Raw genomic sequence first — 439,623 nt, 5'->3', positions numbered from 1 at the left:
AGTGTAAAGTACACATACTATCCTATGATGTGCACTTAGGAGAAATACACTTCACCGGTATAGGAAAATAGATTTAAAAGTGAAGGTATGGAGGGGCCGGAGCCGTGGCTCACTTGGTTAATCTTCCGCCTGCGGCGCCGGCATCCCATATGGGCGCCGGGTTCTAGTCCCAGTTGCTCCTCTTCCAGTCCAGCTCTCTGCTGTGGCCTGGGAGGGCAGCGGAGGATGGCCCAAGTGTTTGGGCCCCTGCACCCACATGAGAGACCAGGAAGAAGCTCCTGGCTTCGGATCGGCACAGTGCCAGCTGTAGCGGCTATTTGGGGAGTGAACCAACGGAAGGAAGACCTTTCTGTCTGTCTGTCTCTCTCTCTCACTGTCTATAATTCTACCTGTCAAATAAATTTAAAAAAAAGTGAAGGTATGAAAAAGATATGCCATGCAAACAGAAACAAAAAGCATACAGGAGTAGTCATATTTCTATCAGAAAAAACTGATGTTGGCTCAAAAACTGGAAAGAGAAAAAGAAGATATATAATGATGAAGGGGTCAACTCAAAAGAAGGTAATTGTAAATGTATATATAACCGTTGCTGGAGCATCCAATAATGAAATATTGATATAAAAGGAGAAATAAACTCTAATTCAGTAGTTGTTGATTTCATTCCCACCCTCTGACAAATGAATAGTTTAGTCCAAAAAATCAACAAAGAAACATTGCAGTTAAACTCTGCTATAGACAAAATAGTAAGATACATTTACAAAACATGTGATCCCACAAAATGCACAAAACACATCAGTGTGTGGAATTTCTTCAGAATTAAAAAAAATCAAATATCTTTTCTGTTCTCACTGAAATAAAACTAGAAATGCACAAGAAGAACCTAAGAAACTGTAAAAGTCACATACAAATTAAACAACATGCTCTTAAGCAACTAATAAAAAATCAAAAGATTAGGGGCCGGAGCCATGGCTCACTTGGCTAATCCTCCACCTGCGGTGCCGGCACCCTGGGGTTCTAGTCCCGGTTGGGGTACCAGTTCTGTCCCGGTTGCTCCTATTCCAGTCCAGCTCTCTGCTGTGGCCTGGGAAGGCAGTGAAGGATGGCCCAAGTGCTTGGGCCCTGCTGCTGCGTGGGAGACCAGGAGGAAGCACCTGGCTCCTGGCTTCGGATTGGCGCAGTGCGCCGGCTGTAGCGGCTATTTGGGGAGTGAACCAATGGAAGGAAGACCTTTCTCTCCATCTCTCTCTCTCACCATCTAACTCTGTCAAATAAGGGGAAAAAAAAGAAAGAAAACATGATTTTAGGCAAATCTTACAATCATCAAACGTAGTATTAAGGGGAGTAATTTATAGCAATCGGTGCCAATAACAAAAAAAAAGTAAACAACCTAACAAGCTCAAGAAACTAATAAAGCATAGCAAACTACAAATTAATGGGAAATAATGCAGATCAAAAGTAAATACATAAAATAGAAACTAATTAATAAAAATGAAGCAAAGATGGTTTGTTGAAGAGAGAACCAAAACTGCCAAATCTTTAGCTGGACTAAAGAATAAAAGAGAAGCCCCAAATAAATAAAAATCAGACAAATAAGGAGCCAATACAACTAATACTACAGAAATGTAAAGGATCATTAAGAACATCTATGAACAAATTTATAGTCAAGAAATTTGAAAAAATGGAAAAACATGTGGACACATATTGCCTACCAGAATTGGAGGAATGAAAATTTGTAAGCTGAAAAACGCAATAATAAGGAATGAGATTTGAATTAGTAATACGATTCAATAGACAGACCCAAATCTATGACTTTACTGATGAATTTTACCAAATATTTTAACTACACTAATTCTTCTTTTTTTTTTTTTTTATTTGACAGGTAGAGTTATAGACAGTGAGAGAGAGAGACAGACAGAAAGGTCTTCCTTCTCTTGGTTCACTCCCCTAATGGCCGCTACAGCCGGCTCTGTGCCAATCCCATCGTCTCCCCACCAATTCTATCCTGCACTCCAATATCCATTCAGTCTTCCTAAAATACCACTATTTTCATAATGAATTTTGCAAAATAAGTCTTCATTAATTTCCAATAACCTACAGCAATAATTCTCAAATTATGTTTCATGGAATTCCATGATTTTGCTCATCTTGGGGTCAATACTTCTTGAACAATAACAATTACTGCATGCTGTACTTAGCATGTTTGATACTTCTGATTTCTGGAATATATGCTATAGTTAGAAGAAAAATTGCGTTATTATATAATCAATTCTATCATCTGTGTGATTTCTGTATTTTTTTTTTGATTAGTTGATTTTTTTCAGTTTATGCTATTACTCAGTGTTTGGTCACTTAATAGTCTTTATTATGTTGATGTACAGTCCTTTCATATTCAAAATTTTGAGTTTTATCAAAATCACTTAAGCATTTTGGATTTTATTGAATGTTTTCTGCATTTGTTTAGATGAATTTGCATTTAGTTTTTCCTTGATGTGTTTTATCGCCTTAATTGAGATGTCATGTTAAACCAAACTCACATCATTGAGATGAATCCCAGTTAATGAGTGTGATGTGTAATGCTTTTGATATATTGTTGAATTTGTTTTGCAAATACTTTGTTGAGAATGTGTGTGCTTTTGTATTTGGTGTCAGGGAAATGCTGTCCTCACAATTTGAATTTAAGAAGAATTAGCGGCCAGCGCCATGGCTCACTTGTAAGTGAGCTATTTCAGGCATGAGAAAACTATATTAACACAACAGGGAAATGAGAACCTTAAGGATAGCAGTGGGAATACAGGGGAAAAGACATTATTTTTAAAATATATTTTAGTAAAATAACCTGTAAGTAACATGTCTGCCCATATGAAGAATTGAAACTTGACACTTAGGAGAGTGGTTTAGTAACTCCCCAAAGAAATGTACAACTATTAGAATAGAAGTTGTAAGGAATGAAAACTGAAAAATAGTTATGAGGTTTGATAAGAGAGCTCCACTCTGACCTTTCAATTTCAGAGAAGCACTCATAGGAAAAGGAGCACATGGAGACAGTATGCAAGCTTTCTTCATGAGAGATAAAAGAGGACAGAAAATAAAATAGGTAATTTTACTATTCTAAAAATTTTCATATATGATGGTTAATGTTTTGCCTTAACTGTATCATAGGACCCACACATTTAGCTAAACATTATTATGGCTGTCTCTGTTAGGGTGTTTTTGGATGAGATTAACATTTGAATTGGTAAGCTGAAGCAGATTGTCCTCCGGAATGCCAGTGCACTACATACACAATCAGTTGAAAGAATGAGTCAAATAGAAAGATTAACTTGTGAGAATGAGATGGAATTGCTCCTGCTTGATTCTCCTTAGAGTTGAAACATTGGTCTTTTTCTGATCTTTAGATTCTAACAGAAACACTGGCTTTTCTTTGTTCTCTTGGCTGCCAGTTTCCAGAATGGAACTTATACCATCAGTGCCTTGAATCTAAGTCCTTCTGATACAGATTGGAACTATATTTTATCTCCTGTGTTTCCAAGCCAACTGCAGAAATTGGGACTTCTCAGCCTCCATAATTATGTAAGTCATCTCTTTATAATATCTCCTCTCCCTCCCCATCTCCTTCTACTTCTCTTGATACACACACACAAAATTCCGTTTTACTAGAGAACTTGGACACATGTTTCATCTTTTTTTCTTTTTTCTTTTGCCATGTATTTTTTATTTATATAAACTTAACAAATTTCATGTGTTTCTTATATGCCAATTTAGGAGCATAGTGATACTTCAACCCTACCCTCCCTTCTCCTTCCTGTCTTACTCTTTTAATTTTTACGATAACATAATTTCAGTTTATTTTGTACTCATAAGTAAAGAACTCAAGAAATAGAAAAAAAAACAGTATTTCTCAATAGTAGATACAAGGGCTGTAAATAATAATCAAATAAAAAGGTCAGTTATATGCATTATAGTTTTTGTACTCTATTAGTTACCATGGATGAGGGAAATCATATGATATTTGCCTTTTGGGACTGGCTTATTTCACTAAGTATAATGGTTCCCAGCTACTTCCATTTTGTTGCAAAAGACAGGATTTCATTATTTTTTTACAGCTGAGTAGTATTCCATAGTATGTATATATAAAGAAAATGTTATCCATTCATCAGTTTGTGGCCATCTGGGTTGATTTTATATGTTAACTATTATAAATTAAGCTGCAGTAAACATAGAGGTTCAGATCACTATCATATGCTGATATCATGCCCTTTGTGTAAATTTCCAGGAATGGGATGACTAGGTAATAATGTAGATCTAATTTCAGATTTCTGAGAAATCTTCATACCATATTCCATAATGGCTGTACTAGTTTACATCCCCATGAACAGTATATTAGGGTACCTTTTTTTCCCCACATCCTCTCCAGCATTTATGGTTTTTTGATTATTTTTCCCCATATCCTCACCAGCATTCTTTAAAAAAAATTTTTCCCCACATCCTTACCAGCATTTATTGTTTTTTGATTATACCATGAGAGTCATCCTAACTGGAGTGACATGAAACCTAATTATGGTCTTTATTTGCATTTCCCTGATGGCTAGTGATACTGAGCATTTTTTCATGTGTCTGTAGGCAATTTCAATTTCAATTTTTGAAAAATGCCTGTTCAAGTTCTTTGCCCATTTTTTAACTGGATTGTTTATTTTGTTGTTGCTAAGTTTCTTGAGCTTGATATATTCTGGTTGTTAATCCTCTATCAGTTGCATAGTTTGCAAATATTTTCCCCCATTCTGTAAGTTGCCTCTTCACTTTGTTGAGTGTTTCCTTTGTGGTGGAGAAGCTTTTTAGCTGGGTGTAATCCCGTTTGTCTATTTTTGCTTTTATTGTTTGTGCTTCTGGGGTCTTTTCCAAGAAGTCTTTGCCTATGCCAATATCTTGCAGAATTTTCCCAAAGTTCTCATCTAGTAATTTGATGGTCTCAGGTCATAGATTTAGATTCTTGATCCATTTTGAGTGGCTTAGTTCTCAGATTTTTCAAGCAATAGAATCCTGATTCCTTCCTCACAGTCTGACACCTTACCTGTACTGTGAAAACTTTGTTAGTCTACTGGAATTCAAATACATCTCCACTTGGGCATCAATACCTGTAATTACATAAGACTTTACCTTTGACAAATCACACATGTCTTTTTATAGATTCTTTTGTTTGGTCATCATATATGACAAGATGAGCATAGTGGAAGTATTTCCATGTAATTCAACTACAGAGAAACAGAAGCACTAAATAAACTCTCCAGGGTCCAGAGCTGATTAATAATACATAATTACAGGGGGTCAGGTCATCTGGATCCATAGTCAACACTGTTTTTCTTGCCTTCCCCTTTGTGTCAAACTTCCCTGGAATTATGGCACTCACTTCTGCCTTAACTTTTTTCTACTGCCTTCAGTGGGAAACGTCTCTAATGCAGTCTTCTTTCTAGTTCAAACTTGACTTTGCCATTCATTCCTCAGCTCAAAATTGCTACAAAAAAAGCTCTACTGGCCTTTAAAATGTTTCATTGCTTTAGTATATCCAAGTCAAATGAAACAAAACATATATATTTGAGACTAGGAAGAAAAATTCAATAAGCCATAAGTTTATCTCATAAAGAAAGCTTCTAGCCCATGAAAATGTTTGATTTAATTATATCATCATCATTAATATCACCATTTTTCATCCTCAAATACATTATAGTTTAAAGTTACAAATTGTTAGGACACTGGTAAATCGAAACCACAATTTAAAAATCAATACATTGTCTTGACATTATATTTATTCTTACATGAATTCACCATTAACATTAGTATGACTTGAGTATCACAAATTTTGTCCTTTTGTACACCTATGACATTTAAGATGAAATATTAGGGATTTCAAGATGGCTGAATAGGAAAATGATGTGCTGATTCTGACCAGGAGATAACAGAAGAAAAGTGGAAGAATTGAATTTCCCAGGATATAGTTGGCAAGAAGTTTGCAATGGAAATTCTACAGAAAGATGAGGGATACTGTGGTGCAGTGTGGAAAGTGTGGATGCATAGCAGCAAGTGGGGGATACCACCCACAACTCCTGCAGCAAGAGGTATAGAAGAGATACCAGCTTCTGAGAGAGATGTGAGAGCAGAATGTGGCAGCCTGTGCCACTACCTAAGGGAGTACCTTGCAGACCACACTGACATAGAGTTCATCCTAGAGCACTAGTAGGGTGCTGATCCAGTGAAGAAAAAGAAAACTTTCTCTCTGCCACCTAATAAGAGCACCCAGGAACTTACAGGCAGAAATGCCATCATGTCTCCTGCACGTGACTAGGATATTTTACCAGAGAGGAAAATCCCTGTTCCCCACTGACTTTGAGGCTGGCTGGGAGGGTTGGCAGGGGGCTGGACATCCACTTAGGATTGTGAGGTGCTCCAATCCCCCCAACTTATCATAGGCTCCAGGGCTTAAACAACCAAGGTGATGCGTCCATAAGCACCTGGCTCTGGGAACACCTCTGAACTCTGTTGATGGGGCAGGCTTGCAGGGCTGAGAGTGGATCCTCTGTATCCCACGACTGTGGGAGCCTTGTGAGCAGTGACTGTGAGAATTTTGTGACTGCATTATAGGGTGTGGGATGTAATTGGGTCTTTGGGCAATCACTGTGTCTGGGGTCAAAGGCTCAAAACTCCCTGACTGCCTGAGGTGGGTCATTGCAGAGGGTTCTGGGCTTACACTGAGAACCACCAAAATCCTTTGTGCAGTTCATCTGCCTGTAGAAGTGGAGTTGTACCCACTGTGATCTAAACCCAATATTGATCAACTTGGAAGAGAGGAGATGGGGTTATGATTATAATAGGCATGATCATACCCTCCCACAACAGACAAGACCTACCATGCCCAAAATGAGTGTAACACTGGATTCTTGCCCCACCCTTGAGCACTGAGCAGAGCTCCCTGGCTCCAAACAGCACATGCCTCTGGATATCCACTGAAGGTGTAGACACTCCACTAAGCTACAGAAGCATAGTTCAAACATAAAACCATCAGAGGAGAAAAACAACAAGTGTTTCCATAAATGACTTAAAAAATGCAGAAATGCAAGAAACAAGAGCAAGAAAGATAGCATGACTCCCCAAAATGAACACAACACTTCAATATTAGAATGTGAAGATGAAGATATTGATGAAATGCCTAAAATAAATTCAAAAGATGATCTTAAAGTTACTCAGAAACACAGAGAAACAAATTCATGAGATAAAGAAATCTATATATGATATGGATGAAAAATTTTGCCAAGAGATACTGAAGAGAAATCAAACTGAAATATTAATGATGAATTCAATATATCAAATAGAATTATAGCAGAAGGCCTCAATGATAGGCTTGATGAGGCAGATGAAAGAATATCTGAGCCAGAAGACAAATCCTTGGACATATCTCAGACAAAAAAAGAAGACAAAATTACAAAAACTGGAAAGTGTTCGAGATTTATGGGATACTATCAAACGATGTTTTAGGAGGTTCTGAAGGTCTATTCAGAGAAATAATATCAGAAAACTTACCTAAAATGGAGAAGGAAAGGGACATCCAAGTACAGGAAGCACATATACTCCTAGTAGGCACAATCAGAAAAGATCTTCACCATGAAATATTATAGCCAAAATTTCAACAGCAACACATAAAGAAAAGACCCTAAATATGTTTGAGAGAAATACAAGATTACCTTCAGGGCATTCCCAACTAGACTATCAGCTGATTTCTCGTCAGAAACTCTAAAGGCTGGGAAGTAATGGAGAGTCATAGCACAAGTCCTAAATGAAAGAAATTGTCAACCCAGAATCATAGTACAAGGTAAGGTGTCAGACTGTGAGGGAGGAATCAGGATTCTATTGCTTGGAAGTTCTGAGGACTAAGCAAAGCTACAGTCATGGAGGAATTGGATTTCTGTACAGGAAACCAAAATACATGTGCAAATTGGGAATCCATTTATTAGGATTTAAATTTAGGATTTCACTAAAAGAGAAAGGTAGAAATGGAAATTGGATGTAATGATAAGAAATGCATCACCATCAATTTCAACAAAGTGAAACCATCCACCTTGTGAGCTTTTTAAATGCCTCCTCATGAAAGCCAGAACTAACCTCAGAATCTTGAATTAGGCCAAATTTACAGATGAAGAGAAACATTACCTCCCCAGGTTTGGAAGTAAAGAGAGGTACTAGTAAAAGAACCCAGCAAATCTTTATCATAAAGATTTTTAAAATACTCTGTAAAAGATAGCCTTATAAAATTGAAGAACTGGGTCCAGGCCTGGCATAGCAGGTAAAGCTGCCATCTGCGGTGCTGGCATCCAATATGGGCGCCAGTTCGAGACCCGGCTGCTCCACTTCCAATCCAGCTCTCTGCTATAGCCTGGGAAAGCAGTGGAAGATGGGCCAAGTCCTTGGGCCCCTGCACCCATGTGGGAAACCCAGAAGAAGCTCCTGGCTCCTGGCTTCAGATCGGTGCAGCTCCTGCCATTGCAGTCATCTGGGGAGTGAACAAGTAGATGGAAGACCTCTCTCTCTCTCTCTCTCTCTCTCTCTCTCTCTGCCTGCCTCTGCCTCTCCCTCTCTGTAACTCTGCCTTTCAAATAAATAAATAAATCTTTAAAAAAAAATTGAAGACCATTTTTGAAAGACTCCTACTTTTTATTCATGGATCACTGTTAGAACATTTCTTGTTATTAATCCAAGGCATTCTTTGAACTATATGATCCTTCTTAAGCTGCTGTGCAAATCATTGCACTGCTCAATAACAGAGTACTAATGAGACACCTAGATTTTTTGAATGTATAACATTTTTTTCATAAATACAACTCTAGAAATATAGTGATTCTTCCCACCATACCCACACTCCCACCCACACTTCCACCACTCTTCCTCCTCCCTCTCCTATTCCCATTCTTATTTTTTACTAAGATCTATTTTCAATTAACTTTATATACATATGATTAAATCTATACTAAGTAAAGAGTCCCACACACTGTATGAAAAAAAAAAAACTGTTCCTCAACAGTGGAGATAAAGGCTGTTCAAAGTAGTTGCATCTTGAGTGTTAATTTCACTTCTATAGGTTACCTTTTGTTGCTCTATTAGTTCTCACAGATCAGGGAGAACATATAGTATTTGTCCTTTTGGAAATGGCCTATTTCACTAAGTATAATATTGTCCAGTTTCATCCATTTTGTTGCAAATGACAGGATTTCATTTCTAACCACTATGTAGTATTCCATGATGTATGTATCCCACAATTTCCTCATCCACTCTTCAATTGACAGGCATTTAGGATGATTTCATATTGTAGCTATTGTGAAGTGAGCTGCACTAAACATGAATATATAGATAACTAGTTCATATGCTTATTTCATTTCCTGGGGGTATATTCCCAGGAGTTTGATGGCTAGCTCATATGGTAGGTCTATATTCAGATTTTTGAGGTATCTCCATACAGTCTTCCATAGCTACTTTACCAGTTTACATTCCCATCAACAGGGGATTGGGGTACCTTTTTCTCCACATCCTCACCAGCATTTGTTGTTTGTTGATTTCTGTATGAAAGCCATTCTAATGGGGGTGAGGTGAAATATCATTGTGGTTTTGATTTGCATTTCTCTGAAGGCTAGTGATTCTGAGCATTTTTTCATGTGTCTGTTGGCCATTTGGATTTCTTCTTTTGAAAAATGCCCATTTAAGTCCTTTGTCCACTTAACTGGGTTGTTTTTTGTTGTTGTTGATTAGTTTCTTGATCTGTTTATATATTCTGGTTATTAATCCATTATCAGTTGCATAGTTTGCAAATAATTTCCCCATTCTGTCAGTTGCCTTTTCACTTTGCTGAGTGTTTCTTTTTCAGTGTAGACACTTCTCAATTTGATATAATCCCATCTGTTAATTTTGGCTTTGATTGCCTATGCCTCTGAGATATTTTCCAAGAACTCTTTGGCTGTATCTTGCAGGGTTTCTCCGATGTTCTCTAATAATTTGATGGTATCAGATTGTAGATTTAGATCTTTAATCCATTTTGAGTGGAGTTTTGTGTAAGGTGTAAGGTAGGGGTCTTACCTTATACTTCTGTATGTGGAGATCCAGTTTTCCCAGCACAATTTGTTGAAGAGACTGTGCTTGCTCCAGGGATTGGTTTTAACTCCTTTGTCAAATATTAGTTGGTTGTAGACACTTGGATTGATTTCTGGCATTTCTATTCTGTTCCTTTGGTCTAACCATCTGTCTTTGTACCATTGCCAGGCTGTTTTGCTTATAACTGCTCTGGACCATTCCTCAACACAGTCAAGGCAGTTTATGACAAACCTATAGCCAGTGTCCTGTTAAATGTTGAAAAGTTGAGAGCATTCTCATGGAGATCCAGAACCAGGCAAGGATGCCCCCTCTCACCATCGGTACTCAATATAGTCTTGGAAGTTTTAGCCAGAGCTATTAGTCAAGAAAAAGAAATCAAAAGGATACAAACTGGGGAGGAGGAAGTCAAACTATCCCTATTTGCAGATGACATGATTCTATATATAGAAGATCCAAAACTCTCTTCTAAGAGACTATTGGAACTCATAGAAAAGTTTGGTAAAGCAGCAGGATATAAAATCAATACACAAAAATCAACAACCTTTGTATACACAGACAGTGCCATGACTGAGAAAGAACTTCTAAGATCAATTCCATTCACAATAGCTACAAAAAATAATCAAATACTTTGTAATAAATTTAACCAAGGATGTCAAAAGTCTCTACGATGAAAATTATAATACATTAAATAAATAGAAGAAGGTACAAAAATGGAAAAAAACTTTCATGTTCATAGATTGGAAGAATCAATAGCATAGTAGTTCTTAAAATGAGATCCACCAACAAATAGCATCTGTATCAACTAGGAGCTTGTTAGAATACAAATCCTCATCTTCTAAATTAGGAATTCTGGGGGTGACACAGCAATCTGTGTTTTAACAAATCCCCTGGATAATTCTAAAACACACCAAACCTTAACAGCCACTACTTTTTGAGTTCCACAATTAGAAAAAAAGGATATCAGAACATAGTTGAAAGCTTTTCAAGTTGAATTAGCCAGAGAAAAATATAAATGATATTTGACTTACTGTTTTCATATTCTGCTTTACTATGTCCACCAGAAAATCAATCCTCACCTTTTCCCTCATTATTTATGTACATTATTCATGTTCACTAAAATCAAGGCTTAGGGCTTGGATCATAAATCAGATGGGCTGCAGTCTGTGGCCAGCTGTCAGCCAGACTCATTCAATGGGGAAAACCTATGTGAGTGAAGAAAAATCATATGTATAAGTGTATAGTATTTAAGTGTTTTTAGACTTTTTAAAATAAAAATATCTGAAAAATATCAGCATTACAGTTCGTATTGGCCTGTGTTGGTTCATGCAGAAGGGATCTCAATGTAAGACAAAGAAGTGGAACTCTAGAACATGAACTCCCTCAGGGCAGAATCCATCCTTATTTAACCATGTTCACTCTGTGACTAGCACAGAGCCAGATGCTCAATAAAAAGAACATGAGATGAACTAATTGGAAACACATAAATAGATCAGAGCATGTTAACCTCACAAGTAAGAGAGCAGGAACAGGAAAAATAAACAGAACAGGGAAAACTGATAACAGGGAAAAATTTTTTAGACTTGACAACTTTATCTTCCCCAGTTTAGTGAAGATGAATGGAAGCTCTTAGTAGAAGCATATGCTTCGCAGCTGCAAAATCAGGTAGCTCTGATTTGCATGAGTTGTAACTTTAATGTGCTTGTTGATGGCATGAATTGATTAATAAAGTGCTATCTGGAGAATCTGTTTATGAAAGCAGTACTGCATAGGAGTGTACCTTTTTTTTGGGTCCATTTCACACGTTTGAGTTCAATTTCAGACTTGAGAGAAGAAATCTTCCTGCTACATGACAGGCCCAGGAGTTTTCTGAAATATTAAAATTGTAAATAAGCAATTAGAAGTGACTTATTTATTTCTTTTTCTTCTTTTTAAGTTACTACTGGACATGAGCAAAGAATAAAACCAAAAAGACTTGATTGCCTATCATGTGTTTTTAATTCTAATTCCAGACCATTTCTTTAATCATTAAGCTATTTTATCTCAAAATTAGAGAACTGATTTGCTCAAAAAGTCCACATTATTTTGAAAATGCCATACACATTGGTGAAATGCATTTTTAAATTTATCTCTTAGGTACAAAATCAGACAGATAATGACCCACGTTATAAGCTATAGCACCTGCTTTACTTCCATCTTTACTTTTAAAGATAAAATTTATTACATGTTTTAATGTGCAATCTTATTAAAAATACATTAGACATAAAAGCATCTAAACAGAACTTAAATCTAACTATTCATTTTTTAAAAAACACAGCAACATTAACCCTTCTAGCTCAGAAGTGTTTTTTTTTTTTCTTTTTCTTCAATCCAAATGTTTCTTTGATCATTTTACCAAGCTCACAAAAGGAAGTTTCCAGATTGTCGATACCATCCAGGGTATCTGATGAACCTTAACAGTGGAGAGGAGAAAAAAAGAAATCTATCTTTTTAAAAATGGTGCTAAGTCACTTCAGATTGACACCACTTTTCCAATTAAGTAGGTATCATCTGCTTGAACATCTGTGCTCACCTGGCTATAGAAGAAAATGATGACTGAGGGGTAGCTATACTGGAAGAGAGAATGTAGAGAAAATAAATAGTTCTGAAAAAATATTGAAAGTGAATTCATTCATTCATCTATTTGTCATTTACTTATACATTTATTTAGAGGTGTGTAAGGTCGCCATTAAAGGCTTATTTTCCCTAAAATCATTAGTCTCAAAAAATCTCAGCTAATTCTTGTGTTTTTTTTTTTTTTGTAGTGCTCTAATATCCATATTCTCCATCCTCCAGACTATTGGAGTCCCCAGTTTTAAGCTGGGCATAAGGCCACTTGGAATTAGCCCTGTTTTATGGGTCCTCCTAAATTATAGTGACTTGGAAAATGTAAGCACCCTTTGCCACCAGGTGTAGCCATATAATTAATATGTAATTATAATTTGTTAGTGTATAATAATTATATAATAATGTATATAATTATATTTTGTTAATGTGATATAAATGGAAATATTGGGCAATTTATTGGGAAAATATTCTTAAATGTCCTGCTGTTTTTGTTCTTTGTTTTTTCTTCCTGACTAGAAATGTAAACATGGCTGTGTCTCTAACGGAATTTTGAAGCATGACTTGGCCTGGGGAACTGAAGTCATTATCAGTAGGTCATCAGAATAGAAGAAATCTGATCCCTTACACTGGGATATGCATAGGAGCCCTGGATTAACTACTTCCAGACTTCATGAGTGAAATAAACTTTTATCTCATTTAAGTCATTGTTATTTTGGGGTTTTCTGTTCCTAACTTGTCCACTCACAAAGAGCAATTTTGTTATTGTTGTTGCTACTCTTGACAACCAGTACTGAGACAATTAAGAAATACTCACTAAGTATAACCATTTTATAATCCTTCAAAGTTAGACTAAAAATTGTAAGTTAGAAAAGATAGACTTATTGATACCAAGCTAGAATTACCATAAACAAATTCATAAGACAAATGATAGATTTGGTAAGTTAAATTAATAATAACAGAAATAGGATTGCAATATAAAATGGACAGAGAATAATTGTAAGCTGAAAGAAATAGCAAATACCCCCATAGAAAAATGGACAAATAGGTGGAATAAATAATGGAGACAAGAACCAATCTAAGTGACTGTTAAATATTTTTAAAAATACTCAAATTCTTTAACAGAGAAATAAAATTAGTAGCAATGAAAGATTACAATTGGACTGTCAGAGGTTTAGAAAATGAGAATGCCTATTATTATCAATATTGCAGGCAAAAGAATACTTGCATACAGGATTGGTGAAATTTTCACTGTCTTTTTGGAAAAAAAAATCTGGCAATATCCATTAAAATTGTAAATACATATTGTCTTTTACTTAACAGTCCACTCCTGGGATATTCTCCTCACAAAATAAAATTATGAGTAATAACATATGTATAAGGAAGTTGATTTCAACCTTTTTTATAATGAAGAAAAAAATCCCTGGAAACTTCAATAAGGGAATTACTGAATAAATTATGGTGCATATTGAATAATGAATTAAAATTGTAGTAGTTAATTTATCAGGTTATTATTATGAAGTGAGAAAAATTAGAACTTAGTGAAGCATGTATAATTGGACTCAACTCACAGCAATGTGTTTATGTATTAATACAGAGAACTATTAAGGAAAGTATTCCAATTTATTAACCTGGAATATGTACAGGCTGGGTAAAAGCAAGAGGAGTGATGTGAGTAGAAGGGTAGGAGAACGCAAGACCTGATATTGTGGCATGTGGACAAAGAAAGATCAAAGAAAGAATAAGAGCCAAGTTTGATTCTGTTTTTGTTTTTTTAAAAATTTATTTATTTACTTGAAAGTCCGAGTTGTACACAGAGAGAAGGAGAGGCAGAGAGAGATAGAGAGGTCTTCCATCCGCTGGTTCACTCTCCAGATGGCCACAATGGCTGGAGCTACACTGATCCAAAGCCAGGAGCCAGGAGCTTCTTCTGGGTCTCTCACATGGGTGCAGGGGCCCAAGGACTTGCACCATCTTCTACTGCTTTCCCAGGCTGTAACAGAGAGCTAGACTGGAAGTGGAGCAGCTGGGACACAAATCAGCGCCCACATGGGATGCTGGCATTGCAGGATATGACTTTACCCACTATATTACAGCCAAGTTTTATAGTATGTTTGATCTAGTTATATGTAAAATTTGTTATAATCATATATTTAATTTATATTAAGTATATGAAAAATGAAACTAATAAATATATTTGAATGCAAAAAATACTGAAATATGTGTGTACAAGGGAGTCTTCAAAAGGTATATGGATTTCAAACTATGCATGGATTTCAAATAATTTACACCAAAACAAATTTTTGTTTGTTTCAATTACACTTTTCCAAGAACATTTTGAAGTATGCTATGTGTACTTCAAAATTATATATAAATGTATATTTATATATATGCATAGCATAGACCTTATTTGACCCTAATTTATACCAGCATCTTATTTTATTTAAAAATTGTTTTATTGAACAAAAATGCATATTTATTATAGAAAGAGTAGAAAATGTAATAATGCAAAATAATTTTTAGATAATTCAATGATCAGAGTACCCAGATATAGCTACTTTGGGACTTTTATTGATGTATATAATTCTTAAATATATTATAGATACTCTTTTACAATCCATTCTTATTTATGCACCACAGACATTAATATTTAATTCTCCCTCAGAAGCATATAATATTAACATTTATCACTTTAGATTCCCACATCAAGTCCTTTCACAGATGTTCTCATCTTCAAATCACAAAAATAAAATTGGAAAGGGAAGAAGGTAGGCACCATGGAAGTGAGAATATTCAATATCTATGTATTCAGTGTAGCAAAGCATTGGCTGTTCATCAATTATTGTAGTAAGATTCCAGATTTGACTTTTGGTTCTGTATATTAGATGAGCTATATTTTAAGTAGAATTATTTGTGGTATTGAATACACAAGAAATCGTCCAGCACCAGTATTGTGATGCTGCAGGTTAAGCCTCCGTTTGCAATCTGGCATCCCATATGAGCCCCAATTTGATCCCGGCTGCCCCACTTCCCCTCCAGCTCCCTGCTAACTGCCTGGGAAAGGCAGCAGAGGATCTCCCAGTTATTGGGCCCTTGAATCCTCATAGGAGACTTGGAAGAAACTCCAGTATCCTGGTTTTGGCCTAATCCAGCCCTGGCTGTTGTGGTCCTCTTGCGGGTAAGCCAGCAGATAGAAGATATCTCTTTCTGTCTCTCCTCCTCTCTCTGTAACTCTTTCAAATAAATACAAAGTTTTAAAAAGAAATTAAAAAAATCTACCAAAGGGCTTCTGTGTTTTTTGTCTGTTTTGATTCCTGTTTTCTATTCAAAGAAGTAACCCTGGCCCACATTCCTGGGGTTCTAATAAGGTATCCAGTGCTGTCAGGCCTATCTGCTCTTTACATTTCTCAGCTACCAAATACAAACAAAGACAAATCAGCATCTCCCTGAGCCTGTCCTTTCTTGGCATTTTTTTCCTTCCTGTTTCTCTTTTCAGACAGAAACATAGCACACATACCACATATACTTTCCCTTGCTCCCTGCCACCTGTCCTCAGAGTCTAGTGATACATGCCTCTCCTGATCAGTCAAAAATGGAAACAGGCTTATTACCTTAAACAGCTGCCTCTCATTTATTCCAAATTAAGCCTCTCTGATAACCAGTCTGGTTAGCTTCCTCCCCATTTGGATATTTTGAATCCAGAGAACACCTTGAAATGAATGTTAGATGATTTTGTTTGCATTGTTAGTATTCCCCTTTTTTAAGATGTCCAAACACAACACACCATTTTCCCCCAGGCACTAAGCACATGAAAGTGGCTTGCCATGTCCCAGAGGGTCAATGGGAATCTTTAACATCCATTTTCTACTACCTGAAAACTAGCCAGGGTGATGTTTCTCTTGCTTCATCTCATATTGCTTAGGACTTCTGTGAAGTTACTGGTGACTGTTAGCTTACCCATTCTAATTAAATTGCACTTTTATAAGAAGTAATAAAGATCATCTCAATTAGGCTGCCACACTGGTTCATTTTAGAATAAGTGATTAGTTACAATTATGCAGTACTTTCCTTAGCACTTGTTATTAGTCTATTTCTGTCCTCCATGCTGCTATAATATGCTTCAAAAGAGGTCTCTGTTCACTCTTTCCCCATTGAGAAGTGGTAAATTAATTAATTTTAAGGAATATTTATGCAGAATTGGCCCATCAGTAGTGAGAACTGATTGCATAAAATGCTTCCTGTAACTCAGAGATTTGCTCTTTTACATAAATTTCCCAAATCTATTTTAAGCGTAGTTGGTAAAGTTTTTTGTTCAAGAGAGATTTTCATGTTTCATAAAAGGCTTTAACGTCCTGGAAAAGTGATTCAAGGTCAATGGTCTTGACTGTGTGTAGTTTCCCCTTTAATATAAATCAGTTAGCTGTTTCCTTTTCCCGAAATCTTGGTAAAAGAAAGTTTCTTGCATGTTAGAAGAGGTAAAAATCAATGCATTTCTGTGGATATATAAGGTTATGTTTTAACTTAAACTTTTGTAGGCAGAAAATTAATTATCAGTGATTAATTGCATATTATAAAAACGACTAAAAGAACAGATTTTGAAGCCCATGGTTGAGCTCGTATTTGGTGTCCAAAAATCATTAACTTATCACCTCTGCTTCTATTTCCTCATTTGTAAAATGGGAACAATAAGAATTGTTAGGAGGTTTAAATACATTCACATATACAAAGTCATTAAAATAGTGCTTAGAATAGAATCCCCTTAATAAATACTTTTTCGTAGTGTTCCTAGAATAACCTAAATAAATAGACTACAACAATTACTATTTTATTGGAAATATGAAAAACACTGAGACTCTTAATTACTGAAATTACTGGTTAAGAGAGCCCTTGAACCCAAGACTCCAAATTTCATGCTGCCATAGAAGCTGTTGATGCCTCTTATTAATATTATCTAATCCTATTTTGAATCAAGCATTTGGAGAATGAGTTAAATTAGTCTGTGGATTTGGGTTGTAGAAATGGAATGGTTTTCTGGCATCTCCCAGCCTTGCCTCAGAGACATTTTGGGTGCCAAATCCAGATCCATGGGTTCAACTTCTCAAAAACCAGTAGACAAATTTAGAAGCAATGGCAAAATTGACTGAGGCTGTCACCACTGACCTTGACAAGAGTGTATAAAGTCTTGACTCAACACTAGTGTCCCCATTTCTTTTGCTCTTTCCAAGGTAGGTTTGTGTCTCTCTCTTTTCCACCAACATACTGAATAATGGGCATGGAAGGCAATTTGATATTTTTACTGGTATTTTCCTACGAGAGTTTCCCATAAAACGTTTTAAGAAAAAGAAAATGGATTGATGTAACGGTATAGTTGTTCTGAGGAAATAGTTTTAACAAAGATTTGTGTTGCTTTTAATCTAATCTCTTGTGGAATATATAAATATGTCTACTATTGCAATTATATTGAAAATCATTTATGACAAAATGTGTCATAAAGACTTGAATCTTTAATTCAGAGCCAGTTATTACTTACTCTGTCATGCCATGAATTTTTCCCTCCCTTAATATTTACTGAGTGTTCAAAAAGTATTTGCTGCATTTAACTATAATGTATAATACTCTAGTTTTATCTAAGGTAAATATATCTTTGATTATCTATCTTTGGAAGATGTTAATTAAAATTGTACTTAGTTAAAACTCATATAATTATTCTGCGTTAATACATAGCTTTCTGAAAATACAAAATAATGAGAAATACAAATAATGTCTAAGATTTATATTTTATATCACCTTTTGGAATCACTAAATATGAGGACACATCAAAAAGTTTATGAAGAAGTGGAATTGAAAGACACATTTATTTTGGTACAAAAATTTAAAGACCATGCATACTTTTTCATAAAAAACAGTGTTATGAACTGTTTGAAGACTCCTTCAATGCATGGATTTCAGTTTTTTGTACCAAGTTAAACTTTTAATTCCATTTTCATTCACATTTTTGGCATTATATCATTTGTCTTGAGTTATAGGATCAACTGTTCTAAAACCAGAATGCTGTATTATTCTAAAATATTCTATTCAGTTAATACTCTTTGATTGTGGAGTTAACTAATATTTTATAGGAGTAGTATATTTCTCTTCCATTCTGAAGCACAAAGGTACAACTCTCAGTTTTCTTCAGCTTCTCATAAGAGATTTCATATGAGTATTTGTTCTAAATTCCTCAAATAATAGAATATGCTTTCAACCTGACTGTACTATTATTAGTTGGTGAATTTGATCCAACTATATATATTTCAGATGCTCATTATACTAATGTGTAAGTTAGAGAACGCTAAGATAGCTGATATTAGAACACTATTATCTTGAGATAATACAATTTCAATTTCATGACTTAAATACTATTTTAAAAATAAACTACTTATTTAAATTTTACCTGATAGTTCAATTTTGTTAAAAACTCAAGAAGTTCACTTTTATTCTCATCATACTTCTTTAGAATATAGCTATAGAATTTCATTTTTTATATAGCTTAGAAAATGAGGTAGTCAAGGTTTTTAAACCAAGAGATGGTTCCTGTGAGCACATTTTGGATCTTGGTTACGTGCTTTTCTAATCGAAGTTCCTAAAGTGGAGCTCAGCTAAGAGGCAATGTGGCATCATGGTTAAGACCATGGAGTCAGAAGTCAGATTGATGGGTATAATTTGTGAGGCTGCCTGGTGGGGCTAGGAGTCTGTGGGCCCTTCAGACACAGGTAGAATGTCTTGTGCAATCAGGCTGAAAGCTGTGGCTGGGAGGCTTATTTCAAGACATGCTAGCACCTTCCCCCATTATATTGTCTGTTGGTTCATACCCGAAGTGCTTATTAAAGTTCAATTTTGTTGAAAGGACTTCTTTGAATGTGGCAGACTTAGTCCCTGCCCTAAGATGGCTTATGGTTAGTTAGGAAGATGAATAGTTGCACAAATAATAGCGTTGAAGGGTACCACAATACAAGTAATAAAGAGATCTAGGAAAACATCTTGCAGAGAGACTTAACCTAGGGAATACTTTCCTATATAAATGTTTCTTAATGGAATTAACCAGAGGACAAAAGAGACAGTACTGAGTTTTCAAGTCAGAAGTCACATCACAGGTAAATTCCCAGAGGCCAGAGAATGTTTTTAGTCTTTACAGGTAATGTAGTAGACTGATCGTAATGTCTGGGGATGAGAGAGCAAGAGAAATGCGATGAGGACATTGGGCAGGCAGGGGGTTAGAGAGATTCTATAGACTCCATTAGTGTGTTGGACTTTAAGTAAAACTGCACAAAGGTTTTAAATAAGACAATAATATTGCAGCAGAGAATTGATGATGGCCTTGATTAGGAAGCTTGCTAGGGGGAGTGGAGAGAAGTGAATAATTTTGAGATTTTTTTTTTTTTTTTTTGACAGGCAGAGTAGACAGAGAGAGAGACAGAGAGAAAGGTCTTCCTTTGCCGTTGGTTCACCCTCCAATGGCCACCACGGCTGGCGCACTGCGGCCGGCACATTGTGCTGATCCGATGGCAGGAGCCAGGTGCTTCTCCTGGTCTCCCATGGGGTGCAGGGCCCAAGCACTTGGGCCATCCTCCACTGCACTCCCGGGCCACAGCAGAGAGCTGGCCTGGAAGAGGGGCAACCGGGACAGAATCCGGCGCCCCTACCGGGACTAGAACCAGGTGCGCTGGCACCGCTAGGCAGAGGATTAGCCTATTGAGCCTCGGCGCCGGCCTCAATTTTGAGATATTTTTAAGTAGAGTCAGAAAATTACATATGAAAGTGAGGGGAGAAGCATGAGGGAAAGATGACTTTCACATGTTTGGATTCAACACCAGAGATAACACTTATTTACTCTCTAAATCTCAGTGTTTTCATAGAAGTTACATATATGTCCCCAACTCAAAGAAAGGAATTTCAAATACCCCTGAATTGATACTGTGCCGTTAGTACCAATGCAATTTAATAAGAGCAAATACTACTTTTTTTTTTTACCAGTTTTTATTAACACAAGGTACCAGGTTAAGTGTTTTGGTACTAACTGCACAGTATCATTTCAGAGTTATTTGAGATTCCTTCCTTTGAGTTGTAAACTATTCTTGTTAAAAATACCAACAGAGGTGAAAGGGTTATTCTTCCTTGGCCTGCAAGCTTTATCTCCACATTTGTCATACTGGACTGCAATAGCTCATTTACATCTCTGGATTCCAGTGCTTACTAATTACTTTTGCTGTCTATTCTTTTAATTCATAGATCCTAAGACAGCAGGCGTTAGGATTTGGAGAATTTACTCAGAAGTTTTTTTTTTTCTCTGGATAACTAGAAAATAGCTCAGTGGAGATACCCAGTGTTTAATCAGGGACTGGGAGATAGGAAAGTGAAGGAAGAGATAGTTCTAGACAGGGCAGAAGACCCAACAGAAGCTGTGAGATGAGATTCACTGGAAGAAATAGAGCTGGAGGGACATATCACTAATAAACTTTGATTGGGGATAGGACTTAAATGAATCACAGAGGAAAAGAGCAAAAAGTACAAAATTGTGTGGCTTTCTAGAGTCTCAAATGCTACAGAGAATGTGGGTTGGATTAAGTACTCAGGAATTGTTTTTAGGATTCTATCAGAAAGAGCAATTCCTATAGAGTAAAGGAAGGAATAGTCAAATCCCAAAAGTTTGGTGGACTGGGGTGAAAAATGGAGATGGATAGAATCTTGGAGTGTACACTGTACTGTCTGGACACCTGTAGTTGTAATGATAATCTCCTTTTGAAAGGAAGCCTTCAAACAATGAATAATTTTTAACATTCTTGATTCAATTCAACATTTTAACTTTTCTTTCTTAAGTAGATATTTTTGCCTAAAGCTACTTATTTTATAGAGAGATGAACAACATGTAACTAAATAAAATGCAGGTATAGTAACTGTTTGGAGGATGATAAATTTGTGTATAAGGACTAATAAGTTAGGAATTTTTTTTTACTGAGAAACCATGCTGGGTAAATGCATATAATATGATGATCCCTGCAGCATGAATAACAGAAAACATCAGCATCATTTGTCTTCCCAGTAGTGCCCCTAATTAAGGGCATCTTGCAGTATTTCACCAAATTTTGTGGCATTAACTGGGGCTTACAACTCAAATGTGTTTCATTTACTGCATTGCAACATATGTTTCATCTTGGTTGAAATCATTTAACCTACTGGTAGTTTTCTTCGGTTGGCATCTGGATAAATCCATTCTCATTTTCAAGCAGTTTGTGTCTCCAATTTAATAATGGAAGAGATTTTGTGAAGAGATACTTAGTGTTTGTTTACTCAGAGGAGTATTAATATTATTATTTGCATCATAGTTTCCCAGCAGTGGAAGTCTTTGAAAGTAAACATGCCTAATGACCTGCGTTGATGGAGAATTCAAGTGCATCTAATCAATTACGATGAAACCAACTTGAATTCTGCAGGGCTTGCTAACATGAAAATAATTTAACTCTTTTAACAATTTACTTAATAAGCACCAAATGAGTTTCTGCTTACAGTTAAGGCTCTAATATGCCAAGTTATGGATTTCTGTAACTATTCCCCCCAAAATTTATTGTCTAGAACAGACTGAAAAAGGTAAGATTCCTGAGTGATATGAGAGGACTAGAGTATAAGTGTGATCTCCCAGAGGAGATCCTGTCCAAGAAGATGATTCACACTCCAATTATCCAACTATGGCTGCCACTTTGCAGTGTTTCCACTTACATATAATACTGTCCTTTGTTATAGTTTTGGATATCTCAGGTTCATTAGGCAATTTAAAAAATAACATTACCTGCTTATATATTTAGCGCACCACTCAAAGACTACATGGATACTTGTTGAATAGTAACTAGAGTAGTGAAGAGTGATTGAGATTTTAGGTTTTACTATGCGATAGACAACAACTTTGAAGGCAAATAACAGCAACTCACTCAAAATATTTCAAATGAGGGGAGAAAGGAATATTTATTGAGAAATCTTATGAAAACTAAATGCAAAAACATTCTAGGTATCAAAAAATAAGTGTTACTGATACCAGGTAAGCTATTTGAGACATAGCAGTCAATTTCTTCCTTCCCATGACTCTATTGCTGCTGTTCATTCTTGCGACTCCACTTCTCTTGATGCTTTTGCTGATTAGCATGCATGGGACATCATGTAACTAGATCACCACACCAACCTCACCACTCAAGCTTGCATCACTCCATTTAATAAGCAAAGATCCCAGGCTGAGAGTGGCATCTAAATCCTAAATCCATATTCAGGCAGACACCCTGATTGTCCCTGATTCAATCAGACACTCATTCCTGGTGCAATCAGCTGGGCCAGGATACACATGTCATCTTGCAGACACAGCTGCTTGAGGCTTGTTCCTGTGGATGACAGAAGGCACTTCTCAGGGAGGAAGGTGGGTGAAGGTGGCATGCTAAACTGCTGGCTAATTGTGGAAAAGAATCTGATAATTATAGTATCAGTAGAACCAGGTGATTGATTAAATGTGGCCATAAGAGAAAATAGGGATTGGCAATAACTCCAAGGGCTCTACACTGGGGGACTAAGAGAGTCAAGGAGGACACCCTTTCATCTGGACGGCAGGCAGAGAATGAAGAGGGAGTGAAGCAGCCTATGGGAAAACAATACATGCACGTTTAAAGATATAACTCTGAAATTTCTACTCAGAATTGTGAGTTTGGAGACGGGACTGCATAAATTCACTTCTTCCTTGTGCTTTCAAAGTCCTACTCTGAGCTCCCTCTTTTTGACCTATGTTATGCCATGAGTATTACCCCAACCCTGACCAGGGCATGGCCAGGTAGGGCCAGGTAGCCATAATTGAATTACCCTCAAACTAAATTCCTTATTCTAAGAAGGAAAGGAATGTGTATGTTCTTCTCATTCTTGTACCATGTAGGCCTAGCACAGGCAATTACAGATGGACAGTAAATATATACCAGATTAAAAAAAAGATTCCTAGGAATGAAATTTCCAAGTAAAAAATAGGTGTGTATATGTATACACACACACGTGTATACAGATGGCATATGTATATGTGTATATATATGTATATATATATATATATACCCACACCAGATGACAGAATAAGTACACATTTTTTCAAAAAGATGTTTGCAAAATATCTGAGGAAGAAGAGGAAGATAAACCACAAAAAATATAAGCAACATAAAAATAACTAATTTCCAAAATAGAGATTATATTCTTGGACCAGTTTGACCAGAAATTTCTTAGTTCTCTCACTGAAAGTCCAATATCCTGGAAAACACCTATGTTCTTGGATAAAAATGTATGCTTGGTCACCAGACTAAAGTCATGTCTCCGCTGGAAATCATTAGATTATTTCCCATGAAAAGTAGTCAGATATTGAACAACATGATTCTTTCCAGGCCGAAGTGAAAAGCGCATACATTAACTCTCCCTTCCTTCTAAGGATTTCCCATTCTGTCTTTTCCTTGCTATACATAATTGAAATACATCTGGAAATTGAATCAAATCAATGCAAACTAAAGCATGGTAGATCTATGTTACCCAGTCCCTAAGAAAAGAAGTGTAAGCCAAACAGAATGAGTTATTTGTCTGAATTGCTAACAGAATTAGTTGTCTGTCAATGTGATTAATACATGGTTACTTAATGCTTTTTTATGAATTCAACATTCTTATAGTATTGATGTTATCTAAGTGGTCTGTGAATAGTGGACACAAGTAATCCAAACTTTTTAGTTATGGAAAAGGTGTCCTCACAGTGTAGGGTCCCAGTCACTAATTCTCCTATGATTAGTTAAATCATATATGCTTACTTGCTTGGGGGTATCTCAGATTGTCTTTTGTTAATAGCAACCCTTGTAACTTTCACAAGTGTCCCAGTGTGAAAAAAATACATCTAAGTTTGGGTGATATATCATACGATCAATATACTTATGGGAATAACTATATGATTCCCAGAATGCAATCATTCCTCTATGTATTGATAACTCAAGCTCTAGGATGTTCTATAGGAACACTAAGCTCCAGCTAGAAGTGGTGAACACACAGCAACTTATCAACACCCTTGTACTGCTTCAACCATTTAAACATGTGCAATAACAAATGAAAGTTTGCAATGGTAAAACTATACCAAAGTATACTTTTCTCCCAGTACATGAATTAGTGTTTCCTTCTAACAGAAATATCTTTAGTCTTATATTCATCTGTGTTTGTCTATCATGAGTGAAGTACGCTCTCCTGTTTATTTTGCTGACAAGTTTGGTTTGTTTACTTGTTTTAGGTGTTTAGGCTCTTTCATTTTTCCATTTTAAGGTACTGATATGACCAGGCAGTGAAAAATAATGAGTTATTCTATGAAATTCTAAAGCCATGTGTTTGGAATTGAACCTAAAGGGACCTGAAGTTCAGTGGGACATTAGGATGTTAGTGGGTACTAGAGGATGGCAAAGAAGAAGGAGGATTCTGATCCTTGTTCAGATGAATCATTCTCTTGGCCTCCATTATCCACCCCCAAATGGCTGCCAGGCCCTCCCTATTCTTAGCACATACAGATTCCTACTTCCAGTCTAGGGCCAGCTGCTACATATTCTGTTTCTTGTAAGCTTTTAAATATGCTAAATGTTCCAGACTTGGAAGGAGATTTACACAGATGTGTTTTTTATGTCTTGATGTGATCTTTTTATCCCTGCATGTTATAATAAGAACTACTTTTGAAAAACCTGTTGATTATGAAAGTATAAGCACTTGCCATGTGTTAAAGGAGACTAGAATGGAATGAAATGAAAGGTAGTTCCCCACATATCTCCTGTTTCCACTTCCCAGACAGATATCGTTTTCTTAGGTGTCTTTCCGGGAAACCCACACATATACATACATCTATGGATATCTTTGATATCCTAAATATACTTCCAAAGCTCTACTGTCTCCGGAATGCAAACCACCAGGAAGTCACACATAGAGGACGATAGAGTGCAATTCTCTCAAAAATATGTACCCACAAAGTGTTTTCCTGGCTGCATCTTCAACCTTTCCCAATCCACCTAGAACATTCTGCCACAGACATTTCCCTAAAATAATCCTTTCTCCAGGCTCTTGCCCAAATAGTCTCTATTTTCTATCATCTGGCTCAAAACTTCTCAGCCAAACTTTCAGAGCTTTGCATTGCTCTATTAAAATATCTAATAATGTATTAATAGTGTTATTGTAATTCTTATAAATCTTAAATGTGAATACTAACTCATGGAAAGGTCAATTATGTCTTTTTCCCCTGAGAAATGCCACCCTCAGTCCCATCTCTGGAACTTTACTTATGTCATTTCTTTCCTTATTATAGGTCATTAATATATAGAGCATTCTTTTCTCCACTCAGGGAGATACTCTCCTATATTATCTGTTTTCCTTGCACAGGTGAGGGAACTGTACCTGCAAAGGTTGACTGATTTCCTACATACCCCATGTCTATTTCCTGGGAGAGAGGAAACTAACTCTTACATGTACCACTAGTCTTTACTTTCAACCAAACTCTTTTAAACTACATCCCAGGAAGGGTATCATAGTACCTACTCATGAGAAAAAAAAAAAAAGAGTAGATTAACTACAGTCAGGTACATTAGTTTAATGGCTCTGTTCATTGTTACCAGTGTGTGAGATAAAGTAATTCCCATTCATACCAAGGTAGCTACACGTGGTGCTGAGCGTTCCTCAAGTGTGACACTGGGCTAAGCAAACTTGCCAAATTTTTCCTCCCTTCTCACTTGTAAACAGAACTAATAATACTTGCCTGGCATGCTTGAGTGGAGAGGAAGATTTTGTGTTTGAATGTAATAGTTTCTCACTTTGGATCATGATGATTCAGTTTACTTTTTTTTCATTGCTGTTACACATAAGGTATGAAAATTAAAGATAAACTATGTAAAGTATTTAGTATTTAGTACATGTTCAATGAATGTAACCTTGATAATTTTTTCACCAATTCTGTTCCTCCAAGACTTATACTTTCCTTTCATGAGTCAATTAACTCACTTACTCACATCTACTCCATTGCCTTCCCCACCCCACAACTTGCCTCCCACTTCCAGCCTGACCTCCTCACTCTTGCTCTCCACCAGTTTTCCTAAATACTCGTCTGCATATATTTTTTGTAAATCAGCTCACAGACCTCATCTCTGCCAGGATACTAACCTTTTTGCTCCTATATTCTCTAATGCCGAACATTTATCTGAACAACTATTCCCCATTTGTCACTATCTTCTGGCAGTGATGCTCTGTCTACCTGGTTGCAGTTCGATACCGCTGAGCCCCTTTCAACTCCTGTCAAGGGAGCAAGTGTCTACCACTTGACATTTCTTAGTCTGGCACATTCTACCAACTGCAAGACCAGAATGCAATGCTCAGGGTTGCATTAAGACTTTTATTGGCTATACTTTTGTCTTTTGGGTGATTTTTCCACAAAAATATTACATACTATATTTTATAATTACACTAGTACAAGCAGAAATATGAGTATAATCCAGGATGTATTCATTATTAAAGGTCATTAATATTATGTTCATGTTTTTCTTATGATAAATTTTTGCTGCAAAAAGAATACTTTGTTAAACTTTGTTTAAAAAAAAAGAAATTAAGGCCAGCGCCGTGGCTTAACAGGCTAATCCTCCGCCTAGCGGCACCGGCACACCAGGTTCTAGTCCCGGTCGGGGCGCCAGATTCTATCCCGGTTGCCCCTCTTCCAAGCCTTCTCTCTGCTATGGCCCAGGAGTGCAGTGGAGGATGGCCCAAGTGCTTGGGCCCTGCACCCCATGGGAGACCAGGAGAAGCACCTGGCTCCTGCCTTCAGATCAGCATGGTGTGCCGGCCTCAGCGCGACGGCCGCGGCGGCCATTGGAGGGTGAACCAACGGCAAAGGAAGACCTTTCTCTCTGTCTCTCTCTCTCACTGTCCACTCTGCCTGTCAAAAATAAAAATAAAGGGCTGGTGCCGTGCCTCACTAGGCTAATCCTCCACCTTGCGGCGCCGGCACACCGGATTCTAGTCCCGGTCGGGACACCGATCCTGTCCTGGTTGCCCCTCTTCCAGGCCAGCTCTCTGCTGTGGCCAGGGAGTGCAGTGGAGGATGGCCCAAGTCCTTGGGCCCTGCACCCGCATGGGAGACCAGGAAAAGCACCTGGCTCCTGGCTTCAGATCAGTGAGATGCACCGGCCGCAGCGGACATTGGAGGGTGAACTAACTGCAAAAAAGGAAGACCTTTCTCTCTGTCTCTCTCTCACTGTCCACTCTGCCTGTCAAAAATAAAAATAAAAAATAACATAAAATAAAAATTAAAAAAAATTAAAAAAAAATAAAAAAAGAAATTAAAACATTTCATGGGTCCCCTAAAAGGATTGTATGCCCTAGCCATTGTGCCTTCTATATCTGCAGGAAAAGTTGGCCCTGCAGGGCTTTGATGTTTTTGGGCCTGTTTGTTATAAATTTGGGACATGGCAGAGAGAAAGAAGAGGTACAAATAACTTAAACAAAGTAGACTTTTTATTCTATTATAGAGAATTCTATTATTCCATTATAGAGCCTGATGCCTCATTTCCTTTTGTTTGTTTTGTTTTGTTTTTCTTTTTTCTTCCTATCTTTTGCAGAGTAAATCCTTTTGGCTCCTTTTTAGGCCTAACCCTTTTAGGGTGAGTCATCTGAAGAAGGATGGACCTGTCGGAGCTTGGAGAAGCTGCAGCTTTCCTCAGAAGAAGTGAGGCTGAGCTTCCTCTGCTACAGGCCGTAGCCTTTGGTGGTAAGTCTTGGAGTGACTGCTGGCTGCATTTTATTCTACCTTGTCAAGATGGCAGCTAGGCTGTGTGATTGGGGGGAACCACCCATTCTGGAGCTGAGCTTATTTGCTAGGATATAATCATATAATCATTCTCTTTGAATCTTCAGCTGTTAGCAATTAAAGAAATCATGATGTCCAGGGGATGAATGGACATTTACAAGGAAGAAGAGGGTGGCAGGGAGACAGCTCAGACATGGGCCCTATTCATTGGGTCCAAGATGTGCATTCTCTTTAATCCTGAAAACCCCAGGACTGGTCAGGAAAAACACTTTCTCAGAAACTTATGAACTGTTAGTGAATAAATACTGCAGAATAAATTCTGACCTGGACTGGAGTTGGGGGTTTTTACCTTATGAGGAAGAAAAAAGCAAAGACTCTGGGAAGTCTGGAAAAGTAGAAGCTGTCTCTGATTCTGTCCAGAACTTTCTGACATGTGAACTTTGACTTGTGGTGGTCTTCTTGGTCAGCAGGGTTGCTCAAACAACAATAAAGGAGAGATAATTAGGACACCTATTCAGCCTGATTCATAATTTTTGGCAGTAACAGGCAAGGCCAAAGGTTAATAAGGATTTTGCCTCAAGACCAAGACTAAAATCTCTAAATAAATGCTCCTCCCTACCTATTTTAAGTGTCTGGGCTATGTGATCATCTTCTGAATTTCAGCTAATTGGAGAATGAGAAGTCATATTCACTGTATGATCTAATAACAAGCCACTGACATGTCTTAATTCTGAAACTGTTCAACAGTGTAATGTAAAAAGTGAGTTAATATTGTTCTTATATTCAGAATTGGTCAACATTGGACTTTAATATGACCAATATAATTCAAGCCAGTTATGTAGGACATTATATTTCCATCACAGACCAGTCCTGGATCAGTTCCCAGTTTCTAGTCATTGAAGTTCATTACTGTTATTGGATTTGAGAGTAGCTAATTATAATCCGTTAAATCAAATACAATAACAGAACTGTCCCTGAGGCCAGACCTACTCATGCAGAAGCTTATCATAGGTAATTAACCAGCTAAGGACAAGATGATAGTGTTGCCAGGAAAAAAGGCAAAATCAGGCCAAAGCTTCAAAGATAATTCAAAATACATTAGTAAAATAATTAGTAAATAATTAGTAAAAAAAAACAATACACATAATTTTAATTAATTTTTTGGGCCAAGCACTCCTTCTTCATACAAATGTGCTTTCAACAAAAAGACAAGGGTCAGCAGAAGTTTTTCATACTCCAGGGCTAGTAGACTGTGAAGTTTGCTGTGTTGAACTCAGGTCAGGTGGGAGAAATGTGATAATAAGTATTTGGCAGCTAACTTTGGATTCAACTCCTTGTCTCTGTCCCTGTCTGGCTGTGAAATTAGAGAAATTCATTTCACATTATTGAACTTCAGCTTCCTTACTTGTCATATGGGAATGATAATACTTGCCCTATCTTCTTCTATTGCTATGAGGATCAAACAAGACGTCAGTGTAAAAAAGGAAACATAATTTATGATACCTAGAGAAGAAAACCAGAATTCCAGGGTTTCATGGAGGAGATTATGACCAAACACTATTCCTAAACTAAATGTGTTTTTTTCTCAAGACAGGTAAACAATATCCTTAAAATAACTATAAAACTGATGATCATATGTCTCTTATTTTGATCAATATCATATAATACACCTCCCAAGAAATGCTTTAAATTGATAATAGTAGTTATCTCTGTGTTGTTTGATTATAAATCTTTTAAAATTATTTTTCTTTATACATTTTTACTTTTGAAATTTTCTCCAATAAATCCATGTTATATCTATATTAGATAATACAGTTAAACATCTAAATATATGAAATCATATAGGTAAAAATCTCAATTTATAGATGTGAAATCTAAAACTGCAGGCAGGTTGATTGTTTTACATCCCTTTACTATGGAAGCCACTACTAAAATCCAGGTTACCAGACAAATCCAATCCTATTTGCAATTTCAGCTCTGCATTATTGATGAACACAAGGAATTAAAAGTTGACTGAGCTTATTTATTTACTTAAAAATTTATTTATTTTCATTTTATTTGAAAGGCAGAGACTGAGAGAGAAATCTTCCATCTGCTGGTTCGCTCCCCAAATGCCTGCAACAGATAGGGCTGGGCCAGGCTGAAGCCAGTCTTGTACACGATCCATCACCTGCTTCCTCCCAGGATGCACATTATCAGGAAGCTGGATCAGGAGGATTTGGATTTGGAGGAACCAAACTTGAACCAGGCAATGCAATATGGGAAAGATATTCTAAGCAGCCATTTGAACCCTGCAGAAAACACCCACTCCTATTTCCTTCATTTAAAACATGTTCGACAGGGACTGAGTCTCAGCAGGGAAGGAGTTTTGGACATGTCTTCTTTCTCAGTTTCCAGGGTTGATGAAAGAAAGAGTTCATTGTTAGGCATGTGCTGATGGTGCTCCTTGAAGGGGTGAAGGAATAAAAACTAAGCACATGCTAAGAGGGAGCACACCACGATGGAGGAGCACTGATTTAAGAGATGGGTGATCTAATTTCTACAGTCATTATTCTAGTGACTGGCACTAATTAGCTATGTGACTAGAGGCAAGTCTCTTTATCTCTCTTCTTAGATTCTTTTCTTAAAAAAAGAATATGTATGTGTGTGTGTGTGGGAGAAAGAGGGAATGAGGGTGGGAGGGAGGGGGAGAGAGAGACTGTGCCAGGTGATCAAAATTGTTTTGAGCCATAACATTTGGTTTAAAATGCAGACTATTTACCTTAAACATACACACATGCAATACATGTTAAATGGTTGCTTTTCAAAATTAAGTATATTTTCAGAGACACAGCACAAAGCAAAATGAGTTTTTGCAAAAATGGAACAAAATAATACATATAATGCAAAGCCAGTATTTAAAACACATTTGACAAGTAGGAAGAAAATACAATCAATTTGATGGGAATATACAACTCTCTTGGCAAGCAGTTTTAGTGGTTAATTATTTGTTTTTTTGTTTGTTTGTTTTTTGACAGGCAGAGTGGACAGTGAGAGAGACAGAGAGAAAGGTCTTCCTTTGCCGTTGGTTCACCCTCCAATGGCCGCCGCGGCCGGCGCGCTGCAGCAGGCACAGCGCGCTGATCCAAAGGCAGGAGCCAGGTGCTTCTCCTGGTCTCCCATGGGGTGCAGGGCCCAAGCACTTGGGCCATCCTCCACTGCCTTCCCGGGCCACAGCAGAGAGCTGGCCTGGAAGAGGGGCAACTGGGACAGAATCCGGCGCCCCTACCGGGACTAGAACCCAGTATGCCGGCACCACAAGGCAGAGGATTAGCCTGTTGAGCCGTGGTGCCTGCCCAGTGGTGAATTATTTGTAATTAGGGAGCTGGAGAAGGCAACCTGTCATAGATTGTGATAAAGAAACTAGTGAGCAATACAAAGCTTTGCAGAAATAAGTTTAGTGGAATAAGAAGTAAATGGTGCCCAAATTTCCCTCCTGTGTACGTACTCCTTCCTCAGTCTTAACGCTCACCCCTTGGAGAAATAGCTGCAGAAGGCCAGGTGTGCTATAGCAGCAAGGATGCCTCTCTAGCTTTTGTGATTCAGACATCAGAGGTGGTGGCAGTGACTGGGTTGGTTCTCCTGTTAGGGCTATGGTGATTGCGGCATTTTCAGCTGGGTCTCCCCTGGCCATAGGCTAGTATTTTTCTTTCTTCCAGATACACATTCTTTGTTTGCCCTTCCCCCAATATATCTGAGCAGTTATGACCTAGAGAGTTCTATGAGCTTCTGCTCATACACACACACAGAATCTTCATTGACTTTTGACTTTGAGTGGGAGAGAACTCAAGAAGTAGTAAAGTGAAATCAAGTGCAGCTACCTCAGATGCACACAAGAATTCTCGCTCATTTTAGTCAGAAACTTCCTGTTGACTGATCACCTTATGGAAGGCTGCTTTGTTTAAGGATGAGCCATTGGAGTGAAGAGGCTGAAGTGTGTAAAAGTCATAGATGACATATATGAGGAGAAATAAAATGAGTCAGTATGATAATAACCCTTTTTTTCCCAGTCCTCATTCCCTCTCTAATTCTATCACACAATTATCTTAACAGATTTTCTTTCATAGATTAAAGCTAAGGTCTAAAGAAACCCTGCAGGAAATGATGACTCAGCTAGATTTTCAGTTAGCTGTAACCAGACTTTTTGAGCGATGGTTTTGAAGGGGAACTGGGAAGGATGTCTGACACCAGGGTGACCACCAGGTGTCTGGAGTCAAAGTTAAGTTATGGGGTTGGCAGGGATGTAGAAGGATTTAGTTGGTGCTTATAGGTGTTTGATGTCCCAAGGTGTCAGCTTGCTGAGATATTTCTTCTTCCTGTGGAAAATGTGTGAGTATATCTTGAGAGTGAGCATTCATGCTTTTGTCTAACTACAGTTTCCTATATCAGTGACTCCATGTCAAGAAGCAAACTAAGCATTAACAATATTGTATATATCAGTTCAAAAGTGTCCAATCTATATTTCTATAAATACTATAATTACAAATAATTATTTTTACTCTACAGGGGAGAAGAAATGCTGGGTTCATGATGGCACAAAAGCTTACATTGAGGCTGAGATTAAAGGGAGTGAAGATGATGGGACAGTAATGGTTGAGACTACAGATGGAAAGGTAAAGGAATATTTATTCATCTTAGAGATGCTTATGTTCTCAATTTATCAGTAATTATCTCCTTACTCTGATATTTTTATTAAATACCTGTGATAGGAATGACACAGAGGCACTCTGGAGACATTTATCTTTAAGAAGTTCCTCCATGTATCTTGATGATATGTTTAATGAAGAACACTGAATAAATCAGAGTAAAATTATTACCAGTGGCAGAGATCATTGACTCTGGAACTCAACCATTTCCACTTCTTTCCTCAGTCTTTCAAATTCTTCTTTTCTTATAGGTACTCTTTTTTTTTTTTTTTTTTTTTTTTTTTTTGACAGGCAGAATGGATAGTGAGAGAGAGAGAGACAGAGAGAAAGGTCTTCCTTTTTGCCGTTGGTTCACCCTCCAATGGCCGCTGCGGCCGGCGCATCTTGCTGATCTGAAGCCAGGAGCCAGGTGCCTCTCCTGGTCTCCCATGCGGGTGCAGGGCCCAAGCACTTGGGCCATCCTCCACTGCTTTCCCGGGCCATATCAGAGAGCTGGCCTGGAAGAGCGGCAACTGGGATAGAATCCGGCGCCCCAACCGGGACTAGAACTCAGTGTGCTGGCGCCACAAGGCGGAGGATTAGCCTGTTAAGCCACAGCGCTGGCCTATAGGTACTCTTTGAATGAATAATGAACTATGAAGAAACACGCCTTTGTCAGATTAGCAAAGAGATGTATAATGTGAATAAAAGTAGCACAGTGGAGAAGCCAAGAGCTGGGAGAAATGGTTAGGCATGTCTTATGCTAGGAAAAAATATCGTAAGGGATTGGAGAAAGTCATACATATGAGACCTATAAAGTCATCTATGACTTCTGAAATTGAAAGTCAGGTCAAGGATTGGCATGTAAAATATACTGTAAGAATTCATAGTGGGAAGCCATGATAGTCTCCAAATACAACCTCTACTTTTTGTCCTCAGGGCATTCAAAGCACCAGAAAGACATCTCATTCTCAGGACCTTTGCCTAAATCACTGACCTTATGTTCCTAGCATTACCTGTCAGCCTCATGGTGTGAATGTGGCCCCACTTCTGCTCTGACTTGCATTAACATCTTCTTGTAAATTTTACAGATGCTTCCCTTCCCATATTAACTTTTCTGAATTCATCCCAGTTCTGCCCCATTTCTATCGCCTTAATAATCCACATTCTATAGCAGCTATATACTGTTATTAAGGATGGTTGTCTTTTTCATTTTCTTATATTTGATTTTGGACAACTTCAGAACTAAATTATTGCCTTTTAAGTTGTAGAAGTCTGGATGCCACTCAAACTAGCACTTATAATGCTTTAATATAGCTTCTTGACAGTCAATTTCTATATGTAAAAAATCCAAAATTAGGTATATTTCATATAGCCAACTAATGTAGTAAAGGAAGGAACTTGATCCTTTCAACAGGGACATAAAGAGGCAGGCAAGGAGAAATTCAGAATGTCCTAAATAAAAAAATAAAAAGTAAAAAAAACCTAAGAAAACAGAGGGCCATCCAACCTTGAAGCAATAGTTTATTGGAAAAGAGAAAGCAAATTTGATTGTCTCTCTTCTCTTTTCTATAATTTTTGATAAAATTAATTTATTTAAAGATTTATTCATTTTATTGAAAGGCAGAGTTACATAGAGACAGAGGCAGAGAGAGTGCACTTGCATTCACTGGTTCATTCACCAGATGGTCGCAATGCCCAAAGCTGTGCAGATTCGAACCCAGAAGCCAAGAGCTTCTTCTGGGTCTCCCACATGGGTGCAGGGGCCCAAGCACTTGAGCCATCTTCTACCACTTTCCCAGGTCATAGCAGAGAGCTGGATCCAAAGTGAAGCAGCCGGAATGCGAATCGGCACCCATATGGAATGCTGCCACTGCAGGTGGTGGCCTTACCCGTTATGCCACAGCACCAGCCCCTTGATAAAACTAATTTAAAAACAATTTCATTGAAATAAGATGTATGCACAATAAATAGTATACCTCTTTAAGTGTACATTTCAATAGGTTTTAAAAAATATATTTACTGAATTGTGTATAGTAGGGAGAGGTAGAGCAAGTTAGCAGCTGAGTATTATGCTCTAGCAATCAGTTCTTCACTAAAACAATAATTTGAAGAGCAATTCACACATCAAGCCCTTTATAAGAGCAAAGAAAGCCAGGTGAGAGACTATGGTGTCTGGTATTACTATAGTAATTAGAAAAGACACATTGAAAAGACAGGAAAGAGAGACGTCTGTGTCACTTCTCCCTGTGCTGCAAGCTGTTCAGCTTAGGGAGAGATCTCATGCCCTCTGTTCAAGGGGAGGGAGAGAAAAATTAAGCTCAGACCTTAAGCTTGAAACCAATTATCAGATATGTGTCTGTCTCTGGAATGGGCTTGTTTTGTCCTATATTACCACCAGCCTGCATAGGCCTGGCACACACCATGAGACTGAAGGGCCCTGTGGCTGCTGGACTTAATTGCCACATAACTTAGGTTCAGCCTGGGTGGCCTTGGACAGATAGCAAGGAACAAGACTCCAGCCACTGGGGAATAAAGCACAAAACTACACATGGAACTATGTCTGTAACTCACTGCCAGGCTGATAGAACCCAATACTGTTCCTAGGTCAGTTCATATTAATAGTCTATGTATCTGTCCTGGTGCCCAGTGCAGACTTGTGGTAGCAGGAGGTTGGACTTACATCCTAACAAACACTACCTGTGGCTGGTAACAGTGGCCTTGGACCATGAGTATCTCAGCAACAGGCAGCCTATAGCAGTGTTGACCTTGATCCTCCTCCTGGAGTACGCTGGCCTCAGTGCTGGTAGACACTAGATGTAATCTGACTTTGTGGCATTGTTGATTACAGACTATGTACCCCATTATTCCCCAACTCCAGGTGTTGCAACACAGTGACAGTAATTGTCCACTTGAGAGAAGAAAAGGAAAGTCATTGCATAAGAATCTGGGGCTGGTCTCTCCACAGTAAGGAATAGAGCTAGATAGAATCCTATGGTGAAGATCTACAAGAATAGAACACTGAAAGATAGAAAATCTTGATCTAGCAAAAATATTAATTTTCCTTCATCTTTAGGAAAAGAAAAGGATTTGGCAGGGGGAAATGGGATTCTTCCATAAATGTTGATTTAATCTCTTCTGGACCCATCCCATAAAGAGACATCATTTTTTTTCACTCTGAATATTCTTCCCAATGCATGGGAAAATAAATAGGCATGGGAAAAATAGGGGCATATGTCGAAGACTTCTCTCCTCCTTGCAGATTCTGAGTGTCAAAGAGGATACAATCCAGCAGATGAATCCTCCCAAGTTTGAAATGATTGAAGACGTGGCAATGCTGACTCACCTCAATGAAGCCTCTGTGCTACATACCCTGAAGAGGCGCTATGACCATTGGATGATCTATGTGCGTACTCCATTGTCTGCTTTACTGCTGAAACATCATGCTGACACTCATTTGGGTGATGTTCCAACCTCTCCCTGGTGGTATTTACATTGAATTCAAGTGTACTCATGTGGCAATGTCCAATGGGGAGAGACCTTAGTATTTCCCCGTGTTTATTTTGCCAACATTCCTTTTTCTTTTCACACATTGTCATGATAAACTATAAGTGTGATACTTAGAGTCTTGACAGATTAGTGTCCTGTTGTTTACTTATTGGTTTTTAATTTTCTTAACTTCTTAAAATAGCCTTACCTATAAAGTGGGACAATACTGCCAGGTCTTTTCAATGATAATTTAGGGCATTAATTAAAAGAATGTAAGTAAAGCACATAGTTCAGTGCCTGCCTATTAGTGCTTAATACATTAGGTGATTACATCATTACAGTAATGGCCGATTGTGCACACTATTTGGCTGTTTAAAATCTGTGCAGTGGAAGCAGCACTAGTTATATGGAAGTCATAACATGAAATCTGTCTGCACTTTCGTTGTCTGGCCTACCTTATCACTGTAATTCTTTCCCTGGGAAAATTATCATAAATTGGTTGCTTTAAAATGACAGGAAGTTATTCTCTTATAGCGCTGGAGGCCAGAAGTCCAAAATAAAATCAAATTTACTGGGTCTCACTATTCCTGGAGGCTCTAAAAGACAGTCTTTCCTTGTCTATTTCAGTTTGTGGCGGCTGTTGGCAGTTGTTTTGACTACCTCACTCCAATCTCTGCCTCCACCTCACCATCTCTGTGTGTCTTTTATGAGGTCACCAGTCATTGGATTTAAGGTCCACCAGAGGGCATCTTGAGACCCTTAATTGTATCCATAATATCCTTTTTCCAAATAAGAGCCTACTCATGAATTCGGGGGATTAGGACACATTTATATCTTTTTAGAGGTCACAATTAAACCACTTCAGTGACTAACTGACCCACTTGAGCAATTTATTCTCCTTTGGGCCCTAAAAGTCAGGTTCCCGATATTACTGGTGCACATGTTCCCCTCTGGCCTCAAGTGCCTCTCTGCCAGCCTGCTGTTAGCTTCCACTCTGGCTCCAGGAGCTACATGTGACAGATATTTTAGTAGCTAGTGCACCTCCCAGGGAGAGGAAATCCCAGGTCCTGTTTTACTCTAACCTTGTTCTCTGTTTTCATATTGGAAAAGCCTTGCTGACAAGAATATGAATGTTCCTCTTTTTGAGTTCTTTTATAAGTACATATTCAATCAAATGTTTTTGACAGGGGAAGAGCTGACAAACCTGGAAAATTACTAATCCATTTTCTGAAATCTTTTCTGATCTCCCCTCAGACATATTCAGGTCTCTTCTGTGTGACCATAAACCCTTACAAGTGCCTCCCACTGTATCAGAAAGAAGTCATGGCTGCCTACAAAGGAAAGAGGCGATCAGAAGCTCCCCCTCACATCTTCGCTGTTGCTGATAATGCCTTTCGGGATATGCTTCGCAGTAAGTAGCTGCCCTACAAAATGGAAAAAAGCAGCCCATCTGTTTTTCTCCATGTGTCTGAGAGGCACTTAAGCATTATGAATGCGGCCTTTACAGTTACCTAATCACCTGAAGCCTCTAGATAAAATGTGGGCAAAATAGCACCTACTTCCCATGGCTTTCAGGATTATGAGCTTGCATGCCAAATAGAGATCACACACTTAAAGTGATCAGAATAGTGACTGGCCCAGAGTAGGTTTCATTACATTGAACAACTGTTACAGTATATGACACAAAGAACCTTTGGTTGGCTATCATTTGTATTTAGAGCAAGGATATCTCTATGACTGGAAAACATAGGAGCAAGAAAAAAGCTATTTTATGCTGCATCATTAAATGATATTTTTTATTGACTTTAAATGGAGCAAATTCTTCCCCTAGTGTCTGAATTCAAACTTCAGCTGAGGAAGTTGTGAATAAATTCATGCCAACACATAAGCCTCTAGCATAAGAATATTCTGACATTTTCTTTTATTTTGTAGAGGGAGAGAATCAGTCTATACTCTTCACGTAAGTGTTTGCCTTGTTTTTCTTTTTGGCTTACAGCAAGTTTTAATGGAAACACACACCTACATTTCATTGGGAATAAAACTTACCTTCACTAGCCTTGAATTGTTTGATTTTTAGACATAAAATATATTCTAGGCAAGAGTAAGATCCTCAGAAAATTGTCATAATTCTTTATTCCAAATTTGGTGTCAGCTAGTCTGCTTCCATCATTTTAAAAGATACTTTAGAAACACTAGTATACAAGCTGGGCTTAATTACTTTTTCGACTGGGAAAGCTCCACTGTTGTGAATGATCATCTTCAGAGACCTCTGGAGTGGCTAATTAAGCAGAGAGGCTGAAAGTCTAATAAATCTGAACTTGGAATGGGTAACATACTACTGTAAGCAGCCAGATTGAGGAAGGCCACGGTACATTGAGTAGCAGGAACTACAAGAGGGTAAGACTTGGACTAATAAGTAAAGATATTGAGAAGGAAGGAAGGTGGAAGGAAATAACTTCAGTGGTAGCTAATTATTAATTTTGGTAAAAAGAGCTCTGCCAGGCCAAGGAAATATTAGCATGGTGGCTGAGACCCAGAGGCTCTGGACATCCTATATAACGTAGATGTCACTTCATGTGTTGCTTTCAACATTGGCTCCCACTATGCAAAGAGGGATCATAAGGCATCAGAATATTAGAGCTACATATTCATCTTTAGCCCTTTGTCACAAGGATAGACTGTTTTCTGGAGTTTCATAAGAATAAAAATAGGCCTTGATTCTATTGTGTGAAGAGGCTATCAGCTCACTACTGTGTTCTTCTCACATTCCCAGTGTTATATGGTTATCAAAGGAAAAGAGGAAGCTTAAAGTCCAACTGCCTGATAAAATGATTAGTAGTGGGGCCGGCGCCATGGCTCACTTGGTTAATCCTCCTCCTGTGGTGCCAGCATCCCATATGGGTGCCGGGTTCTAGTCCCAATTGCTCCTCTTCCAGTCCAGCTCTCTGCTGTGGCCTGAGAGGGCAGTGTAGGATGTCCCAAGTGCTTGGGCCCCTGCACCTGTATGGGAGACCAAGAAGAAGCACCTGGCTCCTGGCTTTGGCTCGGTGTAGTGCCGGCCGTGGTGGCCATTTGGGAAGTGAACCAACGAAAGGAAGACCTTTCTCTCTGTCTTTCTCTCTCTCACTGTCTATAGCTCTGCCTGTCAAATAAAAGAATGATTAGTAGTTCCTTTTCTGGGAAAACAGCTGGGCTTGACCACGTGTTAGTCTTGATACGCGAAAGTCTCTTGAACTGTTGGTAATGAGGAGACCAATCTATAGCGGAGGTCTGTGCTTTTTGTTAATAGGACCATGAAGAACAGGTTTATTTCCTTTCTTTTTTTTTAAAAAAAAAAAAGATTTCCTTTATTTATTTGAAAGAGTACAGAAAGAGAGAGAGAGGGAGAGACAGAGAGAGAGAATCTTCCATCTGCTGGTTTACTTTCCAAAGGGCTACAATGTCAAGGGCTGGGCCAGACTGAAACAAGAAGCCAGGAGCTAGGAGCTTCTTCCAAGTCTCCTACAGGGGTGCAGGGGCTTGAGGACTTGGGCCATCCTCTGCTTCTTTCCCAGGTGCATTATCAGGGAACTGGATTGGTAGTGGAGCAGCCAGGACTTGAGCAAGCGCCAGTATGGGATGGTAACGCTGTAGGCAGCAGCTTAACCCACTATACCACAGTGTTGGCCCCAAACTGGTTTCTTGATTTTATAAGTTATTGATCTTTCTCAACTCCATATTTTTGTTTTTCACCCTAAGCTATCCTTTCCCTTCTCCTAATTAAAAATTGACATATTCACAAGTTCCATCCTACATTTCACTTTTCTCTAAAATCTTACTTCTTGCTTTAGCCTCTATGATAAGAATTACTTAATGTTTATGACATTGACAATCTGAACCACTTAAGTATATCACTGAATTTCTAATCACAGAGGAGAATCTGGTTCTGGGAAGACTGTGAACACCAAGCATATTATCCAGTATTTTGCTACCATAGCAGCAATGGGTGAGTCCAGGAAGACACCGGTAAGTGCTCATCTTTCTTGCAGTAAGGTAGCTCTCTGTCCTCTGGATCATGAAGATTCTGCTCTGATAACTCATTGGGAGGAGGAGACAAGAATCACAGATCAATTAGTAAATTATAGAAAGATCTCTTTTCCCCCATTTTCCCTTGCCCCTTGAGAGGTTCAAATTTTCTGACCTTGCCTTCATTGGTTGAATCCTCCAAGAGTTGTGCATCAGGATCCAAAGCATCTTACCTAAAGGTTAAGGTCACCAGTGCTTTAAATGGACATTTAATTTTTTTTAAGACTTTATTTATTTATTTGAGAGGTAGAGTTACAGACAGTGAGAGGGAGAGACAGAGAGAAAGGTCTTCTTTCAGTTGGTTCACTCCCCAAATGGCTGCTACGGCCAGAGCTGCGCCGATCCGAAGCCAGGAGCCAGAGCTTCATCCTAGTCTCCTACTTGGTTACAGGGGCCCAAGGATTTGGGCCATATTCTAGTGCTTTCCCAGGCACGTTAGCAGGGAGCTAGATCTGAAGTAGAGCAGCCGGCACTTCAACCAGCACCCATATGAGATGCTTGTGCAGCAGGTAGTGGCTTTACCCACTATGCCACAGCGTGTGCTGCTAAAGCATTTTATATGACTACAAAAATCAAAGAAACTTCCCATTAATTTTGACACTTATAACAAAAAAAAAAATGAGATGTCACACATCTGCACTCCTCACCCTCTTTTCTTCTTAACTGGTCACATGATCTCCCATACCTGGGATGAGTGATATGTGTGTCATTATATTAGAATACCTTGATTCTTCAGTATATTTGAAATTGCAGGTATTTTCATTTCAATTATATACCTTTTTTTCATTAAATTATTTTATTTTTTAAAATGTTTGACTAACAAGCAATACTTGTTACAGGTTATTTATATATGTTTATGGAGTACACAGCAATATTTCAACACACATACATAGTGTAAACCAATCAAAGTAGACAGATTTTTCATTACCCTATCACTTTGTGTGTTTGTAACCTACCAGCTCTTCTCTTCCTTGCTTTATACAATCCGTAATCGTGAACTATAATCTATAGTGCTATGGAACACAAGAACTTGGTACTTCCATTTGATCATATTATCCAACCTCTCTCTATACCCATTCTTCCACACTTCTTAACGTGTAGTAAGGACTATTCTAAGCTCAGGCTACCTATTTTGCTTTAGCTTCCATATATAAGAAAGAAAATGTGATATTTGTCTTACTATATCTGGTTGTCTTTTTTCCATGATGATCTCCATTTTCTGCAAATGCCATGAGTTCATATTTTTTTTAATTATATATTTAAAAGGCAGAGCTACAGAGAGGCTGAGGTGGTGGTGGGGGTTGTCCATCTGCTGGTTCACTCTCCAGATGGCCACATTGCTGGAGCTGAGTCTATCCAAAGCCAGAAGCCAGGAGCTTGGGCCAGGTGCAGGAACCCAAAGACTTGGGCCATCTTCTATCGCTTTCCCAGGCCATAGCAGAGAGCTGGATCAGAAGTGGAGCAGCCAGAACTCAAAGTGGCACCCATATGGGATGTCAGCACTGCAGGTGGCGGCTTACCTGCTATGCCACAGCACCGGCCCGATTTCATTCTTTTTATGGTTCAAGAATATTCCATTATGTATACATACCATATTTTATTACTCCATTCATCCATTGATGGGCATTTAGGTATATTTCTTATCTTGGTTGTGGTGAATGTTGATGCAATGAACAGCGGAGTTCAGTTATCTCACATATGTTGATTCCATTTTCTGCAAATGTATACCCAGTAGTGGGATGACTGGATCAAATGGTAGATCTATTTTTAGTTTTTTGAAGACTTCAATACTGGTTTTCATGATAGCTGTACTAATTTGCATTCTCACTAACAGGTATGTGTTCCCTTTTCTTCATAGCTATCAGCATTTGTTATTTTTTATCTTTTTGATAATAGCCATTCTAACTAGGGTGTGATGACACCTCATTTTGGTTTGATTTGCATTTCCCTGATGGCTAGGAAATTGAATGAATTTTTGTCATTGTTGGCCATTTTTATTTCTTTTGAGAATTGTCTTTTCAAATGCTTTGCCCATTTTTCCATTGGATTGCTTATTTTGTTGTTGAGGTTTTGAGATATTTCTGCATTCTAGGTATGAATCCTTTTTTAGGCAGTTTACAAATACAATGCCTTATTCTCTTCATTGTATCTTCACTTTTGATTGTTTCCTTTGCTGTGCACACGTTTCTTAGCTTGTTTCTTTTTCTTCTGTTTCCTGTGCTTTTGGGATCTTATTTAAAAAAACAAACAAACAATTTTCTGTGTCAGTACCTTGACGAGTTTCACCTCTGTTTTCTTCTAGTATTTTCATAGTTTAAGGTCTTACATTTAAATATTTAACCAATTTTGAGTAGATTTTTAATAGGGTGAGACATATACTAAAGTTTAAATCTTCTGCATGCAGACATTCAGTTTTCCCAGTACCATTTATCACACAGATCATCCTTTCTCCAGTGTATCTTTTTTGTGATTTTCTCAAAGATCAGCTGGATATAGATGTATTGATGCATTTCTTGGATCTCTATTCTATTCCATTTGTCTTTGTGTTTGTTTTTACACCAAGTTCCATAGCTTTGAATTATGTCTTGAAATCTGATATTGTGATGTCTTCAGCTTTGTTCTTTTTTCATGATCAATTTTTCTATTAGGGGTCTTTTGTACTACCCTATGCATTTTAGGATTTTTTTCTATCTCCATTTAGAATGTCTTCAGTATTTTAAGGAGGACTGCTTTGAATCTGTAAATTCCTTTGGAAATTATGGACATTTTAATAATAACATTAATTTTTCCAACCTATGAACTTCAAAGGTATTTCCATTTTTTGCATTTCTTCAATTTATGTCATCAGTGTTTTGCAATTTCAGTGTAGAAACTAACTTATTCCAAAGCATTTTAATATTGTTTGTAGCCAGTATGAATGGGGTTACTCATAATTTCTTTTTCAGTGAGTTCTTCATTTGTGTGTGAAAATTCTAATATTTGTGTGTTAATTTTATACCTGCAACTTTACTATTTCATTTATTAGTTCTAATAGTCTCATGGTGAAGTTTTAGGTTTGTGTCTATATAAAATCATGTCATATGTAACCACACATAATTTGGCTTACATTTCTTTGATATGTATGCTTTTCATTTACTTCTCTTGCCTATTAGCTCTGGCTTCCAGTACTATTGAATAACAGTGGTAAGAGTGCTTATCTTTGTGTGGTTTCATATCCTGTAGGAAATGCTTTCAGCTTTCTCTCATTCCATATGATATTGGCTGTGCATATGTTACATATAGCCTTTATTATGTTGAGTTTCTTTCTTCTATACTTTCTGTTCAATGTTTTTATAACCATAAATGGATAACTTCATTGAGTTTTTTCTGCATTTAATGAGAGGATCATGTAATTTCTTTTCCTTGATTCTGTTGATGTGGTATATTACATTTATTGATTTGCATTTGTTACACCATATCTGCACCTTGTGAAATATCCCACTTGATCATGGTGAATGATCTTTGTAATGTGCTGTTGGATTTGATTTTCTAGGATTTGGTGAGAATTTTTTGTATCTATGTTCACCATGGATCTTGGAAAATAGTTTTCTCTTTTTCTTTTTGTGTCTTTCTCTGATTTTGGAATCAAGATATGCTCACCTCAAATAATGATTTTATGAGTTCCTTCCTTTTCATTTCTTTGGGATAGTTTGAGAATAATTGTTATTAATTCTTCCTTAGATGGTTGTTCAACTGTTTCTCCAAATTGGGAGTTTTCAGCTATTATTTAATTAGATATATTCTGTATTGCTTTCTTTACCCTTAAGGATCTCTGGAATTTTAATATTCATTCATTTAATAGTGAACAAAACATTCCAGAGGCTGTCTTCATTCATATCTATCATTACATTTTTTGTTTGTCTGCTATTATTTCAAAAGACCTGTCTTAAGTTCAGATGTTCTTTCTTTTCTTTCATTTAGTCAGTTGTTGAAACTAGCAAAAGTGTTGCCGGCACCACGGCTCACTAGGCTAATCCTCCGCCTGCAGTGCCGGCACTCCAGGTTCTAGTCCTGGTTGGGGCACCGGATTCTGTCCCGGTTGCTCCTCTTCCAGTCCAGCTCTCTGCTGTGGCCTGGGAAGGCAGTGGAGGATGGCCCAAGTGCTTGGGCCTCCCTCCTGCTGCATGGGAGACTAGGAGGAAGCACCTGGTTCCTGGCTTTGGAGCGTGCTGGCTGTGGCGGCCATTTGGGGGGTGAACCAATGGAAGGAAGACCTTTCTCTCTGTCTCTCTCACTGTTTAACTCTGCCTGTCAAAAAGAAAAAAGTGTCTTTATCTGATTTATTCAGTTCTTCGTTTCTAAGATTTCTGTTTGGTTCTTTATCAAGATCTGTCTCTGCTGAATTTCTCATTCATATCATGCATTTTTTTGTTGGATTCACTCATCTATCTGTGTTCTCTTTTTATTTCTTTGAGCATCCTTATAATTATTCTTTTGAATTCATTTTGAGACATTTCATCAATCTCCTTTTTCTTGGAATCCATTATTTACTTGACATTTTTTGGGGGGACACAATGTTCCCTTTTTTTCCTACTTCTTATGTCCCTATATTTATATTGGACCATCTGACAGATTATTTGTTTCTAATATTTTTAATGAGTGACTTTCCTGGTAAAAAGCTTTTTTCCTGAAGATGCATGTTCAGGTGTTGGTTTGGTAGCTACATTGGCTTTATTTTTAGTTGGATGCTGTTGTACATTCTCCCTGAATCTTCTTCCACAACAACTGATGGCAGTAGCATTGGAGGCATAGGGTGTTTTTTCACATTCTGTAGGGTTACATGGATTTTTGTAGAGACTCAGGGGGTCCCTGGATTGCTGGTTTTCAGTTCACTTTAACTGGGTTTGTAGGGGCACTGGGCTGTAGTCCTAGAGTGTTGCTTGGCTATTCACATTGGCAGGAGCATGGCCAGGATTTTTATAGAGCTAACCCAAAGTCTGACAGGCACATGTGAGACCCTACTATGCTAGCCTAAAGTTTCTACGTAATGTTTTGGCACCCACCTACATTTACTTCCTCCAAGAAGGCAACCTCTTTGTGTATTGCTGCCTGAGGTTGGGAGAGGAATGGAGTAATGAGTCCTGTGGCCACCTATGTCACAATGATAGATCCCATCTAGAGCCCACAGCCTTTCCTGAGCAGTGTAGGGTAAGATCAAGGCACAGTGTGCTATGGGCTACCTGCAGCTGAGGTTGACTTATGGCCTGAGACCACCACAACCAACCACAAGTGATGCCAGCTGGGATAAAATTCCGATTGATAGGCCAGTGCCATGGCTTAATAGGCTAATCCTCTGCCTGTGGCGTCGGCACCCTGGGTTCTAGTCCTGGTCAGGGCGCCGGATTCTGTCCCGGTTGCCCCTCTTCCAGTCCAGCTCTCTGCTGTGGCCCAGGAGTGCAGTGGAGGATGGCCCAAGTGCTTGGGCACTGCACCTGCATGGGAGACCAGGAGAAGCACTTGGCTCCTGGCTTCAGATCAGCGCGGTATGCCGGCAGCAGCGCGCCGGCCTCAACGGCCATTGGAGGATGAACCAACGGTAAAGGAAGACCTTTCTCTCTGTCTCTCTCTCTCTCACTGTCTACTCTGCCTGTCAATAAAAAAAAAAGAGGAGGGATCTCTCTCTCTCTTAAAAAAAAAAAAAAATTCCAATTGATAGGAGCCATATGTCTCCACTTCAGAAAAACAGGTCCAGAATCTAGAGTGACAATAGGCACCCGCCAGGGGACAGGGACTGTTAGTACTTACCCAATGATTGTTTTACCGGATCAAACATGAAGTTTTGAGCTCATGTTGCTGCCCTATTCCCAGGTAGTTGAAGTCTTTCTCCTTGTTGTCTGCCCATTGTTGGGAGGTGGGGAATTGCAGCAAAGGCATTCCATTGGCCACCTAGGCTGTCACTAAGCTGGATTGTACCTGAATATTACAATAGGGCGCTGTGCTCTGTTACAGATGCACACTATATCCATGAGGAGCTAGGGGCCATGCAGACTGAAAGAGCTGTCTATTCACTTAATGCTAGAGCATGTATAGAGCATGTCTAGAGAGTTGCCTGTGGGTACTTCCCTGCTTATAGTTGCTTCTGGTCTCTTTTTGATACTGGGTCTCACCACAATGAGACTGGGCACTGAATTTCAAGCCAAAGCTCTGTGCTTACTTTTCTGCCCTCTGTTGTAATTGAAAACTTCTTCCCCATTTTCTGCCCAAGTTGGGAGAGAGACAGTTGAAACAATCCTGTGACCACTCAAGCTAATGCAACACTAAGTTGCATCTAAGTCTCAAATTATAAGCCTCCTAGTCTCCATGATGCCAGTACTTATACAGGTTGAAATGAGTCTGCTCTACTAGGGTTCAGGTCTCTGCTTGATACTAGGACAAATACAGAAGCTGTGTCTGTGAGTTCTGGCCTGGGTATAGGGCTGTTAAGATTTATCTGATGTTAACTCTCCTCACAGCAGGCTCAGCTCTGAGCTTCAAAGAAAGATGTGGCTCTCTTCCCCCTCCCTAGCAGCTAGAGTTTTACTCCTTGCTATCTGCTAGAGGTTGGAGGGAAGGCGGTAGGGGTTGGAGGAAAGGTGGTAGAGGTAGTCTGTTGGCTGCCCCAGCTGACACTAAGCTGGACTACACCTGAGTCTCGTGGTCACTATGCCCTGCATTTGGAGGCTGGGTGATGATACTAGGGCAGATTTAGAAGCTACATATCTGAGCACTGGCCGGGGGATGGAGGCCTTCCAGCTTGATCTAATGCTGTATCTCACTGCAGAAGACCTGGATCTCAGCTTCAAAGCAAAATCTTAAATGTGCCTTCCCACCTTACTGCCCAGTGACTGGAGTTTTGATTTGTTGTATGCTAGAGATGGGGGGTGGGGTACTGGAGGTGGTTCCTTGGTTGCCTAAGAAGGATCCAGACTGAGTCTGCAAGTACTGGCCTGAGGATAGAGGCTATGGGGCCCCATCAGGCTCCGTGTTTCATCATAAGAAACCTGGAACTGAGTTTCAGGCTAAGGTCTGAACTCACTGCCCTTTCCATCCCCCAAGTAGGAGGCATCTCTCTCTCCATGGTGTGTAACTGGGACATAGAGGAGATGATGCAGCAACTCTCTTCTTCATGTCTTCTTTACTTTATCTTTTCTTAACATTACATAAAACCGGCACTGTGGTCCTTACTTGGCTTCCTTTCCTTGTAAAGATGACTTGGTGCATGAATTGCTGTTCAAATTGGTATCTCTATGGTGAAATGAAAACTTGAGCATAATTTTCAGCCTGCAGCATCTTGCTCTGCCTTCTAAACTAGACCCTTGAGTCTGTATGGAAAGCAAGAAAACCATGTTGCAATGTGGGGGCTGGGTAGTCATTCAAAATTACTGTATGTGGAGATCTCTGTTGATTCATCAGCTTGAACACTCAAGATAGAAATTCAAGACCAAGACTATTATAAGTCACTGCTTATTGTGAGCTTCTAGATTGCTTAGGAACAGTAGAACAGAAAAATATTATTTGATAATGCCAAGACTCTAGAGCATTATCCTAGGATGAATTTCCAGGTGTGAGGATAAGATGTGGGAGAGGAAGATTAACAATAGGGAAATATATGGAATAAAATTTGTTTGGAGATGGGCTATGGTATTTTAGGAGGAGGGGGTCATTTTGTAAATAATCATTTCCTCTTTCCTTTGAGGCCAATGCCAACCAAAAGAGAATCAGTTAAATGAGCTGCCATGAATGTTCATAGGAATATTATATATTAGTCTCATTAATTTTATTTTTACTATTTTTTACTATTTTTACTAATTTTCACTAATATTATATATTAGTCTCACAGCCATCTGTTTCTCTTAATTCCCATTTCTAAAATAATATTGTATAACCAAAATTGAAGCAGCTTTTCACTACTAGTTATCAAAGCAAGAATGAGGTTTGACCAGGGTGGGCTTGGAGGACTTTCCATGTCACAGGATTTTTGCTAAAAATCTCATCAGTTATATATCTTCTGTGTGTATTACAGGGGACTTTAGAAGATCATATCATGCAAGCAAATAAGATCTTGGAAGCATTTGGAAATGCCAAAACTCTGAGAAATGACAACTCTTCTCGCTTTGTGAGTAATATGATTTAGCGTAGTATCATAGTCTTTAATGTTTAAAATTTTTAAAATTTGAATTTTAGTTAGCTTTTAACAGAATCAGTGTGATTTATAGATACAGTTTTAAGAAAATATTGATATTCCCTTCCTCCATCCCCCTCTCTCCATTCCACCCTCAATTCTTCTCCCTTTTTTTTTTGTTTTTGAGATAACATATTTTAAATTTACAATACAGTAAAAAGACTTAATACTTCACCAAATAAGAAGTTTAACAAGTAAAAAGCAGAAAGACTCAGTTTAATGGGAATATAGACAATGGCTATAAACAATAATTGAGTGGAAAAATGGCCATTTCAGTCATATATAGTAAATTTTAAAGTAATCAGAGATCATTAAATCCACAGGAGTATAGCATTCTTAACCATTGGTTTGATAAAGGTAAAAAACAAAGTTTAACTAAACTATATTTGCATAATACTGATACATGCAAACATTTCTTTTTGTTTTTTTGTTTTTGATTTTCTTTTTCTGAGAAAAATTAGCTCCCATAATATGGAGAGCATGGCAGTATTATCTTTCTGTGTCCAGCTTAGTTCACTCAACATGATGTCCTCCAGGTATATCTATTTTAATGCAAATGGTAGAATTTCATTCTTTTTTATAGCTCAATAATATTCTACTGTGCATATATACCACATTTTGTTTATCCATTCATCAACACCTTGGTTTATTCTAAACTTTGGTATTGTGAACAATGCTGCTGTAAATGTGGTAGTGCAGGTATATCTTTGATTCACTGTGTTCAAGTCTTTTAGGAGTAGGGTTGCTCAATCTTATGGCAAGTCTATTTCTAGTTTTCTAAGAAATCTCCACACTGTTTTCTATGGTGGCTGAACTAATTTACATTCTCACCAACAGTGTATAAGTGTTCTCCTTTCTAATAAAACTGGAATTCAACAACTCAGTAATCTCTAGATGATCTGGAAACACATGGATACTGAACAACATGCTTCTAAATGAACAGTGTGTAATAGAAGAAATCAAGAGAAATTTCTAGAAAGAAATGAAGTTGACAGTACATCATATCAAAAGTTATGGAATACAGCAAACACAGAGTTAAGAGGGAAGTTTACAGCAATCGGTACCTATGTGAAGAAATTGGAAATGTACCAAATAAATGAGCTGTCAATGCACCTCAAAAATGCCAAACAAACCTAAAATTAATAGAAGAAAAGAAATTATTAAAATTAGAGAAGAAATAAACAACATTGAAAACATAATAATCCAAAAAAATTGTGAAATTAAGAACTGTTTTTTAGAAAAAATGAACCAAAAGCCGGCGCCGCAGCTCACTAGGCTAATCCTCCGCCTTGCGGCGCTGGCACACCGGGTTCTAGTCCCGGTCAGGGCACCGATCCTGTCCCGGTTGCCCCTCTTCCAGGCCAGCTCTCTGCTGTGGCCAGGGAGTGCAGTGGAGGATGGCCCAAGTGCTTGGGCCCTGCACCCCATGGGAGACCAGGAGAAGCACCTGGCTCCTGCCATCGGATCAGCGCGGTGCGCCGGCCGCAGCGCGCCTACCGCAGCGGCCATTGGAGGGTGAACCAACGGCAAAAGTAAGACCTTTCTCTCTGTCTCTCTCTCACTGTCCACTCTGCCTGTCAAAAAAAAAAAAAAAAAGAAAGAAAAAATGAACCAAATTGACAGACCAATGGCACAACTAACCAAAAAAGGGAGAAGAGCCAAATCAATAAAATAGGGGATGAAAAAGGAAATGTAACAATAGATACCACAGAAATAAAAAGAATCATCAGAAATTACTACAAAGAGCTGTATGCCAACAAAACTGGAAAGCTAGAAGAAATGGACAGATTCCTAGACACATGCAATCTGTCAAAATTAAGTTATGAAGACATAGAAAACCTAGACAGACCAATAACCAAGATGGAAATTAAATCAATAACAAAGACCTTCCCAACAAAGAAAAGCCCAGGAATGGATGGCTTCTTTGCTGAATCCTATCAGACATTTAAAGAAGAACTAACTCCAATTCTTCTCAAGGTATTCAAAACAATTGAAAAAGAAGAAAATCTCCCAAACTCCTTCCATGAAATCTGCATTACCTTAATTCCTAAGCCAGAAAAAAAATGCAACAGAGAAAGAGAACTATAGAGCAATATCCTGATGAACATAGATGCAAAATTCCTCAAGAAAATATTTGCTAATCAAATCCAGCAACATGTCAGAAAGATCATTCACCCAGACCAAGTGGGGTTTATCCCTGGTATGCAGGTATGGTTCAGCATTCTCAAATCAATCAATGTATTACTTTGCATTAGTAAACTGAAGAACAAAAACCATGTGGTTACCTCAACAGATGCAGAGAAAGCATTTGATAAAATACAACATCCTTTCATGATGAAAACCTTAAGCAAATTGGGTATAGAAGGAACATTGCTCAGCACAATCAAAGCAATTTATGACAAGCCCATAGCCAGCATCTTATTGAACAGGGAAACCTGGAAACATTCCCACTAGGATCTGGAACCAGACAAGAATTCCCACTCTCACCATTGCTATTTAATATAATACCAAAAGTTTTAGCCAAAGCCATTAAGCAAGAGAAAGATATCAAGGGATGCAAATTGGAAAGGAGGAAATCAAATTATCCCTATTTGCAGATGACATGATCCTTTGTATAGGGGATCCAAAAAACTCCACTGAGAGACTATTGGAATTCATAAAAGAGTTTGGTAAAGTAGCAGGATATAAAATCAACACAGAAAAATCAATAGCCTTTGTATACACAGACAATGTCATGGCTAAGGAAAGACTTTTAAGATCAATCCCATTCACAGTAGCCCCAAAAAGAATCAAATACCTTGGAATAAATTTAACCAAGGATTTCAAAGATCTCTACGATGAAAATTAAAAAAAAAAAATCAAAGAAAGAAGTAGAAAAAGACATTAAAAATGGAAAAATCTTCCATATTCATGAATCAGAAGATCAATATCATCAAAATGTTCATACTACCAAAACAATTTACAGATCCAGTGCAATCCCCATCAAAATATCAGTGACATTCTTTGCAGATCTAGAAAAAATGATGCTACAATTTATATGGAACCACAGGAGACCCTGAATAGCTATAGCAATTTTACACAACAAAAACAAAGCTGGAAGCATCACAATACCTGATTTCAAGACATACTACTGGGTGGTTATAATCAAAATAGCCTGGTACTGGCACAAAAACAGACTTGTAGACCAATGGAATAGAATAGAAAATCCAGAAGTCAATCCATACATCTACAACCAATTTATCTTTGACAAAGGATCTAAAATCAATCACTGGAGTGAGGAAATATGGTGCTGAGGAAACTAGATTTTACATACAGAAGTATGAAACAAGACCCCTACCTTACACCATACACAAAAATCTACTCAAAATGGATCAAAGACCTAAATCTACATCCTGATACTATCAAATCATTAGAGAATATTTGGGAAACCCAGAAGACATTGGCATAAGGAAAGACTTCTTGCAAAAGACCCGATAAGCACAGGCAATCAAAACCAAAATTGATGAATGGGGTTATATCAAGCTGAGAAGCTTCTGCTATGCAAAAGAAACAATAAGCAAAGTGAAAAGGCAACCCACAAAATGAGAAAAAAGATCTGCAAACTACAGAACTGATAAAGGGTTAACATCCAGAATCTATAGAGTGATCAAGAATTTTAACAAACACAAAACAAAAATTCAGTTAAGAAATGAACAAGGGACTTGAACAGGCATTTTTCAAGAGAGGAAATCTAAATGGCCAACAGACACTTGAGAAAATGCTCAGGATCATTAGCCATCAGGGAAATGCAAATGCAAATGAAAACCACAATGAAGTTTTTCACCTCACTCCAGTTAGAATGGCCCACATACAGAGGTCAACAAATGAAAAATGCTGGTGATAATGTGAGGAAAAAGGTACCTTGATACACTGTTGGTAGGAAAATAAACTGGTGCAACCACTGTGGAAGAAAGTACGGTGATATTTCAGAAACCTGAATATAGACCTACCAGCCATCCTCTCCTGAGAATTTAGCCAAACCAAAATAAATCAGCATATGAAAGAGTTATCTGTACCCCCATATTCATTGCAGCACAATTCACAATAGCCAAGATATAGAATCATCCCACATGTGCATCAACTGATGACTAAATAGATTATGGTATATATACACTATAAAGTACTACTCAGCTGTAAAAAAATGAAATCCTGCATTTTGCAATAAGATGGTCACAACTGGAAACCATTATGCTTAGTAAAATAAGCAGTCCAAAAAATACAGATATCATGTTTTCTCTGATCAGAGGTAATGAATAGAGTACATGAAATATAGTGTATTGAAGTGAAATAGACATTTTGAGAATCAATGATGATTTATAGCTCTTGTCTTTTTCATTGAAGAAGAGTATTTTGTTTTGCTTTGTTTTATTTTCTATTCATATTTGTTGAACTCTTTTATTTAGGGTAGCATTAACTATATGAGTGTCAAGTGTACTAAAAAAATCATTATAAAAATTAAGAATGGAAATACAAGAGGGAGGGGGAGGAAATGTTAGAATATGGCTGGGAGGGATATTGGGGGGAAGTGCCTCTCTGTTCCTATAATGCAATAAAGGAAATATATGAAATTTGAATATCTTAAATAAAATATAAATTTTTAAAAAAGTGTTCTCCTTTCTCCAGATCCTCTCCAGCATTTGTTACTCTTTGCTTTTTGGATTTTAGCCATTCTAACAGGAGTGAGGTGATATCTCATTGTGGCTTAGGTTTGCATTTATCTGATGGCTAGTGCTATTGAGCATTTTTTTTTCATGTATTTGTTGACCAAATATATTTTTTCTTTTAGAATTGTTTATTGAATTCCTTCGCTCATTTCTCAACTGGATTGGTAGTTTTTTTCTTGTTGAAGTTTTTTTGAAACATTTATTTTGTTTATTTGAAAGCCTGAATTAGAGGGAAAGAGAGAAGGAGAGGTAAATAGAGAGAGGTCCTCCATCCACCTGCTCCCCAAATGGTAGCAATGGCTAGGGCTTGACTAGGCCAAAGCCAGCAGCCAGGAGCTTCTTCTGGGTCTTCCGGGTGTCGGTTTGCAGGAACCCAAGAACTTGGGTCATCCTCTGCTGCTTTTCCAGGCATGTTAGTAGGGAGCTGGGTCAGAAATGGAGCAGCCAGGACTCAAACTGGCATCCATATGGGATGTTGGAGCTGGGGTGGCAATTTAACACGCCACGGAACATGACCTTTTTTTTAAGTTGGTGATTAATCTTTTGTCAGATAGGTGGTTTGTAAAATTTTTTTTCATTTTTTTTTTTTTTTTTGGACAGACAGAGTTAGACAATGAGAGAGAGAGACAGAGAGAAAGGTCTTCCTTATGTTGGTTCACCCCCCAAATGGCCGCTATGGCCAGCGCGCTGCGCCGATCTGAAGCCAGGAGCCAGGTGCTTCTCCTGGTCTCCCATGTGGGTGTAGGGCCCAAGCACTTGGGCCATCCTCCACTGCCTTCCTGGGCTACAGTAGAGAGCTTGACTGGAAGAGGAGCAACCAGGACAGAACAGGCACCCCAACCAGGACTAGAACCCGGAGTGCCGGCACCGCAGGCAGAGGATTAGCCTAGTGTGCCATGGCGCTGGCCAATTTGTTTTTCATTCTATTGTTCTTCACTCTATTGATTGTTTCCTTTGCTCTGCAAAGCTTCTGAGTTTAATGTAGTCCCATGTTTTTAGTTTTGCTTTTGTTGCCTGCACTTTGAGGGTCTTAACCAAGAAGTCATCCCCTACACAAGTAACTTGAAGTGTTTTCTCTACATTTTCTTCCAGTAACTTCATAATCTCAGGATTTAAATTTAGGAGTTTAACTCATCTTGGGTTGACTTTCACATATGGCAAGAGGTATAGATCTAATTTCATTCTTCTACATTATATATATATGTAGATTCTTTATATATATACATATATACATACATAAACATATATATACATACATAAACATATATATATATATATATATATATATATATATATATACTGTAGAAATTTTGCCAGCACCATTTTTGAAGAGATTATCCTTATTCCACAGTATAGTCTAAGCACTTTATGTGAATTAATTTCTGGGCTCCCTTTTCTGTTCCATTGATCTAAGTATAGGTTATGTCAGTTTCAAGCGTTTTAATTACTATAGCCTTTTAGTATACTTTGAGGTCAGGTATTGTGATGCCTCTAGCTTGATTTTTCTTGTTCAGGATGGCTTTGGCTACTCTGGTTCTTTTGTGATTCTTTATGAATGTTAGGATTGCCTTTTCTAATTCTATGAAGAGTATCATTGGTATTTTTGATAGGGATTTCATTGAATCTGTAATTGCTTTAGGTTCTATAGACATTTTTATGGTATTGATTCTTCCAATCCATGAGGAAGGAATATCTTTCTAGTTTTTGTGTCCTTAATGACTTCATTCATCAACGTTTGATAGTTTTCATTGTAGAGATATTTTATTTCTTTGGTTAAATTTATTCCCAAATATTTGATTTTTTTGTGGCTATTGTGACTGATATTTCTTTCTTGACTTTTATTGAGTTCATTATTAGCATACAAAAAATCTATTTTTATGTATTTATTTTGCAATCTGCAACTTTATTGAAATGGATTATCAGTTCTCACAGCTTTTTTGTGGGTTGTTTTAGTTTTTTTTTTTCACATACAACATGATGTCATCTGCAAACGTAGATAATTTGACTTTCTCTTTTCCAATTTAGATGCTCTTTATTTCTTTCTCCTCCCCAATTGCTAAAACTTCTAGTATTATATTGAATAACAATGGCAAAAGCAGACAATATTGCCTTGTCACAGATCTAAGTATTATATTCAACATTATATTGGCTGTTGGTTTGTGATATGCAGCCTTTATAATTTTAATGACCATTCCTTGTATACCTAATTTCTGGATGATTTTTATCATGGAGTGGCATTGAATATATCAAATGCTTTCTCTGCATGTTTTGAAATGACCTTATGGCTTTTGTCCTTCATTCTGTTGTTGCAATTTATGACATTTATTGATTTGCAAATGTTGAAGCACCCTTCCATTTCTGGGATAAATCCAACTTGATTATGATGTATAATCTTTTTGATGTGATTTTGGATTCAGTTACTCAATTTGCTGGTACTTTGTTGAGACTCTTTGCATCTATGTTCATTAAAGATATAGGCCTATAGTTTTCATGTCATATATTTGGTTTTATATCAAAGTAACACTAGCATCATAAAAATAATTAGGCAGAGTTCAATCCTGCTCAATAGTTTGCAACAATTTAAAGAGTATTGGAGTTACTTCCTCTTAGACTATTTTGTATAATTCAGTAGGAAAGGCATCAGGTCCTGGACTTTCCCTTAATGAAAGACTTTTGATTACTGCTTCAATTTCATTGCTTGTTATGGATCTGTTTAGGTTGCCTGTATCTTCTTGATTTAATCTTGGTAGGATATATGAAGCCAAGACTTTATCCATTTCTTTGAGGTTTTCGAGTTTATTAGCATACAGTTCTTCATAGTAACTTCTCATGATCCTTTGTATTCCAATACTGTCAATTGTTATTTCTCATTTTTCATCTCTAATTTTATTTATTTGAATTTTTTTGTCTTTTTTCTTTGTTAGTATGGCCAAAGGTTTATCTATTTTGTTTATCTTCTTAAAAGGCACCGTGGCTTAGCAGGCTAATCCTCCGCCTTGTGGCGCCGGCACACCAGGTTCTAGTCCCGGTTGGGGTGCCGGAGTCTATCCCGGTTGCCCCTCTTCCAGGCCAGCTCTCTGCTATGGCCCGGGAAGGCAGTGGAGGATGGCCCAAGTCCTTGGGCCCTGCACCCGCATGGGAGACCAGGAGAAGCACCTGGCTCCTGGCTTCAGATCAGCGTGATGCGCCAGCCGCAGTGGCCATTGGAGAGTGAACCAACAGCAAAAAAAAAAGGAAGACCTTTCTGTCTGTCTGTCTCTCTCTCTCACTATCCACTCTGCCTGTTCAAAAAACAAACAAACAAACAAAAAAAACAGCTTTTTTCTTATTGATCTTTGTATTTTTTTCATTTCAATGTTATTTATTTCTTCTCTGTTCTTTATTATTTCTTGCCTCCTGTTGGTTTTGGGTTTGATTTGCTCTTATGTTTCAAGATCTTATGTCTTCAAGATCAATAGATCTTTAATTTGAGACATTTCTTTCCTTTTTTTTTTTAATGTGAGCACTTAATGCTATACATTTCCCTCCTAATACTGTTTTTGCAGTATCCCACAGGTTTTTATATGTTGTGTTCTCATTTATTTTAAAAAAGTTTTGATTTTGTTTTTAATTCCCTCAATGACCTATGGATCATTCAAGAGAATGTTGGTTAATTTCCAAGTATTTATGAATGTTCCATTGTTCTTCTTAATGATTTATAGTTTTATCCCTTTATGGTCTGCAAAGTTATGGTATTATTTAAATATTTTTAAATTTGCTGAGACTTGATTTTTCTTAACTTTTGGGAAAGTAGTTTCTTTGGTAGTTTGTATATTTTTATAATGAAGACACTGTAATGGTTGGAAAGTTTGTAAGGTGACTGTGTTCTGTGCCCATCCAGGGAAAATTAATCAGAATGCATTTTGGTGCCAACGGTATGCTTTCTTCTGCAGACATCGATATCTGTAAGTACTTATTATACTGACTATTTTCTTTTAAATTTTGTAACAACTTCTAAGTGTGAATTTTTAACCATTTCTCATTGTGCAGATTTGCTTGAAAAATCTCGAGTGATTTTCCAGCAGGCTGGAGAGAGGAACTATCATATATTCTATCAAATTCTGTCTGGAAAAAAAGAGCTTCATGGTAAGTGTAGGATTCTGGAGGTGAGAATCATTGCAGAATGAAAGAGAGAAGACAGACTTCTAGGACTGAAACACTTATTTCAGTAATTCTGTTAGCCTCTTTAAACCTCAGGGTATTCATCTGAGCACTTTTTTGTTTGTAGAGAGCAAGTGCCAAAAGTTTTCTTCAAGTTCATAGTGAAAGGAAGAAGAATGTTTGAAAATAGGTGGGCTGCCCAACAAAATTAAATGAGTGGGCATGGTGTGTGTGTTGGTGGAAAGATATTAGAATCGCATGTGTAGCATAGACAAAAGGTTGCAGGAGGGAGATGTTGGCATGGTTTGTAGTGGCCCATGGAAGTTTCACAGAGAAGTGGGGACTTGGGGGCACATGAAGAAGATTTAACCAGATGGAGTGAAGAATGAAGGGAAGTTTCAGAAGGAGAAGCAATGTATACATGTCAAGAAAAGGAAATGCAAGATCAGGGAGCAAATAAACCCAGGTGATGGGAAGAAACCACTTACCTGGAGGAATAGTGGAGATTTTATTCTGGTGGTTATTCAGGGGGTTGAGAGGATGTCCATTTGCATCTGTGCATTGTGAATGTGAATGTGGAGTGGAGTAATAAGAGGTCATGATTTATTGGTGACAGTGTGTGGGATAGTTAAGCTGCTGTGATGATCAGGAGCTAGAAATCTTAGAAGCAATGGTAATAGTCCCAGTAGGAAATGACAGAGAGTTGTTGAAGATAACAGATATGGCATGGGGGATCTGGGGGACAGAGTCAAAGAAAAACAAGATAGGTGTTGACAGTGAGTGGCATTTTAAAGGTATTACAGTTGAGATATGGCATTGAGGATAACAATGCTCCCACTGGAGTGAATGTAGGATGAGGTTACAGATACAGACTAGCACACTGATAGCAAAACCCCTCCCAGTTCATTATGCTTAGTAGAATAAATCAGACAGTGTTTTGCCTACTTGTCGTACAACTCCAAAATATCTTCAACGGGGTGGATAAAGATCTGCAAACTGGAGAATTATCAGCCATGGGTGTAATACGGGATATATAAATAGCAGAAGTTCTTCTCTTCATTTTCCTTCCACTTAAACCTGGAGCAACAAAAATAACACTTGTTTTTTGATCTTCCCTTGCTTTTCCCTGTGAAATCTAGTATTTGTCAAAAAAATTTGTGTATCTGACCCAAAGGATTCAATGTGGGTACCAGAAACCATCACAGCATTCTTTAGAGGATCTCTATTTGCTAATAGAGCTGTCTAAAGCTTTTGGTCTGCTATGGAAGATGCATGTTCATACTGAATTCATTTATCTTGTTGAGTCCTAGGCCCTGCTCAGATTAATTACTATGGAAATGCTGACATCTGGTGGTCTGAAAAGAATATTGTAGTTCACTTGCTTTTAGCGTCATATTGTTTTGGGAGACATTTAAAAATGATTGGGAAATCTTTCCACTCATTTTTGCCAAAGAGTTTCAGAGCATTTTGAAGATGGCTGTAGGAGGATGTATGTTGTAAATATGAATATTAGGTTTAAGTTTCCTGAAATGTGAGAAAGAAGTGACGCAAAAAGGAAGACCAGGAATGGTCAGGTATTCTTAAAAAAAAATTGTGAATTATAGTCAAGAATTGGTGATGAGAAGAAATAGGAAATATTTGGGAACTAAAATAGCTGAATAAGCTTAGGAAATATCTTCTATAATATTTTGATTTTAGTTAATAACAAGGTACTGTATACCTGAAAATTGCTAATGAAGTATTATTTAAAATGCTTTCACCACAAATAAAAAATAGTAATTTTGTGAGGTAATGGCTATGATAATTAGATGGATTCTACAATGTATACTCACCAAAATATCATGTCTTATTCCATCAATATATATACTTTTTATTTATCAAATAAAATATGTAAAAACACTTTTAAAGTTATAGATTTTTATTATTTATATTTCTATTAAAATACATGTATTTTCTTTTACTTCTGTTGAGTGAGCCCATTTTCTTAAAAGATTTATTTTTTAAGATGTATTTATTTATTTGAAAGGCAGAGTTATAGAGAGAGAGGGAGAGACAGTGAGGGAAAGAGAGAGAGAGATCTTTGGTCTATTGGTTTTCTCCCCAGATGTCTTCAATAGCCAGGGCTGGGCCAGGTCAAAATCAGGAACCAGGAGCTTCTTCCAGGTCTCCTACACAGGTAGCAAGGGCCAAAAGACTTGGGCTATCCTCTGTTGCTTTCCCAGGTGCATTAGTAGGGAGTTGGATGGGAAGTAGAGTAGCTGGGACTCAAATCTGTGCCCATATGGCATGCTGGCTTTGCTGGTGCCAACTTTACCTTCTATGCCACAACACCTACCCCAATTTAATTTTAAAGATTGAGTAACAGAGGAGAGATACAGAGAGAAAAGAGATCTTCCACCCACAGATTGAGTGCCCAAGTGGCTGCAACAGACAAGTCTTGGCCAGGCTGAAGCCATGAGCCAAGAACTGCTCTAGGTTTCCCACGTGGGTCACAGATTGCCAAGCACTTGTGCCATAATCTGCTGCCTTCCCAGGCACATTAGCAGGAAACAGCCAAAATGTGAATTGGCACTCTGTTATTGGATGCCAGTGTTGCAAGTGATATCTTACCTTGCTCACCACAATGCCAGGTGCTAATTTTACTTTTTAAGTTTTACAGAACAAATTTACTGAAGTATTATTGAACTGAAATGAACTATATGTGTTTGAAGTGTACAACTGGTAAATATTGACATATGTATACATGTATGAAATTATCCCCTTAGTCAAGTTAATGCAGGTTATCTGTTCAAGTTTTCTTTATAATCTTTTATAATCCCTCCATCCTGCCCCTTTTCACTCATTGCAGCTCTTTAAGCCCCAGCCTAGGCAACCACTAATATATTTTCTGTCAATGTAGATTAGATGACGTATTCTAGAATTTCATAAAATGGGATTATATAGTATACACAAGGATATTTTTTAAAGTTTCTGGAAAATGGAATTAAAAGATGCGTTTATTTTTGGTGAAAGAAAAATGTGAAACGCATGCAGAATTTTTTCATAGCATACATTTTCCATGAGCCATTTAAAGAATCCTACTACTTTTTTTTTTTTTTCGGGGGGGGGGGTGTGCTTGGCTTGGCTTGGCTTATTTCACACAAGATTTTGAGATTTCTTTTCAAAATATCTATTCATAGTTCATTCTTTTGTCTGTATCAATGTACAGCAGTTACCTCATTGAACCACTCATGGATATTTGTTTTATTTGCAAATAAAGCTTCTAAGAACATTCATTGTTACTAACTACATTTTCTGTTTGTTTTTTTCCTGAGATTTAGGGTCCAGGACAATAGATTTTCATTTCACTGAGAGATAAGCAGACAAACAAGATTAACTGAGTGAAACTTCATTGGGAACAAGTGTTGGGCAGGAGGTTAATGTAATCTGTCAGTCAGTTGATGATGTGTTGCTGCCAACCTGCCCTGGTTTCAGCCTACGTTAGTTTCCTGACTAGGGGATCATGTTCGGAATCCTAGGCCAATCAGAGTTGCAATGTTGAACGCAGTGGCTGATTTGCAGATCTCTTGAAAGTCATACTCAGACTTCTGATAGCAAGGTTGTGAAGTGACAGACATACACTGCTAAGGTTTTCTGGGCACAAGCCCCAGGATCTGGCTGCTTCCTAGCCTTTGAAGTTCAGCTCTGTTCTACAGAATATTTTACAAAACATTATTGTGTCCTCGGGCCCTCAGCCATGAACCTCCGAGAAATTCCTGTTTTCAAAGTTTTGGCAACACACATTATCTGGGTTTTCTTGTTTGTTTGTTTGTTTGTTTTTTGTCTTATACCAGCTGAAGCTGTTACAATTGAATCTGCTTTGGAATTCACCAGCCTGTTCTCCTGAGAGGCATGGACACATGATGGACAAGTTATTAGAGGGAAAAAATTGATTGCAAAAGTTTGGGTCTAGAATTTGGATATTATTTGGGCTTGTTTACAAGTATGCTATAAGCTGTAAGAGTAAAGTGTCACCATTGGTCAATTATTTTCTCAGGCCTTGAGGATTTCTTTAAGCTGTCTAATGGATGTTTTTCCCACTGTAGACATGCTCCTGGTGTCTGCAAATCCCTCCGACTTTCACTTTTGCTCCTGTGGAGTAATTGCTCTGGAGAGCTTGAATGACATTGAAGAATTGCTGGCCACACAAGTAAGGATTGTTAGTTGTCAAAGAAAAGTCTCCAAATAACAATGAGAAATGAAAGAAAGCATCTTAAGAGTTTGAGTCTGCTTAAAATATCTAAAGAAATGGCCTTGCTTCCCTTGTGTGTTAAGGGCTGCTTCTGTCCACAGTTTTCTTACTTATTGTAAAAGCATATGTTGTTAGTATAGTAACTTTAGACCACATGAAAAGTAGAAAGATGTTTCAGCTCAGTGGGCAGTACATTTTTTTAATCTGATGTATATGTTTACAGTCTATTTCTATCTATTTGAGATTCCATTTGCATAGTCATTATGGTGAGCACATGGTTTTTATAAAAGATTGTAATCACATTGCATACATGTAAGGTTCACACATGGAGTTTGCTTTTCCAACTTAGTCATAAGTACTTCAAGTGTCATTAAAAACTCTTCATAAACATTAAATGAATGTTTAATTTTTTATCAGGTATTTGTTCTTTTGATTATTGAGCCATTCTCTTATTAGACTCAAGGTTTTTTGATCTTCCTACTCTCCTCCCTTCCCCTCACACACACACTACAGTAGACATCTCTGTAGACAAATTTTTTTTCTGTGTATCAGATTTACCTTTTGTTAGACTGTTAACCGTGAAATTAAAAGGTGAGGATTGTGTGTTTTTTTGTCTCTTGATACATACTTTAAATTAACCACTATATAGATTACACCAATTTTTACCCTCTTAGAGAATATGACAAAGCACATCATGCTAAGTGCAGTAGTTTCTTAGGAGGTAATTCTATGGTGATATTGAAATCGGAGATGACCCCCTAAAATTTGTACTAAAATGTGGCCCTTCAAGTTCCCCAGAAGCACCACCTGGGTTGCCACATATGCTACCGGAATTTGGGGTGCCATACAATTTCACCATATGCTTATTAGTAAATCCCCAATATTAATAAGCCCGAGAGGGTTCTTGCCTAATATTTAGAGAAGAATTCTAAATACCAGCACAGATAAACGAGGCAGCATGGTACATTTTAAGCCTTTATTTAGTGAGAAAGATGCATAGAAGACTAAGAGCTTTATTTAAGAGAGAGAGGTTCATGCTGAACACCAGGAACCAGCCATGTAGAGGAGCATCTAGGCCAGGAAGCCTAGAGGCGCAGAGCTACAGCAAGCCCCCTCCTGGCAAGAGGCCAGGGCCGAAGAGAACGGCAGGACACACCATGTCCCAGGCTTTTAACCCATTTCCAAAGGGGAGTTGTTAATTAACCTGATTGGCTGGTGGGCACCCAGGTGTGGCCAGGTAGGGGCATGAGGTCACACAGGGGGGTGGTGAAGGTATCAGATAGGGCGTGAGGTCACACAGAGGCATGGCGAAGGTGTGGTCTTCCAGCTCACAAACCTAATTGATTTTAACCTGTATGCCTTCCTACTTCAATATGATTTTTCTTTTCTTAAAAACTTCCTTGAATTTATCTTTGAGTTGCATCTTTTCTGGAAAAAAAGTCAGAATATGTGCTATCACAGAACTCAGCAACCCAGCAAATATAGCACTTTCTGCCACGATCATGAACAGCAAAATAATTGACCTCCTACAGCTATTTAATGATTCTTATTGGAGAGAAGAGATGAGTCATAGGCAATGAGGGAAAGTTCTGAACCTACTAGAAATGAAGCAAGCTAGTCTTTTCTTCTTATTTTTTAAAATGGATGAGCAGGCTACAGGTGACTGACAATAGGACTGCTTTGCAATGCCTTGAACAGGGCTGTCACATCTTCACTCTGTCCCATCCTTACCAGCCCACAGCCAGAGTGTGGGGAGGTGTGACACACAGCAGGGATGAGGTGCATACTGCAATCATTAGGCAAATGAAGACAAAGGCATTTGTTGTTGTTTTTACAGGAAGCCATGGATGGCTTGGGCTTTCTTCCTCATGAGAAGCATGCATGTTATAAACTCACTGCAGCCATCCTGCACTTTGGAAACATGAAATTTAAACAGAAACCCAGAGAAGAGCAGCCGGAAGCAGATGGCACGGAAAGTAAGATCTGCTTTGGAGATGTGGCATGTACTTCCCTTCAAATTCCTGACCCTAGTTCCACTTCATTTTTCCTTATAGTTGACCTCACATTTTGGGCTTTGGAAAAATGTTGAAATTAGTATCATCTCACTTGCTTGCTGTTCTTCAAAATTAGTCTCTTAACAACTATTCTGATATAGAGTCCTCCTACCATAGAATAAGAAGCATTCCTCAAATAGCTGAAGAATTTGCTACACTTGGATGAAACAGTTGAGTAAGACATAGTCTGCCTCTAGCACATAGACTTGGGAAAAACAGAGAAAGGAGCAAATTACCATAAAATGTATTCTAATTAGAGATGTGAACTGAGATCCTTTGAATTCAAAGGCAAAGTAACTAAGTCCACAAGTGTGAGACCACAAGGCTAAATGTCCTCTTTATTTTATTCACATTTTAAAAATGTATAGTTTTGCTTGATTAGCAGTTCAGAAACATAATCAATGATCTGTCTAGAATGATCATTCTAGAAAACCACAATTATGAAACAAGGAAACACAGAAGTTATGATTATTACTTTTAATAATAAAATTCCTTGCAACTGAGGCAAGGGGAAACTCATTAATTCAAATTTTTCAATTTTTTAAAAATTTGTATTTTTAAATATGACTGTGTGTAATATAAAATTGATCATTTTAACCATTTTGAAGCATATAATTCAGTGGCATTGCTGTATAGTCATCACGACTACCCATCAACAGAACTTTTTATTCACTCCAAACTGAACTTCTGTACCCATTAAAAAAATCTTCCCCCAGCCCTTGGCCACAGATGTTCTACTTTGTGACTCTGAATTTGATGCTGTAGCTACCTGATCTAGGGGGAACTGTATGTGTCCTTTGGTGTCTGGCTTATTTCAATTTGCATAATTTCTTTAAGATTCATTCATACTGTAGCATGTATCTGCGTTAGTAGGAAACTAGAGTCAGGAGCCAGAACTGGGGGTTGAACCCAGGTAGTATGAAGATGGGGTCCAGAAGCCATACCTGCTAGCCAAATGCTTACCCCATTTACTCATTTTTTAAATTGTTGTTTTTATTGAAAAATAATTTTTGAAGCCAATCTGTGACAGGCACTACTCTTGATGCTGGGGGCTCATCTGTGAACAAAGTATTGTCCCTCTCTTGTCTAGTGTGGGAGATGAACAATAGATAAATAGATAAAGGTCCTTTTAATTATTCTGAAAAGAAAATAATGCAGAGGAAAAGAATAAAGAGAAATAGGAGACAGGGATTATTATAGACAGGGTTGTCAGGAGGTCCCCTTGGAAAGGAGGACACTTGAACACAGATGCAAATGAAGTGAAGGAATGTGACATGAAGATCGATATTGCAGATATTGTGTATATTAGCACATTAATGTGTGCTTTCATAGCATCTTATTTTGTTGTTTTCTTGCTTGGCAATGCTTTGAAACAACGTTTTATGAATAATTACTTTTATTACAAAAGCAAGGCATGCTTATTAATAAATCAGAAAACACAAATGAGCAAATGAAGTCTGTGAGCCCTCCCAGTCTCCCTCATGGCTCCTTCTCAGTTTCTTTGCAGAGCATCCTTTTCTTCCCCACTGCTACCTGCCATAGGGCTGCAGAGTCCGACTTTCCTGTATTCTATTCTATACTCATTTCTTAGGTGATAATCTCAAACTCAACATGCATAGAACCTAACTCTTCACTCTACACTGCCCTCACGAACAGCTCTTCATTTCTGTTTTTTAAATGCATGCCAACTGGAGTCTCCCAGCTGCCATGACTAAAATCTTAGAGAATCATTCCATTTTCTTCCTTCTTCCTCCCTCCCTCCCTCCCTCTCTCCTTCCCTCTCTCGCTCCTTTCCATCTTTTCTTCCTGTTTTTCATTTAGATGTTTCCAAAAGCTCACAACATCTCATGATCATGTCAGCTGTTACAATTTACCTGAGCTTCTGTTTCTTGCCCGTAAAAGATTGTTGTAAAAGCCTCCTTACTGATCTCCTTGCCTGGCCCTTTGCCTATGGTACTTAGTTCTGTATGTGGAAGCTAGTGGCAATTCTTTCCTTGTGCATGTCAGTCCATGTCCACACTCTGCTCTAAACTGAACAGTGGCTCATAGCTTACTCCAAAGAAATGTCCAAGTCCTTATCATAGCCTCCTTGGCACTGCAATAACTCTCCTAATTACTTTCTAGCCCCATCTCCCATTATTTTTTCTTTTCTCTCTCCCCTCTATTCAGTTACCCTTTCTTCTTGGTTCTTTATTTTTTTTAATAAAGATTTATTTTTTATTTACTTGAAGGGCAGAGCTACAGAGAAAGGGAAAGAGAGAGAGAGAGAGAGAGAGAGAGAGAGAGAGAGAGAATTTATTTATCTATCTTCCGCCGGTTCACTCCCTAAATGGCTGCAACAACCAGGGATGAGCTAAGCAGAAGCCAGGAGGCAGGAGCTTCTTCTGGGTCTCCACATGGGCGCACCAGTCCAAGTCAGACATCTTCTGCTGCCTTCCCAGGTGCATTCGCAGGGAGCTGGATTGGAAGTAGAGCAGCCAGGCCTTGAACCTACCCCAATAAGGGATGTAAGGCATTGCATTCAGGGGCTTAACCTGCTGTGCCACAATGCCAGCCCAGAGCCTCTTCGTACCTTCTGGGGCATGTGAGCAACCCTGTTGCAGGACTTTTTTGCTGATTCTTTTTTTTTTTTTTTGTCTGATAGAATCTCTTTTCTTAGGCATCCTCTTAGCTTATTCCCTCACTTTATTAACATGACTTCTTTGATGATACCTTATCAGAAATGCCTTCTTTGATACCCTCACCATCCCATCACTAACCCCTTATCTTGAGTATTTGTCTCTATGATTCATACAACTATTGTTTTATTGACTGTTCTACCTGCACTGCCTGTAAACTTCTTCTTGGTCTCTGAAAGGTGTAAGCTCCATAAGAGCAGGGACCTAACTGGGTTTGTTCACTGTGTTATTTCCAGGTTTTCAAGTGTGCCTGTCACCTATTGATGGATTTTTATTATTAAACAAGTCTCACCTTTCAAGGAAAATCACCCTTAATACCACAGGATATATATGTCTTTCACATCTTTTTCCAGCTTAATATGCATTTGTAATTTTTAAAATAAAAAAATTGATATTCTTCATGTTGTTTTCTGTAGGATTATTAAAATTAAATTATAAATGAACATATTGTTCATCTTTTCTGCAGTATCTTTTTATATGGCTATAAAATATTCCATTGTATGGATGTACCATACTAATTTAAATATGTTATTAAGTGTTTATTTCTAGAATTTTTGCTATTATGAACAAAGTTTTGGTGAATATCTCTTTCCTGACTACCAATCCTACGTTTCTGATGTTCAACCACATATTTTGTGGTATCCTGAACTCCACATGGCTAAAACTCAGTGCACTGTCCTCTACCACAACTGTTGTCTTCCTGTTAACATTCATGATACTACTCCCTGCTGCACAAACTGGAACATCTTGGTCATGTTTCTCAATCTTCTTTTTCCCCACCATTTTCATTATTATTTAGACCTTTGGCATCTTGGATTTTGATATCCTGCCATGCCTTCACTCTCTGCATCCTTTTAAACTCTTCCCATTGTGGTCTTTGTCGCATACTTCTACAAATATAATTCTGATGCATAACTCTAATTGTGAATTTTTTTGTTCAAAGTTCCTTTAACACTTCTCCCCATTATTTAATACCTTAGAGTGTCATCAACCATCTTCTACAAGCAGAAGTCACCCCCCTCTCTCGGTTTTCTGCTCAGTCATGACATCATGGTCTAATCCATTAAAGTCAGAACTTTGATTATATCTTGAACTCTGATATATCTCTGACTTCATGCCATTCTGAGAAATTCTTGTTCTCCTATATTTGCCTAGCAAAACCATTCAAGTCTCAGATTAAATGTTGGTTCTTTTTTGAAATTGCCCCAGTTATGCAGTCCAAAAGAGCTCTTTTCTATTTCAAACTTTCTTGACACTCAATTTCTGTGTCTCCTTTACAGTTGTTTTAGTGATATGATGTTTCTGCCTATGTCTTATTTACTTTAATGGTTTATAAACTTCTTGATGCTTGGGAGTTATGTTTAATTTATTAATTTTTAAAAAATACTTATTTTACTGTTTATTTGAAAGGCATATTGACAGAGAAAGAGTGAGAGACAGAGAGAGTAAGATCTTCCATTACTGATTCACTTCCCAAATGATTGCAATGGCCAGGGCTGAGCCAGGCAATACCTATGAGCCTGGAACTCTATCCAGATCTCCCATGTGGGTATCAGGGTCTCAAGAATTTAGGCCATCTCCCACTGCTTTTTCAGGCACATTAGAAGGGATCTGGATTGGAAGCAGAATAGCCAGGACTCCTACTGGTCCGACAATATGGGATGCTGGTATTATAGTTGGCAGCTTAACCCTCTGCCACAATGCTGCTCCTTGATCTTCCTGGTAATGTATCTAGCACCAGGCTTTGCCCATACCAAGGGCTTAGTAAATTTGACAAATTAATGAAGCTATTTTTACAGACTTTGCTACTTTTACAGTAGTACTAACTAATGTCAATGAAATTTTATTCAGCGATTTACACTGTTTTCATATATATAAACATATAGTGCAAGTGAAGTAATTTATTTTCTGGAACACAATGGTCACTGTTTTTGGCCCATAGAAAGTATGGAGCACTTGCATGATGTTGGGATAAATACAAGGCATGTCGTTCCTGTTTGTGGATACTTAGCCATTTTTGGAGTGGGGGAGATATTATGCTGTAACACTAGATACTATTTCTGTTAAAGCCCAAAATGGGAAATGGTATGGAGTATTTGGGTCTCCTTTGTTCATGGGTAAAATTAGACTCAAAACATTGTCTTTAACGCTGGAAAAAGGATGCATGAAGGCTCTTGGTGTGGGAAATTATTCTTTGAAACTATTGCTTGTATTATTCATTTGAATAGTTCCAAAGCTTAGAAACCCAAAGTTTTAACCTTTTCTGCCTGAACAGAAATGTAGAATTGTTCATTTTTTCCATTGTCAGCTACTAGTCTTTTGTATTCAGACTGATGAAGCACATTTCATTTATTCCTTTCTTGTAAATATTGTCATATTTGGTTAGATACTCTCTAAGATGTCTATCCATTCAAAAGGTTTATGTTTCCAACCCACTGGATCCTCAATTTGAAATAATGTCTTTTGTCTGCAAATATGACACTCTTAGCAGGCACATGTCAGCTTAGGGTGGGGATGTCTGCTGTGCTTTTAATTTTCCATTTGTTTCCATTGTGCTCCTAAAGAAGCTTTATAAAATTACCACCAATGGGCATCAGTTATCTCAGGATCTCATGAATGAACCCATAGATTTTAATTATGCCACATGATCTTCATTTTTTGAAAGATTTCATTGTAGCCTGGTACCTACACTGTTATTCTTGTAAATACACTAACATAAAGTAGCTGTGTAGCTTGTAGAAAAGTATGTATAATTTATATTAATTTTAGTTAAAAACAAATTAAACATTTCAAGCTGATTAAGCCTCTGTGAAAATTTTAAAGACCCATAAAAAGGAAATTGATATCACTAATACAAATGATATATAGCGCTCTAATTGTGTTCTGGTTTTACTTCATTCCCTGTTTGTGATTAACTTCTAGTATAAAACATTATCCTAAACATATGTTAGTGAGTCTCCGAATTCATTTAAAAGGGAAAACATTCAGAGAATTTTCACATGAGTGGGAGATTCATTTTGTTCAGTAATTGAAATAATTTACAATTTGAAATAGACTTATTATCTTTTTCCCTGTGGCATTCTGTTGTATTATTGTCACTTTATAATACCTGATGTGATAGATACCTTTTTGCTTTTCCTTCCAATAACAATTTTTCTCCCCTGTGTCTTTCCTTTGAAAACTGAAATTTTATTCATTTGGTGTCATGGATGTTAGTATTGTTGCTGGGCAGCAGAGGGCACTATAGAGTAAACAGACCACTAGAAAAGGAAGATATTTTAACAGAAACTAGGTGTATGTCCTGGTGTCTGTTGATTGGTGGTTGTCTTGAATTTTCAAAGTATAGTGCCAAGTCCCTGCTTTGCTGAAATAATCTAGAATTATGTACATAGGAGGGGAAACAGGCAAATAATAAGCATGAGATTCCTCATATTCTTCAGAGTTTGTTTTCCAAGAGTGCCAGTATTGAATATTTGTTCAAAAAGTAAGATATTATTCACATAGCATAAAATTGAGTCTTTTAAAGTGTATAGTTCAATGGATTTAGTATATTTATAAAGGGGGCAACCATCACCACAATTTCATTCCAGAACATTTCACCTGCCCCTATAGAAATCTTATACCCCTTAGTAGTTATTCTCATTCTCTCAACTCTAAAGCCTTTGGCAATCACAAGACTATGTTCTATGTATGTACATGAATTTGCTTATTTTGGACAATTCATATGAAAGGGATCCTATATCATGTGGCCTTTGATATCTTCTTTCACTTAACATAATATTTTCAAGCTTCAGCCATGTTGTACCATGCTTTGGCACTTCATTCCCTGTTATAAATGGTTAATATTGCAATGTGTGGTTAGATCACATTTCATTTATCTCTTCTTTGAGTTCTGGACATTTAATTTTTTCGATTTTTTGACTTTAGAATAATGCTGCTGGGAACATTTTAAATATTTTTTTGTGTCCTTTTGTGTACATTTCTATTTCCCTTGGACGTATGGATAAGACAGGAATTGCGTTTCACTTTCAAATAACTTGGAATCTGGTTTCTATAATGTCTACAGCATTTTGCCTCCCCATCAGCAATGCTTGAGAGTTCCAGTCCACCTTATCTTTGCCAACATATTTTATGCCCATTTTTTTTTATTATAGTCATTCTAGTTGGTGTGAAGTCACATTTCACTGTAATTTTGATTTGCATTTCTAAGACATAAATTCCTTTAAACATTTAGAGTCAGGCATTTATTTTAAAGGTACAATCTACTTTGCTGTCCTGATCTAATCATACCATCAGTCTGTCCAGTGGGCAGTACATTTGACTGTGATGTAATGAATTTTAGCAGTGTTTCCTCCATCTCACCCTTCCTTCCTCCTTCTCTTTCTTCTTGTGTTATGACCAGGTGCTGACAAAGCTGCTTTCCTCATGGACATTAACTCCCCTGAGCTGGTGAAGGGCTTGACCCATCCTAGAATCAAAGTTGGTAATGAATATGTTACCAGAAGTCAAACTGTAGAACAGGTAAGATGGTATTTTGCGAATATGTGATCCTATGGGCTTCTAATAATTATGTGAGTATGCATACTGTACTTGTAAATCTTTTAACTACTGAGATTATCTACAAAAACAGCTTCTATAAACAGGCAGGAAAGAACTATTGTGATGATTATTCCACATGTAAGTTATGTGGCGCACCGCAGTAAATGCTGTTGTGTTAAGAGTCTGTCTAGTCTGAAATATACATTTTGACAGTTTTTCCTTAGGTAGCAAATCTCTTTACAGATGCAAACCAACACTCCACTTGTGTGAACAATGTCTTTCTTGTCTAGCTAAAAAGCTTTCAGGTCTGTTGATTCCTGACATGAATACAATTGGCAAATTGGCATCTGTCACCTATCTGGCATATTGACTTCTTTAAGTGTAAAAGACACATGGCATATTAGTAAAGATTCAGAACAAATGCTGAAGTTAATCTTGAAGGAAGGGGAGGTTTGAAAACAGAAATGACAGATGGAAGGTCATGTAGATTTTATTTAGCACCCAGGAGAATTTTATAATGGTTGAATAACAAATGCTCTGAGGATTGCTGATCTGGAGGCTTTGACTTCATGCAGTAAATATTCCCAGGCCTGCTGGGTCATGAAGCTATGTAAGTATACTAGTACATTTCAAAATGGCAATTTATATCTGTAATGTATATTAGTATGAGATAGGCTGTGCCATCATAATACATGTGCACTGAAATTTCAGTAACACAAAACATTTATTTTTTTATACCAAGTCTAATACAGACTATATAGCCTTCTTTCTTTTTATAGTTATGCCATGGCTCCAGAGTTCTTGAACAAAGGGAAAATATAATTTTGAAGAAAGTATACTACCTTAAGTGCTTAGGGCTAGAAATGCTATCACTTTCACTAATATTCCTTTGGTATGAATAAATCAAAATATCCACTTTACTGGTGGGGGAGCCTGTGAGATGTCTTTTTGGAAAGAAGAAATAGTGTTTTATGGAAACAGACTTGTCTCTCTATCACAGAAAATGTATAGAGCATTCAAAGATAATTCAAAATTATCTTCTTCCATTATTACAACAATACTCAGAGGTAAGTAGGGCATGAAACTTAATTTAAATTTTTCCAATTGAGGAATCTGAGGATAAGGAAACAGACAACTTTTCAAAGGACACACAGCTTGTATTTAGGTGAGACTTAGATTTTCTAACTCTGCATACAACTTAAATATGAAAATGAGATAGGCATATGAAGAAATTTTTGATTAAAAGACAATCATTTGTACTGCAATAAACTTGTTTTCCTTGTGTATTAAGGTATCTGATGTGTTTGTTATTTAAAACATTTAATCAGTGAATCAAAATTACTTTTATAATTAGCCTACTCTGTAAATCAATAATTCTACTCTATCATAATACTAACTACACCACTTTAAAATAATCTGCTTGCATTTTTGTCCTCCCTGGTGACCTAAGCTCCTTGAGGTCATGGACTGTGTCCAACGGTCTTAGATTCCATGGCATTTAACACATGGCTCTGCAAGCAGTAGGTGCTCCACAAGTGTTAGACTAAACTGAGTTGCATCTGAATTGCAATCAGCAAGACAAATAATTGAGCTATTTCTTGGTAGTGGGGTTAGAGTTGGTTAGCAGTCTCATGCTTTCTTAGATGTTCACCACAACATGCATGCATGACATGCTATGATCATAGGATAGTATCTTTCTATATGTTAATCTAATGAACCTATAGGAGGACTGAAGTCAAACATTTGCCTCTTTATTATTGTGTTCTAAAGGACTGAGTTACTACTCTAACCTTTACTGTGACACAGCCAGCCAGTGAAGCAAGGTAATGTATTATTATTCAACATTAAAAAAGAAGGAAGTCATCATTCTTTCCTTCTCTCTCTACTAGCGGCAGAGTAAGAGAAATCACTGTAAAAGGCTTTTCTTTTCCTAGGAATTTTATTGATTTTATAGAGCCAATTGCCAGTGCTAAAAATGGAGATGTGTATGCTCAATTGATGACAGTTGTAAAAGATGGGGAAAACACTTACAGTGTTAATAGTCTATCCAAAATTTAACTCTAACTCTAAGAATAACTAACTCTGATACTTTGGCCAAATCTCTTTATCTTCCTGAACCCCAATAAAGAGTTTGAACAACTTTGTGTTTCTCACTTGTGGAGAAGTAGGCATCTAAGATAAGAAAATTGTTCATAAATGACTGTTTCCTGTGCACCTTTAGTTGTTTGGTATTCCTGGTCCCCACGAATTAAATGCCAGTAACATACTTCATCATTATGAGTGGCAAAATGTATTTCCACATTCACTTCTCCTTCAAGGGAAGGTATTATCTCCAATAGACAACCACTCTTCATGATTATCAAGAACAAATATTCTTCAGTCCTAGTATTTTATGATTTCATGAGGATCTTGTAGAAGTGAGTCAATTTTAAAAAGATTAATTATTATGACAAAATAATAATAACAATAATCAACATCCACAAAGTACTCACCATAGGTGCTTTACTAAGTACTTTGTATGGATTATGCCACTCATTCTAAGAACAAGCTTAAAAGCAGAGCTTGTAAATATTTGTATTTTATAGGTAAAGATAGTGACTCTAAGAAAGAGTAACAGCAGGGTGACAAAGCCGAGGTAAGGATGAGGAGTGATGAAGGTGAATAAGGGCTGAGGAAAGGGAAATGAGTATTTATTGGGTACGGAGTGCCAAACATTGTGCTTTGAAGGTTGGCAGTCTGTCTCACTGGATCTGCCATAACATCCCTGAAATACTTATGTTTTATTATTACTCTTAAATATGGGAAAGGTAGAGTGATTAAGATTTTGATGGTTTGACTACACTTTTTTGCTTGCTTTTTCTGTTACTGTTTTCTGGTATACACAACTTCCTTTTAGTAATCAAAATCTTCTATGAGGTTATGAAAAGCTAATAAATGGATCCAATTAGCCCCTGTAAAGAAGGATACATTTAGTCACTTTATTTTTCTTCATTGGACATAAAATGATTACAATGATTAATTAGTGAACAGTGTGAGTATATTGGTCTATTTAGCAGACACTGTGCCATCTATTTCTCTCTGCCTTTACTTGTAGGCTTTCTTCTTGTATTTTTTGACCACTCTCCACACCTGGTCAAATAGTTTCTCTCCCATCTTCACTTATTGATTGTTTAGGAAAGTAAAAGTTGTGAGCAAATTAGTCATGTTCTTTTTAAATTTTCATAATGACTACTGTAGATAAAAATGATTCTCTTGGTGTTGGAGAGAATGAAAATCACTCTGGACACTTTATTTGTTGAGTGTGCTTTTGATGCTGATAATAAAAAACTGTGATGCCATTGGGCTTATAGATCACTGTGCAAATGACTTCAGATAATTGATCAGATAGTGAATGACTCACAACTAAATCACCACCAGATACAAACTGGCCCCCTGCTATGCGCTCTTTGCTCAGCAGAAGGATGGATGTGATGAGCCCATTTTAAATGTTAAGTGATTGGAGTACAGGTTTCTAGGCTTGGAGTACGTCCGGCTGTAACTCATTCCTTCTGGAAATCTGTTGGAAAAAAGGAGCCCTTTGCATTATGGAAGCAGGATCACATTTGTACATCATCAACCAGATACAGAGATAGGAGTTTTCACCAGCTCCTATCACAGTAGGGGAATCTGAGTCATATTGATGCACCAGATGGCCATTCTCCATCTGGGAAACTGAGAGCAACACCGGTAACTAATATAAGAGAGTTGAAAGCTGGGACTAGAGAGAACTTCCCAGAGCATTATTAGGATGAAGACACTGCAGTTCCAAAGAGGGTTAGGTTATTTGTCAGGTTTACACAATTTATTATCAGCAGCAACTGCAGCATTAGAACAAATGCTAGAACTTATAGATTTCCCATCTACTATACTAGCACTTTTCAAATTTTATTGTGGACAGTATTAAACAGAAAAAAATTCTGACACTTGTTAGAATGATAAGGAAGACTTTATTCAGGATATTGTAATAGGGATATTGCAATAGCATAGAAAGTTTGGGTCAACTTCAAATATAATGACAAGTGAAGATTTTTGTCAAAGAAGGAATCAGTGAATAGAAAATTACTAAGAGGAGATATCAAGGGCGGAGACATTCTTAAACTGGTCTAATGATTTCTTGCTAAAAGCAGACCAAGAACTTATACAGTACATTAAAGGTGGAGGAATAGGAAGTTAATCAGATATCAAGGGTGGTGGGTTTTTGCTAATGAGGCTTAGCAGGATTCTTGCTTCAACTGGTCTAAGCAGGACCAAGATAAGATGAAGGTGGGTCAGAGGCTCTTGACCACACTTTGCTCAAGGAGAGAGTCTGTCCATAGGCATCGGCATGGTCATGTGAGAGGACAGACTGTGATTCAGCAAGTCTGGGACTAGTCTGTGAGTTTGCATGTTTAACAAGCTCCAAGAGGATGCTGATGCTGCTGTTCGTATGATCACACTTTGAACAGATGGGTTTAGAACGCACTGCAAAGACTTACCTCAGGATCTGTAGTCCTCTACGAAAAAGGACATGATTTCTGTCACCTACATTTTTGGTTGGGAGGCACAAGATCAGCAAACTCCTTTCTCCTGTCCTTCTCCTTTCCTCCTCTTTCCCTCCCTTGCTTGCTTTCCTTTCATTGTATTCAGCAGAAGATATGTACACAGAAGGTCACTAATGTATATCGAATTGACTAGACACTGGTTGCTGTTAGAGTATGCCCAGGACTGAAATGGAGACTGCTAGCAGATGAAGGGGTTTTCAATGTGGTTTCTAGGTAACTTATGCTGTTGGTGCACTATCCAAGTCAGTATATGAAAGGATGTTTAAGTGGCTGGTGGCACGTGTCAACAGAGGCCTGGATACCAAGCTGTCAAGGCGGTTCTTCATTGGCATCCTTGACATCACCGGTTTTGAAATCCTTGATGTAAGTACATCTGGTAAGAATGAAGTCAGTGCATACATACAAGCAGATTAGAAATTATGACTTCAAGGGCCGGCGCCGCGGCTCAATAGGCTAATCCTCCGCCTAGCGGCGCCGGCACACCGGGTTCTAGTCCCGGTCAGGGCACCGATCCTGTCCCGGTTGCCCCTCTTCCAGGCCAGCTCTCTGCTGTGGCCAGGGAGTGCAGTGGAGGATGGCCCAAGTGCTTGGGCCCTGCACCCCATGGGAGACCAGGATAAACACCTGGCTCCTGCCATCGGATCAGCTTGGTGCGCCGGCCGCAGCGCGCTACCGCGGCGGCCATTGGAGGGTGAACCAACGGCAAAAGGAAGACCTTTCTCTCTGTCTCTGTCTCTCACTGTCCACTCTGCCTGTCAAAAATAAAAAAAAAAAATTAAAAAAAAAAAAAGAAATTATGACTTCAACATGAGAAAATATGGTCAAAGCATGATGAGAAGCTAATAGATATTATAACTAATAGTAGTAATGATTTATTGAGTTCTTATTCAATATTAAAGGGAAATAGAGAAGAGTCTTCTATGATTTTGAATTATAATGTCATTAAGTATTTTATTATTATATTATTTAGTTTGTGGGTATATCTGTGGAAGGCATGAATTTAACTGAGTGTTTTTACTTGTTGGGCTTATTTTACATTTTATGATATTAGTTACAGTTTTCTCTTTACTGTGAATTCTTGTAAGTGAGCCTCAATTTTATTTTTATCTCATCTTCCTGTATCTTTGAAGTATAATACTCTTGAACAACTTTGCATTAATTTTACCAATGAAAAATTACAACAGTTCTTCAATCAGCACATGTTTGTTTGGGAGCAAGAAGAATATAGGAAAGAAGGCATTGACTGGGTAACTGTTGACTTTGGCCTGGATTTGCAAGCCTGCCTAGATTTCATTGAGAAGGTAATATATATATTTTTCTCCTTGTCTAATTTCATTTTTGGAGAATTGTCCCTGCTTACAACATCGATCCCTGTCAGGATTTAGTATGTCAGCAGATGGGACATGGGCCAGGAAGGCCCTTTGCAACATTTCTTAATGGTCTTGTTGTGGGATACACCTGTGGCATACCATGTGGATCCTCACAGTTATCTACGCCATCACATCTGACACAGCCAATCACAACATATTTGGCCTGCATTCTTATACACCAAGAGAACTGTGGAGATTGCAAACAGTCATGGTCATAGCTGGACAAACACAGGACTGAAAATATGAGCACTGTTGGGCTTGGTTGATTAACATAAGGTGAATGAGTAGAACCAATGAAGCTTAGTGATTCTAGCAAATTGGCATGCAAACAAACAATTGCCATAAATCTTAAAGATCACTGAAAGTAGTTTGTTCATTTAATTGGACAAGTACCAGTTAATTTACATAATTTATTACAACACTTCATGGCTTATTAGTAAATTAGCTGCAGTGTACTGTTTCTGAATTCAGCAATATCCTCATACTCTGAAATCTTTTAGTGTGCTGTGTGGGGAGTTACCAGGGTCTGCTGGAGGAATTACATGTGGTCTCTGGTTTTGTGCACAGGAACAAGCATGATAGCATGTTAGCTGTCATAAGTCCCTGTGTCATAGATTACAGGGAGTTTTGGAAAGAAGTCTGGGTAGGCTGAGCCTTTATCTTTCTGAAAGTTGTTGGCCATGCTAGCTGATACCTTTGAATCTCAACTAAGGTGACTGGCCAGTTACCAGCCTTTGTAGACCTCAGATCCGTGTCTATCATTTTTATTTGTTAAGCTTTCAATGAAACCAAATCTTTCTTTAAGGTAGCTAATGTTCCACATGGTCAAGCACATCACATTGGTTTTATTTATTTGATAACCAGTGAATTTCCTGGGGTTGGTTGGAAAAAAAAAAGGTTTTTAGTCAAGAATGAAAATTGTGGTAGGTTTGTGAATATTACTGATTTTTTATTAAATCTGGAGTTTGTTGCCTCACTTATGCTGGATTAAGGTATTCCACATAACACATTAGCAATACAGAAATAACCTCCTGTTGCATTTTCTACTGATAAGATAAAATGAAAAAATACTGATCAGATGATAGAAAGAAGAATAAATATTTGATTTCCTGTGACTTATATCAAAACTATTCAGCTCAGGCAAATGAAAAATACTAAAATTTTTCTTAAAAAGATTTTTTTATTTTGGATAAAAACTTTTATGTTGCTTTGGGCCATCAGAAGAAAATTTGTAGCAAATATAATGATCAAATTTATTTGTTGAGATAGAATGAACCATAGGAGATTTTTAAAATTCAAAAGAATTGGGGGTGGGTTTGGCACAGCTGTTAATACCACTGTGGAGCTACCCACTTTCCATATCAGAGTGCTTGGGTTCAAGTCCTGGCTTTGCTTCCAGTTCTAGCTTCCAGTCAATGTGCAACCTAGGAGGCAGCAAATGATGGCTGAAAGTAGTTGTGTCGCTGCCACTAACAGTGGAGACCCAGATGAAGTTTCTGGTTCTGATTTTGGCCTGGCCAAACCCTGAATATTGTAGGCATTTGGGAAGTGAACCATTGGATGAAATATCTCCATCATCTCCATCTCCATCTCCATCTCCATCTCCACCTCCACTTCCATCTCTATCTCCATCATCTGTCTTCTTTTGAATAACATGAAAAACAATTTTAAAGACACCAAAATGCATGTGTGTACAAAATGTTCTATGGCATGTTTTTCTGTATATAAATGAAAAAATTTTAAATAAAACTAAAATATGTGTATTTTAACACCAACTTTTGCTGTTAATTTCAAGCTTACAGTAACATTCTGCCATATAAATACTGTGTAGAAATTTATTATAGGATTAGCTCATACTTACTTCATTATTTGAAATGTTCTGGTTTGTTTACAACTTGAATACTGATAATTTATATTTTAATATATCAATATATTATTATATATTTATGGTATTAACAAATCATTAATAAAGGAGCTGTCTCCATTCTTTCTTTTTTTTTTAATTATTTACTTTGAAAGCAAGAGTTACAGAAAGACAGGGAGATGGAGGAGGAGGAGAGAGAGAGAGGGAGATCTTCCATCCTCTGGTTCATTCCCCAGAGGGCCATAACAGCCAGTGCTGGGTCAGGCCAAAGCCAGGAGCCAGGAGCTTCTTCTAGGTCTCTCTTGTAGGTGGCAGGGTCCCAGGTAGTTGGGCCACCCTCTGCTGCTTCCCAAGGCCATTAGCAGGAAACTGGATCAGAAGCAGAGAAGCCACAGGACATGAACTGGTGCCCATATGGAATGCTGGCATTAAAGGCAGCGGCTTTACCCACCTACACACAGCACTGGCTCTGATTGCTATTATTTCTTAATAAATAGAGCCAAAGTTATATGTTTAAAAACTTGTTGGGGCCGTCACTGTGGCACAGCAGGTTAACGCCCTGGCCTGAAGCTCCAGCATCCCAAATGGGCACCGGTTCGAGACCCAGCTGCTGCACTTTCAATCTAGCTCTCTGCTATGGTCAGGGAAAGCAGTAGAAGTCCTTGGGCCCCTGCACCCATGTGGGAGACCCAGAAGAAGCCCCTGGCTCCTGGCTTTGGATCGGCGCAGCTCCAGCTGTTGCAGCCAATTGGGGAGTGAACCATCCGATGGAAGACCTCTCTCTCTCTCTCTCTCTCTCTTCCTCTCCTCACTCTATGTAACTCTGACTTACAAATAAATAAAAAAAATCTTTAAAAAAACTTGTTATCCTTTTTTGTTTTGTCACTTGGGAGACTACATTCTTCTTGGAATATTTCACCTTTTGTGGAAAATCCCTCAAAGTATTAGAATTAGGATAAGGTGTTAAAATTTTACCAGCCTCAAGAGAAAATTTGCTTCAATACTTACCATTTTGCTGGCTTTTTGAGTCCAATTTGAATTGTATAACTTGGTCACATTATTTGTACTTTTTTATATTTGTTGGTCTGAATGACTTTTGATTGTTTCTGTATAATAATATACCTTCAAAAAGCAGGAACTTACTCTTTGTCAGTAGGGTCAATGATGCCAGATATCCTCAAAAAAGTTCTAAAATATGTTTTTAAAGTTCTGACAGCATCTTGCCATTATATATTGCTGTTGCCTCCCTAAGAAGGCTCTTTGGATGTGCTTATTCTGGTGTTTTTCATATAAAATGAAATGTTAATACCTAGTTTTATGCATTTTTTGTACAGAAATATGTCTTTAAGCACATAATTCTATTATTTTTTGTTGTTGGCAACTCTTACTATTTTTTTAACAACAGCTAAGCAATCTAGGTCCCAGAACTCAAACCTGTATGCATTAGTGTTCCCATGCCAATCAGTTGATTAGCAGAAATTTGCTGAGGCCCTACATTTTGGTTACCCTGGGACTAGGCTCAAGTTCTAAACAAATTAGAATATTTCAATTAATGAAGTAAGTGTGAACTAATCTTGTAGTAAATTTTTCTACATTATATATACAGAAGAAGGTTAGTGTGAGCTTTAGTGAAAGCAAAATAATAAATTATTTGGTTTAAAGTATTTTTTTGAATTACAACAGATGTTCTTTTGAATCTTGGGATGATGGTTTTTAGAGTTTGCATGGCTAATAACCTAAATATTAGGAAAAACATTTATATAAAACTTAAATAAGTGTGTTTTAACAACAACTTTAGTCTTAGTTTGGCCTTCAAGCTCACACTAACCTTCTTCTGTATATATACTGTATTCCACAGTTAGATGTTTACAATTAAGTAAAATACCCCAGACTCCTTATAACTGGAGGTGGGATGTTTTTCAATACACATTCTGTGAATTGCAGATTACAGGTCTACAAAAATACAGCAAAGGGCTACAGTATCAGAGTATACCTTTTCGTGTAAAAGATTCATGTGAATTAAAAAATGCAATCATCAAATAATTTGATGATCCACTACATGGAAGAAGGATTATATTCATTCATATAGTTCCACTGACATAATTTAGTACAAAAGATTCTAAAAGGCAAATGAATTTTGTTTTCATATGTATTCCACCCAGAACCTTGACTCAGAATTGGTCAAATGTTTTCTCTTTTCATGAAAATATTTGAGTATAAGCTAACCAGCCTGTTAGAAGGCACTTTTGAGGGATACTCAAGAATACATTGGGAAAGTTGGACCAGACTCTCAATGGCTCCTCCAAACCTGATAGTCTATAGTTCTTAGGTGGAAAGAATCATGAAATCTATGCTGTTGGGTATATAAGTCATGTTCTATCTTGCTTGTTCTGCTTTGGGATTCTCACATTTTTTTCTGTACCTGTTTAATCTGCTTTTTAGTACATAATATTGTATATATGTCTTATCTTCTTGGCTAGATACTTTGGAACCAGAACCCATGTCTGATTCATCCTGTACAATTGAAAGTGTGTGGTACAATAATTTGATCATAGAAGGCAGATCAAAAATGTTTGCAGAGGGGCTGGTGCTATAATACAGTAAGTTAATCCTCTGCCTGCTGTGCCAGCATCCTAAATGGGCACAAGTTCTAGTACCAGCTGCTACTCTTCTGATCCAGCTCTTTCTATGGCCTGGGAAAGCAGTAGAAGATGGCCCAAGCCTTGGGCCCCTGCACCCACGTGGGAGACCTGGAAGAAGCTCCTGACTCCTGGCTTCAGATTGGCTCAGCTCTGGCCATTTGGGGAGTGAGCCAGCAGATGGAAGGCCTTTCTCTCTGTCTCTCCCTCTCACTATCTGTAACTCTACTCAAATAAATAAATAAATTCTTTTAAAAGTGTTTGTGGAGTATATTAGTAAAATAAAAATTGGAATATATGTTCAAATATAAGAATCCTTTCTTTTTCCCCCATCCTCAAGACCTGTGTGTAGATGTGTCTGTGCATACCACATGTGCATATAACACTTTTCTAGGTACAAATGGTCTCCACAAATTCAATGAAAATGCATATGACCTTTTAATCCAATTTACCATGAACTCTGTGAAGCTCCTCGTCTATGTACATGTATGTTTTGAATGGCGGCAGCCATTACTCAGTTGCTCAGGCCAAAAAACTCTTTCATATCCCATATTATATCAATCAGCACATTGTGACTCAATCTTCTTTGGACATGTATTTTATATCTAAGGACTTTGAACAACCTCCAATACTATCACTAGTGTAGGGCAGGGCAAAGCAAACTTCAGTTGATTCAATCCAGCCTGCAGCCTTTTTTTTAAGTTTATTGGAACATCACCACATCCATTTTGTTTATATGTTAACTGCTGCTCTCAGTACTACCGTGGCCCTTTTGGGAATAAAAGTTTCCTTAAGGGAGCTATAAAGATTTTGATCACATATTCTTTTTCTTTGATGAGCTTTTAGAATGGTGAAAGCTCATTTTAGCTCAGTGGCTTTCCAATCCACTTCATCCACCCTTATTCTAAACCAATAATTCTTTTAAAGCACAAATCAAACCATATCACTTCATGTTAAAAGTCTCTGAAGGCCTCCCATTACACTTAAAATGCAAACATCTTTGTGGGATCCTTGGTAAGCCAGTTCTTACCTTTCTGAATTTTATGTCATGTGGTGTTCTCTGTCTAATTTTGATCTGTCCATGTTTCCTGTGCCAGGATCTCAAGCTCGCTAAGTGGGCTCCTGCCTTAGGGCCTTTGTAACCCTTCGTTGTTCTGCCTGAATACTTACGCTCAGATCTTTTCAGGGTGCTTTTCTTATATTGGTCAGAGATGTTATCTGACCATCCCCACCCCAGCACTTAGCAGAGCCCCTGATCCTATTCATTCTTTATCTATTTGCATGATTTCTTTGGGGCATTTTTATGATTTGTGGAAATCATTTGTACATTAAAAAAGTGTTATTTATTTTTATATTTATATATTTATTTACTGACTTATTATCTTTTTGCTCCACTAGAATGTAAACCATTTGAGGATAGGCACTTTATGTATGTGGGCCATAGCTCAATCATCAGCTTATACTGGTATCAGTAGAAAGTATTTCCAAACATTTGATATATAGATGATTGGCTAGGTGTTGGCAGTGAAGATCTTTCCCTTTGTTAACTTATTATATTCTCAAGAAAGAATTAATACTGATTTTCTGCTGAAAATACTATTTCTTGTTTTTTTTTTTTTTTTAATTTGCTGCTCATTTGCCTCTCCAACAGCCAACAGGCATCCTTTCCACTCTTGAAGACGAATGCATGTTTCCTAAGGCTACAGACATGACTTTCATGAGCAAACTCTTTGACAATCATCTTGGAAAGTCGGTTCATCTCCACAAGCCTAAACCTGATAAAAAGAAAAAATACGAAGCTCACTTTGAAGTTGTCCATTACGCAGGAGTGGTAAGGCACCTCTAGACTGCTTGCCCTGAATTTTCCTATGTCCACTTCAAATGCACTCTGTCAGAGTCCATTGATAGTATTTAAGTAACATTTATATTAAATGAAGAGATAAACAGAATACATCTCAGTTTCAGAAATAGGTAGCGTGGTGTTTTAGCACACTCTGGAAATGGTATGGCCACATTACAATGACATTCCATGTGCACAGAGGTGAAAAAGCTCAAAATGAATTCACTCACCACACCTGAAAGCAAGAGAGCTTCAGAAAGGCATGGAGTCCATCAAAGTCAGGTTTTTGTCTTTCCACATTTGTCTTAACTTAGCATCAGGTGAATGAATGACTTCAACTGATGTTTCTATTGAAGTTTTTTTGTTTTTATTCTACCATAAAGAAATATTAAGTATAAAGTAATGGCCTCTAAACTATGGCCAACAAAAGTTTATATGACCCTCACAGCTTCTCCTCATCTCTCTGCTGGTAAGTGTGCCCATTTTTTCTGCTTTTCTGCTTCTGGTCAGTGCCTCTGGGTGGAACAGAAAGAGAACTGATAAAAGACAAGATAATACTTCAATCGAAAAATGATGTGCCAAATGTACAGAGGTATTCTTATAGTTCTCATCTTGGACATCCTGGGATGTTTACTAAATGATATTTAGAGTAAAATGCCATTCTATTTGCTATTTATTTGAGTGCTCACTTAATCATTGACAGCTGGATGACTTCATCTGTTTTTGTGATGACAGGCTGCTGATAGGAATTTTTCCAGCTGGAAACATCATTTAATCTCCTTGCTCTTCCTTCCTTTTCTTCTCTCCCTCTCTCTATTGTTGCTTTCCCCTTCTCTCTCCCTCTTTCTCTCTCCCTCTCTCTCTCTCTCTCTCTCTCTCTCTCTCTCTGTGTGTGTCTTTTCCTTCCCCTCCTGTCTCTCCCTTTCTTTTGACAATGTGAAAGATAAACTTTGAAAACCTCATTGTGGTTGCACAATGGACATCTGGACGTATTATTCAGTACTGTTATGTCACACCGATTTAAAGTTAAAGGAGTCACATAACTTGTGATATTTTCTCAAGTGATGAACAGTTTGCTATTATGCATTTCTCCTTTTGCATGCTTTTCTAAAGGTACCTTATAACATCAATGGTTGGCTTGAAAAAAGCAAAGACCTTCTTAATGAAACAGTGGTGGCTATATTTCAGAAGTCTTCCAACAGACTCTTGGCAAGTCTTTTTGAAAATTACATCAGTAGTGACAGTGGTGAGTCAAACTTCCTTCATTTTTGTATCTCAGAATGGAACTCATGGCTGCTTCATTTTACAAAAATTCTTGCTTCTTTCCTGGGGCAATCTGTTTCTATTCCCCCTAGTCTAAGTTATCCCATCTTATTAGCTTTTCTGCCCCCATGCAGGTGGTTCTATAGGGAAGTATTGCTAGTGCTCTAAGACATATGTGGACTTTGACCTTAAAAAGTTTATGGAAAAGACATTTTATGAAAAACTTTGTATGCATGGATTTCAAAATATGTTTACTTCAAAATAAACATATTTTAATAAATTTTGGGGGGCTTGCATTGTGGCATAGCAGGTTAAACTGCCACATGCAATGCCAGCATCCCATATGGGCTCTCCAGTTTCAATCCAGCTCCCTGCTAATGGCCTGGGAAAAGCAGTAGAAGATGACCTAAGTGCTTGGGCTTTACTATCCATGTGGGAGACTTGGAAGAAGCTCCTGGCTTTATTATCTTAAATAAATAAATACATACATTTCTTTTCTGCCTTCCTTTCTTTCTGTCTCTTTTTGAGGCACAGAGACTATAGATAGATACAGAGACAGAAAGTTCCCATTTGATAGTTTATTCTTCAAATATCCAAAACTGCCAGGGCTGAGCCAAGAATGGGAACTCAATCCAGGTCTCCCATGAGGCTGGCAGGAACACAATGACTTAAGCCATCACCTGTTACCTCCCAGGGTACACTTTAGTAGGATTCCAATCCAGGCCTGCTGATAACGGATGAGGGTGTCCATTGTGGCATCTTATTTGGTAGGCTAAATGCCTGCCCTGAACATACCTTTTAATTTCATTTTCCCAAGAACTTTTTGAAGCAGTTCCATTGTATTAAAGAGTATGTTTGGGGGCTGCTTTTGTTTTCTACTTGATTTACTGCAAGGAGAGAATTGTTAAAAATGTAATTTTGATGAATGATTTTTGGAGCAGTAGCAAGTCACAACTACATACTATCAAACATTGCTCTAGTGGCTAGGATCCGTTCTGAGAAATGTGTTCTTAGGCAATTTCCTCATTGTCCAAAAATCAGAGTGTACCCACACAAATCTAGATGTTAAATCAATCACTCAACGGTGCTCCTTAATGCAACCATGAGACATGAAGCTGCTGTCTGCATAACAGGCATCCTGCATTACAGTGAATTTGTCTTAAAAAAGTAGGAATGCACTCTAGAAAACTGATGAATAATACAGTGCAAGTATATTTCATTTTATTGCACTTTGCAGTTATGTGGACTTTTGTCTTTAAAATTTGAAAGCTTGTGGCAATTCTACATCAGAGCTCTTAGCACCATTTTTCTAAGAGTAAATGTTCACTTCACGTTGCCGTGTCATATTCTGGTAATTCTTCCAATATTTCAAAACTTTGCATCATTTTATATCTGTTATGATGATATGTGGTATGTGATCTGTGATGTCATTATTAGAATCGTTTCCAAGTTCCACAAATCATACCTGAATGAGATAGTGAACTTAGTAAATGTTTATGTTTTGACTGATCCATTGACAAGCCATTCTCCCATCTTCCTCCCTGTCTTTGGGCCTCTCTATCCCTGAAGACACAACAATATTGAAATTGGGCCAATTAAAATCCTACAATGTCCTCTATGTGTTCAACTAGAACTTCTCATTTCTCTCTTTAAATCAAAAGCTGAAGGGGCCAGAGCTGTGGCGCAGCAGGTTAGCGCAATGGCCTGAAGTGCCGACATCCCATGTGGGTGCCGGTTCTAGTCGCAGCTGCTCCACTTCCCATCCAGCTCTCTGCTATGGCCTGGGAAAGCAGTAGAAGGTGGCCCAAGTCCTTGGGCCCCTGCACCAACGTAGGAGACCTGGAGGAAGCTCCTGGCTCCTGGCTTCAGATTAGCACAGTTCCGGCTGTTGTGGCCAACTGGGGAGTGGGCCATAGGACGGAAAACCTCGCTCTCTGCCTCTCCTCTCTCTGTGTAACTTTGACTTTCAAATAAATACATAAATCTTTAAAAAAGTAAATTAAAAAAACAAAAGCTGAAAATGATTAAGCATAGTGAGGAATATATTGAAAGCTGAGATAGGCTGAAAGCTAGGCCTCTTGCTTCAAACAGCCAAGTTGTCATGAATTTTTTATTTAGTGGAGGATTAAACTTGTGACTATAAAGTAAGTTGAAAGTATGTTATTGTGAGAATTAAAAGACAAATAAGAAAGAGAAGGAAAAGGGAGGGTAGAGATAAAGGAGGGAGGGAAGGAAGGAGGGTAGGAAGTATTATCATTTCTTACAACTGTATATATGAAATACATAGAATCTGTTCCCTTTATGTAAATGAATTTTATAAAGGAAAAGTTTTTGAAGGAAATGAAAAGAGCTGTTCCAGTGAACACATGAATGCTAAGGGAAGCATTCCTAACTGCTGATATGGAGAAAGTTTCAGTCATCTCTGTAGAAGTTCAAACCAGACACAACATTAGCTAAAGTCAAAGCCTCATACAGAAAGAGAGCCTAATATGAGGAAGCTAAAGAAGAAAAGTTTAGAGCCGGAAGAATTGGCTTCAGGATGTTTAGGAAGGAAGCTCTCTTCACAGCATGTAAATGGAAGGTAAAGCAGCAAGTACTGTTAAGCTGTAACAAGTTATCTAGAAGGACTAGCTAAGCTAATTGAGGAAAATGGCTACACTAAACTACAGATTCAATGCAGATAAAACTGTATTATTCAGAAGTAGAGGCCATCTAGGACTTAACATTGCTAGAGAGAAGTTAATGCTTGGCTTCAAAGTACAGACTGACTCTCTTATGAGGAGGCTGGGAGCCAGGAACTTAATCTAGGTCTCTCATGGGAGTGGCAGGGACCCATTACTGAGCCATCGCCTGCTGTCTGCTAGGTGTGCATTAGCAGGAAACTAGAACAAGAAGCACAGCCAAGACTCAAACCCAGGCACTTTGATATAAGATATGGACATCCCAACTGCGATCTTAATCACTTGGCCAAATGCCTGCTCCTCAATGGCCTTTGTCCTAGCTGGTTTTCAAAAATGTGTGCTGCATTTTCATTATCCATAGTCATCCTACTGTGCAAAACAAAATCAGCTCTCCTTCCTTCAACCTAACTGTAACATAATGAACTTTCCTTATCTCTCTGTACCCTATTCTCCCCAGTCTCTGCTATGATTCTGTTTTAAGTTCTTTGAGAACATTTTAAAACTCTACATTTTAGTGAGACCATGCAGTACTTTTCATTCTGCTCATTCCTTATTTCATTTAACATAATGAAATCCAATTCCACCCAATAAATGGAAAACAACAAAAATGACAGAATTTTACCCCTTTTAAACACTAAAAAATATTCCATTGTTATGTTACTGCACTGTCTTTATCCATTTGCCAGCTGATAGACACTTAGATTGCTTCCATTCTTGTCTATTGTGAATAGTACTGAAATGACTCTGGAACTACATGTGTCTCCCTGATGAACTGATTACATTTCTCTTGGATATATTCCCAGGAATAATATATCTAGATTTTGTAGTTTTAAATTTAGTTAGTTTTTTTTTTTTTTAAGAATTACTTATTTGAAAGACAGATTTACAGAGAGAGGTAGAGCCAGAGAGAGGTCTTCCATCCGCAGGTTCACTCCCCAAATGACCACAATGGCTAGAGCTGAGCTGATCCGAAGCCAGGAGCCAGGAGCTTCTTCCGGGTCTCCCATGTGGGTGCAAGGGCCCAAGGAGTTGAGCCATCTTCTACTGCTATCCCAGGCCATAACAGAGAGCTGGATCAGAAGTGGAGCAGCCAGATCTTTAACCGGCGCCCATATGGGATGCCGGCACTGCAGGCTGGGGTTTAACCTGCTGCTGCGCCACAGCACCGGCCCCAGTTTTTTTTTTTTTTTTTTTTTAGAAACTTCATGTGTAACGATTTTCACAATAGCTGTTCTATTTACCTTCCTACCAACAGTGTATTAAAGTTCCCCTTTCTCCACATCTTGCCAGCATTTGTTACAGAGAGAGGGAGAGAGGAGATCTTCTATGAGCTGGTTCACTCTCCAGGTGGCTGCAATGGCCAAGGCTGGGGCAGGCTGAAGCCAGGAGCCAGCAGCTTCTTCCAAGTTTCCCATGTGTGTGGTGGGGCAGCCAGGACACAAACCAGCACCCATGTGGGATGCTGGCATTGCAGATGGTAGCCTTACCCACCACGCCACAATGCTGGCCCTGATTTCCACTTAGTTTTTGTATGTGGACTAAATAATGCTTCAGTCAGTGTCTTTGGTCAGTTACTTGATGATTTCCATAAGGAAAAGTACTAGAAAAATACATTTTATGTTAAGTGACATATTTATGAAACTTTGATGTACATTGCCAGTGCTGACAGAGGAGCACCACACACTGATGTGTCCTTTATTGCCAGTAGCCAAGAGTGGACTCGTGGTTTACACTTGACCCTGAAACTCAAAGCAACAGGATTTATAAAGGCAAAAAAACCAAAAAAACAAAAAAAAAAAGAAAACAAGGAAGGGAGGGGGAATACATGGTTGCTAGGGTCAAGCTGACCTGAAGCAAGTGTAAAACTAATATCAATTACAATCTTGACAATACCAATTACAGTCTTGACATTAATCCAGGTACTGACCTAAGTCATCTGTGGGACACAGACAAATCGCAATTGTAACATTAATCCAGGTGCAGCATATTTGTTCTCAGCTTGAGCAATCATGCTAGGGCATTTCTTTGTTTTGTCAAGCAGGATGTAGTATACTGTTACTGTCTTAGTTTTAGACGATAGCTATTTTCAGACTATAGTCTAACAGTGAGGGGTGCTTTCTTAAGATGGAGTCTTGGGTGCTCTAAAATGGAGTCCCTACTGTTAAGGTGTCACTTCAGTTTTTGGTAGATATTGTCATACTGTTTCTTGAATGTTAATAAATGTTAATAAATTTATCTTTCTATATAGAAGGAATGATAATATGACAAGAAAAGCTTATATATTTTTTCTATTCTTTCTTTTAGCAATAGAGTTTGGGGAGAAGAAACACAAAAAGGGAACTTCATTCCAAACAGTTGCATCTCTGCATAAAGTAATTTTTAATTGCATCTATTCATATATTAACTCTCAATCTGCTATATTATTACTTATCTGAAATTCCATATCTTCAAATAAGCATAAGTATTATAAGTTAACTAACCTGAAAAAGTGGAACTTTATCTTGTTATTATCAAGGACTTTAGATGACACTGTGAGTACCTCACGAGGTCTCTCCACCATATCTGCACCCATCTTCCAGTTGATGTGAATATTGGTCATTATACCTACCAGTTGCCAGAATTGTCCTTGGCCACATGGGAAGCTAAGCTGCCTCCTTGCCCTCTGCTCCAGATTTTGGTCTCTTCCCTGCCTCAAGAAAGGACCAATTGTGTTATGATTGGTATACATCTATCTACAGCTCCTATAAGGAGCAAGATCAATTAATCCACACAATTGCTTTTTTCTTCTCCTGCCCCACCTTAAACTTCCCTTACAGTCTAAGTTAATCTTTCCAACCAGAGGTTCTATATTCTCTAGGAGTGGAATGCATGAGTTTTCTACAGATAGGAAATTGAAAAACAATTTCTGTTTTCAAGCCATTTTATCATCAAGACATAAGTTATTGCTATCAAATAATAACAAGTATAAATTATTCACGCTGCAACTATGTGTGTCAGATAAATTTTTATTTTCCAAAGGAAGGAAACAATATATTTTTGATAAGGAAGAATGTTGAATTTATTATTTTATGAATTAGTTTTCATGTTGGCTATAATATTGAGATATTTGAAGACAGTTATGAGTTAGATTGATGTTTTCAGTGATTCGAAAAGTTAATGCATGTTTATTATGTTTTTTACTTTAGAAAACCTTAAATAAATTGATGAGTAATCTGAAATCAACAGAACCTCATTTTGTGAGATGCATAAATCCCAATGCGAACAAAATGCCAGGTAAAAACTAAATTTCTTTGCAATCTATACTAGGGAACACATTTTATTTTAGCCACATTGTCTGTCTTTTCAGAAACATTTACTGATCCCTTTTAGATAAGGGTAGAATTTCAGATTGAAAAATAAAATGTAAGTTAAAAGTTAGGTCTTTGACACCTCCTCAACACTGCCTTACAATTGAGATTCAAATGCACACACAGAAGGATTTCACAAAACAGGATCAATTGGGTAATATTACAACACTTGACACTGCCATTGAAATTTCTTCTTGAATTTCATGCTAAAATGTGAATGAGTTTCTATGCCACTGTCTACAAGAGCAAAGTATCATAGAATGCGATTAACTAGCCAATCAAGAAACCGAGGTAGATATTTCAGCATAAAGAAAATTATTTGGTCTGAATTCTTTAAATGGACCATAAAGATAATTCCTATGCCATTTTATAATTACTATAATATACTAACATCCTTCCCAATACTTTCATCTTCCTTGTTCCTGAAAACATCCATTTCTTTAGTTATATGATTCTAGGAAGTGGGTTTTGTTTTTGTTTTTATTTTTGTTTTTGTTTGATGAGTGAAGAGTAGTAGAGGGATGATGTGATATTTTAATGGTTTTCAAGATTTATAAAATGTTTATGATTATCAAAACAAAATTTCTCCTGATATTGAGCACATGGATTGCTTTCTCTACATCATGGGTTTAAAGATTCTGAACCATCTCATTGTAATTGCAGTCCTTAGAGAGCTTTTGCTGGATGCTGTCAGTCTCACAGGAGGTATATAGCCAGATGTTGCTGATACTCACTTCCAATGTTCAACATGTCTTGCGTTCTTATTAAACCGCCTGTCATTAAGACCCTGGTTATGATAGTCTGTGGCCTATTTGTGGAAAGTGTGATGCTAAACAGTGATAATGTAATTTGTGTTTTGCCAGTGAACTTTATGTTCATTTACAGTTGCACATTTTTGTTTCATTGCTTTTGAAAATTTTTATCTAAATTCTACAAATTTCATGCATTTCATATATATAGATTTAAGAACATAGTGATTCTTTCCACCTTACCATCCCTCATGCCCATACTCCCATCCTTTTTCCTGCTCTATCTTTTATTCCGCTTCTTAATTTTTACAAAGATCTTTCACGTGAGTTTTTAACGCACCTAGGAATTCTACTTCCATCTAGCAAGGAATCTTAACTAGATACCTCTGCTTTGGAGCAATGTATCACCTACTAGATTCACTTTCAATTGAGGCAATTTTGAATTCAACAGTTTTCTAAAAGAAATTTATGTAAGGACAAACTCAAAAGATTCACCATCTAATCAAAACAATACTTAATATATAGTTAAAGGAATGAGTATGTCTTTGGCTTCTAGTTCTGTCTGTTCTTATAGATCATCTGTTTCTGTCCATGAAAGAGATTATATTACAGAAATATAGGTACATGACTTAAATATACTTCTATGACCCTGGGTATAGACAGAGTCATTTTCTCCCATTTTTATTGGAATTCTGTAGTGGCTTTTGTCATGGGAGTACTCCTTGACTTCTTGTAGAAGACTTTCTGAGAGCAGGATCCAATGGCATCTTGAATGAATTTTCGAAGACTTCTATGGGAGAGTGTAGCTGACAGTTTATGCAGTATACTAAGGCTTCTTTTGATGAACAAAGAGATCATAAAAGGAAGTATATACTATATAATATAATTTAGATCTTGTCAAGATACAAAAAGGAAAATAAAAACCAGACTGCTGTCAAGTCCTCGTAGGCAAAACTGTAAGAAGAATTTTATTGTTGTGTGCTTCTGATAGAGGCAGGCAGATAGGATCAAATTGATTAGATTTGTAAGCTGGAAGACCACACCCTCCCCCACACCCACTGTGTGATCTCATGCCCCTACCTCATCTCACCTGCATGCCCTCCTGCCAATCAGACTATGTAACTACACCCCTTTGGAAGTGAATAAAAGGCCTGGAGCATCGTGGGCTCCTCCCTTTTTGCCCCACGCCTTCAGACGCATAGCCTTTTGGCCTCTGCCATTTCTTGCCTGCACGCTTGCTCCGTTGTGGCTCCCGGTCTGCTCTCTGCCTGGTATGGACCCTGCCTGTGTTTCTAGACTTCTTTATCCCCTAAATAAAGCTCTCACTTTCCTGCACATTTCTTCCACTGAATAGATGTTAAAAAAAAAAAAAAACTTACCCTGTTGCCTGGTTTATTTTAAGATGATATTCAGAATTCTTCTCTGAATAGACAGCAAGAACCCACCAAAATCACTAATATTTAAATTATTAATAGGGCTAGTCGATATCATGTCCACTCCTTTCTTTTTATTCCCCCTTTTTGGAATCCCTTCTCTCTCCTACTTAGAGATGGCAATTCCCTTTGTGTTTCTATCCTGATCTCTAGTTGGTTTTTGATTGGTCAATTGCTGGTAAAAAATAGCCATTTACATTATAGTAAAACGTGTTATCTTTTTCATCTTCAAGTAGTATCTCCTTATAAAATCCATTCTGTGACCTGAAGGTCTTGGTGCATGCTAAAAGTGTTGTATGTTAATTGAATTTAGAAACTCCCAAGTAATAGGGTGGGTAGTATAACTACCATCAGGGTGGGAGTGAAGGAACTCCTATGATCTATCATGTAGAGGAACATCAAATTCTAACTCATTTTTAAAACACAAGATGCACCACCTAACAAAAAATCTGGCATAATCTTTTTGCAGATACGGATCCAATGATACTTCTTTTTTCAGGTGTATTGGACCCTCACTTGGTTCTGCAACAGCTGCGCTGTAATGGTGTCTTGGAAGGGATTCGGATATTCCGTGAAGGTTTTCCAAACCGACTGCTGTATGCTGATTTTAGACAAAGGTAAACATCCATCCCAATATGGAGAACACTGAGGCATCCACCCTCTCTTCCCTTCTTTACGAGTGCTTAGGCATGCATTGTTTGTTGGGATATGCTTCAGACTGCGAATCTATGTGTTTTGGTGGTGGTGAGATATTTAGTGACAGTTCATTATTGTTTTCCCCTAAACCAACATCTATGTAACTATAATATCCTTAAATCTCTATTAACAGAGAATAGACCCACATACTGAAGAACTACATATAGAAGTAAAAGTCTAGAGGCTGGACTGAATCTCTAAAATGTTATCTCTCTCTCTCTCTCTCTCTCTCTCTCTCTCTCTCTCTATATATATATATATATATATATATATATATATATAGCTGCCATCCAAACAGGCAAATACTTTATAAGCAAGCCTGCAAAGGGAAGGAAGCCAGCAGTGTGTGTGTGGCAGGAGGCACAAGAAGCTTCTTTACTTTTTATATTTTGAATTTTGAAAGTGTAAATTATAGATTACCAAGCCATTTGAGAACAGTATGGTAGAGTAAAAAGATAACCAATCTCAGAATGAAGAGGTATATTTGTCATTTTCTGCAAACTCACCATTAGAATGAAGAAATCTTGAAAATATATTCAATGTATCTGTCTTCAGTCTCCTGGTCCATGCAATAGGGATCCTTTATGTTCACCTTTCTCTTTTACTTTCTCCTTCTACTTTTATGCTTCCTAATAGAACAGACAATATAATGAAGTTGCTTCTAAACCACTATGACAAGTACAAACTACTATACAAATCTAAAGCATTATTGTCTATTGCCAAGAGTTTTATGAAATTGAACATATTAATGGGAGGGATAGAAGTCCGCATGTTCTTTTGATATGGGCAGGCAGATAGGATTAAATTAATTAGATTTGTGAGCTGGAGACCACCTCCACTGCTGCCCCCTCTGTGTTCTTATGCCCTTATCCAACCTCACCGGTACGCCCACCTGCCAATCAGACGACATAACCACTCTGCTTTGGAAATGAATAAAAGGCCTGGAGCACCTGAGCCCCTCCTCTTGTTTGGCCCCACACCTCTTGGCAAGGACAGCTTTCTGGCCGTCCCTCTCCTGCTTTCCTGCCTGTGCTACACTACCTATGGCTACTCCTAACCACATGCTTTGCTCCACATGGCTCGTGGCCAGCTCTCTGCCTGATATGGATCCAGCTTATGTTTCTAGACTTCTTTTCCCCCTAAATAAAGCCCTCACTTTCTTGTGTATTTTTCTCATTAAATAAATGCTAAAAACTTACCATGTCGCCTGTTTTATTCGAGCTGATATTCAGAATTCTTATCTGAATAAATGGCAAGAACCCTCGAAATATTAATATTAAAATTATTAATAAAGCTAGCCCACAATACTTTCACTGCATTTGTTCAGATTAGCTTTATTTTAATCATTTGGTCTCCTGACTCTATTTTAAAATAGGTACTGCATTCTGAATCCAAGGACCTTTCCAAAGAGCAAGTTTTTGAGCAGCAAAAAAGTTACGCAAGAACTACTTGGCTCCATGGATATAGACCATACCCAGTACCAATTTGGAATTACCAAGGTAACCTGAAAAATGCAAAGAATATATTTGGAGAAGAGCAGGAAGAAAGTTCGTGTCTTAAAATATCCATGAATGGCCGGCGCCGCGGCTCACTAGGCTAATCCTCCGCCTTGCGGCGCAGGCACACTGGGTTCTAGTCCCAGTCGGGGCACCGATCCTGTCCCGGTTGCCCCTCTTCCAGGCCAGCTCTCTGCTGTGGCCCGGGAGTGCAGTGGAGGATGGCCCAAGTCCTTGGGCCCTGCACCCCATGGGAGACCAGAAGAAGCACCTGGCTCCTGCCATCGGATCGGCGCGGTGCGCCGGCCATAGCGCGCTAGCCGCGGCGGCCATTGGAGGGTGAACCAACGGCAAAAGGAGAACCTTTCTCTCTGTCTCTCTCTCTCACTGTCCACTCTGACTGTCAAAAAAATTAAAAAAAAAAATCCATGAATGAGCAGTTCTAAAGCATTTTTCTACTCTCATGACACACATATAGAATTTAATTAACAGTAGGAACTTAATTGTTTTATAAAGAAAACTCAATGCTTAATCCTCATTCTTGACTATATTTACATTTTTAAAAAATATTCACTTATTTTTATTTGAAAGTCAGAGTTACAGAGAGGGAGGGAGAGGCAGACAAATCTTCCATCCTCTGGTTCACTCCCTAACTGGCCGCAATGGCCAGAGCTGAGCCATACTGAAGCCACGAGGCAAGAGTTTTCTCTGGGTCCCCCACATGGGTACAGGGGCCCAAGTTCTTCTGCTGTTTCCCCAAGCTATTAGCAGGGAGCTAGATTGGAAGTAGAGCAGTTGGAATGTGAATGCCACAGTGCCGGCCCCTATATTTACTTTTTTATAATTAGGTAAGCCAATTTGTTCCCAGATATAAAATACTGAGTGAATCTTTTGGAGCTAGAAAATATGTGTACATATCAGAGCAAGACAAAGATAAATCAGCTACAGCTTCCTGGTGTTAACTGCTTGTCTGTGTGCGAATTGATTTATCTATCGTATTCTTTTAGGGAATACATTTTAAATATATATATATATACATATATATATATATTTTTATTTATTTATTTGAAAGGCAGAGTTAAAGAGAGAGAGAGAGATGTTCCATCCCCTGATTCACTCCTCAAATGGTCCCAACCACCCGGACTAGGCTAGACTGAAGCCAGGACCCAGAAGCTTCATCTGGGTCTCCCATGTGGGTGCAGGGGACCAAGGACTCAGGCCAACCTCTGCAGCTTTTCCAGGAACATTAGCAGGGAGCTGGATTAGAAGTGGAGCAGCTGGGTCTCGAACCAGTGCCCATATAGGATGCTGTTGCTGCAGGCCACGGCTTTAACCGGCTAGGCCACAGCACTGGCCCCTGGGGAATACATTTTATAACACTATTCCCCGCAATTTAAAACTTTAGAGTCAAGCTAACTATCAAAACATTAATCTGAAAACAATTTTCTTTTTTTTTAAAGATTTATTTTATTTCTTTAAAAGACAGAGATACAGAGAGATGTAGAGACAGAGAGAGAGGTCCTCCATCTGCTGGCTCACTCCCCAGATGGCCGCAATGGCCGGAGCTGCGTCGCTCCGAAGTCAGGAGCCAGGGGCCTCTTCCAGGTCTGCTATGTGGGTGCAGGGGCCCAAGGACCTGGGCCATCGTCCACTGCTTTCCCAGGCCATAGCAGAGAGCTGGATTGGAAGAGACCCAGAACAGGCCCCCATATGGTATGCTGGCATTTCAGGCCAGGGATTTACCTGCTGTGCCATAGCGCCGGCCCCTGAAACCAATTTTCTTAAATGTAATTCTCAAAATTCCATGTCATCTTGGAGGCCCAGATATCTTAGAAACTTCTAATAGATTTAGTTTTATGTAGTATTGAATATCAAGTTGTTCTTGTTGATATCCAAATACAGAACAAATAATTTGAAGAAGAGTTGGAAGATCCAGGTAGAACAACACTTTGAGGACCCGCGAGTCAGTTTTTGCTTTTGTTGATTCCAGTGATCTTCACTGGCAGTGCTTTGCTTCCTTGTGTTTTTAGTTTAGTTTAGCTGTATACTACTCATCTGGGTCAGAAGGGACAGAGTAAGACTCCTAAGCCAAACATTTTAAGGCTTCTCTCACTCTCAGATTATCAAAAAGTACCTAATGCCTCCTTAAAAGTATTTCACCTTGGTTGCTACTAATTATTTTGAAAAAGTATTTTTTTACATTTGTTAATGCCTAGGACAAATGTGCCTTCTAAGGCAGGCGTCTGTCCCAGCAGCTGAGATGCCAGTTGGGATGCTTGTATTCCGTATCAGAGTGCTTGGATTTGCTTCCTAGCTCCACCTTTTGATTTTAGCTTTCCACCACTGCACAACCTTGAAAGTAGTATTGATTTCTTAAGTAGTTGGTTTCCTGGCACTCAAATGGGAGACCTGAATTGGGTTTCTGGCTCTTATCTAAAGTCCCACCAAGTCTCAGTGCTCCTGGGCATGTGGGCAGTGAACTCACAGATGGGAGTTCTCTCTGTCTATAAACAGAAAAAACGTTTCTACAGAGCAGGGGTCAGCAAACTATGTCCTAAGGATTATATCCATGGCCTATTTTTTATACTGCTCACTAATTAAAAATAGCTTTACATTTTTAGAGTTGTTTAAAAAACAAAAGAGAATATTCTACCAAAATTGTTTGTGGTCCACAAATACTAAAAATATTTACTATCTGGCCCTTTAGAGAAAAATGTTTGTGAAGTCCTGCCTGGCAATTTATAGCACTGTGTGCCTGGGATCATATTAAAACTTAAAATAAAGTTCCTTAAAAAACCTAGGCACTATGAATAAATAAGAGGGAAAGTTCTGTAAGTTCCTAATTAATCCATTTAACCACAGAATTAAATTTAAAAGTTCTTGCATGAATTTTAGATTCATAAAGCTAAACTTTCTAATGTGGATTTTACCCTTAAATAAAGCCCGAACAGATATTTTGAACTGATTAAAATCCCAAGGAATAAGTCAGATGTTCATAGAATCATTAACAGCCATTTGCTCCATAGCCATTATGAGGAGAACTAATATCCAACATTTATTTTAGGTGTTTTTAAAAGCTGGCTTCCTGGACCTGCTGGAAGCAATGAGAGATGGGAGACTTTCTAAATTCTTCACATTGTTTCAAGCCAGAGCAAGGGGCAAACTGATGCGAATCAAATACCAGAATATTCTGGAAGAAAGGTATTATCATACCCTCACCTGCATCCCCACTCCCAGAGTAACGGTGTGCCTCAGCCAATATGACCTTATTTCAGATAACAGGCCAAGGTAATGCACTGCCTCTTCTGTTTAGGCTGGGTCTTAAAATATTTTAATCATGGTATGCCCCAAACACAGAGCACAATATGTTATTTTTGCCCTTATCCAGCCAAGTAAAAGTATAATTATTATTCGCATGTCTTCCAGCCTTTCCTTTTGGAAAGATTCTGTGCAGTCTAGAAGTGTGGGTCTCTGAAGGTGGAATGGCTCACAATTTATGAGAGAAGCAGATCTGGGAGGGTTTGCATACATCACACAGCCAACTCTGTGAGGGAGTTTGCTTCACTTTCTTACCTCTCATGGGTGTGAAACTATGCCTCTTAGTAGCATGAAATCATTAATTTCTTATTTTATTTCAGGCAAGTTAACTGGGGATATGTATCTACACATTTGGACATTTAATTAAAGGTTTTGCCTATTACTTGATAGAATCATGAAAAGCAAGATCTCAAAATCTCCAAAGGGCCATGAGCACGGAATTCTGTAGTTGTATTTACTTTTTCTTTAGTACAGTTTGTCTTTTGGAGTCTGTTTCACAGTACTTATTTTTTAAAAATTTTATTTAAGGTAATCAAATTTCATATATTTCATATGTAGAAATTTAGGAGCATAGTGATACTTCCTACCATACCCTGCTTCTGCTCATACTCCCACCCTTCCTAATCCTTCCTCTCTTATTCCCTCTGTTAATTTGTACCTTGATCTGCTTTCAGGTTACTTTACACTTCTAAGATGAGCCATATACTAAGTAAAGAGTTCAACAAATAGAAGAAAAAAACAGTTTCTTAATACTAGAGACAAGGGCTATAAACAATCATCAAATCCCAAAATGTCAATTTCACTCATATACATTATATTTTTTGATAATCTATTAGTTGCCACAGATAAGGGAAAACATATGGCTTTTGTCTTTTTGAGATGGGCTTATTTCACTAAGTATAGTGGTTCTAGTTGCATCCATTTTGTTGCAAAAGACAGGATTTCATTCTTTTTTTACAGATGGTGTATATACCATAATTTCTTTATCCAGTCATCATGATAGACTTCAGGATTGATTCAATATCTTTGTTATTGCAAATTGAGTTGCAATAAACATGGGTATAGAGGTAACACTTTCATATGCTGAACTCATTTACCTTGGGTAAATTCCCAGGGGTTTGATTGCTGGGCCACATAGTAGATCTATTTTTAGCTTTCTGAGGTATCTCCATGCTATCTTCCACAATGGTTATACTAGTTTAAATTCTCACCAACAGTGGATTAGGGTACATTTTTCCCCACATCCTGGCCAGGGTTATTGTTTGTTAATGTCACAGTACTTAATTGACAACTTGTTAATTCCACCTGTTTCTCCAAAGAGAACAAAGAGGAAGTCAATTGCTACATGAATGTCAAATATACTAAAGAGAGAAATCCTAAGAATCTTCTGTGACTATTATTCAGTGGCTAATGTGGTACAAGTGATTGGGGATGAGGAAACAGGACTTCTAGCGCAAGTGTGTGACTGTGGAAAAAATCCTTTCTCCATGGTTCACTTCCTTAAATTGCAAAATGAGGCCAGAATGATCCATTTTTTTCAAAGTTTTGACTTCAAAAATTATTATGAAATATTGTAATAAAAACAATTACAGTGCACACTCATAAAGACATCATATAGATATACAAATTCTTAATATTTTTTTCTGTAATTGTTGATCAGAGTTGAAATTCCTGTGTATTTCTTCTTTGATCCAATTCTGAATTTTTCATTATCATTTCACGTTAAAAAACCCATATACAATTATGTTTCCAGAGGCTGGTGCTATTGGCACAGTAGGTTGATCCTCTGCCTGTAGCACTGGCTTCCATAAGGGTGCTGCTTCTAGTCCCAGCTGCTCCATTTCCAATCTAGCTCTCTGCTATGGCCTGGGACAGTAGTGGAAGATAGCCCAAGCTCTTGGGCCCCTGCACCTGTGTGTGAGACCCAGGAGAACCTCCTGGCTCCTGGCTTCAGATCGGCGCAGCTCAGGCTATTGTAGCCATTTGGTGAGTGAGCCAGCAGATGGAAGACCTTTCTCTCTTTTTTTCCCTCTCATTATCAGTAACTGTACCTCTCAAATAAACAAAATCTTTAAATAAAAAAGGCATGTTTTCATACTTTACTAGGTAGATATCTTTGGTAGGTGCATTGATCTTTCATGTTTCTAGTATTTATGTAAATAATATTCTATATGAATGACTCCTGAATTTTATTTTATAATCAGTATTAATACATAATGTCAATATTGATATGGGAATAGATTATTGATTTTAACTGCTATATAGTATTATATTACATGTGTATAGTATAATTTGTTTTCCAGCTCACGTAAATTTATTTCCATATATGTATGTATAAAATGCATGTATATATATTATTTTTTGCTGCTCCAATCAGTTCTCCATTAACATTTTTATAAATGACCCCACGTGCATGTATGCAATGTTTCTTGAGGGTAATGTTACTCAAACTGATCCGTTCTGTGAAAAAAGTTTTAGATGGCAGCTGACCAGAACACGCTTGGAGTCACGATTCCTTATGGCAAGACTTTGTATGCTTTAGATTAGTTTCATCTTTCCAACATATTGCCAAAAACCTTTCCAATTTACTTTCCATCAGCAGAATGTGAGATTACCATTGACTCATTTTCTCACCAACTTGTGGAATTTCAGGTTTGAAAATATTTGTCAAACGTTATTTCTGACACTGGGGAGAACTACTGCTATCATTTCTTTTCATTTTTGTTTCTTAAAGTATATTTTAATAAATCTTTTTTTTCTTTAATGATTTATTTTATTTATTTTAAAGTTAGAGTTACGGAGATGGAGAGGGAGAGACAGAGACAGGGAGAGAAAGATCTTCCATCAGCAGGTTCACTTCCCAAATGACTTCAATGACCAAGGCTGGGCATGACCACAGCTAAGAGCCAGGGCTCCTTCTGGTTGTCCCACATGGATGCAGGGACCCAAGTACTTGGGCCATCTACCACTGCTCTCCCAGGCAGATTAGTAGGGAGCTGGATTCCATATGGGATGCCAGCACTGCAGGAGGTGGTTTTTCCAACTGTGCCACAATGTCAGCCCCCTACTCTTTCTTTTTAAAACAATATTTTCTATATTTTTGGTAGTATGATTTATTGTATGGTGGATATTCTTTTTATTTTCTTTTATTGATTTTTTTTAAATCAGGAAAATGATGAAATATTTTAAAACAATCACAGATTTTTTCCCGATTTTATAGCTGTGTTGAATTAATAGATTTTTAAAAACTTAAGCATACTTTGGTTAACATTGATGGCCTTAGTTGTGATGTTATTACGAGATTTTTGCATTAATACTCAAAAATAATCGGCCAGCAATTGTCAATTATTTGCTATTTTATCTGATCTTTGGTCAATAGCATCATAAATGAGTTTAAGAATGTTCCTTATTTCAAAACAGAAAACTATTTACTTCAATTATTTGAGAATCTTTGGTAAAATATTCTAAGAAAGTCATCTGTCTCTTGTGTTTTTGTGTGTGCATGTTTTACAATTTTGATTCAATCTTTAAAATTATTATGGACCTATTAAGACATTTTCCTCTTGAATTAGCTTGAGAAAAATTCATTTTTTGCAAAAAGAAAATTTATATTTCCTTCAACTTTTCAATTAATAAATTATAATTTTATTATAAATTCATAATTATAAATTTATTACAAATTCATAATAAATTGTGAATTTTAAATCTCTATTGTATCTTTAGTTAAGTTCCTAGAGCATAATTGTAAATTATTATATTCCAAGAATTCCTAGTATTATTTTTGGGCCTTCTCTCCTTTTTCTTGAACATTCATGCTGCATGAATTTTGTTAATTTAATTAGTCTATTTAATATACACTTGTTCTACATTTTATTATTTCTTTGCTCTCTCGTTCATTAAATTCTCATCTCATCTTTATTCTTTCTTTTATTTCATTTGTCTTGGGTTTCTTCTCCCACCTCCAGTGTTACTGAGGTTTAGTTGTCAGCTAAAATTGTAAATAATTTGATAGTCTTTTAAACACTACTTATTTATTTATTTGAAAGGCAGAGTTACAGAGAGAGAGGGAGAGACAAAGGGAGATAGGGAATCTTCCATTGGATGATTCGTTCCCTCGATGGCTGCAACAGGCCAGGAATGGCCCGACCAAAGCCAGGAGCCTGGAAATTCATCCAGTTCTCCCACTGGTGTTCAAGGACCCAAGCACTTGGGTCGTCTTCCACTGCTTTCCCAAGGTAGCAGAGAGCTGGATAGGAAGCGGAGCAGCCAGGACTCAAACCAGAGCTCACATGGAATGCAGTGTCTCAGGTGGTGGCATAACCTCCTGAACGTTGGCCCCTAATTTGATGTTCTGATATATATTTACATTGAGAAATTACTATCACAATCAAAATAATTAATATTATCACCTCACATAGTTATTGTGTATTTGTGTATAACATTTTAAGATCTACACTCAGTAAATTTCCAGTAGACAATATGGCATTAGTAATTATCATCTCCACAGTGTGTATTTTATCTCCAGAGCCTGTTGTTCTTGCCTAACTGAATCTGAGTGCCAACATCTGTGCATTTCCCTCAACCCTTGGCCCTTCTCCTGAAACTGCAGTTCTACTCTGCTTCTGAGTTTAACTTTTTCATATCTCACATATAAATGAGATCACGTGTTTGTCCTTCTGTGACTTATTTCACTCAGCATAATATCCTCTCGGTTTATACATGTTGTCACTAATGATAGTATTTCCTTCTTTTGAAAGGCTGAATGATATTCTACTATATATACTCATATATTAACATCTTTTCTTTAAATCACCTGTTGATGAACACTTAGAACAGTTCCATATCTTGCTTAGTGTGAATAATACTGCAATGAACATAGTAGTGAAGATATCTTTTAGATAATAATTTCATTTCCTTTTGATATGCCCTGAAGTGGAGCTGGTGAGCCACATGGTATTCTATTTTTAATGTTTTGAAGAACCTCTATTATGTTTTCCATAATCATTGTTCCAATTTACATTCCTACTAAAGATGTACATGATTCCATTTTATTCCTATACTCATCAACACTTCTCTTTTGTCTTTTTGGTAATAGCCATTCTACCTGAAATGCTGATATCTCATTGTAGTTTGCATTTCCCTCATTTTTACTATTGTTGAACATTTCTTATTTATCATTTGGCCACTTATGTGTCTTATTTTGAGAAATGTCTATCATGTCCTTCATCCATTTTTAAAAATAATGTTTATTTTTATGCTATGAATCAGTTGTCTGGTTTCCTTATGAATTTTAGATTAACTCATCTTCAGATATATGGTTTGCAAATAATTTCTCCCATTCCATAGGTTTGTCCTTCACTCTGTTGTTTGCTTCCTTTGCTATATAGAAGCTTTTTAGTTTGATATAATCCCATTTGTTTTTACTTGTATTACCTGTGCTCCGGGATAATATAAAAAGATCATTGCCCAGACCAATGTCAAGAAGGTTTTTTCCCTGTATTTTCATCTGGAAGTTTTATAATGTTCACTTTCACATTTAAGTATTTTTATTTTTTTTTATTTCCGGTATTGAGTGTTAATTTGATGTCAACAAAACAATTTGATGTCAGCAAAACAAACCAACATATCGACTCCAGGACCCAGGACATTGGATGCTAATGCACTAGCCATGACATTTTTATTCTGCATTGGAACAGATCATGAGGAATAGATTTGTGAGAACTGTAGGAGTTAGGAAAGAAGAGGTAATTAACAGGGACTCTAATGTCAGAAAGTAGCAATCCATGCTTAAGCATTTATATAAAGTCATTATGTCAAATGGGGTAATTTTTTTCTATGGAAATTTATTTGAAAAACCTATTAACATAAAGATAACAGATTTCATGTATTTCACAGGTACAATTCTAAGAAGATAACAATGCTTCACTCCTCTCTGTCTCTCTCCTTCAGCCCACTTCCTTTCTTTAACTCATTTTATATTGGTTATTGTGTATGGCGTAAGATATGGTCCACTTATTCTTCTGAATACAGATTTCCAAATTACCAAATCATTTTATTGAAATGATTGTCCTGGGGCTGGTGCTGTGGCACAGCGGGTTAAAGCTCTAGCCTACAGTGCTGGCATCCTAGGGCGTCAGTTCAAGCCCCAGTTGCTCCAATTCCAATCCAGCTCACTTCTATGGCCTGGGAATGCAGTAGAAGATGGTCCAAGTCCTTAGGCCCCTGCACCCACGTGGGAGATGTGGAAGAAGCTCCTGGCTCCTGGCTTGGGGAGTGAACCAGCGGATGGAAGACCTCTCTGTCTTTCTGGCTCTGCCTTTCTCTGTAACTCTATCTTTCAAATAAATAAAATAAATTTAAAAAAAGAGAAATGATTGTCCTTTCCACATTGTTTGTTCCTGCAATCTTTTTTTTTTATGTTCTTGTAATCTTTATCAAGATCAGTGCATATATAATTACATAGATTTATTTATGGACTTTCTATTCCCTTCCATTGGCCTATTTGTGTGTTTTTATGTCTGTATCTTGATATTTTGATTACTACAGTTTTGAAGTCTATTTTGAAATGAGGTAATGTGATTACTCCAATTTGGTTTTTTGCTCAATTGCTTTGGCTGCCTGAGGTTCTTTGTGGTTCCATATGAATTTAAATTTTTTTTTTCTGTACGTGTGAAAAATGCAGTTAGAATTTTTTTAAGATTTACTTATTTATTTGAAAGTCAGAGTTACACAGAGAGAGGAGAGGCAGAAAGAAAGAGAGAGAGAGAGAGAGAGAGAGAGATCTTTTCCATCTGCTGGTTCACTCCCCAATTGGCCGCAATGGCCAGAGCTGTGTGGATCTGAAGCCAGGAACCCAGAGCTTCTTTTGGGTTTCCCACGTGGGTGCAGAGGCCCAAGGACTCAGGATGTCTTTTACTGCTTTCCCAGGCCATAGCAGAGAGCTGGATAGGAAGTGGAGCAGCCAGGACTCCAACTGATGCCCATATGGGATGTCTGCACTGCAGAAGGTGGCTTTACCCGCTATGCTACAGTGCCGGCCCCGTCATTAGAATTTTTGATAGGGATTATATTGAATTTGTAGGTCACTTTGAGTAGTAAGGACATTTTTAAAAAAAGATTTGTTTTATTTATTTGAAAGGCAGCGTTACAGAGAAGAGGAGAGAGAGCAAGAGAGGGGACAGGGACAGAGAGAGAGAGAGAGAGAGAGAGATCTTCTATTGGTTGGTTCACTCCTCCAGGGGCCACAATGGCTGGGCCAGGCCCAGGTGGAAGCCAGGAACCTGGAACTCCTTTTGGGTCTTCCATGACAGTAGCAAGGGTTAAGTACTTGATCCATCTTCCACTGCTTTCCCAGGCACACTAGCAGGGAATTGGATTGGAAGTGGAACAGAGTGGACTTTAACTGGAGCTCATAAGGGATGATGGCATCCCAGGCAGCAGCTTACCCCACCTATACCCCAACACTGACCCCAGTAAGGACATTTTAAATATATTAATTCTTGCAGTCCGTAAACACAGGACATTTAAAAAAAATCACTTATTTGTATTTTTTTCAATTTCTTTCATTGGTGTTTGATTTTAGTGTACAGGTATTTCACCTCCTTCATTAAATTTATTCTTAAGTATATTTTTGATGGTTTTGTCAATTATGTTGTTTTCTTGACTTCTTTTTTTGGATAGGTTATTGTTAGTGTATTGAAATACTAGTTGTTTGTTTTTATTTGTTAACTGTATTCTGCAACTTTACCGAATGATTTATTAGTTTTAACCATTTTTTTTTGTTTGAATCTTTATGGTTTTCTTCATATAAGATCATGCCAACTTCAAACAAAACCAGTTTAATGTCTGCTAGTTTTGATACCATTTATTTCGTTGTCTTGCCTAATTTTCTGGCTAGCATTTCCAGTACTATGTTGAATAGAAATGACTACCTGGGCACTCTTCAGTTTCTTACCATTAACTATGATGCTATTTGTGGGCTGTTGTAGAATAGTTGTTTTATGTCATGGTACTTTTCTTTCCCTTTTTTTTTTTAACCCTATTTGCTCTTTTTATCTTTTTGAAATTTCGTATTTATATAAATGGAACAAATTTCACATATTTCATATATAGTTTTAAGAGCATGATGTATATTCCCTTTAATCTTAATCTGTTGAAAGTTTTTATCAGGAAGGTCAGTGAATTGTATCAAATGTAATTGCTGCATCTATGAAGATTGTGTTTTTACCTTTCATTCTGTTAATGTGATGTACTGTGGTGGAGGTAAATCCCTTGAAATTCATGTGCTGGAAAATTAGTCTCCAAAATGATATATCAACAGTTTACAGAGGTGGGCCTTTGGGAAATGATTAGGATTACATGAGTTCATGAGGGTTGGACCCCCGTGAAGGCATTCGTGACCTTGTAGGAAAAGGAGGAGAGATCCAAGCTAGCACATTTGCCCTGTGCTACAAGTTATGCCCTCCGATATGATGTATCCAGAAGGCTTCCACAGGATGTCACCATCATGCTCTTGGACTTCCCAGCCTCTAGGACCAATAGATAAATAGATGAATTTCTATTCTTTATAAATTCCCAATCTATGATATTCAGTTAGAGCAATAGAAATTGGTATGAGATGCAATGTATAACACTCTCAATTGCAGATGTTGAGCCTTCCCTCATGTTGTCATGGTGTACTGCCCTTTCAAAATGTTGTTGAATTTGATTTGCTAGTATTTTAGTGAGTATTTTTTCATCTATGCACTTCAGGGATGTTGGCAAGTAATGCTTTTTGCTTTAGTTTTTGTGTCTAGTCTTGTTAAGTGGGTAAGTTGAACTGTAATAAGTTTAGAAGTGATTTCTGCTCTTGATTATTTTTTGAAGAATTTGAGAAGGATTAGAATTTTTCTTGAAATTTTTGGAGGAATTTTTTTTTTTTTTTTTTTTGGCCAGGCAGAGTTGGACAGTGAGAGAGAGAGAGAGAGAGAGAGAGTTATAGACAGTGAGAGAGAGACAGAGAGAAAGGTCTTCCTTCCATTGGTTCACTTCCCTTATGGCTACTATGGCCAGTGCTATGCTGATCCGAAGCCAGGAGCCAGTACTTCCTCCCAGTCTCCCATGTAGGTGCAGGACCCAAGCACTTGGGCCATCCTCCACTGCCCTCCTGGGCCACAGCAGAGCTGGACTGGAAGAGGAGCAACCGGGACTAGTACCTGGCACCCCAACCGGGCCTAGAACCCAGGGTGCCAGCACCGCAGGTGGGGGATTAGCCAAGTGAGCCACAGCACCGGCCATGGTAGAATTTATAGTGAAGTTATCAGGTCCTAAACTTTACTTATATTTTCATTACAATTTAATATTGGTACTCATTCTTTATTCAATTTTCCTACTTGTTTATGATTCAGTCTTTTTTGGTTTGTGTGTTTCTAGGTATTTATTCCATTTCTCCTAAGTTATCCAAATTTTGGACCTATAATTATTCATGGTATTTTTGTGAAATCAGTTATGATGCATCCTCTTGTATTTATAATTTTGTCTATTTGAGTCTTATCTCTTTTTTTCTTAGTATAGCTAAAGGATTGTCATTTGTTCATTGAACATTTTTTATTTTTCTAGTTTACTTTTTTTGTTGTTGTTTTCTTCCTTGAAGTGTAGTGTTAGATTGCTTGACATCTTTTATTACTTATAAACTTTTGTCTTAGAAATGATTTTGCATTGTCTCATAAGTTTTGGTAGGTTGTGTTTCTATTTTAATTTGTGTTAGTATAGTTTTCTAAATATACCCCTTTTGATTTTCTTTGACACTTGCTTGTGAAGGAGCTTATTACTTAAATTGCACAGACTAGCAAAATATCCTATTTTCCCCCATTATTGATTTTTCATTTTCAAGAACTATAGTTGCAAAAGATACTTGTGATGGTTTCACTCAATGTCTGGAGATATGCCGATCTGAAGCCAGGAGCTTCTCCCTGTCTCCCACACGGGTACAGGGGCCTAAGGACTTGGTGCCATCTTCTACTGCTTTCCCAGGCCATAGCAGAGAGCTGGATCAGAAGAGGAGCAGCTGGGACTAGAACCGGCGCCCATATGGGATGCTGGCACTTCAGGCCAGGGTGTTCACTTGCTGTACCACAGCGCAGGCCCCCTAAAGATCACTTATTACACATTTCAAAAGAATGTGTATTCTGCTTCTTTTGGATAGAATGATATCTATAGGTCTATTAGGGCCCCTGGGTCTATGGTGTGGCTCAGGCCACTGTTTTTTTTTTTTTTTTAATTTATTATTTTTTTAAATTTACTTGACAGGTAGAGTTATAGTCAGTGTGAGAGAGAGACAGAGAGAAAGGTCTTCCTTCCATTGGTTGACTCCCCAAATGGCCGCTACGGCCGGCGTTGTGCCAATCCGAAGCCAGGAGCCAGGTGCTTCCTCCTGGTCTCCTATGCAGGTGCAGGACCCAAGCACTTGGGCCATCCTCTACTGCCCTCCTGGGCCACAGCAGAGAGCTGGACTGAAAGAGGAGCAACTGGGACTAGAACCCAGTGCCCATATGGGATGCCGACACCGCAGGTGGAGGATTAACCAAGTAAGCCACGGTGCCGGCCCCAAGGCCACTGTTTTCTAATTTATTTTCGCTTTAATGGTGTATGCATTGTAGAAACTGGATTGTTAAAGTCATACACTGTTATATTTCTCTTTCTTTCTGTTCTGCTAATTATTTGTTTTATATGTTTAAGTGTCTGATGTTGCATTAATATATATTTGGAATTGTTATATTCTTCTAATGACTTGATCTTTTATCTCTTATTCCAGTTTTTGACTTAAAGTCTTTTATCTGATATAAGGATAGCTACCTTTATTCTTTTTAAAAATATTTATTATTTTTCAAAAGAACTTTTTAAATTTACATTATATCCTACAGTTTATTGGCTTCAATAAATAAAGAGTTCAACAAATAAAAAGTAAAAGATTATAGACCAGCAGGAAAATAGGCATATTCTTACAATTTTTGTATTATCATTTATGTGGAATATCTTTCTCCCTTCACTCTATGTGTCCTTAAAGCTAATGTATTGTTCATGGGCAGCATATAATTAGATTTTGTTTTCCTGTCTATTCAACTACTTTATGTCTTTTGATCAGATTTATTTCATTTATATTTAAAATCATTTTTGTAGGTTAGGACTTAGGATTGTGATTTTGCTCATAATTTTCTGATTGTTTAGTTATCTGTTTGTTCTCTTCCTTTCTTGTTGATTATTTTTATGGTGGTTTACCTTGATTCATTTTTCTTTATCTTCAGTGTCTGTACTAGAGAATAACATGAGGCTTATACAAACTATGGTTATAGCAATCTGTTTTACACTGTATAACATTCTTTATGTTATGTTCTTCTGCCCTTACATTTTATGCTATTTATGCCACAATTTATATATTTTTATATTATGTATCCATTAACCAAATTTTGTGATAGAGTCACTTTTTAAACTTTTATCTTTTTGTGTTTATGCTAGGGTCAGAAACAATTTTTATATCACTCTAATGATATTGTAGTATTGTGTATTTGGTTACATATCACTCTAATGATATTGTAGTATTGTGTATTTGGTTACCTTTTTGCCATTATAGTGAGCTTTATACGTTCATATATTTAATGGTGTTAGCATCAATTTTTTCAACTTGGTAAAACTCCCTATAGGATTTCTTATAAGGTATGTACTGGTGATTGACTCATAGCTTTTGTTGGTTGAGAAAGTATTTATCTCTCTTTTCTTTATGAGGAACAGTGTAAAAAATACAATACATTACACTCATTTCTTGACTATTTCTGCTTCAGTCCGGTAGTATAGTAAAAACCTGACAAACTCCAGTGGGGCTGGACTAAGACTTTAAAAAATAGCTGCAGTAGTTATATTTTCCTTTGATGTCTTTCTTCTAGTGGCTGAATACTTCAGTCCTCCTTTTCACTGAGGGTAAAGTCTTTGATGGCTTCTGCCCTTCTTTCTCATCTATATGAATATGAAAACGCAAATGTTCACACCACTAACTGGCTCCTTTACATAAAGATGGCCAAGTTATGCATACATTCACTTACTGGCCAGATTTCCCCCTCCTTCTGTGTTTCTTACTCTCTCACAGGTTCAGCAGTCATTTATAGGATGAAAATGATTGAAATATTTTCTAGACATCTAATCCATACTGTTGTGAGCCCCAGAAATCCCTCCTAGAGATTTTTTACAGAAGCAAATAAGGATCCAGATATAAAATGCCCTGAAGGCTATTGAGAATATATTATGGCTCCTGAAGTGATGCACTTACTGATGATCTTGAGGAAAATAGCCCCCTAAATGTGGTGTAGGTTACTTTGGTTTTCTTTTTTGTCTTGATTTAGGAATGCACTTCTTTTGATCCAGTGGAACATAAGAGCTTTCATGGCTGTGAGGAATTGGCCCTGGATGAGACTCTTCTTTATGATTAAGCCCCTTATTAAATACATGGGAGTGGGAGATGAGATAGCCAAACTGAAAGAAGAATGCGTGAAACTGCAGAAAACCTTGGAAAAAGCAGACTCTCAGAAGGAGGAACTGAATGCAAAGCAAGTCTCCCTCATTCAGGAAAAGAATGATTTACTTCTTCAGCTGCAGGCTGTGAGTGCCCCCTCCATTTTCTTTGAATCAAGTTTTTAACTAGAATTCATTGCTTCACAGTTAATGTTGTCTTGAAAAAAGTGAGAAGTCCAGGCTCTTCAAATATCATGGAATTTCAAAAAAATTAAACCAGACCGTGGAAACTTATAAGATAACTTATGTCATAGTAAATGTTTTATTATTGTTGTTTTATTATTACTATTATTATTATCAGCAGCATGTCTCTGAAAAAGGGAAAAACTATCAGAAGTGTTTTCACTTTATATAAAGCACCATAGCTATCATGGGTGTTATGAAACTCTGGGTCCCAATTTAAAGTAACCCATTAGAAAATCAGCTGGGCTTAACAGTTAATTGAGCTTAACTAAGAGCTTCAGGATTATTGCAGTGTTTCTACTTGTATTTCCTTATTTTGGTATTCTTGCTTCCTTTTCTGTAGTCCAAATATGCATTATTAATGAGTTCTTAAAGCAGCAATTCTCTAATTTCACTTTGTATTGAATTTTTTGTGTGTGTGAAGCATTAAAAAAAAAAAAAAGACAAAAGATGCCTACACCTCACTCTCAGCTGTTTTTTTGTTTGTTTGTTTGTTTATTTTTTGACAGGCAGAGTGGACAGTGAGAGAGAGAGACAGAGAGAAAGGTCTTCCTTTTGCCGTTGGTTCACCCTCCAATGGCCGCCGCGGCTGGTGCGCTGCGGCCGGCGCACCGCGCTGATCCGATGGCAGGAGCCAGGTGCTTCTCCTGGTCTCCCATGGGGTGCAGGACCCAAGGACCTGGGCCATCCTCCACTGCACTCCCTGGCCACAGCAGAGAGCTGGCCTGGAAGAGGGGCAACTGGGACAGAACCCGGTGCCCCGACCGGGACTAGAACCCGGTGTGCCAGCGCTGCAAGGATTAGCCTATTGAGCCGCGGCGCTGGCCTCAGCTGTTTTAAGTAAGCAAGCCATGTTTTGATCTAAAGACTCTACATGGGTTATTCTTTTTAAAATTTTTAATTAATTTAGTTTCATTTTATTTGAAAAGCAGAGAAATAGACACAGAGAACTCTGCCATCCACTGTTTTACTCCCCAAATGTCCACATTAACCAAGGCTATCCAGATTTAAGCCAGAAGCAAAAAAAAAAAAAACTCAATTCAGGTCTTGCACATGGGTATCAGAGGCCCAAATAATTGAGCCATCTTCTGCTGCCTTTCCATGGTGTACATTAGCAGGAAACTGGATTGGAAGCAGAGCTAGAACTAGAACCAGGCACTGTGATATGGGATGCAGGCTTCCCAAGTGATGTCTTAATGTGTCTAATGCCTATCATTGTAGATGTATGATTCTGATATCTGGTCAGGATTTAGAACCATCATTTTAAGGAAAAAAAACACCATGTTGCTTCCCTGATGAGTCACCTTCGTGTCCTCTAATATGTACATTTTATATATCAAAATCTTTATCTTGGCATTCAAGCCTCCATCTCCAATCTGAAACCAATATTCCATTACTCGCTACTTTTCACAATTCTTCTAGCCACCTGGACTACTGTGTCACCAAACATTGCAAAGACTAAGCATATGGGCCTACCACATCTCCAGGTAGAGGCTTCAAGGGCAGACTACTCTGTTTTAAACACTTCCCCAGTTCATCCTGAACAAAATATCAGTGATGGATTTGGGATAAATCTGGGCTCGAGGTGATCTCTAACACTGAAACAGTAAACTTGCAGCGACCTCAATTTAGGGTCCATCTTATGTTACATAACAAAAATGTCTACCAGTTTAGAGATATATGAGCAGACAGCTTACTGTTTCTGTAAGGGGAGCTATAAATGAAACTTGATTACAAAGACTGAAAAAAGAATTAATTCTTTAATGTGAAGATGGCATTGTATGTCAACAAGCAACAGGAAATTTCAGGGAATCATGACTTCGTATAAGGAACAAAATAAGATACCAGAAACGAACCAGAAAAGAACTGACATTTACAGATTTTTGAATACAGAACCTAAAATAGCTATTGCAGAGATACTCAATGAATTTTAAGAGAACACAGAAAAACAAATTAATATGCTAATAGGAAGACTTGATCAAGAGATGGGAATAATTTTAAAAATTCAAATAGAGGGCCAGCGCCGTGGCTCACTTGGTTAATCCCTGCAGCCCCAGCATCCCATATGGGCTCCGTTGCTCCTCTTCCAGTCCAGCTCTCTCTGCTGTAGCCCTGGAAGGCAGTGGAGGATGGCCCAAGTGCTTGGGTCCCTGAACCCGCACGGGAGACCAGGAGGAAGCACCTGGCTCCTGGCTTTGGATTGGTGCAGTGCCGGCCGTAGCGGCCATTTGGGAGGTGAGCCAATGGAAGGAAGACCTTTCTCTCTGTCTCTCTCTCTCACTGTCAAATAAAAAAAAATTAAATAGAAATCTTTGAATGGAAATTAACAGTAAGTGAAATTAAAAATATAATAGAAAATATCAATAGCAAAATAGATCAAACAAAAAAGAGTCAGTGAGTCTGAAGACCAGATGTTTGAAAATACAGTCAGAGAAGAACAAACAAACAAAAAAAATCATGAGGTATATAAAACCCTTATAGGAAGTTTGGAAAAGCATTAAAAGATCAAACCTTAGAGTTATTGAGGATACTGGAGGGATAGAAAACATATTCAAAGTGATAATAGCAGGTCGGCGCCGTGGCTCAATAGGCTATTCCTTCGCCTGCGGCGCCGGCACACCGGGTTCTAGTCCCGGTCAGGGCATTGGATTCTGTACCGGTTGCCCCCCTTCCAGGCTAGCTCTCTGCTATGGTCCGGGAGTGCAGTGGAGGATGGCCCAAGTGCTTGGGCCCTGCACCCCATGGGAGACCAGGAGAAGCACCTGGCTCCTGGCTTCAGATCAGCGTGGTGCACCAGCCGCGGCGGCCATTGGAGGGTGAACCAACGGCAAAGGAAGACTTTTCTCTCTGTCTCTCTCTCTCACTATCCACTCTGCCTGTCAAAAAAATAAAAAACAAAAACAAAAAACAAACAAACAAAGTGATAATAGCAGCAAATTACCCAAACCTAGAGTAAGATACAACTATTTGGATGTGGGAAGGTCAGAGGTCAATAATCTCATTCAAATTGACAAAGTCTACCTCAAAGCATTTTATAATCAGTCTCTAAGTTTAAAGATACAAGAAGATTCTCAAAGCTACTAGAGAAAAAGAACAGATTACACAAAAAAATTGTCCAGATTTGTTTCCCTGCAGAATTTTCAGCTGAAACCTTGCAGGTTAGGAGAGAGTGGAATGAGACTTGAATGAAACTGAAGAAAAAAAAAATTGCCAATCATGAAGAGTGTGCCCAGCAAAACTGTCATTTAGGTATTAAAGCCATTATCAGAAAAATAAAAGCTGAGAGAATTTGCCACCAATGGACCTCTCTTATGTGAAACAGTAAAAGGAGTTTTTCAAACTTTAAGAGATGCTAGTGAGTAAAAAGAAAATATCAGAAGGTAGAAAACTCACTGGTAGGAGTGACCAAGTGGACAAATACAGAATTCTGTCATCTTGTAAACATAGTATTTAAATTATTTGTATATTTAGTATAAAGACTAAAAAATAAAATTATTAAAAATAATAATAGATATTTTAATATGTTGAGATAGGCAATATAGAAAAATGTAAAATGAGATATCAAAAATTCAAAATGTTATGAGGAATGAAGTTCAAGTGTAATCTTTTTATTAATATTTTTCTATTTTTTATTATTTTCCCATCCTTAAAGTCAATGTCAAGTTGACTATTATAAAATACCTTGTCATAATCAAGAGATTTTTGTAAACCTAATGGTAATAACAAAACAGAAATCTATAATAAGCTTACCAAAAATAATGAGCAAGAAATCAAAATACACTACTAGAGAAAAATAACTGAACAACAAAGCAAAATTGTAGACAGCAGGAATGATAGGAATGAAATGTACTAAAAATAGAATACAGATATCAAAAAAGCAGTAGCAAGATCTTGGCTGTGAATAGTTACCTTAAGTGAAAATGAATTAAACTTTTCTACTAAAGGATAGAGAACCTATACTTAGAGGCTGATGATCTTCCTGTTCAACCCATGCCAAAAGACAGCAGAGCAGCAATGTCAGTACTCTGTCCAAATCATGAAGATTTGGATGACAATTTTTATCCTTAAGGATAATCACTGAGCCTCCACTGGAGCTTGGGATAGGTAGAAGCTTTACATTTTTCCATGGTGTGTGTGTGTGTGTGTTGCTCAAAGCTCAGTTTCTTTTTGACATTTTTACAGTTTATTTAGTCATCACTTGAGCAAAGACTTTGACTAGATGAGCTTAATTGCCCACTTCTATGATTTCAAAATTGGAGTCTGAGAAATGGCTAATTTTAATCATTGTCCTGTTTATCATAAATTAATGTGGGAATACACTGAAGTTGGAAACAAACACTTCATGAAACCTGGCTGAAACCTGAAAAATATTATTTCATAGCCTAATTTTGTTGGTATGGTTTTAAGAAACCTTTCTTGAAGCTTACATCTGACTAAATTTTAGCTCTTTGGAAACTGGAATTGTAAGGTTTGTTGGGTCTTCATGATTTAGAAGTAGCATGTGTTCTGTTGACAAATTGTCCAAAAACATTTTGCTGCCAACTTAAAAATATGCCTCAACTGTTCATCACAGAATGCCTGCTATGGTCTCTGCTTGCTAATAACAGTTGAAATTAGTTTTATTTTTATTTTGTGTAACAAAACTATGCCTCTCATTATTTATTGATACTTTTTACAAAATCAGACTTGGCATTCTTGTTCAGTCCACATCAGTAAAGTGTTATGGAAGCTGAAATGTAATATCTACTCAAGTTATGTTCTGAAATCCATGTTTGGTGCTCAGAAGCAGGGGGCCTCCATGGGAGGAGCATGTCTGACTGGTGACCAAGGCAGCTTTGCTGGTGGCCATTTCCTATTCTCCAATGTCCAAAACTGTTTTTTCCACTTCCATTTTCCTTCTAGTTACTTTATTTTTTTCACTGCCCAATCCAGCAACTAAAGAATACACTTTTTAAACAACATATGAAACATTCTGCAGGATAGATCAGACATCATATCACAAAGCAGATCTCAACAAATAAAAAACAACAAATTACACTGTGGATTATTTGTGACCACTGTGCAATAAAAATAGAAACAAATAACAAGAAAAACTTTAGACAATAGCCAATTATTGCCAAACAAGGAATAGATTGAGAAATTATGGAAGAATTATTTAAAGTTATTTAAAGGAGTGACAATAGAATCACAAGATACCAAACCTCTGGTTTACAGCAGAAGCAGTACTAAGCAAAATGTTTCCAGCAGTCAACTCCTACATCATAAAAGCAGAAAGAAATCAACAAACAGCAACATATTTTAACATGTCAAAAAACTAGAAAAAGAAGAACCAGATCTCGTTAGTGCAGAAAAGAAATAAGAAAACTTACATCAGATATAAATTAAGTAAAGACTAAAAAAATTCAAAATCTCAATGAAATGAAAGCTGCATTTTGAAAAGAAATAACAAAATTAAAAAGCAAACTTTATCTAGATTAAGGAGAAACAGAAGACTCAAATAAGTAAAATCTGACATCTTTAATGTGTTAAATGTTAAAGGATCTTTACAGAATATTATGAACAATTATACACTAACAAATTTGATAACCAAAAAGAAATGTATAAATCTATTGGTCACACAAACCTACCAAAATTAAAACATGAATAAATAAAATTCCTAAAAGACCAGTAACAGATAGCAAGATTGAATCAATAATAAAAAGTCTCCCATTGAATAAATGCCCAGGAACAAATGGCCCACTTTGAATTCTGCCAAACATTTAAGGAAGATTTAACAACAATTTTTTACATTATTCAAAAAAGTAGAATAGGAGAGAATTTTCTTTTTTTAATAGAAAACTTTTATTTAATAAATATGAATTTTGAAGTATAACTTTTGGATTATAGTGATTCTTCCCCCCATAACCACCCTCCCACCTGCAAACCATCCCATTTCCTACTCCCTCTCCCATCTCATCCCATTCTTCATTAAGATTCATTTATAATTATCTTTAAATACAGAAGATCAACTCTATACTGAGTAAAGATTTCAACAGTTTGCACACAGACAGACACCACAAATTATAAAGTACCATTTGAAGACTAGTTTTACCATTAATTCTCATAGTACAACACATTAAGGACAGAGATCCTACATGGGGAGTAAGTGCACAGTGACTCCTGTTGTTGATTTAACAATTGACACTCTTAATTTATGATGTCAGTAATCACCTGAGGCTCTTATGAGCTGCCAAGGCTATGGAAGCCTCTGAGTTCACAAACTCCAACCTTATTTCCACAAGGCCATAATCAAAGTGAAAGTTCGGAGAGAATTTTCTTAAGTATTCTTTGAGGCCAGAATTATCCTGATAACAAAGCCAGTCAAGGGCACAATAGAAAGAAAACAAAGGAAGGGAAGGAAAGGGCAGGGGAGGGGAGAGGAGGGGTGGAAAGGAAATGAGAGGGGAGGGGTGAAGGGGAGAAGAGGGGAGGGAAAGGAAAGAGAAAGGAAACAAAGAGTAGACAAGCTGGCTATAGGCCAATGTCTTTGACAAATATAGATGCAAAATTCTAGCAAACCCAACAGCAACAAAAAAATTTAGTCACCATGATCGAGTAGTCTTTATACCAGGGATGCAGGGACATTTCAACATACACAAATCAGTAAATGGGACACACCTATACCAACAGAATAAAAGAACAATTATACGATCATCTCAATAGATACAGTAAGGTATTTGATAAAATCCCACATCTTTTCATGTCAAACTACAGAGAAAAGAGACAACTTAAAGAATGGGAGAAAATGTTTGCAAGCCCTATATCTGACAAAGGGTTAAATCAGTATATTTAAGAAACCCAATAGCAAAAAATAAAGATAATCCAATTAAAAATAGGTAGTAGATCTAAGCACACATTTCTCAAAGGAAAACATACAAATGGCCAGCAAATGAATGGAAAAAATGCTCACTGTTCCTGATAATCAGGAAAATTTTCAAAAACATAGGTTATCACCTAACTTCTAAAAAAGGTGAAGATAGTATATACTGGCAAGAATGTAAAGCATAGGGAAAATTTGAATGCCGATAGTGAGAATGTAAGTTAGTATAATAAGTGGGGAAAATAGTATGGTGCTTCTTCAAAAAACTAAAAATACCAAAAATACTAAAAACTACCTTATGATCCATATATTTTACTACTTGGAATATATCAAAAGGAGGTGAAATCACTCTGTCAGAGACATCTGTATCTATATGTTTATTTCAGCACTATTAACAATATCCAAGAAATGGAAACAACTTGTGTATATTAACTGATGAATTAATAAAAAAAGAAAAGAGGGTATATATATATGTGTATATGTACATATATATGTGTATATATGTACATATATACATATATATACACAACAGGATAATATTCAGCCACAGGAAGGATGGAATTTTGTCATTTGCAAAAACATGAATGGAATTGGAGGTCATTATAGTAAGTGAAATAAGTTGGGCACAGAAATAAGAATACTACATGATCTCAGTTGTATATAGAATATTAAAATGTTGATTGAGTATAGGTTAAAATTATAATGGTGACTACCAAAAGCTAGAGACAGTAGTGGGGAAGAAGTGTGGAAGAAAGGTTATTTAACAGTTTCTAATGTGAAGTTAGCTAGGAGTAAGATGTTCTGGTGTTCTATTGCACAGTAGGGTAACTGTAGGAAATGATAATGTATGGTGTATTTCTCTAAATAAAATCTAGAAAGGATTTTGAATGTTTTCACAATAAGGAAATGTTAAATGTTTAAAGAGATAGATCTGTATACACTAATTGGATATTATTACATCATGCATATGAATATCAAAACATCACATGGTACCCTAAATATGTACAATTTTTGTGTCAGTTAATCTTTTTTGAATTACTTTTAAAGTTAATAAAGAAAAGAACTATTGTGGGGAGCATGAGAAACAGAAGCGAATTACAGATCAACTCCTGTAAGGCTAAATAAAGTTAAAAATTGAAAATGAATAAAATGTTGACAGAACAATGAAATACTTGATTTGTTTTTAAGGGACAAATCTAAACACAAAAGGGATCAAATAAACAAGGGTTCTTTACAAATCCTTCATATATTCAAAATACCAGACAACTTAGTGAATGCACTCCAATTAACATTTTGAGTACACAGGAGAGTAACTACCATGGGAGGAGTCTTCCTGCTGTTAACCTGTCTCACCATCGCTCAGTCAGCTGCCAGATCCCACTGGAAGAGATCAACGATGGAGGATTGTACTGTCTTTATTTGGTGATGGTGACAGTTTCTGTACAGACATTGAATAGGGTGCAACAAATAACTGTTTTGCTTGTCCACCTAGAATTAAGATCAAATGTCCCCATTATTTTTCAAACACTGAATGTCTTACTGATTTGCATGGACCTTTGTAAATGTCAATGTTTCTTTATAACTTAGCCCCTCTCTTTAGGGTTCAGTGAAGTTGGAGATTGGATATTATCTACCTCTTTCCATTTGTGCCACTTTGAGTCCCATGTATTGGGCAGGTCAAGAATTAACCAATGGCCAATCAATGACCTAGATTTTTTGCCTTTTTTCTGCTCTTGAGTAAGCAGATATAACTTAAGCAAGACAAATAAATGGTTAATAAAATGCCCAAGCTAGCATATTGTTGAGGATGGATGAGGTCTAAAGATTGAAGAGGAAGTTCTATGAGATAATATTGCAATGAGACCTTCAGCATTTAAGAACTTGCTCTCAAGAAGAGGTTTAATTTAGTCTCCAAAGACAATAAATCAGAGACACAAAATTATGAAAGGTGCAAATCCTTTTCATTTTTACTTGGCCCATAACACTAAAAGAATGAGACACTCAGTAAAGAGCTGGAAGCAATGCCTACAAAATTATAAAAGGAAATTACTCTATTTGAGTAATTTATGGAATTTACTGCTCACAGAATCATTGAAGCAAAATTTTCGTTGGAAATAATAGTGAAACCTGGTATCTGAAAGAATTTGTTGAATTCCACATTCTATGAATAAAAACATAACACTCAATTTATTAGACTATATTACATATGTGTATAATTAAATGCATCAGGGCACTTTTAATACAGTTATAAATATTTTATTGCCTGAGGGAACACTGCTTTTTTTAAAGGCCATATTCTGAGACATATCAACCTGAAACCATGTGCATATATGGACGCTTCCCGAAGCTTATTTAAACAGCATGTTAGTACCTTTAGGTCATCATGATCCTATTAAGTGCTTTAGAAAGGGTAATCTAACTACTGAATGAGCCTGAGCGATTGAAAGCTCCTCCAAACACAAGCAACTCCTCCACTTCTCAGCAAGAGGATCACAGACCTGGGAATATTATTTAAGCATCTTAGGAAAGACAGGTGAATATGCTGGGCAGAGGGCAGGCAATTATCTCTTTGCTACGTGTTAAGCAGCATTTTCGCCTTGCTGATAAATTACTTTTAGCTGTTGGCAACAATTTTCTCTTCATCGTGGCAGGAGCGTGAGACACTGGCAAATGTTGAAGAACAGTGCAAGTGTCTGATTAAATCCAAGATCCAGCTGGAGGCCAGAGTCAAGGAGCTGGCTGAGCGGGTGAAGAAAGAAGAGGAGATAAATTCTGAGCTCACAGCCAGGGGGAGAAAACTCGAAGATGAAAGTTCCGAGTTGAAGAAAGAAATCGATGACCTGGAAACAATATTGGCAAAGTCGGAAAAGGAGAGACACGTTACAGAGCACAAGGTATTTTTCCTATAACATTAAGAAGGCCTAGATGCTGCAACTCCACCATCAAGCTGATACCAAACCTGGCCTGCTTAAGCTGATTAATGTAGGGACCTGCAACTTTACAGTGCTTGAAATCAGAATTGTTATGAACTAATGGGTGTGATAACTGGTGCTTCCCCATCCATATATCCAATTCAAATTCATAGAAGCCCACTTAATCTCCTACATGAAATGTTTTCATTTGTTCCAATCTTATTGCATCACAAGTTGAACAGAAAGAGCAAAATGGTATCATTGGCCTCTGTATATACTTTTTTTTATTTCAACAGAAAAAAATATTGGACCCAAAAAGGCTAGCAAAACCCAAGAGTCTGGGTGCATTAGCAATGAGCATGTCAAAGATAGAAAATTGAACAATAGCCTAAGAATTCCTTTTTGTTTATTTATCTGAAAGGCAGAGAGAGAGACAGATGGAGATTTCCCATACACTGGCTTACTCCTCAAATACCTGTAATAGCCAGAACTGGTCCAGGATGAAGCCAGGAGCCAGGAACTCAATCAGGTTCTCCCTCATGGGTGGAAGGGACCCAACTATTTGAGTCATTATCTGATGCTTTTCAGAGTGCTTCCTTTATTGGAAGGAGAACAAGCATGATTCACTTTAGTGAAAAGTTGGGTTGTGTCTATGCCCAGCTTTGCCACTGATTTGCATTTAATCTTGAGGTTGTCACTTTAATTCTTGTTAAGGACTTTGGCATTTTGCTTTCATGGAGTGTTTTAATTTGCACATCTATGTGTGGATTGAGGTTAGTGAGGAGTCTGTATCAAACCTCTGATAAAAAACTAATTTCTAAAATGACACCATGATTTTGGAAGACAATTAAACAGCTGCTGTTTCTATTGATTCCTTTTCACGAGAAACACGTAGGCCTGATAAACGCAGTGTCCACTTTTGCTTTTCTATCAATTAGAATCTTTCTGCAACTGCCATTTTCTTGAGACACTGAGGCACAACACAATATGTACATGCTCCTTGAATCCTCAAAAAAAGAAATCCAAGATACCTTTAATAGTATTATACAATATTATAATACTCTGAAAATCAGCCATCTAAAGAGCTAGATTGCTAATATTTGATTAACCAATGTACCTCATTCCCTGACCGTGCCTGATATCACATCATTTTGTGCAAGAAGAAGTAAACTTAGAGTTTTGAAAAGTATATCAGGAATTTGGCTAAATGCAGCTCTTTCTGAAATTGGATCTGTTATGAGACTTTGTGCAACAAAGGAGAGAAGATGCTAGCCTTCTGGTTCTGTCTTCTTTCCACAGGTCAAGAACCTGACTGAGGAGGTGGAATCTCTAAATGAGGAGATCAGCAAACTTAACAAAGCAAGCAAGACTGCACAGGAGGCCCATCAGCAGACTCTGGACTACCTGCACACAGAGGAGGAGAAAGTTCGGAACCTGAGCAAAGCACATCTGAAAATGGAGCAGAAAGTTAGTGAGGTAAGTAGCTTACATGTAGCAAGTTAGTGATCTGTACACACAGATACTGAGCTCCATTGTTTACTTAATTTTTCGTTACCATTTCATTGTCTGATTCCCTCATTATCTAAGAAGAGAACATTTCTTTTTTGGCATACCCTGAACCACTAAAGAGGTCCCAGCACATAATCTCTCAGCTTTTAAATGCAATTTTTATACAACCTTGGGCAGCAGAAAAACATTAAGAGTAGTAAAAGTTTAACCCTTGAAATAACTGGCTTTTCCCCATATCTTCCTCATAATCAGTATTTTACCCACAAATATGCTGGTGCCCACTTTGACAGTGGTGCTGTGTATGATAAGGGCTGTGTTGTACCTTCAGTGACGTGCTGAGATTTATTTATTTTTGAAAGATATGTAAATCATAAGCTGTTGGAAAATACTTGTGACTTCTGTCACTAAACACCCTGTGAAATAAAGATGTTTCAGACCGTTCTCAACGTGTAGCTTTGTAATTTGCTCTCCCTAGCTGACACACTATATACATTCATTCTCTTATTAGTCCCTAAAGCTTACTCTTTATAAAATTGTTTATAAAGGTTTTTTCCATTATTGTTTGTTTCTTCTTTTTCTTCCTATAATTTTTTCCCACTATCTCTTAGTTGTATTTTCTTTCTATTTTCACTAATTACGACTCTCCTAAAGTCTTGGTATAAGGGTATTTGGTTATCTCTGTATTTGGACATGTGCACACATACATGACACATGTTTTTTCTTGGTGCCTTCATCCATCCAGGCTGCTATAATAAACTTCCATGTGCTGAGTAGTTTATAAACAACATAAATTTATTTCTCACAGTTTTGGAGACAGGGAATTCATAAATAAAAGTGCCAGTAGATTTGATGTCTGATGAAGGTGCACGTCCTTGCTAATAGATAGCTATCCTTTTGCTGTATTCACACATAGATGAAGAGGTGAGGGACTTCTCTGAGCTCTTTCCTAAGGGCACTAATGTCATTCATGAGGACTCTGATCTGATGACCTAAACACCCTGAAAATCCCACTTCATAATACCCTGTGAGTAGGGATTTTATCACATGAATTTTGGATGCACACAGATATCCAGCCTATTGCATCTGGAGTTCCTCTGCTTTCATGGTTTACATACACCTTTCAGAAATTCACTGCTCCCTGCTGATTCGAATTTCATATTTTTTGCTGGTTACAGGAAAATCTTCCATTGCTTAAAATAAACATCAATATACAAAGTCATAACTGTTATACTAGTTTCATGACAAATTAACCTCTACCTCATTAGCAGCACTAATCCAGACAAAACTGAAATGTATGACTAGCTGAGTGGAGTGCCAGAATATGACATAATTTCATGGATAAGAAGAGGGAACCAAGGTGGTAAAGGGGGCATGGAAATCATGAGAATTCTGTGAAAGGTCAATGATACTGAGCTGTGAGATCCAGGAAAGCAACCAAATATAGGTGGATGATCTTATGGAAATAGGTTTAACTGATGTTCCTCAGGGAGAAGAGCTTGGATTTATGGGTAGAAATTTACAGAGAATATTTTGACTTCTTATGAAGAAGCACTCCTGAGCAAATGGACTTACCCAACCATGAAATGAGTTTCTCATCACTGGAATGTGATTAAATGCGGGTTCACTGGCCATTTATTATTGGTTCCTTGCGTAGGACAGAACTTGAGTCCTATAATCTCTAAAGTTTTCTTTCATCACTGTGATTTGTAGATTCTTTTGCTAAACTTTTGATGGATGTACCATTAATTTTAAGATGTCTTTGTAGCTGAACAACATTCACAGGCTCTGTATTTGTATGTTTTTTCTCCTTCCTGAAGGAAAGTGGTTAATGAGTGCAAGCCATGACATGTAAACTCTGATTTATTTAGCTGAATAATATCTCTTTTTGTCAGCTTGAAGATGCCCTTGATCGAGAGAGAAAAGCAAGAATGGACTGTGAAAAGAAAAAGCACAAACTGGAGTGTGATTTAAAGTTGAGCCAGGAAAGTGTGGAGAACCTGGAGAGCAGCCAGCTGCAGCTATCAGAACAGCTAAGGAAGTAAGCCACTTTCTGTTGAGGTTCTGGGACACCTTATTTTGGAAGGAATGACTCTCTTACTTAATTTATCTTTACTACTTCAGAGTTTGATATATCAAGACGTAAGACAAGGATAAATAGTCTGGGAAATAGCTGTTTTCTATGCTGGACTTTATTATGTAGTTGTATAAGGAGGTAAATAAATAATCTAGAAGGATGTAATTAAAAAGGTATCTGACTAGCAGACGAAGATAAGAGGTGTAAGGCCTGGGATTTTGAGATTACATATCAAAAAGCAAAAATGGCTCACTTCTTTTACTGTTGATGAGGCCAATGACAGAAAATGTAAAAAAATAAAAATGACCCAGATATGAAGTCTGATACACTCTAATAACTCAAATAATACTTGCTTGCCTAATATGATTTCATTAATAACTTACATAGGATTTTGGTTAAATAATATTCTACAAAAATGTTAAACTTTATGATCTGAAGCAAAACATGGAAATTATCCCAATTAGGGAAACTTTGAATTCATATGGATTTCTCATACCCCAAGGAGTATGACAAGATAATATTCTCAATTTAGTTCTACCAGTGAAATGGATTTGCTCACCTTTTCCCTTTTGTCTTCTTGTTTAACCACATATTTTTTGAAACTTTGATTCTGAAGTTTAGGTTAGACCTAATAAAAGGAGAAAACAGTGTAGCCCAGGAGTAATATAAAGTCAGCTTCAAGTTGTATGCAAATGGATCATTGGTGCCTAAAGTGGAAAAGAGAAGAGTCAAGTGACAGCATGAGTTTCTGGCTTTCTTATATCTGTGCAGTCATGTGTTGTATTACAACATTTTGATCATTGATGGGATGCATGTAGAGTGGTGGTCCTAAAAGATTATGTGTCCTAATGATCTCCTAGCCATATTAGCTTGTAGAAATATACTCCCTATGACACTGAAAAAATGACAGAATTAGCCAAACAATCATTTCTTCTAAACTATCCCTACTATTAAGCAACACGCGAGGGTACAGGTATTGCTATTTTCTTGAAGCATCTTGATTAATATTCTCCCAATGAGTGGCTGAATTTGACAAGTGTTTGGAAAAGATAAAATGAATTACCATGTGAATGTAATGGAATAGGTATAAGGCAAAGTGAAAGGGGATTTCCCTAAACATTCAATTTGAAGGATGTATTTAAGTTCTGCAAAGAAAAAGAATTACTGTGTGTGCTTGTAGGAGATAATCAAAAGCGTTTCAGCATTTCAGAAGTCTATATTTTTAGAAAGTTGTAACCCTACTTTAAAACCTCCAGATGAACTCAGATGTTTTTGAAATTTAGTAGTGAAGGGAATTCACTTTATAGTGAATTCATAATGTTCATGAAAAATACATGTTATGATAAAAACTATGAATGGATTTCACTTTTGCCATGATAAACTTATTTTTAATTCTATTTTCTTTTTATTAATATAAAGCAAACAGATTCCATGTATTTCATAGATACAGTTTTAAGAAGATGCTCATACTTCTCCCCTTTCCTTCCCTCCCTCAATCTTCCCTACTTCCTTCCATTCTTTTTTCCCTTTATGTTTTCAATAACATACTTTCAGTTTATTTTATAATCACACTTATTGTTGAAATTTTTGAAGTACACTCATATGTCGTAAAAGTAATATTTAAAATTATTGATCCTAGAATAATTAATGGTTATGGAATTATTACATTTTCTTGAGATAAAATTTTTTTTTCCTTTTTTTTAACTTTTATTTAATGAATATAAATTTCCAAAGTACAGCTTATGGATTACAATGGTTTTATCCCCCCCATAACTTTCCTCCCACTCACAACCCTCCCCTTTCCTGCTCCCTCTCCCCTTTCATTCACATCAAGATTCATTTTCAATTCTCTTTATATACAGAAGATCAGTTTAGTATATATTAAGTAAAGATTTCAACAGTTTGCTCCCATATAGCAACACAAAGTGAAAAAAATACTGTTGGAGTACTAGTTATAGCATTAAATCACAATGTACAGCACATTAACGACAGAGATTTTACATGATATTTTTTAAAAATTAATTAATTTTCTATGCAATTTCCAATTTAAAACCAAGGTTTTTTTTTTCATTTTCAATTATCTTTATATACGGAAGATCGATTTAGTATATATTAAGTAAAGATTTCATCAGTTTGCACCCACACAAAAACACAAAGTGTCAAATACTGTTTCAGTACTAGTTATAGCATGACTTCACATTGGACAACACATTAAGGACAGATCCCACATGAGACGAAAGTACACAGTGCCTCCTGTTGTTGACTTAACAATTTGACACTCTTGTTTATGGCATCAGTAATCTCCCTAGGCTCTAGTCATGGGTTGCCAAGGCTATGGAAGCCTTTTGAGTTTGCCGACTTCCATATTATTCCGGCAGGGTCATAGTCAAAGTGGAAGTTCTCTCCTCCCTTCAGAGAAAGGTACCTCCTTCTTTGATGGCCCTGTTCTTTCCACTGGGATCTCACTTGCAGAGATGTTTCATTTAGGTCTTCTGCTTCTTCTTTTTTTTTTTTTTCCCAGAGTGTCTTGGCTTTCCATGCCTACAATACTCTCATGGGCTCTTCAGCCAGATCCAAATGCTTTAAGGGCTGATTCTGAGGCCAGAGTGCTATTTAGGACATCTGCCATTCTATGAGTCTGCTGTGTCTCCCACTTCCCATGATGGATCGTTCTCTCCCTTTTTGATTCTATCAGTTAGTATTCGCAGACACTAGTCTTGTTTGTGTGACCCCTTTGACTCTTAGACCTATCAGTGTGATCAATTGTGAATTGAAGTTGATCACTTGGACTAGTGAGATGGCACTGGTACATGCCATCTTGATGGGATTGTATTGGAATCCTCTGGCACGTTTCTAACTCCCCCATTTGGGGCAAGTCCAATTGAGCATGTCCCAAATTGTACATCTCCTCCCTCTCTTATTCCTATTCTTTTATTTAACAGGGATCACTTTTCAGTTAAAATTTAAACACCTAAGAATAATTGTGTGTTAATTACAGAGTTCAACCAATAGTACTAGAACAAGAAAAAATACTAAAATGGATAAAGTATTACATTGTATGTACATCAACAGTCAGGACAAGAGCTGATCAAGTCTCTGTTTCCCATAGTGTCCATTTCACTTCAACAGGTTTCCCCTTTGGTGCTCAGTTAGTTGTTGCCGATCAGGGAGAACATATGATATTTGTTCCTTTGGGACTGGCTTAATTCACTCAGCATAATGTTTTCCAGATTCCTCTATCATGTTGCAAATGACCGGATTTCATTGTTTTTGACTGCTGTATAGTATTCAATAAAAAGTTAAATTTTTACTTCACACTATTTATACATGCAAAATTGCATTGCATTACAGAATACAATGTAAAAAGACAGTTAAACAAATCATTGGAAGATGCAACATTAGTCACAATAGCCAATATATGGGAGACAACCTAAATATCCATTGATATGCGAATTTATAGGGCTGGTGCCATGGCTCTCTTGGCTAATCCTCTGCCTGCAGCACAGGCATCCCATATGGGCGCTGGGTTCTAGTTCCGGTTGCTCCTCTTCCAGTCCAGCTCTCTGCTGTGGCCCGGGAGGGCAGTGGAGGATGGCCCAAGTGCTTGGGCCCTGCATCCCCATGAGAGACCAGGGAGAAGCACCTGGCTCCTGGCTTCAGATTGGTGTAGCTCCTGCCAAAGTGGCCATTTGGGGGTGAACCAACAGAAGGGAGACCTTTCTCTCTGTCTCTGTCTCTCACTGTCTAACTCTGCTTGTCAAAATAAAAAAAAAATTTAAAAAAGATATGCGAATGGATGAATGCGTCAAATAGTCAGACATATTTGAGTATTATGATATTCAGCTTAGACAAGGACAAAATCCTTCCATATGTGACAACATGGAAAATACTTCCATATGTGACAACATGGATGAACAAACAGGAAACTTTGATAAATGAAATAGTTAAGTCACGAAAGGACTAACACTTCATTGCTTCATTGTTCCACTTATAGGAGCTATCTAAGATAGTCAAACTCTTGGAAACAGAAAATACAACGTGATTGCCAGGGGCTGTGGGGATGAGAAATTGCTATTCAGTAGATATAAAGTTTCCATTACAAAAGATGAAAAATTTCCAGAGAATTTTTTGCACAACAATGTGCCTAAAACTTTATTGTGCACATAGAAATCATGAAGGATTAGATCTTACATCAATGTTCTCACCATGATTTTAAAAAAATGAGAAGAAAACATGGGTGATAAATCTTAGGAAAGTAGCTTGTTAAGTAGTCTTGAACAAGTCATAAAAAGCCAAAAAAGTAAAAGGAAAATATTGATGTTTGACTACATTGATTTTTAAAAAAGATTTATTTTATTTATTTGAAAAACAAAGGGGTCTGGTGCTGTGGCATAGTGGGTTAAAAACCTGGCCTGCAGCACTGGCATCCCATATCGGTGCTGGTTCAAGTCCTGGCTGCTCCATTTCCAATCCAGCTCCTGCTAATGGGCCTGGGAATGCAGCAGATGATGGCCCAAGTCCTTGGGCCCTTGCACCCACATGGGAGACCTGGAAAAATCTCCTGGCCCCTGGCTACGGATCAGCTTAGCTCCTGCCAGTGTGGCCATTTGGGGAGTGAACCAGTGGATGGAAGACCTCTCTCTCTCTCTCTGTCTCTAGCTCTCTCTGTAACTCTATATTTCAAATAAATAAAATAAATCTTTAAAACAAACAAATAAATAAAAGGCTCATGAATTATAGGTTAAAATTGCCTGTCACTATTAAAAAAGAAAGTCAAAGGGAGATAAAAGACACACATCAAATTTTTAAAACATTGATATAGTAAAATCCATTATAAATAAGTAAAGGCAATTTATAAAGAGAGAAATATTTGCTACAGATCCTAAAAATAAATATCAATAATATTAGAAGAAAGTCTGTTGTTCAATAACTAGATGTCTAATGTGATAGGAAAATGGACAAAGAACAAATAGGCAGATCATTTAATTTACTGGCCATTTACCAATAGTATTAACTGAGAACATTCCAGATACAACAATGAAATATTAATCTATTCTCTAAAATAACGTAGAAGCATGCAGATATTAGGGGAAATAAAGAGAAATAATGATCTCACATTGCTACTGGAGAGAAAAGGGCAAGGCTATTACATATTTTTCTGCTTGTACCTATACGTAACCCAGCAGTTCCCTGCTCACTATCCATTCCAGGGTAGCACTATCATGTACACAAGTGGGAATGCATACGAACAATGCTATTTGTGAAAGCATACATTGGGGGAAAGTACATAGAGTAAATGTCTAAATTCTGAAATACTATATTGTAATTTTTAAAGTAATTTATATGTGGACCATCACAGAAAAACTTTCAACATATTGGCAAGTTATGGAAAAGTCATAGATTTATACCTACTAATGTAAACAATCTTATACCATATAGAGTAAAGAAAATGAATGTTTCTGTAGCTGCACACACACTCATAAAAACAAACTTGTATCAGTATTTGGGAAAATATCTGGAAGTGTGCATATAGTAGGAATAATGGCAGTTCCCATTAGAACAGAACAGGATTTTGGTATAATAGCCAAGAGAACTTCAGATGTACGTGTAATGGTTGAATTCTTATGACGAGGATGATGCAGGTGCTATTTCTGCAATCAAAATATATTTAAGCAAAATGTGGTTCTGTAAAAGTCCATTTTTATTAACCTTTTTTCTAAAAAGGAAAACATTAGAAGTGAGTCAAGTGAATTCAAAGATGGAGAATGAGAGAGGCCTTGTGGTTCAGCTGCAGAAGACGGTTAAAGATCTTCAGGTAATTTTTTTTTGTCAAATATCTGTATTCCTGTGCTTAGATCAATGCATGATGATCAGGGCTTCAAGGACATATTCTCTGCTAAGGTATCCTTAGCTAACTCTATACAGGAGAGGAATGAGTGGTTAAGAATGTTAAGACTCTATAGATATGTGACCCTGAGGAAAATTGCTTCCAAACTTAAACATTCTTGTCATGAAGATAATAAAAATGAACAGCTAATTTGTTGATCATTTTATGTGAATGAGACAATGTGATAAAATATTGGACATGTTTTCTTTACTGATTCATTTTCTTGACAATCTTTGAGCTGATATTATGAAATGCAGTAGTATATTTAAGTGTTGAGTATGGTGCCTCAACCATAGTATGCATTCAATGTTGGCAATTTAATTTTTAATCATGATTATTCTTATGATTACAAAGAAATTATACTAAAAGTAAGTGTTTTAGCTACTACTTGGATATGGAAATTACACTTTTTTAGCACTTTCTCTGTCATACCTCATCTGCAGAACTGTCGGACTGCTTGTCTGGTATTATCTAGAAATCAGCTTAGTCTACGGCCATACCACCCTGAACGCGCCCGATCTCGTCTGAAATCAGCTTTTTCTAAGCCATGGTACTCTTATTTAGTGGAAAGGAAAAACATATTCTAAAACAGACTCTATACTTTTTTTATCCCTTATCCTAACCTACATAATTACTTGGAGTAAAGTTAATTAGCAACAGTGGCTTCATTATTCTGTATTCAATGATGCTCTCAAGCTTTGTAGAGCTATAGCCCCTAAACCGAAAAGTTTTCAGGCCCTTAGAGTTCATATCAATACTTTTCTTTTTCTAACAATCCTGCTTCTAATAGTATCAGATTACTCTGGATTTTAGTAGTCTCCATTCCTCCACCAACTCTCCTACTACTTGAAATCTTTGGAACAGGAGGCCAAGTAACTAAGTTTTTAAAAATTGTGTATAATATTAAATTAATATTATTTTTATGGCTAATTTTCTTGAATTTGGTGATATTCATTCTATCAGGTTTTTGACTGAGTTGCTGTTAGTTGAGTTTGTCATGAAAATGAATTCCAGCTTAATAAGGTATTATATATAAAATTCATCATGTTTTTAAATAAACTCTATTTTCGAAAGATGTTTCCCCATTCCTTTGGGAAGTGCTACTTACTAAGGTTTCCTTACCATGTATGTAATTTCATGAACTTTCCCATTAACAGGGATGAGAGATCTGGAAGAATTAGAAATATAATTCTGGTCTTGTCACTGATTTGGGGCAATTTTCTATTTCTTTATTTATAAATTATGAATGAAAAGTATTATGTTAGCTTTCTTGGTTGTGACAATTTGCTACAAGTGTTTAGTGAAAGTCAAAATTATTGCTCCAGACTCAGGTACAGGATTTGAAAGAGGAACTGGAAACTGAAAAGACCACTCGGGCCAAAGTGGAAAGAGAAAGAGCTGACCTCACGCAAGACTTGCAAGACATGAATGAGAGACTGGAGGAGGCAGGAGGAGTCAGTTTGGCTCAGCTGGAGATAACTAAGAAACAGGAAACCAAGTTCCAGAAGCTTCGTCATGACATGGAAGAAGCCACACAGCAATTTGAGGCAACTTGTACTTCTTTAAAGAAGAGGCATGCAGACAGCCTGGCTGAGGTCAAAGGCCAAGTAGAAAATCTGCAGCAGGTGAAACAGAATCTGGAAAAAGACAAGAGTGCCCTACAGTTAGAAGTGGATGACCTCCTGACCCATGTCGAGCAGTTGACCAGAGCTAAGGTAGACATTCCCAAATCTTCCTCATGGGCTTTTGAACATAGCACAGGAAGGGAAGTGGAGGGGAGAGAAAAGAAAACTTATCAGGCTGATGACTTGAGGTATATGCTTATGTAGACCATGGTTGCTGAGACTGACTAGGTCAGGCCTAAGCTCAGAGGCCATTGTTAAGGTCAGACGCCATCCACATGACTATGACCTGACAGTGGCTTCTAGTTTTATCAGAATTCTAGTCCATAATCCTTATATATTTTCCTGGTGATGGCTAAGTAAGTGGGCTAGAAAAGTGAAGCCATTAGCCATGTCTCTTATGAATAATGGCTTTGTGTTGTAAGAGCCCATAGGGGTGGCAAGATCCTTCTAATACCTAGCTAAAAGAATAGTAGACATAAATAGTTGGCTGAGGAACTTTTTCTCCCTCATGCCTTCTGGTATCTCTTTAATTAGCCAGCACTAGAAGAAAGGCTTATGCTCTTTCTTTGCTGATTCTATTAACCCATAAAGTGCAAGCTGTCATGTCAGACGGTTGCTATGAGATCTTGAGTCACAGTGACCCTACCTTCTGGTAGTTCAAAGAAGCTTTGTTTTAGGTTAAGCAAAGAAAATCGCTAGTTGTTACCACCTCTGTTCCTTGTGAGCTGAATTTGTGAAAGACATGACCCAAAAACAAATATATGATCCAAAAATGAAGACTGATTTCCCTGGACTGTGCACAGAAAAGTGTTGAGTATCTTCAGATATCAGGAGTGGTTCCCATAAAAATTAACATTAATTCCTTTTAAACACCGTATTTAGTAGGAAGAAACTATATCATCCTGCATCTCGCTCTTTCTGTCCACTAATTGTGTGTCTTAATTCATTCCTACTGCTATTATAAAATACCACAGAGGAGTAATTTACAAATAATAGAAATTTGGTTCTTACAGTTAGAGACTGGGAAGTCTTAGATTAAGGCATCAGTAGACTTGGTGTCTAGTGAGGATTTTTTGCTTCAAAGATGGTGCAGTTTTTTTGTTTGTTTGTTTTCTGAATCCTTTCATGACAGAAGTGCAAAAGAGAAAAGTGGATCAACTCTCCCTGGCACCCATCTTATAAGGTAACTAATCCCATTCATGAAGGATCTACCCTAATAAGCTAATCACCTTTTAAAGCCTGTCTCTTTCTGTTATCACATTCATATGCAGAGCTTAAAGTGGACACATTCAAATCGTAACACCCTGCCATCCTACTGGTAAAGAGGTGTAGTGAGGACTTGGAACTTCTCTTTTTCCTCTATCTCTTCTGTAATCTGTTTTCAGTGGATTCTATCACTGGCCACTTAAAACATTCTCATGCTGCATTTGCATCTTTCCTCAACCCAGAGGAGGCCCTAGAAATACTTACTCTCACCAACCTCTACTGTGCTCTTATTCTTTCTCAGAAACTCTCAATTCTACAGATTTTGGAAGAAAGTCATAAAATCTTACAACTTCTCATAGCTTCACCATGAATTCATACTAACTAGGTATGAATTTTATACTTTCCAACATCTTCTAGACTTTCATTGCTATTCAGTTATCTATTTTTCTACTTCACTTCTTGTGTTATTCTGTTAAAAATTCTTCCATTAATGTTAATCTTGTGTTTCTTGATCCTTTGCTTCAATAAGATCTGATAAGATCAAGACCATTCAGTGTAACTACTCTGTTCATCTTACATAGTTTGCTTTTAATTTCACTTATTCCTTTTTTTTTCTTGTCTCAAATAATAAAATAATCTTTCACATAACTGTTATCCACCAATTTCAAAAAATAAACACAAATCCAAATACATACCTTTTCTCAGACACTAGGAATACTGCTAGAGAAGAAATCATCCTCTGTTCTTATCTGTCTCTTTGACAAAAGACTAGTGTTCCATTTATATTTTGTTTTATAAAGAAATCACAACTTAGTCACTTAAAATAAAAATTTGCTTTTGTCTTTACTGGTTCTGGAGTTTGACAGGGTCAGCTCATACTTTTTTGCTGATATGTCTGGTTCCTGGGTGGGGAGACCTAGAACAGTTTGGGGTGTTGGGGGAAATCTATCCATATGACCTCTCATTGGGCTAGTATATGCTTCAGCATGGTGACCAAAGTGCAGTTGGACTTCTTCCATGGAATTCAGCGTACTGAGAGCAGTATCAGGAAATCACGCAGAATTTGCAAAGTTTCTTGTGATTTAGACTTACAATGCAGTGGCATGGTTTTTCATTACTTTTATCATTGTAAGTCACAGGGTAAGAAGTCTACACAAGGATGTGCATGTCAGAGTGTGTGGCTCACTAGGAGACCACCTTTGGAGACAATTTCTCACAAATAGGTGTATACTTCACCACTTCGAGTCTTGAAATCTCTCCTTGTTTTCTCCAATTTAATTAAAAATGTTCCCTTAAATTGTTCTCCCAGTGATCATAAATGTCTTCCTCAAATCATCATGTCTAAAACCAAACTGAATACTTTTGCCTGCGTTTTCTCTAGATGTTTCCATCACTGGCACCTAGTTCTTCCTATCACCCAGGCTGTAAGCCGCAAGGACTTGTTTCCTCTCTTGTTCTTTACTTACCAGTCAAGTATTACAGCAGATCAGTTCCTCACTGCCTTACACCTTTTAATTCCATTTTCATTGTTTGGAGAGAGAGACACAGAGAGACAGGCAGAGAAGGAGAGAGAGAGCGAGAGCGTGCTAGAGAGACAGAGACAGAGACAGTGAGATCTCCATACTAGTGGTTCATTCCCAAAATGCCCACAACATCCAGGCTGAACCAGGCCAAAGCCAAGAACCTAGGACTCTATCTGAGTCTGACACATGATGGCAGGGACAGCCAAGTGTTTGAACCATTACCTCTGCCACCCAGGGAAGCTGGAATCGAAACCAAACCAGGACTCAAACCGAGGCACTCTGATACAGGATGTGGGTATTCCAGGCAGCATTCTGATGGCTGTGCCAAGTGCCTGTCCCTTGCTGCTTCTTAACTTGACTACTTCTAAATTAGCTCCTTTGCTTCTAGTTTTTCTTTTTTCCAATCCATCCTATAGAGTAATCAGATTATTATTTCTTTTTTTGTTTAAAGATTTATCTTTATATACTTGAAAGCCAGAGTTACACAGAAAGAGGAGAGGCAGAGACAAAGAGAGAGAAAGAGAGAGGGAGAGAGAGAGAGAGAGAGAGAGGTGTCTTCCATCCACTGGTTCACTCCCCAATTGGCTGCAATGGCTGGAGCTATGCTGATCCGAATCCAGGAGCCAGGAGCTTCTTCAGGGTCTTCCCACGTGGGTGCAGGTGCCCAAGGATTTAGGCCATCTTCTACTGCTTTCCCAGGCTATAGCAGAGAGCTGGATCGGAAATGGAGCAGCCGGGACTCGAACCAGCGCCCTTATGGGATGCCGGCACTGCAGGCGGTGGCTTTACTCGCTACACCATAGCGCTGGCCCCAGATTATTATTTCTAAAAGGTGCTTCACTGAGTCATATCTGTGCATAAAAATGAATTCCTCATTTCTGCTTTTCAGATATCCTGTGGGCTGTTATTGGCCTCAACCTACCTAGCCAAGTTTAGATCCCCTTTCTTTGTTTCATTAGTCACCTTAAAACGCTTGCCTTTCACCCAATATCCATTTTTCACCAGCGTTCCTTTTCCAACTGAATTAAAAATGTTATCTGTTCCTGAAATCTTGTAACATTTTTATAAAGCTTTATAGTTCTTTATTTTTTAAAAAATTATTTTAATTTTTCTTTTTTAACAGATTCAGTGTGATTTGTAGATATAATGTTAAGAACATAATGATATTCCCTTCCTCTATCCCCTCCCTCTTTCTCCTCTCTTTCTTCCTTTTTTAGTTTTTGAGATGAAATATTTTAAATTTACATTACAGTAAAAAGGCCTAATACTTCAGCAAGTAAGAAGTTTAACAAGTAAAAAACAAAATGGCCCCAATTTAATGGGAATAGAGACAACAGCTACAAATAATAATTGAATGTAAAAAATAACCATTTCAGTAGTATATAATAAATTTTAAACTGATCAAAGATCATAAAAACTATAGTAGTATAACATTCTTAATAATTGGTTTCAGAAAGGTATAAAATAAAGTTTTACAAAATAATATTTGCAGCAATATGGTTATGCACAGACATTTCTTAATTTTTTCATTCTTTTTTGTTTGATTTTTAAATTTTAGCTCCTACATATGAGAGAGAACATGCACATTTATCTTTCTGTGTCTGGATTATTTCACTCATATGATGTCCTCCAGTTTTATCTGTTTTGTTGCAAGTGGGAGAACTTCACTTTTTTAAATATGTAGCTCCATAGTGTATATATACCACATTTTCTTTATCGATTCATCAGATGATAGACACCTTCGCTGGTCCCAAATTTTGGGACATTATGAACAGTGTCGCTATAAACGGTGGTGCAGGTGTCTCTTTCCTGCATTGTGCTCAAGTCTTCTCGGTATATAACTAGTAGAGGGATTACTGAATCTTATGGCAAATCTACTTCTAGTTTTTTTTTTTAAAGAAAATCTCCACACTGCTTTCCACAGTAGCAGCACTAATTTACATTCCCACCAACAGTGTTATTAGTGTTCCCATTTTTCCATAACCTTGCCAGCATTTGTTATTCTTTGTGTTTTGGATTTTAGCCATGCTGACAGGGGTGAGGTGATATCTCATTGTGGTTTTGATTTGCATTTCCCTCATGGCTAGTGGTGCTGAGCATTTTTTATATATTTGTTGGCCATTTGTATTTCTTCTTTTTTATTTTTATTAATACAGTGTCAACTAGGAATCATTGCTACTTAAAATTGCAACAGGATCATTAACAATCCAATTTGTGATAAAAACATGAAGATGTTATAATTTTTTTTATTTAGTAAATATAAATTTCCAAAGTACATTTTATGGATTACAATGGCTTTCCTCCCCCCCCCCCATAATTTCCCTCCCACTCACACCCCACACATCTCCCGCTCCCTCTCTCATTCCATTCACATCAAGATTCATTTTCAATTATCTTTATATACAGAAGATTGATTTAGTATATATTAAGTAAAGATTTCATCAATTTGCACCCACACAGAAACACAAAGTGTCAAATACTGTTTCAGTACTAGTTATAGCATTACTTCACATTGGACAACACATTAAGGACAGATCTCACATGAGATGTAAGTACACAGTGCCTCCTGTTGTTGACTTAACAATTTGACACTCTTGTTTATGGCATCAGTAATCTCCCTAGGCTCTAGTCATGGGTTGCCAAGGCTATGGAAGCCTTTTGAGTTTGCCGACTTCCATCTTATTCTGACAGGGTCATAGTCAAAGTGGAAGTTCTCTCCTCCCTTCAGAGAAAGGTACCTCCTTCTTTGATGGCCCCGTTCTTTCCCTGGGATCTCACTTGCAGAGATCTTTCATTTAGGTCTTTTATTTTTTCCCAGAGTGTCTTGGCTTTCCATGCCTACAATACTCTCATGGGCTCTTCAGCCATATCCGAATGCCTTGAGGGCTGATTCTGAGACCACAGTGCTATTTAGGACATCTGCCATTCTATGAGTCTGCTGTGTCTCCCACTTCCCATGATGGATCGTTCTCTCCCTTTTTGATTCTATCAGTTAGTATTAGCAGACACTAGTCTTGTTTGTGTGACCCCTTTGACTCTTAGACCTATCAGTGTGATCAATTGTGAGCTGAAGTTGATCACTTGGACTAGTGAGATGGCATTGGTACATGCCATCTTGATGGGATTGTATTGGAATCCCTTGGCACATTTCTAACTCCACCACTTGGGGCAAGTCCAATTGAGCATGTCCCAAATTGTACATCTCCTCCCTCTCTTTTTCCCACTCTTATATTTAACAGGGATCACTTTTCAGTTAAAATTTAAACACCGAAGAATAATTGTGTGTTAATTACAGAGTTCAACCAATAGTACTAGAACAAGAAAAAATACTAAAATGGATAAAGTATTACATTGTGTGTACATCAACAGTCAGGACAAGAGCTGATCAAGCCTCTGTTTCTCATAGTGTCCATTTCTTTTTTTTTTTATTAAACTTTTATTTAATGAATATAAATTTCCAAAGTACAGCTCATGGGTTACAATGGCTTCCCCCTCACATAACTTCACTCCCACCCACAAACCTCCCCTCTCCTGCTCCCTCTCCCCTTCCATTCACATCAAGATTCATTTTCAATTCTCTTTATATACAGAAGATCAATTTAGTATAAAGATTTCAACAGTTTGCACCCACATAGAAACACAAAGTGAAACATACTGTTTGAGTACTAGTTATAGCATTAAATCACAATGTACAGCACATTAAGGACAGAGATCCCACATGAGGAGCAAGTGCACAGTGGCTCCTGTTGTTGACCCAACAAATTGACACTCTAGTTGATGGCGCCAGTAACCACCCTAGGCTGTCGTCATGAGTTGCCAAGGCTATGGAAGCCTTCCAAGTTTGCCGACTCTGATCATATTTAGACAAGGTCATAAAAGACAGAGTGAGGATAGTAACCAATGATCCTAAGAGTGGCATTTACCAGGTTTGAACAATTATACAGCATTAAGTGGGGAAGAGGACCATTAGTACACACAGGTTGGGAGTAGAGCCATTGGTGGTAGAGTAGATGTTATGATTACAAAGGAATGAGGCCCAAGTGTGCTAGACAGGGTCTAGAACAAAGGACAGAGTCATTATTAGAGAAGCTAAGAAAGGTGCTGTCTAAGCTACAATTAAGTTTTCTGATTGAGAGGCAAATAGAACTTCACAGAAGGGGCTTGATAATAATCTGTTGGGCTTTAGGCCTTGTAAGTTAAGAGGCCCAGACCTATCTATCTCTTCACATGGGGTATATCCTAAGGGAGGTGTGAACCTCCTAGGGGAAGGCACTCTGTTGACTTTCATTACTTGGCTGGCCTGGGAGGAGAGCTGGCCAGGTAAAGTCAGGGGGCATCTCTAACAAGAAATTTACAGTTCTGCCTGCAGTGTTGCTGACCCTACTTGGCCATCCCCTCAGCTGCAGCGGTCATTTTGGAAGTTGGGCTGAGTGAAGGGCTTTTCAGCTTAGAGCCTATAAGATCTGTGGCTCTGACCTGGGCATCCTTCGACTCCAGGGCAGGTCCATTTCCAGTGATCCAACTCTTGGCAGAGCAGCCAGGGCTCTTCACAAGCTGACTTCTGCTGAAGCCCAGGCTTACCACATTGAAAGCCACTGCAGTGGACTGGCCTGTTGGGTCTCCTTGAGGGCAGATCACTGTACAGATCAGCCATTAATAGGCCTGCCACCCATTGCTTCTGATGCCGAGCTTTCTTTTCCTCCTGGTTTGTGTTAAAGCAGACCAGAGGATGCAAGTCAAGGGAGTGCCCAAGTCCCATCTCTAATCTTCGGTGGCCTGAACTACAAGTCTATAGTCACAGGCATGTTCTGTAGTAGTTTTTCTAAGGTAGACAATGCCCATGAGGAAAATTATATTCTCACTTAAAAACTTTCTTTCCCTTTGGTCTGAAAGGGAGGTTTTTTCTACTTACTGTATACTTTGCTGATGGCGAAGTGAATCTAGCTATGAGATTATTATTTAAGTTCTTATTTTGGCTATGCTATTACAGAAAAATGTTAGCCATCTCTTTTATAAGGTCTAAAGATTAAATTGTGCGTCCTACAGATTCCTTCATAATAGAATTAGTTTCCTACCTTGAAGAGAATAGAAAAATGAAAGAACAAGTTGGGCTTAGAATAGAGAAATGAGGGAGCAAGTCCTAGATTGCTTGTTGACAATAGCAATATTACATGAATACTTAGCAAACCGTTTCAACCATTAGATAACAACTTAAGAAAACATTTACCAGAAGGTCCAATGCCTTCTATAAATTTTAAGAATCATGTATTTGAAGACACCTCTTAAATATCTAACATGGTGTAGTTTGTTTAGCCAGTAAACTTAAGCACAACCATAGAAAATGTTTTTAGTTTCTTTCTACCAACAAGTTTAAAACATATGATACACAGATTCAGGTCACACAAATTAAAATGTATCTTTGATTGATTTTAGCAGCATAAATTTATGGACAATCTTATCTATAAGCCATTTAAAATAAAACTCTTAATAAAATATCCTATGTGGACATACAATATGTACACACATATAACATAGCATAATAGACCAATATAGCAATTTTAATAATAGCTTTTAAAATCTTTAACTCTTTTTGTAGATTGCCAATTGATTTGAATTGCTTTTTGTTTTTAGATTACTTTAACACATTGCTTTACCAGAGCATCAGAGTTTAATTCTATGTCAAAGAGAAATTGAGCTTCCTGTGATCTTTTGCTGTGAGGTTTCCTTCCTTTACCTTCTTTCATATTGGTGACCATGTTTCTGTGTTTCTGTGTGTAACACATCTTTAAGCATCTTTTGCAGAGCAGGATGAGTGGCAACAAATTCTTTCAGTTTCTGTTTGCTATGAAAAGTCTTAATTTCACCTTCATTCAGAAATGAGAGCTTTGCAGGATATAATATTCTGGGCTGGCAGTTTTTCTCTCTTAGTACCTGGGCTATGTCTCGCCATTCCCTTCTAGCTTGTAGGGTTTCTGATGAGAAGTCTGCTGTGAGTCTAATTGGAGATCCTCTGAGAGTAATCTGACATTTCTCTCTTGCACCTTTTAGAATCTTTTCTTTATGTTTCACTGTGGTGAGTTTGATTACAACATGTCGTGGCGAGGATCTCTTTTGATCATGTTTATTAGGGGTTCTATAAGCTTCCTGTACTAAGATGCCTGTGTCCTTCTCCAAACCTGGGAAATTTTCTGCTAGTATCTCACTGAAAATGCCTTCTAATCCTTTCTTCCTCTCCATGCCTTCAGGAACTCCTAGAACCCGAATATTAGGTTTTTTAAGAGTATCCTGTAGATTCCCGACAATATTTGTTAGATTTCTAATTTCTTCTTCTTTCCTTTGGTTTGCCTGTTTCCTTTCCTGTTCTCTGTCTTCTAAGTCTGATATTCTCTCTTCTGCTTCGCCCATTCTGTTTTTAAGGCTCTCTAATGTGTTTGTCATTTGATCTATTGAATTCTTCATTTCATTATGATTTCTCGTCACTATCGCAGTTTCATGTTCTACTAGTTGTTTCATTTCATTCTGGTTCCTCCTTAATATTTCATTTTCACGAGAGAGATTTTCTATCTTGTCCATTAAGGATTTCTGTAGTTCAAGAATTTGTTTCTGAGAACTTCTTAATGTTCTTATCAATTTTTTGAGATCCGCTTCTTGCATTTCTTCTATCTCATCATCTTCATAATCTTGAATTGGGGTGTCTTTTTCATTTGGGGGCATCATAGTGTCTTCCTTGTTCTTGTTACCTCGGTTTTTGCATTTGTTGTTTGGCATGTTGGAGATATTTGGTTTCTTCACTGTGGTGTTTTTTCTTGTTACACTATGGCTCTATATTAAGTGGACTGTCTGCTTTCAGTGGAGCCTTAGAGGCTTGAGATGAGTGTGGACTGAGAGCTGTGTTTGGTTCCTCATGGTTGAGGGTGTGTCAAAGATGACACTCCCAGGTTAGGCGTGGTAAATCTCTCTTTCTTTTCTTTTTTTTTTTTTTTATTCAAAAGGGAAGTAATTCCACACAGCTGAATGTAATTGGAGGTAGTTAGCAGGCGAATGATATACCCACAGGAGCCAGAGATCAGAAGCTCTTTCCCAAGGACCACACAGGGAATCTCTGCTGCCCTCAGTGTGGGCTCCAATTCTCCTGCAGTGTCCCACTGGGTTGCCAAGTTAGATGCTAATCTCCTGTTATTTCACCCCTCCCCCCAGAGTCAGGTTTTTCTGCTAGGCTCAGGGCTAATGCAGACCTGAGGTCGCCCTGCTTATGACGTATGTCCAAAATGGCACCTGTTCTTTGTCTTGCTCGCCTTTGAGGGGTGAGTGGAGAGAGAGAAACTCGTGTCCGTATCGGTCACTTTTTTTTTTTTCCTCTCTCTCTTCTAGTTAGCCTGGTGAACTTTTCCCCACAGAGTTTCAAGCCTCGTTCCCTCTAGACTCCTCTTTCTGCTTGCCCGCTGGTGTCGGGCTATTGAGGTTTGGCTCACCTCGCGTTCCAGCGCTGGTGTGTTGAGTCTGCCACTGGTGTCCCGAACTTGGGCTCCCACACTCTCCACGCAGGTCCACTGTGAATCCTCATAGTGTCCATTTCACTTCAACAGGTTTCCCCTTTGGTGCTCAGTTAGTTGTTGCCGATCAGGGAGAACATATGATATTTGTTCCTTTGGGACTGGCTTAATTCACTCAGCATAATGTTTTCCAGATTCCTCTATCATGTTGCAAATGACCGGATTTCATTGTTTTTGACTGCTGTATAGCATTCTATAGAGTACATGTCCCATAATTTCTTTATCCAGTCTACTGTTGATGGGCATTTGGGTTGTTTCCAGGCCTTAGCTATTGTGAATTGAGCTGCAATAAACATTAATGTGCAGACAGCTTTTTTGTTTGCCAATTTAATTTCCTTTGGGTGAATTCCAAGGAGTGGGATGGCTGGGTTGTATGGTAGGGTTATGTTCAGGTTTCTGAGGAATCTCCAGACAGACTTCCATAGTGGCTTAACCAGTTTGCCTTCCCACCAACAGTGGGTTAGTGTCCCTTTTTCCCCACATCCTCTCCTGCATCTGTTGTTGGTAGATTTCTGAATGTGAGCCATTCTAACCATGGTGAGGTGAAACCTCATTGTGATTTTGATTTGCATTTCCCTGATTGCTAGTGATCCTGAACATTTTTTCTTGTGTCTGCTTATCTTGATTCTGGTTATCAACCCTTTGTCTGTTGCATAGTTTGCTAATATTTTTTCCCATTCTGTCGGTTGCCTCTTCATTCTCCTGTTTCTTTTCAGTACAGAAACTTCTCAATTTATTGCAATCCCAATAGTTAATTTTGGCTTTGACTGCCTGTGCTTCTGGGGTCTTTTCCAAGAAGTCTTTCTTCTTTTGAGAATTGTCTATTGAAGCCCTTTGCCTAAGTTAGCTGGATTGGTTGATTTTTGTCATTGTGCTTTTTAAGTTGCTGATATATCTAGGTTATTAATCTTTGGTCAGATAGGTGGTTTGCAAATATTTTTTCACATTCTGTTTGATGTCTCTACACTCTATGGATCATTTCCTTTGCTGTGTAAAAGGCTATGAGTTTTATAGTCACATTTGTTTAGTTTTGCTTTAGTTGCCTGTGCTTTGGGGGTCTTGTTCAAGAAGTTGTCCCCTACGCCAATGTCTTGGAGTGTTTCCTCTACATTTTCTTCCAGTAACTTCATAGTTTCAGGTCTTAAATTTAGGTTTTTGATTCGTCTTGAGGTGATTTTTGTATATGATGAGAGGTATGAATCTAATTTCATTCTTCTACATACATACATTCAGTTTTGCCAGCTTTTTGGTGAAGTATTTAGATTTTTCCATGTATAATATTATATCATCTGCAAACATGGACAATTTGACTCCCTCTTTTCTAAATTTGATGCCCTTTATTTCTTCTCCCTAATTGCTATTGCTAAAGCTTCCAGTACTATATTGAATAAGAGTAGCAAAAGTGGACATCCTTGTCTTATTCCAGATCTGAGGGGAAATGCTCTCAGATTTTCCCCATTCAGTGTGATATTAGCTGTTGGTTTGTGATATATAACCTACATAATTTTGAGGAATGTTCCTTCTATACCTAATTTGTGCAGGATTTTATTATGAAGGGGTGTTGAATCTTATCAAATGCTTACTCCGCACATATCGAGATGACCATTTGGTTTTTGTTCTTTTTTCTATTGATGTTATTTATGATATATATTGATTTGTTAATGTTGAGCCACCCTTGCATTTCTGGGATAAATCCCACTGGATCATTATTTATCATATTTTTGTTCGATTTCATAGTATTTTGTTGAGAATCTTTGCATGTAGGTTCATTATGTTACAGGTCTGTAATTTTCTTTTTATGTCGGGTCATGGTTTGGTTGGTATCAAAGTAATGCTTCATAAAATGAATTTGGCAGAATTCCATCTTATTCAATATTTTGTAATAGTTTGAAGATTATTGGAGTTACTTTCTCTTTGAATGTTTTATAGAAATCAGTAGTAAAACTATCAGGTCCCAGACTTTTCCTTGATGGAAGACTTCTGATTACTGCTTTTTACGGTCTGTTCAGATCATCTCTATCTTCTTGATTTAATCTCGATATGTTATATGAATATAGGAATTTGTCAATTTCTTCAAGGTTTTCCAGTCTATTAGCATATAGTTCTTCATAGTAGTTTCTTATGAGCCTTTATATCCCAGTGGTGTCAGTTTTTTTTTTTTTTCTTTGTTAGTTTGGCCAGGGGTTTATTTCTGCTCTGATCCTTATTATTCCTTTCCTTTTGTTGATTTTGGATTTAGTTTTCTCTTGTTCTTCTAAGTCTTTAAGATGAATCATTAGGTCTTTAATTTGTGACATTTCTCTTTTTAATGTAAACAATTCTATAAATTTGTCTCTTAATACTGCTTTTGCTATATTCCACTGGTTTTGATATTTTTTCGTTTTCATGCTCATTTATTTCAAGAAAGTATTTGATTTCCATTTTAATTTCTTAAATGACCCATTGATCATTCAATAGCAATTATTTTAATTTCCAAGTATTTATGAGTTCAATTTATTTATGAGTGTTCAATTATTGTTCTTGTTATTGAACTCTAGTTTTGTTGCTTTATACCCTGAGAAGATAACATAGTATTTTAATCTTTTCAAATTTGTTGAGATCTGTTTTATAGCCTACTATGTCATCTATCCTAGAAAATGTTCCATGTGCTGATGAGAAGAATGTGTATTCTATAGCTATTGGGTGAAATTCCCATAAATATCTGTTAGGTCCATTTGCTCGATAGTGTATTTCAACTCATTTGTATCTTTATATTGATTTTCTGTCTACATATCTGTCCATTGATGAGAGCAGGGTATTGAAGCCATCTACTATTATTGCATTGGAGTATATCTCTTCCTCTAGGTCTACTAGTAGTTTCTGCATGTATCTTGGTGGCCTTTTGTTATGCATATAGACTTATGATTGCCATGTCTTCTTGCTGAATTGAACCTTTTATCAAAATATACTCTCCTTATATATTTTTCAGTTTTTGATAAAAAAATCTGTTTTATCTGACATCAGGTTAGCAACACCTGCTCGCTTTTGGTTTCCATTTGCCTGGTATATCTTTTTCTAACCCTTCACTTTCAGTTGGTGTCTATCTTTATGAAGTGACTTTTTGTAGGCAGACATAGAAGGGTTATGGTTTTTTATCCATTCAGTCAACCTAAGTGTTTTGATTGGTGAATTTAATCTATTTACACTCAAGGTTGGTATTGATATATAAGAACTAAGTCCTGCCATTTTGGTGATTGGATAATGATTCTACCTGCTCTGGTAGTGAATTTGGTGGTGACATGTGTTTTCATTATGTTTTGTCCTAATGCAGAATGCCCTTCAAAATTTACTGTGAGGCTGGTCTTGCAGTAGTGGATTCTCTGTTTTTGCTTATCTGGAAAATACTTTATTTCTCCTTTGCTTTTTTAAAACTTTTATTTAATAAATATAAATTTCCAAAGCAACTTTGGATTTAAGTGGATTTTTCCCCCATAACCTCCCTCCTACCCGCAACCATCCCATCTACCACTCCCTCTCTCATCCCATTCCTCATCAAGATTCATTTTCAATTATCTTTATGTACAGAAGATCAATTTAGTATATACTAAGTAAAGATTTCAACAGTTTTCACCCACACAAAAACACAAAGTATAAAGTACTGTTTGAGTACTAGTTGTACCGTTAATTCACATAGTACAACACATTAAGGACAGAGATCCTTCATGGGGAGTAAGTGCATAGTGACTGCTGTTGTTGATTTAACAATTGACACCATTATTTATGATGTCAGTAATCACCTGAGGCTCTTGTCATGGGCTGCCAAGGCTATGGAAGCCTCTTAAGTTCACTTCAACAGATTTGCTTTTAGGTGCTCAGTTAGTTGTCACAGATCAGAGAGAATATATGGTATTTGTCCCTTTGGGGCTGGCTTAATTCACTCAGCATGATGTTTTTCAGATTCCTCCATTTTGTTGCAAATGACCAGATTTCATTTTTTTTACAGCTCTATAGTATTCTATAGAGTACATATCCCATAATTTCTTTATCCAGTCTACCACTGATGGGCATTTAGATTGATTTCATGTCTTAGATATTGTGAATTGAGCTGCAATAAACATTAAGGTGCAGACAGCTCTTCTATTTGCCAATTTAATTTCCTTTGGGTAAATTCCAAGGAGTGGGAAGGCTGGGTTGTATCATAGGATTATATTCAGATTTCTGAGGAATCTCCAGACTGACTTCCATAATGGCTTTACCAGTTTGCATTCCCACCAACAATGGGTTAGTGTCCCTTTTTCCCCCACATCTTTGCAAGCATCTATTGTTGGTAGATTTCTGTATGTAAACCATTCTAACTGGGGTGAGGTGAAACCTCGTTGTGGTTTTGATTTGCATTTCCCTGATTGCTAGTGATCCTGAACATTTTTTCATGTGTTTGTTGGCCATTTGGATTTCCTCTTTGGAAAGATGTCTGTTGAGGTCTTTGGCCCATCTCTTAAGTGGGTTGTTTGTTTTGTTGTTGTGGAGTTTCTTGATCTCTTTGTAGATTCTGGTTATTAACCCTTTATCTGTTGCATAGTTGCAAATATTTTTTCCCATTCTGTTGGTTGCCTCTTCACTTTCCTGACTGATTCTTTTGCAGTACAGAAACTTCTCAATTTGATGTAATCCCAATTGTTAATTTTGGCTTTGACTGCCTGTTCCTCTGGGGTCTTTTCCAAGAAGTCTTTGCCTGTGCCTATGTCTTGCAGGGTTTCTCCAATGTTCTCTAATAATTTGATGGTGTCAGGTTGTAGATTTAGACCTTTAATCCATGTTGAGTGGATTTTTGTGTAAGGTGTAAGGTGGGGGTCTTGCTTCATGTTTCCGCATGTAGAGATCCAATATTTCCAGCACCATTTGTTAAATAGACTGTCCTTGCTCCAGGAATTGGTTTTAGATCCTTGATCAAATATAAGTTAGCTGTAGATGTTTGGATTGATTTCTGGTGTTTCTATTCTGTTCCATTGGTCTATCCATCTGTTTCTGTACTAGTACCATGCTGTTTTGACTACAACTGCCTGTATTGTGATGCCTCCGGCTTTGTTTTTGTTGTACAAGATTGCTTTAGCTATTCGAGGTCTCCTGTGTCTCCATATGAATTTCAGCATCATTTTTTCCAGATCTGAGAAGAATGTCTTTGGTATTTTGATTGGTAATGCATTGAATCTATAAATGGCTTTTGGGAGAATGGACATTTTGATGATATTGATTCTTCCAATCCATGAGCATGGAAGGTTTTTCCATTTTTTGGTATCCTTTTCTATTTCTTTCTTTAAGATTTGTAATTCTCGTTATAGAGATATTTAACATCCTTAGTTAAGTTTATTCCAGGGTATTTGATTGTTTTTGTAGCTATTGTGAATGGGATTGATCTTAGAAGTTCTTTCTCAGCCGTGGCATTGCCTGTGTATACAAAAGCCATTGATTTTGTGCATTGATTTTATATCCTGCCACTTTGCCAAACTCTTCTATGAGTTCCAATAGTCTCTTAGTAGAGTTCTTTGGATCCCCTAAATAAAGAACCATATCATCTGCAAAGAGGGATAGTTTGCGTTCTTCCTTCCCAATTTGTATCCCTTTAATTTCTTTTTCTTGCCTAATAGCTCTGGCTAAAACTTCCAGAACTATATTGAATAGCAATGGTGAGAGTGAGCATCCCTGTCTGGTACCAGATCTTAGTGGAAATGCTTCCAACTTTTCCACATTCAGTAGGATGCTGGCCATGGGTTTTTCATAAATTGTTGATTATTGAGGAATGTTCCTTTTGTACCGAGTTTGCTTAGAGTTTTCATCATGAAAGGGTGTTGTATTTTATCGAATGCTTTCTCTGCATCTATTGAGATAATCATGTATTTTCCTTTTGCAGTTTGTTAATGTGGTGTATCACATTGGTTGATTTGTGAACGTTGAACCATCCCTGCATACCCGGGATAAATCCCACTTGGTCTGGGTGGATGATCTTTCTGATGTGTTGTTGAATTTTATTGGCCAGAATTTTATTGAGGATTTTTGTGTCTATGTTCATTAGGGATATTGGTCTGTAATTTTCTTTCAATGCTGCATCTTTTTCAGATTTAGGGGTTAAGCTGATACTGGCTTCATAGAAAGAATTTGGGAAGATTCCCTCTTTTTTGATTGTTCTGAATAGTTTGAGGAGAATTGTAATTAGTCCTTCTTTAAATGTCTGGTAGAATTCAGTAGTGAATCCATCCATTCCTGGGCTTTTCTTTGTTGGGAGGGTCTTTATTACTGTTTCAATTTCTGTCCCAGTTATGGGTCTGTTTAGGTTTTCTATGTCTTCAAGTTCAATTTAGGTAGGGTGTAGTGTCTAGGAATCTATCCATTTCTGATAGATTTCCCTGTTTGATTGTATACAACTCTTTGTAGTAATTTCCGATGACTCTTTATTTCCGTGGTGTCTGTAGTTACATTCCCTTTTTCATCTCTGATTTCATTGATTTGGGTCTTTTCTCTTCTTTTTTTAGTTAGTTGGGCCAATGGTGTGTCAATTTTGTTTATTTTTCCAAAAAACTAGCTCTTCGTTTTGCTGATCTTTTGTAATGCTTTTTAGGATTCAATTTTGTTGAGATCTTCTCTAGTTTTAATTATTTCTCTTCTCCTACTAGTTTTGGGTTTGGTTTGCTGCAGTTTTTCTAGTTCCTTGAGATGACTTGAAAGCTCATCTATTTGGTGCCTTTCCAATTTCTTGATGTAGGCACCTATTGCTATGAACTTTCCTCTCAACACTGCTTTTGCCGTAACCCATAAGTTTTGATATGTTGTGTTGTTACCCTCATTTACTTCCAGAAAGTTTTTGATTTCTCTTTTGATGTCTTCTATGACCCAGTGTTCATTCAAGAACATGTTGTTAGGTCTCCATGAGTTTGCATATGTTCTATGGATTCTTGAGTTGCTAATTTCCAACTTCATTCCACTGTGGTCTAGGATTCATGGTATGATTTCAAATATTTTGATTTTGCTGAGACTTGCTTTATAGTCTAGTAATTGGTCAGTCCTTAAGTATGTTCCATTCTCTGCTAAGAAGAATGTGTATTCTTTAACTGTAGGATGAAAAGTTCTGTAGATATCTGGTAGATCCTTTTGGGCTATAGTGTCAAATAAATCTACTGTTTCCTTGTTGATCTTCTGTCTAGTTGATCAGTCTATTGCTGAAAGTGGAATACTGAAGTCCCCCAATACTATTGTATTGGAGTCTAAGTCTCCCTTTATGTTCCTTAACATATCTTTTAAATAACCCAGTGCCCTGTAATTAGGTGCGTATATGTTTATAATAGTTACATCTTCCTGCTAAATTGATCCCTTAATCATTATATAGTGCCCCTCTTTGTCTCTCCTAACAGTTTTTGTGTTAAAGTTTATTTTGTCTGCTATTAAGATGGCTACACCAGCTCTTTTTTCATTTCTGTTGGCATGGAATATCTTTTTCCAACCTTTCACTTTCAGTCTTCATGCATCATGTTGAAAAGATGTGTTTCTTGTAAGCAGCAAATAGATGGGTTTTGTTTTTTAATCCATACAGCCAGTCATTGTCTTTTAACTGGAGAGTTGAGGCCATTAACATTCAATGTGATTATTGATAAATAGTGACTTTGCCTTGCCATATTTTTCAAATATATTTCTAATATATGCTTTGAACTTCCTGTGATCTTTTACTGGGAGATTTTCTTCCTTTACCTTCTTTCGTAGTGATGGCTGTGTTTCTGTATGTAACACATCTTTAAACATCTTTTGCAGGGCTGGATGAGTGGTGACAAATGTTTTCAATTTCTGTTTGCTATGAAAGATCTTTATTTCACCTTCATTCACAAAAGAGAGCTTTGCAGGATATAATATTCTGGGCTGGCAGTTTTTTTCTCTTAGTACCTGGGCTATGTCTCGCCATTCCCTTCTAGCCTGTAGGGTTTCTGATGAGAAATCTGCTGTGAGTCTAATTGGAGATCCTCTGAGAGTAATCTGACGTTTCTCTCTTGCACATTTTAGATTCTTTTATTTATGTTTCACTGTGGTGAGGTGGTGAGTTTGATTACAATGTGTCGTGGTGAGGATATCTTTTGGTCATGTTTATTGGGGGTTCTATGAGCTTCCTATACTAGGATGTCTTTGTCCTCCAAACCCAGGGAGTTTTCTGCTAGGATCTCACTAAAAAGGCCTTCTAATCCTTAATACCTCTCCATGCCTTCGGGAACTCCTAGAACCTGAATGTTGTGTTTTTTAATAGTGTCCTGTAGATTGCCAATAATATTTTTCAGATTTCTAATTTCCTCTTCTTTTCTTTGGTTTGACTGTATACATTCCTTTGCTCTAACTCTGGTATTCTATCTTCTACCTCACTGATTCTGTTTTTTTTTTTTTTTTTGACAGGCAGAGTGGACAGTGAGAGAGAGAGACAGAGAGAAAGGTCTTCCTCTGCCGTTGGTTCACCTTCCAATGGCCGCCGTGGCTGGCGCACCACAGTGATCCGAAACCAGGAGCCAGGTGCTTCTCCTGGTCTCCCATGCGGGTGCAGGGCCCAAGCACTTGGGCCATCCTCCAATGCACTCCTGGGCCACAGCAGAGAGCTGGCCTGGAAGAGGAGCAACCAGGACAGAATTTGGCGCCCCAACCAGGACTAGAACCCAGTGTGCTGGTGCTGCAGGCAGAGGATTAGCCTATTGAGCCACGGCGCTGGCCCCTGCTTCTGTTTTTGAGGCTCTCAAATGTGTTTTTCATTTGTTCTATTGAATTCTTCATTTCATTTTGGTTTCTCTTCAATATCTCAATTTCTTGTTCTACTAAATTCCTCATTTTATTTTGATTCCTCCTTAAGATTTCATTTTTATGAGAAAGATTTTCTATCCTGTCCTGTATGGATTTCTGTAGTTCATGCATTTGTTTTTGATAACTTCCATTTCTTCTTATCATAAATTTTTTGAATTCTGTATCTTGTGTTTCTTCTATCTTATCATCTTCATAATCTTGTATTGGTATGCCATGTTCATTTGGGAGCATCATGATGCCTTCCTTGTTCTTGTTTCCTCGGTTTTTGATTTTGTTGTTTGGCATTGTGGAGATATTCTTTGGTTTCTTCTCCTCCCCCTCCTCCCTCTCCCCCTCCCCCTTCCCTTTCCCCTCCCCCTCCTCCTGTCCTTCCTCCTCCTCCTCCTCTTCTCTTCTTCTTCTTCTTTTCTTCTTCTTCCTCCTGTGGTGGCTTTTCTTCATACTATGACTCTAGATTAAGTGGACTGTCTGCTTTTGGTGAATCTCTAGAGGCTTGTGGTGGGTGTGGCCAGAGAGCTCTATTAAGTTCTTCAGGGTTAAGGGTGTGCCAAAGTTGACACACCCAGGTTTGGCATGTTAAATCTTCTCTCCCTCTTTTTTTTTTATTCAGAAGGGAAGTAATTCCACTCAGCTGAACTCTTCTCCTTGATGGCAATCATTGCCTGAGCATGAGCCCCAGTGGGTATAATATTTGTCTGTTCTGTCAAGTTTACTGAGTTTACTGAGTTTACTGAGTTTGTGGCATCTCACACCAAGACTACTCATGTCTCAGCCACACTGTGAATTCTCCCACACACCCTTAATTTTTAATTTTTTTTCACAGCCCTGGTTCATAAACTCCACACATTCACTAGGTCTTTGTCTCCTGTTATTACTCCCAACCAGAGTCAAGTTTTTCTGTTTGGCTGAGGGCAGGCACAGCCCTGAGCTGGCACAGCTGTTACATATGTCCAAAATGGCACCTGCTCTATTGTCTCACATGCCTTTGTAAGGTGTGTGGAGAGAGAGAATCATGTCAGTACCATCCCTTTTGTTTTTTTCTCTCCTCTAGTGAGGCTGATGTACTTTCCTCCACAGGTCTTCAAGCCTCGTTCCTTCTAGGCTCTTCCTGCCGCCTTTTCACCAGTGTCTCAGGCTACTGTGGTTTCACCTCACCTTTGTTTCCAGCGCTGGTGCAGTGGAGAAGATTCTCAGCTGCTTGGCTCCTGAGCCATGGGTGCCCATGTCCTCCACATAGATCCACCATGTCCCTCTAATTCCAGAAGAATTCCCTCTGCAGTTTTTTCTCTAACTCTTCCCTGAGACTTCACTATCTCCAGTTTTATTAAACTATCTTTTGCTAGACTATCAGTGAGTTCCCTCCCTATTCTGCCCTTTTGGAGCCCAGTCTCCTTTGCTTTTAAAGGATAGCTTTTCTGGAAATAATATTCTTGGTTGGAAATTTTTTTTTTCTTTTAAGACCTTGAATATATCACCCTACTCTTTTCTGGATTGTAGCGTTTCTGCTGAGAAGTCTGATGTTAATCTAATTGATTTTCCTTGATGTTTTTCTCTTACTATCTTTAGGATTCTCACCTTACCTTTAATTTAGACAATTAAACAACAATCTGCCTTGAAGAAAATGGTTTTTTTTTTTTTTTGGTTGAGTCTTATTTGGGTTCTCTGAGCTTCTTGTATCTGGATGTCCATGTCTCTTTCTAGACCTGGAACATTTTCAACTATTATTTCAGTTAGCATATTCTCAATGCCTTTTTCCTTTCATTCTTCAAGAATATCCATAATATGGATATTTGGTCAATTAATGATATCCAATATGACTGCTTGCTGCATGTTATATAGTCCTTTAGCAATGCTTAATTAGAAACCATCCCTGTGACAGAAACTAGGTGTTATTTTATCCATATTTACTACAATGCTTTGTACCACCTTTTCATTCAGTTGCTAGCATTATATATGTACCTCTTGGGACTCCTGCATTCAGTGGTTTCTCCATGGTCATACAATTATGCAGCAGATATGAGCTTCAACTCCAAATCCTGTGTATCTGTGGGTGACCACATTTTGCCACTGACTAAAATGTTTGTTGGTGGGATACATTGATTCTATTTACTCTTGTAGGTTTACAGATTATTTTGAACTATTTCTTGAATGTTTATTTTAATTTTTTCTGAGATATAATGCCAAGAGTCCCAATGCTCAGTTGAAATACTCAGTGGTACAGTGGAAGCTGAATCACTTTCAAAAGTGGATTATGCTGACAGAAAGGCCCAAGGCAATTTAGAATTTAAAGGCCATCTCACAATTATTTGACGATTCTGAATTCCCATTGGCTCCTACATTTCTGAGAGGCATCATTTTTATGCACAGTTTTAAGAATCAACTTTAAGATGAATGCATATTCCATTATCTTCTTCTTTTCTATTATAAAAATTTAGTTTATCCTTATGCTTAAATTTAAAAAAATTCTTTTGCAGATACAACTGTTTTATATGTTATATTCCTTAAAGTCTTCTTTTAAATAACCTTATTGCTTTTTGTAGCTCTTGCTTATGAAAACATAAATATCAATGTGGGCATTTGGCACAGAGGTTAAGATGATCCTTGCTATACACAAATTTCATACAAAGGTGCCTGTGTTTGAGACCCAATTCCATTTCTAATTCTAGCTTCCTACTAATATGAAACCTGGGAGGCAGCAAGTGATGATTCTATTACTTGAGTCACTGACACTTAGATGGGAGACCAGATTGATTTCCAAGCACCTGGCATTGGCCTGCTCCACTGCTGGATGTTGCAGCCATTTGGGAAGTAAACCATGGATGAAAGATCTCTCTCTCTCTCTCTCTCTCTCTCTCTCTCTCTCTCTCTCTCTTTCTCACCACTTCTCTGCCTTTTAAATAAATAAATACAAATAAAATTTTAAAATGAATTGAAAATACTCTATCAGTAGTTGGTGATGCCTGTGGAAACCTACCATGTGAAGGATGCCTAAGGCCAGTTGTCTTTTCTATTTGTCCACTCCAGAAATACTCAGTCTGTGGGCCCTCTCCATGTGGACCTCTCTTGAAAACTGGAGACTCTAGTTTCTTTTATTTCTGTTTCCATGTACTACTGCATGAGTTGTCTTGTAAAGACTTGTGCTGTTTAACCTCCGGCAGACAGGTGCATAGCATAGAGTATCCAGAACCATAAACACAGTGACATTTCTCACACCTGGATGTTTTCTTCTTCCTGGCTCAGTTGATGAGTCAGTTATTATTGAAGACATCATAAAATAAAGATGGTTTGCATAGCAGGTTCATCATATTTTTATGTACTTTGGGACCCAGGACTTAGGACAACTTGAGCCAATGAGGACATCAAGTTAATTAATCCTTAAAATTTCTATTGCTGTATGTACCACTACTTTATTATCAGTACAATCAGTTCTTAGGAAGCTTTTGTTTTTCTATTTTGCACCTGCAAGTCAGTTTCAATTGAAATCTCAGTATTTATACTTATTATCTGTGTGATTTTGGCCAAGATATTAAGCATTTTGTTTAGTTTTCTCATTTATAAAACAGAGCAACTATGAACTCTTGGGGCATACTATGAGAGGAAAAGTGAGTCTGCCAAATATGATTGTCAAAATCACTTTCAGAAATGAGAGTAAACATATTCAACTTTCAAATCGAAATTCTAGAAGCAACTTAAACTTGTTATATTTATCATTAATAAAGATTTTTGTTGTGAATAGAGAGTTTACATAGTTTGGTATGAGTGGCATCTAACTTTAATTCTCTTATCTATATGATGCTGATGGCATTATATGAAATGCTGGTCATGGAATACTTGCCAGATCTTATTTCACAATCACTGTGAAGCCTAGCTGTACAATGGAACATCTGTAAGCTAAAACTACAAGGTAATCCATGTTAATCTTCAAATGGGCCTGCATTGATTCAGCTCTTCATTTGAGTGTGAATCCATAGGTCATATCTTGACCAAATTACAAAGCTAATTTGAGGATTGGTATTTATGAGAAAAACTTAAAGTGACCTCAGTAAACTTCAGTGGGTATGGTGGGCAACCTCTCACTTAGATGCGCAAGAATTTGAATACCATAGGCATTTACTAACTATTTATTATATGTCAAGCCCTATTTTGGAGATACAAGATGGTATAAGTTGATAGTCTTGCATAGAATGCTTAAAATAGTCAACAGTGTAACTCAAAGATAATGATTTTCTTTTATTTTACAGATTTATTTATTTATTTATTTGAAAGGCAGAGTTACAGAGTAAGAAAGAGAGATTTTCCATCTGCTGGTCCACTCCCCAAATGGCTGCAATGGTCAGGGCTGTTTTGGGCTGAAGTCAGGAACCCAAAACTTCACCCAGTTCTCCCTTATGGGTAGCAGGAGCCCAAGCACTTGGGCCATCTACTGCTTTCCAGGCATATTAGCAGGGAGCTGGATTGGAAGTGGAGAAGCCAGGATTTAAACCAAACAGCATACAAGATTCTGGCATTGCATACCATGCCATAAACTGCTATGTCAAAATGCTAGCCAGCTCCCCACCACCACCACCACGGCGCTGTGGTGTAGCTGAGTAAAGCCACCGCCTGAGTGCCCGCATCCCATATGGGCACCAGTTTGAGACCTGGCTGCTCCACTCTGATCCAGATCACTGCTATGACCTGGGAAAGCAGTAGAAGACAGCCCAAATCCTTGGGCTCCTGCACCAGCATGGGAAAACCCGAAGGAAGCTCTTGGCTCCTGCCTTTGGATCAGCACAGCTCCAGCTATTGTGGCCAGTTGGGGAGTGAACCAGTGGCTGGAAGACCTCTCTCTCTGCCTCTCCTTCTCTCTCTGTGTAACTCTGACTTTCAAAAAATAAATAAATAAATAAAATCTTTAAAAAAATGCTAGCCCCCAAATATAACAATTTTCAACACAGCATACTAGCCAAGGTTTTTGGTGATTTGTAAGTTTCCCACAGAGGGAAATCCAGTTTTACCTTATGAATTTCCCTAATCTTTGGCTATTGCTCTATCATGACCATCAGATTAAATTGGAACTATTAGGCTAACCACTAGCTTTCACCGTTTCATGAGGTTTCACATTGCTCTCAAAATGCCATCAATGAAATACTTTCTTTGTCACCTTGTTCTTCTGTTTCCATAGCATTTTTTGTTGTTACAGAAAAAGGTCTCATGGGATCACTGTATTGAGATTTAATACATGTAAAAGAGTCTAGAAGAGAGCTGAGTATGAAATAGGCACATAATAAATATTGACTGTGGTTGCTATCAGTATTAGTTTTCTGATTATCATCAGTGATGGAGGAGAGATGGAAAGCATTCACAGATCATATATAGATGAGTTTCACAAAAACAGCTATGTAAAATCTACAGAATTGAGAGGGCCCACCAATGTCACTTTACTGTTGCTGAACTTATAATATGACAAACTACAGCTAACTTCTAGGTTAGCTGGCAGCTTTCAGTCTTGTCTGAGGATCTTGGTTCTCAAAATCATTAGCATGAGTTTCTACAGTGTGGCAGCAGTATGGTTATTAGATTGGTTACCTGTCAGGTAGAAGTGCAAAGACCAATGGCATGCATTTTCTACAATAATAGAAAGCTAATTCTGAGAAGCTGCAGTTTGTGATTGAAGTGTTAGCGCCACAGGGTTACCTTGAGCTTGCAGCCATAGTAATGAGGAAGGTGCAGTTGCTTTTATAGTTTATCTGTCTGCTTGGTCAGCCCTCTAGATTTGGTTCTTCCTCCCTTCCTCTCCTTTGCCCTCTCTCCTCCTTCTGTGACTCTCCTCTTTCTGAGTTTCTGCCATGTGCTAGGCAGTAGTATTTCTACTATTTCCTAGATGAAGTGGGGAATGGTATATCTGTGAAGAGATAGAATCTTTTGCCTCATGAAATTCATATTATAGTGGAAAAGGTAGACAATTGAGTAGATAATGTTAGGAAACGGTCATGTACTTCATTACTATTTGACATGTTTCCGTTTTCAGAAGAGCTAAGAATTCTAGAAAGAGTTGTAATACCTTGGGAACTGGGCATCTTTACTGACACCCACAGTGTGGATAGCTTAGATCTCTTAGGGGTACAGATTCTAGAATTTATTGTTCTTGCTTAAGTTACAACATGAGGTTTACCAATGCTGTGGTTGTTACTGCAGAAGACAGCACATGGTTCCCAGGGGCCATCCATCTCTTCCTTCCTTGTGTAGCTCATTCAGCATGACCTCTATCAGCCATAACCAACTCTTCTTTCTCAACTCATAGGCTAATGCTGAGAAACTCTGTGGTCAGTATGAAGAGCACTTGCATGAGGCAAATGCAAAACTGGATGAGGTGACTCAACTGGCAAATGACCTGACAGCACAGAAGACAAAGCTACGGAATGAGCGCGGTAAGGCAATGTGCTGCCTTGCTTGTGAGTAACTGTCAACCCCAGCAGACACACAGAAACACACAGAGACATAACAAAGATAATGAAGAACCTGCTGAAACTGAGTGGCCATTTAAAGTTCCTAGAGGAGGAATGCAGCCTCAGACATACCCTTGCCCACCCATGTGTGGTGGGCATGCTTCCATGCCTCTTTGGGAGGCTCTGCTTAGCTCTGTTCTATAATGTGGGAAAATAGCATGCAGTTAAATGAAGCGATTTTTAAGATCAAATGATAGTAAAGGCTATTTACACAGTCTACCAGACATGACTTTTTTTTTAGAATTTTTTTTTTAAAAAGAGATTTATTTTGTTTATTTGAAAAGCAGAGTTATATATATAGAGAGAAGAAGAGATAGAGAGATCTTCCATCCACTGGTTCACTCCCCAAATGGCCACAAAGGCTGGAAGTGAGCCAGAACAAAGCTGGGAGCCAGGAGCATCTTCTGGGTCTCCTATGTGAGTGCAGGGGCTCAAGCACTGGGCCATCCTCCACTGATTTCCCAGATGCCTTAGCAGGGAGCTGGATTGGGAGTGAAGCAGCCAAAACTGGAAAAGGCACCCACTTGGGGTGCCAGTGTCTCAGGCAGCTTAACCTGTTATGCCACAATGCTGGCCCCTTCAATTTCTATACTATTGAATAGGCACAGTTTCTAATTTCTAATAATGAATCTGGATTTTTTTTTACACTCAGTAAAAGCCATAGTCTATACATGGCTACATGGGCCTACATGAATAGGCCTTCATAATCTTTATGATCTCTTCTTCTGGCTGCCTCTTCTCTCTTCTTAGATACATTGATCTTGTTGCTGTATTTTACACACTCCAGGTACTATCAACCTAGAGTCATTCTCTAGTTGTTTTCTCCTCCTTGAACACCTTATTAATTCTGCAAAGACTTGGAGATGAGGTTAGTCATATGGGTATTTGGGGAAAGTCAAGATAGGTGATATTTCAGCACTGGCAACTCATTTCCTCAACACACTTCCTGTTTCATATTATTTATTACCTTCAAACAAACTGCATACTTAGCATGATAAATGTGTTTTTTCCATCTGTCAGAAGATAAGCAGGGCACAGTTTTTTGTTCTGTGAGCTGAGGTTCATAATTTATCTAGAAAACTGGCCAACAGTTTTTAGTGTTACAAAAACATTTGATGAATAAGTTAAAGGAAAAAAGTCCCATGGTTTATTCTTTACTGTCAATATCTATCTATCTATAGCAATCTATCATCTATTTCCAATCATTTATATTTCAATTATTTACAAACTTTTTGTGTCTTGTTTAGTTAGACATTTGTAGTGGCTACTTTCAATCCATCAATTAGACCTTGCCTTATAGCTTGACTTGTTTCTCTGCTATGATCAGTGTGTGGATAGATGTTTGTGATTCCAATTAACTATACTAATATATTTCCAGAGATATATTTTTGTAGGTCAATGAAAATAAATAATATATTCTTGATGCCCCGTAAACACACCCTTCAAAATAGAGAATGAAGATGATTTAGGCTGGGCAGCATTTTTCTGCCAGTGGACACTGCCATTTCTAAATCTAGGCTCAAAGTTAAATTAAAATAATTTGGCAAAATACAACCCTGGGAATCTAAAAGAGGAAATATTTTGGGCTCCAGAAAGGACACTGAATAGGACTATTCTTTTTTTTTCTTTTTGGTTATTTTTTTATTTTTAAAATTTAACAATTTTTAACATTTTGCCACATCCACTTCATATGTAGACAAAATGCACATATGTGTATACACAATTTTTTTCTTGTAAACAGGGATATTAACATCATAAAGTGGGGCTAGCATTGTGGCACAGTGGGTTAAGCCACAGCCTGCAGTTCTGTCATCCCTTATGGGTATAGGTTCGAGTCTGAGCTGCTCCACTTTCGATCCAGCTCCCTGCTCATATGCCTGGAAAAGCAGGGGAGGATGGCCCAAGTCTCCACATGGGAAGACCCAGAAGAGCTCTGGGCTCCTGGCTTCAGCCTGGCCCAGCCCTAGTCATTGCAGCTATTTGGGAAGTGATGCAGCAGATGGAAGATAGCTCTCTCTCACACACACTTTCTCTCTCTCCTTCTCTTACTCTGTAATTCTGCTTTCAAATAAATAATTAAATCTAAAAAAATCATAAGGTTAGGGATTCATGACCATGATTATAACATGTTAAAAAAAGGATATATATCATCATGTACATTGTATAATTCAGTGAATTATTTTAAAGATTTATTTATTTATTTGAAAGGCAGAGTTAGAGAGAGAGGGAGAACTTTCATCTGCTGGTTTACTCCCCAAGTAGCTACAATGGCAGGGGCTGGGGCAGGAGGAAGCCAGGGGCAGGAAACTCCATCAAGCCTCCCTGGTAAGTGGCAGGGGCACAAGCACTCAGATTATCTTCCACTGTTTTTTCAGGCACATTAGCAGACAGCTGGGTCAGAACTGGAGCACCTGGTACTTCAACTGGTGCTCATGTGGAATGCCAGCATCATAGGTGGTAGCTTAACCCACTGTGCCCTAACACTGGCCATGAAGCAATGTTTATTATTATATACTCGCTGATCTGGCAATCCCCCATTCTTATACTCTGTATATTAACTTCCACAAATAAGAGAAAATGTGGTATTTCTGAATCTGGCTATTTCACCTAACATAACGATTTCCAGTTCCATATACTTTATTGCACATGTCAAGATTTCATTCTTTTCTATGGCTGGGTAATATTCCATCATGTATATATATCATATTTTCTTTATCCAATCAGCAGTTGGGCATTAGGTTGATTCTATACCTTTATTATTATTATTATTATTATTATTATTAATTAAGATGCTATGAACATGAGGTGCACATATCTCTTTTATATGCTAACTTCACTTTCATTGGACATATTCCCCAGAATGGGATAGCTGTGTCACATGGCAGATACATATGTAATTCTCTGAGGACTCTCCATACTGTTTTCTACAACAGATCTATCAATTTATTTTCATACACATATACACAGTGTGTTAGGGCACCCTGTTCTTCACAACCTCACAAGCATTTGTTACTTTTTGAGTTTTGGATAATAGCCATTGTAACTGAAGTGAGGTGATACTTTTGTGGTTTTTGCTTGCATTTCCGTTATGACTAGTGATCCTGAGCATTTTTTCATGTGTCTCTTGGCCATTTGTATTTCATCCTTACAAAGACATTTGTTCATATCCTTTGCTCATTTCCTAACTGGATTCTTTGCTTTGTAGCTGTTGAGTTTTTTCACTTCCTTATATATCCTGGATATTAATCCTTTATAAACTGCAGAGTTTGCCAATATTTTTTCCAATTCTATCTGTTGTCTCTTCACTTTGTTAAATGTTGCCTTTGCTATATGAAGTTTCTTAGCTTGATTTAATCTAACTTGACTATATTACCTTGCTTTGGGGGTGTCTTACCTAGGAGTCTTTACTTAGGCCTATATATTACAGTGTTTTCCCTATATTTTCCTCTAGTAGTTTGATAGTTTCAGATCTTAAGTTTATATCTCTTATCCATTGTCAGTTGATTTTTGTAGAATGTAAGGTGCGGGTCTTGTTTCAGACATCTGCATGTGGAAATCCAGTTTTCCCAACACTATTTGTTGAAGGACTGCCCTTTCTCTAGGGAGTGATTTTATTTTGTTTTTCAGATTACTTTGTTGTAGATGCACGGGTTACTTTCTGGGGATGGTATTCTGTTCCATTGATCTACAAGTCTATTTTTATGCCAGTACCAGGCTGTTTTGATTATAATATCCTTTAGTATGTATTCAAACCTAACATGTAATGCCTCCAGATTTGTTTTTGCTTTTTTTTTTTTTTTTCTTTTTAAGGGAAAGGGTTTATTGGGGAACACCCTACAGACCGGAGTGAAGGGGTGGTGAAGGAAAAAGAGAGAAAGAGAATATAAGAGAGAAACAGAGAGGAGAGGAGCTAGCAAGGAGAGAAGATAGAGCAGAGAAGAGGAGAGAGGAGAGCAGAGCCAAGAGAGAAGAACCAAGAGCCAAGAGAGCAGGTGTTCAGGAACAGGCCCTTTTAAAACTTTGCCTGAGGGCGGGCAGGGAAGCAGGAGCAGCGATTCCCATTAGGATGGGGGTGGAGCCTGGCTCAAGTAGCTGGGCCATGTGGCCACCTGGCTAAAACTGCGCCAGTTTCCTAACATTCCCCCCTTTTGTTTTTTATAAAGCAGGATTTGTATGGGATTACATTAGTCCCAAAAGTCCAGGAGGGGTAGAGGGACGATGATCTGTCTTTAGAGCTACTTCCTGCTGACATGGGGCGACGAGGTACTCTTCGCTGGCATGGGGCAATGTCTCAAGCCACTGTCTCCTGGGTGGGGAGCCGAGTATATTCCCGTAGCAGCATTTGGTTGACCGCCTGGTTGTTGAAGGCCTTCGTTTGTTCCATTATAACCTGCTGTAAACACTTAGACAGGGTAGTATAAAAGACAGGGTGAGAATATTTATTAACCAGGTAATGAGAGGGTTTCATAGAGGAGAGGAAATGGCGGCGGGGGCGGGGCGGGGGGGAGCGGTCTCTGGACCCTTGTGGGGATGGATGTGGCTTAAAGCTGATTCCAGCTAAAACTGGGAGAAAGGCCGCTTAACTTTTGCAGGTAGTGGGGTTTGTCTGTAAAGAAATTCTAAACAATTTTACAGCATTAAGTGGGGAAGAGGACCATCAGTACACACAGGTTGGGAGTAGAGCCACTGGTGGTAGAGATGAGACTATGGTTACAAAGGAATGAGGCCCAAGTGGGCAAGATACAAAGGACAGAGTTGTTATTTGAGAAGCTAAGAAAGGTGCTGTCTAAGCTACAGATAAGTTTTTTGATTGAGAGGCAAATAGAACCTGACAGAAGGGGCTTGAAAATAATCAGGTGGGCTTTAAAGCCTTGTTGCTTTGGTTACTCAGGGTGTTTTGTGTTCCCATACAAATTTCGGGCTGTTTTTTTTTTTTTTTTTTTCTATTTCTGTGAAGTATGTGCTTAGAATGTTGATAGAGATTGCAGTGTGTAGATTGTTTTGGGTATAATGGACATTTTGATAATATTAATTCTTCTAATCCATGAACAGGAAATATTCTCCTTTTTAGTGTTTTCTATTTCTCTCATTAATGTTTTATCATTTTCATTGTAGTAATCATTTATATCCTTGATAAATTTATCCAAAGATATTTAAATTTTCGTAGCTATTGAGAATGAGAGTGGTCTTATAATTTCTTTCTCTGCCAGATCGTTGGTATATAAGAATGCAATTGATTTTTGTTTGTTGACTTTATATCCTGAAACTTTGTCATATTCTCTTATCAGTTCTAATAGCCAACTAGTGGAGTCTTTTGGTTCCCCTATATAAAAGAATTATGTTACCTCTACACAGGGTTAATCTTTACTTCTTCCTTTCCAATTTGTGTTCCTTTGTGTTCATTTTCTTGCTTAATGGCTCTGGCTAAAACTTGTATAATTATATTGAATAATAGTAGTGAGAGTATATAACTTTATCTGGTTCCAGATCTTACTGGAAATGTTTTCAGTTTTTCTCTATTCAATATGATGCTGACTCTGGGCTTGCCATATATTGCCTTTACTGTGTTATGATATATTCCTTCTATACCCATTTTTCCCTAAGATTTTTATCATGAAAGGATGTTGTATTTTATAAAATACTTTCTCTGCATCTATTGAGCTGGTAATATGGTTTTTATCTTTCATTTTGTTGATGTGATATATCATGTTTGTATATGTAGAAGCATCTTTGGGATAAATCCTATTTGGTTAGGGTGGGAATTTTTGATGTATTGCTGGATTCTCTTTGCTAGTATTTTGTTGAGGATTTTTGTATGTATGTTCATCAGATATATTTTTCTATTGTTTTCTATATTTTATATCTTTGCCTATTTTTGGAACTAAGGTTATGCTGGATTCACAGAATGAGTTTGGAAAGGGTTTCCTCCTTTGGATCCTTTTGAATAGTTTGAGAAGAAATGGTACTCGTTCTTCTTTAAAAGTTTTATATACTTCAGTAGTGAAGCCATCTGGTCCTGGGCTTTTCTTTTTTGGAAGATTCTTTATTACAGATTCAATCTCGACCTTGTTATTTGTCCATTCAGGTTTTCTATGTCTTTTTGCCTCAATTTTGGTAACTTACATGCATCAGTAAACCTATCCTTTTCTTCCAGATCTTCCAATTTGTTTGCATATAGTAGTCCATAATAGTCCTTAATGATTCTATTTCTGTAGTATCATTTATAATATCCCCTTTTTTGTCTCCAATTTTATTGATTTGAACCTCCTCCCTTTTTCTCCTGATTAGTTGGGCCCATAGTTTATTACTTTTATTTAATTTTTCAAAAAAAGTTATTTGTTTCACTTATCTCTTGTACAGTTTTTTATTTCTATTTTGTTTATGCTCTAAATTCTACTATTTTTTTTCTTCTACCAATTTTGGGTTTGGCTTGTTCTTGTTTCTCTAAATCATCTAGATTAATTGTTGCATTAGTTATTTGATGCTTTTCCATTTTAAATGTAGCCACTTATTACTATAAAATTTTCTTTTTTAAAGATTTATTTGGCTATTTATTTGAGAGCCAGACTTACAGACAGGGAGAGGGAGAGACAGAGAGAAAGGTCTTCCATCTGCTGGTTCACTCCCCAGATGGCCACAATCACTGGAGCTGGGCTGATCCAAAGCCAGGAGCAAGAGTTTCTTCCAGATGTCCGATGTGGGTGAAGTTCCTAAGCACTTGGGCTATCTTCCACTGCTTTCCCAGGCCATAGCCAAGAGCTAGATTGCAAGTGGAGCAGGTTGGTCTCAAACCAGAGCCTATATGGATGCATTGCAGGTGGCAGCTTTACCTGCTATGCCACAGTGCTGACACCTGCTATAAAATTTTCTAAAAACTGCTTGTGCTGCATCTCATAAATTTTGATGTGTTTTCATTTTCACAAGTTTAAAGAATTCTTTTGATTTCCGTTTTGATTTCTTCTATGACCCACTACTCATTCAGGAGTGTGTTGTTCAGTCTACTTTTGTCCATATAATTTCTAGAGTTTGTTATTAATTTTTTCATTCCATTGTGGTCAGAAAAGGTACCTTATATGATTTCAATGATTTTAATTTATTTAGACTTGTTTTATGGCCTGGTATAGTTTATCCTAGAAAATGTTCCATGCAATAATGAAAAGAATGCCTCTGGCATGAATCGACAAGAAAAAAGGGGGCATATAGCTAAGGTGAAGAAGATGGAGCAGGTGTCTGAAATGAAAGTGAAAGAAAAATTTCAAAAACTGAAGGACTCTGAAGCTGAGTTCCAGTGGTATCACAGGCAAATGAAAAATACTTTGGAAGCATAGCACAAACAATTATAGGAAAAACATCATCAGTTTGAGGATGAGAAAGCAAACTGGGACACTCAAAAACATGTCTTAGTACAGGAGAACTGCTTAAGAACCCTAGAAAAGGACAAGAAAGGGAAGATGTTTTAAACTCTGTACTGACCACTAATTACACATTAGTTGCTAATATGGCGGTTTGGACAACTGTGTTTCTTGGATCCATGTGACCAGTTTGCACCACACTTGCACACATAACACATATGACAAAAATTTTGTTCCTGATGGAGATTAAGATGCCTTCAATTGCCTAGGGTGTTGTGTACTTAGAAAGTAATAGCTGTAAATACCTTCTCTCATTTTCTCACCCCACCCTTTCTTTTTAAAAAAAAAAAAAAGATATCTTCAATTAAACAAAAAGAACATTTTTACTGTTTTTATAATCATGTTCTGGTGGTTTGTTTACAGATATTTCATATATTCTAAAAGAATGTTTTCATTGATAATAAATTGCTACAATATGATACAAATTATGTTTCTCTATGATAACTAAAATACAAAGAGTCCATTCAGTGCAGCATATACAATAATGTAGTTTAGTCTAACACAGTTAACCCTATTTTTGACATTTCCATTGTTTAAAATACTCATAGAAAAAAAAACCCTATATGCTTACAGTACACCTACAGCTTTTTAATAACCTTTTTTTGTTTGTTTTGGAGTCTTTAAATATATATTTTTCTCACTTAGTGCTCTCTTTAGCCATAATCTCATTACTCTTTCATTTCTGTAAAATTAATTTATTTACTTCATATATTTTCCATATATTAGCTCTGCTAAAATAGATAGTAGTATCTTTCATATAGTAGGAACCAACAAGGAAACTTTCCTTTTACTCCCTTTTTATGCTTTATGGTAAGTACTGGCAGTGGGGGGATGCATTTAAAAATCATTTCTAGGCAAAACTGTGAAGCTACCAACCAACCTGCTTCTATCTATATGGTCTCTTTATTTGACTAGAAATAGGAACCTCTTGAAAATGAGACCTCTTGAAAAGAAAAAAAGCTGCATTCATACATTGCATTTGTATATTTTTTGTATTATAAAAATTCACATAGGGGCCAGCACTGTGGTGCAATAGGTTAATTTCTGCTTGCAGCGCCGGCATCCCATATGGGTGCAGGTTCTAGTCCTGGCTGCTCCTCTTCCAATACAACTCTCTGCTGTGGTCTGGGAAAGAAGTGAAAGATGGCCTAAGTCCTTGGACCCCTGCACCCAGATGGGAGACCAGGAAGAAACTCCTGGCTCCTGGCTTCAGATTAGCACAGCTCTAGCCATTGCAACCATTTGGGGAGTGAACCAGCAGAGGGAAGTCCTTTCTCTCTGTCTCTCTCCCTCTCACTGTCCATAATTCTGCCTCTTTCATTTTGGATGTCATTAGGAGAATCTTGTGTCTGTGGCTGGGAAAAATGAGCCTTCTCATTTCAGAAGCAACGGATTTTGTCCTCACTCTACAAAGGTAACACGAGCCATGAGGAATAGATGAAGGGAAAATTTATTATTTTCAACTATAATCTTTCCATATTTCTTACACAAATGTTATTCTCCAACCATATACATTTAACCAACTACAGAACAGTTGAGCACATACATGTTCTTAGGTTGCAACTATTCATCACAGTCAACTGTATTTTTCTCAAGAAAAATACATTAAGATCTATCAAGAAAAGCAGAAAAATGAAGCAGGCCAAATGAGGAGCTCAGTGGACTTGAGATGTGAATTTTCAGAGACTCCTTTCTCCCCCATTAATCCTTCTTTTTTGTCCTTTATCCATTATGTGAAATTAGTTCTTTGTAAATTTGGATTTGTACTGATGAATTAAATTATTGGCAACCGCTGTAAAAAAATAATTCTGCCTCACAAATAAATAAATAAAATATTTTTTTAAAAATTCACATAATAAACAATGTTGTTATATAAAAATAACAGGTAGTTTTGAGGTTTTTTGTTTTTTTCTGTGCATTTTTATTTATTTTCATTTACCTGAAAGACAGTTAGTATGAGAGAGAGACAGAGACATTTTCCACCTGCTGATTTATGCCCGAAATGTCTGCAACAGCCAGTGCTGGTCCAAGCTGAAATCAGAGGCCTGAAACTCCACCCAGGTCCCTGAAATGCCATCCAAATCTCCCATATGGGTAGCAGGGACCCAGTAACTTGATCCATCATCTGCTGCCTCCCAGGATGCATTAGCAGGAAGCTGGATCAGAAGCATGATACCCAGGACCTGAACTGGCACCCCAATATAAGATTCAGGCATTCCAACCAGCAGCTTAACCTGCTGCACCACAATTCCTGCCCTAAGACTGGATTTTCATGAGAGATCCTTACTCCTAAATCACTCTCTGACTTCCTGTTTGAGGATATGATGTCTTGCTCTTGCACACACTCCTGCTATCCATCATGAAGCCCTCACCACAGCCTGCACCATGCTACTCAGACTTTCCATTTCCAAAACTGTGTGCTAATAAACCTATACATAAGTTGTCTGTCCCAGGCATTTGGTTATAGTAACAAAACAGATGTATACATTATAGTTAAAGGGTTGGAACTTTTCAGCCCCACCCCTGTCTTCTGAGAAAGAGGCTCAAAAGATTCCCATCCCTCACCTTATATATCTCTTCCATCTGACTATTCATCTGTCTTTTATTATAACCTGGTAAATTTAAATAATGTGTTTCCCTGCGTTCTCTGAGTTTCTCTAACAAATTTATTGAATTAGAAAGCAGGTTGTAGGAACACTGATTTACTGAAGGCTGGTCAGAAGTGTAGCTAAAAGCATAGACATGAAATTAGCATTTGAAAGGGGTGAGTCTTGCGGGATTATGATGTAGCTCCAAGTAGCTAGTGTTAAAATTCAGCTTAACTGTCAGATACCCAGCTGTTGTCTGGGAGAAAACACACACACACACACACACATACACACACACACACATCTTGTGTCAGATGTGTTTGAGTGACTGAGAATAGAGAGAAAAAGTTAATTTTTTCCACTTTGAAATTACATAATGTAAATTGTCAGCATTTGGAAAATCTTTATAATTCAGTGAATTATTATTTTTCAAATTGCCCCTGCATGATACAAAATTATATCATGGTAAAAGATATGTTTGAATTTAAGATAAACCAATGATTTTCAATTTAACAGAATACAAAGGCTCATTGATTGGTTTGATTACATACTGCACCTTGTAACACATAAGAGCCTTGCCTTTGCAGAGTTTTGATGTAGTACTAATTCATGGTCACCATTATCTGCAAAGATTATGAATATAAACCTTACATTTCTGACTATATATTTGTGAATGACTGGATTTTATTCATGTTTTCAATCAAAACAATGCATTATTGTTATCAGTGGTGACCAGTTTGCCTTGATTCTTCTTGCCAAAGCAGTAAAGAAGCACAACTCAGCAAAGGTTATTAGAGTACATTCCAATAGAGGAATGGGACAAAGTGACAATGGCTGTGTTTCCCTTAGGGTTTCAGGTTTTCATCCCTAGAGTGATGCCTCGTGAGATGGCCATCATGCTCTTGACTGGCATTTTTGATTGACTTCTGGGAGTCTTATACTTTGGGATTTTCATACATGTGGCTTCCCAGTGTGCACTGGTAATGCCCACAGCAGGAGGAGGGCAAAATTGCAAAGCTAATTATATTATAATGATCATGTAATGTAAGCAGGGTCACCCTAATGTCAATCTACATCTCTGTGTACATGTGCCATAAACTGGATTTTTCTGGTTTGGCTGAGTTCCATTTTATCAGGATATGTTAAAGGTAAGCTATACCACAAAGTGGGTGGGCTTGGGCTGACAGCAGGGGTCTTTGGTTCCTACCCTGCAAGAGGGTGTTGCAGCCCTTTCCATGGCACTCATGTCCAACTTTCTCCACAGTAAATACTGAACAGTATATATTCAGTATATACTCAGCAGTATAGCTGAATTCAGAAGAAGAATGAAGTTTTAGCTATATTTTTAAGAAATCTTTCGGATATAGAATGATATAACCTTTAGTATTTTTTTTCAGTTTTGCAAATTAATTTCTTTTCCCTAAAAAATAGTTGTATTAACATGTTAACACATTGTTTTTATTATTACCTTAGAATTAATGTATATTTTATGTTTCTGTTTGAACGTCTGATGCTCTATATGTTAATTAAAAACCTACATAAATTTTCTTTGGGGTATTTAATAATTTTTAAGCAGAAAAATATTCTTAGAACACAAAGTTTGGGAAGTCCTACTCTTGAAATTTGTTGCAGCAAACAAGGTGAAGTCATAAATATTGGAGCTTTCAGTGTTGTACTAATTGCACTATAGAATGACTACCTTTCCTCAGAATTGACTCAGCTTTTAGTATAATTCGTCACAACTATGGCATTTCTGTTGTATAATTAGCGAGATAAATTAAGCAGAAAGGGTAGACTGGAACTTAATAGAATTACTCCTCTTGTGGCTACATTTCCTACCATTTAATGACTATTTTTTAATATTTAATTCATTCTGTAAAGTACATTCACACTAATATAATTTTCATTAACAATCTTTTATTGGATTGTTATCTTCATTTTACAAATGAGGCAAAAATTTGTAATTATATCAAAACCATATAGCCAGATATTGGTAGAGCCACAAACAATATATTAAGAACACAGCATAAAAGAATGTGTTCTTGAGGGTAAAAATTGCATTTGAATCCACCTCCACCAACTACTATGTGTGTTTCTGTTTTAGTCACATTGAAGTAAGTTGTCCTGTTTCATCCTTTGCAAAATGGATGAAGGGGACTTCAAAACATGTGGAAAAAGGGAATTAACAGATAAGTTTATTTCAGTGCAAAACACTTTAAATCCCTAGGCATTGCCATTTTATAACCTATATTTTCAATGAATTTTTGAACTTTCATACAATACCCCTATTACGAAGAAGTTATGAGAATTAAAATAGACAATAAAGTGCCTAGAAGAAGGTTCTCAATAAAATGTAGCTAAAAGTATCTGTCATTGATGCATACTTACTGCTAAAAATCAGTTTTGTTTTTAGCTCCCTCTTGTGTGTCCTGCATCGGATCATTGACATTATTTTGTTGATAACAAGACTTTCAGAATCTTCCAAAATATCAAAAATAGGTTCGTAGGAGTCATCCTTGCTGGCCGTTCTTGTTGCTTTCAATGTGCATAAGTCAAGTGGTAGAGGCAATTGTTGAAGAAGACCATGATTAACATATTTTGTGAAATTTTTCTGTAGGTGAACTGCTGAAGAAACTGGAAGACAAAGAAGCTTTGATAAAGCAACTTTCCATGGAAAAGAGCAACTTCACTCGGCAAATTGAAGATCTGAGAGGGCAATTAGAAGAGGAGACAAAAGTAATGCTTCTATGATTTCAACTATTTTTGAAAATCAGTAATTGTTTTAAAAAATAGTGTTCAGTGGGTCAGCCTGAGTATCTTCTCCTGTAAAAGAAGGAAGGAAAATGGCATAGAATTAATAGAGGAAAACCCTTTTGGATGTTGTAAGTCAGGAATAACTTTGATGATAAGGATATTTCTTAGAGATTAAAAATTGCTTCTGCAGTTTGTCAGATTTAGAGCAAGGAAAGTATGTTTCTTTTCTGAATTATTACCCACACAGAAGATCAGCAAGGCTCTCTGTGGGCTGTGATTCTGAACTGTTCACTAAGAAATAAAATTAAGGCAAATACCAGAATGAAATAAATGGGGATGAGTTAGCTCAATATTATTTTGACGGTGTCAATAAGTAATAGAAATCAGCCATTTCTATGAGAATATGTTGTTGATAGGTGACTGCAGTGAAAGTGGTCCTTTAAGGTAAAAGCAGAGTAGCTAACATGATGAATTATTTGAGCTATTGTGTTTAAGATGAATTCTTAGTTCATATACAAGGCATCGTATTTCTATGACCCCAAAGTTGCCTCACTTATAGATGACCTATCTCATTGCAAAGGGGTAGTGGGGTCTTTGTTTTTAAATATTGTATCATTTTCCTTCTTTTTTTATTATTTTCTAAAAAATTTTAAAGTTACTACCACTGTTCATCAGGCATTTTACTATGTACTTGTCTCATGGTATCTAAATCTTACCTCAATGATATGTGCTTGGCAGAATTATGTATTTATTCATGAAGAATACAGGGTTCTGAGAAGACAAATAATTTGTCCAAGATCATACAGCTAGACATACATTGTGAAAGAGTTTACCCAAATTATTAAATGACTTAGCTTATATATTATAGAATATCTCTGGCTGTCTTCTCAATGGCTTCTAATTGGTCTATAAGGTTTTCTTCATCCAGCTTCAGCCTCCTTCTCTGACCTTATCTCACACATCTGCTGTCTTTGCTAGTTCCCCTCCACTTACCCTGACTTCCGTCATGACTCTTAAACAAGCTTCCATCATTCCTGCCTTAGGTCTTTTGTAACTGCTGTTCCCACTACTTATGACCCCTTCCCTCAGTTCTTTGCAGGATTGATGGATGGGAGCCACACATCCTATGTCATACCAACATGTTTTATTTTTTTTTACTGGCATTAGAACCTTTATGTATTACTTTATTTAGAAGATCACTTTGTGTATACTCTTCTTTTTCAAAAAAATATTTATTTTTATTTATTTGAAAGGCAGTGTGACAGAGGCAGAGACAGAAAGTTTCCATCTGCTGATCCATTCCCCAGATGACTGCAATATCCGGGCCAGGCCAAGCTGAAGCCGGGAGCCAGGAACTCTATCTGGCCTCCCACATGGATCACAGGTGCCCAAGTACTTGGGCCACCTTCCAGTGCTTTCCCAAGCACGTTAGCAGGGAGCTGGCTCCAATATGCCATGCTGGCATTGCAGCTGGCATCTTAACCTGCTGCCCCACAATGCTGGCCTCACCTCCCCCCTTAATTCTTTTTAGTTTCTTAGGGCAGGGATGTTGTTTCATTTACTTCTGTAAACAGGTGCTCAGTAAGTATTAAATAAGAGGAAAGATCCCAATTTGAACCCAAGGTTATATGATTCTCAGTCTTCTTGTATTGTGCAGTGGTGTCAGACTGATACTGCAATGAATTAAATCAGTGTCCTTGGAGTTACATCTACTTAGGGTGATGCTTCTTCCTCATTTGCATAAATGATTCATGAGGACAAGCCAAGGTGCTGGTTCTTTTCACTACAGGAGGTTATCTCCTGGGAATGATGCTGCTAGGTTAACCAGACCACTATGTAAGTGACAAAAATGTTCATTAAACTCAGCTCCACTGTCTAATAAATACAAGAGCTATAAGTATACTACAGGTGACTATCCAAATTTAAGTGTATACCAATTAAAATTAAAACTCCATTTGATCACACATTACACTAGGCACATTCTTAGTGTTCACTGGCCATATGTGATAGTCATTGCCATAATAGTGTACATATCCAGAATTTTAGTCACTATAGAAAGTTCTATTGGACAGCACTCTTTTACAGTATAAAACTGAGATTTTCACAGGTTTACATATGAAGTAAAAGATTTAGAAAGTAAAGTGGACAACACTGTTTTACAGTGATAAAAACATATTTTCAGAGGTATACATGTGAAGTAAGAACTTGTTTTCCTGAAAGCTGACATAGTGGCAAAGCAGGTAAAGCTGCTACCAATGACAGCAGCATCCCATGTGAGTGCCATATAGTGTCTCAGCTGCTCCACTTCCAATCCAGTTCCCTGCTAATGGCCTGGGAGAAGCAGCAGAGGATGATCTAAGTATTTGAGCCCTCCTTCCCATCTGGGAGATTTGAATGAAGCTTCTGACTTCAACCTGGCCCAATGCTGGCTGTTGTGGCCACATGGGAAATGAACCAGATGATGGAAGACCTCTCTCTCTCTCTCTCTCTCTCTCTCTCTCTCTCTCTGTCTCATCTCTCCCACCAGCCTCTCTAACTCTTTCAGAATAAATAAAAATAATCTTTAAAAAATATCTTATTTTCCTTATCAATTAGGTAAGTGGCTAGATTAAATCTAATTCTTTCTAGTTCATGCAAGATCTAAATCTAAGTGATAAATATTTTTCCTTGCTTTCTCTGAGTAACAAGAAAAACACCTTTGGATTTACTGTGTTTAGAACTCTAGGCTTATCTATTATTGAAACCCACATAGTCAAGTTTGCATTTCCCTAACAGAACACTGTTCCCTAGTTAAACAGCAACAATTAAATACTTTCTATTTTTTTCATGTCCCAAATTCTCTCCCTGGTATTGCTGTACTAGGTTCATGTTTGGTTTGAATTTGTGGCAGATTACTCACCTACCTAAAAAAAAATTATTTCACCTTCAATTCTTTGTTCACGTTGGTAGTAACTTTTAAAAATGTGTGCTCCCTACAGTCACAGAGTTCTCTGGCTAATGCCCTACAGTCAGCAAAACGTGACTGTGACCTTCTACGAGAGCAGTATGAGGAAGAACAAGAAATCAAGGCTGAGCTGCACCGGGCCCTATCCAAAGGCAATGCTGAAATGGTTCAGTGGAGAATGAAATATGAACATGATGCCATTCAGAGAACTGAGGAATTGGAGGATGCCAAGTGAGTAGGGCATGGCTACCCTAAACCTCCAGTTAATTACAGGTAGGAGTATGAGCATAATGACTGTGTCTCCAAGGCCTTGTGATATGCACCTAGCAAATCTTTGTTGAGTGCATGAATACATCCAAGACCAGGTTGATAGTCATTGCTGGAAAGAAGCACATACTCTAAATGACCTTAAAAAATCATAATAGAGATTGATAGACTATAAAGAGGTTGTGGGGAAAGAAAGAAGACTAAGAAGACTCTTTTAGGGGGTACAAGGGAATTCTTTGTAAAACATGTGACTTTGAGCTGTGATTGGAAGATTGGGCTACCACTTAAAAGCTGTACATTGAGAATACCCAAGTACTGGATTCTATGTGCTTACATACCTTAGCTGTCTGTTATTGTGTCTCTGGCCTATAGACCACAAAGTGCTCTGTGAAAGTGGACAACGATTGTTGGAAATGTGTTAACATCTGTCTTCATGCCTTATACTTTGAAAACAAATCCTTCCCAGATACTCTTAAAGTTAAACCATCAGTTTTATAGACAATGCTGCATAAAGGTTTAAAAACTCTTCTCAGGAACTAGATGTTTGGGACCCAGCAAAATCAACACTTGCTTTCAGAGTTTAGTGCTCAAATGCCTTGCTTAGACATTGAAGAACTGTGTATCTTTGAAAGAGAGCACCAAACTAACCCTCTCCTATTATTAAAGGTTGACTCTAAAGAATGTATCCTTGGCTTGGTAGCTTGACAAAAATCCAGGGCAGATCAATACATTTCTCATTAACTTCAACCAGAAATAATGATTTTTTAGTTCTTCACCTAAATCTTGGAGAGGCATTGCTGTGTACTTGCTGAACAGCTGCTGTGTTTTGTACCAGAACAGGTACCAAGTGATCCATCTCAATATCCACAATCACTTAAAAAGGGTTTTGGAATGACAGATACTAAAAATACCTACTGTAGGTATTTTATAAAAACTGTGGACCATAAAAAAGTGGGACTTTGAATTGAAATGTCTCTTCATATCAAACTATGGCATATGCTTCTAAAATAAGACTTTGTTTTTCTTCTAATAATTGGAGAATTCAGATGTAATTACTTCCTGTCATTATCTTTGATGGTTTCTTTTTGGAGGATAGAAAAAAGAGAAAGAATATGGGCTACACGGATTTGTTAGAACCAGTTTTGTAGTATGTAACAACTAAAAAAAAATAATGGGCAAATATGGTAATATCTTAAAAATGGTTTTTTTTTATTTTAAATAAAAAACTGATTTTAAATTAGTTTACCTCAAATAAAGCTTTTTACCATGCATTTCCTTTAAATCACTTCAGTGAAGTAAGCAGCTACCAAAAAAAATTGGTCTCGTGTTTACTTCTAATTGGAAATTTGAAGATTTACCGGTTTCAATTTCTTTTTTTTTTTTAAATTGGAATTTTTTTTTTTTTTTTGACAGGCAGAGTGGATAGTGAGAGAGAGAGACAGAGAGAAAGGTCTTCTTTTTGCCATTGGTTCACCCTCCAATGGCCGCTGCGGCCGGCACATCTCGCTGATCCGAAGCCAGGAGCCAGGTGCTTCTCCTGGTCTCCCATGCGGGTGCAGGGCCCAAGCACTTGGGCCATCCTCCACTGCCTTCCCGGGCCATAGCAGAGAGCTGGCCTGGAAGAGGGGCAACCGGGATAGAATCCGGCGCCCCAACCGGGACTAGAACCCGGTGTGCTGGCGCCGCAAGGCAGAGGATTAGCCTGTTAAGCCACGGCGCCGGCCACCGGTTTCAATTTCTAGGCTAGAGTTCTTATGATTAGGTAGGTTAGCAAAATCAAGTTCACCTGAGTCCTAGTTTACTGCTTCTGATACCTAAGTCCTTCAAGGATAATTTAATTTTTTTAAAGATTTTTGCTTATTTATGTTCACTTTATTTGAAATGTAGATAGAGATTTAAAGAGATCTTTTGTCTGCTGGTTCACTCCGCAAATGTAAACAACAGCCACACTGGGCGAGGCTGAATCCAGGAGCCAGAACTCAGTCTGGGTCTCCATGTGGATGACCAAAATCTGCTGCCTCTCACTATGCACTTAAGCAGGAAATTGGTTTGGCACTGGAAGAGCAAAGACTTGAATCAGGCACTACAGTATGGGATTTAGGTGTCCCAAGTGGTGACTAACTGCTGTGTCAAACACTCACCCCAGGATTTAATTTTTTGATCTCCTACCTCTCCTTACATATTCTAGGAAACTAAGTATATGCTTATATTGTTATGGAGAAAAATAATAGTTGGTATTAAATGGAGAAGAAAATTGCCAGTAAGATGATGTGACCAATTGCTCACTTTAGTCTATGCTTCCCTAATCTTAGCACTGAAATCCCCAAGCCCTGATCAAACACCTCAGTCCTGGTCAAACCAGCAAAAGCATAACTCCTATTTTCTAGTACCAACCAAGCTTTCCTAAATTAGTTAAAACACATGTAATTATGTTACAAGGCTCTTAGTGTCTTAGGTGGGGTGAGGCCCAGAATCTTCTCCTAGGAAAAATGAAGCCAAAAAGTGAAGTGACTGCTTAGAATGCCACTGAGTGAAGAATAATTGTTAAAGTCCAGATTCTTCCTGGATTCTGAGAACAAATTGGTTTTTGCAGGATTCTACCAAAAAGAATATTTATTTTCACATTGCTCTGTAGGGCTGGTTGCTGGTACATGTTAGTTCTTGAAGACATTTTTTCTGGTTAGTAACAGAAGTAGCGTTGATATATACAACAGCTTTCAACTAAGAGCTATAATAAATAAGAATAGGAGTGCCTGAAACTGCAAGGGTATAAGCAACAGAACTTAACTCACCCATTAGAATGTCTATGAGTGCCATATTATGGGGAGGTGGAGGCAACACCTTTAACAAAACAGTCTCAGGATGCTTGATGAATACAGATAGGGCTATATCACACCACTCCAAGAGCAGCAGGACATACTAAGTGAACATAATGATGGGATGGATTTGGGTGCATAAATCTGGGAAGAGGAGCCAAAGTGGAGAAGAAATTCAGAGAGAAGAGAGATTTAGGGCATGTTTAGGAGCCACATGATAAGAGGTGAAAAAGAATGAGCAGGAGAGAGCAAGAAAGTGTTCCTTAGAAGCATCAAGGCCGAGGAGCTCTTTACAGACTAATTGTGCCCAAGGAAATTTAAGTGGCTTGCTCTTCTTGGAGTATTCAGTATTATCTTCTTATTTACTCCATTTCTGATAAAGTCTTCAATAAAGTCCACATTGTTTTAGTAAAGTTTTAGGATAAACAAATATTTAAAGAAATTCAAAGAGATGCTGAGTTCCACGTCCAGGTTGGTAAAGGGTGGGAAATAAAGAGCAGGTGGATCCAGAAGGCAGAGGATGGTGGTTAGCAGGCGTGTGGCTTCTCTAGCACAGGAAGCACTTGTACTTCCCACTGTTGGGCAGAGCTCAGAGGCCGCCCTACTATGCACCCAAGCACTGCCTTTAATGCAGGGCAGGTACGATGAGCTCTGAAGTGTTGCTTCACTCACCCTTGGGGTTTCCTCTTCCTGCTCAGGAAGAAGCTGGCCGTTCGGTTGCAGGAAGCTGCTGAAGCCATGGGGGTGGCCAATGCCAGAAATGCCTCCCTGGAGAGGGCCAGGCACCGACTGCAGTTCGAGCTCGGGGACGCCCTGTCTGACCTGGGGAGGGCCCGCTCTGCAGCAGCCCTGAGGGACCAGAAGCAGTGGCGCTCAGACAAGGCCCTCGCCGACTGGAAGCAGCAGCAGGAGGAGTGCCAGGCCTTGCTGGGTGCCTCTCAGAAGGAGGCCTGTGCTCTCAGCTCCGAGCTGCTCGAGCTCAGACATGCCTATGAGGACAGCACCATGGGCCAGGAGACACTCAGGAGGGAGAACAAGAGCCTCCAAGGTACGGGGGGCTCAGGGAGGGCCCTGGCTGCAGGGCGGGGCTGTCTGCAGTGGGCAGAAGGCCCAGCCTTCCACATTACAGTTCTTGTTTTCACTTCTCAAGTTTCATCCTTCTTTGTCTATTTATTTTCCTATAGATGGTATTCATATGGAATTATGAAAGTAAGGCTAATTTCCCTTCTATGGCTCTGATTCCTCTAAAAGGAAGATGCTCTTAAGAATTTCTTGATATTCAAGTCCTCACAAAGATTTTTCGTGTACAGTCATGTATCACATAATGATGGGGATACACTCTGAGAAATGCCTCAATATGCTATTTTATCATTGTATGAACATTGTAGAGGGGGCTTATTTGTACCCAGATCCTATAGGTCCATTGCTAGGCCATGGCCTCTTATTGAAATCAAAAAACACAGTAAGTGGGGCCAGTGCTGTGGCATAGGGAGTAAAGCCACCACCTGCAGTGCAGGAATCCCACAGGGGTGCTGGTTTGAGTCCCAGCTGCTCTACTTCTGATCCAGCTCTCTGCTATGGCCTGGGAAAGCAGCGAAAGATGACCCAAGTCCTTGGGCCTGGCACCTGTGTGGGAGACCTGGAAGAAGCTTCTGGCTCCTGGATTTGTATCAGCCCAGCTCCGGCAGTTGCAGCCATTTGAAGAGTAAACCAGTGGGTGGAAAATCTCTCTCTCTCTCTCTCTCTCTCTCTCTCTCTCTCTGCCTCTCTGTAACTCTTTCAAATAAATAAATACATCTTTTTTTTAAATTTTTTGAGAGGTAGACTTACAGTCAGAGACAGGGAGAAACAGGGAGAAAGGTTTTCCATCCACTGGTTCACTCCCCAAATGGAGCTGGTCTGATCTGAAGCCAGGAGCCAGGAACCTACTCTAGGTCTTCCACATGAGTACAGGGGCCCAAGCACTTTGGTCATCTTCCACTGTTTTCCCAGGCCATAGCACAGAGCTGAATCAGAAGAGGAGCATCTGGGACATGAACTGGTGCCCATATGGGATGCCTATGCTACAGGTGGAGGCTTTGCCTACTGTGCCACAGCACTGGCCCCCCATAAATAAATCTTAAAAAAAAAAAAACAGCATGAGACATGTGAGGCTTCTTCTGGCATAACATGGTATAACTGTTTCACAGTAAACTATTTTTATAAATAAAAGGGAATACTAAAAATGACAAATCATATTGTACAGTAAGTACACAAACAGGTCATATTGTTATTTATTATCCTCAAGCATTATGGAATACCTTAATTGTATGTGCTATTCTTTTCTACAAATGGCAGTGCAGATTTGTGCACACCAGCATCACCATAAACATGTGAGTAATGTGAGGCACTGCAATTTTACAAGGACTACAATGTTACCAGGTGGTAGGAATTTTGCAGCTCCATTAGGATCCTATGGGGCCAGTCTTACATGCAAACTGCCACTCACCAAGATGTCATTAGGCAGCATATGTGGTTTTTTTTTTTTGGCCCAAATTACACATTTTTTCTACATAATTTTCAACTGTCAATAGGTCTTCTAATTTGACAGTCATTTGTATAGCCCACACTATACACCAGGCACTATTTTCTGTACCACTAGTCACTGTTTAATTCTCCAAACAGCCTTAGTGGTAGTTTCCTTATCTGTAAAATTAAGATTATGTTAGACCATGTAAGGTGAAGGAACTTGTCCAAATTCACAGGTAGCTGGCACATCTGGGAGTGGAGCCCAGTCAGCTCGGCTGCAGTATATTCACACCTAACTACTTAGCTGTGCTACCTGCCCATGTGCCTTTTGGTCCTTTTCATGTCCATCCGACCTATCACATGCTTTTTAACAGCTTCATAGTGTTTCATAATAAGGTTATTGAACTAGACCTTATTCATTTGACTTTTTAAATATTTATTTATTTACCTAACTATTTGAAAGGCAGAGTGACACAGAAAGAGGGAGAGACAGAAAGAATCTTCCATCCATTGGTCTACTCTCCAAATGGCCACAACAGCTAGGTCTGGGCCAGGCTGACGCCAGAAGCCAGGGACTCTATCTGGCTTTCCTACATGTGTGACAGAAGCCCTGAGTACTTTGGCCCTCTTCTGCCTTTCCAGGCTCATTAGCAGGAAGCTGGGTTGGAAGCAGAGTCACTGAAATTCCAGCTGGCACTCTGATGTAGGATGCTGACAAAGACAGCAGAATCTAAATCACAATGCTGACCCCAACCTTAATAAATTTAGAGCCAATTATTCACATTTATGAATAATCCTCTATTATATATCTCCATGCATTTTTATGCACATGCAAAAATATTTCAGTAGCATAGATTCCTAGAAATGAAATTCTTAGGTTATAGAAATGAATTTATAAAATTTGATATTCCTGCCAATTTATAGCACTTCAAAGAGGCTACAAGGTTATACCAGCATGGTACTAGTCAGATTTTTGTTACTTTAACTAAAGTACCTGAGATGAGCTTCTTGGAAAGGAAAAGGCTTATTTTGGCTTACACTCTGGAGGTTCACAGTTGGATTGGGCAGTCCCCTTAGTTTGGCATCCGACTGACAATGACAGAGCTGGTATGAAGGCATAATCATGTGATGATCCAGGAAGCAGAGACAGAGAAGCTAGGTTGAACCTGGCTTAAGTAACCAACCTTCGGAAAAGAACTACTTTCTGCTGACAAGCCCCCAGTGACACAAAGAACTCCCGCTGGTCCCACCCCATAGTCATCATATTTAGATCCAGTCTCTTCTTTAATCCATCAACTATAGCATTAATCCATTAATTTTTTATATAAACCTTTGAGATTTAATTGGTTGCTGAGATTGGGAGCCAAGATTGGGGGCCAAATACAGTGATGTTTAAGAAACACATGATAAGGCCCTAGAAACAAGTTCAATACTATCATACTATTGATGGCTTAAATGTGTTATGGGTTGAGCAGGATCTGTCACCCCAAAACTAATGCAATATGTTTAAACTTGGATGTCTCTGTATTAATGGTTGATGGGTTAAGGGTAGAGACTTTAACTGTGGCAGCTAGCAAGTGGTGCCTGGTGATGGTAGGATGTCTTTAGGTCATGGTCAGGGGGGTGCCCTTGTGGGGGTGCCCTTGGAGGATGGTTTTTGTCAGAGGGTTTTGTCAGAGTTCTGCGTAATTGCTTTTTTTCCTGGCTCATCATTTCATGGTTCCTCCACACCCACCAAAACCAGCCTTCACCAACGGTGGACTATGGGGTTCCCAATCCTGAACTAAAATCTCCAAACTGAAGCAGAATTGCATCTTCTTTACCAAGAGTTTCCTCTTGAGTATTTTGGTTAAAGTAATGGTGAACAGACCAATAGAGGAAATGAATCCTAGTTTCTCTGTTGACCTGTATAGCCCAAGGTCAGGTGAGAGATGGGCATGTGAGAGGTGCTAGAACAGTATTTAGTTCATTTTACCTGCATTCAAACCACCTGGAGGCCTTTTTAAAACAGATGGTTGGGATCTACTTCCAGAGTTTCTGATTCAGTAAGTCCAGTAGAGGGGCTGAGAATTTGTAGTCTAACAAGTTTTCAGGTGAGACCAATGTTGCTTAAGATCACATTTTCTTCAAGGGGAGAGCTTGGAGATCCAGATGATTTTTCAGAAGCTTGCCCAGTGATTCTAAGGTGCAATCAGAGTTGAGAAAAACTTTCTTGAACTTTATCTAGAGAATCCTTCTCATGTAAGCCCCCTGCTTACATGAGAAGAATGGTTTATTCAATGATACTTTCCATCTAAGTTGTTTATTTTTATAATTAAAAAAAATCTAGTCCTATCACATCACAGCCCATGATCTTAGGAACCAGAGTAATATGTGGGAACCTCCACTGCCCCTGGACTGGGTAATTCCCAGAACTACTTGGCATCTCCACCACACCTCTTAGGCAGTAGAGACTCCCTTCATGAAGAGGCAGACAGGCAGTACAAGTATCAGCTGGCAGAGGTTTTGTGACTTCTGAATGCCTTGCACTGTCAAGGACTTGTACTGAAGAAAGGACAGCTAAAACTTTCAAGTGCTTGAGCTAGAGCAATCCTCTCTGAGCAACCCCACCTGGTGTTTTAAGTATATTCTTCATAGAATTGTTTATAATCTCCAGATACAGTCAAATTAAATGCCCAACAATTCATGGATGCACAAATAAATGGTGGTAGTTTTTTGAGAGATAAAACAAATTTCATGACTGATGTACACTAGAGCACAATTTATGTAATACAACAAACATCTCCATGCTGTGTTTCTCTCTATACAATACATATTGAGCCCTTTCTCATGCTCTGTCCTGAGTCATGCCTTGGCAGAAAGTTATCCAGTTCATGCTTAAGGCTTCTCTCCAAGTGGTGAGTAGTGGGTGGCACAATGACAGCCAGTGGTTCTGATGGCTGTGTACTCATGAGGAGTGTGGGGATTCAGCTCTGTTACTTAAGAGTACTTTCAGGTGGAATCTGCAGTGGCTCTGACCAGCAACTCCACCATGCGGTTTTGCAGGTTGTCCAATGTATAATACTCGAAGCACCATCCTCACCAATTGTGGTGGTCAGATTTTTGGCAAATGGTTGAAGAGTGTATTGAAGAAGGGATGCTTTTTAAAATCCTACCAGAGGTCCCATATAGAATACTGATGCCCTGCCAGCGAGTTTCCAAGGGAAGCATTACCATGGTCTGTGTTGGCGTCTAGCAACATTGTTGTGACTGATTTCTTGGGTTCCAGACTGAGCCTTCCACTAACTTTTCTTCTTCTCTTTCCAGAAGAGATTTCTATTCTGAAAAACCAGGTTAGAGAAGGGACCAAGAACTTAACTGAAATGGAAAAGGCCAAGAAGCTGATTGAAAAAGAGAAGACTGATGTCCAGGTGACACTGGAAGAAGCAGAGGTAGTAACACTACCCCAGAGAAAAACTTTTCACCAGTGTGACAAAGCATATCTGCCTTCTAGTAATAACTGCAACAACAGAATGGCACTTTCAAGTGTTTATTTGCTATATGGTAGGCCCTGTGTATGCATTGTGTTATATAATCTGCCTAGAATATTGTTACTATTTCACAAATGAAGACATAGAAGCTCACAGTGCAGGATAAACAATAGTAAATGCAAATCTTCTGATTATAATGAGACAGGAACAACGTCTGACTTGTTCAATTGTTTGTCGCCAGTGCTTACCAGGAGTGAGGAACATTTTCCTGCCTGTGAGCCATACAAGGCCTGTGAAATCATGTAGTCTGGCCCTGCCAAAGCAGCCACAAGCAGGACTCAAAGTTCAATAAATCTACAGGCAGATAATTTTTAAGTTAATAATTTTTAAAAAATCTTTTAATTTTGAGATAACATTTTTTTTGACAGGCAGATTTAGACAGTGAGAGAGAGAGACAGACAGAAAGGTCTTCCTTTTCTGTTGGCTCACCCCCAAATGGCTGCCACGGCTGGCGCTGCGCTGATCCGAAGCCAGGAGCCAGGTGCTTCCTCCTGGTCTCCCATGCGGGTGCAGGGCCCAAGGACTTGGGCCATCCTCCACTGCCCTCCCGGGCCACAGCAGAGAGCTGGACTGGAAGAGGAACAACCGGGACAGAATCTGGCGCCCCAACCGGGACTAGAACCTGGAGTGCTGGCGTCGCAGGCAGAGGATTAGCCAAGTGAGCCATGGTGCCATCCTGAGATAACATTTTTATTTTATGTTATAGTCAAAGGCTTAAAAGCTTAATGCTCTACTAAATAAAGAGTTCAATAACCACAACCAAAAAAAAAAAAAAAAAAAAAGCAAAGACCATAGTTCAGCAGAAACAGGGGCAAGGGCAATGAACAAAAATCAAATGAAAAGATGTCAGTTTCACCAATATACAATATATTTCATGATTGTTATGGAATAGTAATATAGTATACTATATTATATATAGTAGTACTAATAATTTGCCCGACAAATGTTCAAAACACAGTTTGACAAAATGCTTTGTTTGCAGCAAAAATAGTACACACAGGCAATTCTTTTTATTTTTGTTTTTTCTATATATAAAGGTGAATACACAATATTTGTCTTTCTACCTCCCATTTATTTCACTCGACATGATGTCCCCCAGTTACAACCATTTTGATGCAAATGATAGAATTTCATTCATTTTTATAGCTGAATAATATTACATTGTGTATGTGTATGTAAATCAAATTTTCTTCATCCATTCTTTTGGCTCTTTATTCATTCAGCTGATAATGGACACTGGTTGATTCCACCATATTTTGGTTATTATCAACAGTGTTGCTATAGTATGGTGGTACAGGTATCTCTTTGATACAATGTATTCATATCTTTTGGTTATATACCCAGTACTGGGATTGCTGGCTCTTATGGCAAGTCAATTTTAGTTTTTTTTAAGAAATTTCCACACTGTTTTCCACAGTAGCTGCACAAATTTACATTCTCATCAATAGCATGTGAGAGTCTCCCTTTCTCTACATCCTCACCAGCATTTGTTGCTGTTTTTGAATTTTAGCCATTCTGATGGGTGAGGCAATATCTCATTGCAGTTGTGATTTGCATTTCTCTGATGGCTAGTGATGTTGAACATTTTTTTCATTTATTTGTTGGTCATTTGTATACATTCTTTTGAAAACTGTTGAGGTCCTCTGCCCATTTCCTAACTAGATTGGTTGTTTTTCTGTTGTTGAGTTTGAGTTGCTGATAATATTCCTTTGTTGGATAAGTAGTCTGTAAATATTTTTTTTCACATTTTGTTGGATGTTTCTTCTCTATATTGATTAATTTCTTTGCTGTGCAAAAGCTTCTGAGTTTGATGTAGTCCCATTTGTCTAGTTCTGCTTTTGTTTCACATGCTTTTGGTGGGTGGGTGGGGAGGTTGATGGTCTTACCCAAGTAGCCATCACTGACATCAGTGTATTGAAGTGTTTCCCCTGTACTTTCTTCCAGTAACTTCATAGTTTCAGGACTTCATATTGGGTCTATGATCCATCTTGAGTTGATTTTTATGTATGGTGAGAGGTATGTATCTAATTTCATTCTTCTACAAATATATATATATATATATATATTTGTAGAAGAATTTGTATATATATATATATATATATATATATATATATATATATATATATAAAACATTTACCAGGACATTTGTTGAAGAGATTACCCATTCTTCAATGTATGCTCTGGGCACTTTTGTCAAAAGTGAGTTAGCTGTATTTACATGGATTAATTTCTGGATGCTCTATGCTGTTCCATTATCTTTTATTGGATTTTATGCCAGTACTCTGTTGTTTCAATTACTATAGCTTTGTATTATGCTTATGTCAGGCATTATTATGCTCCCATCTTGATTTTTTGTTTTTTTTTTTTTTTGTTCAGGATTGCTTTGGCTATTCTGGGTCTTTTGTGATTTCATATGAATTTTAGGATTGCTTTTGCTAATTCTGAAAGAATGTCATTGGTATTTTGACAGGAATTGCACTAACTCTGTCAATTAGTTAGTATAGACATTTTATGATATTTATTCATCTAATACCCGAGGAAGGCATATCCATTTATTTTTGCATTGTTAATGATTTCTTTCAATGATGTTTTACAGTTTTTCAGTGTAGCAATCTTTCATTTCTTTGGAGAAATTTATTCATAAATATTTGATTTTTTGGTAGCAAATGTGAATGGAATTTCTTTCTCAATTTCTCTTTCAGTGAGTTCATCATTGGCGTATAGAAAATCTATTTTTGTGAATGTTTATTTGTAATCTGCAACTTTGCTGAATTTCTTTATCTTATCATTTCCAATAGCTTTTTGGTGGAATGTTTAGGTTTCCCCATGTACAACATCATGCCATCTAAAAGATTGATATTTTGACTTCTTTCCAATTTTGATTCCCTTTATTTCTTTTTGCTCTTGCTACAACTTCCAGTACTATATTGAATAACAGCAGTGAAAGCTGACAACCTTGTCTTCTTCCAGATATAAGGGCAAACGCTCTAGGTTTTCCTCCATTCAGCATGATATTCGCTGTTGGTTTGTGATATATATATATATATATATATATATATATATATATAATGCTTCAATCTCATTGCCTGTTATTGGTCTGTTTAGATTTTTTTAAAGATTTAATATTGGTAATTTATATGTGGGAATTTATCAATTTTGCAAGGTTTTACAATTTGTTAGCATATAGTTATTTATAGTAGTTTCTTATGATCCTTTGTATTTCAGTGGTGTGGATTTTAATATCAAATTTTCTTCTCTGATTTTTTTGGGTTATTTTCCTTTTTTTTTAATCTGGCTAAAGGGTTTTATATTTTGTTTAGCTTCTCAAACAGAAATAATTAAAAAGCCTGCCTTTGTGCTATTGTTGTTGCTCTTGCTTTGTTCATTTTAAAGTTTCAATTTCATTTATTTCTGCTCTGACCCTTATTTCTAACCTCCTGGTAATTTGGGATTTGGTTTGTTCTTTTTCTAACTTTTTGAGATTCACAAATAGACAATTTGAGAGCTTTCTATTTTTTAATGTAATCACTTAATGCTATAAACTTCCTTCTTACTATTGTGTTTACTGTATCCCACAGGATTTGATAATTTTTTTTCATTTTCATTTAATTCAAGAAAGTTTTTGATTTCCTTTTTCATGTCTTCAATGATCCATTGGTCATTCAGTACCATGCTGTTTTATTTCCATGTTTTGTAAACATTCTATTGTTCCTCTTGCTGTTTATCTCTAGTTTTACTCCTTCGTTCTCTGAGATGATACATGCTTTGATTCCAACCTTTTTAAATTTACTGAGGCTTAATTTGTCACTCAATATATGGTCTATCCTAGAAAATGTTCCATGCACTGATGACAAGAATTTGTATTATGTAGCTGTTGGGTGAAATATCCTCTAGATATCTATTAGGTTCATTTGCTCAATAGTATGTTTCAACTCATTGTATTTTCACCTAAAATCCTATCGTTGGGCAATGTGGTGTCCTCTAGCAAGGATGGCTGTACAGTTGGTGAACTTTGTTTACTTGTTCTCTTGGTTCTCTGGTCATAATGGCTGGGGCTTTCCGAACATACCATTTCAAGTAAAAGAAGTAATGCATATGCTATAGACTTTAAACATACTACAAACAATGAGAAGTATGATTGATAGGGGCATTATAGACCTATATAATGTATAGGCATCTTTGTTTCATAAATCAATTAGTACCCAAATCAAAAAGTCAGAATAGATGGGGCTGGTCTTCTGGTGTAGTAGGTTAGCCTCTGCCTGCAGTGGGTGCCTCCCATTCGCGTGCCAGTTTGAGTCCCACCTGCTCCACTTCTGATCCAGCTCCCTGCTAATGCACTTGGGAAAGAAGTGAAGGACAGCCCAAGTGCTTGGGACCCTGCACCCACGTGGGAGACCCAGAAGAAGCTCCTGGCTTTGGCCTGGTCCAGCAGATGGAAGACCTCTCTCTCTCTCTCTCTCTAACTCTGACTTTCAAATAAATAAAATAAATCTTAAAAAAAGTGAGAATGCCATTAAAGCATAGTGTTCATACCATTTGAGACACTAGATAGTAGTACATTCTATTAATATTTTCCTAAGTTTTATCTTCAGCCACTACCTAAAACCTTGGACATATATCATTGAATTATATATTTCCTTGTAATCCTTTATGAAGAACTTTATCAATTTTTTAAAACAATACAAATAATTCAAATTATCTCAGATCACTTTCTCTAAAGATTTACTTTGCTAGTGCATTCTACTGGGTTAAAGGTGACGGTTTTACACTGAGGGCACTATTCCATTCCCTTGGAAGAAAATACTATTCAAAATTTGTTTTTGATTTATGTTCTTTTACATTGAAGGTGCTGAGAGAACAGTGAACGGGCCCTTACATCTGTCTTATCTCTGTTTTTAAAACACTACTCAGTTTTACCTTTTTCTCTTCATGTTATCTGCTAAGTATTCCTCAGACGTTAGAAGAGGCTATAAAAATTACTCCTCCCTTCAGATCTTTCCAGAGTTACCTGACCAATAGACCGCATTGTGTAGCTTCACTCCTTTACATCATCAGTATCCATGCATTTTTTTTTTTACTTTTCATATATATTTGGAACAGTCTTTCAATATTTACTCAAACCTATACTTTCAAAATTGAATTTCTTTTATAACACCATGGCAATAATTGCCTTGCCCACACAGTATTTAAATAGCCAGAGGTCAGGGTGTCTCCCTGTCAAAGCAGTGGTGATAATTACACTGAGGGGCACATGCTCAGTACAAGGGCACTTCCAAAATTGATGGAGATAAAATTATATTGATGTAAAAAATGTTTTTCATAATACATATTTTCTTTTTTTTTTATTTATTTGACAGGCAGAGTTAGTGAGAGAGAGAGAGACAGAGAGAAAAGTCTTCCTTCCATTGGTTCACCCCCCAAATGGCCGCTACGGCCAGAGCTAAGCTGATCCGAAGCCAGGAGCCATATGCTTCCTCCTGGTCTCCCATGTGGGTGCAGATGCCCAAGTGCTTGGGCCATCCTCCACTGCCTTCCCGGGCCACAGCAGAGAGCTGGACTAGAAGAGGAGCAACCGGGACTAGAACCTGGTGCCCATATGGGATGCTGGTGCCACAGGCGGAGGATTAGCCAAGTGAGCCATGATGCGGCCCCCATAACACATATTTTCAATGAACTTTTTGAAGTACCCTCATATATCCAAAATTTATCTGCTTTTCGAGTGACAATATTTGGGTCAGATCCACTTGCTTGCTCTTTGAATTCATTTGCATTTTTTTGTGAAGTCCATAATTAAGTATAAAAGACTCTATGTAGGAATTATTACCTTTCTTTGTTCTAGTTTCTATACTTTTATTGATTCATACCAAAGATAAACTGTGTTAAAAAAAAAGTTGAGGAATAAATTTAAAAGTTTAAATATAATCACAGACAAGATTTAAATTTTCTAATTAAAAAATGTTTCAGAATTCTAGTTATTGGAGGTGGCATTGTAGTGCAGTGAGCTAAGCTGCCACCTATAATGCTGGCATCCTATTTTGGGGCACCTGTCTGGGTCCTGGCTGCTCCACTTCCAATAGAGCTCCCTGTAATGCATCTGGGAAGGCAGCAGAGGCTCATTCAGATTGTTAGACCCCTGACACCCAGGTTGAGACCCAAGTGGAGCTCTGATTCCTGGCTTCAGCCTGGCATGGCCCCAGCTGTTGTGGCCATTTGTGGAGCGAACCAGTGAATGGAAGATTGATATCTCTTTCTATCCCCCAAACCCCCTTTCAAATAGATAAATAAATCTTTTATAAAAAATGCTAAAAGAATTCTAGTTCTTGACCTATAAATGAAATATGGAAGAATGCCAAAGCTCCTAAGTGCAATGATAAACAAAAGTAGTTGTTTGTCTCTCGTCCTGTCCCAATATTAGGGAACTGGTTTGAAATCTACATCAATAGGAATAAAAATCATTTTTCTCTTCAAATCATATAAATTTTTTGCCTTTTACTAAAGAAGAAAATATGAGCTGGTATTGTGGAACATCAGGTTAACCCACCATCATATGCTGGCATTCCATATCTAATTTCTGGGTTGAGTCCTAGCTGCTCCACTACTGGTTCAGCTTCTTGCTAATGTGCTCGGGAAGGCAGTAGATGATGCTCCAAGCACTTGAGTCCCTGAAACCCATGTAGGAAACCGTGAAGGAGTTCCTGGATCCTGGCTTCATCCTGGCCAAGCCCTAGGTGTTGTGGCCGTTTGGGTAGCAAACCAGTAGATGGAAAATTTGCTTCTCTGTGTCTCTCCACCTTTCAAATAAATAAACAAATATTAAAAAAAAAAACTATTTTCCAAAAATGGATTTCACTTAATGCATTTTGTGTATTTCAGGGAGTTCTGGAAAGGAATGAAAGCAAGATTCTTCATTTCCAGCTTGAACTTTTGGAAGCTAAAGCAGAATTCGAAAAAAAACTTTCAGAGAAAGATGAAGAAATAGAAAATTTGAGGTATGTAACGTTATTTTGATGAACAACAGTTTCAAATTTTAAAATGCATCACTGAACAGAATCACGGTATTTGGCCGCTTTTATGAATTCCTGTCGGAACATTACCAAAGAAATTTAGGTAAATTGACACTTGAATCTTTCTAGCTACGCTTGCCACTATTAACATAAAGTAATACAATACATACATACAACTGTGGCCAGTTCTTACGATTTTCTTATATTCAAGCAGCTTCTATTCTCTTTTGACACTGAAAGTTACACAGCAATACAAAACAAAATCAACTCTGCAATTACATTTATAAGGACTATGTGTAGTATCTGGGCCTCCCTGTCACAAGTCTTTCTGGGGCATTCAAGAAACCTATTGATAATGTTGAACCATGAGTGGAAGGAGTAAAATATTGGATTATGTTCATTAAAATTAATGTCACATTTCAGTGAACTTTTCACACACACCCTGCCTGTACCTGTGGTCTTTTGGAGATAGAAGCCAGGAGCTAAGTTGCTTACTGAATCCCTGGAAACGACTGAGACTTAGTAGTCAGGAAAGTGAATTAGCCAAGATGCAGGGGTTGCAGGATCTTCTTATACCTTCATCATAACAAGGCAGTGAATTTAGATGTCCACTTCTTAGCATCTCAGGGACATGAGAGGATAAAAGTATGACCTCCAAGTGAAAGAAAGTAGTGAGGTAGATCAGTAAGCTGATATTGGCTAGCACTTCATACTCTAGTTCAAAGGCACAATTATAATGACACAGAATTAACCATGATTATATTATTTATCAGATCTGTTCCTGTAAGTCAATGCTGTGGATCTGCTAGACATATCACTTGGGTTTGAGGTCCAATTGGCAACTTGTTTTCAAAGTGATTAAATAATTTTGAAAAGAAGCCATTGATTTTTTTGAGCTGGGTTTTTTCCCATAGCTCATGTTCAGACATAATTCCCATGGGGTTCCTTTTTAATGAGAATGTCAAGCCAAGTCTGGCCCTCTGTGTGCTTTGAGGTACCTGTGCTCTCATTAACTGCCATTTTTTTGAGAACTTCCCTTGATGAAGAATTCTGGTCTACTTAAGAGGCACTGAGTCAAAGACTCAAAGAATATTTTTGACAAATGACAAAACCATTGTACCTTGATATATGCTCTACTTCCTTCTGTGTGGAATAAAAATCAACATCTTGTTGGGCAGTTGAAAAAGGAGAAAGGAAAAACAAAATCTGATTTCAAATAACATCAAACCCGTACTTCTAAGTAAACTTAGCTGGGAAAAATTCATCCTCAGAGAGGCTAGCTTTCTTCAAGTGTATCTGAATGTGCTAGGACTTTGTACCACTGATGATAATTTTAGTGCAAGGGAAGCCAGAGAACCAAACAGCTGGGTCTGGGAGAAGGAAGAACTGAAAGCAGGCATAAACTATGAAGGAGTAGGCTGGAGGAAGGGGAGGAGAACTACATAAATTTCTGTGTGTGTGTGTGTGTGTGTGTGAGACCCATAATAACTTTTAATAGGTACCGCTAGGAAGGAAAGATGAGTATATTCTACAAGATGTCATGGATGCCATCCTAGGTCCTTACTACTCTGTTTGAGTACTAATTCTATCAAAATGTCTGTTCAATAGTTTAATCTGATTTAAAGGCTAGGAGAGGATTTTAAGGAAATTGAACAGAATGCAAGGGGAAAATATGAGCAATACATAAATGTCAGGTAAGTCAGATATCTTTTTTGGTCACTTTTTCACTGACAAAAAAATAGCTGAGGAAGGCTATTTTTTAATCTCGTAGTTTTGGAGATTCAAGAGCATGGTGAAGGATTCAATTCAGTGCACCCGTGGGCCCTCTCAGCTGTATCACATTGTGGCAGAAAGCAATGGCAGGGGTGTATGTGAGCGAAGATCACATCTTGATATGGGAATTGAGAGAGATTGACTGACAGCCGAGTCTTTTATAACAACTCTTGTGAGAATTAACCAGGGTCCCATGAGAAGTACCTTAATCCTTTGTCAAGGCAAGACCCAACTGACCTAATGACCTCTCTGTATGCCCCACTTCCTAAAGGCTCCATACCTTTTCCCAATACTGCCATCTTGGGGGCCAAGCTCCTAACACATAAACCTTGGGGTAAGGGAGGCAAACAACACCTGAAATGTAGCAGACCTCAAGGAAAACAAGAAGATACTTTAAAAAATCATGGAAAATGGAATTAAGAGACGCTTATTTTGTTACAAAAATTTTTGAAATCTATGCAAAATTTTTTTCATTACATACATTTTACATGAAGTTTTGAACATCCCCATATTGAGTGAGGGCAAGTCCTATGTACCCATAAACCATTGATATTCCCATAAGAAATGAAAGAGCCTATTAACACAGGACAAATGAAGTCAGTAAAATCACAAGAGCAGGGCCGGCGCCACAGCTCACTAGGCTAATCCTCTGCCTGTGGCACCGTCTCACCGGGTTCTAGTCCCAGTCGGGGCGCCGGATTCTGTCCTGGTTGACTCTCTTCCAGGCCAGCTCTCTGCTGTGGCCTGGGAACGCAGTGGAGGATGGCCCAAGTGCTTGGGCCCTGCACCCACAATGGGAGACCAGGATAAGCACCTGGCTCCTGGCTTCAGATCAGCACGGTGTGCCGGCTGCAGCGCGCCAGCCGCGCCAGCCATTGGAGGGTGAACCAAGGCAAAGGAAGACCTTTCTTTCTCTCTCTCTCACTGTCCACTCTGCCTGTCAAAAAAATATCAAGAGAGCAGAAGACAGACTCATAAGCAGACAAAACCATGATAGTGCAACAAACTGTATAACTCATCCATTTCATTCTATGTGGCTGAGCTCTCTGTTGAGAATTAATCCTGAGTCACACCAGCCTGGATATCTGTTGGTCATTAAACAAATTTGAACGATATTTGAGTGTTGGCAGTGTGTGTTATGTGTTTCACCTACTGACACTAATTACACTATATACAATGAGTCTAGTCAAGGCTTCCTAAACTTGTAAGAATGGTGTTATTTTTTACTTCTACAAATAATTGCCATACATAGAGGGAAGGAGTGGCCAATGCAGTCACTGATGGAAGGAGGGGAGGCACTTGGCTGACTGGCATAATCTTCTCCATCCTAGATCCAGGAAGGAAGTCTAGCTTGAAGACCAACTGGTAGCCATAATTGTCATGTAAATGAATCCTTATCAAAAGGCCAATACTGAATTGAGAATAGGTAGATCAGGTACAACCTGAAACTTCAGGGCCACCAACCCTCTCCCATCTATTTGGGCCAAGGTAAAATGTGTGTCATCATTAGCCCAGAGTCATGACATATCTGGTCAGAATTTTGCTGTTTCCCTAGACACATCCACAGAGTACATTTTTAGGGATGAGGCACTGAAATTCCTTCCTCCCCTGCAGAAGGTTTAGGCAAACTTTTTTTTTTTTTTTAATAAAGTGCCAGATAGTAGATATTTTTAGCTTGTGGGTCATATTGTCTCTGTAGAGACTACTCAGCTATGTAGTTGCGACTTGAATGCAGCCATAATCAATAGGAAATGTGCATGTTGGGGTCTGGTTCACAGTCCCTGTTTACCCACCCATTGTCTATAGCTGCAGGTACCTACTAATGTTTCATTGTCTTTTCCTTCCACATAGTCTATTGTTCTAAACTCAGTCATGTCACACTTTGCTACCTGATCTTAATTTATATGTACAACCTGACTTGATTTCTTTTATTATCTAAGTGAGCCTCTGCCAGGAGAATGTGTTTGGTTATGTTTAAATATCTTCCTGTTTCTAAGTAAAATACTTTGCATTATCTTCAGAAAGTTGATTCTCAAACTCAGACATGGTATTTAGTTAGCAAAAGACCTTGTAAGTTAAGTTAAAGATGAATCACATTTGGATTAACGAAAACCTCATATTTCTCTGACATAGAAGTATCTGAAGGGAAATGACTTACTGAACTGTTGATATTAAATCATCAGTTTTTCTTTTTTTGAGATTTATTTATTTGAAAGTCAGAGTTATACAGAGAGAGAGAGAGAGAGAGAGAGAGAGAGAGAGAGAGGTCTTCCATCCACTGGTTCACACCTTAAAAGGCTACAGTGGCTGGAGCTGTGCTGCCAATCTGAACCCAAGAGCCAGGAGCTTCTTCTGGGTCTCCCACATGGGGGTAGGAGCCCAAGGGCTTGGGCCTTCTTCTACTGCTTTCCTAGGCCATAGCAGAGAGCTGGATCGGAAGTGGAGCAGCCAGGACTTGAACTAGTGCCCATATGGGATGCCGGCACTGCAGGTGGCAGCCTCACTTGCTACACCAACAGCACCGGCTCCAAATCATTAGTTTTTCATAGTCTGATTTTTAAATGCTTCCTTTAATTTCTCTTCTCAAATCTATTTCACATTTCAGGAAAAAAAAAATTCTTACTATATTGCTCTTGGACCTGTGTGCCTCATATTGCTTTAGAAAAATGTATGAGTACTTGAGTGAATTTTCATTTTCTAGATTTCCTGCTTCTGCATCAACTGTGTTGATTATTTAGCAGGTATTTTCTAGGCATATGTTATTTGCATGTTAAAACATTGAACTTGTCTGTACAAAAATTCATGAAATTTTATGAACAACTGTAGAAGTACTGCTTGAAATATTTAGTTTGTATTTCTGTACAGCAGATTTAACACCAGGCTAGGAATATTTTACTGTTATGTGTAAGGAAAGTTAGCTGGGGCAAAAAAGACTTTCCTAGAGGGGAAGCAGAGAAGTGTCCCCAAGCTTGAATGTTGAATGTAGCATCCCATTAGACTTCCAGGGCTACTGTCACAAAATAGGTGAGTGGCTTCAATATCAGAAATTAATTTTCTCAGTTATGAAGACTTACAAACCTCATATCAAGGTGTTGGCATGTTTGGTGATTTCTCCTGAGGTCTCTGTTTTTGGTTTGCAGAAAGATGGTCATCTTCTGTGTCCCTACATAATCTTTCCTCAGCGCACACATACCCCTGCTGTCTTTTCCTCTTATTGTTAAGTATAGCAATCCTAATGCATTAAGGGACAACCCTAACAGCTTCATTTTACCTTTTATTTTATCTTTAGCATTTTATCTTATCTTTATTTTTTTATTTAGTAAATATAAATTTCCAAAGTACAGTTTATGGATTACAATGGCTTCCCCTCCCCATAATTTCCCTCCCACTCGCACCCTTCCCATCTCCCACTCCCTCTCCCATTCCATTCACATCATGATTCATTTTCAATTCTCTTTATATACAGAAGATCAATTTAGTATGTACTAAGTAAAGATTTCATCAGTTTGCACCCACACAGAAACACAAAGTGTAAAAATACTGTTTCAGTACTAGTTATAGCATGACTTCACATTGGACAACACATTAAGGACAGATCCCACATGAGATGTAAGTACACAGTGACTCCTGTTGTTGACTTAACAATTTGACACTCTTGTTTATGGCGTCAGTAATCTCCCTAGGCTCTAGTCATGAGTTGCCAAGGCTATGGAAGCCTTTAGGGTTCGCCGACTTCGATCTTATTCCGATGGGGTCATAGTCAAAGTGGAAGTTCTCTCCTCCCTTCAGAGAAAGGTACCTCCTTCTTTGATGGCCCTGTTCTTTCCACTGGGATCTCATTCACAGAGATCTTTCATTTAGGTCTTCCTCTTTTTTTTTTTTTTTTTTTTTTTTTTGCCAGAGTGTCTTGGCTTTCCATGCCTAAAATACTCTCATGGGCTCTTCAGCCATATCCAAATGCCTTAAGGGCTGATTCTGAGGCCAGACTGCTATTTAGGTCATCTGCCATTCTATGAGTCTGCTGTGTATCCCACTTCCCATGTTGGATTCTTCTCTCCCTTTCTGATTCTATCAGTTAGTATTAGCAGACACTAGTCTTGTTTATGTGATCCCTTTGACTCTTAGACCTATCAGGGTGATTAATTGTGAACTGAAATTGATCACTTGGACTAATGAGATGGCATTGGTTTAAAGGACATGTTTCCAGATATAGTTATATTTTGAGACACTATAGGTTAGGGCATCAACATATGAAGTAGAAACTCACTTCAGTCTATATTGTCCTTTTTAACTCTACATACTTGTACACCATAGCATTCTCATCTGGAACTGAACAAAATCCAGGGACCTAACGATAGCCATGACATGCCAGCCTCAAATGCTGTGGACTGAGGAAGTAAGACTGGCAGAGGAGAGGTGGTAACCCTAGTTTTAGAAACAGAAAGTTTTTTCCAAGACACTTTTGATAACTGCTTCTGTGCCCCTCCACCCACTAGTGAGGAGATGGGTGGCCATGAAAAGTTGGTGCTCCAATGTGACTCAATTGCAAACTATGAATATACTTCCCTGTAGGCTACATGCCTAGTGGATAAACCTAAGAGATCAGGTCACAAACTCTGACAATTCAGTGTGAACTCAAATTTTGACCCAAGATGAATATGCTTTTTCTATTTGTACAGCTGAGCTCCATGAGGAAAGCTCTTTTGTTCTGTCTTCTACATTTTAGCACTGTTGTCACATGTCATGGGGTCAGCTTAAGAGGACATATGTTAATAATAGTAGTTAAACTTCCCGGAATAAGGATCACTAAATCTTGGTGGCTTAGAAGAATAGAATTTTTTTGGGGGGGGCGTCCATGTCTAGAGGTTAATGTGGGATGAAAAGATAGGATGGAGAGTTGGCCACTACTCATAGTCAAAAGCCCAGTTTCTTTCCATCTTTTAATGATATGACTTTCCATGTTTTCCACCAAGTTTTCCACAGATGGGGAGAATAGAGTACAGGGTCACAAAATTAGAAAATTGTGTGAGTGAGGCTTGGAATGGTGAGACTTACTACTGCCTCTAGCCTATCAACTAGAACTTGGTCACACGATTCCAAAATAACTTCATGAGGGTTGTAAAATGAAAATGTCCATGGATTTTCCAAAGCATTTTATTGCCTTCCTGTCCAATTCTAATTTCAGTTGCAATAACAAAATAGTATAGCATAAAAATTTATGAAGAATATAGGTTTATTTCATTTATTGTTCTGGAAACTGAGAAATCCAAGAGCCTGATGCCAGCACTGATTCCCTTTCTGTTGAGAGCCTTCTTGCTGCATCAAAACATGGCAAAGGGCACGACATGGGGGACAGAGCTATAACCCATTAAGCCACTAAGTCATGAATGAATGAATCCATTCACAAGTGAGGTCAAAGGCTTCATGACTTAATCAGCTCCCAAAGGTGCTACCTCCTACCACTGCTGCATTGGGTACCAAGTTTGCAACACATAAGTTTTACAGGACACCTTCAGACCATAGCACTTCCTGAACACATGGCTGCTGTCTTTTTAGCCACTGTGTAAATAAGGTTTCAGTGCAGAGTTTTAGTTCTTACATTGGAATAGTAAAGTACTTCAATGTCATACAGCAGTTGGTTTTCTTATCCAAATATCTAGCAAAAGATAACCATTCTATTCTAGAAGAGTTAGTATTTATAGGTCATTAGAACAATATGAATATACTTCAAAAATACACTTGCACAGTTTTTCCCTAATATGCATTTCCATTAACTTTTTGAACACTCCTCATTTGTATGGATTTCAAAATTTATCTTTTATTTTCATTTTCCATGAACTTATTCAAGCACCCTAATATCGCTGAATCTCAGGACTTGTCCTAAACCAGGTAGCTCTTTCCTGCCCTTCAGAATTTTTACCATTGAAAGTAATTTAAATATTATGGCCAGGACTGGTGCTGTGGTGCAGCAGGTTAAGCTGCCACGTGCAGTGCTGACATCGCATATAGGCGCCAGTTCGAGCTGCTGTGGCTGCTCCACTTCCAACCCAGCTCCCTGCTAATGTGCCTTGAAAAGCAATTAAAGATGGCCCACTTTCTTGGGCCCCTGTACCCACATGGGAGACACAGAAGAAGCTCCTGGCTCCCGGCTTTGGCTTAGCACAGCTCTGGCTGCTGTGGCCATTTGGGGAGTGAACCATGGGAAGGAAGATCTCTGTTTCTCCCTTTCTAACCCGGCCTTTCAAATACATAAATAAATCTTAGAAAGGAAGAAAATGGCATTAAATTAAAAAAAATATGGCTTACTGAAAGAGCATCCTTCCTTCATCCTTAGCCACTCTAGAAATCCATGTGAATGTCTTGGACTATTCTTCAGGGGGTCTCTCATATGAGGCTAAGTCTTCCCCACATGGTTTCCTAAACTCTTGTGAACATATATTTTCTTAATTTATGGTATACTTTCTTAATTTTTATGTGCGATTTTGGTCTTCCCTTCTTATTACTCCAAAAATAGGAGGAAACAGCAGTGTGCTATTGACTCCCTGCAGTCAAATCTGGATTCTGAGGCTAGGAGCAGAATGGAGGCAACCCGACTGAAAAAGAAGATGGAAGCGGACCTCAACGAGATGGAATTTCAGCTTCGTGGTGCCCAACGGAAGCTGTCAGAGACAACCAACTCCCTGGGCAAGTTTCAGGGTCAAATGAAGGTATTTTCAAACTGTACTAACGGGAAAGGGGTGAGAAATGTCTCTTTTCACGGAAGCAACAGAGTGTATTGAACAATACAGGTGGAGACAATGAAGAGAGTAGACACAGGCTTACATTCACATGGGACACAACCCATGTTGAACTCAGAGGAAACTGTGCTCCAGCCCTGTCTGTTCTCTCACAGGACCTTCAAAGGAAGCTGGATGACAGCACACTCATGAACAGTGATCTGAAGGAACAGGTGGCCGTGGCTGAACAGCGCAACTCCCTGCTGCAGTCTGAACTGGAAGAACTAAGGTTCTTGCAGGAGCAAAGTGAGCGTGGGCGCAAGCTGGCAGAAGAAGAACTCCTGGAAGCCACAGAAAGAATCAACCTTTTCCATACCCAGGTGGGGTCCAGAAACTCTCCATTAGCTGGTTCAGTTGGTTGAAGATGGTGATTTCCACAGTTGGCTCAGCTTTAGACCATGCCCAGTTTCTATGCCTTTTTAAAATCAAGGTTTTTTGCTTTTAAATTTTTTTCTTTTAATTTTTAATTAGTTTTTAACAGATTCAATGTAATTTGTAGATACAATTCTAAGGACATATTGATATTCCCTTCTGCCCTCCCTCCACCTCTGTCCATCCCACCCTCTTTTCCTCTCTTATTATTTTTAGTTTCTGAGATAACGTATTTTAAAATTACAAAACAATAAAGACTTAATACTTCACCAAATAAGAAGCTTAATGAGTAAAAATCAAAAAGAACTAGTTTAGTGGGAATAGATATTGACTATAAATAATAATTGATAAGAAAATGATCATTTCACCCATATACAGTAAATTCTAAAATAATCACAAATCATTACAATTATAGCACTATAACATTCTGAACCATTGGTTTGGCAAAGGTATAAAATAAAGGTTTTTTTTTTTTAAAGATTTATATATTTATTTGAGAGGCAGAGGTATAGACAGAGAGAGGGAGAGACAGAGAGAGGAGTCTTCCATCTGCTGGTTCACTCCCCAAATGACTACAATGGCTAGAGCTAGCCTGATCCAAAGCCAGGAGCCAGGAACTTCTTCTGTGTCTCCCATGAGGGTACACGGTCCTAAGCACTTGGGCCATCTTCTGCCCTCTCAGGCCATTAGCAGAGAGCTGGATTGGAAGTGGAGTAGCTGGGAAATGAATCAGCACCCATATAGGATGCCAGCACTGTAGGGAGAGAATTGACCTATTACGCCACAGTGCTGGCCCCAAAACAAGGTTTTACAAAACAATATTTGCTGTAATCCTGATACACAAATTTATTTTTCTTTCCTTTTTGTTTGTTTTTAAAATTTTATCCCCATGGAAAATGTGTGGTATTTGTCTTTCTTGGACCAGCTTATCTTAGTCAACAGAATGTCCTCCAGTTGTGTCCATTGTGCTAAAAATGGTAGAATTTCATTCTTTTTAATAGCTAGGTAATATTATATATATATATATATATATATATATATATATATACACACACACACACACACACACACCATTTTCTTATCCATTCATGTGGTGATGGACACCTTGATTAGATCCAAATGTTGGCTAACATGAACAGCACTGCTATAAACATGGTGGTGCAGTTATATTTTTGATACATTGTATTAAAGTCTTTTGGGTATACACCCAACAGTGGGATTGCTTAATCTTACAGCAAGTCTATTTCTAGTCTTTTAAGATCTCCACATTGTTTTCTGCAGTGACTGCACTAATTTACATTCCCAACAGTGTGTAAGTATTCTCCTTTGTCCACATCCCCACCAGCATTTGTTATTATCTGTCTTTTGGATTTTAGCCATTCTGAAAGGGATGAGGTGAAGCTCATTGAGGTTTTGATTTGCATTTCACAGATGGCTAGTAATGGTCAGCATTTTTCCTACATTTGCTAATCATTTATATATCTTCTATTGGGAACTATCTATTGAAGCCTTTTATACATTTCTCAAATAGATTGTTTTTTCCTTGTTGAGTTTTTTAACTTGCTGATGTATTTGGGATATTAATCCTTTGTCAGATAGGTGGCTTGTAAATATTTTTTTCCTATTTTGTTGGATGTATTTTCACTCTATTGATTGCTTGCTTTGTTGTGCAAAAGCTTCTGAGTTTGATGTTGTCCCATGTGTTTAGTTTTGCTTTTATTGTCTGTGCTTTGGGGTCTTGTCCAAGTCATCCCCTACACCAATGTCTTAAAGTGGTTCCCCTACATTTTCTTCTGGTAACTTAGGTCTTAAATTTAGGCCTTTGAACTATCTTGAGTTGATTTTTGTATATAGTGAGAGGTATGGATCTAATTTCATTTTCTATATCTATTTATCCAGTTTAGCCAGAACCATTTGTTAAAGAGATTATTCTCACTCCACTATATGGTCTGAGCACTTTTTATCAAAAATCAGTTGGCTATATGTATGTAATTTGTTATTGGGTTTTAGTTCTTTGAGGTTCACTGATAAGTTCTTTTCTATTTTTTGGATGTATTGATAAATTTCCCTCTCAGCAGTGCTTTTGATATGTCCTGTAAATTTTAGTATACTGTTTTCCCATTTTCAATCAATTTTAAATTTCCTTACTGTCTTTTTTTGACTGATTGCTCAGAAGAAAGATGTTTAATTTCCATGACATTGTATGGCCTTCTAATTTGTTATTAGTTTTTAGTTTTATTGCTTTATGGTAAGAAAGGATATGTGCTATGATTTCAGCTTTTTAAAATTGGAGGCATTTTTCATAGCCTACCATATGAAGAGTGCTCCATATGCTGTTGAAAAGGAGGTGTATTCTGCAGCTGTTGATTGTTCTGTAGGTACCTATTATATCCTATTGATTTAGCATTCAGTTCAACCCTCAGTTTTTGATTTTCTGTCTGGATAAACTGTCCATTGTTAAAACTAAGGTGGTTAGTACCAACATTATTGTACTGGAGTCTGTCTCTCCCTTTATGACTACTCATATTTACTTTTGATATTTGGGTGCTCTCTATTATATAAAATTGCTATTGCTCCTTGCTGATTGAACCCTTTATCATTATATATTTGATGTTCCCTATCTTTTTTTTTACTGCTAATGATTAAATATGGCTATTTCTGCTTTCTTTTGGAGTTCATGTGCATGGAATACCTTACTCCAGTCCTTTACTTTGTGTCTATGCTTATCCTAAGAACTGGAGTGACTTTCTTGGAAGCAACCTATAGTTGGGTTTGGTTTTTATATCCATGCTGTCATTTATGTCTTCTAATTCGAGAATTTAACCTATTTACATTTAGAGTAATTAACAAAAAGTAAGCTCTTAGTATTGCTGTTTTGCTGTTTTCTAGTTTTATTGTAGTTTCTTCATTTCCTTCTCTTAGAATCTTCCTTTGTCATTAAGAGATTTAATCTAGCAGTTTGTTTATCCTCCCTTGCTTATTATTTCTGAAGTATATTATAGATTTTCATCTTGTAAAAGTTTTTGCTACACTCTGCCTATGCTATTTTAAATGATTTTGTTTACAAATAATCAGCATTTATACCTGTACTTTCCTTTATGAAGAAAGAGTTTCTATAGAATTATGTGCAGTGAGCATCCTGGGAAAAAACCCTGGAAGATAATTTCTTCCATTCCAGTTCATGCTTATGGTAATATAAATCCTGAATATTCACAAAAGCCATTCTACTTAAAGGCAATGGGTAGCAGCACTGAAGATGCTTCATTGTGGCACAGCGGGTAAAGCCACCACTTGCAGTGCCAGCATCCCATGGGGATGCCCATTTGAGTCTTGGTTGCTCCACTTCTGATCTTGCTCCCTGCTAATGCACCAGGGAAAGCAGTAGAAGACGGCCCAAGCATTTCAGCCCCTGACTTCATGTGGGATACCTAGAAGATGCTCCTAGCTCCCGGCTTCAGATGGGCCCAGCTCTGGCCATTGTTGCCATTTGGGGAGTGAACCAACAGATGGAAGATTTTCTCTGTCTCTCTCCTCACCCTCTCTTCTGTAACTCACCTTTCAAATAAATATTGAATAAATAAATCTTCAAAAAAGAAGATGTTTCATGACATGGAAGAAGGTAAAGTCTATGAGGAAGGAATGTCTATTTCCAATGCTATTCCTGCAACCAAGAGAGACACTAATGGTATAAAGTAAAATGATAATATAAACAAGATAATGTAAAAAAAAAAAAAATTAGGCCGGCGCCGTGGCTTAACAGGCTAATCCTCCGCCTTGTGGCACTGGCACACCAGGTTCTAATCTCGGTTGGGGCGCCGGATTCTATCCCGGTTGTCCCTCTTCCAGGCCAGCTCTCTGCTATGGCCCGGGAAGGCAGTGGAGGATGGCCCAAGTGCTTGGGCCCTGCACCTTCATGGGAGACCAGGAGAAGCACCTGGCTCCTGGCTTCGGTTCAGCGAGATACGCTGGCCGCAGCAGCCATTGTAGGGTGAACCAACAGCAAAAAGGAAGACCTTTCTCTCTGTCTCTCTCTCACTATCTACTCTGCCTGTCAAAAAAACAAAACAAAACAAAACAAAAAAAAACTAAAAATAAAAAACAAATTCCCCATGCCTTTTATAAACAACTTCTACCCTAAGATTTCATGCCCTCAGAAAAAAACATGATTCAACCATGAAACAAATAGCCAGCAGGTCTTTGGCCTTCAGTGTCACAATCGAGGAAGAAAATTAGGGCAACTGCTCCACAGAACACAGGGAATCCTATGTTAATAATAAGAGATGCTAAGGTTGGGAAGATCAGGCTCATTGTACTTTTCCAATCTCCTCCCCCCTGCAAGGTAATATAGGAAAAAGATGTTGATAAGGAGGAGGAACTTCTTCTTCTTCCTGGATTCAGGAAGAAAACTATTTAGCCCTGAAATCCTATTGGATGAAATTGGATCCATTCAAGTATGCCCTTAATGGTAACAATGTATTAAGAATGCAAGTATGAGAGGACGTCAAAATGTTGGTGGAACAAAAAAAGTAAATTCAGGGACTGGCACAGCGGTGTAGCAGGTTAAGCTGCCACCTGTGGCACCAGCATCCTGTATGGGTGGTTGTTCCTATCCCAGTTGCATAATTTTTGATCCAGCTCTCTGCTCATGTGCCTGGGAAGGCAGTGGAGGATGGTCCAAATACTTGGACCCATGCACCCATGTAGAAAATACGTAAGAAGCTCCTGGCTCTTGGCTTCGGATCAGCCCACCTCCAGCATTGTGGCCATTTGGGGAGTGAGCCAGTGGACTGAATCTCTCTCTCTCTCTCTCTCTTTGTATCTTTGTCATTCATGTAAATAAATAAATCTTTAAAAACAAAAAATTCATTTTGGTTGAAAATTTGAAGTCCTTGCATATTATAGGTCTTCAAAAACATCATGAAAATGCATGTTATGAAACCAACTATGCAAGGATTCAATTTTTTGTGCCCATTTTTCATGAACATTTTGAAATATATTCCTTTTGCTTAACTGTAACAAAATTTGTTCCTGCTTCCTTCCCACTGTGTCTTAAACAAATCTGCTTGCAATAATGGTCTCAACTTGCCTAACAGCAATGTTTTTTCCTTAGAACACAACCCTCCTCAACCAGAAGAAGAAATTGGAGGCTGATATTGCCCAGCTTCAGAAAGAAGCCCAAGAGGCAAAGCAGGGACTTCAAAATGCAGAAGAGAAGGCCACAAAAGTAGCAACTGAGGTGGGTCCACAGACTGCTTGTTCAAGCCTATCGCCCAGAGTTTACTGGAGCAAAGAAGGGTCCCATTGATTCCCTATAGAGCTAGGAAGCAGACGGTTATCCCTTTTGTCTCTCTATTCCAGCTTGATGAATTAGCCCAGCTAGCTCCTCCCCTCCAACCTAACCTGGCAATGAAAAGCAGCAGTTGAATTATGATAAGCAAAACCTTATAGTAGTCCTTTTTTTTTTTAGGTTTAGCCACTTTCTACCTGTGAATCTACATATCCAGTGTCTAAAAACAATTTTTCTTGTGTTCTCTTATAACTAATTCTTAGGGTCCATAATGGTTTTGTGACAGTGGCCTTGAAAGAATGTTTAAATCACTTATTTTTTACAACTCATACTACAGCATGAACAGTAAAATTAGGTTAATAAAGGGCTTCAGGGATTATGGATCTTCTTTATTTGCAAATTTAAAATTATTAATGCTGATACTTTTCCTAAATGACACTAAGGTCAAGATGGGCTGGAAGCCTTGACTGTGCCTTTGTGGGAACTGAGAGAAGACCACTCACCATGTATCCCCTGGGAATAGACACAGTACTTGTCTGAAGTGGCATAAAAAGAGAAAGGTACCACCAAGCAAAAAAAATACTAGTGGAGGGAGAGTGAAAGGGAGTATTTGTGTGTGGAAAACCTAGCTCGATACAAGACATTCAATTATGTTTTACATTAATCATTTTAAAATTAAAAAGAGGTAAAGAGTTTCTGTCTAGATTTGTTCAAGTTTTGTAGCAGTTGAAGCACTAAGAAAAACCTTGACACCAAAGCCCAGCCACTAGGTCATTGTGATATACATTGCCCTCTAAGAATGGAGAAATACAGCTATCACTCAGCTATTTCAGGACAATACTTCTGCATTCTGATGGGATAGGTGTTTGAAACGTGGAAGATGTCTTGATAAGATTTTCTTGACACAGTGCCCTTCTTTGTCTCTTTTAATAGTTTTTGTGTTGAAGTCTATTCTGTCTGATATTAGGATGGCTATATCAGCTCTTTTTTCAGTTTCTGTTAGCTTGGAACATCTTTTTTCATCCTTTTACCTTCAATCTGTGGGTATCTTTGTAGCTGAGATGTGTTTCTTCCAGGCAGCAAATTGATGGGTTCTGTTTTTTAATCCTTTAAGCCTCTCTGTATCTTTTAACTGGAAAGTTGAGGCTATTTACATTCAAGGTGACTATTGATAAGTGAGGACTTTGCCCTCCCATTTTCCCATAACTAGTCCTATTGTTTACTTTGGATGTCGTTTGTAGTTTTACTGAAAGATTTTCTGTCTTCATCTTCTTCCACAGTGATGACCATATCTCTGTGTTTCTGTGTGTAACATCTTTTTTTTTAACTTTTATTTAATGAATATAAATTTCCAGTGTACAGCTTATGGATTACAATGGCTTCCCCCTCCCATAACTTCCCTCCCACCCGCAACCCTCCCCTCGCCCGCTCCCTCTCCCCTTCCATTTGCATCAAGATTCATTTTCAATTCTCTTTATATACAGAAGATCAATTTAGTATAAAGATTTCAACAGTTTGCACCCACATAGCAACACAAAGTGAAACATACTGTTTGAGTACTAGTTATAGCATTAAATCACAATGTACAGCACATTAAGGACAGAGATCCCACATGAGGAGCAAGTGCACAGTGGCTCCTGTTGTTGACCCAACAAATTGACACTCTAGTTTATGGCGCCAGTAACCATCCTAGGCTGTTGTCATGAGTTGCCAAGGCTATGGAAGCCTTCCAAGTTTACCGACTCTGATCATATTTAGACAAGGTCATAAAAGACAGAGTGAGGATAGTAACCAAGGATCCTAAGAGTGGCATTTACCAGGTTTGAACAATTATACAGCATTAAGTGGGGAAGAGGACCATCAGTACACACAGGTTGGGAGTGGAGCCATTGGTGGTAGAGGTTATGATTACAAAGGAATGAGGCCCAAGTGCACTAGACAGGGCGTAGAACAAAGGACAGAGTCATTATTAGAGGAGCTAAGAAAGGTGCTGTCTAAGCTACAAGTAATTTTTCTGATTGAGAGGCAAATAGAACCTGATAGAAGGGGCTTGATAATAATCTGGTGGGCTTTAGGCCTTGTAAATTAAGAGGCCCAGACCTATCTATCTCTTCACATGGGGTATATCCTAAGGGAGGTGTGAACCTCCTAGGGGAAGGCACTCTGTTGACTTTCATTACTTGGCTGGCCTGGGAGGAGAGCTGGCCAGGTAAAGGCAGGGGGCATCTCTAACAAGAAATTTACAGTTCTGCCTGCAATGTTGCTGACCCTACTTGACCTTACCCTCAGCTGCAGTGGTCACTTTGGAAGTTGGGCTGAGTGAAGGGCTTTTCAGCTTAGAGCCAATAAGATCTGTGGCTCTGACCTGGGCATCCTTTGACACCAGGGCAGGTCCATTTCCAGTGATCCAACTCTTGGCAGAGCTGCCAGGGCTCTTCATAAGCTGACTTCTGCTGAAGCCCAGGCTTACCACATTGAAAGCCACTGCAGTGGACTGGCCTGTTGGGTCTGCTTGAGGGCAGATCACTGTATAGATCTGCCATTAATAGGCCTGCCACCCATTGCTTCTGATGCCTAGCTTTCTTTTCCTCCTGGTTTGTGTTAAAGCAGACCAGAGGATGCAAGTCAAGGGAGCGCCCAAGTCCCATCTCTAATCTTCGGTGGCCTGAACTACAAGTCTATAGTCACAGGCATGTTCTGTAGTAGTTTTTCTAAGGTAGACAATGCCCATGAGGAAAATTATATTCTCACTTTAAAACTTTCTTTCCCTTTGGTCTGAAAGGGAGGTTTTTTCTACTTACTGTATACTTCTCTGATGGCGAAGTGAATCTAGCTATGAGATTATTATTTAAGTTCTTATTTTGGCTATGCTATTATAGAAAAATGTTAGCCATCTCTTTTGTAAGGTCTAAAGATTAAATTGTGCATCCTACAGATTCCTTCATAATAGAATTAGTTTCCTACCTTGAAGAGAATAGAGAAATGAAAGAACAAGTTGGGCTTAGAATAGAGAAATGAGGGAGCAAGTCCTAGATCGCTTGCTGACAATAGCAATATCACATGAATACTTAGCAAACCGTTTCAACCATTAGATAACAACTTAAGAAAACATTTACCAGAAGGTCCAATGCCTTCTATAAATTTTAAGAATCATGTATTTGAAAACACCTCTTAAATATCTAACATGGTGTAGTTTGTTTAGCCAGTAAACTTAAGCACAACCATCTAAAATGTTTTTAGTTTCTTTCTACCAACAAGTCTAAAACATATGATACACAGATTCAGGTCCCACAAATTAAAATGTATCTTTGATTGATTTTAGCAGCTTAAATTTATGGACAATCTTATCTATAAGCCATTTAAAATAAAACTCTTAATAAAATTTCCCCATGTGGACATACAATATGTACACACATATAATATAGCATAATAGACCAATATAGCAATTTTAATAATAGCTTTTAAAATCTTTAACTCTTTTTGTAGATTGCCAATTGATTTGAATTGCTTTTTCTTTTTAGTAACCTCAGTTAACCATACTTTCTCTCAGTTGGTACTGTTAATACATTATTGGCTTCATCTGTTTACAGAGCCATCCCAAAGTACTGAATACAATAGAAGTGGCTGGAAAAAGTCCATAGGAACCTATAGGAGGACAGCTAAACACAGAACCAATAACGCTTTAGTTTTATGAGCAGCACATCATATATAACTGTGGATGACAAAATACTTTAAGTCGCCATGTTTAAAATTATAAACTCATCAACCAACAAGAGGCACTTGCTTACTTCACAGTATTTTTGAAAGCACCTGTAGGATTTTACAAGTATTTAACCCTTTAGGCCTCTGGGGCTTTCTCATTAAGTTAACTATCATGTCTAGTAACACAAGATCATTAGACTTTTTAATTTTCAAACATTTGTATTAATAGCATTTTCCATTATAGAAACTTAAAGTCTGGTACCACATCAAATCTTGACAGTACTTCCAATATACTCCAAATAGACTGATTAGTTGGTGTCTCTATAAGATGAGAGACATAGGTCCTTCGATTTTTTCAGTTGGGCCCAAACTGGAAAAACCAAAGTCCAGGATTTACTGGAAATTTTAGAGACCAGATTGTTTGAAACTTTGATTTTTTGAATGCCTGTCAAGAATGCCAAGAAGGCTCAAAATCCAAAATATCTGGTTGAAATAAGATTCCTTAAAATCATGACATAACATAGACCAAATGTGATCATTGTTACAAGGTGATTATTCAAATCTTTGAAAATAAGCACATATTTAAATAACCCATAGCTCTTAATAAAAATTCAGCTGTTTTTGAACAATTAGAATTTAACAGACATCAAAAGAACATAATAGATTACTTTAACACATTGCTTTAACAGAGCATCAGAGTTTAATTCTATGTCAAAGAGAAATTGAGCTTCCTGTGATCTTTTGCTGTGAGGTTTCCTTCCTTTACCTTCTTTCATATTGGTGACCATGTTTCTGTGTTTCTGTGTGTAACACATCTTTAAGCATCTTTTGCAGGGCAGGATGAGTGGCAACAAATTCTTTCAGTTTCTGTTTGCTATGAAAAGTCTTAATTTCACCTTCATTCACAAATGAGAGCTTTGCAGGATATAGTATTCTGGGCTGGCAATTTTTCTCTCTTAGTACCTGGGCTATGTCTCGCCATTCCCTTCTAGCTTGTAGGGTTTCTGATGAGAAGTCTGCTGTGAGTCTAATTGGAGATCCTCTGAAAGTAATCTGATGTTTCTCTCTTGCACATTTTAGGATCTTTTCTTTATGTTTCACTGTGGTGAGTTTGATTACAACATGTCGTGGTGAGGATCTCTTTTGGTCATGTTTATTAGGGGTTCTATAAGCTTCCTGTACTAAGATGCCTCTGTCCTTCTCCAAACCTGGGAAATTTTCTGCTAGTATCTCACTGAAAATGCCTTCTAATCCTTTCTCCCTCTCCATGCCTTCAGGAACTCCTAGAACCCAAATGTTGGGTTTTTTAATAGTATCCTGTAGATTGCCGACAATATTTTTTAGATTTCTAATTTCTTCTTCTTTTCTTTGGTTTGCCTGTTTCCTTTCCTGTTCTCTGTCTTCTAAGTCTGATATTCTCTCTTCTGCTTCACCCATTCTGTTTTTAAGGCTCTCTAATGTGTTTGTCATTTGATCTATTGAATTCTTCATTTCATTATGATTTCTCGTCACTATCAGAGTTTCTTGTTCCACTAGTTGTTTCATTTCATTTTGATTCCTCCTTAATATTTCACTTTCACGAGAGAGATTTTCTATCTTGTCCATTAAGGATTTCTGTAGTTCAAGAATTTGTTTTTGAGAACTTCTTAATGTTCTTATCAATTTTTTGAGATCCGCTTCTTGCATTTCTTCGATCTCATCATCTTCATAATCTTGAATTGGGGTGTCTTTTTCATTTGGGGGCGTCATAGTGTCTTCCTTGTTCTTGTTAGCTTGGTTTTTGCGTTTGTTGTTTGGCTTGTTGGAGATATTTGGTTTCTTCACTGTGGTGTTTTTTCTTGTTACACTATGGCTCTATATTAAGTGGACTGTCAGAGCGGCAAGATGGCGGAATAGGCAGGGAGCACACTATTAGTCCGGGGGGAGAGAAAGTTTAATATAAGTGGAGATACTGCAGGGTCAAGGAAGAGTAGGGGATGAAACAGCAGAGGAAACTCTTCCGGAACTAGTGATTCACAGTGGACCTGCGTGGAGAGCGTGAGAGCCCAAGTTCGGGACACCAGCGGCAGACTCAACACACCAGCGCTGGAACGCGAGGTGAGCCAAACCTCAATAGCCCGAGATACCAGCGGGCAAGCGGAAAGAGGAGGCTAGAGGGAACGAGGCTTGAAACTCCGTGGGGAAAAGTTCACCAGGCTAACTAGAAGAGAGATAGGAAAAAAATAAAAAAAGTGACCGATACGGACACAAGTTTCTCTCTCTCCGCTCACCTCTCAAAGGCGAGCAAGACAGAGCAGGCGCCATTTTGGACATACGTCATAAGCAGGGCGACCTCAGGTCTGCACCAGCCCTGAGCCTAGCAGAAAAACCTGACTCTGGGGGGAGGGGTGAAATAACAGGAGATTAGCATCTAACTTGGCAACCCAGTGAGAGACTGCAGGAGAATGGGAGCCCACACTGAGGGCAGCAGAGATTCCCTGTGTGGTCCTTGGGAAAGAGCTTCCAATCTCTGGCTCCTGTGGGTATATCATTTGCCTGCTAACTACCTCCAATTACATTCAGCTGTGCGGAATTACTTCCCTTTTAAATCAAAAAAAAGAAAGAGAGATTTACCACACCTAACCTGGGAGTGTCATCTTTGACACACCCTCAACCCTGAGGAACCAAACACAGCTCTCAGTGTAGCATCTTTTGTAAGGCTGGATGGGAGGTGACAAATTCTCTCAATTTCTGTTTGTTATGGAAGGTCTTTATTTTTACCTTTATTCATAAATAGTTGACAGTTTTGTTTTCTTAATACTTGGAATATATCTCACCATTCTTTCCTAGCCTGTAGGGTTTCTGATGAGAAGTCAGCTGTGAGTCTATCTGGAGATCCTCTGAAAAATTTGGCATTTCTCTCGTGCACATTTTAGAATCTTTTCTGTGTTTTACTGTGGAGATTTTGACTACAATGTGTCATGCTGAAATTATTTTCTGGTCATTTCTATTAGGAATTCTATGTGGTTCCTGTACTTGAATGTTTCTTTTTCCTAACAGGGGAAATTTTTTGTATTTATTTCACTAAAAAAAGCCTTCTAATCCATCCTCTCTTTCCATGCTTTCAGGAACTCCTAGACCCATATGTTGGGTTGTTTTATAATATCCTGTAGATCTCCAACAGTGTTTTTTAGTTTTCTAATTCATTCTAATTTTTGGTCTGACTGTAAAATTTCCAGATATTCATCTTCTCAGATGTTCTTTTTTCTGCTTCACCGAGTCTGTTGTTAAGGCTTTCCTCCACATTTTTTGTTTATTCTATTGAATTCTTCACTTCTAGTATTTCATTTTGATTTTTTAAGTCTCAATTTCATGGGAGAAATTTTCTTTCATGTCATGTACAGATTTCATTATTTCATGGATTCGCTTTTGATTACTTCTAAATCATCGTACGATCAGGTTTTTTTTTTTTTTTTTTAAATTCCATCACTGGCATTTCTTCAGTCTCTTCATTTTCACATGCTAGTACTGAAGTATTGTGTTCTTTTGGATTGGTCACGTTGTCCTCATTGTTTCTTGAATTGCTGCATCTATTATTTGGCATTTGTAGAGATACTTTTTAGTTCTTTTTTTTTTTTTTTTTTTTTTTTTTTTTTTTTTTTTTTTTTTTTGCCCTGTGATGGCTTTTATCTTTAGAGTATTCCTCTGTGGCTTAGTGGAAGGTCTGCTTTTTCAGTGAATACCCAGATGCCTGTGGTGGGTGTGGCCAGGGAGTTTTGTTCAGTGTTCCAGGGTGAAAGAAGTATACAAAGTGACACCCAATTTGCATGTGGTAAATCTTTTTTATTTTTATTTTTTGAGTGTGCAAGTTCTTTTCTGCTGTGTTTATGTTGTCTCATGCTCACCTCCTCTCCTCCAAGGAGACCAGTGCTGGGCACTAGCCCCACTGGGTTGCTATTTATCTGCACTGCCCCATGAACCACACAAAGGATCTGTGCAGTCCTTGGTATGAGCACATATTCCACAGCAATGACCCTCATCAGGGAATCAGGGAGCCCCAAGCATGTACAGCTGCCCACAGTGACTGCCCAAATTCTGAGCCACACTCTGCACCCTCCCATGTGGCCACAGTGTTTTCACAGTCCTGGAACACAAGTCTCCCACAGTCACAAGCACTCAGCCCTGTTAGCCCTCCCAGTCAGAATCAGGCATCTCTACTTAGCTGTTCGCTGAGTGCACAGAAACTAGCTGGTGCAGCTGTTTCATATGTCCAAAATGGTACCCACCCTCTCTTAGATTGTTACAGGATGCTGGTGCAGGGTGGTCAGGGAGAAATATGCTCCCTTTTTTTCTCCTCCAGTTTGGCAGGTACACTGTCCCCTCAGGCTCTAAGCCAGACCCACACCAGGCTCTTCCCGCAGCTTTATTGCCAGTGCCTTGGGCTGCTGCAGTCTGGTCTCACCTCACTCTCCAAGGCTGGCACTGGGGATCTGGGCTGCTGGGGTCCTGAGCTGTGCGTGTCAGCACCCTCCACATACGTCCACAATGTCCCTGAAATTTGCATGAAGTTTCCTCTGCTTTATTCTCCCTAAATCTTCCCTGAAACTACTCTCTCCACTTTTTTAAAAACTATCTTTCCTTAGACTAGAGCAGTAAGCTCCCTCCCTATTCTACCATCTTGGATCTCCATCAAAACTGTTGTTAATAATTGTGTTGAGATACCAAGCCCCTGTAAGCATAGCCAAAGCCAAGAGGACGCTTCACTATTTACCTTCCTCTACCTCATAACAAATTATTGGCAATGAGAGCAAGCTGTTGCTGCCCAATTCCTGGAGTCTAAACTTGTTTGCAATTGTGCATAACAGCATTGTAGAAGTGAGACATGAAAAAGATTTTTATAGGTACTGCTCCACACCTTTAATGGTGCCTCATGTGATATGGCTTACTTTGTTCAATAATAAATGATGTCCTGGTGCTTTATTCAGTTGAAATCTGTTGCTTCAGTTGGTCATCTTTCTTTCATTGCAGGTGTCCTGTAGTAAGTTCCCAATGATACTTCATCTTTTGTCAGTTTCCTATACTGCTTACCCTGGTTTCCCCCATAGCTGCTGTGATCACTACTATTTTAGCATTCACAGACTCAAAGGTAGAAGAGCTTAGACCATGGTGGGAAGATAAGAACTACACAGCAGTAAGACATGGCCCAGAAGCAAGGGAAGAAACTGAAAATCATTGGCAGAAACATGACCAATGGGCTGCTTGGATAGTTTCATCCCTTTATTTCTTTTCTAGGCAGCAAACATGTCAGAAGAACTGAAGAAGGAGCAAAACGCCAATGCACATTTGCAGAAGATAAGAAAGAATATGGAGCAGACAATTAAAGACTTACAAGAAAGGCTCACTGAAGCAGAACAAAATTCCCTGACAGGAAGTAGAAAGCAAATCCAGAAATTAGAATCCAAGGTAGGAATTTGCCTGAGTAATTACAGGATTTTGACAATCCTCAGTTCCGACCCAACTGTCCAAATGTCACACAAGATATCCCCTACCTCCCTCCATCACTATCTTAGCACTTCCAGATCCCTGACCTCAATATATCACTCCATTCTTAATTGTCCAGCAAAGAGGACTTCTGAATAGAGGACATTTGTCTTCTCTCTTCTTGCAATGTAAAAATACATCCCCTCCCACTCATGGCCTCAGCTCAAGGCTCTTCACGGCCAGGGAAAGGGCAACTGGCTATATCTACACAACCTCTTGCAGTCTTGGTTCAGTGCCTTCCCTCCCATTACTTCCTCTGCAGAGTGCTCACTTCCTAATGTCCAGAGGAAGGGCAGGGAACACAAAAAAGTATCATAAAAGACTTAGGAAAGATACAGTTAAGATAAAGGCTGACAAAAACAGCATGTAGCACCTGCTTCACGGAGCTTAAATACAAATAAGCAGACCTATCTTGAAAATGGGATTTTAAAACTATTTAATAAATTTCAGTGGCTATATACAGGGCATTAGATAGATGCTCCAAATACGGAAACAATATTCAGTTGGGATTTGATAGTTCGAAAGGCCCTCTGAAAAATAACATATCACCTTTGCACAGTTATGATCCCTCCAAACAACTGTGTTGAATTAAAAAAAATAAAGAAATGAGGCAGAGATCCTATGGATCACACCTAGCAACCCAACGATGATAAAAGGCAAGGGCATTGTGAGGAGTACATACCATTTATTTTTAGAAAGGAGGAAAATAAGACATACACAGATTTATTTATATTTTTAAAAAGTAATAGTGACAGGATAAATTAAAACCAATACAAAGGTTACACCTAGGAGAATAAAGGAATGAAATTTAGATCTCTGAATGCGCCCTGTTGTTTGACTTGCAAAATTACATCACTACATAATTTTTTAAAATGACAAAGAAGAAAAAGTCTAAAATTTTCACACCGATGAAAGCAAATAAATCTAATTATATATCATTAGGTGCATAAAATATGTACAAAGAATTATTATTACTTTTAAATGATATTTTTGTCTGTATGTCCCTTACAGAATATATCATGACAAAAAAGCAAGCTTAATTTTAATTTCAAAATAACATTTTATTGCTATGGGTGATAAAAACATATAATTAAACAATACATATAAGAACCAAGATTTTTTTAGCATAGGATGAAAAGCACATTAGTATAAAAATCAAATTATTTATATTACACATTTTCCCTATAAAGTACATGAATGATACCTTTATTTCCAACTAAAATTTAAGATTGCAGGATTTTTTCAAAATTGATATTTTTTCCATTATTGTGGCCTACACCAATAACTCAGTAGCAATGAGTTCCTAAATAACAGATGATACTAAGGAATTATGGTTAATATTAAAAACATAACAATAATACTGTTGTGTTTGTCAATATTCTGTTACTGTTACAACATACCTGAGGCTGGATAATTTATAAAGACCAGAAGTTTGTTAGGCTCAGTTCTGGAGGCTAAGAAGCCCAAGAGCATGGCGCTGGCATCTGCTTGTTCTCTCTCTGGTGAGAGATATCTTGCTATATCATACCATGTCAGAGGGCATCCCATGGCAAGACAGGACAAGGGTGACAGCTCAGGTCTCTTCCTATTTTGGGGCCCCACTTTCATGGCCTTATCTATTCCTAAACATCTTCTAAATGCCCCCTACCTCCAAATACTATTAACAAAAGATTTTGAGGTTTTCAACATGTGAATTTTGGGGGGACACATTGAAATCATAGCAACCATTGTTACTCATTAGAATTACAGAAAGAAGTATTTACAGGTGAGATTAGGATATCTAGAATTTGCTTTAGTAAAGATGATGCCCTGTTAGTTTATGTATAAACAGATCTGTGTGTTGAGTTCCTCTAGTGTAGTTACCAAGATTTTTTTCACCTGGATGCATCCTTACACCTGCACACAAGTTGATCACACACCTCTCTAGTTCAGTACAGCTCCAGTAGCAGGAGGGACACGAGCAAGAGGTTCATACCTCAGAGCAGCGGGTTTCACAGTTTTTTTTTTTTTTCTTTTTTTTTTTCAGTTTTTATTTTTTTTTAAACTTTTATTTAATGAATATAAATTTCCAGTGTACAGCTTATGGATTACAATGGCTTCCCCCTCCCATAACTTCCTTCCCACCTGCAACCCTCCCCTCGCCCGCTCCCTCTCCCCTTCCATTTGCATCAAGATTCATTTTCAATTCTCTTTATATATAGAAGATCAATTTAGTATAAAGATTTCAACAGTTTGCACCCACATAGCAACACAAAGTGAAACATACTGTTTGAGTACTAGTTATAGCATTAAATCACAATGTACAGCACATTAAGGACAGAGATCCCACATGAGGAGCAAGTGCACAGTGGCTCCTGTTGTTGACCCAACAAATTGACACTCTAGTTTATGGTGCCAGTAACCATCCTAGGCTGTCGTCATGAGTTGCCAAGGCTATGGAAGCCTTCCAAGTTTACCGACTCTGATCATATTTAGACAAGGTCATAAAAGACAGAGTGAGGATAGTAACCAATGATCCTAAGAGTGGCATTTACCAGGTTTGAACAATTATACAGCATTAAGTGGGGAAGAGGACCATCAGTATACACAGGTTGGGAGTGGAGCCATTGGTGGTAGAGGTTATGATTACAAAGGAATGAGGCCCAAGTGCACTAGACAGGGCGTAGAACAAAGGACAGAGTCATTATTAGAGGAGCTAAGAAAGGTGCTGTTTAAGCTACAATTAAGTTTTCTGATTGAGAGGCAAATAGAACCTGATAGAAGGGGCTTGATAATAATCTGGTGGGCTTTAGGCCTTGTAAATTAAGAGGCCCAGACCTATCTATCTCTTCACATGGGGTATATCCTAAGGGAGGTGTGAACCTCCTAGGGGAAGGCACTCTGTTGACTTTCATTACTTGGCTGGCCTGGGAGGAGAGCTGGCCAGGTAAAGGCAGGGGGCATCTCTAACAAGAAATTTACAGTTCTGCCTGCAATGTTGCTGACCCTACTTGACCTTACCCTCAGCTGCAGTGGTCACTTTGGAAGTTGGGCTGAGTGAAGGGCTTTTCAGCTTAGAGCCAATAAGATCTGTGGCTCTGACCTGGGCATCCTTCGACACCAGGGCAGGTCCATTTCCAGTGATCCAACTCTTGGCAGAGCTGCCAGGGCTCTTCATAAGCTGACTTCTGCTGAAGCCCAGGCTTACCACATTGAAAGCCACTGCAGTGGACTGGCCTGTTGGGTCTCCTTGAGGGCAGATCACTGTACAGATCAGCCATTAATAGGCCTGCCACCCATTGCTTCTGATGCCTAGCTTTCTTTTCCTCCTGGTTTGTGTTAAAGCAGACCAGAGGATGCAAGTCAAGGGAGCGCCCAAGTCCCATCTCTAATCTTCGGTGGCCTGAACTACAAGTCTATAGTCACAGGCATGTTCTGTAGTAGTTTTTCTAAGGTAGACAATGCCCATGAGGAAAATTATATTCTCCCTTAAAAACTTTCTTTCCCTTTGGTCTGAAAGGGAGGTTTTTCTACTTACTGTATACTTCGCTGATGGCGAAGTGAATCTAGCTATGAGATTATTATTTAAGTTCTTATTTTGGCTATGCTATTATAGAAAAATGTTAGCCATCTCTTTTGTAAGGTCTAAAGATTAAATTGTGCATCCTACAGATTCCTTCATAATAGAATTAGTTTCCTACCTTGAAGAGAATAGAGAAATGAAAGAACAAGTTGGGCTTAGAATAGAGAAATGAGGGAGCAAGTCCTAGATCGCTTGCTGACAATAGCAATATCACATGAATACTTAGCAAACCGTTTCAACCATTAGATAACAACTTAAGAAAACATTTACCAGAAGGTCCAATGCCTTCTATAAATTTTAAGAATCATGTATTTGAAAACACCTCTTAAATATCTAACATGGTGTAGTTTGTTTAGCTAGTAAACTTAAGCACAACCATCTAAAATGTTTTTAGTTTCTTTCTACCAACAAGTCTAAAACATATAATACACAGATTCAGGTCACACAAATTAAAATGTATCTTTGATTGATTTTAGCAGCTTAAATTTATGGACAATCTTATCTATAAGCCATTTAAAATAAAACTCTTAATAAAATTTCCCCATGTGGACATACAATATGTACACACATATAATATAGCATAATAGACCAATATATCAATTTTAATAATAGCTTTTAAAATCTTTAACTCTTTTTGTAGATTGCCAATTGATTTGAATTGCTTTTTCTTTTTAGTAACCTCAGTTAACCATACTTTCTCTCAGTTGGTACTGTTAATACATTATTGGCTTCATCTGTTTACAGAGCCATCCCAAAGTACTGAATACAATAGAAGTGGCTGGAAAAAGTCCATAGGAACCTATAGGAGGACAGCTAAACACAGAACCAACAACGCTTTAGTTTTATGAGGGTTTCACAGTTTCAAAAGGGTAGTAAGGGAGGCCAGAAAGGCATGGACAGAAAGAGGCTCCTCCCAGCAGCAGGATCAGCCAACCCCCTTCCCACCTCAACTCTCTGCCTGCTTTCCTGCCTTATTTCTCCCCATAGCATTTAATATCACCAGAGTGTACACTTTGCTTTCTCCCATTGCAGTTCAAAAAAGAGTCTCATTTGGTTTGTTCACTACTCTAACCCTAGCATATATGTGGTGTGTGGTAGGAAACTTTGTTGAATGAATTTTAAGTTAGCCATGTTTAGCACAACTGTATAGTGCCAGATGCATATTTTTTACATAATAGATCTCCAATAAAGCAGGGCTATAGAGCTATGTCTGACATTTGTGTGACAGAGACGTGGGGTCTGATTGCTTCAAAGAGCCAGCATTGAACACAGAGAAAAAGCTAAGAATAGGCAGTGTACTGGCTTACTCTTAAGGATGGTACATAGAGCTTCCTCTCTGTATTTACAGATGTTCACATATATACACACACACATATGATTTTTGCCTTTTAGAAGATAAGCTTATTACCTTTATGTGAATTAGCCTCTCACACTCTTCAGAGTGTGAATAGTCCTTTTATGAGATCACATAGTCCAACCAACTCACTTTTGCTTAGAGTTTCACCAAAGAGGTATCTCTGTTTAATCACTACCAGAAATAAAGCAGATACATCTTACTTTGACAGCTTCAAATGGTGATACCAATCAGCAAATTTGAGGAGTCTTCAAAAAGTTCATGGAATTACAAAAAACACTATGCATGGGTTTCAAAAATTTCTTTACTAAAATATCTCTTCATTCTCCATGAACTTTTTGAAATACCTTTGTAAAACGCCACCCTTATGGCCTGCATGTGTTATGGTTTGGTTGCAGGTACGTGAACTGGAGGGTGAACTGGAGGGTGAAATCCGTCGCAATGCAGAGGCCCAGAGGGGAGCCCGCAGACTGGAGAGATGCATCAAAGAGCTGACCTATCAGGTAATTCCAGGACACATCCCCTGTGTGCCTTGCTGGGCTCCACTTTGCAGAAATGTGCTTCTTCCTGCCTGAGATGCCCTTCCAGGACCCCTGCAGCTCCCTACATGCAGTAGCAGCCACTCCTTGGACTGCTGTGCTATCAGTAGTTTGGGTTGGTTCCTTTACAGAGCTCTTGGGAGACAGACTGTAAATGGTAAGTTATAATCAGAAGTGTAGAGTTCCTTAGACTGTCATTTTTTTCACACATAATCTCGAAGACTTTCTGAATCTAACCAATTAACATCAGTCTCAAGCACATAACTGAAAAGAGATGGGCATACCTCTTGCCAGGAAGTAATGCATTTCTAAAGTCATATAATCCTTCATCTGCATTTACAGTTTCTACCCTTTCTTTCAAATGGATTAGCATCAAGTTCCTGGTACCAGCCTCGCAGCTTCCTAGCAGAGTAGGTGCAAATATTTCAGTTGTTGAACACAGATGACCAAACTCACTTTCTTTCACAGTGCCCAACAGAATTTATTCCACTGGAAGGGCAAACTTCCTTTACATTTTACAGCTCCGCTGGTGGTACAAATGCAAGATCTGCCACTCTTGATTTTGTTTCCTGGGGATGAGCTGTTAGAAATGTCAAAGCCTTCCTTCCTTGCAGCAAGAAACAGTGTTAACAAGAAAGCAGGATATGTACTTAGTTTCATCAGTCAATTAAAATGAAAAAAAAAAATAAAAGAAGTAAACAAGCTGTTTGAGGCTGCTGATATAACACGGGATACTGTAAAATAAAAATGAAAAGAAGGAAGTAGAGTACAGCAAGCTGGGCTCATGATGATTAATGAGCCACTTGCCCAGGTGTTTTGTATACTGAGTAAGAGATTCTTTCCAGAGATGACCTTGTCTAACACTTCAAAACCACTGAGGAGGGAGCCCATGCTATGTGTGGCCACATCAGGAAACATCTTTAGTGTTATGAGAACATGAAAGTTTGCTATACCACTCTCCGTTGGAGGAGGGTGGGGAGGCCACGCATGTTCCTGCATGATATGGTACTTGTTAATAAAGCCTTGGTTTCTCTTTTATTTTTCTATTGATTTTTAAATATTTTCTTCTATAATCAACTTAGTTATAAAACACCAAATTCATACATTTGTTTTTCATTGTCCTAAGAAATGCATTCTTGTTCTACTGTGCCTTATCTGTGTTTCTTCATTAAAATAATCTTAGTGTTTCTCATGTATGATTACGGAGGTGCATTTCTTAATTCCTTGCAAGTGTCCGCATGATGCTTAGAATAGATTTCTTCCTTTAAATCAGTACCCAGTGAGTATGCACTTCATGCAAGATATTAAAGAAACAATATAGAGCTGTCTTAGTTGGTTGTAACTTAGTTGTTGTCCCTGAATACTAGAGACTGGGTAATTTATAAAGAATAAAGTTTAATTAAGTACCCAGTTCTAGAGGCTGTGAGGTACAAGGTCAAGGAGCTGCATTTTGTGAGGGTCTTCTTGCTGGTGAGGATCACGTGACAAAGGGCACAAACAAGAAATAGAGCCACATTGGCTTTTTAAATAAACTCACTCTGTAGATAAACTCATTAACCTGTTAATCTGAAGGGAGGAGTCCTCCATGACAGCAGACCCTCTAAGGTCTTACATCTTAACACTTCACAGCAGGAATTAAATTTCAACATGAGTTTTGGCAGAGACATTCACGCCATAGCAAGGGCCCTCTAGCTTTCTTGATATTAGTACTTGAATTTGAAATATTCAGAGGCTGGTGAAGTGCTATAGTGGTTCAAGATATATGGCTGTCATTGCTCAACTCTGTTCATTAATTTCTCAGAACCTGAAACATGTACATTTGAAGCTATTTTTCAAGTATTCCCAGATGATGTTTAATGACACTGCCTAACCCTTATTTCCTCCTATGAGGCTGTACCTGATGTGGACTCCTTGATGCTTCAAATTGCCTTCACAAACATACCTATCCATTTCAGGCAGAAGAGGACAAGAAAAATTTGAGCAGGATGCAGACTCTGATGGATAAACTTCAGCTGAAAGCACAAAGTTACAAGCAGCAAATGGAGGCAGCGGTAAGTGCCTGGGGCAGTTGTAGACTCAGGGATGTCCCAGGTGTTCTTTTTGGTTAATGGAGATTTGTGGACCTGAGCCAGAGGAGCAGCAGATCTTAAAAGTCTGCTCATTTTCTGATTTTCATTAAATTAGAATTATCACTAAAGTTAAAAATTTGCACAGTCTTTCCCTGCGGAAAGCCAGAGTTCTCTCTCAACCTTGTGGTTATACCAAAACATGTGCACTATACAAAGTGAGCCAAACAACAGCAGGGTATCATGCAAGGATAACAAAGTTTTGGCATGCTGGTCATCCTAGAGCCTCCTTTGTCCCAAAACCTTGGGTGAAATAAACACAGTTCAGTCCTTTTTCCAGATGAACCTGGACATGGTTGTGGACAAAACCACCATAGCAGAAATGCACCTGCCTTCCTTCAGTTGGGACCCATGGTTCACGGAAAGAAGCTGATAACTGCCTTATATATTGGTTTATGCTTAGTAATATTATCTTTTTGAAGGATTTTGAATTGATCATTTGAATGAATTGGGTTTAAACATTGCTGTATATTATGATTACCAATTAACTCCCATAATTTTAAACTCAAGCTCCCTCTAACTAGAGATAGAACAAGATATGGAACTGATTACAAAACAAACAACTCTTGTTATTCTATCACATATCATGTCTATGATATTATCCTGTTACTACATGCAACAGTAAGTGCTGATCAGGAAATAAAAGTTATGACAATGGATCTTGTGTCTGCTAGACAATCTGACCTCTACATATTTTACATCAAAATATGATGTTCCATTCAATACTCAGAAATTTAGGTTTTCCCCACATTTTCAATGTCCTCATGTCAAGGAAGGAAATGTTTTTTTTCTTTTTATAGGAATCACAAGTCAATCAGTATCTTTCCAAGTATAAGAAGCAGCAGCATGAGCTGAATGAAGCAAAGGAAAGGGCAGAGATAGCAGAATCTCAAGTCAATAAACTCAAGGTTAAAGCAAAAGAGTTCGGAAAAAAGGTATGGCCGCTTTGTAACTCTATTAAGGCATGGTGTTTAGGCCTAAGGCATTGCTCAACCAATGTAACAAGACATTTATTTTCCTCTTTAAAAAAGACTTTTAAAAATAACAACAAAGCTGGTTGCAATAAAAATCTTCCCATTTGTACTGAATTTTGCTTACCCAGGTAGTAATGAAGTGCTCAGCATTTGAGTGGCATGCACATGGTACAAGGGGTCTTCAAGCGTGGACAAACTATGCATAGATGTTAAATTATTTGCACCATGGCCGGCGCCGTGGCTTAATAGGCTAATCCTCCGCCTTGCAGCGCTGGCACCCAGGGTTCTAGTCCCGGTTGGGGCGCCGGATTCTATCCCGGTTGCCCCTCTTCCAGGCCAGCTCTCTGCTATGGCCCGGGAAGGCAGTGGAGGATGGCCCAAGTCCTTGGGCCCTGCACCCGCATGGGAGACCAGGAGAAGCACCTGGCTCCTGGCTTTGGATCAGTGCGATGTGCCGGCCGCAGTGGCCATAGGAGGGTGAACCAACGGCAAAAAGGAAGACCTTTCTCTCTCTCTCTCTCTCTCACTATCCACTCTGCCTGTCAAAAAAAAAAAAATTATTTGCACCAAACTAAACCTATTTCTGAATTTCATTTTCTACATACCTTTTGAACTTCCCTCATATTTATACTTCTCAAATACTTAATTCAAGGATAATGTGCAGGCTCTGTGTTGGGGGAGAGGGGCTTGATTAGTTTCTGTAGTGTAGCCAGGAGAGTAACGAGCAAAGATGATTTAAAAAGCACAAATGGATCTCCTGTATACTGAGGGTAAACTCTTTCTGTGTGTACAAGTCTATGACTTTGTACCATCTCAGTATGGAGGACAAGAAGGAAGATATTTAAATCTAAAGCAATAAGGGAGGACAAATGTTAACAGTCCTGTTTTGCACGCGTGTGCTTTTTATTCCTAATTCTTCCCCAAATACACAGAGAAACGGTCTATGTTGGTAATTCCTGAAATAGTTGTTCTGATCTAATGGAATAAGCCACTGCCCTAACTACACGGATGAAGTGTCAGAGTGGCAAAGAATATTGAACTGAATGTTTAGCATGAGTAAGATTCTCTCAGAAACAGAGCTTTAATATGAGTTCTGGCTTTAGGAAAAGCAAATCAAAGGACAACAGGAAATGTGACTCTAGCTACCAATCAGAAAATGCCTAAACAGTTCCTAGCATAGAGATTTTTAAAAATTTGATCATGCCTATCATTTTTCTTATCATGATGAATGGTTTAAAGTTTCAGTTCACTTATCCAAAATGCTTGGGACTAGAAGTGGTTTCATCTTTGAAATTTTTTCAGATACTGCACTTTTTTAATATGTATCTTGGGGATGAAAATCTGAACAAATTCATTTATGTTTATAGTACAGTTTATATGCAAAGCCTAAGGGTTATTTTATATAGTGTTTTTAGTGTATTTACATTTTGACTGCAACTGCAACCTGTTTCAAGAAATCAGTGTGCTTAAGAAATTTCAGATTTTAGAACATTCTGGACTTTGGATTTTCAGATTAGGAATGTTCAATCTGTACTAGTAACCCTGAAAGGCAAGTTGATGTGGTAGTCAATGATAAACAAAAAGGTGCTTTAAAAAAGTCTGTGTCAAATAAAAAAAAAAAAGTTTGTGGGAAAATGGAGTTAAAGCAGTTTATTGGGTACAAAAATTTTTGAAATTGATAAATATGAGGTATATTCAAAAAGCTCACTGGAAAATGCACATTATGAAAAAACTATGCATGGAGTTCAAATTATTTTATACCGAAAACCCTTTTATTTCCATTTTCCATAAATGTTTTGAATTCCTCTCATACATGAACCCCTCAGTTGCCATTCAGGATGGATTACAAGATCCCAAAAGGTTAGCAGATTCTGTGCAAGCTCCAGTTGTTATATGAACTGGCATAGTATATATGCACATAACCTGCATTACTATCCTGTGCACTTTAAGTCACTTCTAGATTACTTACAATAGTTAGTATAATGTAAACATTGTATAAATAGTTGTTATACTGTAGTTTGGGGGGGAATAATGACAAGAAAAAAGTTTGTACACATTCATTACAGATGTAATTTTTTTCTTCCAAATATTTTCAGTCACAATTATTTGAAGACATGGATGCAAAAGCCACAAATATGGAGAGAGCGCTGTATTACATTAAAGGAGGTCAAAACAATTTCTTTTGAAGAGAGACTAGGATTTGGTTGCATTGACTATATTAGATCAAAATATGAGAAGTATGAGTCATTGGCAGGCTCCTGGGGTTTCTTACTGAGTCCTGGATAGCTATCAATAGAATAAGTACTATAGAGAGGGGTCCAGTTAAATGATTTGGACTATGGCCTCAATTTGAGAAAGGTTATGGCACTGGACTTAAGACTGTTTTGTGCAGAGCCTGCCCAGAACCCCATAAGATGGATTTATTTAGGGAGGTGACTCATATGTGCTGTAACTGCATTCAGCTGCAGGAGGTCGAAGGGCCTCCCAAAACAAATGCCATGTTTTCAACTTCGCTACAGCTATTCCCGCCAAAGAATAAAACGAATAAAATGAGTGAAGCAGAAATTGCTTCTGAGAGGCCAGAGATGGCAGTGCAATGACTGTACAGTTCCTCAAATCTCATATGCACAACAAAAAAATCTTCTGATAGGAGTGTTATGTCAGGCTATGGAGCAAATTGGTGATAGGACTACAGAACCTTTTCCTTCCTGGGGAAAAGGTACCGCCTTCCTTCAAGGCAGGAGGGGGTAGAAAGTTGAGTGGCCTGACCCAGCATGCCCTGGGGTGAACTATCTTTGTCTTTTGTAATTTAGATAGTTGCCTCAATTCCTTGCATCCTTTGAAATTAGGGAAGGCTTGACTAGGGACTGCTTACCTCTGGGAAAGGACTCCTCCAGATTCTAATCAAGTATTCTACTGGTTGAAAGTCACAGAAATTTCACAGGAAGCACTGATCTGTTTTTCAGGTTCATGAAGAATAAGCAGTTCCTGCTTACAGAGAACAATGGCTGCAGAAGTTCAAGGAGGGTGCCACTTAATGGCCAAGAACTTAAGTATCATTTGAAACAAACATTTAAAAAAATGTAACTGTATAGTTAAAAATCAGCTTAAACAAAGTGATTTGAAAAATGTAATAACTGAAGGAAATATTGTTGCTTCCAAGGTCAGTAAAGATTTTTTGATCCTCAAATGGCAAGAAAACTACTTTCTAATTCACATGAAAGATCAGATGCAAGAATCATTAGTGTTAGAAAGTGAAGTAGTACTTGTTTTTTATGCTGATGGCCTCTTAATGCATAGGACTCATAGAAGACGTACTTAGACCAACTGTGAAGTTAGGTGGCCTTGCTTGATTCATCACCATATGCATGAACTGCATTTGTAGCCACTGATAGCAAGAGTAGACACAATTTTCCTGAGCACTGTGATATAAACACAGCCAGAGTTACACATTGTCGATTTGTAGGTAAAATTCTCCTAACTGACATACATGAAGGAGACTTTAAATACTGTGGCAACTTCTCACAGGAGACGCTCAGTGATAGGCTGGAAGCGGCTTTGTACTGTACCAATTTAGCTGAGCTGGAGGGACATGTTCTAGAATTTCTTTCTGGTCTTCACTGGAGTGGTCACAAGAGAAATCTGTACCTTAGTAGGCAAAAGTGAAAGAGCAGCTCTTCCTTTATCATGAAGTCAGTGTATGGCCCTAGGATGGTGACACCTTGAAAATACACCACAGGCCAGAAAGGTGAGCTAGCAGAGATTGGCAGCTTCTCTGAGTACCCACAATTCCTGGACCCAAAGCTCCTGCAGCTCCTGCAGTCTCGCCTTCCACTTGCAGAGTCCTGGCCAGGCATGCAGGCAGCTCCACAGCAATGTGCACCACATCTGCTGATCATCCACAGCAAGGCTGGGCAGGGTGTGACTGACAGATGCAGGTTCCAGTCTCTTCTGATGGACTCTTCCTCACCCTCAATCTCATCACTCCCTGTCCAGCTCTCCTTCCCAACTGGTGGCACGGCTTGCTTACAGCAATTTCAGGCTCGGCACCCCTAGAAGAAATCCTTGTTCTCCATCATTCTCTGTGGTTCTGCCTCTCTGACTTAGCCTCAAATCATATAGATGGCTCTAAGATTAATTCAAATGTACAAGAGCATCAAAGACCCTAGGCTCGCTCTCTCTCTCTCTTTTTTTTTTTTTTTGTCTAACGTCCTCAACTGTGTTGACACTGGTGTTTAAATCTGTCCCCCTCACCAAGAATAGAATAGTTTCGAGCGTTCTCTCTTGATTCAATATGCTATGTCTCTTTTTAAAATCAGTTAACTACCTTCCCAGAAGCCCTCTGGAGTGCTTTTCCTCCTATGCTGTTGACTGTTTTCCTCCACATGCCTGTCCTGACCTGTCTTGTGATGGGAGGACTACAATGGCCAGGGGTGACTCAAAGATCAAGGTTGATCCTCCTAAAACTGGGCCACCCTCAGTGAGGTGACAGGAGCAGGAGCTGCTGAATGCTCTATTGGGTTGTCTGTCAGGCTGTGGCCCAAACAGTGGGTCCTTCTTACCCTAATCTCAACCCCAGAAGAAAATGTTAAAAGGTTTAATGTGTAACTTCATAATAATTTTTTAAAACTTCCCTTCAAGTGGGTTTGAAACTACTTAATGAGCCAATATTTATATTCAGGTCACAGCCCTATACCGAATACTTTTTCTTATAAATTTGCTATTATATCATTGCCATTATATATATGAAATACAAGAAATTGGTTCTGTTTATATAAATAAAAAATAATAAATAAAACTTCTGTTTAAAAATAAAGCATCTGTTTTGATTCTAAGCCCTGGATATTCACCTATTTACCTTATATCACTGCCACTCCTGAAATCCAAATGCTATTGTTTCTTCCCACTCCATAAGCTACTTAGTAAAATTATAACCTCAGCAGATTTTAGATTGGGAACACATACCCAGTTTAAATTTATTATTGAATCAAATGATATGTTACATTTTTAGATACAATCTAAATAATGGGGGCCAATATTGTTAGAAGACAGAGATATTAGGCACTCAAAACACTATCCCAATGAAGATTTTCTTTACAATGAAGCCCTTAATATTTTACTATTTGTGAATACCTGTTGCAAAACTGTAGAAGAGTTAACAAAATGATATACAAGATATGGGGTTGTGAAACTCAGGTCAGGTGATAAAACTGGAATGGAAAATAAAACACCACAGTTTAGAGTTTGTCTTCCCTTATCAGGCCAAAACCTTGATGGAACTAAGTTATATGAAGCACAGTAATAGAGACAATTCACAAGCATTAACATTAAACTATGTCTAAACCTAAATTGATGGTTAAAATTAAGGGGAATGGGTCATCAAAGGCATATGGGCTCTCCATTCTCTCTTTGTATGAAAGTTATATGAAAATCTAAATTTATTACAAAGGTAATTAACACCATGCTGACTGAGCCAGAAGAGTTCATCAGCTTACCATTATGGTTGGGATCACTGGACTATGTGAGCTAGTGCTGGAAGGTATAACCTAACTCCAGAGATGTTGGTTCTTGGGCTGATACGGCCCTTATCCCTAAGCAATCTTGCAGTCACCGACATTGTTACTCTTTAGTCTCTTTACCATACTAAATGTAGCTGGTTATGCTGATATAATGATTCATGTAAAACTAGATACAAACCATATCAAAGAGGGAGGGAAGTATCTTTATGTCCTTAAAATTGTATATACAAGAAATTGGTTCTGTTTATATAAATAAATGAATAAATAAATATTTCTTATAAAAATTATGTCTTGATTCTAAGCCCTGGATATTCACCTATTTACCATGGTATATGCTGCTCCTGCCTGTTCTCATACCCATTATAGTTGGTCATATTTGGAATCGACTGCTAGTGATGCATTTTTTACTGAATTCTTGGTGGAAAACTCACTGAAGACTTCTGGAATGATCACTACAGGTGCATAAATGAATGACACAATTCTCTTCTGAGCGGAATTGAAATTCTTAACATGTAGTAATTTCAAATCTTAATGTAGTGAATGATGCTTACTGTCTTAAAAAATAAATTTGATACCGATGTGTTAGTTCTTTGTGTGTTATTAACAGAGTACCTGACAATGTGTAGTTTTTACAGATCATGAATTTATTTCACATAGTTCTGGAGCCTGGGGGTGGGGTTCAATAACAAGGTATTAGTATCTGGTAAGAGCCTTCTTGCTGTGTCAGCCCATGGCAGAAAGCAGAAGGGCAAGAGGGCAGAACTTACTTTTCTAATAAACCCTTTCCTGTGGTGACTAAACTACTACAGTGGTAATGACATCATTGGTTGCATTAGAACTTCTATTTAGTCCTTACTTCTCAACACATAAATTTTTAGGATTGAGTTTCTAACACATAAAAGGGCACATTTAAACCTTTGCACTTTCAAAAGAGAATAGCCCCTATTGTGGGAGAACTATATATATATATATATATATATATATATATATATATATATATGCTGTGATATTAAACAGTTTTGGGTCAGATGAGGGTGAAGTTTTTGAGAAAAGAGTATGACAACTTGAGATGCAATTAATCTATCATGCATTTTAAGTATCTATTTTGTATTGTAATAATATAATTAACACTTTTTTACAAAATGTTAATTATGACTACAAACTAGTCTCAGTTCTGCATTGTCCTTGAAATGCAAAGGAACAAAGCAGTGGCTTAAGACAGTGTCCTAAAGGAACAGAGATGAGAAGTTCAGAAATTTTAAGAAAAATGACAGGTGACCCCTAGGATATTAAATAGTGCTTGGAGCTCCTCAAGAATAACTGAAGGAGTCAGAATTTCTAGCAACCTTGTCAAGGCTGGAATTGTTGTCACATTAAAGGAAGTAGAGATTCCTACATGCAGAAATGTGTAGATCTTAGATTACCAAAGTCAGAACCCTGATAATAAAGAGTGGGGAATAAATACTAGAGTATAAAGATCATTTTGGGAGGCAGCACATATTTATGGATTATTATTTAAAGTGATTAACTTTGTATGTATAACAGACATGAATTTTTATGAAAATATTCTTTTCTTACTAATTTTAGTAATGAATTACTAGTTTTAGTAATGAATATGTCCATGAAAAGGAAAAGCCTGTAAGTAATAATTGCTTACCACTTTACCTGTGGTCCTAGTTCTCCCAGCTGGACAGATATGTGCCAAGTGCACATATTGATTCATAAGCAAAAGTTAGCATGGATTATTCCATTAAGCTCAGTGCACCCTCTATTGAGCAAATCTACACCCTAGGAATCATAAGACCCCTGAATTGAGCTTCATTTTCAAATGCTGTCGCATCTCTTAAACAAGGCTGTAGATAGGACATTTGCAATTCTGAAGAGAAAACCAAGTTTCATTAAAAGGGTGATCAATGGGGTACCAGGACTACTTGTACTGCTCTCTGCTCACCTGCTGAGGTGGGTCCTGCTACAGACCTCTTTCTGAAGAGATTGTGGAAAGACCCTGTCCCAAACTGGCTGATTTATATGGGAATAAGAGGTTATGAAAGTGGATTTTGGCTAAATCTATGACCCAATACCATAAAGTTACTAGAGAGCATTGAGAAAACCATGCAAGACATCGGCCTAGGCACAGAGTTCCTGGAAAAGACCCCAAAGGCACAGGCAATAAAAACCAAGATTAACAAGTGGGATTACATCAAATTGGAAAGCTTCTGTACAGCAAAAGAAACAGTCAAGAAAGAGGCAACCAACAGAATGGGAGAAATTTTTGCAAACCATGCAACTGATAAAGGATTAATAACCAGAATATATAAAGTGATCAGAAAGCTCAACAATAGCAAAGCAAACAACCCAGTCAATAACTGGGCAAAGAACTTAAACAGACATTTCTCAAAAAAAAAAAAATCCAAATGATCTACAGACACATGAAAAATGCTCAGGATCACTACCCATCAGGGAGATGCAAAGCAAAACGATGATGAGCTTTCACCTCACCCCAGTTAGAATGGCTTACATACAGAAATCAACAAACAACAAATGCTGGTGAGGACGTGGGGAAAAAGGGACACTAATCCACTATTGAGAGAATGCACACTGGTAAAGCCACTATGGAAGACAGTTTAGAGATACCTCAGAAATCTGAATATAGCCCTACCACATGACCCAGCCATCCCACTCCTCAGAATTTACCCAAAGGAAATGAAATCAGCAAATAAAATAGTTATCTGCACCTCCATATTGCAGCTTAATTCACAATAGCCAAGACATGGAATCAACCTAAATGGTTATCAATGGATAAAGAAATTATGGGATATATACTCTATGGAATACTACATAGCAGTTAAAAAAAAAAACCAAAATCTGGTCATTTGCAACTAAATGGATAAATCTGGAAAACATCATACTTAGTGAAATAAGCCAGTCCCAAAGGGACAAATACCATATGTTCTCCCTGATCTGTGATAACTAACAGAGCACCTAAAAGGTAACCTGTAGAATTGGAACAGATACTACAAGAAGCAATTAACAGCCCTTGTCTTGACTTTTGAGGAAGTTTATTATTTCATTTTATCTATTTTTTTTCTTTTTTTCCTCTACTTAATACCATTGGTTGAACTCCTTACTTAAAATATAATTAATCATAGATGTATTAAGTCAACTGAAAATAGATCCCAGTTAAAAATAAGAGCACGGCTCCTGCCATCGGAACAGCGCGGTGCGCCGGCCGCAGCACGCTACCGCGGCAGCCATTGGAGGGTGAACCAACGGCAAAAGGAAGACCTTTCTCTCTGTCTCTCTCTCACTGTCCACTCTGCCTGTCAAAAAAAAAAAAAAGAAAAAAAAGAAAAAAAAATAAGAGCACGAATGAGAGGGGAAGGAGCTGTACAGATTGGCACACATTCCCACAGACTTACCCCTAATAATGAAGCTAAAAACTTGCCATGGGATTCCAAATGCTATTTCACTGGTGCCACTAATCCCATCTTATGTGATAAGTGATGATATTAAGTGTGGAAATGATCATATAGATGGGAACAAAAGTCAATGGGATCACATGAATAAGACCAAGTGTCTGGTAATAACAATAGATAGAATTACCAAAGACAAAGTTCCAACATGGAAAGCAGTCCACACAGTAGACTCATAGAATGACAAATGCCCTAAATGGCACTCTGACCTCAGAATCAGCCCCTTAGGCATTTGGAGCTGACTGAAAATCCTATGAGAGCATTTCAGGCAGGAAAGTCAAGACATAGTGGCAAAAATGGTTCTGCATGAAAGATTTCTGTGAGTGAGATCCCAGTGGAAAGAAGGAACCATCGAAGAAGGATGCACTTTTCTCTGAAGGACAGAACTTCCATTTCGATTATGGCCCTGACTAAATACTGATAGAGTTTGTGGACTCAAAAGGCTTCCATAGCCTTGGCAGCTCTTATCAAGAGCCTCAGGTGGTCACTGACATAAAAAATAAGAGTTGATGATTAAATCAACAACAGAAGTCACTGTGCATTTACTCCCCATGTTGGATCTCTTTCCTTAATGAGATTTTCTATGAGAATTAAGAGTAAAACTTGTTGTTGGACTGTACTTTATACTTTGGGTGCAAATAGTTTAAATCCCTACAGAGTTGAAATCTCTACAGAGCTAGTCTTCTGTATATAAAGTCAATTAAAAATGAATCAATGGAAAATGGAATGGTAGAGGAAGTAGGAGGTGGGATGGAAGTGGGGGGGTGAGAGGGTGGGGATGGGGGGGAGGAAAAACTGTATCTTTAAAAGCTGTGTATATGATATTTGTAATCATTCAATAAAAACCTTCAAAAAAAGAAAGTGGGGTTCAGAGACCAAGAAGAGGACTATGAATGTACATGCAAGTCACTCAGGAACTTTTATGCAGGTATAAGAAACTTATGTGAAAGTGGCCACAAGACTGATGGACGAATGTAACTCCATGTTTACTGCTAGAAACCAAAGCTTTGTGTGAAATCTTAAATTTATGGGAGTGAGAGAGGGTAAGAAAGCTTGTGTCCCCTCATTCCTGAACTGCAGGAGACTAAGCTCCCTTGAGTTTGGTGACCCCATCATGGGGTGTGTTTAGTTGAAGGTTGATTTTTGCTATACTGGGTACTTCCTTTTCCATGTTCTAATTGCTGTAACACATATGCTGACTCTCCCCATCCCTTCTCCTTTACCTGGGGAAATAAAATGAATAAATCAAGACTTATTGGTACTGAAAAAAAAAAAAAGGTTATGAAAAGTCACTCCAACTTTTTTTTTTGTCACAGAATGGTCATGGATGCTTTACTTTGTGTGAACTGAATATTGTATCTCTCATTAGAAGATGGGCAGATGGGCCATATGTGGCCTTCAGACTACTTATTCCTGATTATTTTTCTATACTCCAAAATGAACCCAACATGAGGCAACAGTTTTAAAAATTGAATACAGGCTTAACTGTATTTTACATATATCTCACACTCTTATTTTGCAAAAAAAAACTGGAACTTCAAATGCATCCCCAGTTGTTTACTCTGAATTCCTAAAAGTGGCTTCTCTATCAAGGGATCATTATCACTTGGTATCTAGAAGCTTCATCTGCTGGAAGATCACATAACCTAAGAACAACCCTGTGCTCCTACCTCCAAATCTCATTATAAACAATCATCAAACTTCCAAAGTTTTAATTCCTGTTAACTTTTTACAAATGGAATAACAGAAAAATTTCTTAAGTGTATGTTCCACTCACTCAAATACCTTTATTAAAGGTTAGAAAGCTGCCATGGTCCTCATGATGTAAGGTTGATAGCTTAAGGGTAGGGGAACCAACCAGCTTACTTAGAAAGCCAATTTTATGATACTCATTCCATGACAGTCTGATTACTGAACTAGGAATATTTTAAATAATGATTTTGACAACTATCGAAAGAGGTAAAAAAGTGAGCTGAGTTGAACAAGATATATATTCTGTGCCTTTAGTGATTATTTCCACCTCATTCACAGATAATGCAGTTTTCTAATAGTCAGTGGGGCTCCAGTTCTAACTTACTACTGAGCTTATACTCTGACTTCCACACCCAGATCCTAAGTGCCATATTAGGCACTGCAAGATTTAAAGATTCCAGTCAGTTAAGTCACCAAACTATATAGGTTTTTCTTTCTTTCTGAAGCCCTAAAACTCTGAAAAGGAAATCCTTTGGGAGAAATTATGTTTTTCAACACAGGACTTTTAAGTAGTTGGAGGAGGGAGGGTTGCACCCCATTGAGAATAGGAGGATCTCTGTAGACATCATTTTGAGAAGTCCTAATCTAAAGTATTCCTTATTTTTTTGTGCACGTATTAAAGTCTATTTCTTCTGATATCAGGATGGCTACATCTTGCTCATTTCTGCTGTCAGAATGGAATATCTTTTTCCATCCTTTCACTAAAATAAAGTATTCATTAAAAGTCAATCTAATTCCCCTGCATGACATCCACGAAACTCTACTGCTATGGTTGAAACTCATTATCCTCTTATCTACATGCAGTATGAAGACAGTGAGTAAAGTATATTTGCTTGAAGAAAAATTACATAAATATTACTCATTGTATAAAAGACTAAGATCTGTCAAAGGCATAAAGCAGTCATTCTGGCTTATCATCTGTGTGATCCATATGAATCAGAGTTTGTGGGCATTTCTATTTTTAAGGAGCTCAGATACAAGCCAGAAGAGAGGAAGTCCTACTTTCAACTCTGGACCAAAAAACTATGAAGCATTGATTTTGTAGAAAAAATTTGTTTACAAACTGACATGTGAGTGAAAGATGCTTGCTTTGTATTTTGTAAAGGCTATCTAAACAGAATAGAAGAGGTGACATCATCAAAAATTAAATTGTCACATGTTACTCTAAATTGTACTTAGCAGGAAAAAGACTATCATGTTGATATTTTTGGAAATGTCTTTTTTTAAAAAGGTAATCATATTTATGTTGTGAAGTTCCTTAAAAGAAAAGCTCCACTGCTCCTGTGGCACCTGGTGCAATATTAGCAGTGTTACCTGCCCATGGTGGCTGTGAACGGAAGAATGGAAACATTGGAGCTCTGCAATGAGACCATGTGGCTCATCTACAGTGCCAGTGTTGGGCTCAAGAGGCAGCAAAAAGTCCAGGGAGGAGACTGTATTTGACTTGTGCCAATGGCCATCTAGTATGGTAACCCTCTGAACGGGGAGAAAATGTCTACTTGATATTTGTGACAACAAAAATAGGGCAACTCTGATTCAGGCTATAAAATGGAAGGAAGATGAACATGCATGCAAATATTTTGCTAGAACATGGCACTCCAACATGGCACTGATACAAATCTTAGAGGACAATGGAAACATCCCTCTACTATTCGATCTATAGTCAGCATATAGCCATAGCAACAGAACTGCTTTTACACAGTCTAGCTATTGAATCAAGAGACAAGGGTAGCATTATACCACTTTTTCCCTTGGTATAAATAAAACTAGAGATAAAATGGTGGAATTTTAATAAAGAAAAAGTCAAATATTCATACAGTGGGTGAAAGAACAATGCTCATGTGTGCTGTAAACTAAGAATCAACGAAGATTGTCCGCCTTTTCAGTAAGGTGTTGATGTCTTTTCTCAAGATAGCTCTGGAAGGACTGCAGAGAAATATGCTCTTTGCCATAGATTTTTATAACATTAACCTAGTAATTTCTGAATATAGAAAAAGAGATCAGAAATGTATGAAAATAGCCATCAAGGGCATAAGACTCCTGAAGACTATCTAAGCAGAATGTTCTGAAACCAAGCATAATGAAGTGATTGACTGCTTCTCAGCAAGTCAGGAGAAAATAAAGAAGGCAAACATGAACTGTGAAACCAGAGAATAGGAATAACCATAGTAATTCAGTTAGGCAAAATGGCTATGTAATTGAACATGCTCCTGAAACATAAAAGTCCAGAGTCCTGCCTTACCATCACCACCTGAGCTTCTTCTAAATACTCATGCTGGTTTTACCAACCCCTTTTCTTACAGAGTAAGACAGCAAGAGTATACCTTAAATGCACTCTCTAGAGAAGAAGTGAATAGTTTTGTTTACATCACAGTAGGAATTTTGACTTGTCAAAGGTAGGAGTGAAACAGCCAGCAATAAGAAAATAAAAAGAGAAAATTATTTGAATGTTATTGAAAGTGCTCCATGAGACCAAATAATGACAAACTGACTTATGGTAATGGAATCTTCAAAAACAAAAGGGATTTGAAGTCTGTATGATCAGAAGATGAACCTATAAAATCAGCTTTGGATTCTGAGATTGCAGAAGAGCAAAGAGAAACCCAGAGGCAACTTTCTGAACAACAGAATATCAGAATACTGCAAGACAGTATTCTGACTAGACACTTTTGCAAATTGAAGGAAACAGGATGGCTTAAAAGAAAACTAATTCTGAGTCATGAAATAGAAAAAAGATCTGTTCCAGGATGAAACTGCCATGCTAAGACAAGACATAGACATAGTAAAAATTAGAACAAGTAAAAGGAAAATAAATATTATAAGGATGTTGAAAATGTAAAATAAAATGGTGAACTTTGAAAGACAATAAAATGGAATAAGAATGCACTAGAGAAAAGGATATTCCATTAAAATGGACAGCTTAGTGACCTGACATTTGAAAATATAGTAGCAAATTCTAAAATAGAGAATTGAATATGAAACGAAGGCTGGACACAGAGACTGAATCATACTATACCGGACCAATTGCTTCTATCCGCAATGTGATCAAATTCAGACATCAAGAGGACACATTAAATGTGCTTTCCAGAGAACAAGAAGTGAATGGTTTTGTTTACATCACAATAGGAATTTTGACGTCGGAAACTCAAAACACAACAATAAGGTTCTTTCTCAAAAGCTAAAAGGACTTTTAATAGCCTAGAAATTACACTCCATCACACAAGAGATACTTTCAGAGAAAAGACTGGTTTTAGAGCACATACAAAAAGACCCAAGCCAAGCACAGTGTCAAATGAAGGAAACCAAACACATGAATCAAAAGGAACAAGGTGAAGTGAACAAATGCACTGAAAGGTAGGACTACAAAATGAAAATATGTTGGTTCAACAACATCTTTCTAATGCTCAAAATAAGGATGAGGGGCTGGTTAAGTTGCTGCTTGATACGACTGCATTCTATATTGCGGTGCCTGGTCTGAGTTCTGCCTCCTTTGCTTCTAAGCCATCTTCTTGCTAATGTGCGTCCTGGGAGATGGCAAGTGATAGCTTTAGAATTTGGGTCCCTGACACCCATATGGGAGATCAGATTGAAGTCTGGCTTCAGCTTGGCCCAGTTCTAGCTATCTGGGGAGTGCACAAGCAAAAAACCAATCTTTCTGTCTCTCTGCCTTTCAAGTAAATGTCAATTAATAAATCTCCACTTGTTAATAAATAAGGATGCAAATAAGATGTAGTAATTAATATCCATGGCCTATTTATGATATTGAAAAACACCAGGCTGAGAGCAAAAAACAAAGTCATAGAAAAGAGTAATTAAGAGTTAATGAATGTAATCATGTAAAAGAAAGACTGTATCAATATGAAAATGAGAAAGCAGAAAGAGAAGTGGTTGTGAGGCTACTACTTCAACAACAACTGGTTGATACCATAAAAAAAAAACAAAAAAACTGGACATTGGAGGCCATGACATGTTATCACGCTGGTGCAGAAGAGGAGTGCAAGATTTAAAGAAGAAGGTAGGTTAAAACTGAAGTCAATTCCAAGAATCACAACATCAGCAGAGAGCTTGTACTAGATATTGAGAAGATAAAAGAGCACCTGGAAAAGCTTGAGTGAAAGTTCTGAACTAAAAAAATCAAAGAGCAAGCTAGAAAAAGTGAAGATCTCTAGAAAAATCTGTTAAGTCTTATTTTTTATGAAGATATAAAAAACCAAATTTACTGAAATAAAATAATCTCTAAAATACAAGTTAGATGAAGAAATGAAGAAAAATGGTGAATTAGAAAGATAACTGAAGGAAGTTAAACAAATATGAAGATGAAAATTTGGTTCCCATGGAGATTTTAAAATAAGTTCCTCTGTAGTGGACATTCAGAATAATATGCTGTAATAAAAGAGGAACGATCTTACAGCAAAAATAAAAACTGTGTCTCTAAAATGTCTACATCTGGAGAAAGGATCAAGTTGTTCAATAGGAACTAAAACCTAAAACAAATTAAAAAAAGAAATGTGAAAAAGCAGAGGACTAGAAAAGAAAAAGAAATTGAATCAGATAGTAAACTTCAAAAGTCATGCAGAAATATTATATGTAAAAGAATGACATTAGATTCATATCTCTCCCCATATACAAAAATCAATGCAAGATGTATTGGATAACTTCACTTAAGACCCAAGACTCTGAACTTGATGCAATAAACTGTAGGGGAATCAAAGATATTACTGCAGGGGGTGACTTCTTGTACAAGCCCCCAAAGCACAGGCAACAAAAACAAAACTAAACAAATAGTATTAGGTCTAACTCAGAAGCTTCTGTACAGCAAAGGAAATAATCAACAGAGTGAAGAAACAAGCAAGATGTAAAAATATTTGTGAGCTACCTATCAAACAAAGGATTAATATCCAGAATACATAAGCAACTTAAAAACTCAAAACTCAATTCAGTTAAAGAATGGGCAATGGACCTCAACAGTTCTCAAAAGAAGAAAAACAAATGGCCAATAAATATATGAAAAAATGCTCAACATCACTAGCCTTTTTGGAAATGCAAATCAAAACCTCAGTGAGCTATTATCCATCCCTCTCAGAATGGCTAAAATCCAAAAACAGAGAGTAGCAAATGCTGGTGAGGATGTGGAGAAAGGAGAAGAACACTTATACACTATTTTGGGGAATGTAAATTAGTGCAGTCACTGTGGGAAACAGTATGAAGTTTCATAAAATACTAGAAATAGACTTGCCATATGACCCAGAAATCCCACTAGTGGGCATATACCCAAAGTACATGAACATGTTGTTTATCAAAAAGAAACCAGCACTACCATGTTTATAACAGCACTGCTTACAATAGCCAAAATATGGAATCAACCAAAGTATCCCTCACCACATGAATGGATAAGGAAAATGTGGAATATATACACAATAGAATACTATTTGGCTATAAAAATTAATGAAATTTCATCATTTGTATCAAAACAGATACAACTGGAAGATATCATGTTGAGTGAAATAAGCCAAAGAAAGACAAGTACTGCCATATATGTGTGGGAGCTAAAATTCTTTTTTAAAAAATCAAAAAACAAAAACAAAATACAAATTTCAGGGCTACTGTTGTAGTGTAGCAGGTAAAGCCACAACCTGTGATGCCTGCATCTCACATGGGTGCCAATTCAAGTTTCAGCTCTGATCCAACTACCTACTAATGTACCTGGGAAAGCAGTGGAAGATGGCCCAAGTGCTTGGGCCCTGTGCCCACATGAAAGACTCAAAAGAAGCTCCTGGCCATCTGGCTCCTGTCTTCGGTCTGGCCCTGCCCTGGCCATTGAGGACATCTGGGGAGTGAACCAGCATATAGAAGATCTCTCTCTCTCTCTCTTTTTGTTTCTCCCTCTCTGCAACTCTGCCTTTCAAATAAGTAAAATAAATCTTTAAAAAGAAGGAGAAATGTTTATGCCTATCAGTATTGTTTCAAATATAGCTTTGCAAAACATTGTTTTATACCTTTGTGAAACCAATATATAGTTTTAATGATCTGTGATTACTTTAAAATTTACTGTATATGGGTGATATGATTTTTCCATTCAATTACTGTTTGTAGCCCTTGTCTATATTCCCACTAAACTTTTTCACTTTTTACTTGTTAAACTTCTTATTTGGTAAAACATTAAGCCTTTTTACTTTAACGTAATTTAAAATATATTATCTTAAAAAATTAAAGAAACAAAGAAGGCAGTAGAAGTAGGGAGGAAATATCCTTATATTCTTATAATTTTATCTGTGAACTACATTAAATCTGTTAAAAGCTAAATTTTTTTAAATCCTAAACATACAGAAATGAATACTGTTGAATACGGACAAGTAGCACAGTGTAAACAAGAGACTGAAGGAAGACTGGATAGAGGATAAAATTTTTAAAAAGCCAGTCTGTTTTTACAGGCATAAACAATAAAACTTAGAGCAGTAAAGAGAGAATAATAACAGTTCAGTAACAAGTGAAACTGAACGCAGAATTAAAGTTTAGGAATTTGGGGGTGAGAGTTGTTGGGCAGTGGCTTAAGCCACCACTTTGAAAGCTCACATCTGTATGTTAGTACCAGTTCAAGTACTGGCTCCTCTGCTTCAGATACAGTGTCCTGCTGCTGTACCTGGGAAGGAAGCAGATGATGGTCTCATCCACAGGGAGACTTGCATGGAGTGGCTCTTGGCTTTGGCCTGACCCAGCCCTGGCTATTGTGGACATTTAGGAGCTAACCAGTGAATGGAAGAGCTCTCTGTTTCTCTGCTTTTTAAATAAATAAATCTTTTTTTTTAAGTATCATAACTCTCCAAAATGAAAACTGCTCAAGAAGATTATTGTAATAAGTTGAGTTAGAAAACCATAAGCAATTCTATATTGGAGAATTAAGTTACAAAATCACTGTCAACTGAACTAAACAAAGACTACTTAGAGGCTAACGGAAATTAATACCAAACTTACCACAATTCTTTACTCAGCACTCTCACTAGAAGGCTAGTCCTGTAGCTACCATATTGCAGAAAAATCCTAATGGAAACCTTATTCTAGAAGAAAAATCCAATAGAAACCTTACTCTAGAAAACTTAGTAATTCCGACATCAAGACCACAACCTTCAGATAACATGGAGAACGACTTGCCTAAGACGTGGAGGGAGTCTGGGTAAAAGTAGGCCTAGAAAGTCAGGAAAAGAAAACACTGCTGCTGAATTTAAACCTGAATCTAATAAGGCATCCCCTCCAGGATCTTCTGATGACTCAAGTCAATCAAAATCTAGTTTTACATTGTACATCTAAAGTCAGGACAAGATCAGGTCATTGTTTCTTATAGTGTCCATTTCACTTCAACAGGTTTCCCCTTTGGTGCTCAGTTAGTTGTCGCCGATCAGGGAAAACAAATGATATTTGTCTCTTTGGGACTGGCTTAATTCACTCAGCATGATGTTTTCCAGATTCCTCCATCTTGTTGCAAATGACTGGGTTTCATTGTTCCTTACTGCTGTGTAGTATTCTATGGAGTACATGTCCCATAATTTCTTTATCCAGTCTACTGTTGATGGGCATTTGGGTTGGTTCCAGGTCTTAGCTATTGTGAATTGAGCTGCAATAAACATTAATGTGCAGATGGCTTTTTTATTAGCCAAATTAATTTCCTTTGGGTAAATTCCAAGGAGTGGGATGGCTGGGTTGTATGGTAGGGTTATGTTCAGGTTTCTGAGGAATCTCCAGACTGACTTCCATAGTGGCTTAACCAGTTTGCATTCCCACCAACAGTGGGTTAGTGTCCCTTTTTCCCCACATCCTCTCCAGCATCTATTGTTGGTAGATTTCTGGATGTGAGCCATTCTCACAGGGGTGAGGTGAAACCTCATTGTGGTTTTGATTTGCATTTCTCTGATTGCTAGTGATCTTGAACATTTTTTCATGTGTCTGTTGGCCATTTGGATTTCCTCTTTTGAAAAATGTCTATTGAGGTCCTTGGCCCATCTCTTCAGTGGGTTGTTTGTTCTGTTGTTGTGGAGTTTCTTGATTTCTTTGTAGATTCTGGTTATCAACCCTTTATCTGTAGTATAGTTTGCAAATATTTTTTCCCATTCTGTCGGTTGCCTCTTCACTTTCCTGTTTCTTTTGAAGTACAGAAACTTCTCAATTTGATGCAATCCCAAATGTTAATTTTGGTTTTGACTGCCTGTGCTCCTGGGGTCTTTTCCAAGAAGTCTTTGCCTGAACCAATATCTTGCAGGGTTTCTCTAATGCTCTCTAATAACTTGATGGTTTCGGGTCGTAGATTTAAGTCTTTAATCCACGTTGAGTGAATTTTTGTGTAAGGTGAAAGGTATGGGTCTTGCTTCAAGCTTCTGCACGTGGAAATCCAGTTTTCCCAGCACTATTTATTAAATAGGCTGTCCTTATTCCAGGGAATAGTTTTGGATCTTTGATCAAATATAAGTTGGCTGTAGATGTTTGGATTGATTTCTGTTGTTTCTATTCTGTTCCATTGGTCTATCCATCTGTTTCTGTACCAGTACCATGCTGTTTTGATAACAACTGCCCTGTAGTATGTCCTGAAATCTGGTATTGTGATGCCTCCGGCTTTGTTTTTGTTGTACAAGATTGCTTTGGCTATTCGAGGTCTTCTGTGTCTCCATATGAATTTCAGCATCATTTTTTCCAGATCTGAGAAGAATGTCTTTGGTATCTTGATTGGTATTGCATTGAATGTATAAATTGCTTTTGGGAGAATGGACATTTTGATGATATTGATTCTTCCAGTCCATGAGCATGGAAGATTTCTCCATTTTTTGGTATCCTCTTCTATTTCTTTCTGTAAGGTTTTGTAGTTTTCATCGTAGAGATCTTTAACGTCCTTGGTTAAGTTTATTCCAAGGTATTTGATTGTTTTTGTAGCTATTGTGAATGGGATTGATCTTAGAAGTTCTTCCTCAGCCGTGGCATTGCCTGTGTATACAAAGGCTGTTGATTTTTGTGCATTGATTTTATATCCTGCTACTTTGCCAAACTCTTCGATGAGTTCCAGCAGTCTCTTAGTAGAGTTCTTTGGGTCCCCTAAATAAAGAATCATATCATCTGCAAAGAGGGATAGTTTGAGTTCTTCCTTCCTGATTTGTATCCCTTTAATTTCTTTTTCTTGCCTAATAGCTCTGGCTAAAACTTCCAGAACTATATTGAATAGCAGTGGTGAGAGAGGGCATCCCTGTCTGGTACCAGATCTCAGCGGAAATGCTTCCAACTTTTCCCCATTCAATAGGATGTTGGCCGTGGGCTTTTCATATATTGCTTTGATTGTATTGAGGAATGTTCCTTCCATACCCAGTTTGCTTAGAGTTTTCATCATGAAAGGGTGTTGTATTTTATCTCTGCATCTATTGAGAGAATCATATGGTTTTTCTTCTGCAGTCTGTTAATGTAGTGTATTACGTTGATTGTTTTGCGAACGTTGAACCATCCTTGCATACCAGGGATAAATCCCACTTGGTCTGGGTGGATGATCTTTCTGATGTGTTGTTGCATTCTATTGGCCAGAATTTTATTGAGGATTTTTGCGTCTATGTTCATCAGGGATATTGGTCTGTAATTCTCTTTCAATGTTGCGTCTCTTTCTGGCTTAGGAATTAAGGTGATGCTGGCTTCATAGAAAGAATTTGGGAGGAGTCCCTCTTTTTCGATTGCTCTGAATAGTTTGAGAAGAATTGGAGTTAGTTCTTCTCTAAATGTCTGGTAGAACTCAGCAGTGAATCCATCTGGTCCTGGGCTTTTCTTTGTTGGGAGGGCCTTTATTACTGTTTCAATTTCTGTGTCAGTTATGGGTCTGTTTAGGTTTTCTATGTCTTCCTGGCTCAATTTAGGTAGGTTGTATGTGTCCAAGAATCTGTCCATTTCTGATAGATTTCCCTGTTTGCTGGCATACAAGTCCTTGTAGTAATTTCTGATGATTCTTTTTATTTCTGTGGTGTCTAACACACAATTATTCTTAGGTGTTTAAATTTTAACTGAAAAGTGATCCCTGTTAAATTTCAGAGTGGAAAAAGAGAGGGAGGAGATGTACAATTTGGGGCATGCACAATCAGACTTGCCCCAAATGGTGGAGTTAGAAATGTGCCAGGGGATTCCAATACAATCCCATCAAGGTGGCATGTACCAATGCCATCTCACTAGTCCAAGTGATCAATTTCAGTTCACATTCGATGGCTCTGATAGGTCTAAGAGTCAAAGGGATCACACAAACAAGACAAGTGTCTGCTAATACTAACTGATAGAATCAAAAAGGGAGAGAAGGATCCAACATGGGAAGTGGGATACACAGCAGACTCATAGAATGGCAGATGTCCTAAACAACACTCTGGCCTCAGAATCAGCCATTAAGGCATTCGGATCTGGCTGAAGAGCCCATGAGAGTATTTCAGGCATGGAAAGCCAAGATACCATGGAAAAGAAAAAAAGAAGAAAACCTAAATGAAAGTTCTCTGTGAGTGAGATCCCAGTGGAAAGAATGGGGCCATCAAAGAAGGAGGAACCTTTCTCTGAAGGGAGGAGAGAACTTCCACTTTGACTATGACCCTATCGGAATAAGATCAAAGTCAGCGAACTGTAAAGGCTTCCATAGCCCTGGCAACTCATGAGTAGAGCCTAGGGAGATTACTGACGCCATGAACAGGAGTGTCAAATTGTTAAGTCAGCAACAGGAGTCACTGTGTACTTGCATCCCATGTGGGTTCTGTCCTTAATGTGTTGTCTAATGTGCAGTGATGCTACAACTAGTACTGAAACAGTATTTTTACACTTTGTGTTTCTGCGTGGGTACAAACTGATGAGATCTTTACTAATTATATACTGAATCGATCTTCTGTATATAAAGATAATTGGAAATGAAAAAAAAACTGGTGTTAAATTGGAAATGGCATAGAAAATTAATTTTTAAAAAAATATTATGTAGGATCTCTGTATTTTTTTTTTCACTTTGTGTTGCTATATGGGGGCAAACTGTTGAAATCGTTACCTAATATATACTAAACTGATCTTTTGTATATAAAGAGAATTGAAAATGAATCATGATGTGATTGGAAGGGGAGAGGGAGCAGGAAAGGGGAGGGTTGTGGGTGGGAGGGAAGTTTTGGGAGGGGGAAGCCATTGTAACCCATAAGCTGTACTTTGGAAATTTATATTCATTAAATAAAAGTTTAATTAAAAAAATAAGTCCTTATTATTACTCCAAAAAAAAAAAAATCTAGTTTTGAAAGCACTATAAGAGTATGCAGGGTCGGCGCCGCGGCTTAATAGGCTAATCCTCCGCCTTCCGGCGCCGGCACACCGGGTTCTAGTCCCAGTCGGGGCACTGATTCTGTCCCAGTTGCCCCTCTTCCAGGCCAGCTCTCTGCTGTGGCCAGGGAGTGCAGTGGAGGATGCCCCAAGTGCTTGGGCTCTGCACCCCATGGGAGACCAGGAGAAGCACCTGGCTCCTGCCATCGGATCAGCACGGTGCGCCAGTCGCAGTGCGCCGGCCGCGGCGGCCATTGGAGGGTGAACCAACGGCAAAAAGGAAGACCTTTCTCTCTGCCTCTCTCTCTCACTGTCCACTCTGCCTGTAAAAAAAAAAAAAAAAAAAAAAAAGAAAGAAAAAAAAGAAAAAAAGAGTATGCACAGATTTTAAAGAAAAATTATATGATCTGAAAGATAAAATTTTACTGACTGAACCATTATAAAACATAATTATTTCCTATTAAATATATGAAAAATTGGAATTTTTGTTAAAGGAAAACTTGTTTAAATCATAAAACAACAGCTTTACTAACTTGATTTTAGCATTTCCCACCAATATAGGCTAAGCCTGGGGTGAGCAAGGGGACCTGGGTTGTAATTTCTACTGCCTAATAGTCCCGACTATGGCTATGTGTTTGTCCCTAGCCCTTTTAACTCTACATTCTGTTGATCCCTGAAATGTTCCTTTTCCCAGGGCCAAGCAATTGTTGCTCCACTTATTCTCTGGTGGTCACTCTTATTTCTTGGTCTCAACTGCTTCTTATCTATTCACACAAAATTCTCTTTTCCTGTTTCTATTCTGTGCAGCTAGTCCCCAACTGGAGTGAACTCTTTCAGAAGAGGGACTCTGCCGGGCATTCTCAATATGTCCCCTCCAGACCCAGGTCCATTTTGTCCTTCCAGTTCTGGAGTTTTCCAGGGTGATCTCTGTATACTCTCAAGAATTGTTCTCCATGGCTCTAGACTCCACGACCTTCTAGTCCACTGTTCCACAGTGATGCCAAAGAAAAATTTCTAAAATGCAGATCCAGAATCTCTCTGATGCTTCAAACCCTTCTTTTTCTCCATCCTATGTCTATGACCCAATTCAATCGCCTTCAAAATTCATAGAAAGTCTTGAATCCAGTTTTTGTCTCTCTCTTTAGGCTCATCTCTTGATCTTCTAATTTCACCCTCAGTCATCTTATACTTCTACAAACCCAGGAATTTTGCCCCACTGTGCTTTTGCACATACTGTGCTGAACTGGAATGTGGGGAATCTCCTCCTAGTCCTTTTAAAGTCCCACTCTTAGGCAAGCTCCTTCAGTACATGTTCTCTAACAACCTCTTTCATACCCAACCACTATACACAGAATTAGTCACTCTTTTTGTATGATACATTACCAGTTTGGTCTTATTTTTACAGGTTCCTAGTATATGCTGTGGATCTAGAAATGAGTAACGGTCCACAGGCTAAAGTTCAAAATCGGTGCAATAAAGCTGAGCTCACAATAGATTCCTAATAATAAGACAAGAGTACTGAGTTTAAAGAACTTCGAGTGCTTCAGGATACTTAACACAAAATAAATGTGACAAATTAATGATATTCCAAAGAAAATATTTACAATGTAACCTCAATATTTTCAACATTTTCCAATGTTTCTTTTGCTGCTTGAGCGACAGAGAAGGAGCATTGAATGCTTGCCCCTTTCAAATGTGAATCTCATAAATGTGGTGAACCACGCACAATTTCTGTATTTTCATGGTGAGCATGTTGAGCATACAAAACGCTGAGAAAGAGAAGGCAGAAGACTAGCTAACCTCCATGCTCACCAAATAAGCAAAGTTGACAGAAAACGTTTTGAAGTTTTGTTTTGCTTCTAATAAATATGAAATAATAATTATCCTTGGGATTTGGTAGGAAGGTGTCAAACTAACTTTTCTTCCTCATAGTATTTTCTTAAACTGGGGGGTACACATATAGGGATTGATCAGATTTCAGTTCATGCAAAAAATGAGAGGAAGCCACGGTAAAAGTTGAGCAAATGGTGACAGAGTTATTAAAGATTAAGGAAATAATACACATAAGGAAACTAACGAAGATAATAATATTAGTCAATTTTTGTTTAGTTGAAAGATTGAGGATAATTAGAGGTTTATGATCAGTTAATCAACAAGCATTCCTTCTGCAATAACTATAAAGCAGCTGTAAAAATCCTCTTTGGAGGATGAGATATAGAGTAACACGGTAATACTCATGGAATGATTTTCCACTCTGTGTTTCACAAATGTTTTCATTAAAATTGTGAAGATTTAACAAGATAATAATTATGTGCCAATGAGGATCTAAAATTCAGATGTAAAAATGATTTCATAAGGTAATCCAGCCACGTTAAGATTATCCCTGGAAAATCAGCCTTGGTCTTCTAACTCCCACGGAGGGTTTTCTTCCTCTCTTTCCTGGTAAAGCAATCCCTATTACTTCCCAGTCACTGTATAACACTCATACACAGAAACTCCAATGGAATCCATCCCCTAGTGCCCACTGCACTGCGCATGTTTCCTTCAGCAGTGAATTTTCAATTGCACATTCATAAGATGAATTTGATCCTATTACATTCAGTGTACTGTTAATACAAAAATGACAAAAAAAAACAGTTTCTTCTGTATCTCTTTCAGAGAGAGACGTATTATCCATCTTACAAGGTATATGAAGACGAAGATAAACACTTAACATGCTGCATGTGAAGAAGTTGTGTTCCTCTGTTCATACATCACAGGCATGAGAAAAGCTATGCAGAAGAAGGAAGGGCACATTATGAAGTATCATCACTAGTTTCTTTTTAGGCCATCTGTGTAGAATATGTACTTATAATTTACCCATTACTTGAATGTCTTAATGTTATGAACAAAACTAAGCAGTTACTGAAAGTTTCAGAAAAGCAAAACATAACAAAAAGTCTATAGAACATTAAGATATAATGAAGCTATCCAGAAAAAATAAAAAAGAACATGCATGGATAAACAGCAACTAGCTATCTCAATTCTCTAGAAACATGGTTTGAAAAGAAATCTAATGGCCTCACTGAGCAAACAAAACGTGAGTGTCACAGTCTACAAACTGGAGTTCATGTAGCAGTCTCTACTCTTTAGATACTAACAGCCTATTTGACTCCTGGTTTACACATTATTCAGAGATCTCTCTCCTTCTCTTCCTCTTTCCCTATTTCACACTATCTCTCTCCCTCCCTCCCTCTTCCTCTCTCCCTCTCCCTCCCTCTGTCTTTCTTTATTTTTTTTAAGGCGAGATATTTTCCACCCTCTGGTTCACTCCTCAATTGTTGACAGTAGCTGGGGCAGGCCCAGGCTGAAGCCAAAAGTCATCTGGGTCCCCATGTAGGTGGCTGTGGCCCAAGCACTCAAACCATCACCTATTGTCTCCCAGGATGTACATGACAGGAAGATGGACTGGAAGCAGAGGTCTGAGCTGATTCCAGGAATTCCAATATGGGATGCAGGCAGCCTAAGCAATGGTTTAACCAGATGTGTCACAATGTCTGCTCCCTTAAGATTTCCAAGTCAAATTCTATAGCAGTTAATGGGACAGAGGGAGAAGGAACAAGTTCTAGAACTAACTCATTAGAAAATACTCCCATATATATAACTTTACTTTATATTAACTATTATATACAACATAATTATACACAATCTATCATATATATAATCTAATCAGCAGATATAAATTCTTCATAGTCTATTAGAAACAAGACATGAAGCTTACTGTTTGACTTAATTTTAACTGAATATTTCGTTGATTCACTGTAACTATGTGAATTTCTATGCTCAAAGCAGAGAAACATCAGTTTGCTGCCTCCTTGGTCAACAGTCTCATCTCTCTTCCAATTCTCACCTGCTACAGTGAGGGAAGCTGGACGTAAATTCTGTACACTGAAATATTAAAAATATGAAATTACATATATAAAGGACTCCTCTTAATTTTCATTCCAGGAACACAACACAATCATATTTAACACCTACAGTAGTAGTAATAGTAATAATAATAGTAACAACAACAAAAACAATGAAGTCAGTTTACCAGCTAACTAAAGCTAGGAGATCTTAAAATAATGGAACAAATTTAGTTTGGTTGGGCCAGGAATATTTGATGTACATAAAAACAATGCTGGATTCTGCAATCTAGTAAGAATAATTGGATATTAGTCTCAAGCAGTGAAATATGTAACAGAATACATCCAAAAAGGGAAATTAATTTCTTTGACATAGGATTAATCTCAAGATATCCTATGAGTCAATTAAATTTGGTTTAGAATATTACCCTGGATGTAAACGTGTGTGGTTAATTGTCTTGATTTGCTTGTTGTTTTATTATCAACTTCAGTTGATTTCAAAATCAAATGAAATTAAGGGTTTTTGCAAAGGAAATACATGTAGTTGCTCATATCATTAAAGAATATTTAATAATATAAGGATACTTTAATAATACATATAATAGTATGGAATAATTCGATATTGCTAATTTTTTGACCAATCCACAAATTATCTTAAGTTTTGTGCACTATGAATTCAAAGATAGTAGGACAAGAAAGGAATTTATTTTATTGATGAAGGAGAGAAATCAGCTGGATGATTGTCAAGGCCACCCAACATGGGAGAACAGAGTGTACACGTGGCTCTGCATAAAGTCTTGTCCTCTTCCACTCCTATGAGGCTCCCCCCACCCTTCCAAGTCCCACATGTCTTCCTCAGAGAAACGTAGTTTCTCAGCAGATAACTAAAAGGTTGTGGAATATGTTAACATAAAGTCATAGGAAGGTACAAAAGAAAAAGAGTGACTGTTGATCTCCCTAATTGCTTTACTTAATCCCTCTAATATTTCATCAGAAAATAAGGACATCTGTCAAAAGACCTAACCAAGCTGATAATGTTTCTGCTTTGCATTATGTACCAATCTTACATTAAAAAAAATCAATCCATTGCATGCATTGTGGTGCAGTTGGATAAGCCATCATCTGGGATGCCCACATCCCATACTGAAGTGTCTGGCAGAGTCCCAACTATCATGCTTCTGATCCAGTTTCGGACTAACGCACCTTGGAGGCAGCAGAAGACGGCTCTAGTACTAGATCTGGTACCATTCAGGTAGGAGACCCAGATAAAGTGTTTGGATTCTGGCTTTAGCCTGATCCAGACCCAGCTATTGAGGGCAATTGGGGAGTGAACCAGGGGATGGACAATCTCTCTGATCTTTCTCTGTTTCTCTCTTCTTTTTGTCACTCTGCTTTTCAAATAAATAAATATTTCAAAAGAAGCAATCTATCAAGCTTTCCTTTCTAGTAATTTTATTATTTCTGGTAGCACATAACTAATCAGAAACTGCCTGAATCTGAGTGGATAGAAGAAAAAAATTTTTTTTAATTTTCAGGCAAATTGTTACTTTATTGACTGTTCCTCATTAACTGATCACTTTCCTTTGGATACAGAGGAAACAGTTGTGGATATGGAGGAAAAAGCCACTTCGCATTGTCTGTTAATGTTCCTCTCCTATGACATAAATAACCAGCATTTGTGTGCACTTTAATGAAATTACCTTGAAATCCACTAAGAGACCGTATGAAAATGAGGAAGAAAGACAGCACTGTCTGCATCTTCAGATCTTCTGGAAGTCATATTAGTTAAGGCTATCAACAAGAATAAAGGTTATGTTATGGATTTTAAATGCACAAAGGAATTGGAACAGAATTTATTATATTTGCTTATAGGTGATTAGTTCAACTATGGTACATTCCCACAAATAATTCTGTAGCCATTAACCATGATTTACAAGTTGAATGGTATGGAAGGAAGTTCTTAATATGTTAAAGGAGAAAAATAAGATTACAATTCAACATTTAAAAATTATGATCCCTTTTTAAAAAGCACATTATTTCTGCCCAGAGGAGAGTAACAGGATCTACCACATGTTATACACAAGGGTGTCAGCTCTGAAAATCAGCTTTCCTATCTGAAGCAGTGCCTGCTGTAAAGTAGGTGCTGAGAAATGTCTGTGGAATGAATACATATTGAGTAGGCATTCAACAGCGAGTATTTGCTTTATAATTCTTCTCATTTTTTAAAAGATTTTATTTATTTATTTGAGTGGTAGAGTTACAGACAGTGAGAGGAAAAGACAGAGAGAAAGGTCTTCCTTCCGTTGGTTCACTTCCCAGATGGCCGCAACGGCTGGAGCTGCGCCAATGCAAAGCCAGGAGCCAGGTGCTTCTTCCTGGTCTCCCCACGCAGTTGCAGGCACCTAAGCTCTTGGGCCATCCTCTACTGCTATCCCAGGCCATAGCAGAGAGTTAAGATTGGAAGAGGAGCAACCGGGACTAGAACCGGTGCCTAAATGGGATGCCGGTGCCACAGGCGGAGGATTAACCTAGTGTGCCATAGTGCCGGCCCCCAATTCTTCTCATTTTTAAAGCTTTCTACAATAGACATGAATTTCTTCTAGGGTAAAACATACTAACAAATTTGATTCAATTTTAAGTTCAATATAGTTGATTATGGTATTATTTAAAATCACAAATTAAAACAATTTAAAACTGGAAATATATTCTCACGTGGCCAATAACACTGCAAACCATAAGTCAGCTACAAAGTCGTGACTTACAAGAACATTTTAAAAATCTCAGAGAAAATACAGATGACAAAACATATACACGCACAACACAGTTTCAAATAATTAAAACAGAATTGATTTTCTCAGATGATAAGATCACAGCTAATTTTTACTCTTTAAGAAATAGCTTGGAGAGATGAGAATTTGATATAACACTTAAAATGCCACTTGGATGCCCACATCTTTTATCATGCTATCTAGGTTTGAGTCCTGTTTCTGCTCTTCGTTCCAGCTTCCTGCAAATGTACTCTTGAGGCAGAAGGCGATGGCTCAATGAGCTGGGTTCCTGCCACTCACATCAAAGACTCAGCTTGAGTTCCTGGCTCCAGGCTTTGGCCTGGCCCAGTCCTGGCCAGTTGAGGAGTGAGCTTTTTCTGTCTAGCTTTCAGATACATAACAAAAGTAGGTAAAAACTAAAAAACAAGAGAAAGAGACAGCTCATTTAAGCACTAGAATACAAATTATCTTAAAACCTCTAAAAGAAAACTTTTACAGAAATCATTTGGGAACTCTACTATTTTAAGAATGTATTTGTCAAATATGAAATTTAAGAATGATTAAAATGATCCTAAAAGGCAAAATTAAGATTCATTCAATACACCTTACCAAAAGAAAACCTGATAGATTAATGTTATACTTTTATATCTTAAATACCAGAAGAAAATCATTGAATGTGCAACCATTAAAGAAAATATTTTTATTTGACAGAGTTAGACAGTGAAGGAGAGAGACAGAGAGAAAGGTCTTCCTTCCGTTGGTTCACCCCCCAAATGGCTGCTATGGCTGAAGCTACGCTGATCTGAAACCAGGAGCCAGGTGCTTATTCCTGGTCTCCCACTCAGGCGCAGGTGCCCAAGCACTTGGACCATCCTCCACTGCCTTCCCGGGCCACAGCAGAGAGCTGGACTGGAAGAGGAGCAATCGGGACTAGAACCTGGTGCCCGTATGGGATGCCGGTGCTGCAGGCAGAGAGGATTAACCAAGTGAGCCACGGCGCCAGCCCCTGAAGAAAATATTTTAATATGAATGTACATTATGGACACAGAGTACTTCAAAGTCTGAAAAAATTGATTCAGAAGATAGTTATTTTAGTTCAAAGAAAAGAAGTATGTTCATATACTGAAAATTGTATCTATGATAAGTTAAATATATTCTCCTTATATTAATAAATAAGTCATTTTAAAAAGAATTTTTTGAAATCTATGCATTTTTATAACATGCATTTTCCATGAACATTTTGAAGTGCTCTAATATCTACATAAATATTGGAAAGGCAACAAAATCAAATGAAGATAGAAAAACGGGGGAAAACATGCAACGTGACAGAAGTTATCATTCTGATAGCTTCCATCTTTCTCAGAGTAACAGCTAAAATATTTGGTAAAGGCTGTTACAAAATAATATTAGTTATCAAATAAGAACTTCACACTTCTTCCTGTTGATGTACAGGCACATAAACTGTATAAAATATAAATTACAATGATTATCTCTTAGTAGGAAGATTAACAGACCTATTAAAAAGACAAGTGTAAATATGTAATAATACTTTTTGCCTTTATAGGCCATTAAAAAGAAACTTTCATCTTTAGTTACAACCTCCTTCAAAGCAAAAATGCCCCCAAATCCACTATGTTGAATGTAAATTTGGGACAACCACGTCCAATGTCCTATTGCAGGTTCATCGTCCCTCTGCATACCCAACCCAGTACTAGGTACCTTTCCTGAAACTTTTCACATATCCCTACTTGCTTGATTAATTAGGTGTGCTTAATAATGGATACACTCATCCTCCCACCAATAATTCAAGCAACTCATTAACAGAAAAGCCCTATATATATATATATATATATATATATATATATATATATAGTATATTAAGCAAGGATTTCAACAGTTTGCCCTCACATAGCAACACCAAGTGAAAAATACTGTTGGAGTACTAGTTATAGCATTAAATCACAATGTACAGCACATTAAGGACAGAGATCTTACATGGTATTTTTTAAAGAATTGCTTAATTTTCTATGCAATTTCCAATTTAACACCAGTTTTTTTTTTCATTTTCAATTATCTTTATATACAGAAGATCGATTCAGTATATACTAAGTAAAGATTTCATCAGTTTGCACCCACACAGAAACACAAGGTGTAAAAATACTGTTTCAGTACTAGTTATAGCATTACTTCACATTGGACAACACATTAAGGACAGATCCCACATGAGACGTAAGTACACAGTGACTCCTGTTGTTGACTTAACAAATTGACACTCTTGTTTATGGCGTCAGTAATCTCCCTAGGCTCTAGTTATGAGTTGCCAAGGCTATGGAAGCCTTTAGGATTCACCGACTTCGATCTTATTCCAATGGGGTCATAGTCAAAGTGGAAGTTCTCTCCTCCCTTCAGAGAAAGGTACCTTCTTCTTTGATGGCCCTGTTCTTTCCACTGGGATCTCACTTGCAGAGATCTTTCATTTAGGTCTTCTTCTTCTTCTTTTTTTTTTTTTCCCAGAGTGTCTTGGCTTTCCATGCCTACAATACTGTCATGGGCTCTTCAGCCATATCCGAATGCCTTAAGGGCTGATTCTGAGGCCAGAGTGTTATTTAGGACATCTGCCATTCTAGGAGTCTGCTGTGTCTCTCACTTCCCATATTGGATCGTTCTCTCCCTTTTTGGTTCTATCAGTTAGTATTAGCAGACATTAGTCTTGTTTGTGTGATCCCTTTGACTCTTAGACCTATCAGTGTGATCAATTGTGAGCTGAAGATGATCACTTGGACTAGTGAGATGGCATTGGTACATGCCACCTTGATGGGATTGTATTGGAATCCCCTGGCGCATTTCTAACTCCACCATTTGGGGCAAGTCTGATTGAGCATGCCCCAAATTGTACCTCTCCTCCCTCTCTTTTTCCCACTCTTATATTTAACAGGGATCACTTCTCAGTTAAAATTTAAACACCTAAGAATAATTGTGTATTAATTACAGAGTTCAACCACTAGTACTAGAACAAAAAAATACTAAAATGGATAAAGATTTACATTGTACATCACATCAACAGTCAGGACAAGAGCTGATCAAGTCACTATTTCTCATAGTGTCCATTTCACTTCAACAGGTTTCCCCTTTGGTACTCAGTTAGTTGTCGCCAATCAGGGAAAACAAATGATATTTGTCTCTTTGGGACTGGATTAATTCACTCAGTATGATGTTTTCCAGATTCCTCCATCTTGTTTCAAATGACCGGATTTCATTGTTTTTGACTGCTGTATAGTATTCTATAGAGTACATGTCCCATTAATTTCTTTATCCAGTCTACTGTTGATGGGCATTTGGGTTGGTTCCAGGTCTTAGCTATTGTGAATTGAGCTGCAATAAACATTAATGTGCAGACAGCTTTATTATAAAGATTTATTTATTTATTTGAAAGTCAGAGATACACAGAGAGAGAGAGAAAGAGGGAGAGAGGCCTTCCATTCACTGGTTCATTCCCCAACGGGCCACAACAGCTGGAGCTGTGCCGATCCAAAGCCAGGAGCTGGGAGTTTCCTCCAGGTCTCCCATGCGGGTGCAGGGGCCCAAGGACTTGGGCCATCTTCCATTGCATCTCTCCCCCACCCCAGGCCATAGCAGAGAGCTGGATTGGAAGTGGAGCAGCTGGGACTAGAACCGGCACCCATGGGGGATGCTGGCACTGCTGGCAGTGGCTTTACCTGCCACACCACAGCACTGGCCCCTGCACTGTTTTTAAATTCATGGCAAAGCACAGGGCCAATTTGTGAACACAGAACAAAAGGAAAACATGGAGTAGCATCCTGGTGATTTTGTCCTATTATGCACTTAGATTTTTTTTTAAAGATTTCTTTATTTGAAAGTTAGAGTTACAGAGAGAGAGAGAGAGAGAGAGAAAGAGAGAGAGAGAGAGAAAGGTTTTCCCATCCACTGGTTCACTCCCCAAATGGTCACAAAGGCTGGAGCTGGGCTGATATGAAGCCAGGAGCCAGGGTACTTCCTTTGGGTCTCAACGCGGGGTGCAATGACCCAAGAACTTGAGCCATCTGCTGCTTTCTCAGTCCATAGCAGAGAGGTGGATTGGAAGTAGAGCAGCCAGGACTAGAACCAGCGTCCATATGGGATGCTGGCCCTGTAGGCAGCAGCTTTACCCACTAAACCTCAGCACTGGCCCAGCACTTAGATTTTAACAGGACTGAATCTACCCAAACCAAATGAAACCCTGATGTGAAAGAGTTATCTGTACCCCCGAGTTTATTGCAGCTAAATTCATAATAGCTAAGATATGGAATTAATCCAGATGTCCATCAACTGATAACTCAATAAAAAAATGTGGTGTATACACACAATGGGATATTACTTGGTCACAAAGAGATCGAAATCTTTTCATAACAAAATGGATGCAATTAGAGACCATTATGCTCAGTGAAATAAACTAGTCCCAAAAAGAGAAATATCATGTTTCCTCTGATTTGTGGTGACTAATTTATATAGCACAAAAATGTAATGTACATGGCTAAAATTAATATCTTGAGATTTGATTGTTTATAGCCCTTGTCTATTCTCCTGAGAAAGAGTGGTTTCCTACTTACTACTTGTTGAATTCTTTATTTAGTAGAGGATAAAGCTTGTGATTATGAAGTAAATTGAAAATATGGTATCACAATTAAAAGAAAAATAAGAAAGGAAGGAGGAGGGTGGGTGAGTTTGCAGGAGGTAGGAAAGAAGGGTGGGGAAGTATCATTATGTTCTTAAAACAATACATGAAATCTATTCCCTTCATATAAATTAAGAAAATAAAAAAAATAATAAAAAAAACTTATCTCCAAACAACAACCTCTCAAAGCTGAACACGACAGGAAGGCAGGAACAAAGTACATTTAGACCAACCAGGAAAAATAAATGGACAAAATGACAGGAGACAGTCATGTCAATAATAATTATAGGACTATATTCATTAATAGTAACCTCACCCATGGAGGAAGTGGACTGGCTGTGCCCGACATATGACTTGGGCATGCATTCAATACCTGACCTTCATTCCCTTTGATAATATATTTTCAAGGATTTTTTTCTTTAATTTTGTTAACATTTAAAAAAATCTGTATGGCATGACAACTACTTAAGGGGAAGATAAAGATTTCTTTCTACTTCTAAATTTTACTGTGATGTTAGGCACAAGCAGAGCGAGTAATGCTCCTCTAGTTTCACATCGGCCTGTAACACATGAGTTGACGCTTGCTGCAAGACGCATGTAACCCATCGTTAGCTTTCTGGTCTGCAGTGTTTAGCTATCAAGCTGATTCCTTAGGATTCCAGATCTTTGCCACTGAAGTGTTCTGAGCTATACCTTAGTGTTTAAAAGAAAAACACTTGAATTTCATTTCATAGGCTGTACTTGTTAAAACTCTCCCCTGTAGTTAGGGATCCTCATGTACTCATAGGTGGGAAATAGGTTAACCTGAAACAACTTGACAGAGGAACTCTCCAGGGAGGCTTGTTTTCCAAAGAAAAGCATTGTTAAGGGAAACAAAATTACAAAGCTACCTGGGTGTGTTTTAAAGCTTTTAAAAAGTAAGTCACCGAAGTTTGTGGATGGAAATGTAGTGCCCAAGACATTTTGCTCTCAAAGATTGTGACACATACAGATGAGTTGGAAAAAAATAAAACAGGATCCAGTCATGTCAGTAATAATTATAGGACTGTGTCCATTAATAATAACCTTGAATTTAACATATTGAAGTTCTCAACTGCAAGATTTAGACTGGCTGAATGGCTTAAATTTAAAACAAAACAAAACAAAATAAAAAACCCAAAACAAGAAACAACATCGAATGATATACCTCTACTAAGAAACTTAAACTTCATCACACAGGCAAAATGAAGTATAATATAAATAATGTAATATAATTTTTAAAAAGTCCTGTGAACCAGACTTTTCTTGCCAATCCTGAAAACATTTTTGAAGGGCCCTAGTGACAAGAAATTATTTTATCCCAGCAAGTAGTTGATATTCATAAAAGTACCAGTAGTTTTATAGCTATAACCACGGTTAGACCTGTATCATATCAGAAAAATGGTTAGTGCAATATAAGGGCCCCCATAGGCATGTCCACATGGCTTAGTTCCCAACTTTATACTATTCCTCTCATATATGCTAGCAAAACTTTTTTAGTTTCAACTAATTTCAATTTGGTTGCCAAAATTTGCACATAAAAGTGTCCTCACAGGAGACAGTGAGGATCCACCATTTAAGAATCATCTACTAGGGAACAGATGGCTCTTGTCAGTGTAGAATTATTATTATTATTTTTTTTGGTGGAGTGTTGGTCATGGTTTCAAGAAGTTATTTTCTCTCATCAAGTGATTGATGGTCATTATAAAACAAGTAGTTTCACAACCATAACTGCTGTTAGACCTGTATCCTATCAGCAAAGTGGTTAATCCAACAATTCCAAATGGGTTCTCAGGGGTCAGTTTCTCTGCTCTCCTATGGCTCCTTTTAATTTCAAACGTGTTTATGTTTGGATAATGAATTATTTGGTTATCTTACCTATGTAACATTGCCATCTTATTCATATATTGATTTTAATATATATAATCTACCTTCTAACACTGATTTCAACATGTATTCCATCTACTCAAAAATCAGGTGAATATGCTATATGTGGTGGATATACCTGCTTGTACTGCAATATTGACTTCAGGGCAGCTCTCCTTCCCCTTTTCATTTTATTTTGGGGCTCTGTTAATCACTACTGACCACAATATTGTGGCCTACCATTCCAACCACAGATAGGCTCATAATCCAGGCATGGATAACCATAGCAACCCATCCAAAGGTGGAGGAGGCACAGAGGATCCATAAAGGCCAGACCACTACTGAATATTAAGCAAGTATCTTTCTGCTAGGATTGTAGGATGGAATAATGTGTTTGGAACTGCTGGAGGCATAATTCCTGGCCCATGAAAATAACATCTCAACAAAAAAGAATTCAGTCAAGGGTGAGGAATAAACATAAAGGCTGAGGGAGTGCTTGATCACAAGTAGACAAATGCACCAGAGTGAACAAAGGGCCTCCCACCCTGATAAGCATGTCTTTACAACTTGTTTCTCAAACTTTTAATTCAACTCTTTAATCTACCCCAGTATCTTTTCCTCTCATGTATGCTAACAAAATCCTTTTTGTTTAAACAAATTTCAATTTGTTTTCTATAACTATACATTTAAGTGTCCTGATATCTTATCTTCCCCAAAGTTCATCTCCAATAATACAAGAAGATATGGGGAATTTAAAATAAAGCCCCATTTCTAATGAAGAAAAATGGCGAAGATATAGCATCCCTTGTCCACAATGATTGGTACCAGAAGCGTTTCAGTCTTGATTTTTTTTCACAGTTTTTATATTTGTATATATGTAATGAGATATCATTGGGATAGAACCCAAGACTAAATAAAACTTTAATTTATGTTTCATATATACTTTTACAAATAGAGTAAAGGTAATTTATGCTATATTTTTAATAATTTTTTACAAAAAAGGGTTTCATATTGATGCTCAAAAACTTTTGAATTTTGGAGCATATTTGAATTTTGCAGCATACTGAATTTTTGGATTAAGATACTTAACCTCTCTATTCACATATAAATTTATATGCACATATATACATTTACTATTCAGTTCTAGGAAAGATATATAATAGTGATGAGAGCACATACTGATTTTCAACTCTCTAGGAAATAATCTGGTGACATCAAATTCTTTTAAAACTGCAAGACTTCTTTTTAAGCATTTAAGGTGTGTCTTGTGACAAGCAACTAACAGTTTTAGGATTTAATTAAGAAGAATTTTTTTTATTAGAAGGACACTGGGGAATTCCAGAACTTAAAAAAAAAAACAAAAAACAAAAACAAGTGTCAAAAAGATCAGAAAGTCAACATCAGGAATCCTGCAGACTTTTTGGGTACCATCTAGTTCCAGTCAACGTCCACCAAGAAAACTCTACGTTCTAATTTCTAAATTTCCAAGAGAGGTCAAGCTTTAGTTGTTTACCTTTTATTATTGAGAAAGCCAGCAATGGATGGGACATCCAGTGATGGGGTATAGAGAAAAAGCAACAAGGATATAACTGCACAGTCAACTCACTGCTATAGTTCTATACATTCATGTTTGGCTAGCCAATCACAACTCCAGGTGCTCACACACATACTACATATATGTGTATATTGTTATGTACATAGCCATAGATGCCATGACCTGCTACCACCTAAATACTCTATGAAGAATGGTAAGCTATGTCCCTACTGGTGTAATCTGAGCCTTGATTCCTGAATTGTTCCAGTTCCTAGAAGGGCAATAATCTGCCACTAAGCTTTCTAACTGTGCACACCAGGAAAGGAAAGGAATTCACTCAGCTCCTAACATCTCCCAGCTATATCGTTATATGGCAGTGATTGCATCTCCCCTAACTAAGCACAGTCAATCCAGTCCACACAGTCCTGCTTCCTCCCATTTGTCCCCTGGGGTTACCTGCCTAAATAACTGCTGCTAGTTTCCAATTCAGTGGAGCTACACTGTATCCATGAAGAACAAATTTCTCCCTTAGGTACTCAAGGGAAATGGGTGATACCAGTGAGTAAAGATGGTTAGAGTAAGTTAATTAGCTGTAATTCTTTTTATTTTATTTTATTTTTTTAACTTTTATTTAGCAAATATAAATTTCCAAAGTACAGTTTATGGATTACAATGGCTTTTTCCCCATAACTTCCCTTCCGCCCGCACTCCTCCCATCTCCCGCTCCCTCTCCCATTCCATTCACATCAAGATTCATTTTCAATTCTCTTTATATACAGAAGATCAATTTAGCATATATTAAGTAAAGATTTCAACCGTTTGCACCCACACAGAACATAAAGTATAAAATACTGTTTCAGTACTAGTTATAGCATTAATTCACATTGAACAACACGTTAAGGACAGATCCCACATGAGACGTAAGTACACAGTGACTCCTGTTGTTGACTTAACAATTTGACACTCTTGTTTATGGCATCAGTAATCTCCTTAGGCTCTTGTCATGAGTTGCCAAGGCTATGGAAGCCTTTTGAGATCGCCGACTTTGATCTTACTCAGACAAGGTCATAATCAAAGTGGAAGTTCATTCCTCCCTTCAGAGAAAGGTACCTTCTTCTTTGATGGCCCCATTCTTTCCACTGGGATCTCACAGAGATCTTTCATTTAGGTTTTTTTTTCCAGAATGTCTTGGCTTTCCATGCCTAAAATACTCTCATGGGCTCTTCAGCTGGGTCTGAATGCCTTAAGGGCTGATTCTGAGGCCAGAGTATTGTTTAGGATATCTGCCATTCTATGAGTCTGCTGTGTATCCCGCTTCCCATGTTGGATCCTTCTCTCCCTTTTTGATTCTATCAGTTAGTATTAGCAGACACTTGTCTTGTTTGTGTGATCCCTTTGACTCTTAGGCCTATCAGTATGATCAATTGTGAACTGAAATTGATCACTTGGACTAGTGAGATGGCATTGGTACATGCCACCTTGATGGGATTGTATTGGAATCCCATGGCACATTTCTAACTCTACCATTTGGGGCAAGTCAGCTTGAGCATGTAATTCTTAGTGACATCAGTCCCCCCTTAATCCCTGATTTCTAATATAATATTCTAACTACATGGAAACAGTGCCTTATTTTGAACACTGGCTCAGAATCTAACTAGTGTACTGAAAAGCAGCTGTGCTGTCAAGTAGAAGATGATGCTCTGTGAGATTGCAGAGCTAAGTCTTTAGAGGACATTCTACCACATCACAAGGTAGACTTTCTAATTAACAGGGAACATAAAATAGTGCATTGCATTTGAATGAGGCCACTCTGTTCATTTATGCTTTTTTTTATTTTTTTAAGAAAGAACTTCTGAGATCAATCTCTTTCACAATAACTACAAAAACAGTTAAATATCTTGGAATAAATTTGACTAAGGAGGTCAAAGACCTCTTTGATGAAAATTATAAAACATTAATAGAAGAAATAAAAAATGGAAAAATCTCCCATGTTAATGAGCTGGAAGAATCAATATCATCAAGATGTCCATACTACCAAAAGCAATTTAGATTCAATGGGGTCCCAATCAAAATACCAAAGGCATTCTTCTCAGATCTAGAAAAAAACAATGTTAAAATTCTTATAGAAACAAAAGAGACCCCAAAGAGCTAAAGCAATCTTATACAACAACAAACAAAGCTGGAGGCATCACAATACCAGATTTTAAGACATACTACAAAGCAGTTATAATCAAAACAGCCTGGTACTGGCAACAAAAACAGATGTGTAGACAAGTGGAACAGAACAGAAACTCCAGAAATCAATCCATGCATCTACAAGCAATTTATCTATGACAAAGGAGCTAAAATCAATCCCTGGAGCAAGTATAGTCTCTAACAAATGTTGCTGGCAAAACTGGATCTCCAATTGTAGATGTATGAAACAAGACCCCTACTTTATACCTTACACAAAAATCCAATGAAAATGGATCAAATACCTAAATCTATGACCTGATATCATCAAATTACTAGAGAACATTGTGGAAAATCTGCAAGTCACTGGCATAGGCAAAGACTTTTGGAAAAGACCCCAGAAGCACAGGCAATTAAAGCCATAATTGACAAATCAGATTATTACATCAAGCTGAGAAGCTTCTGTACTGCAAAAGAAACACTCAGTAAAACAAAGAGACAGCAAAAAGAATGGGAGAAAATATTTGCAATTTATGCAACTGGTCTGCTTGCTGTATCAGAAACATGAGCAGGTCTCTAAGGCTGATGGATCGAACATTAGCTATTGTAGCATGATGAAATACATAGAATTAAAATGATCATATGAAGGAGGAATGATCAAAAGGAGGATCAGATAAGAGCAGTTATAAGGAGGCAACATTGTGTGGATAGCACAATAAACCTGTGAATAAGGAGATAGAATCACGGAAGTCATAGTTAGTTATTCTGCCTGGAACAGAGAAATAATTTCAAAATTTCGACTGTGGATATGGTAGAAGGCTTTTGCTGTTTGGCTAAGGATTTCAGATTTTAACTCATTCTTTAAGTACCAAACATATTTTTCAAATAAATTTAATTATAAGTCTCTTAACTGAGACTTTTGCTTCCAACCACATAGAAAATAGGGAGTAGATTTAATCTCCACTTAAAATAACTAAAAAATGCACAAAGTATATGATACAATAGGTTCAGGCAATTTTTCATAAACAGAAAAACAACAATGCTCCCTGAGAGAAAGCAAACAAACATGAATCCCCTGACTGCCTCTAGTTTATTGTCTGAAAGGTTTGTTTCCAGGATAGAGCACACAAAGTTTTCAGACCATCCCCAATGACATACTAAGTTAAGGAAATGATACTGGTACTCTGCAGGGCTAAGATAGCTAGAGTTCAAGGAGCAAAGTTAATGGAAAAGGAGAGCACTGCTCCAAGCATGTGCTGGAGCACTAGAGGTTCCCTCAAAAATCTTCAGCAGAGTTGGGATCTGCGCTATGTTAAATAAATTCAAGAACTTTCCATTTTTGTTTTCTATTTCGTCCAGAATCACATATACATAGGTTCTGTACAGGAGCCAGGAGCTTCTTCTGGGTCTCCCAAGCCAGTGCAGGGGCCCAAGGAATTGGGCTATCTTCTACTGTTTTGTTAGGCTTTAGCAGAAAGCTGGATCGGAAGTGAAGCAGCTGGGACTTGAACCAGTGCACAGAATGGGATGTCAGCACTGCAGGTGGCAGCTTTACCCGCTATGCCACCTCGCTGGCCCCTCCAGGAGCTTCTTCTAGGTCTCCCACATGGGTGCAGGGGCCCAATCACTTTGGCCATCTTCTACTGCTTTCCCAGGCCATAGCAGAGAGCTGGATTGGAAGAGGAGCAGCTAGGACATGAACCAGCACCCATATGGGATGCTCATGCTGCAGGCGGAGGCTTAGCCCACTATACCACAGCCAGCCTCACAATTTATTCTTTTTTTTTTTTTAAAAAAGATTTTTTTGTTTAATTTACTTGAAAGACAAAGTTACAGACAGAGGTAGAGACAGAGAGAGAGGTCTTCCATCCACTGGTTCACTCTCCAGATGACCGCAACGGCTGGAGCTGCGCCGCTCCAAAGCCAGGAGCCAGGAGCTTCTTTAGGGTCTCCCACACAGGTGTAAGGACCCAAGGACTTGGGCCATCTTCTACAGTTATCCCAGGTCATAGCAGAGAGCTGGATAGGAAGTGCAACAGCTGGGACTAGAATCGGTGCCCCTATGGAATGCCGGCGCTTCAGACCAGGTGTCAACCTGCTGCGCCACAGCGTCGCCCCTCCCCCACACAATTTCTTCTTAACAAGACATTAGGTATACCCCTTTGGAGACTTGAAACAAACACTTAGAAAGGTTAAGTGATAATCCTAAGGGAGCATTATCAGAATAGAAAATGAAAAGGATAAAAACTGAAAAATAACATGGGTTTGATATTTGAGGTTCACTTTCACTTTAGAATTACCAATTTTAGGGAAGCATCTAAAGGGAAGACATTATATAGATAATAGGCAAACTTTTCCCATGATGGTTAAAAGAAAAAGGAAAGAGAAAAATAGAGTACTTTCCCTATAGAAAGATTGTCAAAGCTATCATTCATGATGGTTCATTTTTTTTGTGTGTGGTTTTTTTTTTTTTTTTTTTTTTTTGGTTTGGACTTCGACTGGGTTAAAATATACCTAGATAGTTGATCAACCATTATTCTGGGTGTGTCTGTGAGGGATGAGATAAACATTGAATTTGTAGACTGGGTAAAACAGACTACTATCCCTCACAAAAAGGCTCACCCTGAGAATAAGAATCCACCCGACTAGCTGCTCAGACCTGGGGCATTGATTTTCTGACTCCATCTGAAAATTGGCCCCTCTTGGGTTTCTATTCTGCCAGCTTTCCAACTATTAGTTAGCAGTTCTTCTGGTTCTCATACCTTCAGACTCAGACTAGAACTACACATTGGCATGCCTATGTTCCTGTCTTGCCAAATGCAAATTCTGGGGTGTCTCAGTCATCATTACCATGTATCACATCTGTATCTGTATCTCTATCTATCTATATATCAATCTCTCCACATCTCTTTCTATATAGAGACAAAATTATATGTATATATCTTATATATATATATGTATGTACATATACATGCATACATAGCATGCATAGATCAATCAATCAATCTACACACATACATACTACCGTGTCTGTTTCTCTGGAGAACTTCGGCTACTAGGTCATCTTAGGACAGATTTCCCACAGTTGAGAAGCAGTGTAGTAGTGTTTAAGAATATAAATGTATTTTTTACATGTCTTACTAGATTGCAACTCAGTCTATCATTTGACTCGAACTGGGAAATTGAAAAATGGATATGTAATCCTACTCAAGTCTATTTTATATGCTATAAGAAGCAATGCTTTTTTTTTTTTTTGACAGGCAGAGTTAGACAGTGAGAGAGAGAGAGACAGAGAGAAAGGTTTTCTTTCCATTGGTTCACCCCCCAAATGGCTGCTACAGCTGGCATACTATGGCCGGGACACTACGGCCGGCGCGCTGTGCTGATCCGAAGCCAGGAGCAAGGCGCTTCCTCCTGGTCTCCCATGCAGGTGCAGGGCCCAAGCTCTTGGGCCATCCTCCACTGCCTTCCTGGGCCACAGCAGAGAGCTGGACTGGAAAAGGAGCAACCAGGACAGAATCTGGCACCGCAACCAGGTCTATAACCCAGGGTGCCGGCGCCGCAAGCGGTTGATTAGCCAAGTGAGCTATGGCGCCAGCCAGAAGTGATGCATTTTTAAAATTTGGAATTGTTTTAAATATGTACATATCTGGGGCCAGCGCTGTGGCACAGCAGGTTAAAGCCCTGGCCTGAATCACCGGCATCCCATATGGGCGCTGGTTCTAGTCCCAGCTGCTCCTCTTCCAATCCAGCTCTCTGCTGTGGCCTGAAGTAGCAGTGGAAGATAGCCCTCCCCAAAAAGGTAGCAAAAGCTTAAGTGAATAAACATGTCTCTCATTTAAAATTCTCCCAAAAGGTAAAATCCAAGTTCCTGCTTGCAAAAGCAGATACATTAAGTTCCCAAGGGTTAAATACAACAAATTCATCAACACAAACCCAAAAGAAACTTTCATCAAAATGACAAAGATTTGGGTCTATCACTGTGGTGTAGTAGAATGGGCCTCCACCTGTGGCGCTGGCATCCCATATGGGCATGGGTTTGAGACCTGGCTGCTCCTCTTCCAATGCAGTTCTCTGCTATAGCCTGGGAAAGAGTAGAGGATGGCCCAAGTGCTTGGGCCACTGCACCCACCTGGAAGACACAGACGAAGCTCTTGATTGGGCTTCAGATTGGCCCAGCTCCCACCGTTGCAGTAATTTGGGGAGTGAACCAGTGGATGGAAGACCTTTCTCTGTCTTTCCCTCTGTCTATAACTCTACCTATCAAATAAATAAATAAAATCTTTAAAAACTGATAAAGATATGTATCACATTATTTATGTACCTTATACACAACATCTACAATCACCAGCCATTGAATCTGAATAGTGTTTTTTCCAAAAAGTGGTAATTTCTCTTTGTGGTGAGACATATGACTGGAAAGTCTGAACAGCAACACCCTGTAGCTTTTACAGTAGTAGCTTTGCAACTTTCTGCAAAGTTGATTTAAGCTTCAAACATCAAGATATGTGGATCTTTATTATTTGATCATGTGTATTTTACTTAAATAAGCCACACTTTCAAGAAACTTATTCATTTCTTTTTGATGTGCCTATTCTAACAAATCTGTAACTACAGGCTCATTTTATACTTACCATCATTCATCATTCCTTTCAATTCTTTAAATGCTAAGGGTTAGTAACAAGTCAAGCAGGCAATTAGTAAGGTTCCATAAATACAAATTATGTGTTAATAAACAAATACACAGTAATATCATGCCAACTATTCCTCAACCATACAGCCAAGTTAATTTTAAGGCTGTCGTATTATTACAAAGCTGTTCTGTGAATCACACCCATAGTATTCACAAAGGTAACACACTCAGTTAAGAATACGGATCTAGATTTATGTAGAAATAAAGTGAGATGTTTGGTTTCACTCCATGGAGAAAGCCATTATCTTCTTGAAATCAGAAATCTGAAGTAAATGAAATTCTTTTCTAATAGGGGACATTATGCTGCATCTTGGCCAATGTAAAAAGGCAACAGTCCCCTTCCCTAAATATTCATATCATTTGTGTAGTTGTAAATTCTTTTTATACTAAAATTCATACAAACTAACATTTATACTATATAGTAAGCAATGAAATAAGGCAGTAAAGGCTAAAGCAATGCTTGCCAAGTCTATTTAATAGTTTAATAATAATTATATTATTCTCTTAATATTCTTTTTTTGAGGAATTTCTCACCTTCTCCTAACTTCCCCAAAGTATGCTAAGCAAAAACATAAATAGCCACAGCAGAATAAATAGTACAGTTAAACAAGAGATGGGAACAAAACAGAATAATTTTCAGGTCATAAAAATCCATCCCAGTAACTGGAAAATAAAATATATTAGGATATAAACGTCCAGTGCTTGGATTATTCCTAAAAAGCACTTTTAAGGTTCTGGCTACAGTTCCTGTCTTTCTAGAACAAAACCTGTGATAAAACCAGTCACTTGCTCCAATCTGCCCTTGAGGCCTGTTGGTTGAAGTTTGCCAGACTTGAGAGCCCAGGCTACCCACACTTCCTGCCACAGACCAGAGATTCCCTTTGGCATTCCATGTCGATCTATCATTCCTTCTCAGGGAGCAGAGCACAATATAGTCCTTTCCAGGTCTGACTTCCATCAAACAGCTCTTGAGTTTGTTACTATGACAAGTCAATATTTTTTCTTCCATAATTATTCCCACTTAAATTTCTTCCTTTCTTGGAATTTTATCAGTTTATTAAGGTATCCAAAGTGCAGTGAAGTGTCATATTTGGAAAGAAAACTTTGTATAGAATGGGGGGGTGGGCGAATGAACAACTCAGGACAGATATTTTTCAGGAGCACTTACCTTTATTTTAGACTATGTTATTTAATGGGTCACTTTAATATAAATTTTTCTTCCTCACTTTAATCTTGAAATTGTCATTTTGTATATGCATATCAAATGGATCCAACGAAGGCAACATCTTGGTATCCATTTCCAATCACAGAGTGAATAATCAATATTCCTATCTATAAACCTTCCAGTTCTGGGTGTGAGAAGTCAGTGCAATCTTAAGGAATCATTTATTCTATCCCATTGACATAAAAATGAATAAACATAGATCATAAAATCATAAAATATAACTAGATGTCAACATTAAACAGCAAAAGATGTGAACAGTACAATAATCATTACTCATTAAGCAACTTTTCAATTTATTTAATAAAGTTTAACTTACCCTATGAGGCTGCTTAGTTTTCTTATTCAGAGCTGATATAGATAAAAAAGTAAGAATATAAGTTTAATGAATGACACAAGTTAATGCAATCTTTAATTAAAAAAAAATAGAGACATAAAGGAGTGAGCTAGCTGGCTGACAGCAAACATAGACAGAGGAACTGAGTTACCACTACCAATGAAAGGGCATCAAGTAGCAAATGTTGCTGAGCCTACAACTTGTGCTTCTGTTCTTAGAGATTAATGAGATCCTTTCAATTGCTAAACTATACAGTGTTCTGTACTTATGAGATTCCTATCTCAGTTGGTACCATGGGAGGCTTTCAATTAACTTCCCTTATTGTGGAGGCACTTGGTGATGGCTTTGGTGGTGGTGGTGATGGGAGATTTGATCCTTGCATCAAGAAGGCAACCTCTTTTTAGAATATAGAAGAATAAAATGGGTTGAACATATGGGTACATTACTTTTAGTAGCTCCCCAAGTAAGCCAAGAAGAATTACAGAATTTTATTAGGGATCATCCAATAGAGCCTAAACCATGCCCTATATCTATGTTCTAAGAAGTAAAGACAACTGAACACCTACCTAAATCTCTAATTCATACTATCTAGGATAAGAGATAAGATTTTCATGTTATATTTTTGAGCTCACAAATATATTCATGAGAATTAATATTAAGAACTGCCAAGTAACTCTCTCACTTCACTTACAATGTATAAAAATAATTTTAAATTATAATCCTTAGGGTCAAGGAATGTCACATTTGGCTGGTCCATTTTGAAAACATGATCCATGAGGAACAGTGAGTCAAAGGGACATGGGTCAGATGTGCTATTTCTAATATTGTAAAATAAAGTGCAGCAATTACTTTCACATTGGTTAATACTCTCTAATACAAAAGAATGACTTTGAGTGATTTACTTCTAATATGAGCCTAGGCATTGAAGGCCACACATTTTTTAATCACAAGCTTTATCCATACCATATGAGCATACTTGTAATGCTTCTTGATTTACTCTTCTCTCCCTGAAACACCTGACCACAGATCATAAATATATTTATAGATTTTTTAATCTTACAGAAAACACATTTTCTAGTGATAGCAGATTTACCTCTCTTCAACAATGGGGAAGATTATACTGTTAACATACATACATATACAATCCCAGTATAACATACATACATACATTTATGTATCTCTCTATATATACATATACATATATATATATATATACAATCCCTAATTTGAAAATCCTAAATACAAAATATGAAAAAAAAATTTTTTTTTGACAGGCAGAGTGGACAGTGAGAGAGAGACAGAGAGAAAGGTCTTCCTTTGCCATTGGTTCACCCTCCAATGGCCGCCACGCCAGGTGCTTCTCCTGGTCTCCCATGGGGTGCAGGGCCCAAGCACTTGGACCATCCTCCACTGCACTCCCTAGCCACAGCAGAGAGCTGGCCTGGAAGAGGGGCAACCGGGACAGAATCCGGTGCCCCGACCGGGACTAGAACCCGGTGTGCCGGCACCGCAAGGCAGAGGATTAGCCTGTTGAGCAGTGGTGCCGGCCTTGAGCACTAATATGATGCCACAGGTGGAAAATTCCACAACTCATCTTGTATGGTGAGTCTCAGTCAAAACACATTCTTTATGGGAAAAAATGACCCTCCATACCCCCTTCAGCTGTATGCCCAGTTCCCCCAAGCAAGCATATCCATAAAGGCTAACAACATGGCACTTGTGCAGACCAGACATCCCATAATGACCCACAAGGGGCCAAAAACTACATTTATTACCCACTGTGGTTTTCTGCTTATTCTCTGCTCTATGATGAAAAGGTGTTGAAAACATTAAAAGGCCTGAAGTTATCTTACATGTAAACTTGAGAAAATAAGAACAGCATGTATGTCTATATGTAGCACAGAAAATCAAGCTTTTGGAGAACCTGGACAGCAGTGTAAGTGTGAAAGATCTTACAGCCAAGTACGGTATTGGAATGAATACTACATGACTTAAAGAAGTAGATGATAAACTGCTAGCATTTTATGCTGAAACTAATGAAGTTAATGCAAAGTAGAAAACCACTACACACAGCTAATAAATGAAGATCTCAATTGTACAACGAAAGGGTGGGCCTTTTGGCATGGTAGGGAATGCATGATGCTAAACTGTATATTAACAAGCAAACATCTATCACAATGAACTGAAATGAAAGGAACTGTGAATGTTCCAGAGGCTGGTTGCAGAAATTTAAAACTTGACATGGCATTTACATTTTCAGAGATCTGCTATGATATCACAAAACAGAGGTGAAATCTATTGATGAGTTTGCTGAGGTTAATACTGATGAAAACATGAGGCCAGAACACGTCTCTAACGCTGATTTGGCATTAACACCCCAGAAAGACTTTCTCTAGCTGATGAGATAGCCCCTATGGAAATTAAGGATGTCAAAGACAAAACAACTGTTCTGAGATTTGCTAATGCAGCAGGCAAGCATAAGTGTAAACTTGACGTGATAGGCAAAAGCTTGTGTCCTTGCTGTTTTAAAGGAATTAATGTCTTACCAGTCCATTATTATGTTATCAAAAAGGCATGGTTCATCAGAGACATGTTTCTGGCTAGTTTCAGAAACACTTGGTATCATAGCTCAAGCTCACTGCAGGAAAGCTGAACTAAATGCTGCTTACAAGCTTCTTATTCCCTGACAACAATTTGGTTCATACTCTAGCTGAAATTCTCATCAACAATATTGCTTTTGCCATGTACTCTCCCCCAAATATGACTTTATTAATTCATCCAAGAGGCCAGAGTACCCTTAGATCAATAAAAAGTAATAAATACTTTCTTGAACAGTGTTATAGCAGCAGTGAACAGGGGACATAGGTTTAAAGTTTTCAAAGAGGAATTTAGCATGAAGGAGTCAATATATGCTACAGCCAATGCTTGGAACATGGTGACCAAAGGCATAGTTTCATATGCCTGGTACACTCTCTGGACTGCAGCTAGGATCAGTGATAATGATGAACAGATCAGTGACTGTGAAGTGTTCTACATGTCAAGTGAGGAAAAAGCTGTATCTGATTTCTAAACACATGCAAAAAAAAATAGAATCCAACAGTGAATATAGAAGATATATAGAAGATACAGTGATACAGTGCACATAGAATAATGTCTTACCATCAGTTATGAGACTGCAGTTGTTCATTCTTTGATGGTAAAATAGATGAAATGTTTCTAAATCAACTCAAACCTAACAGTGACAAGAAAGATGATGTTGTCAACATTCAAAAAAAAAAAAAATGTGTCTCTGGTTAACCTGGCAAAAATGTATGATGGGCTTACTGAAGGACAAGAGTAGCATGATTACAACAGAACAAGGAATCAGATGTCAATTAATAAGACTTCTAAGACAAAAAAAAAAATGTTGCTAATGAGTCAGATGATTCTGGAAGAAACATTTTAAAAAGCCATCCAGCAGAATCCGTCTCCTTCCCTAGAAGATCTACTTCCTGGTCAGGAAACTATTTCTGCTGTTTCTTCTTACTGGAAATAACAGTGCATTGTGACCCTTTATCAAAACACAGCATTGCAGGTGGAGACCGAAAGCCTGATGCTACACGTTGTTGCTGCTGTTGAACAGCCGATACAAGCACTCTGATGATGCCAGTGTGCTGTTAGCACCTCTGAACACATTTTCACTGTATTCCCGGCACACCATATGCTGTACTGCTACATACTTAGATATGGATACAAGAAAACAACTGTGTATTGGTAGCTCATACACTCAATCAGGAATGATGGTGATGCCATACAACCCAGATCATCCTCAGGGGTAGCTGAGACAGCGCTTTCTGATGGGTTTCTTTGCTTTCTGATGGGTCAGGGCACACAGACTGCTTCCTATACAACATTACTAAAGATATTGTATAGAGTCTCCCTCTGGCTATCTATATAAGTCTACATTAAAAATAATTTTACGTTTAAATTTGGATCCCACGCTCAAGATACTTCATTAGGTATAAGAAAATACTCTGAAATCTGAAAAAAAATTCTGAAATTCAAAACACTACCAGTCCCAAACATTTCAGATAAAGGATACTCAACTTGCATGTACAAATTCTGCATATACATTATACTTCTGTATCATTCTAAAGAATCTGAGATATTGTGGTAAATGTGGTTTCTATTGTTACTAGATTTATTTATAGCACAGAGTACTTCATAAATATATATAAGGTTTTATTTATTTTAAAATATTTTAAATTAATAAAAATAAATTTTAAAACCACTACTATATCCCACATATGAGATTAACTGGTAATGGCTTTAAAAACTAATGAGTATTAGCTGGCGCCGCGGCTCACTAGGCTACTCCTCCGCCTTGCGGCGCCGGCACACCGGGTTCTAGTCCCGGTTGGGGCACCGATCCTGTCCCGGTTGCCCCTCTTCCAGGCCAGCTCTCTGCTGTGGCCAGGGAGTGCAGTGGAGGATGGCCCAAGTCTTTGGGCCCTGCACCCCATGGGAGACCAGGAGAAGCACCTGGCTCCTGCCATCGGATCAGCGCGGTGCACCGGCAGCAGCGCGCCTACCGCGGCGGCCATTGGAGGGTGAACCAACGGCCAAGGAAGACCTTTCTCTCTGTCTCTCTCTCTACTGTCCACTCTGCCTGTCAAAAAAAAAAAAAAAAACACAAACTAATGAGTATTATAATCAATAGATATAAACAAGCTCAACTTTAGGAAGCTTAATCATTTATATGCTCTCATATTAAGTTATTGTTGCTAGACTCTTATCTCATTTTACAAAATTAAAATGCTTCCAGTATAAAGGAAAGAAAATCCAATACAGTTAAAAGGCATCCATGAAAAATTAAAATCAAAATCCTCACCTTTAAAGTAAAAATTAAGTTTATGAGAATTATAAAATTTAAAATTCTCATATGGACATTAACTGACTCTTAAAAAAACAGCCTGACTTAAAAAAATAACGAGCTGAGGATTGTTTTGCATTTAAACTCAGACATACTTATTACACTTTTCTAATGAAACTGGCATCTTCAATGAGTAAAAATCATTTGGGAAATACTTAACAATTTTTACTTCCTGACTCAAAAAGTTGCAGCCTTACTATTATACATATTCATATTTACATCAACAGTCTATATAAGCAAAACACACTAATTTTTCTAGTCTATCACATTATCTAAAGAGCAACTCCCCTGTACCTTTTGTCTTCTTGCTTTTCATCTGGCCGAAGATAATCTATGAGATCTGGCAAAGACATATTAATTTGAAAAGTTATTTAGGATATTTTTAAAATGTCAATATAATTGGACAAAATTCTTAATTTACATACAATATAATAATGTTACATTGTGAAAAAGAAAAAATAACGTGGAGTACCGGCAGAGATTTCACTTTCGCTTTAATTTTAAGGCCTAACAGTAATAGTTGCAATTACATGATTTCACTGGCTCCTTGGGGACATAAATCATGGAGAAGGAAGGAAAGCAAGAGGTCAGGCGATCACAGCTATCACAATTCCTAGGCCAACTTCAGGCAGCATGGCCAGACCTGAAGGCAAATCTCATGAACATAATTCTTTGCCAGAAAAGGCAGTTGTAAGCATGAGGAAAAAAAAAAGGGGGGGGGTAGGGAGGGCAATCCAAAAAGATAGAAAAATAAGGACACAGAGTTAATAAAAAAATCAGACACTTGATACTGCTCCCTAAGAACTGTGTGGATACTGCAGGTCACAAGCTGTTCTCGGGCATTCATGTGGAAACAGCAAAACCAGCCACCTCATCTTCAAGCACCAGACATAAAGAGACCAGAAGACTCAACAAGAATATGCATTAACATTCGAAACTCCCTGTAACTACCAACAAACTCCATTCAGCTTTAGACATCTCAGTTGTATTTAAGAAACATATGTGGATAAATTAGAAAATTTCATTGAGCAACAATTACGATTTATGAATATATGAGCTGAAGAAACATTGGGTGATTAAGTATTTTGATTATCTAATAAGTATTATAAGGGGAACTGAGAGTATATAAGCAGAACCTGTTTCAATTATCCATCATCAAAAGCTAAAGTCACATTTCTTTGAGGGCATTATGCAAGTCATTTTAGAAATTACTTGACGACTAGCAAGCCTCCAGCACAATTGGGTCAGCTGTGACTGCATTCATACAGTGTGTGCTAGAACATTTTCAAAATGGTTTGAGACATTGCCTGGCTCCATCCAGAGCAAGGTTATTGAACTTTCAGAACATGGGGGAAAAAAAAAGTACTTGACTATAACAATTCAAATTTATTCATTTTTAGGAAAATATATAATAAAGTTCACCTAAAGCAAAGCAGGAACCTGATTTTACTCCATTGATTTATACCTTCTGACTAGTTTTATAGTTAAGAGTTTGTTTTACTTCATAAACTTAAAAATACTTTTTAAAAAAGGGAGACCACTGTAAATCTGACTTAGAGAATTTCTTTTACCTTATGTAAGACAACCTACTAGCTTCGGGCTGCATTAAAAGCATCTAAAATGAATGCAGAAACCTGCTATTTTAAAATTGGCAGGGTAAATATAATCACTAGAAACAATAATTCCAAACCGAAAAAATTGATGTTAAATGAAGTAAAAGCCTAAATTAAAAAAGAATGAAATCCTGTCTTTTGCAACAAAATGGATGCAACTGGAAATCAATATATTTAGTGAAATAAGCCAGTCTCAAAAAGACAAATACCTTATGTTTGCTCTGATATGTTGCTGTTAAAATAGAATACAAAAAATGCATTGGAATGAAGCAGACACCTTGTTATATGACTATCATCCTAGCCCTTGTTTATACTCCTGTGGAACTGTGATCTTCCTACCTTTTACTTGTTAAATATTATGGCAAGTGGTGAATTAACCCTGTGATTACAGAGTGGATTAAAATTTTGTTTTTACAAAAATGAATGAAAAGAAAACAAGGGAGGGAAGTAGGGGCACTGAGGGCAGGAGCGGAGAGAAAGGGAAGTATGTTATCTTCTTAGAACTGTACCTATGAAGTACATGAAATGCTCTCTTTATACTAATTTAAAAACGACTTCAATGTGTTGATTAAATTGGTTTTATCTACAAATGTTTTAGTTCACTGCTCTTTAAGTGAACAGAAGTAGAAGATACTTAAATTCAATTCCTGTCCCCTTAGAGGCATCCATGTCTATAAACAGTGTGTCAGAAGAATAATTAGTGATAAACAGGAGACACAAGTAACAGATCTCTGCCAAACAATGGAGCAATTAAAAATCCTTTTCTATTAAGAAAATGGGTCCTCAATGACATCTTTTACTTATATAAAAAAGCTATACAGTCTAATATATAAAGCCATTTTCTTTCAAACTAGTTTATAATCTAAGCTTTTCATTATTTTATATGCCTTTAGTGTTCTTTGTGCTCAAATCATTCCAACTCTGTTTTCTCACTTTTAGAATTATTGATATATTTTTTTGAGTCACAAGTAGGAGAATCAACTTGTTTCCAAGTAATAATGTCTATGATGTTTGGCATGAACTGACTTACCAAAAAATGTCATATAAATGAGTCCAAGTGATTCTGCTAGAGTTATGATACCCAGACCTGAAATCAGAAGAGGGCCATGTACTGGCATACACACTGCAAAAAAAAAAGATATATATGTTAGAAATATATATAAAATAAGTTAATTTTAAAAATTAACACCAATAATATAAAGCTATAAAGTCAGTAATTCTTTTTTCTAGTGATCAAGAAGTAAATATTATGTTCTATATATGTTCATTACTATTAGCTCAGTCAGTGAAATGATTCCAAATTATTGCAGGAAAAAGAAAATCCCTACTTTGCATAACACATGCTTCATCACATCAAGACTAATGGAAAATAGTGTGTAAAGTAAAGGCTCCAACCGGTTGGAGGCTGGTTATTTTTTAAGTTCTTCTACAAATAAAAGCGTAGTAGCTTTTGCTACTACAACAATCAGCCCTGGAGCCATAAACAGTCAATATTCCTGAAACCATGTGGGAAGCATTATTCCCACTGGGGTGAGAATTAGAATTACAAAAAGAAAAGCTTACAACACCAAATGTTGGCAAATCTGTAGAGAAACAGGAATTTTAATTCATTGGCAGTGGCAATGCAAAATGGCACGGTTATTTTGACACAGAACTTGGTTGTTTATTATAAAACTGAACATACCTTTAACATATAATACATATATGATGTATTAAAATTGGCAAGATTTCATTTTTTTTATTTAGACTTGTACTACATTTAACTTCAATTTTTTTGGTTTGGAATTAGCTTTATTGTTTCTAGTGATTATATTTATTCTGCCAATTTTAATATATATGTATTAAATGTAAATTGTTAATATACTTTTAATACATATATAATACATATAATACATATAATTTAACATCTAATACTTGGATAAATGCTTGGGATTTATCAAGTACTCAAAAATAGTATTTACATAAAAACATGCCCTTTGGTATTAATAGTAGCTTTATTCACAGTCATAAAAATTGAAAGCCATCAAGATGTCCCTTATTAGGGAATGCATAAACAACTTTCAGTTCTAAAGAGTAATGAACTACCAAGCCATGAAAAGATAATGGAGAATATATATGTATTTTCTAGTGAAACAAGGCAATTAGAAAAAGCTATATATTGTGTGACTCTAATCAAAAGACATTTCAGAAAATGCAAAATGATGGATGCAGTAAAAAGACCAGAGTGGCCAGGGGCTCAGGGACGAATAGGTGACACATACGGGATTTTTATGGCAGAAACTATTCTGTATTTTACAACAATGGTGGATACATGTCATTATGCAATGTATCACGCACACATTAATTACAATACCCAGAGACAGTCCTAGTGGAAATTATGAACTTTAGATGATAATGATATGTCAATGTTATTTCACGGGTTGAAATATATGTACCTCTCTGTAATGGGATGCTCAGAGAGTCTAGGGCTGTGTGAGATATGTGGAGGGAGTGGCAGGAACTCTTTGTATTTTCCAACATCGTACAATGAACCCAAAACTGCTCTAAAAACATATAGTCTATATACTTAAAAGTAGAAAGTGTTCTGTCCAACAGAAATCCAAATCAGGACTATAGACGTGACCCTTACCAGACATGCAGAGAACTAACCCAACCACAGCAAGCACAAAGCCCAGCAACTGAATGATCAAGATCGCAATGGTGAAGGAGGTCATTCCCAAAACTGGGGGGAGGAAAAGGAACAAAAGAATGTTTAGAAACAATCACTCTGACTTGCATTTTCTACAAATAGTATACAAACAGAAAAATATCTTATGACAAAAGACTGGTTATGGAGTTCACAGTCAGATATTAGATGCTTTTGCATGGATCTAAACTTTCCTCACAAGTGTCAGCAACAGATACAGAAGTCTGGAATCAAATATTTCTTGATTTATTAATTTGAAAGGCAGAGAGAGAGAGAGGAGAGGGGAAGAGAGGAAAGGGAGGAGAGAAGAGGAGAGGAGAGAGGAGGGCAGGGGAAGAGAGGGGAGGAGAGGAGACAGGAGAGGAGGGGAAGAGAGGGGAGGGGGCGGGAGGGGAGGGTACAGGAGGGGGACGGGAGGGGGACAGGAGGGGAGGGGGGCAGGAGAGAACTTTTGTCCAATGGCTCACTCCCCAAATGGCTGCAACAGCCAGGTCTGGGCCAGGCTGAAGCCAGGAGCAGGGAACTTCATCCCGGTCTCAAACAGTGGAAAGAGACCCAAGCACTTGGGCCATCCTCTACTGCTTCCCCAGGCACATTAGCAGGAAGTTGGACCAGAAGCAGAGCAGCTGGGCCTCAAATCAGCACTCTGATGAGGGATGCAAACATGGCAGGCAGCAGCTAAACCTACTATTGTCACACTGTCAGCCTGTACCCAAGATCTTAAAATAAGACTTTGTGTGTGGTGTGTGGTTTAAAATATGAATAGCTGTTATACATGGATTATCCACATGCACATAAAATTTCTCTGGTAGACAGAATTACTATGCAAGCTTATGAGCATAACCATCACAACTGTCATCCTGTGCAACTAAAAAGATCTGTGATACTATAACAAATGTCTAACTTTCCTGAAGAGGCAACCGACAGAATGGGAAAAAATATTTGCAAACTATACTACAGATAAAGGGTTGATAACCAGAATCTACAAAGAAATCAAGAAAATCCACAACAACAAAACAAACAACCCACTTAAGAGATGGGCCAAGGACTGCAATAGACATTTTTCGAAAGAGGAAATCCAAATGGCCAACAGACACATGAAAAAATGTTCAAGATCACTAGCAATCAGAGAAATGCAAATCAAAACCACAATGAGGTTTCACCTCACCCCTGTGAGAATGGCTCACATCCAGAAATCTACCAACAATAGATGCTGGAGAGGATGTGGGGAAAAGGGGACACTAACCCACTGTTGGTGGGAATGCAAACTGGTTAAGCCACTATGGAAGTCAGTCTGGAGATTCCTCAGAAACCTGAACATAACCCTACTATACAACCCAGCCATCCCATTCCTTGGAATTTACCCAAAGGAAATTAAATTGGCAAACGAAAAAGCTGTCTGCACCTTAATGCATATTGCAGTTCAATTTACAATTGCTAAGACCTGGAAACAACCCAAATGCCCATCAACAGTAGACTGGATAAAGAAATTATGGGACATGTACTTCATAGAATACTATACAGCAGTAAGAAACAATGAAACCCGGTCATTTGCAATAAGATGGAGGAATCTGGAAAACATCATGCTGAGTGAATTAAGCCAGTTCCAAAGAGACAAATATCATTTGTTTTCCCTGATTGGTGACAACTGAGCGCCAAAGGGGAAACCTGTTGAAGTGAAATGGACACTATAAGAAACAATGACCTGATCAGCTCTTGTCCTGACTCTAGATGTACAATGTAAATCTTTATTCTTTTTAGTATTTGTTGTTGTTGTTGCTGTTGTTCTAGTACTAGTGGTTGAACTCTGTAATTAACACACAATTATTCTTAGGTGTTTAAATTTTAACTGAAAAGTGATCCCTGTTAAATAAAAGAATAGGAATAAGAGAGGGAGGAGATGTACAATTTGGGACATGCTCAAGCTGACTTGCCCCAAATGGTGGAGTTAGAAATGTGCCAGGGGATTCCAATACAATCCCATCAAGGTGGCATGTACCAATGCCATCTCACTAGTCCAAGTGATCATCTTCAGCTCACAACTGATGGCTCTGATAGGTCTTAGAGTCAAAGGGATCACACAAACAAGACTAGTGTCTGCTAATACTAACTGATAGAATCAAAAAGGGAGAGAAGGATCCAACATGGGAAGTGGGATACACAGCAGACTCATAGAATGGCAGATGTCCTAAACAACACTCTGGCCTCAGAATCAGCCCTTAAGGCATTCGGATATGGCTGAAGAGCCCATGACAGTATTGTAGGCATGGAAAGCCAAGATACCATGGAAAAGAAAAAAAAAAAGAAGACCTAAATGAAAGATCTCTGCGAGTGAGATCCCAGTGGAAAGAACAGGGCCATCAAAGAAGGAGGTACCTTTCTCTGAAGGGAGGAGAGAACTTCCACTTTGACTATGACCCTACCAGAATAAGATCAAAGTCAGCGAACTCAAAAGGCTTCCATAGCCTTGGCAACACATAACTAGAGCCTAGGGAGATTACTGACGCCATAAACAAGAGTGTCAAATTGTTAAGTCAGCAACAGGAGTCACTGTGTACTTACATCTCATGTGGGATCTGTCCTTAATGTGTTGTATAATGTGCAGTGATGCTATAACTAGTACTGAAACAGTATTTTTACACTTTGTGTTTCTGCGTGGGTACAAACTGATGAGATCTTTACTAATTATATACAGAATCGATCTTCTGTATATAAAGATAATTGGAAATGAAAAAAAAAAAAACCTGGTGTTAAATTGGAAATGGCATAGAAAATTAATTAATTTTTAAAAAAATATTATGTAGGATCTCTGTCCTTAATGTGCTGTACACTGTTATTTAATGCTATAACTAATACTCCAACAGTATTTTTTTCACTATGTGTTGCTATATGGGGGCAAACTGTTGAAATCTTTACCTAATATATACTAAACTGATCTTCTGTATATAAAGAGAATTGAAAATGAATCTTGATGTGAATGGAAGGGGAGAGGGTGCGGGAAAGGGGAGGGTTGCGGGAGGGAGGGAAGTTATGGGAGGGGGAAGCCATTGTAATCCATAAGCTGTACTTTGGAAATTTATATTCATTAAATAAAAGTTTAATAAAAGAAAAAAACAAAACAAAACAAAAACAAATGTCTAACTTTCCAACATACAGAAAGCCAGAGATTGGCACTAAAATCAAATGTTAAATATAACCCTTCCAATAATTATAACAAAAATATATTAGAGATTTATTCCTTTTTTGAGTATACTTATGTATTTATTTATCTTAATTTTACATACTACACATTATTTTTGTGAGCTAACATCTGAAATTTTGACTCGGTCTAGTAATCTGGCTAAAATTCTTTTTCCATTTAAAAACAAATGAGGATAAATTTCATAAGTACATTGATATTATTAAACTTTTCACTTATCTCTCTTTTTTTATGTAGAAAACTTTTATTTAAGGCATCCAAACTTCATGCATTTCATATATACAAATTAAGGGACACAGTGATTCTTCCTGTCTTACCCTCCCTCCCATCCACACTCCCACCCTTCTTCCTCCTACCTCTCCTATTCCCATTCTTATTTTTTACTAAAATTTGTTTTCAATTAACTTTATATGCATAAGAGTAACCCTACACTAAGTAAAGATTTCAACAAGTAGTATGAAACAAACAAAGAAACAAAAAAACCAAGGACTCTTTAAAGTCATCGCATCTCAAAGAGTTAATTTTTATTCTACATATTACCTTTTATGTGTCTATTAGTTACTGCATTTATTCTTAAAATGAAGATAAAATGGTACTGATTATGATAGCCATATCTTTTATAAGACAACATTATTGGTGCTGGCACTGTGGCACGGTGGGTTAATCCTCCATCTGTGGTGCCAGCATGCCATATGAGTGCTGGTTCTGGTCCTGGCTGCTCCTCTTCTGATTCAGCTCTCTGCTATGGTCTGGAAGAGCAGTGGAAGATGGCCCAAGTGCTTCACCCTGCACCCCTATGGGAGACCCAGAGGAAGCTCCTGGCTCCTGGCTTCAGATTGGCCCAGCTCCAGCCTTTGCGGCCATTTGGGGAGTGACCCAGGGGGCAGAAGACCTTTCTGTCTCTCCCTCTCTCTGTCTGTAGCTCTATCTTTCAAATAAATAAATAAAATCTTAAAAAACTTAAGATTTTCCAGTAACTAAAAAATTGTTTCTACTTTTGTCATTTATAATCCTATTTCTAGAACTTAGCAAATGAAGATAAAGGCTGTGTTTAACATATATCTTCAAAAAACTGAAAATAAATATGAAGGTAATCCTTAAGAAATTACATACATAATTGAAAATTATGGGTGCTGGCATCAAATTCATCTCTAATCTGAAAATTTAAAATTTAAAATTCAATCGCTCTGAAATCTGAAATATTTTGAGTGTTATATATGATGCTCAAAATCATTCTCATGTTGAAGTAAAACAGATTTTGTAACTTTGGATTACAGCTGCAAATATTCCCACAATCTGAAAAATAACAACATCTAAAACACTTCGGTCTCAAAAATTTTGCATAAATGATACTCAACGTATACACATGCAAATAACTATTACAAACAGTTGACTGCTTTCAAGACCTAAGAAAAATCTTCAAGATAATCTTTAAGGGAAAATGTCACTAATAATGGAATGGAAAATATTTCACAAATCAATATTTATAGGGTTGTTAAAAAAAATACAAGAATGTTTTCAACAAAAGTAATGAAAAAGGCAGGCAAATTCATGCTACTAAAATATACTAACCTGCTCTTAACAAACGGCACTGAGCTACTATCAACATCCCTGAAGGAGTTACAAGTAAAGAAAGTCCAGATTTCTTTCTTGAATAGTCACCTGTTAATAAAAATATGTAAAATATTTTCTACATTTGTTCTGCTCTTTGGGAAGCTACAGTACTTAATTATTTAGATATGTTAATCTCAATACTGCATTTCCTCACAGTAAACTATACATCTTACCTGGGATGAAAATGCTGGATCCAACAATGGCAAATATGGTAAGTAGTATTCCAGGAATAAGTACGAGAATGAACTGATTAGTTGGAAGCCTGGATTTATATTTCAGTCCTTAAAAACAAAACAAGAGTTATGAGAACTCAATCACAAATGAAACCATTTTTTTAACTTGTAAGGTATAGAGAAAACTGATAACTCACTATAAATGAATAACCTCCAAGGAACAACTCTTTCTTATCATCAAGTCATCTCACATGTTTCTCATAAGGCAAAGGAGAAGCTATATACATATAAAATAAATATGTATTATATAAATTTATATACACATCAATGCTGAATGCACAGGTGTCATTTTGTTCCCCTATAATTTAAAGAGTAACGTTATGTACAAGAGATTTTCTCAAATGAGGAGGCACTATTAGTGTTTTGGGATAGATAAACTGAGAGGAGGGGCAGCTGCTCTATGTGTTATAGAATGGTGAGCAGCGTCCTTGGCCTCTGCAAACCAGATGCCAGCAACAGCTCCCAGTCATGTCAACTGAAGTGCCTTTTAGACATTGCCAATGTGCTCTGATGTGCAAAATCATCCCAGACTGACAACACAACACGGACATAAATAAGGCTGATGGGAAAAATGGCTAATTTAATAATTCAAGAATGAGAAATATGCTCTACCTTATATAACATTAATAAAGCATCTGATATATAAATAATTTGTTTTAAAAGAGAGGTTAGATAAATATTGCACAATAGATAAATATGAATAATATTTTCAAGTAAGGTATTTTGATTAAAGCAAACTGCAAAGATTAACTAGGATGGTTACTGATTCTAATTCTTTTGTCAAGTACCAGTGTCTTCTCTAAAAAATTATGCAATGGGTAGGACAAAATTTTTTTTTTACTATATATTGACCTTTTCTATTTTGGTTAATATTAAAATTAATTTTCACCAAGATATTGCAAATTGTAATGTAAAAGCAGTCTTGAGTAGCAGAAAGAAACAGACTGTGTGACTGAATTCTGCTGTGTGTCATCCACATGTGTATGTTCTCCATGTCAGTAATTAATGAGTGGCTTTCATAGAGGGGAAGGTACTTAAAAATGGTATATTTATTTAGGATTTAATTTTCTTCCTGTAATTGACAGATTAAATATAATAATTAAATAATATCAACAAATAAAATCTAATTAAGATATACTGCAGCCACCTGCAGATTTTTTTTTACTGCCTATACAGCCATGCTTTAGATGATAATCTCAATTTTAGTCTTTTTTAGGGGAGACTGCGGCCTAGGTAATAGGCAGTTCTCAGGCTGAGTAACTGAAATCATATGAGTTAGACAAGACAAATCCACAGTAATTGTATCCTATGGCAATTTTTCAAGAATTTACTGAGTCTGCTACCTTCATGCAGCCTTGAGATTTACATGACTACTACACAGCCAGATCCTTTATCATGAGGCAGAGTTTCACAGCTTCCCCTTTGCTAGGCTCCAACACTGGATGGAATGAAACTGATTGTACAGGTCACAAAAAGCACCAACAAAGGAAGAGAAACTTTCTGTAGACATGTCACATTTTCCATTTTACTCCCCTGGATATGATTATTTAAATATGTCTGGAAGTTCTTCAAAGATTTCCAGAATAGAAGCTGTTTCAAATGTATCTCCCAATCTTTCATAAGAGACTCTTCCCAGGAAAATTGGCATCATAAAGGAGCTTCTAAGATAACACAACAAGGATTTCCCATATACTATAACTTCATGCAAAAAGGCTGCTTTATGACATTCTTAATAGAAATAAGAGTTTGAGCCTCCTACAAGATTCAACCGCTTCAGGCAGAGAAGAGCTATAACAAGACAAAATATTGTCAACAATGGCAGCAAAAATAAAACACCACAGAACAGTGCTACTGGCAGTGTTCTACCATCAAACGACCTTCCCCTTTGAGAACAGGTACACTATTCATTGGAAGTCATTTTAGTACTTGTTGATTGGTTCATGACTATTTATAAGGCTACCTTAAACTTTTCCTTAAATTAAGCAACAATTTATGCCAAATACATTAGTGGGGTCTACCTAAGTAACCACAGTGAAAGATCTCCATGTTTTCTTTATGAAGAGTTCCTTGGCTCATTTCCTTTGCTCAAAATGGACACAGTTCAGCAGCAAGTGTGGGGAAGATAGCGCGTTGCTGGTCCTTTTGTCAGTTTCCCAGTGTAGCTACTGGGCAAGGAATGTGATATAGATATCTGCAAAAACTCAATAATCTCAAGGGGCTTTGATCCATGATCATTTCTTGCCCTTCAAGTAGTGAATGTATCCTTATTTGTCAAACTATCAAAACAGCAAATGTAACAAGGAAAAGAAAATATTTCCCAAAAAACCTTACATTAAGATAGAATTTGACATGTTCTTAACGGGATCTTATCAAATTTTTGTATTATTTTTAGCTGCTTGGTAAGACCATCTATGATTTTAAAAATTAGCATGGATTTAAAAAAAATCCTTTTGGGGGCAGCATTTCGGCATAGCAGGTGAAGCATCCCAGATGAGTGCAAATTTCATGTTCTCCCTGCTGCTCCACTTCTGATCGAGCGCCATGCTAATAATCTAAGAAAAGCAGTAGAAGGTGTCACAAGTGTTTGAGCCCCTGCCACCCAACTAGGAGACTGAGACTAAGCTCTTGGCTCCTAGCTTAGGCCTGTCCTAGCCCTGGCCATTGTGGCCATCTAGGGGAATGAACCAGCAAATCGAAGATCTCTCTCTTTCCATCTCTCCCTCTCAATGTAAGTCTTTCAAATAAATAAATAAATCTTAAAAAATAAAAAAAAGAAAGGAAAAAGGAGGTAGGATAGGAATGTGGGCAGGTGGGAGGTACCACTATGATCCTAAATCTGTATATATAAAATACATGAAATTTGTTCAACTTCTATAAATAATTTAAAAACTATGTATAGGAAATACATAAAATTTATTCCCTTTATATAAATAAAAATATTTAATATTAGAAGTAGCTGAAAATATTGAGATCAATACACAAAATGAAATGCATGAGAAATAACAGTATTGGGACCAGTGCTGTGGTACAGTGGGTTAGGCCACAGCCTGCAGTGCTGGCATCCCATATAGGCACTGGTACAAGTCCTGGCTGCTGATCCAGCTGCCTGCTAATGTGCCTAAGAAAGCAGTGGAGGATGGCCTAAGTGTTTGAGCATCTGCACCCACGTGGGAGACCCAGACAAAGCTTCTGACTCCTGGCTTTAGCCTGGTCCAGCCCTAGCTGTTTCAGCCATTTGTGGAGTGAACCAGAGGATAGAAAGTATCACTCTGTGTGTGTGTATGTATGTGTGTGTCTCCCTGTCTCTCTGTAACTCTTTCAAATAAATATATAAACGCTTAAAAATCAGTATTTACTTTTATATCAAAAAAATTTATAATACTGCCTTACCAAGAAATATCAAAATCTAGGCAGACAATATAACATGTTTGTCAATGAACCAGTAATTCTAAATATTTTCTTTTAATGTTTCTACATCATTGAATCTAGCATGCAACTTTTCAGAAAGGTGCTAGGTTGGTTCATTTATTTCTATAACAAAAATGTGCTCTGTACCAACAATGTACCAGGCCCTTTTATTAGTCCAAATAAAGAGACAAATATAAGATTATTTTAATTCAACAATAATAGATTGAACATTATCAAATCTATGCAACAATTATTATTCTAAGTGCTAACAGTTAGCAAACAAGGCAAACACAGGGCCTGCCTCCAAGCCTTTATTTTCTAATGGGAGAGGGTAGATGATTTTCCTTAGCTATATAAAAGGAAAGGATTTACTTTGGTCTAAGAAATAACTTTCTTATACCTAATATTTAAAATTAATATGAATGAAACAATGACATGTCCTCTAGCCACCTGAACAAATAGCTAACATTATGAAAAAAAAAAAAAACAGTAAGGTTGTCTGGTCTCCTTGTGACAGATATACAGCACGCACAAAAGATAGAAAATAGGTGTGGCTGATGAACCCTATTGCAATTACTAAGTCAGTTGGGAACAAAATAACATCTACCATGTTAAGTTTTCATGACACTGCAATGCGTAGATTTGACAGAATCAGTAGGAAGTCCACCCAGTAAAATTCAAAAATCCAAAAATGAAATGCTTGTTCAGTGAGATTTAGACATTCTCTGCCCAAATGATCAATGAGTGACTAGAGAGATAAGAAAGCTTATCAATGAGATATAATACATATCAGCCTGTGAATAAATCATAAAGGGTAGTTAGATTTAATTAATGTAGTGGTTTCTGATATCACTAGTAATGCAATTTTAGAATCTTTTCAGTATCTGTTGAGCAGTAAATCAGCATAACTTCACTGCAAGAAAAAGCATTTCCGATAACTTAAAATGAAATTACCATTTTAAAATTTATAATTATTTATCATTTTAAAAATATTTTATTTGAGGCCGGTGCCGTGGCTTAACAGGCTAATCCTCCGCCTTGCGGCGCCGGCACACCGGGTTCTAGTCCCGGTTGGGGCGCCGGATTCTATCCCGGTTGCCCCTTTTCCAGGCAGCTCTCTGCTATGGCCCGGGAAGGCAGTAGAGGATGGCCCAAGTCCTTGGGCCCTGCACCCCATGGGAGACCAGGAGAAGTATCTGGCTCCTGGCTTCGGATCAGCGAGATGCGCCGGCCACAGCGGCCATTGGGGGGTGAACCAATGGCAAAAAGGAAGACCTTTCTCTCTGTCTCTCTCTCTCACTATCCAATCTGCCTGTCAAATATATATATATATATATATATTTTATTTATATTTATATTTATTTATATTTATATAAAAATATATAAATTTATATATATAATATATATAATATATATTATATATATATTTATATTTATATTTATATTTATTTATATATATTTTATTTGAAAGGCAGGGTGGCAGGGAGACTGGAGGAGACCGATAGACTTATCTTCTGTTCACTGGCTTACTTTCAAAATGGCCACCAAAGGCCAGGGCTGCTAGTCCATGGCAAATCCAGAGTCTGGAACTCCATCCAGGTATCCCACATGGGTAGCACAGGTTCATATACTTAGGCCATCTTCTGCTGCTTTCCCAGACACATTAGTGAAAGCTGGACTAGAAGTGGAGTAGCTAGGACTCGAATTGCACTCCAATATAGGATACCAATGGCACAAGTGGTGGCTTAACCCACTGAGCCATGATGTCAGTCCCAAGGTACTACTGTTAAATGCTTAACAAAATCATTGAAAATACACACATAAATAAAGGATCTGTGAAACATGTGCAGTAAAATGAGCATTGATTGCCAATAATAAACAAGTCACTTGCCTAAGCGCAAGTAAAATAATTTTACAATAAACTCCATCAGTATGTATTCCAATGAAATGATTTTGTCACACTGAGTACTGATGGGCTATTCCATAATCAATCTATAGGAACTAGAAATAAAACAACCCAGATAAAAGTATTTTGAATATAAAAGATCAAAGAAAATGTCCAACAGACCAATTCCCTTTTCCTCTTCCCAAACATTCCCTAGCCTTTTGAAAGGGCTCAAAAATTTCAGTGTACCTGCAGACAACTAAGATGAAAAATTCCAATAAACCACAGAGAAATAGAAGAAACAGTGACCATAGGAATGTGGACACAACTGCCATGCAATAGATTCTCAAGATGCAGCCAGAGGAAATCAGTGAAGAGGAACTTATTTGCATAAAGGGGAAAAGTGAGGGGGTTGTGACAAAAAGAAGACAGATCTTTTGAAGTATCACAGTCAGACAGAAAAAAAAAAATGAATAAAAAAAAAATAGAAGAAACTAGTGTTCAGGATCTATGGACTGTCATCAAACAACCAAATATTTGAGTCTTAGGAATTCCTAAACATATAGGAAAAAAAGGGTTTGGAATACCTGTTAAATAATAGCAGGAAATTCCTCCAATTTGAAGAAAGGCACAAACATTCAAACACATGTAACACCAAATAGACATGATCATAAAAGATCCTCACCATAACACATTAAAGTCAAACTTTCAAAAGTAAAACATAAATAGAATATCTTAAATTTGCAAGAGAAAATAATAATATAAACGTCCAAGGAAGATAAAGTTCATGAAGCATACAACAGGCCAACTCATTACAGTATTTTCCTGGCTTTCCCTTTTATAAAGATTGCAAAATAAATTAAATTAATATTACTTAACTCCTTGCCTGTAGAGATATTTCCTCATCTGCAATGATTATTTCAAGGTGGTATGGGGAAAGCAGGAATAAATCTTACATTTAAATGTTTAAATATTTAGACTGTTACCTTAAATTTCACAAATTCAGTAAATTTCCTTATCAGTGGAATTTCTTTATCAATTTCTTTTGGAATGGGAATATGGTGGAATGTGAACATTAACCAGAATAAATATTAACTATTCCCCTCATAATGATAATTCTGTGCTCTTGACACCAAATCTGATTTAGCATCAAGATTTGCACTTGGAAGGCAGATTACATTATTATTACAGGGAAGTAACACGAAAGAACACAACTTTGTTCTGACCACTTCCTTAGCTGCACAGTGAGGATGAAACAACACTGTTCAAACTGGGCTTTCCCAAGGGTGAACACACAAATACAAGTTCAAACTGTCAATGGAAAGATAGGGGAATATTTATGCTCCAAAGAATAGCATTCTATTTTAACATTAATGTAGCCTGTGACTACCTATGCTTTCCAACTATCATGTGCATAAACGTTTGATAAATATTAAGATGCTACCAAAGAGTTTAAAGAATTACTTGTATTTATAGTTTAAGGAGTTATTACTAGCATTTATATGAGTTTAAGGAAATATTTGTTAGTATTCCCACAATTGATGCTTTACAGCTTAAAAAATAATTAAAAATCACCGTCTTAGGAATTAAAATGGAACTGTTTAAAAGTATAGGGGCAATAAATACTCCTAAGAGACTACTAGTATTCAAATCACATATGTATAACTGTCACAGTTATTCTTCCTAATATAACAAGTGATATGTAAATTCCTTCCGGAAATGACAATTTCATCACTAAAATATAAATAAAAATTAGAAATACTTACTTACAACACATAACTGTCCCCAGAAGAAAATTACAGACAAAATTGGGAAAACTACAATGAGCATAATTTCATTTGGAGAAAACCATGAATCTGAGGAGAAAGAAAAAAAATCACAATTAATATTTATCATAATAATTTTAAATCCTGTCAGTGCTCTATAATGTACATTTTATTGTAGAGAAGGAAAATAAAAAATAATGCATTAAAGTTATTACCTTAATTTATTTATGTGTACACATATCATTTACTTTCAAAAATCTTTTGCACCAATACAAATTTACCTTTTAATTCCATTTCTCTACGAACCCTTGGAAGTACCCTCACACAAATTTCATTTATGAAACAAAAAAGCCTGACAGTTACTTAAGTGTTTTTTACATTTGTCCTAAACTACATTTTATACAAGGAGGTACTACAGCATACTAGCTAAGAACAGGGCTCCGTAGCCACCCTTCTTGGACTTGAAACAACTCTAAGCTGTGATCCATGTAAATTTAGACAACCTCTAACACTTCTCCATTCTTCCGTGCCCACAATTATTACACAGGCACAGCACAGCATCTACACATTGAAGGACTCTTGTGACTATTATAAAGTTAACACATGCAAAGGACTTTAAACAAAGCTTAGCATTTACCATGTACTCAGAAAATGTTGCCTGCAATTATTATTATTATGTGCTCCTATGTTCAACACCTGTCTATATAACATGCCAAAAATTTGCCTTCCTGAAACCATGATAGATTCCTGTAAGGACAGACTCAGAGGACCTAAGTGAGGTAGCTGTACCACGAGATACCTTCTCCCTACTGTGACTAACACCAAGATAGAAGATCCCTGATTTCCCCTATTATCTCTGGAACAGAAGACTTACTCATGGATAATTAGGCTTTGAAAGGATTGTTACAACATAAAGTAATATGAGGGGATTTAGGTTATTAACATGTTAGTTATATGGTGAAAATATACCCACAAATTCTATATGAAGGGCACTGAGACATTAGAACTTCACATAAGATTTATTGAGAATTTAACAAAAATATATATATGTCAGGGCCAGAACTGTGGCATAGAAGGTTAAACTGATGCCTCTGATGCTGGCATCCCACAGTTCAAATCCCAGCTGCTCACTTTCTGATCCAGTACCCTGCTAATGGCCAGGGGAAAGCAGTGGAAGACTGGCCAAGTGTTTGGGTCCTCGCCACCCATGTGGGAGATCTGGATGAAGCCTGTGGCTCCTGGCTTCAGTCTGTTCTAGTGCTGTCCGTTGCAGCCAACTGGGGCCTAAACTAGCGGGTGGAAATCTCTGTCTCTTCCTCTCTAACTCTGACTTTCAAATAAATAAATCTTTTGTTAAGTGTGATTACATCTCATAAACTCTAATACTGAAAATTTAGCAATTAAATTTCTTGCATTAAGCCTATAATGTTAAACCGTTGTGAAATATATACATTAACCTCTAGAAGATAACATCATAATTTCTACCTTAGAGACATTAGCTTTACATATCTAGTGTTTTGCCCAATTCACAGTTGACTCAATACATTAGCTGTTTAAGTTTATAAGTCATAGGGCAGTTCAAAGAGTAAATGGGAGACTTTTTCTTGTTGTTCAGATACTCCTTTGTTAAAGATTGCCATCAATAGACAGATGTTTTTAGATATTTGGAATCAATACTTTAATTTCTACCAGATAACTAAACATCTTCCTATATCACAGAAAAAAAATCTTTAATAAAGTCTAAAATCCTACCAGGGGAAATTTTTTTAATTATGCTTAAATTTTCATATTTAATGTTCAAGGAATTTGGAAAAAAGCTCTATGGCCTAATAACTATGCTTAATTTATTTTTCCTTTCCCCTTTTGCTTTATTTTGTTTTGAACTGTGTGCTGAGAAATCAGTCTGGCTGAAAACCTGAAATGTATTCAGCTATAAAAACTGAGGATTTAAACTTGAAAAAAACCACTCAGTTGCCTGAGCTGGCTGTTCCACAAGGCTGTTTAGCTACAGGTTTTATACTATTCTTATAGAGTGAGTACATGCATTGAGTCAGCTCTAAACGACATAGATTTATGTATGGTTATCAATCACATTGAAAATTGAACTCCTGATGATTGTTTTGATTATGGATTGAGTAGGTACATTACATTCCCACATGGGATATTCCCTGTATTCAGGGAGAGGCAAACAAAGGGGATGTTAATCACTCTTGTTACCACGGCTCTAGGATTCCTAGGGTATAGTAAATGTTTCCTTCTTCAAGACAGAAGTTTTCTTGATCATAGTTGAGGTCTTTGAAAGGTCTTGTCACCCAGGAGTCAGGTGCAGGGTACCTTAGGCTTCTTCAAGATTAACTTCATAGTTGATTAACTCCTTAAATACTCACAGGCATCATAGGAGGAATTATGAACCCCTCCATACAGTTGAGGAAGCCAAGGGACAGTGAATTAATGATCATGAGTTTTGTAAATTTTCATTGCCCAAACTGACTCCTGATATCTACTTCAATACTTTCCCCATACCTCCCCTGTCAGTTTTCCTTATTTCAGTAGTGGTAACTACATTTCTCCAGTTGCTCAGGCCAAAAACCCTGAAGTTACTTGCACTTGACTCCTTATCTCAAATCCCATTATCTAACTGAACATCAAATTCTGCTGGCTCCATCTTCAAATTACAGGTAGTATAATGTTCACGTTCAAGATACGCTAATAATGACATGTCCTTTTACTGGCCTCTCCCCACACAAAACAAACCAACCTAAGATATATAGATACCATTAATAAAAATAATAGATACACTTGACCCAGATCAGATCACACATTTTCCCTTACTCCACAAATATTTATGGGAAGCCCATCACGGAGAGGTTCTCCTCTAGGCACTTAAGGTCCAGCAGTGAACATGGAAGAGTATCCCTGAGCTCAGAGAAGCAGAAAGGCTTCCACGTAGAGGAAACGGAATTTAGCCTTGGGAGGAAAGGAGCCTGCCACATAAAGACAGGATTGCATGTTCAAGGAGCCAAGTAATAGTCACTATGGCTGGAATTCAGTGATAAAAGATCAAATGGGAAGAGTTTTCTGGGGCAAGATCATGTTGGGTTTTAACAATTTGTCTTATATAGGGGTGAGTGAGTTACAGAGAAGCAAATGTTACCTTGACTTAAGGAAGAATAACTGTCTGATATCTGTAATTCTTTGGGAAGTTAACAGTGGCTCATTGCATCATACCTTTAGATAAGAAGTTTGAATGGCAAACTTCTTGGGGCAGGACAGAAGTAATTTGTGAATTATATGATGAGACAGACAAGATGATTGCTAGATTACAAGACTCTATGCAGAAATAATAAGACATAAAAGAGGATACTTCAATGACAAAAATAATAGAATTACAGTACACAACTCTTATTGTTTACTTGACTCTTATATGGAGTTTATTAGAATTATTTTGGGGCTCAGTCAAGCTTCCCACACACACTCTCTTAACTACCACACCACTATTTTAATAGGTGAGAGAGGAGGGGATCCTAGGAGCATCTCATTGAGATCACTGAGTCAGGATCCTGCCTATGTTCAGCTACTGTCACTGACCTGAACATGTTATCTTTCTAATTTGTTATGGTGGAAAAAGTTTGAGGATCAATGAACAAGATGTTTAAGAATCAACTGAGACGCTGGGAAAAGCCACAAGGTTTTTATATGAAACAAGCCATGAAGCTATTTAATTCCTAAGCAGTATTATCAGATGATGTCCAAGGGGAGAGTGAGAGTGAGATAACTGCTCTGATTTTTTAGGGCATTAAGAAAATTAATTGAGCTTATAATAGCCTAAGAATAACATCAGATATATCATGGAACTCATTAAAACTGGCTGAAGGAATTGGATAGAACACCCAGAACGGGGTCCATTTACCTGACACACAGCAAGTCAATTACTGACACCAAAATAGTGGAACAAAGTAGTTTATTTCTAATACATAGGACAAGGAGTCAGGTAGCTATCACACAACTCCCAAACTGCCCAAGAGATTATGGCAATGACATTTTTAGGTTGCAGGGAGGGTTAAACAGTGCATTATCAACTTAAGAGTATCTAGTTGTTCCACAATGCTGATAGCCTTCCTTGGATTGGTCGATGGTAGAAGGCCAGGAGGATGATCTAAAGATGCAGTGATGGCTAAGTGGGCTCTGGTCCCTTCTGAGGTATATAGATAGATTGGCTATTACCTTGTTGGATTACGGCTTGAAGTTCCTACAAAACATCTTAAAATAGAGGCAAGTGGTAGGATATTAGCCATAGAGATGACAATTGAATTCCAAGTGTTGCAATCTGGAGTCCTGCAGAACCAGTCTGATGGTTGCACCACCCTCCTACATTTAGTGAAAGATCAACAAAACAAAAAGCTGTTTTAGAAAAGATAATCAAAATAGACAAACATTTCAGACTAGCAAAGGGGGAGAGAGAGAGAGAGAGAGAGAGAAAGGGAAAACTCAAATAAATAAAACTTATAGATGAAAAAGGAGACATTACAACAAACACCACTGAAATAAAAGGACTGTAAGAAACTGTTATGGAAAACTGTATGCTAACAAACTGGAAAACCTTGAAGAAATAGATATATATCTTATCAAGATTAAATCAAGATACAGAAATCTAAACAAGCTTATAACAAGCAACAGGAATGAAACAGTGATTAAAGTCTTCCATCAAGGAAAAGTCCAAGAACTGGTAGCTTTGCTATTAAATTCTACAAAACATTTATTGAAATAACTCCTATATTTTTCAAACTATTCAAAAATACAGAATTGGATGGAACTCTGCCCAACTCTTTTTAAGAAGCCAGCATCACTGATGTCAAAACCAAACAAAGATACAACACAAGAAGAAAATTACAGACCTACATCCTTGATGAACACAGATGCAAAAATTCTCAACAAAATACCAGCAAACTGAATTGAAAACTACATCACGAAAATCACACATCAACATCAAATGGGACTTATCCTAGAGATGCCAGGGTAGTTCAACATTTGCAAATCAATAAATGTCATAAATCACATCAACAGAATGAAGAACAAAAACCATATGGTCATCTCAATAGACACAGAGAAATAGCTTGATAAGATAAAACCTACCTTCATGATAAAAACCATACAAATTAGGTACAGAAGGAACATGCACTGTTTAACCCTCAAAATTATAAAGGATTTATATGAAAAATCAATGACTTGATCAGCCCTTGTCCTGACTGTCAAGGAACAACTTACTACTTTATTCCCTTATAATATTTTTTTGTTCTACTTAATACTATTGAACTGTTTAATTAACACACAATTATTCTTAGGTGTTTAAATTTAACTGAAAAGTGATCCCAGTTAAATATAAGAGTGGGAATAAGAGAGGGAGGAGATGTACAGTTTGGCACATGATCAATTGGACTTGCCCCAAATGGTAGAGTTAGAAACGTGCCAGGGGATTCCAATTCAATCCCATCAAGGTGGCATGTACCATTGTCATCAGTTTCAGTACATAATTGATCATAATGATAGGATTAAGAGTCAAAGGGATCACATAAACAAGACTAGTGTCTGCTAATACAACTAACTGATAGAATTAAAAAGGAGAGGACAATTCAACATGGGAGCAGGATACACAGCAGACTCATAGAATTGCACTCTGGCCTCAGAATCAGCCCTTAAGGCATTCGAATCCTGCTAAAAAGCCTGCGTATTTGAGGCATGGAAAGCCAAGACACTCTGGGAAAAAAAAATGACCTAAATGAAAGATCTCTGTGAGTGAGATCCCAGCGGAAAAAAACAGGCCATCAAAGAAGGAGGTACCTGGGGCTGGCGCTGTGGCACAGCAGGTTGGCCTGGGGTGCCGGCATCCCATGTGGGTGCCGGTTCTAGTACCGGCTGCTCCACTTCTGGTCCAGTTCTCTGCTATGGTCTGAGAAAGCAGTGCAGGATGACCCAAGCCCTTGGGCCCCTGCACCCGCATGGGAGACCTGGAAGAAGCTCCTGGCTCCTGGCTTCAGATCAGCACAGCTCTGGTCATTGCAGCCAGTTGGGGAATGAACCATCAGATGGAAGACCTCTCTCTCTGTCTCTCCTCTCTCTGTGTAACTCTGCCTTTCAAACAAATAAATAAATCTTTAAAAAAAGGGGGAGGTACCTTTCTCTGAAGAGAGAAGAGAACTTCCACTTTGACTATGGCCTTGTCTAAATAAGATCAGAGTTGGTGAACTAAAGAGGATTCCATAGCCTTGCCAACTCATGAGAAAAGCCTCAGGTGATTACTGATGCCATAAACAAGAGTGTCAATTGTTAAATCAACAACAGGAGTCACTGTGCACTAACTCCCCATGTAGGATCTCTGTCCTTAAATGTGTTGTACAATGTAAATTAATGCTATAACTAGTACTCAAACAGTACTTTGTGTTTCTGTGTGGGTGCAAACTGTTGAAATCTTTGCTTAGTATATACTAAGTTGATCTTCTGTATATAAAGATAATTGAAAATGAATCTTGAAGTGAATGGGATGGGAGAGGGAGCGGGAGATGGGATGGTTGCGGGTGGGAGGGAGGTTATGGGGCGAAAAAGCCGCTATAACGCTATAATCCAAAAGTTCTATTTTGGAAATTTATATTTATTAAATAAAAGTTTTAAAAAAGAAAGAAAGAGCAATAGCCAATATCATACTGAACAGAGAAAAGCTGAAAGCATTTCCCCTCAGATCTGGAACAAGATAAGAATGTTCACTTTCACCACCCCAATTCACTGGGTGTTAGAAAGAGCAACTAGGGAGAAAAAAGAAATAAAAGGCATCAAAATCAGAAATCAGGAAGTCAAAATATCCACATTTGCAGACAACATGATGTTGCACATGGGAAAACCTAAACACTCCACACACACACACAAAGCTGATAAAGCTGATAAACCAATTCAATAAAGTTGCAGGCTATAAAAACAACATACAAAAAATGAGAGTTTTTTAATTTGCTAATGATGAACTCACAAAAAGAGAAATCAAGAAAGAAACCCCATTCACAACAGCCAAAAAATTATCAAATATTCAAGATTACATTTAAATGAAGAAGTGAAAGATCTCTACAATGAAAATTATACAGCATTGATGAAAGAAATCACCAAGGACACACAAAAAAAGGAACTATTTCTTGTTCATGAATTAGAAGGTTTAATATCATTAAAATGTCTACATTATAGAAAGCAGTCAATAGATTCAATGTTGTCCCTATCAAAATATCAATTATATGCTTTAAAGTATTAGAAAAAAACAACTCAATGGCCGGCGCCGTGGCTTAACAGGCTAATCCTCCGCCTTGCGGCGCCGGCACACCAGGTTCTAGTCCCGGTCGGGGCGCCGGATTCTATCCTGGTTGCCCCTCTTCCAGGCCAGCTCTCTGCTATGGCCCGGGAAGGCAGTGGAGGATGGCCCAAGTCCTTGGGCCCTGCACCCGCATGGGAGACCAGGAGAAGCGCCTGGCTCCTGGCTTCGGATCAGCATGATGCGCTGGCCGCAGCGGCCATTGGAGGGTGAACCAACGGCAAAAAGGAAGACCTTTCTCTCTGTCTGTCTCTCTCACTATCCACTCTGCCTGTCAAAAAAACCAAAAAATTAAAAAAGAAAAAACAACTCAAACTCATGAAATCATAAATGACCTAGGACAGCCAAAGCAATCCTGGGCAAAAAAAAAAAAAAAAAAAAAGCAATCAAGATGAAGGCATAACAATATCTAACTTCAAAGCATCCTACAAATCTACAATAATTAAAACAGTATGGTATGGGCATAAAAACTAACAGATTTATCAATGTAATGAAAGAGAGTACCCAGAAATCAATTCACATACATACAGCCAACTGATTTTTGACAAATGTATTCAGACCATATGTTGCAAAAAGGATATTCTTTTTAATAAATGATGCTGGCAAAATCGGATGCAATAGATCCATATTTCTCATCTTATACAAAAATCAACTCAAATGGATCAAAGACCTAAATTTAAGACTGAGACTATGAAGTTGATAGAAGAAAATGCAGGGTAAATACTTTGAGATATTGACATAGGTAATTACTTATTGGATGAGACCTACAAAACACAGGGGGGGGGGGGGGAAGCAAAGCTAGACCCCTGAGGAATAAAGCAAACTCAGTCCTCTGCACAGTACAGGGAATGGACATCCAACAGAATGGGAAGATACATTTGCAGCCTACCTATTCCACAAAGGATTAGTAACCAGTACACATCAACACTTAAAAAAAACAACAATAAAACAACCAATCCAGTGAATAACTTAACAAAGGACTTAAATAGACAGCTCTCAAGAACTGCAAATGGGAACAAATATATGGAAAAAATGCTCACTATCTCTAGCCATCAGGGAAGCACAAATCAAAACCACAATGAGTTATCACCTCATCCTGTCAGAACGGTTCTTATCCAGGGCCTGCGCTATGGCATAATGGGTAACGCCGCTGCCTGCAGTGCCAGCATCCCATATGGGGACCAGTTTGAGTCCTGGCTGTCCACTCCCTATCGAGCTCTCTGTTTTGGCCTGGGAAAACAGATGGCCTAAGTCCTTGGGCCCTAGCACCCACATGAGAGACCCAGAAGAAACTCCTGGCTTCGTATTGGCTCAGCTCTGATGGATGCAGCCACCTGGGGAATGAACTAGCGGATGGAAAACTTCTCTCTCTCACTCTGCCTCTGCCTCTCTGTAATTCTGCCTTTCAAATAAATAAATACACCTTAAGAGAAAAAATAGTTCTTATCCAAAAGACAGAACAACAAATGCTGGTGAGAATGTGGAAAGAGTACACCGACAGTGGGAATGTAAATTAGTGCAGCCACTATGAAAAACAGTATGGAGATTTCTTTAAAAACTAGACTATAGACTTATCATATAATTCAGCAATCCCACTACTGGGTATATCCCCCCAAAATGAACACATTATATCAAAGAGGTACCTGCACCATCATGTTTATAGCAATAATAAATATAGAATTATTCAAGGAGTCCACCATCAGATGAATGAATAAGGAAAGAATATTATTCAGCCATAAAAAAGAATACAATTCTGCCATTTATATCTAAATGGTGTACATAATTTTGACTGAAATAAGATATAGAAAGACAAACACTATATATTCTCCTTATATACAATTAAAAAAGAAAAAAATTAAAGACAAAAAGAAATGCCTATATTTGTCAGCATTGCTGCAAGTATAGTTCTGTCAAACTTTATTTTTTTTTCTTTTTTCAAACTTTATTTTAACCTTGGTCAAATCATTGTGTAAGCATGATATACTGCGGGTCAGCACTGTGGCTCAGCTGGTTAAAAGCCCTGGCCTGAAGCGCCAGCATCCCATATGGGCACCAGTTCTAGTCCCGGCTGCTCCTCTTCCCATCTAGCTCTCTGCTGTGGCCTGGGAAAGCAGTAGATGATGGCCTAAGTCCTTGAGCCCCTGTATCCACATTAGGGACCTGGAAGAAGCTCCTGGCTCCTGGCTCCTGGCTTCGGACCGGCTCAGCTCCATCATTGCGGCCAACTGGGGAGTAAACCAGCAGATGGAAAACCTCTCTCTCTGTCTCTACATCTCTCTGTAACTCTTTCAAATAAATACAATGAATCTTTTTTTATATATAAAAGAATGATATACTAATAGTTTCAAAGATCTGTGAGGTTTACTCTATTAGTGAAATTGACACCTTTTCATTTGATTATAGTTTATATCCCTTGCCAATATTCCAACTGAACCATGGTCTTTTGACATTTACTTGATAAACTCTTTATTTACTAGAGCAATAAGCCTTTGCATATAATGTAAATTTAAAATGTTATCTCAAAAATAAAGCGAAATGGATAGAGAGAAGATTCATTATATTCTTTGAACTGTATGAACTACATGGAATCTATTATCTTTGTATTAATATCATATTAACATAAGAATAATTGACAAGAAAAAAAAAAGAAGTCAAAACAGCTGCCCACAGGATTATGAACCAAAATATCCACACTTCATATGCAGAATCCTTACTGCAGACCACTGTTCTGTGTATATGTTCTTACAAGCTACATGCCAATGCCCTGCCTGTGTTCAGGAAGTTTTACTGGCACACTCCCAAAAAAATAGGATCTTTAATAAAGAGTTGACTTGAAATTACCACAAAGAAAACAAAGGAACTACAAGCTAAGGGAGAGACTAGAGCCTGATAAAATCTACATCAAAGGCATTAGGGACTGGCACACAACCCCAGTCCATTCTATTTAACTCCTTAATCCTGAGGGGATTTTCAGTACTAGAGAAGAGAAAGCTATAGGTGTTTCAAATTCTCGAGAATGTTTTCCATCCCAAGTTTACCCAAAGCGAGTCTGTGTATCGTGATGGGGCTTGGCCCAGCTAGTTTTCTGCATAATTTACCTTAAAGGTACAATACCAATCTACAACAAAAATAAATAAAATCAACAACATACTACTATTCCTGTACCTAAAATACAAACCAGATAGATCTGCAGCTTTGTCATCAGGGACTTCCAGTCTCAACTTGGGAGTAAAGCCAGTAATTACAGCTCAGTATGGGGTCAGACACAAGATTATTTGAGTGAGCTAGAAACATTCCTAGAGCTACTGGGGATGTACACAGAACATTCTGTTTTAAAGAAGTTACAAATTTGTCCTTTGTCAGCTGTGAAGATTTTCAAAGCCATTTAGTTTTGGAGGTCTGCCTATCTCTGTAGAAAAAGTTTGGAATTTAACAACAATCCTCTACTTCTAAGAACCCATGGCCATGTAATGCAGAAAAAGCATAGAGTCTGGCCGGCGCCTCAGCTCAATAGGCTAATCCTCCACCTTGCAGCGCCGGCACACCGGGTTCTAGTCCCGGTTCCGGGCACCGGATTCTGTCCCGGTTGCCCCTCTTCCAGTCCAGCTCTCTGCTATGGCCCGGGAGTGCAGAGGAGGATGGCCCAAGTGCTTGGGCCCTGCACCCGCATGAGAGACCAGGAGGAAGCACCTGGCTGCTGGCTTCAGATCAGTGCGGTGCACCGGCAGAAGCACTCCGGCCCCAGCTGCCATTGGAGGGTGAACCAACAGTAAAGGAAGACCTTTCTCTCTGTCTCTCTCTCTCTCACTGTCCACTCTGCCTGTCAAGAAAATTTGAAAAAAAAAAAAAAAAAAAAAAAAAAAAAAAAAAAAAGCATAGAGTCTGTGTAAACGTTCATTCTCTTACCTCTTCTAAGGCATAAAGCATGGTTGACAACTATGAGTTTGATCTTTTGAGTGAAGCTATCTGATGGCAATGCTTCTACTTCCAAAGGTTCCTAGAGAGTGACCACTGTATATTTTGCCTTTGGATTCCCATGGTCCCTGAATCTGTTCCATAAGTTCCAAATCTCAAGTCTCTATGTCAATGTCCATCAGCTCCAGCCTTTTGTAATGTTCAATAACAATAATCTGCAAGCAGTCATGCACAGGTTCCCAAGAGGGAGTCCAGAAGCAAGGTGACAAAAGGAAATCATTTTTAGAATAGCATTTAGATTACTGAGTCAGATGGCTTGGTTGTTCCACAACAAGTCAGAAGTAAGCCAATGAATTCTTTTGTTCCAGAATTGGCAGCATGTAGGGCGCTATATGCACTGTGGTGGGCTGCCCAAGAGTGAACTTTCTCTGCCTTCCTCATTATGTCACAGGTAGATTCTATTGCTCTCAGACAACTTGACCTGCCTTGGGTGACAATGTCCAGATTCCGTCCTAATCCTTGCCTTTATGAGTACATACAAAGAGGTTGAAAGGTTTTCTCAAATCTGGTAATGCCACTGTGGATACTGTATACAGAGTCTAGCATTAGGTGTGAAAATACCAAATATCATATCTAGTTAGCTTCTCTTTTTTGAAATTTTGGCTCTCTGCAGAGTTTGTAGCTCTGTCAGAGAATTTTGTGATAGCTACTCTCAGGCAGTTATAAATAAGAACCTTTTATTCATAAACTGTTAGCTCTATCTATTTTGTTTAGTGTTGACACCGATGAATCCATTTTAATATTGTGTGGCTCCTTGTCATTTTTTTTTTTTCAAAAACACTGCTGATAGTCATCTTGTAGCTAGGTTCTATTTGTCTATCCAGGTTGCTGGTCTTCTTTGTTTCCTCACTGGGGCAATGTCAGGGCAGAGGAGGGGAAAAGATTGACTGACAAAAACCTTTTAGCCATATTTAAGCACCAGAAAGGATTCAGAAGGAATGGATCTTGGGCTGAACTTGACCTGGGGGGTGAGTGTCTTTTTTTTTTTTTTTTTTTTTTTTTTGGTCTAAGATGTATTTATTTGAAAGGGAGAGGGACAAAGAGAGAAGGAAGGAAGAAAGAGATATCTTCCAATTACTGGTTCACTCCTCAAATCCCACAAGAGCCACTGTTGGGCAATATCAAAGCTGGACACCCAGAACTCCATCTGGGTCTCCCATATGGGTGACAGAAACTCAAATAATTGGGCCAACATCTGCTGCCTCCCAGGTGCAGTAGCAAGAAGCTAGATGGAAGAATAGCTAGGACTCAAACCAGCACTCCAACATGGTATTCAGAATGATAGCTTACCTGCTTTACCACAATAACTTCCCCAGAGTCCATTACTAAATTTAACTTTATCAGTTCTGTGCAGAGTCATCACTTCCATGTGCCCAACCAGCATTATTTTGCTGGTAGATGTACCTTTTTAGAATTCTGTCAAAAAGCATACTCTTCAAAAGAAAAATATAAAACAAATCCAACAAGAGTATAACAAATCATGTCTGCATTTTAAAAACAATAAGGAATGGGCCAGCATTGTAGCATAGCACATATAGCTGCCGCCTACAGGGCCAATATCTTATATGGGCACCAATTTGAGACCTGGCTGCTCCACTTCTGATTCAGCTCTCTGCTATGGTCTGGGAAAGCAGTGGAAGATGGCCCAAGTACTTGGGGCCCTGCATCCTCGTGGGAGACCTGGAAGAAGCTCCTGGGCTCCTAGCTGCAGATAGGCCCAATTCCAGCCATTGTGGCCATCTGGGGAGTGAAACAGCAGGATGGAAAATCTCTCACTCTGCGACTCTGCCTTTCAAAATAAATAAATAAAAACAATGAGGAGTTACAACCCAGCAGTGACTGTTTTATAGTTTGGGTGTTGACTATTTGCATATGTGCAACAAAAAATGTTCATTTACTGTGCAGTAATCTCAGATTTTAAAATATTTCAAAGTTAGAGGACCTAAATGAGGCAGACTAAGGGTTTTTTTGTTTTTTCATAGAATACCAAATCTTTTGAAGTTTTAAGATCTACCAAAAAGTAACTTTTATTTCATCGCTGCAAGGCTGGGAATCCTTCTTATATGTCCCAATGTTTCAAATTATTTTCAATTATGAAGAGAACAGATTCTTAATGGATATATGTAAATAATCACATTACCACAGAAACAAAAGTACTCTTAAATAGTTTTTGAAGTTTGGTGGAATTAACTAGGAAGAAAAGGTAAGTGCTTTTTATCTTTGTTTACAAAATTATACATTACAAAACTGTTGTAAGCCATACATATCTCAAGAAAAAACATTTCTTTAAGCCTAGAAGCCAAGGAATTTAAAAACAAAACCAAACATATCTTAAGCAAGTCACAGAAGCATGTAAATTTCAACAGTTAATTTAGTCTCCTGTAATTATTTCTTGTGCTTTTTAATCTCAGTTAGCAGTTTCATGAACCCCATCAGTTACCTCTGCATATTCTTAGTCTGCTGATATTTTTATTTACAGATCCTTGTTAATAGTCTTTTGTGACTGTAAATTTTTTTAAGAAAAATCAGAACTGCAGATGATAAGATCTAGAGTCACCACAGTTAAAATTTTTAAAGCTCAGCAATTACAAAGAGATTTAATTATTTTGATGAATTCCATACAGGATTTTATAAAGCACAGTAGATTTTCACAAAACAAATCCATCCTTTCAAGCCTCGAAGCCAGTGATGTGAGGGGGCAATCTCAAAGAGAGGCCTCCATAGCTTCATTTTACATTAAGATGGCAATGACAACTTACCAAGACCCATCAGGACCACTATACAACTATAAATGTCATATAATCTCTAGAATATATCCACAACAAACCCATATAAATACAACTAAGAGTTTAGCAACATTTCACAACTTCCTAATGCTTTCCATGCAATACAGGTAAGCCTAACTACTGTCTCTAAAAGATCAGACATACATCTTTTGCTGATCCTCAGAACCCAGTTGTAAATCTGAAAGTCAAATGACATAAGTTAGAAGTTTGATCTTGGGGCTGGCACTGTAGTGTAGAAGATTAAGCCTCTGCCTGTGGCATTGGCATCCTTTATGGGCGCTGGTTGGAGTCCCAGCTGCTCTGCTTCCAATTCAACTTACTGTTAAGGCACCAGAAAAAGCAACAGAAGATGGCCTAAGTCACTGGGTCCCTGCACCCAAGTGGGAGACCCAGAGGAAGCTCCTGGCTGCTTGGCTTTGGCCTAGCCCAGCCCCAGGTGTTGGGGCCGTTTGGGGAGGGAACCAGTTGATGGGAAATTTCTCTCTCTTTTTTTGTCTTTGTCTACTCCTCTCTCCCACCTCTGCTTTTCAAATAAATAAATCTTTTTTTTTTTTAAAAAGAAGTTTGATCTTGAAGATGCCTATCAAAAACGCCATAGGTTTAAAATGTTTGTTCAAAACAGGATCCTATATTATTGTGAAATAATAGTCATCCATCCAAGCAGGGTGTTTTCACAATAGCTATACAACACATTTAATCAGTTATAAAAGTTTTAACTTATATTTGAAAATACATGTCAAAAAATAATCTTAAGACTCAACTTTTCCAAGCAATCAAAACAAGGAAGAGTAGAGAGCTCATAGAAGCAGCTAGAAAGATGAGGTAAAGAGCCATCAATTAAACAGAAACTCCCAAATGAAGCTGGAATGTAGAAGATGGATGAAATAATTTAAAGAACTGATTTGAAAATTCAGGATCAAAATGTGTTGCAAACCTAGGTGCTTTCACACAGGGGACAAAATTCTCATTTTGTAAGTGTACTTTTGATATTAATGCTCAATATTTAGAAAGCATATAAATAACTCCTTTCTAACCCCAGCCAACCTATTCCCATCAAAGATTCATTTTCCACAAACCTTTTACAACCTTATTATATTCATTTAGCTATTTATCTCTATCTCCTTAGGAAATACCGATAGGGACTCCAGGCTCCCCATAAGGAAAGAAAAATACAGGAAAGTAGAAAGGAAAGAGAAAACACAATTCTCCTGGGGCCCTGAGGGGGGGAGAGAAGGAAGAAACATATACAATATAATCTACAGATGCTGTGGATGCTGCCAAAGGGACCTGATTGAGCACTCTGCACACTTCTGTGTAAAACTAGCCATTCCAATATCAGCTCCCTGATTGGTTCACATAGCAGGTCTCCTTAGCATACACATCAACCCATCAGGGAGAGCTTCTTGCTTTAGAAACATAAAGATATGAACCAGGCAGTCCTGAGAAACAACTCTGGGCAAGCAGCCTTGGGTGCTGGCAGCCCTCCATGAAGTTTTTGCCAGCTGCCAGGAAGTCTTCTTCTTAGCTCCTTTCAACAAACTGCCTTGCTTTGCTCAATCTTCCTTGTTCATGTACCTCATTCTTCATGGTCACGAGACAAAGAACCCAGAAGAGAAGAGGAGCTGCAACACAGAAAACTGCAATGCTCCTAGATGAACCAGGCGTAAAGGAGACACTAAGGCCCAATAGTTTGAAGAGAAGCTATAACATAAAGAACTGTAACACAGAGAGCTGCAACATAAGGAGCTGTGAAATGGGAGTGGGAAGTTTCTGGTAAGATTGGCAAAAAGAAGAATCTGCCACATCTTTCCTGGATAAAATGCATATCTAAGTGACTAGAGCCACAGACTCTCCCTGACTCAGTTCCTGTAACACTGACACCAGAACTTCAACAATTACCAGCCATTTTACTTTAGGACAAAGATAACTTTCTTTCTCTTAACCATAGCTTCACTTACCAAAAGCATGTATTACTTTATCACACAGAGTTATTTTCTCGTTTTTAATTTCTAATCTTAACACTCATCTCTTTTACTTTTACCCAATTTATTTTTAACAAATAGATTCAAGATTACTCAAGAAACTGAAATGTTCAGCCAACAGGGTTATAATTTTAAATCATTTTCCTGTCCAAAAAAAAAAAACTTATTATAAGAGTAAATTGCACTTCATACATAGGAAGCACTGAACATTGTACCACAACTTTACCTGCATTATTTGTTCTTAGGTCAAAATTATACATCTATGATTTTCAATATCTAACCAGCAAATCCAGGCACAAATATATATTAATGACTCTGGAGTTACCTTTATTTTGTTTTTCTTGACAAATTAAAATCTGTCAGGGATTTACCTAAATTTCATAAACCAAAAGGTATTTGGGTTAATTTGTGTTTTAACTTAATGTGAGTACTCATCCATCTGCAATGCAATCAAAGATAGATTTGGGGGATTTTACCATATAGAAACAACAAATAACATGTACAAATTCGTAACACACATAACAGCTCTTATTCCATAAAAATTATGACTACAACATGGACAATACAAAACATAAATAGACCTTAGACAAATAACAGACACCAGAATGGACTCAATCTGGAACCTAACCTTCCACAGGGGTTAATCAGAGGCTCTGCAATTAAGCTGAATCATGCCTCTATTTGCGGGGAGTTCCCTACCACCAGAATCCAAAGGGCCAATTTGCCAAAAACCATTTTGAGGGGCTAATCAAGAATCCAAGAAAGGCTGCAAAAAGGCTGACCAGAGAAGCAAGGAGGGAAATGAAATTACTCACCCAGAAATTTAACCAAGTTATAAAATGAACTTGTCAAGTTAAAAACAAATCTCTTAAAGCACAGATATCCAACTATGAAAAGGAAAAGTTCATATTAGCATAAGAGATATTACCTCATATGATCATGCACAGACTGCTACTAAAGGCTGAAGACATCTCCAGATTCCAAGCCAAACGCAACCCTAGTTTCTTTTAGCTGAAAAATACCTTAGGTCAACAAACCCCACTAACAGACTGTCCCAGAGTCTAAGAAGTGCTTATGCAGCTACAGGATACCTCCCAACAGCACCAGCTAGCCAGGAACATGTGTTTGACAAGACACACATGCAGGGTTAGAATCTCTTTGTGATTTCCAGTTTGCTATATAACTCACCAAAACTTATTGGAGAAATTGCTATAAACTCCTAAAATTGAATCTGCTTGCCCAGTGAGCAGCAAGCCAATTACTGACACCAGAATAGTGGAAGAAAAGTAGTAGTAGTTTATTTGCAATTCATAGAGCAAAGTGTCAGATAATTATCATTCAATTACCACACTACCCAAGGAATTAAGGCAGTGAATCTTACACAGTAAAGTGGGGATTAAACAATGCATGATCAGCTCATGTGTGGGTTTCTGGTTGGTCTACAGTGCTTGTGGCTGTTCTTGGACTATTCAGTGGCAGGAGAACAACATGATGACATCTGAAGATGTGGTAATGGCAAAGTAGGCCTCAAAGGGGCCCAAAATACCCGCAAAGATTAGGGATCTTAAAAAGTTCTGAGATCTTCCTGGCAAAATAAACTCAACACATGAGAGAGACTCAGCAAGGGGAAAATTCTCCTTTACTGAATTTAAATATGCAAGGGGCCATGTGGTAAGGAATGGGTACAACCCTAGTTGCTGAGAAAAGTCCGTGGCAGACATTCAGTATGGTTATTTGTTAGACTACAGTAGAAAACTAACAGAAGGATCTTACAATGCCTTCACGTTATCATTATGAACACAGTGTGTATCATGCTGACAATGTTAGCAAATCTGTTGATGTTGAGCTGATGGTTTTAAAACAAACTTAATAGCTTACAGAAAAATGTTTTAAGAACTCATATTTTTATATCATTAACAAAAGAAATAGAAATAGTCATAACTAATTTAAAACTAAAATTATGTACTTTTAGCATTTGTTTATTTACAAGGTGTTTTCACAGGAACAATACACCATGGTGGTAAAAATACTTGGTTTTGAAGATAGAGAACTCAAGATTAACATCCTAGCTATGACATCAACCTTGAATTCTTATGTTTGCCCATTCATTAAGTAGTAAAACTTCCCTCAGTCTCCTGGAGCTCCTGAGAAGATCACAGGACATAGCATACTTAACACATCTGGCATAGACTAAAATAAATATTCAGATTTTCACTCTTATTTGCAGTATGATCATTTTCCTAAAATCAGGATAATGTCTTAGTCATCACGGAACTCATATTGCCCAGTACAGTGCCTGTGATGGAGGCAATTTTCTCATTTTGTTAATAAAAAATTAGAGCCATATAAGTTTCTTTTCTAAGTTTTCTGAAGCTAGAAAATGGCAAAGTGTAGAGAAAGACTCCTAAATTAACTCCTATGCTATTTGCATGGTAATGTACATAAGCAGCAGAGTTATATGAACCTATATAATATAGTGTTTCTATGTATTTCTATTATATATTCAAAATAGAGCATAAGGAATGGTCAGCATTACTTATTTTTTATTAATGTTCTATTTTATCTGTATTTGCAAAAAAACTATAACATAATAAAAATGGTTTCCGGCCGGCGCCGCGGCTCACTAGGCTAATCCTCCGCTTGCAGCGCCGGCACTCCAGGTTCTAGTCCCTGTTGGGGCACTGGTTCTGTCCTGATTGCTCCTCTTCCAGTCCAGCTCTCTGCTGTGGCCCGGAAAGGCAGTGGAGGATGGCCCAAGTGCTTGGTCCCTGTACCCGCATGGCAGATCAGGAGGAAGCACCGGGGTCCTGGCTTCGGATTTGCACAGCAAGGGCCCTAGTGGCCATTCGGGGGGTGAACCAATGGAAGGAAGACCTTTCTCTCTGTCTCTCTCTCACTGTCTAACTCTGCCTGTTTAAAAAAAAAAAAAAAAAATGGTTTCCAATGCCTCAATCCCCAAACTACACGATAGGGAAGTGTCATTATTACAACAAATTCGTATTCCACAATAAGAATTATGTCCTATCTAATCTTTTTGTACATAGGAATTTTCAATTTATTATATGTATTTTTTAAGTAAAAAAAATGGGTGTTAAACAGTGGCACCAAATGTTGATGAGAAGATAACAGTGACCTACTTTTATGTTGCTAATGGGAATGTAAATTGGAAAGCCTTATGGAAAACACTTTGGACATTCTTTAAAAAGTAAACATATACTTACTATATAACTCAGTAATCAAAGTCCTAGGAATTTACCCCCAAAGAAATGGAAATTATGCCTATGTTCATGTCAATTGTTCATAGCTTTTTCACTTGTTATAGCCTAAAGTATAAAAGTTAACCTCAAAAGGTCAAATACTAGATGATTTCATGTGTATAATATTACCAAAAGGACAAAAAGATAGGTGTGGATGAAAAATTATTGTTAGCTACATTAGGTACATTGGGAGACAGAGGTATGACTATGAACCCTTAACATAAGGAAGATGTCTCAGTTGGTGGGTAACACTGTATCTCGACCGTGTTGTTAAATATACAAAAGGGTACTGGATAAAATCATAGAAAACCAGATACACACTATATTATAGTGAGTGTGCTGGTCTTGAAACTGTGACATTTTACGTAAGATGTAACCATTGTAGAAGACTGGGTAAAGGGTACACAGCAAATTTTGCCCTTGAATCTTCCTGTGAGATCCATGATTACTTCAAAATATCGAAACAAATGTAAATGTTTCAAATGTCTCAAATTTGGGTAACATTTTCTATATCCTCTATAATGAAACTAAGCTTTCCTATTTTAAAGGATTAAAAAGTTTAGCTCATATTTTTATAGGGCATTTTGAAAACAAAGAAAAATAAAAATGCTCACATGTAAAATTATAAACCATGTCTTTCTCATCAGGTTTTCCTTTCCCATTCATTTTCTTTAAAAAAAAAAAAAAGAATTATTTTATTTATTTGAAAGAGTTACAGAGAGAGGTAGAGCCAGGGAGAGAGAGAGGTCTTCCATTCCACTGGTTCACTCCCCAAATGACCACAATGGCCAGAGCTGAGCTAATCCGAAGCCAGGAGCCAGGAGCTTCTTCCAGGTCTCCCAACTGGGTGCAGGGGCCCAAGGACTTGGATCATCTTCCACTGCATTCCCAGGCCACAGCAAAGAGCTGGATCAGAAGAGGATCAGCTGGGACTCGAACCAGTGCACATATGGGATGCCGACACTGCAGGCCGGGGGCTTTAACCCACTGTGCCACGGCGCTGGCCCCTCTCATTCATTTTTATTCCATCTTCTGGCTACCAGTTTGCCCCTCAGTGACCTATACAATCCTCCCACGTTACTATTCCCCCATGTCATCTTCTTCCATATCCAGGAGACTATACTCCCACAGAAGAATTTCAACTAGGTGTTAGATTATCTTACTCAAGTCCATCCCACTTCAAATGGCTGAGCAGGGCTCTCCTAAAATACACAAATTTGATAAAGCTCCTTAGCCCAAATTTATATCCATAGTACTAGTTCTAATGAAAGCAACATTTCTGAGCAGAAAGACCACATAATCCTTCTTGCCTACTGAGCCATCACTTACCATTCCTCCTTGCATAAACCAGGTCCTTTACCTAAGACTCCGGGCCAGCTTCAGCAACTTAATACTTTATTTCATCACATAAACATCTTGGGAAGACTACTAGCGTTTGTAACACACTTAGGTCTCCAATGAACTTGAACACATGGTTTCCCAGCTGATACTCATTAGACTTAGTAGAATACACAAATCCAAGTTACTATTTTCATCCTTACCTTGGAAATAAGGAAATTTGGACTCAGTGAAGTACTGCCCAAGATCACAGGTGAAGACCAAGTTGCTGAAGGGATATGACCCAGATCTCTTCAATATCCACCCCCAAGCAATGTCAATATAGTTTATCAAACTATCCCAGTCTCAGACTAGGAACAAGCATTTTATAGCAGTAAAAACTGGAAGAACAGAAGACAAGGTGGATCAAACTGAACCATGCTGATCCTACAAGAAGCAGAGGGTTTCAAAGTGTTGTCAGTCCTGACATCAGTAATATGCTTGATGATTCCAAACAGAGCACTCAAATAGAAAGTCAGAATGTCTCTCTGTGATTGAAGAGATAAACAAGCACAACAAAAACTATAAAAGAAATATTTTCTTCTCCATCTAACTTTACTACTTTATACAACTCACCAACCAAAGTTTGTGGGGAAAAAAAGGTAGAATCATGGTAAATTCAAATACATTAAATTAGATCTCCAACTCTCCTACATCTTGGCCATGAAAATGAACATCGAAGCAACAATAGGCACAGAAAACTGCCAATTTGATTGCTAATCTCGTTTCTCCTTTTAACCTATTCTTTCCTGAGGCAGTAGCAAAATTGGGACTTGCCAACCTTGGGTCAACATGTAAGGTTACGAAGCACATTCAAAGAATAATTGGAAAGAGGCTTGAGAATTCATCACATGAAAGAAAGAACTTTTGATGACAGCAAACAGAAACACAGAGTACAGAGCAGATGACTCTAGGAACAAATACCCAAAGAGAATAGCTCTCAAAAGTTCCAGACTCATGACAGAACTCCCTCCATGATTTTAAAGCTGATCAACATTACATCACATTTATTATTAACCATCTGTATTAGATTCAAAGGAGGTCATAGGCCCATTTTGCTCCCTTTCTAAAGGATCAGTCTGTAGCAAGATGAATAAAAAGGAAGGTTTCATAGAAGTTTTATTCCCTTTGTCTTTTTCTGTTGCTGTAACAGAATACCTTAGATTGGGTAATTTATTTAAAAAAATGACCCTCATTTTGGCTCATGGTTGTGAAGACTGGAAAGTCCAAGAACGTGGCTCTAGCATCTTTTGGCATCTGATCAGACTCTTGGACTATTATGACTTGGCAGAGGCCAGGAGAGGACACAAATGTGTGGGAATAAGAAAAAAAAAGATAGCCAACTCACTGCCCAACATCCCACTCTGGTGATTAACTAACCACTCCTATGAGAATTAACCAGTTCCCTTGAGAAAGGCATTAATCCCTCTTGCTGATCTAATCGCCTCTTAAAGTATCACCTCTCAACACTGCCAGAGTGCCAATCAAATTTCAATATGGGTTTTGGAGGGCATAAACCACAGTCAAACCACAGCACTTACCAGTACGGTGTTTTAGTTCTACAGTTGTTTGACCTTCTCTGGATAATTCTGTAATTTCACATGTGTAGTTTCCTAAGAGAGCATCACTCATATCCATCTCCAAAGAAGCATCTCCTTTTAGTAATTTCGAGACATCAATTTTTGCACTTGTAAAGTTATTGAACTTAGTGGTCATGTTTAGAAGTCCATCAAAGGTTAAAATCACATTTCCTTTATATTTCCACGATATAAATAATTCACTAATCTTTTCTGCCTCCACATTGATAGCACGACATGGAATAACAACAGTTTTATTACATCGAGTATATTCTACATATTTCATTTGATTAAACAGTATTTGACTCGAACCTGGAAAAGAAAAAGAAAAAATATTTCTTTAACTACAGAATTTTATAAGAGCAAATCCTTAAGACAAAGAGCAATGTTTCAATTGTTCACTTAAGCAATCAGTGCTGCAACAGAAGAGACTGGCAAGGTGAAAAAATCGACGAATATTTTCATATTAACATTAATGGCTGGTAGATAATACCATATTTTTCCTACATTCAATCTCAGTAACTCAAAGTATACATTTCCAAGTATCTTTGGAATAAAGGCAGTATAGTAGTGCCAGCTTTGGAAGATCTAAAGTAATCATTATTGCCTAATGATATATATATGAAAATGCTGCCCTTAACAGAAAACAGTTTGAGCAGAAACTCAAACCAAATATTATATTCAATCTTAGTGTCTATACACTTCTATATAGTACTAGTACTTGTTAAATTCATAAGAAATTTGTATTTATCTTTATGCTGCATTTCCAAAAAAAGTCAAGTTCTATACTTTAATATACAAAATAAATCAGACAAATAAAATCACATTCTTCCAGTAGAATGAAAAGTCTTACAATATCACTGAGAAAAAATATTCCCTGTGGCTATTTTTTCATTGCAAATTATAGAGACCAATACATATTTTGTCTTAAAAGCCTTATGAAAGATTATTTGTGATTGAAAGGCATCCTTCATCCCCACATTTCAATAAAATTACAATATAACCATTTCCAAATGTGTATTATATGTGTCCCTTTGTCCAAGAAACTATTAAACCACTTAAAAGCTAAGAAAGAAGTTGAAACCAAGAGCAGCTACTACTAAGTAAGGCACATTTTATCAACACATCTAAATAGGATAAACTACAACTGTTATCTTACCAAAGAGGGGTTTGGGACACAAATGCAAGCATCATTTAACTAAAATATACAAAAGAAAATGGAGAAATTGTAGTTGTTTTCTGTATCCTCAGCCATTCATCAACTATTTTATAGTTTTTCTCTCAAAAAGCAAAACACTAGCAACTAAAAATAAAACATCAACTTTGTAAATAATTCATTTTTAAGATTTATTCCTTCTATATTAACTGGATTAGAAATCAGGGGTATATGGGTTAGGCATGGTGATGCAGCAACAAGTGGCAGCTTGGGATCCCAGCATCCCATAGGATCACCAGTTAGAGTCCTGGCTGCTCCCCTACCAATCCAGCTCTCTACTAATGCACCTGGTAAAACAGCAGAAGATAGCTCAAGTGCTTGGGACCTTGCCCCTATGTGGGAGACCCAGATGGATTTCCAGGGTCCTGGTTTTGGCCTGGCCCAACCCTGGCTGTTGCAGTCATTTGGGGAGTGAACCAGCAGATAGGTCTCGCTGTCTCGCTCTGTGTGTGTCTCCACTACTCTCTCTCTCTCTTTCTCTATCTCTCTCTAACTCTGCCTTTCAAACAAATAAATTAACAGAAGAAATGGATGATGTTCAAAAAAACCCAAGTATAAATCCTCTCTGCCACTTATTGTTACACAACCTTAAGCAACTCACTTTTCTATGCCTTGACCTATTCTTCAAGTAGCAGAATCAGCAATTAACACTGGGTTAATTTACAGAATTCAATGAACATCGAAAGATAAAATATCATTGTATAACAAGTGCTCTCTAATCAGTACTGAGTCACAGAAACCCAACATGGCAACATGGCATCTTACTGTCATTCTCTGGAAATTTTCTGAGAAGGAGTTTGAGTATGCACCAACTTTTAAGTGTCCATAGTTCACCTTTTCTTTTCTCAGTTCTCCAGGGTTCTACCCATTCACATATTAGGAAGACTCCAGCAAAACTGGGACATCAAATTGCATTCTCAAAACCTCACACTGTAAATTATTTCCCCTGGCAGAGAAGCATGGAGGGAGAGACCATACCTCACCAGGAGTCAGGAAAGGAGTGATGATGTTGGAATTACGAAGAAAGGCAAGCATGATGAAAGATTTTGAAATGGACAAGATTACCAGGTGAGTTTTCAGTGAAGTGCTGGTCACTGTCTAAAAGATCCTTTGTATCCACTGGAATTATCTGATTCTATAAGGCTCTGCACTCCTCAGTGACTTTCACTGGGTTCTTTTACAATTTTATAAGTTATAGAAAACTGAAAAGGCAGTTGATTGGTGTCTATAAAAAATAGATTTTTTCAATTGATTTCTACTTGCTGGAAGACAGGATTCTAAAAAATTATTTTTTACTGCCATGAGGATATTGACCAATTTTGCATCTGCTAACAAATTCATTTCAGCATTCCTGATTGCCTATAGAAATGCCTGTTCTTCCAATTTTCTTTCAAAAGAGTTTTGCCATGGTAGTTCCTTCTAATTTGATGAGTGAAATAAAACATGTAACACATGTTCACTTTATATTTGCATGAGTCATGGCTTTCTTTTAAAATTTATTCTTTAATAAAAAAGGTAAAATTGAAGTACTTGATTTTCCTATCAAATTTTCCAAGAATGCTCTAGGTAAAATAGAAGTGGTTGAAAAACATTCCACAATTTCTTAAGTTAGGTTTAGAAAATGAATTTTCTAGAGAATACAGAAAGTACTAATTGCACTATGTGATTAACTGTAATAGAAATATTGTATAGCTCAAGCAATTTAAGTAGAAAAACATGGTCAAGTAAAATTTAAAGTAAAATTTACTATGCTAAAACACAATTTGAATGTTTTACACTAATAATTAATATGGGCAGTCCAAAAATATTTTTCTAGCTGTTAACATGTATAAAAATCTATTAAATCATAAAATTGTCTTATTTGGAGTTTTTCTCTTATGCTTATTGACCTCTGATGAAAACAGAAAAGTGAAGCAGCATTCAAATAAAGGAAACAGATAATTAATGAATATGAAATTTCTGAATAAATAAGATATACTTATAGCAGTATAAATCATAGATAAGTAGACAAATAGATGCCAGAATGACACCGGAATTACAGATAAACTAGTAAATGACATGGAAAAACTATTTTAATGGGAACAGCAAAAGGACTTTACAACTTCTCAGAACACATTTCTAAAAAAAGTTACAAAGTTGCAGAGCAGTTGCAAATAATCAAAATACAAAAATCAAGCTCAGAAATTTTAAAACACAAACATTTGTTGAGAATGACTTGACATGAAATATTGGGATAGGATATGTGTATACAAAGAGCGAAGAATGTAGGAATTATCTTGCAGAAGCTTACAATTCTAGTATGAGGCATGTTAAATATTTTGTATAACACATGGTCATAACTGTTACAATTCTGTATAGACACAGTGCTCTATGACAAAAGTGAACACCTCGATTTTCCCATCAAACTTCTTCGAGAAGGCTCCAGGAAAATTAGCAGTGGTTGCCAAGTACACCACTATTCCTTATGTTTAGAAAATGGAACTTCTAGGGAATACAGAAAGCATAAACTACCCATTATTTATGGTAATAAAAATATTTTGTAGCTACAATTTAAGTAGAAGAAACATCAAGTAAAATCTAAAATTTTCCTTGCTAAACTATAATTGAAATACAGTTTGAACTAATAACAAATATGGGCAGTATCCCATAAATCTTGAACATTGTTTTTAATTTTTCTAATTTCTTTTTTTAGACAGATATTTCCAAAGATTTGTCTTCTAGCTCAGATATTCTTACTTCTGAGTTACAAAGTGTGTCATTAAAGCCTTCCAGTGTATTTTCTATTTGATATATTGAATTCTTAATGCTAATATTCCAGTTTGATTTCTCTTCAAAAATCTTAATATCACAGGAAACTTCCGCAGCTCTGTCATGAATATGCTTCTCATTGCTACTGTGTACTATCATAAAACCCAACATAGAGGAACTTAGGAGTTCCTGAAGGTGTGGAAAGAAAGAAGGCTTATTCAGTGAAATAAGAACAGAAAACTTTCCTAATTTGGAAAAAGAAACAGACATTCAAGCACAGGAAGCACAGAATTCCTAGTAAACATGACCAGAAAAGATCATCACCAGCACAAATTGTAGTCAAACTTTGAAAAGTAAAACATAAAGATTCTAAAATGTGCATGAAACTAATGCAGATTACTTTCAGAGGCTCTCCAATTTATAAATATGCTATATTTGTATATTTTTATGTGGTACAATGCAATATGTCTACACATATACACAGCATAACAAATCACATCAGGCAACTGGTCTTTCCATGTGCTTTTCTTTTTATTTGGAGCTTACCAGCTCCTCTCTTCTGGTCTTTTATACAATGTATAACACATTGTTGTGAACTAAAATCCATTTATGGAAAAAGACTGTACCAGATCTTAGAGGAAATGGTTTTAGCTTTTCCTGATTCCATATGACATCGGCTGAGGATTTGTCATATAAACCCTTTATTAAGTTGAAGTATATTCCTACTATGTCTAATTTTTTAAATGTTTTTATCATGAATGGATATGATTTTTATCCAGCATCCAGCAGACATGATATAGTACATTTACTGATTTGGATAAGTTGACCCATCCCTGCAGCCATGGAATAAATCCCATTTTTGGATGTGTTATTTTATTCCATTTGATCCATTTTGTTGAAAATTTTTGCATCTGGGGGTTGGCGCCATGGCTCACTTGGTTAATCTTCTGCCTGTGGCACCGGCATCCCATATGGGTGCCGGGTTCTAGTCCCTGTTGCTCCTCTTCAAGTCCAGATCTCTGCTATGGCCCGGGAGGGCAGTGGAGGATGGCCCAAGTGCTTGGGCGCCTGCACCCGCGTGGGAGACCAGGAAGAGGTACCTGGGTCCTGGCTTCGGATCGGCGTAGCTCCGGCTGTAGCAGCCATTTGGGGGGGTGAACCAACGGAAGGAAGACCTTTCTCTCTATCTCTCTCCCTCACTATCTAACTCTATCTGTCAAATTTAAAAAAAATTAAAAAAAAAAAAAAGAAAATTTTTGCATCTAAGTTCAGCAGGGACACTGGTCCATACTTTAGCTTTATCCTTGTCTGGTTCCTAATCAAGATAAGGCTAGTCCCATAGATGAGTTTAGAAGAATTCCTTTCCTTTCAATTCCTTGGAATAATCAGAGAATTGGTATTAGTTCCTCCTTAAGTTTTGATAGAGCACAATAGTGAAGTCAACTAGTCCTAGGCTGTTCATTGCAAGATTTTCTATCACCAAATCAATGTCATTATTATCTTCTATGGTTTCTACATCTCTGTTGTTCATATATTCAGAAATTTTTTTTCTAGGTTTGCCAAATTGTTTGCATACAATTATCGATAATAGTCCCTAATGACCTCTTGTATTTATGTCATATCAATCAACTTAACATCTCATATTTCATCTCTGATTTTGAGTCTTTTTCCTTACTCTAGCCAAAGCTTTCATGATTTTGTGTAGCTTTTCAAAAAAGTAACTCCATTTCATTGATCTTTTTTCTCTAAAGCATCTCTTTTCTTTATGCTCTAATCTTCATAATTTCTTCCCTTCTACCAAGTGTGGCTTTGGTTTACTGTTATTTTTGGTCCTTGAGATGAACTGCTAAGTTATATGATATATTTCTATTTTTTGATGTAGGCATTTATTGCTATAGACTTTCTTTGTATACTTTTGCTATGTCACAGATGTTTGGTATATTTTGTTTCCATTTGGGTTTGTTTCAAAACAAATATTTCAAAAAATTAAAAAAAACTTTTACTCCCATTTGATTTCTTCTGTGATCCAATGGTCATTCAGAAGTATACTGTTCAGTTTCTGTGCAGCTGTGTAATTTAGAATTTATTTGTTCTTGATTTTTCTCTTTTGACATAAGGCGACAAAATTTTATAAAACTGAGTGCCCTCATATCAGGTACATATAAATTTACATCATCATATCTTCTTGTTGAACTGACCCCTGGTTCATTGTATAGTGACTTTCTTTTTCTCTCTTTACAGTTTTGGTATTACAGTCTTTTGTCTAAGTATAGTTATTCTTACTTTGGATTTCTGTTTTCATAAAATATCTTTTTCCATTCTTCCATTTTCTGTAAGTTTCTTTACTGGGGGAAGAAGCTTCTTGTATCCATTCCTCTCCATTTAGTCTAACTTTTAGTTGGGAATTTAGTGTATTTACATTCAAACTTATTAATGGAAACTAATGACTTAGCTTTTTTTTTTTTTTCAATTATCTGACGTTGTATATACTTTGTTCTTTTTTAGTGGGTTTTTGGTAGTCTCATCTTTTGTTTCTCTGTGTGAGAATTTTTTTTGCAAAGCCTGCCAGTGATGAACTCCTTCAGATTTTGCTTGTCTTTGAAAATACAGCTTTGCTGAGTATAGTATTTTTGGTTGGAAGTTTTTAAGAATTTGAACCATATCATTCCATTGCCTCCTGGCCTGTAATGTTTTCTACTGAAAAGCCTGTTAGTCTAATGAGAGTCTCCTTAAATGCCACTTGAAGATTTTCTCATGCAGATTGTAGAAATTTCTCTCCATACTGTATTTTTAGGTTTTAGGTATGATATATCATGGTGGGATCTTTTTTCTGTTCAAATCTATTAAGGATCCAATGGGTCTCCTGTACTTGGATGTCCAATTCTTTCTCTAGTTTGGTAAAGTTTTTATTTCATTAGATAGGTCTTTATGCTTTTACTCCTCCCTTTGTCCTCAAGAGTCACCAGAACTCAAATGTTTGTTTAATGGTGTCCAAAAGGTTTAAAAAGCTGTCTTCATTCTTTTGTGTGTGTGTGTTGTTGTTTTTTTTTTTTTTTTTTTTTTTTTTGCCTTCTGGTGGTGGTGGTGGTGGGGAGATGAGATTTGAGATATTTCGAAAGGCCTGTCTTTAGATATTTTTCTCTGTGTAATCTCGTCTGTTCTTAAGGCTTTTCATTATTGCTGTTTTTTTTTTTTTTTGACTTGAGTTTTTTACTTCCAAGATTTGTTCAGTTCTTTGCCAAGATTCTGTTTGCTGAATGTCTCATTCATAAAATGCACTGTTTTTCAGACTTCATTCATCTGCCTGTCTGTATTTTGTTTCTCTTTGAGAGTCATAACATTCTTCTGAATTCTTTATCAGGCCTTTCATTAATTTCCTTTTCTTTGGAGTCTGTTTCTAAGGCACTCTTTTGTTCCTTTGGGGACACCCTATTGCCTTGTTTTTTAATCTTCATGTATCCCTACAAAGATATTTGTGTTTCTGGCAGAACAGTTGTTTCTACCATTTTTAGTGAGTGGCTTTCTTAGTAAAAAGGCTTTTTTTGTGATGTGTCATCAGGTACTGGTTTGGTAATCTATATTGCCTTTAGTTTCAGCTGGATGTTGGATGTAGTATAGCCTCCCTATATACCTTCTTCCACAGCAACTAATGGCAGTGGAGTGGGGTCCTGGCTTATTTATCTCAGTCCCAGCAGTGGTGTGTGGGTCTCAGTACTGGCTCATGAGCCAAGGCCTGGAGTCATAAAGTTCCCTTTTCCCATTCCACTGTGGCTGAGGTTTTGAGAGTCATCTGAGAGTTCTAGAGAGGTCACTTTGGTACCTGCATTGGTAGGAACATGACTAAGATCATGGTAGCACTGGCCCTGTTGGACAAGTGCACATGGTTGCTCATAGTGCTAGCACCAGGTTTAAATGCAATGTCTCAGCATCCACCAATCTTTTCTTCCCCCAAGAAGACAATTATTCTCTCCATATTGTACTACCTGGGGTTTGAGGAGGAATGGAGTTTGTAGTCCTGTGGCCACTTATGACACAATGCTAAGTCACACCCAGAACTCACACCAAGATTAGCAAAACACAAGGCAGAGCCATGTCTCACTTTGATGTGGGCTGCCTGCTGCTGAGGTGGCCTTGAAACCCATGGCTGCTGCAACCAATCACAGATGATGCCAGCTAGAAAATAAATCCAATTGACTGAGGTCACAAGTCTCTACTTGAAATTGGGACAGGAATAGAGGCCTAACTAAAGGCATTGGCCCAGGAACAGGGACCATTAATATCTATCCAGTAATGGTTTTTCTCATTTTGATTTACTACTTCTGAATGGCTCAAGTCTTGCTCCTTGCTCTTTGCCTATAGGTGGGGAGTGATGAAGGCAGTTCACTGGCTTTCCAGACTGACTTCAAAGTGGGCTGCCTCCAAATCTTGCAATTACAAGGTTCTGCATTGTCTTGTCAATGCATAATAAGCCTGCTAGAGTCTAGTGGTGATACAACCATAATGAATCCATCCCACTGAGGTTCAAGTCTCCACCTGATGAACCTGCATCTGTGAGCACTGGCAAGGAGATAGAGACCACTGGACTTACCTAGAGGATGGACTCGCATCGTGTCCAGCACTGGGCTTCAGGAGAAATCTGTAAGTTCACTTCCAGACTCTACTTCCCAGCACCTGTAGTTTTTCCTCCATTGTCTGATGGGAGAGGGGAGGCAGAAGTAGTACCTTGGCTACCTAGCCAAGCAACGTTCAAGGGTTTAGCCTGCAGGTACTGGCTTGGGGACAGATATTATATGACTCTGTCAGCTCTAAAATTTCATCATAGCAGTCCTAAGAGTGGGTTTCAAGTCTAAAGCTTGGACTCTATTTCCTGCGGAGGCATCTTTCTCCTCACTCCATTAAATTACATAGTTAGGGAAGGAAGTGATAGTGAAACTATTTTTTCCTGCCTTCCTCTATTTATCTTTTATTATTATATTTTAAAACCAGACCCTGTGATCTTTCACCTGGCTTTCTTAGCTATTGTGAAGTTGACTTGTGCATGAACAGCCTTTCAAATTGGTGTCTTTGTGACAGAGGATCAACAGAGTACCTTACTCAACTATTGTCTTGCTCCCTTTCTTTGTTGAAATCTTCTAACTCACACTAAATGTTTGTGTTTCCAAGGACTTCACAGTCAGCATATCCTTGCCTGGTGTTCTCAATCTCAAGGTTTTAACTACCTGCACAGTTTTTCTGTTACTGAACCAGGTCTCACATTTTTCTGTCCATCTGTGGACTGTGAACTTTCACTTGAATATACGACAGTTAGTTCAAAGTCAACATGTCTAAAAACCTACCTACTCTCTCCTCACCCTGCACCCAAATTCTCATCTCACTAACGTATTTTCTATTATGTAATTGTTAACTGGACCTGAATTTAGGAATCATGCTAGATTCCTCCCTCTTCTTAGCAATGGAGAATTCATTAATTGGCTAAATCCAACTAATATTCTTAAATCCAGTGTCTGTTTAATGTATTAATTATACACTCATTTATTCCCCACTAGAACTTTTCCCACACCTTCTCAGTTTGTTCAACTGCCTCTATCTTCAACACTGCCCCATCTCAGGCCCAATACATTTACCACAATTCCCAAAATAACTGTCCTAAATGCAAATATGTATTTTCTTTCCTAATATACATCACCCTCAACATTTCCATTTTAAATACTAAGTGCATTAGTAGGAAATAAAAATTAGATACTTCAAGATCTTTTCCAGACCCCACCTCTTGTACTCCTTCTTTTCCAAACTAAGCTCTAGCTATAAAGAAATTCTTTCAATTCCATGAGTAAACAAATACACACTCATCTCTGTGCTTTAGCACATATGCTGATCCCCAAGTCTAAAGAGGCTTTACACCCTTCATTCAGTGGCGTATGCAGTAGTTAAGAGCACACACTTTATAGTCAAACCCTGGTTCAACACACAGCTCAAGCATTTCATAGTTGTATAATTTTAAGAAAATTACTTTATCTCTAGACCTCAGTTCTGTCATCATAACATTTGAACAGTGATAGTATATACATACACTTTGTTGAGATTTAATGTGATAATGAACATGAAGTTTTTATTGTAGCACCTTACATAAGCACGCTCAGTAAGTGGCAGCCAGTTTTCTAACTTTTATGCTTCCTGCTAGCACACAATCAAGATGGCCAAACCTGTTCCCCTTCCCTAATACCACTCAACTGTGTATTTCCCTCCCTAACTGTTCCCATTGCCACTTACCATGTGCTATCTCTATGCCTGCTAAATACTATAATTCCTGTTTCACTTGAATGATCTATTGATCTACAAGTCTCAGAAAGTACCACAACGTCTGCATTTGGTATCCTAAGGATCTTACCAAGGCTCTAAAAATGGATTCAACACATTCTTTATGAACTTACAGAATAAAAAATACAAATCTAAAAATAATACAGGAGAGAATTAACTCTTCTTTCCCATTTCAAAAGAATCCTCCACTATTTCTCACTTCTGTAGATTAGAAAATCATGCAGCTGCATATTTTAAACATTGAAAATCCCAAGACAATTGTATGCCAGCACAGAAGTTTATTAAAAATCATATGCATGTTTAAGGCTGGTGCTGTGATTTAGCGGTAAAGCCACCGCCTGCAGTGCCCACATCCCATGTAGGCACCAATTCGAAACCCTGCTGTTCCACTTCCAATCCTGCTCTCTGGTATGGCCTGGGAAAGCAGTAGAAGATGGCCCAAGTCATTGGGTCCCTGCACCCATGTGGGAGACCAGGAGGAAGCTCCTGGCTCCTGGCTTCAGATTGGCGCAGCTCCGGCCATTGCGGCCATCTGGGGAATGAACCAGCAGATGGAAGATCTCTCTCTCTCTCTCTCTCTACCTCTTTTTCTCTCTGGGTGTAACTCTGACTTTCAAATAAATAAATACATGTTTTAAAAAAATCACATGCATGTTTAAACTGGTTCTTGAAGGATGACTAGGAATGTTATGAGAAAGAAAGGGCTTTCTAGGTAAAGCAACATGCACAAGAGGAAAAAAGCAACCGAAAGCAGGACATTATTCAGGTGAGTTCATTTGGAAATGATATTGGAGGCCGGCGCCGTGGCTTAACAGGCTAATCCTCCACCTTGTGGCGCCGGCACACCGGATTCTAGTCCCGGTCGGGGCGCCGGATTCTATCCCTGTTGCCCCCCTTCCAGGCCAGCTCTCTGCTATGGCCAGGGAGTACAGTGGAGGATGGCCCAAGTCCTTGGGCCCTGCACCCGCATGGGAGACCAGGAGAAGCACCTGGCTCCTGGCTTCGGATCAGCGAGATGTGCCGGCCGCAGCGGCCATTGGAGGGTGAACCAATGGCAAAAAGGAAGACCTTTCTCTCTGTCTCTCTCTCTCACTATCCGCTCTGCCTGTAAAAAAAAAAAAAAAAAAAAAAAAAAAAAAAAAAGGAAATTATATCGGAAAGAAGGTTAAGAAAAATTATAAAGCCTTCTTCGAATGTCATACTAAGAAGTTAAGACTTGATAAGCAATGCAAGCAATTCAGATTTGTTTTCATTAAAGAAAAAACACAAATAGCAGTAAAAAAGATGGATTGAGGGTGGGAAAGAAGAAAAGAAAGGCCCATTAAACAGTCTGCTGCAGCAGTCCACGTAAATGACAACTGGTGACAAGGCCCACAATGACAATAAAAATCAAGGATGTAAAATTAACTATAGTCAGATGTGGGAGATGAAGAAGATGAAGAAGGGAAAATTAAATTTGTTAACCAAAGCAGTATGTATATAACAAGTTAAATTGTGCATTGATTATAGGAAAAAGACAGTTGAAGATTTGGAGAGAATTTCTTTCAATATGTAATAGAGTGAGTTTTACAGTACCTGTGCTATAAGAAATAAAGACATCCAAGAGATCCTGGGGAGAATCTGGATTAAATTAGAAAAGACAGAACTATAAAAATTTGAGAGTTTCCAAGAATAAAGCTGCTAATTCAAATTGTGAACATAAATCTGATTGCTCAGAGAGTGCTTGTAAAGCAAACAGAGCAGGTAGCAAAGAATGAAATCATAGAGAACACCAATATTAATGGAGCAAATCATCAAAGGGAAACAAGTAAGAAAAACAGGAGAGGTAATAGAGTACATTATTGCAGACACTAAAGGAGATCTTAGCACAGACAAAATAGATGCTAAGTGGAATAAATGAAGATAGCCTTTTTGTTGGAAATTAAATAATTAGCTTTTTTATCTGCAGTGATGTCAATGGGCTAATGCAGGGGTGGGGACTGCCCAGACAATGGGCTGTATGAGGCTCACAGAACCATTTGGTCTGGTCTTTCCAAAGCAATCACAAGTGTAACTTGAAATTCAATAAATCTGTAGCAGGATAATTTTTAAGTTGATAATTTTCTATGGCCTCCAAGTAATATTATAAATATCTGAATGGTCCTTTGCAGAGAAAAAGATTCCCCACTCCTGGTCCAGTGGGATCAGAAGCAGATTGATTTGGGATGTTAATGAGAGAGGAAAAAGAAGTGGCAATGATTCCATTTCAATAAATCCCATAATGTAAGAAACAGGGGAAAAGGCAACAAGTAGGATTGTGGAGACAGGGACAAAGGAAAGGATTTTGTTTGTTTCTGCTTGGATTTTTGGTTTTTAACATGGGGCAAAACCTGAACATACCTGCAAACTCAGGGGAGGGCATCAATGGCAAAGTAAAGTTCTAGAGTCCAAGACTGAAGAATCAAAATCTTCCTCCAGAACGATGCAAATGAAACAGCAATAGACAAAAAGTGCCCTTTTTCAGAAATAAATTTTTCTGAGACTAGGTGAGAAAGGAGGATTAGAGGATACTTATCTAAAATATCACAGATTAGTTTAGTCATGATGAAATAGAAGCCAAGAAGTCCAAACCACATGCATATTTTTAACAATAGAGTAGTTAGCTAGTCACCTTCTCACAACGGATGACCAGGAAAGGGACAAGAAGCCTCAGCAGCCACTAAAGTAAATGAAGCAAAACTCAAAATGAAAGACGCCTGCCAGAAATGAATCCTAGCAGTTTTCTGTCCTCAGAACTCGGCCCTGACATGAAGAGCTGGTGTCTCAACCCGTATTGAATTCGATACAAAAAGGAGGATATAGTAGTCAGATATCTCTTCCCTGGATATTGTAATAAAAGTCTGGGGTGAAGTGGTGTGCATAAGTGATTTAATTCTTACTCAAAGCAATCTCTGAACTGGACTTTGAAAAGGCCTTATAAGAATGGAAGTGGTTGACCCAGAATTACAAGGGGCAGGGCAGCTTAAACCAATAATGTTCAAAATTATGACCCTTATCAAACACTTCAAAATATATTTTGTCCCACAGATAGATAAAAATAAACTCCCTACTCTTCAGAAACTACATTTTAAGTGATTAAGAGGCATACTGCGGGCCAGTGCTGTGGCATAGTGGGTAAAGCTGTGTCCTGCAGTGCTGGCATCCCATACTGGTGCAGGTTCATGTCCCTGCTGCTCCATTTTTGACCCAGCTCCCAGCTAATGCACTGGGAAAGCAGCAGAGGATGGCCCAGGTGTTTGGGTCCTTGCACCTGCTTGGGAGACTAGGATGAAGCTCCTGGCTCCAACCTTCTGTCTGGCCCAGCCCTAGTTACTGCAGCTATTTGGGGAGTGACCCAGAGGATGGAAGACTTCTCTCTCTCTGACCCTGACTCTCTCCCTCTCTGTGGCTCTGCCTTTCAAATAAATAAATAATTTTTTTTTAAAAAAAGCATGCAATCAAAAATTTGTCTTTTGTCTATATGTCCAAGAGGGCCTTGTAAAGTCTTAGAGCACAGGATGGATTCATACTTGCTTGAAATGGAAGAAGCAATTTTGACATTCACAAAACCCTTTGCCTTGCCTTTTAACCTGAGTGTGATATACATTCAAATATGCACATTAATTCTAATCTCAATACAAAATCTTGAGGCAGACCAAATTGTGAGTCTTACACAACTGCTCCATGGATCCAGAATGACAGATGCAAGGGGAGGGTAGGATTTCTATTCTCTGCTTCAACTCCATGTATCAGTAAGAGGAAGAATCCAGGTTCTATTGTTTTAGTCTATGTACACCATAATCAGCTTCCCTGAGTGCTCTGTACTTTATAACCACCAGGAGTGTAGCAGATTGATCCTACATTAACATGCCTGTTCTTTTATCACAGAAGAAATGTCTGCACCAAAACACAAAGAGAAAATAACTTTACGATAACCCAAGAGTTCATACTAGGCTGAGACATTAAGATATAAAAACACAGACATTTTTATGTTTTATAAAAAGCTATGAAAGCAAAAACCTGAAAGGCAAATGTTTACTTTGAATTTACAATGTTTACCAAACAGGGAGGGAAGAACACCTATTTTTCATCTACAGAATTTGGTCTTCCGAATCTCCATTAAAAACAGTAGCAAAGAGAAGCCATCTGTGAAAACACAGAGCAAGTGTCCTAGTGGCATACATGTAGTGCAATGGTTTAACATACTGCCAGCTGCACTTATTTCCACTAAGAAGGCAATAGGTTTGAAAATAATATTTCTGTAGGACAAAATAAAACATTTTCAATGAAGCCAAATTACTACTAGATTTAGACAATTTTTAGAAAAACTTTAATCATGCATATAATTTTAAAAACTCACTTTGCACCAAGAAAAATCATTCAACCATTAAAAAGAGAGTTCACTGTCACTATTAAAAAGTATATTTCTTTAAAATATTCCTAAGTGATTATCACTGAAACTGTTGAAGTACTTTTAAACAAAACATATTTGGAATAAGGGATGTGGGATGGTGGAGAGGAAAGGAAGACAACAGCTCCCTCTATGTCTTCCACCCTATTACAGTGGGGTGTGGATTATTTGACAGTGGATGAAACAGGTATTTGGGATAACTTCTTTGACCACAAAGGTCACTGAAACTGTAGTGGTTACCAAGAAATGGCCCCCAATTATCACTGCATTATATTAAAAAAAAACCCTGAAAGTAAAATTAACATTCACTAGAAATCAAAACACAAATCTGTGACTTTCTTATTCTAGAGTCTACATTCTAAAATTCCTTGGACTTTAACTACTTGTCCTTTAAGACTGTTGGCATTTTTTTTTCATACTTGACCTTTAAAGTTACAAATTAAACACATTAAAAATCTATTTTATTTATAACTTTGTTATATATTTGACACTATGCAGAATACAAAAACACTGTATTTTAGATTTTTGTGGTTTTTTTAGGTTAATATTAAGTACGATAAAATACTCTAAATTCTGAGTGCTATGAGTGTGTAGGGGTATGACCACACTAATACTGGGTGAAAATGAACAGTAATTAAATATGATCATAATTATTAAGAAAAGCCTGAAAGAATATCTGGGCCAAAAACTGCCATTCCACTATTTCTTTCTAATCCATTTGAAAATAAGATGCATTTTTAAAATAGTACATGGTTTACACTTTTTATTATTAAGACTAATTCTGATGCCAACATTTGAATTAGCGATATTTTACTGCAACTTTTTTTGTCTGGTTCAACATGAAGGCTTTCTCGTTATATACTGGGTATCTGAAAGCAATTTGCATACTATTTTCGCTACAATGGTGGCAACAAGAATACTAAAGATGATGATGAGAATCACTGCCTGACATTGCCCACTTAGATAGCAGAGATCTGATTATTGCCATCTCCAACACGTCAGAGAGCCCAGCAAAGAGAAAAGCAGGAAGCGGAGCCTTGAGGGCATCTTGAAAGTAGTGCAGTCAATAGGTCATTTTGAGCGGTACGTCATGTAAAGGTGAGAGTCCTATGAAGAAATATTCGGAAATAAAAATGACTACAACCCAATGCACAGGCTGGGGTGGCTTCTGGTACATATGAGGAAGAACAGAAGATTTGCATTTTACTGGGAAAAGAGAAAAATCACAAGAGGCCTTGTGCAAGAAAACTCACTGGTATGCAGGCTTCCTGTGAGAACAGGTGAACTCTGATTGGTGAGTAGCTGAAGTTAGTAAATACAACCAATCTTAAAGTCGCAGTTAGCTTTTCCCTCATCAGTCACTAAGTAAAGTTATTGCAGGCTGTTCTGTTAGATGGGCCTTAGAAGATGGTTGTTTGTGTAGAAGGCCATTTCGAAAATGTTTCTTTTCCTTCAGCCACTCGACTCCATTTTAGTAGGGTATAATAGTAATGACCGCATTTTGCATAGTAATTTTTTTTAAATTTTTTTTTTTTTGATAGGCAGAGTTAGTGAGAGAGAGAGAGACAGAAAGGTCTTCCTTCCGTTGGTTCACCCCCCAAACGGCTGCTACAGCCGGCGCATTGCACCCAGCTCGCTGCACTGATCCAAAGCCAGGAGCCAGGTGCTTCTCCTGGTCTCCCATGTGGGTGAGGGCCCAAGCACTTGGGCCATCCTCCACTGCACTCCTGGGCCACAGCAGAGAGCTGGTCTGAAAGAGGGGCAACCAGGACAGAATCCAGCGCCCCAACCAGGACTAGAACCCACTGTGCCAGCGCCGCCGCAGGCAGAAGATTAGCCTATTGAGCCACAATGAAGCCCATAATCTGTTTAAAGTGAATTAATTCAGCATTCTAGAACAAAGCTAACAACTGGTGTTACTGGTATTCAAACTCAATGCTGAATCTTACAAAAATTTCACAAATTTTTTATTTTGGATAGATTTAAAACATGATAGGTAATATGGGGCCATAAATTTCTTATTCTTGCCTCAATTTTTACAGATGAAGCATGTATTTAGGAAAAACCAAAATGGATTCCAAAAGTTGGGGGGGGGAGTTGAAATAGAATTATTGTTGAGTACATTAGTCCGTTTTGTTGTTGCTGTAACAATACTTGGGGCTGGGTACTCTAAAGAAAACAGGTTTAACTTTGGGCGACTGAAAGTCCAAGACTGGGTGGCCCCACACACTGGGCGGGCTTCCAGTGAGCGACACATACCAGATGGCGTTGCATTGGCGGTAGTTAAAATGGATCCAAAGGCAAGGCAAGGTAGGAGGCAGGGAGAGATTCAGCAAGTGAGGCTTGTTCTGTAAGGAATCGCTCTCCAAACAACTAAATTCCACAGCCGCTACCTTAATTTCTTCCAAGCCCCGGGCGGGCCTCCCGCTTGGTCTAATTCTATCTCAGCAGCACACTGCACCCTGAGAGGTCCCACACACTTCTCCATATCACCACATTCAGGACCAAGTTTCCAACACAGTAATCTTTGGGGCACAAGACATAGGAGGAAACAAAACTCTTCGGGTATCAAAACGCACCCTGCCGCACAGGTGTTTCGATGTGAGCACACTGGCCTCAAATGTCACCCGAAACCTGGCCGTATTTTAAACCAGGTCCCCAGTCAAGAGGGCAAACTTCAAGGTACAATTTGGATCATGCTTTTGGTTTTAATAGTGGCTGTGGCTGATGGGGCACGCGGGGGCTAGAGGCGGAGTCACAAGAAAGTTCCTAGGAAGCTTACTTTTTTTAGATCAAAAACAAAAATCAGGCAGTTTGAAGATTCCAACGCCGCGTTGGAAATGAAAACTTGAGCGCGTCCTCTGCGTCCCCTTCGCTCCTGCGTGCGTGCGGGAGGGCGAACAGCACCAACCCCTACCCGGCCACTTGGCCAGACTGCGCGCTTCCCCCTCCGGAGGCCCGGGCCCTCCCACTCTCCCTCCTTCAGTCCCCGGAGCATCCACGCACCGAGCCCGGAGCGGGTGCGAAGCCGCGGGTGCCGGACCGCCGCCACCCCCTCGCCCCCGACGGCGCCCTCCGCTCCTTGACAGCTGCGCTGGGCGAGGCGCGCGGTTCGGAGTCGAGCGGTGCTTTCGGAGGTGGCGAGCGGGGGGAAGGAGGCGAGCGCCGCTCTCGCCCACGGGGAGGGGAAGACCAGGAAAAGGAGGCAGGGGAGGAAGGAGGGGGCGCTGCCGCGTCCGCACTCCGGGGGCGCCCGCGGGGGCGCAGAGACTCAAGCCAGGGCTGGGAGCCAGGAGTCACTCACCGTAGCCCGCCGAGCCCAGCAACAGCGCCGCCACCAAAGGCCACATCGCCGCGCCGCCGGGGGTCGCCGCAGGTGTCTGATCAACCGCCCCAGCCTTAGCGGTTACTGGCAATACTGGTCCACCGGACAGTCCGGCCGCGCGCACGCTCGCTCCCGCCCCTGCCCCCCCCCCCCGGGCTCGGAAGAAGCGCGCACGCGCACTCGGCCACGCGCGTCTCCTCACTGGAGTCCTGGCTCCCGCCAGCTGTGTGGTAGCCCGAGGCCCGCTCCGGGGTGCACGAGGCTAGGTTACCTCTTTCTGCGCGCGCTGCCCCGCTGGGGTCCGTGTTGTCTCCCTGCGTTCACCGGCTTCTCCCTGCCGGCCTCCACGCGGTCCTGGGCCCACTGTCCGCTCTCCACGTTTCCTTTCCTGGCCTCACGGCAACCCTCGCGCTTCAGGGACCGCCAGGCGCTGCGCACCGCGACTTCGAAGCCGCAGCCACGCACCAGTCCTGGCCCATTTCCAGTCCGGAGCTCGAGGTCTGCCTGCGCGCGTCCCCCGACCGGGTTCTCCGCGCTCGCGTGCGCTCATTGCCCCCTAGAAGCCGCCGCTGCGCCCAGGGCGCGCCCCTGCGCGGGGACGTCGCACCCCCAGCGCGCCGTCAGCGAGCCCCAGGGCGCCACGCCTGAGCCCGGGCCTTGGCCGGGTCCGTGCTCGCTCACAGGAGCTGCTGCCCTCTCGCCCCTCGCGGGCTCCGCGCTGTCCACTGGCTGCTCTTCTCTTCCGTCTTTCTCGCTCTGCTCTTCAGCGTTTTCATCCTCAGCATAGGGTGAGTGGAGCAAGTTCTGTTGACCTTAATGGGTTAGGTTCTTGGACAACCCCCCCCCCCCGCCCCCGGCCAGAAATTGAGAGAGGGTCTCACCGCGAGTATAAGCAATCAAGATTTATTAAGGCAAAGCAATGTGCGAGAACACTCCGGAGGACAAAAGGCACTGGGCCATCTAGTGAGAGCCGGGGCTTCCCGCGCTGTGGTTTTACTGGGCTGATTGTTGCCTGAGGGGTCCTCAGAGCGCTGCACACGTTAGCACATGATATGTGGAGCCAGTTTCTGCCTTGAAAGTTGTCTCTTGATCTCATTTGGGCCATCTGCTGTTAGGCCTCTGTGAAACCTCTGTATAAACTTATGTTTCCCCACATTAAACCTAACTATCTGCTCCCTTGGCTTGGGCATTATCTTATCCACTTGCAGGCTCTAATTTTCAACCAGGCAGTTTATTAGCAAGTAATTCTTCAAATAAAGAAGCAATTAAGTTTTTAAAGTCCTGTTTCTTCCTTGCGGAATGAACACTATGTGTCTCCTGCCTCAACTTCCAGTCAAGGTGGTAAACGTCTTTAAATGTGGAGAACACCCGAACTCAAGGGGCGTCCCCTGTAGCAGGCAGGTCCCAGACATCTCTACCAGCAATGGACTGAGCCTGGTTTGTGACTTCAACCTGCTTGAAAACTGGGGCAAAATGTGCTCAGGATTTGAATGGCAGCCTTGCCACCTTGAGGCTAGCAGAGGGACTGAGCTGTTCTCCCAGTGTGCTTTCAGGGTTACAAGAGTCAGCCACCAGAATTTGAGCATTAGGGACATTGGCACAAAGCACCTGGTTGGCTAAATAAGACTCATTTGTCACTGAAACCCACCACCCCCCCAAAAAAAAATTCAAATGGAGAGGAATGCCCCCAGCTTACGGAGATAGTTACCCAGGAGTGCTCTGTTTTTTACTGCAACTATTGAAGCTGTTGTGGGAATGAATCTTAATTTTTGTTCCAAGTTCTTACCCCCATAGAGATAAGAATTAAAATCAGAGGAACAGCACGCAAGTGAGAGCAGGATTTCTTTAAAAGTGACAGAGTAAATATAGATTCACACATGTGTGTGGGCCACCGCGCATGAAGAGATACTTTTCATGAGTGGGCCAGAGAGTTGCCTGGGAGAAGAGAACATGGGAGGAGCCAGAGAAGGACTCAAAAGCAAAGGCCAGAAGACAAAAAGCAGCTCAATAGGCTAATCCTCCGCCTGCGGCGCCGGCACCCCAGGTTCTAGTCCTGGTCAGGGCGACGGATTCTGTCCCGGTTGCCCCTCTTCCAGGCCAGCTCTCTGCTGTGGCCCAGGAGTGCAGCGGAGAATAGCCCAAGTCCTTGGGCCCTGCACCCGCATGGGAGACCACCCTCCTGGTTTCAAATCAGCGCGGTGCACCAGCCGCAGTGCAGCGGCCGCAGTGGCCATTGGAGGGTGAACCAACGGTAAAGGAAGACCTTTCTCCCTGTCTCTCTCACTGTCCACTCTGCCTGTCAAAAAAAAAAAAAAAAGGCACTCCCACGTGTAACAGTCCTGCTTATAGGCCACGGGGTGTTGCCCCTATTGAATATACAAACAAGGTGGAGTCTGGGTGGAGTTTAGTGTGTGTGAGGGTTTCTGAAAGTTTCATGGCAGTTCCAAGCGGAGTTTAACTTCTATCTGACCATTATGGCATCTCCTCCTTCCTGATCCCAAATGAGATACAGGTGCATCATGGGACAGCAAGCATACTGAGTTGATAGTTAAGGAGTAGAGTTACAATGCAGGGCTGACAGGAATTATTAGGAACATCTTCCAGCTCAGCTATTCCCACCTAATCTTCCTGCCTTTTTCCTCCATATCAACGCTGTGCACTTGATAAAGCTGTATGCTGTTGAAGCTCTATGCTTAATGTCTTTTTGTGTAGACAATGGTTTAGGCTTACGTCAAGTGACTGAGGTCACCTGTGTGACTGCTTCTCTCAGGAATCTACCTGTGGTGTGGCATGAGGAGGCCTAAGCCGGGAGAGGTAATCCACAGCGACCTGCCTCAGTTTGAGTCTGGCAACCTGAGCTCCTTTCTCTAGTATGTAGCCATGTGAAAAACTTCCCTCTTCACTTTCCCAAGCATTTTGACTTGGAATTTGAGCCTGTCTTATCTTTTAGTAAAGAATTTCTTGAAGGGAGTGAGGACAGGATCATACATATAATTTTTTGAACAGAAATAATGCACGTTAGTTGTATTTCCTATATTAATCTTCATAATGACTTTAAAAGGGTTATTATCCCCATTATAAAGACGAGGCAACCAAGAGAAGAGGCATATGAGCACTTAGCCCAGGGTTTGCTGTGAGGCTGCTCCCTCAGTCTTTATCTCACTCTCCCACATGTGCTTTTCTCCCTACCCCAAGACGGCAATGTTGTTGTCATTTTTTCTTTAGAGATGAACACACTGACATCCCCAGACAAGCACATCATCTTTATAGTTGAGGAAAGTGAGGCGTGCTCACAGAGTCAGAGAGGAGGCTACCATTAGACCAACCTCTACTTGACTCCAAAGCCAGTGAGAATGTTCACAGCTTCCTTTCTCAACGCATGTCCAATTCCCCATTCCCCAACATCTGTCTCAACCATACATCTACTTTATCTTCCTCCAATATGTATGTCCATATCCTGCCATATAGTAGATACTGATATGATGTGGCTGAAAATTTTTTATAGACACCAATGTGTCCTTGTGATTTTTCACTCATCAGATACTTTTTGTTACCCATATTTGGTGTGTGATTCATTGGCATGAAAGACACAGTACTGTCCACTGGTACTCCTGAGACTTGGGTAAGACCTGTGTGTGCCCAACTAGATAAGCCCTACTTTGTGCAGGACCAGGTGCGTCTTTTTACATACATGGACCTGCATTCAAGGATCCCACATAGACTAAAGCTCAAAGTAATGCCAGTATGTCATTTATCTGTGTTTTAGTCTTGTTTAGTGCATGCTAGTTGCAATATTGAAATTCTCTGTTTATGTAGCTGTCTTCCTGTTTAATAGTTACTCCTTTCCAGACTGTAAGTTTAATGAAGAGGGATGGCTTATGAATCTTGCTCACTGCTAGTCCCATTGCTTGGCACTCTGTAGGTACTTACAGAATGATTGTTAAATGGATACATGAATGAATGAAGGAAGGGAGGAATTTCAAGGCCAAAGACAGTATCTTCCATCAGGGTCTGGCAAAGTACTCAGCATAAGAAAATGTTTTTATAACATTTGTCAACTAAATGATTTAACTAACCCTGAAGTTTAACTGTCATTAGAGGTTATGAGCATCATTAAGGTCATATATTTGGCTTATCTGTCATCAGCTGGCTGCATTTAATGAATATTATCTCAGTGTCTCTATGTTTCATAATGAATTTATATTTTTTAACCCTCTTGCCCATGTTTTCCAAGCTAACTTCTGTTCTATATCAGATACTTTACGTTAGCAACACTGGATTACTAAATGCCTAGATTATATATACTATTTTCAGACTTTTGTGCTTATTTGCAGTTCCCTCTGCTTCATATGTTCTTCTCCTCAGTGCAGTGAATTACAACACATACCTCATGTCCAAAACTGTGTATCACTTCCTCCAAGAAGACTTTCTCATCCTACTTTTCCTCTTTCCCATAACCCTCTGCCACTGTGCAGGTCTCATTACCTCTCAATGACACTTTATTCATAATGCTAATAAAATACATCAATAGATATTTGTATCTTTGTTTTTTTTTTCTTTTTTTTCTTTTTTTTTTTTTTTTGACAGGCAGAGTGGACAGTGAGAGAGAGAGAGACAGAGAGAAAGGTCTTCCTTTGCCGTTGGTTCACCCTCCAATGGCCGCCGCGGTAGGCGCACTGCGGCCGGCGCACCGCGCTGATCCGATGGCAGGAGCCAGGTGCCTATCCTGGTCTCCCATGGGGTGCAGGGCCCAAGCACTTGAGCCATCCTCCACTGCACTCCCTGGCCACAGCAGAGAGCTGGCCTGGAAGAGGGGCAGCCGGGACAGAACCGGTGCCCCGACCGGGACTAGAACCCGGTGTGCCGGCGCCGCAAGGCGGAGGATTAGCCTAGTGAGCCACGGCGCCGGCCAATATTTGTATCTTTGTATCTGTTTGTTCTATCATATCAGATTGGAGAAATGAAATTTGTTCTGGTTACACTTTTTTTGTCATTTATTGGGTTTTTATTACTCCAAAGGCACTCTACTAAGCATATTATAGACATTTCTCATTTAATCCGTGCAACAACCCAACAAAGCATGTACTATGATTCCCTATTACAGATGAGAAAAAATAGGCTCAATTTTATTATATACCTTGTTCATTGATCACCACTAGTGAGTACTAGATCTGGGGTTTAAAGTCATTATTCTTGCCTACTACATTTTTGCTGCCTTCCAGAGGCTATGAAACCTCATAGCTTGGGCAACCAATTTGGAATCTAATGTTGTATAGCAAGTGGTGTCTATCAGTAACTTTGTTGTAATGATGACAATCTTATGCACTGGGTACTGCTTTGACAGTTCTCTAGTTGTCATCTGATTTTGACAAAAACCATTTTTAAAGATGGAAGAATGGACTTAACAGTACCCTATTTCACACACCAGAAAAACTGAGCTCCAGGGAGATAGCATAGTTTTCCAGGGTCACTACATTAAGAAAAGATACCAAAGCAGTTGAGAATCTAGTTCTTTTGAAATGCTTATTTCTCTTTTTCTTTGTTCATCAGTGTGTAGTTGGGCATTGCACTGCCTAAATGGTAGCTTTGGATGACAGATCTTGTCTGGGTTGCTGATTTAACCCTGTATTATGTGAGTTTCAGATGTAAACTCACTTGTCTTCATCTGATAAGCATCACTGAGCTCAAGCCTGGCCAGGCCTTGTGCTAACAGTGGGAATGAAAAGGTGGATAAGATGTGGCTTTGTGCTGAGATACCTTCCAAGGAGGAGGCAAACATTTTGTAAAGAGAATATTATTGTCTAATGTAAATGAATTGTCTGGCCGGAATATAAAACATTCTGAGAGGCATGAAGGAGAAGGAAGTAAGTCTGCCTGGGAAGATCTGACAGTGGAGAACTTTTGATTTTGGTCTCAGTGGACTGAGTTTAGAGGTGGAAATCCTGAGTCACTGAGAGTTCTGTAACGGGCTTCATAATTTTTAACTTCATAATTTTAGGTTTCCTAAAAATGTGCTTGTTCCACAGCTCCTTACAGAGTAGCAGTTTAAATTATTTATTAGAATACTTAAAATATTAACATCAATGAATTCTACAGTAGCTTCACAGATACTCACCTAGTTGAATAAGCCAATTTGAAATAACGATTTTGAAGTTACTCACAGTTTTCAGTTCTACGGAGCTGGTGAGAATAATCATCTCAACTCTCTAGACATCAGCCATTGCAGTCAGAGAAGGACTTTATTCGAGCAAACTGTGCTCTTTTATTCACAAGAGGAAGTTTCTTTATTCTCACTGTGGATGTGCAAAGTGTTCTTCCAGACAAATGTTTGGATTCTTAGAAGTGCCACTGAATTTTATCATTTGAATATTAAGCGCCCAAGTGTATACTGTGATGTGTTTGGAGTATTTGGAGCAAGAAGGAAAAGAGCCTCCCAGACTGAGAAATTGAATCTCATCAGAGCCAAACCCTTGAGAGAAGCCCATGAGGAGACTTCTTTCCAGCTTACTGTGGTCCACAAGGTCACCTATGATTGGTTTTTTGGGTAGCTGAAATCAGGCTAGACATAGCACCTGGATAAAGGTGATCTTAGTAAGCTATCTCTGGTTGAGACAAAAATCACACTGTGTGACATCTTCTTTTTTTTTTCTTCAATTTATTTATTTGTATGTATCTCGTAAATACAACATTCTTCCCACCATACCCACCCTCCCACCTACTCTCTTACCCCTTTTCCTCTTCACTCTCCTGTTTAGTCTGAGAAAGAAAAAGAAAAAGAAAGAAAAGATTAAGTAAAATGAAAAAAACTAAGGAAACTGTTCCTCAACAGTCCAGATGAGGGCTGTTCAAAGCTATTGCTTCTCAAAGCTGATTTCACTTTTTTTCCCTTCCTCCTTTCCCTTTCTTCCTTTCCCTTCTTTCCTTTTTGAAACTTAATTGTCTTTAAGGAAGAACCCAACAATGATACATGTTTTGGGAGCTCTTAGACATAACTATAACTTATGAGACATAATAGTATCCTCTATTTAAGAATGTCTCTCAATTTAATCTGTCTTTTGTGCATATTCTGGAATATTTTCTTTATGTTTTACTGTGGAGAGTTTTACTATAGCATGTCATAGTGAAGATCTTTTCTAGACATATCTATTGGGAGATCTGTGTGCTTCCTGTACTTGGATGACCCTTTCTGTCTCCAGATTTTGGAAATTTGCTGTTATTGTTTCACTGAAACTCCTTCTACTCCTTTCTCTCTTTCCATGTCTTCAGGAATTCCCAGGACCCTCATGTTGGGTCGTTTGATAATTTCTTGTAGATACCAACAATGTTTTTTAGCTTTCTAACTTCATTTCTGGACTGATTGTAAAATTTCCAGAGATTTGTCTTCTATTTCAGATATTCTTTCTTCTTCCTCACATACTCTGTTGTTAAGACTTTCCACTGCATTTTTATTTGATCTATTGAATTCTTCATTTCTAGTGTTTTATTCAAATTTCTCTTTAATATCAATTTCATGGGAGAAATTTTCAATCATATCATGTATAGTTTTCTTTAGTTTGTGAATTTGCTTCTGATTGCTTCTAAATAATATGATTATTTTTCTGAATTCCATTTCTGTGATTTCCTCAATCTCTTCATTTTACCTTCTTTTTTTTTTTTTTTTAAAGTTTAAAAAAAGTTTATTCTCTTAAATCCAATGCATTCACAGGGTGTTAACACTTCTAATGTTTCTCATTTCCACCAGTCGAGCACTATCTAAGTAAACCAAAATAAGCACTTTTTTCATAGGTGTAGTCAATGATCAATAATAGCTTTTTTTGTGAAGGACCTAAACTTCCCCCAAATTTCAGCACAGGTAGTATTGTATGTTTCATTTAGTAGATGATTAAAAACAAATAGTGTATAGAAATGAATAGTTTCAAACTTTGTAAATATATTATACCATGTTATCAACCCACCAAATCAAAAGCAACTGCCAAGCTGAATAAGTTACAAAGAAATAAAAATTCTAGCCTGTAAAGAAATGTGCAGTGTTTTCAAAGCTCTTAACAGTTAGTTACCCATTAATACAGATCTCCAAAGCATAGAGCTGGAAGATGAGTTTCACAGTAACGTAATTTTAACCTCCATTTACATTCATTAATATATTACTAAGATGTTTATGCTATGTCACAATGGTGCTTTCTAATAGTGAAATGTTATAGTGTTCCTTTGGGGGGCTCATAGTGTCTTTCTTATTCTTCTTTAAGTTTCTTCCATTGTTTTTCGGCATTTGTGTAGTTTTTTTATTGTCTGGTGGCTTTTATCTTTTGTTTGTGTCACTATGGCTTAGTGAGATTTCTATACTTTCAGTGAATACCAAGACATGTGTGCTGGATGTGGCGTGGGTGCTCTGTTCGGTATTCCAGGGTGGAGCAAGTATCTAAAGTAAGACACCCGTTGGGCTTGGTAGCTCTGCTCTGGTTATCTGGGTGGCAGAGAATGGTTGCCTCTCTTGGTGTGACCCACCCTTCTCTTCTTCTTCCAGTTGCCCCAGAATTAGTCTCTGGTGTGCTCAGCACCCATTTGCACTGCTTAATGAACTGCACTTTTGATCTGTAGAGTCTTTCCTATGAGCATGGTTCCCTCTGTTATGAGCTGCTGTAGGTATCCAAGGATCTTGGGGGGTGCAGGGAAATGCTCTGTAGTTGCCCAGGACTTAGCCATACTTTGTCTCAGACTCAGCTCCCAGGTTGGGTTCTTTTCTCTGGTTAGGTCTGTGGGTGGCAGGTTCACAAAGCCGCTACCCACTAGAGCCCAGCTCACTTGTCAATGATGGTAGGCAGATAGGAGATTTCCATAGGCAGGGCTTTCCCTCATGTTGCCAGGCAACTAGGCAACTGGTGCAGTACAGTTCACAAGCTTACATGGAAGGGGATTCAATTCTTTTGAATTGTTGCAGGCCTCATTGTTTGGGTGTCATGTGAGGCAACCCCTGCTGTTGCTGGGTGTGCACACAGGAGGTGGGGGAGGCAGTCATCTGCCTGCATCCAAAAAAAAAACAAAATGGTGTGACTCTTCTCCTGGCTGGCTACAGGTCTCTGCTGTAGCAGATGGGGGAAGGGGCAAGGAGGAGAGAGAAGTGCACCAACCTCCTTTATTTATCTATCTATCTATTTATTTATTTATTATTTATTTATTTTTCCTGCCTCTGCTGTCCCAGGGTGCTCACATGGAACTTCAAGAACATTTCACCAAGCTCTCCCTCCTGCTTCTGTCCACAGCACCGTGGGCCCACGGATTCCCCTCTCATCTGGTCTGCTGGGGCCGTTTTTCTCCTCCCTGGGTCTAAGCCTCTGCTGTGTTTTTGATTCTTAATTACTCTTTCAGCATGGACCTTGACTGTCTCTATTTTTCTGACTGGGTCTCCTGCTGTGGATTTCCCACAGCTTTATCTTAGGTGTATAGTTTCTCCCCTTTTTAATATTAATTTTGCCCTGCATAAGTCGGACCATCTGTCACTATTCCACCATCTTGGAAGCATCCTGGTTACACTTGTATCTTGGTATTAATCAAAATTTTTTCAAGGATACAGAACATAGAAATGGAGAGGACAGAAAGAAAGAGAGATGAAAATGAGAGGGGATTCACCAGGGGAATTAGCTCAAGTGGATACTGAGGCTGAGAAGTCTCAGAGTGAGCCTTCTGCAAGCTACAGAACCATGGAAGCTGACAGTGGGGCTGTCCAAGTGCAAAGGCCATAGAGCCAGGGGAGCTAATGGTATAATTTTCAGTCCAAACCTGAAGACTTGAGATCCTAGGGGGCAGTTGGTATCTCAGAAGGCAAAGGCCAGAGAACCTGCAGTACTGATGACCAAGGGCAAGAGAACAAGGGAGTATCAAGTCCAGCAGAGAAAGTACACAAGTGATTTCCCTTTTCCTCTGCCATTTTGGTCTATTGGGTGCCCAACCCTTTGGATGGTGCCCACCCATATTGTGGGAGAATCTTCCCCATTAGAGCACAGACTCACTTGTCAGTCTCCAGTGGGAACATCCTTGCTGGCATACCCAGAAATAATGCTTTGGCAGCTACCTTGATATCTCTTAAACCACTCACCTTGATGCCTGCAATCTCTAAGATCTAACACAGTACCAATGGATCTGTATAGTACATTAAATCAGTCAAGAAAAAACTGCAGTGTGGTATGTGATGTACAAAGTCATATTAGTCTGAATTATAGCTCAAGACACTTACTATCTGCTAACCTAAAAAAAAGGTAATTAACATTTCTGAACCCCCATTTGCTCATTTGTAAAGCAGAATTGATAAAAAAAAATACAAATTACAAATTCATTATTTAAATTGCCTTGAGAATTGAGTAAGTTTGTACTTTTAAGGTACAGCAAGGAGTTCCTGATGTAAGTACACGGTAAATGTTAGCCCTTAATATCGCAATCATCTTGTACTGAGACAGGGCCCCTAGAAGGACAATAGAAATTATTATCACAAGAATCATCTGTTACTGGTCAGGACCCTTGAAGGAGCACTGTGAGATAGGAAAGTGTGAACAACTCTGAATTTAGATGTGTTCTTGTCTGAGCCTAGTAGATACCTTTAATTTGCTTGCTCTTCTGTGAAGCATTATTGCTGATTGAACACTGATAGGCCCCACATCTCCCACACTTGGCTCGGAGCTCAGTGTCCTGGGTTGTTCATTTCCACTTGATCCAGCTGCAAAAGCCCAGGATCCCAAGCCCTCAAGTCAAGCAGTGGAACAATGAGGATCTAAGTGTCAGAGCAAGAGCTAATTTTGGGTGGTTAGGCAGCTGGAAGATATTCTTGTGGGTTAGAGAGACAATTGTCTCAGAGGAACAGCTCCCTCAGGGATGGAGGGAGGCTTCTGCGACAGGAATTGCTCTGCTTCCTAGTTTGTGCCTCAATTAGGAACAAACATTAGATGCACCTCTCCTCAAGGTAGGAGGGTGATGGGACTGAGGCTTGTAGGCCAGAAACAACCTGCCACAGAGATGACAGTCTGATCAGATGTGGACTTCCCTCTGCAGTCAGATGAGTAACTGGAGGTTTTTGCCTAGGCAGGGAGATGCACAGTCTCTACTCCATCTCATGCTGTTGCTGCTGGAGGCTGCTCACTAGGGGTGCCCATATTTGTGACAGCTTAAAAGCATCAGAGAAAGCCAGTTTCCAGGTTGGGTAGTAACCTCACAGCAAGCATGTTTCTTTGAGGCCACATAATGTTTAGAGCCCTGGGAAAGCCCATTTGTATCCTGCCTAAGTCTCTTCTTTGGAAGCAAATTATACATGTAGAGTCTGTGTACCATGTACCAAGACCTCCCTCTGCTAGTATTGCTGCTGTAAAAAATTACCACAGATTTAGGGGCTTAACACAGCACCCACGTGTTATCTCACAGTTCTGTATGTCAAAACTGCAATGGGCTCAGCTGGTTTCTCTGCTTCCTCTCACAAGGCTGAAATCAGGCATTGACTGGGCTCCTGTTCCCCTCAGAATCCCGCAGAGAATCCATTTCCAGGTTCACTAGGTAGATGGCAGAATTCCATTCCTATAGGACTGTGGTCCTATTTCCTTGTTTTTGGTAGCTGGGGATTTCTCTTGGCATCTAGTGGTCTCTTCTGGGTCATTGTCTGTGTTCTCCAAATATCTCTGAATTAGCAATGGCTCATTAAGTCCTTCCTAGGATGTTGTGAGTCTTAGGCCCCATCCCTATGACTGACTTTTCTGCTTTCCTTTTCTATTTTTATGCACTCAAATGATTATATGGTAATCCAGGATCATCTCTCAATTTTAAGGTCTGTAGTCTTAATCTCAAATACATATTCTCTTTTGCCTTTGTAAAGTAACATTTGGGTTCTTTTCATATCTGTTCCACTCCATCTTCACGATAGCGCAGTCAGGGAAGCACTGCTCTGCCCAGCTTGCTTGTGAAGAAGCTGAAGCGCGGGGACCTTTATATCACAGACTAAATGGAGCTGAGTGGGATCTTAGAACTCACTCTCCTTCCTCTTCCAGAAGAGAGCTGCTGTCACGAGATTTTCCATTATTGTTTCCAAATACTGCTTCTCAGTTTACTGAGGCCATCGCTGTATTCTCGGAACTCCAACTCTCATCCTAAGCCCATGACCTGTGTGTCTGCTGGGTCCCAAGAGACAAGAGGTGGCCAGTCCTAGGAAATTATGGAGGAGAGAGTCTGTGAGGACTGTGGATCAGGCTGAGGATGGTTTCTGGATAACCCACAGTGACTTGAGCAGCCCATCAACTAACAACTGTTGCACCCTGGGTCTGGAGGAGTGTAGACAAAAACCAGTCACCAAAACCCTAAACGGAAGGAGAAACTGAAGAAGGGGCAGCCTTGCCAGAGCCAGGACTTAAATATAGGAACGTAGCCTCTTAACATGACTGGGAGGAGGGAGGCAAGGTGCTCTAACTTCCCTCCCTCACTCCCCCAACCCCCACTATTGGCAAATCTCAGCCAGAAGCCAGTGAGAAAGAGAATAGATTTAAGTAGGCCTTGATGTTCCATGTCCTGGGCTTCTCACTGTGGAAGTGAGGAAGGGGGTTCTGGGAGAGACAACCCAGCCTGCAGAACTTACCCTCCACCCTTTGAGATTGGGTTTGACAATGGAATTGATTGAGTTTGACAATGACACTGACTTTGGCTGTCATGTTAGTTTTCTAAGGCTGCCCTAGCAAATTACCATAAGAGGAAGGTGGAAGACAAGAGAAGTTTGTTCTCACATGGTTCTGGAAATTACAAGTCCTAATTTGAGGCTTCCCAAGGCCTTACTCCCCTTGGAGGTTCTTGCAAAAAAAAAAAAAAAAATTGTCCTTGCTTCTGCCCGGCCTCTGGTAGATCCTGGCAACCCCTGGTATTCCCTAAGCTGCATCACTCAAGTCTCTTCCTGGTTTCTCCTCTCTTTCTATGCCCTGTCCTCTTCTTTTAAAGAATCAGTTATACAGTTTGCAGCTCCCTCTTTCTCTCTGCCATGGCAATCAGCAGTACCAAACTCTAACTGCTCAATCAGCCTGGGTCCTGGAGGGAGGGTGAGGTAGAGCAGAGCCCCAGCTGACCCACAAAGACAACAACCAGGATAGAAATTGATGTATTGTTTCTCTTGATGGACACTATGGATAGTTCCCAGTGACCACAGCTTGACCTTTCAGAAGTATTGCCAGCAGCTTTGATGACTCCCCACTTCCTGCCTTACACACACAAACACCTTGAATTAATGGAACCACTCTGCAGGGCTACTGCTCCTCATAATCCAAATGCATTGGCCAAATGTTTTACTTCTCCGTAGTTCTGTTACTGGAGATGGCTGGAATATCTTTTTTTTTTTTTGGCCAGGCAGAGTTAATGAGAGAGAGAAAGAAAGAGAGAGAGAAAGGTCTTCCTTCCGTTGGTTCACCCCCAAAATGGCCACTATGGCCTGTGTGCTATGCCGATCCGAAGCCAGGAGCCAGGTGCTTCCTCCCAATCTCCCACGCGGGTGCAGTGCCCAAGCACTTGGGCCATCCTCCACTGCCTTCCTGGGCCACAGCAGAGAGCTAGACTGGAAGAGGAGCAACTGGGACAGAATCCGGCGCCCCAACCGGGACTAGAACCTGGGTTGCCGGTGCCACAGGCAGAGGATTAGCCTAGTGAGCTGCAGCGCTGACCTGGAATATCTTTTTGTCTCCCCATAAGAAATGAATTTCAGACATGAGGCAGAGACTGGCTGTAAGTAAGCTAGCAAAGTTTAATAAGGTAGTATATCCAACACACCAGATGGGTAACTCAGCAAAGAAACAGAGTACCCAGTCTACATTTGGATTGGGATATGGGGTCTACTTGTTCCTTCTGTTTCTCTTCCCCAGTTGCTCTGCTGGGCAAAGGTCTTTCTGGGCATGAAATTCATGACTTTCCCCCACAAGGTTTCATTATCCAGTGTTATCAGACAAAATAGCCCCCTTAGCCCTGGGCAAGGAAGGTTTTCCTGGGATGTCTCTAGGTGGAAAGGATTGGAACCCCTACAAGAATACTGGACCTAGCCAGGATCTTTGACATGTAAATGCTGGACTGTGGGGCCAGTGCTGTGGCATAGCGGGTAAAGCCGCCACCTGCCATATGGGCACCAATTCAAGTCCCGGCTGCTCTATTTCTGATCCAGCTCTTTGCTATGGCCTGGGAAAGCAGTAGAAGATTGCCCAAGTCCTAGGGCCCCTGAACCCACGTGGGAGACCTGGTGGAAGCTCCTGGTTTCTGGCTTCAGATTGGCCCAGCTCTGGCCATTGCGGCCATTTGGGTAGTGAACGAGCAGGTGGAATACCTCTCTCTTGCTCTCTCTCTCTGCCTCTCAAATAATAAATAAATAAATCTTTTTAAAAAAATGCTGGTCTGCTTCCAAGCCATGCTTCTAAGGCTACTACATTCATTCCTGCATGAACTTACTGTCTTTGAATACGGTTTTATACCTGTCCAGTTTGGCCCAAAGCAACATTCTTATTGGATCATGGCATAGAGACACTATTGGACAGCAGTTAGCATATCTAATTCCCAACTGTTTTGACAGGTGACCACAAAGAGTTGATCTGATTTTGAAAGGTGAAGAGAGAGGCTGTGATTTGGGTATTAAGTCTAGCTAATTCAGTGGAGAGGTTAACAAAGATCTTGTTTGCTGAAACTATCCTGATTGTTCCTGGGAAGACCTCTGCCATCCCTGTCAGAATTGTAATTACCACCAAGATGGAGAGCAGAGGTCCAGCTCTTTTGGAGAACTGAGAAGTATGTAAGGGATTGGTGTGGGAGTTAAGGCATTGGCAACTGATGTATTAGATAAGACTTAGGCCAGTAGGCAGAGCCCCATCCAATTAGTGTGTAAGCTCTGGTAGGCAGAAGTTTCACAATGTACAACCCTTATATAGGAGAGAGACATCCTGACAGGAGATGTCTATTAAATTGATGTTTTTGACTAATTGTATATTTGAAGAAGTGTGTGGCACCAAAGATTTGCTAGGGTTAGTGGACTAAAACAAGTGATATTACTGTGGGAGACATTACCAGTCTGGTCTTTCCAGAACATTACACACAGAGTGGTATCAATGAAAGTCTGCACCATTTCATCATTCTCATGAATGAGGGTGCAATTATCTGTCCCTATGCTTCCCCAGCAGGAGTTGTCCATTAGAGCTAGATGTCTACATGACAGTGTTTTTCCCCAGCAAAAACTCCCAGTATAATTGAGCTGCTGTGTTACAGATAAGTTTGGTGGGGATGAGAGACAAGAGAGGAGCAAAGAGGGGTAGAGGGAGAGTGTCTAATTATTAGTGTCTGTAGTGAACATGACATTGTAGGAAGAGTTATTTAGGTCTCCCACAGGATATCCCTGGGAAAACCCAGGCAAATGGAGTCAGAAGAGGTCTTTAGCTTGAACTTTGTATAAATAGGCCCCATAACAGAAAGGATGTCTTTTTTGACTGATGCATGTATATCCTGATATATAACAGAAGCTGAATAATATATGAACCCCTTTGTCTGACCCATTCCTTTAGAAGGGTCAGCCATGTCTCTCCAGGTGAGCCATTGTGCCTCTAAATCAGGAATGGGGAATCCTTTTTCTACCAAGGATCATTTGAATATTTATAACATCATTCATGAGCCATACAAAATTTTCAGCTTTTGTCTCTAACAGACTAAAAGCTGTCGAAACTCCAAATGGTCATCAGACAAGGTTTCCAGCCCATTCCACTGGATAACCTGAGCAGCCCTCTGGACTGAGCAGGACAGTCTTTCCAAGGCCACTGTTGCATACCATAAGACAGATAGCAAGAGGAAATACCCAAATCCTCCTCGACACCCACATGCCAGGTTGAAGAAGTTACATAAAACGGAACTCCATCCATAATCCCAAAGAAGAATTTTGGGTATTACCTCTTGAGGGGGGAATGTTAGGTAGGAAGTCAGTTATGAGCTTATGTGTGTGTAACAGGCATAAAGAGAAGACATCTATGTCCAGTATATGCTGCATCTCAAGGTCATCCCGATGGTGTTTCAGAGGCAGCCCAGTATTCACATCCTGCCCTGCCCTGCCCCCTTCTACCTGATAACCTGACAGGTGGAGGTCCCCACCCCTTCTGCCTGACAATCTTCCACAATCTCCCAGGTGCAGCCCAGTATCTGCATCTCAAACACCCTGCTCCTGTCTGATAACATTTGCATCCATAAAGTCCTTTGTTTCAGACCTTCAAGAGAAAACTCAGGGAGAAGCTTCTTAACATTTGCAAAATTCAGGGAGAAGCTTCTTAACATTTGCACCCATAAAGTCTTTTGTTTCAGCCATAAAGTCCTTTGTTTCAGAAGGAAGTGTGTGAAGACAAAGACCTATCTCTTTAAAAACCCCCCAGCTTCTGGCCAGCGCCTAGGCTCACTAGGCTAATCCTCCGCCTTGCGGCGCTGGCACACCGGGTTCTAGTCCCGGTCGGGGCACCAATCCTGTCCCGGTTGCCCCTCTTCCAGGCCAGCTCTCTGCTGTGGCCAGGGAGTGCAGTGGAGGATGGCCCAAGTGCTTGGGCCCTGCACCCCATGGGAGACCAGGTTAAGCACCTGGCTCCTGCCATCGGATCAGCGCAGTGCGCTGGCCGCAGCGCGCCAACCGTGGCAGCTATTGGAGGGTGAACCAATGGCAAAGGAAGACCTTTCTCTCTGTCTCTCTCTCTCACTGTCCACTCTGCCTGTCAAAAAGAAACAAAACAAAAAAAAACCTGGCCTCAACTGGACTGCGCGCTCAGCCCTCTGCCTCTCTGCTGAGCCGCCCGCCTGGCCTGGTCAGGTGTAATCTCTCTATTCAACCATATAACCTCGCTACCCACCCCCCCAGTCTCTCAGGTTCTGTCTGGAGAGGTGCCCATCCATCCTTACAGATGTCCCTTCCCTAATAAACCTTGCTATTTTACCTCCCACTAAAAAAAAAAAAAAATTAGCTTGCTGTAGATTTATTGACTTTTGACACCCACCTATGATTCCTTCTGGTAGGGCCAGATCAAATGATTTCATGGGCCTTATATAGTCAGTGGGTCAAACAACAAGAACAGCCATAGGGAGTGTTTACTAATAAATCAACTACACCCTGAAGTGGCCTATTAAAAGAAGAAACCTGAGCTAGGAGCATGAGTTAGGAGCATATTAGCATACTGAGAAAAGGTAGGGCTGGGATCGCAACTCACTTGGCTAATCCTCTGCCTGTGGCACCGGCACCCTGGGTTCTAGTCCCAGTTGGGGTGCTAGATTCTGTCCTGGTTGCCCCTCTTCAAGGCCAGCTCTCCGCTGTGGCCCGGGAGTGCAGTGGAGGATGGCCCAAGTGCTTGGGCTGTGAGACCTGAGCCTGGATCAAGGTGTAACTATTTTAAATTAGGCCTCCATCTTGTAACTTGGGCCTGACCAGGCCCTGAACCCTAAGCTAGAAGCTCCTGAAAGTAAATAAATGAACTCCCCTTGCAATAAACTCTCCTAGCAACAGCTGATTAACAGACAACAGAGAAATACCTAGAGTTCCTGATGTCTTCTTAGGGCAGATAAGGTGACTGATAGCTACCCGAGACCCTGCAGTTCGGCACATACACCCCAGCAGCTTGGACCCTATGCTTTGGCCAATCAATTCAAAAGACATCAACCCCAAAGCCATCCAACCACCTTTACTAGGTCCATTCCCGCCACTGGATGCACTAATCAATTCTAAGAGATGTCCTTTGAATTTCCCGCGGGATGAAATGATTTGCTAAATGGTACCCTGATGTATAAAATGTCTCTGAAAACCCTATAAAAACCCTGTTAACTGAAGGGTCGGGGCTCTCAATTCAGATCCGCTGTGTCGGTGTTGATTGAGAGACCAGGCCCGGACCTGCAATAAAACTCATGTGCTTTATAGCGGTATCGGTTCCTTGGTGGTCTTTGGGGACGACTGAACTGGGCATAGCATTTGGGGGCCCGCCTGGGATTCCCAAGACCCCAGGACTCACGAACTGAAAAGTTGAAAGCCGACTGGTCAGTATATGTGTATTTGTTCTTGTCCTGTCTTGTCTGTATTGGCGCTTTTGGTAATTACCAGTCTGTATTCTGTAGGGTCGGCAAAGGGCCTATGCAGATGCGCCGGAGGGCCGCTGACTGGGGGTCTTCAGAGACATTCCAATTCCTCCATTAGTAGGGGACGAGGCTCCCCACCTTAGTAGGAACGAAGCGGGTCACTCCTGCAGTGTGGCGTAAGACCGATGTTTCATTTTTGTCTTTTTTGTTTTGTTCAGTGTCTTTTTTGTGAGTCTCTTTGGTGTTTGTTTTTGGCTGTTTGTATTTACCTTTCTGAAACTGGTACAATGGGACGGAATTAGACAACTCTTAGAAAGGGAGACTAACCACTCTTTGTTCTGCAGATTGGCCTACTTTGAAGTAGGGTGGGCGCCTGAGGGCACCCTTGACCTTGATACTACCTGTTCCGTTAAAACTGATTTTTTTCCCAGATCAAATTCCCTACATCCTGGTCTGGCAAGATCTGGTAGAAACTCCCTTTCCTGGTTAAAGCCTTTTTTTCTCCCTCAGGAACAGCCTTCAAAGGAGATTTTAGCTGTCCAGGACTGTCCCAGCAAAGCAAATAAAAAGAAAACCAAGACTTCAGCCTCGGCGCCGCTCTGTTCTGTTTTACAGGGAGACTCTGAAGATTTGATTTTCCCTCCTCCCTACCAGCCGCCCAGCCCTGGCTGTGGGGCCGGCAGCAGGGGCACAGGACCTGCAATAAAACTCTCGTGTGCTTTACAGCGGTATCGGCTCCTTGGTGGTCTTTGGGGACGACTGAACTGGGCATAACAGGACCCTGCACCCACATGGGAGACCAGGAGAAGCACCTGGCTCCTGGCTTCAGATCAGCACGGTGCGCCAGCCGCAGCGCGCTGGCCGCAACGGTCATTGTGGGGTGAACCAACGGAAAAAGGAAGACCTTTCTCTCTGTCTCTATCTCTCTCACTGTCCACTCTGCCTGTCAAAAAAAAAAAAAAAAAAAAAAAAAAAAAAAAAAAAAAAGAGAGAGAGAGAGAGAGAGAAAAGGTAGACTACAAGAGGACATTTTTACTCATCTGTGTTCCTTTGTTGTATAGTGTGTATCTTCTCGATGGCCAATCTTTACTCCCCAGAGGTTAGGATAAATGCCACATGGTTAACTTCCCAATGGACCAGCTGTGCTTTCTCCTTGGACATCCAATAGTCATGTCAAATCAGGAATTTAAGGGTGATAATTAAGTGCCCAAAAACAATCTCAAGCGGTCAAACAGATCAGAAATCCATCTACACAACGAGTTATCTTTCCATGGTCAGGAGATAAGTCCTTGTGATCCTCTGCAAGGGAATGCCCAAATAGGTGGGGTTTTTCTCTGAATCCCTGTGGCAGCAGTATCCAAGTTAGCTGTGACGTTAAGCTTTGTTTGCCAACCTATTCAAAGATTAATAAGAACTGATAGAAGGCATCTTTAGAAATGCAGAAGAAGACACCTTTACGTCATAAGACTAAAAGCCACTTACTGCCAGAAGGTATTTCCCCTAAGACTGTGAGGATTAGGAACAATGGGGTGAATAATTATTACTTTGTCATTAATGACCCATAAATCTTGAACTAATCTGTATTCTCCATTCTTTTTTGCTGGTAGAATAGGTACATTGCCATGGATATTGCAGGACTTTAACAAATTGTGCTGGAGAAATTTGTTGATTAGGGGCATAGGCCCTCTCTCACTTCTGGCTTTATAGGATATGGTTTCTGATTTAGGATGTGATTACAGTTTTTAGGATTAATAATATACAATTGGCCTTTTAAGGCCTAGCCAGGTATACCTTAGGCCCAAAGACCTGTAGATCTATCTATTCATATGGGTTCCAGAAGGTCTGGGATGACATATGACAATGGTGGGAACTTGGCTGTCCTCACATGTGGAGAAGTTTACCCTGGTTCTTAATTTGCATGGAATGTCTCTTCTCAGTAAGAATGTGGGACACTCAGTCATTACCAGGAACTGGTAGGAGAATATGGTCTGGCCCCAGAAACAGCATAAAGGGGATGTGAACCTCTTTAGGAAAAGCATTCTGTTGATTCTCATTACATGGTCAGACCAGGAGAAGAGCTGGCCCAAGTACGAGATTAGAACAGGATAGGTGATTCCTGTACATAAAAGAAACTCCATGGTCTTGCTTGCAACATCAACGATGACCGTCAATCATGATGTTTGACTTGGCAACTTTGAAGGAGCAAAGGACTTCCTCAGCTCAGAGGCAGCAGGGTCTGTGATTCCGACCTGGGAGTCATTCAACCCTCAGGACATTCTCATTTCCCATAGCCCAGCTTTTGGAAGAGCAGGCAAGGCTTATATGCAATCCAGCATCTTTCACAACAGCTGTTTGAGGTGGACTGGTCATGTTGGTTTCTTCACCAGGCTTGCTGCCTATTTTTTTGTTGCTCCTTATGCCTAGCCGCCTTCTTTTCCTCTTGCTCTCTGTTAAAGTAGATCATGGAAGTAGCTTTTAGAATGTTAGTCAAGGGGATGTTTAGTCTCAACCCTAATTTTTGAAGCTTCTTTCTAATATCAGGAGACCCTGAAGTAGAAATCTTTCCTTTAGTGCTATTCCCATGCAGTCAAGATAAGGATCTATATCAATAAATTTTGTAAGGCCTGCTTTAAGACTCCATAAAAAGATGGTTGGATTTTCCTGGGGTTCTTGTTCTGTGGTTTCTAGTTTGCTAAAGTTTATTGCTGCATTGTGTTGGTACAAAATTTTGCCAGAATCCAAGCCAACCTATGACCCCTGCTGCTTTGTCTAGCCTGTGTATTATAATTCTATGTAGGGTCCTTTAGGGGCAGGACTTTATCTGTAATTAGGTACCTTTTATTCTACCTATGTGAGGAATTTGTGTGGTCAAGGGCACATTGTGCCGATGTTTACATTTTCTCGAATAATACAGTGTTTAGAGGAAAAACTCTGTTCTTTCAGGTAAGGCCAAACATGGCAGTTACCTATACCATCCATCCATAAATTTTTTTAGGGTTTCAGTAAAACTTCCCATCTCTCCTTTAATTTGACCTAAGTTCTGAAATGTAAAGGGGACTTGTATTTTGATGGAGTTTTTTGTCCCACTGTCACCTGTAGGGATACTGCCATTTGTTGACATTCAGAGTTGGGGTGGGAGGAGCAGCCCCTGTATCAGGGAGGTTTGAGTATAGGGAGTCTTTAGCTTTTATAGGGGAATTTTCTTGTGATGGCAGTTCTTTTGGCTTTGCCCCACAGTGGGCTTTTGGTGACTGATGAAGTAAAGCTAGCATGTCTGGGTCAGCTTGCAGCACTCACAGGCTCATGATTTTCTCTCAGTGCCATCAAGGCCTGCACACAAGGGACTTTAGTCCATTTACTGTGTTCACAGCAGAATAGATCTAACTGTTAAATGGTATTATAATGTAAGGTCTCATTCTCTGGCCAGGTTTTCTGGTCCTCTAATTTATACTGTGGCCAGGCAGTGTTACAAAAAAAAAAAAAAAAAAAATCTGTCTCTTGTAAATTCTAGGGGTCAAACTGTGGCCAGTTTTTGAGACTACATCCTAATGAGGAGCCACATAGTATAGAGTCAGTTTCCCATCTGGAAGAGATTAGAGGAGAAATGGGGCAACAAGTAGGGCATTACTGTTCCCCACTTGGGAAAGAAACAACTTTTCTCCCCCTGGGATTATGGCCTTAACTAGTACTTACCATGCAACCTGACCTTGCCCATCTCTAAGACCCTGCTTGCTGAGGCTTTCCTTCTTTCTGGCTAGATTGCCATTTTTTATCCATATTCTGACCTGCCAATGCCTAGCTATTTAATTTTTATGTTACCTGAGACTTTGTTAGTCCTCTTTTAATAGGATGAAAGCATCTAGCCTGCTAGACCTGTGGGGCAGGTGTGCCCAGGGTTTTTTGTTTTTGTTTTTTATTGTTTTCACGTCTAAACTAGCCTGTGGCTGTTGAATTTAAAAAGGAAAATCTGCATAGCAGCTATGCATGGCTGCTGTAACTCCGTATCCCTAGCATGGGTGCCTTGCCTGGGAGCAGAAATTCCCCATGGGTACATTGCTGTGACTCCTAGGCAGACAAGTGACACTCCCCTCCCCAGTGGTTTTTTAACCCTTGTACCAGGACATGTTAGGTACATGGATGGGGCTGGGGATCTCTGCCTGACTCAGTGCTGACCCGGATGTGGTCAGATGCCAGAGAGAAGGGGAACAAAAACCACATATCCCGTATCCCATTAAGATATGGAATCCATCCCCGGAAGAATGGAATCAACACAACATGAGCTCTCGTGAGTTGCCTTCTTTTTTTTTCTGAAGCATGCTGTAGAAATGCAATGTGTAGTATAAAGCCGTAGATAGGGGTCTGCTCTGGAACCAGGCCCGCTAGCAGTGATTGACCCTGGCATGTAGAACATCAGATCTCTGTACGTGTTACACAATCTCTGGAATGTTTATGTCACATCAATAGCATCTCTATATAAGCAGAACATAAATTTCGTATCATTTTAAAACTCAACAAGCAGTTTACACAATCCAAAAGAGCTCAAACACCCACGGTGTCTTTAGGATGAAAACCACATCCTTTGAGGTTTCCAGGTATCTGGCTGCAAATCCCAAAGTCCAAAGATTCAGTTTAGAATTAAATTTTGAATCCAAAACAATTGTCAGAGTTTTAAAATATTTGTTCAAGTATGATTTTAGATTGTTGTAAAAATAGTAATCCATTTAATCAGAGCTATGGGACAGATTTAATCAGTTATGAAGTGATCATTCATGAATTTTAAAATAGGCAAATAATCTTAACTCCTTTAAGATTCAGTTCTCCCTAAGCAATTAAAACTCCATAAAGATAACAGACAACATAAGAACTCTTTCCTGTGATACATAAAATCCTTGTTTCCTTTGTCTGGCATTGTGGTATAGCAGCTAAAGCTGCCACCTGCAGTGCCAGCATTCCATATGGGTGCCAGTTCATGTCCTGGATGTTCCACTCACAATCCAGCTCCCTGCTAATGGCCTGGGAAAAGTACTGGAAAAGTGCTTGGGCCCCTGCCACCCACATGGGAGACCTGGATGAAGCTCCTGCCTCATGGCTTCAGCTTGGCTAAGCCCTGGCTAGTGTGGCCATTTGGAGAGTAAACCAGTAGATGGAAGATGACTTAACTTAAAATCCTTCCACTCGTTTACTTAAAACCTAACATGCTAACAGATCCTATAGTTAAGTCATAGGATTGCGTTTTTCTATTTGGAGCCTCACAGTGGATTGGCTGCTGTCAAGAGAAAAGTAATAATCCAGGAGGGAAATGATGATGATTTTGATCTAGATATTCACAGAAAGAGTGGAGAAAGAAGGAGAGAAACAAATGAAGATAAATATTTTTAGTCAGCAGGGGCCGCCTTTGTGTCTTAGAGGGTTTAGCTGCCTGCAATGCTGGCATCCCATATAGGCTTTAGTTTGACTTCACTTCTGATCCAGCTATGTGCTAATGTGCTTGGGAAAGCAGCAGCAGATGACCCAAGGACATGGGACCCTCCACTCACATGGGAGACCCTGATGAAGCTCCTGGCTTCCTCCTGGCCCAGCCCTAGCTATTGTGGCCATTTGAGGAGTGAACCAATAGATGGAGGATCTCTCTCTCCCCTCCCTCTGCCTTTCAAATAAATAAAATAATATTTAAATAAAATAAATGGAGTCAGCAGATTGGTTAGGGAAATGAAAGGAGATGCAAGAAACAATGGTGATTTTTAGGTCTGGATTCAAAACCAACCAGAATCAACATTTGCTGACTCTGTAGTCTCTCTGTCTACATAGAGTAAGGTCTATCACATACATTTCTCATAGACCCACACTGAAGTTAAAAGTTACTATGTGGCCGGCGCTGCGGCTCACTTGGCTAATCATCCGCCTGCAGCGCCGGCACCCAGGATTCTAGTCCCGGTTGGGGCGCTGGATTCTGTCTCGGTTGCTCCTCTTCCAGTCCAGCTCTCTGCTGTGGCCCGGGAGTGCAGTGGAGGATGGCCCAAGTGCTTGGGCCCTGCACCCGCATGGGAGACCAGGAGGAAGCACCTGGCTCCTGGCTTCGGATCGACACAGTGCGCCAGCCATGGCAGCCATTTAGAAGGTGAACCAACGGAAAAAGGAAGACCTTTCTCTCTGTCTCTCTCTCTCTCTCTCTCTCTCTCTCTATTTCACTAACTCTGCCTGTCAAAAAAAAAAAAAAAAAAGTTACTATGTGCAAAACACTTCACTGGGTACCCAGTATATAATAAATACTGCTAACTATTATTTGCTATAATAGTACTGGTACCTACTGCACAGGTATCATTTCAGGGATATTTGACATTCCTGGCTTTGAGTTGTAAACAGTTCTTATTAAAAATATAAATACAAGTGAGAGGGTTATGGCCTCTTGTCTTGTATCACTGTGTACATTGCTTTTTCTGAGCATTTGTTGCTCTGGATTGTAATAACTCATTTATATCTCTGTAGACCAATGTCCGCTAGAGTGAGAACTGTTTGATGACATACTCTTAACGTACAGATCCTGAGAAAGAATGTATTAAAATGAATGAGTGAGAGAATTTAATCAGAAGGTTTTTTTTTTTTTTTTTCTGGATACCTAACAAATAGGTCAGTGCATAGCTCAGTGCTTTGTTCAGAGACTGGGAGATATAAACGTGCAGAAGAGGTAGTCCTGGACAGGACAGAAGAACCAGCAGAAGCTGGGAGAAGAGATTTAGGGGAAGGGTGGAGTTGAAGAGAAATGTCAGAATCCCCAATTTTGATCGCATATGGACCTTTAATTAGTAAATGAACCACAGGGATAGAGAACAAAAGGAGGAAGGGATCCCAGTGAGCAGAGCTTGCTCAAGAGTGCCAACGCTGCAGGGAAAGTGGGTAAGAGTAAAGACTGAAGAGCACCAAGTGAGGGTCTATCCTTGGGATTTCATTAGAAAGAACAGTTTCTGTGTGGGGATGGGAGGAAAATTCGAATCTCAGAGGTCTGGTGGGCTGGGAGGAGGAGAGGTGGGGAAGGCAGAATGTGGGAGTGTGTTCCATACTTCCCGGAGACCTGTAGTCACAATGATAATCACCCTTTCAAGGGAAGTCTTCAAATAATCGATAATTTGTGTAATACTCTTGATTCAAATCAACATTTTAACATTTTTCTATTAAGGAGATAAATGTCTCTAAATCTCCTGCTTAACAGAGCTAAACTGCATATAAATAAATAAAAATCAGGTGTTGTAGCTGGTGTAGATTCATGCATAAAGACTAAGCCCTTAGGAAATTTCTGCTAAGAAAACCTCGCTGGGTTAAGTCATGTGACATGGTTATCCCAGCAGCATGAATATTAGGAAACATAAGAATCACTGGCTACGCCATAGTGTCCCTAATTAAGAGCATCTTGTAGCATTTCCCCAGATTGTGGCATTCACTGGACCTTGTAACTCAAATAGTTTCATTTACTGCCTTGAGACATATGTTCCTACTTGTGTGGAATCATTTAAGTCCCTGGTAATTCTCCTCTCCCTCTGTTGGCATCTGGATAAATTCATTCTCATTTTCAGGCACTTTGTCTCCAATTTAAATAATAGAAGAGGTTTTGTGAAGAGGTGCTTAGTGTTTGTTTACTCAGAGGAATGTTAATATTTCTTCTTATTACTTGCATCATGGTTTCCAAGCAGTGCAAGTCTTTGAAAGTAAACATGCATAACAACTTGCCTTGGTGAGGAACTCAAGTGAATCTAATCAATTTGAAGCCAACTTGGAAAAACTGTTGGCGTTGTAACAGAAAATAATTTAACTCTTTAAACAATTTCCTTAATAGGCCTCTATTGTGTTTCTGCTTACAGTTAAGGCCCTAAGTTGTGAAGGTGCTATGGCTTTATATACCCTATCCCCAAAAATGTATTGTATACCTCCAACTAAAGAGGAATGGTAGCTGAGTGATAGGATTACTGTGCTATCCATGTAGTTGATTCCTTTGAATCACCTTCAACTACCCAGCTGAAGTTGCCACTTCGAAAATCTGCCCCCTTTACTTCCCTATTGTACTATCCTCTCTGATAATTTTTCTCATCTCAGATTCACTGAGCAATTTAAAGAGCAAAGCCACCTTCTCACATATTCAGTACAGCATTCAAAGGCTGTATGAATGATTCTTCAACAGTAATAAAAAGAGTTAAGATTGATTGCAATTTTATTTTGCAGCAAACAATATGCTGACTTTTATATACAATCTTCACACCATCTTAGAAGAGAAAATAAGAACCTGTTTTAGGAAAAAGACTGGGAAAGAGTGTATTATTTAAAGCTACTTTGGTGACAAATAACAGAAACTCATTCAAGATAATTTAATGTTGGGGAAGAAATGGGAGTTTATCTGACAAGTATTATGGAAAACAAAGCAGGAATTAAATCTAGATCTCCAGAGATACTGATACCAAGGAAGCTATTTGAGATATAAGCAAACAATCTGTCTCTTTGCATGGCCATTTACTGCTGCTTCTCCTCATTCTTACGACTCCTTTCTCCTGATGCTTTCACTGGTTAGCATGCATGTGACACAACATGACCGTACCACAATGTCAACTTCAACCCTCAGGTTGGCATCACTCCATTCAAGCAAAGAGCCCAAATTGAGAGTGACATTTATTCCCCAAATCTCTATTCCAGAAAGACACTCTGATTGTCCCTTATTCAGATATTCATCCCTGGTTTAATCAGCTGGGTCAGGACACATGTCATCCTGCAGACATAGCTGCTTGTGTCTTCTGCATGAGACCAGGCACTTCTCAGAGGAGAATGTGGTCTCCGCTATCATGCTAAACTGCACTGGCTAAGAGTGGATAAGAATCTTATAAATACAAAATCAGTAAAACTTGTTAAGTAATTTAATTTGGGCAGAAGAGAGAAGGAAGAATTGGAGGGTTCTATGTTGGGAACAATGAGGATCAAGGAGAGAATACTTTCATCTGGGCAACTAGCGGAGAACACTGAGGGAGTGAAGCAGCCTGTGGGAAAACAAGGTGTGGAGTTAAAGACATAACGCTGTGAGAAGTTTCTGCTCAGAATTTTGAGTTGGGAGATGTGATTGCAAAATCCACATATTCCTTGTGCTTCCACATTCCTACTCTGGGTTCCTTCATTTTGACTTCTGCTATGTGACCAGAACTGCCTTTTATTGGGATGTGAAATTTCTGTTCACAAATTTCCCTGAAGTGTAGCCATAATTGAATATAAAAGGAACTCCTACCATCGACCTGAATCTTTTACTCTCAGAAGGAAGGGAGTAAGTGTTCCTCCCATTCTTGTACACCTTAGGCCTGGCACAATCAATTGTGGATGGACAATAAGTTTACACCAAATGAGAGAATAATGCAAAATTTTCAAAAGGATTTTTAGAAAATATCTGCAGAAGGAGAAGAAGATAACCACAGAAAATATCAGCAATATAAAAATAATTTATTTCTTAAAGAGAAATTGTATTCTTGTCACAGTTTTCCCGGGACTTCCTAAGTTCTCCTACTGAAAGTCTCATGCCCTGGAAAATCTTACCAATAGCACCTGTTTAGCTCTCACACGTGTCTCAGTACAAAATAATGTCTCTAAGTTTGGTTGAAAAATCATATGTTCATTATACATACAAGAATAACTGTGTGATCCCAGAATATAATATTTTTGAGTATTGCCAAATGAGGCTCTTGAATGTTCTAAGGGAGAACCAGCATCTAGTTAGAAATGATAAACTCACAGCAATGTACAGATGGCCCTGGTGTGTCTCTCCCTTAGCAGATGAAACTTTATGATAGCAAAAAAATGCCAAATTTCCAGCCTCAAATATAATTTTCTCTCAATATATGGATTAGTGTTTCCTTCTAAAAGAACTACATGTAGACAGATAGATATTCATCTGTGTTTCTCTGTCATGCGTAAAGTAAATATTCCTATATACTTTGCTGTCAAAGTTGATTTATTTATTCTTTTGGGTGCTTGTGTCTCTTATCTTCCATTTTAAAATATTGATGTCATCAGGCTATAAGAAATGTGTTATTTTATAAAATTTAAAGCCATGTGTTTAGAAATGAAGCAATGTAGACCTGGAAGTCTGTGGGATGTTAGGAGGTTAGTGGGTGCTAGAGAGTGGCAAAGAGGAAGGAGGATTCTGATGCTTTCTTGCTCAGGTGACTCATTCTTATCACCTCAGCTAACTACTTCCAAATGGTTGCTAGGTCATCCATACTCTTGGCACCTACAGGTCTCTGCTTTCAATCTTGTGCTAGCTCCTACATATTCTGTTTCTTGTAAGTCTTTAAATATGCTAAGTATTCCAGACTTGGAAGGAGATTTGCACAGCTGTGTGCTTTATGTCTTGATGTGGTGTTTTTATCTTTGGATGTTATAATAAGAACTACTTTTTATAAATCCGTTGATTATGAAAGTATAAGCACAAGACAAGCATTAGAAAGGGCTAGAATTGAATGAATTGAAAGGCAGCTCTCTTCTTCTCCCACTCATCTCCTGTTCCCACTTCCCAGACAGATACCCATTTCTTAGGTATCTTTCCAGGAAATCTGCACATGTACATACATCTCTGGATATCTTTGATATCCCAAACACACTTCCTGAGCTCTACCGTCTGCTGAATGCAAACCATCAGGAATTCACCCATAAGAGAGGAGGAGGATGGAGAGCAGTTCCCTCTCCCTCACTGCAGCTTCAGCCTGTCTCAGCTCACCCAAAATACGCTGCCAGAGCCATCTTCCTAAAATACTAATTTCTGTAGGTCTTTGCCCAGAGAATGTATATTTCCTGTCATCTCTTACTAAACTTCTCAGCCTAACTTTCAGAGCTTTATCTTCTCCCATTCTATCAACTCGAATGTCTAGTAATATCATTCATATTGTTATATTTATTAAAATCCTAAATGTGGAAGCTCATCTGGAGAACATTTTTTTCTGCCCTCTCCTGAAATGACTCTTAGTCTCATCCCTGAGCCTTTACTTATGTTGTTCAGTCTTGGTATTTTGTCCATCAGTTCGATCATTTCAAAATGTATTTGCCTTACTTGAGCCAATGAACTCCTTTACTTATCTGTTCTGCTGCTTTTACCCACGATCTGTCTCCTACTCCCAGACTGGCTTCCCTACTCCTGCCCTCAGCCAGTCTTCCCAAACAATTTTCTGCATGTATTTTTGTAATCTGTAAACTCCCAGACCGCATCTCTGCCAGGATATCACATTTTTGTTGCTTTGCACTCTGTTGCTGAACATTGATCTGAATAACTTCTCCCTGACGTCACTGTCTCCTGGCTGTGATGCTGTCTTCCTGGATGCAGCTGGACACCACTGATCCCCTCTCCATTGCTCTCAGGGGATTAAGTGTCCACCACTTGACACTTCTTGGTCTGGCTCATTCTACAGTTGCCATGGTCAGAGCTCTGTGGCTCAGGCATTCGTTGTGACTGTCACTGACTTGAGGTGCTTGCCTTTTCAGGGCCCTTCCTTTTCAAAAAATTAAGAAAAAATGCCTGTAATTATACTGGTACAAGCACAAATATAAATATAAAGCAGACTAGGTTAATTATTAAAGTTCATTAATATTATGTTCCTATTTTTCTTTTGTATTTAAAGAAATTAAAACACTTTTGTGGGCCTATTAAAGAATTGTGTGCCTTCTATGCCTACGAGAGAAGTTGGACCTTCTAGGGTCTGACGTTCTTGAGACCAATTTGTCATAAACTTCAGACGTGGTAGAGACAAAGAAGGAGGCACAAGGAGTTTAAAGAAAATGAACCATTTTTATGTTATCTATAGAGAATGATTTCTCATTTTCAAACCTGATGCCTCATTTCCATTTTTTTTTTCTTTTTCATACCTCTTGCAGAACGAATCCTTTTGCCTCACTTTTAGTCCTCAACATTTCAGTATGAATCATTTGAAGAAGGATAGACCTGTCAGAGCTTGGAGACACTGCAGCCTCCTTCAGAAGAAGTGGCATGGACTTTAATGGTAAGCCCTGGGGTGGCTGCTGGCTCCACTTTGTTTTACTCCTTTAAGATGGTAGCTGGGATACACGATTGGCCAGGAGGAACCATCTATTCTGGAGCCCAGTTTGTTTGCTAGGATATAATCTGCCTCTGTGAACATCTGACTCTGAGCACCTGAAGATCTCAGGGTGTCCACGGGAAGAACTGACTTTTTTGCAAGAAAGAGGAGGGTGGCCGGGAGACAGCTCAGATCCAGACTCTGTTTACTCAGTCCCAAGACCGACTTTCTCTTCTTCAGGAGCCACTTCTACAATAATGACGCTCCTAGGAGTGGCCATGGAAAACACCTTTCTCATAAACCTCTGGGTTGTCAGTGATTAAATGCTACAGAATGGAGAGGAAATTGTGAATTAGACTGGAAGCAGGGTTGGTACATCATGAGGAAGAAGGAATGAAAAGACTCTGGGAAAAGACTGCAGAAGTAGAAGTTGTTTCTGGCACTCTCTAGAATTTCCTAACATGGGGACTCTACCCTGTGGTGGTGTTCTAGGTCAGCAGGGTCACTCAGCCAACAGTAAAGGAGAAAGAATCAGGTGATTTGCTCAGTTGATTCATAATTTCTTGGCAGTTACAGGCAAGGGCAAAGGTTAATGAGGATTTAGCCTCAAGACTAAGGCTAAGTTCTACAAAAATATCTCTAAATAACTGTCCCCCCACCACCACCACTCCACTTCCTTTACCTATCTGGGCTGCATTGTCATCTTAGAGACTTAGAAGTCAGATTCACTGTGTGATCTAACATCAAGCCACCAACATGTCTCATTGCAAAATTATTCAACAATACAACATAAAATCTGAATGAATATTGTTCTGATACTCAGAATTAGTCAAAATTAGACCTTAATATCATCGATGATAATTTAGGCAAGTTACGAAGGACATTATATATCCATCACAGACCAGTCCTGGATCAGTTCCCAGTTTCCATTCATTGGATTTCATTACCATGATTGGATTTGAGAGTAGCTAATTATAATCCATCAAATCAAATGCAATAACAGAACTGTCCCTGAGGTCAGAACTGGTCATGCAGAGGCTTATCACAGGTAATTAACTAAGGACAAAGTGATAGTGGTGCCAGGGAGAAAGTCAATAGTGGGCCAAAGCATTAAAAATAATTGGACAATACATTTAAGTAGAATCAGCATTGTAAATAATTACTTAAGATATAACAATCCACATACTTTAAATTAATTTTTTGGACCAAGCAGTCCTTCCTCATAGAAATGTGCTGGCAGGAAAGAGAATCAGCAAACTCGTTCACCCTCCTGGGCTAATAGACATTGCAGTTTGCTGTTTTGAACTCAGGTCAAATGAGATCAGTGTGATAAGTATTTTAAAAATTGTCTTGGGCTTGACTTCAGTGTCCTTGTCCTGCTCTGGCTGTATAATTAGAGAAACTAATCTCATCTTCCTGAACCTCAGTTTGCTCGTTTGCCAAATGAGGTTAACACCTGCCATGTCTATCTTCCTTTACTTCCATAAAGATATGATATAATAGATGTAAAAAAAAAACTTAATACATTATTATGATACATGGAGAACGAAACTAGAATCCTGGGTATCATGAAGGAAGCATCTGAATGCGGAAACAATCCACTTAAAATAAACTACACAACTGAACATAGTATAATCCCAATTTTGATCAAAACTTAAAAAAGACAAGAAATGTTTCTGACAGAAAATAGTAAATATCTCAGAGTTGTTTCAGTGTGGGTAATTTTAAAAAATTGTTATTTATACATTTCTCTACTTTTCAAGTTTTCTTCAATAAATACATGTTATCTTTATGTCATAAAGGATACTTAGTCACCTGAAGTATGAAATCATATAGATAAAACTTTCTTAGTTTACACATGAGAAAGCTAAGCTAATTGCTTCACATCCCATTACTGGCAATGCCAGTACTAAAATCCAGGCTGTCTGATTCAAATCCATTGCTACCTTCTTTCCAGCTCTGCATTATTTGTGGTCACAATACATTAAAAGTTAACTGATATAATTTACTTCATTTTCCGAATGTCTCCGTCATGGGCCACACCCCATAGAGGGAGGGGTCTGATGTGTCTTCTCTCCCACCAAGTATTTTCAACGGTGATGAAAGGAAAATTTCACTGTGGGGCAGGTTTGTGAGCTTGCTCTTTGAGAGAAGAATTGAAGGAATAAAGGCTAAGCATATGTTAGAGGACACATGCGCTGGTGCATGGAGGAACACTGATACTAATTAGCTGTGTGGCTAGGTAGAGGCAACAACTCTCTCCATCTCTCTTCCCAGTTTCTTTTTCTGAGGTGTGGGGAGGAGGTTGTGCCAGGTGATCTTCATGGCACTTTCAAGTGATAGTATTTGGTTTAAAGTACAGAGCATTTTCCTTGAACACAAGCATAAAACATGTGTGCTAAATGGGTATATTTTTTAAAAAAAAAGGTGATTTTTTTCATAGACATAATACAAAGCAAAATCAATTTTCACAAAAGGTATCGAAATAATAAGCAAAATGCAAAGCTAGTATGTTTATTTACTTGGTAGGCAGAGATAGAAATACTCCCTTTCACTGGTATACTCTCCAAATGCCCACTTGTGGCTGGGGCTGAGCTGAGGCCAAAGCCAATGTAAGAAAGCAGGAATTCAATCCAGATCTTCCATGTGGGTGACAGAAACCCAGTTCCTGAACTATCAGTGCTGAAAAGCCAATATTTAAAACACAAACGATAAAGAGAAAGCAAATACACAATCAGCTAGATGGGAATTTAAGATCCTCTTGCCAAGCAATTTAGTGAATTGTTTGTAATCAGCAAAGCGTAGAAAGCAACACATTGTAGATTGTGATAACAAGAAAGAAGTGAGCACTGAAATTCTTCGCAGACACAAGCTCGTTGGAAGAATGGGCTAATGGTGCTCACCTTGTACTCCTGGGCACATATTCCTTCCCCAGCCCCATTATCCACCCTGGGGGAAAACATCTGATGGGGGCAGGGAAGGGTACTCTAGCTTCTGTGATTCATACGTTAGTGGTTGTGACTGTGACTGAGCTGGCACTCCCTGTTACTTCTATGGTTGCCACAGGCTAGGATTTTTCCATTTCCAAGACGTGTTCCCCTCCATGTCTGAAGGGTGAACCTGGGATTTCTGCAAATTTCTGGTAAGACTAATTTTTCTTTCAAAGTATACTTCTTAATCATCTTCATTGGCTGTTGGCCTTGGGTGGAGAGAACCTGAGAGTTACTGAAGCAAGGCCAAGAAGAGCTGTGTGTATGAGTTCTGGCTTATTTCACTCAAAACCTCTTATTGGTTGATCACTTTGTGGAGGGCTCCAAGGTTTAGGGATGAGGCATGGAGGCAAGGAGGCTGAAAAGAGGAAAATAATGTATTGGGGGAAATAATATGAGTTGGTTAAGTTGTATCACAAAAGTAAACCACATTCTGTCTCTTCAGCACTCCTTCAATTCTACCATTTCATTCTCTTAGGAAGACCCTTATTCCAAGACTAAACTTGAGATCGAAAGAAATTCTAAAGGACGTGAACATGAACCTACATTTTCATTTGTCATCAGACCTTTCCGAATAAGATTCTAAGGGGGGAAAGCGGCATGAGCACCAGGGAGACTATTTGGAGTCTTCAGTGGAGTTAAGTGTTAGGCTGTGGGGGGTGGGCGGTGGGCATTGCAGAAGGTTGTACCCGTTAAGGGTATCTTGCAGCAAAGCAGTCTTGGTGTTCACAAACCCATGCTTGCTAGGATGTTTCTTGTTTCTATTAGGTCATTGTGTGTCTGTCTCTTCAGAATATGTTTTCTTGATATTATCTAACTTCACAATTTCCTGTATTGGTGACTCCAAGAGAACAATCAGACTTAAGAAATGACACATCTGTCAGTATGAAAGTGTGCAATGTGTATTTGTACAATACTATAGCTATAATCCATTTTCTTCTCTACAAGAAAGAAGAAATGCTTGGTTCATGGTTATAAGAACATTTATGTTATGGTTGAGATGAAAGGAATGAAAAATGATGGAAAAATAGTAGTTGAGACTGCAGATGCAAAGGTCAAGGTATCTTCATTTCATCTTTGGGAATAACTATGTTCTGTATTTCATTTTTCTTTAGCATTTTCATTAAAAATCTGGGGTAGGAGATAGATGTCCTTTGTCTTTAGGAAGCCCCTCCACATATCATCAAAAAGATTTAATGAAGAACATTGAACAAATCAGAGTAAAATGATTACCTGTGGTGGAGACCATTAACTCTAGAACTCACAACCATTTCCACTTCTTTCATCAGTGTTTTAAGTTTTTGTTTGTTTGTTTTTTTTTTAAACTGCCTCTTGGAGTAAATAGTGACCAAAAGAATTATGAAAGAAATGATGTTATAAGAACAAGAAAGAGATGTGTTGTTTGAATTATAAAAATAGCATAGAGTAGAAGCCAAGAGGTGGAAGAATGGTTGGTAATGTCAAATGCTAGAAAAAGAGATTAATGGCTTAGAGAAAGCCTTTGATTTCAAAGTTAGGAGGTCATCAATGCTCTTTGAAAGATAAAGGTAGTTCAATTGTTGGGCAGTAGGCAGACCATAATCATTCAGAGCAAATGTGTAGTGAAGCCATACCAGTCCCCATGCCCTTCTCCCTATCATCAGGGCATTCAAAGCTTCAAGGTTAATTTTGAGAAGGGCGTTCATTCTCAGAACCTTTGTCTAAACCATTGACCTTATGTTATCTACAGTCCTGTGGCACAAGGTGTGCCCCATATCTACCGTGGATTGGATGAATTCTTTCCTGTAAATTTTGCTGATGATGTTTTGCCTATGAACTCTTCTATAAACTCCTTCCAAATCTGCCCCTTCCCAACTCAATTAGAAGCCACACCTTATAACTCACAGGTGTAGTTATTATCAAGAAAAATTGTCTTCTTAATACTCATCGTTTGTATTTGGACAATTTATGAGCTAAAACACTGCAGACCAAGTATAAACTACTATTTATAATATTTTATTATGCTTTCTTACCAGTCAGTGTCTGTATGTAAAAAAAAAATAGATAAATTCTATATAAATAATGGAAATAAGGGAGGCATGTTTCAATAAGAACATCAATAGGTGGGCAAGGGAAAACATAACCTCTTGGGTCAGTAAAATAAGGGGGGAAAAAGGCTATTTAATCTTGAGACTATCTAGCAAGCATATCTGAATATCTCCTGTCTTTTTTCCATCATTCTTGCAAACTTTTTTCAGACTAACTCTAAGAATCTCAGTTCAAATTATTCACATGAATTAGTAAAAAATTGATTCTTCTGTCAATTTTATGTAATAATAAAATTTTACATGGATCAATTTAGCTGTTGGCAATTTTTAGCGTTAATTACTTCTGCCAAGTCTAATTTTTCCTTACTCAATATTTCTATGTTTCAGTGTGAGCATGGAGACATAATTCTTCAGTCTGATCCCATGTCCAATAAACAGTTTTAGTTTATTTATTTTCATTGTATTTGAAAAGCAGAGAGACATTGAGAAACAGAGAGAGAATCTTCTATCCACTGGTTCACTTTCCAAATGCTTGCAAAAGTTAGGCCTGGAGCCTAGAACTCTATCCAAGTCTCTTATATCAGGGGCAATGAACCAGGTTTATAAGCTATCACCTGATACCTCCTTAGATGCACATTAGCGGGAAACTGGACCAGAAGCAGAGGAACTGGAATTTGAACCAGGTGCTATGATGTAGAATGTGAGCAACCCAAATAGCACCAAATCCCTACCCCTTTTTTAATAGCTTTAACTGTTGTTGTTTGTATTGATCATGGCTGTCAATAGCATTTAGAATTAATTGGATAAGGAGCTAGTAGTTGACTTTCTTTATTTTTAAATAATTCATAAGAAAATGGCGAGCAGTTATCCTTGGCTATGTCAAGGTTATTCTGCTACCAGGAATTTGTGCTGATCATCCAATTTCTCAACCTATTTCAAATCAGCATGTGTATTCTATATAACTGCCATGCTGACAGCAGAGCACTGGTGGGATCAGAATATGTTTGCCATCATTTGTTCCTCAATCAGATATTATAGGGATTAAAGTAATCCAATGTTACAAAATGAATCTGGTTAATATATATTCTATAGCTGATAAATCCTTGGAAACAGTGGAGGTAGTTCCAAGCATAGAGTTTCCTACCTATCACTACCCATGTCTGTCTCTCTGGCAAGAAGACTCACTTCATAGATCTGTGATAAGCTCCCAGGAATTATTTTAAATGACCTCCAGGATTCTGCTATCTATCCACAAGGGTTTGTGAGCCTTTCTAGCTAAGTCATTTAAACATGAGGGCTGTTCACATGGGCCATGCACTTAACTAAATCACTAGGTAATGTGATAAACTGTCCTTGTCTGATGTATAACTTGTAGATTTGTTCTCATTCTGTAAGCTGCCTCTTTACTTAGTTCATTATTTCCTTTACTATCCAGAAGCCTTTAGTTTAATTAAATCGATTTTTTTTTCTCTGTAGTTTTGGGATCTTCTAAAAAAGAAATTGAGTGCAGTGTTGTAGTGAAGCAGTTAAAGCCACCACCTGTAACATCAGCATCCCATATGGGTGCTGTTTAGAGTCCTGGCTGCTCCACCTCCAATCCAGCTCCCTGCTAATGTGCCTGGGGAAACAGTGGAAGATGACCCTAGTGATAGGGTCCTGCACCCACGTGGGAGACCTAGAAAAAGTTCCTGGCTTTGGTCTGGCCCAGTCTTCTCTGTTAGCCATTTGGGGAGTGAAACAGCAGATGAAAGATCTCTCTGTCTCTACCCCACCCCTCTAATTCTTACTTTCAAGTAGATACAATGAATATTTTAAAAAATCATTGCCCAATCCAATATTTTGAGCTATATCCACTATGTCTTCTAGTAGTTTCAAATTTTTAAGTCTTACCTTAATTCTTAAATCCATTTTCAGTTGGTTTTTCAACAAGGTGAGAAACAGGGTTCTAGCTTTGTTCTTCTACATGTGAATATCCATTTTTCCCACTATTCTAAGTACTATGTTCTTAGTACTACTGTCAAAGATGAGCTAGCTATAGATTCATAGATTTACTTATAGAGTCTCTATTATGTTCCATTGGCCTATTTGTCTGTTTTTATGCCAATACCATGCTGAATTAACAGGCTAATAGCAAACATCAGACTGAATGAGGGGAAGCAAAGGTTTTCTCTAAAATCTGGAACCAGAGAAGGATGCCGGGGCCGGCACTGTGGAGTAGGAGACTAAGTTTCTGCCTCCAGCGTGAGCATCCCATATGGGCACTGGTTCTAGTCCCGGCTACTCCACTTCCAATCCAGCTCTCTGCTATGGCCTGGGAATGCAGTGAAAGATGATCCAAGTCCTTGGGCCCCTACACCCGCATGGGAGACCTGGAGGAAGCTCCTGGCTCCTAGTTTCAAATCAGCCCAGCTCTGGCTGTTGCAGCCATTTGGGAAGTGAACCAGTGGATGGAAGACTTTCTCTCTCTCTCTCTCTCTCTGCCTCTGCCTTTCAAATAAATAAATAAATAAATCTTAAAAAAAAATTTCAAAAGTGTGTTTTTTTTTTTCAAATGCAACTTACATTTTTGGCCATAAAACAGCACCCTCCTTTAACTTCTCCAACCAATGTCCTTTGTAAACAGGAACTGTTTATGCTTTATGAACCTGTAAAATGGAAGGCAATGCCTTCTGTGAATTTCCTGTGATTCCCACCCCCCCAGTGGAACTCAAGCTCAGAACCACGCCTAGTCCTGTTACAGATGAGCTTTATTATATATATTATATATAATATATATTATATTTATTATATTATATTTATTATATATTATATATATTATATTATATTTATTATATTGAGGTATGATACTCCTATTTAATTTGGTCATTTTTTTTTAAACATTTACTTATTTATTTGAAAGAGTTACGTTCCCCAATTGGCTGCAACAGCTGGAGACCAGCAGATCTGAAGCCAGGAGCCAGGAGTTTCTTGTGGGTCTCCCACAAAGGTGCAAGGGCCCAAGGACTTGGGCCATCTTCTACTGCCTTCCCAGGCCATGACAGAGAGCTGGATCAGAAGTGGAGCAGCCGGAACTCGAACCGGCACCCATAGGGGATGCTAGCACTGGAGGCAGCAGCTTTACCCGCTGTGCCACACTGCCGACTCCTCATGGTTTTTATTATGAAGGGCTATTGGATTTGTACCATATAGCTTTTCTGCATCTATTGAAAGGATATAGATTTTTATTCTTCATTCTGTTGATGTGTTGTACTCTGTTTATGGATTTGCGTCTAGGTAACCTTGCATCACTGTGATGAATCCTACTTGATCATGATGAACAATTTTTTAATGTGATACTGGATTTAGGTTGCTAGTAATATGTTGAAGATATTGCATTTATATTCCTCAAGGATATTGACCTGTAACTTTCTTTAATTATTGTGTATTTGTGTGGTTTTAGTAACAAGGTAATGCTGTCTTCATAGAATGAGTGGAAGAATTCCTTCCTCTTAAATTTTTTAGAATAATTTAAGACTAATTAGGGCCATTTATTCCTTAAATCTTAAGCCAGAATTCAGCCATGAAGCCATCTGATTCTGAGATTTTCTTTGATTGGAGACTTTTTATTACTGATTTTCTTTTGCTACTCATTATCGGTCTATTCAGGTATTCGATTTCTTCATCATTCAGAAATTTGCCCATTTCTTCTAGGTTACCAACTTTATATAATTGTTCATAATAATTTCCAACAATCTTTTATATTTCTGTAGTGACCATTATAATGTCTCTCTTTACATTTCTGATTTTAATTATTTGAGTCTATTTGTCTTAGTCTAGCTAATGGTTTGTAAATTTTGTTTATCTTTTCAAAAGACAACCTCTTCATTTTATTGCCTTTTACTTCCTATATCACTTATTTGTGCTCTGAATTTAATTATTTCTTTCCTTTGCACTGGGAAATAGATCTGATGGCAGTGGAAATTTGGAATCTTCCTGTGCAAGTACTACCCTGAAGACAGAGACATTTAGGCTTTATATGGTGCTGGGTTCACAATGGCAGGCCCCACTCAGAGGTCTAAGACATAGTCCTAAGGTCCTTTTCTTGTGCTATTGCACAAACCAACCAGGTCAAATGCCTGCCCCAATGGGTATCTTTTTATTTGAATTTCCCTAATAACTAGTAATGTTGAGTATCTTTTCATGTCCTTAATGGGCATTTGTATATATTGTTTGGATAAATGTCTATTCAAACACTTTACCTATTTTTAATTGGGTTGTTGCCTTTTTATTATTGAGTTATAAGAGTTCTTTTACCCTCTAGATACAAACCCCTTATCAGATATATTATTTGCAATTATTTTTCCCATTCTGTACATTTTGTTTTCATTTTCTTGATAATATCCAGCTTAATTTTAATGGACTTCCAAATTGAAGACTTCTAGCATGTTCTTTATAACCTCTGTCTCAACAGTGTATAAGATAATTTGTGAATATAATATAGTTACAACTGTAATCATAGGAATAACAGCATGTGCAATAGTAGTATATGTAGAAAAAAATTCTAAGTGTGGTTTATATTTCTTGCTTATCCCTACACCATGCAGTGAAGATACCAGTTCCACGGCCTCTTTCTATATATCTTTGGTTCCAGGTATACTTTTCCTTATATTAAAATTTACTATACTTCCAATAAATTTTGATCCTCATAACATTAACAAAGGCACTAAAGCCAGTTGGTGTACAATACCATATACTGACAGAAGATAGGAAAATAGAATCAGGGGTAAAGGGAAGTTTTTGAGAATTTAGAGACCTGATTATGTTCTTCATTTGTTTGAAGGCAGATGAGAAGATATTCTTGAAACATGAAAATTGAAGCAACTCAAAAGAAAAAAGTATACTATTGGAACAATATCAAAGTGGTCTATTGGTAGGAACTGGATCAAGACCATGAAGAGTGTGAAATGCTTGGAAAGAAAAAGGCACCACCAACTGGGGTTAAATGAAGGGAATCATTTGACATCAGTATTTATTAGTTAAGGGAAAATGTTAGAGAAAGGGAAATGGGAAACCTTTGAGAAGGTCTTCAAGCAATTACTTGATAATAATCATGTGATCATATTAATCAAGATACTGATATATACTGAGTAGTTACCATGTTGCTGAAATTGTGGGAGGCCATTTCAAGCTATAAAAGAAGATACGATCAAAACTTCTTAAGGCGGTTATAATTTAGCTGGTTATAATATTTCCTAAATTTATAATTTGGGAAATAGTCTAATGTAGTTGATTATTAAAAATGCACACAAGAATTTTTCATATTTTGTGCATTAAGATGTAATGTTGGTACATTTTTATGGGATACAACACAACTATAGAGTGTGCATTGATAAATAAGATAAGTAGCATTTCTATTTTCTAATAATTTATTAATGTTTGAGTCTTCAAGCTCCTCTCTTCTAGCACTTCATAAAATATACAAAATTGGGAATCATAGTTACTCAACTTTTCTGTGGAATAGTAGAACTTATTTTCTCTACTCAACTGTTTTTGTACCCAATAACCAGTCTACCTCTTCCTGCACCCCTACCCTTCCCTGTCTCCAGTAATTACCATTCTTTTTTTTTTTTTTTTTTTTTTTTGACAGGCAGAGTGGACAGTGAGAGAGAGAGACAGAGAGAAAGGTCTTCCTTTTTGCCATTGGTTCACCCTCCAATGGCTGCCGCAGCTGGTGTGCTGCGGCCGGTGCACTGCGCTGATCCGATGGCAGGAGCCAGGTGCTTCTCCTGGTCTCCCATGGGGTGCAGGGCCCAAGCACTTGGGCCATCTTCCACTGCACTCCCTGGCCACAGCAGAGAGCTGGCCTGGAAGAGGGGCAACCGGGACAGAATCCGGAGCCCTGACTGGGACTAGAACCCGGTGTGCCGGCGCCGCAAGGTGGAGGATTAGCCTATTGAGCCGCAGCGCTGACGTCCAGTAATTACCATTCTGTGTTCGTATTGACTTAGGGTTTTTTTAGATTCCATATATATGAAAATATACAGTATTTGGTGGATCTGGATTATTTCTTTTAACACGCTGTCCTCATCCATTTGGCTACAGGTTAAAGATTTTCCATTTTTATAGCTGAATAATGTTTCACTCTGTTTCATATATTCATTAATCTGTCACTGTGCATCTTGGTTAATTCCATATCTTGGTTAATGTGAATGATGCTGGAAATACAACTATCTTTTGATATGCTTATTTCATTTCTTTGGATAGATAAAACCATAAGATGGACAGCTAGATCATATGTAGATCTATTTTTAGGTTTTAAAGATGTCTCCATATTGTTCTATATGATAAATGTACCAACAGTATAAACAGCCCTTTTTGTTCCATATCTCCCCTAGTATTTGTTATTTTTCGTCTTTTTCACAGATAGTGATTCTAACTGGAATGAGATGGTATCTTGATTTGACCTGCATTTCCCTAATGGCTAATATTACAGAGCATTTTTAAAAATATACTAGTTGGCGTTTCTATTTCCCCTTGAGGAATATTTATTCTGATATTTTACCTATTTATTTTCTTTTTTGCTAATATAGTGAACAGATTTCATGTATTTCAAAGATACAATTCTAAGAACATAATGATAGTTTCCCCTCTCCTCCTTCCTTCTCTTATTTTAGTGTTTTAATTTTTGGGATAAGATATTTAAATTGCTTTGTGATAACAGGCTTAATAGTCTACTAAATCACTTCTTGGCCTTTTGGCTAAGATCAAGTGTAGTAATAGTCTACTAAATATACCGTTTGATAGTTAAAAAGCAGAAAAAAATCACTACTCAACACGAATATAGACAATGGTGATAAATAAAAATCAAATCATAAGATGTCAATTTCACTAATGTAAATTCAGAGTTTTTCTGTTTTTGTATTCTACATATTAGCTACCACAAATCAGGGAACACATATATCTATCTTTTTGGGTCTGGATTGTTTCAGTAAGCATAGTGGTCACCAGTTGTACTGATTTTGTTGAAAAGATAGAATTTCATTCCTTTATGGGTGAGTAGTATTCCATAATGTATATATACCATATTTTCTTTGTACAGTCATTTGTTGATGGGCATCTGTTGATTCTATATCTTAGCAATTGTCAATTGAGCTGCCATAAACATGGTGGTACAGATAACTCTTTCATATGCTGCTTTCATTTCCTATGGGTATATTCCTCAGAGTGGGATGGCTGAGTCATATAGTAAATCTGTTTTCAGATTTCTGAGGAATCTTCCTGCTGTTTTCATAATGGTTATACTATTTTACATTCCCATCAACATATTTTCTGCATCCTCATTAGCATTTATTTATTTATTTTTTATTTTTGGATGATAGCCATTCTAAATGGAGTAAGGTAAAACCTGTTTGTGGTTTTTATTTGTATTTCCCTGACAAGGAGTGATCATCATCATTTTTTCATGTGTCTGTTGGCCACTTGTATTTCATCCTTTGAAAATTTCTTGTTCATGTCCTCCACCTATTTTTTAACTGTATTGTTTGTTTTGTGGTTGTTGAGTTTCCTGAGATCCTGGTATATTCTATATATCAATCACTTATCAGATATGTAGCTTGTAAATATTTTCCCCAATTCTGTCTGTTGCCTTTTCAATTTGTTGAGTGGGTCTTTTGCTGTGTAGAAACTCTACCTTGATTCAATTCCACCTGTCTACTTCTGCCTATATTGCCTATGATTCTGGGGTCTTATCCAAGATGTCTTGCCTAGACTTATATTTTACAATGTTTCTCCTATGGTTTTTCTCTAGTATTTTGATAGCTTTAGAGTTTTTTTTTTTTTATAGTGTAGGTAGACTATTTTTTTTAAACTTTTATTTAATGAATATAAATTTCCAAAGTACAGCTTATGGATTACAATGGCTTCCCCTCCCCCATAACTTCCCTCCCACCCGCAACCCTCCCCTTTCTCGCTCCTTCTCCCCTTCAATTCACATCGAGATTCATTTTCAGTTCTCTTATATACAGAAGATCAGTTTAGTATATGCTAAGTAAAGATTTCAACAATTTGTACCCACATAGAAACACAAAGTGAAAAAATACTGTTTGAGTACTAGTTATAGCATTAAATCACAATGTACAGCACATTAAGGACAGAGATCCTACATGAGGAGTAAGGGCACAGTGACTCCTGTTGTCGACTTAACAATCCGACACTCTTGTTTATGGCCTCAGTAATCTCCCTAGGCTCCAAGGCTATGGAAGCCTTTTGAGTGCAGCGACTCTTATCATATTTAGACAGGGTCATAGTCAAAGTAGAAGTTCTCTCCTGCCTTCAGAGAAAGGTACCTCCTTCTTTGATGACCCGTTCTTTCCACTGGGATCTCACTCGTGGAGATCTTTCATTTAGGTCATTTTTTTTTTTCCAGAGTGTCTTGGCTTTCCATGCCTGAAATACTCTCATGGGCTTTTCAGCCGGATCCGAATGCCCTAAGGGCTCATTCTGAGGCCAGAGTGCTATTTAGGACATCCGCCATTCTATGAGTCGGCTGTGTATCCCACTTCCCATGTTGGATCATTCTCTCCCTTTTTTGTTCTGTCGGTTAGTATTATTCAGCCACTAGTCTTATTTATGTGATCCCTTTGACTCTTAGTCCTATCATTATGATCAGTTGTGAACTGAAATTGATCACTTGGACTAGTGAGATGGCATTGGTACATACCTCCTTGATGTGATTGAATTGGAATCTGCTGGTACATTTCCAACTCTGCCATTTGGGGCAAGTCAGCTTGAGCATGTCCCAAATTGTACATCCCTTCCCTCTCCTATTCCCACTCTTATATTTAACAGGGATCAGTTTTCAGTTAAGTTTTAACACTTAAGAATAACTGTGTATTAATTAAAGAATTCAACCAATAGTATTAAGTAGAACAGACAAAAAAAATATTGGCTAAAACTTCCAGAAATATGTTGAATAGTAGTGGTGAGAGTGGGCATCCCTGTCTGGTACCAGATCTCAGTGGAAATGCTTCCAACTTTTCCCCATTCAATAGGCTGCTGGCCATGGGTTTTTCATCAATTGCTCTGATTATATTGAGGAATGTTCCTTCTATACCCAATTTGCTTAGAGTTTTCATCATGAAAGGGTGTTGAATTTTATCAAAAGCTTTCTCTGCATCAATTGAGATAATCATATGGTTTTTCTTCTGCAGTCTGTTAATGTGGTGTATCACATTGATTGATTTGTGAACATTGAACCATCCCTGCCTACCAGGGATAAATCCTACCTGGTCTGGGTGGATGATCTTTCTGATGTGTTGTTGCATTCTATTGGCCAGAATTTTATTGAGGATTTTTGCGTCTATGTTCATCATGGATATTGGTCTGTAATTCTCTTTCAATGCTGCATCTGTCTCTGGCTTAGAGATTAAGGTGATGCTGGCTTCATAGAAAGAATTTTGGAGAATTCCATCTTTTTCTTTTTTTTAATTAAACTTTTATTTAATGAATATAAATTTCCAAAGTACAGCTTATGGGTTACAATGGCTTCCCCCTCCCAAAATTTCCCTCCCACCCACAACCCTCCCCTTTCCCGCTCCCTCTCCCCTTCCAATCACATCATGATTCATTTTCAATTCTCTTTATATACAGAAGATCAGTTTAGTATATATTTCAACAGTTTGCCCCCATATAGCAACACAAAGTGAAAAAAAATACTGTTGGAGTACTAGTTATAGCATTAAATAACAGTGTACAGCACATTAAAGACAGAGATCTTACATAATACATTTTTTTAAAAAATTAATTAATTTTCTATGCCATTTCCAATTTAACACCAGGGGTTTTTTTTTTTTTTCATTTCCAATTATCTTTATATACAGAAGATCGATTCAGTATATAATTAGTAAAGATCTCATCAGTTTGTACCCACGCAGAAACACAAAGTGTAAAAATACTGTTTCAGTACTAGTTATAGCATTACTGCACATTAGACACCACATTAGGGACAGATCCCACATGGGATGTAAGTACACAGTGACTCCTGTTGCTGACTTAACAATTTGACACTCCTGTTCATGGCGTCAGTAATCTCCCTAGGCTCTAGTCATGAGTTGCCAGGGCTATGGAAGCCTTTAGAGTTCGCTGACTTTGATCTTATTCCGATAGGGTCATAGTCAAAGTGGAAGTTCTCTCCTCCCTTCGGAGAAAGGTACCTCCTTCTTTGATGGCCCCGTTCTTTCCACTGGGATCTCACTCCCAGAGATCTTTCATTTAGGTCTTCTTCTTTTTTTCTTTTCCATGGTATCTTGGCTTTTCCATCTTTTTCAATTGTTCTGAATAGTTTGAGAAGAAATGGAGTTAGTTCTTCTCTAAATGTCTGGTAGAACTCAGCAGTGAATCCATCTGGCCCTGTGCTTTTCTTTGTTGGGAGGGCCTTTATTACTGTTTCAATTTCTGTGTCAGTTATGGGTCTGTTTAGGTTTTCTATGTCTTCCTGGTTCAATTTAGGTAGGTTGTATGTGTCCAGGAATCTGTCCATTTCTGATAGATTTCCTTGTTTGCTGGCATACAAGTCCTTGTAGTAATTTCTGATGATTCTTTTTCTTTCTGTGGTGTCTGTTGTTACATTTCCTTTTTCATCTCTGATTGTATTGATTTGGGTCTTTTCTCTTCTTTTTTTAGTTAGTTGAGCCAATGGTGTGTCAATTTTATTCATTTTTCAAAAAACCAGCTCTTCACTTGGCTGATTTTTTGTAATGTTTTCTTGGATTCAATCCTGCTGATTTCTTCTCTGATTTTAATTATTTCTCTTCTCCTACTAGATTTGGGTCTAGTTTGCGGCAGTTTTTCTAGATCCTTGAGATGCGCTGAAAGCTCATTTGTTTGGTGCCTTTCCAATTTCTTGATGTAGGCACCTATTGCTATAAACTTTCCTCTCAACACTGCTTTTGCCATATCCCATAAGTTTTGATATGTTGTATTGTTATCCTCATTTACTTCCAGAAAGTTTTTGATTTCTCTTTTGATTTCTTCTATGACCCAGTGTTCATTCAGGAGCATGTTGTTCAGTCTCCATGTGTTTGCATACTCTCTATGGATTCCTGAGTTGTTAATTTCCACCTTCATTCCACTGTGGTCTGAGAAGCTGCATGGTATGATTCTAATTCTTTTGAATTTGCTGAGACTTGCTTTATGGCCTAGTATGTGGTCAGTCCTAGAGAAGGTACCATGCACTGCTGAGAAGAATGTAAAATCTTTAGATGTAGGATTGAAAGTTCTGTAGATATCTGTCAGATCCATTTGGGCAATAGTGTCAATTAAATCTGCTGTTTCTTTGTTGATCTTCTGTCCAGATGATCTGTCTATTTCTGAGAGTGGAGTATTGAAGTCCCCCAGTACTATTGTACTGGAATTTAAGTCTCCCTTTAAGTCCCTTAGCATATCTTTTAAATAAACCTGTGCCCTGTAATTAGGCACATATACATTTAAAATAGTTACATCTTCCTGTTGAATTGAACCCTTAATCATTATATAGTGCCCCTCTTTGTCTCTCTTAACAGTTTTTGTGTTAAAGTTTATTTTGTCTGATATTAATATGGCTACAGCTGCTTTTTTTTTTTTTTTTTTTTTTTTTTTGGTCTCTGTTGGCATGGAATATCTTTTTCCAGCCTTTCACTTTCAGTCTGTATGCATCTATGTTGGAAAGATGTGTTTCTTGTAGGCAGCAAATAGATGGGTTTTGTTCTTTAATCCATTCAGCCAGTCTGTGCCTTTTGAGTTCAGTCCGTTAATGTTCAATGTGACTATTGATAGGTAGTGACTTTGCCCTGCCATTTTCCCAAAGATATTTTCTAGTATATGCTTTGAGTTTCCTATGATATTTACTGGTAGGTTTTCTTCCTATACCTTCTTTCATATTGATGGCCATGTTTCTGTGTTTCTGAGTGTAACACATCTTTAAGCATCTTTTTTTTTTTTTTTTTGACAGATAGAGTGGACAGTGAGAGAGAGACAGAGAGAAAGGTCTTCCTTTTGCCATTGGTTCACCCTCCAATGGCCGCCGCGGTAGGCGCGCTGCGGCCGGCGCACCGCGCTGATCCGATGGCAGGAGCCAGGTGCTTCTCCTGGTCTCCCATGGGGTGCAGGGCCCAAACACTTGGGCCATCCTCCACTGCACTCCCTGGCCACAGCAGAGAGCTGGCCTGGAAGAGGGGCAACCGGGACAGAATCCGGCGCCCCGACCGGGACTAGAACCCGGTGTGCCGGCGCCGCAAGGCGGAGGATTAGCCTATTGAGCTGCGGCGCCGGCCATCTTTAAGCATCTTTTGCAGGGCTGGACGAGTGGCGACAAATTCTTTCAATTTCTGTTTGCTGTGAAAAGTCTTTATTTCACCTTCATTCACAAATGAGAGCTTTGCAGGATATAATATTCTGGGCTAGCAGTTTTTCTCTCTTAGTACCTGGGCTATATCTCGCCATTCCCTCCTAGCCTGTAGGGTTTCTGATGAGAGTCTGCTGTGAGTCTAATTGGAGATCCTCTGAGAGTAATCTGACGTTTCTCTCTTGCACATTTTAGAATCTTTTCTTTATGTTTCACTGTGGTGAGTTTAATTACAATGTGTCGTGGTGAAGATCTCTTTTGGTTATATTTACAAGGGGTTATATGAGCTTCCTGTACTAGGATGTCTCTGTCCTTCTCCAAACCCAGAAAGTTCTCTGCTAGTATCTCACTAAAAAGGCCTTCTAATCCTTTCTCTCTCTCCATGCCTTCAGGAATTCCCAGAACTCGAATGTTGGGATATTTAATAGTATTCTGTAGATTCCCAACAATATTTTTTAGATTTCTAATTTTCTCTTCTTTTCTTTGGTTTGACTGTATACTTTCCTGTGCTCTGTCTTCTAAGTCTGATATTCTCTCTTCTGTTTCACTGACTCTGTTTTCAAGGCTCTCTAATGTGTTTGTCATTTGATCTATTGAGTTCTTCATTTCATTTTGATTTCTCTTCACTATCACACTTTCCTGTTCTACTAGTTTCTGCATTTCATTTTGGTTCCTCCTTAAGATTTCATTTTCATGAGAGAGATTTTCTATCCTGTCCAGTAAGGATTTCTGTAGTTCAAGAATTTGCTTCTAAATGTTCTTATCATAAATTTTTTGAAATCCATATCTTGCATTTCTTCTATCTCATCATCTTCATAATCTTGGCTTGGGGTGTTTTGTTCATTTGGGGGCATCATAATGTGTTCGTTGATCTTGTTCCCTCGGTTTCTGTGTTTATTGCTTGGCATTTTGGAGGAATTCTTTGAATTCTTTCCTTACTGTGGTGTGTGTTTTTTTTTTTTTTTCTTGTTATACCATGACTGTTTTGAGTGGACTGTCTGCTGTTGGAGGAGCCTTGGAGGCTTGAGATGGGTGTGGGCAGAGAGCTCTGCTTAGTTCTTCGGGGTTAGGCATGGTAGATCTCTCTCTCTTTATTTATTTATTTATTTTTTTTTAAGGAAGTAATACCGCACAGCTGAGCAGAATTGATGGTAGTTAGCTTCCATTCTCTGGCTTCTGTGTGTATAGCATTCATCTGCTTTTTTTTCCACAGACCACCCAAAGAATCTGTGCTGCCCTCAGTGTGGGTTCAAGTTCAACTGCAGTCTCCCACCGGGTTGCCAGGGTTACTGAATTGTAGCGTCTCTGGAGAGTACTCATGTGACCTCCGCGAGTTCTCTCACCCATGGTCTCTTTTTTTCCCCCGCCTCGGTTCATTAGCTTTACCCTTTCACTAAATCCTAACCTCCTGGTATTTCACCTCCCCAGAGTCAGGTTTTTCTGTTTGACTGAGTTCACGCTCAGCTCTGAGTTCATGCACAGCCCTGATGTCGTGCACAGATCTGACGTCACGCACAGCCCTGAGGATGTGCACCTTTTACGTATATCCTGAATGGCTCCTGCTCTTTCTCTCGTGCTCACCTTTGCAAGGTGGGCGGAGAGAGAAACTAGTCTGTACTGGCCCCCCCCCCCTTTTTTTCTTTTTCTTCTCTCCTGAAGTTAGTTTGGTGAACTCTCCCCTGCAGGGCATCCAGCCTAGTTCTCTCTCTGTCTGCCGTTTACCCAGCCAACGTCTCGGGTTACTGAGCTCACCTCCCCTTCCAGCGCGGATGTGTAGACTTGGAGCCGTGAGCGTCCTCACTCTCCCTGCAGGTCGCCTGTGTCACCTCCACTAGATCCTGAAGAGTTTCCTCCGCATTTTTTTCCCTGGGCCTTTCCCTGTATTTACTGTAATTCCTCTTTTATCAACCTATCTTTTCCCGGACTATCAGTGTGCGTCCTCACTATTCCGCCATCTTAGCTTTAGAGTTTTAGGTCTTAGGGTTAGACCCTTGATCCATTGTGAGCTGATTTTTGTACAGGATGTCAAGTAGGGGTCTTGTTTCATACTTCAACATATGGAGATCCAATTTTTTTAACATCATTTGTTGAAGAGATTGTTCTTTCTCTGGGGATTTATTTTAGCTCATTTGTCAAAATTAGTTGGTTGTAGATATGTACATTAATTTATAGGGTTTCTATGCTGTCCCATTTGTTCACATGTCTATTTGTGTTCATATAACAGGCTGTTTTGTTTATAGTTGTCCTATAGTATGTTTTGAAATCCAGTATTGTGGTGCCTCCACTTTTGTTTATATTATTTAGGATTGCTTCAGCAATTCTGGATTTCATGGGTTTCAATATGAATTTTAAGATTGTATTTCTAGATCTAAGAAGAATGGTATTTTGATTGGAATTGCATTGAATCTGTAAATTGCTTTGGGTAGTATGGAAATTTTGATGGTATCTTTCTAATCCATAAACATAGAAGATTTTTTCCATTTTTTGTGTATTCTTTATAATTTTATTGTGGAGATCTTTCACATCCTTGGTTAAATTTGTCTGATGTATTTAAGTATTTTTATAGCTATTGTGGATGGAACTGACCCTGCAAGTTCTTTCTCAGCCATGGCATTGTTAGTATATACAAATGCTATTGATTTTTATGTATTGATTTTTATATATTGCATATTTGCCAAATTCTCTTATAGGTTCCAGTAATCTCAGTCTCTCTCATCTCTCTCTCTCTCTCTCTCTCTCAAAGCATCTTAAAGCATTTATTTATTTATTTAATCTCTCTCTTTTAAAATATTTATTTATTTATTTATTTGAGAGGCAGAGTTACACAGAGGCAAAAGCAGAGAAAGAGAAGTCTTCCACACTCTGGTTCACTCTTCAAATGGCTGCAATGGCCAGAGCTGTGCCAATCTGAAGATAGGAGCCAGGAGCTTCTTCTGGGTCTCTCACATGGGTGCAGGGGCCCAAGCACTTGGGCCATCTTACACTGCTTTCCCAGGCCATAGCAAAGAGCTGGACCAGAGGTGGAGCAGCCAGGACTCAAACTGGCACCCAAATGGGATGCTGACACTCGAGGCAGCTGCTTTATCTGCTACACTTCAGTGCTAGCCCACAATAATCTTAGCAGAATCTTCTAATTACCCTAATTATAGTATCATGTCAACTGCAAATAGGGATAATTTGACTTCCTTCTTTCCAATTTGTATCCCTTTGATTTCTTTTTCTTGCCTAATGGCTCTGGCTAAAACTTCCAGAACTATATTGAATAGCAGTGGTGAGATGGGGCATCCTTGTCTGGTTCTGAATCTTAGTGGAAATGCTTCCAGCTTTACCCCATTCAATATGAATGGCTTTGTCATATATTGTCATGAGGTATGTGCCTTTGATATCCAGTTTGCCTAAGGTTTTTATCATGAAAGGCTGTAGTATTTTATCAAATGCTTTTTGTGCATCTATTGAGATAATCATATGTTCTTTATCCTTAAATTTGTTAATGTGATATATCATCTGTATTGATTTGCATATGTTGAAATGTCCCTGCAACCCTGGGATAATTCCTATTGATCTGAGTGAATGATCTTTTTGAAGTGCTGTTGAATTTGATTAGCTAATATTTTGTTGAGGATCTTTGCATCTACATTCACCAGAAATACTGGACTATAGTTCCCTTTCTTTGTTGTATGTTTTTCTGGTTTTGAATTTAAGGTGATGCTGGCCTCATAGGAGGAGTTTAGGATTCCCTATTTTTTCAATTGGTTTGAATAGTTTGGAAGAATTGTGATTTGTTCTTCTTTAAAGTTTGGTAGAATTCAACAGTAAAGAAATTCATTCCTGGGATTTTCTTTGTTGGGAGGGCCTTTATTACTGATTCAATCTCCATATTGGTTATTAGTCTATTTAGAATTTTATATCTTCATAAATTTTGGTAAATTGTATTTGTCCACAAATGTATATGTTTCTTCTGTATTTTCAAATTTGTTGGAATTTATCTGTTTGTAGTAATTTATTATTATTCTTTTTATTTTTATGGTATCAGTCATATCTATTTTTCAGCTCTGATTTTATTAATTTAGACCTTCTCCCATTTTTTTTTTGGTTAGTGGAGCAAATAGTGTATCAATTTTGTTCATTTTTTTTCAAAAAACAGCTTTTCATTATACTGATTTTATCATTTTTAAACTTTAATTTCTTTTATTTCTTTTCTAATTTTTATTATTTCTTTTCTCCTACCAATTTTGGGCTGGTTTGTTCATGTTTTTCTATGCATTTAAGATGCAGTGTTAGATCATATATTTGACATATTTCCAATTCCTTGTTTTAGGCACTAATTGCTATACACTTTCCTGTTAAGAGTGTTCATTATTCTTAGACCTGATAGGTCTAAGAATCAAAGGGATCACACAAACAAGACAAGTGTCTGCTAATACTAACTGATAGAATCAAAAAGGGAGAGAAAGATTCAACATGGGAAATGGGATACACAGCAGACTCATAGAATGGCAGGCATCCTAAACAACACTCTGGCCTCAGAATCAGCCCTTAAGGCATTAGGAGCTGGCTAAAAAGCCCATGAGAGTATTTCAGGCATGGAAAGCAAGACACTCTGGCAAAAAAAAAAAAAAAAAAAAAAAGACCTAAATGGAAGATCTCTGCAAGTGAGATCCCAGTGGAAAGAACGGGGCCATCAAAGAAGGAGGTACCTTTCTCTGAAGGGAGGAGAGAACTTTCACTTTGACTATGACCCTGTGGAATAAGATCAAAGTCAGCGAACTCTAAAGGCTTCCATAGCCCTGGCAACTCATGACTAGAGCCTAGGGAGATTACTGACGCCATGAACAGGAGTGTCAAATTGTTAAGTCAGCAACAGGAGTCACTGTGTGCTTACATCCCATGTGGGATCTGTCCTTAATGTGTTATCCAATGTGCAGTGATGCTATAACTAGTACTGAAACAGTATTTTTACACTTTGTGTTTCTGCGTGGGTACAAACTGATGAGATCTTTACTAATTATATACTGAATCGATCTTCTGTATATAAAGATAATTGGAAATGAAAAAAAAAAAAACAAAACCCTGGTGTTAAATTGGAAATGGCATAGAAAATTAATTAATTTTTTAAAAAAAATATTATGTAGGATCTCTGTCTTTAATGTGCTGTACACTGTTATTTAATGCTATAACTAGTACTCCAACAGTATTTTTTTTTTCACTATGTGTTGCTATATGGCGGCAAACTGTTGAAATCGTTACCTAATATATACTAAACTGATCTTCTGTATATAAAGAGAATTGAAAATGAATCATGATGTGATTGGAAGGGGAGAGGGAGCGGGAAAGGGGAGGGTTGCGGGTGGGAGGGAAGTTTTGGGAGGGGGAAGCCATTGTAACCCATAAGCTGTACTTTGGAAATTTATATTCATTAAATAAAAGTTTAATTAAAAAAAAAGAGTGTTCATTATTGATGTATAAAAATGTTAGTAGTTTATGTGTACTGATTTAATATCCTGCAACTTTACCAAATTAATTTATCATTTCTAATAGGCTTTTGGTGGAGTCTTTTAGCTCTTGCAACATACAGAACCATATCATCTGCCAACAAATCTAATTTGACTTCTTCCCTTTCTATTCACTTTTATTTTAATCCTTCTGTTGTCTAACTGCTCTGATTAAAATTTATAGTGCTATTTCAATAAGAGTGATAAACATGGACTTCATTTTCTAGATCTAGATCTTAAAGGAAATGTTTTCAGTGTTTCCCAATTCAATATGATGTTGGTGGTGAGTTTGTCATGTATAGATGTATAGTTTTTATTATGTTGAGGTATTTTCCATTTACACCTAATTTGTTCAGGAACTTTATCATAAAATTTTCATTGAATTTTATCAAATTATTCCTCTGTGTCTGTCAAGGTGATCATATGATTTTTGTCCTTTGTTCTGTTAATATAATGTATTATACTTATTGAAATGCATATGTTGAATCATTGTTACATTCCAGGATTAATCTACATTGTCATGACCTTTTTGAGGTACTGTTAGATTTGAATTTCTAGTATTTTACTGGGAATTTTACATTTCTGTTCAGAGATGTTTATATATATTATTATATAGCTTTCTTTTTATTATGCTCTGATTTAGGGAGATTTTCTTCCCTTTCACATTTTTGGAATAGTTTCAGAAAGATTTATATTAATTCTTCCTTAGATATTTAATAAAAGTTAGCAATGAAACTATCATGCCATGAGATTTTCTTTGTTCAGAAAATTTTTATCATTGACTCAATCTCATTACTTATTATTGGTCTTTTATGTTTCCTATGTATTCCTGGTTCAATTTTAGTAGTGTAGTTTTCAAGAAATTTACCCATTTCCTCTAGGTTTTCAATATTTTTGCCTTATAGTTGTTCCTATTTCCTTGGTATCAGTTGCAATGTCTCCTTTTTCTTCTGTGATGTTATTGTGTCTGCTACTTTTTCATCTGTTAGTCCAGCTACATGTTTGTCATTTGCATATTTTCACAAAACCTCTTCATTTCATTTACTTTTATTCTCCATCTCATTTATTTTTGCTTTTATCTTTGTTATTTACTTATGCTGCTAAATTTGACTTTGGTTTGTTCCTGGTTTGGAGTTTCCTGAGATGCATCACTGGGTGGTTTATTTGAGATATATATATATATATATATATATATATATATATATATATATATATATTTTATGTAGGAGCTTATTCCTTTAAACTTCATGCTTAGTACAGCCATTTCCACATCACATAAATTTTTATATGTTGTGGTTCCATTTTGCTACAAGAAATTTTTTAGTTTCTTCTTTGATTTCCTCTGTAACCCAATATTCACCCAGATGTATATTGTGGGGCCAGTGCTGTGGCGTCACAGGTAAAGCCACTGTCTGTAGTGCCGACAACCCATATGGGCACTGGTTTGAGTCCCAGCTGCTCTGCTTCCAACCCAGCTCTCTGCTGTGGCCTGGGAAAGCAGCAGAAAATGTCCCAAGTGCTTGGGCCCCTGCACCCATGTGGGAGAGCTGGATGATGTTCCTGGATCCCAGCTTTGGATTGGCCCATGCCTGGTTGTTGCAGCCATTTGGGAAGTGAACCAGCAGATGGGGAAGATCTCCCTCTCCCTCTCCCTCTCCCTCTCCCTCTCCCTCTCTTTCTCTCCGCTCCCCCTGACTCTGTCTGTAACTCTCCCTTTCAAATGAATAAATAAATCTTTTTTTTAAAAAAGTATGTTGTTCAGTCTCCTTGTATTTGTACAATTTTTTGTTTCTTTTGCTTTTTTTTTCTAATTTTGCTCCTTAGGGGTCAGCAGACAAACACAATATGAATTTAATTCTTTGAATTTGTTGCAACTTGTTTTGTGGATTAATATACAATCTAATTTACAGAATGTTCCACTGCTGATCAAAAGGTTATATATTTAAGCTGTTGGGTGCAATGTTCTATAAGCATCTCTTAGGTGTATTCTTTCCATTGTATTGTTTAAATCTGATGTTTCAGTGTTGATTTTTGCCTGGATGATTTAGATGTTGAGAAAGTGGGCTGTTGAAATCTTCCACTATTATTGTATTGGAGCCTATCACTTCCCTTAAATCTAGCAATGTTTGTTTTATAAAATTAAGTGCTCCTGTATTAAGTGCATATATGTTTGTAATTATTATATTTACTTGTTGAATTGATCCCCTGGTATTTATATGGTGACCATCTATCTAATTTTACAGTGTTTTACTTAAAGTCTATTTTGTTTTATATAAATATAGATATTCCTATTTGCTTTTGGTTTCAATTGGCATGGAATATATTTTTTCTATCCTTTCACTTTCATTCCTTCCGTGCCTTTATTTGTGGAGTGAGTTTCTTACAGAAAGCATTTTGCTGAGTCTTTTTTGAAAAGCCATTTAGCCATTCTGTATCTTTGAATAGGAGCATTTAGTCCATTTACATTCCATGTTATTATTGATAAGTAAAGATTTAGACCTGCCATTTTCTTTTTTTAAAATTTTTTTATTATTTATGTGATAAAGTGAGAGAGAGAGAGAGAGAGAGAGACAGAGAAAGGTCTTCCTTCTGTTGGTTCACCCCCCAAATGGCTGCTTAAGCCGGAGCTACACAGATCCGAAGCCAGGAACCAGGTGCCTCCTCCTGGTCTCCCATGAGGGTGCAAGGAGCCAAGCACTTGCACCATCTTCCACTGCCTTCCAGGGCCACAGCAGAGAGCTGGACTGGAAAAGGAGCAGCCAGGACTAGAACCCAGTGCCCATATGGGATGCTGGCACCACAGGCAGAGGATTAACCAAGTGAGCCATAGTGCCGCCCCCTAGACCTGCCATTTTCAAAAATTCCTTTTGTTTGTTTTTAATATATTTCACTTTGTTCCTATTTTGTTGTTCATTTCTCTGGTTCAGTAAATTTATTATATTGGTATGGTTTGGTGTTTGCCTATTGCTTCTTTTAATAAAAAATTATTTATTTATTTGGAAGGCAGAATTAAAGAGCACAATGAGGGGGAAGAGAGGGAGAGAGAGGTAAAGAGAGAGAGAGAGATCGATCTTCTATCATCTAGTATACTCCCTGAATGGCCACAACAGCTGGAGGGGCCATGCCAAAGCCAGGAGCCAGGAGCTTCATCTGGGTCTCCCACATGTGTGCGAGGACCCAAGGACTTGGGATATCTTCAGCTGCTTTCCCAGGCCCATTAGCATGGTATTGGATCAGAATTGGAACGGCCAGGACACAAGCTGGTGACCTATGGCTTGATGGCATTGCATAGAAGACTTTTTTTTTTTTTCTTGTGTCTTCTATTTCTTTCTTTAATGTTTTGTGATCTTCATTGTAGAGATCTTTCATATCCTTGGTTAAATTTATTCCAACATATTTAAATTTTTTGTAGCTATTCTGACATTCTTTATGTATACAAAGGCTATTGATTTCTCTTTGTTGATTTTATATCCTGCAACTTTACTAAACTCTCTTATGTGTTTTAATAGTCTCTTAGTGGAGTCTTTTGGTTCCACTATATATAAGATCATATCATCTTTGCTTAAGCAGAGCTAGGGTTCAGACTCCAGACAGTTTCTCTAACTAGGCTTCAAGACTGAGAAATTTGTTTAACTTTCCTACCACTAGAGTTATTAGCATCCAAAGGGATGCGTCCCTCTGAGATTTCCCTGTTTACCATTTCCTATGCAAAGGTGATTTTCAGCAGGCCAGGAACTTGGATATTGGCTGCTTGCATAATGTATTCCATTCTCTATGCTGATATTGCAGGTCGTCGTATCCTAAGTAGCTCCTTTCTCTTGCTTTTTGGCTTCAGTTCCACTCATCTCCAATTGTGTCTATTCATTTTATTGTTTTAATTTTTCCTAGTAGAAGAGAAAGCAAGCAAGATACAGGGCTTCTATATTTGACTATCTTGCAATCTTCTTCTACGTTGTTTATGTTGATATAGAACATGTTATATATGTGGTAACATTTAACAAAAGGGAAAAACAAACTAGAGTTGTTGGGAAAGACAAAAAGGAGAATATAGGTCTTGAACTAAGTGCCAGCCCAGAGATGGTTCACTTTTCTGAAAAAGTTTTAAAAATGGTATGTGCTGCCTCTGGCCTCAGAATCAGCCCTCAAGTCATTCAGATCTGGATGAAGAGCCCATGAGAGTATAGCAGGCATGGAAAGCCAAGATATCATGGAAAAAAAAAAAGACCTAAATGAAAGATCTCTGTGAGTGAGATCCCAGTGGAAAGAACGGGGCCATCAAAGAAGGAGGTACCCTTCTCCGAAGGGAGGAGAGAACCTCCACTTTGACTATGACCCTATCGGAATAAGATCAAAGTCAGTGAACTCTAAAGGCTTCCATAGCCCTGGCAACTCATGACTAGAGCCTAGGGAGATTACTGACGCCATGAACAGGAGTGTCAAATTGTTAAGTCAGCAACAGGAGTCACTGTGTACTTACACCCCATGTGGGATCTGTCCCTAATGTGTCATCTAAAGCCAAGTGATGCTATGACTGGTACTGAAACAGTATTTTTATACTTTGCGTTTCTGTGTGGGCACAGACTGATGAGGTCTTTGCTAATTATATACTGAAGTGATCTTCTGTATATAAAGAGAATTGGAAATGAAAAAAAAAAAAAAACCTGGTGTTAAAATGGAAATGGCATAGAAAATTAATTAATTTGAAAAAAAAAATGATGTAGGATCTCTGTCTTTAATGTGCTGTACATTGCTATTTAATGCTATAATTAGTAATCCAATGGTAGTTTTTTCACTTTATGTTGCTATATGGGCAAAATGTTGAAATCTTTACCTAATATATACTAAACTGATCTTCTGTATACAAAGAGAATTGAAAATGAATCTTTACATGAATGGAAGGGGAAAGGGAGTGGGAAAGGGGAGGGTTGCGGGCGGGAGGGAAGTTATGGGAGGGGGGAAGCCATTGTAACCCATAAGCTATACTTTGGAAATTTATATTCATTAAATAAAAGTTTAATAAAAAAATGGTATGTGCTGTGTACACACAAATGCATACATCTGTGCACACACAAATGTACACAAGTACACATATGTGAAGACACATAAGAATATATTCAAAATCCCTCAAAGCAGTTATTAATTATCTGTTACACAGTAGTCATCAAGGAAAGAGGTGAGTTGAGCTCCTAAAGCAATAATGCATTGATGGTAATAATTGCCACCTGATCATAAAGCAGTTTATGAATCATCTTTATCATCAGGCAATGAGCCCTAGAGGAGTAGCTGAGGAGTGGACCAAGACTCTGTTATGTCTGTTTTGTCAACTAGATGTTAAAAAACAACTATTTAATGAAATAGCTAAGGAAAAGGGTGAAACACTCCACTTACAGGCCCTGGTATAATAAAACAAACACTGTAAGGCCAAAAGGGGAGATCTGGATAAACATGACTGATAAACATGGACAAGAACTTGTGTTCCATATACGTGTGTGCACCTCTACTCCATTCTGGGAGATCTGAAAGCAACAATAACCTTATATTGTGACAAATACTTTGCTGTGAGGAATCAGAGCACATTGCTATGGGGTTGCCTGCTCTTACTGCACCTCCTGCATTTTGTTGAACCTTAGCTTCTTGAAATCACCTTGCCTGTAAAATGGGATAATAATACTTGGCTCTCTATGGCAGCTTCAAGGAATAAATAAGTAATGTAGGTAGATAACATAGTTCATGGTTTGTCACCTACTTAGTGCTCAATAAATAGAATATTTTTCATCATCATTAATCAATGATAGTTGATCTGCTTCTCTGAATTATTCAAAACCCATGCAGCAGAAGCAGTACTGAGCAGGTCAGGCTTAGATGATGGCACTTGGCACTCAATTGCTGTAGAAGCCATGACATGCAACCAGCTTACTCCATGGCTGTCTGATATAGGATGAGACTGTATTCATCTCTGGGATACTGCAACAAAATTACCACAACCTGGGTGACTTAAAACATCAGAAAACTATTCTCTCACAGTGCTAGAGGCCAGATGTCTCAAATCAAATCAAATCAAATCAACTCAGCTGGGTTTCACAGCCCCTGGAGGCTCTAGCAGACTCTTTCTTCGTCTTTTCAGCTTGTGATGGCTTTTGGCATCCTTTGTGGCTGTCTGACACTAGCCTCTCCCTCTACCTTCACTTTACCTTCTCCTCTGTGTGTCTCTTGTAAGGACTCCAGTCATTGGATGTAAAATTTGTTTATTTATTTCCATGTACTTGAAAGGTAGAGTGAGAGTGCGAGTGAGCAGGAGAGAAAGGGAGTTGGGGGAAGGGAGATATCTTCCATTTACTGGCTCACTCTAAATGCCTGCAACAGCCAGAGCTCGCCAGGCCAAAGCCAGGAGCCTAAAGCTCATATGGGTCTCCCAAGTAGGTGGTGGGGGCCCTGGCACTTAAGCTATCATCTGCTGCCCCATGGGATACATTAGTAGGAAGATGGGTTGTAGGTGGAGGTGCATGGACTCAAACTAGCACTATGATATGGCATGCGGGCACCAGGCATCCCAGGAAGCTTAACCAGCTGCACCACAATATCTGCTCCCAGGCAGTGGGCTTAAAGCCCACCGAGAGGTCTTCTCGAGGCCTTTAACTTAATTACAAGATTATAGTCACAGGTTCTGGGAATTAGGACACAAGTGTATCTTATGGGGGGAGGGTGTCACAATTCAACCATCTGGTGACTGAGTGACCCACATGAGCTATGTATTCCCCCTGAATGCCCTAAAAGTCAGGTTCCTCATCTTGCTGATGCGGAGATTCCCTTCTGGCCTCAAATGCCTAATGGCTTGTTATGGAAATCTCTGCCGGCCTGCTGTTAGCTGCTTCTCTGTCTTCAAAAGCTACGTGTGACAGACATGCTAGTAGTTAGCAGACCGCCTAGGGCAGAGGTAATCCCAGGTCCTTGGTTGCTCTAACCTGATTCTATCTCTTTGGGTTTGAAGTCCCTTCTTTACAAGAATCCAAAAGACCTTCCCTTTTAAGTTCCTTTATAACTAAATATTTGAGCAAATGCTACCTGCCAGTGGTAGAACTGACAAACCTGGAAGTGTTTCTAATCTAGTTTCTGATCTTCCTTCAGAAGTATATAGGCCTCTTCTGTGTGACCATAAACCCTTACAAGCGGCTTCTGGGGTATCAGAAAGAAGTTGTGGTCGCCTTCAAAAGGTAGAGACGATCAGAGGCTCCACTCACATCTTTGCTGGTGCTGATAATGCTTTTGGGATATGCTTCACAGTAAGTAGCTGCCCTACAAAAACACAAGTAAAAATATCTGATCTACTTTTCCTGCGTGTCACAAAGAAGCACTTAGGCATTGCGAGCACAGCATGGCCCTTACTTTTCTAATCACTTGAAGCCCATGTTTCCTTCCAGATTAAATGTGGGCAAAATAGCAACTACCTCCTAGGGTTAATACAATGATTAGCTTGCAAGTCAAGGTGAGATAATGCATTTATAGTGATCAGGCCAGTGGCTGGCCCAGAGTAAGCACCCCATGGATATCAACTTCAGTTACATAAAGCATCTTCTGTGCTATCTGACTCAAAGAAGTCATTCTGTAGCTATTATCACACAATGATTCAGCAAAGGTTTAAAGTGGCTATCATCCAGTAGTTGATTACCGTTTTGTTTAGAGTGAGGAAATTGGACTGGGATTTATATATTCCTATGAAAGGTAAACACAAGAGCAAGAGGAAGTCTATTTTACTCTGCAGTGTATAGGTGGTATTGTTTTACTAACTATAAATGGAGCAAATCTCTTTCCTTGTGTCTGGTTGCAAACTGCCGTCAAGGAAATTGTGAATAAACTCATGCCAGGACATACGCCTCTAGTATAAGAATATTCTGACATTTTCCTCTCCTTTGTAAATGAAGTAAATTAGTCTGTATTACATAAATGCTTCCTTGTTTTTCTTCTGACCTATGGTAAGTTTCAATGTTAACAGACACCTATATCTCACTGGGAATGACATAAATTCACTGTTAAACTTAAAATCACTTTTTAATTATTTGAGATTTAGATGCAGAAGATATTCGGGGCAAGAGTACAAAACTCAGGAAATTGGCATAGTGCTTCAGTCAGCAGTTACTGCAAAAATGGTGTCAGCTAGTCTGCCTCCATCATTTTAAGAGATCCTTCAGAAGCCATAGAGCCCAAGCTGGGCTTAATCACCCTGGAGAGTGTACAACTGTAGTGAACGATCACCTTCACAGACCTCTGGAGTGGCTAATTAAGCAGAGAGGGTGAAAGTCCAATAAATCTGAACCTGGAACAGACAATATGCTGTTGTGGGAAGCCAGACTGGAGCAGACCGAGGTGCACTGAGTAGTAAGAAATAAAAGAGACACTTGGAAGGATTAGAAAAGAGGGTAAAGAGGAAGGAAGGATGGAATCTCCATGGTTCCCTGTGTATGTTAATTTTGATGGAAAGAGCATCAGGTGAATGCTAGCCCATGGCTGAGAGAGAAGAGGTTGTAAACTGCTTAAGCCCTGCGCCATCCTGTGCAGTGCTGATGCCACTCTGTGTGTTGAATTTTTCACTGGCTTCAGCTGACCAAATAGGGCTCATCAGGCCTCAGAATCTTAGAGCTAGGCAAGCAGTGAGAGTTCAGCCCTAGGCCGGCACCATGGCTCAACAGGCTAATCCTCCGCCTTGCGGCACCGGCACACCGGGTTCTAGTCCCGGTCAGGGCGCCAGATTCTATCCTGGTTGCCCCTCTTCCAGGCCAGCTCTCTGCTATGGCCCGGGAGTGCAGTGGAGGATGGCCCAAGTTCTTGGGCCCTGCACTCCATGGGAGACCAGGAGAAGCACCTGGCTCCCAGCTTCAGATCAGCACGATGCGCTGGCCGCAGCAGCCATTGGAGGTTGAACCAACGGCAAAAAGGAAGACCTTTCTCTCTGTCTGTCTCTCTCACTATCCACTCTGCCTGTCAAAAAAATAAATAAATAAAAAGAGTTCAGCCCTTTGCAGAGAGGATAGATTTTTGTTCTGGTCTTTCAACCAGGTAAAGGAAGGCCTTTATCCTATGATGTTTTGGGTGCAGAGGTTGTAAATTTAGCACCGTGTTCTCACGTTACAAAAAAGAAAACAAAATCGGATTATCAAAGGAAAAGTAGAAGCCAGAAGCCTAAACGCCTGGTGAAGTGATCCATAGGCCTTGTGAGGAGATGACTGAACTTGGCCCTGCAGCAGCCTTGATAGTGAAAATCTGTTTAACCACAATCAAAAAGGAGAACTGGCTCTGATTAGCAAAGATGCTGCCCTGCTTTTTGTTAACAGGAACATTAGGAACAGGCTCTCGATTTTAGAAGTCATTAGTCTTTTTCAGCTCTAGATGTCTGCTTATGCTGTTTTTCTAGCCTGTTTTCCCATTTCTCTGAACCAGTTAAATAATATCTGCATATTCTCAAGTTCCATCTAACATTGGGTCGGGGTTTCATACGTAGCAGAGCAGCTCCCTCGATGTGTTACTAACATTCTACTTTTCTATGAAGGCTTCACTATGTTAGCCCATATGATTGGAATTACTTTCATTGCGTAGATCATCTGAACTAGTTAACTGTGTCTCTGAGAATCTGGTGCTGGAAAGACTGAGAATGCTAAACATAGTGTTCAGTGTTTTGCCAGCTCCACAGCCATGAGTGAATCGAGAAACAGACTGGCTAGTGTTCATACCTCTTGGCAGGACAGGTGAGGTGACCCTATCCACCAAGTCATGCAGGCTGCTCCCTGACTGCTGTGGGGAGTGAAGAGGTGACAAGAGCCACAGGACAATGAACAGGTTGTGGAAAATTCTTTTCCCATCTTTCCTTTGCCCCTTGAGATGATCCTCTTGTCCTCCACACCAGCAACCTGAAAGCATAAATTTCATGATTTGTTTCATTTCTGCTTCAAGGGACATTTACTGGCATAGTTTTTGCTGATTGGACACTTACAGGTATGTCCTTCAAATCCAACCATTGTACCTAAAGGTGAGGGACATCAGTGCCTTGAATGTCCACTCTGGATATTTTGAATTCTTTTATTTACTATGAGATATTAGATGCCCGCAAATATGAAGCAACTTTAGTCTACTTCCTACACCCTTAACTCCTGGATCAAATCTCAAATGCCTAATGTACCTACCCTCACCTTTAATCATGTTCCATGTACTAGAAACATTTACCTTCAGAATATATTTACTTTATATATCCTTGGTTATTTTTAATTCAGTTTATCTAGTCTAACTTCATTAATACGGCATTGGGCTTCACAATAATTTGATGGTAACTAGACCATGAAAATTAGCATGCAAAATAAAATTCGATAATGCTGAGTACAAATCAAAATCCATGAGTTATTAAGCTATGAGGCTTCTCATCTTTCTATTTTGGCATTTGTTATTTTGCCCTTCCATTTTACCCCAGATGTTGCCTGCTGTTTTTTGCAAAGAAAGAAGTATATCAAAATAGTTACCTGGTCCAGTTTCTAAGCCAATCACCATATTCCTGAATGGATTAATTTCTTTAGGTATTGCCACATAAGAAATGCTTGAACAGACATGATTTAAGTTACTCACTAAAAATAACTGAGATGCATTTTAGGTGTTCTGTTTCCTTTTTTTTTTTTTTTTTTTGATGTGCATGAATTTGTTTGCTGTACTCATTGAGTCAAATGATAATACACAACACAATGCATAATACATGAATGACTTTACAAAAAAAATTGCCCATAGAGTCCTTTCAATTATTTGGAAATATTACTAGACTCATACTATTTAGTAAGGATATAATATTTGTAAATCTATAAGTTCTTGAATACCTTATACTATATAATTACCCCTATAAAATGAGCTTTGAAACTGTATAGAAAACAACAAAGCCATGTTGTAGTGCAGGTGCTGGGTGACCATTTGGGATCATTCTATGTTGATGGCCTATTTTGACCCATCAGCTTGGGTACACATGATTCAAATTCAAGACCAATACCATTACAAGTGGCTCCTTATTGTGAACTTCTAGGTCAGTTACAAATTGGATCAAAGGAAAATATAGTTTAATAACGCCAAGAGTCTACCACATTCTAGGTGTGATAATTTGATGAGAAGAGAAGAAGATTGATGCGCTGTGGCATAGTGGGTAAAGCTGCCACCTGCAGCGCCAGCATTCCATATGGGTGCCAGTTTGAGTCCTGGCTGCTCCACTCCCTGTCCAGCTCTCTGCTGTGGCCTGGGAAAGCAGTGGAAGATGGCCCAAGCCCTTGGGTGCCTGCACTCACATGGGAGACCAGGAAGAAGCTCCTGGTTCCTGGCTTCGGATTGGAGCAGCTCTGGCCATTGTGGCCATCTGGGGAGTGAATCAGCGGATCAATGGAAGACTGGAAGACCTCTCTTTCTCTCTCTTTCTCTCTATCTCTATCTCTCCCTCTCTCCCTCTGCCTCTCTGTAACTGCATTTCAAAAAAAAAAAATCTTAAAAAAAAAGAAATTTACCAAGAGATAGATATAAAGAAGAGATAAATATAAGAGGCTATGGTATTTTGTTATTTGGTAAATAACAATTTGGTTTTTTTTTTAAAAAAAAAAGATTATTTATTTGAAAGGCAGAGCTACAGAGAGAGAGAAAGAGATCTTCCATCTGCTTATTCACTCCCCCAAATAGCCACAGTGGCCGGAGCTGAGCCGATCCGAAGCTAGGAACCAGGAGCTTCTTCCGGATCTCCCATGTGAGTGCAGGGGCCCAAGGACTTGGGCCATTTTCTACTGCTTTCCTAGGCCATAGCAGAGAGCTGGATCAGAAATGGAGCAGCTGGTACTCAAAGCAGTGTCCATTTGGGACACCAGCACTGCAACTGGTAGTTTTACCACTATGCCACAGCCTTGGCCCCAACAATTTGTTTTTGCTACTTAGGCCAATATCAACCAGAAGAGAAGCACTGCAGATAAATGAACTGTCATAGTTGTTATATAAGTTGTCATATATCAAGTCAGTCTCTTCCTTCCGTGTTTTTTTTTTTAAGAATTCCCATTCCAAAATAATACTTTATAACCAAATTTTGAGATGAGCTTTTGAACACTACTTAACAAATCGTGAATGAGCTGGACTTGGAGGGCTTGCCACATTAGAGTTCTGCTAAAAACATACATTATTGCATTTCTCTTGAATGTATCATGCATAAAATCAAATCATGCAAATATTCTGAAATGCAGAACCATTGACAAATGACAACTCCTATTATTTTGTAACATAGTTTCATATACGTCTTTACTTTTCCTGTAGTTGTAAAACTAGTATCTGAAAACATACATATGAAAACAATCCCAGAACATTCAAAAGGTCTTTGAATAAAGTCTAAAATATTATTAGATTCCTAAACAATATTTAGCCACTTCATCACTAATGCAAAACTTTTTGAGGCATCTTCAAACAGTTCATGGAAAATGAGTATTATAAAAAGACTGTATATGGGCCGGCACCGCAGCTCAATAGGCTAATTCTCCGCCTTGCGGCGCCAGCACACTGGGTTCTAGTCCCGGTAGGGGCACCGATCCTGTCCCGGTTGCCCCTCTTCCAGGCCAGCTCTCTGCTGTGGCCAGGGAGTACAGTGGAGGATGGCCCAAGTGCTTGGGCCCTGCACCCCATGGGAGACCAGGAGAAGCACCTGGCTCCTGCCATCGGATCAGCGCGGTGCGCTGGCAGCAGTGCGCCTACCGCTGCGGCCATTAGAGGGTGAACCAACGGCAAAGGAGGACCTTTCTCTCTGTCTCTCTCTCTCACTGTCCACTCTGCCTGTCAAAAAAAAAAAAGACTGTATATGGATTTCACATATTTTTGCACAAAATTAAACATCTTGAAATTCATTTTGTCCACAAACTTTTTGAAGTGCACTCATATAATTAGTTGTCTGAGAAGCTTCATCTTAATGCTTTCAAATTCATCTTAATACTTTCAAATTCCTTTCCACTCTTAGTAGGGAAGCTTATCCAACAGATTTTGACAATGTTATGAATTTTATTGCATTCTACAAATTTGAGTACCTTCTCTTTCTAAATTTGCTCCACTCCTTACATCAAATTGGTTTAGTAGGCACTTCCTATACTTACTATAGTAATTGATTCTCCTCTTGCCTATCACCCCTCCCTATCTAGCATATTTTTCTCTGGGTATTTGTTATTGGGAGAAAATATTTTAAGTAGATTTTGATAACAGGAAACCCCATGATAGAGGAAGAAATTGGATCTCAAAATTTCATTTCATGAACCCATTGTGTGCCAAGAATGAGTGGCAGGCAGCCACAATATAATTTACAGTGAGATTTGCAGAAGGCTTCCTGGTTGAGTCTCTGGGAGTAATTAAATAATGTAATTGCCTACATTTGGCAAGTTTCCACCCAAATCCTTAGAGCTTCTTGGGCCACACTTATATCTGTTTGCAGTGTCTTCTAGTCATAACAGGTGCTGAAGTAGGACTTGGGGTTTATTAGAATGCTAAGGGATGTTTGGCTGCAATGGGAAAGATGGAAATCTGAAAAGAAGAAAGAGAGGGAAAGGAAGGAAAGCAAGAGGGAAAAGAAAATTTTTCAAAAGGAAAGAATAAAGGAAAAGGGAAGTAAAGAAAGAAAGCATGGCAATTAGAAAGAATGATAAAGAAGGAAAGAAAAAGTTGGAAGAGTAGAAGGGAGAAAAGTAGAGAAGTAAAATAAACACAAAGATGGAGAAATGGAAAGAAGGGAGAAAGAAAAGAGAAGGAAAAAAATGAAAATCAGGTCTCCCTCAAATCAAAAACCCCAGGTTACATTCTCATAGGTAGTACTGTGTGTGCTTGTAAGCATATACTTTCTCATTTGCACACATTTGCATACATGCCTGCCTGCATTTTTTAGCTTAGTCATGCAATCCTTTTTTTTTTTTTTTAATTTTTGACAGGCAGAGTGGACAGTGAGAGAGAAAAAGACAGAGAGAAAGGCATGCAATCCTTCTACAGGTAGCCACTCTCCTTCCCTTCCCAGGCTGATGTTCTGCTCTGACATCTTCCAAGTGTGGCTCCCAGGATGCCTTCTGCCCTCCTCATCCCAAAACCTCTTGCTGTCACTGCATGGCCTCCTTAACTGTACTGGCATTCTGACATGGGCACTGTCACTTCTGGACCATCTTCTCCCTTGCTAACCCTGCCTTATGGCATCTCATCGAGGAAGAAGGTGTGCTAAGGTTTGTTTTGAAACACAAATCACATCTTTCCCCTACTTAAAATCTGTCTCTCTGTCTTTTTTTTTAAAGAATTTATTTATGTATTTATTTATTGGAGAGGTAGAGTTACAGACAGTGAGAGGGAAAGACTGAGAAAAAAGTCTTCCTAGCTCCCAAAAGCTTCCTTCACTCCCCAAATGGCTGCAATGGCCGGAGCTGCACTGACCCAAAGCCAGGAGCCAGGTCCTTCTTCCCAGTCTCCCATGCAAGTGCAGGGGCCCAAGCACCTGGGACATCTACTGCTTTCCCAGGCCACAGCAAAGAGCTGGATTGGAAGAGGAGCAGCCGGCACTAGAACTAGCACCTGTAAGCAAAGGATTAACCTACTGCACCATGGGCCGGCCCCTCTCTCTCTGTTTCACACACACACACACAATAAAAATAAATAAATAAATAAAGCCCTACCCTTTTATATGTTCCAAGTGGCTTATGTGATATGGCATTTATCTCTAACTTCATTTTATGGTCCTCTGTCTGTAACTTAGTAAGGTGTAGCACAGCTGGACTTTTCTTTTGATTTAAAAAAAAAAATGCCAACTATTCTTATGTCAGAGCTGCTGGGAAATCTACTTACCTGCTAGAATATGCACTTCTTAAGGGCAGGGAACTTGATAGTTTTTCTAGCATAGTATCCTAGAACACAGCAGATTTTCTGGATCAGAGCAAATGCTTAATGAAAGCTTGCTGAATAAATAAAAATATGCTAAGCAGATGTAAGGCTCTTCAAAGTATTCACAAAAATGCAAAAAAAAAAAAACCACTATGGGTGAGTTTTAAAATTTTTGCAATAACATAAATGTACCTTTTAATCTCATTTTACCATGAACTTTTTGAAGTCCACATATAGTGTTTTTCTCATTTCTAGATAAGAACACTGAGGTACAGATTTAATAAAGCACACAAGAATATGCAGGAACAATCAGCAGAGCTGGGGCTGGAAGTCAGGATGGCTGCTAGTCCTGACAGTCACTCTGGTTCTCTCCAGACAATGACTGGTACCATCTCATCTTAAATCAATGTTGCATTTTTTAAAACTTTTTGCAAGTAGTTGCTTAGAGTTTTGTTTCTAGTGAAGCAATTGCACTTATTTGAAAAGCTTGTGGAGGAGACTGTGCTCTGTGTACAACTAGGGAGAACTCACTGGGAGGTTCTTTGGAGATGAGGTATGCTATCATCTACAGACATTGATATCTGCCAGTGTTCATTGAACTGATTAATTTTCTTCTAAGCTATGCAAGTGTGAGTCTTTATTCTCAACCAGATTTGCTTGAGAAATCCTGGGTGATTTTTCCAACTGTGTGATGAGAGGGCAAATATATATTCTACCTAATTCTGCCTCAAAATAAAGAACTTCATACTAGTGTAAGATTCTGGAGCTGAGGATCATTCCAGAGCAATTAAAAAAAAGTCTGATTTGAGGGGCTGTAACAGTGTTACTTTAGTAATTCTGTTAGCTTTGTTAGACCTCAGTTTATTCATACTAAAATTTAAGGAGCTCAACCAATTAGAGAATCAATGTTCTTTTTTAAAAAATGATTTTTTAGCTTTTATTTAATAAATTTAAATTTCCAAAGTACAACTTTTAGATTATAGTGGCTTTTTCCCCCATAACCTCCCTCCCACCCACAACCATCCCATCTCCCACTCCCTTTCCCATCCCATTCTTTATCAAGATTCATTTTCAATTATCTTTATATACAGAAGATCTACTTAGTATTTACTAAGTAAAGATTTCAACAGTTTGCACCCACACAGACACAAAAAGTATAGAGTACTGTTTGAGTACTAGTTATACCATTAATTCACATAGTACAACACATTAAGGACAGAGATCCTACATGGAGAGTAATTTGCAGTGACTCCTGTTGTTGATTTAACAATTGACCTCTTATTTATGACGTCAGTAATCACCCGAGGTGTTGCGATGGATTCATTCTGAGAGGAGGAGCATGGTGGGGGCAAGAGGCGCAGAGTTACCACACAGACCCCAGGAGTCAGGTGAAAGCGGGCCAGAGGCGAGCAGCCCACAGACTCGTTTATTTCAGTTGGTACAGCGGCTTAAATAGCCAAGGCAGCCAATCCGATCAAGGGGCGGTTTATGCCCTAACCAATCACAGCCTGTTGCCAGGCAGGCTCCGTTTGCCATGTGGTTTCCAAAGCCATCCAATCACAGCCTGTTGCCAGGCAGGCTCTGTTGCCAGGTAGTTTCCCAGGGGGTTTTCCAAGGGGTTTCCAAATCCACTCCTGAGTAACTGACGCTTGCTTGCCAGTGGCCATCTTGGCATGGCCTTCTCATTCCACCACATTTCTCATTCCACCACACCGAGGCTCTTGTCATTAGCCACCAAGGCTATGGAAGCCTCTTGAGTTCACCAACTTGGATCTTATTTAGACAAGGCCATAGTCAAAGTGGAAGTTCTCTCCTGCCTTCAGAGAAAGGTACCTCCTTCTTTGATGACTCTGTTCTCACACAGAGATCTTTCATTTAGGTCATTTTTTTTTTTCTTTTTTGGCCATGGTGTCTTTGCTTTTCATGCTTGAGAAACCCCCATGTGCTTTTCAGCCAGATCTGAATGCCTTAAGGGTTGATTCTGAGGCCAGAGTGCTGTTTAGCACATCTGCCATTCTATGGGTCTGCTGTGTATCCCACTTCCCATGTTGGATCATTCTCTCCTTTTTAATTCTATCAGTTAGTATTAGTAGACACTAGTCTTTTTTATGTGGTTCCTTTGACTCTTAATCCTATTATTATGATCAATTGTGAACTGAAACTGAACACTTTGACTAGTGGGATGGCATTAGTACATGCCACCTTGATGGGATTGAATTGGAATCCCCTGGCACGTTTCTAACTCTACCATTTGGGGCAAGTCAGATTGAGCATGTCCCAAACCACATCTCCTTCCTCTCTTATTCCCACTCTTACATTTAACAGGGATCACTTTTCAGTTAAATTTAAATGCCTAAGAATAATCGTGTGTTAATTAAAGAGTTCAACCAATGGTATTAAATAGAACAAAAAATACTAAAAGGAAAATTTATTTGAGAGGAAGAATTACAGATAGAGAGAGAGAGGGAGACACAGAAAAAGGTCTTCTATCCACTGGTTCATTCCCCAAATGTCACAGCAGCCAGAGCTGGGCCAATCCAAGGAGCTTCTTTCAGGTTTCTCACGTGGATGCAGGGGCCCAAGAATTTGGGTCATCTTTCACTGCTTTCCTAGGCCATAAGCAGAGAGCTGGATCAAAAGTGGAGAAGCCAGGACTAGAACTGGTGCCCCAGAGGAAGGCTGAGCCTACTATGCCAACAGTGCTGGACAAGAGAATCAATGTTCTACAGTTATGCATCTATATGGAGAAAACAATAGCAATAATTTTCTTAAGTTTCGAAGTGAAAGAAGAGTGTTTGGAGGTGGGTAGAAGGTGCAGCAGAGTTAAATGAATGTGCATTGTGTGTGTGTGTGTGTGTGTAAACACATCAGATTATTTAAGCCTTAAATGATAAGATGTAATCACATAGTTAGCATAGACAAGAGGTCAGAGGAAGGAGGCATCAGCCATTGTGTGTGGTGGCCAATGGGAGTTTTATAAAGAAGCAGAAAGTTTGGTTGGGACATGAAGGGGACTTAACCAGATAGAGTGAAGAATGAGGGGGTGGGGTGGTACACATATCCAGAAACGGCAATGCAAGATCAGGGAGCAAAGAAACTCAGTTGACAGGGGGAAAGGACATGCCTGGAGGAATAATGGAGATTTTTAGAACATTCTTATTTATTTAAAAGGCAGAGAGAGAAAAAGAGACGGGGGGGGGGGGGAAGAGAGAGAGAGAGACAGAGAGACAGAGAGAGACAGACCTTCCGTCTGCTGGCTCACTCCCCATATGGCCACAATAACAATTTCTGAGTCAGGCTGAAACCAGGAGCCAGGAACTCCATCTTTGTTTTCTGCATGGTATCAGGTGCCTAAGTACTTGGCATTTTTATCTGCTGACTTCCCAGGTGTATTACCAAGGAACTGGATTGGAAAGTGGAGCAATTGGGGCTTAAACTGGCACTCTGTTATGGGATCACAAGTATCATCCTAACCTGCTGAGCTGCAACACTGTCCCCATAGTGGAGAAGTTATTCTGGTCATTTCTGAAGTCAGGGAGTTGGTAGGTTATGCATATGCATATTCACATATGCATCTGTGCATTTTGGAAGTTGGTGGGGTAATAAGAGTTCATAACTTATTGAGGGCAATGTGTGAGATAATTAAGCTGGTGTGGTAGATAGGATGGCCTGGAGGTAGAAGTCTTGGGGGAAACATGACAATAATTCTAGTATGAGATGACAAGATACTGTCTAAGATGCTCTCTATGAGAATGGAAGAAATAGGGTTGGATTCATGGAAGAAAAGACAGGTGTTGGCAATGAGTAGGAATGAAAGAATAGAGAGCCTTGGGTAAAAACACCAAGTTATGTGATTTGACTGGGACAGTGATATAACCATGAACAGAAATAGAAAAGCAAGTTGTGGGATAAGAATGAATTTCATGTAGTCATTCAAAAGATGATTATTGTGAGACTCCTATGTGTGTCAAAGGCACCACTTTTTCTGCATGGAGGATAGAGTGGTGAACAATACAGGTCTCTACCTTACATGCTAGTATAGAAGATGATAAACAAATATATAATTTCATATATATATAAAATTTCATGGAGTAGTAAGTCTGTAATAAAAATGATGAGTTAATGCTTAGAATTGGGATTTGGTAAAATTTTTAAGTGCTTTTTAAAAATGAGTTTTTAAAAATAAAATTTTATGGCCGGCGCCGTGGCTCAACAGGCTAATCCTCCACCTTGTGGCGCCGGCACACCGGGTTCTAGTCCCGGTCAGGGCACCGATCCTGTCCCGGTTGCCCCTCTTCCAGGCCAGCTCTCTGCTGTGGCCAGGGAGTGCAGTGGAGGATGGCCCAAGTCCTTGGGCCCTGCACCCCATGGGAGACCAGGATAAGCACCTGGCTCCTGCCATCGGATCAGCGTGGTGCGCCGGCCGCAGCGCGCTACCGCGGCGGCCATTAGAGGGTGAACCAACGGCAAAAGGAAGACCTTTCTCTCTGTCTCTCTCTCTCTCACTGTCCACTCTGCCTATCAAAAATAAAAAAAAAAATAAAATAAAATAAAATAAAATTTTATTTATCTGAGAAGCAGAGAGAGAAAGTCAGACAGAGGGCTCCCTTCTGCCCCTTCACTCCCAAAGGCGTAAAATGGCCAAGGCTGGGCTGGCCTGACACCAGGAGCCAAGGATTTAGTCCAGATCTCCCACATGGATGGCAGGGATCCAAGTACTTGAGCCAAAACTGCTGCCTTCCAGGATCTGCATTCGCAAGATGCTGGTGTCAGAAGTGGGAGATGAGACTCAAATCCAGGTACTCCAATATGGAGAATGGGCATCTTAACCTCTAGGCTAAATGCCCACTCCCCAGTGGTTATACTTTATATAAAATTATCAGGCAATTTATCTCTGAGGAAGAAATACTTTTTCAGATTCCTGAATGATTAATGGAGCAAATAGAGCAAGGTTTCCAGGAATACAGTTCTTGGAGGGAAAGAACAGTAATTGCAAAGACATTGAGGCAAGAATGCATGCAGTTTACCCTTGGAATTGCAACAGGGCTGCTGTGAGTGGTGGAAAGGAGAGAGTAATGGAAGGAGAAGAAGACAAGGATCAGACCAGGCAGAACTTTTCAAGCCATGGCAGGGAGAGTTTAAAGTTTATTTCAAATGCTATGGGAAGTCCAACAAATGAGAAGGATGCTGAACTGATTGAATTTTAAAGGTGTTGCATTTGAGATACACCACTGAGGGCAATAATGCTCGTATTGGGTAGTATGGGATGAAGTTGTAGTTTCAGGCTAGCAAATCAATGGTAATATTTCTTCCAGTCCATTATACACAGATTAAGTGTAATATCCATCTGGAAGTGTTTTGACTACTTGGTCTTCAAATGCATATCACCTCTCCCACCAGATAGGGAAGTTCTGTAAACCACACACCTCAACCATGGGTGCAACTGAGAATGTGTAAGTGACTTTCCTACCTTCCTTCCATCTAATCCTAGAATAGGATCTTTTTGATCTTCCAGTGATTAGCACTGTCGAACCTCATATTCTTGACACGAATCTGTCCTATGCAGGCCATATATTTACCAAGAGATCCATGTGAAGCCTTGGGGCTTCTATGGAATATTCATGCTTATCCTGAATTTATTGAATCATTGCTGGGGTGAGGCCGGGGGGAGGGGGGGGTGGGGGGGGGCGGTGGCAGTGGCGGTGCTATGATTGATTATTGTGAAAAGCCTGACATCTTGTGGTACAAATTTGGTATAGTCAGCCTACTTGTTTAAGTAGCCATTATTTTGGGGGCCATTTTTAAAGATGATCTGTAATTTTTTCTATGTGTTTGTCAAATAAGAACTTTAGAGCATCTAGAAGAATGATGAAAAAATTTAAATCTTAGAAACATGAAGAATTTCCTAAAATATGAGCATTTTTCCATATTGCAAAAGAAGCAGGGGGTAGGCATTTGGCCTAGTGGTAAACAATTTGGTTACCGCCATTCCATATTGGATTGTCTGGATTTAAGTCCCAGCTTCCCTTCGGATTACAGTTTCCAGGTTGTTGCTATGTGCACTCTGGAGGGCAGCAGGTAGTGGCTCGAGTAGTTGTTGATGTTTGCCATCCATACTGGAGACCCTGTTTGAGTTCCTGCCTTCTGGCTTTGACCTGTCAAGGCCCTGATCACTGTGAGCATTGGGACCTCTGTCTGTCTCTCTGCTTCTCAGAGAGAAATAAAATTATAAAATTTAAGCTTAGATAAGGAAAATCACAATACAGAGGCTGGGTACCCACTGAAGGAACCAAGGAAATGAAGTGTTGTGTTATTCCATATCTGCATTTCATTGTGTGATAAAAGAAAAACCTAAAGAGGAGCTCATAAAACTGCACTGGGAACAAGTGTTGGGCAGTCAGAGGTTTAATGCAATCTGCCAAGTCAGTGCAGTGATAATGTGCTGCTGACAGCATGCCTTGGTGTTAGCCTGGGTTGTGTTTCCTGACTGGAGGACTCACGCCAGGAGTCTTGGACATATCAGACGCGCAGTGTTAAACACAGTAGCTGATTTGTGGTTTCCTTGAAAGATGTTCTCAGCTTCCTAATGGTGAGGTTGTGATGTGACAGGGTTACTCTGCTCATGTTTGCTGGATGTAGACCCCAGGTCTGGCTGCTTCCTAGCCTTTGAAACTCAGCTCTGCTCGCCAGATAATTTTACAAAGCATTTTTTGTCCTTGGGCCTTTAGCCAAGAACCTAGGCCAAATTCTTGTTTTCAAAGTTTTGCCAACACACATTTTTTTTTTGTAAACACCAGTTGAAGCTATTGCAATTGAATCAGCTTTTGGCTTTCACCAGCCTGATCTTCTCCTAGGAGACATGAACACAGGATGGACAAGTTAATAGAGGGTAAAAATTGATTGCTGACATTTGGGTCTAGAATATGGATTTTTGGGGGGAGTTGTTTACAAGTAAGCTGTGAACTATAACAGTAAAGTGTGACTATTGGTCAACTATTTTCTAAGGACTTGCAAAATTCTTTAAGCTGTTTAATGAATGTTTTCCCTGCTGTAAACTTTCGCCTGGTGGCTGCAACTCCCTTGACTCTCACTTTTGTTGCTATGGACTAGTTACTGAGACAATGCTGAAGAATAATATCTATGAAAATATGGATTGTTAATTGTCAAAGCAAAGTCTGGTAATGATAATAATGAGAAATGGAAGAAAGCACCTTAGAGCCCCCACTCTTTTTAAGGGACCTAGAAAGAGGCCCTAATTCCCCCTGGAAGTAGAGAGCTGCTTTGGTCCAAATTTACTTACTTATTGTGAAAGTGGCCATTGTCAGGATTGTGACTTTGGAGCATGTGGAAGAATAGAAACTCTATGGAAAACACTATTTTTGAATTTTGTGTATATCTTTACAGTTTTACTTATTTTTATCCACTTGGAGTTGCTTTTGCATTGTTGTTTTGATGTCTTTTTGTTTGTTTTAAACAAAGATTGTAATCATGCTACACTTAATATTTGGTAACAAGTTTTTGTTTCAATTTACAGTTACTAACATTTAAAGTATTATTACAAACTCCTCATGCACATTTAAATATGTACTTAATATTTCATTAGGCATGTCCCACTGTTTACTGAGATATTCTCCTATTGTTAGAGTTCAATTTTTAAGTTTTTTCCCTTCCCTTTGATGAATGTCTTTGGGGATAAACACTCTTTCTGTATACTGATTCACCTTCTGCCAGATTGCTAGAAGTGAAATTATGAGGTAAGGTTATGAATTTTTTATTGTCTCTTGATATGTGTTCTAAATTAACCATTAGAAAGATTGTACCAATTTTCACCCTCCTGGAGTGTATGATAATGCATGTCTTACCAGGAGCAGGGATTCCTTTACTTGCAAATCTATGATGATGTGGTTTTTATTTCCTTAAATATTTCCTGTGTCAGTCTTTAATATATGTCTCCTCTGGAATAAAGTCAGGAGAATTTAGAGGATCACAGAAATAAGCACCCATAGTACTTTCTGCCATAACCATGAAAGGCAAAATATTTTATTTCATATAGCCAATTAGTGATCTGTTATTGGAACAGAGAGGAAAAGAGGGGCACTGAAAGAAAGATCTGAAAATACTGGAAACTCCACAGCCAAATTTTGTGTCTTCCTAATTCTCTTTTTAAGGGCTGAGAAGGCTGCAGGTGACCAAATGCCAACAGGGCTGATTTGCATTGCTTTGAACTGAGCTGTCACATGCTGGGTCTATGGCACTCTGTCTCATCCCTGCCAGCCCACAGCCAGAGTGTGGGGAGGTATGACACACAGCAGGGGCGAGTTGCATACTGAAACCATTAGGCAAATGAAGACAAAGCCATCTGTTTCCCTTTTTACAGCAAGCCATGGACATCTTGGGCTTTCTTCATCATGAGAAGTGTGGATGCTATAAACTCACTGGAGCCATCACGCACTTTGGAGACATGAATTTTAAATAGAAACCCAGAGAAGAGCAGCCAGAAGCAGATGACACAGAAAGTGCAATTTATTTTGAAGACACGGCATACACTTCTCTTCAGATCCCTGGTCTCCAGCCCATTTGCTTTTTCCTTGTAGTTGACCTCACACCTTAGTTTTCAGAAAATATTGAAATTAATCAATACCATCTTGCTTGATTGCTGTTCCTCAAAATTATTCCCTCAACCATCATTCTGATGTAGAATCTTCCTGTCATAGAATAAGAAGCACTCATCAATTAAATTTTTGACAATGTCCGTGAATTTGCTAAACTTGTGTGAAGCAGAATTGACCAAGACATTGTCTGCTTTTAGCATAAGACTATTGGGAAAAACAGACAAAGGATCAAATTACCATAAAATGTATTAATTGATCTAAAGGAGGTGTGAACAAAGACCCTTGGAATTCCAAAGGCAGAGTTACAAACTCTACAATGTTGAGACCACAAAGCTTCATTTCCTGTTACTTTTTTATTCATATTTTAAAAATCAATAGTTTTACTTGCTTACCAAAAAATATTTGAGGCATTTTGCAATCAATGATCTGTCTAGAATAAACACTAAAATAGTAAGTCAGGATAATGAAAAAAAAGGAAACATAGTTATTATAATTATTAAGTTTACTGTTAACATTCCTTGCAAATGAAACCAAAAGAGAAAACCCATCTATGTGACTCTCTCAAAGAATTTTTTTTTCAAATTTTGTCTTTAAATGTAAAATATATGCTACATAAAATTTGTCATTTTAGACCCTTTTAAGTGTATAGTCCTGTGGCATTAAATACCTTTACATCACCATCACCAACATCAATTTCTAGAACTTCTTGGTCATCCCAAACTGGAACTCTCCATTCCCCTCTTCCCCCTGTCCTTGGCAACTATTCTCTGACTCGCCGAATTCCACTATTCTTGATGCCCCATGTAAGGGGAATCACGTGATGTTTGTCTTTTTGTGCTGAGCTTATTTCATTTAACATGTCTTTAAGATTCATCCATGTTGTAGTATGCTTGAGAATTTCGTTCCTTTTCAAATACTGGGTTGCATCAATCTTTTGGCTATTGTGAATAATACTGCTTTGAATGTTGGTACACAAATGTCTACTTGAGTCCATGCTGTCAATTATTTTGTTCATATCCCCAGAAGCTGAACTGCTTGATTAAATGGTGTTTCTATGTCATATTTTTGAGGAAGCACCATACTGTTTCCCAAAGTAGCTTTCCCAGCAGCAATGCACAAGGGTTTCAGTTTTTCCACATCCATGACAACACTTGTCTTATGTTTTTGTTTTTTGTGATAACCATATTCATGTATATTTAAAGGTATCTAGTTGTGGTTTTGATTTTCAGTTCCCTAATGATAAGTAATTTTGAGTATCTTCTCAAGTGCTTATTGGCCATTTGTATATTTTGTCTTGAAAAATGTCTTTTCAAGTCCTTTAATTAGGTTGTTTGTTTTGTTGTTTTTGTTGTTTGATAATAATTTTGAAGACAGTTTATATCATAGACCATTCTTGGAGCTGAAGGTACATCTGTGATGAAAGTATTATTCCTGTCCTGACTGCTTGATGTGGGAGATAAACAATCAAAGATCTACCCAGTCACAATAAAAAGAATGAAGCAGAGTAAATGAATAGAGTAACAGGAGGTGGGGATTGTTGTAGAGAAAGTGGCCAGGAGGTCCACTGAGCAAGGACACTTGAGCACAAATATGAAGTGAGGGAATGTGACATGAAGATGGATCTCATAAACATTGTGAATATTAATGCATTAATGTGTACTTTCATAGCATCTTGTTTTTGTTGTCTTCTTGCCTCTCCCATGCTTTGAAACAAAGCTTTTTGAAGAATCACTTTTATTACAAAAGCAAGACCTACTATTAATAAATCAGAAAACACAGATGAGCAAATGACCTCATCCACTCTGCCCCCTGGCTTCCACTCAGGTTCTTGACAGAGCATCCTCATCTTCCCCACTTCTACTTTCTATAGGGCTGCAGAGGTCAGCCATTAAATCTTTTCTTTTTCTGTGTGCATTTCTTAGATGACCGTCTCATACTTGGCATGTATAGGCTGGAGCTCTTCATCTCATGCTGTCTCTGCTGCTAATTCCTCAGTCTTTTTAAAGAAATATCAGCTGGGTTTCCCCAGCTTCCATGGCTAGTTGTAGCTGCCATTACTCAAATCCCAGCTGATATGACTCAAATCTTGGAATCCTCCTCATCTTTGTTTCTCATTTCCACCCTTGAATATATCCCAAAGCTCAACTTTCCAGCATTTCTTGTCTTCCACTATGTTTTCTTGCTAGATTACTGCAAGAAATACTCCCTACTTGGTGGTCTCCCTGCCTGTACCTTTGCTATGACAGTTCTGCACAGAGAAGCCAGTGTCAGTCCTTTCCCAGGGCAAGTCAGTCCATGTCCCTCCTCTCCTCTACACTAAACAGGGGCTCTCTCCTTACTCCACACAAAAAGTCCTGGAGTCAGTTTCAAACTTCTCTCCCACATTTCACTGCAATCAAGACAGTGAATTTCTCACTATCCTCACTAATGTTGGCAGTTACCACTTTCTTGTTGCCAAGTAGCCAGGTTTTATTTTATACATAAGTATGAATAAAGTTAAGAATTTGTGTATTATTATCTAAATGTATCTGTTGTATGTTTCTTATTTTGAGTGAATTTTTTGTCTCTACCCTAAGCCCACATGTTAAACTTAAGGTACTGAGTTGTTCTTACTGGTTTCTAAGGGTTCTTGATATACTAAGCTTTGATATTTTTTTTTTCCAGTTAATCTTTAGGAAAGCATTGAAGGAGCTGAACTGATGGAGCAGAACAAAGAAAGGGGAGGGCCCTCAAATCTCAAGAAGCATCCTAGCCTTTATTTCTTTTTGGACCTGTAGTCTCACATTTCTACCTTCCTACTGTGTGTTCTCTAGTATCCTTAGCTCTGCACGGCTAAATTCAGTACATCATCTTTTCCCTTAAATGTTGTCTTCCTATTGACTATCTACTGATGTTCACAATACTGCTCTTTTCCTTCTTCACAAACTGGAACATCTTAATTATGTTTCCTAGTATTTCTTTTTCCCTTTTTCATTACTTGTTTACACCCTTGGCACCTTGAATGCAAATATTGTGCTGCAGGCACAAAAAGCTATTTTTAAACTCTTCCCCACTCTGTTCTGTCATGCACACTTCCACAAAACTAATCATCTTGAAGCACAATTCTAATTATGCCATTATCCTGCTCAAACCTCCCTTTATAGTTCCCGCATTATTTAGCTGGAATGGTACCAGCCATTTTCCATAACCAGAAGTCACCTGCTTTCTTAGTCTATTGCTTCCTCCCTGACTCAATGACGGTCCAGACCACCTGGGTTATAAACTACTTTTCCATACCTTTCTCTTGCCCACCTGCATGGCTTTCAATCATGCAGTTCTCTGCCTCCACATTCTTGTTCTCTCACATCTACCTGTTAAACCCCTTTTCACCCTTCAAATCTTAGATCAAATATTGCTTCATTTTTAGAACTTAACTTGATCATGAAGTTCAGAAGGTCTCTCTCTTTTTCTCTCTCTCTCTCTAACTTCAAATTTGATTTCTGTCTTCTAAGCAGTTGTTTATCAACATGTTATTTTTGCCTATTTTTACTTACTCTCAAACATTATAAACTCCTTGATGCCAGAGGTTTTTATCTTGTGTATCTTCTTACTACAGTGTCCAGTATCAGATTTTGCACTGTGATAATAAATTTTGTCCAATAAACTAATGAAATATAGTCAGTGCAGGAATCATATCATAACACCCTCACAACCTTAATTTTTAAATTTATTTGACAGGTAGAATTAGACAGTGAGAGAGAAAGAAAGAGACAAAGAGAAAAGTCTTCCTTCCGTTGGTTCACCCCCCAAATGGCCACTACGGCCAGCACTGCACCGATTTGAAGCCAGGAACCAGGTGTTTCCTCCTGGTCTTCGATGCATGTGCAGAGGCCCAAGCACTTGGGCCATCCTCCACTGCCTTCCTGGGTCACAGCAGAGAGCTGGACTGAAAGAGGAGCAACCAGGACCAGAACCCGGCACCCATATAGGATGCTGGTGCCGCAGGTGGAGGATTAACCAAGTGAGCCACAGCGCTGGCCCCACAAACCTTAATTTAATATCATTATCATAACTCCTCTTTCAGATTAGCCAGACTGTAGATTGATAAAAAATTTTTTCCTTTCTTGTATATCTGGTTATTGACAGATGAGACAGAGCTAGAAATAAAAACTGAAAATTGTAAAGTGGGAAAAGATTACCTTTTGGATACCTCCTTACCTTTGTTTGATTGAAGTCATGTTCTGTTCTCTCCATCTTCTTTGTTTTTTTTTTTTTTTTTTTAGATTTATTTATTTAAAAGTCAGAGTTATATATAGAGAGAAGGAAAGGCAGAGAGAGAGAGAGAGGAGAGAGGTCTTCCATCTGCTGGTTCACTCCCCAGTTGGCTGCAGTGGCCTCACCTGTACCAAAAAGAACAGATCTCTGGGGTGTGATGCAGGCATCAATAATTTGCTTATATAACTTGTGAAGTGACCTCAATGTGCAGCCAAGATTGAGGAACAATGTGATGAGGAATTTTCTCAAACTTTTCTCTGTATCAGAATCATTGTGGGTGGTATAAAATTAGAGAGGCCCAGACCTTTGGTCCTTAGTTCTCCAGGCTGTTCTGATGCACACTTATGTTTGAGAGCCACTACTCTAGTTTGTTTACCTAGTCTGAGTATCATGCAGCATAATTAAATTCTATGGGTTCATTCATAAAATCTGTGTCAATTGATGCTCATTGGTGGGAATTTCATAAAGCCTCTTGAGAAACACAATGAAAATATGTTTACACACATTGCTATGCTTGTAGTAGAATGTCTTGAATGTCAGATGGCCATTTATTCACAGATTTACACTGTTTTCATTTTGATTGTGAAACTGTAAAGGTTTAGCATAAATTAATTTACTTTTTGAAATATGGTGACTGCTACGTTTTACTGTCTACAAAATGAGGGAGAATATCTTGTATATGATGTCTAATGTAAACCACTGGATTAATCCATAGCACACCAGACCTTTCTGTAGAAACTTAGCTACCTCCAGGGTGGGGGAGAAAATATTCTGCACCATTGGGTGCTATTTCTGGTAAAGCTTAAGGAGAGAAAAAGTACAGAGGATTTAGGTTTCCTTTGTTCATGGACAAAAATAAACTTAAATGAGCGTCTTTAACACTGTAAAAGGATATGTGGTGTGGGAAACTATTATTTGAGACTATCACTACCTGTATTATCCAACTGAATGCTTTTCAAAGCTTAGAAACCTAAACACTCATCCTTTTTTAAACCTGGACAGACATTGTGGAATTACTCATTTTTCACATTGTCAGCTACTATTTGTTTCTACTCACATTGACAAAGCTGCTTTTCCCTTTTAAATATGTTCATGTTGGATTAGTTGCTCTCTAACGTGTCCTGTTTCTGATTATGACCAACTGGATCTTCAACATGAAATAATCAGACTTGTTGCTGCAAATGGCACTCTTAGCAGGATCTCTCAGTATGGAGTGGATATGTCTGTTCTACACTGATTTACCCAAAAAGACTACATTTTGAAAGACTCCATTGCAACCAAGTACCTTGATCATTATCCCTGGAAATGTCATAACATAAAGTAGGCATATGGCCTACTATAAAATATATTTGACATTAGTTAGTAGACAAATCAAACATTTCAAACTCCTTAAAGTCTGTGAAAATTTCAAAGGCACACAAGGGAGAAAAAAATTATTGCTAATACAAATGACTTGTAGCTCTTATTTTTTGTTTTTACTTTATACCCTATTTATTATTATTGCTTAAGAAATTTTGTACTATTTATGTGGGGAGGGGAATAAAAAAATTAGACTACCTAAACTTGTTGTAAGCCATCACTCTATGAAATGATTGATATATTTCAGAATTCATTTAAAATGGGAGAGATAGCTGAGAAGTTTCAGATAAATGGAATATTCATTTTGTTCAATAGAGAAATAACCAATAATGTGAAATATACTTATACCTTTTTGCCATGTTGTCATTGTAACATCTGACGTGGCAAAAGCCCTTTACTTTTCTTTCTGACATACTTATTTATCTCTGATTTTTCCCTAGAAGTTTTCTTTGCTTTTGTTTTATTTGTATTTTGTTTTGTTTTATCAAACTGATTTCATGAAAATAAGTTTTCTTGTTGGGCAGCAGAGGGCACTAAGGAGTAAATAGACTTCACAGAAGGGAGAGTTTTTGATAGACAGTGGGTGAATGTCCTGGCTTCTATTGATATGCAGTTATTTGAATTTTCAAATTATGTGGCTCAAGTTCCTCTTTCATTGAATGAATCTAGTAGTTTATGATGATACTACAAAAAGTCTGTGGATGGGGCCAGCGTCATGGCTCACTTGGCTAATCTTCCACCTGTGGCGCCAGCATCCCATATAGACACCAGGTTCTGGTCCCAGCTGCTCCTCTTCTGCTCCAGCTCTCTGCTGTGACCTGGGAGGGCAGTGGAGGATGGCCTAGGTGATTGGGCGCCGGCACCCGTGTGGGAGACTGGGGGGAGGCACCTGGTTCCTGGCTTCAGATCGGCACAGTTCCAACCGTGGCAGCCATTTGGAGGTGAACCAATGGAGGGAAGTCTTTTTCTCTCTCTCTCTCTCACTGTCTAACTCTACCTGTCAAATAAGTAAAAAATAAATAAATAAAAATAAAATAAAGTCTGTGAGAAGTGGAATTAAAAGACAAGTTTATTTTGTTACTAAAAATTTTGATATTAATATTATATTTTTATGATATGCATTGGCATGAAGTTTTTGAACTCATTATATGTATGGACTTCAAAAATTTTGTACTAAAATAAACTTATCTTCAAAAACCTTTTCCATAAACTTTTGAAACATACTCATACTTAAAAATTTTTTTAGAAGGGGACCAGTATCAGAAATGTTTTTTAAAATTGAAATATAATGGGGCTGGTGCTGTGGCTCACTTGGTTAATCTTCCGCCTGCAGTGCCAGCATCCCATATGGGTGCCAGGTTCTAGTCCCGGATGCTCCTCTTCCAGTCCAGCTCTCTGCTTTGGCCCGGGAAGACAATGGAGGATGGCACAGGTGCTGGGGCCCCTATACCCGCATGAGAGACCAGGAAGAAGCACCTGGCTCCTGGCTTCGGATCGGCGCAGCGCCAGCCAGCCGTAGTGGCCATCTGGGGAGTGAACCAACAGAAGGAAGACCTTTCTCTCTGTCTCTCTCTCTCACTGCCCATAACTCTACCTGTCAAATAAATTAAAAATATAATGGAAATATAATTCAACTACCATAAGATTGATTCTTTTAAAGTGAATAGTTCAACGAGTCTTAGTCTTTTTACAAAAGCGCAACTATCACCACTATCTCATCCACATTTCAACCGTCCCCAAAGTAAATCCTGTCCTCCTCAAGAGTTATTCCCTTTCTTTCATCTCCACAGCTTCTGCTAATCACAAGACTACTTCCTGTCTGTATGGGTTTGCTTATTCTGGATAGCTCATATGGAGAAGATCCTACAACAAGTTGAATTTGATGTCTTCTATTTTCTTTCACTTGGCATTCAGCCATGTTATAGTATGCAGCAATACTTGATTGCTTGTTATGGTTATCTTTTATTATGTGATTGCATCACATTTTGCTTATCTTTTCATTATGTTATAGATATTTTATTTTTTCCAATTTTTTTAAAGATTTTATTTACTTATTTGAGAGGTAGAGTTACAGACAGTGAGAGGGAGAGACAGAGAGAAAGGTCTTCCTTCCGTTGGTTCACTCCCTAGATGGCTGCAACGGCTGGAACTGTGCTGATCTGAAGCCAGGAGCCAGGAGCCTCCTGGTCTCCCATGCGGGGGCAGGGGCCCAAGCACTTGGGCCATCTTCTATTGCTCTCCCAGGCCACAGCAGAGAGCTGGATTGGAAGAAGAGCAGCTGAGACTAGAACTGGTGCCCATATGGGATGCTGGTGCCATTGTTCCGAGGATTAACCTACTGTGCCATGGTGCTGGCCCTAATTTTTTTTTAATTTTAAAAATTTTTTAAATTTTTTTTATTTGACAGGTAGAGTTATAGACAGTGAGAGAGAGACAGAGAGAATGGTCTTCCTTCCGTTGATTCACTCCCTAAATGGCCGCCACAGCAGGCGCTGCGCAGATCCGAAGCCAGGAGCCAGGTGCTTCTTCCTGGTCTCCCATGGGAGTGCAGGGACCCAAGCACTCAGGCCATCCTCCACTGCCCTCCTGGGCCACAGCAGAGAGCTGGACTGGAAGAGGAGCAACCGGGACTAGAACCGGCGGCCATATGGGATGCCAGCACTGCAGGTGGAGGAGTTACCAAGTAAGCCACTGCGGTGGCTCTGCTGGCCTATTTTTTCCAATTCTTGACCATTATGAATAATGCTTCTAAGAAGGCTCATTTACAATTTTTGTGTGAGCATTATACTTTCATGTCTATTGGATGTGTACTTAATCCTAGAAATATCAATTCCTGTGGTAACTCTATGTTTAACTTCAGAGTAACTACCAAACTGTTTTCTATAGTGGCTGCATCATTTTGCATTCCCACTGGCAGTGCATGAAGGTTCTAATTCACATTCGCTGTGTCCATGCCTTTTTGACTATAATCACTATAGTTGGTGTGAAGTTGCATTTCGATGTGGTTTTCACTTGCATTTCCAAGAAATACATTACTTTAAACATTTCACTTAGGCCATTTATTTCAAAATCCCATCAATATTGCAACATTGTCCTGAACACACCATCCTTCCATTCTCTGGATAGTGTTTTTGGTTATAAATTGAATGAATTTTAACAGTGTTCTCTTCCTCCCTCCCTCTCTCCCTTCTTCCCTTCCTGTCTTATAATCAGATGCTGACATAGCTACTTTTCTCATAGGCATTAACTTCTGTGAGTTGGTGAAGGGCTTGGTCCATTAGAATCAAAATTGGCAATAATTTGCAATCAGACATCAAAATGTAGAGCAGAGCATTATGATTCTACGATCTTATAATTATTATGCACATATTATGCCTGTATATATTTCAATGATTGAGACTGCAATATGATTTTCTATAATAAAGCAGAAAATAAGTACTGTGCTGAACATTCCAGTTTTTTTCTTATGAGGCATACCCCAGTTAATGCCATTGTGTTGAGAGTTTGTATAATCTGAAAATATACTTTCTAACAATTTTCCCCTAGCTAACGAGTCTCTTAGCAGATGCAGGTCAACCCTCCATTGTGTGACCAACATTTTTCTTATCCAGATAAGAAGCTTTCAAAGTTGTTGATTCCTGCCATGAATATCATGCCACGTAGTTGGCATATTAACTTCTTTAGTGTAACAGAAATGTGGTAGGAAAGATTAAGAACAAATGTTGAAGTCATTGTTTGAAAGAAGGGAAGGATTGAGAACAGAAAAGATGGATGGAAGGTTATGTCAATTTTATTAAACATCCAGGAGAATTTTATAATGCTAGAATAACAAATGCTCTGTGATCTGCTGATTTGGAGGCTTTGCCTTAAGGCAGTAAATATTTCCAAGTCTGCTGGCTAATGAGATCCTCTAGTATGCTAGTGCATTTTTCACCGTAATGTGCACTAGTCAGTATGAGATAGGCTATGCTGCAGTATAAATATACACTAAAATATAAGTGACAAAAAATATTACTTTCTTATACCATACCCAATGCAGACTGTGCAGGCTTCTTTCATTTTCTAATTATGCTATCTTGGACACATGGACTCCAGAGTTGCACAGAGGAAAAATTAATTTTGTGAAGATTGTATACCCACTTTAGGGTATACCGCTTGGGGCTAGCAGTGCTATCACTCTCACTAATATTCTTTTGGTTTAGAGTCAGTAAAATTAACCACTTAGAAACAGGAGAGCTGAGAAATGTTGTCTTTCTGGGTTTAGCCAAAAAAAAAAAAAAAAAAAAGAGAGAGAGAGATACAACTGGAGACCATCATGCTAGTGAAATAAGCCAGTCCCCAAAAGAAAAATATCAAGTGTTCTTTGATTTGTAGGTAACATATAGTACAAAAATGTAATGTATGAGAGAAATTGACATCTTGGGATTTTATCACTGTTTCTAGTCCTTGTCTATATGCCTGCGGGACAGTGGTCTTTATACTTGTTGAATTCTTATTTAGTGAAACATTAAACCTGTGACTATAAAGTAAATTGAAAGTATGTTATTGCAAAAATTAAAAGGAAGGATACAGGAGGAATGAAGGGTGAAAAATGTCATTATGGGCTTAAAATTGTGTATATGAAATACATTAAACCTGTCCTCTATAAATAAAAAAAATAAAAAAGAAACAAAACTGTAGTGTTTCTGGAAATAGAAAATGGTGGAGTGAGGAATCAGCCTTGTCTCACCCATTTAATGTAGAAAGCATTCATAGATATTATCTACTTCTTTTATAACAACAATTACTGGGGGTTGGATGGAACAAATTCTTTTTTTTTTCCAACCGAGGAAACTCAGGATGAGAGAACATAGGCAACATTCCATAGGACACATGGTTGTATTCTGGTGACACTCAGTTTCTCATACTCTACATGAGTCCTAAACATGAAAGAGAGATGATGATGATGATGATGTGTGTGTGTTTGTGTGTGTATTTGTGACAGAACACAGTCATGTGGACTACAATAAACTCTGTTGCACTTGATATATTAAGAAACCTGATGTGAATATGTTATTTGAAACCCTTAAACAACTCGTGGAAATTCATTCTCTGATTAGAGAATGTAAATGTCTATAAACCAATATTTCTACCTCTACCATAATAATAATAACTATATTATGTTGAATAATCTCATCACAGTTTTGTCTTCCCTGGTAACTCAAGCTCCTTGAGGCCAAGGGCTATATCTAATTCATCTTAGCAGCCCCAGCATCTAGCACAAGGCCTTATAAGCAATAGGTTCTCCACAAATGCCAAAATAGAGGAAATGGAGATGAACTTGAATTGCAATCAGCATAACAAATAACTTAGCTATTTCTTGGCATTGGGGTTTACAGTTGGTTAGCATTCTCATGCTTTCTTAGACATTCACCACAACATGCATGTATGACATGCTATAATTATAGCGCTGCATGTTTCTCTGTTTAAAATTAATGAGCCCATAGGAGAACTGAAATCAAACATTTGCCTCTTTAGTACTGTGTTCCAAGGGACTGAGTTACCACTCCAGCCTTTACTGTAGCAGAACCAGTGAAGAAAGCTAATATATATTATTCAACATTTTAAAAGCATCCATTTCCCCCCCCACACTCCCTGCCATCTCTCTTGCCCTCCCTCTCTTCCTCCCTCCCTCCACTTCCTGCTTACACTGGAGACAGAGTAAGAAAGCACAGTGCAAGGCTTTTTTTTTTTCCTTGAGAGTTTTACTGATTTAATAAAGACAATCGAAACTGCTAAGAATAGAAACATGTGTGTTCAGTCATGACAATTGCAAAAGATGGGAAAAATTCTTGTCACGTTAACAGTCTATCCAAGATTTAGTTTTAGCTTTAATGCTAGCTAACTTTAATACTTTGGTCAAATACCCTCATCTCTTTGAGCCCCAGTGAAGAGGTTTAACTCTATGTTTCTCCAAGGCGAGGCCATTGGCATACAAGATGACAGTTTTTCATGGGTGAGCGTGTCTTACAACTTTCTAGATGTTTGTAGCTGGCCTGCATGTACTAAATGCCAGTAGTAACCTTTTTCATCATTTATGACAACTGGAAAATGCCTTCCACAATTCCGAACAAGTTGAGCAACACTATATATGATTATGAAGAACTAAGGTTAGTTGGTCCAGGTTTTTTATGTGTGATTCCATGAGAGTTCTAACTATGTCTGATAAAGGTGGATTATTTTAACTTAAAAAATACCCATAATGATACAAAACAATGATAATCCATATCCATGGAGTAATTACCATGGATGCTATGCTAAGAATATGGATTATCTCATTCAATCTAATAACAAGCCTGGAAAGTAGATCTTATTAATATTTCTATTTTATCACTAAAGATTAGAAAGATGAAATTCTCAAGGTGACACAACCAGTAAATACTATGATGGGAATGAGGAAGAGATTAAAGTGGCAAGGGGAGGAGTAAAGGGAAGTAATATTTAGTGGATATTAAATGTTGTGCTATGACAATTTACTTTCTTTGTCTCTCTAGATCTCATACTAACTCTGAGATATGCATATTTTATTACTGCTGTTTCACAGCTGGGCAAGGCAGGGATCAAAATGATTAAGAATTTGACTATGTGAGTCCATTTCCATGTTTGCTTTTGTGTTCTATCATGCATTATTATCCACTAGTAATCAAAGTCTTCTGTGAGGCTATTTTACAAAGAATTACACATATAGAACCAGAAGTACAGATTTAGCCACTTCATTCTTGATTCTGTGAACAAAAAATGTTGAAAATAATTGAAGTTATTAATTATTGAGCTGTATATTGTTCTATTGGTGCTCTATATTGTTCTATTGTGCTAATCCATTCAGCGCACATTGTATCATCTATTTCTATCACTGCCCGTAATTCCAAGCTTTCCCCTTGTACGGTTCTACCACTCCCCACATCTGAGCAGTTTGCTACTTCTACTTCTCAAGTATCTAGAGAATTAAAAGGGGTGAACAAGTTAGTTGTATCCCCTTTAAAGTTTCGACCTGACTGATGTAAATAAAGGGTGATGCTCTAGGTGTAAGAGAGGATGAAAATCATTCTTGTTGCTTTATTTGTATGAGGATGCTCTTGATGCTGATAATAAAAACTTTGAGACCATCCGGCTTATGGATTACTGAGGAGATGACTCAAGATAACTGATCAGAGAGTGTGTGATTCACAGCTAAATCACCACGAGGCACCCACTGGGCAGAAGGCAGGATGTGATAAGACTATTTTAAATGTTAAGTACTGGGAGCACATTCTGTTTCCAGACTTGGAGAATGTCCAGCTGAAATTCACTCCTACTTGGAGCCCGTTGGAAAACTGCTACTACAGCAGCTCTGTTTATTATGGAAGCAGAATCTGCATTTGTTCACTGTCACCCAGACCCAAAAGTTGGAGCTCTCCCCAATAGGTTACTCTAAAATCTTTGCCACATCCCTCCATGGATGGGAGAAACTCAGGATGATGTACCAAATGGCCATTCTCCATCTGGGATACTGAGGGCAACGTTGGGAACTAATATAATAGGGAGTTGGATGCTGGAGCTAGAACAAACTTTCAAGAGTGTTATTCAGATAATTATGCTGTGTTCCAAAGAAGTTAGGTCACTTATCAAATTTATAAAATTTATTAACAGCAGCACCTGTAACTTCAAGGGCTTGAGCTTACAGACAATATTGTTCAAATTTTATTGTGCATGGTATAAAATCAGAAAATTATTCTTGGGTGGATATTTGTTCTAATAGTTAAGATGCTGGTTTGGGAGGCCTGTATCCTATATTGAAGTACCTCGGTTACCCATCTAGTTGTTTTGGATTTCAACTTTCTGGTGATGCACATCACAGGAGGCAGCTCAAGTAGTTGGGCCTGTACCACATTTGCGGAAAACCTATACTGAGATGCTGGCTCCCCAGCTTTGGTTACCCTGGCCCTGAGCATTATGGGCATTTCAAGAGTGAATCAATGGATGGAAATTCTGTTTTGTGTGTGTGTGTGTGCATGCATGTGTGTTTCTGTAAATAAATAAAAATTTTAAAATATTGCACTGGTCAAGATGATAAGAAATGGCCGGAGCTGTGGCTTAACAGGCTTAATCCTCCGCCTTGCGGTGCTGGCACACCAGGTTCTAGTCCCGGTTGGGGCGCCGGATTCTATCCCGGTTGCCCCTCTTCCAGGCCAGCTCTCTGCTATGGCCCGGGAGTGCAGTGCAGAATGGCCCAAGTCCTTGGGCCCTGCACCTGCATGGAAGACCAGGAAAAGCACCTGGCTCCTGGCTTCGGATCAGCACGATGCGCTGGCTGCAGCGGCCATTGGAGGGTGAACCAACGGCAAAAAGGAAGACCTTTCTCTCTGTCTCTCTCTCACTATCGACTCTGCCTGTCAAAAAAAAAGTGTTTAAAAAAATAAAATAAAGATGATAAGAAAAATTGTATCCAAGAGCAGTAAAATAGGGATATTTTGATAGAGTAGACAGAATGGGCTAAATTCCTAATACAAGAAGGATCAGTAAAGATTTATGCCAAAGAAAGTATCAGTGGAAATAAAATTACTAACAGGAAGAGTAACAGGAGTTATTCTTCCTAAACTAATGTAACAGTTTCTTGCTAAGATCAGGCCAAAAACATACACAGTAACTTAATCAGATATCAAGAGTGGAGAGATTTTTCTAACCTAGCTTAGCAATATTCCTAAAGTTTCTATTTATTTAAAAGGCACAGTTATGGGAGTGGGGAGAGAGAGAGAGAGAGAGAGAGAGAGAGAGAGAGAGAATATCGTCTATCCACTGATTCACTCCCCAAATGGTCCCAACAGCTAGGGCAGGGCCACATTGAAGCCAGGAGCTTCTTCTGGGTTTCTCAAATGGGTGCAGGGGCCCAGGGACTTGGGCCATCTTCTGCTGCTTTCCCAGGTATGTTAGGATAAGGAAGCTGGATCAGAAGTGGAGCAGCTGAGATTCAAACAGGTACCCATGTGAGAGATACAGGCATCACAGGCAGTAGCTTTACCCACTGCCTCACAACACCAGCCCCAACAGGACTCTTGCTGCAGCTGGGCCAGATAGGTCAATGACAACATATGTAATGTAAGGTGCAGCCGAAAGATCCTGCCTACAGTTTGCTCAAGGGGAGAGTCTGTCCATAGGAATCAGCTCCGGATTGTGTGAGAGCACAGACTACGATTCAGCAGGTGTGGGGCTTGGCCTGAGAGTGCATCTGAAAGAAGACCCCGGGGCTGCTGCTGCTGCTGGTCTTACGACCACATATTGAACAGAGGGCTGTAGAACACAGTGCCACAACTTACCTCTGGATATGTAGTCCTCTACAAAAAAGGACATGATTTCTGTCACCTACATTTTTGGTGGGGAGGCAACATGTCAGCAAACTCCATTCTTAGCTTCTTTCTCTCTTTTCTTACATTGTATTCAGCAGAAGCTAGGTCTACAGAAAGTCAATAAGGCATCCTGGTTTGATCCTGTAGGCAGGATCTTTCAACTGTACCTTTGCCTAGGACTGAAATGGAGACTGCTAGCAGATGAAGAGGTTTTTCAATGTGGTTTCTGGGTAATTTATGCTGTCAGTACATTATCCAAGTCAGTATATGAAAGGATGTTTAAGTGGCTGGTGGCACGTGTCAACAGAGGCCTGGATGCCAAGTTGTCAAGGCGGTTCTTCACTGGCCTCCTTGACATCACCGGTTTTGAAATCCTTGATTTATCTAGTAAGAATGAAGTCAGTACATACATACAAGAGTTACAAATTATGACTTGAACATGAGAAAATATGGTCAAAGCATGATGAGAATCATCCTGTGTAAGCCTAAGGACTACTTTGGTAAGCGGAATACACAGCAGACTCAGAATGGCGGATGTCCTAAACAGCACTCTGGCCTCAGAATCAGCCCTCAAGGCATTCAGATCTGGCTGAAAAGCCCATGAGAGTATTTCAGGCATGGAAAGCCAAGACACTCTGGCAAAAAAAAAAAAAAAAAAAAAAAAAAAAAAAACCTAAATGAAAGAACTCTGCGAGTGAGATCCCAGTGGAAAGAATGGGCCATCAAAGAGGGAGGTACCTTTCTCTGAAGGGAGGAGAGAACTTCCACTTTGACTATGACCTTGTCCAAATATGATCAGAGTCGGCGAATTCAAAAGGCTTCCATAGCCTTGGCAACTCATGACAAGAGCCTAGGGTGATTACTGACTTCATAAACAAGAGTGTCAATTTGTTAAGTCAACAACAGGAGTCACTGTGCACTTACTCCTCATGTAGGATCTCTGTCCTTAATGTGCTGTACATTGTGATTTGATGCTATAACTAGTACTCAAAAAGTATTTTTCACTTTGTGTTCCTATGTGGGTGCAAACTATTGAAATCTTTACTTTATATATACTAAACTGATCTTCTGTATATGAAGAGAATTGAAAATGAATCTTGATGTGAATGAAAGGGGAGAGGGAGCGGGAAAGGGGAGGGTTGCGGGTGGGAGGGAAGTATGGGGGTGGAAAAAGCCATTGTAATCCATAAGCTGTACTTTGGAAATTTATATTCATTAAATAAAAGTTAAAAAAGAAAATAATTAATATTGATAACCATTATAATTAATAATATTAAGGGTTATTAATTTCATAATTCAGCTTTAAATTTAGATATAGAAAGATAAATATTTTATAATTTTAGATTGTAATACCATTTGTTGTTGTTTTGTTGTGATATGGGTATCTCTGAAGGAGGCGAGCATTGAATTGAGCATTTGTTACTTGTTGAATCTATTTGCCATCATATGGTAGTACATATGGTTTTCTCTTTACTGTGCATTCTTGCAAGTGAGCATAAATTTATTTTTATATTTTCTCTCTACTTATTCATATCTTTGAATTATGATAGCCTTGAGCAACTTTGCATTGATTTTACCAACAAAAAATTCCAACAATTCTTCAATCATCCCATGTTAATTCTGGAGCAAGTGGAATATAGAAAAAAATGCTTTATTTTGTCTTTTGTCCTTGGCTTGGATTAATAATCATTCACAGATTGCAGGGACAAGGTATGCATGATTTTCTCCTTGTCTGTTTTAATGGAAGGAGAATTGTCCCTGTTCTCCATGTCCATCCATGACAGGAAACAGGCTCTGTTAGCAGTGGAAAATGGGGCAGGAAATTTCTGTACATTTTCTCTTAATGAAATTGGTGTGCAGCACCTGTGGCATCCTATCTCATGTCAGTTACCATTCTCCATCATCGCTGACACAGGCTGTCTCTGCACATTTGCTTCTTCCACGTGGCCTGCACTGTTAATGTGGCAGGAGACTTGTGGAGACTGAAAATGGTCATGGGCTCCACTGAAAAGCACGTACTGAAAATACGAGCACTGTCAGGCCTGGTTGATTAACATAAGGTGAATGAGTAGACCCAGGGCAGCTCAGTGAAATTTAGCAAATTAGCATGCAAACAAACACTGCCATAAATCCTCAAGGCCATTGCCTTGCAGGATGTAGTTTGTTCATTTAATTGGACAAGTACCAGTTAGTTAAAGTAATTTATGACAATACTTCATGGCTTATTAGTAAATTAGCTGCAGTGTAGGGTTACTGAATTCAATGATATCCTCCTGCCCTGACATATTTTTGTTAGCTCTGTGGGAGATTAATGGAATTTGCTGAGGGGATTCTGTATGGTCTTTTCTGTGGCTTTGTCTATAAGAGCAAGCATGGCAGCAGGTAAGTAGATATGTACCGTTGGTGTCTTGATGTACTACGGACTGCAGTGAAGAGACAGGTGTAGGCAGAGCAAAGTCTTTAATGTTCTCAAAGCTTGCTAACCATGCTATTGCTTTTGATTCTCTACCACTTTGTCAGGAAAGAGCTGAGGTAGCTGACATCTTATTATTGTTTTTAGGGCTCAATATTATCAATCAATATGCTAGCAATTTTACTTGTTAAGCTTTAGGTAAAACTAAATATTTCTTGAAAATAGCTACTATTCCTAAAAGGGATGGACATCACATTGATTTTGTTTATTTTATGGGCAGTGAACTTCCTAGTGACAGAGTAGGCTGGTAAAAAAATATAATGAATCAACCATGAGCTGATTAATAACAATAAGGAAAGTATAATTCGTTAAAATTTAAAAAAATGTTTATTAGAGAGGCAGTTGGGGGCAGGAAGACACACACACACACACACACACACAGAAAGAGAGAGAGAGAGAGAAAGCGTGCGCGTGAGAGAGCTAGCCCATCTACTGGCTCATTCCCTAAATGCCCTCAATGGCTGGGACTGGGTTGGAGACAAGCTGAGAGTCAGGAACTTCCTTGTGGATAACAAGAACCCAAATACTTGAGCCATCGCTGCTGTCTGTGGGAGTATGCCTTAGCAGGAAGCTGGAGCCAGGAATCCATCCTAGGCACTCCAATGTGACACATGGGTGTCTAACCAATTTCTCAACTATTAGGCTATATGTTCATCCCTGGTAAATATTTTATGGCATTATCAAAGCTATGTTTTCCTGATTGTAAATGAGACAAAAAAAAAAAAAAAAAAAGAACTGAAGATCTCAGAGGAACAGATTTAGCTTCTGCAATTGTCACCTGCTGTTATCAGCTAACTGTGACCATGACAAGATGCTGTTTTCAGGCAAGGAGGTGGAACACGCACATTGTCCAGATCCCGATAGGTCTGTGACTGTTACAGGTCTTTAGTTGATATAAATTCTGTTGCCTCATTTTTGCCAGTCTCAGTTATTCCACATAACTCACTAGCAATATGGGAGTGATTTCCTGTTGGATTTTCTGCTGGTATGATAAAATGAGAACAAAAAAATACTGACCAGATGATGAAAGGAAAAGATAATACTATAGTTTCCTCTGAATGATTTCAAAGAAATTCAGGTCAGGCAAATGACGAATATGAAAACCTTTCTTGAAAAGATTCTATAGTTTGGAAAGTCCATTATGTTGTTTCAGACTCTCTGAAGAAAATTTGTAGCAAATATTAGTGGTCAAATGTGCTCCTTGAAATAAAATACATCATGGGACTTTTTAAACATTCAAATAAAAGAAAATATATCAATATGTACAAAATGTATTACACTATGAATTTCTGTATATATAGAAGGTTTTAACATATAAAAGTTATATACTTTAATGTTTATAAAAAGCTATTAATCAAACTGAAATAAAATGTATTTTAACACCAATTTAGATTATTAATTTGATTTCCAAGCTAGTAGTGACTTTTTTCCATAAAGATGCTATAATCTATTATAGGAATAAGTCACACTTTTTTATTTCCTGAATTATTCTCATTTGTTTGCAACCTGGCCAACGATGATTATGATTTCAAGTATTAATATATTGTTAATTTTTATGCTATTCATAAGACATGGATAAAGAGACTATCCCTATTATTTTGTGTTAAATACATCTAAAATTATACATTTAAAAACTTATTACTCCTTCAGTATAAGTATGTTGGAAGGCTAGGTCTTTCTTCCAATAAAGTAGTTTTTTTGGAAAGTCACTCATAGGATTGAGATTAAGATAAGTTTTTAGAATTTTGCATGCTTCAAAAGATAATTCACTTCTATTATTATCTTATTACTTGTTTCTGAGTTCAAATTATTACCATCTTTCATGATTTATGTGCCTTATTCTGTCCGAATCACTTTTGATTATTTCTGTATAGTAACATACCTTCTGACTGCAGTCTATATTTTTAATATAAAATGAGTCACATTAATGTCTAGTTCTATCACATGTGCATGTGAATATTTACTGTGCTCTTTTATTTAGCAACTTATTTTTTACTGGACTATTGAGCAAAGCAAAGCAGCCTAGGTTCGATAACTAAAACCTGTATATCTCACAATTTACCTGTCAATTAACTACCTAGCAAAAATTTGCTTAGAGCTCACACTTCTTTCACCTGCAGAGCTACTGTGCTATGAGACATGCAAATCCCAAAAGGCATAATAATGGCACTAAAGGAACTTATGGCATAATTGGAAAGATGTCTTAAAATGTGATATTTATTATCTCATTAAATAAATAAATCTGTTTAGCAACTACTTGTTTTTATTGCTTCCTCTACCCTATTAATAAGGGAGAGATTTCTGCCTAAAGAATATGAGACTAAGTGAACATAGAATTCATCACCAGATAGATGAGATCTGTATCTTATTAATCCTATATGCTCACAGCCCAGGGGTAGTAGACACCTCATACAATGCAAAGCCACATGGCAGAGGCTGTGAGAGGCAGTCTTTACAGTCATAGGGAGAGGTGAAGCTAGGTTTCCTCAGGCAGGTCTCATAGGCAAGGAACTGAAGCTTACTACTCAAGGATAATCAGTCACCATGCCTAGTTACCATGCCTGGTCCCTAGTCCCTATCATAAGGAAGATTGTTTGGCTAGAGGATACATCTCATGGAAGCACAATGGGAGAGGAACTTGTTTTTAGACTTTTGGAGTTCCCTCCAGGTTTCCCTTGATGACAAGGGCTTATAATCTTGGGCCTGAATTATACCATACCATATGTAAGCCTTTGGACGAAATGCTGGAGAAAACATAATAATTTATTGTGAACAGCACTTACCTTTAGGAAGTGTACATTTAAATAAAGAAAGAATTTGTAAATTTAATGAATTTACGTAAAAGTGCATTTTAAGAATTATTATACATAGAAGGCAGAGCAAGATAGTGGTTGAGTAAAATGTGCCAATGTTCATCCTTTCACAGGCACACCAATTCAAACAGCTATTTATGTACCAAATCACCTTTTCAACAGCTAAGGAAGTCAGGTGAGAGAACACAGTGGTTGTATTTAGCATATAAGAAAAGGTGCATTGAGAAAAGTAGGGAATTTGGAATTGTATTGTTCTTCCTCTCCCAACTCCAAGTAGTGCAGCATGGATACAGATGCTCCCCTCCCACTTGGGAGGGGGAGAGTTAATTAAGTATGGACCTTATATTTCAAACACAGTACAAGGATGGCCACTATAAAACTCAGTGACAGATAAGGCACAGTGGCCTCTGCCCCCAGACCAAAATATGCATACTGAGCCATTGAAGTCCCCTTAGTCAAGAAGCCAATGGACTTCAGATACCATACCTCTCCAGCTACCAGCAGACATTGGAGCAAGTCCTATAACATTGGACTATGGCTACTGCAGATTAGGTTTATAGAACTTTGCTCTGAAAATTAACACTAGATCTGCTGGAATGAGACCCAGCATCAGATAAAGCCCAGAGTGATCCATCCTTAGGCCTATACTTGTAGACTCATTCTCTAGCAGCTCATTTTGAACAATACACCAATGGCAGGTTTAGTATAAACCTAGGATGGGGTACCTTTTGGTGCTGAAACAGTAATAACACACCAACAGACTTGAGGCAGACCTTGATTTAGGTCGCCATCTAGCGGTAAAATCTCAGAAATGTCCACAGGCTCAGATTAAATAGATGCTGGGGACGTGGGACTTTATTTTGCCAAGGGCCATTTGGATATTTATAACATTACTTGAGGACCATAAAAAATTATCAAGACCAGTGGAACCAAATAGATACTCCAAGAATCAATCCATGCATCTACAACCAACTGATCTTTGACAAAGAAGCTAAAATCCATCTCTGGAGAAAGGACAGTCTCTTCAACAATGGCGATGGGAAAATTGGATCTCTGCATGCAGATGTGTAAAACAAGGCCCCTACCTCACACCTTGCACAAAAATCCACTCAAAATGGATTAGATACCTAAACCTATGACGTGATACCATCAAATTACTAAAGAACATTGGGGATACTCTAGAAGGTATTGGCATAGGCAAAGCCTTCTTGGGAAAGACCCCAGAAGCACAGGCAATAAAAGAAAAACAGGCAAAAGGGATTACATCCAGCTGAGAGGCTTCTGCATTGCAAAGGAAACACAGCAAAGTGAAGAGGCAACTGACAGAATGAAAATATTTGCAAACTAGGAAACTGATCAAGGATTTCTATCCAGAATCTATAAAGAGCTCAAGAAACTCAACAACAACAAGATTAACAATCTAGTTAAGAAATGGGCAAAGAACTTTAGCTTGCATTTTTCAAAAGAGGAAAGTCAAATGGCCAACAGACTTAGGAAAAACTGTGCAGAATCACTAGCCACTAGGAAAATGCAAATCAAAACCACAATGAGGTTTTACCTCACCCCAGTTAGAATGATTCTCATGCAGAAATCAACAAACAGTAAGTGCTGGTGAGGATGTGGGGAAAAAGGAATCCTAATCCACTGTTGGTGGAAATGTAAACTGGTACAGCCATCATGGAAGACATGGAGATATCTCAGAAATTTGAATAAAGACCTACCATATGACCCAGCCAACCCACTCCTGGGAATTTACCCAAATTAAATGAAATAAGCACATGAAATAATTATCTGTACCACCGTGTTTATTGAAGCTCAATTCACAATAGCTAAGATGTGGAATCAACCCAGATATCCACCAACTGAAGACTGGATAAAGAAATTATGATATGTATACTTATATATCATAGTAAACAGCCTGAAAAAAAAAAACCACAAATACCACATGCTTCCCCTGATCTGTGGTAACTAATAGAGTACCAAAAATATAATATATAGCAGTGAAATTGAGATTTTGAGATTCAATTATTGCTCACAGCCCTTGTCTCTAGTGTTGAAGAAAAATGTTTTTTTCTTCTATTTGTTGTTACTTAGTGTAGGGTTAATCTTATGAGTATAAAGTAAACTGAAAGTAGATCATTGTAAAAAATTGAGAGGGAATAAGAGAGGAAGGAGGAGGAAGGGTAGGAGTGTGGGTGGGAGGGAGAGTTTGGTGGGAAATATCACTATGTTCCTAAATCTTTATATATGAGTTACATGAAATTCATTTACCTTAAATAAGAAAAAATTAACACGGAAAAAAAAGAAAGAGAGGCAACTCTTTGGAACTCATTCAGAGGCAAGCCTATTCTTTGGCTCTGTCTCAGAGGTGAAAGATAACCCAGCTTTACAAGCTATGCATATTTTGCTTTCACAGGATCTGTAAAATTGTTGATGTTTTCAAATAAATGAATTATTTAATAGATGAAAAAAATAGCAACTTAAAAATGAGCCAGCTATAGATTTATTGAAATTTCAATTCTCGCCTGCAGTTACCTTTACAGGGCCAGACCAAATGATTTTGTGGGCAGGTCAGGTGTTCATATCCCTGGGGGTTTCTGGGATGCACACACAAAGTCAGATTATGAAGACTAGGAAAAAATTCGTAATCCTTTGGGGTACTGATATCATATGTGGCAACCATTCAAAACACTTAGGAAATCATAATCTTACTTTGTGAACAAAGTGAGGTATCAGAAACTGATATGCAGAGTTTTGGATGGGAAAATTTGAAATAGCTATTTTATAAAAACTCAGCAAGATTCAGAAAAATGATATATTTCTCTAAGAAATTTAGCAAAGATATGGAAGTAATTTTTAAAATTCAAGCAGAAATTTTTGAGATAAAAATACATTAAAAAAGATTAAAAAAAAAAAGAAGAATAAGTCGTCTTCTATCCTGCAAAGAGTGGAACGGACCAAACAAAAGAAGGAAATGATGAGCTCAAAGACAGATTATTTTAAAATTCACAATCATAGCAGAAAAATAGAAAGAAAAAAAAAGAAATGGAGAAAGTTTAAGGGACTTGCAGGAAAGCATTAAGAGGGTGAATATTTGAGTAGTCAGAGTTTAGGAGAAACTTGAGAGACCAAGGGGTTAGAAAGTGTATTCAAAGATACAATAATAGAAAACTTTCCTAACCTAAAGAAAAATACAACTATCCATACAGAGGAAAGTCAGAGTTCACCTGTCATATTCAAGCCAAACACTTCTACTCCAAGACATATTAAAATCAATGTCTCCCAGGTTAAAGATAAGAGGATTCTCAAAGCTGCACAAGAAAAGAAACAAAAGGTCATCCCAATTTTCCTGACTACAGACTTCCCAACAGAAAATCCTATAGACCAAGAGATAGTTGAATGATACTTTCACCATAATCAAGGAAAAAATATTCTAATCAGGAATACTATACCCCGCAAAGCTATCCTTCAGCTATGAAGGCGAGATAAGAACATTCCCATACTAACAAAAACTGAGAGATTTGTCATACCTATACCTTTCCTACAAGATATTCTAAGAGGAGTTACGCAAGTTAAAAGGGAGATGGTAACAAGTAAAAAGAAAATATCAAATGGTAGAATAATCGCTGAGTAGAAAACCTAGAGTAAATCTACAGAAAAGAACTTCTTTTCCATAAATTCTGCTGACAAAATTTGATGTCTACAGGCCAAAGAATAAAATTTGATCCCCTGTCTGTCACCATATTAAAAACATCAACACAAAATTAATGAAGGTATAAATGTAGTTCCTGAAGCTATAAATCTATCAAAAGAAAGCAAAGGAGAATGAATCAGGCTATTTCATTGGACAAGGATTGTTATACTTAAGGCTGCAAAAGCACAGGAAACAAACAAAAATAAATACATGAAATTTCATCAAGCTAAAAAGGTTTTGCAAAGAAAAGGAAACAATCAACAGATTGAAGAGACCACCTCAACAGATTGAAGAGACCACCTACAGAAATAGAGAAAATAGTTGAAAATTATTTATCTCCTTTTTTTTTTTTTTTTGACAGGCAGAGTGGATAGTGAGAGAGACAGAGAGAAAGGTTTTCCTTTGCTGTTGGTTCACCCTCCAATGGCCGCTGTGGCCGGCGCGCTGCGCCAATCCGAAGGCAGGAGCCAGGTGGTTCTCCTGGTCTCCCATGGGGTGCAGGGCCCAAGGACTTGGGCCATCCTCCACTGCACTTCCGGGCCATAGCAGAGAGCTGGCCTGGAAGAGGGGCAACCAGGACAGAATCCGGTGCCCTGACCGGAACTAGAACCCGGTGTGCCAGCGCCGCAGGCGGAGGATTAGCCTATTGAGCCGCGGATGTCCTAAACAGCACTCTGGCCTCAGAATCAGCCTTCAAGTCATTCAGATCTGGCTGAAAAGCCCATGAGAGTATTTCAGGCATGGAAAGCCAAGACACTCTGGCAAAAAAAGTAATAATAACCTAAATGAAAGATCTCTGTGAGTGAGATCCCAGTGGAAAAAATGGGCCATCAAAGAAGGAGGTACCTTTCTCTGAAGAGAGGAGAGAACTTCCACTTTGACTATGACCTTGTCTAAATATGATAAGAGTCAGTGAACTCAAAAGGTTTCCATAGCTTTGGCAACTTATGACAAGAGCCTAGGGTAATTACTGCCTTCATAAACAAGAGTGTCAGTTTGTTAATTCAACAACAGGAGTCACTGTGCACTTACTCCTCATGTAGGATCTCTGTCCTTAATGTGCTGTTCATTGTGATTTAATGCTATAACTAGTACTCAAAAAGTATTTTTCACTTTGTGTTTCTGTGTGGGTGCAAACTGTTGAAATCTTTACTTAATATATACTAAACTGATCTTCTGTATATGAAGAGAATTGAAAATGAATCTTGATGTGAATGGAAGGGGAGAGGGAGCGGGAAAGGGGAGGGTTGTGGGTGGAAGGGAAGTTATGTGGGGGGAGAAAGCCATTGTAATCCATAAGCTGTACTTTGGAAATTTATATGCATTAAATAAAAGTTAAAAAAAAAGAAAATCATTTTTCTGACAAATGTTTAATAACTATAATATATCAGGAGCTCAATAAACAGGAGCAAATAATCCAATTTTAAAATGTGCTACCAATCAGCATAGATATTTTTCAAAGTTATACAAAAGAACAACAGGTGTGTGAAAAACAAAGCTCGACATCACTAAACAAATCAGAGCCATAGTGATACAGTCCTTTACTCCAGTTACAATGGCTGTTATACAGAAATGAAGAATAAGAGGGTGGATATGTGGAAAATGGGGAATTCTGCACTATTGATAGGAATGGAAATTACTGTGATCATTGTGAAAAGCAATATGAAATTGCCTCAACAATTTCAAATAGAACTACCATATAATTCAGCAATCCCACTATTGGATTTTTATCCAAAAGCAGTGAAATCAATTTGTCAAAGAGAAATCTGCACTCCCATGTTTATTGCAGCACTACTCAAAATAGCCGGGAAATGGAAGTAGCCTGTGTTAAAAACAGTGTCAAACACACACACACATACACAAGAATACTATTTGGCCACAAAAAGAGTAAAACCCTGTCATATGCAGCAATGCAAGCATTATATTAAATGATGCTTCTATTATAAATTGTATGTAATGTAATTATTAACCAGGAAAAAAAGTAAGTACTCCATGATCTCGTTTTATTTGTGAATCTGAAAATATTGATCTCATAAAAGTTAAGAGTACTATGATGTTTCCCAAAGCCCAGGAAAGTAGAGGGGGAAGATTAATGGGCACTAAATTACAGTTAAATATGAGAAAGTCTTGTGCTCTATTGCAGAATAGTGTAACTATAGATAACAATGATCTAGTATGTGTATTTTTAAATTTTTTTCAAGCTTTTAGTTTTGAACAGATTCAATATAGTTCATAGATGCAATTCTAACATAATTATACTCTCTTCTTATCTCTTCCTCTCTTCCTCCCCTTCTCTCCCTCCTATCTTCACTCCGACTCCCTTTCTTTCTTTCTCTTTTAGTTTTGAGATAACATATATTAAATTTGTATTACAGTAGAAAGGCTTAATGCCTCACCGCATAAGTTTAACAAGTAAAATATAAACTATTGATTAGTGAGAATATAGGTAATGGCTATAAATAATAATTGAATGGAAAAATGCATATTCACCCATATGCAGTCAATTTTACAGTAATCACAGGTAATTAAAAATAATATAGTATTCTTAAACATTGGTTTAACAAAAGTATAAAAGTTTTACAAAACTATATTTGTAGCAATACTATGCTCACCGGCATTTCTGTCTTTTGTTTTTGATGTTTTATTTTTCTGTTTTGTTTTAAATTTTATGTCCCACATATAAGGGAAATCATGTGGTATTGTCTTTCTGTGTCTGGCTTATTTCACACAAACTGTAAGATCCCTGGTAAAAGTAAATATTAAAATATTATAGTAAAGGGTTAGAAAGTTTAGCTGCTGACAGTAGACATCCCTTAAAATAACTGTGTTTCCACCTGCCTGCAGAATAACCTTGGGAAACTGCTCTGTGTAACTGTCTCACGCGATAACACTTGCAGAAGTCCGGAAAAGAGTTGCAATAAGGTTCTGTGACCATTGTATAAACTTACCCCTTCCCTCGCTAAAATCACAACAAGAGTTTGCCCTTCAAAATAGCCAATCACCAAACGCCCTGCATACATATGTTAATCAGGTGGCTATTGTCTTTAAAAACTGCTGTAACCCCTGCTCAGTGCTCTCTCGCTCTCTCGACTGCCTGTGGTGCTGGGGAGCCCGTTTGCACAAACGTTTTAATAAATATCCTCTTGCTTTTGCATCTACTGGGCTGGAGTTTTGGGTCTTTGGGCAACCACCCGAGCATGTTGGATTCCCAGATTTGGGGTCCTTCAAAACATTATGTCCTCTAGTTGCACCCATCTTGATGCAAATGGTAGAATTTCATTCTTTTTATAGTTGAATAATATTCCATCATGTATATATGCCACATTATCTTTATCCATTCATCTGATGATGCTTAACTTGTTGATTCCAAATTTTAGCTATTGTAAACAGTGTTTCTATAGACATGGTGGTGCTGATATCTGGTTGATGTCTCTTGGATAAATACCCAGTAGTGGGATTGCTGGATTATATGGCAAGTCTATTTCTAGGTGTTTTTTTTTTTTTAAATCTCCATATTGTTTTCCACAGAGGCTGCACTCCTTCAGATTCCCACCAACAGTGTTTAAGATTTCCCCATTTGACCGGCGCCGCGGCTCACTAGGCTAATCCTCAGCCTAGCAGCGCCGGCACACCGGGTTCTAGTCCCAGTCGGGGCGCCGGATTCTGTCCCAGTTGCCCCTCTTCCAGGCCAGCTCTCTGCTGTGGCCAGGGAGTGCAGTGGAGGATGGCCCAAGTGCTTGGGCCCTGCACCCCATGGGAGACCAGGAGAAGCACCTGGCTCCTGCCATCGGATCAGCGCGGTGCGCTGGCTGCAGCACGCCAACCGCGGCGGCCGTTGGAGGGTGAACCAACGGCAAAGGAAGACCTTTCTCTCTGTCTCTCTCTCTCTCACTGTCCACTCTGCCTGTCAAAAAATTAAAAAAAAAAAAAAGATTTCCCTTTCTCCACATCCTTACCAGCATTTGTTACTCTGTGTCTTTTGGATTTTAGCCACTCTGTCAAGTGTGAGGTGATATCTCATTGTGGTTCTGAATTGCATTTCCTTAATGGCTAGTGATATTAAGCATTTTTTTTTCATATATTTGTTGTCTATTTTTATCTCTTCTTTTGAGAACTGTCTGTTGAGGTCCTTTGCCAATTTCTTCACTAGATTGGTTGCCATTTTATTGTTGAGTTTTTAAGTTGCTGATATACTCTGTATGTTAATCCTTCTTGGATAAATAGTTCACAAATACTTTCCCCATGATGTTGATGTCTCTTAACTCTATTGATCATTTCCTTTGCTGTGCAGAAGCTTCTGTGTTTAATATAATTCAATTTGTTTGGTTTTGCTTTTGTTATATTATTCAAGAAGTTATCCCCTACAACAATGTCTTGAAGTGTTTCCCATATAATTTTCTTCCATCAACTTCATGGTCTCATGTCTTAAATTTAGGTTGTTAGTCCACCTTGAGTTTATTTTTGTGTATGGTGAAAGATATGTATCTAATTTCCTTCTTTTACATATATGTACCCAATTTTGCAAGCGCCACTTGTTGAAGAACACTCCACAGTGTGGTCTGAGCACTTTTGTCTCATGGATTAATTTCTGTGCTCTCTGTTTTGTTCCGTTGATCTATATGTCACTTTTTACACCACCATTATGCTGTTTTAATTACTACAGCTTTGTAGTATGCTTTGAAGTCAGCTACACCAATGCCTACAGTTTGATTTTTCTTGCTCAGAATCACCATGGCTATTCTGGGTGTTCTCTGGTTCCATACGAATTTTAGTGTTTTTTTAAAACTCTATAAGAATGTTGTTGGTATTTTAATAGTGATTGCCTTGAATCTCTAGGTTGTTTTTGGTAGTATAGGCATTTTAACGATATTGATTCTTCGAATCCATGAGCAAACAATATCTTGCCATTTTTTTATCTGTCCTTGTAGACATATTTCATCCATGTTTGATGATTTTCATTGTAGAGATCTTTCACCTCTTTGGTTAAATTTATTCCTAAATATTTGATTTTTTTGGTGGCTATTGTGAATGGGATTTTTTTCATGATTTTTTTTTCAGTGAGTTTATCACTAGTGTATAAAACACTATTTTTGTGTATGGTTATTTTGATACTTTCAACTTTCCTAAATTGGTTTATCAATTCTAATAGCTTTTTTTTTGTAAAACGTTTAGATTTTTCCATGTACAGCATCCTGTCATCTGCGAACAGGGATAATTTGACTCCCTCTTTTCCAATTCTGATGCCCTTTAGTTCTTTCTCCTCCCTAGTTACTCTTGCTAAAACTTACAGTACCGTATTGGATAAGAGTGGTGAAAGTGGACATCCTTGTGCTGTTCCTGATCTGAGGAGAAATGATTTCAGTTTTTCCCTATTTGGTGTCCGATATTAGCTGTTGGTTTGTGGTGTCTGGCCTTCATAATCTTGAGGAATGTTCCTTTTATACATAGTTTGTGGAAGATTTTTATGATGAAGAGTGCTGAATCTTATCAAATGGTTTCTCTGCAACTACTGGGATGACAATATGATTTTTGCTCTTTATTCCATTGATGTGATTTATGGCTTTTATTGATTTGCAAATGTTGAACCAACCTTGCATTTCTAGAATAAATCCCACTTGATCATGATGTATGAATTTGTGATGTGGTTTTAGATTCAGTTTGCTAGTATTTTGTTGAGAATCTTTGCATCTATGTTCATTAAGTTTATAGCTCTGTTTTTTTCTTTTCATTCTGTGTCTTTGTTTGGTTTTGGCATCAAAGTGATGCTGTCTTTATAAAAAGAGTTTGGCATCCTGTTGTGTTTTCATTTTCATTTATTTCAGGGAAGTTTTTGGTTTCCTTTTTAATTTCTTCAATGACCCATTGATCATTCAGTAGCATATTGTTTAATTTCCAAATATTTATGAGTTTTGTGTTTTTCTTCGTTTTGTTTATTTCTATTTTATTCCTTTATTGTCTGAGATTACATGGTATGATTTCAATGTTTTTAAATTTATTGAGACTTGATTTGTGACCTAACATGTTGTCTATCCTAGATCATATTCCATGTGCTGATGAAAATATGTGTTCTGTAGTCATTGGATAAAATGTCCTATAAATATCTGTTAGGTCCATTTGCTTGATAGTATTTCAACTCCAATGTATCTTTATTGATTTTCTGTCTGGGTGATCTGTCCATTGATGAGAATTTTGTGTTGAAGTCACCCACTATTATGATATTGCAGTCTGTCTCTCCCTTTAGGTATAATAATATTTGCTGTCTATATCTAAATGATCTTGTTTACATATATATGATTGTTATGTCTTCTTGCTGAATCAAATGTTTTATGAAAATATAATATCCTTATTTATTTCTCTTTGCATTTTTTTATTTTAGTCTGTTTTATCTGATATCAGGTTAGCTATGCCTACTTGGTTTTGATTTCCATTTGCCTGGCATATCTTTGTTTTCAGCCTTGCATTTTTAGTCTCTGTGTATCTTTGTGAAGTAGTTTTTTATAGGCAGCATATAGTGGGATCTTGGGTTTTTTTTTTTAAATCCATTTAGCCAACCTAAGCCTTTGGGCTGTAGAATTTAATCCATTTACATTCAAGGGTTAGTATTATTAGATAAGAACTAACTCCTGTCATTTTTGATTGGATACTGAAAATTTTTAAGTAGCTAGTGTAGAATATTTTGAATATTTTCATGAAAAAGAGGTAAATGTTTGAGGAGACAGTTATGTTTAACCTGAATTGAACATTGTGTAATATATACAAGTATCAAGACAGAAAGTATGGGGCCAGTGCTGTGGCACAGCGGATTAATGCTCTGGCCTGAAGTGCCGGCATCCCATATGGGCCCTGGTTCAAGACTCGGCTGCTCCACTTCTGATCCAGCTCTATGCTATGGCTTGGGAAAGCAGTGCAGGATGGCTCAAGTCCTTGGGCCCCTGCACCCATGTGGGAGACCTGGAGAAGGCTCCTGACTCCTGGCTCCTGGCTTTGGATCGGCGCAAGCTCCTGCCATTGCAGCTAATTGGGGAGTGAACCATTGGATGGAGGACCTCTTTCTCTCTCTCTGCCTCTCCTTTCTCTGTGTAACTATGACTTTCAAATAAATAAATAAGTCTTTAAAAAAAGACACGAAGTTGTACCCCCAAATTTTTTCAAATATTTGTGTCAAAATAACATGATTCCATGCGATATAAAGGCACTTAGATCCAAAGAGAACAGAAAAGCAGAGGTCATCTCTCACTGTAGGCATTGAGAGTGACTTGATAGGGAGTAGGGTAAAATTTTAGTTAGATATTAAGACAAAGATACAATTTCATCAGGTGATGATAGGAAGATAAGAAGGTAGAGGGACAGGCAAGTCAAGAACACTTTCTGAAATGTCAGATAGTCTCATTGGAAAGTAGAATTCACAGAAGAAATTTTCCTGGAAGAAAAAAAAAGAGGATCAAATTTTTCAGGGAATTTTAAAGAGAGTTGTGATCTGAGCATTGGATTAGTCAGAGATGTTTGTGTTTAATTTGATAGGTTTGTGAATGATATCTGGAATGGCAGGAAAGGCTAAAGTTTAGGCAAGTAGGAAGCTGATATAGCAGTCCAGGTAAAGAATAAAGAATTCCTGAGCCAGGACTGCAGAAATGAAAGTATAACAAGTGACATATTTCAAAGACAGAAGTCAGAATTAATAATATGTGAAGCAGGAGAGATTAGAACTCTAATGTTCTATGTCAGGCAACCGATTCAAACCATTTGGTGTACAATATAGGATAATTGATGCTATAGGCAGAGTATCATTACTCATCTCTGACCTCTTTGAATATTTATTTTCTCTACAGCCCCATATTTATTAGAAACTTTATATCCTCTGAATGTTTGAGAAACAGTTAAGACCCTGAAGAAACTGTTTTCCCTCTTAAGTTGTTTATTTGTTATATTTCTAGCTAAGAATTCTTCTTTACATAAAACTCCCATTCATTGCAAAGTGGAAGTTCAGTTCTTTGGAGACCCAGGAAAACAGCAGTACTCATTAGTAGAGACAGCTTATCACACTTCGAATAGAGGTAGTTGAGGTGGAAACTGAACCTCCTTGTGAGGCTTTGTCACAATATTCTTGTTATCAAGCACAATCCCAAGAGATGCTTACATTTTTAAATGATTCATTTTTGTTTTGATTATGAGTTGACTATAGGCATGATGGAAAAGAATATGGTACAAATTATAGTACATGTCTCCAAGAGCTTATACCAACAAATCAATCATTTATCATATTTTCTCCATTTTCCCCATTCTCCACTTCTCTGCTGTTCCTCCCCATTTTTCACTTGTGTTGTCAGGAGCAAGAGAGGTGTCAGTTTTATTTGGAATGCTTTGCCCTTAGTGTATTAGTCTGTTTTCTTTTACTCCAATGAAACACCAAGGCTGACTACGTTATGAAGACAAGATGTTTATTTTGTTCACAGTTCTGGAGGTTCAAAGGCCTAGCACCAGAATAGACTTGGCTCTTGTGAAGGCACTAAGAGAGATGATGCCAAGTCGTGAGAGTGCATGGGAGAGAAAGGCATCACATTTCACAAGACAGGAAGTCTGTAAGAGACTGGAGTCTCATGAGGATTATATTAATTTCTTCCCTCAATGACCTAGTGACCTCCTACTAGTCCCCACCTTTTAAATATCCCTTGACTTAGTAAGATCTGCACCCTGGAGACAAAGCTTCAAACACATGAACCCTTAAGGGACAAACCACCTCCAAAACATGGCACTTAGTATACTTTTTAACTTCACCATCTGCATTATTTCCCACCTAGAAGCTTGGGATGAAGAAAGTGCGACAGGACTCTTCAAGAATTACTGATGGAATGTTGTTCAATATATTTTCTATAAAGTACATGTTCCAGGTTTATAAGAATATATAAAAGAGATAGAAACAAACCTTAACATACGTATTAAAGGGATATACTCAGTTGGATTACAAACATTGTCTTCAAATATATGATGAGTCACAATGTAAGAAATAGTTAGATCCATCTATATTGGGTTGAATAATTTAGAAAAAAAAGGATTCCAAACTATAAAAAATCTTGCTTTAATATATCACCAATTCAGAGCCTTAACTTGGAGTCGATGTGTTCTCTTTCCATTAAAATATTGAACTATAAGCTAGTGATCCTTTTCAAGGAAAAAATTTTGAAGGAATTCAAGGATCTCTTAAAGGAGGAAGGGTAGGAGTGTGGGAGGGAGGTAGGGTAGAGTGGGAGGTATCACTATGTTCTTAAATCTGTATATGTGAATTACATGAAATTTACTTACCTCAAATAAAAAGAACTAAAAATAAAATTTTAAAAAGAAAGCTTGGACCAGACCCTCAATATCTTTTCAAAATTTGAGAGCCTATTGTCTTTGGGTACAAAATGTTGGTAGAAAATCATGAAATCTATGTTGTTGAGAGAAGGGATAATTTATTTTGCTTGTTCTAGCTGGAAAACATCACACTATTTTATCTCTTCTTTGTTTTCTGATTTGCAATTCATGTATTATGTATTGTGTATTATGTACTAAATATTATGTACATAGCTTGTCTTCTAAGCTAGGTATTGTGGAAACTGAACCCATGTCTGATTCATACTTACACAATCCAAAATGTCTAGTACAGCTGTTTAATCACAGAAGGTAATTTAAGGATATTTATGGAGAAGCTAACCCAATCTATAAATATACAAATATATATGCAGACATAAGAATCCTTGATTTTACCTTTGCCACCCAAAATCTGTTTTCCCCTGTGTGTATTTACACAAACATGTGCACACACACACACAGAGGGTATGTGTATCCACATTCATTTCATAGGTGCTCAGGGCAAGAACCTCTTTCTTACACCCCACATTCTGTCTACCAGCAAATTGTGACACTGTTGTACTTTCAACATGTATCACATTTCTAGTGATTTTTCATAGTGTCCAACAGTATCACTAGTTTAGACCATGGTTAGCAAACTTCAATTCTGGGATTCAAATACAGCCTGATGTCCTTTTATTAAGGTAAAGTTTATTGGAAAATTGCCATACTCCTTTTATTTACATGTTAATTGTCGCTCTCAGTTCTACAATAGCTGAGTAGATAGGAAAGATGTGACAGACTCTGTGACCCTTGGAGAAGATTTAGGTTAAGAGGCTAACAGGTTTTTTATCACATATTCTTTTTGGCTTGGGTAATTTAAAGTTATAAAAATCATTCTCAGCTCCATGGCTTGCCAATCTATTTCACTCACCCCTATTTTAAAGTAATGGTGCTTTTCAAGCACAAATCAAATCTTATCACTTTATGTTAAAAGTCTCCAGTGGCCTCCCATTGCACTTAAAATCCAAACATTTTTAGCACAGCTATAAAGCCCTTATATAGCTGCTGCTTGCTTCTCGGACTTTAAGCCATGCCCTGTGTTCCACACGGCTACCTTTGCTCTGTCCACATTTACCTCTGATTGGGATCTCAAACTTTCCAAGTAGGCTCATACAGTGGGGCGATGGCACTCTTGATTTTTCTGACTAAAGTTCTTGTACATAGAGATTTTCAGGCTATTGTTCTCATTCACATCAGAGGGACCCTATCTGACCACCCTATCTCCCACCCAGTCCTTGACCCTATTCTTTCTCTCTTAACTTTGCATGATTTCTTCAGAGCACTTACATGAAACCAAGTTATTTATGTCTTAGCAGTTATTTGTTTGCATCTGTTTGTTTAATTACCTAATATTCGTAGTTCAGGCATTTTG

The 439,623-nt window shown here is 38.4% G+C and overlaps 2 protein-coding genes across 8 annotated transcripts; one reads left to right on the top strand and one right to left on the bottom strand.

The window, feature by feature from the left end:
• The first annotated feature begins 28,446 nt into the window (after positions 1-28,446).
• On the top strand, positions 28,447-224,607 carry MYH15 (myosin heavy chain 15). The gene is made up of 41 exons (XM_062207694.1): positions 28,447-28,534; positions 33,119-33,225; positions 36,500-36,643; positions 37,981-38,137; positions 38,659-38,686; positions 40,638-40,731; positions 48,833-48,925; positions 57,575-57,638; positions 57,724-57,819; positions 61,920-62,023; positions 63,903-64,041; positions 71,200-71,318; positions 76,130-76,279; positions 77,047-77,217; positions 83,441-83,620; positions 84,743-84,875; positions 89,878-89,945; positions 90,759-90,846; positions 93,602-93,719; positions 95,174-95,297; positions 98,359-98,495; positions 110,984-111,239; positions 120,846-121,088; positions 122,406-122,582; positions 124,508-124,653; positions 130,414-130,504; positions 131,902-132,291; positions 157,566-157,692; positions 170,388-170,506; positions 173,503-173,699; positions 177,250-177,599; positions 182,366-182,490; positions 189,466-189,581; positions 197,884-198,076; positions 198,262-198,465; positions 203,628-203,753; positions 212,778-212,948; positions 218,341-218,445; positions 220,437-220,532; positions 221,408-221,542; positions 224,548-224,607. Exons 1-41 carry the CDS (start codon positions 28,447-28,449, stop codon positions 224,560-224,562), a joined length of 5,784 nt encoding a protein of 1,927 aa, XP_062063678.1. The 3' UTR covers positions 224,563-224,607.
• Positions 170,140-328,504, bottom strand: LOC133771604 (leukocyte surface antigen CD47-like). Of its 7 annotated transcripts, XR_009867596.1 has the most exons (11): positions 328,411-328,504; positions 310,360-310,707; positions 288,097-288,186; positions 280,978-281,085; positions 280,763-280,852; positions 275,935-276,027; positions 274,336-274,428; positions 271,987-272,032; positions 266,763-266,794; positions 249,199-249,289; positions 246,304-246,382 (listed from the first exon to the last, which is right to left on the bottom strand). XR_009867596.1 is itself a non-coding variant. In XM_062207730.1 (10 exons), exons 1-9 carry the CDS (start codon positions 328,454-328,456, stop codon positions 266,785-266,787), a joined length of 924 nt encoding a protein of 307 aa, XP_062063714.1. In that variant the 5' UTR covers positions 328,457-328,504; the 3' UTR covers positions 170,140-170,404; positions 266,763-266,784. The 7 variants fall into 7 exon arrangements, 6 of the variants coding, with proteins under 6 accessions (XP_062063714.1, XP_062063701.1, XP_062063691.1 ...); XM_062207730.1 differs by lacking the exons at positions 246,304-246,382; positions 249,199-249,289 and adding an exon at positions 170,140-170,404; XM_062207717.1 differs by lacking the exons at positions 246,304-246,382; positions 249,199-249,289 and adding an exon at positions 259,094-260,451.
• Between the last annotated feature and the right edge of the window lie 111,119 nt (positions 328,505-439,623).

Source organism: Lepus europaeus, chromosome 2 (genome assembly GCF_033115175.1).
Source record: "Lepus europaeus isolate LE1 chromosome 2, mLepTim1.pri, whole genome shotgun sequence".
NCBI lineage: Eukaryota > Metazoa > Chordata > Mammalia > Lagomorpha > Leporidae > Lepus > Lepus europaeus.
The sequence above is the reverse complement of the archived record's forward strand: the minus strand, read 5'-3'. Positions and strand labels throughout refer to the sequence as shown.

Excerpts from the sequence above, each read along its gene's own strand:
- MYH15 (XM_062207694.1), top strand. The coding sequence starts at position 28,447 with ATGGACCTGTCGGAGCTTGGAGAAGCTGCAGCTTTCCTCAGAAGAAGT. Across the intron at positions 57,820-61,919 it reads TGGAAAAAAAGAGCTTCATG|ACATGCTCCTGGTGTCTGCA; the intron begins GTAAGTGTAGGA and ends TTCCCACTGTAG. Across the intron at positions 218,446-220,436 it reads TCAAAGAGCTGACCTATCAG|GCAGAAGAGGACAAGAAAAA; the intron begins GTAATTCCAGGA and ends TATCCATTTCAG.
- LOC133771604 (XM_062207730.1), bottom strand. The coding sequence starts at position 328,456 with ATGTGGCCTTTGGTGGCGGCGCTGTTGCTGGGCTCGGCGGGCTACG. Across the intron at positions 276,028-280,762 it reads GTGCCGTTTGTTAAGAGCAG|TTTTGGGAATGACCTCCTTC; the intron begins GTTAGTATATTT and ends TCCTCCCCCCAG. Across the intron at positions 272,033-274,335 it reads CATTTATATGACATTTTTTG|ATCTCATAGATTATCTTCGG; the intron begins GTAAGTCAGTTC and ends TGTCTTTGCCAG.